This window comes from Dendrobates tinctorius, unplaced genomic scaffold (genome assembly GCF_039654945.1).
Source record: "Dendrobates tinctorius isolate UK_male_01 unplaced genomic scaffold, ASM3965494v1 ptg000143l, whole genome shotgun sequence".
Lineage (NCBI taxonomy): Eukaryota > Metazoa > Chordata > Amphibia > Anura > Dendrobatidae > Dendrobates > Dendrobates tinctorius.
The window spans coordinates 41,374,293-41,821,385 of NW_027361810.1; the positions used below are offsets into that span (position 1 = coordinate 41,374,293).

The window sequence follows — 447,093 nt, forward strand, 5'->3', positions numbered from 1 at the left end:
GTAAAAATTATATCATGGAAGTATTGTGGAGGATAATATGAAAAAAATCTCTGTATATATATTCTGTTATATCATGTATTGTAAAATATTTGTAAAATGTTTGGAAAAATTACTGCTAGCGTATTAGCTTCAGTTAGGGTTAACACTTGTTTTTAAATAGTTAATCTTATAGGTGGATGCTCACAAGTGTGATCTATTAATGCTTAATCAACTATAGCACCACCTATCTTAGGATCTTTTCCTTTTTATATCCCAGAAAAATAGCAATGTGTATTATGGCAATGGTAAAGGTTTAGCCGAAACGCGTCTTGCCGTGTGCTTTACAGCAGTAATTTTTCCCATCTCTGCCTATATTTATAATATGCTGCTATGGATAAATATTTTTAATCTACGTTTGAAATAAAGAAAAAGATTTTTTACGTAATTCAAACTTGGCTCGCTGGATTCATCTCCTTTTCGCAATTATACCATATGTAGGACAATGGAGAGTAGATTATACTGTATGGAATACTATGGGGGTGCATTTTATTATAAGAAGGACTATGGTGGGTGCATTATACTATTTGTAGCACTATGGGGGTGAATTATACCATATGGAGGACTATGGGGGTAGATTATATTATATGGAAAACTATAGGAGTGCATTATACTATAAGATGGACTATGGTGGGTACATTATAGGGGTTTATTATACTATATGGACTACTATGGGGGTGCATTAGTCTATATGGAGGAATATGAGGGGTGCATTATACTATATAGTGGAGTATGGGGGTGCATTATTGTATACAGAGAACAATGGGAGTGCATTATACTATATGGAGAACTATGAGGGTGCATTATGCTATAAGAATGACTATGAGGGGTGCATTATACTATATAGAGGACTATGGTGGGAGCATTATGCTATATGGAGGACAAAACCACAAAAAGAAGACTTGAAAATCCTCCAATAATCTAGAAAAAACACACCAAAAAAAACAGGCAAAGATGCTTACCTTTCTAGGCCTCAAGACAAATGCACTATCAGGGTGCAGCGGACCCAAATAAAGATGACAACTACACAGGTGCAGTAATACCGATGAGACAGCCAGCCTGCAATCAGGGATTGGTCATTTGGTACACCAGTGCAAACAAATACAATCTGTAGGCGGCACTGTTCACACACAAAGGATGAAGAGCATCTGGCTTAAAGCCTATTAATAATGCCCTATGGTGGGCTGCGTTATTTATAGGCTGTAAGCCAGATGCTCTTCATCCTTTGCGTGTGAACAGTGCCGCATACAGATTGTATTTGTTTGCACTGGTGTACCAAATAGCCAATCCCTGATTGAAGGCTGGCTGTCTCATCGGTATTACTGCACCTGTGTAGTCGCAATCTTTATTTGGGTTCGATGCACCCTGATAGTGCATTTGTCTTTAGGCCTAGACAGGTAAGCTTCTTTGCCTGTTTTTTGGTGTGTTTTTACTATATGGAGGACTATGAGGGTGCATTATAATGTATGGAGGACCAAAAAATTTGTAATAGAGGGAGCGTGGATACCTCGCACTTTATGCTTTTTTACAGATTCTATACTGATACTTCCCCTCATATTATTTTTTTTCTTACTAGGGAGAGAATCTGGATTCTGGATGGAAGACTGAGGAATTTAGCGAGCAATGTGATTGTTTAGTAATAATAGTTTAATATGTCTGTACATATTCCAAAATATATGAATACAAAATTTTCAAAAAATATTAGGCACCCAAAAGAATTTAAAAAAAATTGATTTTAGTGTGCAAAAGTAGGAAAACATTAAAAAAATTTGCATTAATCTGATACTGCGGTAATTGTTCTGACCTAAAGAATAAAGCTGTGTTATCACTTATATCGCACGGTGAATTTCATGAAAAAAGTAAATAAAAAGCAATTTTTATATTTATCCTGTGCTCTATGCCGAGAATGATGTGAGTTGTAGTTTCACAAAACCTGGAATGTCCACAGTTCCTGCAACTACAAAATGTGTGAAAATGTGAAACAATGGGAATCGTTTCTCTCATAGACAATGACTCCTGCTCTTACATGTCATTTGTGTATTGTTAGATGTATCACCAGCAAAGAAACACTCAATGTTCTTGTTTTAAATGCATTTTACTTTTGGGAGCTTTTCTTTACTCGCCCGGCTCCTCCAGCCTTGATGCTGACCAATGTGATCTGCCATATTATTACTACTCGTTATCAATATTAATTAACACCTGTGGAGACTTCACTCATGGTCATTTGTGACATCATCAAATACAGGAGGCCATTGTTACCTCACAGCATGATGTCACAATGACTGTGGGTCGATATAAACGGGTGCTCATGGGGCAAAGGCTCATTTCAGAAGATGAAAACGAGGAGAGCGGAGGGTCCAGGATTGATGATACAGGTAAATAACAAACCTTACAGGGATTTCTTAGTGAACTTACCGCCAACATGGACCCTCCAATTCTACAGATTGTGGCTGTAAGGTGCTGGATTTCTTCAGTCCTTGCTGGTAGAATCTCTAGACTTGGGTGCTGAAGGTTCTTTGTGAGGTCACACAGCGGAATGTTGGACACTGACAGTTGTATGCAACAAACATGGGGCCATCAGAGAGGGCAGCACAAAGATGGCACCTTGGATGGAGACACTACAGTAGCTACTTTGGTCACTGACACTTCAAAGTGGTATCGGTGGGTGGCACAGATTGTTGGTGGAGGTTCTGTCACTTTAATTTAAGACTATTGGGTCAAAAAAGTCTACCATTACGCCCCTACATGGGAAAGAGGTTGGTGTATATACATTGGGGGAAATATATTTATTTATATACTTTATATTTATTTATTTTACTATTTTATTTTACTATTTATGTTACTTCTATATAAAGACATTTGAAACAATTTTTTTTTTAAATCATATTCAGTACACCATTTTTAATTGCCTACATCAAAACTTATAATTCATAGTAAAAGGAATGTGGATACCTGGCATTTCATGCTTTTTCACAGGTTTTGTAGTGATACTTCCACTCATATTTTTTTTCTTTCTAGGGAGAGAATCTGGATCCCGGAAAGAAGACTGAAGACTCTAAAGCGATCAATGCGATTGTGTAGTATTAATCATTTAATATGTCTGTGCATACTGCACATATTTACATGCTTTAGCACTACAAAGTGCAACTTTATTTGTTTTCCAACTGTATAGGGTCCTGATAGGACAGTTATATGTCTGTATATTAAGGGGTAGTGTTTGTAGGGGGGAAGTGTTCTGTTTTTTTACAGGGGAGATGAACGTAGTCAAGCTATGAGCTCCAGGGTCTGATCTGACGAGGAAAGGTGAGGCATGTTACCAGGACAAGGAAGATCTGCTATCCGGAAACGAGTCTCCATATTGAGTATCATTGCTCTATACATGTCAGTTAGTTAGTTGTAGTATGGCCTTGGTCCAGGGTTCTCGAACTGATCGCCTTTTCCCGGGGTCAAGAAGGAATTTTTTCCCTGTAACACATTGGCTGAATGTGTGCAGGTTTTTTGCCTTCTTCTGGATCATTGGCTTTAGGTAGGGGTAAAGATTGTAATTAATAAAATATGTTTAAAATCAATGATCTGTGTCCTTATATCTTTATTTTATACTCAGGTAGTTGTATATGTTAGTTCTCATTTATGATCCATGGCTGCCACAATATGAAGGCAAACAGAAATACAAGGGTGGTAATTATGTGCCTCCTAATGTAATGTCTGTATTCATGATATATAAAATAGAGACATAGACAAGATATCTGAAGTAGTGGGAATTATTATCCTCATAGAAAATAATTACGGGCTTGACTCGAATATAGAGTATAATGGCAGTCTATGAGAAATTCGAGCATTTTTCGAGAAGTTCCTGACAGGAGAGCTGATGGGGCAGGAAAATGACTGAAATGGATGAAATATTTGCTCAAATGGAATCGGAACACCACGGGGAAGACGCCTGGATGCATCGCTGACTTCAAGATCTGTGTTGTGAACAAAATAAATAATTTTAAATGATGTGAGGGTGAGCAACGCAGACAGCTGAGGGCTCACATTATCAGGCTGGGAAGGCCCTTGATCATTTGTCCCTTTCCAGCCTAAAAAAAACAGCCTTCAGCTGCTCCAGGATTGGCACATCACATTAAATGTACCAATTCTGGGGCTTTGCCTGCCTCTTCCAGATTGGGGGACTTTATGGGGGGTGTCTTATAGACACCTCTTCATTACTAACCCCTGGGCTTGATATCAGCTGACATTACAAAGCTGGCATCAACCCCCAAAAATATTACTCCAATTGCCACAACAGGGCAATCGGGAAGTCAGGCAAAGCACCAGAATCGGTGCATCTCATGTGATGCATCAATTCTGAGGCAGCTGCGGACTGGTATTTTTATGCTGGGAAGGGCACAATATTGATAGACCTTTCCTGCCTGATAATATAAGCCTGCAAGCTGTCTGCTTTACCTTGGCTGTTACCAAAAATAAGGGGGACCTCACAACATTTTCTAAAAAAATATTTATAATATGCTTGTCTAGATGTGTTTTTTTGGGTGCATTTACAGCTGCAAAACATGCGGAGTGGGGACTTGAGCATGGTGCTTGAGCACCCAAGATACTAGATCAGGTATCAAGCAGTGGCGAGCGCCCTTGCTTATCACTAGTGCCTTCTAATAACACTCCTAGTGGCAGTTTCCTCCTAATAGCACTCCACGTGGCATGTCCCTATCTCATAAAATTAGAATAATTAACAAAAAACACATGTCAAAGCTTCCTACGCATTTAGAAAGGTCTGAATCTGTTTCAGTAGGCTCCACAATCATGGAGAAGACTGCTGACTTGACAGTTGTCCAGAAGGTAGTCATTGACACACTCCACAAGGAGGGTAAGCCACGAAAGGTCATTGCTAAAGAAGCTGGCTGTTCACAGAGTGCTGTATCCAATGATATTAATGGAAAGTTGAGTAGAAGGAAAAAGATGCACAAGCAACCAACATAACCACAGCCTTGAAAGGCCATTCAAAAAATTGGAGGAAATTCACAAGGAGTGGACTTCTGCTGGATTCATCACTGCTTCAAGAGCCACCACACACAGACGTATCCAGTACATGGGCTACAAGTGTCGCATTGTGTTCTTTTTCTTTGTATTATTTCATTATGTGCAAGCAGGGGTGTGGCCTCCCTCCCCTCAGCTGGAAATTGTATATAAGGCTTCCCTAGACTGGTTTTCCACTGGTTGGGCCCCTTATTCACACACAGACATCAACATTGACACATGGTAAGGTTTTCAATACTAGACAGTGTAGGACTGTCCCAACCAGAGTTACCAATATATAAAAAGAATTAATCTGATCTATAAACGGCGTAGCGAGAAAAAACGTCAAAACACCAAAATTACTTTTTTAATCGCCGCAACAATGCATTAAAATGCAATACGACCAATTTAAATATTGTATCTACACCAAAATGGTGTTAAAAAAACGGTAACTTGGTGAAAAAAAAATAAGCCCTCATTCAGACTCAGATCCCGAAAAATGGAGACGCTGCAGGTCTCAGAAAATGGCGCAATTTTTTTTTTTAATTAAACTTTTTAATTTTTTACACCACTTAAATAAAAAAGAACCTACACATGTTTGGTATCTACTAACTCGTAATGACCTGGAGAATCATAATGGCAGGTCAGTGTTAGAATTTAGTGAACATAGTAAAAAAAACGCTTGTAGAATTGCACTTTCTATTGCAATTTCACCGCACTTGGAATTTGTTTCCCGTTTTCTAGTACATGCTATGGTAAAACTAATGGTGTTGTTCAAAAGTACAACTAGTCCCACAAAAAACAAGCATTCATGCCCATATTGATGGAAAAATAAAAAAATTATGGCTCTGGGAAGAAGGGGAGCAAACAAGAGAAACGCAAAAACGAAAATGGCCTGCGCTGCGAAAGGGTTAATGACTAAGCCAAATTTCCCAATTCTGACCAGTATTATTTTATGTGGTTATAACTCTGGAAAGATTCAACTGATTCTGAAATTGTTTTTTGTGACATTGTACTTTATGATAGTGATAACATTTATTTGAGTTAGTAACAGTATAGAAGGTTACGAATAACATAATATTATAGGTAGATGATTGACCCAGCTTAGGGGAAGGAATTTTTTTCCCTGTGGAGAAAATTGGCTTTTACTCTGTGGGCTTTTTGCCTTCCCCAGGATCAACAATGCAGAACAGCTGCACTAAAAATAGTCTGAACTAGATGGACATAAGGTCTTCCTTCAGCCTTCAGAACTATGTTACTATGTTCAAAACTATGATATGACTTGCGTTTATTTATGTAAAAAAACAGAAATTTGGTAAAAATTTAGAATATTATTCAATTTAAATTTTTGTGCCCTTAAATCAGAGCGCTATGTCACACAAAACAGTTCAGAAATAACATTTTCCACATGTCTACTTTACATCAGCACAATTTTGGAAACATTATTTTTTTTGTTAGTAAGTTAGAAGGGTTAAAAACTGACCAGAGATTTCCCATTTTCCCAATTAAATTTATAAAGCCATTTTGTTTAGGGACCACATCACATTTGAAATGACCTTGGGGGCCTATATGACAGAAAGTACCAAAAAGTGACACCATTCTAAAATCTCCATTCTAAAAAGGTGTTCATAACCACATGCAGTGTATTTAACTTTTATCACAAAAACTTTACTTTAGAAACAAACTTTTTTTTATTTTGGCAAGGGTAACATTAGAAATTAGACCTCAAAATTTGTTGTGCAATTTGTCCTGAACATGTCGATATCCCATAGATGGGAGAAATCTACTGTTTGGACGCATGGCAGAGCTCGGAAGAGAAGGAGCACCCTTTGAGTTTGAATGCAAAATTGGCTGGAATCACGAGCGTATGCCATGTTGCATTTGGAGAGCCCGTGATGTGCCCAAACAGTGGAAATCCCCACAAGTGAGACCATTTTGGAAACTACACCCCTCAAGGATTTTATCAAGGGATATAGTGAGTATTTTGATCCCATATGTACAACACAGAATTTGATAACATCACAGAAGACATCTTGATGATCCCAAAGACTTTTGGGAGAATACTATGTGGACTGACGAGACAAAAAAATGTTACTTTTGGAATATGTATGCCCCATTACATCTGGCGTAGAAATAACACAGCATTTCAGAAAAGGAGAATCATAACAACAGTAAAATTATCAAGATCCTGACAGCGCCGTCGTACAGCCTCTGCTGAGCAGGGACTCACCCTCACTGTAGGGACCCTGGGGACCAGAATAGCCAGAAAGTATAGGTGCACAGGACCTTAGTGATGCAGTTTAGCAAGCCAGAACGGGACCTACGGTCATGTGACTGCAAGGGGCGGGGCTTAGCGCCCTGCTTTCACAGAAGACAGCAAACTCAGAGTCAGGCAAAACCGAGGTCGTTCACAGTACGGACAGCGAGGTACAGAAATGGCAAACAGACGGGAGGTCAGACAAAGCCAAAGGTCATACACAAGAGGGCGACGCGGTACCAAGGGGACGAGCAGAGAGAAGTCGGGTCACAAGCAGAGAGTCATACACGAGAGGTAGCGCAGTACAAGAGGGACAGGCAGAACTCGGAACAGGGACAGAACCGAATCAAAACCGAACAAGCAAGCAAGATATCAGGCACAAGGCACACGTATGCACAACTAACTCAGCCGAGGGTAGGCGTATAACTGACACTGGACCTAGGTCCAGTGAGCATTAAATAGCTGCCCTCTGCCAGGGAGAGGCGGAATAATTAACCCCCAATCAGACCAGGATGGGCCAAAGCGAAACCCCGTCCTGGATCATGACAGTACCCTCCTCTCAATTGGGGGCCACTGGACCCCAGGTCTCTCAGGGTACTTGGTGTGAAAGGCCCGGACCAACCGATCTGCATGAACCGATCGAGCCGGAACCCACGAGCGTTCTTCAGGACCGTAGCCTTTCCAATGTACCAGATATTGAAGGGCACGACAGACCAACCTGGTGTCGACAATTCGTTCCACCTCGTACTCCAACTGCCCGTCTACCAAAACCGGTGTTGGGGAAGCTGATGATCCCTCCCCAGCGGACCTCACAGGTTTCAAAAGGGCCTTATGAAAAACATTTGGGATCCGCAGAGATGGCGGGAGACGCAACCAAAAAGCCACCGGGTTAACTGCCTCGGTAATTTCATAAGGACCGATAAATTTGGGTCCAAGCTTCGCAGAGGGTACCTTGAGTCTTATATTCTTGGTGGACAACCGTACCTTATCCCCAATCTGAAACACCGGTCCCACGGATTGTTTTTTGTCCGCAAAAAATTTAATCTTGTCCTGGGCCTTCGTAATATTACTCTGGACCTCTCGCCATAGCTCCCACAACCGCTGGATCGTCTCATCCGCCCCAGGACACCCAGAATTCAAACGGGAAAATTCTCCAAAAAGAGGATGAAACCCATAATTGCAAAAAAAAGGAGATGTACCCGTAGACTGGTTAACATGGTTGTTAAATGCAAACTCAGCCACCGGTAACACAGAACACCAATCATCTTGTCGGTCTGGAGTCAAGCAACGCAGAATTTTCTCCAGAGACTGATTGGTCCACTCAGTCTGCCCATTAGTTTCTGGATGATAAGCGTATGAAAAGGACAGACCAATACCCAACCTTTTACAAAAAGCCCTCCAAAATCTGGAAACTAATTGCACTCCTCTATCAGACACCACATTCAAGGGTACCCCATGCAACCGCTCCACATGCTCAACAAACAATCTGGACAATGTTTCCGCATTAGGTAGAGCTGCCAAAGGTATAAAATGTGCCTGTTTACTAAACCTGTCCACCACAACCCAGACGACGGTATTACCCTTGGAGGGGGGAAGGTTGGTGATGAAATCCATGGAAAATGCATCCATGGTCTCTCAGGAATTGGCAGTGGTACCAATTCCCCGGCCGGCCGGTTATGGGGGGTTTTTGCACGGGCACAAACATCACATGCAGACACATATTCCCCAACCTCAGAGGCTAAAGCAGACCACCAGAATACTCTAGCAATGGCCTTCCGGTAGAGTTGAGCAAAACTGGTCGAAAAATTTCAAAAGTCGCCGACTTTTGGTAAAGTCGGGTTTCATGAAACTAAACCTGACCCTAGGGTGAGGTCGGCCACGAGCTCGGCGACTTTAGCGCCAAAGTCGCGTTTCAAAAGTTTGTTTTCCGCCCTTTTTCAGCCAATCAGGATCCACGGACACTGTGGGCAACGTGATGACATAGGCAGGGGTCACCACCATCTTTGAGAAGGGCATGCAAGTAATTGGCTTGCTATGGGGGGCGTCACAGGGGGTATAAAAGGGAATGCACGCCGACCGCCATGTTACTCATGCTGATCTCAGAATAGGGAGAGCTGCTGTTGCTGTTGATTCTGTAGGGAGAGAGTTAGGCAGGGAAGAAGACACAAAAAACTGCTTCTGTTGCTAGCGATTTTGCCTGTACAACACAACAGTCACTGTGTGTGCAGTGCAAGTAGAGGCTATATTGTGCTGTATCAGCTGTGATGGTTGTTAGGCTGCCTTATAAGGCTTCCTGATAGCTGCATTGCTGTTTTCCCACTGATCTGCAAACTGCTTTTTTAAAAGCAATCCAAATTTTTTTTTTGTCCTGGTGAGGTACTGAGCGTGCATTTGTTCACACCACAGAGCGGTGTACGCTCCTCACACAGTACCGTGTAACGGCTGTTATCACGGCCACAGTGAAGCTATCTGTGTGTCACTCTGTAAGAATAAGTCGAGGACATGTTCCGTTCTTACAGACCTACACCTTCTTATTTTGTCTGCTTTTCAAACAGTTAAGTATATTTGCTGATTGATCACATTCAAAACTATAGATAGACAGCGTGTGTCAGTCCGTATACTTAAAAAACACGGAGCTTGACAATTTTACGGTCACCGGACAGCGGTGTACGTGCACGCTCCTCTCTCAGTACCGTGTAACGGCTGTTATCACGGCCACAGCGAAGCTATCTGTGTGTCACTCTGTAAGAATAAGTCGAGGACATGTTCCGTTCTTACAGACCTACACCTTCTAGTTTTGTCTGCTTTTCAAACAGTGAAGTATATTTGCTGTTTGATCACATTCAAAACTATAGAGAGACAGCGTGTGTTAGTCCGTATACTTAAAAAACACGGAGCTTGACAATTTTACGGTCACCGGACAGCGGTGTACATGCACGCTCCTCTCTCAGTACCGTGTAACGGCTGTTATCACGGCCACAGCGAAGCTATCTGTGTGTCACTCTGTAAGAATAAGTCGAGGACATGTTCCGTTCTTACAGACCTACACTCTAGGGAGATTCCTATTCTGCCCAATTCAATATACACCTTGTAGTTTGTCATACACTAGCCAATTTCTGCCTGTGACATAGCGGTGTGATATTCACTGGGCCTCACACAATCCAACAGTGTCCACAAGTGTGTTCAGAAATTCTACATCTCCCGTGTCCTATAGTGACATTTTTCACACCTGCGACATTGAGCCTGTGACATAGCGGTGTGATATCAACTGGGCCTCACACAACAGTGTCCACAAGTGTGTTCAGAAATTCTACATCTCCCCTGTCCTATAGTGACATTTTTCACACCTGCGACATTGAGCCTGTGACATAGAGGTGTGATATTAACTGGGCCTCACACAACAGTGTCAGTGTGTTCAGAAATTCGACGTCTCCCCTGTCCTATATACACCTTGTACCTTGTTTTACATTACTATATAGTTAGTGTGATTTTGTGTACATTTTTACCAAAAATGAGGAAGGCTGGTGGAAGAGGCCGTGGAATTGGGCGGGGGTTGCCAGCTGGTAATGATGGTGTTGGTGGTGGATCTGATGGTAGTGGCAAAAGCAAAATAGGACCGAATGCAGGAGGTGTTGAGCCTGCGTCAATGTCTGGCTCCACAAGTCCTCGAAGGCTTAGTTTTCTAGGAGTTGGCAAACCGCTTTTAAAGCCAGAGCATCAGGAAAAAGTTTTGGCTTACATTGCTGACTCAGCCTCCAGCTCTATCGCCTCCTCTTCTGAAGTTGTAAAAAATAAAAGCACTGAGTCGTCATTGGAGGGTCATGTTCATGAACCACACCTTTCCTTGTGTCCTTCACCCCAACCAAGATTGAAGGATGACGCAGGCCATACAACTGATTACTCCATGGAGCTGTTTTCACATACCATGCCTGGGTTATCAAGTGAAATGGTTAATTACCCAGGCCAAGATGAATCTGACATGGAGTGCACTGATGCACAGCCACTGATAGATGATTCTCCTGGTACATTCAGTCAGAGCACTACATTGTCCTCGCAGTGTAATGAGCCAGATTCTGACCCTGATGAGACTCAGGTGCCCCTTCCCGCATACTATACCACCATACACGGTGACACAGAGGAAGGTGCACATGACATTGAAGAGGAGGTGATGGATGACCCAGTTGTTGACCCAGATTGGCATCCATTGGGGGAAGAGGGTGCTGCTTCCAATAGCTCAGATGAGGAGGAGGAGCATCCACAGCAGACATCGACATCGCAACAGCTGTTATCTGGCAGGCCCGGAGCACTCCAAAGACAGATTCCAAAAATCAAAAGAGTTGCTGGACAGCTTGTCCAGACGGTCAAAATAGCACAGCGTGCCAGGCCGCAAAATGTCTTCCAAAGTAGGAAGAGTGCAGTGTGGCACTTTTTTGAACAAAATCCTCATGATCAGGCCAAGGTTATCTGTAAGAAGTGCGCAAAGACCTTTAGCCGAGGGAAAAATCTGAAAAATTTGAATACCAGTTGCATGCGTGGACACAACACCAAACCTCAAGTACCACATGTGCAACTGATCACAAAGAAGGTAGTAAGCAACGCTACATTGTTTCCCCCACTGTAAGCCCACCGGTTAGCACAGCAGCAAGTGTTGAGGTGTCGTTGCAAGGCCAAAGCAGTCAGGGAATCCCACTGTTATATCAACGAAAGACTGAATCTAGGCCATCAGAAAGAACACCAACTCCATCACCATCATCAACCCTCTCTCAGTCCACCCTGTCCACCGCTAGTTCCACCATATGCAGCTCTCAAGTCCAGCTCACCCTCCCAGAGTCTATGAGTAGGTCAAGAAAGTACTCAGTCTCTCATCCGTGTACACTGGGTTTGAACGCCTACATTGCCAAACTAATCTTGTTAGAGATGATGCCCTATCGGTTGGTAGAAAGCGCAGCTTTCCGCGAACTCATGGCCTATGCAGTACCACGCTATGACCTACCCAGTCGCCACGTCCTCTCTCGCAAAGCCATCCCAGCCCTCCACCATCATGTGAAAGACCGCATTGTCCATGCACTCAAGCAGTCAGTGACCGGAAAGGTGCACCTCACAACAGATGCATGGTCCAGTCGGCATGCCCAGGGCCGTTACGTGTCCATCACTGCGCACTGGGTTAATGTGGTGGATGCAGGGTCCACAGGGGACAGCAGTGGTGGGACAGTGCTGCCTAGCCCACAGAATGGGAAACAGTTGGCTGTAGGCGTTCGACGCTCCTCCTGCTCCTCCTCCAGAAGCGAAAGCTCGTCCACAGAGCGCAGTCGTACGAGCACTCCATCTGCAGCTGCCACTGTTGCACACGAGGTGTCCCCCTATCGAGCAGCTAGGGGAAAGCGTCAGAAGGCTGTGTTGCAGATGATGTGTTTGGGCGACAGACACATCGCGGAGGTGCTGGCCGAGTACTTTCAGCGACAAACTGAGCCATGGCTGGGCAGTATACATCTTGAGGCAGGCAAGGTAGTTAGTGATAACGGCCTTAATTTTGTGGCAGCCATAGCCCTTTCAAAACTCAGCCACATACCTTGCTTGGCTCACACCTTGAACCTGGTGGTGCAGTGCTTCCTCAACAATTATCCGGAGTTAACAGCCCTGCTCCAGAAGGTGCGAAGACTGTGCGTGCACATCCGCCGGTCGCCTGTACTCTCCATTCGTATGCAGAAGCTGCAGCGATTGCTCCACCTTCCCAACCACCGCCTCATTATCGACATTGCAACAAGGTGGAACTCCACCCTGCACATGGTTGAGCGGCTGTGCGAACAGAGGCAGGCCATAATGCATTTGTGGGAGGATACACGGCCAGGCACTTTGAGAGCAGACATGGAGTTGACAGGTGTGCAGTGGTCGAAGCTGAAAGACCTCTGTAAAGTCCTTCAGTGTTTTGAGGAATGCACACGGCTGGTAAGCGCAGACGACGCCATCCTAAGTATGAGCATCCCACTTATGCGTCTGCTCATGCAAACTTTGACGCATCTTAAGGAGCAGGCGTCTGCAGCCAATGTTGACGAGGAGGAAGAGGAGGAGGGAATCCTTGATGACATTCAGCCATTGTCTGCTCAGGGACCTCTCCTGGACGAGGTGGAGGAAGAAGAGGAGGAGGAGGATGATGATGGGGATGATTACTTAGGGGAGGAGGCTGCATCTCGTGGGGCAAGTGAAAATGTTGGCGTGGCAAGGTCTGGTACAGGGTTTGTGCGTGACTGGAGGGATGTGGATTTGCCAGAAAGTGCTCCTCCAACCAGCACTCGCAGTGCATCATTGACACCGGGAACATTGGCCCACATGTCAGATTATGCCTTGCAGATCCTAAAAAGGGACCCCCGCATTGCCAAAATGATGAACGATGACGACTACTGGTTTGCCAGCATCCTGGATCCACGCTATAAAGGCAAATTACAAAACATCATGCCACACGAGAACCTTGACCTAATATTGGCTAATAAACAGGCAACTCTGGTAAACCGGTTGGTTGAGGCATTCCCAGCACACAGCAGCGGTGATGGTTCTCACACAAGCCGTACGGGACGGGGGCAGCGTGGCAGAGGTGTTCGTGGTGCACACAGCAGAAGTGTCGTTGGAGACAGGGGTTTCATGACAATGTTGAGGACTGATTTTTCAAGTACCGCTCACACAACTGGTAATACTGCATCGATGGAAAGTGACAGGAGACAGCAGTTGTCAACTATGGTTACAAACTACTTTTCCTCCCATATCGATGTTCTCCCGCACAGGTCATTCCCTTTTAACTATTGGGCCGCTAAACTGGACACCTGGCCTGAATTGGCACAATATGCCTTACAGGAGCTCGCTTGCCCAGCTGCAAGTGTGCTATCGGAAAGAGTCTTCAGTGCAGCTGGATCAATCCTGACAGAAAAAAGGACCCGTCTGTCAACCCAAAATGTGGATGACACACCGCCGTACTATGAGGGGCCCAGTGCCAGTACCGACGCCCATGAGTGGGACCCCCTTACTTGGGCAGGGCCCCAGCATTTGCAATCTTTACCTTTCCCTGCTCCTCCGCTGTGTAGTCTGGGCCGTCAAATCCATACTGGGCCTGACACCGTCTGAGCCTGCCTCCTGATCTATAGACATATATTTTGAATGTGTACACTATGTTATCCATACATGTTATCCGGGGATGCGGTACCCTTTCTCACTTTTGTGCAATCACGTGTAATCCATACTGGGCCTGACACCGTTTGAGCCTGCCTCCTGATCTATAGACATATATTTTGAATGTGTACACTATGCTATCCATACATGTTATCTGGGGATACGGTACCCTTTCTCACCTTTGTGCAATCACGTGTAATCCATACTGGGCCTGACACCGTTTGAGCCTGCCTCCTGATCTATACACATATATTTTGAATGTGTACACTATGCTATCAATACATGTTATCCGGGGGTACGGTACCCTTTCTCAACTTTGTGCAATCACGTGTAATCCATACTGGGCCTGAGAACGGCTGGCGAGCTGTTAAGCAAGCTACAGCACCTGTGGTTTGCACACGTAAGTTTTTCATTTTTTCAGGAATGACGGTTAGGCCTAATTCCGGAACTGTGGTTGACCTGCACTTACTGGGAAATCATCGTTTGCGGGTAATAATTGTAATCACAGATCCCCATCACTAACGTTGTTCAGCGGGTTATCTGCACCTGTTAGCGACAAACGCTGGCCTTTTCAGTGTAGCGCACATGCAGCCACGGACATGTAAGGGCATGACACACCAGTTATTGGACAATCTCACGTGCCAGAGCCTCATGTGTCCCTCTAGTAAGCCGGACTCGGACCGCGGGGCATGACGGAGTCTCGTTCGTTAACGGAATTAAGCTTGCAATGTGTGCATCTTTTTTGTGGCTGGATGGTTGAGGTTGCCCATGTTGAGTCAAATTACGCCGTAGGCTCCACTCCTGGTGGTGTCCTTCTGGACATTCCTTTAAGGTTCAGCTTTGCAACCATACTTCCCATGTAAAACAAACACTTTGCCTTCATGAACGCTGTTTGGAGGGTCGTGACTCGTGGGAATAACGCCGCCCAATAAGTTAACCTGCTAGAGAGATTCTTCTTCGTTGCTCCCAAGCATGACATCACACTCCCTAGGCGGAAGGTAATGCCACTGTGGCGACCGTACTCCTGGGGGCGACACAAGTGCACTGATGCCCAGCCACTGCTCGATGAATCTGCTGGTACATTGACCCAGACCACTACATTCCCCTCGCACGCTACACGGCCTGAATCTGACCCTGATGAAACTCAGGTTACCCTTCCCATATACAGTTCCATCTTACACGGTGACAAAGAGGAAGCTGCAGATGAAAGTGCAGGTTCGGCACACCCGCCATCAGGCACACCACCGTACTATCAGAGGCCCTGTGCCAGTGCCGTCGCCAATGAGTGGGACCCCGCTGCTTGCTCATGATCACAGCACTTGCAAGGTTGACATACTGTGCAGTGAGATGGAAGATGGGGACGACGAGGAGTCCAGACTGGTACAGGGATTCCCTAGCGAGGAGACTTATTTCATTGTTTTCAATGTTGGGACAGCAATTTTTGGGGAGCGCTATACTCTGGAGAATGATAGATGGGGCCCACCATACACTGGAACTTTCCAAAGGTGGACATCAGACACTGGAGCAGCATTTACAGGGCCCATTTTACACTAGAGCATTAGAAATAGGGCCCATTATGTTTGGAGCATTATTTGGGCCCATAAGACAGTGGAGCTTCATCCATGGGGACCAACATATACTGTAGCATTATGTTGAGCTCATCATATACTGTTTCAAACATTATATGGGACCAATGATTCTGTATGGAGAAATAGATGGGCCTCATCATGAGATGTAAAAAGTGAAGTATTTTTCATTGTACTATACCGCTATTTCTCTGCCGTATCGGAGCATCATGAGTTGTGGTATGTGTTAAAGGGGCGCTCTTTTGCCCAGGGCACATGAAAACCTGGAGCCAGCCCTACCCCCCACAACTTTAGCCAAATAACCCCCATTTTTCAGTGCGTAACTAGTATTATGAAGTTAATTGAGGTTGACAAGCTTAAGTAAGAAGAATTGGTGCTTTTGGCATTCAAATGGGCACTGTAGGTGTGTTTCCTGTCCTCCTCTCACTGCCGACTTTAATTCCCCATTGACTTACATTGGGTTTCGTGTTTCGGTCGAAACCACGACTTTTCCCTATAGTCGGCCGATTTTGCTCGACCCGACTTTTGGAAAAGTCGGGTTTCATGAAACGAAACTCGACCCTAAAAAAGCAAAAGTCGCTCAACTCTACCTTCCGGGTAGCCGAGATCCCTGGATGTCCACCCAGAACTGAGTCATGGAACTCCCGGAGAACCTTAAAGCGAAGCTGAGCTGGCACAAAAAGTTTGTCCACCGGCTTAGCCGGCGGTGCAAGAGACTGGGCTTCCCAAATCTCTCGTTCCAACATATTCGAAATACCTGCCAACACCACCCCAGGCTGAAGAATGGAGGATGGAGGTTCAGGAGGGGACACCGGATCTAGACTGCGTGACAAGGCATCTGCTCTGACATTTTTAGATCCTGGTCGAAAAGTGATCGAGAAGTTGAATTGGGAAAAAAAAAGTGACCATCTAGCCTGTCTAGGAGTCAACCTCTTAGCTAACTCAATATAAGCTAGGTTTTTGTGGTCCGTAATTACGGTTATCGGATGGACAGCCCCCTCCAAAAAATGCCTCCATTCTTCAAAGGCCAACTTAACGTCCAGAAGTTCTCGATTTCCCACATCATAGTTTCTCTCCGCAGGAGAGAATTTCTTTGAGAAAAAGGCGCAAGGTCTTAAATTGGTCAAAGTGGTGGATCCTTGGGACAATACCGCCCCCACTCCCACCTCTGAGGCATCTACCTCCACAATAAATGGTTCAGACGGGTCCGTTTGAACAAGAACCGGGGCCGACATGAAACATGTTTTCAAAAACTGAAATGCCGCTACCGCAGCGGTTGACCAATTCTTGATATCGGCCCCCTTTTGAGTCATGTCTGTGAGGGGTTTAACCACCTGTGAGAACCCCTTTATGAATTTGCGATAGTAATTGGCAAATCCTAGGAAAAGCTGCAGAGCCTTCAAATCACAAGGTTGAACCCACTCGACAATGGCCTGCACCTTATTAGGATCCATGCGATACCCTTCAGCAGACACGATGAACCTCAGAAACAACAGTTCCTGAACAAAAAACAAATATTTTTCCAGTTTAGCAAAGAGACAGTCCTCCCAGAGCCTTTGGAGAACTGCCCGAACATGACCAATGTGAGTCTGTTTATCAGGAGAATAGATCAATATGTCATCCAAATATACCACCAAAAAACGTCCAATAAAATCAGAGAACACATGATTTATGAAGTTTTGGAAGACCGCTGGAGCATTCGTCAAGCCGAAAGGCATGGCCAGATTTTCAAACAACCCTTCAGTAGTGAGAAAAGCGGTTTTCCATTCATCTCCGTCTCGGACTCGGATAAGGTTATATGCTACCCGTAGATCTAATTTTGAAAACCACTTAACTCCGGACAATTGGTTGTATAAATCAGGAATAAGTGGAAGGGGATACGTATTCCTCACAGTTATCTTATTTAACTCACGAAAATCAAGGCATGGGCGTAAACCACTGTCTTTTTTCTTTACAAAAAAGAACCCCGCCGCCACAGGAGAAACAGAAGGACGAATGTGTCCCTTACGGAGGCTCTCGGAAATATACTCCTTCATCGCAGCCCGTTCTGGACCCGAAAGGTTATACAAGCGGGCCTTGGACAGTTTAGTACCTGGAACCAGGTCAATGGCACAATCAAATGGGCGGTGTGGTGGTAAAACCTCAGCCTCTTTTTCGGAGAAAATGTCCGTATAGTCTATCAGGCACTCCGGAATACCTTCCAGACCCACGGATGACACAGACACAGTATCAAAACATTTCTCAGAACAATAAGGACCCCATTTAACAGTGTCTCGACATTCACAATTAATTACAGGATTATGCAATTGTAACCAGGGGAACCCCAACACCAGTCCACACAGCAGGTTGCCCATGACAAAACATGAAATACTTTCCTGGTGCAAGGAACTCACTTTAAGGAGAAACTCTTCCGTACGAAACATAATGTCATTTTTTACCAGTAGTGTTTTGTCAATGGCCACAAGGTGAATAGGAGTCTCCTACCTAACTGTCCATAACTTACACCTGGATACCAAATCAGAGTCAATAAAGTTAAATGTTGATCCGCAATCCACGAAGGCAGAAGTGGATGTGGAGACACTCCCACAACAAAGTTCCACCTGCAACAACATTTTAGAGAAGGCAGAAAAGGGTACCTGAGAGCCTGGGTGACCTCCACGACAAACACCCGGGCTCAGTCGCTTGGTTAGTGGACGAGAGGGGCAATCCTTTCTCCAATGTCCAGAATCGCCACAGTGAAAACAGTCTTTTCCCATGCACCGTGGTCTCCTTTCATTCTCCTTGAGGTCGATGGTTCCCATCTCCACGATCTCCAAAATAGGACTGGGTCCCCTTCCTTGGGAGAATAACGGTCTTTCACTTTGCATCACTCCCCTCGCCCGTAGCCGGCGATCCATTCGGACGGCCTGTGTCATAGCCTCCTCCAGGGAATCATGCGGAAGGTGGAGAGCCAAGGCATCTTTCAGATGATCAGACAGGCCTCTACAGAACAAACCCTGAAGGGCAGCATCATTCCAACAGACCTCCGCTGCCCAGCGTCTGAATTCTGTACAAAACCACTCGGCGAGTGCTTTCCCTGGCACTAGAGTTGAGCGAAACGGGTCGAAAAATTTCAAAAGTCGCCGACTTTTGGTAAAGTCGGGTTTCATGAAACGAAACCCGACCCTAGGGTGAGGTCGGCCACGAGCTCGGCGACTTTAGCGCCAAAGTCGCATTTCAAAAGTTTGTTTTCCGCCCTTTTTCAGCCAATCAGGATCCACGGACACTGTGGGCAACGTGATGACATAGGCAGGGGTCACCACCATCTTTGAGAAGGGCATGCAAGTGATTGGCTTGCTTTGGGGGGCGTCACAGGGGGTGTAAAAGGGCGTGCACGCCGACTGCCATGTTACTCATGCTGATCTCAGAATAGGGAGAGCTGCTGCTGCTGCTGATTCTGTAAGGAGAGCGTTAGGTAGGGAAGAAGATACCAAAAACTACTTCTGCTGCTAGCGATTTAGCCTGTACAACACACCAGTTACTGTGCAGTGCAAGGGGAGGCTATATTTTGGTGCATCAGCTCTGTTGGTTATTAGGCTGCCTTTTAAGGCTTCCTGATAGCTGCATTGCTGTTTTCCCACTGCTCTGCAAACTGCTTTTTTAAAAGCAATCCAAATTTTTTTTTTGTCCTGGTGAGGTACTGAGCGTGCATTTTTCACACCATACAGCGGTGTACGCTCCTCACACAGTACCGTGTAACGGCTGTTATCACGGCCACAGTGAAGCTATCTGTGTGTCACTCTGTAAGAATAAGTCGAGGACATGTTCCGTTCTTACAGACCTACACTTTCTAGTTTTGTCTGCTTTTCAAACAGTTAAGTATATTTGCTGTTTGATCACATTCAAAACTATAGAGAGACAGCGTGTGTCGGTCCGTATACTTAAAAAACACGGAGCTTGACAATTTTACGGACACCGGACAGCGGTGTACGTGCACGCTCCTCTCTCAGTACCGTGTAACGGCTGTTATCACGGCCACAGCGAAGCTATCTGTGTGTCACTCTGTAAGAATAAGTCGAGGAAATGTTCCGTTCTTACAGACCTACACCTTCTAGTTTTGTCTGCTTTTCAAACAGTTAAGTATATTTGCTGTTTGATCACATTCAAAACTATAGAGAGACAGCGTGTGTCAGTCAGTATACTTAAAAAACACAGAGCTTGACAATTTTACGGACACCGGACAGCGGTGTACGTGCATGCTCCTCTCTCAGTACCGTGTAACGGCTGTTATCACGGCCACAGTGAAGCTATCTGTGTGTCACTCTGAAAGAATAAGTCGAGGGCATGTTCCGTTCTTACAGACCTACACTCTAGGGATATTCCTATTCTGGCCAATTCTATATACACCTTGTAGTTTGTCATACACTAGCCAATTTCTGCCTGTGACATAGCAGTGTGATATTCACTGGGCCTCACACAATCCAACAGTGTCCACAAGTGTGTTCAGAAATTCTACATCTCCCCTTTCCTATAGTGACATTTTTCACACCTGCGACATTGAGCCTGTGACATAGCGGTGTGATATTAACTGGGCCTCACACAACAGTGTCCACAAGTGTGTTCAGAAATTCTACATCTCCCCTGTCCTATAGTGACATTTTTCACACCTGCGACATTGAGCCTGTGACATAGCGGTGTGATATTAACTGGGCCTCACACAATCCAACAGTGTCCACAAGTGTGTTCAGAAATTCTACATCTCTCCTGTCCTATAGTGACATTTTTCACACCTACGACATTGAGCCTGTGACATAGCGGTGAGATATTAACTGGGCCTCACACAACAGTGTCCACAAGTGTGTTCAGAAATTCTACATCTCCCCTGTTCTATAGTGACATTTTTCACACCTGCGACATTGAGCCTGTGACATAGCGGTGTGATATTAACTGGGCCTCACACAACAGTGTCCACAAGTGTGTTCAGAAATTCTACATCTCCCCTGTCCTATAGTGACATTTTTCACACCTGCGACATTGAGCCTGTGACATAGCGGTGTGATATTAACTGGGCTTCACACAACAGTGTCCACAAGTGTGTTCAGAAATTCTACATCTCCCCTGTCCTATATACACCTTGTACCTTGTTTTACATTACTATATAGTTAGTGTGATTTTGTGTACATTTTTACCAAAAATGAGGAAGGCTGGTGGAAGAGGCCGTGGAATTGGGCGGGGGTTGCCAGCTGGTAATGATGGTGTTGGTGGTGGATCTGATGGTAGTGGCAAAAGCAAAATAGGACCGAATGCAGGAGGTGTTGAGCCTGCGTCATCGTCTGGCTCCACAAGGCCTCGAAGGCTTAGTTTTCTAGGAGTTGGCAAACCGCTTTTAAAGCCAGAGCATCAGGAAAAAGTTTTGGCTTACATTGCTGACTCAGCCTCCAGCTCTATCGCCTCCTCTTCTGCAGTTGTAAAAAATAAAAGCACTGAGTCGTCATTGGAGGGTCATGTTCATGAACCACACCTTTCCTTGTGTCCTTCACCCCAACCAAGATTGAAGGATGACGCAGGCCATACAACTGATTACTCCATGGAGCTGTTTTCACATATCATGCCTGGGTTATCAAGTGAAATGGTTAATTACCCAGGCCAAGATGAATCTGACATGGAGTGCACTGATGCACAGCCACTGATAGATGATTCTGCTGGTACATTCAGTCAGAGCACTACATTGTCCTTGCAGTGTAATGAGCCAGATTCTGACCCTGATAAGACTCAGGTGCCCCTTCCCGCATACTATACCACCATACACGGTGACACAGAGGAAGGTGCACATGATATTGAAGAGGAGGTGATGGATGACCCAGTTGTTGACCCAGATTGGCATCCATTGGGGGAAGAGGGTGCTGCTTCCAATAGCTCAGATGAGGAGGAGGAGCATCCACAGCAGACATCGACATCGCAACAGCTGTTATCTGGCAGGCCCGGAGCACTCCAAAGACAGGTTCCAAAAATCAAAAGAGTTGCAAGACAGCTTGTCCAGACGGTCAAAATAGTACAGCGTGCTAGGCCGCAAAATGTCTTCCAAAGTAGGAAGAGTGCAGTGTGGCACTTTTTTGAACAAAATCCTCATGATCAGGCCAAGGTTATCTGTAAGAAGTGCGCAAAGACCTTTAGCCGAGGGAAAAATCTGAAAAATTTGAATACCAGTTGCATGCTTAGACATTTAACCAGCATGCACTTGCAAGCGTGGACACAACACCAAACCTCAAGTACCACATGTGCAACTGATCACAAAGAAGGTAGTCAGCAACGCTACATTGTTTCCCCCACTGTAAGCCCACCGGTTAGCACAGCAGCAAATGTTGAGGTGTCCTTGCAAGGTCAAAGCAGTCAGGGAATCCCACTGTTATATCAACGAAAGACTAAATCTAGGCCATCAGAAAGAACACCAACTCCATCACCATCATCAACCCTCTCTCAGTCCGCCCTGTCCACCGCTAGTTCCACCATATGCAGCTCTCAAGTCCAGCTCACCCTCCCAGAGACTATGAGTAGGTCAAGAAAGTACTCAGTCTCTCATCCGCGTACACTGGGTTTGAATGCCCACATTGCCAAACTAATCTCGTTAGAGATGATGCCCTATCGGTTGGTGGAAAGCGCAGCTTTCCGCGAACTCATGGCCTATGCAGTACCACGCTATGACCTACCCAGTTGCCACTTCTTCTCTCGCAAAGTCATCCCAGCCCTCCACCATCATGTGAAAGACCGCATTGTCCATGCACTCAAGCAGTCAGTGAGTGGAAAGGTGCACCTCACAACAGATGCATGGTCCAGTCGGCATGGCCAGGGCTGTTACATGTCCATCACTGTGCACTGGGTTAATATGGTGGATGCAGGGTCCACAGGGGACAACGGTAGTGGGATAGTGCTGCCTAGCCCATGGAATGGGAACAGTTGGCTGTAGGCGTTCGACCCTCCTCCTCCTCCTCCTCCAGAAGCGAAAGCTCGTTCACAGAGCGCAGTCGTACGAGCACTCCATCTGCAGCTGCCACTGTGGCACACGAGGTGTCCCCCTATCGAGCAGCTAGTGGAAAGCATCAGCAGGCTGTGTTGCAGATGATGTGTTTGGGCGACAGACACACCGCGGAGGTGCTGGCCGAGTACTTTCAGCGACAAACTGAGTCATGGCTGGGCAATATACATCTTGAAGCAGGCAAGGTAGTTAGTGATAACGGCCGTAATTTTGTGGCAGCCATAGCCCTTTCAAAACTCAGCGACATACCTTGCTTGGCTCACACCTTGAACCTGGTGGTGCAGTGCTTCCTCAACAATTATCCGGAGTTAACAGCCCTGCTCCAGAAGGTGCGAAGACTGTGCGCGCACATCCGCCGGTCGCCTGTACACTCCATTCGTATGCAGAAGCTGCAGCGATTGCTCCACCTTCCCAACCACCGCCTTATTATCGACATTGCAATAAGGTGAAACTCCACCCTGCACATGGTTGAGCGGCTGTGCGAACAGAGGCAGGCCATAATGCATTTGTGGGAGGATACACGGCCAGGCACTTTGAGAGCAGACATGGAGTTGACAGGTGTGCAGTGGTCGAAGCTGAAAGACCTCTGTAAAGTCCTTCAGTGTTTTGAGGAATGCACACGGCTGGTAAGCGCAGACGACGCCATCCTAAGCATGAGCATCCCACTTATGCGTCTGCTCATGCAAACTTTGATGCAACTTAAGGAACAGGCGTCTGCAGCCAATGTTGATGAGGAGGAAGAGGAGGAGGGAATCCTTGATGACATTCAGCCATTGTCTGCTCAGGGACCTCTCCTGGACGAGGTGGAGGAAGAAGAGGAGGAGGAGGATGATGATGGGGATGATTACTTAGGGGAGGAGGATGCATCTCGTGGGGCAAGTGAAAATGTTGGCGTGGCAAGGTCTGGTACAGGGTTTGTGCGTGACTGGAGGGATGTGGATTTGCCAGAAAGTGCTCCTCCAACCAGCACCCGCAGTGCATCATTGACACCCGGAACATTGGCCCACATGTCAGATCATGCCTTGCAGATCCTAAAAAGGGACCCCCGCATTGCCAAAATGATGAACGATGACGACTACTGGTTGGCCAACATCCTGGATCCATGCTATAAAGGCAAATTACAAAACATCATGCCACACGAGAATCTTGACCTAATATTTGCTATTAAACAAGCAACTCTGGTAAACCGGTTGGTTGAGGCATTCCCAGCACACAGCAGCGGTGATGGTTCTCACACGAGCCGTACGGGCCGGGGGCAGCTTGGCAGAGGTGTTCGTGGTGCACACAGCAGAAGTGGCATTGGAGACAGGGGTTTCATGACAATGTTGTGGACTGATTTTTCAAGTACCGCTCACACAACTGGTAATACTGCATCGATGGAAAGTGACAGGAGACAGCACTTGTCAACTATGGTTACAAACTACTTTTCCTCCCATATCGATGTTCTCCCACACAGGTCATTCCCCTTTGAGTATTGGGCCGCTAAACTGGACACCTGGCCTGAATTGGCACAATATGCCTTACAGCAGGGGTCCCCAACCGCCGGTCCGCGGCCCAGCACCGGGCCGCTGCAGTGCCCTTGCCGGTCCGCGGACACAAGGGGAGCCAGGTGCGGTCAGTGGCATAGCGGGGGCTGGGGCGGCGCGCAGCAGCTCTTAGCGGCGGCCAGGGAGCGATCCAAGCAGCTCCGCTGCCTGCAAGAGGGAATAGCAGGAGCGGAGCTGCAAGGACCCGTCCAGCTTCCTGCCCGCCGCCCGCGCTTCCTGTCTCTGACTGACACAGAGAGGAGCGCGCCGCTGCTGTGTCAGAGCGAGGAAGCGCGGGCGATGCTGCGACAGGTGAGAGGAGAGAGGTGGTGTGTGTGTATGTCTGTCTGTGTGTGTACATGTATGTCTGTGTGTGTGTGTGTGTTGGTCTGTGTTTGTGTAGCCTGGCCCTGGAGGAGATGGGGACATGAGGAGAAGGCCATGAGGGGAGTGATGGAGAGACAGCAGTGATGGGGTGAAGGCAATGATGGGGAGAAGGGAGTGATGGGGTGAAGGCAATGATGGGGAGAAGGGAGTGATGGGGAGAAGGGAGTGATGGGGTGAAGGCAATAATGGGGAGAAGGGAGTGATGGGGTGAAGGCAATGATGGAAAGATGGCAGTGATAGGGTGAAGGCAATGATGGAGAGAAGGGAGTGATGGGGTGAAGGCAATGATGGGGAGAGGGGAGTGATGGGGTGAAGGCAATGATGGGGAGAAGGGAGTGATGGGGTGAAGGCAATGATGGGGAGAAGGGAGTGATGGGGTGAAGGCAATGATGGGGAGAAGGGAGTGATGGGGTGAAGGCAATGATGGGGAGAAGGGAGTGATGGGGTGAAGGCAATGATGGGGAGAAGGGAGTGATGGGGTGAAGGCAATGATGGGGTGAAGGCAATGATGGGGAGAGGGGAGTGATGGGGTGAAGGCAATGATGGGGAGAGGGGAGTGATGGGGTGAAGGCAATGATGGGGAGAAGGGGGTGATGGAGTACTCATTCAAAACCTATGGTGAGTTGAGTCACATTATAAATGTTATTTAATTATAAGTATGCACTGCTACACTACAACCGTGTCCATAGCCCCGCCCCCTTATGACCAAAGCCCCGCCCCTGCCACACCTCCATCCCCGCCCTGCCGGGCCATGGAAGAATGGTCTTGCTTGAAACCGGTCCCTGGTGCAAAAAAGGTTGGGGACCACTGCCTTACAGGAGCTCACTTGCCCAGCTGCAAGTGTGCTATCGGAAAGAGTCTTCAGTGCAGCTGGATCAATCCTGACAGAAAAAAGGACCCGTCTGTCAACCCAAAATGTGGATGATCTAACCTTCATTAAAATGAACCATGCATGGGTTTCCAAGGATTTTGTCCCACCTTCCCCTGATGACACATAGGGTGACAGAAAAATGGCTTGCTTTGGTCCTCCTCTTCCTGGGACTTGAACAATTTTGCCTTTTGCATCAGCTGAATGTCCAACATCAACATATGCCACTTTCTAAAACTCCCTAACTGTGCTGCCTCCCCCCCCCATGGCCGGGGTCACCACCTATCGCACGAAACCGTGCGAGTGCTGTTGCCCTGGACAGGTGGGTAGGCCGATTCTTGGGCGCGGGCACTGGCACAGGGTCCCTCGTAGTGCAATCAAGTGTCTCTGATGGTGGTGGTGCACACCCGCCGCCAGACACACCGCCGTACAATGAGGGGCCCAGTGCCAGTACCGACGCCCACGAGTGGTCCTCCCTTGCTTGGGCAGGGCCCCAGCATTTGCAATCTTTACCTCTCCCTGCTCCTCCGCTGTGTAGTCTGGGCCGTCAAATCCATACTGGGCCTGACACCGTCTGAGCCTGCCTCCTGATCTATAGACATATATTTTGAATATGTACACTATGCTATCCATACCTGTTATCCGGGGATACGGTACCCTTTCTCACCTTTGTGCAATCACGTGTAATCCATACTGGGCCTGACACCGTTTGAGCCTGCCTCCTGATCTATAGACATATATTTTGAATGTGTACACTATGCTATCCATACATGTTATCCGGGGATACGGTACCCTTTCTCACCTTTGTGTAATCACGTGTAATCCATACTGGGCCTGACACCGTTTGAGCCTGCCTCCTGATCTATAGACATATTTTAAATGTGTACACTATGCTATCCATACATGTTATCCGGGGAAACGGTACCCTTTCTCACCTTTGTGCAATCACGTGTAATCCATACTGGGCCTGACACCGTCTGAGCCTGCCTCCTGATCTATAGACATATATTTTGAATGTGTACACTATGCTATCCATACATGTTATCTGGGGATACGGTACCCTTTCTCACCTTTGTGCAATCACGTGTAATCCATACTGGGCCTGACACCGTTTGAGCCTGCCTCCTGATCTATAGACATATATTTTGAATGTGTACACTATGCTATCCATACGTGTTTTCCGGGGATACGGTACCCTTTCTCACCTTTGTGCAATCACGTGTAATCCATACTGGGCCTGACACCGTCTCAGCCTGCCTCCTAATCTATAGACATATATTTTGAATGTGTACACTATGCTATCCATACATGTTATCCAGGGATACGGTACCCTTTCTCACCTTTGTGCAATCACGTGTAATCCATACTGGGCCTGACACCGTTTGAGCCTGCCTCCTGATCTATAGACATATATTTTGAATGTGTACACTATGCTATCCATACATGTTATCCGGGGATACGGTACCCTTTCTCACCTTTGTGCAATCACGTGTAATCCATACTGGGCCTGACACCGTTTGAGCCTGCCTCCTGATCTATAGACATATATTTTGAATGTGTACACTATGCTATCCATACATGTTATCTGGGGATACGGTACCCTTTCTCACCTTTGTGCAATCACGTGTAATCCATACTGGAACTGACACCGTTTGAGCCTGCCTCCTGATCTATACACATATATTTTGAATGTGTACACTATGCTATCCATACATGTTATCCGGGGATACGGTACCCTCTCTCACCTTTGTGCAATCACGTGTAATACATACTGGGCCTGAGAACGGCTGGCGAGCTGTTAAGCAAGCTACAGCACCTGTGGTTTGCACATGTAAGTTTTTCATTTTTTCAGGAATGACGGTTAGGCCTAATTCCGGAACTGCGGTTGACCTGCACTTACTGGGAAATCATCATTCGTGGGTAATAATTGTAATCCCAGATCTCCATCACTAACGTTGTTCAGCGGGTTATCTGCACCTGTAAGCGACAAACGCTGGCCTTTTCAGTGTAGCGCACATGCAGCCACGGACATGTAAGGGCATGACACACCAGTTATTGGCCAATCTCACGTGCCAGAGCCTCGCGTGTCCCTCTAGTAAGCCGGACTCGGACCGCGGGGCATGACGGAGTCTCGTTCGTTAACGGAATTAAGCTTGCAATGTGTGCATCTTTTTTGTGGCTGGATGGTTGAGGTTGCCCATGTTGAGTCAAATTACGCCGTAGGCTCCACTCCTGGTGGTGCCCTTCTGGACATTCCTTTAAGGTTCAGCTTTGCAACCATACTGCCCACGTAAAACAAACACTTTGCCTTCATGAACGCTGTTTGGAGGGTCGTAAGTTAACCTGCTAGAGAGATCCTTCGTTGCTCCCAAGCATGACATCACAATCCCTAGGAGGAAGGTAATGCCACTGTGGCGACCGTACTCCTGGGGGGCGACACAAGTGCACTGATGCCCAGCCACTGCTCGATGAATCTGCTGGTACATTGACCCAGACCACTACATTCCCCTCGCACGCTACACGGCCTGAATCTGACCCTGATGAAACTTAGGTTACCCTTCCCATATACAGTTCCATCTTACACGGTGACAAAGAGGAAGCTACAGATGAAAGTGCAGGTTCGGCACACCCGCCATCAGACACACCACCGTACTATCAGGGGCCCTGTGCCAGTGCCTTCGCCAATGAGTGGGCCCCCCCGGCTTGCTCAGGATCACAGCACTTGCAAGGTTGACATACTGTGCAATGAGATGGAAGATGGGGACGACGAGGAGTCCAGACTAGTACAGGGATTCCCTAGCGAGGAGACCTATTTCATTGTTTTCGATGTTGGGACAGCAATTTTTGGGGAGCACTATACTCTGGAGAATGATAGATGGGGCCCACCATACACTGGAACATTCCAAAGGTGGACATCAGACACTGGAGCAGCATTTACAGGGCCCATTGTACACTAGAGCATTAGAAATGGGGCCCATTATGTTTGGAGCATTATTTGGGCCCATAAGACAGTGGAGCTTCATCCATGGGGACCAACATATACTGTAGCATTATGTTGAGCTCATCATATACTGTTTCAAATATTATATGGGACCAATGATTCTGTATGGAGAAATAGATGGGCCTCGTCATGAGATGTAAAAAGTGAAGTATTTTTCATTGTACTATACCGCTATTTCTCTGCCGTATCGGAGCACCATGAGTTGTGGTATATGTTAAAGGGGCGCTCTTTTGCCCAGGGCACATGAAAACCTGGAGCCAACCCTACCCCCCCCACAACTTTAGCCAAATAACCCCCATTTTTCAGTGCGTAACTAGTATTATGAAGTTAATTGAGGTTGACAAGCTTAAGTAAGAAGAATTGATGCTTTTGGCATTCAAATGGGCACTGTTGGTGTGTTTCCTGTCCTCCTCTCACTGCCAACTTTAATTCCCCATTGACTTACGTTGGGTTTCGTGTTTTGGTCGGACCCCCGACTTATCCCCATAGTCGGCCGATTTTGCTCGACCCGACTTTTGGAGAAGTCGGGTTTCATGAAACGAAACTCGACCCTAAAAAAGTAAAAGTCGCTCAACTCTACCTGGCACACATTCATCACCATGTCCTTAGCCATACGTATGCGATCAGGCTCATCATAAATATACAGCAGGGCCTTAAAAAATGCATCTACTGTCATACGCTCAGGGGCCGTGGTCGGAAGGGAGAAAGCCCAAGCTTGGGGGGCTCCCCTTAAAAGAGACATAATGACCCCCACTCTCTGACTTTCATCCCCAGAAGAGTGTGGTCTTAAGGAAAAAAAAGCTTACAGCCCTCCTTGAAAACTCTGAACTCTTTTTTATTTCCAGAAAAGGTATCTGGTAACTTTACTGGAGACTCAGGGGAAACTAATGTAATATCCCGAGCCCCCGATGAAAAAACCCCCTGCACAGTGTCAGCGATCAGCTGCTGAGACTGAGCCAGGACTCGTTGTTCTCCAAGGAGTTTCTGAGACATCTGGGTTAGGTGTTTAACCTGCTCAGAAAGAGCGTGCATAGGATCCATCACACACACAGGTGAATGGAAGCAGAAAAAAAATGGTATCGGTCACTTATAATATCAAGATCCTGACAGCGCCGACATACAGCCTCCGCTGAGCAGGGACTCACCCGCACTGTAGGGACCCCTGGGGACCAGAATAGCCAGAAAGTATAGGTGCACAGGACCTTAGTGATGCAGTTTAGCAAGCCGGCACGGGACCTACGGTCATGTGACTGCAAGGGGGGGGGCTTAGCATCCTGCTTTCACAGAAGACAGCAAACTCAGAGTCAGGCAAAACGGAGGTCGTTTACAGTATGGACAGTGAGGTACAGAAGGGGTAAACAGACGGGAGGTCAGACAAAGCCAAAGGTCATACACAAAAGGGCAACGCGGTACCAAGGGGACGAGCAGAGAGAAGTCGGGTCACAAGCAGATAGTCTTACACGAGAGGTAGCGCAGTACAAGAGGGACAGGCAGAACTCGTAACAGGGACAGATCCGAATCAAAACCGAACAAGCAAGCAAGATATCAGGCACATGGCAAACGTACGCACAAGGTCAACTAACTCAGCCGAGGGCAGGAGTATAATTGACACCGGACCTAGGTCCAGTGAGCATTAAATAGCTGCCCTCTGCCAGGGAGAGGTGGAATAATTAACCCCCAATCAGACCAGGATGGGCCAAAGCGAAACCCCATCCTGGATCATAACAAAAATATGGTGGTGGCAGTGTGATAGTCTGGGGCTGTTTGCTGGGTCAGAACCTGAAAGATTTGCTGTGGTTAATTGAACCATGAATTCTGCTGTCTACCAAAAAATTCTGAAGGAGAATATCCGGCTATTAGTGATGAGCGAGTATACTTGTTGCTCGGGTTTTCCGGTGCATGCTCGGGTGTCCTCCGAGTATTTTGGCATGCTTGGAGATTTAGATTATGTTGAAGCAGCTGTGTGATTTGTGGCTGCTAGACAGCCTGAATACATGTGGGGATTCCCTAACAAACAGGCATTCCTGTTTGTTGAAAATGTGAAAAAATAGGGATTGTTTTTCTCATAGACAATGACTCCTGCTCTTTTGCCTTTTGTGTATTGCTAAATGTATCACCAGCAAAGAAACACTCAATGTTCTTGTTTTTGGGAACTTTCCTTACTGGCCTGGCTCCTTCAGCCTTGATGCTGACCAATGTGATCTGCCATATTATTACTACTTGTTATCAATATTAATTAACAGCTGTGGAGAAATCACTCACGGTCAATTGTGACATCATCAAATACAGGAGGCCATTGTTACCTTACAGTATGATGTCACAATGACTTTGGGTCTATAAAAACGAGTGTTCAGGGGGCAAAGGCTCATTTCAGAAGATGAAGACGAGGAGAGCGGAGGAGCCAGGATCGAGGACACAGACTCTCATGTCAGGAGATGAAGACGAGGAGACTGGAAGTTCCAGGATTGAGGATATAGGTAATTAAGAAACCTTACAGGGATTTCTTAGTGAATTTACCCCCAACATGGACCCTCCAAGTCTACAGAATGTGGCTGTAAGGAGCTGGATTTCTTCAGTCCTTGCTGGTAGAATCTCTAGACTTGGGTGCTGAAGGTTCTTTGTGAGGTCACACAGCGGAATGTTGGACACTGACAGTTCTATGCAACAAACATGGGGCCATCAGAGAGGGCAGCACAAAGATGGCACAACGGATGGAGACACTACAGTAGCTACTTCGGTCAGTGACACTTTAAGTGGTATCTTTGGCTGGCAAAGATTGTTGTGGTGGTTCTGTCACTTTAAGATTATTGGGGCAAAAAAGTCTACCATTATGCCCGTACATAGGAGAGAGGTTGTTGTATATACATTGGGGGAAATATATTTATTTATTTTACTATTTTATTTTACCATTTTTGTTACATATATAAATGCATTTGAAGCTATTTTTTTTTTTCAAATCATGTTTATTACACCATTTTTAATTGCCTACATCAAAACTTAAAAATTCATAGTAAAAGGAGCGTGGATACCTAGCACTTTATGCTTTTCTACAAGTTTTGTACTGATACTTATCCTCATTTTATTTTTTTTCTTACTAGGGAGAGAATCTGGATCCTGGTTGGAAGACTGAAAAATCTAAAGCGAGCAATGCGATTGTGTAGCATTAATCATATAATATGTCTGTTCATTATATTTGTTGTCTTATGATGTCATTATATACTAATTACATGGATCTAATTCTGGAATCAGTGCATCATGACATTTTATTGTTTAGCTGTCTGCTGTATAACCAAGCAGTATAAGAAATAGTACATACCGTACATATTTACCTGCTTTAGCACTACAGAGTGCAAATTTAATTGTTTTCCATCTGTATAAGGTTCCTGATATGATATAACTGTGCTATGTCTGTATATTAAGGGGTAGTGTTTGTAGGGGGGTAGTGTTCTGGGTTTATTTTACAAGAGAGATGAACGTAGTCAAGTTATGAGTTCCAGCGTCTGATCTGACGAGGAAAGGTGAGGCGTGTTACCAGGACAAAGAAGATCTGCTATCCGGAAACAAGTCTCCATATTGAGTATCATTGCTCTATACATGTCAGTTAGTTAGCTGTAGTATGGCCTTGGTCCAGGGTTCTCGAACTGATCGCCTTTTCCCGGGGTCAAGAAGGAATTTTTTCCCTGTAACACATTGGCTGAATGTGTGCAGGTTTTTTGCCTTCTTCTGGATCATTGGCTTTAGGTAGGGGTAAAGATTGTAATTAATAAAAAATGTTTAAAACCAATGATCTGTGTCCTTATATCTTTATTTTATACTCAGGTAGTTGTATATGTTAGTTCTCATTTATGATCCATGGCTGCCACAATATGAAGGCAAACAGAAATACAAGGGTGGTAATTATGTGTCTCCTAATGTAATGTCTGTATTCATGATATATAAAATAGAGACATAGACAAGATATCTGAAGTATTGGGAATTATTATCCTCATAGAAAATAATTACGGGCTTGACTCGAATATCGAGTATAATGGAAGTCTATGAGAAATTCGAGCATTTTTCGAGAAGTTCCTGACAGGAGAGCTGGTGGGGCAGAAAAATGACTGAAGTGGATGAAAAATTTGCTCAAATGGAATCGGAACACCACGGGGAAGACGCCTGGATGCATCGCTGACTCCAAGATCTCTGCTGTGAACAAAATAATTTTAAATGATGTGAGGGTGAGCAACACAGACAGTTGAGGGCTCACATTATCAGGCTGGGAAGGCCCTTGATCATTTGTCCCTTTCCAGCCTAAAATAAACAGCCTGCAGCCGCTCCAGGATTGGCACATCACATTAGATGTACCAATTCTGGGGCTTTGCCTGTCTCTTCCAGATTGGAGGATGTTATGGGGGTGTCTTATAGACACCTCTTCATTACTAGTCCCTGGGCTTGATATCAGCTGACATTACAAAGCTGACATCAACCCCCCAAAATATTACTCCAATTGGCACAACAGGGCAATCGGGAAAAGTCAGGCAAAGCACCAGAATCGGTGCATCTCATGTGATGCACCAATTCTGGGGCAGCTGCGGACTGGTATTTTTATGTTGGGAAGGGCACAATACCGATAGACCTTTCCAGGATGATAAAATAAGACTGCAAGTTATCTGCTTTACCTTGGCTGTTACCAAAAATAAGGGAGACCTCACGACATTTTGTAAAAAAATATTTATGATATCTTTGTCTAGATGCGTTTTTTAGGTTGCGTTTACAGCCGCAAAACATGCGGGGTGGGTACTTGAGCACCCAAGATACTTGATCAAGTATCAAGCAGTGGTGAGCGCCCTTGCCTATCACTAGTACCTTCTAATAACACTCCTAGTGGCAGTTTCCTCCTAATAGCACAACACGAGAATCATAGAATCATAGAATCGTAGAGTTGGAAGGGACCTCCTGGGCCATCTGGTCCAACCCCCTGCTCAAAGCAGGATTCGCTAAATCATCCCAGTTAGATGTCTGTCCAGCCTTTGTTTGAAGACTTCTATTGAATGAGAACTCACCACTTCTCGTGGCAGCCTGTTCCACTCATTGATCACTCTAACTGTCAAAAAGTTTTTTCTAATATCTAATCTGTGTCTCCTCCCATTCAGCTTCATCCCATTGCTTCTAGTCTTTCCTTGTGCAAATGAGAATAAAGTTGATCCTTCTACAATGTGACAGCCCTTTAGATATTTGTAGACAGCTATTAAGTCTCCTCTCAGTCTTCTCTTTTGCAAACTAAACATTCCCAAATCCTGCAACCTTTCCTCATAAGACAGGGTTTGCAGACCGGTCACCATTCTGGTCGCTCTTTTCTGAACTTGCTCCAGTTTGTTGATGTCTTTTTTAAAATGTGGTGCCCAAAATTGGACACAATATTCCAGATGAGGTCTGACCAAAGAGGAGTAGAGGGAAATAATTACTTCACGTGATCTAGACTGTATGCTTCTGTTAATACATCCTAGAATTGCATTTGCCTTTTTTGCTGCTGCATCACACTGTTGACTCATATTCAGTCTGTGATCTATTAGTATACCCAAGTCTTTTTCACATGTGCTGTCACTTAGCCCTATTCCTCCCATTCTATATATGCTTTTTTCATTTTTATTGCCCAGATGTAGTACTTTGCATTTCTCCCTGTTAAAAACCATTCTGTTAGTTGCTGCCCACTTCTCCAATTTATTTAAATCTTTTTGAATCCTCTCTCTCTCTTCTCTAGTATTAGCTATCCCTCCTAGCTTTGTGTCATCAGCAAATTTAATCAGTTTACCCTCAATTCCTTCATCTAAATCGTTGATAAAGATGTTGAACAATACAGGGCCCAGGACAGAGCCCTGTGGTACCCCACTTGAGACATTCTTCCAACTGGATGTGCAGCCATTTACGACCACTCTTTGGGTCCGATCACTAAGCCAGTTATGAATCCACCTAACAGTTGCCTTGTCCATTCCATACTTAGTCATTTTTTCAATAAGGATTGTATGAGAGACTTTGTCAAATGCTTTGCTGAAGTCAAGATATACTATATCTACAGCATTTCCTTGATCCACCCAATCAGTAATACCATCATAGAAGGAAATTAAATTAGTCTGACATGACTTATTAGTTACAAACCCATGCTGACTCTGTTTAATCACTTCATTCTTATCCAGGTATTGACATACATGTTGTTTAATAATTTGTTCAAAGATCTTTCCTGGTATAGAAGTCAGACTCACCGGCCTATAGTTGCCTGGGTCCACCTTCTTCCCCTTTTTGAAGATAGGAACAACATTTGCTCTTCTCCAGTCTTCTGGCACTTCTCCTGTTCTCCAAGAATTTTCAAAGATTATGGAGAGGGGTTCAAAAATTTCTTCTGCTATCTCCTTCAGTACTCTGGGGTGTAATTCATCTGGACCTGGAGACTTGAATACATTTAGGTTAGCTAAGTGTTTCCTCACTATCTTTCTGTTTATAGATATTCTGGATTCTTCTATTCCCTTAATAGGACAGTGAATAACAGTTGATGTTACATTTCCTTTCTGAGAGAAAACAGATGCAAAATAGGAATTTAAAAGTTCAGCCTTCTCAACATCCTGTCTTACCATTTCATCATTTTCATCCTGTAAAAATCCTATAGCATCTTTGACTTTTCTTTTACTTTTGACATATCCCCAAAATCCTTTATTATTGCTTTTGACATCTCTTGCAAGCCTCAATTCATTTTCAGCTTTAGATAATCTGATTTGTGCCTTGCAGGTTCTGCAGACAGCATTATATTCTTCTTTAGATATGCCTCCTTCTTTCCATTTTATAAACATTTTTTGCTTCCTTTTTAGCATGTGCTTAAGTTCTGTGTTCATCCATCCTGGTTTCCTTAAATGCTTCCTATTCTTCCCTCTTTTCGGAATTGTTAACAACTGTGCTTTGAGAATTTCATTTTTCAAGATTTCCCATCCTTCCTGGACATTTTTGTCTTTAAGGATATCCAGCCATTGGATCCCTCCAATTCTCTTTCTGAATCCCTTAAAATCTGCCTTTCTGAAATCTAACCTTGACGTCTGAGTCTTCACAGGTCTTCCGCCTCTAGTTATCCAAAATTCTAAAATAGCATGGTCGCTACCTCCTAGGGTCCCAGCCACTTTTACCTCCTCAACCATTTCCTCCCTGTTTATAAGGATTAGATCCAAGGTAGCAGTTCCCCTTGTTTTCTCCTTTACCTTTTGGAAGATAAAGTTGTCAGCAAGAGAGGATAAGAATTTCCTTGACCTGTTAGTTTTGCCTGAGAGAGATTCCCAACAAATGTCTGGATAGTTGAAATCTCCCATGACAACTATGTCATATTTTTTGGAGAACTTGGCCATTTGATGCATAAAGAGTTCATCCATATCTTCAGCTTGCACAGGCGGCCTGTAGTAAATGCCTACAATGGTGTCCTTTCCATTGTTCTGTCCTTGTATTCTTACCCAAACAGTTTCCACAGAACTCCCAGTCTCTGAAGCTTCAATCTCTGTGCAGATATACGCATTTCTAACATACAATGCGACACCCCCTCCTCGTTTATCAAGTCTGTTTCTTGCAAATAAGTTGTATCCTTCTAGTCTTGTATTCCAATCATGTGTATTGTCCCACCAAGTTTCAGTGATTCCAATGACATCGTATTTCTTTTCCTGTGTTAGTAGTTCCAATTCTCCTTGTTTGTTGCCCATGCTTTGTGCATTAGTATAGAAACATTTTAGTTTGTGATTGGTTTCTCTTTCTCCAATATTTTTTTTAATTAGATTCTTTCGTCATTGTTCTTCCTTTCCACTTCTAATAGCAGAGTTCTCAGTAGCATTTGTCAGGTGTATGGCTTTTTCTGGTCTTTTGCTTCCCTTCCCATGTTGTTCTAGTTTAAAGCTCTCCTTACAAGTGTAGCAAGGCGACTTCCAAATACCTGCTTTCCAGTCTTCGTAAGGTGCACCCCATCTCTAGCAAGTAGTCCATCGTATAAGTAGTTCATTCCGTGATCCAGAAATCCAAATCGTTGCTGACGGCACCATCGACGTAGCCAGTTGTTCACCTGCAGAATCTTATTCCACCTCCTTGTTCCATGGCCATCCACTGGGAGGATGGAAGAGAAGACCACCTGCGCTCCCAGTTCTTTCACTTTCTTGCCTAAGTCTTCAAAGTCTCTGCAGATGGTTTCCAGGTCGTTTCTTGCGGTGTCATTTGTCCCCACATGTAGTAGCAGGAATGGGTAGTCATCTGTAGGTCTGAAGAGTCCTGATATCCTGTCAGACACATCTTTAATTTTTGCACCTGGAAGACAGCACATTTCTCTTGAAGTTATATCCGGTCTGCAGATAGCGGCCTCTGTTCCTCTCAACAGGGAATCCCCCATGACCACCACTCTCCGTTTCTTCTTCACAACATTTTTCTTTCTCCATCCAGGAGGACTCTGAAGGCGTACAAGGTTGCTGTTTGTTGGCAAAGTCTTATCCTGATGTATTTCTTCATCGTTTTCCTGCGTGAGAGCCTGGTACTGGTTTCTGAGCAGTATGGGTGCTGACTGCCTCCTGATCCTCCTGCTTCTCTGGGTCACATGTCTCCAATCCTCTGTTTCTTCAGGTGCACTTCGAATTTCTTCTCTTTCTGTAACATGAAGAGATAATTCTGCTCTGTCCAAGAACTCTTCACCTTCCTTAATGATCTTCAACGTAGCTAACCTCTCTTCGAGATTTTGCAACTTTTCCTCCAACAGGGTCACAAGCTTGCATTTGTGGCATGTGAAGTTTGGCTTTTCCACTGGTAAATCTGTGAACATGTAGCAAGAAATGCAGCTCACCAAATGGCTCCTGGCCTCTTCCATCTTGAGATTTCTTAAAAAGATGAAAGATGAGCCAAAATTCGCGCGCCGCGGTTTCTCCGATTTCCTCTTTTCAGCTGCAACGGCCAAAACCCAGTGATCGTTGAGCTCGCGGAGACTCTTCACTTATCCCAGAAGGCACTGGGAATATGCAAATGATCTCCTCAAGACTCTTCCCCTGGTTGGCATGTCCCTATCTCATAAAATTAGAATAATTAACAAACAACACCTGTAAAGGCTTCCTATCTATTTAGAAAGGTCCCTTAGTCTGTTTCAGTAGGCTCCACAATCATGGGGAAGACTGCTGACTTGATAGTTGTCCAGAAGGCAGTCATTGACACACTCAACAATGAGGGTAAGCTTGCTAAACAAGCTGGCTTTTCACAGAGTGCTGTATCCAAGGATTTTAATGGAAAATTGAGTAGAAGGAAAAAGATGCACAAGCAACCAACATAACCACAGCCTTGAAAGGATTGTTAAGAAAAGGCCATTCAAAATATTGGTGGAGATTCACAAGGAGTGGACTTCTGCTGGATTCATCATTGCTTCAAGAGCCACCACACACAGACATATCCAGTACATGGGCTACAAGTGTCGCATTGTGTTCTTTTTCTTTGTATTATCTCATTATGTGCAAGCAGGGGTGTGGCCTCCCTCCCCTCAGCTGGAAATTGTATATAAGGCTTCCCTAGACTGGTTTTCCTCTGGTTGGGCCCCTTATTCACACACAGACATCAACATTGACACATGGTAAAGTTTTTAATATTAGACAGTGTAGGACTGTCCCAACCAGAGTTACCAATATATAAAAATAATTTATCTGATCAATAAATGTAGCGAGAAAAAAAGTCAAAACACCAGAAATACTTTTTTTAATCGCCGCAACAATGCATTAAAATGCAATAACGGCCGATTTAAATATTGTATCTACACCAAAATGGTGTTAATAAAAACGGTAACTTGGTGCAAAAAAAATAAGCCATCATTCAGACCCACATCCCGAAAAATGGAGACGCTGCAGGTCACAGAAAATGGAGCAAATTTTTTTTTAAAACTTTTTAATTTTTTACTCCACGTAAATAAAAAAGAACCTACACATGTTTGGTATCTACTAACTCGTAATGACCTGGAGAATTACAATGGCAGGTCAGTGTTAGCATTTAGTGAACATAGTAAAAAAAAACGCTTGTGGAATTGCACTTTCTATTGCAATTTCACCGCACTTGGAATTTTGTTCCCGTTTTCTAGTACATGCTATGGTAAAACTAATGGTGTTGTTCAAAAGTACAGCTAGTCCCACAAAAAACAAGCCCTCACATGCCCATATTGATGGAAAAATAAAAAAAATTATGGCTCTGGGAAGAAGGGGAGCAAACAAGAGAAACGCAAAAGCGAAAATGGACTGCGGTGCGAAAGGGTTAATGACTAAGCCAAATTTCCCAATTCTGACCAGTATTATTTTATGTGGTTATAACTCTGGAAAAATTCAACTGAATCTGAGATTTTTTTTGTGACATTGTACTTTATGATAGTGATAACATTTATTTGAGTTAGTAACAGTATAGAAGGTTACGAATAACATAATATTATAGGTAGATGGTTGACCCAGCTTAGGGGAAGGAATTTTTTTTTCCCTATGGAGAAAATTGGCTTCTACTCTGTGAGTTCTTTGCCTTCCCCAGGATCAACAATGCAGAACAGCTGCACTAAAAATGGTCTGAACTAGATGGACATAAGGTCTTCCTTCAGCCTTCAAAACTATGTTACTATGTTCAAAACTATGATATGACTTGCGTTTATTTAAGTAAAAAACAGAAATTTGGCAAAAATTTAGAATATTATTCAATTTAAATTTTTGTGCCCTTAAATCAGAGCGCTATGTCACACAAAACAGTTCAGAAATAAAATTTTCCACATGTCTACTTTACATCAGCACAATTTTGGAAACATTATTTTTTTTGTTAGTAAGTTATAAGGGTTAAAAACTGACCAGAGATTTCCCATTTTTCCAATTAAATTTATAAAGCCATTTTGTTTAGGAACCACATCACATTTGAAATGACCTTGGGGGCCTATATGACAGAGAGTACCCAAAAGTGACAGCATTCTAAAATCTCCATTCTAAAAAGGTGTTCAAAACCACATGTAGTGTATTTAACTTTTATCACAAAAACTTTACTTTAGACCCAAACTTTTTTCATTTTGGCAAGGGTAACATTAGAAATTGGACCTCAAAATTTGTTGTGCAATTTGTCCTGAGCATGTCGATATCCCATAGTTGGGAGAAATCCATTGTTTGGACGCATGGCAGAGCTCGGAAGAGAAGGAGCGCCCTTTGAGTTTGAATGCAAAATTGGCAGGAATCATGAGCGTACGCCATGTTGCATTTGGAGAGTCCGTGATGTGCCTAAACAGTGGAAATCCCCACAAGTGAGACCATTTTGGAAACTACACCCCTCAAGGATTTTATCAAGGGATATAGTGAGTATTTTCATCCCATATGTACAACACAGAATTTGATAACATTACGTCGTCATAATAAATACGTTGTCATTAGTGCTGAGCGCAAGTGCTCACTATTCCAGTTTGCATCGGGTCCTCAGTTACGCACTGAATATCGCAGGTGCTCGAGTCCCCAACCTGCATGTTTCACGGCTGTTAGACACAGCAAAAAAAGCATTCAGGGATCTGCGATACTCCATGCACACCCAAGCACCCGATGCAAACTCGAGTAGTGCGCACTTGGGCTCAACACTAGCCATCATATCGTCATAATTTTTTTATATTTTACTTTTGAAAAAACACAACCCTAACTCCAACCCTAACACAACCTTACCCCAATCCAACTCCAATAACAACCCTGACACTAACCGCAACTCTAACTGCATAAAATGGAAAAATTTACAATTTTTTATTTTAGAATTTTTATCTAATTATGAGCGTGACAAAACAGGGGGATTTGATTTAGTTATTTGGTATTTACTGGTAAAGGTTATAAAGCCATTTCTCAAGCTTTGGGACTCCAGGGAGCCACAGCGATAGCCAATATGCACAAATGGCGAAAATATGAAACAGTGGTGAACCTTCCCAGGAGTGGCCAGATGACCAACATTACCCCAAGAGGGCAGCCACACCTCATTCAAGAGGTCACAAAAGACCCCACAAAAACATCCAAAGAACTGCAGGCTTCACTTGCCTCACTTTAGGTCTGTGTTCATAACTCCACCATGAGAAAGAACCTGGGTAAAAATTGTCTACCTGGCAGAGTTCCAAGATGATAACCACTGCTGAGCAATAAGAATATAAAGGCCCATCTCAGTTTTTACAGAAGACAGCTTGATGATCCCAAAGACTTTTGGGAGAATACTATGTGGACTGACGAGACAAAAAAATGTTACTTTTGGAATATCTATGTCCCATTACTTCTGGCGTAGAAATAACACAGCATTTCAGAAAAGGAGAATCATAACAACAGTAAAATATGGTGGTGGCAGTGTGATAGTCTGGGGCTGTTTTCTGCATCAGAGCCTGGAAGATTTGCTGTGGTTAATGGAACCATGAATTCTGCTGTCTACCAAAAAATTCTGAAGGAGAATATCCGGCTATTAGTGATGAGCGAGTATACTTGTTGCTCGGGTTTTCCGGTGCATGCTCGGGTGTCCTCCGAGTATTTTGGCATGCTTGGAGATTTAGATTATGTTGAAGCAGCTGCGTGATTTGTGGCTGCTAGACAGCCTGAATACATATGGGGATTCCTTAACAAACAGGCATTCCTGTTTGTTGAAAATGTGAAATAATAGGGATTGTTTTTCTCATAGACAATGACTCCTGCTCTTTTGCCTTTTGTGTATTGCTAAATGTATCACCAGCAAAGAAACACTCAATGTTCTTGTTTTTGGGAACTTTCCTTACTTGCCTGGCTCCTTCAGCCTTGATGCTGACCAATGTGATTGGCCATATTATTACTACTTGTTATCAATATTAATTAACAGCTGTGGAGAAATCACTCACGGTCAATTGTGACATCATCAAATACAGGAGGCCATTGTTACCTTACAGTATGATGTCACAATGACTGTGGGTCTATAAAAACGGGTGTTCAGGGGGCAAAGGCTCATTTCAGAAGATGAAGACGAGGAGAGCGGAGGAGCCAGGATCGAGGACACAGACTCTCATGTCAGGAGATGAAGACGAGGAGACTGGAAGTTCCAGGATTGAGGATACAGGTAAATAAGAAACCTTACAGGGATTTCTTAGTGAATTTACCCCCAACATGGACCCTCCAAGTCTACAGATTGTGGCTGTAAGGTGCTGGATTTCTTCAGTCCTTGCTAGTAGAATCTCTAGACTTGGGTGCTGAAGTTCTTTGTGAGGTCACACAGCGGAATGTTTGACACTGAGAGTTCTATGCAGCAAATATGGGGACATCCCTGGGGCTATCACAGACATCAGCACAAAGATGGCACCTTGGATGGAGACACTACATTAGCTACTTCGGTCAGTGACACTTTAAGTAGTATCTGTGGCTGGCACAGATTGTTGTGGAGGTTCTGTCACTTTAAGATTATTGGGGCAAAAAAGTCTACCATTATGCCCCTACATGGGAGAGAAGTTGTTGTATATTCATTGGGGGAAATATATTTATTTATTTATATACTTTCTATTTATTTATTTTACTATTTTATTTTACCATTTTTGTTACTTATATATAAATGCATTTGAAGCAATTTTTTTTTCAAATCATGTTTATTACACCATTTTTAATTGCCTACATCAAAACTTAAAAATTTGTAGTAAAAGGAGCGTGGATACCTAGCACTTTATGCTTTTCTACAGGTTTTATGCTGATACTTATTCTCATTTTATTTTTTTTCTTACTAGGGAGAGAATCTGGATCTGGTTGGAAGACTGAAAACTCTAAAGCGAGCAATGCGATTGTGTAGTATTAATCATATAATATGTCTGTACATTATATTTGTTGTCTTATGATGTCATTATATACTGATTATATGGATCTAATTCTGGAATCAGTGCATCATGACATTATATTGTTTAGCTGTCTGCTGTATAACCAAGAAGTATAAGGAGTAGTACATACCGTACATATTTACATGCTTTAGCACTACAGAGTGCAACTTTAATTGTTTTCCATCTGTATAAGGTTCCTGATATGATATAGCTATCCTATGTCTATATATTAAGGGGTAGTGTTTGTAGGGGGGTAGTGTTCTGGTTTTTTTTTACAAGGGAGATGAACGTAGTCAAGTTATGAGTTCCAGCGTCTGATCTGACGAGGAAAGGTGAGGCGTGTTACCAGGACATAGAAGATCTGCTATCCGGAAACAAGTCTCCATATTGAGTATCATTGCTCTATACATGTCAGTTAGTTAGTTGTAGTATGGCCGTGGTCCAGGGTTCTCGAACTGATCGCCTTTTCCCGGGGTCAAGAAGGAATTTTTTCCCTGTAACACATTGGCTGAATGTGTGCAGGTTTTTTGCCTTCTTCTGGATCATTGGCTTTAGGTAGGGGTAAACATTGTAATTAATAAAAAATGTTTAAAATCAATGATCTGTGTCCTTATATCTTTATTTTATACTCAGGTAGTTGTATATGTTACTTCTCATTTATGATCCATGGCTGCCACAATATGAAGGCAAACAGAAATACAAGGGTGGTAATTATGTGTCTGCTAATGTAATGTCTGTATTCATGATATATAAAATAGAGACAAAGACAAGATATCTGAAGTAGTGGGAATTATTATCCTCATAGAAAATAATTACGGGCTTGACTCGAATATCGAGTATAATGGAAGTCTATGAGAAATTCGAGCATTTTTCGAGAAGTTCCTGACAGGAGAACTGGTGGGGCTGAAAAATGACTGAAGTGGATGAAAACTTTGCTCAAATGGAATCGGAACACCACGGGGAAGACGCCTGGATGCATCGCTGACTCCAAGATCTCTGCTGTGAACAAAATAAATAATTTTAAATGATGTGAGGGTGAGCAACGCAGACAGTTGAGGGCTCACATTATCAGGCTGGGAAGGCCCTTGATCATTTGTCCCTTTCCAGCCTTAAAAAAACAGCCTGTAGCCGCTCCAGGATTGGCACATCACATTAGATGTACCAATTCTGGGGCTTTGCCTGTCTCTTCCTGATTGGGGGATGTTATGGGGGTGTCTTATAGAGACCTCTTCATTACTAACCCCTGGGCTTGATATCAGCTGACATTACAAAGCTGACATCAACCCCCAAAATGTTACTCCAATTGCCACAACAGGGCAATCGGGAAGAGTCAGGCAAAGCACCAGAATCGGTGCATCTCATGTGATGCACCAATTCTGGGGCAGCTGCGGACTGGTATTTTTATGCTGGGAAGGGCACAATATTGATAGACCTTTCCAGCCTGATAATATAAGACTGCAAGCTATCTGCTTTACCTTGGCTGTTACCAAAAATAAGGGGGACCTCACGACATTTTCTAAAAAAATATTTATGATATCTTTGTCTAGATTTTTTTTGGGTGCGTTTACAGCCGCAAAACATGCGGGGTGGGGACGTGAGCACCCAAGATACTTGATCAGGTATCAAGCAGTGGCGAGCACCCTTGCCTATCACTAGTACCTTCTAATAACACTCATAGTGGCAATTTCCTCCTAATAGCACGTCACGTGGCATGTCCCTATCTCATAAAATTAGAATAATTAACATACAACACCTGTAAAGGCTTCCTACCCATTTAGAAAGGTCCCTTAGTCTGTTTCAGTAGGCTCCGCAATCATGGGGAAGACTGCTGACTAGAGTTGAGCGACTTTGCCTTTTTTTAGGTCGAGTCGGGTTTTATGAAACCCGACTTTTGCAAAAGTCTGGTCGAACATAATCAGCCGATTTTTGTGAAAAGTCGAAGGCCGACTGAAACGTGAAACCCAATGCAAGTCAATGGGGAAGCAAAGTCGGCAGGGAGTGGAGGCCAGGAAACACACCTACAGTGCCCTTTTGAATGCCAAAAACTTCAAATCTTATTACTGAAGCTTTTCAACCTTAATTTACTTCATAATACTAGTTACGCACTGAAAAATGAGGGTTATTTGGCTAAATTTGTGGGGGTGTAGGGCTGGCTCCAGGTTTTCATGTGCCCAGGGTCAAAGAGCACCCCTTTAACACATACCACAACTCATGATGCTCCGATACGGCAGAGAAATAGCGGTATAGTACAATGAAAAATACTTCACTTTTTACATCTCATGACTGATATCCATTTTAAATTCTCCAATAGCTCCAAAAACGGACAGTATCTTACTCCATACAGTATTATGGCCACCGCATAGTGCGCTATTCAGAGTAATGAGGCCCATATATTTCACCATACAGAATCATTGGTCCCATATAATGTTTGAAACAGTATATGCTGAGCTCCACATAATGCTGCAGTATATGTTGGTCCCCATGGATGAAGCTGCACTGTCTTAAGGGCTCAAATAATGCTCTATATATAATGGGCCCCATTTCTAATGCTCTAGTGTATAATGGGCCCTGTAAATGCTGCTCCAGTGTCTGATGTCCACCTTTGGAATGCTCCAGTGTATGTTGGGCCCCATATATCATTCTCCAGAGTATAGTGCTCCCCAAAAATTGCTGTCCTAACATTGAAAACAATTAAATAAGTCTCCTCGCTGGGGAATCCCTGTACTAGTCTGGGCGTACAGACGTGATGTCATTGCGCTCTCTGATCAGAATATCACTGTCAGGAAACGCGGAAGACGTCATGGCGGTGGAGCAGGGAGAGGTAAGTATTTCAACTTTGTAAGTGCTGTGATCCAGAGCAAGCAGGGGGGGCACACTCGTTGGCGATGGCACTGGCACAGGGCCCCTCATAGGACGGAGGTGTGTCTGATGACGGGTGGGCCGAACCTGCACTTTCAGCTGCACCTTCCTTTTTGTCACCGTGTAAGGTGGTACAGTATATGGGATGGGTAACCTGAGTTTCATCTGGGTCACATTCAGGCTGTGTAGAGTGCGAGGGGAATGTAGTGGTCTGAGTCAATGTACCAGCAGAATCATCTAGCAGTGGCTGGGCCTCAGTGCACTTGTGGCGCCTCCAGGAGTACGGTCGCCACAGTGGCATTACCTTCCTCCTAGGGAGTGTGATGTCATGCTTGTGAGCAACGAAGGATCTCTCTAGCAGTTAAACCAGCACACAACACATTTCCCACTCCAGGCCAGCAGGGAGACCTCTGAACCTGACTGCTGAGGAGCTGCTGTCTGTGGTCGGGAGGAGGTAAGTTAGGGCAGTCTGTGAAGGGAAGGGGAAGTGTGTGGACATGAGAAGGGGAGCTGCAGGATGAGCAGAGTTAAGGCTAACTCCTAGCTTGAGCGCATGGTCCGGATTCCGGTCTCCGAGTTTGTAGGGACACTGACGTTCCTGCAGCAGAAACCGGAGGAAGTAGCAGCTGTAAATGCTCTGTACCCAACTAAGGCTCGGAGGCCCCAGCAGCGACGTGTGGGAGCCAGAAAGAAAAGGCTACGGCTGCCTGCCATACGAGAAAGTTCCGAGAGAGAGTCAACAGAGGGAACTTCATTGAACTCAGCACTGCGAGTACCTCAGATAAGCGCTAGAACGGATGCCACACTACCTATCTGCAGAGAGAGAATTCCAAATTGGCTTCCAGGCTGACCAACTCCTTCTCCATCTGTACTCTGGGTCCTGGACGGCAGTTGCCAAGTACAGGTAAAGGAACTGCACGACTGTGTCTGTCCTCTTTCTCCTGCGCCTGGCGCATGGCTCTGCTACATCCTGCACTGCACACCATCTACCAACTCTTTCATGTGCCCTGCGACAATGGCCATACCTGTGCAGGGCTTCTACATCTTAGCTGCACCACAACTTCTGTCCCAGAGAAGCGCCACTGCAGCGCTGGTCAATCTACTCAGAAACCACAGGTGGCATCACGTATCATTCACCTATAAACGTAATTCACCCCTTTGCATGGACGCCCAGGGCCACGGAAAAGGGTCACCACCACTGTGACACATCCCAGGGAGACACCGTCCCGGTACCGATTAACCCCACTGCCCTGCCTGGCCACCCACACTCCATGTCAGATTCATCTTGAACTGGGGAATTCACGATTTGACTTGATAACCCATGCATGGTATGATAGAAAGAGCTACATGGACTAATGTGAAGTGTGGCCTGCTGCATCATTCACTTTGGGTGGGGGTGCAGGAGACAAGGAAAGGGGTTCTTCCTGACCAGGAGCCAGCACTTGACGACTCAGTCCTTGCATTTTTTGAAACTTCAGAAGAGGAGGGCATATTTGCTGGAGTCTGTTTCGGCAATGTAAGCCCAAACCAGTTCCTCATGCTCCGTCTTTAAAAACGGTTAACCTACTCCCAGAAAAGGTAGCCTTCCAGGCGTTCCATAGACAGACCATGACGCAGGCTCAACACCTCCTGCCTTAGCTGCTATTGTGCTTTTGCCACTACCAGCAGATGCACCACCACCATCAGTACCAGCTGGCCCCCCCACGCCCACGTCCACGGCCTCTTCCACAAAACTTCCAAATTTAGCACAAAATAGACACAAAATAACATCACATATATGGTACTGTATCAGAAGCGTACAGCTCTATTCAGTCAAAGGATAATTGTCAATCTCCATATATATTCCATCAGTCACACAGAGACATTCCCAGGCTCAGTATGGATTAGACAAGAATATAAAAAGTAGACAAAGTGTACAGTATCATCAGATAGCAGGTATATATAGCATAGTTTAAACATTAACAATGTACGTCTATATATCATGAGTAGTGCTGAGCCACCCCGCTAGTGTTTTGGTTCGTCGCACAGGAGGCAAGTTTGTCAAATGTTGGTTGAACCACACTGAAAACAATGGCAGGCAAACACAAACACATACTAACACATACAAAACAATTAAAAAGCACCTTAAAAGGTGTCCCAAAGCCGACAAAATGCTCAGAAGCCAAAAGTAACATATGGAAAAGGGCAACTACATTTACAAAAGAGGTGGAGTAGTAAAAGGTGGAGGTGGAGGAGACACAGATCAAGGCTTGTCATGCCCTTATGAAGTCAAGAAAGTCTGGACTAAAAATGTAAAAACCAAACCCAAAAAAACAAAATCTGAAAACAAACACGATCATATACCGTCGTACTTCCCACCAATAAAATATAGCAACTGGCGATCGGGCGGTGTTATTCCAATGAACCTCCAAACAGCGTCCATGAAGCCAAAGTGTTTGCTTTCCAGGGGCAGTATGATTGCAAAGCTGAACCTTAAAGGAATGTCCAAAAGGGCACCACCAGGAGTGGAGCCTGCAGCTTAATTGGACTCCACCCGGGAAACCACAACCATGCCACCTCAAAAAAAGATGCACACATTGAAAGCTTTGTTGATTGTGTGTGTGTGGTGTGGTATGTCCATTTGTAGTTGTGCTAGCGATTTGTCAGCTTTATTCCGTTAACGAACGAGACTCCAGCATGCCCCTGCGGTACGCGTAAAGCTTACTAAAGGGATACGCAAGGCTCTGGCATGCGCGATCGAGCAATAACAGGGCTATCATGGCCTTCAATGTCTGGGGCTACATGCGCGCTACACTGAAAGGACCATCTTTTGTCTCTTACAGGTGCAGATAACCCGCTGAACACCGTTGTCAGGGTCCTGACAGCGCCGGCGTACAGCGTCCGCTAAGCAGGGACTCACCCGCACCGTAGGGACTCCTGGGGGCAAGAACAGTCAGAAAATAAAGATTCACGGGACCTGAATGTAGAAGTTTAGAAAGCAGGCACAGGACCTACGGTCATGTGAACGGTCATGTGACTGCAAGGGGGCGGGGCTTAGCATCCTGCTTTCAAAGAAGGTAGAAAACTCAAAGACGGGCAAAGCGGGGGTCATGCACAATACAGGCAAGCGAGGTACAGGAGGGATAAACAGACGGGAGGTCAGACAAAGCCAAAGGTCATACACAAGATCTCAGTAAAGTACCAGGGATGAGACAGAACAGATAGTCAGAGCCAAGCAGAGATCAAAACCAAACAGACGTAGAAGGTACCAGGCAGAATCCAAAGCAGAATCCAGAGAACAGACCGAGTCATGCACAGAGAATCATGCAACCAGAACACAGCACTAACACACTCAGGGGTCACCACACAATGCCAAGGGCGAAAGTATAACTGACGGGGGATGGGAGCTTCCTGAGGCTATAAGAAGCCTCCCCAGAACCAATGAGAGGCCACCATAATAGGTCCCAGGTGTGCAGGTGAGAGTCTGCACTGAGGTCAGAACATTAACCCCAGCAGTGCCGGTCACCCAGCACTGGTATCATGACAGTACCCCCCTCTCAACGGGGGGGCCTCTGGACCCCCAGGCTTGCCCGGGTATCTAGCATGGAAAGCCCGAACCAGACGATCTGCATGCATCAACCGGGCCGGCACCCAGGACCTGTCCTCCGGCTCATACCCCTTCCAATGAACTAGATACTGTTCTGACCACCGTACCAACCTAGAATCTACGATGTGACCAATCTCATATTCCACATGTCCCTCAACCGAAACCGGAGGAGCAGCGGACTCGGATTCTCCCCGGACTGCTTCAAACGGTTTCAGTAGAGATCTATGGAAGACGTTAGGGATCTTGAAAGAGGGTGGAAGGCACAGTCTGTACGCTACTGGGTAGATTTTTTCCATAATCTTGTACGGGCCAATGAATTTGGGGCCCAACTTGGCTGACGGAATCTTTAACTTAATGTTTCGCATGGAGAGCCAAACTTTCTCTCCAACCTGAAACATGGGACCAGGTGTTCGTTTCCTGTCCGCAAAAAACTTATACCTGCCTTGATACCTAGATATACGCCGCTGGACTTCTGCCCATGTATTTTTTAACTGCTGAACAGAATCCTCAGCCCCGGGGCACCCCGAATCCAGACGACAAAACTCACCAAAGTGAGGACTGAACCCATAGTTGATCAAGAAAGGGGACAGACCAGTGGATTGACTCACCCGACTATTTAAGGCAAATTCAGCCAACGGAAGTATATCACACCAGTCATTCTGTCTAGCAGAAGTCAGACATCTGAGGATCTGTTCCAAAGACTGATTAGTGCGTTCCATCTGAACATTACTCTCAGGATGGTATACAGATGAAAAGGACAGAGATATCCCTAATTTTTTGCAGAAAGCACGCCAAAACTTAGCCACAAACTGCACACCACGATCAGACACCACATTCAGGGGTACCCCATGCAAGCGGACCACATGCTGCACAAACAATCTGGATAAGGTATCAGCAGAAGGTAATGCGGACAGGGGTACAAAATGAGCCTGCTTTGAAAATCTGTCCACCACTACCCATACCACCGTATTACCCCTGGAAGAGGGAAAATTGGTAATAAAATCCATGGACAGATGGGTCCACGGTCTTTCGGGAACTTCCAACTGCATCAGCTCCCCCGCTGGCCGGCTATGGGAGCTTTTAGAATGGGCGCAGACCCCACAACCAGAAATGAATTTCTGTATATCAGAACCAAGAGTAGGCCACCAGAAGATCCTAGTCACCGCCAGTCGCGTGGCTGATATGCCAGGGTGAGCACACAACTTGGATTCGTGGAACTCTTGCAAGAGTTTAAAGCGAAGTTGCTCTGGGACAAACAACTTGCCCCTTGGCTTGGCCGTAGGAGCCAGCGACTGGGCCCCCTCAATTTCCCGTTCCAATTCAGACGAGATCCCTGCTAACACCACCCCAGGGTGCAGGATGGATGATGGTGGCTCAGGGGCAGACACAGGGTGAAAACTACGAGATAAGGCGTCAGCCTTGACATTCTTTTACCCTGGACGGAAAGTAATAGTAAACTGGAAACGAGAAAAAAAAAGTGACCAACGGGCCTGTCTGGGCGTTAATCTTTTAGCAGACTGAATGTATGACAGTAACCGGGTGACTGGCCCCCTCCAAAAAGTGCCTCCATTCCTCAAATGCCAACTTGACCGCAAGAAGCTCTCTGTTGCCTACATCATAATTTCTTTCAGCAGCAGAGAACTTCCTGGAAAAGAAAGCACATGGCCTGAGGTTGGTAAGAGTGGCAGACCCTTGAGATAACACTGCCCCCACACCCACCTCGGAGGCATCCACCTCTACCACATATGGTTTGGAAGGATCGGGCTGTACCAAGACAGGAGCAGACATAAAACATTTTTTCAGCGTCGCAAAGGCCTCTTTTGCGAGCGAGGACCAATTTCTCACATCCGCACCTTTGCATGTTAGATCCGTGAGAGGTTTGACCACTTGCGAAAACCCCCGGATAAATTTGCGGTAATAATTGGCGAACCCCAAGAAGCGCTGAAGACCCTTAAGATCTCGGGGTTACACCCAATCCGCAATGGCCTGCACCTTCTTGGGGTCCATGTGAAAACCCTCACCGGATACAATTAATCCCAAAAATGACAATTCTTGCACTCAGAATACACATTTCTCCAATTTGGCATACAGATGATTTTCTCTCAGTCTTTGGAGAACAGTTCGTACATGTTCCAAATGAGAATGCTTGTCGGAGGAGTATATCAAAATATCGTTCTAAGTAGATAACGACAAAACAACCAATGAGATCTGAGAATACCACGTTGATGAAATTCTGAAATATGGCGGTTGCGTTGGTAAGACCAAATGGCATGACTAAATTTTCAAACAGTCCCCGGTCGTAAGGAGCGTGGTTTTCCATTCATCCCCCTCTCGGACCCTTATCAAATTATATGCCCCCGAAGATCCAGTTTAGAAAACCACTTTGCCCCTGATAGTTGGTTAAACAAATCGGGAATCAACGGAAGGGGGTACGTATTCCGTACCGTAATCTGATTAAGCTCCCGAAAATCGAGACAGGGACGTAACCTGCCATCTTTTTTCTTTACAAAAAAGAAACCTGCCACCACAGGTGAGACTGAAGGACGTATGTGTCCTTTGCGCAGACTTTCAGCAATGTACTCCTTCATAGCCAAGCGCTCAGGACCGGACAAATTAAACAGACGGGCTTTAGGTAATTTAGCCCCCGGGACCAGCTAAATAGCGCAGTCAAAGGGTCTATGTGGCGTTAACGTCTCGGCCTCGCTTTCGGAGAATACATCTTCGAAGTCCTTCAGGCATTCCGGAATACCTTCCAGCTCGACAGATGATACAGACACAGATTTAACAGGTTCAACCAGCAGTGCGGATTTATCACATAACTTAAAATCATTAAACCCCCATTGAACAATCTCCCCCGTTTTCCAGTTAATAACTGGGTTATGACGTTGTAACCAGGGCATGCCCAGCACCAACCCTGCAGGTAGATTGTCCAGAACAAAACAATTTAGGTTTTCCACATGAGTAGCGCCCACTCTGAGTGAAAACAAGTCAGACATAAAGAGAATTCCCTCCTTAGTGAGGGGAGAGGAGTCAATGGCCATCACCTTGATCAGAACCTTGAGCCTAACTGTGTGCGACCAATTGGGAGTCAATGAGGTTAATCGATGATCCGCAGTCCATGAAGGCTGTAGAGGAAAAAGAACTACCGTCCACAAACAGTTCCACATGCAGTAAGACTTTAGAAAACGAAGAAAAAGGTACCTGAGGGTCTGAGTAGTCTCCCCGTTGACTACCCAGACCTAGTCGTTTCCCGCCGACTGGGTTGAAGACGGGCAATCAGGACACTCCCTTTTCCAATGTCCCGTTTTACCGCAGTAAAAGCATAACTGCTTGTCCTTCCGGCGTTTCCTCTCCGTATCCTTCAGGGAGAGGGCGCCTACATCCATGAGCTCAGGGGCAGTCTCTATTCCACTGGGGAACAATGGAGTTTCAACCTGCATCACCCCTCTGGCCCGCAGCCTGCGGTCCATCCGGACGGGCTGGGTCATGGCGTCCTCGAGAGAGTTAGGTGGGGGATGTAATGCCAAGGCATCCTGCAGCCGCTCGGACAAGCCTCTGCGAAAGAGTCCTCGGAGTGCGGCATCGTTCCAAGAGATCTCTGCGGCCCAGTGGCAGAATTCAGTACAAAACCACTCAGCTGAGTGTTTCCCCTGACAGACGCTCATCACCATGTCCTCTGCCAATCGCACTCGGTCAGGCTCATCATAAATGTGCCCGAGGGACTCAAAGAATGCATTCACAGACACTCTCTCAGGGGCAGTGGGAGGAAGGGAGAAAGCCCAAGCTTGTGGGGACCCTCTTAACAGAGACATAATGACCCCAACCTTCTGACTTTCGTCCCCAGAGGAACGTGGTCTCAAACTAAAAAAAGTTTGCACCCCTCCATGAAGACCCTGAACTCCTTTTTGTTTCCAGAAAAAAAGTCAGGCAGTTTAACAGGGTTCTGGGGACATCAAGACAACATCACTCTCAGAAACCTGCTGCTGAGAACGAGCCAGAGCTTGCTGCTCCAGAGATAAAACCTGAAACATCTGACTCAGACTTTTCATCTGGTCAGCCAGAGACTGTATGGGAGCCATAACTCTCTGCATAAAAAAACGCAAAAAACTTAATAGTCAGTTATAATGTCAGGGTCCTGACAGCGCCGGCGTGCAGCCTCCGCTAAGCAGGGACTCACCCGCACCGTAGGGACTCCTGGGGACAAGAACAGCTGGAAAATAAAGATGCAAAGGACCTGAATGTAGAAGTTTAGAAAGCAGGCACAGGACCTACAGTCTTGTGAACGGTCATGTGACTGCAAGGGGGTGGGGCTTAGCGTCCTGCTTTCAAAGATGGTAGAAAACTCAAAGTTGGGCAAAGCGGGGGTCATGCACAATACAGGCAAGCGAGGTACAGGAGGGATAAACAGACGGGAGGTCAGACAAAGCCAAAGGTCATACACAAGATCTCAGTATAGTACCAGGGATGAGACAGAACGGATAGTCAGAGCCAAGCAGAGATCAAAACCAAACAGACGTAGAAGGTACCAGGCAGAATCCAAAGCAGAATCCAGAGAATAGACCGAGTCATGCACCGAGAATCATGCAACCAGAACACAGCACTAACACACTCAGGGGTCACCACACAATGCCAAGGGCGAAAGTATAACTGACGGGGGATGGGAGCTTCCTGAGGCTATAAGAAGCCTCCCCAGAACCAATGAGAGGCCACCATAATAGGTCCCAGGTGTGCAGGTGAGAGTCTGCACTGAGGTCAAAACATTAACAACCAGCAGTGCCGGTCACCCAGCACTGGTATCATGACAACCGTTAGTGATGGGGATCTGGGATTCCAATAATTCGCCGTGAACGATGATTTCCCAGTAAGTGCAGGTCAACAGCAATTCCTGATTTCGGCCTAACCGCCATTCCAGAAAAAATGCAAAACATTACGTGTCCAAACCACAGGTGCTGTAGCTTGCTTAACAGCTCTGCAGCCGTTATTAGGCCCAGTATGGATTCTACAAGATTCGAGAAAGTTGATAAAGGGTATAGTTTCACCGGATAACACGTATATATGTTGCATAGTTTACACATTAAAAACCTGCATCGATCAGGAGGCAGGCTCAGACGGTCTCAGGCCCAGTATGGATTAGACCAGATTGTACAAAGTTGAGATAGGGTACATTATCACTGGATAGCAGGTATATAGAACATAGTTTAAACATTTAAAATCTCCGTGTTCTCTGCATGGATTACACAACAATCTAAAAACTAGAAAAAAGGAAATGTATTTCAAGCGTACACCATGATACACTTTTGGTGGTATTTTTAAATCTTCATTTATATTTCTGTCTCAGTAAGACAGCCCCGACTCTCTGCAATAGGAAATTAGATGCATACAATTATTTACCTAAAGTCTAGTGATTGCAGAAATCTACGAATTACTATTCACGGGAACAACTTCCGTCCCAATTCTCAGAGGCGATGCTGACCCTCAATTAATTAGTGTGTGGACACAGCAAAAACCTTTCTTTGTGAAGAAAGTGTTGCTGTATCGCAGTACCGTTGATCCCATCGCCGTTACTCATATCCATCCAATTTTCATCACAGGGAGAGATGTAAACATGCTGCTCACTGCCTATCATGATCTGTCACGTAACTTTGGAGTGCAAAACACAGAAGCCACAGGCCGCAGGCGATTCAATTGGATTTGCATGAGAGGGAGGGCACATTTAAAAATGTGCGCTGGAATGTCACAAGTCTGTGAGTAGGAAAACTGTTAAAGCTGATGAGAAACCTCCACTGCATCTCATTGTGAGTCGACGTCCATAAGAAATGGAAGCCATTGATCATCTGAAGCTGGATCCCGGCCTGCGGGACAGGGCATAGCTACATCTTAACCATCATCTTCTATCAGTTCACCAAATTTGAAGTGCCAGTCCCAGTGATGGATTTGACAGCCCAGACTACACAGCGGAGGAGCAGGGAGAGGTAAACATTGCAAATGCTGGGGCCCTGCCCAAGCAAGGGGGGCCCACTCGTGGGCGTCGGCACTGGCACTGGGCCCCTCATAGTACGGCGGTGTGTCTGACGGCAGGTGAGCACCACCACCGTCAGAGACACTTGATTGCAATATGAGGGACCCTGTGCGAGTGCCCGCATCCACGAGTCGGCCCACCCACCTGTCCAGGGCAATGGCACTCGCACGGTTGCGTGTGCTCGGTGGTGACCCCGGCCATTGGGAGGAATCATAGAATCATAGAATCATAGAATCGTAGAGTTGGAAGGGACCTCCTGGGCCATCTGGTCCAACCCCCTGCTCAAAGCAGGATTCGCTAAATCATCCCAGTTAGATGTCTGTCCAGCCTCTGTTTGAAGACTTCCATTGAAGGAGAACTCACCACTTCTCGTGGCAGCCTGTTCCACTCATTGATCACTCTAACTGTCAAAAAGTTTTTTCTAATATCTAATCTGTGTCTCCTCCCATTCAGCTTCATCCCATTGCTTCTAGTCTTTCCTTGTGCAAATGAGAATAAAGTTGATCCTTCTACAATGTGACAGCCCTTTAGATATTTGTAGACAGCTATTAAGTCTCCTCTCAGTCTTCTCTTTTGCAAACAAATCCTGCAACCTTTCCTCATAAGACAGGGTTTGCAGACCGGTCACCATTCTGGTCGCTCTTTTCTGAACTTGCTCCAGTTTGTTGATGTCTTTTTTAAAATGTGGTGCCCAAAATTGGACACAATATTCTAGATGAGGTCTGACCAAAGAGGAGTAGAGGGAAATAATTACTTCACGTGATCTAGACTGTATGCTTCTGTTAATACATCCTAGACTTGCCTTTTTTGCTGCTGCATCACACTGTTGACTCATATTCAGTCTGTGATCTTTTAGTATACCCAAGTCTTTTTCACATGTGCTGTCACTTAGCCCTATTCCTCCCATTCTATATATGCTTTTTTCATTTTTATTGCCCAGATGTAGTACTTTGCATTTCTCCCTGTTAAAAACCATTCTGTTAGTTGCTGCCCACTTCTCCAGTTTATTTAAATCTTTTTGAATCCTCTCTCTCTCTTCTCTAGTATTAGCTATCCCTCCTAGCTTTGTGTCATCAGCAAATTTAATCAGTTTACCCTCAATTCCTTCATCTAAATCGTTGATAAAGATGTTGAACAATACAGGGCCCAGGACAGAGCCCTGTGGTACCCCACTTGAGACATTCTTCCAACTGGATGTGCAGCCATTTACGACCACTCTTTGGGTCCGATCACTAAGCCAGTTATGAATCCACCTAACAGTTGCCTTGTCCATTCCATACTTAGTCATTTTTTCAATAAGGATTGTATGAGAGACTTTGTCAAATGCTTTGCTGAAGTCAAGATATACTATATCTACAGCATTTCCTTGATCCACCCAATCAGTAATACCGTCATAGAAGGAAATTAAATTAGTCTGACATGACTTATTAGTTACAAACCCATGCTGACTCTGTTTCATCACTTCATTCTTATCCAGGTATTGACATACATGTTGTTTAATAATTTGTTCAAAGATCTTTCCTGGTATAGAAATCAGACTCACCGGCCTATAGTTGCCTGGGTCCACCTTCTTCCCCTTTTTGAAGATAGGAACAACATTTGCTCTTCTCCAGTCTTCTGGCACTTCTCCTGTTCTCCAAGAATTTTCAAAGATTATGGAGAGGGGTTCAAAAATTTCTTCTGCTATCTCCTTCAGTACTCTGGGGTGTAATTTATCTGGACCTGGAGACTTGAATTCATTTAGGTTAGCTAAGTGTTTCCTCACTATCTTTCTGTTTATAGATATCCTGGATTCTTCTATTCCCTTAATAGGACAGTGAATAACAGTTGATGTTACATTTCCTTTCTGAGAGAAAACAGATGCAAAATAGGAATTTAAAAGTTCAGCCTTCTCAACATCCTGTCTTACCATTTCATCATTTTCATCCTGTAAAAATCCTATAGCATCTTTGACTTTTCTTTTACTTTTGACATATCCCCAAAATCCTTTATTATTGCTTTTGACATCTCTTGCAAGCCTCAATTCACTTTCAGCTTTAGTTAATCTGATTTGTGCCCTGCAGGTTCTGCAGACAGCATTATATTCTTCTTTAGATATGCCTCCTTCTTTCCATTTTATAAACATTTTTTTCTTCCTTTTTAGCATGTGCTTAAGTTCTGTGTTCATCCATCCTGGTTTCCTTAAATGCTTCCTATTCTTCCCTCTTTTCGGAATTGTTAACAACTGTGCTTTGAGAATTTCATTTTTCAAGATTTCCCATCCTTCCTGGACATTTTTGTCTTTAAGGATATCCAGCCATTGGATCCCTCCAATTCTCTTTCTGAATCCCTTAAAATCTGCCTTTCTGAAATCTAACCTTGACGTCTGAGTCTTCACAGGTCTTCCGCCTCTAGTTATCCAAAATTCTAAAATAGCATGGTCGCTACCTCCTAGGGTCCCGGCCACTTTTACCTCCTCAACCATTTCCTCCCTGTTTATATGGATTAGATCCAAGGTAGCAGTTCCCCTTGTTTTTTCAGGAGGAGGCTGCCCAGTTAGGGAGGTTTACAAAATGGCATATGTTGATGTGGGACATTCACCTGCTGCTAAAGGCGAAATTGGTTAAGTCCCAGGAACATGCGGACCAAAGAAAATAATTTTTCTGGCAACCTATGTGTCATCAGGGTAAGGTGGGACAAAATTCTTGGAAACCCATGCATGGTTCATTTTATTGAAGGTTAGATCATCCACATTTTGGGTCGACAGACGGGTCCTTTTTCCTGTCAGTATTGATCCAGCAGCACTGAAGACTCTTTCCGATAGCACACTTGCAGCTGGGCATGCGAGCTCCTCTAAGTCATATTGTGCCAATTCAGGCCAGGTGTCCAGTTTAGTTGCCCGATAGTCAAATGGGAATGACCTGTGAGGGAGAACATCGATATGGGAGGAAAAGTAGTTTGTAACCATACTTGACAAGTGCTGTCTCCTGTCACTTTCAATCGATGCAGTATTACCAGTCGTGTGAGCGGGACTTGAAAAATCAGTCCACAACATGGTCATGAAACCCCTGTCTCCAACGCCACTTCTGATGTGTCCACCACCAACAACACTTCCAAGTTGCCCCCGGCCCCTACGGCTCATGTCAGAACCATCACCGCTGCTGTGTGCTGGGAATGCCTCAACCAACCGGTTCACCAGAGTAGCTTGTTTGTTAGCCAATATTAGGTCAAGGTTCTCCTGTGGTATGATGTTTTGGAATTTGCCTTTATAGCGTGGATCCAGGATGCTGGCCAACCAGTAGTCATCATCGTTCATCATTTTGGCAATGCGGGGCCCCTTTTTAGGATCTGCGGGCCAATGTTCCCGGTGTCAATGATGCACTGCGAGTGCTGGGTGGAGGAGCACTTTCTGGCAAATCCACATCCCTCCAGTCATGCACAAACCCTGTACCAGACCTTGCAAAGCCAACATTTTCTCTTGCCCCACGAGAAGCATCCTCCTCCCCTAAATAATCATCCCCATCATCATCCTCCTCCTCTTCCTCTTCTTCCTCCATCTCGTCCACGACAGTTCCCTGACCAGACAATGGCTGACTGACATCAAGGCTTCCCTCCTCCTCTTCCTCCTCATCAACCTCGGCTGCAGACGCCTGCTCCTTAATGTGCGTCAAAGTTTGCATGAGCAGATGCATAAGTGGGATGCTCAAGCTTATGATGGCGTCGTCAGCGCTTACCAGCCGTGTGCATTCCTCAAAACACTGAAGGACTTTACAGAGGTCTTTCAGCTTCGACCACTGCACACCTGTCAACTCCATGTCTGCCCTCAAAGTGCCTGCCCGTGTATCCTCCCACAAATGCATTACGGCCTGCCTTTCTTCGCACAGCCGCTCAACCATGTGCAGGGTGGAGTTCCACCTTGTTGCAACGTCGATAATTAGGCGGTGCTTGGGAAGGTGGAGCAATCGCTGCAGCTTCTGCATACGACTGGAGTGAACCGGCGACCGGCGGATATGCGAGCACAGTCTTCGAACCTTAAGGAGCAGGCCTGTTAAATCCGGATAATTAGTGAGGAAGCATTGCACCACCAGGTTCAAGGTGTGAGCCAAGCAAGGTATGTGTCTGAGTTTTGAAAGGAGTATGGCTGCCACAAAATTCCGGCCGTTATCACTAACTACCTTGCCTGCCTCAAGATGTAGACTGCCCAGCCATGACTCAGTTTGTCGCTGAAAGTAGTCGGCCAGTACCTCTGCGGTGTGTCTGTCGCCCAAACACATCATCTGCAACACAGCCTGCTGACGCTTTCCACTAGCTGATCGATAGGCGGACATCTCGATTGCAACACTGTCAACTGCAGATGCAGTGCTCGTGCGACTGCGCTCTGTGGACCAGCTTTCGCTTCTGGAGGAGGAGGGTCGAACGCCTACAGCCAACTGTTTCCTATACCGTGGGCTAGGCAGCACTGTGCCACCACCGCTGTCCTCTGTGGACCCTGCATCCACCACATTAACCCAGTGCGCAATGATGGACATGTAACGGCCCTGGCCATGCCTACTGGACCATGCACCAGTTGTGAGGTGCACCTTTCCACTCACTGACAGCTTGAGTGCATGGACAATGCGGTCTTTCACATGAAGGTGGAGGGCTGGGATGGCTTTGCGAGAAAAGAAGTGGCGACTGGGTAGTTCATAGCGTGGAACTGCGTAGGCCATTAGTTCGCGGAAAGCTGCGCTTTCAACCTACCGATAGGGCATCATCTCTAACGAGATTAGTTTGGCAATGTGGATGTTCAAAGCCAGTGTACGTGGATGAGAGGATGAGAACTTTTTTGTCCTACTCATAGTCTCTGGTAGGGTGAGCTGGACTTGAGAGCTGGATATGGTGGAAGTAGCGGTGGACATGGCGGACTGAGAGAGGGTTGATGATGGTGATGGAGTTGGTGTTCTTTCTGATGGCCTAGATTCAGTCTTTCGTTGCAATAACAGTGTGATTCCCTGCATGATTTGCCCTTGTGACGACAACTCAACATTTGCTGCTGGTGGTGTGCTAACCGGTGGACTTACAGTGGGGGAAACAATGTTGCATTGCTGACTACCTTCTTTGGGAGCAGTAGCACATGTGGTACGTGAGTTTTGGTAGTCCATCCACGCTTGCAAGTGCATGGTGGTTAAATGTCTTAGCATGCAACTGGTATTCAAATTTCTCAGATTTTTTCCTCGGCTAAAGGTCTTTGCGCACTTCTTACAGATTACCTTTGCCTGATCATTAGGATTTTGTTCAAAAAAGTGCCACACTGTACTCTTCCTACTAGGGAAGACAGTTTGAGGCCTTGCACGCTGTGCTTTTTTGACCGTCTGCCCAAGCTGTCCTGCAATTTTTGGGGTTTTTGTAACCCGTTTTTTGACTGCTCCGGGCCTGCCAGATAAGAACTGTTGCGATGTCGATGCCCGCTGTGGATGCTCCTCCTCCTCTTCTGAGCTATTGGCAGCGGCACACTCTACCCCCAATGGATGCCAATCTGGGTCAACAACTGGGTCATCCATCACCTCCTCTTCAATGTCATGTGCACCTTCCTCTGTGTCACCGTGTATGGTGGTATAGTATGCGGGAGGGGGCAACTGAGTTTCATCAGGGTCAGATTCTGGCTCAGTACACTGCGAGGACAATGTAGTGCTCTGAGTGAATGTACCAGCAGATAAATCTAGCAGTGGCTGTGCATCAGTGCACTCCATGTCAGATTCATCTTGGCCTGGGTAATTCACGATTTGACTTGATAACCCAGGCATGGTATGTGAAAACAGCTCAATGGAGTAATCTGTAGTGTGGCCTACCGCATCCTTCAATTTTGGTAGGGGTGAAGGACACAAGGAAAGGTATGGTTCATGACCATGAGCCCCCAATGACGACTCAGTGCTTTTATTTTTTAAAACTTCAGAAGAGGAGGCGATAGAGCTGGAGGCTGAGTCAGCAATGTAAGCCAAAACTTGATCTTGAAGCTCCGGCTTTAGAAGCGGTTTACCTACTCCCAGAAAAGGGAGCCTTCGAGGCCTTGTGGAGCCAGACGATGACGCAACCTCAACACCTCCAGTATTAGGTGCTATTTTGCTTTTGCCACTACCAGCAGATCCACCACCAACACCATCATTACCAGCTGCCAACCCCCGCCCACTTCCACGGACTCTTCCACCACACTTCCTCATTTTTTGGAAAAATTTACCCAAATTTACACCAACTTTCTGGTACTGTAAAACAAGGTACAAGGTATATATAGTACTGGGGAGATTTGGAATGTCTCTACACTTCAGGACACTGTGGGATTCAGTCAGGCCCTGTTTATTTAACACCGCAATATGACAGGCATATTCTCTATGCTGTTAGAAGGGTGTATAGAGGACTGTGTAGAATTGGAATGTCTCTACACTTCAGGACACTGTGGGATTCAGTCAGGCCCTGTTTATTTAACACCGGAATATGACAGGCATATTCTCTATGCTGTTAGAAGGGTGTATAGAGGACTGTGGAGAATTGGAATGTCTCTACACTTCAGGACACAGTAGGATTCAGTCAGGCCCTGTTTATTTAACACCGCAATATGACAGGCAGATTCTCTATGCTGTTAGAAAGGAGTATAGAGGACTGTGTAGAATTGGAATGTCTCTACACTTCAGGACACTGTGGGATTCAGTCAGGCCCTGTTTATTTAACACCGCAATATGACAGGCAGATTCTCTATGCTGTTAGAAGGGTGTATAGAGGACTGTGTAGAATTGGAATGTCTCTACACTTCAGGACACTGTGGGATTCAGTCAGGCCCTGTTTATTTAACACCGCAATATGACAGGCAGATTCTCTATGCTGTTAGAAGGGTGTATAGAGGACTGTGTAGAATTTGAATGTCTCTACACTTCAGGACACTTTGGAATTCAGTCAGGCCCTGTTTATTTAACACCGCAATATGACAGGCAGATTCTCTTTGCTGTTAGAATGGTGTATAGAGGACTGTGGAGAATTGGAATGTCTCTACACTTCAGGACACAGTAGGATTCAGTCAGGCCCTGTTTATTTAACACCGCAATATGACAGGCAGATTCTTTATGCTGTTAGAAAGGTGTATAGAGGACTGTGTAGAATTGGAATGTCTCTACACTTCAGACACTGTGGGATTCAGTCAGGCCCTGTTTATTTAACACCGCAATATGACAGGCAGATTCTCTATGCTTTTAGAAGGGTGTATAGAGGACTGTGTAGAATTGGAATGTCTCTACACTTCAGACACTGTGGGATTCAGTCAGGCCCTGTTTATTTAACACCGCAATATGACAGGCAGATTCTCTATGCTGTTAGAAGGGTGTATAGAGGACTGTGGAGAATTGGAACGTCTCTACACTTCAGGACACTGTAGGATTCAGTCAGACCCTGTTTATTTAACACCGCAATATGACAGGCAGATTCTCTATGCTGTTAGAAAGGTGTATAGAGGACTGTGTAGAATTGGAATGTCTCTACACTTCAGACACTGTGGGATTCAGTCAGGCCCTGTTTATTTAACACCGCAATATGACAGGCAGATTCTCTATGCTGTTAGAAGGGTGTATAGAGGACTGTGGAGAATTGTAATGTCTCTACACTTCAGGACACTGTAGGATTCAGTCAGGCCCTGTTTATTTAACACCGCAATATGACAGGCAGATTCTCTATGCTGTTAGAAAGGTGTATAGAGGACTGTGTAGAACTGGAATGTCTCTACACTTCAGGACACTGTGGGATTCAGTCAGGCCCTGTTTATTTAACACCGCAATATGACAGGCAGATTCTTTATGCTGTTAGAAGGGTGTATAGAGGACTGTGAAGAATTGGAATGTCTCAACACTTCAGGACACTGTGGGATTCAGCCAGGCCCTATTTATTTAACACCGCAATATGACAGGCAGATTCTCTATGCTGTTAGAAGGGTGTATAGAGGACTGTGTAGAATTGGAATGTCTCCACACTTCATGACACTGTGGGATTCAGTCAGGCCCTGTTTATTTAACACCGCAATATGACAGGCAGATTCTCTATGCTGTTAGAAAGGTGTATAGAGGACTGTGTAGAACTGGAATGTCTCTACACTTCAGGACACTGTGGGATTCAGTCAGGCCCTGTTTATTTAACACCGCAATATGACAGGCAGATTCTTTATGCTGTTAGAAGGGTGTATAGAGGACTGTGAAGAATTGGAATGTCTCAACACTTCAGGACACTGTGGGATTCAGCCAGGCCCTATTTATTTAACACCGCAATATGACAGGCAGATTCTCTATGCTGTTAGAAGGGTGTATAGAGGACTGTGTAGAATTGGAATGTCTCCACACTTCATGACACTGTGGGATTCAGTCAGGCCCTGTTTATTTAACACCGCAATATGACAGGCAGATTCTCTATGCTGTTAGAAGGATGTATAGAGGACTGTGTAGAATTGGAATGTCTCTACACTTCAGGACACTGTGGGATTCAGTCAGGCCCTGTTTATTTAACACCGCAATGTGACCGGCAGAAATTGCCTAGTGTATGACAAACTACAAGGTGTATATAGAATTGGGCAGAACTGAAATCTCCCTACAGTGTAGGTCTGTAAGAACGGAACAACTCCTCGACTTATCCTTACAGAGTCACACACAGATAGCTTCACTGTGGCCGTGATAACAGCTGTTACATGGTACTGAGAGAGGAGCGTGCACGTACACCGCTGTCCAGTGTATGTAAAATTGTCAAGCTCCGTGTTTTAGTATACGGACTGACACACGCAGTCTCTCTATAGTTTTGAATGTAATCAAACAGCAAATATACTAAACTGTTTGAAAACCAGACAAAACTATAAGGTGGAGGTCTGTAAGAACGGAACAACTCCTCGACTTATCCTTACAGAGTCACACACAGATAGCTTCACTGTGGCCGTGATAACAGCCATTACATGGTACTGAGAGAGGAGCGTACACCGCTGTATGGTGTGTGAAAAATGAACGCTCAGTAACTCACAAGGACAAAACAATAAAATCTGGATTGCTTTGAAAAAAGCAGTTTGCTCAGCAGTGGGCACACAGCAATGCAGCTACCAGGTAGCCTTAAAAGGCAGCCTAATAACCAACAGAGCTGATGCACCAAAATATAGCCTCCCCTTGCACTGCACAGTGACTGGTGTGTTGTACAGGCAAAATCGCTAGCAGCAGAATCAGTTTTTGGTATCTTCTTCCCTGCCTAACACTCTCCCTACAGAATCAGCAGCAGCTCTCCCTATTCTGACATCAGCATGAGTAACATGGCGGTCGGCGTCCCCGCCCTTTCATACCTCCTGTGACGCCCCACAAAGCAAGCCAATCACTTGCATGCCCTTCTCCAAGATGGTGGTGACCGCTGCCTATGTCATCACGTTGCCCACAGTGTTCGTTCTTCCTGATTGGCTGCAAAAAGGGTGCTCAAGCATCTTTTGAAACGCGACTTTGGCGCTAAAGTGACCGACCTCGTGGCCGACTTCACGCTAAGGTCGGGTTTCGTTTCATGAAACCCGACTTTGGCGAAAGTTGGCGACTTTTCAATTTTTTCGACCCGTTTCTCTCAACTCTACTGCTGACTTGATAGTTGTTCAGAAGGCAGTCATTGACACACTCCACAATGAGGGTAAGCTTGAAAAACAAGATGGCTGTTCACAGAGTGCTGTATCCAAGGATTTTAACGGAAAGTTGAGTAGAAGGAAAAAGATGCACAAGCAACCAACATAACCACAGCCTTGAAAGGATTGTTAAGAAAAGGCCATTCAAAATATTGGTGGAGATTCACAAGGAGTGGACTTCTGCTGGATTCATCATTGCTTCAAGAGCCACCACACACAGACATATCCAGTACAAGGGCTACAAGTGTCGCATTATGTTCTTTTTCTTTGTATTATTTCATTATGTGCAAGCAGGGGTGTGGCCTCCCTCCCCTCAGCTGGAAATTGTATATAAGGCTTCCCTAGACTGGTTTTCCACTGGTTGGGCCCCTTATTCACACACAGACATCAACATTGACACATGGTAAAGTTTTTAATATTAGAAAGTGTAGGACTGTCCCAACCAGAGTTACCAATATATAAAAAGAATTAATCTGATCAATAAATGTCGTAGCGAGAAAAAAGTCAAAACACCAGAATTACTTTTTTTAATCGCCACAACAATGCATTAAAATGCAATAACGGCCGATTTAAATATTGTATCTACACCAAAATGGTGTTAATAAAAACGGTAACTTGGTGCAAAAAAAATAAGCCCTCATTCAGACCCAGATCCCGAAAAATGGAGACGCTGCAGGTCACAGAAAATGGCGCAATTTTTTTTTAATTAAACTTTTAAATTTTTTACACCACTTAAATAAAAAAGAACCTTCACATGTTTGGTATCTACTAACTCGTAATGACCTGGAGAATTATAATGGCAGGTCAGTGTTAGCATTTAGTGAACATAGTAAAAAAAGCGCTTGTGGAATTGCACTGTCTATTGCAATTTCACCGCACTTGGAATTTTTTTCCCGTTTTCTAGTACATGCTATGGTAAAACTAATGGTGTTGTTCAAAAGTACAACTAGTCCCACAAAAAACAAGCCCTCATGCCCATATTGATGGAAAAATAAAAAAATTATGGCTCTGGAAAGAAGGGGAGCAAACAAGAGAAACGCAAAAACGAAAATGGACTGCGGTGCGAAAGGGTTAATGACTAAGCCAAATTTCCCAATTCTGACCAGTATTATTTTATGTGGTTCTAACTCTGGAAAGATTCAACTGATTCTGAGATTGTTTTTTTTGTGACATTGTACTTTATGATAGTGATAACATTTATTTGAGTTAATAACAGTATAGAAGGTTACGAATAACATAATATTATAGGTAGATGGTTGACCCAGCTTAGGGGAAGGAATTTTTTTCCCTATGGAGAAAACTGGCTTCTACTCTGTGGGTTCTTTGCCTTCCCCAGGATCAACAATGCAGAACAGCTGCACTAAAAATAGTCTGAACTAGATGGACATAAGGTCTTCCTTCAGCCTTCAGAACTATGTTACTATGTTCAAAACTATGATATGACTTGCGTTTATTCATGTAAAAAAACAGAAATTTGGCAAAAATTTAGAATATTATTCAATTTAAATTTTTGTGCCCTTGAATCAGAGCACTATGTCACACAAAACAGTTCAGAAATCTTTATTTTTTTTATATAGCGCTAACATATTCCGCAGCGCTTTACAGTTTGCACACATTTTTCAGAAATAACATTTTCCACATGTCTACTTTACATCAGCACAATTTTGGAAACATTGTTTTTTTTGTTAGTAAGTTAGAAGGGTTAAAAACTGACCAGAGATTTCCCATTTTTTCAATTAAATTTATAAAGCCATTTTGTTTAGGGACCACATCACATTTGAAATGACCTTGGGGGCCTATATGAAAGAAAGTACCCAAAAGTGACACCATTCTAAAATGGTGTTCATAACCACATATAGTGTATTTAACTTTTATCACAAAGGCTTTACTTTAGACCCAAACTTTTTTTTATTTTGGCAAGGGTAACATTAGAAATTGGACCTCAAAATTTGTTGTGCAATTTGTCCTCAGCATGTCGATACCCCATAGTTGGGAGAAGTCCACTGTTTGGATGCATGGCAGAGCTCGGAAGAGAAGGAGCGTCCTTTGAGTTTGAATGCAAAATTGGCTGGAATCACGAGCGTACGCCATATTGCATTTGGAGAGCCCGAGATGTGCCCAAACAGTGGAAATCCCCACAAGTGAGCAAATTCAAGTCCCCAATCTGCATGTTTCACGGCTGTTAGACACAGCAAAAAAAGCATTCAGGGATCTGCGATACTGCATGCATACCCGAACACCCAATGCAAACTCGAATAGTGGGCACTTGGGCTCAACACTAGCCATCATATCGTCATAAGTTTTTTTATATTTTACTTTTGAAAAAAACAAAACCCTAACTCCAACCCTAACACAACCTTACCCCAACCCAACTCCAATAACAACCCTGACACTAACCACAACTCTAAACTGCATAAAATGGAAAAATTTACAATTTTTTATTTTAGAATTTTTATCTAATTAAGAGCATGACAAAAAAGGGGGATTTGATTTATTTGTTTGGTATTTACTGGTAAAGGTTATAAAGCCATGTCTCAAGATTTGGGACTCCAGGGAGCCACAGCGATAGCCAATATGCACAAATGGCGAAAATATGAAACAGTGGTGAACCTTCCCACAAGTTGCTAGATGACCAAAATTACCCCAAGAGGGCAGCCACACCTCATTCAAGAGGTCACAAAAGACCCCACAAAAACATCCAAAGAACTGCAGGCTTCACTTGCCTCACTTTAGGTATGTGCTCATAACACCACCATAAGAAAGAACCTGGGTAAAAATTGACTACATGGCAGAGTTCCAAGATGATAACCACTGCTGAGCAATAAGAATATAAAGGCCCATCTCAGTTTTCACAGAAGACATCTTGATGATCCCAAAGACTTTTGGGAGAATACTATGTGGACTGACGAGACAAAAAAATGTTACTTTTGGAATATGTATGTCCCATTACATCTGGCGTAGAAATAACACAGCATTTCAGAAAAGGAGAATCATAACAGCAGTAAAATATGGTGGTGGCAGTGTGATAGTCTGGGGCTGTTTGCTGCGTCAGAACCTGAAAGATTTGCTGTGGTTAATGGAACCATGAATTCTGCTGTCTACCAAAAAATTCTGAAGGAGAATATTCGGCTATTAGTGATGAGCGAGTATACTTGTTGCTCGGGTTTTCCGGTGCATGCTCGGGTGTCCTCCAAGTATTTTGGCATGCTTGGAGATTTAGATTATGTTGAAGCAGCTGAGTGATGTGTGGCTGCTAGACAGCCTGAATACATATGGGGATTCCCTAACAAACAGGCATTCATGTTTGTTGAAAATGTGAAATAATAGGGATTGTTTTTCTCATAAACAATGATTCCTGCTCTTTTGCCTTTTGCGTATTGCTAAATGTATCACCAGCAAAGAAACACTCGTTGTTCTTGTTTTCGGGAACTTTCCTTACTCGCCTGGCTCCTTCAGCCTTGATGCTGACCAATGTGATCGGCCATATTATTGCTACTTGTTATCAATATTAATTAACAGCTGTGGAGAAATCACTCACGGTCAATTGTGACATCATCAAATACAGGAGGCCATTGTTACCTTACAGTATGATGTCACAATGACTGTGGGTCTATAAAAACGGGTGTTCAGGGGGCAAAGTCTCATTTCAGAAGATGAAGACGAGGAGAACGGAGGATCCAGGATCGAGGACACAGACTCTCATGTCAGGAGATGAAGACGAGGAGACTGGAAGTTCCAGGATTGAGGATGCAGGTAAATAAGAAACCTTACAGGGATTTCTTAGTGAATTTACCCCCAACATGGACCCTCCAAGTCTACAGATTGTGGCTGTAAGGTGCTGGATTTCTTCAGTCCTTGCTGGTAGAATCTCTAGACTTGGGTGCTGAAGGTTCTTTGTGAGGTCACACAGCGGAATGTTGGACACTGAGAGTTCTATGCAGCAAATATGGGGACATCCCTGGGGCTATCACAGACATCAGCACAAAGATGGCACCTCGGATGGAGACACTACATTAGCTACTTCGGTCAGTGACACTTTAAGTGGTATCTGTGGCTGGCACAGATTGTTGTGGTGGTTCTGTCACTTTAAGATTATTGGGCCAAAAAGTCTACCATTATGCCCCTACATGGGAGAGAAGTTGTTGTATATACATTGGGGGAAATATATTTATTTATATACTTTCTATTTATTTATTTTACTATTTTATTTTACCATTTTTGTAACTTATATATAAATGCATTTGAATCATTTTATTTTTTCAGATCATGTTTATTACACCAATTTTAATTGCCTACATCAAAACTTAAAAATTCGTAGTAAAAGGAGCGTGGATACCTAGCACTTTATGCTTTTCTACAGGTTTTATACTGATACTTATCCTCATTTAATTTTTTTTCTTACTAGGGACAGAATCTGGATCCTGGTTGGAAGACTGAAAAATCTAAAGCGAGCAATGCGATTTTGTAGTATTAGTCATATAATATGTCTGTACATTATATTTGTTGTCTTATGATGTCATTATATACTGATTATATGGATCTAATTCTGGAATCAGTGCATCATGACATTATATTGTTTAGCTGTCTGCTGTATAACCAAGAAGTATAAGGAGTAGTACATACCGTACATATTTACATGCTTTAGCACTACAGAGTGCAACTTTAATTGTTTTCCATCTGTATAAGGTTCCTGATATGATATAACTGTGCTATGTCTGTATATTAAGGGGTAGTGTTTGTAGGGGGGTAGTGTTCTGTTTTTTTTTACAAGGGAGATGAACGTAGTCAAGTTATGAGTTCCAGCGTCTAATCTGACGAGGAAAGGTGAGGCGTGTTACCAGGACATAGAAGATCTGCTATCCGGAAACAAGTCTCCATATCCAGTATCATTGCTCTATACATGTCAGTTAGTTAGTTGTAGTATGGCCTTGGTCCAGGGTTCTCGAACTGATCGCCTTTTCCCGGGGTCAAGAAGGAATTTTTTCCCTGTAACACATTGGCTGAATGTGTGCAGGTTTTTTGCCTTCTTCTGGATCATTGGCTTTAGGTAGGGGTAAAGATTGTAATTAATAAAAAATGTTTAAAATCAATGATCTGTGTCCTTATATCTTTATTTTATACTCAGGTAGTTGTATATGTTAGTTCTCATTTATGATCCATAGCTGCCACAATATGAAGGCAAACAGAAATACAAGAGTGGTAATTATGTGTCTCCTAATGTAATGTCTGCATTCATGATATATAAAATAGAGACATAGACAAGATATCTGAAGTAGTGGGAATTATTATCCTCATAGAAAATAATTACGGTCTTGACTCAAATATCGAGTATAATGGAAGTCTATGAGAAATTCGAGCATTTTTCGAGAAGTTCCTGACAGGAGAGCTGGTGGGGCAGAAATATGACTGAAGTGGATGACAAATTTGCTCAAATGGAATCGGAACACCACAGGGAAGACTCCTGGATGCATCGCTGACTCCAAGATCTCTGCTGTGAACAAAATAAATAATTTTAAATGATGTGAGGGTGAGCAACGCAGACAGCTGAGGGCTCACATTATCAGGCTGGGAAGGCCCTTGATCATTTGTCCCTTTCCAGCCTAAAAAAAACAGCCTGCAGCCGCTCCAGGATTGGCACATCACATTAGATGTACCAATTCTGGGGCTTTGCCTGTCTCTTCCTGATTGGGGGATGTTATGGGGGTGTCTTATAGACACCTCTTCATTACTAACCCCAGGGCTTGATATCAGCTGACATTACAAAGCTGACATCAACCCCCAGAAATATTACTCCAATTGGCACAACAGGGCAATCGGGAAGAGTCAGGCAAAGCACCAGAATCGGTGCATCTCATGTGATGCACCAATTCTGGGGCAGCTGCGGACTGGTATTTTTATGCTGGGAAGGGCACAATATTGATAGATCTTTCCAGCCTGATAATATAAGACTGCAAGCTATCTGCTTTACCTTGGCTGTTACCAAAAATAAGGGGGACCTCACGACATTTTCTAAAAAAATATTTATGATATCTTTGTCTAGATGCGTTTTTTTGGGTGCGTTTACAGCCGCAAAACATGCGGGGTGGGGACTTGAGCATGGTGCTTGAGCACCCAAGATACTTGATCAGGTATCAAGCAGTGGCGAGCGCCCTTGCCTATCACTGGTACCTTCTAATAACACTCCTAGTGGCAGTTTCCTCCTAATAGCACTCCACGTGGCATGTCTCTATCTCATAAAATTAGAATAATTAACAAACAACACCTGTAATGGCTTCCTATGCATTTAGAAAGGTCCCTTAGTCTGTTTCAGTAGGCTCCACAATCATGGGGAAGACTGCTGACTTGACAGTTGTCCAGAAGGCAGTCACTGACATACTCCACAATGAGGGTAAGCTTGCTAAACAAGCTGGCTGTTCACAGAGTGCTGTATCCAAGGATTTTAATGGAAAGTTGAGTAGAAGGAAAAAGATGCACAAGCAACCAACATAACCACAGCCTTGAAAGGATTGTTAAGAAAAGGCCATTCAAAATATTGATGGAGAATCACAAGGAGTGGACTTCTGCTGGATTCATCATTGCTTCAAGAGCCACCACACACAGACATATCCAGTACATGGGCTACAAGTGTCGCATTGTGTTCTTTTTCTTTGTATTATTTCATTATGTGCAAGGAGGGTTGTGGCCTCCCTCCCCTCAGCTGGAAATTGTTTATAAGGCCGGGGTCACACTAACCAACGCAAAATACGGTCCGTAGTTTACAGGCGTAATACGGATGAATGACCCCTAAATAGTGCTCCATATGTAATCCGTAAGCAAGGTGTGGTCGCGTATTTTGCGCATGTAAGCATCCGTATGTAATCCGTATGGCATCCGTATTGAATCCGTTTGTTGAGATTTTCTCGCAGCCTTGCAAAATGGACATTTAACGGTTTTGAGGCCTGCAAACTATTTAAATCATTAGCCTGCACTCTATTTATTGGCTCAGGAACAGGTGGCAGCCTCCATTCTGTCCATTTGTCACCTTGCCTTCACTAGGTGTGTTGGTGTTGTATGTGCAACATGGCAAACAGTCTGACTTTCAACACAACTGAGCAGGTTCTCTTCAACTGGCTTTTGTCGCGCCACTTTGGCCAACCATACCCAGTGATAGTGGATCCGCGGAGGAGGAGACGCATGTGGGTACATCCACTTTTGAGGCAACGACTCAAAGAGTTAATTTTCACCGCCTCTATTCTTCTCTGCGGGAGCATCCTGTCAAATTCGACCAATACTGTCGCATGAGCCTTGCAACATTTGATCGACTCTTGGAGACAGTGCGCCCTGGTATAACCTTTCAGGATACAAGGATGCGCAAAGCTATATCTGCAGAGGAGCGACTTCTACTCACAATACGGTATGTACTACACAACCACATTCTCTATGTTCATGATGTGTTGGGCAAAGTATGAATTTTTGCCTTCTTGTAGTAAGTTTTAGGCCCTCATCTTAGTCCACATATGTTTCAACTTGCAGACCCGAATGTTATGTGGAATATGTACTGAATATCACTTACTCATTGTGCAAAGCAAGATGTGTGTGCTATTTTCTCTGAAATCTTACCAAGTTTGTTATGTTTGGATCTGTTTGTTTTGTAAATATGTGCATTCGACAATCATCCTTTTCTGTTGTTCTTCAGCTTCCTGGCCACTGGCCTGTCTTATGCTGCCCTGCACCAAGAGTTTCTGATTGGAAGATCAACCATATCTGGCATAGTGAGGTCAACATGTAGTGAAATATGGACAAGACTTTATCAAGTCGTCATGCCCGAGGCCAGGATGGAAGACTGGTTGAGGATATTAAGGGACTTTGAGAAGAATGCCAGTTTCCAAATTGTATTGGGGCCCTTGATGGCAAACATATCCGGGTGCGTAAGCCGCCGAACTCTGGCTCCCAATTCTTCAATTATAAACAATACTTTTCTGTTGTATTGTTGGCTGTGGCCAACCCTCAATACAAGTTTATAATTGTTGACATTGGGGCCTATGGAAGGACGGGAGACTCTAGAGTCTTCAATACTTCCATTATGGCTCGGCGGCTACGCACCAACCAGTTGGATCTACCACCACCACGCCAGCTACCAGGCTCCACTCAAGAATGTGTCCCTTATGTCCTTGTGGCAGATGAGGCCTTTCAGTTAACACGCAATGTCATGAGGCCATATCCCCGGCGCAACCTTCACCACAGGCGCAGGATATTTAACTTGCGCCTATCACGTGGTCGGCGACTGGTGGAGTGCTCCTTTGGCATTCTTTGTGCCAAATGGCAGGTAAGCCAGTCTGCCATTCAGCTGAGTGAACAAAATGTTAATGAAGTAGTGAAAGCCTGTGTGGTTCTTCATAACTTCACCAGGATACATGATTGTTCCTCCTCTGCTGGTGTTGTGCGTAGGCCGGACAATGTGCGTAGGGTGAGACCACCTATCAACCATCAACGTAGACCAATCTCTGGCCTCATAGTGCGTGATATTTTCACTAAATACTTTATGGCACCTCAGGGGGAACCTTCTTGGCAAGAGCATGCTGGATCTATGTTGGCAATCTTGGTTTGATGTGTGTCAAAATATATATATTTCTACCCCTTCTGAATCTATGACTGTTGAATTGATTTGGTAAGCGTATTTTGATAGGGGTTTGGACAATTAAGACAGAGGCGTAAAGTGTAGTTGCCAAATTTTTACTTTTGCCTTTTTTTTGGCTTTTTTTTTAGTTTGTAAGGCAAACATATTCTTGCCCTATGAAAAACTTGGGCAATGGCCCAAATTGGCCTTTTGGCATATTTCAACATTGTTGTTAAAACAAAATTACAAACATATCCTACAACATACATAGTGCAATAACAACATTGCAACTTTACACATTTGTAATCCAAAGTAAACAAGAGGAGTTATCCATCATCAAAATGAGCTACAAAAGATAATACTAACATTTATTCTGAAGGTTTTCAAATCATATTAATAAGCCACCATGACAGGCAAGGCTACCTTACGCGTTTCTGACACATATTACATGTCTGTAATAAACACAATATTTCACCGCACTATACTGGGAAAGTCAAAGGATCAAATTAGAAAACAGACTTCATATTACATAGAGAGAGCGTGATGGTCTTGAGGCTGTTTGCCTTGATTTTGGAATATAGTTAGCTGGCCTAAATTTTACTAAGTGAATATGGACAGCACGCCTTTTCTATGCATTATCAAGTGAGTACTCTATTTTGATCCTTTGACTTTGCCAGTATAGCGCCGTGAAATATTGTCTTTTTTACAGACATGTAATATGTCTCAGAAACGCATAAGGTAGCCTTGACTGTCATGGTGTCTTAATCATATGATTTGAAAACCGTCATAAGAAATGTCAGTATTATCTGTTTTAGCTCATTTTGATGATGGAGAAAACCTCTTTTTTACTTTGGATTGGGATTTTGAGCACCAGTTCAAACACACTGGATATCTCCTCCCATCGGACCGCTTAAGAACACTCATGTACAGTATGGGTTTACAATTTCCATGTTTTTAGCCACTTATAAATTGTGGAATGTTGGGGAAGGAGAAGGCGGAGGAGCAGCCTGTGGTTGCTGCTGACTACTTTGAGCATCATCGCCCTGTGTGGGTGCATACTGTTGCCATGCTGTTGGTACTGACCTTCCTCCTGTGCTTGTTGGGGGTAGTGGCCATAGTAATACTGCTGAGGGGCATCTTGTTGTGGCGGGTAGGCCCGTGTCTCATACCCACCAATATAGCCATGTCATCCCCAACCAGGTTGGGACCAGCCTCCAACACTGGGTGGGAAAAAGTGGCCATATTGGTGGGGTTGGCTAGAGCCAGAAATCTGTTGCTGCTGTTGGGTAGGGGGAGGAAGGGGGTGAGGTGTAGGCCCACGTATTAGAGGATGTTCAGACCCTGCTTGAGCAAGCATCTGTGTGGATGGTCTCATGCGCATTAGATTTCTGGGGGAAAGCTGCCACCTCTCCAGATATTCGAAAAGCTCATATGGGGTATAGGGGGGGTTGCTTGTATCAAGTAGGATCTGAAAACATCCCCGAATACGGAGCCTGACCTCACGGGAAAGGGCATGGAGATAAAGGGCCAGGCTACGTGAGTAGGCCTCCTCCCCATCACCTGTAGTGACTCGAGATAAATAATTTAGGACCCCTGTGTCCACATTGGTCCTGCTCTCTTGAACAGCGAACTGGTGCCTTCTTCGGCCTTGCCGGGATGTAACAGCAGCCTGTGGGGAGCCCCGCATCTGGGCAGATGGGCTGCTGCTCAAGTTGCCCTGCTCCTCCAGGATGGGTGATGGGGCAGCAGCAGACGGTCCTGGTGGTGTGGTTTGTTGGGCAGCCAATGGGTTCTCCTGTGATGACTCATCTTCACCCATGCTTCTTGTAGGGGGAGAAGATGGGCCAGCCACCTCATCCCCTTCAGGATCGATTATGGGCTCTGTCTCTGAGCCCGTTCCTCGATCCGTAAGGTTGGATTGAGTTCTGTTATGACATAGAAAAGAGGCAAAAATACATCAATATTTTTGGCCCTGTAAAGTATTGGTGTAATGTGGTGTGAGGTATGTACTAACGGTCTCAGATCCAGAATTGGGGCGAGGAAGGAGAGGCGGTCATAATACACATATTTGCGTTTCACGTAGCCCGCATCCCCACTCCTGGACCGCTGCTGACGTTCCCGGCGGTATTGGTCCCGGATGCTTCGCCAGCATTTCATCACATCTTCCACTGCAATGTGACAGGAAATATTAGCAATTTCACATATTTGATCCGTCACATTTGCTACCAGTAGTCTAGGCATGTGGCCTTCTGGGGTGTGCTTTCTAGCCAGGCTGGCATATCTAATTGGCCCATCCAGGCCAGATACACAGGGTCAGAATAGTTTATGTATCAAGTAACTACACTTAATACCTTGGTTGGCTAAGAGGAAGAGGAGCTTGAGGCCTGGGAAAAATTATGGCAGTGTGAAACTATGTGTCACATCAAAATCTACCCGCCTCATGAGGCAAAAAGGAGAAGGACAGGAAGGGGTGAGGGGCAGAATCTGTAATCATTTTTGTTTGTGAGGTAATTTAAATCATTTTTGGGACTTGTACTTACTCAGTTACTGCTGCTCCTCACGTGGCCGATCACCAAAGTCATGGAACATCTGGCGACATATGCGCCTCCATGACGCCTCCTTTCTTGCGCGGTTGGCATAATTGGTATCCCTTTGGTCCCAAAGTTCTGGCCGCTCCTGCACTAATACTATAAGCATCTCCACATTAAGGAAATATGGCGCCATGACGCTGCTGTACTCCGTGGAGGCTGACTTCTTGGATGTCTGGAGCGCTTTTTGAGCTCATTTGCATGTCTAAGCTTCCTGATGATGGATTGGCCCATTTCCTGTCACCAGCCAAAAGACCTGCGCATTTCTCGCAAGTCACACGTGTAGTCAGTATGTAATCCGTATTTATTGCGCACCCATAGACTTGCATTGGCGTATTACGGACGTAGTACACTGACAATCGCAGCATGCTGCGATTGGCACGGACCGTAGAATATGGACGAGAAATATACGGCTGTTGTGTGCAAACCCATAGAGAATCATTTGTCCATGTGTAATGCGTGCTTTTAGCGCCTCTCACTCGTTCGTATTCCTCGCTAGTGTGACCCCAGCCTAAGGCTTCCCTAGACTGGTTTTCCACTGGTTGGGCCCCGTATTCACACACAGACATCAACATTGACACATGGTAAAGTTTTTAATATTAGACAGTGTAGGACTGTCCCAACCAGAGTTACCAATATATAAAAATAATTAATCTGATCAATAAATGTCGTAGCGAGAAAAAAAGTCAAAACACCAGAATTACTTTTTTTAATCGCCGCAACAATGCATTAAAATGCAATAACGGCCGATTTAAATATTGTATCTACACCAAAATGCTGTTAATAAAAACGGAAACTTGGTGCAAAAAAATAAGCCCTCATTCAGACCCAGATCCCGAAAAATGGAGACGCTGCAGGTCACAGAAAATGGCGCAATTTTTTTTTTAATTAAACCTTTTAATTTTTTACACTACTTAAATAAAAAAGAACCTACACATGTTTGGTATCTACTAACTCGTAATGACCTGGAGAATTGTAATGGCAGGTCAGTGTTAGCATTTAGTGAACATAGAAAAAAAAACGCTTGTGCAATTGCACTTTTTATAGCAATCTCACCGCACTTGGAATTTTTTTCCCGTTTTCTAGCACATGCTATGGTAAAACTAATAGTGTTGTTCAAAAGTACAACTAGTCCCACAAAAAACAAGCCCTCATGCCCATATTGACAGAAAAATAGAAAAATTATGGCTCTGGGAAGAAGGGGAGCAAACAAGAGAAACGCAAAAACGAAAATGGACTGCGGTGCGAAAGGGTTAATGACTAAGCCAAATTTCCCAATTCTGACCAGTATTATTTTATGTGGTTATAACTCTGGAAAGATTCAACTGATTCTGAGATTGTTTTTTTGTGACATTGTACTTTATGATAGTGATAACATTTATTTGAGTTACAACAATGCAGAACAGCTGCACTAAAAATAGTCTGAACTAGATGGACATAAGGTCTTCCTTCAGCCTTCAGAACTATGTTACTATGTTCAAAACTATGATATGACTTGCGTTTATTTATGTAAAAAAACAGAAATTTGGCAAAAATTTAGAATATTATTCAATTTAAATTTTTGTGCCCTTAAATCAGAGCACTATGTCACACAAAACAGTTCAGAAATAAGATTTTCCACATGTCTACATCAGCAAAATTTTGGAAACATTATTTTTTTGTTAGTAAGTTAGAAGGGTTAAAAACTGACCAGAGATTTCCCATTTTTCCAATATGCACAAATGGCGAAAATATGAAACAGTGGTGAACCTTCCCAGGAGTGGCCAGATGACCAACATTACCCCAAGAGGGCAGCCACACCTCATTCAAGAGGTCACAAAAGATCCCACAAAAACATCCAAAGAACTGCAGGCTTCACTTGCCTCACTTTAGATCTATGTTCATAACTCCACCATAAGAAAAAACCTGGGTAAAAATTGCCTACATGGCAGAGTTCCAAGACGATAACCACTGCTGAGCAATAAGAATATAAAGGCCCATCTCAGTTTTCACAGAAGACATCTTGATGATCCCAAAGACTTTTGGGAGAATACTATGTGGACTGACGAGACAAAAAAATGTTACTTTTGGAATATGTATGTCCCATTACATCTGGCGTAGAAGTAACACAGCATTTCAGAAAAAGGAGAATCATAACAGCAGTAAAATATGGTGGTGGCAGTGTGATAGTCTGGGGCTGTTTGCTGCGTCAGAACCTGAAAGATTTGCTGTGGTTAATGGAACCATGAATTCTGCTGTCTACCAAAAAATTCTGAAGGAGAATATCCGGCTATTAGTGATGAGCGAGTATACTTGTTGCTCGGGTTTTCCGGTGCATGCTCGGGTGTCCTCCTTCAGCCTTGATGCTGACCAATGTGATTGGCCATATTATTACTACTTGTTATCAATGTTAATTAACAGCTGTGGAGAAATCACTCACGGTCAATTGTGACATCATCAAATACAGGAGGCCATTGTTACCTTACAGTATGATGTCACAATGACTGTTGGCCTATAAAAACGGGTGTTCAGGGGGCAAAGTCTCATTTCAGAAGATGAAGACAAGGAGAACGGAGGATCCAGGATCGAGGACACAGACTCTCATGTCAGGAGAGGAAGACGAGGAGACTGGAAGTTCCAGGATTGAGGATGCAGGTAAATAAGAAACCTTACAGGGATTTCTTAGTGAATTTACCCCCAACATGGACCCTCCAAGTCTACAGATTGTGGCTGTAAGGTGCTGGATTTCTTCAGTCCTTGCTGGTAGAATCTCTAGACTTGGGTGCTGAAGGTTCTTTGTGAGGTCACACAGCGGAATGTTGGACACTGAGAGTTCTATGCAGCAAATATGGGGACATCCCTGGGGCTATCACAGACATCAGCACAAAGATGGCACCTCGGATGGAGACACTACATTAGCTACTTCGGTCAGTGACACTTTAAGTCGTATCTGTGGCTGGCACAGATTGTTGTGGTGGTTCTGTCACTTTAAGATTATTGGGCCAAAAAGTCTACCATTATGCCCCTACATGGGAGAGAAGTTGTTGTATATACATTGGGGGAAATATATTTATTTATATGCTTAATATTTATTTATTTTACTATTTTATTTTACCATTTTTGTAACTTATATATAAATGCATTTGAATCATTTTATTTTTTCAGATCATGTTTATTACACCAATTTTAATTGCCTACATCAAAACTTAAAAATTCGTAGTAAAAGGAGCGTGGATACCTAGCACTTTATGCTTTTCTACAGGTTTTATACTGATACTTATCCTCATTTAATTTTTTTTCTTACTAGGGACAGAATCTGGATCCTGGTTGGAAGACTGAAAAATCTAAAGCGAGCAATGCGATTTTGTAGTATTAGTCATATAATATGTCTGTACATTATATTTGTTGTCTTATGATGTCATTATATACTGATTATATGGATCTAATTCTGGAATCAGTGCGTCATGACATTATATTGTTTAGCTGTCTGCTGTATAACCAAGAAGTATAAGGAGTAGTACATACCGTACATATTTACATGCTTTAGCACTACAGAGTGCAACTTTAATTGTTTTCCATCTGTATAAGGTTCCTGATATGATATAACTGTGCTATGTCTGTATATTAAGGGGTAGTGTTTGTAGGGGGGTAGTGTTCTGTTTTTTTTTACAAGGGAGATGAACGTAGTCAAGTTATGAGTTCCAGCGTCTAATCTGACGAGGAAAGGTGAGGCGTGTTACCAGGACATAGAAGATCTGCTATCCGAAAACAAGTCTCCATATCCAGTATCATTGCTCTATACATGTCAGTTAGTTAGTTGTAGTATGGCCTTGGTCCAGGGTTCTCGAACTGATCACCTTTTCCCGGGGTCAAGAAGGAATTTTTTCCCTGTAACACATTGGCTGAATGTGTGCAGGTTTTTTGCCTTCTTCTGGATCATTGGCTTTAGGTAGGGGTAAAGATTGTAATTAATAAAAAATGTTTAAAATCAATGATCTGTGTCCTTATATCTTTATTTTATACTCAGGTAGTTGTATATGTTAGTTCTCATTTATGATCCATGGCTGCCACAATATGATGGCAAACAGAAATACAAGGGTGGTAATTATGTGTCTCCTAATGTAATGTCTGCATTCATGATATATAAAATAGAGACATAGACAAGATATCTGAAGTAATGGGAATTATTATCCTCATAGAAAATAATTACGGTCTTGACTCAAATATCGAGTATAATGGAAGTCTATGAGAAATTCGAGCATTTTTCGAGAAGTTCCTGACAGGAGAGCTGGTGGGGCAGAAATATGACTGAAGTGGATGCAAAATTTGCTCAAATGGAATCGGAACACCACAGGGAAGACTCCTGGATGCATCGCTGACTCCAAGATCTCTGCTGTGAACAAAATAAATAATTTTAAATGATGTGAGGGTGAGCAACGCAGACAGCTGAGGGCTCACATTATCAGGCTGGGAAGGTCCTTGATCATTTGTCCCTTTCCAGCCTAAAAAAAACAGCCTGCAGCCGCTCCAGGATTGGCACATCACATTAGATGTACCAATTCTGGGGCTTTGCCTGTCTGTTCCTGATTGGGGGATGTTATGGGGGTGTCTTATAGACACCTCTTCATTACTAACCCCAGGGCTTGATATCAGCTGACATTACAAAGCTGACATCAACCCCCAGAAATATTACTCCAATTGGCACAACAGGGCAATCGGGAAGAGTCAGGCAAAGCACCAGAATCGGTGCATCTCATGTGATGCACCAATTCTGGGGCAGCTGCGGACTGGTATTTTTATGCTGGGAAGGGCACAATATTGATAGACCTTTCCAGCCTGATAATATAAGACTGCAAGCTATCTGCTTTACCTTGGCTGTTACCAAAAATAAGGGGGACCTCACGACATTTTCTAAAAAAATATTTATGATATCTTTGTCTAGATGCGTTTTTTTGGGTGCGTTTACAGCCGCAAAACATGCGGGGTGGGGACTTGAGCATGGTGCTTGAGCACCCAAGATACTTGATCAGGTATCAAGCAGTGGCGAGCGCCCTTGCCTATCACTGGTACCTTCTAATAACACTCCTAGTGGCAGTTTCCTCCTAATAGCACTCCACGTGGCATGTCTCTATCTCATAAAATTAGAATAATTAACAAACAACACCTGTAATGGCTTCCTATGCATTTAGAAAGGTCCCTTAGTCTGTTTCAGTAGGCTCCACAATCATGGGGAAGTCTGCTGACTTGACAGTTGTCCAGAAGGCAGTCACTGACACACTCCACAATGAGGGTAAGCTTGCTAAACAAGCTGGCTGTTCACAGAGTGCTGTATCCAAGGATTTTAATGGAAAGTTGAGTAGAAGGAAAAAGATGCACAAGCAACCAACATAACCACAGCTTTGAAAGGATTGTTAAGAAAAGGCCATTCAAAATATTGATGGAGAATCACAAGGAGTGGACTTCTGCTGGATTCATCATTGCTTCAAGAGCCACCACACACAGACATATCCAGTACATGGGCTACAAGTGTCGCATTGTGTTCTTTTTCTTTGTATTATTTTATTATGTGCAAGCAGGGTTGTGGCCTCCCTCCCCTCAGCTGGAAATTGTTTATAAGGCCGGGGTCACACTAACCAACGCAAAATACGGTCCGTAGTTTACAGGCGTAATACGGATGAATGACCCCTAAATAGTGCTCCGTATGTAATCCGTAAGCAAGGTGCGGTCGCGTATTTTGCGCATGTAAGCATCCGTATGTAATCCGTATGGCATCCGTATTGAATCCGTTTGTCGAGATTTTCTCGCAGCCTTGCAAAATGGACATTTAACGGTTTTGAGGCCTGCAAACTATTTAAATCATTAGCCTGCACTCTATTTATTGGCTCAGGAACAGGTGGCAGCCTCCATTCTGTCCATTTGTCACCTTGCCTTCACTAGGTGTGTTGGTGTTGTATGTGCAACATGGCAAACAGTCTGACTTTCAACACAACTGAGCAGGTTCTCTTCAACTGGCTTTTGTCGCGCCGCTTTGGCCAACCATACCCAGTGATAGTGGATCCGCGGAGGAGGAGACGCATGTGGGTACATCCACTTTTGAGGCAACGACTCAAAGAGTTAATTTTCACCGCCTCTATTCTTCTCTGCGGGAGCATCCTGTCAAATTCGACCAATACTGTCGCATGAGCCTTGCAACATTTGATCGACTCTTGGAGACAGTGCGCCCTGGTATAACCTTTCAGGATACAAGGATGCGCAAAGCTATATCTGCAGAGGAGCGACTTCTACTCACAATACGGTATGTACTACACAACCACATTCTCTATGTTCATGATGTGTTGGGCAAAGTATCTCTCTCAGGCAAAACTAACAGGTCAAGGAAATTCTTATCCTCTCTTGCTGACAACTTTATCTTCCAAAAGGTAGGGGAGAAAACAAGGGGAACTGCTACCTTGGATCTAATCCTTATAAACAGGGAGGAAATGGTTGAGGAGGTAAAAGTGGCTGGAACCCTAGGAGGTAGCGACCATGCTATTTTAGAATTTTGGATAACTAGAGGAGGAAGACCTGTGAAGACTCAGACGTCAAGGTTAGATTTCAGAAAGGCAGATTTTAAGGGATTCAGAAAGATAATTGGAGGGATCCAATGGCTGGATATCCTTAAAGACAAAAATGTCCAGGAAGGATGGGAAATCTTGAAAAATGAAATTCTCAAAGCACAGTTGTTAACAATTCCGAAAAGAGGGAAAAATAGGAAGCATTTAAGGAAACCAGGATGGGTGAACACAGAACTTAAGCACATGCTAAAAAGGAAGAAAAAAATGTTTATTAAATGGAAAGAGGGAGGCATATCTAAAGAAGAATATAATGCTGTCTGCAGAACCTGCAGGGCACAAATCAGATTATCTAAAGCTGACAATGAATTGAGGCTTGCAAGAGATGTCAAAAGCAATAATAAAGGATTTTGGGGATATGTCAAAAGTAAAAGAAAAGTCAAAGATGCTATAGGATTTTTACAGGATGAAAATGATGAAATGGTAAGACAGGATGTTGAGAAGGCTGAACTTTTAAATTCCTATTTTGCATCTGTTTTCTCTCAGAAAGGAAATGTAACACCAACTGTTATTCACTGTCCTATTAAGGGAATAGAAGAATCCAGGATATCTATAAACAGAAAGATAGTGAGGAAACACTTAGCTAACCTAAATGAATTCAAGTCTCCAGGTCCAGATGAATTACACCCCAGAGTACTGAAGGAGATAGCAGAAGAAATTTTTGAACCCCTCTCCATAATCTTTGAAAATTCTTGGAGAACAGGAGAAGTGCCAGAAGACTGGAGAAGAGCAAATGTTGTTCCTATCTTCAAAAAGGGGAAGAAGGTGAACCCAGGCAACTATAGGCCGGTGAGTCTGACTTCTATACCAGGAAAGATCTTTGAACAAATTATTAAACAACATGTATGTCAATACCTGGATAAGAATGAAGTGATTAAACAGAGTCAGCATGGGTTTGTAACTAATAAGTCATGTCAGACTAACTTAATTTCCTTCTATGACGGTATCACTGCTTGGGTGGATCAAGGAAATGCTGTGGATATAGTATATCTTGACTTCAGCAAAGCATTTGACAAAGTCTCTCATACAATCCTTATAGAAAAAATGACTAAGTATGGAATGGACAAGGCAACTGTTAGGTGGATTCATAACTGGCTTAGTGATCGGACCCAAAGAGTGGTCGTAAATGGCTGCACATCCAGTTGGAAGAATGTCTCAAGTGGGGTACCACAGGGCTCTGTCCTGGGCCCTGTATTGTTCAACATCTTTATCAACGATTTAGATGAAGGAATTGAGGGTAAACTGATTAAATTTGCTGATGACACAAAGCTAGGAGGGATAGCTAATACTAGAGAAGAGAGAGAGGATTCAAAAAGATTTAAATAAACTGGAGAAGTGGGCAGCAACTAACAGAATGGTTTTTAACAGGGAGAAATGCAAAGTACTACATCTGGGCAATAAAAATGAAAAAAGCATATATAGAATGGGAGGAATAGGGCTAAGTGACAGCACATGTGAAAAAGACTTGGGTATACTAATAGATCACAGACTGAATATGAGTCAACAGTGTGATGCAGCAGCAAAAAAGGCAAATGCAATTCTAGGATGTATTAACAGAAGCATACAGTCTAGATCACGTGAAGTCATTATTTCCCTCTACTCCTCTTTGGTCAGACCTCATCTGGAATATTGTGTCCAGTTTTGGGCACCACATTTTAAAAAAGACATCAACAAACTGGAGCAAGTTCAGAAAAGAGCAACCAGAATGGTGACCGGTCTGCAAACCCTGTCTTATGAGGAAAGGTTGCAGGATTTGGGAATATTTAGTTTGCAAAAGAGAAGACTGAGAGGAGACTTAATAGCTGTCTACAAATATCTAAAGGGATGTCACATTGTAGAAGGATCAACTTTATTCTCATTTGCACAAGGAAAGACTAGAAGCAATGGGATGAAACTGAATGGGAGGAGACACAGATTAGATATTAGAAAAAACTTTTTGACAGTTAGAGTGATCAATGAGTGGAACAGGCTGCCACGAGAAGTTGTGAGTTCTCCTTCAATGGAAGTCTTCAAACAGAGGCTGGACAGACATCTGACTGGGATGATTTAGCGAATCCTGCTTTGAGCAGGGGGTTGGACCAGATGGCCCAGGAGGTCCCTTCCAACTCTACGATTCTATGATTCTATGATTCTATGATTCTAAAGTATGAATTTTTGCCTTCTTGTAGTAAGTTTTAGGCCCTCATCTTAGTCCACATATGTTTCAACTTACAGACCCGAATGTTATGTGGAATATGTACTGAATATCACTTACTCATTGTGCAAAGCAAGATGTGTGTGCTATTTTCTCTGAAATCTTACCAAGTTTGTTATGTTTGGATCTGTGTGTTTTGTAAATATGTGCATTCGACAATCATCCTTTTCTGTTGTTCTTCAGCTTCCTGGCCACTGGCCTGTCTTATGCTGCCCTGCACCAAGAGTTTCTGATTGGAAGATCAACCATATCTGGCATAGTGAGGTCAACATGTAGTGAAATATGGACAAGACTTTATCAAGTCGTCATGCCCGAGGCCAGGATGGAAGACTGGTTGAGGATATTAAGGGACTTTGAGAAGAATGCCAGTTTCCAAATTGTATTGGGGCCCTTGATGGCAAACATATCCGGGTGCGTAAGCCGCCGAACTCTGGCTCCCAATTCTTCAATTATAAACAATACTTTTCTGTTGTATTGTTGGCTGTGGCCAACCCTCAATACAAGTTTATAATTGTTGACATTGGGGCCTATGGAAGGACGGGAGACTCTAGAGTCTTCAATACTTCCATTATGGCTCGGCGGCTACGCACCAACCAGTTGGATCTACCACCACCACGCCAGCTACCAGGCTCCACTCAAGAATGTGTCCCTTATGTCCTTGTGGCAGATGAGGCCTTTCAGTTAACACGCAATGTCATGAGGCCATATCCCCGGCGCAACCTTCACCACAGGCGCAGGATATTTAACTTGCACCTATTACGTGGTCGGCGACTGGTGGAGTGCTCCTTTGACATTCTTTGTGCCAAATGGCGGGTACGCCAGTCTGCCATTCAGCTGAGTGAACAAAATGTTAATGAAGTAGTGAAAGCCTGTGTGGTTCTTCATAACTTCACCAGGATACATGATTGTTCCTCCTCTGCTGGTGTTGTGCGTAGGCCGGACAATGTGCGTAGGGTGAGACCACCTATCAACCATCAACGTAGACCAATCTCTGGCCTCAAAGTGCGTGATATTTTCACTAAATACTTTATGGCACCTCAGGGGGAACCTTCTTGGCAAGAGCATGCTGGATCTATGTTGGCAATCTTGGTTTGATGTGTGTCAAAATATATATATTTCTACCCCTTCTGAATCTATGACTGTTGAATTGATTTGGTAAGCGTATTTTGATAGGGGTTTGGACAATTAAGACAGAGGCGTAAAGTGTAGTTGCCAAATTTTTACTTTTGGCTTTTTTTTGGCTTTTTTTTTAGTTTGTAAGGCAAACATATTCTTGCCCTATGAAAAACTTGGGCAATGGCCCAAATTGGCCTTTTGGCGTATTTCAACATTGTTGTTAAAACAAAATTACAAACATATCCTACAACATACATAGTGCAATAACAACATTGCAACTTTACACATTTGTAATCCAAAGTAAACAAGAGGAGTTATCCATCATCAAAATGAGCTACAAAAGATAATACTAACATTTATTCTGAAGGTTTTCAAATCATATTACTAAGCCACCATGACAGGCAAGGCTACCTTACGCGTTTCTGACACATATTACATGTCTGTAATAAACACAATATTTCACCGCACTAAACTGGGAAAGTCAAAGGATCAAATTAGAAAACAGACTTCATATTACATAGAGAGAGCGTGATGGTCTTGAGGCTGTTTGCCTTGATTTTGGAATATAGTTAGCTGGCCTAAATTTTACTAAGTGAATATGGACAGCACGCCTTTTCTATGCATTATCAAGTGAGTACTCTATTTTGATCCTTTGACTTTGCCAGTATAGCGCCGTGAAATATTGTCTTTTTTACAGACATGTAATATGTCTCAGAAACGCATAAGGTAGCCTTGACTGTCATGGTGTCTTAATCATATGATTTGAAAACCGTCATAAGAAATGTCAGTATTATCTGTTTTAGCTCATTTTGATGATGGAGAAAACCTCTTTTTTACTTTGGATTGGGATTAGGTGTAGGCCCACGTATTAGAGGATGTTCAGACCCTGCTTGAGCAAGCATCTGTGTGGATGGTCTCATGCGCATTAGATTTCTGGGGGAAAGCTGCCACCTCTCCAGATATTCGAAAAGCTCATATGGGGTATAGGGGGGGTTGCTTGTATCAAGTAGGATCTGAAAACATCCCCGAATACGGAGCCTGACCTCACGGGAAAGGGCATGGAGATAAAGGGCCAGACTATGTGAGTAGGCCTCCTCCCCATCACCTGTAGTGACTCGAGATAAATAATTTAGGACCCCTGTGTCCACATTGGTCCTGCTCTCTTGAACAGCGAACTGGCGCCTTCTTCGGCCTTGCCGGGATGTAACAGCAGCCTGTGGGGAGCCCCGCATCTGGGCAGATGGGCTGCTGCTCAAGTTGCCCTGCTCCTCCAGGATGGGTGATGGGGCAGCAGCAGACGGTCCTGGTGGTGTGGTTTGTTGGGCAGCCAATGGGTTCTCCTGTGATGACTCATCTTCACCCATGCTTCTTGTAGGGGGAGAAGATGGGCCAGCCACCTCATCCCCTTCAGGATCGATTATGTGCTCTGTCTCTGAGCCCGTTCCTCGATTCGTAAGTTTGGATTGAGTTCTGTTATGACGTAGAACAGAGGCAAAAATACATCAATATTTTTGGCCCTGTAAAGTATTGGTGTAATGTGGTGTGAGGTATGTACTAACGGTCTCAGATCCAGAATTGGGGCGAGGAAGGAGAGGCAGTCATAATACACATATTTGCGTTTCACGTAGCCCGCATCCCCACTCCTGGACCGCTGCTGACGTTCCCGGCGGTATTGGTCCCGGATGCTTCGCCAGCATTTCATCACATCTTCCACTGCAATGTGACAGGAAATATTAGCAATTTCACATATTTGATCCGTCACATTTGCTACCAGTAGTCTAGGCATGTGGCCTTCTGGGGTGTGCTTTCTAGCCAGGCTGGCATATCTAATTGGCCCATCCAGGCCAGATACACAGGGTCAGAATAGTTTATGTATCAAGTAACTACACTTAATACCTTGGTTGGCTAAGAGGAAGAGGAGCTTGAGGCCTGGGAAAAATTATGGCAGTGTGAAACTATGTGTCACATCAAAATCTACCCGCCTCATGAGGCAAAAAGGAGAAGGACAGGAAGGGGTGAGGGGCAGAATCTGTAATCATTTTTGTTTGTGAGGTAATTTAAATCATTTTTGGGACTTGTACTTACTCAGTTACTGCTGCTCCTCACGTGGCCGATCACCAAAGTCATGGAACATCTGGCGACTTATGCGCCTCCATGACGCCTCCTTTCTTGCGCGGTTGGCATAATTGGTATCCCTTTGGTCCCAAAGTTCTGGCCGCTCCTGCACTAATACTATAAGCATCTCCACATTAAGGAAATATGGCGCCATGACGCTGCTGTACTCCGTGGAGGCTGACTTCCTGGATGTCTGGAGCGCTTTTTGAGCTCATTTGCATGTCTAAGCTTCCTGATGATGGATTGGCCCATTTCCTGTCACCAGCCAAAAGACCTGCGCATTTCTCGCAAGTCACACGTGTAGTCAGTATGTAATCCGTATTTATTGCGCACCCATAGACTTGCATTGGCGTATTACGGACGTAGTACACTGACAATCGCAGCATGCTGCGATTGGCACGGACCGTAGAATATGGACGAGAAATATACGGCTGTTGTGTGCAAACCCATAGAGAATCATTTGTCCATGTGTAATGCGTGCTTTTAGCGCCTCTCACTCGTTCGTATTCCTCGCTAGTGTGACCCCAGCCTAAGGCTTCCCTAGACTGGTTTTCCACTGGTTGGGCCCCGTATTCACACACAGACATCAACATTGACACATGGTAAAGTTTTTAATATTAGACAGTGTAGGACAGTCCCAACCAGAGTTACCAATATATAAAAATAATTAATCTGATCAATAAATGTCGTAGCGAGAAAAAAAGTCAAAACACCAGAATTACTTTTTTTAATCGCCGCAACAGTGCATTAAAATGCAATAACGGCCGATTTAAATATTGTATCTACACCAAAATGCTGTTAATAAAAACGGAAACTTGGTGCAAAAAAATAAGCCCTCATTCAGACCCAGATCCCGAAAAATGGAGACGCTGCAGGTCACAGAAAATGGCGCAATTTTTTTTTTTAATTAAACCTTTTAATTTTTTACACTACTTAAATAAAAAAGAACCTACACATGTTTGGTATCTACTAACTCGTAATGACCTGGAGAATTGTAATGGCAGGTCAGTGTTAGCATTTAGTGAACATAGAAAAAAAAACGCTTGTGCAATTGCACTTTTTATAGCAATCTCACCGCACTTGGAATTTTTTTCCCGTTTTCTAGCACATGCTATGGTAAAACTAATAGTGTTGTTCAAAAGTACAACTAGTCCCACAAAAAACAAGCCCTCATGCCCATATTGACAGAAAAATAGAAAAATTATGGCTCTGGGAAGAAGGGGAGCAAACAAGAGAAACGCAAAAACGAAAATGGACTGCGGTGCGAAAGGGTTAATGACTAAGCCAAATTTCCCAATTCTGACCAGTATTATTTTATGTGGTTATAACTCTGGAAAGATTCAACTGATTCTGAGATTGTTTTTTTGTGACATTGTACTTTATGATAGTGATAACATTTATTTGAGTTACAACAATGCAGAACAGCTGCACTAAAAATAGTCTGAACTAGATGGACATAAGGTCTTCCTTCAGCCTTCAGAACTATGTTACTATGTTCAAAACTATGATATGACTTGCGTTTATTTATGTAAAAAAACAGAAATTTGGCAAAAATTTAGAATATTATTCAATTTAAATTTTTGTGCCCTTAAATCAGAGCACTATGCCACACAAAACAGTTCAGAAATAAGATTTTCCACATGTCTACATCAGCAAAATTTTGGAAACATTATTTTTTTGTTAGTGTTAGAAGGGTTAAAAACTGACCAGAGATTTCCCATTTTTCCAATTAAATTTATAAAGTCAATTTGTTTAGGGACCACATCACATTTGAAATGACCTTGGGGGCCTATATGACACAAAGTACCCAAAAGTGACACCATTCTAAAATCTCCATTCTAAAAAAGTGTTCATAACCACATGTAGTGTATTTAACTTTTATCACAAAAACTTTACTTTAGACCCAAACTTTTTTATTTTGGCAAGGGTAACATTAGAAATTGGACCTCAAAATTTGTTGTGCAATTTGTCCTGAACATGTCGATACCCCATAGATGGGAGAAATCCACTGTTTGGACGCATGGCAGAGCTCGGAAGAGAAGGAGCGCCCTTTGAATTTGAATGCTGGAATCACGAGCGTACGCCATGTTGCATTTGGAGAGCCCGTGATGTGCTAAACAGTGGAAATCCCCATAAGTGAGACCATTTTGGAAACTACACCCCTCAAGGATTTTATCAAGGGATATAGTGTGTATTTTGATCCCATATGTACAACACAGAATTTGATAACATTATGTCGTCATAATAAATACGTTGTCATTAGTGCTGAGCGCAAGTGCTCACTATTCCAGTTTGCATCGGGTCCTCAGTTATGCACTGAATATCGCAGGTGCTCGAGTGACTTGCTCGAGTCCCCAATCTGCATGTTTCACGGCTGTTAGACACAGCAAAAAAAGCATGCAGGGATCTGCGATACTCCATGCACACCCAAGCACCCGATGCAAACTCGAGTAGCGGGCACTTGGGCTCAACACTAGCCATCATATCGTCATAATTTTTTTATATTTTACTTTTGAAAAAACACAACCCTAACTCCAACCCTAACACAACCTTACCCCAACCCAACTCCAATAACAACCCTGACACTAACCGCAACTCTAAACTGTATAAAATGGAAACATTTACAATTTTTTATTTTAGAATTTTATCTAATTAAGAGCGTGACAAAAAAGGGGGATTTGATTTAGTTATTTGGTATTTACTGGTAAAGGTTATAAAGCCATTTCTCAAGCTTTGGGACTCCAGGGAGCCACAGCGATAGCCAATATGCACAAATGGCGAAAATATGAAACAGTGGTGAACCTTCCCAGGAGTGGCCAGATGACCAACATTACCCCAAGAGGGCAGCCACACCTCATTCAAGAGTTCACAAAAGATCCCACAAAAACATCCAAAGAACTGCAGGCTTCACTTGCCTCACTTTAGATCTATGTTCATAACTCCACCATAAGAAAGAACCTGGGTAAAAATTGCCTACATGGCAGAGTTCCAAGACGATAACCACTGCTGAGCAATAAGAATATAAAGGCCCATCTCAGTTTTCACAGAAGACATCTTGATGATCCCAAAGACTTTTGGGAGAATACTATGTGGACTGACGAGACAAAAAAATGTTACTTTTGGAATATGTATGTCCCATTACATCTGGCGTAGAAGTAACACAGCATTTCAGAAAAAGGAGAATCATAACAGCAGTAAAATATGGTGGTGGCAGTGTGATAGTCTGGGGCTGTTTGCTGCGTCAGAACCTGAAAGATTTGCTGTGGTTAATGGAACCATGAATTCTGCTGTCTACCAAAAAATTCTGAAGGAGAATATCCGGCTATTAGTGATGAGCGAGTATACTTGTTGCTCGGGTTTTCCGGTGCATGCTCGGGTGTCCTCCGAGTATTTTGGCATGCTTGGAGATTTAGATTATGTTGAAGCAGCTTCGTGATTTGTGACTGCTAGACAGCCTGAATACATATGGGGATTCCCTAACAAACAGGCATTCATGTTTGTTGAAAATGTGAAATAATAGGGATTGTTTTTCTCATAGACAATGACTCCTGTTCTTTTGCCTTTTGTGTATTGCTAAATGTATCACCAGCAAAGAAACACTCAATGTTCTTGTTTTGGGGAACTTTCCTTACGCGCACTGCTCCTTCAGCCTTGATGCTGACCAATGTGATTGGCCATATTATTACTACTTGTTATCAATGTTAATTAACAGCTGTGGAGAAATCACTCACGGTCAATTGTGACATCATCAAATACAGGAGGCCATTGTTACCTTACAGTATGATGTCACAATGACTGTTGGCCTATAAAAACGGGTGTTCAGGGGGCAAAGTCTCATTTCAGAAGATGAAGACAAGGAGAACGGAGGATCCAGGATCGAGGACACAGACTCTCATGTCAGGAGATGAAGACGAGGAGACTGGAAGTTCCAGGATTGAGGATGCAGGTAAATAAGAAACCTTACAGGGATTTCTTAGTGAATTTACCCCCAACATGGACCCTCCAAGTCTACAGATTGTGGCTGTAAGGTGCTGGATTTCTTCAGTCCTTGCTGGTAGAATCTCTAGACTTGGGTGCTAAAGGTTCTTTGTGAGGTCACACAGCGGAATGTTGGACACTGAGAGTTCTATGCAGCAAATATGGGGACATCCCTGGGGCTATCACAGACATCAGCACAAAGATGGCACCTCGGATGGAGACACTACATTAGCTACTTCGGTCAGTGGCACTTTAAGTGGTATCTGTGGCTGGCACAGATTGTTGTGGTGGTTCTGTCACTTTAAGATTATTGGGCCAAAAAGTCTACCTTTATGCCCCTACATGGGAGAGAAGTTGTTGTATATACATTGGGGGAAATATATTTATTTATATACTTAATATTTATTTATTTTACTATTTTATTTTACCATTTTTGTAACTTATATATAAATGCATTTGAATCATTTTATTTTTTCAGATCATGTTTATTACACCAATTTTAATTGCCTACATCAAAACTTAAAAATTCGTAGTAAAAGGAGCGTGGATACCTAGCACTTTATGCTTTTCTACAGGTTTTATACTGATACTTATCCTCATTTAATTTTTTTTCTTACTAGGGACAGAATCTGGATCCTGGTTGGAAGACTGAAAAATCTAAAGCGAGCAATGCGATTTTGTAGTATTAGTCATATAATATGTCTGTACATTATATTTGTTGTCTTATGATGTCATTATATACTGATTATATGGATCTAATTCTGGAATCAGTGCATCATGACATTATATTGTTTAGCTGTCTGCTGTATAACCAAGAAGTATAAGGAGTAGTACATACCGTACATATTTACATGCTTTAGCACTACAGAGTGCAACTTTAATTGTTTTCCATCTGTATAAGGTTCCTGATATGATATAACTGTGCTATGTCTGTATATTAAGGGGTAGTGTTTGTAGGGGGGTAGTGTTCTGTTTTTTTTTTACAAGGGAGATGAACATAGTCAAGTTATGAGTTCCAGCGTCTGATCTGACAAGGAAAGGTGAGGCGTGTTACCAGGACATAGAAGATCTGCTATCCGGAAACAAGTCTCCATATCCAGTATCATTGCTCTATACATGTCAGTTAGTTAGTTGTAGTATGGCCTTGGTCCAGGGTTCTCGAACTGATCGCCTTTTCCCGGGGTCAAGAAGGAATTTTTTCCCTGTAACACATTGGCTGAATGTGTGCAGGTTTTTTGCCTTCTTCTGGATCATTGGCTTTAGGTAGGGGTAAAGATTGTAATTAATAAAAAATGTTTAAAATCAATGATCTGTGTCCTTATATCTTTATTTTATACTCAGGTAGTTGTATATGTTAGTTCTCATTTATGATCCATGGCTGCCACAATATGAAGGCAAACAGAAATACAAGAGTGGTAATTATGTGTCTCCTAATGTAATGTCTGCATTCATGATATATAAAATAGAGACATAGACAAGATATCTGAAGTAGTGGGAATTATTATCCTCATAGAAAATAATTACGGTCTTGACTCAAATATCGAGTATAATGGAAGTCTATGAGAAATTCGAGCATTTTTCGAGAAGTTCCTGACAGGAGAGCTGGTGGGGCAGAAATATGACTGAAGTGGATGAAAAATTTGCTCAAATGGAATCGGAACACCACAGGGAAGACTCCTGGATGCATCGCTGACTCCAAGATCTCTGCTGTGAACAAAATAAATAATTTTAAATGATGTGAGGGTGAGCAACGCAGACAGCTGAGGGCTCACATTATCAGGCTGGGAAGGCCCTTGATCATTTGTCCCTTTCCAGCCTAAAAAAAACAGCCTGCAGCCGCTCCAGGATTGGCACATCACATTAGATGTACCAATTCTGGGGCTTTGCCTGTCTGTTCCTGATTGGGGGATGTTATGGGGGTGTCTTATAGACACCTCTTCATTACTAACCCCAGGGCTTGATATCAGCTGACATTACAAAGCTGACATCAACCCCCAGAAATATTACTCCAATTGGCACAACAGGGCAATCGGGAAGAGTCAGGCAAAGCACCAGAATCGGTGCATCTCATGTGATGCACCAATTCTGGGGCAGCTGCGGACTGGTATTTTTATGCTGGGAAGGGCACAATATTGATAGACCTTTCCAGCCTGATAATATAAGACTGCAAGCTATCTGCTTTACCTTGGCTGTTACCAAAAATAAGGGGGACCTCACGACATTTTCTAAAAAAATATTTATGATATCTTTGTCTAGATGCGTTTTTTTGGGTGCGTTTACAGCCGCAAAACATGCGGGGTGGGGACTTGAGCATGGTGCTTGAGCACCCAAGATACTTGATCAGGTATCAAGCAGTGGCGAGCGCCCTTGCCTATCACTGGTACCTTCTAATAACACTCCTAGTGGCAGTTTCCTCCTAATAGCACTCCACGTGGCATGTCTCTATCTCATAAAATTAGAATAATTAACAAACAACACCTGTAATGGCTTCCTATGCATTTAGAAAGGTCCCTTAGTCTGTTTCAGTAGGCTCCACAATCATGGGGAAGACTGCTGACTTGACAGTTGTCCAGAAGGCAGTCACTGACACACTCCACAATGAGGGTAAGCTTGCTAAACAAGCTGGCTGTTCACAGAGTGCTGTATCCAAGGATTTTAATGGAAAGTTGAGTAGAAGGAAAAAGATGCACAAGCAACCAACATAACCACAGCCTTGAAAGGATTGTTAAGAAAAGGCCATTCAAAATATTGATGGAGAATCACAAGGAGTGGACTTCTGCTGGATTCATCATTGCTTCAAGAGCCACCACACACAGACATATCCAGTACATGGGCTACAAGTGTCGCATTGTGTTCTTTTTCTTTGTATTATTTCATCATGTGCAAGCAGGGTTGTGGCCTCCCTCCCCTCAGCTGGAAATTGTTTATAAGGCCAGGGTCACACTAACCAACGCAAAATACGGTCCGTAGTTTACAGGCGTAATACGGATGAATGACCCCTAAATAGTGCTCCGTATGTAATCCGTAAGCAAGGTGCGGACGCGTATTTTGCGCATGTAAGCATCCGTATGTAATCAGTATGGCATCCGTATTGAATCCGTTTGTCGAGATTTTCTCGCAGCCTTGCAAAATGGACATTTAACGGTTTTGAGGCCTGCAAACTATTTAAATCATTAGCCTGCACTCTATTTATTGGCTCAGGAACAGGTGGCAGCCTCCATTCTGTCCATTTGTCACCTTGCCTTCACTAGGTGTGTTGGTGTTGTATGTGCAACATGGCAAACAGTCTGACTTTCAACACAACTGAGCAGGTTCTCTTCAACTGGCTTTTGTCGCGCCGCTTTGGCCAACCATACCCAGTGATAGTGGATCCGCGGAGGAGGAGACGCATGTGGGTACATCCACTTTTGAGGCAACGACTCAAAGAGTTAATTTTCACCGCCTCTATTCTTCTCTGCAGGAGCATCCTGTCAAATTCGACCAATACTGTCGCATGAGCCTTGCAACATTTGATCGACTCTTGGAGACAGTGCGCCCTGGTATAACCTTTCAGGATACAAGGATGCGCAAAGCTATATCTGCAGAGGAGCGACTTCTACTCACAATACGGTATGTACTACACAACCACATTCTCTATGTTCATGATGTGTTGGGCAAAGTATGAATTTTTGCCTTCTTGTAGTAAGTTTTAGGCCCTCATCTTAGTCCACATATGTTTCAACTTACAGACCCGAATGTTATGTGGAATATGTACTGAATATCACTTACTCATTGTGCAAAGCAAGATGTGTGTGCTATTTTCTCTGAAATCTTACCAAGTTTGTTATGTTTGGATCTGTTTGTTTTGTAAATATGTGCATTCGACAATCATCCTTTTCTGTTGTTCTTCAGCTTCCTGGCCACTGGCCTGTCTTATGCTGCCCTGCACCAAGAGTTTCTGATTGGAAGATCAACCATATCTGGCATAGTGAGGTCAACATGTAGTGAAATATGGACAAGACTTTATCAAGTCGTCATGCCCGAGGCCAGGATGGAAGACTGGTTGAGGATATTAAGGGACTTTGAGAAGAATGCCAGTTTCCAAATTGTATTGGGGCCCTTGATGGCAAACATATCCGGGTGCGTAAGCCGCCGAACTCTGGCTCCCAATTCTTCAATTATAAACAATACTTTTCTGTTGTATTGTTGGCTGTGGCCAACCCTCAATACAAGTTTATAATTGTTGACATTGGGGCCTATGGAAGGACGGGAGACTCTAGAGTCTTCAATACTTCCATTATGGCTCGGCGGCTACGCACCAACCAGTTGGATCTACCACCACCACGCCAGCTACCAGGCTCCACTCAAGAATGTGTCCCTTATGTCCTTGTGGCAGATGAGGCCTTTCAGTTAACACGCAATGTCATGAGGCCATATCCCCGGCGCAACCTTCACCACAGGCGCAGGATATTTAACTTGCGCCTATCACGTGGTCGGCGACTGGTGGAGTGCTCCTTTGGCATTCTTTGTGCCAAATGGCGGGTACGCCAGTCTGCCATTCAGCTGAGTGAACAAAATGTTAATGAAGTAGTGAAAGCCTGTGTGGTTCTTCATAACTTCACCAGGATACATGATTGTTCCTCCTCTGCTGGTGTTGTGCGTAGGCCGGACAATGTGCGTAGGGTGAGACCACCTATCAACCATCAACGTAGACCAATCTCTGGCCTCAAAGTGCGTGATATTTTCACTAAATACTTTATGGCACCTCAGGGGGAACCTTCTTGGCAAGAGCATGCTGGATCTATGTTGGTAATCTTGGTTTGATGTGTGTCAAAATATATATATTTCTACCCCTTCTGAATCTATGACTGTTGAATTGATTTGGTAAGCGTATTTTGATAGGGGATTGGACAATTAAGACAGAGGCGTAAAGTGTAGTTGCCAAATTTTTACTTTTGCCTTTTTTTTGGCTTTTTTTTTAGTTTGTATGGCAAACATATTCTTGCCCTATGAAAAACTTGGACAATGGCCCAAATTGGCCTTTTGGTATATTTCAACATTGTTGTTAAAACAAAATTACAAACATATCCTACAACATACATAGTGCAATAACAACATTGCAACTTTACACATTTGTAATCCAAAGTAAACAAGAGGAGTTATCCATCATCAAAATGAGCTACAAAAGATAATACTAACATTTATTCTGAAGGTTTTCAAATCATATTAATAAGCCACCATGACAGGCAAGGCTACCTTACGCGTTTCTGACACATATTACATGTCTGTAATAAACACAATATTTCACCGCACTATCCTGGGAAAGTCAAAGGATCAAATTAGAAAACAGACTTCATATTACATAGAGAGAGCATGATGGTCTTGAGGCTGTTTGCCTTGATTTTGGAACATAGTTAGCTGGCCTAAATTTTACTAAGTGAATATGGACAGCACGCCTTTTCTATGCATTATCAAGTGAGTACTCTATTTTGATCCTTTGACTTTGCCAGTATAGCGCCGTGAAATATTGTCTTTTTTACAGACATGTAATATGTCTCAGAAACGCATAAGGTAGCCTTGACTGTCATGGTGTCTTAATCATATGATTTGAAAACCTTTATAAGAAATGTCAGTATTATCTGTTTTAGCTCATTTTGATGATGGAGAAAACCTCTTTTTTACTTTGGATTGGGATTTTGAGCACCAGTTCAAACACACTGGATATCTCCTCCCATCGGACCGCTTAAGAACACTCATGTACAGTATGGGTTTACAATTTCCATGTTTTTAGCCACTTATAAATTGTGGAATGTTGGGGAAGGAGAAGGTGGAGGAGCAGCCTGTGGTTGCTGCTGACTACTTTGAGCAACATCGCCCTGTGTGGGTGCATACTGTTGCCATGCTGTTGGTACTGACCTTCCTCCTGTGCTTGTTGGGGGTAGTGGCCATAGTAATACTGCTGAGGGGCATCTTGTTGTGGCGGGTAGGCCCGTGTCTCATACCCACCAATATAGCCATGTCATCCCCAACCAGGTTGGGACCAGCCTCCAACACTGGGTGGGAAAAAGTGGCCATATTGGTGGGGTTGGCTAGAGCCAGAAATCTGTTGCTGCTGTTGGGTAGGGGGAGGAAGGGGGTGAGGTGTAGGCCCACGTATTAGAGGATGTTCAGACCCTGCTTGAGCAAGCATCTGTGTGGATGGTCTCATGCGCATTAGATTTCTGGGGGAAAGCTGCCACCTCTCCAGATATTCGAAAAGCTCATATGGGGTATAGGGGGGGTTGCTTGTATCAAGTAGGATCTAAAAACATCCCCGAATACGGAGCCTGACCTCACGGGAAAGGGCATGGAGATAAAGGGCCAGGCTACGTGAGTAGGCCTCCTCCCCATCACCTGTAGTGACTCGAGATAAATAATTTAGGACCCCTGTGTCCACATTGGTCCTGCTCTCTTGAACAGCGAACTGGCGCCTTCTTCGGCCTTGCCGGGATGTAACAGCAGCCTGTGGGGAGCCCCGCATCTGGGCAGATGGGCTGCTGCTCATAGAATCATAGAATCATAGAATCATAGAATCGTAGAGTTGGAAGGGACCTCCTGGGCCATCTGGTCCAACCCCCTGCTCAAAGCAGGATTCGCTAAATCATCCCAGTCAGATGTCTGTCCAGCCTCTGTTTGAAGACTTCCATTGAAGGAGAACTCACCACTTCTCGTGGCAGCCTGTTCCACTCATTGATCACTCTAACTGTCAAAAAGTTTTTTCTAATATCTAATCTGTGTCTCCTCCCATTCAGTTTCATCCCATTGCTTCTAGTCTTTCCTTGTGCAAATGAGAATAAAGTTGATCCTTCTACAATGTGACAGCCCTTTAGATATTTGTAGACAGCTATTAAGTCTCCTCTCAGTCTTCTCTTTTGCAAACTAAACATTCCCAAATCCTGCAACCTTTCCTCATAAGACAGGGTTTGCAGACCGGTCACCATTCTGGTCGCTCTTTTCTGAACTTGCTCCAGTTTGTTGATGTCTTTTTTAAAATGTGGTGCCCAAAATTGGACACAATATTCCAGATGAGGTCTGACCAAAGAGGAGTAGAGGGAAATAATGACTTCACGTGATCTAGACTGTATGCTTCTGTTAATACATCCTAGAATTGCATTTGCCTTTTTTGCTGCTGCATCACACTGTTGACTCATATTCAGTCTGTGATCTATTAGTATACCCAAGTCTTTTTCACATGTGCTGTCACTTAGCCCTATTCCTCCCATTCTATATATGCTTTTTCCATTTTTATTGCCCAGATGTAGTAGTTTGCATTTCTCCCTGTTAAAAACCATTCTGTTAGTTGCTGCCCACTTCTCCAGTTTATTTAAATCTTTTTGAATCCTCTCTCTCTCTTCTCTAGTATTAGCTATCCCTCCTAGCTTTGTGTCATCAGCAAATTTAATCAGTTTACCCTCAATTCCTTCATCTAAATCGTTGATAAAGATGTTGAACAATACAGGGCCCAGGACAGAGCCCTGTGGTACCCCACTTGAGACATTCTTCCAACTGGATGTGCAGCCATTTACGACCACTCTTTGGGTCCGATCACTAAGCCAGTTATGAATCCACCTAACAGTTGCCTTGTCCATTCCATACTTAATCATTTTTTCAATAAGGATTGTATGAGAGACTTTGTCAAATGCTTTGCTGAAGTCAAGATATACTATATCTACAGCATTTCCTTGATCTACACAATCAGTGATACCGTCATAGAAGGAAATTAAGTTAGTCTGACATGACTTATTAGTTACAAACCCATGCTGACTCTGTTTAATCACTTCATTCTTATCCAGGTAATGACATACATGTTGTTTAATAATTTGTTCAAAGATCTTTCCTGGTATAGAAGTCAGACTCACCGGCCTATAGTTACCTGGGTCCACCTTCTTCCCCTTTTTGAAGATAGGAACAACATTTGCTCTTCTCCAGTCTTCTGGCACTTCTCCTGTTCTCCAATAATTTTCAAAGATTATAGAGAGGGGTTCAAAAATTTCTTCTGCTATCTCCTTCAGTACTCAAGTTGCCCTGCTCCTCCAGGATGGGTGATGGGGCAGCAGCAGACGGTCCTGGTGGTGTGGTTTGTTGGGCAGCCAATGGGTTCTCCTGTGATGACTCATCTTCACCCATGCTTCTTGTAGGGGGAGAAGATGGGCCAGCCACCTCATCCCCTTCAGGATCGATTATGGGCTCTGTCTCTGAGCCCGTTCCTCGATCCGTAAGGTTGGATTGAGTTCTGTTATGACATAGAACAGAGGCAAAAATACATCAATATTTTTGGCCCTGTAAAGTATTGGTGTAATGTGGTGTGAGGTATGTACTAACGGTCTCAGATCCAGAATTGGGGCGAGGAAGGAGAGGCGGTCATAATACACATATTTGCGTTTCACGTAGCCCGCATCCCCACTCCTGGACCGCTGCTGACGTTCCCGGCGGTATTGGTCCCGGATGCTTCGCCAGCATTTCATCACATCTTCCACTGCAATGTGACAGGAAATATTAGCAATTTCACATATTTGATCCGTCACATTTGCTACCAGTAGTCTAGGCATGTGGCCTTCTGGGGTGTGCTTTCTAGCCAGGCTGGCATATCTAATTGGCCCATCCAGGCCAGATACACAGGGTCAGAATAGTTTATGTATCAAGTAACTACACTTAATACCTTGGTTGGCTAAGAGGAAGAGGAGCTTGAGGCCTGGGAAAAATTATGGCAGTGTGAAACTATGTGTCACATCAAAATCTACCCGCCTCATGAGGCAAAAAGGAGAAGGACAGGAAGGGGTGAGGGGCAGAATCTGTAATCATTTTTGTTTGTGAGGTAATTTAAATCATTTTTGGGACTTGTACTTACTCAGTTACTGCTGCTCCTCACGTGGCCGATCACCAAAGTCATGGAACATCTGGCGACATATGCGCCTCCATGACGCCTCCTTTCTTGCGCGGTTGGCATAATTGGTATCCCTTTGGTCCCAAAGTTCTGGCCGCTCCTGCACTAATGCTATAAGCATCTCCACATTAAGGAAATATGGCGCCATGACGCTGCTGTACTCCGTGGAGGCTGACTTCCTGGATGTCTGGAGCGCTTTTTGAGCTCATTTGCATGTCTAAGTTTCCTGATGATGGATTGGCCCATTTCCTGTCACCAGCCAAAAGACCTGCGCATTTCTCGCAAGTCACACGTGTAGTCAGTATGTAATCCGTATTTATTGCGCACCCATAGACTTGCATTGGCGTATTACGGACGTAGTACACTGACAATCGCAGCATGCTGCGATTGGCACGGACCGTAGAATATGGACGAGAAATATACGGCTGTTGTGTGCAAACCCATAGAGAATCATTTGTCCATGTGTAATGCGTGCTTTTAGCGCCTCTCACTCGTTCTTATTCCTCGCTAGTGTGACCCCAGCCTAAGGCTTCCCTAGACTGGTTTTCCACTGGTTGGGCCCCGTATTCACACACAGACATCAACATTGACACATGGTAAAGTTTTTAATATTAGACAGTGTAGGACTGTCCCAACCAGAGTTACCAATATATAAAAATAATTAATCTGATCAATAAATGTCGTAGCGAGAAAAAAAGTCAAAACACCAGAATTACTTTTTTTAATCGCCGCAACAGTGCATTAAAATGCAATAACGGCCGATTTAAATATTGTATCTACACCAAAATGCTGTTAATAAAAACGGAAACTTGGTGCAAAAAAATAAGCCCTCATTCAGACCCAGATCCCGAAAAATGGAGACGCTGCAGGTCACAGAAAATGGCGCAATTTTTTTTTTAATTAAACCTTTTAATTTTTTACACTACTTAAATAAAAAAGAACCTACACATGTTTGGTATCTACTAACTCGTAATGACCTGGAGAATTGTAATGGCAGGTCAGTGTTAGCATTTAGTGAACATAGAAAAAAAAACGCTTGTGCAATTGCACTTTTTATAGCACTCACACCGCACTTGGAATTTTTTTCCCGTTTTCTAGCACATGCTATGGTAAAACTAATAGTGTTGTTCAAAAGTACAACTAGTCCCACAAAAAACAAGCCCTCATGCCCATATTGACAGAAAAATAGAAAAATTATGGCTCTGGGAAGAAGGGGAGCAAACAAGAGAAACGCAAAAACGAAAATGGACTGCGGTGCGAAAGGGTTAATGACTAAGCCAAATTTCCCAATTCTGACCAGTATTATTTTATGTGGTTATAACTCTGGAAAGATTCAACTGATTCTGAGATTGTTTTTTGTGACATTGTACTTTATGATAGTGATAACATTTATTTGAGTTACAACAATGCAGAACAGCTGCACTAAAAATAGTCTGAACTAGATGGACATAAGGTCTTCCTTCAGCCTTCAGAACTATGTTACTATGTTCAAAACTATGATATGACTTGCGTTTATTTATGTAAAAAAACAGAAATTTGGCAAAAATTTAGAATATTATTCAATTTAAATTTTTGTGCCCTTAAATCAGAGCACTATGTCACACAAAACAGTTCAGAAATAAGATTTTCCACATGTCTACATCAGCAAAATTTTGGAAACATTATTTTTTTGTTAGTAAGTTAGAAGGGTTAAAAACTGACCAGAGATTTCCCATTTTTCCAATTAAATTTATAAAGTCAATTTGTTTAGGGACCACATCACATTTGAAATGACCTTGGGGGCCTATATGACACAGAGTACCCAAAAGTGACACCATTCTAAAATCTCCATTCTAAAAAAGTGTTCATAACCACATGTAGTGTATTTAACTTTTATCACAAAAACTTTACTTTAGACCCAAACTTTTTTATTTTGGCAAGGGTAACATTAGAAATTGGACCTCAAAATTTGTTGTGCAATTTGTCCTGAACATGTCGATACCCCATAGATGGGAGAAATCCACTGTTTGGACGCATGGCAGAGCTCAGAAGAGAAGGAGCGCCCTTTGAGTTTGAATGCTGGAATCACGAGCGTACGCCATGTTGCATTTGGAGAGCCCGTGATGTGCTAAACAGTGGAAATCCCCATAAGTGAGACCATTTTGGAAACTACACCCCTCAAGGATTTTATCAAGGGATATAGTGTGTATTTTGATCCCATATGTACAACACAGAATTTGATAACATTATGTCGTCATAATAAATACGTTGTCATTAGTGCTGAGCGCAAGTGCTCACTATTCCAGTTTGCATCGGGTCCTCAGTTATGCACTGAATATCGCAGGTGCTCGAGTGACTTGCTCGAGTCCCCAATCTGCATGTTTCACGGCTGTTAGACACAGCAAAAAAAGCATGCAGGGATCTGCGATACTCCATGCATACCCGAACACCCAATGCAAACTCGAGTAGCGGGCACTTGGGCTCAACACTAGCCATCATATCGTCATAATTTTTTTAGATTTTACTTTTGAAAAAACACAACCCTAACTCCAACCCTAACACAACCTTACCCCAACCCAACTCCAATAACAACCCTGACACTAACCGCAACTCTAAACTGTATAAAATGGAAACATTTACAATTTTTTATTTTAGAATTTTATCTAATTAAGAGCGTGACAAAAAAGGGGGATTTGATTTAGTTATTTGGTATTTACTGGTAAAGGTTATAAAGCCATTTCTCAAGCTTTGGGACTCCAGGGAGCCACAGCGATAGCCAATATGCACAAATGGCAAAAATATGAAACAGTGGTGAACCTTCCCAGGAGTGGCCAGATGACCAACATTACCCCAAGAGGGCAGCCACACCTCATTCAAGAGGTCACAAAAGATCATCCAAAGAACTGCAGGCTTCACTTGCCTCACTTTAGATCTATGTTCATAACTCCACCATAAGAAAAAACCTGGGTAAAAATTGCCTACATGGCAGAGTTCCAAGACGATAACCACTGCTGAGCAATAAGAATATAAAGGCCCATCTCAGTTTTCACAGAAGACATCTTGATCCCAAAGACTTTTGGGAGAATACTATGTGGACTGACGAGACAAAAAAATGTTACTTTTGGAATATGTATGTCCCATTACATCTGGCGTAGAAGTAACACAGCATTTCAGAAAAAGGAGAATCATAACAGCAGTAAAATATGGTGGTGGCATCTCTAGACTTGGGTGCTGAAGGTTCTTTGTGAGGTCACACAGCGGAATGTTGGACACTGAGAGTTCTATGCAGCAAGTATGGGGACATCCCTGGGGCTATCACAGACATCAGCACAAAGATGGCACCTCGGATGGAGACACTACATTAGCTACTTCGGTCAGTGACACTTTAAGTGGTATCTGTGGCTGGCACAGATTGTTGTGGTGGTTCTGTCACTTTAAGATTATTGGGCCAAAAAGTCTACCATTATGCCCCTACATGGGAGAGAAGTTGTTGTATATACATTGGGGGAAATATATTTATTTATATACTTAATATTTATTTATTTTACTATTTTATTTTACCATTTTTGTAACTTATATATAAATGCATTTGAATCATTTTATTTTTTCAGATCATGTTTATTACACCAATTTTAATTGCCTACATCAAAACTTAAAAATTCGTAGTAAAAGGAGCGTGGATACCTAGCACTTTATGCTTTTCTACAGGTTTTATACTGATACTTATCCTCATTTAATTTTTTTTCTTACTAGGGACAGAATCTGGATCCTGGTTGGAAGACTGAAAAATCTAAAGCGAGCAATGCGATTTTGTAGTATTAGTCATATAATATGTCTGTACATTATATTTGTTGTCTTATGATGTCATTATATACTGATTATATGGATCTAATTCTGGAATCAGTGCATCATGACATTATATTGTTTAGCTGTCTGCTGTATAACCAAGAAGTATAAGGAGTAGTACATACCGTACATATTTACCTGCTTTAGCACTACAGAGTGCAACTTTAATTGTTTTCCATCTGTATAAGGTTCCTGATATGATATAACTGTGCTATGTCTGTATATTAAGGGGTAGTGTTTGTAGGGGGGTAGTGTTCTGTTTTTTTTTACAAGGGAGATGAACGTAGTCAAGTTATGAGTTCCAGCGTCTAATCTGACGAGGAAAGGTGAGGCGTGTTACCAGGACATAGAAGATCTGCTATCCGGAAACAAGTCTCCATATCCAGTATCATTGCTCTATACATGTCAGTTAGTTAGTTGTAGTATGGCCTTGGTCCAGGGTTCTCGAACTGATCGCCTTTTCCCGGGGTCAAGAAGGAATTTTTTCCCTGTAACACATTGGCTGAATGTGTGCAGGTTTTTTGCCTTCTTCTGGATCATTGGCTTTAGGTAGGGGTAAAGATTGTAATTAATAAAAAATGTTTAAAATCAATGATCTGTGTCCTTATATCTTTATTTTATACTCAGGTAGTTGTATATGTTAGTTCTCATTTATGATCCATGGCTGCCACAATATGAAGGCAAACAGAAATACAAGAGTGGTAATTATGTGTCTCCTAATGTAATGTCTGCATTCATGATATATAAAATAGAGACATAGACAAGATATCTGAAGTAGTGGGAATTATTATCCTCATAGAAAATAATTACGGTCTTGACTCAAATATCGAGTATAATGGAAGTCTATGAGAAATTCGAGCATTTTTCGAGAAGTCCCTGACAGGAGAGCTGGTGGGGCAGAAATATGACTGAAGTGGATGAAAAATTTGCTCAAATGGAATCGGAACACCACAGGGAAGACTCCTGGATGCATCGCTGACTCCAAGATCTCTGCTGTGAACAAAATAAATAATTTTAAATGATGTGAGGGTGAGCAACGCAGACAGCTGAGGGCTCACATTATCAGGCTGGGAAGGCCCTTGATCATTTGTCCCTTTCCAGCCTAAAAAAAACAGCCTGCAGCCGCTCCAGGATTGGCACATCACATTAGATGTACCAATTCTGGGGCTTTGCCTGTCTGTTCCTGATTGGGGGATGTTATGGGGGTGTCTTATAGACACCTCTTCATTACTAACCCCAGGGCTTGATATCAGCTGACATTACAAAGCTGACATCAACCCCCAGAAATATTACTCCAATTGGCACAACAGGGCAATCGGGAAGAGTCAGGCAAAGCACCAGAATCGGTGCATCTCATGTGATGCACCAATTCTGGGGCAGCTGCGGACTGGTACTTTTATGCTGGGAAGGGCACAATATTGATAGACCTTTCCAGCCTGATAATATAAGACTGCAAGCTATCTGCTTTACCTTGGCTGTTACCAAAAATAAGGGGGACCTCACGACATTTTCTAAAAAAATATTTATGATATCTTTGTCTAGATGCGTTTTTTTGGGTGCGTTTACAGCCGCAAAACATGCGGGGTGGGGACTTGAGCATGGTGCTTGAGCACCCAAGATACTTGATCAGGTATCAAGCAGTGGCGAGCGCCCTTGCCTATCACTGGTACCTTCTAATAACACTCCTAGTGGCAGTTTCCTCCTAATAGCACTCCACGTGGCATGTCTCTATCTCATAAAATTAGAATAATTAACAAACAACACCTGTAATGGCTTCCTATGCATTTAGAAAGGTCCCTTAGTCTGTTTCAGTAGGCTCCACAATCATGGGGAAGACTGCTGACTTGACAGTTGTCCAGAAGGCAGTCACTGACACACTCCACAATGAGGGTAAGCTTGCTAAACAAGCTGGCTGTTCACAGAGTGCTGTATCCAAGGATTTTAATGGAAAGTTGAGTAGAAGGAAAAAGATGCACAAGCAACCAACATAACCACAGCCTTGAAAGGATTGTTAAGAAAAGGCCATTCAAAATATTGATGGAGAATCACAAGGAGTGGACTTCTGCTGGATTCATCATTGCTTCAAGAGCCACCACACACAGACATATCCAGTACATGGGCTACAAGTGTCGCATTGTGTTCTTTTTCTTTGTATTATTTCATTATGTGCAAGCAGGGTTGTGGCCTCCCTCCCCTCAGCTGGAAATTGTTTATAAGGCCGGGGTCACACTAACCAACGCAAAATACGGTCCGTAGTTTACAGGCGTAATACGGATGAATGACCCCTAAATAGTGCTCCGTATGTAATCCGTAAGCAAGGTGCGGTCGCGTATTTTGCGCATGTAAGCATCCGTATGTAATCCGTATGGCATCCGTATTGAATCCGTTTGTCGAGATTTTCTCGCAGCCTTGCAAAATGGACATTTAACGGTTTTGAGGCCTGCAAACTATTTAAATCATTAGCCTGCACTCTATTTATTGGCTCAGGAACAGGTGGCAGCCTCCATTCTGTCCATTTGTCACCTTGCCTTCACTAGGTGTGTTGGTGTTGTATGTGCAACATGGCAAACAGTCTGACTTTCAACACAACTGAGCAGGTTCTCTTCAACTGGCTTTTGTCGCGCCGCTTTGGCCAACCATACCCAGTGATAGTGGATCCGCGGAGGAGGAGACGCATGTGGGTACATCCACTTTTGAGGCAACGACTCAAAGAGTTAATTTTCACCGCCTCTATTCTTCTCTGCGGGAGCATCCTGTCAAATTCGACCAATACTGTCGCATGAGCCTTGCAACATTTGATCGACTCTTGGAGACAGTGCGCCCTGGTATAACCTTTCAGGATACAAGGATGCGCAAAGCTATATCTGCAGAGGAGCGACTTCTACTCACAATACGGTATGTACTACACAACCACATTCTCTATGTTCATGATGTGTTGGGCAAAGTATGAATTTTTGCCTTCTTGTAGTAAGTTTTAGGCCCTCATCTTAGTCCACATATGTTTCAACTTACAGACCCGAATGTTATGTGGAATATGTACTGAATATCACTTACTCATTGTGCAAAGCAAGATGTGTGTGCTATTTTCTCTGAAATCTTACCAAGTTTGTTATGTTTGGATCTGTTTGTTTTGTAAATATGTGCATTCGACAATCATCCTTTTCTGTTGTTCTTCAGCTTCCTGGCCACTGGCCTGTCTTATGCTGCCCTGCACCAAGAGTTTCTGATTGGAAGATCAACCATATCTGGCATAGTGAGGTCAACATGTAGTGAAATATGGACAAGACTTTATCAAGTCGTCATGCCCGAGGCCAGGATGGAAGACTGGTTGAGGATATTAAGGGACTTTGAGAAGAATGCCAGTTTCCAAATTGTATTGGGGCCCTTGATGGCAAACATATCCGGGTGCGTAAGCCGCCGAACTCTGGCTCCCAATTCTTCAATTATAAACAATACTTTTCTGTTGTATTGTTGGCTGTGGCCAACCCTCAATACAAGTTTATAATTGTTGACATTGGGGCCTATGGAAGGACGGGAGACTCTAGAGTCTTCAATACTTCCATTATGGCTCGGCGGCTACGCACCAACCAGTTGGATCTACCACCACCACGCCAGCTACCAGGCTCCACTCAAGAATGTGTCCCTTATGTCGTTGTGGCAGATGAGGCCTTTCAGTTAACACGCAATGTCATGAGGCCATATCCCCGGCGCAACCTTCACCACAGGCGCAGGATATTTAACTTGCGCCTATCACGTGGTCGGCGACTGGTGGAGTGCTCCTTTGGCATTCTTTGTGCCAAATGGCGGGTACGCCAGTCTGCCATTCAGCTGAGTGAACAAAATGTTAATGAAGTAGTGAAAGCCTGTGTGGTTCTTCATAACTTCACCAGGATACATGATTGTTCCTCCTCTGCTGGTGTTGTACGTAGGCCGGACAATGTGCGTAGGGTGAGACCACCTATCAACCATCAACGTAGACCAATCTCTGGCCTCAAAGTGCGTGATATTTTCACTAAATACTTTATGGCACCTCAGGGGGAACCTTCTTGGCAAGAGCATGCTGGATCTATGTTGGCAATCTTGGTTTGATGTGTGTCAAAATATATATATTTCTACCCTTTCTGAATCTATGACTGTTGAATTGATTTGGTAAGCGTATTTTGATAGGGGATTGGACAATTAAGACAGAGGCGTAAAGTGTAGTTGCCAAATTTTTACTTTTGCCTTTTTTTTGGCTTTTTTTTTAGTTTGTAAGGCAAACATATTCTTGCCCTATGAAAAACTTGGGCAATGGCCCAAATTGGCCTTTTGGCATATTTCAACATTGTTGTTAAAACAAAATTACAAACATATCTTACAACATACATAGTGCAATAACAACATTGCAACTTTACACATTTGTAATCCAAAGTAAACAAGAGGAGTTATCCATCATCAAAATGAGCTACAAAAGATAATACTAACATTTATTCTGAAGGTTTTCAAATCATATTAATAAGCCACCATGACAGGCAAGGCTACCTTACGCGTTTCTGACACATATTACATGTCTGTAATAAACACAATATTTCACCGCACTATCCTGGGAAAGTCAAAGGATCAAATTAGAAAACAGACTTCATATTACATAGAGAGAGCGTGATGGTCTTGAGGCTGTTTGCCTTGATTTTGGAATATAGTTAGCTGGCCTAAATTTTACTAAGTGAATATGGACAGCACGCCTTTTCTATGCATTATCAAGTGAGTACTCTATTTTGATCCTTTGACTTTGCCAGTATAGCGCCGTGAAATATTGTCTTTTTTACAGACATGTAATATGTCTCAGAAACGCATAAGGTAGCCTTGATTGTCATGGTGTCTTAATCATATGATTTGAAAACCGTCATAAGAAATGTCAGTATTATCTGTTTTAGCTCATTTTGATGATGGAGAAAACCTCTTTATTACTTTGGATTGGGATTTTGAGCATCAGTTCAAACACACTGGATATCTCCTCCCATCGGACCGCTTAAGAACACTCATGTACAGTATGGGTTTACAATTTCCATGTTTTTAGCCACTTATAAATTGTGGAATGTTGGGGAAGGAGAAGGCGGAGGAGCAGCCTGTGGTTGCTGCTGACTACTTTGAGCAACATCGCCCTGTGTGGGTGCATACTGTTGCCATGCTGTTGGTACTGACCTTCCTCCTGTGCTTGTTGGGGGTAGTGGCCATAGTAATACTGCTGAGGGGCATCTTGTTGTGGCGGGTAGGCCCGTGTCTCATACCCACCAATATAGCCATGTCATCCCCAACCAGGTTGGGACCAGCCTCCAACACTGGGTGGGAAAAAGTGGCCATATTGGTGGGGTTGGCTAGAGCCAGAAATCTGTTGCTGCTGTTGGGTAGGGGGAGGAAGGGGGTGAGGTGTAGGCCCACGTATTAGAGGATGTTCAGACCCTGCTTGAGCAAGCATCTGTGTGGATGGTCTCATGCGCATTAGATTTCTGGGGGAAAGCTGCCACCTCTCCAGATATTCGAAAAGCTCATATGGGGTATAGGGGGGGTTGCTTGTATCAAGTAGGATCTGAAAACATCCCCGAATATGGAGCCTGACCTCACGGGAAAGGGCATGGAGATAAAGGGCCAGGCTACGTGAGTAGGCCTCCTCCCCATCACCTGTAGTGACTCGAGATAAATAATTTAGGACCCCTGTGTCCACATTGGTCCTGCTCTCTTGAACAGCGAACTGGCGCCTTCTTCGGCCTTGCCGGGATGTAACAGCAGCCTGTGGGGAGCCCCGCATCTGGGCAGATGGGCTGCTGCTCAAGTTGCCCTGCTCCTCCAGGATGGGTGATGGGGCAGCAGCAGACGGTCCTGGTGGTGTGGTTTGTTGGGCAGCCAATGGGTTCTCCTGTGATGACTCATCTTCACCCATGCTTCTTGTAGGGGGAGAAGATGGGCCAGCCACCTCATCCCCTTCAGGATCGATTATGGGCTCTGTCTCTGAGCCCGTTCCTCGATCCGTAAGGTTGGATTGAGTTCTGTTATGACATAGAACAGAGGCAAAAATACATCAATATTTTTGGCCCTGTAAAGTATTGGTGTAATGTGGTGTGAGGTATGTACTAACGGTCTCAGATCCAGAATTGGGGCGAGGAAGGAGAGGCGGTCATAATACACATATTTGCGTTTCACGTAGCCCGCATCCCCACTCCTGGACCGCTGCTGACGTTCCCGGCGGTATTGGTCCCGGATGCTTCGCCAGCATTTCATCACATCTTCCACTGCAATGTGACAGGAAATATTAGCAATTTCACATATTTGATCCGTCACATTTGCTACCAGTAGTCTAGGCATGTGGCCTTCTGGGGTGTGCTTTCTAGCCAGGCTGGCATATCTAATTGGCCCATCCAGGCCAGATACACAGGGTCAGAATAGTTTATGTATCAAGTAACTACACTTAATACCTTGGTTGGCTAAGAGGAAGAGGAGCTTGAGGCCTGGGAAAAATTATGGCAGTGTGAAACTATGTGTCACATCAAAATCTACCCGCCTCATGAGGCAAAAAGGAGAAGGACAGGAAGGGGTGAGGGGCAGAATCTGTAATCATTTTTGTTTGTGAGGTAATTTAAATCATTTTTGGGACTTGTACTTACTCAGTTACTGCTGCTCCTCACGTGGCCGATCACCAAAGTCATGGAACATCTGGCGACATATGCGCCTCCATGACGCCTCCTTTCTTGCGCGGTTGGCATAATTGGTATCCCTTTGGTCCCAAAGTTCTAGCCGCTCCTGCACTAATACTATAAGCATCTCCACATTAAGGAAATATGGCGCCATGACGCTGCTGTACTCCGTGGAGGCTGACTTCCTGGATGTCTGGAGCGCTTTTTGAGCTCATTTGCATGTCTAAGCTTCCTGATGATGGATTGGCCCATTTCCTGTCACCAGCCAAAAGACCTGCGCATTTCTCACAAGTCACACGTGTAGTCAGTATGTAATCCGTATTTATTGCGCACCCATAGACTTGCATTGGCGTATTACGGACGTAGTACACTGACAATCGCAGCATGCTGCGATTGGCACGGACCGTAGAATATGGACGAGAAATATACGGCTGTTGTGTGCAAACCCATAGAGAATCATTTGTCCATGTGTAATGCGTGCTTTTAGCGCCTCTCACTCGTTCGTATTCCTCGCTAGTGTGACCCCAGCCTAAGGCTTCCCTAGACTGGTTTTCCACTGGTTGGGCCCCGTATTCACACACAGACATCAACATTGACACATGGTAAAGTTTTTAATATTAGACAGTGTAGGACTGTCCCAACCAGAGTTACCAATATATAAAAATAATTAATCTGATCAATAAATGTCGTAGCGAGAAAAAAAGTCAAAACACCAGAATTACTTTTTTTAATCGCCGCAACAATGCATTAAAATGCAATAACGGCCGATTTAAATATTGTATCTACACCAAAATGCTGTTAATAAAAACGGAAACTTGGTGCAAAAAAATAAGCCCTCATTCAGACCCAGATCCCGAAAAATGGAGACGCTGCAGGTCACAGAAAATGGCGCAATTTTTTTTTTTAATTAAACCTTTTAATTTTTTACACTACTTAAATAAAAAAGAACCTACACATGTTTGGTATCTACTAACTCGTAATGACCTGGAGAATTGTAATGGCAGGTCAGTGTTAGCATTTAGTGAACATAGAAAAAAAAACGCTTGTGCAATTGCACTTTTTATAGCAATCTCACCGCACTTGGAATTGTTTTCCCGTTTTCTAGCACATGCTATGGTAAAACTAATAGTGTTGCTCAAAAGTACAACTAGTCCCACAAAAAACAAGCCCTCATGCCCATATTGACAGAAAAATAGAAAAATTATGGCTCTGGGAAGAAGGGGAGCAAACAAGAGAAACGCAAAAACGAAAATGGACTGCGGTGCGAAAGGGTTAATGACTAAGCCAAATTTCCCAATTCTGACCAGTATTATTTTATGTGGTTATAACTCTGGAAAGATTCAACTGATTCTGAGATTGTTTTTTGTGACATTGTACTTTATGATAGTGATAACATTTATTTGAGTTACAACAATGCAGAACAGCTGCACTAAAAATAGTCTGAACTAGATGGACATAAGGTCTTCCTTCAGCCTTCAGAACTATGTTACTATGTTCAAAACTATGATATGACTTGCGTTTATTTATGTAAAAAAACAGAAATTTGGCAAAAATTTAGAATATTATTCAATTTAAATTTTTGTGCCCTTAAATCAGAGCACTATGTCACACAAAACAGTTCAGAAATAAGATTTTCCACATGTCTACATCAGCAAAATTTTGGAAACATTATTTTTTTGTTAGTAAGTTAGAAGGGTTAAAAACTGACCAGAGATTTCCCATTTTTCCAATTAAATTTATAAAGTCAATTTGTTTAGGGACCACATCACATTTGAAATGACCTTGGGGGCCTATATGACACAAAGTACCCAAAAGTGACACCATTCTAAAATCTCCATTCTAAAAAAGTGTTCATAACCACATGTAGTGTATTTAACTTTTATCACAAAAACTTTACTTTAGACCCAAACTTTTTTATTTTGGCAAGGGTAACATTAGAAATTGGACCTCAAAATTTGTTGTGCAATTTGTCCTGAACATGTCGATACCCCATAGATGGGAGAAATCCACTGTTTGGACGCATGGCAGAGCTCGGAAGAGAAGGAGCGCCCTTTGAGTTTGAATGCTGGAATCACGAGCGTACGCCATGTTGCATTTGGAGAGCCCGTGATGTGCTAAACAGTGGAAATCCCCATAAGTGAGACCATTTTGGAAACTACACCCCTCAAGGATTTTATCAAGGGATATAGTGTGTATTTTGATCCCATATGTACAACACAGAATTTGATAACATTATGTCGTCATAATAAATACGTTGTCATTAGTGCTGAGCGCAAGTGCTCACTATTCCAGTTTGCATCGGGTCCTCAGTTATGCACTGAATATCGCAGGTGCTCGAGTGACTTGCTCGAGTCCCCAATCTGCATGTTTCACGGCTGTTAGACACAGCAAAAAAAGCAAGCAGGGATCTGCGATACTCCATGCATACCCGAACACCCAATGCAAACTCGAGTAGCGGGCACTTGGGCTCAACACTAGCCATCATATCGTCATAATTTTTTTATATTTTACTTTTGAAAAAACACAACCCTAACTCCAACCCTAACACAACCTTACCCCAACCCAACTCCAATAACAACCCTGACACTAACCGCAACTCTAAACTGTATAAAATGGAAACATTTACAATTTTTTATTTTAGAATTTTATCTAATTAAGAGCGTGACAAAAAAGGGGGATTTGATTTAGTTATTTGGTATTTACTGGTAAAGGTTATAAAGCCATTTCTCAAGCTTTGGGACTCCAGGGAGCCACAGCGATAGCCAATATGCACAAATGGCGAAAATATGAAACAGTGGTGAGCCTTCCCAGGAAGTGGCCAGATGACCAACATTACCCCAAGAGGGCAGCCACACCTCATTCAAGAGGTCACAAAAGATCCCACAAAAACATCCAAAGAACTGCAGGCTTCACTTGCCTCACTTTAGATCTATGTTCATAACTCCACCATAAGAAAGAACCTGGGTAAAAATTGCCTACATGGCAGAGTTCCAAGACGATAACCACTGCTGAGCAATAAGAATATAAAGGCCCATCTCAGTTTTCACAGAAGACATCTTGATGATCCCAAAGACTTTTGGGAGAATACTTCGTGATTTGTGACTGCTAGACAGCCTGAATACATGTGGGGATTCCCTAACAAACAGGCATTCATGTTTGTTGAAAATGTGAAATAATAGGGATTGTTTTTCTCATAGACAATGACTCCTGTTCTTTTGCCTTTTGTGTATTGCTAAATGTATCACCAGCAAAGAAACACTCAATGTTCTTGTTTTGGGGAACTTTCCTTACGCGCACTGCTCCTTCAGCCTTGATGCTGACCAATGTGATTGGCCATATTATTACTACTTGTTATCAATGTTAATTAACAGCTGTGGAGAAATCACTCACGGTCAATTGTGACATCATCAAATACAGGAGGCCATTGTTACCTTACAGTATGATGTCACAATGACTGTTGGCCTATAAAAACGGGTGTTCAGGGGGCAAAGTCTCATTTCAGAAGATGAAGACAAGGAGAACGGAGGATCCAGGATCGAGGACACAGACTCTCATGTCAGGAGATGAAGACGAGGAGACTGGAAGTTCCAGGATTGAGGATGCAGGTAAATAAGAAACCTTACAGGGATTTCTTAGTGAATTTACCCCCAACATGGACCCTCCAAGTCTACAGATTGTGGCTGTAAGGTGCTGGATTTCTTCAGTCCTTGCTGGTAGAATCTCTAGACTTGGGTGCTGAAGGTTCTTTGTGAGGTCACACAGCGGAATGTTGGACACTGAGAGTTCTATGCAGCAAATATGGGGACATCCCTGGGGCTATCACAGACATCAGCACAAAGATGGCACCTCGGATGGAGACACTACATTAGCTACTTCGGTCCGTGACACTTTAAGTGGTATCTGTGGCTGGCACAGATTGTTGTGGTGGTTCTGTCACTTTAAGATTATTGGGCCAAAAAGTCTACCATTATGCCCCTACATGGGAGAGAAGTTGTTGTATATACATTGGGGGAAATATATTTATTTATATACTTTCTATTTATTTATTTTACTATTTTATTTTACAATTTTTGTTACTTATATATAAATGCATTTGAAGTAATTTTTTTTTTCAAATCATGTTTATTACACCATTTTTAATTGCCTACATCAAAACTTAAAAATTCGTAGTAAAAGGAGCGTGGATACCTAGCACTTTATGCTTTTCTACAGGTTTTATACTGATACTTATCCTCATTTTATTTATTTTTTCTTACTAGGGAGAGAATCTGGATCCTGGTTGGAAGACTGAAAAATCTAAAGCGAGCAATGCAATTGTGTAGCATTAATCATATAATATGTCTGTACATTATATTTGTTGTCTTATGATGTCATTATATGCTGATTATATGGATCTAATTCTGGAATCAGTGCATCATGACATTATATTGTTTAGCTGTCTGCTGTATAACCAAGAAGTATAAGGAGTAGTACATACCGTACATATTTACATGCTTTAGCACTACAGAGTGCAACTTTAATTGTTTTCCATCTGTATAAGGTTCCTGATATGATATAACTGTGCTATGTCTGTATATTAAGGGGTAGTGTTTGTAGGGGGGTAGTGTTTTTTTTTTTTACAAGGGAGATGAACGTAGTCAAGTTATGAGTTCCAGCGTCTGATCTGACGAGGAAAGGTGAGGCGTGTTACCAGGACAAAGAAGATCTGCTATCCGGAAACAAGTCTCCATATCCAGTATCATTGCTCTATACATGTCAGTTAGTTAGTTGTAGTATGGCCTTGGTCCAGGGTTCTCGAACTGATCGCCTTTTCCCGGGGTCAAGAAGGAATTTTTTCCCTGTAACACATTGGCTGAATGTGTGCAGGTTTTTTGCCTTCTTCTGGATCATTAGCTTTAGGTAGGGGTAAAGATTGTAATTAATAAAAAATGTTTAAAATCAATGATCTGTGTCCTTATATCTTTATTTTATACTCAGGTAGTTGTATATGTTAGTTCTCATTTATGATCCATGGCTGCCACAATATGAAGGCAAACAGAAATACAAGAGTGGTAATTATGTGTCTCTTAATGTAATGTCTGCATTCATGATAAATAAAATAGAGACATAGACAAGATATCTGAAGTAGTGGGAATTATTATCCTCATAGAAAATAATTACGGTCTTGACTCAAATATCGAGTATAATGGAAATATATGAGTAATTCGAGCATTTTTCGAGACGTTCCTGACAGGAGAGCTGGTGGGGCAGAAATATGACTGAAGTGGATGAAAAATTTGCTCAAATGGAATCGGAACACCACAGGGAAGACTCCTGGATGCATCGCTGACTCCAAGATCTCTGCTGTGAACAAAATAAATAATTTTAAATGATGTGAGGGTGAGCAACGCAGACAGCTGAGGGCTCACATTATCAGGCTGGGAAAGCCCTTGATCATTTGTCCCTTTCCAGGCTAAAAAAAACAGCCTGCAGCCCCTCCAGGATTGGCACATCACATTAGATGTACCAATTCTGGGGCTTTGCCTGTCTCTTCCAGATTGGGGGATGTTATGGGGGTGTCTTATAGACACCTCTTCATTACTAACCCCTGGGCTTGATATCAGCTGACATCAACCTCCAAAAATATTACTCCAATTGCCACAACAGGGCAATCGGGAAGAGTCAGGCAAAGCACCAGAATTGGTGCATCTCATGTGGTGCACCAATCCTGGGGCAGCTGCGGACTGGTATTTGTATGCTGGGAAGGGCACAATATTGATAGACCTTTCCAGCCTGATAATATAAGACTGCAAGCTATCTGCTTTACCTTGGCTGTTACCAAAAATAAGGGGGACCTCACGACATTTTCTAAAAAAATATTTATGCTATGTTTGTCTAGATGCGTTTTTTGGGGTGCGCTTGGGGTGGGGACTTGAGCATGGTACTTGAGCACCCAAGATACTTGATCAGGTATCAAGCAGTGGCGAGATCCCTTGCCTATCACTTGTACCTTCTAATATGCAAATAAAGTCCGTGGAGCCTCTCGTGGATGGATACCTGGCCTTGGTATTTCCCTTGTCATATCTGTAAACTCGTAAAGAGCTGGATATTGACTTAAAGGACCACTTAATATTGTGGTAATGGTGGTTTCCGAAAGGAGCCACCCCTTGGCTGGGTCCTTCCCTGGAGGAAGATCTGGCTAGTCCCGTGTTTGAGACTTTTAAATGAGGCTCCACAGACTTTATTTGCATGTTCGTATTTCCCAGGGAGCATTGCACCTAGGATTTCACTGATTGAGCGCCTTTGCCGGCTGCCGCAGGGTTTTCTTTGACTAGTCTCCCTGAGGTCAGTGATTGTTTCATGACGTTAGTACCTTTTAATAACACTCCTAGTGGCAGTTTCCTCCTAATAGCACTCCATGTGGCATGTCCCTATCTCATAAAATTAGAATAATTAACAAACACCTCTAAAGGCTTCCTACGCATTTAGAAAGGTCCCTTAGTCTGTTTCAGTAGGCTCCACAATCATGAGGAAGACTGCTGACTTGATAGTTGTCCAGAAGGCAGTCATTGACACACTCCAGAATGAGGGTAAGCTTGCTAAGCAAGCTGGCTGTTCACAGAGTGCTGTATCCAAGGATTTTAATGGAAAGTTGAGTAGAAGGAAAAAGATGCACAAGCAACCAACATAACCACAGCCTTGAAAGGATTGTTAAGAAAAGGCCATTCAAAATATTGGTGAAGATTCACAAGGAGTGGACTTCTGCTGGATTCATCATTGCTTCAAGAGCCACCACACACAGACGTATCCAGTACATGGGCTACAAGTGTCGCATTGTGTTCTTTTTCTTTGTATTATTTTATTATGTGCAAGCAGGGGTGTGGCCTCCCTCCCCTCAGCTGGAAATTGTATATAAGGCTTCCCTAGACTGGTTTTCCACTGGTTGGGCCCCTTATTCACACACAGACATCAACATTGACACATGGTAAAGTTTTTAATATTAGACAGTGTAGGACTGTCCCAACCAGAGTTACCAATATATAAAAATAATTAATCTGATCAATAAACGTTATAGCGAGAAAAAAAGTCAAAACACCAGAATTACTTTTTTTAATCGCCGCAACAATGCATTAAAATGCAATAACGGCCGATTTAAATATTGTATCTACACCAAAATGGTGTAAATAAAAACGGTAACTTGGTGCAAAAAAAATAAGCCCTCATTCAGACCCAGATCCCGAAAAATGGAGACGCTGCAGGTCACAGAAAATGGCGCAATTTTTTTTTTTAATTAAACTTTGTAATTTTTTACACCACTTAAATAAAAAAAGAACCTACACATGTTTGTTATCTACTAACTCGTAATGACCTGGAGAATTATAATGGCAGGTCAGTGTTAGCATTTAGTGAACATAGTAAAAAAAATATTGCAATTTCACCGCACTTGGAATTTTTTTTCCATTTTCTAGTACATGCTATGGTAAAACTAATAGTGTTGTTCAAAAGTACAACTAGTCCCACAAAAAACAAGGCATCATGCCCATATTGATGGAAAAATAAAAAAAATGATGGCTCTGGGAAGAAGGGGAGCAAACAAGAGAAACGCAAAAACGAAAATGGACTGCGGTGCGAAAGGGTTAATGACTAAGCCAAATTTCCCAATTCTGACCAGTATTATTTTATGTGGTTATAACTCTGGAAAGCTTCAACTGATTCTGAGATTGCTTTTTGTGACATTGTACTTTATGATAGTGATAGCATTTATTTGATATGACTTGCATTTATTTATGTAAAAAAAGCAGAAATTTGGCAAAAATTTAGAATATTATTCAATTAAAATTTTTGTGCCCTTAAATCAGAGCGCTATGTCACACAAAATAGTTCAGAAATAACATTTTTCACATGTCTACTTTACATCAGCACAATTTTGGAAACATTATTTTTTTGTTAGTACGTTAGAAGGGTTAAAAACTGACCAGAGATTTCCCAGTTTTCCAATTAAATTTATAAAGCCATTTTTTTTAGGGACCACATCACATTTGAAATGACTTTGGGGGCCTATGGGTCGCCCTCCCAGGGCCGTGGGACACTCGGTTACCGGGCCGGTGTCAGGGGGATGTGTCACAGCGGCGGTGACCCGGTCCGTGGCCCTGGGCGCCCCAAATCAATGTTGTTTTTGGTAGTTAATGGGATAATAGTTTGTGACGCCACCTGTGGTGTTCGGCAAGGGAGGTGTTAAGCCGACGCTGCATGCAGATCCGCTGGGACTGATGGTGTAGTGCAGCAAGGATGGTATAGCTCCCCACAGGCGGAGCTGCAGTCCCAGGGCAGTGTAGGTGCAATGGATCTGGAGAAGTGCAGGATGGTGTGGATGCTAGCACCCAGATGTAGCGGTGCTGAAGGTGTTAGCTATGAAGGAATGGAGGACACCAGAGCTTGCAGTTTCAAAGCTTTACTCACAGTTCGTGGTACACACTGGTGCCTGCCTCCGTGCCGTGTCCTCCAGGGTAAAGACTCAATCAACCTCCCGGGCAAATCAGGGCTCTCCTCTCCAACACTCCGCCAACATGTACCTTTCCTGAACGACTCCTCCAATGCGCCTTGTGGTGTGAAGCACTCCAGTACTTAGTAACCCTGGAATGCCTCCTAACTAGATGTTCCTAGAACTTTAATTGCACGACAGACAGCTGTAGCCTGCTTCGGGGACGCCTCACTCTCGGCTCTCTGTGTTGCTGTTGTGCCTCAAGTCTTGGGTGGGAGTAATGCATTTACAGCCAACTACTCCACCGGTGTCGGCTGCAGGACCATAAGCGTCCATACAACCTCGGGGACCGGGCCCCGGCCTTGCGCTGAGAACCTATAGGCAGGGTTCCTCTTCCAACCCACGTCTCCTCTCTGTACTCTCCTCCTTCATTCCGTACTTGTCTCTCCTTCTGATGGATGCTTAGGTTACAGTTCTACGTCTCTCCCCTCCTTGGACCAGTCCTCAGACTATCCTGACTGACTGTCCTTCTCCCGACTCCCCTAAGGGACTGACCTCTAATTCTAAACCTTCCCAACCTTTTATATGGGTCTAAACTCCACCCACCTCCCAACACATCCAGTGTTCCATGCAGGGAACCACCAGAGGTGCTCCTAATATATAGGAGAAGAAAGGACCTCAAAGTGATGTGCAGAACTACCCTGTTGTGTGGGATGCGAGTGTTGGAGTGTGGAAAGGAGTACCCAACTTACCAGGATGGTGGGGCATCGCACCTTAGGAGAAGGTGTAGAACCTCTGTGGCGACTGGGCCTCAGGGGCGCCACACCTATATGACAGAAAGTACCCAAAAGTGACACCATTCTAAAATCTCCATTCTGAAAAGGTGTTCATTACCACATGTAGTGTATTTAACTTTTATCACAAAAACTTTACTTTAGACCCAAACTTTTTTATTTTGGCAAGGGTAACATTAGAAATTGGACCTCAAAATTTGTTGTGCAATTTCTCCTGAGCATGTCGATACCCCATAGTTGGAAGAAATCCATTGTTTGGGCGCATGACAGAGCTCAGAAGAGAAGGAGCACCTTTTGAGTTTGAATGCAAAATTGGCTGGAATACAGTGGAAATCCCCAAAAGTGAGACCATTTTGGAAACTACACCCATCACGAAATTTATCAAGGGATATAGTGAGTATTTTAGTCCCATAGGTACAACACAGAATTTGATAACATTACATCGTCATAATAAATACGTTGTCATTAGTGCTGAGCACAAGTGCTGACTATTCCAGTTTGCATCGGGTCCTCAGTTATGCACTGAATATCGCGGGTGCTCGAGTGACATGCTCGAGTCCCCACCCTGCCTGTTTCACGGCTGTTAGACGCCGCAAAAAATGCGGGGATCTGCGATACTCCATGCATACCCGAGCACCCGATGCAAACTCAAATAGTGGGCACTTGGGCTCAACACTAGCATCATATCGTCATAAATTTTTTTATATTTTACTTTTGAAAAAAACACAACCCTAACTCCAACCCTAACACAACCTTACCCCAACCCAACTCCAATAACAACCCTGACACTAACCGCAACTCTAAACTGCATAAAATGGAAAAATTTACAATTTTTTATTTTAGAATTTTTATCTAATTAAGAGCATGACAAAAAAGGGGGATTTGATTTAGTTGTTTTGTATTTACTGGTAAAGTTTATAAAGCCATTTCTCAAGCTTTGGGACTCCAGGGAGCCACAGCGATAGCCAATATGCACAAATGGCGAAAATATGAAATAGTGGTGAATAGTGTTGAGCATTCCGATACCGCAAGTATCGGGTATCGGCCGATACTTGCTGTATCGGAATTCCGATACCGACTTCCGATATTTTTTCAATATCGGAATTCGGCATCGGAATCGGAAGTTCAAAGTTGATTGACGGCCTGACGTCATCATGATGCGTGGTGTGTGCGCATCATGATGCGCCGTCATTTCAGGCCTTCCGGGGGTCTCTGCCGGCCTGCCGGGGGGCTGTGTGGTATCCTTCCGCACTGTATTCCTCCGCCACTTAAAAAAAAAAAAGTCCCTAGTCTCACTTTATGCCATTGCTGTGTGGGAATTTCCAGGATACCTACCTTCCGTCATTGGATTCCTGCAGCCCGTAGAGAACGGCAGCATCATCTGATGCTGCAGTTCTCTACCCAAGATCGTCGTGGGACACACTCGTGGACTGCTTCGGATCGTGGGTGAGTATTTTTGTGGTTTGTTATGTTAATATTTATTCCGGAAAAGACAATGGCTTCGGGGAACAATGTGACAAGTATTGGTAAGTATGTTACTCTATGTTATATGCATGTAGTATATATGTAGTATGTATGTAGCATGTAGTATGTATGTAGCATGCATGTAGTATATATGTAGTATGTATGTAGCATGTAGTATGTATGTAGCATGCATGTAGTATATATGTAGTATGTATGTAGCATGTAGTATGTATGTAGTATGTATGTAGTATTTTTTTTTTTTTTTTTTTTTTAACATTTAACACATTAGCCGGATGATGGGACTACTACTGTCCCATCATTGGCTAATGTGTCAATCACTGTCATGGTAGCAGGCATCGCCAGATGGGACTTGTAGTCCCATCGGACGATGCTTGCACAGACCCCCGGACATCAGCACAGCCCCCCGGCAGGCCGGCACAGCCCCCCGGCAGGCCGGTACAGACCCCCACAGGGTGCACAGACCACCGGCAGGCCGGCACAGCCCCCCGGCAGGCCGGTACCGACCCCCGGAGCCTGCACAGACCACCGGCAGGCCGGCACAGCCCCCCGGCAGGCCGGCACAGCCCACCGGAGCCTGCACAGACCACCGGCAGGCCGGCACAGCCCCCCGGCAGGCCGGCACAGACCACCGGAGCCTGCACAGACCCCCTGGCAGGCCGGCACAGCCCCCCGAAAGGCCCGTACAGACCCCAGAGAGGCTGTACAAGGCAAAAACAGGGTTTTCTTATTCCGATACCGGAAGTCCCATAGACTTGAATGGGACTTCCGGTATCGGAATCGGCGATACCGATACTTTTTTTAAAGATCGGCCGATCCATTCCGATCCGATACTTTGAAGTATCGGACGGTATCGCTCAACTCTAGTGGTGAACCTTCCCAGGAGTGGCCAGACGACCAAAATTACCCTAAGAGTGCAGCCACACCTCATTCAAGAGGTCACAAAAGACCCCACAAAAACATCCAAAGAACTGCAGGCTTCACTTGCCTCACTTTAGGTCAGTGTTCATAACTCCACCATAAGATAGAACCTGGTTAAAAATTGCCTACATGGCAGAGTTCCAAGATGGTAACCACTGCAAAGTAATAAGAATATAAAGGCCCATCTCAGTTTTCACAGAAGACATCTTGATGATCCCAAAGACTTTAGGGAGAATACTTTGTGGATTGACGAGACAAAAATTCTACTTTTGGAATATCTATGTCCCATTACATGTGGTGTAGAAATAACACAGCATTTCAGAAAAGGAGCATCATAACAACAGTAAAATATGGTGGTGGCAGTGTGATAGTCTGGGGCTGTTTGCTGCTTCAAAACATGAAAGATTTGCTGTGGTTAATGGAACCATGAATTCTGCTGTCTACCAAAAAATTCTAAAGGAGAATATCCGGCTATTAGTGATGAGCGAGTATACTTGTTGCTCGGGTTTTCTGATGCATGCTCGGGTGTCCTCCAAGTATTTTGGCATGCTTGGAGATTTAGATTATGTTGAAGCAGCTGCGTGATTAGTGGTTGCTAGACAGCCTGAATACATGTGGGGATTCCCTAACAAACAGGCATTCCTGTTTGTTGAAAATGTGAAATAATAGGGATTGTTTTTCTCATAGACAATGACTCCTGCTCTTTAGCCTTTTGTGTATTGCTAAATGTATCACCAGCAAAGAAACACTCAATGTTCTTGTTTTGGGGAACTTTCCTTACTCGCCTGGCTCCTTCAGCCTTGATGCTGACCAATGTGATCGGCCATATTATTACTACTTGTTATCAATGTTAATTAACAGCTGTGGAGAAATCACTCACGGTCAATTGTGACATCATCAAATACAGGAGGCCATTGTTACCTTACAGTATGATGTCACAATGACTGTGGGTCAATAAAAACGGGTGTTCAGGGGGCAAAGACTCATTTCAGAAGATGAAGACAAGGAGAACGGAGGATCCAGGATCGAGGACACAGACTCTCATGTCAGGAGATGAAGACGAGGAGACTGGAAGTTCCAGGATTGAGGATGCAGGTAAATAAGAAACCTTACAGGGATTTCTTAGTGAATTTACCCCCAACATGGACCCTCCAAGTCTACAGATTGTGGCTGTAAGGTGCTGGATTTCTTCTGTCCTTGCTGGTAGAATCTCTAGACTTGGGTGCTGAAGGTTCTTTGTGAGGTCACACAGCGGAATATTGGACACTGAGAGTTCTATGCAGCAAATATGGGGACATCCCTGGGGCTATCACAGACATCAGCACAAAGATGGCACCTCGGATGGAGACACTACATTAGCTACTTCGGTCAGTGACACTTTAAGTGGTATCTGTGGCTGGCACAGATTGTTGTGGTGGTTCTGTCACTTTAAGATTATTGGGGCAAAAAAGTCTACCATTATGCCCCTACATGGGAGAGAGGTTGTTGTATATACATTGGGGGAAATATATTTATTTATATACTTTCTATTTATTTTACTATTTTATTTTACCATTTTTGTTACTTATATGTAAATGCATTTGAAGCAATTTTTTTTCAAATCATGTTTATTACACCATTTTTATTTGCCTAAATCAAAACTTAAAAATTCGTAGTAAAGGGAGCGTGGATACCTAGCACTTTATGCTTTTCTACAGGTTTTATACTGATACTTATCCTCATTTTATTTTTTTTCTTACTAGGGAGAGAATCTGTATCCTGGTTGGAAGACTGAAAAATCTAAAGCGAGCAATGCGATTGTGTTGTATTAATCATATAATATGTCTGTACATTATATTTGTTGTCTTATGATGTCATTATATACTGATTATATGGATCTAATTCTGGAATCAGTGCATCATGACATTATATTGTTTAGCTGTCTGCTGTATAACCAAGAAGTATAAGGAGTAGTACATACCGTACATATTTACATGCTTTAGCACTACAGAGTGCAACTTTAATTGTTTTCCATCTGTATAAGGTTCCTGATATGATATAACTGTGCTATGTCTGTATATTAAGGGGTAGTGTTTGTAGGGGGGTAGTGTTCTGTTTTTTTTTTACAAGGGAGATGAACGTAGTCAAGTTATGAGTTCCAGCGTCTGATCTGACGAGGAAAGGTGAGGCGTGTTACCAGGACAAAGAAGATCTGCTATCCGGAAACAAGTCTCCATATCCAGTATCATTGCTCTATACATGTCAGTTAGTTAGTTGTAGTATGGCCTTGGTCCAGGGTTCTCGAACTGATCGCCTTTTCCCGGGGTCAAGAAGGAATTTTTTCCCTGTAACACATTGGCTGAATGTGTGCAGGTTTTTTGCCTTCTTCTGGATCATTGGCTTTAGGTACGGGTAAAGATTGTAATTAATAAAAAAAAAATGTTTAAAATCAATGATCTGTGTCCTTATATCTTTATTTTATACTCAGGTAGTTGTATATGTTAGTTCTCATTTATGATCCATGGCTGCCACAATATGAAGGCAAACAGAAATACAAGGGTGGTAATTATGTGTCTGCTAATGTAATGTCTGTATTCATGATATATAAAATAGAGACATAGACAAGATATCTGAAGTAGTGGGAATTATTATCCTCATAGAAAATAATTACGGGCTTGACTCGAATATAGAGTATAATGGAAGTCTATGAGACACTCGAGCATTTTTCGAGAAGTTCCTGACAGGAGAGCTGGTGGGGCAGAAAAATGACTGAAATGGATGAAAACTTTGCTCAAATGGAATGGGAACACCACAGGGAAGACCTCTGTTGTGAGCGAAATAAATAATTTTAAATGATGTGAGGGTGTCCCTCATTTTTTACAATCAGCCTCGGCAATGCAGACAGCTGAGGGCTCACATTATCAGGCTGGGAAGGCACTTGATCATTTGTCCCTTTCCAGCCTAAAAAAACAGCCTGCAGCTGCCCAAGATTGACACATCACATTAGATGTGCCAATTCTGGGGCTTCGCATGGCTCTTCCAGATTGGGGGATGTTATGGGGGTGTTTTATAGACACCTCTTCATTACTAACCCCTGGGCTTGATATCAGCTGATGTTACAAAGCAGACATCAACCTCCAAAAATATTACTCCAATTGCCACAAGAGGGCAATCGGGAAGAGTCAGGCAAAGCGTCAGAATCGGTGCATCTCATGTGATGCACCAATTCTGGGGCAGCTGCGGACTGGTATTTTTACACTGGGAAGGGCACAATACTGATAGACTTTTCAAGCCTGATAATATAAGCCTGCAAGCTGTCTGCTTTTCCTTGGCTGTGACCAAAAATAAGGGGGGCCCCATGTCATTTCCTAAAAAAGTATTTTATGATATGTTTGTCTAGATGCTTTTTTGGGTGTGTTTACAACCGCAAAACATGCGGGGTGGGGACATAAGCATGGTGCTTGAGCACCCACAATACTTGATCAAGTATCAAGCAGTGGTGAGCACCCTTGCCTATCACTGGTACCTTCTACTAACACTCCTAGTGTCAAACAATAGCACATGCAGTCAAGAAATCCATAAAAAGCAATATTTTATTAGTGATACATATAAAATTGGACAATACAGTATATAGAAATGGACGGAGTATAAAACAAGCGTGCCCAATGGCATAAAGGCCAGATGCCTTGGCAGCACAGCCCCAGAATAATTAACTCTATACACAGATGCAAGTACAAAAATAATGAAGTAGACACCTTTATTTTATGGGGAGGTCAAAAAAAGACCCTGATGTAAAGTGCAGCAGTCAGTAATTATATCAGAAGGATCATCACACAGCAAATGCCCATAATTAAGATCAGATGCTACAGCCAAACCCCTTGACATAATGTAGGTCTCACAGAGCAAGTGCTCATAATATAAGTGCCATGTGCAGTATATACTGAATCATTATGCATAAGGTGTCATTACCTGGGAGCAGTAGAAGCAATGGTATCGGCCTGTCCCCGACACGCGTTTCGGAGCAAACAGCTCCTTCCTCACGGGGCGTGGTTAATGGGCGCAGCACAAATGTTTATATAGCGCACCCACCGGAAGTTCCATATACACGTGCGCGCCGCCAGTCAAAACCAAGGCAGCGTCACCCCCCCGCAGCACAGCCGGAAACACGTGGGCCCCACGTGATCCGGCGCCGTCAAAGAGGAGGAGTCCGCCACCGGGTCAGCTGGCAACGCGCATTCGCACAGCTTGTGATATAGAAACCGCCATGTTAGACTAGGGCAACCAGGGGAATAATAGTAATAATAAAACTATAATGCTATGCTGTATAAAAGCAATATAGGGATACCAACAAGGACCTCTTAAGCTAGATTAAATCAATCTAGCAAAAATTCAAATCTAAATATACACACAGCCGAAGGTTATATATAGGAGATCATACTCGGGCATATTTAAACACATGATAAAGGCTAATTTAGAACATAATTAGCCAGCATCAGAAATGAGATGAATCATACGGCAATAGCCTAAATATTAGAAGGAGAAGATATTATACCTATAATAGGCACGCCATATGTACAAAGTATGAAACATCACAAAAAAGCCCCATATATAGAATAATATCAGCATGACAAAATGTAATTACATGGAACAAGCAAAAATAGTGCTCCAAACGGCGGTGCATGCATATATACTTGATCTTACACATTTATGTGCGTGCACACATACGTGTATACATACACACCTTCACATACATAATGCAAATAACCTCAACCACCCGTACACACACACAATAGTGTAGAGACAATCACACATACATCCATGCAATTGTACACATATCACTGTACATACACATGCAAACGCACATGTGAGAACATACACAAAGCATGAAATATCATGCACACGCACATGTGTAAACATGCACAAAGCATGAAATATCTTAACCATTGACATAGTCAATAAATCAGTACATGTGATGCATGTATAACATATAGAACAAGACGACCTAAGTGTGCATATACATATATATGGGTGTCTAGATATCAAGATGTAAACAGGTAGAAAGCAAAATAGAACACAAAAAAGACACACAAATATTTCAATCATGAAAAAATGCCTATACAAAATGAAGCCTAATATATAGCATACAATAAATACCGTAGTGCATAACATGCACTACCGTAATGAATATAAACGTCCATTGTAGCCGGTTTCATCCATGCATCTTCAAAGGAACTTCAAGAGAATTCCACGGTATCCAACAATCATCAGATCGTATACACGATACTGGAGAAAAATATAAATAAAACAAATTAATACAAAGCCATATTGATCACACTGGTGCTCACCAAGACGGGACTAAAGGAACAGAGCATACAAGATATTCTCATTTAGCCCATGTGGGTGAATAGTATCTAGGACCCAAATCCATCTGGTTTCTAACCTAGCTAGGCGACTAGAGAGTTTGCCACCTCTTATATTAATATTAAGGGCCTCAATGCCACGAATTCTCAGTAACGCCGCATTGCACTGATGGAAATCCTTAAAATGTCTTGGAAGGGTCTTCAGAATAGAGTTATCCATGCAGGCAGAGGCAGCCTGTATACATAAGACATGCTCCCTCGTACGGACCTTCAACTGTCGCTTGGTCATGCCCACATAAATAAGTCCACAAGGGCATAGTATATCACGTACTGAGTGGTACAAGATATACGCTGCTTAATCTCAAATGTTCTAGTACCATTATGATTAGTGAACGAGGTGCTACACTCAATGTTTGGACAGGCTACACATCTGCCGCATGGCACACACCCCACTCTGACCAGAATATCATCCATAAAGGTATATGCTGAACGACTATCATAGTGACTAGCTACTAATTGGTCGCGTAAATTCCTAGCTCTCCTGAAAGTGATGGAAGGGTGTTCCGGGAGAAATTTAGTTAAAATCGGATCAACCTTAAGAATAGGCCAGGCCTTGGTCATCGCATCACGCATCATCCCATGCTGGGAATTGAAGACAGTAACAAACCGCACAATGTCATTTTTGTTGTTAGATTTATTAGGATTCCTGTATAGCAGATCATTGTGAACCGAATGCTTGGCACGCTGGTAGGCTTTTTTCAAACTTCGCCTACTATGCCAACGCGCCAAAAAACGTGTTTGTAATTCTTTGGCTCTAAATTCAAAGTCAGCATCGGTAGAGCAAATGCGACGAAGTCGCAGGAACTGCCCCACAGGAATGGCCTTAATGAGATGATGCGGATGACATGAAGAGGCATGAAGAAGGGTGTTAGTGGATGTTTCCTTACGGTATATATCCGTCTGGATTATCCCACCTGCATCTTTTCTGATGGAAACATCTAAAAAGTTGATCTTCACCGCATCCCATGCCAAGGTGAGTTGAATATTAAGATCATTGCTATTCAAGGAAGACACAAATTGCAGAAGGTCGGTGGAGATGCCCTGCCAGACAAAGAAGATATCGTCAATATAGCATGCCCATAACTGGACACGCTCTATCGATGTCTGTTTGTGGGACAGAAAGAGGTCTCTCTCCCACAGGCCCAGAAAGAGATTCGCATAGGATGGCGCAAAGGCCGCAACCATAGCGGTCCCCTGGAGCTGCAGGTAGAAAGACCTCTTGAACACAAAAAAGTTGCTTGTGAGAGTGAACTCTAGAAGCTCCAGGATGAGGTCCCCAAGTCCCACCGAGATGGTGGATGTCGTGAGGAAAAATTGAACAGCTCTCAGGCCATCCACATGTTTAATACTAGTGTATAGGGACTCAACATCAACCGTAGCTAATAGAGAATCACTCTCCATGCAAAGTCCATCGACCTTCCGCAATAGATCTCCTGTGTCCTTGAGGAAGGAGGGGAGACTGGATACTAACGGCTGAAGATAATAGTCAATCCATTTGTTAATATTCTCAAGGAAGTTCCCTCGTCCAGATATAATAGGTCTACCGGGTGGGGACCTAATATCCTTATGGATTTTAGGCAAGAGGTACAATGTGGATATGGTGGGCTCCTTTACAGTGAGTGCCGACGCCAAGCATTCGGTTCGCAATGATCTGCTATACAGGAATCCTGATAAATCTAACAACAAAAATGACATTGTGCGTTTTGTTACTGCCTGTCATACTGACCACTCATGTCATTCGCTCTGAGGCACAGTGAGATTTATGGCAGCTGATTTGCATTGACAGATACACCTTCTGAGATGTATAAAAGTTCAAGTAGCCGCCACAAAGCTACTGTGCCTCAGATACAAGAAAATAAACCATCCAGGACTTGTAAGGAGGTGAGCAGCGTCCTGCCCCCTCCTCACTGCACAGACCCCTCAGGCTATGTGCACATGTTGCGGATTCTGCTGCGTTTCCGCAGCGTTTTTGGCCCTGCGGAAATACAGCAGTTCCGCAGACATGGTACAGTACCATGTTAACCTACGGCATTTCAAATCCGCTGTGCTCACGCTGCGTTTTTTTCTGCGCGGTTTTGCTGTGGTTTACAAACCGCAGCATGTCAATTGTTTGTGCAGATTCCTCAGCGGTTTCACACCTTTAACATAGTAGAGGTGTGAAACCACAGGGCAAAACCGCAGGCTGATCCGCAGGAAAACCGCAGGTCACTTTACCTGCGGTTTTACCTGCAGATCCGCGCGGAAAAACCCGCAGGTGAATCCGCAGCGTGTGCACATAGCCTCAGGGACCACGAGTTCTTACTCACAGCACCGTCTTGTCCTGCCCAGGTCCAGCATGAAGAAGCTGGTGCTGTGTGGTGAGGTCTCTCCTGCAGACACACAGGGAGCAGTGTGGGCGTGTCTGCAGTTTGCTGGAGGAAGCTTAAAGCTATAGTCTCCCTGCAACTACAGTGGAGCTTAGCTACATCAGTGAGCTGCGCACGCTGACATAGCTAACAGTGGCAGAAGCTCTGGGTGTGGGTGGGCCCCCTCAGAGCAAGGGGCCCGGGGCGACTGCCCCCTCTGCCCCCTGGTAGCTACGCTACTGGGTAGAGTGATAGGGATAAAGTCATTGAGATGATTCGTGACGTCACCTGTGTTTTCTTGTCAGTTTGACCAGCGCTGCAGGGTTGCCTCTCTGGGACAGATGGTGTGGAGCAGCAATGATGTTGTAGCCCTCCACAGGTAGGGCTGTAGTCCCAGGGCAGAGTAGATGAGGTTGGCAAATGAGGAGATAGTGAGGAGAAGTAGATGGTGCAGTGTTAGGCACAGAGATGTAGCAGTGCTGAGTGGGTTGGCGCAGGAAGAAGGCAATGAGACAGATGCATGCAGTTCCAGTTCTTTTACTCATGTTCTTGGCACAGACAGGTACCCGCTTCAATGCTGCGGTCTCCAGATCAGGGGCTCAGCCAACTCCCGGGCAGATGGAATTAACCTTTCCAGCTTTCGTGTGCCTGTTCTGAACGTCTCCTTTCTAGCGCTTATACTGAAGTACTTGTAGTTGTGTGTTAAACCCAAGTTCCTTCTATCAGATGTTCCTTGGAACTCTACTCGCATGACAAGGAACTGTAGCCTGCTTCGGGGACTCCATCCATCATGTCCCGGCTCACACATAGGTTGCCACCGTGTCTTCGAGTCTTTTGTGGGAATAGAGTGGTCAGAGCTCCTATTCCTCCGGTGTCTGCTGCTGAAACATTAGTTTCACAAACAGCCTCGGGGACCGGACCCCGGCCATGCGCTTCAAACTTCAGGAAGGGTTCTGCTCTGACCCTAGTCCTTAGTTCTCTTCCCCTTACGTTCCATACTAAACTATCTTCCTTCTGAAGAATCAGGCTTTCTATGGCTCTTTCCTGTGCCAGCAGCTCCAGGTCACAGGAGTCTGCTGCAGTACCTCTTTCACTCCATCCCTCTCTGTGGATCTTCTCTCACCAACTGACCTTTTCCTAATATTCTCCCGCTCTCTTGTGCAGACTAAGCTCCACCCACCTCCCAGCACTCTTCGTGTTCCAAGCAGGGAGCCATATAGGTTGCTCTGCTACACTACTGTGTTTGTGTGGTATGCAGGTGTTGGAGGCTGGTCAGGTGTTCCATCTTACCTGGAGAGTGGGATACTACACATCAGGAGGAGGTGCAGAACCTCTGTGGCGACTGAACCCTCAGGGGCGCCACACTCACCTCTCGTGCTGGCACCGTTCCTGCGGTGTCGGCACTCGCTCTCCCTGGGGCTTTCGTGCGGTGTTGTGACATGTGACGCCGGCATCCAATCAGCACTGGCATCATTGTATCTGCCTTCAGACAATATGAATATAAAGAGAAAGCTGGGGATCAGATGCTGCTCTCATAACTCAGTTATTATTACTATTATTTATTTATATAGCACCATTAATTCCTTGGTGCTGTACATGAGAAGGGGGTTACAGACAAAGTTATAGACATCGTTAACAGTAAATTTACAGTGACAGACTGGTACAGAGGGGGGAGGACCCTGTCCTTGCGGGCGTACATTCTATTTTATGTGTACCTGGAAACCACAGTAAGGCATTTCTCGTTTTCCAGGACCCTAACCTAATGCCAATCCTCACTTGGACTAAAGTCTTCCAGGTACACATAAATTGGCCATTTTATGCGCTAAACTTTCTCAAATTTTCATACTTCTAATGCAGTAATGCGAATCATTTTTCATATTTCATGTTTGCATGTTATGGCGCTACAGTGTGCTTCCTTTTTTGTTTGAATATATATGAGTTGGTGACTCTAGGGTAAGCACCTATTCACACTATGTTTAAGCTTCGATGTGACGGTCAGTTTTTTAAAATTTGTATTCATTAACCTTCTGACTGAGCACTCCACCTGATAGCCGGAAGCGGTTTTAATGAAAGCAGGGCCACCACCCCTCCACAGAGATATAGATTTCAGTCTAAAGAGAGGATTTACATAGGTTCCCATTCAGATGAAGACTTTAGTCTAAGAGAGGATTGGCATTAGGTTAGGGTCCTGGAAAATGAGAAATGCCTTACCGTGGCTTCCAGGTTCACATAAATTGGCCATTTTATGCGTTAAACTTTCTCAATTTTTCATACTTCTAATGCAGTAATGCAATTCATTTTTCATATGTCATGTTTGCATGTTATGGCCCTACAGTGAGCTTCCTTTTTGTTTGAATGTATATGAGTTGGTGACTCTAGGTTATGCACCTGTTCACACTATGTTTATGCTTGGATGTGACGGTAAGTTTTTTGACAAATGGCTGCCTTCTGGACAACTGCCAAGTCAGCAGTCTACCCCATGATTGTGGAGCAGGCCCGGATTGGCAATATAACTAACCGGGCATTTTCCCGCTGGGCCGCTGTCACGTGGGCCGCGGGCGGCAGCGCCCGATCATCTGGCCGCTTGCCAGCTGCTGCGGCCACTGTTGCTCCTGCCGCCGGCCCTCTGCGGGCATGGCGGTGATAGTTTCAAGTTCCTCCCGCACTGCAGGGAGATAAGCCGCCACGCCCCCCCGCACCCCGTCCTCGCCTTAGCATGAGACCCCCCCAGCCACTCACAGCGTCGCACTCGCTTGCCTGCTCGCTCTGTTCGCAGGACCTGTGATGAGGTCACAGGAGGGGAGGAGTCAGGGGGTCACATGATCAGCAGGAGCCTTTGTCCAGACCCCCGAATACTAGAGAAGAGAGAGAGAGGATTCAAAAAGATTTAAATAAACTGGAGAAGTGGGCAGCAACTAACAGAATGGTTTTTAACAGGGAGAAATGCAAAGTACTACATCTGGGCAATAAAAATGAAAAAAGCATATATAGAATGGGAGGAATAGGGCTAAGTGACAGCACATGTGAAAAAGACTTGGGTATACTAATAGATCACAGACTGAATATGAGTCAACAGTGTGATGCAGCAGCAAAAAAGGCAAATGCAATTCTAGGATGTATTAACAGAAGCATACAGTCTAGATCACGTGAAGTCATTATTTCCCTCTACTCCTCTTTGGTCAGACCTCATCTGGAATATTGTGTCCAGTTTTGGGCACCACATTTTAAAAAAGACATCAACAAACTGGAGCAAGTTCAGAAAAGAGCGACCAGAATGGTGACCGGTCTGCAAACCCTGTCTTATGAGGAAAGGTTGCATGATTTGGGAATGTTTAGTTTGCAAAAGAGAAGACTGAGAGGAGACTTAATAGCTGTCTACAAATATCTAAAGGGCTGTCACATTGTAGAAGGATCAACTTTATTCTCATTTGCACAAGGAAAGACTAGAAGCAATGGGATGAAACTGAATGGGAAGAGACACAGATTAGATATTAGAAAAAACTTTTTGACAGTTAGAGTGATCAATGAGTGGAACAGGCTGCCACGAGAAGTGGTGAGTTCTCCTTCAATGGAAGTCTTCAAACAGAGGCTGGACAGACATCTGACTGGGATGATTTAGCGAATCCTGCTTTGAGCAGGGGGTTGGACCAGATGGCCCAGGAGGTCCCTTCCAACTCTACGATTCTATGATTCTATGATTCTATGATTCATCACAGGTCCTGTGCGCTCAGCCTTGCCTCTACCGTCTGCAAGACTCTGCTTTGCTGTTGTCATGGTGCTGGTTGAGGTATGTATGTGTGGGGTCAGGATTTACAGTGTGGATGTAGCAGAGCTGTGTGTGTACGAGGTGTACGGAGCGGAGCCGTGAGTGTACGGAGCGGAGCCGTGTGTACAGAGAGGAGCCGCGCGTGTACGAGGTGTACGGAGAGGAGCCGCGTGTGTACGAGGTGTACGGAGCGCAGCCGTGTGTACGAGGTGTACGGAGCGGAGCCGTGTGTACGAGATGTACGGAGCGGAGCCGTGTGTGTGTACGAGGTGTACGGAGAGGAGCCGTGTGTACGAGGTGTACGGAGAGGAGCCGCGTGTGTACGAGGTGTACGGAGAGGAGCCGCGTGTGTACGAGGTGTACGGAGAGGAGCCGCGTGTGTACGAGGTGTACGGAGAGGAGCCGTGTGTACGAGGTGTACGGAGCGGAGCCGTGTGTACAGAGAGGAGCCGTGTGTACGAGGTGTACGGAGAGGAGCCGCGCGTGTACGAGGTGTACAGAGAGGAGCCGTGTGTACGAGGTGTACGGAGAGGAGCCGCGCGTGTACGAGGTGTACGGAGAGGAGCCGCGTGTGTACGAGGTGTACGGAGAGGAGCCGTGTGTACGAGGTGTACGGAGAGGAGCCGTGTGTACGAGGTGTACGGAGAGGAGCCGTGCGTGTACGAGGTGTACGGAGAGGAGCCGTGTGTACGAGGTGTACGGAGAGGAGCCGTGTGTACGAGGTGTACGGAGAGGAGCCGTGTGTACGAGGTGTACGGAGAGGAGCTGTGTGTACGAGGTGTACGGAGAGGAGCCGTGTGTACGAGGTGTACGGAGAGGAGCCGTGTGTACGAGATGTACGGAGCGGAGCCGTGTGTGTGTACGAGGTGTACGGAGAGGAGCCGTGTGTACGAGGTGTACGGAGAGGAGCCGTGTGTACGAGGTGTACGGAGAGGAGCCACGCGTTTACGAGGTAGACGGAGTGGAGCCGTGTGTATGGAGTGGAGCCATATGTGTACGGGATGTACGGAGCGGAGCCAAGTGTATACAAAGCGGGCTTTTCCCACGGACACAGGAGTACACGGCGGAGCCCCGAGGAGCATTTTAAAACACACACATGACGTTCCACCTGAAGTGATGTGCTGGAAGCTGACCGGAAATGAGATAATTTCTTGAGGAGATTGTGACGCAACCAGGAATGCTTCAGATCCATCACCGTGTCCTCCTCCGACAGCGCAGACAGCAGGATCGCCTTGGAATCGGGGATGCCGGCCATGTGAGCGGATCATGATAGGTCCTGCACCGGGAGGCTCAGGTGGGCACTACAATGGGAGCCGGGCTGCTATAGTATCTTTGTAGAATCTTTCTTTATTTCTTTATTTCTTTTTCTCTTTTTCTTTCTTTCTCTGTTCTGTCTTACCCTCATTTTCTTTCTCTCTGTTTTTTCTTTCTCTCTCTATTCTTTCTTTCTCTCTCTGTTCTTTCTTTCTCTCTCTGTTCTTTCTTTTTTCTCTCTCTGTTCTTTCTTTTTTCTCTCTCTGTTCTTCCCCTCTTTCTTTCTTTTTCTTTCCTCTCTTTCTCTCTGTTCTTTCTTTCTTTTCTTTACTTCTTTCTTTCTCTCTCTGTTCTTTCTCTGTCTCTCTCTGTTCTTTCTTTCTTTCTTTCCCCTCTTTCTTTCTCTCTCTGTTCTTTCTCTGTCTCTCACTGTTCTTTCTTTGTCTCTCACTGTTCTTTCTTTCCCCTTTCTTTCTCGCTCTGTTTTCTTTTTTCTCTCTCTCTCTGTTTTCTCTCTTCCTTAGTGCCAGTCAGTGTGCCCATAATGCCAGCCACTGTGCCCTCAGTACCAGTCAGTGTGATCAGCAGTGCTAAATGGGTGCGATTAGGTGTGGACATGGGTGTGACTAGTTGTGAAATGGGTGTGGCTGGGTGCGGCCAAAATTTGCAGCGGCGGGCTATGCGCGCCGCAGTCTTTGTCCATCTTTCCCTTCTTCAAAAGTTGGGAGGTATGATAGGGGCGGCTATGACCAGGGGGTCTGGTTGCCCAATAGAGAGCAGTTCTGCCAGGAATTCTGTAATCATGCATACAAAAGGGGACAGAGATTTGGGAGGAGTACTGTACCTAAAAGCAATAAATAGGACTGAGCTGAAATACTGGGCACAGCTGTGACTACATGTTATATAGTTGTGTTAATCTCCTCTCACTTCTTGTAAACTACAAGTGTACAAAGATATTATATAGTCACCATGTCACTAGTGGGCCTGTGTAACTTCAAATGCCAGGGCTGAATTTTAGTCCCAGTCCGGCCCTGTTGTGGAGCCTACTGAAACAGACTAAGGGACCTTTTTAAACACATAGGAAGCCTTTGCAGGTGTTTTTTGTTAATTATTCTAATTTTATGAGATAGGGACATGCCACGTGGAGTGTTATTAGGAGGAAACTGCCACTAGAATTGTTAGTAAAGCAAACTCATACCAGACATAATATATGTGGGGGTGAGGGGTAATATTAATCACATAGCCAAAAAAATCCAAGGCCAACAAGAATAGCACATGCAGTCAAGAAATCCATAAAAAGCAATATTTTATTAGTGATACATATAAAATTGGACAATACAGTATATAGAAATGGAGTATAAAACAAGCGTGCCCAATGGCATGAAGGCCAGATGCCTTGGCAGCACAGCCCCAGAATAATTAACTCTATACACAAATGCAAGTACAAAAATAATGAAGTAGACACCTTTATTTTATGGGGAGGTCAAAAAAAGACCCTGATGTAAAGTGCAGCATAATATTTTACCTCCCTCTCTTCTAATTCCCTCTTTCTTTCCAGTTCCCTCTTTGGGGTCTTGTCCAGACAAGAGTATTTCTTTTAGGGTCACCTGGACACATTCAGGGAGCTGTACCCATACACCGGCCTCTATACGCACCCACTGGCGGTTTCTATTTTCTTCTATTTTGTTCTTTGTCTTATATATCAGAACTGTGCAAGTTGTAGCCCACAGACAGGGTCCGACAGAGACCAGAATCAAAGGCATGGGAGCTACAGCAGGGGCCATTATACAGCGTGAGAGCTAATGTTGGGCCAGTATACAGTGTAAGAGCTAATGTTGGGCCAGTATACAGTGTGAGAGCTAATGCAGTGGTCATTATACAGTGTTACAGCTAATTCAGAAGTCATTATCCAGTGGATGAGCTAATGCAGGAGTCAGTATACAGTGTGGGAGCTAGTGTGGGGCCAGTATAGAGCGTGAGAGCTAATGCAGGGGTCATTATACAGTATGGGAGCTATTGCGGGGCCAGTATACAGCGTGAGAGCTAATTTTGGAGCCATTACACAGCAGATGAGCTAATACGGGGGTCATTATATAGCAGATGAGCTAATGCGGGGGTCATTATGCAGCAGATGATCTAATGCGGGGGTCATTGTACAGCATGGGAGCTAATGTGGGGGCCATTATACAGTACAGTTTAAAGGCTACTGTGGGGTTCCTCATACAGTATGGGGGCCTATATACAGTGTGGGAGCTACTGTGGGGGCCATCATACAGTATGGGGGCCTATATACAGTGTGGGAGCTACTGTGAGGGCACAAGAGACATTCTGCTATGTAAAGGGCACAATGGTGGCATTATTATGTGAGGCAGTTAGAGGATCCCTGCGCTTGTACCACACAGCAAGTGCAGTAGTAGGGACACATACGGCAGCAGCAGCTTAGTATTGGGGTATCAGGTGCAGTAATAGGGACATATACGGCAGCAGTGGCTCAGCATTGGGGTATCAGGTGCAGTAATAGGGACACATACGGCAGCAGTGGCTCAGCATTGGGGTATCAGGTGCAGTAATATTGGACACATACGGCAGCAGCAGCGGCTCAGTGTTGGGGTATCAGGTGCAGTAATAGGGACACATACGGCAGCAGCGGCTCAGTATTGGGGTATCAGGTGCAATAATAGGGACACATACGGCAGCAGCGGCTCAGTATTGGGGCATCAGGTGCAGTAATAGGGACACATACGGCAGCAGTGGCTCAGCATTGGGGTATCAGGTGCAGTAATAGGGACACATACAGCAGCAGCGGCACAGTATTGGGGTATCAGGTACAATAGTAGGGACACATACGGCAGCAGCGGCTCAGTATTGGGTTATCAGGTGCAGTAATAGGGACACATACGGCAGCAGGGGCTCAGTGTTGGGGTATCTGGTGCAGTAATAGGGACACATACGGCAGCAGCGGCTCAGTATTGAGATATCAGGTGCAGTAATAGGGACACATACAGCAGCAGTGGCTCAGCATTGGGGTATCAAGTGCAGTAATAGGGACACATACGGCAGCAGCGGCTCAGTATTGGGTTATCAGGTGCAGTAATAGGGACACATACGGCAGCAGGGGCTCAGTGTTGGGGTATCTGGTGCAGTAATAGGGACACATACGGCAGCAGCGGCTCAGTATTGAGATATCAGGTGCAGTAATAGGGACACATACAGCAGCAGTGGCTCAGCATTGGGGTATCAAGTGCAGTAATAGGGACACATACGGCAGCAGCGGCTCAGTATTGGGGTATCAGGTGCAGTAATAGGGACACATATGGCAGCAGTGGCTCAGCATTGGGGTATCAGGTGCAGTTATAGGGACACATACAGCAGCAGCTCACTATTGGGGTATCAGGTGCAGTAATAGGGACACATACGGCAGCAGCGGCTCAGTATTGGGGTATCAGGTACAATAGTAGGGACACATACGGCAGCAGCGGCTCAGTATTGGGTTATCAGGTGCAGTAATAGGGACACATACGGCAGCAGCGGCTCAGTATTGGGTGAGTAGTTTGTGCAGGCTGGAGATAGATGGGTACTAAGCTGGAAATGTGAGAAGTCAGATGTGTCTTTGTTGTAATCTCTGCAGATGTGTCTTGGCTGGAGAAGTCGACATGTCGGTCTGAGTAAGATGTAAAAGTGAACGATTATCAGAAAGAACTTCTCCTGTAAGTTATCATATGTAACTGTATAGTAAACTTTTGTATATGCTGCAGGACTGGTATCTACCACTATGAGGTCACCATATGGCGGTAATATCAGTATTGTTTTTTGTATAGAGATTTTTTTTCAGTTACAGCGTGGTCATCTGCTGAGGTTCCCCTATACTCACGACTAGAGTGTGCCAACCTGAGTTGTAATCAGGGTTACCGGTTAGGGGCCCACTCAAACTTTTCGCCCCCTAAGCTGAACCCCTAGATACACCTCTGTCTCTACCCCTTTTACATTGACCGCCTGAGGCCACGGACCGGGTCACCGCCACTGTGACATCTCCCATTGTAGTCAACGGGCCTGGCACCGAGTACCCCACGGCCTCTGGGGGCGAGTCATGAGTATAGGCTTTATTATTTTATGGAGGCCAAACATTTTGATCAAGAAGTGGTTATCCTAGTAGTGGACAACCACTTTAAGCAGAGATTGTGCAGAAGTGTACATCCCCTTTAAGTTCCTCTGGTGTAAGAATTTAAGAGTTTAAGAAACAGTTTTTCAATTATTTTATGATAGAATTCTGAGTTAAAAGAGGGGTGCGGGTAGAGCTATTATAGAAAGTATTGCTCTGTGGAGCTGTCCCTTCCTGCAAAATACAGACATACTATTGAATTTAATAGGCAATTATTTTCACTTGTGGTGATGCTGCGTAAATGAAGAACTTGCCTTGCCAATAGTTTACCCCACAAAATACTGCCGATCGCTGGTGTTCTCAGAAAGGGAAAACACTCTGATCTGCTTGTAATCAAGAGATTGTTGTAGCAGATAGGGATTGCCCAAGGTTGAGAACCCCTCTAAAGTAAGTTGAAATCTGTCATCAGATTTCACAACAGCTGTATACCTTTTTAACTAGATATTTTTGAACTGGTGAGACTGGTGTACTCAGCTTACAATTCCATGTTATTGCTGTATCATTTATTTTATGTTTAAAGGGTTTTATACCATTAAAGGGTTATGGGTCGCCCTCCCAGGGCGGTGGGGTACTCAGTACTGGGCTGGTGTCAGGGGAACGTGTCACAGCGGCGGTGACCCGGTCCGTGGCCCTGGGCGCCCAAGTAATGGAAGTATACACTCACTGGCCACTTTATTAGGTACACCATGCTAGTAACGGGTTGGACCCCCTTTTGCCTTCAGAACTGCCTCAATTCTTCGTGGCAGAGATTCAACAAGGTGCTGGAAGCATTCCTCAGAGATTTTGGACCATATTGACATGATGGCATCACACAGTTGGCGCAGATTTGTCGGCTGCACATCCCTGATGCGAATCTCCCGTTCCACCACATCCCAAAGATGCTCTATTGGATTGAGATCTGGTGACTGAGGAGGCCATTTGAGTACAGTGAACTCATTGTCATGTTCAAGAAACCAATCTGAGATGATTCGAGCTTTATGACATGGCGCATTATCCTGCTGAAAGTAGCCATCAGATGTTGGGTACATTGTGGTCATAAAGGGATGGACATGGTCAGCAACAATACTCAGGTAGGCTGTGGCGTTGCAACAATGCTCAATTGGTACCAAGGGGCCCAAAGAGTGCCAAGAAAAAATTCCCCACACCATGACACCACCACCACCAGCCTGAACCGTTGATACAAGGCAGGATGGATCCATGCTTTCATGTTGTTTACGCCAAATTCTGACCCTACCATCCGAATGTCGCAGCAGAAATCGAGACTCATCAGACCAGGCAACGTTTTTCCAATCTTCTACTGTCCAATTTCGATGAGCTTGTGCAAATTGTAGCCTCAGTTTCCTGTTCTTAGCTGAGAGGAGTGGTACCCGGTGTGGTCTTCTGCTGCTGTAGCCCATCTGCCTCAAAGTTCGACGCACTGTGCGTTCATAGATGCTCTTCTGCCTACCTTGGTTGTAACGGGTGGCAATTTGAGTCACTGTTGCCTTTCTATCAGCTCGAACCAGTCTGCCCATTCTCCTCTGACCTCTGGCATCAACAAGGCATTTCCGGCCACAGAACTGCCGCTCACTGGATTTTTTTTCTTTTTCGGACCATTCTCTGTAAACCCTAGAGATGGTTGTGCGTGAAAATCCCAGTAGATCAGCAGTTTCTGAAATACTCAGACCAGCCCTTCTGGCACCAACAATCATGCCACGTTCAAAGGCACTCAAATCACCTTTCTTCCCCATACTGATGCTCGGTTTGAACTGCAGGAGATTGTCTTGACCATGTCTACATGCCTAAATGCACTGAGTTGCCGCCATGTGATTGGCAGATTAGAAATTAAGTCTTAACACACAGTTGGACAGGTGTACCTAATAAAGTGGCCAGTGAGTGTATGTTGTTAATGGTGGGACACCGGGGACAGCGGTGGAGCCACTGGCATTTCCGGCTCTGCGAGGGTCACTGGCGGGACCTGCGCAGCCGCGTCAGGTCCGGGCAGGGGCTTCCTTTCCTCCGCTTCAGCTCCCTGGGCTGTGTACAACTCCTCTGGTGGTTGCGGCAGAACTGGAACAAGGCACGCTGCCGGTGACATGGCAGCGGTCACCCGCTCCACAGGGTCTGCCGGGGAGGGTCCGGTGCTGCAGCGGCTGGTACCGGTGTCGCGGGTACCGCAGGTGTAGGCCCCTCCTGGGCGCGCTGCAGATTCAATGTCCAAAGTGCTTCCTGCCCCAGTGGCAGGCGGCGCGTCAGCTGGGCAATTTCGTCCTCCAGTTGCTGGCGGTTCATCTCCACTACGGGGTCGGAGCCTTCAGCCATGGCGCCGGGGAGATCCGACTCAACCTCAGCGCGCTCTCCAGGCCTCCTTCCCTCACTCTCCAAAATGGCGTTCTTCTTCTTGCCTCGGCCCCTTTTCCGCCACTGGCTTCTTCTGCCCCTCCTTCCGGGGGCGGCGTCTTCTTCCAGCGCCTCCATACCAAGCCAGTATACGGACCCTTCTGGGGGTGGGCCATGTTGCTGTCACATAGTAATTCAGGCAGGGGAGGCCCAGGACTCTTCGCGGTCTTTTCTTAGGACCTCCTATCTCTTCACGCCCTTCTTCTCCGCACCAGCGGCCATTTCTAAGGTCCATTTTACAGTCCATCAAATCAGGTCTTCTGCACATTTTCAAAAGTATAAAGTCCAATAAATCTTAGGCACACAGAACCAGATGGCATCCTGTTCGTGACGCCAAGTTGGGTCGCCCTCCCAGGGCGGTGGGGTACTCGGTACCGGGCCGGTGTCAGGGGAACGTGTCACAGCGGCGGTGACCCGGTCCGTGGCCCTGGGCGCCCAAGTAATGGAAGTATATGTAGTTAATGAAATGGAATAGTTCGTGACGCCACCTGTGGTGCTCGGCAAGGGAGGTGTTAAGCCGACGCTGCAGACAGATCCTCTAGGACAGATGGTATGATGCAGCAGCGATGGTACAGCTCCCCACAGGTAGGGCTGATGTCCCAGGGCAGTGTAGTTGCAATGGTTGTGGAAAGGCACAGGCAGTGTAAAGGATGGTACCCAGATGTAGTGGTGCTGAGCGGGTTGGCGCAAGAATGAATGGAGGACACCAATGCCTGCAGCTCCAAAGCTTTACTCACAGTCTGCGGTACACAAGGGTGTCTGCCTCCGGGCCGTGTCCTCCGGGTCAGAGACTCAGCCAACATCCAGGCCAGATGGAAAGCTCCTCTCCAACACTCCGCCAACATGTACCTTTCCTGAACGACTCCTCTATTGCGCCTTAAAGTGCGAAGCGCTCCAGTACCGTGGCACTCTGGAGTTCCTCTTGTCCGATGTTCTCAAGAACTCTACTTGTATGGCAGACAGCTGTAGCCTGCTTCGGGGACTCTCTACTCCTAAGTCCCAGAGAATATGGGAAGCAAGATGTGCCACAGTCCGCGCTGCTGAATCCACAAAATCACCTGGGATGCAAGACGTAGTAACAAAGTACTTCTTTATTCCTTCCTACGCGTTTCGGCGCCCTTCCTGGCACCTTCCTCAGGGATATCCCTGAGGAAGGTGCCAGGAAGGGCGCCGAAACGCGTAGGAAGGAATAAAGAAGTACTTTGTTACTACGTCTTGCATCCTAGGTGATTTTGTGGATTCAGCAGCGCGGACTGTGGCACATTTTGCTTCCCATATTCTCTGGCAGTTTTTCCACTTTGGAGTGGTCGGTGGAGGTCCTGCAGCAGCTGATACTGTGTTATGTCTTCAAGCCAGTTGTGGGTCACACAACTGGAATAGGTGAGTGGAACTGCATTACACCACTCACATCGTAGTGTCACTAGTGATAGGGCACTATTGCGCCTCTTGTTCCCCCATCCTTTTTGTATTGATACTCCTAAGTCCCGGCTCTCTATCCGTGTTGCTGTTGTGCCCCAAGTCTTAGACGGGAGTAGTGCATTTACAGCCAACTACTCCACCGGTGTCTGCTGCAGAACCATAAGTGTCCATACAACCTCGGTGACCGGGCCCCGGCCTTGCGCTGAGAACCTATAGGCAGGGTTCCTCTTCCAACCCACATCTCCTCTGTTCTCCTACTCCTTCGTTCCGTACTGATCCTTCTCTCTCTTATGGAAGCTTAGGTTGCAGTTCTACGTCTTTCTCCTTTTCCTTTCCCGTGCCAGCTGGCTCAGATCACTGAGGCAGCTGCAGCACTCCTTCCTCCATCCCTCCTTCCAGGGATCCCCACTACTCCCGAGTTGCTTCCTTCCTCACTGACCCTCTGTCAGACTGAACCCCCAAATCCTACACTTTCCCACTCTTATATATCTCAACTCCACCCACCTCCCAGCACATCCAGTGTTCCATGCAGGGAACCACCAGAGGTGCTCTGCTACTCTCTAAGCACTGAGCCGCAATGTGGTTGTGCAGAACTACCCTGTTGTGTGGGGTGCGAGGGTTGGAGTGTGGAGAGGAGTTCCCACCTTACCTTGATGGTGGGGCACTACACCTTAGGAGAAGGTGCAGTACCTCTGTGGCGACTGAGCCTCAGGGGCGCCACAGTTGCATGCAAAAAACTGTTCCTCTATCCACAGAATAGGGCATAAATTGCTGATTGCCGATAGTCTAACTGCTGAGATCACCATTGATCTCAAGACTGGAGCTTTGGAACCCTGATATTGGGGCTCTGCAATCCCTGTTTTGAATTGAGAGGAGGTTCATTTTCTATGAGACAGCCAAGTACAGCGCTCGACTATTTTCAGCGGTCTTATAAATAATGAATGGAGTGGAGACCGAGCATGACCACTGTCACGTACACACTTCTCAATACGCGACGTGGGGTGCACCTGCAAGGGTTAATTTACCTCCTCTCACTCAATCCAACTCTCAACCTGTGTTTTATCTATAAAGTGAGCATAAATCACTATTTTTGTGTAGTTGAGGAAGGAGTCAGTGGACTCTGAAACGCATCGACAATAAACCTACAGTTTTATCTATTTATCTACTATAACTTGTGTCATAACTCTCTGTAAGGCTATGGATTCTTTGACGCATACAAGGATCAAATTTATTAAAGATTTTAAACTTCAATATAAAAATATATAGTGCTTACAATAAAAGATATAAAAAGGGTAAAAATAAAGCGACACAATGATGCAAAATAGTTATAAAACAAAAAGAGAGAAATAACAGAAATATCTAAACGTTTCCATCTACAGTTATCTTCTGTTTCCTTAAGGGAAGGATAAATGAGTTATGGATCACATCAGCATACACAGCTCCCACATGTGAACAATTTTTCTTGCCACCCAGCTTTTTAGGCTATGTGCATACGCTGCGGATTGGTCTGCGGAATCTTATCTGCGGAACCGCAGGTAAAATGACCTGCGGTTTTACCTGCGGATTGGCCTGCGGTTTGCCACCTGGACAATGGAATAGGTGGCAAACCGCAGCAGAATCCGCAGAAACAATTGACATGTCAATGCTTATTGCGGATTCAAAACCGCAGCTTTTCCGCAGTTAAAAATCCGCAGCGTGTGCACAGCAGAATGTAAATCACATAGGATAACATGCTACTGTACACTGTCTGCAAAACTGCTGCAGTTCTGCTGCGGCCAAAACCGCAGTGGAACCGCAGCAAAAACCGCAGCGTGTGCACACAGCCTTATAGTCCTGACCATAGGATCATATTTCCAGGATGACCGGGATTGACCCATTTAAAAATTGCTGTTTGTGAATGGATGATGGGCTAAGTCGTGGCATTTCAAATATTCTGTGTCTCCCCTTTGCTCTCTATACAGTCAGTAGGAAATACTCTGTCCAGTTACAAACCATTTGCTATCCCCTTTGAAACTCAGGATCCAGGAGCTAAGTTTGACAGCTCTCAGTAGTCTTCCAGGAGACCCCCCCCCGAGGTTCTGAGTCCCTGCAATAAGAGTGGGAAGATGTTATATCCTTTGTGTGGCGACAGTCATTTGGATGCAGCCTTAAAGGTGCTGTCCACTATTTGATTCAAATGATTGACCCCAAAAAATGATAAAACCTATGCCCACCTCCCGGGCTAGAGTGTGGTGTTGCGACATGTGATGCCGTCGCCCAATCAGCGCTGGCATTACTGTCCCCGCCATCGGACAAATCAAACATGAAGAGGAAGTCCGGACTGCAGCTGATCTCTGACTTCCTCTTCATTCTCAATTTGACAGGAAGCGGAGACAGTGACACCAACATTCATTGAGTGCCTTTGTCATGTGTCACGACAACCGCCAGAGGAGCATCGGGAGACAGAGTGCCAACATCGCGGGAATGGTGCAAGCACAGGATGCGAGTATAAGGGCTCATACTCATTTGCGAGAAAAATGGACGAGTGCAATCCGAGAAAAAAAATTGGATTGCACTCTGACCAGCTTAAATCGGACTGAGAAAAAAAACCGCAGCATGCTGTGTATCTCGGACGAGACTCACCAATGCAAGTCAATGGATGCGAGAAAAGAAATCGCACAGCACTCGCACCATGTGTATGCCATCCGATTCTTACAGATACCTTACCTGCGGCATAGAACACTGTAAATGGTCTGGTAAATGATTGTAGAATAATAGTTCCAGAGAAAAAAAAAACGCACTGCATACGGATTACATATGCATGTTCCGTTTAAAAAAAATATCGCATGACACTTGTCCGTTTTTTCGGTGCTGATATTGGAACATTTTTTTTTCTCACATATGGGTATGAGCCCTACAGTAAGCTTCATTATTTTCTGGGGGCCAGGCGAGGGGTATGAAAAGAAGTCCAAGTAGTGGTCAACTTCTTCTGTAGCTAGTATTTTACTGATATTATACGATGATATATTTCTTTCACAAACGTCTCCACTCAATTCAGGACAAGGGCTCGCTAGGAGGTCTGGTGGTCGGACCCAGCAATAAGCAAATTATCCCCTATCGGATAAATAGGGGTGTGGAGACACAGCATTGTATCTTAATTAACCATCATTATAACCACGTTAAAAGGAGAGCAGGCGTTCGGCGGGACGATCCTTGGTCCTTGCAGTTTCGGCTAGCGGACCGTGGCGCCTGCCAACCTCCCATGTCTCCACAGGGGAATAATTGGATTTTTTTTTAGGGGAATAAACTTGTAAACTATATCCAAGCTCATAGCATGGTTGACAGCTCCCCAGTGTGCTCCCTGCTCCTGAATATCCCCCTACTAGTGTTCCCATAATGTCCATATCAAAAAAGAAGGGTCAGAGGCCTGCGGGGCACCGGGGTCACACTATGAACGGCATCAGCAGGTGACTAGATATATTACTTCTGGACAATGCCAGGGCGTTTAATAGAGAATAAAACATGGCAGACAGTCCCTTTATGAAATACAGGCTATCCCTCTGTTTCTGACACCTGCAAAAGAAAGTGTTTAAAAAAAAAGAACAGGATTGGGAAAAAAAAAAATCTATAGTACTATAATTAAAGGGGTTGTCCAGGCTGAAAAGTCTGCAGTCCCTCTATGTGACTACAAAAACATAAGCGGCTGATCATGTGCTCACTATCATGATTCCCCCTCCTCAACATTTGTTGGAAGCAGCCAGGCTTCACTACGCATGCGCCTGAAAACTTCTATCCCGCATGCGTCAGACGCTGCTAGGCTGAGCGCATGCGCTGTACGGAACTCGTCCCCCTGGCTTGCTCACGACTATCCGGTCGCCTTGGTAACCGGAGCTGCTCCATTGTGTGTCCACTTCAGTCCGTACAGGCCGGAGCGCAGCATGTTGTCCGTCTTGGACGCCCTGTGGGAGGACCGGGATGTCCGCTTTGATATATCGCCTCAGTAAGTGCATCCTATGGAAAAGCCTTGGCTGTGTAGTACTACAAGTCGCAGCATGACTTGGGGCAGAGGTCACGTGACGCTTGCATTTGGTCATGTGATTGTTTGTAGTGAAAGTAAACTTCATTAACCCTTTGTCATGTTTACAAGCAGCTGCTCCAGCCTCAGCCCGGGACTGGCCCCCGGGGCCCCTCTCCTCGGTCTATAGAGCTGTGGGGGCCACAGGACTTTCTGGTTCCTTTTTTATTCCAGTTTTTGGAAGAAGGAGTAACAAAAAAACCAAAAAAAATCAAAACCCAAAGCCGTCATTTTCTATTTAATTTTTTTACATACAGTGTGTGGGATAATGATGTCAGTATTTTATTAGTGCAGAGAGTTACCCACACGCCGATACCAAATATGCGACTTATTTTACATTTTCATAATGTTCTGCAGAAAGTAGGGAGATATGTACTTTTTAAATAAATATTTATATTTTTATATAATGCTATATATATATGTAATTTTTTTTATTAGTCCTCCTAGGGGACTTGAACCAGTGATCGCTTGTATAAGACGCTGCCATATAGTAATTGTGCATTGGTAACTGGCCTGGAGTTGGTAAGGCTGTTTTTTTGTTTTCTGTGATTTTTTCTGATTTTATATCCTATGTGAGCCATATTATAATGATGTGCGAACATGGCAGACATGGTGGCTTCAATAGTAGGGTCCTGGCTGCAATGACAATATCACCAATACCCCATTCCCAACTTCTACTCTTGGTTTATTCCTGCTGCTCCCCTGAGTATTCTATTTTTTTTTTTTTTTAAGTCTAGAGATATGGGCCTTTTTATTTAGCGATGATTTTTATGGTCTTTAAAAGCAAAACTCAAACACTTTTGATCCTGTGACAGGCCCTCTTTGGGTATGAGCGTTTGCTTCTTTTTAGGCCTCCTTCACACGCCTGGTGATTCCTTTATGGCCGGGATCACAATACAGCGAGATACGGCCGAGTCTCGCAGGTTAAAACCAAGCTCTGGCACCGGCACTCTTGAGTGGAGCGTGCAGCCGCACAGCAGTACATGGAGCTGCACGCTCCGCTCCGGAGTGCCGGTGCCAGAGCTTGGTTTTAACCTGCGAGACTCGGCCGTATCTCGCTGTAGTGTGACTCCGGCCTATTGGAAAAACCAGGACTGGTGAGATCCTTGTACATATCTGACATCAGTGTGTAATCCGTGTTTGCTGTCCATGTGTTACATCCGTGTGACAGCTGTGTCACTCCTGTGTAAAATCATTAAATAAAAAAGACCGGCTTGGGCTGCTGCGCAAATTTCATAACCAGCAGTGGGAAAGCCCACAGCTGGGGGCTGATGTTAATAACCTGGGACAATGGACAATACCCCATAAGGTTCCCCGGCTATTAATAACAGCTCACAGCTGTTTGAATAATCTTTCCTGGTGAATTTACAGGGGACCCCAGAAAAAAAATGACTTTTGGATTCCCCTATAAATTCAAACCAGCAAAGGCTAAACAGACAGCCGTGGAGTAATATTAGTACCCTCAGAAGGAGTCAGAGATATTGCCTACCCACACGTTCCCAACATCAACCCTCGGCCGCCTCAGAAGTGGTGCATCCATAAGATAGGCCAAATCTGGTGCTTAGCCTCACCCTTCCCATTTGTTCTAGTGCGATGGTAAGTGGGGTAATAGGGTTGGGAATGATGTCAGCTTTGTATTGTCAGGTGACATCAAGCCCAGGGGTTAGTAATCACTAACCCCATACTCATAGGCCGGGGTCACACTAACCGACGCAAAATACGGTCAGTATTTTACATGCGTAATACGGATGAATGGCCCCTAAACAGTGCTCCGTAATCAAGGTGTGGTCGCGTATTTTGCGCATGTCAGCATCCGTATGTAATCCGTATGGCATCCGTATGGCGAGATTTTCTCGCAGGCTTGCAAAATGGACATATAATGGAGCCCTATGACAGGGTTTCTAACAGAAACCAAAGAATAGATATATACACATAGAATGCATATATATATATATATATATATATATGTATTCTATGTGTCTATATCTATTCTTTCGTTTCTTTATTAAACCTGTCAGTGTGAGTTTACTGTAAAGCGCACTGAATTGCCGGCTTTGCTAAAAGACACCTGGTGCGTATTTCTCGCAAGTCACATGTGTGGTCCGTGTGTAATCCGTTGTTTTTGCGCACCCATAGACTTGCATTGGCGTACTACGGCCGTAGTACGCTGACAATCGCAGCATGCTGCGATTGGCACGGAGCGTAGAATACGGATGAGAAATATACGGCTGGTGCGAGGGACCCCATAGAGAATCATTTGTCCGTGTCTAATGCGTGCTTTTAGCGCCTCTCACTCGGCCGTATTCCTCGCCAGTGTGACCCCGGCCTTATTGTAAAAAAGACACACCCAGAATAAAGTCCTATGAAATGAAAATCAACACCTTGTTTTAGACATTTATTTAAAAATAAACAACACAGTTATACTCACCTTACGCCTAATCCACCGATGCCCAAGTCCCCTGTAAAAAAAATAAAAAAATAAAATAAACCATATATCTCACCTGTCCAAAGTACAGGTAAGCCATACTGTCCCACACCGTCATCCATCTGTGTGATATGTGGTTTTCAACCTGGATGGTGCCATGATACGAACGTCCATGCTGAAAACCATGGGAGAATGAGGTGCTGCCAGCACAGCCTCACTGATCATGTGTGTGTCATCAGTGCATGTATGCGGCAATCATTTTGTCAGTGCTGCGCAAAAAAACTGACACATGGTCGTGTGAAAAAACTGACATGTGCGCACCACCATTGAATACAATGGGTGTGTGCATGTCCATATTTGCGACCCTTAAAAAAACGGATTGCATACGGACATAAAGAATGGACGTGGGAAGTAGGCCATAGGCTGGGGTCTATGCGAGAAACTCATGCATCAATACCCGGCACTCGGGATCAGAGCGCTCAGCTGCATAGAAATACATGCAGCCGCACACTCCGCTCCTGAGTGTCGGCAGCAGTGCCGGGTATTAATTCGAGATTCTCGTATTGTAGTTGCCCCCGGCCTTAGGCAGATTATTTCTGGAGAGATCCTGAGAAAGAAAGCACTGAATAAAATGAACAATAGTGCATGGCAGTGTCAAAACCACTTGCTGTATGCGTGTTCCATCTTTTGTCATATCTTTTAACCTCTTCAGGCTTTGAAAGGTGTGAAGTGCTAAAAAAAAAATTGGCCGGTACATTCTTCTAGCACCCAATTGGTAGCTGCCACTGTCTTATATATGAAATTAAAAAAAGAAAACACCACTAAAGATGTTAAAAAAAATCCAGCATTTTCTTGAAGCGTATGCTTATAGCAAAAAGGAAACAATTGCTGGCGTATAAAAGACATGGTGTGCACATACCCTTTAAGGGATGTCATCACAACAACTTACAGCAGCAATGCCAGCTTCAGCAGCAGCAGTTAGATTTGGGTGGCAGCTGTATAACACAGCCAGCGGCACTCTTAGGGAAGAGTCAGATGGCCAAACAACTCAGACGAGGATGGCAACGCAATGCTCGGAATGACTGGCGGCTCTTCTGGCTGGAGTGTGACGGCTGCATAGAAATACATGCTGTCATGCTTGGGTCAGGAGAGCGGACGGCCAGTCCGAGCTTTGTGTTGCGATCTGAGTTGGACGGCCGTCTAATTCTGCCTTCATGTATAGAACAAGCTTGTTCAAATCTGATACTGAGATTTTGCTACCGTCCAAAATCTTGTCCACAAGCCGTAGCCCTGCGTCTGGAGAAGTGTACAGTGCCTTGTTGCATCTCAATACACATGCAGTTTCCATATACATGGTGGTGTGCTCCATCAGATGCCGCGTAATCGGGCTATTGCTGCAACGTAAGCGAGAGTGTTGTCACTCACTGACAGCAAATGTCTTGAAAGTGGTGAAGAATTAAAAGGGTTTTCCAGTTTTGGAAAACCTATTCCCCTTGGCTGCATTCTGCATCAGAGACTCCGTGCCGGACCTGGGAGGGCAAGGGAGCCACAGATTATTTAAAACAAACTGCAGCCGTATACAGCTACGTATAAAGACGTTGGGAATGGTGTCTGGGGTTGGTAGCGCATAATTTCTGGGCATATCTTCTATGTTACAATACATTGGTGTTTCCATACCAGCAGCCACTGTCCTTGTAGATAATCTTATTAGGCGTCTAGGAAATAAGAAGCTTCAAATAGCCAGTGAAATCCCCTGATGTGGAGATAAGGGCTTGTACACATGATAAACCAGTGTAGTGTCAGACAATAAGTTTATGCTTTTTTCATTAAACAGTACCTGTCTGGTTGGTTTTTGGACTATAAACCACCCCAAGCCTAATTGCGTGAACTGACAGTGTATCTTATTGGCCCAGTATGCCAAATCTGATGCAATTCAAACACCAACATCAAGTTTTAAAATGGTGACGTTTCTATGCAGATAAACATTGAGGAGTCATATGGGCGGTGACAATATCCGGAAGAGCCACGTAGTCCAATCTCCAACCGCTCCCCTCCTGGTCTGGTCATCATCCGTCATCCGCTCCACACCACTACCCACCTCTTCTCGTTTGTGCTATTGCCCTGTACCCCCTGAGCATGCACAGATTGTCTTTAGACAGCATTCATCAACTATTCTCAATTCTTGAGGGAAGCTGTAGTGTTGCTGAAATTTTGTATCTTGGATCATAAAATCACATTGGAAAATGATTTGTAGTGCTGCTTCCCTTCTTTCCCTTATCCTGTCCGTTTTGTTTGAGGGGCGCCTTTAAGGAAGTGCTTCTTCATAAGTCCATATTGTCATTAGACGTTGGTAGTAAATGGTGGACATCTGAAGTTGGGCAGGCTTTACAGAACATAAAGAATGCTGTGTGCACCTAGAACAAGGGATCTAAAGGGTAAGGTTTCTCCATGTGGAAAGTGACAAGCCAGGCCTGTCATGTCAGAGTGAGGAGACTTATAGGCCGTGCATGCTCCTCTGGGAAATTAAATATGAAAATTACCTCTTCACAGAAGAGGACTAGAACTCTAGTGCCACCTATTGGAAGTAGTGATCCCTAAAAGTCAATATCAAACCTTTAACGAGCCTTGCCATATGACTTAGGGCAAAAGCCAAACCAGAATTTTAATTTGCAGACACAATGTTTTGCTGTGTTGCCCCTCGTCGGTGCAAAGTATGAGATCTGATTTGGCTGCGTGAGAAGCTTAAGACTGGGATCTAGGGGGTTAAGGTTTCTTCTAGTGGAGAGTGACAAGCCAGGCCTGGCATGTCAGAGTGAGGAGACTTAGGCTGGAGTCACACTAACCTGCGCAAAATACGCTCCGTATTTTACATGCGTAATACGGATGAATCACCACTAAATAGTGGTCCGTAGGTCATCCGTAAGCAAGGTGAGGTCGCGTATTTTGCGCATGTGTGTATCCGTATGTAATCCTATGCAATCCGTATGGCGAGATTTTCTCGCAGCCTTGCAAAATGGACATTTAACGGTTTTGAGGCCTGCAAACTATTTAAATCATTAGCCTGCACCCTATTTATTGGCTCAGGAACAGGTGGCTGCCTCCATTCTGACCATTTGTCACCTTGCTTTCACGAGGTGTGTTGGTGTTCTTTGTGCAGCATGGCAGAGGGTCTGACATTCAATACAACAGAGCAGGTTCTCTTTACCTTGCTTTTGTCACGGCGCTTTGGCCAACCATATCCTGTGATAGTGGATCCGCGGAGGAGGAGACGCATGTGGGTCCATCCACTTTTGAGGCAACGACTCACAAGAGGTCATTTTCACCGCCTGTATTCGTCTCTGCGGGAGCATCCGGAGAAATTTTACCAGTACTGTCGTATGAGCATTTCCACATTTGATCGCCTCTTGGAGACAGTGCGCCCTGGGATCACCTTTCAGGACACAAGGATGCGCAAAGCGATATCTGCAGAGGAGCGACTTCTACTCACAATACGGTATGTACTACACAACCACATTCTCTATGTTCATAATGTGTGTGTTAATTTATGTATTGTGCCCTTCTTGGACAAAGCGTAATACCCTCATCTTACTCAAAATATGTTTCACCTGACACAGCAGAATGTTACATCTAATATGTCCTGCATATCACTTAGTAATTGTGCCCCCAAATATGTTTGTGTTGTTCTCTCATTTCCTACCAAGTTTGGTCGGCATGTAACTGTTTTTTTTTCAGGTAAGCCATTCTAAACTTTACTATTTCTGTTGTTCTACAGCTTCCTGTCCACTGGCCTGTCTTATGCCGCCCTCCACCATGAGTTTCTCATTGGAAAGTCAACCATTTCAGGCATAGTGAGGTCTACATGTGCACAAATCTGGACAAGACTCCATCAAGTGGTCCTACCCGAGCCCAGGATGGAAGACTGGTTAAGGATTTCAAGGGACTTTGAGGAGGACTGCCAGTTTCCAAATTGTATTGGGGCCCTGGATGGCAAACATATCGGTGCGCAAGCCGCCGAACTCAGGCTCCCAATTCTTCAATTATAAACAATACTTTTCTGTTGTATTGTTGGCTCTGGTAGACCCTCAATACAAGTTTATAATTGTTGACATTGGGGCTTATGGAAGGACGGGAGACTCTAGAGTCTTCAATACTTCCATAATGGGTCGGCGGCTACGCACCAACCAGTTGGATCTACCACCACCACGCCAGCTACCAGGCTCCCCCGAACAATCAGTCCCTTATGTCCTTGTGGCAGATGAGGCCTTTCAGTTATCACGCAATGTCATGAGGCCATATCCCAGGCGCAACCTTGACCACAGGCGCAGAATTTTTAACTTGCGCCTATCACGTGCTAGGCGACTGGTGGAGTGTTCCTTTGGGATTCTTTGTGCCAAATGGCGGGTACTCCAGTCTGCCATTCAGTTGAGTGAGCAAAATGTGAATGAAGTTGTGAAAGCCTGTGTTGTTCTGCATAACTTCACCAGGATACATGATTGTTCCTCCTCTGATGGTGTTGTGCGTAGGCCGGACAATGTGCGCAGGGTGAGACCACCTATCAACCCTCAGCGTAGACCGCTCTCTGGTCTCAAAGTGCGTGATATTTTCACCAATTACTTTATCTCACCTGAGGGGGCAACTTCTTGGCAAGAGAATGCTTTGTCTATGTTATAATTTGTTTAGTTAAGTGTGTCTAAATATATATTACTCAAGCCTTAATGATTCTATGAGTGTTTCCTTGCATTGGTTGGTGTATGTTAGTATGTTGTGAGGGATTTTTAAAAATCACACAGAGACGTTAACTAGAGTAGACAAATTTTTAGTTTTGTCTTTTTTTTGGTTTGTTTTGCTTAAAGGCAAACATAATTTTGCCATAACACAAATTTGGCAATGGCCAAAATGACCCTTTGTGCCTTCTTTAACTTGGTGTAACCATAATAACATTACATAAACAAAATTCTCCAAACATTATGCAATAACAACATTGCTGCATGCCTACAGTAACCTTGATTAGGCAACAAAAGGTGACCTCCATCACCTAAATAAAGTCAACAAGATAACACTCACATTTCCTCATAATGTTATACAATCATAGAAAGAGTCCACCGTGACAGGCAAGGCTACCTCACATCTTTAACACAGATATTACCTGTCTGTAGAACAGCCAATATTTAAGCATGCTATACTGGAAAGGATGAAAATACAAAACTCACTTGTTAAGACAAAGAGAGAGCGTGATCTTCTGAATGCTGGTCGCCTCGAATTGTCTTACTAGAGCTTGCTAACCAAAAAGGTGAATACTTAACTAAGGCAAGCACGCCTTTCCTATGCGTTAGCAAGTGAGTAGTGTATTTTCATCCTTTCATTTAACAGTATAGCGCATTTAAATATTCTCTTTTCTACACACATGTAATATCTGTGTGAAAGGCGTGAGGTAGCGTTGCCTGTCATGATGGATTGTTTCATATGTTCGGAAAACAATGTGTAAAAATGTGAGTGTTAAATTATGTGATACATTTTGGTGAAGGAGAACACCTTTTTTTTTAACGAGATTAGAAGCACCAGTGACATGTCACTGGACATCTCCAAACTTTGGTATCATAAATCCTCATTTGTAGGGGAAGGGAAACGTGGAGGATCAGCCTGTGGGTGCTGCTGGACATTGTGGCCAACATCGCCCTGTGTGGGGCCATACTGTTGTCCATGATGCTGCAGTTGTCCAGCCTCCTGGGCCTGTTGGTGATACTGGCCAGAGTAATGCTGATGGTGAGGGGCTTCTGGTTGGCTCTGGTAGGCCCGTGGCTCATACCCACCAAGATAGCCAGATCGTCCCCAACCAGGTTGGGACCAGCCTCCAACACTGGGTGGGTACAAGTGGCCATATTGGTGGGGTTGGCTTGAGTAAGACATTTGGGGCTGCGGAATAGAAGGATGGGTAGGGGGAGGAAGGGCTTGAGGTGTTGGCCCACGTATTAGGGGCTGTTCAGACCCTGCTTGAGCACGCATCTGTGTGGATGGTCTCATGCGCATTAAATTTCTTGGTGAGAGCTGCCACCTCTCCAGAAATTCAAACACCTCATATGGGGTATTGGGGGGGGGTGCTTGCATCAAGCAGGATCTGAATACATCCCCTAATACGGAGCCTGACCTCACAGGTAAGGGCACGGAGATAAAGGGTGAGGCTACATGCATAGGCCTCCTCACCATCATCTGCAGTGACTCGGGATAATTCATCACCCCTGTGTCCACATTGGTCCTGCTCTCTTGAATGGTGACATGGCGCCTTCTTCTTATACGCCGTGAGGCTACAGCAGCCTGTGGGGAGGACCTGATCTGGGCAGTTGGGCTGCTGCTCACATTGCCCGGCTCTTCCAGGATGGGTGAGGTGGCAGCAGCAGACCGTCCTGGTGGTGTGTTGGGTAGGGCAGCCATTGTGTGTTCAGGTGAAGCCTCCTCTTCAGCCATCCTTCTTGTAGGGGTAGAAGATGGGCCAGCCACCTCCTCCCCTACAGGATCTATAATGGGCTCTGCCTCTGAGGCCGTTCCTCGATCCGTAAGGTTGGATTGAGTTCTGTTAGGAAATAGAACAGAGGCAAAAATACATCTATATTTTTGTCCCTGTAAAGTATTTGTGTAATGTTTTTGTGTCATGTGGTGTGAGGTATGTACTTACGGTCTCAGAGCCAGAATTGGGGTGAGGAAGTTCAGCCGGTCATAATATATATATTTCCGCTTTACATGGCCAGCATCACCACTCCTGGACCGCTGCTGTCATTCCCGGCGGTACTGGTCCCGGATACTTCTCCACCGTTTCATCACATCTTCCACTGCAATTTGACAGGAAAGATTGTAAAAATCAAATAATTGAGAGGTCACATTTTCTAAAAGTAGTCTAGGCATGGGGCCTTCTGGGGTGTGCGTTGTACCCATGGTGGCACATGTAATTGGGCCGATACCCAGGGTCTCATTAGCTCCACTGCAACTAATTTTAGTGGCTAGGAGGATGAGGAGCTTGTGGCCTAACCCCTAATTATGGCTGTGTGAAGCCACGTGTCACATCCTAATGTAACGGCCTCATGAGGCTAATAAAACTACATGGCCAGGAAGGGGGGGTGCTGACTGTTGATTCATTTGAGAGCGCACGCTGAGGTTAATGATATTTTTATGGTTGCACTTACGAATTTTATGCTGCTCATCACGTGGTCTGTCACCAAAGTCATGGTACATCTGGCGACAGATGCGCCTCCATGACGCCTCCTTTCTTGTGCGGTTCGCATAGTTTGCGTCGCGTGGGTCCCATATTTCTGGACGCTCCTGCACCAGCACAATGAGCATCTCTACATTAATATATGTGGACGCCATGCTGCTGCTGTACTCCGTGGAGGCGGACTTCCTGGATGTCTGGAGCGTTTTTGGCCCTCATTTGCATGTCTAGGCTTCCTGATGATGGATTGACCCATTTCCTGTTCACCAGCCAAAAGACCTACTTATTGCTCGCAGGTCACACGTGTATTCCGTGTGTAATCCGTATTTTTTGCGCACCCATAGACTTGCATTGGGGTACTACGGCCGTAGTACGCTGACAATCGCAGCATGCTGCGAGTGGCACGCAGCGTAGGATACGGAGTAGAAATATACGCCTGGTGCGAATGACCCCATAGAAAATCATTTGTCCGTGTCTAATGCGTGCTTTTTGCGCCTCTCACTCTCCCGTATTCCTCGCCAGTGTGACTCCAGCCTTAAAGGGGTTTTCCCACGAACAAACCAATCAATAGATCTTGGAATAATAATAATTTGCACAATTGGATGTTTAAATAAAATGTTCCTGTGCTGAGATAATCTTATAAATGTGCTCCTGCTGTGCACTGTGTAGTGGCTGTGTCTCACCGTGCAGGGACATGGTCTGATCACACCACAGCTCGTGGGCACTAAACCATTTGCCATGTATGAGAAGTCAGTTTCATGTAGGAATATGTCCTATATAGCACGATTATCATGTCCTGATCACTTTTATCTCCCTTATTATCTGTGGATAGTAATCATTGGGCTCTGTATTTCAGGCAGATGAAGATGAGACCAGGAGAAGCTCTGATAGACTGCTTAGACTCTATTGAAGACACCAAGGGGAACAATGGAGACAGAGGTATCTTTCAAAAATAATTAAAATTTACGATTTTTTTTTTCCTTTTCTTATTGGTGTTACCGAACATCGTTCTCCTTCAGAATGGTTGTATTATAAATTTACTTTGATAACTATGTGTTGTTGTTGTTGTTGTTTTTTTGCAGGGAGGCTTCTGGTGTCCAATCTGAGAATCATTTGGCATTCTATAGCCCTGCCCAGAGTTAACCTCGGTACGTATTACTTCTTACTGTCATGGCATATGGACAGTTCATAAAAAACTGCATTTAATCTCTTCCTGACTGGTTGATTTTTTTTTTTTTTTTTTTTCGTTTTTGAGCAAAAAAAACAACCAAAAAATAAATTAATTTGTATCTCCTTTTTCTGAGACCTGTAACGTTTTTATTTTTACATCGATAGAGCTGTGTGAGGTCTCATTTTATGTGTGGTGAAGCTATTTTGAGATAAATACGACATTTTGGCTACATTTCTCATTATGACATCTAATATATAAAGCTCAATGTGGGTGTGTATGTCCGGGATTGGCATCCGCACCATCGCAGCTACAGCCACAAAATTTGGCACAGTCACACGTCTGGACCCCGAGAGCGTCATAGGCTATGTTGTGAGGTGAAATTTTAACCCTGCGCGTTCCAATTCACCAAACAATTTTGTCCCTATCTGCATAATGGGGAAAAAGTGAAAGGAAAAGTGTTGGAGGCAAATTGACAGCTGCCAGATGTGAACAAGGGGGACTTAAAGAATGAGAGCGATGGCGCCCAAGAGTATATACTGTACAGTTGCTAAGGTGGGGCCTTGATATGGGAAACTCACCACACATGGGGATAAGAACACACCCAAAATGCCCCACACACTACCACGTGCTTCAACACATATACCACCCTCAGCACACATTTCACCACACATACACCAACCTCGCCACATAAAAGTCGAAACACAAAAGTCGCCACTCAAAACTCGCCACGCTGTCCCAGAGCTGTTTAAAATATGAAAAATGAGCTGTGATTGGTTGCTATCAGCAACAGTTTTCCTTGTAGACAGTTGTGGTAACTGAGGCCTATTATTCTTATCATTTCTATGGTGTTATCATCCTTCTGTAAAGCTGGAAATAACACAATTTATTACTGTGCCAACACAGACCACCCTCTGACACAGACTGCAGGGGGAGCCCAGTATCACACAGGATAGGATTAGATACACAGCTCAGCAGTCAGTATCACACAGGATAGGATTAGATACACAGCTCAGCAGTCAGTATCACACAGAATAGGATTAGATACACAGCTCAGCAGTCAGTATCACACAGAATAGGATTAGATACACGGCTCAGCAGACAGTATCACACATAATAGGATTAGATACACAGCTCAGCAGTCAGTATCACACAGGATAGGATTAGATATACAGCTCAGCTGTCAGTATCACACAGGATAGGATTAGATGCACGGCTCAGCAGACAGTATCATACAGAATAGGATTAGATACACAGCTCAGCAGTCAGTATCACACAGGATAGGATTAGATACACAGCTCAGTAGTCAGTATCACACACGATAGGATTAGATATACAGCTCAGTAGTCAGTATCACACAGGAAAGGATTTGATACACGGCTCAGCAGACAGTGTCATACAGGATAGGATTAGATACACAGCTCAGCAGTCAGTATCACACAGGATAGGATTAGATACACGGCTCAGCAGTCAGTATCACACAGGATAGGATTAGATACACAGCTCAGCAGTCAGTATCACACAGGATAGGATTAGATACACGGCTCAGCAGACAGTTTCACACATAATAGGATTAGATACACAGCTCAGCAGTCAGTATCACACAGGATAGGATTAGATATACAGCTCAGCAGTCAGTATCACACAGGATAGGATTAGATGCACGGCTCAGCAGACAGTATCATACAGAATAGGATTAGATACACAGCTCAGCAGTCAGTATCACACAGGATAGGATTAGATACACAGCTCAGTAGTCAGTATCACACACGATAGGATTAGATACACAGCTCAGCAGTCAGTATCACACAGGATAGGATTAGATACACAGCTCAGTAGTCAGTATCACACACGATAGGATTAGATATACAGCTCAGTAGTCAGTATCACACAGGAAAGGATTTGATACACGGCTCAGCAGACAGTATCATACAGGATAGGATTAGATACACAGCTCAGCAGTCAGTATCACACAGAATAGGATTAGATACACGGCTCAGCAGACAGTATCACACATAATAGGATTAGATACACAGCTCAGCAGTCAGTATCACACAGGATAGGATTAGATATACAGCTCAGCTGTCAGTATCACACAGGATAGGATTAGATGCACGGCTCAGCAGACAGTATCATACAGAATAGGATTAGATACACAGCTCAGCAGTCAGTATCACACAGGATAGGATTAGATACACAGCTCAGTAGTCAGTATCACACACGATAGGATTAGATATACAGCTCAGTAGTCAGTATCACACAGGAAAGGATTTGATACACGGCTCAGCAGACAGTATCATACAGGATAGGATTAGATACACAGCTCAGCAGTCAGTATCACACAGGATAGGATTAGATACACGGCTCAGCAGTCAGTATCACACAGGATAGGATTAGATACACAGCTCAGCAGTCAGTATCACACAGGATAGGATTAGATACACGGCTCAGCAGACAGTTTCACACATAATAGGATTAGATACACAGCTCAGCAGTCAGTATCACACAGGATAGGATTAGATATACAGCTCAGCAGTCAGTATCACACAGGATAGGATTAGATGCACGGCTCAGCAGACAGTATCATACAGAATAGGATTAGATACACAGCTCAGCAGTCAGTATCACACAGGATAGGATTAGATACACAGCTCAGTAGTCAGTATCACACACGATAGGATTAGATACACAGCTCAGCAGTCAGTATCACACAGGATAGGATTAGATACACAGCTCAGTAGTCAGTATCACACACGATAGGATTAGATATACAGCTCAGTAGTCAGTATCACACAGGAAAGGATTTGATACACGGCTCAGCAGACAGTATCATACAGGATAGGATTAGATACACAGCTCAGCAGTCAGTATCACACAGGATAGGATTAGATACACGGCTCAGCAGTCAGTATCACACAGGATAGGATTAGATACACAGCTCAGTAGTCAGTATCACACACGATAGGATTAGATATACAGCTCAGTAGTCAGTATCACACAGGAAAGGATTTGATACACGGCTCAGCAGACAGTATCATACAGGATAGGATTAGATACACAGCTCAGCAGTCAGTATCACACAGGATAGGATTAGATACACGGCTCAGCAGTCAGTATCACACAGGATAGGATTAGATATACAGCTCAGCAGACAGTATCATACAGGATAGGATTAGATACACAGCTCAGTAGTCAGTATCACACAATAGGATTAGATATACAGCTCAGTAGTCAGTATCACACAGGAAAGGATTTGATACACGGCTCAGCAGACAGTGTCATACAGGATAGGATTAGATACACAGCTCAGCAGTCAGTATCACACAGGATAGGATTAGATACACGGCTCAGCAGTCAGTATCACACAGGATAGGATTAGATATACAGCTCAGCAGTCAGTATCACACAGGATAGAATTAGATACACGGCTCAGCAGACAGTATCATACAGGATAGGATTAGATACACAGCTCAGCATACAGTATCACACAGGATAGGATTAGATACACAGCTCAGCAGTCAGTATCACACAGGATAGGATTAGATGCACGGCTCAGCAGACAGTATCATACAGAATAGGATTAGATACACAGCTCAGCAGTCAGTATCACACAGGATAGGATTAGATACACGGCTCAGCAGTCAGTATCACACACGATAGGATTAGATATACAGCTCAGCAGTCAGTATCACACAGGATAGGATTAGATGCACGGCTCAGCATACAGTATCACACAGGATAGGATTAGATACACAGCTCAGCAGACAGTATCACACAGGATAGGATTAGATACACAGCTCAGCAGTCAGTATCACACAGAATAGTATTAGATACATGGCTCAGCAGTCAGTATCACACAGGATTTGATAAGATACGCAGCTCAGCAGTCAGTATCTCACAGAATAGGATTAGATACACAGCTCAGCAGTCAGTATCACACAGGATAGGATTAGATGCACGGCTCAGCATACAGTATCACACAGGATAGGATTATATACACATCTCAGCAGACATAGGATTAGATACACAGCTCAGCAGTGAGTATCAGACAGAATAGTATTAGATACACGGCTCAGCAGATAGTATCACACAGGATAGGATAAGATACGCAGCTCAGCAGTCAGTATCACAGCATAGGATTAGATACACAGCTCAGCAGACAGTATCACACAGAATAGGATTAGATACACAGCTCAGCAGTGAGTATCAGACAGAATAGTATTAGATACACGGCTCAGCAGTCAGTATCACACAGGATAGGATAAGATACGCAGCTCAGCAGACAGTATCATACAGAATAGGATTAGATACACGGCTCAGCAGACAGTATCACACAGGATAGGATTAGATTCACGGCTCAGCAGTCAGTATCACACAGGATAGGATTAGATACATAGCTCAGCAGTCAGTATCACACAGAATAGGATTAGATGCACGGCTCAGCAGACAGTATCACACAGGATAGGATTAGATTCACGGCTCAGCAGTCAGTATCACACAGGATAGGATTAGATACATAGCTCAGCAGTCAGTATCACACAGGATAGGATAAGATACGCAGCTCAGCAGTCAGTATCACACAGGATAGGATTAGATTCACGGCTCAGCAGTCAGTATCACACAGGATAGGATTAGATACATAGCTCAGCAGTCAGTATCACACAGGATAGGATTATATGCACGGCTCAGCAGACAGTATCATACAGAATAGGATTAGATACATGGCTCAGCAGACAGTATCACACAGGATAGGATTAGATACATAGCTCAGCAGTCAGTATCACACAGGATAGGATTAGATACACGGCTCAGCAGACAGTATCACACAGGATAGGATAAGATACGCAGCTCAGCAGTCAGTATCCCAGGATAGGATTAGATACACGGCTCAGCAGACAGTATCATACAGAATAGGATTAGATACACGGCTCAGCAGTCAGTATCACACAGGATAGGATTAGATACACGGCTCAGCAGTCAGTATCACACAGGATAGGATTAGATATACAGCTCAGCAGTCAGTATCACACAGGATAGGATTAGATACACGGCTCAGCAGTGAGTATCAGACAGAATAGTATTAGATACACAGCTCAGCAGTCAGTATCACACAGAATAGGATTAGATACACGGCTCAGCAGTCAGTATCACACAGGATAGGATTAGATGCACGGTTTTTATGTGCAATATAATCATTATAATTTGTTACAACTAACCACAGTTGGTTACTATGCCCGGGCAACGCCGGGCTCTTCAGCTAGTTAGTTAATATTTTAATAGACCAGATTTCTACAGACACCGCAATAACACATATGTGTTTTTTTTTACTTTATTTTTAATTAAAGAAAAGGGGTGAGATCCAAAAATTTACATTTTTTTTTTTTTTCAAAATTTTAGAAAATTTAATTTTTAGTCACCTTAGAGGATTTGATCCTAATACTGCAATGAATGCCAGCCACAGGCTAGTCTTCATAGGAGCACCTTCATCAGGCCTCCATGGCAACTGTCATTTGCTTGATGGTCAGGCCGCTGAGGGCATAAAACGGCGTGCTTCCAGACTGTATTCTTTATGAGATTGACAGCAGAATTTAAGGGGTCAATAGCAGTGGGAAAAAAAGCACATCTCCACGTACTGCTGTGTGAATAGAGCTATGCTTTGTAACAGCCACCACTAGCTGAGAATGATGCAGGCCCAGCTCCTGAGCCTTCATCAAAGACCAAGACCTAACATGGGACATACCAGTATATTCAGTGTTGAGAGATGATTAATAAAACAAGAACCCAGAACATTTCGGCTGCTCTCCTTCCACCGTAATGGATTGGAAATGTTTATTTAATTTTTTCCAAATGTATATACTTTTTTTTTCTTTTTTTCCAGCGGTTGGCTACAATTGCATAATAAACATTACCACAAGAACGGCAAACTCAGTAAGTGTGGATAGTTTTATGTGATTTAGTACTAAAGACGCCTTATAAGAGTTCTGTAGTGGGTCTATGTATTTGTATATTTATGATATTTGTCCTGTTCCTCATTAGAAATTACGAGGCCAGACGGAAGCTTTATACATACTGACTAAGTGCAACAACACTCGCTTTGAGTTTATATTCACAAATGTGGTACCAGGGAGCCCCAGGCTCTTCACTTCAGTTATTGCTGTACATAGGTAGGTTGATTTTTTGTTTTTTACATTTTGCAAAATTTATAACATGATAAATGGTGCAATCCTAAATAAACCTATGCTGGTCCAGATTTGGAATACACAGCAGATTTTGCAGAGAATCAGTGGCATATCTGGTTGCTTACCATATTTTTCAGACTATAAGTCGCACTGGACCATAAGACACCTAGAAGGAAAATAGAAAAAAAATTGAAGCAAAAAATGGGGTAAAATATTTAATAACATGTCTGCTGACACTGTTATGGGGGAGATCTGCTGCTCTAGGGCCTCAGGTCGTGCAACACTCTTGTATGGGGACAGCAAGTTTGCACAACCTGTGTGGCTCTGCAGCTGTTGCCAGTGTACAGCTCCCATCATCAAAACCTATCCAAGCATGATGGAAGTTGTAGTTTTGCAGCAGGCGCAGGGCCACATTGACAGGTGGTCCTGCAGTGGAATTAAAAAGGAAGCTCATACAAATCGTGATGACAGAACCTGTACTGTGATGACAGAACCTGTCATCACAATTTGTTTGAGCTTCCTTTTTAAAATTTTGTGCTAGTGCAGCCCTTACTGTGGGCTATGCTTGTACATATTCATGTTCCAGCGGTCCCCAGCAAAATGGCGCCGGTGGCTGCGCATGCACAGATTGGGCTCTTGGCTCATGATGAGCCGAGATTTCTATCTGTGCATGAGCCGCCATTTTGCTGCAGACCGCTGTTGACTTCCTGCAGCGGCGACCTTGCTCCTGCCTCCTTTGACCCAGCTTCACCACCGTCGCCTACCACCAGCACAGCGCGCCTGGTATGCTAAATTCGGACCATAAGACGCACCCCTATTTTCCTTTCAAATTTGGGGAAAAAAGTGCATTTTATAGTCTGAAAAATACGGTATGTGTCCTACTTAGCATCAGTTGTTCCAGGTTGCCCATGTTCTTTTTTATCCTTTTTATGATTCCATCATTCATATTTAACAATGCTCCTTTTGTATTTTCGTAGAGCTTATGAAACATCTAAAATGTATCGAGATCTCAAGCTAAGAGGAGCACTGATCCAAAATAAACAACTCCGACTCCTACCAAGGGAACAAGTTTATGACAAAATCAATGGGGTCTGGAACTTATCCAGTGATCAGGTAATAACGGTATACGACCAAGTAAATTATACTTTATTCACAAAAATAAATCCTTGAAAAACAGAAGACCCAGCTTTTATGACCAATCCCAGCTCTGGTGATTTGTCATGGGGAGGGGGTTATTGTTTAACGTGTGGGACTTTTGCAGGTGTTTTCATCTAGAGACTATTATTTAGCGGAGGACAATTCAGAATTCTACTGAACCGTTATGACGTTATCCAACATCTTGGACACTGCGGTTTGCATGAGATCAGAGAAGAATAATAATAATAAATAATAATAAATTTTATTTCTATAGCGCCGACATATTCCGCAGCACTTTACATTTCAGAGGGGATTTGTACAGACAATAGACATTACAGCATAACAATAATCACATAGATTATAACAAATACCAAGAGGAATGAGGGCCCTGAATTACAGTAGGGCCTCATCACACATTGTGGCAATGTAGCATTTTTACCTGCGGTTCTGTGAAGTGGTGCAATAGCCAAATTTTTCGTTGTTTTTGGAAAATAGCAACAAAAAAAATTAAGTTTTGCAACAATTTTAGAAACCTGCAACAAGTAATGCTCTGCAGCCATAATGTGCTGTCGATATGTGATCTAAGCCCGTGAACTAATGATGCTTCAGGTTGACTAAAGTGTAATCCTTCCCGACATCCAATGTACATGTATGGTGCATGGTGGGTGTAAGTATACGACCGGGGCTCAGGACTTACTCAGCTGGCATCTGCTAGGTAAAATGAGCAATTGGAGCTGAATACGGCTGTCATTCACTTACAGCGGCATTTAAGGTGCACAGTCCCAGGGGTTCGCAATTCCGGTGTGTTGTCATGTTCCGTTTTTGCCAATAGGCTGGCACGTTTGGACTCCTGTGAAGCTCAACCACAGGGTGTGCTTCATAGGTGACCATCATTTTAGCCGTATACTGAAATACAGTTGTATTGCAGAATTTAGAACAAACAATCAGGCGAGTGCAGCTCCTAAAGAAACACAAAAAAGTAGGAAAAAATAAAATATTTTTTTAAATATTTTTTGAAAAAATTAAAATCCAAATTGCCCCGTTTTTCCTCTCATTAAAAATAAGTATCTAAAAAAATGTAACTGTTACAATCTAAAATTATTTAGCTCATATGGTAAAATAAAAAAAAAAAATGGAAAAGCCTGAAGCCACATAGATCTGTTGATGGAAAAATTTAAAAGTTACAGGTGGCACAAACCAAAATGTATTTATTTTTAAACAAATTTCACAACTAAAATAATAATTAAATAAAAAACTTTCAAGTTTTTCTACCCCTATAACGCCAGGCCGCATTTTGCTGGTGCTATCTTGAGCAGCTAAACGTGCAACCATAGCTTGCAGCATCTCCTATCGAGCACATCTGGGACTTCATTGATCGAGAATTGCAAAGGGAACTGCCAGCAGCGGATCTTGGTGATTTCCACTCCCAAGTGTATTCAGCACTGCAGAACACTCCTCAGAGGACCATTTGTAACGTGATTGATAGCCACCGAGGCTGTAAGTGCATGGATTTTTTTATGTGGCGCTCATACTCAATACTGAATAAATTGAGATATTTTGAAAAATTGACCCAATTTTCATCATTTGCATATAATGAAATGTCTTTCATTCCTGTGAGTTACATTGGCTGTTTTCCTTTAAGGTTGCTTACCGTTTTGACAAAAAAGTCCTTCACGTCAACACCCGAAGCATTACATTTATAGTTATTAAGCCATTGTTTTCATTTCACTCCATATACTCACATCCTTTTTTTTTTTTCTTTCACAGGGCAACTTAGGCACATTCTTTATAACTAATGTCAGAATAGTTTGGCATGCCAACATGAATGACAGTTTTAATGTCAGCATCCCTTACCTTCAAATTGTAAGTTTATGATTTTTTCTGGATTTTATTATTAGTAAATCTGATCACACCTCAATTTACTGTCTCTAATTTGGTGTCTTGATCACAGTAGAAAGCAGAACTAACCAAGTAGTGTATTTAAAGGGTTTTTCCACTACTTCGATATTGATGACCTATCCTTAGGATAGGTAATATCAGATTGATGGGGGTCTGACACCCACCAGGCACAATGATCAGCTGTTATCAGCTCCGGTGACAATTGGATGCAAGTAGCGTACATTGCTGGAAAAGCGTACGCTGCTTATATCTAGCCAGTGTAAGAACTGATAACAGCTGATCAGTGGGGGTGCTGGGTGTCAGAGCCCCACCAATCTGATATTGATGACACACAGCATTTTACTGCCCCAGCAAAGAGAACTGTGATCTCTGAGGTCTCATGCACACGTTGCTTATTTCTCTTACGCCTCATTGGGGACACAGAGACTGTGGGTGTTATGCTGCTGCCACTAGGAGGACACTAAGTAAACCAGAAAAAAAGTTAGCTCCTCCCCTGCAGTATACACCCTCTCGCTGGCTGGGAATTCCCCAGTTCTTGCTTAGTGTTTGTAGGAGGCACTTGGGTCTGGCTTCAGACCCCACCGTTTTTATTTTATTTTTGAATTTTCTGTAAATTTTTATTTTTTAATTAACGGAGTGAAGGGGGCGACGGTTCCTTTCTACGGCCCGCTCTCCCCCGAACCAACAACAGGCAAGCACGTGGAGTAACCCTTCACGTACACTTTCCTGCGACGAATGGGGCTGATTCCACTTACGATAGTTCCCTTACGGTCGGTAATCCACGGATACGAGGGCTAGCGCAAAAGGAAAGTAGCACAGGAGTGCATGGAGAAGGACTTGAGCAGCGCTTTCCAATGCCCTGAATCAGCCCCACAGCTCTCCATCCCCGTTCCACAGGGTGGATCGATTGAGCAGTACCCCTTTAAGACCTCCTCCAGCTCTGCTGCATTGCCCAGAGGATGAGACCCTGCAGCTGGAAGAACGCGGAGCGCTGAGCACAGGAGTGGAGGTATGGGTTCGGGTCCTTGCCCCCGGGAGAAGCGCTGACTTGGTGCACCGGCGCCCCATCACGGCCCCCCCCCCCCGCTCTCGGCACTCGGGTAGGCCAGAAATTTAGCCCCCGGCTTTTCCGGCCCACTAGGCCGCAATTTGAATGGCGCCGCCCTCTAGCGCCGCCCCGCCCCCGACGCCTACCTCGGGTAGGCCAAAAATTTAGTCCCCGGCTTTTCCGGTCTACTAGGCCGCAATTTCACTAGCGCCGCCCGCGCTAATGTCGCCGCCCCCTCCTCTTGGTGCCTCTCACCTCTTACGAGACGTGCAATTCTAATCTCGGGGGCCATGTCCTTTTCCATCAGCGGCCGTTAACCCCTTCAGAAGCACTAGGCCTGCTCTGGACAGCCAGATACCGGATGACACCACAGGACCACCGCTATTCCTCCCGGGGGACACAAACAGGACTGGGTAAGCTGCATCTGCCCTCAGATTAAAGCTTAACCCCTTCCCGGAACATTTCCTGCAGCTGCAGACATACTCTGCCTTTAACCCTTTCAGGAGCGCTATGCCTCAATCTCAGGAGGCTAAACGGGCGGTTAATAAGCACACCGTTTTTATACCGTGTGTACCATTTGCAAGTCTGCATTACCCAGTGGACAGATTAATCCGTTATACACGGACTGTGACCCGGCCTGCGCCCCGACCTGCGCTCCAACGTCCCTCGCCGCGCTGCTGATGGGCCTCCTGCGCTTAGTACCCCTGAGGGGGCCGCGTCCCTATTACGCAGGGCTGTGGAGTCGGTAAGCCAAACCTGCAACTCCGACTACGACTCCTCAATTTCTCTTACACCGACTCCACGACTCCGACTCCCACACATATTGCTTATATTTAAGTGAAAAATTTATTGTAGTACAATGTGAACCTCAGACATTTAATCATTTTTATGATCCCATAATCAAGATATTTAGATAGAACAGAATATATATTGGTGTACTACCCGGTTTTCATTCTTTTTGGTACAGATACGATATGGATAGACAGATATGGATAAATGGATAGATAGAGCAGATTTCTAATCTGCTTTTGCTATTGAAAACATTATCTATGAGCTCAAAAACCTTTCAGGTGATGCGGTTTTTTAAAAAGATGATCAGCTTTTGCAGCTGAAAAACGTATCCTCAAAAAACACAGGAAAAACGCTGTGTGTGAATGTAGCCTTAGATCAGGAATAGAACAGTCATTTATAGGACATTTCATAACTTTCCCAAATTCCTATGAAAAAATATTCAGCACATCCTGCATTGAATTACTGTACCCAATTTATTATATATTTTAGGAGTCGGAGTCGGTCCATTTTATACCGACTCCAACTCCGACTCCACCAAAATGAGCACCGACTCCGACTCCACGACTCCGACTCCGACTCCACAGCCCTGCTATTACGGTCGGTGAAGTCTCTGACCCAGGCTATATTCTCCCTCCGGGAGGACTCTTTAAGTCAGAACCACCAGCAGGGGCCATCCTCGTTCAAGGGATGGTCAGGTCTCTAGAAGGCTGACCCATGATGCGTCTCCCAGTCATGTTCGCGCCTCAGCATCGGTGCCTCCTGTCTCTCGCTCGCCTTTTTCAGAGGTTCACAGCGAGCATGACTCTGAATTCGAATCTGACTCGTCAGCCCCTCAGAATCCCCCATCTGATCAGGAGTCGCTTGATTCTCTTATAGAATCAGTCAACAGGATTCTGAAGTTGGATGAGGAAAATATTCCCGCTCCAGCACACGCTGTCTCATTTAAGAAGACCAACCGTGTGCGTAGGTTGTTTACCCTATTGATACAGACCTAATGAAGGATTGGTTACAGTCCCCTCGGGTGGCCCTTCCTGTATCGCGTCTTGCTTCTAAAGCGCTCCTATCTGTTTCTGAGGATTCCTCAGTCAGAAACTCCTCCGATCGTCAAATTGACTATCTTGCCTTCTTTCGCGGCAATTTGGGTCTCTAAGGCAATGGCCGCTTGGGCAGAAGCCTTAATTGCTTCCCTCCAGGGCACCATCCTTCCTCCGGAGGCAACCACTGTCGCCAGGCAGATAATTCTCGCAGCGAACTTTGTAGTAGACGCTTCTGGTGATGCCGCCAACTGCGCGGCTCAAACTGCCGCTAATGCGACCTCAATTACATGAGCCCTATGGCTCCGCGGCTGGCGGGCAGATGCCACATCTGAAAGAGCATTGTCTTCTGTCCCCTTTCAAACGGGTCGTCCTTTTGGAGAGAAACTGGACCAGCTCTTTTCTGATACTACCGGAAGGAAAAAGTAAATTCCTTCCTCAACACAAGGGCAGTTTGTCGCAACCAACAGCCGACGTGTCTTCAATCTTCTCGTCACAATTCCGGTTGGTCCTCCTCTACCTTCTCTTCCAGATCAGGTCGGTCCCCGCGAGGAGACAGAGGCTCCCAGGTCTCATACAGACCTAACCGCTCTTGGAAACCCAGGTCTAGGGCTTCTGGATCTAAGGGAGCCAGATCTCATAGATCTACCCAATTTCTTGTTGCGGTTTCCGGCAGACACCGTCAAAGTTGGCGGCCGCCTACTTTCCTTCAGTCACACTTGCCTCACAGTTGCCCACGACAAGTGGGTCAGGTAGCTGGTGTCCTCCGGATACAAGATAGAATTTTCTCCCCTCCAACTCGCTTTTTCCTTTTCTATCCCCCAAGGAAAAGACAGGAGCCTTCCTTCGGGCTGTTCAGGCTCTGATAAGGGATGGAGTCATCATTCCGGGCCCTCATCATGAGAGGTTCATGGGTTTTTATTCAAACCTTTTTTTGTGGTTCCCAAAAAGGGACGGGACGATCCGACTCATTCTGGATTCCAAACTGTTAAATCAGTTTGTCAAAGTACGGCGACTCCGAATGGAATACCTCCGGTCAGTTGTCACTTCCATGGAAAAAGGAAAAGTTCCTAGCATCCATCGACATCAAGGACGCTTACTTTCACATTCCGGATCTGCCCGTCTCTCCAGCAGTTCCCGCGTTTTTGCAATTCACGAGCAACAATTCCAGTTTGTTATCTTGCCCGTCGGACTCGCCAACGCCCCCAGGGTTTTTACTAAGGTCATGGCGGCTGTCATGGCCATTCTCTACTCGCGGGGAGTGGCGGTGTTACTGTATCTGGACGACCTGCTCATCAAGGGCCCATCCCTTTCAGCCTGCGAGGAATCCGTGGATATAACAGTAATACACTTTCTCGCCTGGGCTGGAACATAAATTTCGGAAAGTCTTTCCCAAAACCGGCTCAGCAGATGTCCTTCTTGGGAATGATCTTGGACACTTCCTGCGAGTTGGTCATTCTCCCTCCAGACAGGCCCCAAGCCTTACTACAGGCAGCGCGGACTCTTTAACACCGGTTTCTCACTCTATTCATTTCCGCATGGGAGTTCTCAGAAAGATGGTGGCCGTGATGGAAGCAGTTCCATTTGCACAGTTCCACCTCCGTTCCTTACAACATGCGTTGCTGTTAGCTTGGAACAAGAACCCGTTCTCCCTGGATTGTCGGATCCTTCTCTCCCTGCGGGTCAGGCAAGCCCTCAGGTGGTGGACACTGAGGTCCTCCCTGAATCAAGGGAAGTCTTTTCTCCCAGTAAAATGGTTGGTAGTAACCACCAACGCAAATCTTCTCGATTGGGGTGCGGTCTTTTGTCACCACACGGCACAAGGGTTGCTGGTCAACCCAAAAGTCACGTTTCCCCATCAACATTTTGGAAATACGAGCGATCAGATTAGCTCTACGGAGTTTCCACCATCTCCTCGCAGATCACCCCATCAGGATCCAATCCAACAACGCCACGGCTGTAGCGTATATCAACCACCAGGGAGGTATCCGTAGCAGGATGGCCATGCACGAAGTGAGTCACATCCTCCATTGGGCCGAGTAGAAAATTGGACAGCAGGTTTTCTCAGTCGCCAAGGCATCGCCTCGGGTGAATGGCCTCTTCATCAGGAAGTCTTTCAGCAGATTTGTCTTTGTTGGGGGACTCCGGATGTGGATCTCATGGCCTCAAGACTAAACAACAAGGTTCCTCTGTTCATTGCCCAATCGCGCGATCCATGCGCCATCAGAGTGGACGCCCTAGTTCTGCCATGGCACCGATTCCTGTACATCTTCCCCCCCCCTCTTTCCTTGCTTCCGAGGGTTATCAAGAAGATCCGAGCGGAAGGAGTACCAGTGATCCTAGTCGCGCCAGATTTGCCGTGCCGAGCATGGTATGCAGAACCAATACAACTGGTCGCCGACGTCTCCTGGCGACTTTCAGATCGCATGGATCTCCTTTCGTAGGGCCCGCGTTTCCACCAGACCTCTGGGGTCCTGTCTTTGATGGTGTGGCCGTTGAATCCTGGTTTTTACCACAGGCTCAGTTCTCTCACGACGTGATTTTCACCATGATTAGTGCTAGCAAGCCTGTGTCCATGCGCATCTATCACTGCACCTGGAAAACCTTCTTTTCGCGGTGCAAGGATCATGGTCGATCACCTCTGGTGTTTTTTTCATTCCGGCCACATTGGAATTCCTTCAATCTGAAATAAAATCAAACCTCGCGCTTAGCTCGCTCAAGGGCCAAATTTCAACCTTGTCAGTACTTTTCCAACGCATAATTGCCACCAGACTTCAGGTCAAGACGTTCATTCTAGGAGTTTCCCATGTGGCGCCTCCTTATAGAAGGCCATTGGGATCATGGGACCTTAACCTGGTTCTTGGGGCCTTACGGTAGGCTCCTTTCGAACCGCTGCAGGACGTGTCACTGTCCGTCCTCTCTTGGAAGGTGGTTTTTTACTGGCAATTACGTCAATCAGACGAGTTTCGGAATTGTCAGCCCTGTCCTGCCGTTCTCCGTTCCTGAATTTTCATCAGGAAAAAGTAGTTCTCAGGACGTCGCCGTCCTTCCTGTCCAAGGTCGTCTCCTCGTTCCATCTCGACGAGGAAATTGTTTTGCCTTCCTTTTTGTCCAGCGCCATTCCATCGCATTCAGAAGGCCCTCCACACCCTGGATGTGGTTAGGGCGCTGAGACGGTATATCTCGCGGACAGCTTCCTTCCATAAGTCAGATGCCCTGTTCATGCTTTCAGAGGGGCATAGGAAGGGTCTAGCCAAGTGGATTCGCTTGGCGATTCATGAATCCTTCTGTGTCAGGTATGCGCCTGTCCCAGCGGGGATTAAGGCGCACTCTACCCGGTCAGTAGGCGCCTCTTCGGCCATTCGACACCAGGCCTCGACAGAACAGGTCTGCAAGGCTGCGACTTGGTCCAGTCTGCATACTTTTTTCAAAACATTACCAACTTCATTCTCAGGCCTGTCCACAAGGCTGCGACTTGGTCCAGCCTGCATACCTTTATAAACATTGTCTAATTCATTCTCAGGCCTCTACGGATGCAGCTCTCGGCAGATGCAGCCGGCAATCGGCAGTACCTCAGTGGTACATGGGGTATTAGCAGATGTATGCTCCCCACCCAGGGACTGCTTTAGGATATACCACGGTCTCTGTGTCCCCCAATGAGGCATAGGAAAAATAGGGATTTTTGTGTACTCACCGTAAAATCCTTTTCTCCGAGCCAATCATTGGGGGACACAGCACCCACCCTGTTTAGCCTATTGGCTCAGTGTAGCATTCTTACGCTTTGACTTAATTATGGTTATTGTTGACTGTTTATGCTCCTACTGCTTTTTTCATCGAACTGGAGAAATGCCAGCCAGCGAGAGGGTGTATACTGCAGGGGAGGAGCTAACTTTTTTTTGGTTTACTTAGTGTCCTCTTAGTGGCACAGCATAACACCCACGGTCTCTGTGTCCCCCAATGATTGGCTCGGAGAAAAGGATTTTACGGTGTGTACACAAAAATCCCTATTTTTTCCGTGCAGATTTGAAGCACTTTCAAGTCTGCAGTGTGTTAATTCTTTCAGCATTTTTGCAGCGTTTTTCACCCTCTAATGCTTTGTTCACATGCAGTGTTTTGTTATTGTTTTTTGTTTTGCAGATGTTTTTTATGTAAAGAAGTAGCTGCTTATTTACAGCACCAGCAATTGAGATTACAGAAATTTTGTGCACGTGCTTGTTTCTTCTCCTGACTGAATGTGAGAACTGCAGCTATTTTCAAATCTGTAGCGTGTCAATTCTTTCAGCATTTTTTTCTCCCATAGAAAGCAATGAAAAACGTGCTTTGCTGTGTTTTAGCAGCATTTTATGTAGAGAAATCATACATGTAATTTGCACCACAAAACCGCAATTTCTGCATTTGAAAGTGGTGTTATTACTGGCAAGAGAGCAATTTGGCTGCAGAAAAAAACGTTGCATGTTTCCCTAATAAATTGGGAAACTGACGACTAAAAAACCCCATCAAAAACGCATGTTTTTTATGCAGCGTTTCTGATGCAGAAAGTCTGCAGCAAATACTTAACGTGTGCACATTCCCTTGGTTCAAAAGTCTTGTACAGTGTGTACAGTGCATAGAAAGAACACACGGGTGCACAGCCCCACTCTTCACTACATATTAACTATTACATTTCATACATTGCTTGTGCATCTATTTAGGGATTAACATGTAGATTGTTTGTTTTTTAACCAGCGGTCCATAAAGATACGAGACTCCAAGTTTGGTTTAGCGCTGGTGATTGAAAGCTCCCAGCAGGTAAAAGTTATTACTAAGTATTGTAGTATTTGGTTATATGTTCAGTTAAAGTGCGTGAGTGCATGTTGTGAAATGCCATTCCCATCTTAAAAAGTGATGGCATATATATAGGATATGTTGGGGAGGGCCCAACCTCTTTGACCCCAATAGATCCTGAGAATAAAGGGGCTGCGGCTCGGATTTAGCACTGCAGCCTCCTCAGTCTTTCTCTGCTCAGCGTCGCTCAGTCCTATGCAGCAGAACTGCAGCATAGCACAAGTGAATGGGGCCAGCTGCAATGCCGGCATTACTAAAGTACCTATTTGTACAAAGAAATATCAATTAATCAGCAGATTTTATTCACTTTACACCTATCTTACAGTAAAATGTCATAGACTGTGATTCCTAATACCTTAAAAATTTTAAATCATTATATGGTCGCCAAATATTAATGTGATTCTGATAATGTATTAAGGTAATATAAAGTCTGATATTATGTTTAAAAAAGTAGATTAATAACCTTTCCTGAATTTTTTTTTTTTTCTTACGTTTTGTTGATGTTTCTGTTGTTTTGAATATTGTAGTCATTAGTCTTTCCCTTTTTTTATGGTTTAGAGTGGCGGCTATGTGCTCGGCTTTAAAATCGACCCGGTAGAGAAACTCCAGGATTCTGTGAAAGAGATTAATTCATTGCACCGAGTCTACTCCGCAAGCCCAATATTCGGAGTAGAGTATGAGATGGAAGAAAAGGTAACTTGTCACTTTTTCTTCGGAGCCATTTTTCATGATTGGCAGAAATTAAAAGAGTTGGCCACAATAAAAAGTGCTACAGCCCTTTGGGTTTGGAAACTTGTACAATTCCCATCTCATGGACCCTATACTATGCCATGGATAGCTGATGTTCAGGTAAAAGCTATCTCTCTTGACTTAATCATACACATGAAAATTCAGCTTGGCTGAGCATTCACGAGTCATAGGGCTCATACTAATTTGCGAGAAGAACTGACGAGTGCATTCCAATTAAAAATAGGATTGCACTCTGACTAATGTTAATCTATGAGTCCCTGCTCATCTGCAAATCTTTTCTCAGCTCAGATCGGCTGAGATATGATTGTCGTCATATCTCGGACGAGAGTCACCAAGGCAAGTCAATGGGTGTGAAGTGTCCTTACTGCTGCGTGAAGTAAAATCACAGCGTGATGCGACAGTATAGAGTAGATAAAAAGATGTCAGCAAAATATTTAATTAGTACAGTGCTTGTGTAGCTTACTGTACATGTATTTAATTACTAAATAAATTATTTTGCGATAAAAATAGCGTGGGATCCCCCCAAATTTTATTAACTAGCAGAGGAAAAGCAGACAGCTGGAGGCTGGTGTTTATAGCCAAGGAAAGGGGTACTAGCCATGGAGCTTCCCAGGCTATTAAGATCACCTTTATAGATGTAAATACTTATGTCCCCCCCAAAAAATTGAGAAAAGTATTCAAGGTGTGATACCTTTATTGGCTAACGAGAGAAATTATATTTGCAAGAAAGCTTTCAGGGCTCAGAAGGCCCCTTCATCAGGCAGGATTACAAGTGAATCTAGCCTGATGAAGGGGCCTTCTGAGCCCTGAAAGCTTGCTTGCAAATATCATTTCTTTGATTAGCCAATAAAGGTATCACAACTTGAATACTTTTCTCAATTTTTTGGGGGGACATAAGTATTTACATCTATTTTTCTGTCTAACATGGTACCACAATATAATTTTGTATTGTACATCGTATCACCTTTATACTAAGTCTTTACTGTTGATTAAAATAGGGGACCTCATTAAAAAAATGTTGTTGGGTCACCCTATAATTAATAACCAGCAAAGGCTAGGCAGACAGCTTCAGGTTATACATAACATAAAAAAACAAATTTCTCCTACGCCTCATTGGGGGACACAGACAGTGGCACGCGGAGTATACCTCCCCATACACTTTCCTGCGACGAACGGGGCTGGTTCCTCTGACGATTCCTTACGGTGGATGGATATGAGGGCAAGCGCAACAGAAGAAGCATGGAGAGCATGGAGACCGGATTTACCTACAGCGCTCCCAAATGCTCTGAATCAGCCCCATAGCTTTTCATCAGGGTGGATCAATTGAACATACCCCTTTTAAGAATGCCTCCAACTCTGCTACATCAGCCCAGGAGGATGAGAAGACCTGTGTGGATGGCCCCGGACAGCGCGGCCGGCCTGAGCACTGGAGTAGAGGTATGGGGTCGGGTCCTGGTCCCCGGGAGAGGCGCTGACTTCGTTTCAGCAGCGCTGCTCCAGCGCCCCATCGCGACCCACCCCCCGCGCTCACGGCGCTTACCGCGGGTAGGCCAAAAATTTAGTCCCCGGCTTTTTCTGGCCTACTAGGTCGCAATTTGAATAGCGCCACCCACGTTAGCGCCGCCGCCCCCCCCTCCTTGGCGCCTCTCGTCTCTTACGAGAGGCGCAATCCTAGTCTCGGGGGCCATGAAATTTACGTCAGCCTGCTCTGGAAACAGGCTGTGAGGCGCGCACTCTGCAGGATACCGGGTGACACCACAGGGCCACCGCTATTCCTCCCGGGGACAGAGCACAGGATCGGGGTAAGCTGCATCTGCCCTCAGAACAAAGCTTAACCCCTTCCCGGCACATTCCCTGCAGCTGCAGACCAGACTCTGCCTTTAACCCTTTCAGGACTGCCTTGCCCAGTGCCCAGACTAATCCGTTATGCACGGACTGCGACCCGGCCTGCGCTCCAACGCCCCTCGCCGCCGCTGCTTTGGGGCTTCCTGAGTTTAGTCCCCCTGAGTGGGCTGCGTTCCTGTCACGGTCGGTGGAGTCAGTGACGCAGGCCATAGACTCCATCCTGGAAGCCTCTTTAAGTCAGAAAGCGTCTTTACCCCCCGAGCAAGGCTCTGGCGATGGCAGGGAACCGTCCACCAGCAGGGGCAGTACTCGCTCAAGGGATGGTCACGCTAGAAAGCGGACCCATGACGCGTCCCCTAGTCAAGCTTGCGCTTCAGCACCGGCGAGTTCTGTCTCGCTCTCGCTCTCCCTCTCCTATTGTTCGCAGCAAGCACTACTCTGAATTTGAATCTGACACGTCAGCCCCTCAGAATCCTCCAACTGACCAAGTGTCGCTTGATTCTCTTATAGAATCAGTCAACAGGATTCTGGAGTTGGATGAGGAAAATATCCCCGCTCCAGCACACGCTATCTCATTTAAGAGGACCAAACGTGTACGCAGGTTATTGTCAATGTTGTGAATATTTAATGCAGGAATCTACAATGTCTGTTCTTGTTCCATGAGTGATGATGGGAAGACATTGTCTGTAGTCTCCTCCAAGAACAATAACTTTACCTCCAAACGGTGTTTTATTTTTTTCAGCAACATTTGTTGTCATGATGTCACGTAGAAGTCTATCTATCACATTCAATGCATGTTTTTGGACCATAGTGCACTCATCAATAATAAAAAGTTTTGTACTCTGTAAATGTTTTCCTGCATTTGTATCGTTTTTAATCCTGGAAACGGATGTTTCGTTGATCGGAATAGGTATGCCATATAGAGAGTGGATTGTTCGGCCTCCTTGTATCAAGTTAGCTGCTATTCCTGTAGTCGCTGCAGGTGAGACAATTTCTCCTTGTCCTCTTAAATGATGTGTAAGTAGATGGTATAGGTAGGTCTTTCCACTGCCACCAGGTCCATCGAGGAGAAAAAAGCACTTTGGTGTTAAACTGCTATTTTGTAAAGCTTCAGTAATGACATCGTAGGCAAAAAGTTGCTCCTGATTAAGAGTTTCTTTCATCGCTACAGCTTTTTTTTAACTCATAATCCTTATCATATTGTTTAAGGAGGTGTTTAATATTTTTTGCTGGGCGTGGTAAATTGAAATCAGCAAAAGTTTTTCCATGGATTATGAGGACATCTTGGACATCTTTCATAGTATATCCTTCACAATCGATACACTTTTCAGTGTCGCTGTGGTATGTATGACAGTAGTCTTGTAAAAAATGGTCTTTAACCCCTTAATCCCATGTGACGTACTATCCCGTCCATGTGCCCTGGGACTTAATTAACAGGGACGGGATAATACGTCACAGCGATCAGCGGCGCCCACGTGGTGAGCGCCGCTGATCGCGGCCGGGTGTCAGCTAATTATCACAGCTGACACCCGGCACAATGTGTCAGGGGCGGTCACGGGGGTTACAGGGAAGCATCGGCAGGGAGGGAGCCCCTCCGTGCTTCCCTGAGCCCCCCACCGCAGCGCAATGTGCAGCGCTGCTGCGGGGGTCTCTTTCCCTACAGGTCCCCAGATCCAAGATGGCGACGGGGACCTTCGGGGGCCTGTAAGGAGCTGACTTCCTCAGTGCCTGCAAAGCGCAGGCATGAGGAAGTCTGCGTCTATGCCTGTGACAGATCGCTGATATGTCACAGTGATCTGTGATGTGACAGATCAGCGATCTGTCACAGGACAGTGATGTCCCCCCTGGGACAACCTTATAAAGTTAAAAAAAAAAAAAAAAAAAAAGTGTAAAAATAATTTTAAAAAAATCGCTAAATAAATTAGAAAAAAAAAAAATTCCCCAATAAATTCATTTACTCTGTCGCCTTATTGGGGGACACAGAACCGTGTGTGTTATGCTGCTGTTCACTAGGAGGCGACACTATGCATAATCTGAAAAAGATTAACTTTGGCTCCTCCTCTGCAGTATACACCCCTGGACGGCGTCAGCCTTCTCCAGTTTTTGCTTAGTGTCGCAGGAGGCACACCTAAGTTTTTTTTTTTTTACACTCCGTCTTTTTCCTGGATTTTTTTTCCAAAGGACTACAGATGAAGAAAAGAGGGTCTCCAGCGAGACTCCCGGCATGGCTCCCTCCTCGGTCCCCTATTAGGGGTACCCGGTTGAAGTCGAGGTGGCTATTCCCCATGTCGCTCCCTCACCAGTCCCTCGGGTACTGGTTCGAGGTTGAGACCCCCCTCCTTCCTCAGTTCCGTCCGGCTCTGGGTCGAGGTCGAGGCGACAATGAAGCCCCCTGACGGTGACAGCAGCACCCTCCCTAATCCCCCTCTGGGGGTATTAGGTTGAGACACCGCATGTAGGGCCTGTACCAGGGACCCCAGTCCACCTGTGGGCTCCTTTTGGGACCGGGGGAGGTGCAGCGAGGCACGGCACTTATCAGAGACCGGGCTCTCTGCGCCCCGGTCTCTGCAGCACTGGCGCCACAAGGGACCCTCCACAGGGCCCCAGTCACATATATGGCCCCACCGCCAGCCCTCCTTTCATTCTGGGGGGGTCTGGTTTAAATCCGACCCCCCCCGCGGACGACCGCGCCGTCCTGGAGCCCTGCTGGGCAGGAAACCTCAAATTTAGGCCGCGGCTTCGGCCTAGCCGAAGTCACCGCCCCATTCCCGCCCCCCGGCCCGCCCCCCGGATGATGAAAATGACACTGCAGTGTCATAGAAGGGGCGGATCGAGGCAGGAGGGGCGCGCTTTTACATGGCCCAGCACGCCCTTTTTCCAGCTCTCCGCCCCCTTCCCTCTCCACCTCAGAATCCGGTGGCCATCTTGCTGCACCTGGAAGAACGCAGCACAGCAGTCTCCGGGGGGCACAGGACGTGGGATTTATCAGCGCTGGACCCAAGGGGGAGCACCAGTGGGGTAAGATCACAGCTGGATCCTTGGTACTCAGCTGTGAATTGCTATACCATATAGCGCTCTCCTCCTTTCCTCTGCGTAGATACCCCTGTAGGGCCTCCACTAATCAGCCTAGGTACTATGTCGGGCTCAAGGAAAAGAACCAGGCAAGACTGCTTTTATGCAGTCTGCACAGCCTGCAAGGCCACTCTCCCCAGCGGCAGCACGTACCCGCACTGCCGGGACTGTACCCAAAAAACAGGATCAGAACCCCAAGAAGTCCCTACCAACGCTTCTGCGACCGCTACTGCGCCGGAATGGGCGACTCAGATGTCGCAGTCTATGACACAGTCTATAGATAACCTGACCTCCACATTACTGCAGGCTCTGCAGGGTCATGTCTCAGCTATGAACGTTACCCAGTAAAGGGACGTCCGGTCTCATGATCAGGGCGCTTCCGACAGTTCGAGGCGTAAGCGGACCCACAGGTCGCATTCAGCTGCGTCCTCACATAGCAATAGGTCTTCCCCCTCCAGGGAAAGACACAGTGGCCTCAGGTCACCGAGGCCGTCCCCTGATAGAGAAGGACAATGCGGATCTCCACAACGATCCCAGACCACGGGAAACCTCCATTCTAGTTCGCCCGCTAGGGAGCTCCTTAGCGATGCGCAGGACTCAGAGGGCATATGTGACTCCAATTCAGATAACGAAACAGAACGCTTTGCTCCCTTGTCCCCCTAGCAATACTGCGATAGTTGAGGATATCATCTCTTCCATCCTTCGTGTGCTGGACATTTCAGATCCAACCCCGGAAGCACCAGAACACAAGATTTCCTTTGAAAGTGTTCAGAAACCATCGAAGGTCTTCCCTAATCACCCGGAATTTCAAAAAATCCTTTCTAAGCAAGGCGGCACCCGCAGCATCCAGGCGATGACCAAAGTAACGCGTATCCTACAATGGGCGGAGGCTGCAAGGTCGGTACTCTCCGCGGTCCACATTCCGGGTGTGGACAACTGGGAAGCCGACTATCTCAGCCGACAAGGAATGGACTTGGGGGAATGGTCTCTCCATCCCGAAGTCTTCTGTCAGATCTGTCATCGTTGGGGGACCCCGGACGTGGATCTGATAACATCCCATCTCAATGCCAAGGTTCCCAATTTCATGGCCAGGACGTGAGATTCGCGATCGCTCGGAGCAGATGCCCTGATTCAAGACTGGACCCAGTTCCAGCTTCTGTACATTTTTCCACCCCTCCCCCTGATCTCCAGAGTCCTGAGGAAGATCAAACAAGAGGGTGTTCCCACCATTCTGATCGCTCCAGACTGGCCCAGGCGTACATGGTACGCCGACGTCATGCAACTCACAGCAGACGCTCCCTGGCGTCTCCCCACACGTCCCGACCTCCTGTCACAAGGCCCGTTCTTCCACCAGAACTCGGGGGCTCTCAATTTGACGGCGTGGCCATTGAGACCTGGGTTTTGACCCAAGCAGGTTTTTCACCGGACGTTGTTAAAACCATGATCAGGGCTCGAAAGCCAACTTCAGCCAGGATTTACTATCGTACCTGGAAGGTTTTCTTCACATGGTGCGACTCTCGTGGGCAGATTCCACTTCCCTATTCTCTTCCAAAGGTCCTCGGGTTCCTTCAGTCAGGCCTGGACGCCGGGCTATCCCTGGGCTCGCTGAAGAGCCAGGTGTCGGCACTTTCAGTGCTCTTTCAGAGGCGTATTGCTAACAAGCCGCAAGTGAAGACTTTTCTCCAAGGGGTTTCCCGATTGGTTCCCCCCTACAAACGTCCGTTGGAGACGTGGGACCTCAACCTGGTCTTGACAGCACTACAGTCACCTCCTTTTGAACCCCTTAGGGTGGTCTCACTCCGCTTTCTATCACAGAAAGTGGTTTTCCTGGTGGCAATCACCTCGCTACGCAGGGTGTCTGAACGTTCAGCTCTTTCCTGCAGACAACCCTTCCTGGTTTTTCATCAGGACAAGGTGGTTCTCCGTACAGTACCATCCTTCCTTCCGAAGGTCGTGTCCAGCTTCCACCTCAATGAGGAAATATCACTACCGTCTCTTTGCCCGGCTCCCGTTCATAGGGTAGAGAAGGCTATGCATACGCTTGACCTTGTCAGGGCATTGCGTATTTACGTGTCTAGGACTGCTCCCTTCCGGAAGTCTGATTCACTTTTCCTTCTTCCAGAAGGCGTTCGCAAGGGCCTACCGGCTTCTAAAGCCACCCTTGCTAGGTGGATCAAGTCCACCATTCAAGAGGCTTACCGCCTCAACAATTCTCCCCTTCCGGCCGGTATCACGGCACACTCTACGCGGGCGGTAGGGGCCTCTTGGGCCATTCGGCATCAAGCCTCAGCACATCAAGTGTGTAAGGCAGCCACTTGGACTAGCCTGCCCACATTTACAAAACACTACAGAGTGCATACCCAGTCCTCAGCGGATGCGAGCCTGGGTAGACGGGTCCTGCAGGCGGCAGTACCCCAAGTCTAGGGGACTGTCAGCACAATATTCGTCCACTGCTTCCCACCCAGGGACTGCTTTAGGACGTCCCACGGTTCTGTGTCCCCAAATAAGGCGACAGAGTAAAGGAGATTTTTGTGTACTCACCGTAAAATCTCTTTCTCTTAGCCTTTAATTGGGGGACACAGCTCCCACCCTGTTGCCCTTGCGGGCCGTTGTTACGGTTGGGTTCTCATATTGTTGTTTGAGCCTGTTTATAGTAGCCTTTTTTTACAGGCATGGTTATGTTTCTGGTATATTCCTCCTAATGCTTTTGCACAAAACTGGAGAAGGCTGACGCCGTCCAGGGGTGTATACTGCAGAGGAGGAGCCAAAGTTAATCTTTTTCAGATTATGCATAGTGTCGCCTCCTAGTGGACAGCAGCATAACACCCACGGTTCTGTGTCCCCCAATTAAAGGCTAAGAGAAAGATTTTACGGTGAGTACACAAAAATCTCCTTTTTTTGAAATAAAAAAAAGAAGAAAACAATAGAAGTACACATATTTGGTATCGCCACGTCCGTAACGACCTGCCCTATAAAACTGTCCCATTAGTTAACCCCTTTAGCGAACCCCTTAAAAAATAAAAATAAAAAACGAAGCAAAAAATGATTTATTATACCGCCGAACAAAAAGTGCAATAACGCGCGATCAAAAAGACGCATAGAAATATCCATGGTACCACTGAAAATGTCATCTTGTCCCGCAAAAAACGAGCTGCCATACAGCGTCATCAGGGAAAAAATAAAAAAGTTATAGCTCGCGGAATAAAGCGATGCAAAAATAATTATTTTTTATATAAAATAGTTTTCATTGCATAAAACCGCCAAAACATAAAAAAACGACAAATGAGGTATCGCTGTAACCGTACTGACCCGAAGAATAAAACTGCTTTATCAATTTTACCGCACGCGGAACGGTGTAAATGCACCCCCCAAAAGAAATTCATGAAACGCTGGTTTTTGTTCATTTTGCGTCCCAAAAATCAGAATAAAAAGCGATCAAAAGATGTCACATGCCCGAAAATGGTACCAATAAAAACGTCAACTCGTCCTGCAAAAAATAAGACCTCACATGACTCTGTGGGTCAAAATATGGAAAAATTATAGCTCTCAATATGTGGTGATGCAAAAACTATATTTACAATAAAAAGCGTCTTTTAGCCTATGGCAGCTGCCAAACATAAAAACCCGCTATAAATAGTAAATCAAACCCCCCGTTATCACCCCCTTAGTTAGGGAAAAATAATAAAATTAAAAGAAAATGTATTTATTTCCATTTTCCCATTAGGGTTAGGGCTAGGGCTGAGATTAGGGTTAGGGGTGTGTTGGGGTTAGGGTTGGAGTTAGAATTGGGGGCTTCCACTGTTTGGGCACATCAGGTGCTCTCCAGATGCAACATGGCGTCGGATCTCAATTCCAGCCAGTTCTGCGTTGAAAAAGTCAAATGGTGCTCCTTCCCTTCCAAGCTCTGCCATGCTCCCAAACAGTGTTTTACCCCCACATATGGGGTATCAGTGTACTGAGGACAAATTGCAAAACAACTTTTGGGGTCCAATTTCTCCTGTTACCCTTAGGAAAATAAAAAATTGGGGGCAAAAATATCATTTTTGTGGAAAAAAATGATTTTTTTATTTTCACGCCCGGGCGTTATAAACTTCTGTGAATCACTTGGCGGTTCAAAGTGCTCACCACACATCTAGATAATTTCCGTGGGGTGTCTAGTTTCCAAAATGGGGTCATTTGTGGGTAGTTTCAATAGTTTAGGTACATCAGGGGCTCTCCAAACGCACATGACACCTGCAGACCATTCCATCAAAGTCTGCATTCCAAAACGTAACTACTTCCCTTCCGAGCCCCGACGTGTGCCCATACAGTCGTTTTCTCCCACATATGAGGTATCAGCGTACTCAGGACAAATTGGACAACAACTTTTTGGGTCCAATTTCTCCTGTTACCCTTGGGAAAATAAAAAAATTGGTAACTAAAAAATCATGTTTGTGAAAGCCTCAGGTGCACTAACATATCTGGAATCCCTAAATTGGTGTGTTTCATCATGTTGGATGTTATTTTGGGAAATTTCAAGGTTGGCTTTGTCATGTCCTTTGTAAACGTATTTAAATAAATATTTTACACTTTGAATGAAAGCACATATTTCTACATTAATATGGCACTTGTATTTGGTGAGTAAAAATGGGTTATATGGAACTACCCATGAATTGTCAATCGTCTTAGAATGGTGTTCATATGTTTTGCCAATGGGTCTGCAGTAAGTGGGATAGCCGTCCTTTTCTTTGATGGTATATGGTTGGTATTGTTTAGGGAAACCTTTGCTACACTTTCCAAGATCCATACAGGGAGAATTAGGATTGTGTTCTCCACAGGGACCATGAATCATGTGTTGAAGAACAATGTTATGGAGCTGAGGGTAGATTGTTTCATCAGGTATTTCAGCCCCGACTATATTGTCTATGTCCGCCTCAGTCCGTAATTTAGACAGGCTGTCAAGAATAATTAAAATATGAGCGTGTGGGAGACCACGCTTCTGAAATTCAATGACATGGACCATTGCGGTGACGTTTCCAAATAATCCACTGCTAATGTCTTTTAAGAGGGATTCCAGTTCAATTTTAAAGACGCGTGCAACCAAGTCTGGTCTATGTTCAACACGCTGCCACGGTTCTAAATGTGTAGTAATCTCACTCCACTTAGGATTACATGTCATGGTGATAAATAGATCTGGTCGACCATACTTCGTAACAATAGCCATAGCATCCTGGTAGCGCTGCTGCATGTTTCTTGGACTGCCTTCAAAAGAAGATGGTAAAATGACAGTTTTTCCAATAGGGATGCCCTTTTGAATCGATTTTTTTGAGTAGATGTTCTTGAAGGAGGCAGTAATCCTCCACTTTTAAATCTTTTTGGTGGTTGCGGATGTAATGTAGGCGATTAGCTTCGATTTTGACATAAGCATCTACTAAATATTGCTGTGTTAGCTTTCCACCATTGAGGAGTTGATTAAATTAATTTCTGACAGATAACATATAGCAATAGTATTGGAGCTGTGTGATCCTCCGCGGACTTTTGCATTGTTGTTTGAGTCCATCATGCCATCCTTGGTCTCCATAAGGGAAAAATATTGGATAGAGGAGTGTAGCATTTGGTAGCAGAGATACCTTCTGATAACAACTTTACGCTCTGCTGTCAGAAGGGTAAAGTCCATGTACCCATACTACAATATCCTGATGTCTTTACACGTTTGCTGAAAGGGCAAAGTGAATTTAGCAAAAATGTCATGGATAATATTCGAAGTATTAACAGTTCCTTTGCTTTTGCCTCCATGGGTGCAAATATTTCACCACCTCCTGGATATGGCCCATACTGTTTCCGCATACATGGCCAGATCTATCGTAGAACTGGAACACTAAATCCCTCAGATGACCAACAACGTGCATTTGCCCAACTTTACATTCTCGATACCGCTACCGCAAACGAACAACGCTTACGATGTAAAGAAAATCAAAAATGTCATCCTACATTGATGAACATTATTGCCCTTCAAATCCAAACTATTAATCCTTTTGTGGCAGCTTATCAAATGTTACGTGATGTGGAAGAACAAGAAAAAATTAAATCTCTACAAAACGGAACTGTCATGCCAAACATCACTATGGCTATTAAACAAGATCGTACTCAAGACCCTTGACGCTACAATAATCCCACTGTCAGTGAAGTAGCAGTCGTGTTTTAAAATGACAATGGTGAGCCACCTTTCAATAGAGACATATTAATTCATTTAAAACCTGATCCCCACAACCCTTTAGCTCCAAAAACACAACAAATTAGCATTCTCCATAGCAATTTGGATGCCCTCCTCATTCTGAAAGGATTCATCCCATCTGATTGACCTCCTTTTGTCTCTACCTAAGATAGCTAACTGCTTTCTACTAACCCTTGATGTTCAGGCCCAATATACCAACATTCCTCATGATTTGGGGGAGGAGGCGGTTCAACAGTATCTCTTGACTGATAACTTTTTACCCCATTTACAGAAAGATTTTTTAAAGAATGCCATAATGTTTATTCTCAATAATAATGTTTTTTCTTTTGAGAACACGTGTTACCGCCAAGTGAGGGGCTGCGCGATGGGGATGAGATTTGCCCCCAGTTATGCCAATCTGTTTATGGGGACTTTTGAGTCCAGTTTCATCGCGCAGTCCCCACTGGCGGTTGGTAAGATAGCAATGTATTGACGTTTCATCGATGATCTTTTTATAATATGGACCGGTACCGAGTCAGAAGCACACACTTTCACTCAATCTGTGAATTTGATAATTGTGGTTTGAAATTCTCCTGCAACATATCCAACACACAAATTCAATTTCTGGATCTCTTGATTAACGTTGATCATCATGGCCGAATCTCCACTTCCACTCATTTTAAAAAAAGTGGACTATCTAAGCTTCTCTAGTGGCCATCTCCCAAAATGGATCTCTAACATCCCCTATGGGCAATACTGGAGGGTCTGCAAGAACTGTACCAATGATACCGACTTTCTAAAAGAGGCCAAGATCCTGGAAGGTCGATTTATAAATAAGGGTTATCCCAAGAAACTATTGCAAGATGCTTTCACTTGAACCAGTAGTTTCACACAAAAAAGTTGTATTGAGAGAATTAAAAATAGAAGTAAAAACAGAATTGACCCACAAGAGAAGGTCGAATCTCCCAATTTTGTGAAGTGGAGCCTTACCACCACTTTTAATAAATCCCATACCTATATACGACATCTACTCAAGAAGTATTGGTTTATTTTAAAGGGTGATCCGATCTTGTCAGGACACTTACCGACTTAACTTACCACCATTTTCAGGTAAAACAGAACCCTTTGGAATCTTGTGGCTCCCAGCAATACTTCTGTGAGGCAGCCATCCCTCTCCACTTCCCAGGGTTTGCCTAATCCAGGTTGCTTTGCTTGTAGGGCCCCAAAATGCCTCTGTTGTACCTCCATTTTGAATGGGGTACAACATTTTAAATCTCGTACTACTGGAACTACTTTTAAAATCAATTGCCATGTCACCTGTCAGTCCAGCTACGTTATTTATCTTATCGAGTGTGTCTGTGGGTTACAATATGTGGGTAGAACCATCCAGGCCATGCATAACAGACTCAATAAACATCGCCATAATATTAAGAACGGATTTTTATTGCATAGTCTGTCTAAACATTTTTCTTTTAGTACATAATAAAAATCTGAATTCATTAAAACTCACGATTATAGATCACTCGGGATGACGTAACAGATCGGTATACTAATCTCATTAGAAGAGATAGTTTTTGGATTTTTAACCTTGGCACTCTAACCCTTGAGAGGTTAAATCTCACAATTGAAAAAATTAATTGAGGTCCGCTGGTTATCTATATGTCTCTTTTTTTTATCTCTTTGAGTATTTTTATTGTCTACAGCTGTATTTCCTTTTTAGGTTTATTGTGATTGTTTTTACTTTTTATATACTCTTTTATGGCTTTATTTGTTTTATTCTGATTTTAAAATGTATGATGTCATTAATTGCCCACTGCCCCCCATTGGTCACTATTCTTTTAAATATTTGTTCCCTGTCTAATGTTTGTACACTGTCACCTGAGGAAGACAGCTTCTGTCTGTCGAAACGCGTTTTGGATATCTAATAAAGGACTGTAATTTTATACTTCTAACACCCTTCCAGTGTGTGCGCTCCTTTAGACCGGGTTCATTTTTAGCTCTGCAATTTTTTTTTCCTCTGTTGAGGTTCCTGGCTGGAGCTGTACCTTTTCCTTAATCACGCCTGGCTGGCGCTCCTCTTTGGACTGTCTCACTTATCGCCTGATCAAGAAGATCAGAACAGAGGGAGTACCAGTGATCCTAGTCGCACCAGATTGACAGCGACAGGCATGGTACGCAGAACTGATACAACTGGTCGCCGACGTCCCCTGGCGACTTCCAGATCGCAGGGATCTATTCTCTCAGGGCCCGATTTACCACCAGAACTCCGGGGCCCTGTCTTTGACGGCATGGCCGTTGAATCCTTGATTTTAGCTCAGGCTGGGTTCTCTCACGACGTGATTTCCACCATGATTAGTGCTAGGAAGCCCGTGTCCACGCGCATCGATCACCGCACCTGGAAAACCTTTTTTTCATGGTGCAAGGATCATGGTCGATCCCCTCTGGTGTTTTCCATTCCGGCCATATTGGAATTCCTTCAATCCGGATTAAAGTCAGGCCTCGCGCTTAGCTCGCTCAAGTGCCAGATTTCGGCCTTGTCAGTGCTATTCCAATGCAAAATTGCCGCCAAACTTCAGGTCAAGATGTTCATTCAGGTAGTCTCCCATGTGGTGCCTCCTTATAGAAGGCCATTGGAGTCATGGGACCTTAACCTGGTTCTCGGGGCCTTACAGGAGGCTCCTTTCGAACCGCTGCAGGACATGCCACTGACCGTCCTCTCTTGGAAGCTGGTCTTTCTAGTGGCAATTACGTCAATCAGACGAGTTTCGGAATTGGCGGCCCTGTCCTGCCTCCCTCCGTTCCTGAACTTTCATCAGGACAAGGCAGTTCTCAGGACGTCCCTGTCCTTCCTGCCCATAGTTGTATCCTCTTTCCATCTCAATGAGGAAATTGTTTTGCCATCCTTTTGTCCGGCACCAGTCCATCGCATTGAGAAGGCCCTCCACACCCTGGATGTGGTTAGGGCTTGGAGACGGTACATCTCGCGGACGGCTCCCTTCTGCAAGTCAGATGCCCTGTTCGTACTTCCAGAGAGGCATAGGAAGGGTCTAGCCGCTTCAAAAGCAACGCTAGCCAGGTGGATTCGCTTGGCGATTCAGGAATCCTACCGTGTCAGGAACGCGCCTGTCTCAGCAGGGATTAAGGCACCCGCTACCCGCTCAGTGGGCGCCTCTTGGGTCATTCAGCACCAGGCCTCGGCAGAACAGGTCTGTAAGGCTGCAACTTGGTCCAGTCTGCATACTTTTACAAAACATTACCAAATTCATTCTCAGGCCTCTGCGGATGCAGCTCTCGGCAGACGCATCCTGCATTCGGCAGTACCACAGTGTTAAGTTAGTGGTACTTGGGGTATTAGCAGATGTATGCTCCCCACCCAGGGACTGCTTTAGGACATTCCACTGTCTGTGTCCCCCAATGAGGCGTAGGATAAATAGGGATGTTTGTGTACTCACGGTAAAATCCTTTTCTCCGAGCCAATCATTGGGGGACACAGCACCCACCCTGTTTAGCCTATTGGCTCACTGTAGTATTCTTAGGTTTTGACATAGTTATGGTTATTGTTGACTGTTTATGCTCCTACTGCTTTTTTCACCGAACTAGAGAAGTCTCATCCAGCGAGAGGGTGTATACTGCAGGGGAGGAGTTAACTTTTTTTCTGGTTTAGTTAGTGTCCTCCTAGTGGCAAGCAGCATAACACCCACTGTCTGTGTCCCCCAATGATTGGCTCTGAGAAAAGGATTTTACGGTGAGTACACAAAAATCCCTATTTTCATTTGGGCCACGCAGGGCCTCCTTGCATATAATAACCAGAGAATTATAATAACGCTGTTGTATATCCAAGTTGATCACAGATGCATTTAAGATAATTTATACACTATACTCTTTTTCTCTGTATTATGTTAAAGATATATCAAGTAGAGAAAAAAAAACAAATTCCCCTGTAAAAGAATTACAATAATAAACAGCCATATACCTCACCTGTCCCCTGTACTCTCATGACACTCGTCCCACTTTTCTGGACTGATATCAGACCGCTTTTTTTTTTTTTTTTTTACGGTGATGGGTATGAGTCCTTAAACTAATGACAGGAAGAACAAAGGAATCAGATTTTTACACTTGGACTGCTCAATTAAATCGGAGAGTTGGAAAGTCCTTCATACACATTTGATTGACAGCTGGACCGCTCAAAATCAGCTTATTGTATAGGGGTACTTGTATACATTCATCACTGAGTAGATCACAGTACATGCGGAGCAGAAGGAAAGGTCTTTCCAGCTGGACTCTTATCACTTTTATTTATTAATAACCACAATCTCATAGAATGCAATATGGGCAAAAAACGCCAAAATTTAATATGAATACACACAGCCCCATATATTACCAAGGGAAAAGACGATAAATTGCCCAAAAAATTTTTTGGGGATAAAACACCTTTATTAGGAACATACATAAAAAATGGGTAAATTTCCAAGCAATGGAACGCAAAAAAAGGAGCATATCAAAATCCAGGACTGGATGTACAACATGAATGTGAAAATGCACACAAAGAAATATTTCTGAATAAAGAAATATATCAAAGTGGGAGGCAATTATAATTATGGTGCTTGAACCTCTAGGTTCAAGCAACATATTGTAATCTGATTTCTTATATTTTATTATTGTTTAATAATATGCAAATCTGACAATTATTACAATAATTTTAATGCAAAGTGCACTATAAAATATATCACAACCGATGAGATAGCAATGAATGTAACAATAAATCAATATAGCAATCGCTGAAAAAAGGAACATATATGAAATGCTCCTATGCTGCTTTGTTAAACATGATTGCATCATGTAAGCAAAAAGACATCATTATGGTAAATGTGCAATAAAGAAAAATCAGAATATTCTGCAAAATTCACAAAGTGATTTGTGCAAAAAACACTATTCAGTAAGCACCATAAAAATAGCTGTGCAGAGAAAGCAAAAAAATGTCTGCATTGCTTGCAAAGTGACATGTGCAAAAAAAAAGGGGAACATGAGTTTAACAAAGCAGCATAGGAGCGTTTCATGTACTGTATGTTCCTTTTTTCAGGGATGGCTATATTGATTTATTGTTACATTCATAGCTATCTCATTGGTTGTGATTTATTTTACAGTGCACTTTGCATTAAAATTATTGTGATAATTTTGTAATCGTCAGATTTGCATATTATGAATTATAATTGCCTCCCACTTTGATATATTTCTTTGTTCAAAAATATTTCTTTGTGTGCATTTTCACATTCATGTTATACATCCAGTCCTGGATTTTGGTATGCTCCTTTTTTTGCGTTCCATTGCTTGGAAATTTACCCATTTTTTATGTATGTTCCTAATAAAGGTGTTTTATTCCCAAAAAAATTTTTTGGCGATGTATCGTCTTTTCCCTTGGTAATATCTGGGGTTGTGTGTATTCACTTTTATTTATTATATCTGACATAACTTTTCTGTTTTGCATGTCATAAAACTTTAGTAGATGCTTAAAAATATATTTAGACCTCATTTATCACAAACATAGAAAGTTACTGGAAGGCTTAGGTGTAGTCTACAAAACTGCTGGTACATAACTGCTCTGTGAGTCATGATAAAGGTCTTTTCAAGAATCTCTGTATAGTGTCCTGGAGAAGATTAGCTGTACCATAAATAAAATGACAAGCTGCAGTGCTGTCATTTATTCATGGAGACGTGTCTGCTACTCAGGGTGGACACTTCACATTCACAGTTTATGACTAAGCATGACCACTCGATTTTGAGTTAGCAGACTGTTGAAATCCTTTTCTAGGATCCTTGTGTCAAGAACACTGCACTGAACTTTCTCACTGAGCCAGTGCCTGTGTCCTAAGTAAAACAAACTGTGCTCAGAGATACCTGTGGAGTGGGCAGCAGCAGAGAAGGTGCGTACTTCAGAATAGCAGGACCTGAAGCACGTGACTGCTGGGGGCGTGGCCTAAACCTCAGCGAGCTAGGAGCTGCAGGAAAACTCCTAGCAGGGTAACTACGGGACATAGTTACCAAGGGGCATAGACAGGGATGAAAACAGATCAAGCTGGGGTCAAAGCACGAGATAGCACGACAAAACCAGAGGATTAGACAGGAAGGATAGTCAGGACGTAGCCAATGAGTCATACACGGAGATAGCTGCAAAGTACAAGAGGAGAGAGCAGAGAGTAGTCAGGTCACAGGCAATGAGTCATACACAGAGAGGGTAGCGCAGTACAGAATCAACAGACAAACTCAACGGGGAACAGAACCGGGTCAGAACCATATAAGCAAGCTATAAGACAACGAACAGGCACACAGGGGTCAACACACTCGGCCAAAGGCAAAAGTATAACTGATGGGGATGGGAGTTTCTCAGGGGTATAAGATGCTCTCCCTGAACCAAAGAGAGGCCACAATAATTAACCCCAGGCATGCAGGTCAAAGCCTGCACTGGGCGCCAGACATTAACCCCTGATGTGCAGGTCAAAACCTGCACTGGGATCATGACACCTTGACTATTAGCTAAAGCTGCAGGTTTCCACAAAGACCTTCTCTTTTTCTGTAAGACGCACCAAATACGTGCGGTAAATAAGTAGTCTATTGATTTCAGCTCATTATACTTGTGGTTGTGCTTTCCAGTGTGATGTCTATCCTGGCAGTGGTATAACTAGAGTCCAATGGGCCTTGGTGCAAGATTTGGACCTGGCTCCCTGCCTCCGCCGTATGTTTGTCAGATGTATGGGCCCTTGTAGCATTCTAAATTTTATTTCTTTTTCCCACCAGCTCATTTTCCTATTCTTTTGCATCTTTGTCACACTTAAATGTTTCAGATCAGCAAATAAATTTTAGACATTTTAGACAAAGATAACATGATTTAACATAAAATGCAGTTTTTAAATGAAGCTCTTTATTAAGGGAAAAAGAAATTGTCAGGAACACCGCACTGCACTTCCTCACTGAGCCAGTGCGTGTGTCCTGAGTACAAAAACTGGGCACAAAGATACCTGTGGAGCGGGGCAGCAGTGGTGACTATGCATGCTCCAGGCTCACAGGACCTGAAGCATGTGACTGCTGAGGGCATGGTCTAAACTCCAGAGAGCTAGGAGCTGAGGAAAACTCCTAAAGGGGTAACTACTGGACAATGTTACCAAGGGGCACAGACAGAGACAGAAACCAGATCAAGCCAAGGTCAAAGCACGACAGTACCAAAGGGTTAGACAGAATGGATAGTCAGGACGTAGCAATAGATCAGAAACCAGAAAGTGCAATAGACGGTACAATAGGGACAAACTATAATGGAGTAACGATAGCCAAGCCAGGAGGTCAGAACCGGAGAAGATGATAGTACCAAAACGAGAGACGGAGTACAGAGTGAGGGGACAGACCGGGTCATACACGGGAAGCAAACAAGCAATGCAGTATACACGCACACCAGGGGGGTCAGACCCACAGCCAGAACAACAGTATAGCTGATAGAGAACCTTGGTAAAGAGTGAGTATAAATACCCCTCCTAGATCCAGAATGAGGCCACGTACACTTGACCCTGTGAGTGCAGGGCAAGAACCCTGTTCAAACCATGACAGAAATCTAAACCTACATGGCTCTGTGAAATAGTGATTGCACCCCCAACTATAAATTAACTGTGGTTTATCACATCTTTTGGAAGCTGAGTTAAAATTCCCTAACCACACACAGGCCTGATTACTGCCACACCTGTTCTCAATCAAGAAATCACTTAAATAGGACCAGTCTGACAAAGTGAAGTAGACCAAAAGATCCTCAAAAGCTAGACATCATGCCTCGATCCAAAGAAATTCTGGAACAATTGAGAAACTCTTTGTGTGTCTATATATCCCCCATTGAGGTGTGTGAACCTTATCCTGGTATAATTATATCCCCCATTCCTGGTATATATATCTTCCATCCTGGTTAGGGCCGTATTTGCCACTAGGCACCAGAGGGCAGATGTCTAGGGCGGAAGGCTGCATGGGGTAGCGCCATCATGAATTAGTAAAAAAAATAATAATTTCCCCCTTCACCTTTGGACCAAGTGTCAGTATCACTATTTTAATTTGGTGGGGATATCTAGATAGCTACTGTATTTCTCTATCTAACTCAGATCTATAGATGTATCTATGCATCACATCCTATACATAATCTAGGGTGTCATATTATTTATATAAACTTTAAATTTTTTCAGAAAATAAAGTATTTATTTCCTTTGTGTGTATTGGAACAATGCAAAAAAAACAGGAAAAAAGGCAAAATTGACATAATTTCACACACAAAAAAAAAAAAATAGTCCAGACAAAATTGTTGGCTTTTTCCAAAATTGGAGGTAAACAACTTTGTTTCAAGCATGTGATGCTCTTTCAAACTCATCTGTGGCAAGTAACAGGTGTGGGCAATATGAAAATCACACATGAAACCAGATAAAAAAGGGGAGAACGTAAACCCACAACCCCAGAGCGGCACCCGTCACTAAACTCTGAACCACCAAACCTGTAGGAAAAAGTGTCCAGTGGAGAGATCACTTCATATCTAGTAGCTCATGTTTCTTCATGACACTACCATGACCTCAGCACCGCACACGATTATACAGGCAATCCTCAGCTCTATTTATATGCCAGTATTGGAACAAACTTTTACTTTAGGGGGACAAAAAAAAATCAGAATTGACCTGCTGACAAATTGACCCGCCCCTGCTGACAAATTGAACACATCCCTGCTGACAGAAATGACCCGCCCCTGCTGAATATTTAGGAGAAATTCATTGAAAAGTATTGAAAAGTCGGTTAGTTGTTTCTTTTTCCCACCAGCTCATTTGTATATATCAATGAGCAAGAGCTATGATTGGCTGGCTGTAGAATGATGCATCTGCAGCCATCTTCTAGACGGGATCGTCATTCCGACAGGACAGGTTGGCTGAATGAGGGACGTGGCTCCACATATTAAGAAAATGAGGCCAAGCAGTTCAACGAGAAATCCTGGTATAAGTCCCTCGTTCTGCTGCTGTTCTTGCATATAAAAAAAGTAACGGATTCTACTAATCTTCTCACAGCTTCTCCGCGTGGCATCTTCTTCTGAAACTGGCAGCTGACGTCAGCGTGCAAGTGACGGGATTGCATGACATCACTGCCATGCGCACCCGGTCACGTGCACGTCAATGTCAGCTGCCGGAGTCTGATTGGCTGGCTGGCAGCGTGTATTGCAGTGCACAGACCCCTGCGCCTCAGTACACTTCAGCTGAACGTGCGTCAGAGGACTACATCCAGTTGAAGTTTGAGCTGGCGTTGGCGGGCTCCTCTCCCTCTTGGGCCCGGTCGCGATCATTGCGCCACTGTTTCATGGTGTTGGTGGAACCTCAAAGCTGTTGATCTGGATGAGCAATTCTTATGCAGCACGGACAGGTGGTACTGGAGCACCAAGGCAATGGGCAATGTGGGGGGAACAAAATTGGCAGATGTGGCAGAGAAGGAACAATTACAACTGGATCAGCTGAACTGTAACAGCAGCAGAGCTGGTTCAGCGATGTAGCAGAGTTGACTCTACGATACCTTACAGTGAGCCTGTGTAGCAGAGTAGGGTTAACGATAAGAAATAAAAATAATAATGTCCTAAAATAAAGAGCGTTGGTGTCCTACCTACCGCTTAACTAACATTGGCAGCTTATGTGTGTGTCCTGTGTGTCTTTAGTCTCACGTGCACTTTTAATTAGGAAGTTTTTTCCTTTTTAATATGTTCCAATAAAGTAGATTAGTTTTATTTTTGGCTTTTGTATACCAAATTCTGGCCTGCTGCAAATAATTAACGATAAGAAACCAGTGTAGCAGAAAAGAGTTTCTGCTTGATGCAGCAGTTCTTGAACCCCAGAATAGCAGAGTCGGACAGCTGAGCTTGGTGGAGTAGTGTTGTGGCAGGAATGCCAACTACCAAAATACTCTGGTAGTATCCTGGCACTTGCACCAGGTTTAAATGACCCTGATACATGACCTCATCAGAGTGCCTTGTTTTGCTCCAACAACCAATTGAGCAAGAGAAGAGATGGGACTGGTCGGCCGCGCTCGGTGGAAGAAGAGGTGGGCAACATCTGGTGGCTACTTGTAGATTACAGCTCGTCATTCAAGGTGCCAACAGCAGAATACTAACAGCTTATCACAGAGGGATCCATTAAAATAATAGATTGTAGACATCGAGTTAATCAAGTCTTACTTTTACTCTTAACAATTGTTAGATAACTATCCTGTATCCCAGTGCTGTAGGGCAGAACAATGCCTATCAGGGGTGTACATATTTCTGGTAGATATGCTGCTGTATGTTGAGCATGAAATCCTGTTCCTTTTCAAAGCAAGACTGACCACTCTTTCTATGAGATACAAATGGATATAGAAGTTATCCTGCTCTTGATAACCAGACTCCTGGAGGCGATGCTTACATCCTTGCTGACAATACGAAGGATGAAATCTGTGGCATGGCTGCAATGACACTCTGTAGATTTTCCATTTCAGAAAATCCATCTCATGTAGACATACACTAAAACTTTTAACAGATACAGAAGGGTTTTTGGAGGGGGCATAAAACAAAGGTTTACAACAAAAAAAGCAAAAAACTTACTTTTGTTTTATTTTTCAGCCCCAGGCATTGGAGGAACTAACGATTGAACAGGTTCAGGATGATGTGGAGATAGAAGCTGATGAGCACACAGATGCCTTCGTGGTAGGTGGTTAGAAGGATGTCCACCCTAAAGGCCCCCATATATATTAGATGGTTATTGGCCGAACGATGCTTCACCTGATCATTCAGTCAACAGCCATCTCCTCCATATCTCATTTCTATTTCTGGGAGAACAAAGCGATCGGCAGTCCGAAATCAGACCGATGACCATCTCCCCTGACAATCACTTGGCTCCCCCCATACACATTAGAGTGTCAGCCGAGTCTGAAGCTAACATCTGCTGCTGTCGCATTAGTCTAGTGTTTTTGGTAGACTTAAAGGGAATCTGTCACCACATTTGACCTATCTAAACTATTAATATTGAAATACAGGATATAGAATGCTGAAAAAAGTCCTGACCCCGAGTGTCTCATACCTGATGCCTTGTTGCTGAGAAATCATCTTACCACTTTATATAAATGACCTCTTCCAGGCTCTGGGGAGGACATTGCCTGAAAGATAACTCTGCCTCCAGAGCTTAATGGTTACCAGTGTCACCAGTGTGATGTGTAATGGTTACTAGAGTTGAGTGAATTTGTTCGAAAACGATCGCCGAATCCAAATGTGCCATGTTCGTGCCTTATTGGTACCCTATACGTGCCAAATTTATGTTTGACATTTGTTTCAAAACTGATTCGTTCATTTCTACTCCCATTGACTCCAAATGGCTTTCGGTTATGTTCAGCAATCTTAATTCGAACCAAATATTGAAAATTGTGCTCAGCTCTAATGGTTACCAGTGTGATGTGTAATGGTTACCAGTGTTATCAGTGTGATGTGTAATGGCCGCTCTCAGCTCTCCGGATCTTACTGCGCAGCTGTGTGTGATTGTAACTGACACATCTGCAGGTTTGCAGGTTCCTCTCAGCTTCCATCTCACAGTTGGACAGTATGGTAATATTAATACCTATGTAGGAATATCAAAGGTATTCACAAACCACTCGCACATATATAACAAAGGAAGGCTCAAGTAAAGAGGAAGATGGATCTGGTAAAGGGCAAAGTTTGCAGCTCACACCTGTTAAAAATGGCTCCCATATTTAAGTAAACGTCTCCAACGCAAATGACCATAACAAAGGAACATAAATATACATGTCACAAAACACTGCTACTGCTTACCCATGTTGTAAATTAGAAACCACCTTGGGCACCCTGACGAGCGCTTCGCAAGAAATGCTTTTTCAGTATATGGGAGCCATTTTTAACGTGCATGAGGTACAGACTGTGCCCTTTACCAGATCCACCTTTCTCTTTACCTGATCCTTCCTCTTTTTTTTAATATTAATTTTGTCATTTGTATATAGTTTTAAATATGTGCAATAAGAATTTTTTTAGATGTATATTTTATATATGTGTGAGTGGTTTGTGAATATCTTTGGTATTCATATGTAGGTATTAATATTGGAGGAATCCACCCCATTGATGGTTTTCTATAAATTGATGGTAAGACTGACATGAGTATGTCTCTAGCCAAAACTAGTATTTATTTATGCTCTATGAATATTTGTGTGGTCAGGGTTGCAATATTGTCGCAATACCGCAGAGCTCACAGAGAGCTGCAAAGAATGTGTTTGCAAGAAGACCAATTTCTCCTGTTCTGTGTTAGTTAATTAGATTTTCTTAATGTAGAACAGGGGTGGGGAATCTTTTTTCTGCCAAGGGCCATTTGGATATTTATACCATCCTTCGGGGGCCGTACAAACTCCGCCCACAAAGTACATCCTGACTCTGGCACTGGTTTCATGACTTAATCTTTCATTGCATGCCCTTCTGGCACTGGTTTCATGACTTAATCTTTCATTGCATGCCCTTTAATGTTCAGTAGTGAACACTGCGTGTGTGTGCTAACAGAGCAAGAAGAAATTAATGAGCTTGTGGCAAACAAAATACAGCTCCTTGCCCAAGAGTGCAGTCCCTGAGAATCTGCTCGGGGGCCTGATAAAAGGTCATCGAGGGCCGTAAATGGCCCTGGGGCCTGAGGTTCCCCACCCCTGATGTAGAAGATCAAGTATGATATTATCACAACATTCAGTTTCACATTCTTTGATTACCACCACGTTCCCACGGTTCCAGTAGTGGTGTCAGTATGGACGGTATGTCACCGTTGTGACCAAGTGTTTTAATGTACAGTGTACATACTATCCATGGGATTTCTTAGAACATTATAAAACCATTTTAACACTGGAATTGGACATGCAGTTTTTGAGGCGATCTCTTGAGCCAAAGTCCATAGTGGATCCATCATGGAAGAAGAAGTAAAGCTAGAAGGAGAAATACTTTATAAATAATTCATTTGATTCCGAAATGTTGAACCTGTTTCTAGAAAAACCACGTGTGTGAGCAGACATGGAATTTGTGGATCACAAATGTTCTACTGATGCAGTATTTTTGTTCCCTTTTTTATAGGCTTATTTTGCAGATGGAAACAAGGTAAGTTTCAGTATTTGTAGCATAAAGTGTTATACTATCCTAGCAGATTTGTAGATGTTTCTTTTTTTTTCCTGTCCTTCAAGCAACAAGATCGTGAGCCGGTCTTTTCTGAAGAACTTGGCCTCGCCATTGAGAAACTAAAGGATGGTTTCACTCTTCAAGGACTATGGGATGTCATGGTGTAATACTTTTTTTTTCAAGCTGTTGGGAAAAAAGTTAAAAAAATCTAGAGATTATAAAATAACAAAACAACTTTGTATCTTGGTTTAAAATACATTTTGTAAGATCGTCTTACTAGGTCAATCTTGAGTGGATCTACTAGTACATCTGTTAAATATGTTACGTACTAGTCTACCAGAGCAACCTGTACATACCAGTATATCCATCATCATAGTAACTACATCTCTGAGACGGTACGGGTCAGGAAATTTCTATTTCTATGTTTATTTTGGATATAGAAAATTTTAATTAAGTCCTGCTCCGCCTGTCATTTATATATATATTTTGTTTATTCCCATTATTTTTTTTAAGCATTGTAAAATAAAGCAATGTTATGTAACGTAATAAAGCTTGAAAAATGAAATGTCAACAACATTTATTTCTCTTGGTGTTTTTTCTTTGTTATGATAATTATGTTAACATGTTGTTTAGTATTTTTTCTGTTTTTGTATGATCCTTTTTTTTCGATCTTCCAGTGCCCTCATAATAGTGATAGCAGTAACAGTTAGCTACTATTGTGCTTGCTCCACAGCTGTAGAGGTATTCCCATCTCCATAATCCTATCCCATTATGTAGTAGGTGTAATAATAATGTTATTGACAAATACCCCCAATTATAAATGTACTATAGTCCTTCTGATTCACTATGTTGCTTACTCCATGTGCAGGGCGTTGCAGTAGCTTAGATATCCAATGGTTACAACAACTAACTGTCACTATATGAGTAGTTGTAATCATGGATACCTAAGCTACTGCAACGCCCTGCACATGGAGTAAGCAACATAGTGAATCAGAAGAACTAGACTACATTTGTAATTGAAGTTTAGACTTGGGGTAGCACGGTGGCTCAGTGGTTGGAATCCCACCAAGGACATCTGCAAGGAGTTTGTATATTCTCCCGTGTTTGCGTGAGTTTCCTCCGGGTTCTCTGGTTTCCTCCCACATTCCAAAGACATACTGATAGGGAATTTAGATTGTGAGCCCCATCGGGGACAGTGATGATAATGTGTGCAAACTGTAAAGCGCTGTGGAATATGTTAGCGCTATATAAAAATAAAAGATTATTATTTTTATTAAGTTATTTGCTAATATTATTATTATTACAACTGCTACATATTGGGATAGGATCTTGGAAGTGGGAATACCTCTTTTGAGGTACATTGCCTCTGTATGGCAGGGTTCACATAAGCGTTTGAGTCCGCAGCGTGGTGCTGCAGACTTTTTTTTTCTTAAGCTCCGCCTACTTCCGCATGCGTCCTGCGTACCTATCTTTAATGTTGGGTACACAGGGACATGCGTTGTATGTGGATGCATCCCCGTGTGGCGTTTTGACATGCCCTCCGAACGTAACAGCAAAACGTCAAAATGCCGCACTCCACAGTTTTGGCATCCTGAATAAAACTCTCCTTTAGAAATATGATAGAAGAATCGATGGTGAAGAAATCTGCCTGAAATTCGTACTCAGATCGGTTTATTGAGTAATGATCACCTGCCGGTGCAGCTGTATAATAATTGTTATATGTTTCCGTAGTATTCTCATATTATCTAGGAATAAATGCAAACCAATTTAACTACTTGTGGTCATCGGATGGGGTCAGGTCGGATGTTTCCTGCCGTGTCAGATGTTTAGCATTTTCTTTTTCCTTCCAGTATAGTGAGAATTAAGTTGTGTACATTGTTATAACCGGCACACTACAGCTGCCGTTCTTACAGATCACCGGCCACCTTCCAACATATGCGCAGCTAAACATGGACACACGAGTTCTTTGCTCAGCTGTTGTTTTAGCAGCTGACTGTCTCGGTGCGGTATAACAGGAGTGTGACAGTTCTGTGGCAGAATTACCGGTAAGTGGAAAAACATTACTTATAGGTGAGTGAATTGTAAAAGAAAGAAAAAGCTTTAAAAGGGGTTTTCTAACTTTTCCTTAGAATAAGCCACCAATATCTGATCTTTTGGGTTTCACTCTCAGCTATGTCATTATTATTATGCTTTGCTTATATAGCGCCATCATATTCAGCAGCGCTTTACATATATTAAAATCACTGTCCCCATTGGGGCTCACAATCTACATTCCCTATCAGTCTTTAGAATGTGGGAGGAAACCCACACAAACATGGGGAGAACATACAAACTCCCTGCAGATGTTCTCCTTGGTAGGATTTGAACCCAGGACCCCAAAGTAACAGTGCTGATCACTGAGCCACTGTGCTCCCTCAAGCCCAACTGATTACAGGGGCTTTGACACTACCAAATGTACGGTCCACTTCTCTTTCAGCCAGTTCTTTATGTGACCCCAACAGTATGAAATGAATGTCCTATCCTAGCCGAGCCAAGGTTTCCCAGGAGTTATCAGTTTCCCGGAGCCCTGACCAGGGATTCCCCAGCAATCAGAAACAATATCTGTCACTTGGATAGTAAGTAAGGCAAACTGATTTCAGCCTGCAAAAAGTAGACGTGTTCCAAAATATAAGCAGAGATTAGCTCCAAACTTTTTAGACCAGTAACGTGTACAAATTGTGGCTGTGAGTGACTCCTTATGCAGCTCCATGCACTTGTCATAGCGGACAGGTCGCCTGCTGCTTACTTACAGTAGTCTTATGCAGACTAGAGCTTGATGCTATAGTGGACTAGAGGTTTGCGTGGAATACCAAAGCGTGACTACAATTGCTCCATGTTCTGTCTGTGGTGCACATAGACCAAAAAAATGTTCAAATGCTTACATGTCTCGACACCAAGCATTTTTGAGACAGAAACAACATTCTGGTTTCCCCTGTAGTGGAAATATTTTCAGGGGTTCCCCTAGGTTAATACATTTAAAAATACCACAAAGGAAGTATGGCCAGTGTCTGATCAAGGAGAAAATACATTTGCCTTAAATTGGCATACTGACCATCTCCAACATAAATCTCCAGTATCTTGGATCAGAAAGGGATGTGGAAACAATTGCTACCATACCCAGCAATCCAAATCTGGAGGGTTGTCCCATCTCTTACTCCTTGTGCATATGACGCTGTCTGTTCAGATACATTAGTGATTTCACTTCTGCAGATCCTTTATTTAGAGGAAACTAAATTTAGAAACATTGTCAGTGACTTTTTGCTGCCAACATACATGACATTACTCTCTAGAGACCCTCAGTATAGGGCAACATATCGAAAACAGATAAGTCTGACATCAGCTGTTGAACAACCATAATTGATGGAAAAAAAACTAATTTTAGGTGCAATGTTCCATCTGCAGAACAATTCTAGGTACTGTCCACTATAAAAACATAAGTTGGTTTCTTAATTACAATATGTACAGACCACGATTTCTAGACTGGCCACGAGACTCGACCCAAACTCAACAGCCTCACATAAGTCTATGAAACTGTTGAGTTTGGGTCAGATGTCCTGCGTCCTGTCCAAACATCGTGGTCCATGTGAACGGCGAAAATGCAAAACTGGCACTGGCAAAGTAAAAAAGAAAAACCCTTGTAGAGTAAGATGAGGCTAATTTATTAATAGGCTGTCACGCTCGCACCTTGGCTGATTGGCGTGAGCCGGGGGTTGTGGCCCCACTGTGACACAGACCAGACTACCCTGGAAGGGGCGTGACTAAGACAGCTGCCTTGGTCTTCTCTGGAGCCTCCAATGGTGAGGTCAGAGTTGTGCGGCAGGCAGCTGCCAGGTGCCACTCCAGGGTGGTGTCTGGCTGTGACTGCTGATCCCACTCGGGGACAGGACACCTGGTCAGGTGCGAGTGACAGGAGGGCTGAGGCACAGGGCAAGCAGACACGGCTTGGAGACACAGGGCAGGCTGGAATGGACGAGACAGCAGGCTGGCACGGATGAGACAGCAGGCTGGCAAGGACGAGACAGAGCAGGCACAGCTTGAGACACAGGGCAGGCAGGTGTGGTGTATGAATGAACAGGTAGGGACCTGTTCACACAACAGGAGCGGGTATTGGCCGGAAGGAATGGAATATGGAGGAACAGGTAGGGTCCTGTTGACACAGGAGGTGCAGGTACAGGTACTGATAGGAGGGAGTGGAATATGATGGGAGAGGTTTGGACCTGTTCACACGGGAAGAGCAGGTATGGATACAGGCAGAGGTGTAGAGTAAGCGGAGCCGCAGGAGTGCGGAGTAGGCGGAGCCGCAGGAGGAGCCGCAGGAGTGCGGAGCTGCAAGGGTGCAGAGCAGGCGGAGCTGCAAGTGTCCAGAGTAGGCGGAGCTGCAAGGGTCCAGAGCAGGTGGAGCTGCAAGGGTCCACAGCAGGCAGAGCTGCAAAGGTGCAGAGCACAGACAGGGAGGACACAAGGAAAGATACAGCATGGAAAGAAGCCAAAGACAAAGTGGCAGGGGTAGGACAGAGTTCAGACAAGGTACAGGGACAAAGACTCAAGGACCAGGATATACTGCCTCCTGGAAGGCGGACGGAGGTACTAGGCAAGACAAGGTCAAGAGCTATAGCACAGAGACCAGGATATTCAGCCTCCTGGAGGACATACAGAAAATACTAAGCAAGGCTAGGAGTATTCCTCCAGAGAAGGAGGAGATACACAGGAGAGGACCTGGCAGGCTCAGAAGCAAGATACTAACCGAGTTTAGACATTGCACAGGCAATGTTCCAGTGGATGGGGCAGGCTTAAATAGTAGAGGGCTCTAGGTAATTGGTCAGGGACACATTAGCCAGGTGCACCCTGACTCCATAAGAAGCAGAGAGTTCAGGCGCCACCCCCCTATACACACAGTCAGGAAAGATGAACACAGCAGACAGGAGATTAGAGGGACAGAGCATGGAGCTGGCATTATACAGAAATCACAGCAAGGACTGGAGCAGTGAGCAAGTTGGTGAGTGGGGAATCGGAGGCCATGCAGTGATGCCAGCAGGGTTGTTACAGTGGCAAACAATTCTTCATAAATGAAGCGCATTTCTGGCAGAAAATCAAAACTATCCTAGCCATGGGCTGGCAAAAATGTGCACTTTTATTGTGGTTTGTCCTGATGAAGTGTCACTTCGAAACGCGTTGAGAAATAAACCGCATTTCTACATATCTTGATGAACTTTCAGATATTAACCCACTCTTCTCCAGCTTTACATGTTCTTCACATTGTGAATCTGCAGCAACCCTTTTTCTAAAATTTTACAGGGTTTGAGACTTCACAACCCAAACAGTTGGGCACAACAAACTGCCCTTTGTCTCCCTGTTTTTCTCTAGGATAAGACACTATTGCGTTTGTTGTCTTCCCAGCGTCTCTTACTCGCTATTATTTTCTGGCTGTAGGAAGTTAATCCTCATCCCACCAAGCTCTGCACTCAGTTTTGAACCAAGGCACGAGTGTAGGAAAATGGTCACAAATTATTCCACAAATATGGTTAACAAGGCAGACTTGTAAGTCCACGTAATCCAAATTTTCATATTTAGACTCTGCTTTGCTGAATTCAGTGGCTTCATCAAAGGAACATCAGAATACCATTTTTTGAGACCGACACCCCAACATAGTGCAGAGCGGGAACCGGGATGTGGATTGGACCCCGTCTAATTGGTTTTGCACATCTGTATGTATAAAGGGCATAGACCATTGTGCTATCTAGTTCTTAACTGAACAGCCTTATCTTTATAAAGGACTAGCTGAAGAGCCCGGCGCTGCCCGGGCATAGTAACTAACTACGGTTAGTTATAACAAATTATAATGATTATATACTGTATATATATAAAGCTGAGTGTAGAGCCCCACCCATTCCGCATAGCCACATTCACTATAATATCCCACATCATCCTGTCAGCCAGAGCTACCGGACTACTACCCATAATATCCCACATCATCCCGTCAGCCAGAGCTACCGGACTACTACCCATAATATACCACATCATCCTGTCAGCCAGAGCTACCGGACTACTACCCATAATATCCCACATCATACTGTCAGCCAGAGCTACCGGACTACTACCCATAATATCCCTCATCATCCTGTCAGCCAGAGCCACTGGACTACTAGCCCTAATATCCCACATCATCCTGTCAGCCAGAGCCACCAGACTACTCCTAATATCCCACATCATCCCGTCAGCCAGAGCTACCGGACTACTACCCATAATATCCCACATCATCCCATCAGCCAGAGCTACCAGACTACTACCTGTTGTGAGTTCATTTTCCCCTTCGTCACGGAGGTCTGGTGAACTCCCTATTCTGGTAAAGGAAGGTAATGATTATCAGGCACCTGAGCCTAATGATGATGACTGGCTGAGTGGAGTCACGGACTGGATATAAGGCTGCCGACGCCCTTCTGCCCTGCGGGTGATTTCTCTGTGGACTTCTAGGAGACCAGTCTGATTCCTGCTCCTCTAAAGCTAAGTTTTCTGCTTTGCCTTTTAGCATTTGTGTTTTGTTTTTGTTTGCCTTGCTTTTCTGGATTCTGCCATTCCCTGCTGGGGTGAGCTGAATCTCCTTTTGCCGGTTGCTCTGTCTTCAGAATATTCCTGAGTACTGACATAGTCTTTTTGAAGCCTAGCGTCTTCAGGGCCTTTTTCACTGTCAGTCTGTTGGCTCTTATTTTCATAGGGTTTTTCACGGATTGCAGACAGCAGCCTTCCTGTCCTTTCCTATCTAGTTAGCTTGGGCCCCGTCTTTGCTCAGTCTATCTTTCTGTCTGTGTTGTGTTCTTTCTTCTTGCTTCACCGTCATTATATATGGGGGGCTGCCTTTTGCTTTGGGGTCTGCTCTGGGGCAGTTTAGATTTCCCTTTCTGTCTTTAGGTTATTTAGTCCTCCGGCTGTGATCGAGGGGTCTAGGGCATCGTAGGAACCCCCCACGGCTACTGCTAGTTGTGTTGATAGGTTCAGGGGTCTGCAATCCGATAGCTGCCAACCTCTCTGGTTTTCTGGACTTAGCTAGCATTTCTGTTTTTGCCTCCTACGGTGACTCAATCATAACAACTACCCATAATATCCCACATCATCCTGTCAGCCAGAGCCACCGGACTACTACTCCTAATATCCCACATCATCCCGTCAGCCAGATCCGCCGGAGAAAACTACCACTAATATCCCACATCATCCCGTCAGCCTGAGTGTATCGGCCCTAACTTCCAAACTGGGGATCCCTTTAAGAGAGGCCTGGCGTCAGAACCAAAGCACTGAGTGGATTTGCCCTAACTTCCATACCAATGATCCCTTGAAGAGACCCTGGGGTCAGTACCAAAGCGCTGGATAGATTTGCTCTGACTTCCATACCAATGATCCCTTAAAGAGGGAAGATGTGCCTAAGGGATGGAGGATGTGTGATGTGTATATAGGCACGGGAGGGGGGGATTCATTTCTGTCATGTGCTCTCTGCTCCTTTCAGGGGGGCAGACAATGGCTGGGAGCTTATGTTCCCAGGGATGCTATATTTCTTCCACCATGTCAGTGTCTGCTGAGGTGTTGTCAAGTGGGAAAACTTGGTCATAGCAACCAATCACAGCTCAGCTACTTTTAAACAGCTCTGGTGAAATGAAAGATGCTTAGTGATTGTTTGCAAGGAAAACTGTTGCTCATAGCAACCAATCACAGCTCAGCTTCTTTTGAACAGCTCTGGTGAAATGAAAGATGCTTCATGATTGGTTGGTGATACACACACACACACACATTCATTTTTATATATAGAGATATATATTCCCTGTACACATATGTAAGTTAACTTTTCTACAGTTAAAGCTCTGCATTTGCACTATGTAGGATATGCATATTAGGTAAATTTGCCTTCATAATCAATGGAATGTTTCCTTATCGATTTCCATAGAAATAAGGTTATGTTCACACCTCGCAGATCTGTTGCAACTGTTTCAATGTGGTTTACCAAAAAAATCTATGCACATGGCACTGATACTGACCCATTCACATGCATCAAACGGATTTTCTGCAACAAATCTACCATATGTGAACAGCTTTATCTTAATTTTATGCTGACTTCCCAGGATACTCACCATGACTTTAAAGAGAATAGCATGCAAAAATGTTATCATATCATCGCAAGAGTTTTACAAAGTTATCTTCCCCCTAGTAACAACCAAAATCTACAGTTGTTTCTTTCAATCTGTGACAGCTGCAGGAGCCATACCTCTTTCCAAATTGGCCAACGTGAATTCCATATTGTAAGAGCCTGTACCTATATTTAGCTGGTAGGCTTAAATTGCAGAGAGTTAAAGCTTGGCACAGTTCATAGATCAGTCCTTTTACTGCTTGACTTGGGAACGGACAACAGCTAAGGCCTTTCTCCTTTCTCCCTCGAGCCCCCTGCTCTTCAAAAAAAAAAAAATGGATCCCAGCCGGGAACTTAAAGAAGAACTTCGGCTTTATCAATCTACTCTTCTACAGGATGGACTGAAAGAACTTCTAGATGAAAATAAGTTTGTTGATTGCTTCCTAAAAGCTGGAGACAAAAGTATACCTTGTCACAGGCTGATCCTTGCTTCCTGTAGTCCTTACTTCCGGGAGTTCTTCTTGTCTGATGAAAGCGAAGAGAAGAAAAAGAATGTGGAGCTGGACAATGTTGACCCAACTGTGATGGAAGCCATTCTTAAGTACCTATACTCTGCCGATATTGACCTTAACGATGGCAATGTCCAGGATATTTTTGCACTGGCCAGTCGTTTCCAGATCCCATCCGTCTTCACCGTATGTGTCACCTATCTCCAGAGGCGCCTCTCGCCCACTAATTGTTTGGCTATCTTCAGGTTAGGTCTCCTTCTGGACTGTCCACGTCTTGCCGTCACTGCGCGGGACTATGTGTCTGATCGATTTGGCCAAATATGTAATGAAGAGGACTTTCTGCAGCTTGCTCCACATGAATTGACTGCCGTTATTTCTAGCGATAGTTTGAATGTCGAAAAAGAAGAAATTGTTTTTGAGGCCGTGATGAAATGGGTCAGGACGGATAAGGAGAACAAAGTGAAAAGCCTGGCCGAGGTTTTCGACTGCATTCGATTTCGTCTTATGGCCGAAAAATATTTCAACGATCGTGTACAAAAAGAGGAGCTGCTTAAAGGAGACCCTGAAATCCAGAAAAAGATTAAGATTATTAAAGATGCCTTTGGAGGCAAACTGCCCGAACCAACCAAAGAGGCAGCAGATGGTGATGTTGGGGATGAAGACTTACTTCCTGGATATCTCAATGACATTCCTAGACACGGCATGTTTATCAAAGATCTTATCATAATGGTCAGTGATACGGCTACAGTGGCCTATGATCCGCTAGAAAATGAATGCTACTTGGTAGCTCTCTCTGAGCAAATTCCAAGAAATCATTCCAGTATCGTCACCAAATCCAAGCAAGTGTACGTCATTGGTGGCCTGTATGTGGATGAAGAAAATAAGGATAATCCTTTACAGTCCTACTTCTTCCAGGTACGTGGAATTGATGTGACTGTCTTGGGTTTACCTTTTATTTTGTGGGTTTACCCATTTTAATTCTTGTCTTTTTCCCATCATAGTTTATGGAATAAACTCAAGATACATGAATTTTAGTCATACTAGATTGCAGAGATAATTTAAGGGAGTTGGTGGAGTTATCACCCCTCTAGAGGATCAATCACTGGTGGTCCAACTGCAGAGACCACCACCGGTCCTGAAATTGGGGTCCTATATCCCTCCTGTGCGAATAGAGCAATGGCCATGCATTAATTAAGACAACTTTTCCATTTATTGTCTATGAGACTCACAGACATGGCAGAGCAATGTACTCAGTGATCACCCATCAGTCCCATAGATAGTGAATGCAATGATGGTGAGCATGCAAGGCCATTTCTCCATTCAAATGGGTGGTCCCCCAAAAACCCAATCTCAAAATCAGTGTGGGGTCCCCTTGTTCAGACTACAAACACTAAGGCACCTAGGAGCCGATTCATTAAGACTGGCAATTAAGTTATGCATCCCAGCCTTAAGGCGCTCCCTGGGGTACGATGCTCCTAATTCATTAATTGGTGTATGCTGCTTATTTATTTAGGCGCAACTGTTAATCGGCGCGCACAGGGACTGGAGTACACTTCTAGAGTAAGTTATGCCATTATAACTTATCATGATTGGCATAGCTGGCCGGGACTGGCATGTAAATGCCAAATATTGCAATATTATTGCCCCAGAATTTTTTAATAAACATCTTAAAGAATCAGCCCCCTAGCAGCTTTCCTGTGGACAGTTGATACAGTGGGACAACGAGTAAATATTTACCTTTAACGCTATATTTTTGGGGTTTGGGTTGCATGCTATGTTGATTAATATCCCAGTATATATTTATTAGAGCTTTGTTTTTTTTCTGATACAAAACTCCAAATACCCTGTAGGCATTCCGTTCCAGACCGCACACACAGTGCCACCCATGATACATCCATGTGCTGTCTGTGCCAATCGTGGATGTGCAAATTCGGCCCCAGCTGGTAAAACAATTCAAATGAAAAAATGACAAATCCACTGACCAAAAAAAAAAAATTAATTTTATGGGCAGATTTTTTATTTTTAAAATGTTGGCACATTGCTATTTACCTTGCATAGGGCAAATGGATGAGGTCTCTAAAGACCAACTATTAAGGTCCTGGTAAGCAGGAATTAAACTAAATTTATGGTGCAAGGAGGTTCAATTCATGTATTTTCCCATGTGGTCAATCTACGTAATCTACCATCACTGAAGTAGAGTTTTGGCTTCTAATGACCAGTTTGGAGTTTTCTTTGCATTTATTCCCACTGCAGAACTCTGAGAACAAGACGTTAGAAGGTGTTTAAAGATGATGACATGGTCCATCATTTTGTGTATTCCTGGCTGTAGGCAGAACTGTCCAAGGCAGTGTTCCCCAACTCCAGTCCTCAAGAGCCACCAACAGATTGTGTTTTCAGTGTTTCCTTAGTATTGCACGGGTGATGGGATTATTGTCTGTGCAGGTACTCCAGTTATCAGCTGGACAATACTAAGGAAATCCTGAAAACATGACCTGTTGGTGGCTCTTGAGGACCAAAGATGGGGAACACTGGTCCAAAGAAAAATAAATCCCAAATTAGCTAAAAATCTGAAAATATTTTGCAATCGGGAGTGATTTTACATATTAACAGACGACATTAGATGATATGAGAGGTTCTTACCCATCTCTGGGATACAGAGGAGAGGATGCAGCCAAACTATGGGAAGAGCAATGGAGCACAGCAAAAAAATAAATTCAGTTTTATTTTACCCATATACATGAAAAGCTTATAACTAGGAGCAACTTAAATGGTTGTTCTCGTTTTCGCTCATTAGGAGTGCGCTGCTCTCTTGCCTCGTGGCTTTCTGCTGTCCGGGGATGGTGCTCTCCTGATTGATTGACAGTTCGGAATGGCATCATCGTTGTGCTTCTGGTCCAAACTGTGTGCTCTCTGATGCTGTGAGCAGAGGTAATGTTACCTCTGCAGCACCGTAAGAGCTCATTGGAACTCAAGCTGGCCAGATCCTGCAATCTACACAGCTTCAGAGCAGCGCTTACAAGCTCCATAGCAAAAAGCTTGTAAATGCTGTGCTCCTTGCTTAGGAGACTGGCCACCACTAATAGGCTGCAGTAGTGGCTGGTAACTATGGCAATGAGCCATGATCAAAATTAAAATTCCCTCTGTTCATTAGCACATAGGGCATTTTTAATAAGTAAATTGCAAAGTTACTTTCTGGACTAACTGTGTTACATTGGTAACTATGGACAAGTAACTATTATGTACCACATTTACTGCTAATAAATCTTCACACAGATTTTGTGGGGACTGACTCTCATAGGGAATATCTCAGCAGGTTTTTGCTATGTAATCTGACAGCAGCATGATGTAGGAGTAGAGACCCTGATTCCAGCAATGTACCACTTAGTTTACTGGATGCAGCAGTTGTGATAGAATCTCTGTTTTCTCTGCTGCAGAGCTAGAATTGCTGAGCCCTTTTCTTCTGTATTGCAGCTGGACAGCATTGGTGGGGAATGGATCGGACTGCCGCCACTACCATCGGCCAGGTGTCTATTTGGCATGGGTGAAGCCGACAACTGTATCTATGCCATTGCTGGCAAAGACCTACAGTCTGAAGAGTCACTTGATACAGTGTTTTCCTATGATGTGAAGTATGTTGTATATGGTTACCAAGCCCCTTACTATTTGGCACTTTACCTCTGAAATGTTAGTAAGTTTCTTTATACCTTTTCAGATTAGTGGCTTGGAAGGAGGCAAAGAAACTTCCCATCAAGGTTTATGGACATTCTGTAGTGTCTCACAATGGACTGATCTATTGTTTGGGAGGAAAAACAGATGACAAGTAAGTGTACGGTACGACGTAAAGGAACCCTATGGACTCTCCAGTGTATGTGAGGATGATGATAGAACTTGACAACTTTTTGGGTTGTCTATTGAAATGTTATTGGATATTCATGCCCTCTTTTTAAAGCCAAGTCCTTCAAGACCATTTTTTCCCAATGGAGTTTAGGTGGCACATGAGAAATTTGTCAACTCATTGGGAAATTTCGGAGAGTTCCCCTTCTTCCAGGAGCCTCAACATGTTTTGGGAGAGTTGGCAATTATGCCTCCATAGGCATAGTATAAAATAAGGTGCGTTCTACGCCAACAATTTTGGCAGAAGTTTTCTTTTGAGGCCTTTGAAGGTTTTTAAGATTCCCTATACTGAAGTGTTGGCATCAAAGCCTATAGACTCCAGTCACCAAGCACCATCTTGGCCCATTTGATATTGGGTGGTCACGTGTACAAGACGAAATGAAAATTTTGGGGGAAAAATGGATATTTTCTTGTGATACAACTAGAAATCATAGAAGGGTCCATGAACCTAAGATTTGCTTTTCATTTTTCAGGAAATGTACTGGAAGATTGTTTGCGTTCAACCCCAAGAAAGGAGAATGGAAAGACCTTCCACCAATGAAAACCGCCCGATCCATGTTTGGCGTTGCTGTCCATAAAGACAAGATCTACGTCGCTGGTGGTGTCACAGAAGATGGACTGACCGCAGCAGTGGAAGCCTATGATATCCCCACCAACAAGTGAGTAATAGAGACAGCTGCTCCTACTTTTCCTAGGTATCTCAATAATTCTCAGATAGGAACATCAGGACACCCACGGTTATTATACCAGAGCAGGAAACCGCAAATATAAATCTACATTAGAAAATGCCCTTTGAGAGCATTATAGAGCCAGAGCTGAAGGTGCCCATACACATCAGAGCAAAGTCCATACAGTCTTGATGGCAGTCACTGACAGATAATATCAGGTGAAAGATGGATCTGGCATGTTGAATTTCAGCACCCAATCCATTTGTTTTCAGGGAAGCTAAGTCATCATTGGAGATGCTTGTCTGTGGTTTACTCCCCTCTCCCCATTCAGAATACATGTACTTTCGGACTAACTGAGCGGGCACGTGTATGAGGGGTCAGGAGAAATAGTTTTCACCTAAACTTGTGTACAACCAATAGTTATTAAAGATGTTCGGCCAATTTAATGCAAACATGTCGGAGGCGAATTACACTGCGTGCAGAATTATTAGGCAAGTTGTATTTGAGAGGATTCTTTTTAGTTCTCAATCAACCCAAAAGACTCATAAATATCAAAGCTTAATATTTGTGGATGTTGGAGTGTTTTTTTTTTTAGATTTGACTATCTTAGGGGGATATCTGTTTTTTTCAGGTAACTATTACCGTGCAGAATTATTAGGCAACTTAGTAAAAAACAAATATATACCCATCTCACTTGTTTATTTTCACCAGGTAAACCAATATAACACAAAATTTAGAAATAAACATTTCTGTCATTCAAAAACAACAAAAAAAAAAATATCAGTGACCAATATAGCCACCTTTCCACACTCGAAAGCCTTGCATCCATGCATTCTGTCAGTTGCTTGATCTGTTTACGATCACCATTGCGTGCTGCAGCCACCACAGCCTCCCAGACACTGTTCCGAGAGGTGTACTGTTTTCCCTCCCTGTAGATCTCACATTTTATGAGGGACAACTGGTTCTCTATGGGGTTCAGATCAGGTGAACAAGGGGGCCATGTCATTATTTTTTCTTCTTTTAGACATTTACTGGCCAGCCACGCTGTGGAGTATTTGGATGCATGTGATGGAGCATTGTCCTGCATGAAAATCATGTTTTTCTTGAACGATACCGACTTCTTCCTGTACCACTGCTTGAAGAAGGTGTCTTCCAGAAACTGGCAGTAGGTCTGGGAGTTGAGCTTCACTCCATCCTCAACCCTAAAAGGTCCCACAAGTTCATCTCTGATGATACCAGCCCATACCAGTACCCCACCTCCACCTTGCTGGCGTCGGAGTCGGAGTGGAGCTCTCTGCCCTTTAGTGATCCAGCCTCGGGCCCATCCATCTGGCCCATCAAGAGTCAGTCTCATTTCATCAGTCCATAAAACCTTACAAAAATCTATCTTCACATATTTCTTGGCCCAGTCTTGACGTTTTATCTTAGGTTTCTTGTTGAAAGGTGGTCGTTTTTCAGCCTTCCTTACCTTGGCCATGTCCCTGAGTATGGCACACCTTGTGCTTTTTGATACTCCAGTAACATTGCAGCTCTGAAATCTGGCAAAACTGGTGGCAAATGGCATCTTCACGCTTGATTTTCCTAAATTTCTGGGCAGTTATTTTGCACCTTTTTTATCAACACGCTTCTTGCGACCCTGTTAGCTCTTTGCCATGAAACACTTGATTGTTCGGTGATCACACTTCAAAAGTATGGCAATTTCAACACTGCTGCATCCCTCTGCAAGACATCTCACAATTTTTGACATTTCAGAGTCCGTCAAATCTTTCTTCTGACCCATTTTGCCAAAGGAAAGGAAGTTGCCTAATAATTAAGCACACCTTATATAGGGTGCTGATGTCATTAGATCACACCCCTCCTCATTACAGAGATGCAAATCACCTGATTTACATAATTGGCAGTTGGCTTTCAAGCCTATACAGCTTGCAGTAGGACATGTATAAAAAGGATGATGTGATCAAAATACTCATTTGCCTAATAATCCTGCACACAGTGTAATGCTGCCCTAACCACAGTTAGCGTGAATCAGCGCATAGTAAGGCCTGCTCCATTGTTGCAGCCAGGTATGGGTCACTCTTCAATGCTGCAGTTTTTCAGGATGACTAGTCCAAGCGACATGTTACTAGTGGCTTCTCCTCACTCCACTCCAATCGACACGCACATTGTCAGTCTAGGTGAGCGGGGCAGGGAGAAGCTGCCAGGAACTTGCCTTTTGGATGAGGCATCTCCTGCTGCTGTTTTAAAGTACATTTGAATATGGATGCAATAACAGAGATGGCCTCCGAATCATGCTGCTTGTGGTTCAGAAGCACGAGTCTCCTGACATGTTCCCTTTAAAGACTCATAATGGTACGCGCACCCAACATCTTTTTCAGGCGAATTCTGTGTGGAATCTGCCTGAAAAACACTCAATAAACAACTTGCCGTGCTCATGTTTTGTCTTTTTCAACTTCTTTTAACAACTTCAGGCTTCGAAAACTCGAAGAACTGACTGGTCCCTTCTGGTGACTTGTTTTTGAAAGCCACTCGCTGGTTAAAAAAAAAAACGTCGGTGGCAAAGTCAGAAGAAATGACATAGAAGACAATTCAGGAAAAACTCGGTCAACATTTTCTTAGAGGTGTCTTCATATGGCAAAAATTGGGTGTATGAGATGCCGTGTACACGTACTGTACCCTAAGACTATGCGTGCATGGAGTGTTTTTGCAGAATTTTTGGCTCAAAAACGACAAGTTTCTGATGAGTTTGGAGATTTCAAGGAGTTTCCACTCAGTTCCTTCTCCAAAACGTTTAAAAAAAAAAAAAAACCTATGTGTGAACATAGCCTTACAGAGAGCAACTTTCTCTTGCAATATGTGAAAAGTCAGACCTGCAGCAGCATTTATCTGGAAAGGAGTTGTCTTACCCGTCATATAATGGATATAAAACTTCACAGAACATCCTGAGTAGTTATCAATTACCACTGAAGATGAAGCCAAGCCGAGAGATTAGCGATGAGCGGCTACAAAAGATTTAGAGTCCTGATGTCATGTAATAGCCTTCCGGACACATTTATATGAGTGACACATCCTACAGTAATCCCAAGAAGAGATGCAAACCTGACCGTGCCCACAGCTAGACATCCATGAAACCCTTGACTTGGTGCACGTGAGATTTGTAGACAGAACACAACGCTCTTCAATATAACAGAACATCGCACATAGAAACTTCTACCAGTCCGTGAATAATTCTTTTCTTTTTGCTCGCACGTCTGCATTGTTTCCAGACTGACTACAAGCGCAGGCTTTTCTGCCACAACATCAATTAACCAATTTTTCACTTTATGCCTTTTTTTCACTAGATGGGAAGCAATACCAGAATTCCCACAGGAAAGAAGCTCCATAAACTTGGTCACTTCAGCGGGATCTCTGTATGCCATCGGAGGATTTGCAATGGTTCAGCTGGAATCAAAAGAATTTGCACCTTCAGAGGTCACAGATATATGGAAGTAAGTAGAGCCGACTTCAAAGTGAAGAATGCATATCTATAAAAAGCAGGCTTTATCACATTTATGGACCACTGTATAAGCTGTCAATGTCTGAAAGTTGGGGGGTTCCAAGTGTCAAACCCCATTTATTAAGAAAATGTAGATGAGGGGGGATAGTGCCAAGGGCTGCATCCGGGCAAAAACTGGACAGAGAGGTTGAAACACGTGTGTGTGTGTGTGTGTGTGTGTGTGTGTGTGTGTGTGTGTGTGTGTGTGTGTGTGTGTGTGTGTGTGTATCTCTCAATGAAACTATGGAAGTTAAGGAAATTGATAAAATATAATTTTTTGCAATATTGTGTTTTACAATAAGAGAAATAACATAAGACAATGTACAACAATTTGTTAGGTATACAAACAAAGAAGAAAATGGAGTAGCCATAAACAATGGAGATAAAATAAAAGATAAAGTTTATTATATAAAGTACATAAAATATCAAATAACAATACCAATCAATAGGTCTTGTATAGCAAAGGAGGAACAAACAGTAGGGGGATATACCTTAAAAAGTATCGTCTATGGGATCACAATCACCTGGTAATAATATATATATATAGGTGATGAGTGGTGAATGTGAGCTACCAGAAGGTTCTGTGGACCTTGTGAAAAAGACTCGGTGCATACTGGGACGCAGAGAGGTAAAGAAAAATAGATCTACTGGCTATGAATATGTCAGCATAGTGTAAATTACACATTGTGCAAATTTTATGAATGTCACCCAGGAAATTCCAGCAAATTGCAATGCCCAGGTTCTCACACATATCAGTCGGTCATGTAAGTAAGGTTACGATTATTATTTGGGTTATCATTTCTTTATTTTTATGATAATTGTCAAAAAGTTGTGTGGTCCTTGTGACTGGTTTGGCGGTTCATTCATTCAAGCAATCCAACATATTACTTGCCTAATTATACAATGAGATTTCCAACTTTCACTTTTTTCAAAGCCTGCACAGAAATTGGCTTTTTTGTTTTCTTTTCTGGAAATGCACATTTTTGGTGTGTATTTTACCCATTCATCTCAACGGAAACCTTAAATCTGCAGGTTAAACTGCTGACTGGTCATCGTTTTGTCACATTTTTTGGTGCGTTTCCACAACAAAATCCTGCACAAATACTTTTAAATATGTGTTGAGAGTATGGGCATGCAGAAACACACATGTAAAATCTGCACCAAACACACAAAGTGTGAACTTACTCTAAAGGGGTTGTCTCCCCCAAAACAACCCCTATTTAAATAGAGGTTGACTCGGTGATCAGTTGATCACTGCAAGTCTGGCTTTTCTATCCTCCAGTGATTGGCGTCTGGCTATACATCTTCCCGGCTTGTTTTCCATTAAAATGAGTTGTCATGTAGGGTAATCTGTGTGTCACAATGTGCATAAATACTGCCTATGGCCACAGGACGGTCAGGTGGGCTGTACCTTGTAAAGCCCCCATTCACATTAGGCCACAGCAGCTGAACCTGCTGTTAGCAACAGGCACCGTGTGGGGCCTCCCGACAGATGATGTTGGGGAAGATAAGGATCTGGCGTGTCGGATTTAGAACTGCTGACCTTTTTGTTCTCGATGAGATAAGACACTGCCAGAGGAGTCTCAAAGCAGCTCTTTCATACAGAATGCAGAGTGAACGCTCCTAGGTAGAGTTGAGCGACTTTGGTCGGATCGGGTTTCATGAAACAATAATAATAATAAAAATAATAAATTTTATTTTTATAGCGCCGACATATTCCGCAGCACTTTACATTTCAGAGGGGACTTGTACATTGAGTGGATGAATGTCATTCGCTCAATGCCGACTTTTATTTCCCATTGACTTGCATTGGGGTCGGGTTTCGGACGAAACTCCAACTTTTTTTTTTGCCCTAGTCGAACCAGTTTCATCTGAAACAAATTTTGTTTCATGAAACCCGATCCGACCAAAGTCGCTCAACTCTACTCCTAGGTATGGAGCAGTCGGGAGAGATAGCCACATGAGCGATCGTGCTCGGAAAAGGTGTTATCTGACCACACCCGGGTGCTAACCAAGTGTCTTCGGCATGCTCGAATAATATGTGAGTCCCCGTGGCTGCATTTCTCGCTGCTGTTCGACAGCCACAACACATGCAGCCGCAGGGACTCTAACATATTGTTTTGAGCACGCCCGTCACACTAGGATAACACCTTATTCAGGCACGCTCGCTCATCACCAATAGCCACCATTTGTCCGACAACCATCTACCGTGTTGAAGCCCCTAAGCACGTTGTCCATCCAAATTAAATGGCTGTGTCCCGTGTTCCTCCAGGTTTGAAGATGACAAGAAGGAATGGAGTGGGATGCTGAAGGAAATACGATACGCCTCTGGAGCCACCTGTCTTGACTCTCGCCTTAATCTTTTTAAGCTGACAAAGCTGTAAGAATAGAATCTGGTTTATGATGAATCCATGGATTAACGTACTACAAGATCTTTGTTCATTACTAACCGTTTCAAATTAAAGGTTGTACATACATTTATAGTTAAATTAATAAAGTTTTGGAAATCAGATAACCATATTCTCATATTTTGTGTATTTACACGCTTCCTACGTATCAAAAAGCTAAGCCCTCAGCCGGACATCCGTTTTTCACGCACATGTTCTATCCTTATCTTCACAGATATAACACGCTCCCATTATAATCTATGGGGCAGCTCACATGTTTGTATGGTTTTGCGGACCAGGAGTTTGTGCAAAAATCACGGGTACCTTAATGTTTTTGATCTGAGTCTTGGATCAAAGTTAGCCACTACCAGCCGTGTGCTGTCCATTTTTAACATTGCAATGGGCAGGAGACGCTTTGCAATTGTTTTAATGTATTTTTTTGGCACTCATGAAACATTGATGGTAAAATCTGACACACGGGCCAAACACTGATGAAAATTGGTCAGTTTTGTGTATGAGAGAAATCGAGACCGGCTGAGACCTTACAAAGACCCTTTCTCTAAAAGGAAAACAAATCTGTCTAATGCACTTGGCCGTATTAACACGTAAGCCAGAAAATGTCCAAGGTAGAGAAAGGCCAATGGAGACCAAGTTCACACTGGTTGTCTGAGTGCTTTATAAAAAAACGCTCTGTCCCTTGATGGATACAAACTCATGGATAGGTGGAGGGTCCATATGGTTATTGCTTGGAAGGCCTTCATTTTGGCAAAAAAAATAAAACCAACATGCTGCACTTTGCCAATAGTGATCGTTTACTTTGAGAACTAATCATTCCAGCCACTAGGGGCAGCAACGTTTAGTAATGTTGCCTCCCCTGTTGGAAGGGCTCATGGCAGGGCACTGGAGCCTGGACCAGTATTATCTACATAGGGCACTGGAAGCTGAGGTTTGCACTGTATATGTGGTGGATATGTGGCTAGGGAGTCATTAGGTACCTACTCAAATAATGCGGAAGCCACCTATTGGGGCAGGCTCCAGGCATTGATTACTTGGTTGTAGACATTATCATCCTCTCCGAGCCTCTGTGCCCAGAAGAGATGGAGGCACCAGATATGTACAACGGCACAGAGATGCAACATGTTGCTCATAAGCTGCAATTTCTAGAACAAAGCAGCTGTCTAGACCTAGGGTGCTTTCACATTGTGTTTGGCCACCCATTTGGCGGCCCTATTGGGGTTTATGTCTGAACCACCCGCAAAAAGGGATACGGACGTACAGTGGGGAAAAAAAGTATTTAGTCAGTCAACAATAGTGCAAGTTCCACCACTTAAAAAGATGAGAGGCGTCTGTAATTTACATCATAGGTAGACCTCAACTATGGGAGACAAACTGAGAAAAAAAAATCCAGAAAATCACATTGTGTTTTTTTTTCATTTTATTTGCATATTATGGTGGAAAATAAGTATTTGGTCAGAAACAAGCAATCAAGATTTCTGGCTCTCACAGACCTGTAACTTCTTCTTTAAGAGTCTCCTCTTTCCTCCACTCATTACCTGTAGTAATGGCACCTGTTTAAACTTATCAGTATAAAAAGACACCTGTGCACACCCTCAAACAGTCTGACTCCAAACTCCACTATGGTGAAGACCAAAGAGCTGTCAAAGGACACCAGAAACAAAATTGTAGCCCTGCACCAGGCTGGGAAGACTGAATCTGCAATAGCCAACCAGCTTGGAGTGAAGAAATCAACTGTGGGAGCAATAATTAGAAAATGGAAGACATACAAGACCACTGATAATCTCCCTCGATCTGGTGCTCCACACAAAATCCCACCCCGTGGGGTCAGAATGATCACAAGAACGGTGAGCAAAAATCCCAGAACCACGCGGGGGGACCTAGTGAATGAACTGCAGAGAGCTGGGACCAATGTAACAAGGCCTACCATAAGTAACACACTACGCCACCATGGACTCAGATCCTGCAGTGCCAGACGTGTCCCACTGCTTAAGCCTGTACATGTCCGGGCCCGTCTGAAGTTTGCTAGAGAGCATTTGGATGATCCAGAGGAGTTTTGGGAGAATGTCCTATGGTCTGATGAAACCAAACTGGAACTGTTTGGTAGAAACACAACTTGTCGTGTTTGGAGGAAAAAGAATACTGAGTTGCATCCATCAAACACCATACCTACTGTAAAGCATGGTGGTGGAAACATCATGCTTTGGGGCTGTTTCTCTGCAAAGGGGCCAGGACGACTGATCCGGGTACATGAAAGAATGAATGGGGCCATGTATCGTGAGATTTTGCGTGCAAACCTCCATCAGCAAGGGCATTGAAGATGAAACGTGGCTGGGTCTTTCAACATGACAATGATCCAAAGCACACGGCCAGGGCAACGAAGGAGTGGCTTCGTAAGAAGCATTTCAAGGTCCTGGAGTGGCCTAGCCAGTCTCCAGATCTCAACCCTATAGAAAACCTTTGGAGGGAGTTGAAAGTCCGTGTTGCCAAGCGAAAAGCCAAAAACATCACTGCTCTAGAGGAGATCTGCATGGAGGAATGGGCCAACATACCAACAACAGTGTGTGGCAACCTTGTGAAGACTTACAGAAAACGTTTGACCTCTGTCATTGCCAACAAAGGATATATCACAAAGTATTGAGATGAAATTTTGTTTCTGACCAAATACTTATTTTCCACCATAATATGCAAATAAAATGAAAAAAAAACAGACAATGTGATTTTCTGGATTTTTTTTTCTCAGTTTGTCTCCCATAGTTGAGGTCTACCTATGATGTAAATTACAGACGCCTCTCATCTTTTTAAGTGGTGAAACTTGCACTATTGCTGACTGACTAAATACTTTTTTTCCCCACTGTATACGCCAACGGTCTCATAGACTATAATGGTGCCGGCAGTGGGGACGTGAGCTCTGCTGTGCATCATTTTCGGGAGTGTATGCCTACTGGAGGCGGACACAAATGTAGAAGACCGCATCTGAGTGTTCGTCTCCAGCTGGCGTATACTCCCAAAAATGATTCACGGCAGAACGCACGTTCGCTTTTTTGGCACCATTATTGTCTATGGCACCATCAGCTCATATGTCAGGATCCCGTTTTGTAGAGGGTTCGGACGGAAGCCACGACAAAGCCACTTAACGGATGCCCAAACGCAATGTGAAAGCCCCCTTAGGAACAGGCTACCTGGCAAAACTGGTGTGACATGATGACGGTGTTACACTGGTATATTGCATCTAGTGATTTTCCAAATTGTGAAAGACGCTGCAAAAGAATCCAATATGCAGGCGGCACATAGGCTGTAAAATGCAAGTCACCTGCAATTTGGACATAATAGATAGAGGTCGACTGAACGAGAGCTCTTCTCCGTACACAGCAGTGCAGGCACGCGCCAAGGACAAAAGGATCGGCAGCCCAAAATCGGAGATGTTGGATCCTACTCTGCCCTGACATCATCGGTCAGACCAGAGTAAAGAGGCCTCTATACACATTAGACTGTTGTACGAGGCCGCTGATATCGGTGGTTTCGGCTGACATGGGGTCCTTTATTCTTACCACTGCTAAGCAAACCGCACATTCAAGGCACTATTCATTATGCTGTATAGCAGATGTCTTCACAATTCCCCAGTCCACGTCATTGCTCTCTGGGTGTGGACAGGAGGTGCACGAATTTCCTGAGCTTCTGGGTTCCCTGGCGCAGCGTTTGATTAGTTGGCGTGGTGTCATCTGCGCGGTGCACAGGTGATGTGTCGACAGCCTGGCCAATCATAAACTGAGCCTGGGATCCTGGAGTATAAGGACACTCACGCAGCTCCTGTCCACATCCGTGACCAGGGGTTGCACGAGGCGACCCACTCATCTCTATAGCGAAGGGGAAAGTCTTATTCTCATCCCCTATAAATAAACATGACGCATACGGTACATTATATGGTAAGTTAGAAATAACAGGCACTAGTAATGGTCACATAATAAAATATTTTATAGTTTTCTGTTAATAAAATCTACAACAAGTGTCATATATCGGCATAAATCTTCTTCCGGAGATATTGAGTCTGTAGGTCTCTTCCATTCGCCGTCAGTGGTTTCCATTCATAAATGGGAATCTGTGAGACAAATAAAATCTGATATTAGGGCCAATAATGTGGAGCATCTGAGGACTTTTTTGTATTGGGGGAATGCGTCATTTACATTTTTTTTTTTTGGGGGGGGGGGGGGGTTGGTTTACAGAAAACCAGATAGTGAAGCATGTTCTTACGTTTAATCCTTTTTTTTATTTTAGATTTTTTCATACAAGAAAAACGGATGCCACGCCGACGGTAAAAACAGACTGTTAGGGAAGAGTGAGACGGCCATATAACTTGGACGAGGATCACAATACCCAGACTGGCTGTCGGCAGCATGTGCATCTATCTATACAGCCGTCACACTCGGGTCGGCCAGTCCAAGTTACACGGCCGTCTGACTCTGCCCTTGGAGTAAGAAAAGGGTTAATGTCTTCAGTCTTGCCACATCTCATACGGTGTGGTAACTGTCATAAGAACTGATAGGGTATGTGCACACAATGTCCCTTTTTCTGGTGGTTCCGCTTCGTATCCCACCTGAAAAAGCATTAAATAAACACTAAAGGGAATGAACGTGTTAATTTCTATGTAAAAAGCGACTCGCTGTTCACACGTTCGTTTTTTTGAGGTTCTTTTACCTGCTTCAGATTCCTAAAGTCGCAAAGTGGTTGAAAGAAGTGAGCCGGCCTTTCTTCAGTTGGTTCACTAGTTTATACACGAAAAATAAAAAAAAGCTGGAGGCCAAAGATGTAGCAAAAACCACTCAAAAATGACACTTGGGGACAAAAGCTGCTGACATGTCCTGAAGCACTTTCCTCCCGAAAAACTCACTGGGCTCGAACATGTCGATGCATTTGTGAGAACATATCCGTAGAACGGAGAAGTCTGGAGTGTCTTTTACTTATTAGCAATGAATTCTGCAATTTGCCATCAGGTTAGAAATGCTTATATTTATGTACAGAACGTCTATTTCCATAAAGGTTATAAAATAAACGGACACTACAGCACTCCCTGGACATTGTTGGAGATTACATGTCTGTGTATTTCTGTAGTTCTTACTCTCTGACAACTGAATCCCGTGAACTTCTGAGCTGGAGTTACGGCTGCTCTAACAGGACACAAGGACCAACAATGGATGAAAATCAGATCCAGGACTGATCAAGTTCTTAATCATTCACTGTGCAGCCTCTTTTTACTATGCAGCCTCCTTGCACCCTGGCACTGCGTAGCCTCCTTGCACCCTGGCACTGTGCAGCCTCCTGCCACTGCGCAGCCTCCTTGCACTGTACAGCTTCTTTGCACCCTGGCACTGCGTAGCCTCCTTGCACTGTGCAGCCTCCTGGCACTGCGCCTCCTCCTTGCACCCTGGCACTGCACAGCCTCCTTGTACTGAGCAGCCTCCTGGCACTGCGCAGCCTCCTTGCACTGTACAGCTTCCTTGCACCCTGGCACTGCGTAGCCTCCTTGCGCTGTGCAGCCTCCTGGCACTGTGCCGCCTCCTTGCACCCTGGCACTGCACAGCCTCCTTGTACTGAGCAGCCTCCTGGCACTGCGCAGCCTCCTTGCACTGTACAGCTTCCTTGCACCCTGGCACTGCGTAGCCTCCTCGCACTGAGCAGCCTCCTGGCACTGCACAGCCTCCTTGCACCCTGGCACTGCGCCGCCTCCTTGCACTCTGGCACTGCGCCACCTCCTTGCACCCTGGCACTGTGCAGTCTCCTTGCACCCTGGCACTGTACAGCTTCCTTGCACCCTGGCACTGCACTGCCTCCTTGCACCCTGGCACTGCACCGCCTCCTTGCACCCTGGCACTGTACAGCTTCCTTGTACTGTGCAGTCTCCTTGCAAACAAACACTGTGCAATAGTGTAACAATAGACCAAGTACCATTATACAATAATCTGCAATGTACCTGAATGACGTGATATCCTAATATCTCCAAATGCCTTTTCTTCATTGCATATTGTCCTTTTAAATGTGTATTACTGCAAAAGGCCTTGAGGCTAAGCAATTCCACTGCAAATCTGTAACATAAATAATAATTAAAAATAAATATATTGGTTAAAGGGAACCTGCCACGTTGTACATGCAGTCCAATCGATGGACAGCACTGTATAAAGAAGGAGAAGCAGACAAGGATGATATACAAGTTTATTGGAAATTATTCAATATAGCTTGTATTTTGTCAATTGAAATATCTTTTGTTTGTACATATGAGTCCAGTGGGCGGTCCTGCGAGTGATTGACAGCTATCTCTGCATACACAATCATAAATGGGAAAAATGTCAATCACTGAGTAGGTCCGCCCACTGGACTCGTATACAAACACCAGGGATTTGAATAAATAAAACACAAGTTTTACTGAAAGCTTTCCCACAAAAAACGTAAGCTCCTCCTGCTGTTTAATATTGTGTCTAAAGATTATATACACCAGATACCATTTTTTGACATATGTTCCCTTTAAAGGTATTTTACTGGATAATAATAATGATGATTATTAAATCTGCTTCTTTGTCCTCCTGGATTGATCATTCATTCTCAATAGATGGGCAAAAAGGAGATTTTTGTGTACTCACCGTAAAATCTCTTTCTCTTAGCCTTTAATTGGGGGACACAGAACCGTGGGTGTTATGCTGCTGTCCACTAGGAGGCGACACTATGCATAATCTGAAAAAGATTAACTTTGGCTCCTCCTCTGCAGTATACACCCCTGGACGGCGTCAGCCTTCTCCAGTTTTGTGCAAAAGCATTAGGAGGAATATACCAGAAACATAACCATGCCTGTAAAAAAAAGGCTACTATAAACAGGCTCAAACAACAATATGAGAACCCAACCGTAACAACGGCCCGCAAGGGCTACAGGGTGGGAGCTGTGTCCCCCAATTAAAGGCTAAGAGAAAGAGATTTTACGGTGAGTACACAAAAATCTCCTTTACTCTGTCGCCTTATTGGGGGACACAGAACCGTGGGACGTCCTAAAGCAGTCCCTGGGTGGGAAGCAGTGGACGAATATTGTGCCGACAGTCCCCTAGACTTGGAGTACTGCCGCCTGCAGGACCCGTCTACCCAGGCTCGCATCCGCTGAGGACTGGGTATGCACTCTGTAGTGTTTTGTAAATGTGTGCAGGTTAGTCCAAGTGGCTGCCTTACACACTTGATGTGCTGAGGATTGATGCCGAATGGCCCAAGAGGCCCCTACCGCCCGCGTAGAGTGTGCCGTGATACCGGCCGGAAGAGGAGAATTGTTGAGGCGGTAAGCCTCTTGAATGGTGGACTTGATCCACCTAGCAAGGGTGGCTTTGGAAGCCGGTAGGCCCTTGCGAACGCCTTCTGGAAGAAGGAAAAGTGAATCAGACTTCCGGAAAGGAGCAGTCCTAGACACGTAAACACGCAATGCCCTGACAAGGTCAAGCGTATGCAGAGCCTTCTCTACCCTATGAACGGGAGCCGGGCAAAGAGACGGTAGTGATATTTCCTCATTGAGGTGGAAGCTGGACCCGACCTTCGGAAGGAAGGATGGTACTGTACGGAGAACCACCTTGTCCTGATGAAAAACCAGGAAGGGTTGTCTGCAGGAAAGAGCTGAAAGTTCAGACACCCTGCGTAGCGAGGTGATTGCCACCAGGAAAACCACTTTCTGCGATAGAAAGCGGAGTGAGACCACCCTAAGGGGTTCAAAAGGAGGTGACTGTAGTGCTGTCAAGACCAGGTTGAGGTCCCACGTCTCCAACGGACGTTTGTAGGGGGGAACCAATCGGGAAACCCCTTGGAGAAAAGTCTACACTTGCGGCTTGTTAGCAATACGCCTCTGAAAGAGCACTGAAAGCGCTGAGACCTGGCTCTTCAGCGAGCCCAGGGATAGCCCGGCGTCCAGGCCTGACTGAAGGAACCCGAGGGCCTTTGGAAGAGAATAGGGAAGTGGAATCTGCCCACGAGAGTCGCACCATGTGAAGAAAAACCTTCCAGGTACGATAGTAAATCCTGGCTGAAGTTGGCTTTCGAGCCCTGATCATGGTTTTAACAACGTCCGGTGAAAAACCTGCTTGGGTCAAAACCCAGGTCTCAATGGCCACTCCGTCAAATTGAGAGCCCCTGAGATCTGGTGGAAGAACGGGCCTTGTGACAGGAGGTCGGGACGTGTGGGGAGACGCCAGGGAGCGTCTGCTGTGAGTTGCACGACGTCGGCGTACCATGTACGCCTGGGCCAGTCTGGAGCGATCAGAATGGTGGGAACACCCTCTTGTTTGATCTTCCTCAGGACTCTGGAGATCAGGGGGAGGGGTGGAAAAATGTACAGAAGCTGGAACTGGGTCCAGTCCTGAACCAGGGCATCTGCTCCGAGCGATCGCGAATCGCGCGTCCTGGCCATGAAATTGGGAACCTTGGCATTGAGATGAGATGCCATCAGATCCACGTCCGGGGTCCCCCAACGATGACAGATCTGACCGAAGACTTCGGGATGGAGAGACCATTCCCCCGAGTCCATTCCTTGTCGGCTGAGATAGTCGGCTTCCCAGTTGTCCACGCCCAGAATGTGGACCGCGGAGAGTACCGACCTTGCATCCTCCGCCCACTGTAGGATACGCTTTACTTCGGTCATCGCCTGGATGCTGCGGGTGCCGCCTTGATGGTTCACGTATGCCACTGCCGTGGCATTGTCCGACTGTACTCTGATATGAAAGTCTGCCAGCAAGTGATGGAAGGCTTGCAACGCCAGGAAGATGGCCCGAATTTCCAGGATGTTGATGGGCATGGTCGATTCCCTTGGTGACCACCTGCCTTGCGCTCTGTGATGTAGGTGCACCGCGCCCCAACCCATAAGGCTTGCGTCGGTGGTCAAAACCTTCCATTGACCGGAAAGGATTTTCCCCTTGCAAGCGAGGTTGGCTTGAGCCACCCGTGCAGGGACCTCCTGGTGTTTGCTGATAACCGGAACTCCCTGTCGAGGGAGAACGGATTCCTGTCCCAGGACTTGAGGATGGCCAGTTGAAGGGGTCTGAGGTGAAACTGGGCAAATGGTACCGCCTCCATTGCTGCTGCCATCCTGCCAAGTACTCTCATGGTATACCGGAGAGATCTGGGGGACTTGCGGAGGAGTGTGTGAACTCCCAGACGGAGAGCCAGTGCCTTGTCCCTGGGGAGGATCACCAGACCCTTGGAGGTGTCGAATAGCATCCCCAGGAAGGTCAGAGACTGACTCGGGGTAGTCGAGGACTTCTGTAAATTGACTAACCATCCCAGGCGCGTCAGAGTGTCGATCGTGATCGAGACGTTGACCTCGCAGTCCTTGAGGGTGGAGGCCTTGATGAGAAGGTCGTCCAGGTATGGAACGACTACTATGCCTCTGGAGTGCAGAACATCCATGGTAGCTGCCATGACCTTTGTAAATGTTCTGGGGGCCGTGGCCAGACCGAACGGGAGGGCCACAAACTGATAATGGTCTTGGTTGATTGCGAATCTGAGAAACCTCTGATGGGAGGGAGCAATTGGTATATGCAGGTATGCGTCCTGTATGTCTATGGAGGCAAGATATTCTCCTTTTTCCATAGACGCAACGATTGACCGGAGGGATTCCATGCGGAAGTGACGAACTCGAACGTACTTGTTGAGTTGCTTGAGGTCTAGTATGGGTCGGACGCTGCCTCCCTTCTTGGGCACCACGAACAGGTTGGAGTAGAACCCTCGGAAGCGCTCTTCTGCTGGGACTGGCACTATGACTCCTGCTCGCAGGAGGGAAGAAACCGCTTGACGGAAGGCCTGAGCTTTGAGCGAGGATTTTGGAGGGACAGATGGAAAAAACCTGTGCGGTGGGCTGGTAGTAAACTCGATTTTGTATCCTGAAGACACTATTTCCTTGACCCACTTGTCTTCTGTAATAGGCAGCCAGACCTGCTGAAAGAGTAGCAGTCGTCCGCCAACAAGTGGGGTGTCTTCGAGAGGGCATGAGTCAGGACGAGGGAAAAGTCTGAGGTTTTCCTCCTTTAGGTTTTGCCTGGCTTGCCTTTGATTGCCAGTTCCTGTCCGGCCTCTGTGCCGCCGTGTGTTGTCCCTGCGGGGGGAACGATTACGGTTTTGTGCTGGGCGTGAGACGGACCAGCCCGAAGAATTCCGAAAGGATCGGAAACGAGATTGATTACGCCTTTTAAACGTGCGTTTTGGTCTTAGTTGAGGGAGGGAAGTACTTTTGCCCCCGGTAGCATTGGATATCATTGTATCCAGCTTTTCACCGAAAAGACGGCCACTGAAGTACGGGAGATTTGTTAGGGACTTTTTTGAGGCCGCATCCGCTTTCCATTCTCTTAGCCAGAGAATACGCCGGATTGTAATGGCGTTTGATGCTATTCCCGCTATTCCTCTTGCAGAGTCCAACGCTGCAAGGACCATGTAATCTGCCACCACTGCAATTTGCACCGCCTGGTCCGCCATCTGAGGATTTGAAGCTTGAAGGCCCTTTTGCAATAGAGCAGCCCAAGCCATGATGGCCTTGGCTGCCCAGACTAAAGCAAATGCGGGAGCCAAAGAGGCACCTGCCGCTTCAAAGATTGAACGAGCCATGCGTTCGACTTGTCTGTCTGCCGTGTCCTTGAGGGTTGATCTGTCCGGCAGCGAGAGAAGCGTTTGTGCTGCCAGCCCAGAGACTGGAGGGTCCACTTCAGGCGGATCTGTCCAATCCTTGGTGTCTTTCTGTGGAAAGGGGTATTTTGCTTCCAAATACTTGCGATTGGCAAATTTTTTCTCAGGCTGCGAAAAATGCTTAGAAAGGATTTTTTGGAATTCCGGGTGATTAGGGAAGACCTTCGATGGTTTCTGAACACTTTCAAAGGAAATGTTGTGTTCTGGTGCTTCCGGGGTTGGATCTGAAATGTCCAGCACCCGAAGGATGGAAGAGACGATATCCTCAACTATCGCAGTATTGCTAGGGGGACTAGGGAGCAAAGCGTTCTCTGTTTCGTTATCTGAATTGGAGTCACATATGCCCTCTGAGTCCTGCGCATCGCTAAGGAGCTCCCTAGCGGGCGAACTAGAGCGGAGGTTTCCCGTAGTCTGAGATCATTGTGGAGATCCGCATTGTCCTTCTCTATCAGGGGACGGCCTCGGTGACCTGAGGCCACTGTGTCTTTCCCTGGAGGGGGAAGACCTATTGCTATGTGAGGACACAGCTGAACGCGACCTGTGGGTCCGCTTACGCCTCGAACTGTCGGAAGCGCCCTGATTATGAGACCGGACGTCCCTTTGCTGGGTAACGTTCATAGCCGAGACATGACCCTGCAGAGCCTGCAGTAATGTGGAGGTCAGGTTATCTATAGACTGTGTCATAGACTGCGACATCTGAGTTGCCCATTCCAGCGCAGTAGCGGTCGCAGAAGCGTTGGTAGGGACTTCTTGGGGTTCTGCTCCGTTTTTTTGGGTACAGTCCCGGCAGTGCGGATACGTGCTGCCGCTGGGGAGAGTGGCCTTGCAGGCTGTGCAGACTGCATAAAAGCAGTCTTGCCTGGTTCTTTTCTTTGAGCCCGACATAGTACCTAGGCTGATTAATAGAGACCCTACAGGGGTATCTACGCAGAGGAAAAAGGAGTAGGAGAGCGCTATAGGTTATAGGAATTCACAGCTGAGTACCAAGGACCCAGCTGTGATCTTACCCCACCGGTGCTCCCCTTAGGTCCAGCGCTGATAAGCCCCATGTCCTGTGCCCCCCGGAGACTCTGTGCTGCCTTCCTCCAGGTGCAGCAAGATGGCCACCGGATTCTGAGGTGGAGAGGGAAGGGGGCGGAGAGCTGGAAAAGGGCGCGCTGGGCCATGTAAAAGCGCGCCCTTCCTGCCTCGATCCACCCCTTCTATGACACTGCAGTGTCATTTTCGTCATCCGTAGGGGGCGTGCCAGGGGCGGGCCGGGGGGCGGGGAAAAGGCGGCGGCTTCGGCTAAGCCGAAGCCGCGGTCTAAATTAGAGGCCTGATGCCCAGGAGGGCTCCAGAGCGGCGCGGTAGTCCGGGAGGGGGTCGGATTTGCACCGGACCCCCCCAGAATGGGCGACTGGCTAGCGGTGGGGGCAGCAGTGCTAGCGGTTCCTGTGTGGGGGGTCCCTGGAGCGCCATGGAGCCACTGCTGCTGCAGAGGCAGGGGCGCAGAAAGCCCTGTCTCTGCTGTGCCACGTCTGCCTGCACCCTCCCCCGGCCCCTGGGCTGGGGTCCCTGGTGCAGAATGCTGTCTGTACTCCGACCCTACCTGCGGCGTCTCAACCTAATGCCCCCTGCGGGGGATTAGGGAGGGTGCGTCTGTCACCGTCAGGGGGTCTTCATCCTTGCCTCAACCTCAACCCAGACCCTGAAGGGGGTTGGGGAAGGAGGGGGGGTCTCAACTTCGGACCAGTACCCGAGGGACTGGGGAAGGAGCGACATGGGGGACCGCCATCTCTACTTCAACTGGGCACCCCTAAAAAGGGGGCCAAGGAAGGAGCCATGCCGGGAGTCTCGCTTGAGACCCACTTTTCTTCATCTGTTCCGACGAAAGGAAAAAAAGAAAAAAAGGTGTGCCTCCTTGCGACACTAAGCAAAAACTGGAGAAGGCTGACGCCGTCCAGGGGTGTATACTGCAGAGGAGGAGCCAAAGTTAATCTTTTTCAGATTATGCATAGTGTCGCCTCCTAGTGGACAGCAGCATAACACCCACGGTTCTGTGTCCCCCAATAAGGCGACAGAGTAATCTACATTCAGCAAAGACAGATTTTCCTATTACTGAGATAGGAGATGGCAGATGGTGCTTTTAAAATTCTGTCTTTTTTCTAGTTCTTATGCCAAAACTTACATATGAGGAGAAAAGGAGGCACGGCTAACCTTTAGGGTGTAAAGTACAACAAATCTAGAATTGCAATTCCATATGAAAGTCGCAAAAAAGTTGCACGTTTTAGACGGGTCCTAATTGTCTTAAAAAAGTTGTGGAACCAATAGATTTATGTTTAGACCATTTTCCACACGTGTACAGCTGCAGTTTGGGCAAAATTCTGCATTAATGGGCGACATCTGACACCTCCGTCTCCCACTATTTTCTGCCCAATTCACATATTTTAAAAGTCGTAATTTGCACAAAAAATTCCGCACCGACTTGAGACTTTGGACTCATTGGTCTCAGGCTCTTATCTAATGTGGAGAAATATAGTAATATGATTAAAAAGCGACTGATGTATTATTCGCCAAATTTATCAATCAGGTGCAACAATGGCAGCTGAAATGAGTGCACTAACCATTTGGTGCAAATTGTGCCATTTTTGATAAATGTGGGTCCAAGTACTTACCCCTTACCCAGGAGTTTGGGAGGTAGAAGTAAATTGAAGAAAAAAAAAGAAAGTTGGGGGAGTGAGAGAGGTTAGAATGGGAACAAATATTGTATGGGTGCAATACTGAGTTCTTCCCAAAATATCATGGAGACATAGATGCTGACCTCCGAGCTCCTTCTGGTAAATGACTGCCAAGTTCACACATCGTTATTGCATTGTCCGGCTCCTGGTATGGAATTGGCTTTTTATCCTTGTCCAACATGAATTCAAAATCTAAGGGAATAAAATATATTAAACTAATAAAGTATTTGGACACCATGATAAAGTGTGAAAAGCATGGTTCCAGAAACAGTGCCACACCGGTCTATAGGTCGTGCCGGGTACTGCACAGGAACAGAAGGAAAACAACGCCGGATTCTCTACACTATTTATGACATGTGACCGGTCCTTCTAGTGACTGATGGGGATCTTACCGGCTGTAGCCCCCCAATGATCTAATCGTTATATAGACTGCATATACTGTATAAGCATGGCCAAAAGTGTTGGCACCCTTAAAATTGTTCCAGAAAATGAAGTAATTCTCCCAGAAAATCCCATTGATCACCTGTGGAGAGACCTTAAAATTGCTGGTGGGAGAAGGCGCCCTCAAATATGAGACAAGGAGCAGTTTATAAAGTAGAGTGGTCCAAAATTCCAGGTGAGAGGTGTAAGAAGCTTACTGGTGGCTATAGGAAGCGATTGATTGTAGATATTTATCCCAAAGGGTGTGCAACCAAATGTTAAGTTGAGGGTGCCAACAATATTGTCCATCCCATTTTTGGGGTTTAGTGTGAAATTATGTTCAATTTCCCTATTTTTTTCCTCTGTTTATTTGTGTTATTCCAATACACACACAGGAAATAAACTTGTGTATAGCAAAACGTGTAATTGCAATAATTTTCTGGGAGAAATACTTTATTTTCTGGAATAATTTGAAGGGTGTCTTGTCAAGACTTTTGGCCATGACTGTATACGGAATTAGTGCTACATATCTTGGCCTGGGATATCTGTGCGCAATCTCCTTACATTCCCTACAACACAGGAAGCTAATAATCGGCTATGTACTTGGACATTGGAGAAGACCCTTCACAGTCCGCTGCCACCCGTGTGCATCATCTGTACACCGAGATCTTACCTATAGAATAACAGAACGGTGTCGTCACCGAGACCTTTGTATACTGCTCTCCTCCTAAAATGTCCTCCAACAAGTCCTGCAGCAGCTGGCCCATGGAAGTCATCTCTGCAGGATACAAGCACAGTACAATTATTGGGGCTCCATTTGGGAAGGTTTTATAATGCTCTATTTTGGGTCATTGTATTACCGACGCACTCTAGATCCTAGGGTCTCAACCTCTGGTAGAGTCACTATATTCTTAAAGGGGGTTTCCTTAGCTTCTAGTGGAGTTCCCAGCTTCCGTGCTTTGCCAGGGCAGGAGATGGGCTCCCATTTGATTGACAATTTGGAACAGCAGCATTGTGGCTCACACTGTGCTCTGCGGGTTCTGCAGGCAGAGACAGCTTTACCTCTGCGGCACCGGAGGAGCAATGATGCAGAAATCCCAAGTTTTAAAGCAGCGCTTACAAGCTCTATTGGAAAGAGCTTGTAAGAGCTGCGCTCCTTGTCTAGGAGAAAGGCTATCACAGACAGCTTGCAGAAAATTATACATAAATACTACGGCACAAAGGTACTTCTAAGATAGCATGCAGACGTGCCCAAGGCAACAAGAAGTACATAAAAAAATACCTCTGTTCTGAAGAAGGCAGAGGACTTTTAATGAAACATTAAAAAAAAACGTTTTTGGTAACTCAATAAATGATATCCAGACAGATAGACAAGGTCAGAAACTTACCTTTTTTCTTCAATTGCTTACAATATGGCTCATGAAACCAAGGAACCTGATATTCGGGGTGCTCGATGCAAACCGCACGATTCAATTCCATAAGATGATAGCGTAGATTCATGCCCTGAGCGGGCGGAAAAGCTGAAACAGAACATTTTATGGATGGTATCGGTGAAGGCATTGTCAACACGAACTACTGAAATGTACGAGACCAACGAATCAAGGACTACGATCAGATTTTCAGGTCAGTCCCCAATTACTGAGGTTCTGCCCGGACCCCACAGTCTACTGCGGCAACTTACCGGGGCATACACCTGACAACAACCAGTATCGGTACCATTAGGTTGTCAAGAAAGACTAAGAAATAAGTGATGTGATCACAAGCCCTTGTATGACAGTACAGGATCTACATCTCTGGAACCTGTAGGCATTACTAGCACAACTCCATTTTCCACATATTTGGCCCCTTTAAAATAAAAAACACTTATACTCACCGGTGCCGGCGCTGTTCCAGCGGTGTTGGCACTCACGTCCTCGGGGCTCATGTAAGGTTGTAATGTCCGGGCTGCGGCTGCCCTCTGACTTCCTCTTGATGCTCGATTTGTCTGAAAACGAGGACACTGAAGCTAGCGCTGATTGGCTGCAGAGGTCACATCAAATAACAATTTCATGTGACCACCTGGAGACACAAGGCCAACATCGCTGGAACACAGCCGGTCTGGTAGGTGTGTGGTTTTTTTTTCATTAATCTGCGGTAATTTAACATTTAAGAGGAGATATCAAATAGTGGACAAACCCTTTAGGCTGCTCATACACACACGATAGCTGTCGGCCGCTCACGCTACCATCATTTGGCAAGTGCTCGCAGATTTTCAATGGTGATAAGAGAGAAAGCCTCTGCCAGAAACCCAAAAGCAGCTTATGACTTGGGCAGCAATGACTAGGGCAACCTGCCCGAACCCTTATGACCTCCAACATCACTCATCAGGGGAGAGTAGGGAGGCCCCCAAACACGAGACTGTCGGCCAATCCTGGCAAGTTCGGCTGACTTTAGTCTAATGTGCATGGGGGTTTTCAGATTCATCAATAGACCTGAAGTCATTCAATTCTGACACCCTCTGTGATACAATGTGCACTGGTGTCCATAGTTTTCCATACACTCCTTGGGCAAACACAGATTTTTCTAGCATTTAGTGACGCTCTACCACCTGCATATTACTACATGATGAAAACATTTTACAGATCCCAGAGAGAGCGACAGATAAAGAGATACAGAGAGAGCGATAAAGAAGTTAGATAATGAGATAGAGAGCGATATATAAAGGGACAGAGACAGATAAAAAATTAGATAGAGTGACAGATAAAAGATAGAGAGCGACAGATAGAGAAGCAGAGACAGTGCGACAGATAGTGAGAGAGAGCGTGATATATAAAGAGAGAGATAAAGAGATACAGATAGCGATAGAGATAAAGAGAGCGACTGATAAAAAAAAATAGAGAGACTGACAGATAAAGAGAAACAGAGCGCGACAGATATAGAGAGAGCGTAATAAATAAAGAGAGCGATAAAGAGATACAGAGAGAGCGATAAAGAAGTTAGATAAAGAGATAGAGAGAGCGACAGATAGAGATAGAGAGCGATAGATAAAGGAATAGAGAGAGCGATACATAAAGAGATAGAGAGCGATAAAGATACAGAGAGCGATAGACAAAGAAGTTAGATAAAGAGATAGAAAGCGATATAGAAAGAGATGGAGAGAGAGCGATATATAAAGGGATACAGAGCAGACTTACATTTCAACTGGGCATCTAGCTGGCATAAGAAGGTGATGTTGAATATCGTATTTATTAATTCTTTTGGAAACTGCTTCACCAAAGCAAAATTGTAACAGATCTGCATCAAGCATGAAGGACTCAACAAATCTATGTAAAAAAAAACATAAGAAAAACACTTACTAAATATATAACTTAACTGAATAGTGAGGTGCTTAGTCTTCTTCACGATTTATCCCTATACTGCATCTCACAGCTACCCGACTGTGCAGGGAACTGCAACCCTCAGGTACCCGACTGTGCAGGGAACTGCAACCCTCAGGTACCCGACTGTGCAGGGAACTGCAACCCTCAGGTACCCGACTGTGCAGGGAACTGCAACCCTCAGGTACCCGACTGTGCAGGGAACTGCAACCCTCAGGTACCCGACTGTGCAGGGAACTGCAACCCTCAGGTACCCGACTGTGCAGGGAACTGCAACCCTCAGGTACCCGACTGTGCAGGGAACTGCAACCCTCAGGTACCCGACTGTGCAGGGAACTGCAACCCTCAGGTACCCGACTGTGCAGGGAACTGCAACCCTCAGGTACCCGACTGTGCAGGGAACTGCAACCCTCAGGTACCCGTCTGTGCAGGGAACTGCAACCCTCAGGTACCCGTCTGTGCAGGGAACTGCAACCCTCAGGTACCCGACTGTGCAGGGAACTGCAACCCTCAGGTACCCGACTGTGCAGGGAACTGCAACCCTCAGGTACCCGACTGTGCAGGGAACTGCAACCCTCAGGTACCCGACTGTGCAGGGAACTGCAACCCTCAGGTACCCGACTGTGCAGGGAACTGCAACCCTCAGGTACCCGACTGTGCAGGGAACTGCAACCCTCAGGTACCCGACTGTGCAGGGAACTGCAACCCTCAGGTACCCGACTGTGCAGGGAACTGCAACCCTCAGGTACCCGACTGTGCAGGGAACTGCAACCCTCAGGTACCCGACTGTGCAGGGAACTGCAACCCTCAGGTACCCGGCTGTGCAGGGAACTGCAACCCTCAGGTACCCGGCTGTGCAGGGAATTGCAACCCACAGGTACCCGGCTGTGCAGGGAACTGCAACCCTCAGGTACCCGACTGTGCAGGGAACTGCAACCCTCAGGTACCCGACTGTGAAGGGAACTGCAACCCTCAGGTGCCCGACTGTGCAGGGAACTGCAACCCTCAGGTGCCCGACTGTGCAGGGAACTGCAACCCTCAGGTGCCTGACTGTGCAGGGAACTGCAACCCTCAGGTACCCAACTGTGCAGGGAACTGCAACCCTCAGCTACTTGGCTGTGCAGTGAACTGCAACCCTCTGGTACCCGACTGTGCAGGGAACTGCAACCCTCGGGTACCCAGCTGTGCAGGGAAGTACAACCATCAGCTACACGACTGTGCAGGGAAGTACAACCCTCAGCTACACGGATGTGCAGGGACCTACAACCCTCATCTATCTGGCTGTGCAGGGAATTGCATCCCTCATCTATACGGCTGTGCGGGGAATTGCAACCCTCATCTATCTGGCTGTGCAAGAACTGCAGAGAGGTCCCTTTACATTGAACAGGATTGTCTGTGACAGCTGGAAGGGCAGCTCTGCAAAGAAAATGTTAAAGTGCTGCCTCCCATTCAATCTCAGGATTAAAGATAAAGTGATGGCACATCCTACTATATGGGAAAACCACTTTAAAGCCCAACCTACTGAGAGCAGTGCACGATTATTCAGAAATGGACTTGTATATCACGACACCTACCCTTGTGCTCCAGCACATGTTGGAGACATACATTAAAAAACTCCCCGCCTTGAGGTGGCTCATAGTTCAGGAAACTAAAGGGACGTAAAACTATAAGGATACTGGATGGATGAATCTAAAAGGGGAGAGATAAAGAAAAGTGTCAGGAGACACATTGCCTCATGCATTCCACATAAACATTATATAGGGGGTCCACATTTTGAAATACCTTGGCAATATCCTGCATGGTCACTGCAGCAATGGTGTGAAAAATTGGGGCTCGTACATTGTTCATTTGAAATAAAAAGATGGAAAGTTTAGCGATGTTCCTCCAGGTGACCGTATGCAGCAAGCGCTGGCAGACATCCAACAATCCCTCTGTCAGTTCCTCGGTCATCCACTGCCGGGTCTTGATCTGCAAAATTTCATCCAGCAGAAGATCAATGCTGTCGGCGTGCCGGAGTCTCTCCACAGCACAGCTGTTCAGTTTTTTGAGGAGCTCCCTGTAATTTTTCTTGTGGTTTCCAAATGCACGAGGCGCTCTACAGAACTGTATGAGTAGGACAGCGATCTTTTCCAAGCTTGGTAAATTGCACTGCTGCATTATGGCACCAATTTTAAAAAGGACAGCCTCATCCACCTGGTGGAGGTTCAACAGAGAGAGGGCTTTGGCCATTGTGGCCACTTCAGAAGGCACAAAGCTTGCGATTAAATTCCTGCAATAATGAGAAAATATTTAGGAAGTTTTGGTTTTGAAAAATCACAAAAATAAGGATGAAATGTAAGTGGAACCGGAAAACGCTAAAACTTTGAAGCGGATGGCCATGGAAAGTCCTAAAAAGGAGAAGAGAAGCTTGGAAATGTTGAGGGCTCCATTGCAGATATATTTGGCCTTACAGGCCCAGCGAAAAGGGAACATTGTCCTGAGAGCCGAACCCGCTGCTTCAAAGTAAGATCACATGAAAGATAAAACTCTACTGCTGTGCAAGTCTTGTGTCCGCCAAGTGTCATGTTCTGGGTTTCCCCAGATGGAGAATCAATGGTCTACCAGTGGTGAACACCACCAGATTTCCAGGGTGTTTTCCAGGAAAGGATACATGACACCTACAGTAGTGACCAAAATACTAGCAGTCCAATATGACTGACCAGATTACTCACTGTTTTCGGTATAAATTATATTACCACGTGTCAAACAATTTACCAATTGGTGAAGTATGGTAGATTCCAAGAAAGCCACCAGACTCCGCATTCAAGATCTGCAGGGTGTTCAAAATAATAGCAGTGTGGAGATCAATTAGTGAGGTCAATCATTCTGTGAAGAAACAGGTGTGAATCAGGTGGCCCTTATTGAAGGGTGAACCAGGACATGTTGTTCATGCATTTCTCCTTGAAAGCCTCAGAAATATGGGAGGTTCGAGACATTGTTCAGAAGAACAGCTTGTGATGATTAAAAAGTTGATTGGAGAGGGTAAAACTTACAGAGAAGTGCAGACGATGATTGGCTGTTCAGATAAAATAGTGACCTGGGGCGACGACCACCATATAATATGGTATACTATTGGTGACATAGTGACCTGGGGCGATGACCACCATATAATATGGTATACTATTGGTGACATAGTGACCTGGGGCGATGATCGCCTATATAATATGGTATACTATTGGAGACATAGTGACCTGGGGCGACGATCGCCTATATAATATGGTATACTATTGGTGACATAGTGACCTGGGGCGATGACCACCATATAATATGGTATACTATTGGTGACATAGTGACCTGGGGCGATGATCGCCTATATAATATGGTATACTATTGGTGACATAGTGACCTGGGGCGACGATCGCCTATATAATATGGTATACTATTGGTGACATAGTGACCTGGGGCGACGATCGCCTATATAATATGGTATACTATTGGTGACATAGTGACCTGGGGCGACGATCGCCTATATAATATGGTATACTATTGGTGGCATAGTGACCTGGGGCGACGATCGCCTATATAATATGGTATACTATTGGTGGCATAGTGACCTGGGGCGACGATCGCCTATATAATATGGTATACTATTGGTGACATAGTGACCTGGGGCGACGATCGCCTATATAATATGGTATACTATTGGTGACATAGTGACCTGGGGCGACGATCGCCTATATAATATGGTATACTATTGGTGACATAGTGACCTGGGGCGACGACCACCATATAATATGGTATACTATTGGTGACATAGAGACCAGGAGCGACGATCGCCTATATAATATGGTATACTATTGGTGACATAGTGACCTGGGGCGACGACCACCATATAATATGGTATACTATTGGTGACATAGAGACCAGGAGCGACGATCGCCTATATAATATGGTATACTATTGGTGACATAGTGACCTGGGGCGACGATCGCCTATATAATATGGTATACTATTGGTGACATAGTGACCTGGGGCGACGACCACCATATAATATGGTATACTATTGGTGACATAGAGACCAGGAGCGACGATCGCCTATATAATATGGTATACTATTGGTGACATAGTGACCTGGGGCGACGATCGCCTATATAATATGGTATACTATTGGTGACATAGTGACCTGGGGCGACGATCGCCTATATAATATGGTATACTATTGGTGACATAGTGACCTGGGGCGACGATCGCCTATATAATATGGTATACTATTGGTGACATAGTGACCTGGGCCGACGACCACCATATAATATGGTATACTATTGGTGACATAGAGACCAGGAGCGACGATCGCCTATATAATATGGTATACTATTGGTGACATAGTGACCTGGGGCGACGATCGCCTATATAATATGGTATACTATTGGTGACATAGTGACCTGGGGCGACGACCACCATATAATATGGTATACTATTGGTGACATAGAGACCAGGAGCGACGATCGCCTATATAATATGGTATACTATTGGTGACATAGTGACCTGGGGCGACGATCGCCTATATAATATGGTATACTATTGGTGACATAGTGACCTGGGGCGACGATCGCCTATATAATATGGTATACTATTGGTGACATAGTGACCTGGGGCGACGATCGCCTATATAATATGGTATACTATTGGTGACATAGTGACCTGGGGCGACGATCGCCTATATAATATGGTATACTATTGGTGACATAGTGACCTGGGCCGACGACCACCATATAATATGGTATACTATTGGTGACATAGAGACCAGGAGCGACGATCGCCTATATAATATGGTATACTATTGGTGACATAGTGACCTGGGGCGACGATCGCCTATATAATATGGTATACTATTGGTGACATAGTGACCTGGGGCGACGACCACCATATAATATGGTATACTATTGGTGACATAGAGACCAGGAGCGACGATCGCCTATATAATATGGTATACTATTGGTGACATAGTGACCTGGGGCGACGATCGCCTATATAATATGGTATACTATTGGTGACATAGTGACCTGGGGCGACGATCGCCTATATAATATGGTATACTATTGGTGACATAGTGACCTGGGGCGACGACCACCATATAATATGGTATACTATTGGTGACATAGTGACCTGGGGCGACGATCGCCTATATAATATGGTATACTATTGGTGACATAGTGACCTGGGGCGACGACCACCATATAATATGGTATACTATTGGTGACATAGAGACCAGGAGCGACGATCGCCTATATAATATGGTATACTATTGGTGACATAGTGACCTGGGGCGACGATCGCCTTTATAATATGGTATACTATTGGTGACAGAGAGACCTGGGGGCGACGACCACCATATAATATGGTATACTATTGGTGACATAGTGACCTGGGGCGCCGATCACCTATATAATATGGTATACTATTGGTGACATAGAGACCTGGGTGATGACCACCATATAATATGGTATACTATTGGTGACATAGTGACCTGGGGCGACGATCGCCTATATAATATGGTATACTATTGGTGACATAGAGACCTGGGGCGATGACCACCATATAATATGGTATACTACTGGTGACATAGCGACCTGGAGCGACGATCGCCTATATAATATGGTATACTATTGGTGACATAGAGACCTGGGGCGACGACCACCATATAATATGGTATACTATTTGTGACATAGTGACCTGGAGCGACGATCGCTTATATAATATGGTATACTATTGGTGACATAGAGACCTGGGGCGACGATCGCTTATATAATATGGTATACTATTGGTGACATAGTGACCTGGGGCGATGACCACCATATAATATGGTATACTATTGGTTACATAGTGACCTGGAGCGACGATCGCTTATATAATATGGTATACTATTGGTGACATAGTGACCTGGGGCGACGATCGCTTATATAATATGGTATACTATTGGTGACATAGAGACCTGGAGAGACGATCGCCTATATAATATGGTATACTATTGGTGACATAGAGACCTGGAGAGACGATCGCCTATATAATATGGTATACTATTGGTGACATAGAGACCTGGGGCGACGATCGCCTATATAATATGGTATACTATTGGTGACATAGTGACCTGGAGCGACGATCGCTTATATAATATGGTATACTATTGGTGACATAGTGACCTGGGGCGACGATCGCTTATATAATATGGTATACTATTGGTGACATAGAGACCTGGAGAGACGATCGCCTATATAATATGGTATACTATTGGTGACATAGAGACCTGGGGCGACGATCGCCTATATAATATGGTATACTATTGGTGACATAGTGACCTGGAGCGACGATCGCTTATATAATATGGTATACTATTGGTGACATAGAGACCTGGGGCGACGATCGCCTATATAATATGGTATACTATTGGTGACATAGTGACCTGGGACGACGATCGCTTATATAATATGGTATACTATTGGTGACATAGAGACCTGGAGAGACGATCGCCTATATAATATGGTATACTATTGGTGACATAGAGACCTGGGGCGACGATCGCCTATATAATATGGTATACTATTGGTGACATAGTGACCTGGGGCGACGATCGCCTATATAATATGGTATACTATTGGTGACATAGAGACCAGGAGCGACGACCACCATATAATATGGTATACTATTGGTGACATAGTGACCTGGAGCGACGATCACCTATATAATATGGTATACTATTGGTGACAGAGACCTGGAGCGATGATCGCCTATATAATATGGTATACTATTGGTGACATAGAGACCTGGGGCAATGATCGCCTATATAATATGGTATACTATTGGTTACATAGAGACCTGGAGAGACGATCGCCTATATAATATGGTATACTATTGGTGACATAGTAACCTGGGGAGACGATCGCCTATATAATATTGTATACTATTGGTGACATAGTGACCTGGGGCGACGATCGCATATATAATATGGCATACTATTGGTCACATAGTGACCTGGGGAGACGATCGCCTATTTAATATAATATACTATTGGTGACATAGTGACCTGGGGCGACAATCGCCTATATAATATACTATTGGTGACATAGTGACCTGGGGCGACAATCGCCTATGTAATATAGTATACTATTGGTGACATAGTGACCTGGGGCGACGATCGCCTATATAATATGGTATACTATTGGTGACATAGTGACCTGGAGCGACGATCGCCTATATAATATGGTATACTATTGGTGACATAGTAACCTGGGGCGACGATCGCCTATATAATATGGTATACTATTGGTGACATAGTGACCTGGGGCGACGATCGCCTATATAATATGGTATACTATTGGTGACATAGTAACCTGGGGCGACGATCGCCTATATAATATGGTATACTATTGGTGACATAGTGACCTGGGGCGACGATCGCCTATATATGGTATACTATTGGTCACATAGACATAGTGACCTGGGGAGACAATCGTCTATATAATATACTATTGGTGACATAGTGACCTGGGGCGACGATCGCCTATATAATATACCGTAGTATACTATTGGTGACATAGTGACCTGGGGAGACGATCGCCTATATAATATGGTATACTATTGGTCACATAGACATAGTGACCTGGGGACACAATCGCCTATTTAATATGGTATACTATTAGAGACAGAGACCAGGAGCGACGATCACCTATATAATATGGTATACTATTGGAGACATAGACCTGGAGCGACGATCACCTATATAATATGGTATACTATTGGTGACATAGTGACCTGGAGCGACGATCGCCTATATAATATGGTATACTATTGGTGACATAGTGACCTGGGGCGACGATCGCTTATATAATATGGCATACTATTGGTGACATAGTGACCTGGGCTGGAACGATGATCGTCTATATAATATGGTATACTACTGGTTACAAAGAGACCTGGGGCGACGATTGCCTATATAATATGGCATACTACTGGTGACATAGTGACCTGGAGCAAGGATCGCCTATATAAGTGCATGAAAACCATAGGAGCCGCAGTCCCCTAAGAAGAGACGACTCCTTTGAAATGCGTATGAAAAGTTCTCTCCTTTATCCATGGACTGTTCCGTAGCGGGTTGGGGATTCTCTTTTAAGTTCACATAACGCAGTTTGCATTTTTTCAATTCTGTTTTATTCTTGGGTAAATAAAATCTAAGAAACATCTGATGGTGGAAGATAATAATCCTCTAAAACCAGAAAGTAAAATGTCTGAAAGTGACAATGGGTAAATCCTCGCCATCAGCACTGGTGACACCCAGGACCCTGGAGAGGCGATATAGCACAGCCGCAGTCACGGGGACCTTACCTTTGCAGATGTCCTTGCAGTTCTTTCATTAACTTGCTATTTTGATACGACAGATGGACCAAGGCCTCAGTTATATAATACAGCTGGATGGGTTTGCAGATATCTAGATGCTCCTGTAAAAGGAGGAAAATTCTAAAGAAAGAAAAAGAAAAAGAGTTTAGGAAATGCACATTACCGCTACAACTAGTGCCTGATCACGACTGCTCGGACCTCAAGACCTCCATGGGTGACCAGCAAAGTGAGGACCGGGTAAATATAGCTTTAAGTGTGGATCAACATTTAAAGGGATAGTCCAGACATGGCAGGTCATCAATATCAGACGAGTGGAGGTCCGAAACCCCAAAGTTCAGCTGTTATCAGCTCCGGCCAGATGTACACAATGTGCTCACCCAGCACAGCCTGGCTCTTCACCGTCCGCTCCCAGGTATCGCAGCTCGAGGACAAGCTCCTATATAACGTCCTGGCCCCATAACGCCCCCATTGTCAGGCTCGGGGACACTTCTAGGGTTTTAGGAAGAAAAAAATAGCAGTAAAACCAAAATTCCTACTTATGGATGAGGGCGTTGTTTTTAGAGTCCATTTCCACCAGTGCTTTCAGGACGAGCAGCAGTCGGCTCAGGTTCATCTCATCAATGAAGGTCGGAAGCTTTTCTTCAAGTCTGGAGGGAGACGAAGATATTTTTGTAGACGTTTATATACAGAAATGACTTAGAGGAGCAGATCACCGGTTTCCAGAAATTAAGTCATCAATGTCTTTGGGTTTTGTCTTGTATAGCCCATGTACTTGGCATTGCGGACCAACAAAGGGAACCCAGCAAGCAATGGGCGCATACAGCGCCTGCGTCAAATCAAGGCAGACGTGGTAAAAAAAAAAAATCACTTCACTTAAATTGGGTATTCCTATCTCCAAGAACCTATCCCAATATGTGGTAGTTGTAATAATAATATTAGCAAATAATTCTAATTAGAAATGCAGTATAGTTCTTCCGATTTACTATGTCTCTTTCCTATTGTGCAGGCATTATGCATTAAAGATTTTGCAGTGTTTGCCTTCTATAGCGATTGTGTATAAATAAACGCTATATAAATAAAAAAAAAAAATTGTTATTATTATATAGCATTGTATATTGCTGGCTACAGAATGAGTTAACTGAGAATCTTTCAGTGAGCTGGTTCTGAAAGGGAATCTGTAACTCTTATCTCTCTTTTTTTCCAGAGCTCCCATCAGCTGATTGAGCAGAGAAAGAAAGAGCCATTAAAACCTAAAACATTTAATGAATTCGAATTGTAAAAAGGAGATTTTTGTGTACTCACCGTAAAATCTCTTTCTCTTAGCCTTTAATTGGGGGACACAGAACCGTGGGTGTTATGCTGCTGTCCACTAGGAGGCGACACTATGCATAATCTGAAAAAGATTAACTTTGTCTCCTCCTCTGCAGTATACACCCCTGGACGGCGTCAGCCTTCTCCAGTTTTGTGCAAAAGCATTAGGAGGAAAATACCAGAAACATAACCATGCCTGTAAGAAGGCTACTATAAACGAGCTCAAACAACAATATGAGAACCCAACCGTAACAACGGCCCGCAAGGGCAACAGGGTGGGAGCTGTGTCCCCCAATTAAAGGCTAAGAGAAAGAGATTTTACGGTGAGTACACAAAAATCTCCTTTACTCTGTCGCCTTATTGGGGGACACAGAACCGTGGGACTTCCCAAAGCAGTCCCTGGGCGGGAAGCAGTGGACGAATATTGTGCTGACAGTCCCCTAGACTTGGGGTACTGCCGCCTGCAGGACCCGTCTACCCAGGCTCGCATCCGCTGAGGACTGGGTATGCACTCGGTAGTGTTTTGTAAATGTGTGCAGGCTAGTCCAAGTGGCTGCCTTACACATTTGATGTGCCGAGGCTTGATGCCGAATGGCCCAAGAGGCCCCTACCGCCCGCGTAGAGTGTGCCGTGATACCGGCCGGAAGAGGAGAATTGTTGAGGCGGTAAGCCTCTTGAATGGTGGACTTGATCCACCTAGCAAGGGTGGCTTTGGAAGCTGGTAGGCCCTTGCGAACGCCTTCTGGAAGAAGGAAAAGTGAATCAGACTTCCGGAAAGGAGCAGTCCTAGACACATAAACACGCAATGCCCTGACAAGGTCAAGCGTATGCAGAGCCTTCTCCACCCTATGAACGGGAGCCGGGCAAAGGGACGGTAGTGAGATTTCCTCATTGAGGTGGAAGCTGGACACAACCTTCGGAAGGAAGGATGGGACTGTACGTAGAACCACCTTGTCCTGATGAAAAACCAGGAAGGGTTGTCTGCAGGAAAGAGCTGAGAGTTCAGACACCCTGCATAGCGATGTGATCGCCACCAGGAAAACCACTTTCTGTGATAGAAAGCGGAGTGAGACCTCCTTAAGGGGTTCAAAAGGAGGTGACTGTAGTGCTGTCAAGACCAGGTTGAGGTCCCACGTCTCCAACGGACGTTTGTAGGGGGGAACCAATCGGGAAACCCCTTGGAGAAAAGTCTTCACTTGCGGCTTGTTAGCAATACGCCTCTGAAAGAGCACTGAAAGCGCTGACACCTGGCTCTTCAGCGAGCCCAGGGATAGCCCGGCGTCCAGGCCTGACTGAAGGAAACCGAGGACCGTTGGATGAGAATAGGGGAGTGGGATCTGCCCACGAGATTCGCACCATGTGAAGAAAACCTTCCAGGTACGATAGTAAATCTTGGCTGAAGTTGGCTTTCGAGCCCTGATCATGGTTTTAACGACTTCCGGTGAAAAACCTGCTTGGGTCAAAACCCAGGTCTCAATGGCCACGCCGTCAAATTGAGAGCTCCTGAGTTCTGGTGGAAGAACGGGCCTTGTGACAGGAGGTCGGGACGTGTGGGGAGACGCCAGGGAGCATCTGCTGTGAGTTGCACGACATTGGCGTACCATGTACGCCTGGGCCAGTCTGGAGCGATCAGGATGGTGGGAACACCCTCTTGTGTGATCTTCCTCAGGACTCTGGAGATCAGGGGGAGGGGTGGAAAAATGTACAGAAGCTGGAACTGGGTCCAGTCCTGAACCAGGGCATCTGCTCTGAGCGACCGCGGATCGCGCGTCCTGGCCATGAAATTGGGAACCTTGGCATTGGGATGGGATGCCATTAGATCCACGTCCGGGGTGTCCCAACGATGACAGATCTGACAGAAAACTTTGGGATGGAGAGACCACTCCCCCGAGTCCATTCCTTGTCGGCTGAGATAGTCGGCTTCCCAGTTGTCCACACCCGGAATGTGGACAGCAGAGAGTACCGACCTCGCATTCTCCGCCCATTGTAGGATACGTGTTACTTCGGTCATCGCCTGGATACTGCGGGTGCCGCCATGATGGTTCACGTATGCCACTGCCGTGGCATTGTCCGACTGTACTCTGATATGAGAGTCTGCTAGCAAGTGATGGAAGGCTTTCAACGCCAGGAAGATGGCCCGAATTTCCAGGATGTTGATGGGCATGGTCGCTTCCATTGGTGACCACCTGCCTTGCGCTCTGTGATGCAGGTGCACCGCGCCCCAACCTATAAGGCTTGCGTCGGTGGTCAAAACCTTCCATTGACCGGAGAGAAAGGATTTTCCCCTTGCGAGCGAGGTTGGCTCGAGCCACCAGTGCAGGGACCTCCTGGTTTTTGCTGATAACCGGAACTCCCTGTCGAGGGAGAACGGATTCCTGTCCCAGGACTTGAGGATGGCCAGTTGAAGGGGTCTGAGGTGAAACTGGGCAAACGGTACCGCCTCCATTGCTGCTGCCATCCTGCCAAGTACTCTCATGGCATACCGGAGAGATCTGGGGGACTTGCGGAGGAGTGTGTGAACTCCCAGACGGAGAGCCAGTGCCTTGTCTCTGGGGAGAATCACCAGACCCTTGGAGGTGTCGAATAACATCCCCAGGAAGGTCAGAAACTGACTCGGGGTAGTCGAGGACTTCTGTAAATTGACTAACCATCCCAGGTGCCTCAGAGTGTCGATCGTGATCGAGACGTTGACCTCGCAGTCCTTGAGGGTGGGGGCCTTGATGAGAAGGTCGTCCAGGTATGGAACGACTACTATGCCTCTGGAGTGCAGAACGTCCATGGTGGCTGCCATGACCTTTGTAAATGTTCTGGGAGCCGTGGCGAGACCGAACGGGAGGGCCACAAACTGGTAATGGTCTTGGTCGATTGCGAATCTGAGGAACCTCTGATGGGCGGGAGAAACCGGTATATGCAGGTATGCGTCCTGTATGTCTATGGAGGCGAGAGATTCTCCTTTTTCCATGGACGCAACGATTGACCGGAGGGATTCCATGCGAAAGTGACGAACTCGAACATACTTGTTGAGTTGCTTGAGGTCTAGTATGGGTCGGACGCTGCCTCCTTTCTTGGGCACCACGAACAGGTTGGAGTAGAACCCTCGGAAGCGCTCTTCTGCTGGGACCGGCACTATGACTCCTGCTTGCAGGAGGGAAGAAACCGCTTGACGGAAGGCCTGAGCTTTGAGCGAGGATTTTGGAGGGACAGAGGGAAAAAACCTGTGCGGTGGGCTGGTAGTAAACTCGATTTTGTATCCTGAAGACACTATTTTCTTGACCCACTTGTCGTCTGTAATAGGCAGCCAGACCTGCTGAAAGAGTAGCAGTCGTCCGCCTACAAGTGGGGTGTCTTCCGGAGGGCATGAGTCAAGATGAGGCAAAAGTCTGAGGTTTTCCTCCTTTAGATTTCGCTTGGCTTGCCTTTGACTGCCAGTTCCTGTCCGGCCTCTGTGCCGCACGTGTGTTGTCCCTGCGGGGGGAACGATTAAGGTTTTGTGCTGGGCGTGAGACGGACCAGCCTGAAGAATTCCGAAAGGATCGGAAACGAGATTGATTACGTCTTTTAAACGTGCGTTTTGGTCTTAGTTGAGGGAGGGAAGTACTTTTGCCCCCCGGTAGCATTGGATATCAATGTATCCAGCTTTTCACCGAAAAGACGGCCACTGAAGTACGGGAGATTTGTTAGGGACTTTTTTGAGGCCGCATCCGCTTTCCATTCTCTTAGCCAGAGAATACGCCGGATTGTGATGGCGTTTGATGCTATTGCCGCTACCCCTCTTGCAGAGTCCAACGCTGCATGGACCATGTAATCTGCCACTACTGCAATTTGCACCGCCTGGTCCGCCAGCTGAGGATTTGAGGCTTGAAGGCCCTTTTGCAAGAGATCAGCCCAGGCCATGATGGCCTTGGCTGCCCAAACTGAAGCAAAAGCGGGAGCCAGAGAGGCACCTGCCGCTTCAAAGATTGAACGAGCCATGCGTTCAACCTGTCTGTCTGCTGTGTCCTTGACGGTTGAACTGTCCGGCAGCGAGAGAAGCGTTTGTGCTGCTAGTCTAGAGACTGGAGGGTCCACTTCAGGCGGATCTGTCCAATCCTTGGTGTCTTTCTGTGGGAAGGGGTACTTTGCTTCCAAATACTTGCGATTGGCGAATTTTTTCCTCAGGCTGCGAAAAATGCTTAGAAAGGATTTTTTGAAATTCCGGGTGATTAGGGAAGACCTTCGATGGTTTCTGAACACTTTCAAAGGAAATCTTGTGTTCTGGTGCATCCGGGGTTGGATCTGAAATGTCCAGCACCCGAAGGATGGAAGAGACGATATCCTCAACTATCGCAGTATTGCTAGGGGGACAAGGGAGCAGAGCGGTCTCTGTTTCGTTATCTGAGTTGGAGTCACATATGCCCTCTGAGTCTTGTGCATCGCTAAGGAGCTCCCTAGCGGGCGAACTAGAGCGGAGGTTTTCCCTGGTCTGGGATCGTTGTGGAGATCCGCATTGTCTTTCCCTATCAGGGGACGGTCTCGGTGACCTGGAGCCACTGTGTCTCTCCCTGGAGGGGGAAGACCTATTGCTATGTGAGGACGCAGATGAACGCGACCTGTGGGTCCGCTTACGCCTCGAACTGTCGGAAGCGCCCTGTACGTGAGACCGGACGTCCCTTTGCTGGGTAACGTTCATAGCCGAGACATGACCCTTTAGAGCCTGCAGTAATGTGGAGGTCAGGTTATCTATAGATTGTGTCATAGACTACGACATCTGAGTCGCCCATTCCGGCGCAGTAGCGGTCACAGAAGCATTGGTAGGGACTTCTTGGGGTTCTGACCCTGTTTTTTGGGTACAGTCCCAGCAGTGCGGGTACGTGCTACCGCTGGGGAGAGTGACCTTGCAGGCTGTGCAGACTGCATAAAAGCAGTCTTGCCTGGTTCTTTTCTTTGAGCCCGACATAGTACCTAGGCTGATTAATAGAGGCCCTACAGGGGTATCTACGCAGAGGAAAGGAGTAGGAGAGCGCTATATGGTATAGGAATTCACAGCTGAGTCCAGAACCCAGCTGTGATCTTACCCCACCGGTGCTCCCCTTAGGTCCAGCGCTGATAAGCCACACGTCCTGTGCCCCCCGGAGACTGCTGTGCTGCCTTCCTTCAGGTGCAGCAAGATGGCCACCGGATTCTGAGGTGGAGAGGGAAGGGGGCGGAGAGCTGGAAAAGGGCGCGCTGAGCTATGTAAAAGCGCGCCATTCCTGCCTCGATCCGCCCCTTCTATGACACTGCAGTGTCATTTTCGTCATCCGGGGGGCGGGGAAAAGGCGGCGGCTTCGGCTAGGCCGAAGCCGCGGTCTAAATTAGAGGCCTGATGCCCAGGAAGGCTCCAGAGCGGCACGGTAGTCCGGGAGGGGGTCGGATTTGCACCGGACCCCCCCCCGGAATGGGCGACTGGCTAGCGGTGGGGACAGCAGGGCTAGCGGTTCCTGTGTGGGGGGTCCCTGGAGCTCCATGGAGCCACTGCTGCTGCAGAGACAGGGGCGCAGAAAGCCCTGTCTCTGCTGTGCCACGTCTGCCAGCACCCTCCCCCGGCCCCAGCAGGATCCCACAGCTGGGCTGGGGTCCCTGGTGTAGAATGCTGTCTGTACTCCGACCCTACCTGCGGCGTCTCATCCTAATGCCCCCTGCGGGGGATTAGGGAGGGTGCGTCTGTCACCGTCAGGGGGTCTTCATCCTTGCCTCAACCTCAACCCAGACCCTGAAGGGGGTTGGGGAAGGAGGGGGGGGGTCTCAACTTCGGACCAGTACCCGAGGGACTGGGGAAGGAGCGACATGGGGAACCGCCATCTCCACTTCAACTGGGCACCCCTAAAAAGGGGGCCCAAGGAAGGAGCCATGCCGGGAGTCTCGCTGGAGACCCACTTTTCTTCATCTGTTCCGACAAAAGGAAAAAAAGAAAAAAGGTGTGCCTCCTTGCGACACTAAACAAAAACTGGAGAAGGCTGACGCCGTCCAGGGGTGTATACTGCAGAGGAGGAGACAAAGTTAATCTTTTTCAGATTATGCATAGTGTCACCTCCTAGTGGACAGCAGCATAACACCCACGGTTCTGTGTCCCCCAATAAGGCGACAGAGTAATTAACTTTTGAACCCAAATACTTGCATTTAAGTTATAAAAATAAAAATGGTCTCCAAAAGTGACAACCATATAAGAGATGACATAATAAGACAAAAATTAAAGCATACTTTACATTTTAAGTGACGTTTTAGAATAGGCCATCACGTGCATGTACATGATAAATAACACAATAAATGACTTGTATGTTTCACTTTTCCCCTTTGAAGGCTGTCTAACTTTCAGTTGTCTCTGAGCTAGTGGGTGCAGACTATCTACTATGATGTCTCCCATTCACAGCACACACAGACATGAGGGATTACTGCTCTCCTGTTTGTAGCACATGTTCAGCAGCAGCAGCAGAAGCATGGAGGACATTACACAGCCGTAATGAGCAATGTAGCTCTTTGGCGAGATAAACACTTACTAGAAAGCTGTAGTATGATCTATGCTCCTACCTCCTCCGCTTTCCATAGACTTCAACGAGCAGCTGTAACCTGACACCTCAGTGAGATGACAGCTGTCTTGTCTTAAACAAGACTGAATTGAGCTGTTTTTTTTTTTTTTTGCCCAGAGTGGATTGTCAGTTCAGTTCAGGAAGGAGACGTGGCTCATAAGTGGAGAAAGAAGCCAATTTCTCTAATAAGATATATTACAAAGGTTTTTTTATGCAAAGTTTGATAGAACGAGAGTCAATATTTAAAGTTGATCTTTTTTTTTATGTATGACAAGTACTCGGCCAAGGAGAGACTGATGCGGTTTCTGACACTGACCTGTCACGTATGGGATCAGATGGCATTCTGCTTAAGGTGTCAAACAGATCTGCAAAAGTCTCGGGATCATCACACGTCTTTATCATTTCCACCAGCCTCGGCTTTGCCATAACTGGGAAATCTAAACCGTTGAGCCGCAGCTGATGATACACGCCGGTGATGTTACACAGGTTTTTGGCGTCCATTGTTCCAATATTCTGTTTGAAGTACTTGTCGTATTTCTCCAGCAGGGAGACGTATGTGAACTTGTACTTATAAAAAAGCCTTAGCACCCGGAACGCTTGCCTGATGGCGGACAGGTCGAGTCTGTGGATGACGGACTCAGTCTTCTCGATCAGTCGGTCTTGCAGGTTCGGCGAGCTTACTGCTTGTAAACAGACCAGGAGACGGGACAAAGATCTAGAGAGCGGAAGAAAGAAAGTTACGCCTGACATGTGACATTAGAGAAGATAGTGACTGCCTACAATGATACAAGGCAGTACAGCTAAAAAGACGGGGGGCCATACAGGGGTTTTACGATTTTGGAAAACCAACGTCGGTCCAGCTGCAGTTTGGTTTAAAATCAAAACCCCACAAATTACGCTTTACTCACCCTCACCCGGTACAGAACTGAGTCTCCGCGGCTGCTCCCGATATCTGTTATTGGGTGCAGTGCTGAAGCCAATCAGTTAGGCTCGTGCCGAGACACAGGACTCAGTGATTGGCTGCTGTGCTATTGACAGTAAGGCTGAGTTCACAGGTGGCGTTTTTTTCGCGTTTCCGCGGTGGTTTTAACCGCACGATTTTGCAGCGAAAACGCAAAAAATAAGCATCCCATGCATTCCTATGGGATTCCGCAATGCTGTGCTAATGCTGCGGTTTTTACCGCGGCGGAATCGCTTCGCGGTAAAAATCGCAGCATGCTCATTAATTTTGCGGAATCGCGGCGATCCCGCACCCATAGGAATGCATTGTTCCGCTTACTTCCCGCATGTGGCTGTGCACACCGTGCGGAAAGTAAGCAGAACATTTGCTGATGGTACCCACGGTCCGGAGGAGAGGAGACTGTCCTCCGGGCTCTGGGTACCATATCCCTGTAAAAAAAAAAGAATTTAAAATAAAAAATATTGTTATTCTCACCTTCCGGCGTCCCACGCAGCCTTCCCGCCTCTCTCCACGCATCCGTTCCCAGTAATCCTTTGCGAAAATGCCCGCGATGACGTCCGTTCTCGCGGTCATTGCGAATTACCGCGAGACATCGCGATCCCGCGAGAACGGACATCATCGCAGGCATTTTCGCAAAGGATTACTGGGAACAACTGCGCGGGACGTCGGAAGGTAAGAATAACACCATTTTTTTTTTTTTTTTTGCATTTTATCTTTTACTACTGATGCTGTATAGGCGGCCTCAGTAGTAAAAAGTTGGTCACACTTGTCAAACACTATGTTCGACGAGTGTGACCAACCTGTCAATCAGTTCTACAAGCGATGCTACAGATCGCTTGTAAAATGCTAGCATTTTGCAAGCTAAATATGCTTGCAAAATGCTAGTTTCTCCGCGGGAATTTAAAATGCGATTTTCCAGCGGAATGGAATTCCGGAATTCTCGCGGTAATTTCCGCGAGAGTTCCGGTACGTGTGCACTTAGCCTAAGAGAGGTGCGGAAGAGATACAGCACTGGACCCAAGGAGGGTGAGTAAAGCCCAGTGTTTTTTTTTGTTTTTGTTTTAAATCGAATACAACCAGAGAAGTGGAGCTTTCCGAAACTGGAAAATCCCTGTAACATGCAATCTATATCCACATCTAATGAAAAATAACTTGAGCTGCGCATTTTTTTTCCCGCTCCATACACAACTAAAGCAGCACCTTTCGCTTTGCATAAGCAATTTTCATACTCATATGACAACCCTTTAACAAATTGGTTACGTTACATGACTATTTTTTTTTAAGCTTCCTTAGGTGAAAGCCCAAGCTGGACCCAAGCACGTTGGAGGGTTCAAAAAATAAGAAATCCATAAATCTTGCACAGGATTAGAAAACAATGGCTGCTTTCGTCCATAAACAGCGCCCCCACAGTGAATGCAGAGATATGTGCGGTTTTGCGGCTCAGCCTCATTCACTTTCATTGAGCTGAGCTGCATTTCCACACCGATCATACGGAACGGGGTGGTGCAGTTTTTGAAACAAAGCCGAGGAGTTTTTTTTAATTTCCTGGTTAAATAAACCCAGATTAACTTTATATCTTACTACTAATAAAAAAACAAAGTCTCCGATGTCTGCGTCTATAAAAATGTGTTTAAACAGATTCTCCATTTTTAATTTTGGCATTAAAATGTATCCAAGGTGTTGTTAAAAGAAAACAAAAAAAAAAAAGATTTTTACCTACAGGACATTCTCATTTCCTGCCTAAATCCCCCCCCCCCCCGTCTACCTCTTCCCTGTAGGTGGATGCCTTCTGACCGCTGCAGCCAATCAGCAGACACTGATCGGCTGCAGCCTTGACGAAGTACATTTTCCGGCTCAAAAATCTCAAATTCACATTAGTGAATTTTTTTTTTTTTTTTTAATTGCTACATGCTGTAATTTCAAAGCGATTTCACATTTTTTCCTGCATATGCTTATATGAAAATTTCTTGCAAATTTTGTTTTGATTTATCGCAAGCAAAAATCGCTCCGACATTGAAGGAGTGGAGCTGGAAAAAAAAAAAAAGAGAAAATTAATTTTCTCCTTATTGAAAACTTTGGAAACTTTCTACTAAACTGTGAGACTTAATGTCTTGGAACTTCCTCCATTTTCATGTCTGTGCTTGCTGCCAGGTTCTCTCTGTGTCACTAGCCCGCAGGTCCGGGGGGGTTACACTTACTCGGGGTCATCGGCGTCCTCCAGATTCCTGTCCACAATCCTGGCTATCTGTCCCATAATTGGGCTTGCGGACAGATCCTGTTTTTTCAAGCATGCAGCAAACTTTGCCAACAATGGAAAATCGAGCCTGAGTAGAACAAAGGAAATCCTCGTCACAAGGTGCAGATTTACACTCGCCGCAAAACTTTACACCATCTTGTATTCCAAACCTCCACTCGGACAAGAGTGGGGTCGCCGTTTCTGTAAAAAGCAGGCCGTCGCTCCAAACCCTGGACGACCGATTTAAAAAGTCTTTTGTGAATGAGCTCTCAAAACGGATCAGATGAAAAATTCACACACAAAAAAAGCACTAAAATACCTGCGCTACTGGTCCATCAAGTAAGAACCTATAGAATCCGGGGGGTTAAGGACTTGTTCACGTGACACAAATTTGCTGCAATGTGAACGACGTTTCAAAAATCTCATCCACTCGGGGTGGAAAATTTCCTTGTGGATACTATATTTCACAAGGTTGATTGTGAAGTATGTCAAATGTTTGGGTGGATTTTCCCCACCGATTTTACTTTTTAGGCCACGGTCACAGGTTCAGTATTCGCTCAAGATTTTCCATGAGTATTTGGAAGCCAAAACCAGGAGTGGAACAATCAGAGGGAAAGCATAATAGAAACCCGTCACCACTTCTGGAGTTATCACCCACTCTGGTTTTGGCTTACAGATACTGATGTACGAGTAAAATACTGAACGTGTACAAATGTAAAAACAGCATCAAATCTGCACCAAAATCAGCATGTAATATATTTAGATTTTGCTGAAGATCTGGACAGAATCAGCAACAGATTATTTCATTTTTTTTTACATATAAGCAGAGATCTGTGTGCCTCCCAATAAGCTCCAAGACCTTCGTAGGTACGGAAATGAACTCTATAAATCCATTGAAACAAGTCACCCATTGGAGCTTTACACAGCTGCACCAACTGTCCAGAAACAGGGCACTTTTCCCCCTATGCCATAAAAAAATAAATTGATGCATCCGTAACTTTTTTTTTTTTTTTTGAGGTTGGAGAAATGTCATCTTTTTTTATATCAGTGTTATGGGTTGTAGACTTATATCACTACATAAAGAGGTATTCCCATCTCCAAGATCCTATCCCAATATGTATTAGGTGTAATAATACAAATATTAGCAAATACCTCCAATTAGAAATGTAGCATAGTTCTTCTAATACGCTATGTCGCTTACCCAATGTGCAGAGCATTGCAGTAGCTAGGTAGCCATGGTTACCACTCATATAGCGACAGTTAGTTGTTAATGGTCATAACCATGGATATGTAAGCTACTGCACAGGGAGTAAGAGACATAGCTTATCAGAAGAACTATACTACATTTGTAACTGGAGGGATTTGCTATTATTATTCCACCTACTACATGTTGGGATAGGATCTTGGAGATGGGAATATTCCTTTAAAGATTTATTAAGGTTTTCTACGGCAACTGTAAAAAAAAAAAAATGTTGGCTGTCTGGGATTTTTGGAGAAGTTGTCCACAAAAAGGAGATTTTTGTGTACTCACCGTAAAATCTCTTTCTCTTAGCCTTTAATTGGGGGACACAGAACCTTGGGTGTTATGCTGCTGTCCACTAGGAGGCGACACTATGCATAATCTGAAAAAAGATTAACTTTGGCTCCTCCTCTGCAGTATACACCCCTGGACGGCGTCAGCCTTCTCCAGTTTTGTGCCAAAGCATAAGGAGGAACGTAACCAAATAACATAACCATGCCTGTAAGAAGGCTACTATGTACGAGCTCAAGAACAATATGAGAACTCAACAGGAAACAACGGCCCGTAAGGGCAACAGGGTGGGAGCTGTGTCCCCCAATTAAAGGCTAAGAGAAAGAGATTTTACGGTGAGTACACAAAAATCTCCTTTACTCTGTCGCCTAATTGGGGGACACAGAACCTTGGGACGTCCCAAAGCAGTCCCTGGGTGGGAAGCAGTGGACGAATATTGTGCTGACAGTCCCCTAGACTTGGGGTACTGCCGCCTGCAGAACCAGTCTACCCAGGCTCGCATCCGCTGAGGACTGGGTATGAACACTGTAGTGTTTCGTAAACGTGTGTAGGCTAGTCCAAGTGGCCGCCTTGCACACTTGTTGTGCCGAAGCCTGATGCCGAATGGCCCAGGAGGCCCCTACTGCCCGTGTAGAGTGTGCCGTGATACCGGCCGGAAGAGGGGAACTGTTAAGTCGGTAGGCCTCATGTATGGTGGACTTGATCCACCTGGCAAGGGTAGCCTTGGAAGCCGGCAACCCCTTGCGACTACCTTCCGTAAGAATGAAGAGGGAATCGGATTTCCGGAAAGGTGCAGTCCTGGACACGTAAATCCGCAATGCCCTGACTAGGTCAAGCGTATGCAGAGCCTTCTCCACTCTATGTACCGGAACCGGGCAAAGGGAAGGCAGTGAAATCTCTTCGTTAAGGTGAAAGTTGGACACAACCTTCGGAAGGAAGGATGGTACCGTGCGGAGAACCACTTTGTCCTGGTGAAAGGCTAGGAAAGGTCGTCTGCAGGAAAGTGCTGACAATTCCGACACTCTGCGTAACGAGGTGATAGCCACTAGAAAAACCACTTTCTGAGACAGAATGGAGAGTGGAACTTCTCTAAGAGGTTCGAAGGGTGGAGCTTGCAATGCTGTCAGGACCAGATTGAGGTCCCACGTATCCATCGGACGTTTGTAGGGAGGAACCAATCGGGGAAACTCCCTGGATGAAAGTCCTTACTTGCGGTTTAATAGCAATGCGCTTTTGAAAAAGGACTGAAAGCGCCGACACCTGACTCTTAAGCGAACTTAAGGATAGCTTGGCATCTAGGCCCGATTGAAGAAAACCTAGTACCTTCGGGAGGTAATAAGGGAGTGGGACTTGTCCATGAGATTCGCACCAAGAAAAGAAGGCTCTCCAGGTACGATAATAGAGCTTGGCAGAGGCAGGCTTCCTTGCCCTGATCATAGTTGCAATGACTGCCGGTGAAAAACCTGCCTGGGTTAGAATCCAGGTTTCAAGGGCCATGCCGTCAAATTGAGGGCCCCTGAATTCTGGTGGAAGAACGGACCTTGAGACAGAAGGTCGTGGCGGTCGGGTAGACGCCAGGGGGCGTCTGCCGTAAGTTGGACGATGTCGGCGTACCAAGTACGTCTGGGCCAGTCTGGCGCGATGAGGATGGTCGGAACTCCCTCTTGCTTGACCTTCCTCACGACCCTGGCTATTAGGGGGAGGGGTGGAAAGATGTACAGGAGTCGGAACTGGGACCAGTCCTGGACCAGGGCATCCGCTCCGAGCGACCGCGGGTCGTGTGTCCTGGCCATGAAATTGGGAACCTTGGCATTGAGATGGGATGCCATTAGGTCCACATCCGGGGTTCCCCATCGTTGACAGATCTGGTAAAAAATCTCGGGATGGAGAGACCACTCCCCCGAGTCCATTCCTTGCCTGCTGAGGAAGTCGGCTTCCCAGTTTTCTACACCCGGAATGTGTACCGCAGAAAGAACCGACCTTGTGTCTTCCGCCCAGCGGAGGATATGAGCCACTTCTCTCATTGCCTGGGTGCTGCGGGTCCCGCCTTGGTGATTCACGTATGCCACAGCCGTGGCATTGTCCGACTGTATCCGTATGTGCGAGGCTGCAAGCAAGTGATGAAAGGCTCTCAGTGCCAAGAGAATGGCCCTGATTTCCAGAACATTGATGGGCAATGTCACTTCCCTCGGTGACCACTTGCCCTGTGCCCTGTGATGTAGGTGTACCGCCCCCCAGCCTGTCAGGCTTGCATCGGTAGTCAGGATCTTCCATTGTCCTGAGAGGAATGGCTTCCCTCGTGTAAGCGAGGTTGGTTTGAGCCACCAGTGCAGGGATCTCCTGGTCGATGACGTCAACCTGAACTCCCTGTCGAGGGAGAAGGGGTTCCTGTCCCAAGATCTGAGTATGGCTAGCTGAAGGACCCTGAGGTGAAACTGGGCAAATGGCACTGCCTCTATTGCTGCTGCCATCCTGCCGAGGATTCTCATGGCAAACCGGAGAGATCGAGGAGGACTGCGAAGGAGTGTGCGAACTCCCAGATGGATGGCCAGTGTCTTGTCCTTGGGAAGGAGCACCAGGCCCCTGGTGGTGTCGAATACCATTCCCAGGAATGTTAGAGTCCGAGTTGGGATGGTCGACGATTTCTGTAGGTTGACTAGCCATCCCAGGCGACTCAGAGTGTCTAGAGTGATTGAGACACTGACCTCGCAGTCTTTGAAAGTGGGAGACTTGACGAGGTCGTCCAGGTACGGGACGACTAGAATGCCTCTTGAGTGCAGGACGTCCATGGTGGCCGCCATGACTTTGGTGAACGTTCTTGGAGCCGTGGCGAGTCCGAACGGAAGGGCGACAAACTGGTAGTGGTTTTGGTTGACCGCGAACCTGAGAAACCTTTGGTGGGCGGGAGCAATTGGTATGTGGAGATACGCATCCTGTATGTCTATGGAGGCGAGGAATTCTCCCTGCTCCATGGATGCAACGATGGACCGGAGGGACTCCATGCGGAAATGACGGACCCGTACGTAATTGTTGAGCTGTTTTAGGTCCAGTATGGGTCGGACGCCGCCTCCTTTCTTGGGGACTACAAACAAATTTGAGTAGAATCCTCGGAATCTCTCGTTCTCGGGAACCGGCACCACAACTCCTGATTGAAGGAGAGAGGAAACCGCTTGGTGGAAGACACGAGCCTTTTCTGGTGGTGTTGGAGGAACAGAAAGGAAGAACCGGTTCGGTGGAACGGAAGTGAACTCTATCTTGTATCCGGAAGACACTATTTCCCTGACCCACCTGTCTTCTGTAATAGGCAGCCAGACTTGCTGAAAGAGTAAAAGTCGGCCGCCTACTGGTGGGGTGTCTTCCGGAGGTCTCGAGTCATGATGAAGTGAAGTTCTGAGGTTTTCCTCCCTTGGGTTTCGCTTGGCCTGCTTTCGACTGCCAAGCCCTGTCCGGTCGCTGCTGCGTCCGTGGGTTGTCTCTGCGTGGAGAACGGTTGCGGTTTTGCACTGGGCGCGAAACGGACCAGCCCGAGGAATTCCGAAAGGATCGGAATCGCGTCTGGTTTCTTCGTTTGAACGTGCGTTTCGGTTTTAGTTGAGGGAGAGAGGTACTCTTACCCCCGGTGGCATTGGCTATCATGGTGTCCAACTTTTCGCCGAAAAGTCTACCAGTAGAATACGGAAGTCGCGTGAGGGACTTCTTTGAGGCCGCATCCGCTTTCCATTCTCGCAGCCAGAGGATGCGTCGGATCGTGATAGCGTTTGATGCTATTCCCGCTACACCTCTGGCGGAATCCAGGGCTGCATGAATCATGTAGTCTGCTACCACTGCCATCTGGACCGCTTGGTCCGAGAGTTCAGGATTTGAAGCCTGAAGACCCTCCTGTAGTCTTTTGGCCCAAGCTAGGATGGCCTTGGCTGCCCAAACTGAAGCAAACGCAGGGCCCAGAGAGGCGCCTGCCGCTTCGAAAATAGAACGAGCCATGCGTTCTACTTGCCGGTCTGCTGCGTCCCTGAGGGTTGAGCTATCCGGCAGAGAGAGTAAAGTCTGCGCTGCTAGCCTAGAAACCGGAGGGTCCACTTCAGGTGGATCTGCCCATTGTTTGGTGTCTTCCTGTGGGAAGGGGTACTTCGCTTCCAGATATTTGCGATTAGCGAATTTTTTGTCAGGCTGCGCAAACTGTTTGGTAAGTATTTTCTCAAACTCATCGTGATTAGGGAAGACCTTAGGTGGTTTTTGAACACTTTCGAAGCAAATCCTATGTTTTGGGACTTCCGGGGGCGACTCTGGAATTTTTAGCACCCGATGAATAGAAGAAATTATGTCCTCAACTAGCGCTGTATTGCTAGGGGGAGAAGGTACCACGGACCTGACCGTTTCATTATCTGAGTCGGAGTCACAGATGCCCTCCGAATCCTGTGCCTCACTAAGGTGATCCCTGGAGGGCGACCTGGGGCGGGGGTCTTCTGTGGTGGGGGATCCCTGTGGTAAATTGCACTGTCTGTCTGTGGCAGGGGACTGCCCAGGAGACCTGGAATGACGCTGTCTCTCCCTAGAGGGGAACGATCTTGTACTATAGTGCGACTCAGGTGATCGAGACCTGTGAGTCCGCTTACGTCTGTGAGAGTCGGAAGCAGCATGTTCCTGAGACAAGCTGTCCGTTTGCTGTGTACCGTCCATAGCCGGGGTCCGACTCTGCAGAGCTTGCAGCAATGTAGCAGTTAGGTTGTCTATGGACTGTGACATAGACTGAGACATCTGAGTTGCCCATTCCGGCGTGGCCTGTGACACTGAAGCGTCAGTAGGGACTCCCTGGGGTTCTGACCCAGAGTTCTGGATGCAGACCCGGCAGTGCGGATACGTGCTGCCACTAGGGAGCGTGGCTTTGCAGGCTGTGCAGAATGCATAGAAACATTCCTGCCTGGTTCTCTTCCTTGAGCCCGGCATAGTGCACAGAGGCTGGCTATAAGGGATCGTACAGGGGTGGCTACGCAGAGGGAACCCACAGAAAGCCTTATAGGAAGTATAGATTCACAGCTGAGTAATGAGAACCCAGCTGTGAGCTTACCCCACCGGTGTGCCCCTAGGTCCAGCGCCGACAGATCCAAGTTCTGTGCCCCCCGGAGACCGCTGTGATGCTTCTCTCCTGGATCTCATCCAGAAAAAATGGCCACCGGGGCTCTGAGGAGAGGGAGGAGGGGGCGGAGAGCTGAAAAGGGCGCGCCGGGCTGTGTAAAAACGCGCCCTTTCTGCCTCAATCCGCCCCTTCTATGACACTCCAGTGTGTCATTTTTGGTCATCCGGGGGGCGAGGAAAAGGCGGCGGCTTCAGCTAGGCCGAAGCCGCGGTCTAAATTTGAAGCCTGATGCCCAGGAGGGCTCCAGAGCGGCGCGGTAGTCCGGGGGGGGGGCGGATTTGTACCAGACCCCCCCCAGAACGGTCGACTGGATAGCGGTGGGGGTAGCAGGGGTAGCGGTTTTTGTATGGGGGGCCCCTGAAGGGCTATGGAGCCGCTGCTGCTGCAGAGACAGGGACGCAGCAAAAGTCCTGTTTCTGCTGTGCCATCCAGTCCGCACCCTCCCCCGGCCCCCACAGGATCCCTCAGCCGGCCTGGGGTCCCTGGAAGCTGCGGAATGCTGCCTGATCTCCGACCCTACCTGAGGCGTCTCAACCTAATACCCCCTGCGGGGGATTAGGGAGGGTGCGTCTGTCACCGTCAGGGGGTCTTCATCCTCGCCTCGACCTCAACCCAGACCCCTTAAGGGTGTTGGGGAAGGAGGGGGGTCTCGACCTCGAACCAGGACCCGAGGGACTGGGGAGGGAGCGACATGGGGAAAAAAACCACCTCAACCTCAACCGGGTACCCCTAATAGGGGACCGAGGAGGGAGCCATGCCGGGAGTCTCGCTGGAGACCCACTTTTCTTCATCTGTATTTCCGTGAAAAAAGGAAAAAAACGGAAGAAAAAAGGTGTGCCTCCTTGCGACACTAATCAAAAACTGGAGAAGGCTGACGCCGTCCAGGGGTGTATACTGCAGAGGAGGAGCCAAAGTTAATCTTTTTTCAGATTATGCATAGTGTCGCCTCCTAGTGGACAGCAGCATAACACCCAAGGTTCTGTGTCCCCCAATTAGGCTACAGAGTAAATACAAAAAGCAAATTGGCAGCCCCCGATGTGCACACAGACCCCTACACACCCTGGTATGGGTGAACTGCCTTTGTGTGGTGTAATTGAGGTCTATAGGCTTAGCGCAGACCGAGAAAAAACAGGATTTTTGGGTTGCTTACCGTAAAATCTGTTTCTCGGAGCCTTCATTGGGGGACACAGAGACCATGGGTGTACGCTGCTGCCACTTGGAGGCTGACACTATGCACAAAAAAAGGTTAGCTCCTCCTCTACAGTGTACACCCCACCGACCGGCAGGAAATTCCTCAGTTAGTGAGAAAGCAGTAGAAGAAGCAACAGAATAGATTGAAAACAGAACAGACAACTCAACTGTAACTAACAAACAACATAAGAACAGGAGTTGTAGAACATGGGAGGGTGCTGTGTCCCCCAATGAAGACTCCGAGAAACAGATTTTACGGTAAGCAACCCAAAAATCCTGTTTTCTCTATCGCTTCATTGGGGGACACAGAGACCATGGGACGTCCCAAAGCAGTCCCTGGGGCGGGAAAACAAACTTCCATCAGGCCTGCAGATGCACCACCGCTGCCTGCAGGATCCTTCTACCTAGGCTGGCATCCACCGAAGCGTAGGTGTGGACCTTGTAGAATTTCACAAATGTGTGAACCGATGACCAGGTTGCAGCTTTGCAAAGCTGCAGCACGGAGGCTCTGTGGCGCACCGCCCAGGAGGCATCCACTGCCCGGGTAGAGTGAGCTCCAATTCCCGGAGGGGCCAATCGATGTTTGACCCGGTAGGCCTCCAGCGAGCAATGGTAGCCTTAGAGGCCGGCTGACCTTTCCGCGCTCCATCTGGAATGATGAAGAGAGAGTCTGTCTTCCGCAAAGAAGTCGTCCTAGCTAGGTAGACTTTCATCGCCCTGACCAAGTCCAGCTTGTTCAAGGAGCGCTCCCGAGGATGAGTTGGACCCGGACAAAAGGACGGGAGAACAATATCCTCATTCAGGTGGAAAGTGGACACCACTTTAGGAAGGAAAGAGGGCGGAGGCCGCAGAACTACCTTGTCCTGGTGGAGTACCAAGAAAGGAGAGCGGCAAGAGAGGGCCGCCAATTCTGACACGCGCCGGATGGAGGTGACGGCTACTAGGAAGGCTACTTTCCATGAAAGGAGGGCTAGGGAAACTTCCCTGAGAGGTTCAAAGGGAGGACCTTGCAGAGCCTCCAGAACCAGATTAAGATCGCAAGGATCTACGGGCGCTCGGTACGGAGGAGCCATATGAGCCACTCCTTGAAGGAAGTTCTTGAGCTGAGGACGGGAGGCCAACGTCTTCTGAAATAAAATGGACAGCGCCGAAACTTGACCTTTTAAAGAGCTGAGGGCAAGGCCTGCATCAAGCCCTGCCTGAAGAAATGCCAGGACAGAAGGGAGCGAAAAATGCATGGGCTGAATGTCGTTGGACTCGCACCAAGTGAAATAGGCCTTCCAGGTACGGTAATAAATTTTGGAAGACGATGGCTTTCTGGCCCGGATCATAGTATGAATAACTCGACACGAAAAGCCTGATCGCTTCAAAACCTCGGTTTCAACAGCCACGCCGTTAAATTGAGCGGCCGAGAATTGGGGTGGCAAATCGGACCTTGAGACAGCAGATCTGCCCTGTCTGGAAGCTTCCAGGGGGCGTCCGCGAGAAGGCTGACGATGTCCGCGAACAAAGACCTTCTGGGCCTATTCGGGGCGATGAGAATGACTGGAATTCCTTCTGCCTTGATTTTCTTCAACAGTCTGGGAAGAAGAGGCAGGGGAGGGAATAGGTAGGGTAGATCGAACTGCGACCAAGGAATGGCCAGAGCGTCGGCGCCCACTGCGAGAGGATCTCGAGCTCTGGATACAAACTATGGGACTTTCCTGTTGAGGTGAGAAGCTAGCAGGTCTACGTCCGGGGTTCCCCAATGACGGCAAAGCAGAAGAAATACCTCCTGATGTAGGGAACACTCTCCCGCCACGAAACCCTCGCGGCTGGGAAAATAGGCGGCACAGTTGTCCACGCCGGGAATGTGCACCGCGGATATTGCCGGGACTGAAAGCTCTGCCCAATGAAGAATCTTGGACACTTCTGCCAGGGCTGAGACACTCCGTGTCCCCCCCTGGCGGTTGACATATGCCACCGCTGTGGCATTGTCTGTCTGAATCCGGATAGGCAGGTCCCTGAGAAGACTTTCACAGTGAATGAGAGACCGATAAATCGCTCGTATCTCGAGGACGTTGATCGGCAGAGCTGACACCTGAGTCGACCATCGACCCTGAACAGTGTGATTGCGGAACACTGCCCCCCAGCCGAGGAGGCTGGCATCCGTTGTCACAATCTGCCAGTGGATAGGAAGGAATGACCGTCCTAGGGAGATGAGAGGAGACGTCAGCCACCAATTGAGGGACTGCTTGACCTGATATGAAAAACTAAATGGACGGCCCAGGGAAAGAACAGACCTGTTCCACCGAGACAGGATGGCGTGTTGGAGAGGTCTGGAGTGAAATTGGGCAAAGGGAACCACCTCTGTCGCCGCCACCATCTTTCCCAGGACTTTCATGGTTGTCCGGAGAGATGGAAGTCGTATGATCTGCAGCGATCGTACATCCCGCTGCAGGGAGCAAATCTTTTCTCGTGGGAGAAAAACCCTCGATCGACAAGTGTCGAACAATAGACCCAGAAACACAAGGCGTTGTGTCGGAACAAGGCAGGACTTCTTTTTTATGATGAGCCACCCGAAATTGGACAAGGTGTCGAGGACGATGGTAAGACTTTGGTGAGCTTGATGAAAGGATGGAGCTTTGATCAGAATGTCGTCGAGGTACGGAAAAAGAACGAGACCTCTGATTATTAACAACGCCATCAACGCCGCCATGATCTTTGTAAATACTCTGGGTGCGGTGGCAAGACCGAACGGCAGTGCAACAAACTGGTAATGTTCCTGGCGAATCGCAAAACGCAGGAATTTCTGATGGCCGGAGAATATGGGAACATGTAGATAGGCATCTTGAATGTCTATTGAAGACATGAACTCCTGCGTCTCCATGGAAGCGATTACCGACCAAAGAGACTCCATTTGGAAATGACGCAGTCGGACTCTCTTGTTGAGTAACTTGAGGTCCAAGATGGGGCGAACTGTACCGTCTTTTTTCGGCACCACAAACAGGTTTGAATAAAACCCTGTGAAACATTCTGATTCAGGAATGGGCACAATCACTCCGGAACGGAGCAGAGAGGCGATGGACGCAAAGAACCTTGGAACTAAGGCAGGATCTTTTGGAGGTCGGGACTCGAAGAAACGATCCCGGGGACGAGAAACGAACTCTATCTTGTATCCTGATGACACAACTTCCCTGACCCAAGCGTCCTCTACTGAAGCAAGCCAGGCGTCTCTGAAGAAGAGGAGTCAACCTCCCAATTGGGAGGGACCCTCGGGAGTTCGTTGATAGTCATGCTGATGTGGACCGTCCAGATCTGGAGGATCTGCCCTGGGAGGAGTGAGATCGCCGGGAGGGAGTGGGTCTGAAGAACACCTTTTTTCTATCCTGGCGTGCCTGCGCTCTCTGTTGGTTAGAGGAATTGTCTGCCGTATTGAAACGGCGGAAAGACAGAAAGGGCCGAAACTGACGTCTTAGCGGAAGTCTGCGAGGTTTGGACTGAGGGAGGAGGGAACTCGTGCCTCCAGTGGCGTCTTTAATAATCTGGTCCAGCTGGGATCCGAAGAGATGCGCTCCCTGAAAAGGCAGATTGGTAAGGGACTTTTTCGAAGACAAATCCGCCTGCCAAGCCTTGAGCCAAATTGTACGTCGGATTGCCACAACGTTGCTAGACGCCTGGACTGCGCAAGACGCGGCATCCAAGGAGGCTGAGAGCAGATAATCCCCTGCATGGGAGATCTGGTTGGCTAGTTCAGTCAATTGCTCTGGTTGGGCCTTATCTAGGATGCCCTGGCGGAGATCCTCTGCCCAAGTGGCTATGGCCTTTGCTACCCAAGATGAAGCGAAGGCTGGGATTAGCACCGCTGCAGCCGCTTCGAATGTTGACTTTGCTAAAGATTCTATAATTCTATCATTAGAATCCTTTAGTGACGCTACACCTGAAATTGGGAGGACCGTGTTGTTAGACAGTCTGGACACAGGTGCGTCTACTGAGGGGGAAGCGGACCAGTTGTCGGTGAGCTCTTTGGCAAACGGGTACAGCACGCCGAGGCGCTTCCCTCTTTGAAATCGCCTGGTCGGATTTTCTCTATCCCTGGTAAGGATCTTGCCAAACTCAGAGTGGGAGGCGAAGACCCTGGCACGTGTTTCTGCCCGTCTGAACGAAACCTCCTGTTCTGAGGATTTCGCAGGGGAGTCTGAGATTTTGAAGGTGTGGTTAATCGCAGCAATGAGGTTCTGTACCGTAACCTTCATGTCCGCGTCCTGGTCCGAATCCAGCTCTAAGATCTCTTCGGATGACACATCCGAGAACGCTTCACCTGACTCAGGTGAGGAGGCACGGGAGGGCGACTGCTGGGAAGGACTATGTGGGGATGTGAGGTCAGGAGGGGATCCCGGCCGGAGATCCTGTCTGGGCCTTTTGCGGCTTCTGCTGGCTGGCTCAGATGGAGCTTCATGTGACCTGATGGACCCTGCAGAAGTGTCCAGGGGCAACTTATCAAGGATGGCTACTAGGGACTGAGACACCCTGGTGAGGTCTGCCACAGATTGAGAAAGAGACGAGGCCCAACCAGGAATGGGGGGGTTCGCTTTCACGTGGCGCATTAGATGGCTCCTGGACGGGGTCATGCTGAATGGGATTGCTGCAGTCCAGGCAGAGGGGAGTAGGCTGACCTGAGGGAAGTTTGCGATTGCAAGAGGAGCAAGCGAAGAACTGGACTAGAGAGCCCGTGGGGGCCAGTGGGCGGCCACGCTCAGCTTTAGAGTTAGGCATAATGAAGGAAGAAAGGAAGGACCCTGAAGAAATGCCGGAAGGTTGGGGGACAGAAGGCAGAGGAGGGTGTCATTCTGCAGTTGCAGAGATACTCACGATCCGGTGTCCCCAAAAGTGCTGATACACAGCTCGTCTGAAGAAGCAAGGCCCCAGCAGAGTAGAACGTGGGATTCCTCTGTGTCCGGCTGACAGGCTGAGAAAATGGCGGCAGCCTGTGGATAAACGCGCGCCTTCACACGAGGATGGGTGGAGCTAGCTGCTGAGCCAAGGAAGGTACCGCCCGCTGCCCACCACAGGCTCTGAGAGGCGGTGGGTGGTCCTAGAACGGGCGGGAGAGAAGCCCGCCTATGAGAGAGAGCGGGGGGCGAGGCCGCAACGTCAGAGAAGGCCCGAAATGAAGCCGGGGACTAAATTAATGGCGGCGGCCGCCTGTCAGCGCGGGTCGGCGCGGAGGTCTCGCAGCATCGCCGCGGCCACCTCCCTACCTATCAACGCTCGATTCCTGCGCTACCCCTGCCGAACGCCGAAGAAAGAAGGAGGTGGGGAAGCGCAGAACAAGGCCCATGCAACAGCCGGGGCCTGTACGGATGCGGCGGCCGTTGGGAGGCGCGGGCGGCGCAGAGACCCTACAGTGCTCCCCTGGCGACCACTCCCAAGATTCCGGAAACCGCCAGGGGGCTGCAACTTGGACTGCATACTCACCCTGTGATTCGTTTGCAATAAAGGTACCTGATGTATCCCACGCTGTCTGCGTCTTTTGTGGTATCCGCGCCTCATCCGACCGACAGCCTCTGGTAGGCGAGTGGGTGGAACGCGGGGGGCGAGGACTCTCCGGATCGCTGGCACACACCCGTGCTAAGCTGTGGTCCCGCCACTGAGAGCTATGAGGATACGGGGTGGCAGTACACGCCGTACTCATAGTCTCTTTGTGGGAGTACAGTTGTGACCATTCACTCTGTATCCCTCCGGAAACCTGAAAAGAAACGACGCACATCGAGGTAGATATGGGTCTAATGAAAGACCCGTGTCCACCTCCTACTGACACTAAGCTAAACTGAGGAATTCCCTCCCTGTCGGTGGGGTGTACACTGCGGAGGAGCAGCTAACCTTTTTTTGTGCATAGTGTCAGCCTCCTAGTGGCAGCAGCGTACACCCATGGTCTCTGTGTCCCCCAATGAAGCGATAGAGAAAAAAAAATGTAACGAGCAATTCTTTGATTTGATGGTAATGTTTTCCTCTAAACAATTATTATGCCATAATCAGAAATAGGAATGAATGAAGTCACCTTTCTAATCTTCTCCAGCCTTCGAGTACGAGCTGCTGTATTAATGCATCGTGTGCCGCCACCTGAAACCTGGAAATTACATGGAACGTTAACGCAGCAGAATGCGGACCCCCACACTGGCGAGACCCCCAGATTGGTGATGAAGCTTAGTTGGCAGATGACAATGATAATGGACAGAAAATCAGTTTCTTACCTTATTAAATTGTGCAAAATATCCACCAGTTCTCTGTCATCTAGAAGATGAGTCTTGTTCTGTGCTAAAGTGCGAAGTTCAAGAAATTCCGGATGATCTGGAATTTGCCTAAAAGTTCTATATTTTTCTGTATTCCCCTCCTGGAAATCCCACAGCAGATTCATGGCGCAGCCCACGTGATGGACGGTCAGTGCCGATCTGTTCATGCCGAGCAGCTGGAACACCTGATATTCCGTGGTGCACGTCTTTAACTGGTCCACTAAGGAATCCGATTTTACAATATGAGTCTGAAGGAGTCGCAGCGATAACCGGAGGGGACTCCTCCAAGGAAACATGGCGGCGATCTATAGAGGGGCTGGCATTGTATTTCTATACCCCTAGAATAAAAGTGTCATGGGGTCACTTATCATCAACGTAGATTAGACTATAACAGACTTTATCATCTCCAGGGCAATTCTTGGCAAAGTCAGTGTCATAAGGGCTCATTCACACACCCGAGAAAAGCAGACCACTTTTCTCATACATGGAGAAAGATAAAAAGGTTTCTCCACCGAATACATTCTGACAATCCAGCCTATGTTTAAAGGGGGGTGTCCGGAATTTAAAAAATAAAAATTAAGCAGCTTCAGCGCTGTTGCTTTGGTGGTCCTCGCCAATCACTGTTTATAGAATCATAGAATCATAGAATCATAGAATCATAGAATCGTAGAGTTGGAAGGGACCTCCTGGCCATCTGGTCCAACCCCCTGCTCAAAGCAGGATTCGCTAAATCATCCCAGTCAGATGTCTGTCCAGCCTCTGTTTGAAGACTTCCATTGAAGGAGAACTCACCACTTCTCGTGGCAGCCTGTTCCACTCATTGATCACTCTAACTGTCAAAAAGTTTTTTCTAATATCTAATCTGTGTCTCCTCCCATTCAGTTTCATCCCATTGCTTCTAGTCTTTCCTTGTGCAAATGAGAATAAAGTTGATCCTTCTACAATGTGACAGCCCTTTAGATATTTGTAGACAGCTATTAAGTCTCCTCTCAGTCTTCTCTTTTGCAAACTAAACATTCCCAAATCCTGCAACCTTTCCTCATAAGACAGGGTTTGCAGACCGGTCACCATTCTGGTCGCTCTTTTCTGAACTTGCTCCAGTTTGTTGATGTCTTTTTTAAAAAGTGGTGCCCAAAACTGGACACAATATTCCAGATGAGGTCTGACCAAAGAGGAGTAGAGGGAAATAATGACTTCACGTGATCTAGACTGTATGCTTCTGTTAATACATCCTAGAATTGCATTTGCCTTTTTTGCTGCTGCATCACACTGTTGACTCATATTCAGTCTGTGATCTATTAGTATACCCAAGTCTTTTTCACATGTGCTGTCACTTAGCCCTATTCCTCCCATTCTATATATGCTTTTTCCATTTTTATTGCCCAGATGTAGTACTTTGCATTTCTCCCTGTTTACTTAAGGTGATGACATGCTTTAGATATACGTGACCTCTGTGACCAATCACTGTCCATGCCAGCCTCCGCATTAAGGCTCGCAACTGTATGCAGCAGCCACATACATGTACTTATTAGTGATGAGCGAATGTGTTCTGATTAGGTGTTATCTGAGGATGCTCAGGTTCTAACCGAGTGTCTTTATCGTGCTTGAAAAATATGTTCGAGTCCCTGCGGCTGCATGTCTCACGGCTGTTCGACAGTAACAACACATGTAGGGATTGCCAACAAACAGGTAATCCCTGCATGTGTTGTCGCTGTCAAACAGCCGCCAGACATACAGCCACGAGGACTCGAAAATATTATTCGAGCACGCTGAAGACACTTCTAGCACCCGAGCATGCTCAGGTAACACCTTATCCCAGCACGCTCGCTCATCACTACTACTTATTTTATTAATGTAGCAAAGTACACAATGACTGTTGGGGATGGGGGAAATTGCACACGTGAGTATTGTCTTTTGGGTTTTTTTTCTAGGGGGGTTGGGTTTTCGATTTTTTGCATTTTATTGTTATCGCTTTTCTACTGCTACTTTGTTTTTTAATTATCCTGGACAACCCCTTTAAGCCCATGTTTTTCTTGCTAAAAACAGATCCAATGATATATGATGGGGGGGGGGGGAAATGTGTGGTAGGTACTTATCATAAATTATTAGATAATAATTGCTTTCATTTTTTTTTCCTACAAAGTGAAATCACCACTTTTACTTTGCATTAAAAAGGGTTTTCCACTTTTATAAAAGTGGTCCAGAATGATCTGAGTTTAGCTAAAAAATAAAAAAAAAAAGAAAGCACTTATCCTTCCTGGGGCCGATCGCTGCTCCTCCAATCCCTGCAGCGATGACATTACAACCACAGCTCAAATCACCGAGCTCAGCAACTCGGGCCGTCTACATCCTGAATCAGCAAAGCTGCTAATCTAACTGATCGTCTGCAGTGGTGATGTGACCTGTAGTTGTAATGTCACCAATGCAGCCAAAACGAAAAGATAGGAGCAGCACTAAACCCAAGTATGGGGGGTAGGATTGGTTTTATTTTTTTTCCACTAGTATCGGATCGTTTGGGGACACCGCTTTTCTAAAAGTGAAAACCCTCTTTAACAGCAACGGGTCATTCCATGGCAAGTGGACCAGTGGTCCCCACTCGACCTTCTCCGATTTTACTGAAAATTTATAAGGATGTACATGTATGTTTGAAAAGAGGTTCTGTAAATTTTTAGGGCCAGATCTCAAATACATTGGGCACTGTTGACCTTTCACTGGAGGTTCCACCAAGCCTGCGGCTTCAGCTAAGAGGATTTTGCAAACTTTGGCACATAGCCATTAGAGTTCTATACTGGCTATGATGCTGAAATTTGGCATACTGGCTCACCTTTTGCTGCTAAACACGATAAAGTTATTACCGGCTATGACAAAACAATATTTCGGCCGCAATTTTGTGTCAAACTAGCTTGTAAAACGCGTCGCATAAAATTTATGCCAAACTTTGCCCATATATAACTCAAGACCAAAAATCAATAGTAACTGGTGCTTTGCCCTGTACACCAAACATCTACATGACTTTGCATTGCTGCAATATCACGGTCAAAGCATATGTATTTGTGGAAATATTCACACCCACATATGATGAAAAACGTTAAAAATACGAATTTTACCTATTTTTAGGTCAAATTTCTCAAAAAGGGTACCCCTAAAATATATTAATTCTGATATCATTAGAAAGAGCACATTTTTCTCTACAAGGATCATTGGTTTTTTTTTGGAGTCTCTCAGTTTAAGAAAAGAAAAATGCCACTGAACATGGTGTTATTTATGCGCGTAATGCATTGATTTTGTGTTTGATTTTCAGATTCTATCACATGTTACAGAGTTGTATTGTTGCTAGCAATGTCTATTATAACCAAAAACCTATAAACCTTTTTATTTATGAAAAGTTATTGACTATTGTTACATTTAAGGCTGTGTGCCCACGTTGCGTTTTTGTAAGCGTTTCCGCAGCGTTTGTGCCGGCTCAGACGCTGCAGAAACGCTTACAAGATGCTTCTAATTCATTAGCATGCGTTTTTGGCTTTTTGTGCCAATGCATGCGTTTTTAGCCGCTCAGGAATCGCTTAGCGGCTAAAAACGCAGCATGCTCATTAATTCCCGCATTGCTGAGCGTTTTTAGCCATCCCCAATGATCCCAGAAATCGCGTGTCAAAAACGCGTCAAAAATCGCGCAAAAAAAGGCGCGGAAAAAGACGCGCGTTTTCTGGGAAAGGGGATCCTTTTCCTGAGCGTTTAAAAACGCTAGCGTGGGCACATAGCCTTAATGCATATATTATTTATTTTTTAGTGATGGAGAATGAAATTGATGAAGAATCAGCCCAGTGCTCTATCGGCCTTGTGAACAATTCGAAGTACCACCTTAAGACATTCACCCACAGCAAGGATGAGTTGAAATTATTTACAAGGTTTGGATTGGATGAACAGAAGTTGCTGCATCGACGAGTGGGACTAAATTTTGACGAACATTCACAAATCTGTTTACACCATGAAGCTTCATTCTTGACCAAATATGAGCATTTGCAAAATCGTGTTGCAATCCTTTTGGGAAGAAAGGTCATAACACCAAAAAGAATTTGCGAGCTATCAATTTGTTAGCAGCTGATGTCGAAAAGAATTTGCTAACAGGAAAAAAATCAGCTGATCCAGTTTCCTCTGAATCAGATCCAGATGGAATGTTCTCCTGAAAGTCTAAATTCAAGCTTAACATCCATTGGCATCTCTCCTCTGAAATATCCACGGGTAAAGGGGGTTTTACACTAAGCAATATCGCTAGCAATATCGCTAAAACGTCACCGATTTTGTGACGTTATAGCGATATTGCTAGCGATATCGCTATGTGTGATACTTACCAGCGACGGCTCCCCCGCTGTCCATCGCTGATCGCGCGAGAATGTCCGTCTCCATTTCTCGTCGGGCGCTTCCTGCTGTGACGACGAGCGACGCTGGACGCGGGCGGGAGGACGCAGGATCGCTGTGTGTGAAAGGTGAGTATCGTGCGCTGCGTCGCTGCTGCATCGCAGTGAGATCTTTCTGTATGAAAGCTCACTAGCGATCATTTAGCGATGCACCAGCGATCCTGACCGGGTCGGATCGCTCGTCGGATCGCTGGTGCATCGCTAAATGTAAAAGGGCCTTAAGCCAGCGGGATTCACTTGGATATGCAAGGAGAAAGATAAGCCAGGTACAAAATGCATTTTCTAGCAAGATTGCTTCAATTGGAGGGCTTGAGCCGAAAGACATTGAGCAAACAAAAACAGCACAGTGCAAAATGTGTCTGGATTACAATCACCTTTTGGCAGATTTGAAGCAAAAGCTGCAGGTGTCCAGTCGGGCAGAAAAGGTCCAAATCTTGACATTAGCACCTAAAAGTTGGTCCATTAAGGCTATATCAGACGAATTCGGTGTCTCTGAACGAATGGTCAAACAAGCTTGAAAGCTTAAATGTGAACATGGGATCTTAGCCTTACCTAGAATCAAGTGTGCCAAGAAAGTTTCTGAGAAAGTGAAGAAAAAGGTGCAGGCATTTTTTTGAGGATGAAGAATTCAGTCGAATGTGCCCTGGTAAATAAGACTATGTATCAGTGCGAATAGCAGGAGAAAAAAAGCAGATGCAAAAGCGACTATTACTGAGCAATATGAGGGAAATGTTTGTTGCCTATCGGGATCGGAATGGCCCTGAAATTGGATTTTCCAAGTTTTGTGAGCTTCGGCCAAAGTGGTGCGTAACCGTTGGATCTGCTGGAACACATTCCGTTTGTGTGTGTACACTTCACCAAAATGTCAAACTAATGCTTGCAGCATGCCCAATCAATGATGACTACAAAGAGTTCACATGCAAAATGGTCTGTGGAATTGAATCCAAGGACTGTATGCTTGGCCGTTGTGATAAATGCCCGGGTCCTGAAGTTTTAAAAGAATTTCTAGACAATGTGTTTGTCAACAGTGACCCTGAAGATATTATTGAGTTCAAACAATGGATCACACTGATCGAGACACGCTTGATACCAAACAACTGACTATAGAATATTTCATTGAAGAATTGGTTTTGAAAATTTCTAAACTTTGTAGCCATCACTACATCGCCAAGCATCAAAGTTGCTATCTGACATCGTTGAAGGAAAATCTGAGACCTGGACAGCTTGTGATCCTTATGGACTTTGCTGAAAATTACTTATTTATTGTTCAAGATGCCATTCAAGGTTTCCACTGGGAAAATAGTCAAGCTATAGTACACCCATTTGTAATTTACTTCAAGGAGTTAAATGGTGAAGCTGCGCAGAACATCAGCTTGTGCATAATCAGTGATTGCTCACGACATGACACAGTTGCAGTCCACACTTTCTTAACAGTAATTGTGGAGTATCTCAAGACTCTCATCTATGGGATTCGTCATATCCACTACTTCAGCGATGGATCTGCAGTCCAGTACAAAAATGTAAAAAATGTTCTCAACTTGTGCTACCACAATGCTGATTTCAATATCAGCGCTGAATGGAATTTTTTTGGTACCAGTCATGGAAAGTCGCCCTGTGATGGGATTGGAGGGACAGAAAAGAGGTTGGTAGCTCGTGCCAGTCTTCAACGCCCAACTGAAAACCAAATACTCACCCCGGTGGATTTATTCAACTTTTGCAACGAGCAACTGCATGGAATCAAGTTTTTTTTTGTTCCAGAAGCATACAGAAGCATACAGTCTAGATCACGTGAAGTCATTATTTCCCTCTACTCCTCTTTGGTCAGACCTCATCTGGAATATTGTGTCCAATTTTGGGCACCACATTTTAAAAAAGACATCAACAAACTGGAGCAAGTTCAGAAAAGAGCGACCAGAATGGTGACCGGTCTGCAAACCCTGTCTTATGAGGAAAGGTTGCAGGATTTGGGAATGTTTAGTTTGCAAAAGAGAAGACTGAGAGGAGACTTAATAGCTGTCTACAAATATCTAAAGGGCTGTCACATTGTAGAAGGATCAACTTTATTCTCATTTGCACAAGGAAAGACTAGAAGCAATGGGATGAAGCTGAATGGGAGGAGACACAGATTAGATATTAGAAAAAACTTTTTGACAGTTAGAGTGATCAATGAGTGGAACAGGCTGCCACGAGAAGTGGTGAGTTCTCCTTCAATGGAAGTCTTCAAACAGAGGCTGGACAGACATCTAACTGGGATGATTTAGCGAATCCTGCTTTGAGCAGGGGGTTGGACCAGATGGCCCAGGAGGTCCCTTCCAACTCTACGATTCTATGATTCAAAAGAAAAAATTGACGAAATACGGGTAGTTCAAGAGGAAAGGTTCAAAGATGGACATACAATTGCTGGAACAAGAGAAAATCACCAGTTTGTGCCAATTGATGACAAAAAGATTCGCATTTCAAGGGTGTCAAAAGACCCATCATCTTTCATTGCCCATGTAGATAGATCTGTCAGATCAGAAATGCCTTTTGTGCCAATTGCAAACCTCCAGCCAGGGCAATACATTGCCTGCATTTACGATAGGAACTGGTGGATTGGAAATATTTCTGAAATTCAGTCGACGACCATGATGCATTAATAAATTTTATGCATCCTCATGGACCAGCTAGCTTCTTTCACTGGCCTGTGAGAAATGATACATGCTGGATTCCCGAGCAGTCAATCATTGCAATAATTCCAGCACCAGCTGCAACAGCAATGGGCCGACAATACAGCTTCTCTGATCCGATTATGTTGCAAATTCAGCAACAATTCCAGACCACTTAGACTGAACATTATGGCTTGGGAACCAACAAAAGATACCCAATATTAGGCTTGGGATCCTAGGCAAAGACACCCACCCTCAGGCTTCGGAACCTGCGATAAAGAGACCGCCCGCGGCTGGCCTTGCATGGCTATCGGCCATGGCTCCTAGGCGATGGGGCTGCCAATTCTCGAAAGACAGCATTATTACAATTCTTAATAGGATTATAATACCAATTCTTAGGGAATTGGTTGTGGTATAACCACCATGGACCAACGCAAGGGTTTTGAATAGTGCAGTTACCATTCATTGCATATTAATAAATAACACCATGTTCAGTGGCATTTTTCTTTTCTTAAACTGAGAGACTCCAAAAAAAAAAAAAAACAATGATCCTTGTAGAGAAAAATGTGCTCTTTCTAATGATATCAGAATTAATATATTTTAGGGGTACCCTTTTTGAGAAATTTGACCTAAAAATAGGTAAAATTCGTTATTTTTAAGTTTTTCATCATATGTGGGTGAGAATAGTTCCACAAATACATATGCTTTGACCGTGATATTGCAGCAATGCAAAGTCATGTAGATGTTTGGTGTACAGGGCAAAGCACCAGTTACTATTGGTTTTTGGTCTTGAGTTATATATGGGCAAAGTTTGGCATAAATTTTATGCGACGCGTTTTTCAAGCTACTTTGACACAAAATTGCAGCCGAAATATTGTTTTGTCATAGCCGGTAATAATTTTATCGTGTTTAGCAGCAAAAGATGAGCTAGTATGCCAAATTTCAGCATCATAGCCAGTATAGAACTCTAATGGCTATATGCCAAAGTTTGCAAAATCCTCTTAGCTGAAGCCGCAGGCTTGGTGGAACCTCCAGTGAAAGGTCAACAGTGCCCAATGTATTTGAGATCTGGCCCTAAAAATTTACAGAACCTCTTTTCAAACATACATGTACATCCTTATAAAGTTTCAACAAAATCGGAGAAGGTCGAGTGGGGACGATTTTTAAAACTGGTCCACTTGACATGGAATGACCCCAACATGCACCTCAGCACTGAAAGACTTTTTCATTGCTTTTTGCTTCATACATGCAAAGTTGAGCAACTTTCTAAATAATCTTCATTCAAGCTGAGTGCTCTGTAAAAACGGTACAAATCCATCAGCGCTCTTGCTCCCTTTACTCAGTGTGAGGCCTAACTCACACGTCCGATGTTCTAGTACGAAGGTTATCACTCGTACCTGTGATAGTCTATGGAGCCATTCACATGTCCACAATTTTTCGCAGATGGAGCGGTCCGCAGAAAATGTCGGAGACATGTCCCATTTTGATTCGAGGGTTGGATCCAAATCGGTAATACAAGTCTATGGGTTGGTGAAAAAAAAAAAATGGACAGCACTCAGATTACATTTGAGTGCAGTCCGATTTTCACAGACTGTCGGAAAGGAGAAAGCGGAGAAACTTTTTTTCTCCACGTATGAGAAAAACTGATGACACTCGGACCACACGCTGACCAAATTAATCGATCCAATTTTGTCAAGTAAGATAAAAACGGAAGTATGAATGAGGCTTTAGATAACGCAGGAGCAAGAGGAATTTACACAAATCTGCAGCAGAGAGAGAGAACAGAAAAAACAGGCTAATAAGGCCTGTTTCACACTTCCGTTTTTGTGTCCGCCAAACGGATCTGTTTCCGTTTTTTTGACGGAAACGGATGCCAACGGATCCGTTTTTTTAAAAACGGATCCGTTTTTTTGACGGATCCGCGGTAACCGTAATGGAAGTCTATGGGACAAAAAAACGGATCCTGCAAAAAAATGGCGGATCCGTTTTTTTACGGAAAACAACGGATTTTGACGGATTTGAAAAAACGGAAGTGTGAAACAGGCCTAACAAGCAGGAAAAGCATATGGAACTGAAACTGTTAAACTGTAAAGCGCTGTGGAATATGTTGGCGCTATATAAAGATTATTATTATTATATGGATAGGAAATAAGGGCAGAATGAAAACTGTGCCGATACATAACAATAAGTGAGAAAACAGAACCCAGAGTATAAACAGAGCCAACATCCAGCCTGTATTACAGGGAGAGACACTCTTCAGAGCTGACATCCAGCCTGTATTACAGGGAGAGACACTCTTCAGAGCCGACATCCAACCTGTATGACAGGGAGAGACACTCTTCAGAGCCAACATCCAGCCTGTATTACAGGGAGACACTCTTCAGAGCCAACATCCAGCCTGTATTACAGGGAGAGACACTCTTCAGAGCCAACATCCAGCCTGTATTACAGGGAGAGACACTCTTCAGAGCCAACTTCCAGCCTGTATTACAGGGAGAGACACTCTTCAGAGCCAACATCCAGCCTGTATTACAGGGAGAGACACTCTTCAGAGCCAACATCCAGCCTGTATTACAGGGAGAGACACTCTTCAGAGCCGACATCCAGCCTGTATGACAGGGAGAGACACTCCCACAAGAGAGAAGGCTACAACTTGGATCAGTCTGCAACTAACCTGTCAGGGGCTCTGTGGATGAATGAAGATGGCAAACTGAAACTTAAAGCAATTTTATTAACTAATTGAATTAATATTTTCATTTCCATAGCTGTTAAAGTAAAAAGTTGTGCAAATGTTGCATCTCTTGCGATTTGTAGCGTGATTAATGCCACATATGACATCCTTACATCGGAGGGATATGTTCCACGGTGCACACACCATTGCTGGGCAGGATTCTAGTGGGATCGTTTTCCTTTCCATCCCATAATTGATCAGATTTATCATTTACTCCATTCAGCCCTCATTGCACCAAAATAAATCAGATCTCCTCACAAATCACTGCACAAGGCCGGAGCCTGACTATAGTTCATGTGCGCCGCAGAGTCGCGTTTGTGACGTCATCCTGCAAGCCCTGCATTACATACACGTAACCCCCCCCCAATGGATACGGTGACTGTGAGACGAGGACAGGTGCAATTGTAGTGTGCGAGCGGAGTAAAGGGAGACGCACAAGTGTGCATGTGGTACGCTGCGTGGTGCACACGGTGCGGTCTTACGCTCATGGACGGTCGAGGATCCCGGCAGGATTCCTGGTAACTGCCGAGTTGACTTTCACTGACGATGATTCACGTGTAAGGGAAGCGCCAGGCAAGAGAAGCAGATAACCGAACTATCGATTGTCACTGACGGGGATGTCGCCTGCCACCTGCTGGTGACCCAGCGTATTGTGCTGGAGGACAGAGAAAACACAGTTGCCAATAGCAACAAAGCGGGTTATTTTAATTTTACCAAATCAGGAAAAATAAAATAAGATCTATAATATCAGACTTGATGAAGGTGCACTAGTGACACCTCTTGCATGGTATTTTACCATTATGCTTGCGCTCGTCCCGAAACAGGAGGCCATAAATAGTTTGGTAGTAAAATTCTGATGAGAGATTTCCTTTATGTTACGAAAATACTTGTCGGTGTTTTGTTTTTGTTTGTTTTTAGGGGGCGTGGGGTAGGGGTTGTGCGCAAGAAGAAAAAATAAATTCTGGCTGTGATAAAAGCCAGTCTAGATCTATACATGGGGCGGCAGACAGGTCATGGTGCCCGTGCTCACCCGTCCTTTGCTGCAAGCATCAATACTGGGCATGATGACGTGTGAGCATCAGAACCGTGCAATGAAGCAATGGCAGAAGGGGGCCTGGTTTTCTTATATCTTAGGCTAGTTTCACATTAGCGTTTGGAGGCGCAGCGGACGCTCGCCGTGAAGCTCCGCCCCCTGCCACTCCTCCTCCGGTCAGCTCTGCCTATAGGCGCATGCCGCTGCATGCGGCCCCTATCTTTAGCATTGGGTGCGCAGGCAATGCGCAGGTATGCTTTGGCACCAAAATGCAACACTTTGCGTTTGGCGCAGGTTGCCGCACCGACAAAAGGACGCATGCGGCGGCAAAAGCATACCTGCGCACGGCCTGCGTACCCAATGCTAGATACAGTACGCAGGCCGCATGCAGCGGCATGCGCCCATAGGCAGAGCTGACCGGAGGAGGCGCGGCAGGGGGCGGAGCTTCACGGCGAGCGTCCGCTACGCCTCCAAACGCTAATGTGAAACCAGCCTTATGTGGACTGCTGGGCTCACGCGTCACTTACTGGGGATGGTACGGGATGCACTATGGTAAGAAGACAAGCCGGCAGAGTGATGTACAACGTTCAGCTGGGAAACCTCAGATCCTAGCAATGATGTGGATGTGACAGGTACCATCAAACTAAACATTACACAGGAAAAGTATGTAGCCCCCTTTGTGGTGATGGAATTTCCTAATAGGAATGGGCTCTATCAGCAGGATAATGCCCGTACCACTCTGCAAAACTTCATATCACGCTGTGACTGTCTTCGGGAAGGAAGGAGGGCCTCAAACTGCCCCCCCCTGGAACTGGGACCCTAACTATCCCTGTCCCGGGGGTACTCTTGAAGGTATAGAGGCCTGAGTCTCCGACCTTACTATGCTCCTGATAAACCACAAAGACAAAACAGGGCTAACAGAAAACAACAAACATAGAAACACCAAAGGTAAAGAGGTATATAGAGAAGCATAGGAATGTACCAACCAAATAGGAATTGGACAATGAGGAAAGCATACACCCAAAAACAGCACACAGCAATCACCAGTAGCAACAATGATCTCCTAGTCAGCACAGCATCTCCAAGGAGCTAGGAAAGAAAGATTTCACTGGCAATGCAGAGAAGGTCTGGCCAGGTTTAATAGGGAGAGGGAATGACCAGATCAGAAGCAGATGAAAATGGAGCTGCAAGTATCTGACCAGCATAGAAAAAGTTGTTAACCTCTTCAGCACCAAAATAAGATCTTTGAACAAATTATTAAACAACATGTATGCAAGTACCTGGATAAGACTGAAGTGATTAAACAGAGTCAGCATGAGTTTGTAACGAATAAGTCACGTCAGACTAACTTAATTTCCTTCTATGACAGAATCACTGATGGGTGGATCAGGGAAATGCTGTATACAGTAGTATATCTTGACTTCAGCAAAGTATTTGACAAAGTATCTCACACAATCCTTATTGAAAAAATGGCTAAGTATGGAATGGACAAGGCAACTGTTAGGCTACGTGCACACGCTGCGGAATGGGGTGCAGATACTACATCTGGGCAATAAAAATGAAAAAAAGCCTATACAGAATGGGAGGAATAGGGTTAAGCAACAGCACATGTGACAAAGACTTGGGTATACTAATGGATCACAGACTGAATATGAGTCAACAGTGTGATGCAGCAGCAAAAAAGGCAAATGCAATTCTAGGATGTATTAACAGAAGCATACAGTCTAGATCACGTGAAGTCATTATTGCCCTCTACTCCTCTTTGGTCAGACCTCATCTGGAATACTGTGTCCAGTTTTGGGCTCCACATTTTAAAAAAATGACTTCAACAAACTGGAGCAAGTTCAGAAAAGAGCGACCAGAATGGAGACCTGTCTGCAAACCCTGTCTTATGAGGAAAGGTTGCAGCATTGGGGAATGTTTAGCTTGCAGAAGAGAAGACTGAGGGGAGACTTAATAGCTGTCTACAAATATCTCAAGGGCTGTCACATTGTAGAAGGATCATCTTTATTCTCATTTGCCCAAGGAAAGACTACAAGCAAGCAATGGGATGAAACTGAATGGGAGGAGACACAGATTAGATATTAGAAAAAACTTTTTGACAGAGTGATCAATAAGTGGAACAGGCTGCCACGAGTGGTGGTGAGTTCTCTTTCAATAGAAGTTTTCAAACAGAGGCTGGACAGACATCTGTCTGGGATGATTTAGCGAATTCTGCTTTGAGCAGGGGGTTGGACCAGATGGCCCAGTAGGTCGTCCCTTCCAACTCTACGATTCTATGGGACACAAACACACAGGCGGCCAAATGAAAGATCTGAGATTCACAGTACATAGTGATCGTCTAAACCCTAGATCTCCCAGGAGGACGTGACAGGTACATGACAAAAGTTCAAGGTGATGACTTGGGCTTCAAATTACCCAGATGTCAATCAGATTGGGTGTCTGGGACATGCAACAAAAACGGAGTCTGATCCATGGAGCCCGAACCTCACAACTTTAAGGGGAGGGGTAGGCGACATCACCTGCTCCGCTTGCTTCTTAATTCGACAGTGAACGGAGCCAATCTGCTCATATTATCTTGGTGCCAGATACCAGCCATGTTTCTCTTACGTTGTATAGCTACATTTATTGACCTTTCGCCAAAAATCATGTTGTGCAAGTACTGCTCCTTTATAATAGAACAAACACATATATTAATTAATACAAAATAGACTTTATTTACAGGGTTGCACAAAACATTTCACAGTTCACTAGCAAAGATCTTTTTCCGGAGGTAGTTAACCCACGATTCCTTTGTTCCAAGTTCCATTGAATTCCATTCAAAACTAGGGATCTGTAATAGAAAACTAACATGTAACTGCAGGAAATAATCTATAGAAAGTGTCTTCGAGATTAAATTTTAAACAATATGTGTGCACATATATACACTATATACACACACAGACTGACACAGGAGAACATGCTATTATACAGACATACAGAACCCTGAGCACATGCGATAAGTCATCCTGTAATATAATGATTCATGATATAATAATCTAAAACGCAACTCGAATTATGACCAACCTGAACTACATAGTACCCCAGGATCTCCAAATGTCTCTTCTTCATGGCACTTAAGCCTTTAATCTTGGAAGAGTTTCTGCAAAATGCCACTGGATTAAGAAAGTCAATGGCGACTCTATAAAGATGAAAGAAATAATATGGTAGAGTAGAACAAATAAAATCAAGTGGAAATGAATTCTACTCAAATTTTTCCAAAAAACATCCATTTGCCAAAACCGCTATTTTTCTGAACCGTAAAAAAGTCATTAAATTGTAAAAAAAATAAAATAAAAATAATAATACTTATACTAATCTTACTGCTCATCTCTCCAACCCTTCTGTTCCTCTCCGGCACCTGGCCTGTCCTCGAGGCATCTTCTGTTCCAAACCTCTCTCGTTGAATTTTCCAGGCCTCTCACGCAGGGTCTGGGTCTTTTGGGTCTTATGAGATGTTTGTTGCATGCTTGCCCAGAACCCTCCCAAGAAATTGACTACAAGTGGTGGCATTCTGAAGAGGCAACAAGGACAGGATGGGTGTCGGTGAAGAACGCTTCGCCGGAGAGGATAAAGATTTTTTTTTTTTTTTTAACATATTAAGTTTATTATGCTCTGCGGTCTGTAGAGAACCCAGACCATAGAAAGAGATATTAAATTCACAGAGAATAACTTTTCTGCGAATAGATTCCTGGACAAAAAAAAAACAAGCTGACAGGCGGATTCTAATTTTGCCTGATCCGCTCATCTCTGGTGTTAATGCGTAAATTGAAGTTCCAAGATCAATGAGGCCATTGATGATTTTACAAAATATAATCCAATTTCCTTTCTACTGCAATGAATAGATGTTATAGAAATCTTTAAAGAGTAACAGTCGTTTCAATATTTATTTCATGAATAGTACACATGAAAATAAGCAAGTTTGTAATATAACTGATCAGAGAAATCCGCTTCTTTCTCCTCCTCTTCCTGGCTTGAGATAGGAGATGACAGTTGGTGCTTTTAAAATTCTATGGAGAATGGAGAGGAGCTAGAGGGGAAGTTCATAGAACTTTGAGAGCACTAACTGTCATCTCCTATCTCATTAACGGGAAAATCTGTTTTCACCGAAGACAGATTTTACTTGTGAGTTGAGAATTTTGAGAAAGAACGATCAGTCCAGGAGGAGAAAGAAGCAGATTTCTAATGATAAGATACAGTATATTACAAAGTTTCTTATTTGCATGTGTACTATGGATTTATGTAAGAAAAACAATGGTTATTCTTTAAGAGAATGAGGCTGCGTCGTGATCTAGCACCACATGTCCACACACAGAATCACTGACCTCTGGGCTCCTTGCGGTAGAGAACTGTTATCACACATCTGACTGTTCTGGCCCCACTGGACTTCTGCCACATTGTTGGACAGCTTGTTCTCCTCTATATACGCAATAGGCTTTTTATTTTTGCTCAGGATGCACTCAAAGTCTATAGGAAGCAAGCATCAAATGTGAGGAGAATCACAGCCCAACATCTTCCAAAATCTCAAAAAAAATTTAAAAGGTTAAAAAAAAAGCAAATTAAAATATCCCTAGAGTTCACTCACCCTCCCCGGGTCCAATCTGCCACTGCTCCTGGTGTGCGCAGCGCTCATGTCACATCGACAGCCAATTAATGTCATCAACTTGGACAGAGCCGCTGTGCTCAGTTACTGGCCGACGTGACAGCAACAGCCGCAGAGACTCAATGCTGGACCTGGGGAGGGTGAGTCAGCCTCACTTTGTTTTTAAAACAAACTGCAATCAATTGGACACTTGTTTTCCAAAGCAAGGGTTTTTGAAAATTATCCCCCCTTTCCATAAAATAGGGGACAACTTACTGATCTGGGGGTGTCAGACTGCACTTAGCCATTTCAAGCATCTCTCTAAAGCCTAAAAGGAGCGGGGGACCTCTGCTCAATTCAGACTGGGTTGTGTGGAATATTGATTGAAAGTATAGACTTTTTCTTTTTTTTTATATGGCAAAAACCATATGAAGAACTAAATGAATAAAGGAGATGCAGGCTTTAGACAATGATCACCAGTGGGTCCTCAGCTAAGAAATGTGTTATAATATACAGTATATGTGTGGAATAAGTCATCCTATGTCATAATATACTAAAATGCAACTCAAACTGTCCCCATCCCAAACTACATACCCCCCAGGATCTCGGATTGCCTCTTATGTTGGGGTTTTGCTTGTGGCTGTGTTACCTTTATTTGCACAAAAGTTATTAAACTGTCACAATAGTTGATGAATTTTGACATATCTTTGAATGATAACATTTCTGTTCAGAGCTGAGCTGTGTTTTTGCCATTTCTTAGTACAAAAAAACAGCATGTTCCTCTAATACGTCACAAAAATTTGAGCAAAAATTACAAAAATTTGCAATTGATGAATCGGCTGAAAACGTCTGCAAAACCCAATCTCTGTCTACAATGGTGGACATATGTAAAATAGACTTTAAAAAAAGGAGTAAATAGGAAGAAGAATAGCGCAAAATGAACAGGCAAAAAACACCAAAACCTAGACAAAAAAAAAATAAGAAGAGTGCAAATCCAATAATGAATTGAACACTTTGTGCAGCCAATCTTGTCACTTTTAGATGCAAAAGCCTTGATAGATTACTCTCTAATGCCAGTGATCTGCCGTCATCTGCAGGAAAAAGTGGCAGCAAGAGATCAATTCGATGTAGCGCCACCTCAGGGGAATTGAAGTATTACACAGTGTCACCTCAAATTTAATGCATAGACTTGACGACCTGACCAGATCCAGAGACACATTTTATTTGGGCAAGATTAAAAAAAAAAAAATAAAAAAAAATAAAATATATATATATATATATATATATATATATATATATATATATATATATATATATATATATATATATATATATATATATATATATATATATATATACACACACACACACACACACACACACACAGTTGTGGCCAAAAGTATTGACACCCCTGCAATATTGTCAGATAATACTCAGTTTCTTCCTGAAAATGATTGCAAACACAAATTCTTTGGTATTATTATCTTCATTTAATTTGTCTTAAATGAAAAAACACAAAAGAGAATGAAGCAAAAAGCAAAACATTGATCATTTCACACAAAACTCCAAAAATGGGCCAGACAAAAGTATTGGCACCCTCAGCCTAATACTTGGTTGCACAACCTTTAGCCAAAATAACTGCGACCAACCGCTTCCGGTAACCATCAATGAGTTTCTTACAATGCTCTGCTGGAATTTTAGACCATTCTTCTTTGGCAAACTGCTCCAGGTCCCTGATATTTGAAGGGTGCCTTCTCCAAACTGCCATTTTTAGATCTCTCCACAGGTGTTCTATGGGATTCAGGTCTGGACTCATTGCTGGCCACCTTAGAAGTCTCCAGTGCTTTCTCTCAAACCATTTTCTAGTGCTTATTGAAGTGTGTTTTGGATCATTGTCCTGCTGGAAGACTCATGACCTCTGAGGGAGACCCAGCTTTCTCACACTGGGCCCTACATTATGCTGCAAAATTTGTTGGTAGTCTTCAGACTTCATAATGCCATGCACATGGTCAAGCAGTCCAGTGCCAGAGGCAGCAAAGCAACCCCAAAACATCAGGGAACCTCTGCCATGTTTGACTGTACGGACCGTGTTCTTTTCTTTGAATGCCTCTTTTTTCTCCTGTAAACTCTATGTTGATGCCTTTGCCCAAAAAGCTCTACTTTTGTCTCATCTGACCAGAGAACATTCTTCCAAAACGTTTTAGGCTTTTTCAGGTACGTTTTGGAAAACTCCAGCCTGGCTTTTTTATGTCTCGTGGTAAGAAGTGGGGTCTTCCTGGGTCTCCTACCATACAGTCCCTTTTCATTCAGACGCCGTCGGATAGTACGGGTTGACACTGTTGTACCCTCGGACTGCAGGGCAGCTTGAACTTGTTTGGATGTTAGTCGAGGTTCTTTATCCAACATCCGCACAATCTTGCGTTGAAATCTCTTGTCAATTTTTCTTTTCCGTCCACATCTAGGGAGGTTAGCCACAGTGCCATGGGCTTTAAACTTCTTGATGACACTGCGCACGGTAGACACAGGAACATTCAGGTCTTTGGAGATGGACTTGTAGCCATGAGATTGCTCATGCTTCCTCACAATTTGGTTTCTCAAGTCCTCAGACAGTTCTTGGTCTTCTTTCTTTTCTCCATGCTCAATGTGGTACACACAAGGACACAGGACAGAGGTTGAGTCAACTTTAATCCATGTCAACTGGCTGCAAGTGTGATTTAGTTATTGCCAACACCGGTTAGGTGCCACAGGTAAGTTACAGGTGCTGTTAATTACACAAATTAGAGAAGCATTACATGATTTTTCGAACAGTGCCAATACTTTTGTCCACCCTCTTTTTTATGTTTGGTGTGGAATTATATCCAATTTGGCTTTAGGACAACTCTTTTTGTGTTTTTTCATTTAAGAAAAATTAAATGAAGATAATAATACCAAAGAATGTGTTTGCAATCATTTTCAGGAAGAAACTTAGCATTATCTGACAAAATTGCAGGGGTGTCAATACTTTTGGCCACAACTGTGTGTATATATATATATATATATATATATATATATATATATATATATATACATACATACATACATACATACATACATACACACACAGTACAGACCAAAAGTAGCCACCTTTTGCTTTGATTACTGCTTTGCACACTCTTGGCATTCTCTTGATGAGCTTCAAGAGGTAGTCACTGGAAATGGTCTTCCAACAGTCTTGAAGGAGTTCCCAGAGATTCTTAGCACTTGTTGGCTCTTTTGCCTTCCCTCTGCGGTCCAGCTCACCCCAAACCATCTCGATTGGGTTCAGGTCTGGTGACTGTGGAGGCCAGGTCATCTGGCGTAGCACCCCATCACTCTCCTTGGTCAAATAGCCCTTACACAGCCTGGAGGTGTGTTTCGGGTCATTGTCCCGTTGAAAATAAATGATGGTCCAACTAAACGCAAACCGGATGGTATAGCATGCCGCTGCAAGATGCTGTGGTAGCCATGCTGCTTCAGTATGCCTTCAATTTTGAATAAATCCCCAACAGTGTCACCAGCAAATCACCCCCACACCATCACACCTCCTCCTCCATGCTTCACGGTGGGAACCAGGCATGTAGAGTCCATCCGTTCACCTTTTCTGCGTCGCAAAAAGACACGGTCGTTGGAACCAAAGATCTCAAATTTGAACTCACCAGACCAAAGCACAGATTTCCACTGGTCTAATGTCCATTCCTTGTGTTCTTTAGCACAAACAAGTCTCTTCTGCTTGTTGCCTGTCCTTAGCAGTGGTTTCCTAGCAGCTATTTTACCATGAAGGCCTGCTGCACAAAGTCTCCTCTTAACAGTTGTTGTAGAGATGTGTCTGCTGCTAGAACTTTGTGTGGAATTGACCTGGTCTCTAATCTGAGCTGCTGTTAACCTGCGATTTCTGAGGCTGGTGACTCGGATGAACTTATCCTCCGCAGCAGAGGTGACTCTTGGTCTTCCTTTCCTGGGGCGGTCCTCATGTAAGCCAGTTTCTTTGTAGCGCTTGATGGTTTTTGCCACTGCACTTGGGGACACTTTCAAAGTTTTCCCAATTTTTCGGACTGACTAACCTTCATTTCTTAAAGTAATGATGGCCACTCATTTTTCTTTACTTAGCTGCCTTTTTCTTGCCATAATACAAGTTCTAACAGTCTATTCAGTAGGACTATCAGCTGTATATCCACCAGACTTCTGCACAACACAACTGATGGTCCCAACCCCATTTATAAGGCAAGAAATCCCACTTATTAAACCTGACAGGGCACACCTGTGAAGTGAAAACCATTTCCGGTGACTACCTCTTGAAGCTCATCAAGAGAATGCCAAGAGTGTGCAAAGCAGAAATCAAAGCAAAAAGGTGGCTACTTTGAAGAACCTAGAATATAAGACATATTTTCGGCTGTTTCACACTTTTTTGTTAATTACATACTTCCACATTGTTAATTCATAGTTTTGATGCCTTCAAAGTGAATCTACAATTTTCAGTCAAGAAAATAAAGTAAACTCTTTGAATGAGGCGTGTCCAAACGTTTGGTCTGTAATATATATATATATATATACACACACATACACACACTATATTACATATATATTATATATATATATATTTTTTTTTTATATTTCACAATCTTACCTACTGTGTAATAATATGGAGTAGTCACAAACATCTTGGCATAATTAACTCCACCAAAGAGATCTCCGAGAAATAAGTGGATTTGATGGTATATGGATCTCTTGCTGTTACCATCTGAGCAAAAAAGAATAAAAAAAAAAAGACTTTTTTATATTCTAAGGAGTTTCATTATTCCTTATTACATACCCATAAATCGCACTATATAATTTTGCAGTGATGAATATTAAAGGGGTTGTTCACTTTCAAAAAAGAGGACCCAGACACTCTAAAATAACAAACCGAGCAGGTACTTGTCCTCCCCAGTTTCAGTGCCCGTTCCCTCTTGCTGTTCCGGTCTCACTGTTTTGGCTACAGTGGTGATGTCATGTCCAACAGCCCAAATCACCGCTGTAGTCAATCACTAAGCTCAGCGAGATAGACGGCAGAGCCTCTGTGCTCGGTGATTGGCTGCAGTGGTGCTGAGTGCTGTTAATGCAACATCACTGTCAAAACACTGAGACCAGAGCCGCAGCTGGGAGCCGGCACTGGAATTTGAGAGCTAATTTTTTTTACCACGTGTCGCCCAATAATTTTTTTTTTTAAGAATAAAAAAACAAACAACGAAATCAATAAAACGAGCCCCGCACCTCTTTGCTTTATCTGTCGACAGTATTCTTCGTGAAACCATGGGACTTGGTATTCCGGGCACTCGAGACAAACCGCCCGATTTAATTGCATCAGGCGCATTCGTATCTTGGAACTTTTGTCAGGCAGAAAAGCTAAAAAATAATATAAATAGTGAAGAAAGAGAAAATCTACAAACACACAGAAATCAAAAGCATTCCCAACGTGTGATACTGAGCCTGCGCCGTACATAGCGGGTGCCAGAGGTGTTACACAGCCAGCACCCACCTCTATCATTATGACTGGCACTAGCTTCAAATTGCTGCTGTTTAGGGACTTAAATGCATCTAGTAATCATTGACAGTGACATTTAAGTGATGTGATCGTATCATATGAACGCCCCGGCACCCACTGTACCCCACCCCCCAAGAGACCATGGGGTGGCCAATGGGTTATTACTGCAGCGGGGGCCTATTAAAGGCTATTATTGTCATCAGCTTGTTTGGTACTCTTGTAAAGTTTTAGGTGACATAGGAGATTTTTACTATTATCCATATCTCTCTCTCTCTCTCTCTCTCTACACAGAGAGAGAGAGAGATTTTTTTTTTTACATAGGTGAACACATATATAAAAGGTTTTACGCACCCCAAAATTGTGGCAATCTTGTTTGACCTCCCACAACCATGTATGCTCTTATCATCTGAGCGTGCATCTTTATTTCAATAGGGTAAGGCATCAAGTTGGTTGATATCAAACATCCCCCATCCTCATTTCCCCAACATCTGCTCGAAAATCAAGGTCTAAAACAATGGGTCCAACAATGGAACAATGGGTGAAAAAAAAAACCCAAACTTCCAGATCTCAGAAAAAGGTGTGACAAACTTAAAAATGTTAATGCACAAACATTTCTGATTTTCTTGTGTCCACTGAAATATAAAGAAACCTAAGCCCCCACCCCTCCGTCGAAAAAAAAAACAAAAAACAAACAAACAAACAAGACACAAGTATAAATGTTTGCTATCTGCACAATTGTACCGACTTGAAGAATTACACTGCTGGGTTATTTTTACATCTCATAAAATAAAAAAAATGGCAGAATTGTGTCTTTTTTTTAAACCATTTCACTGCACTTGGAATTTTTTTTTTGTGCATTATACAGCTCTGGCAAAAATTAAGAGCCCACTGCAGTTTTGTAAAAATCAGCTTCTCTACATGTCTGACAGCCATTCCTTTCCAGTGTCAGTTGAATCCCAACCAGAGTACACCTCATTCTACTTAATGTGCTTCTCATTAGGTGATCACCTGAACCAAATCTTATTTAATGAAGGAAAGTATAAAAAACCCTGCTGTGACATTCACAATCCTCTTGCTATAGGACAAGCTGGATGGCAAAACAAGTGCTAGTAATATCCCAAAAGTAATAGGAATGAAAAAACTTATTTTCACCCCCTTTGGCATGGTTAAAAGTTAAGTCTTGAGTGTGGAAAAGAAGGGCTCAATTCTGGCTTTCCTAGCAGATGGATACAGCGAGCGTCATGTTGCCTCCATCCTTAAAATTTATAAGACGGCAGTCCATTACAACAAGGTTAAGCAGCAGACATTGAGGACAACAAAGCTACAGACCGGCAGAGAGCAAAAATTACTCTCCACTGACCGGGATGACTGTCATCTTATTCGAATGTCACTCAGCAACCGCGGGATGACATCAAGTGACCTACAAAAGGAATGGCAAATGGCAGCTGGGGTGAAGTGCACGGCAAGAACAGTTCGTAACAGGCTCCTAGAGGCAGGGCTCAAGTCATGTAAAGCTAGAAAAAAAGGCTTTCATCAATGAGAAGCAAAGGAGAGCCAGGCTGAAGTTTGCCAAAGACTATAAGGATTGGGCCATAGAGGACTGGAGTAAGGTAATCTTCTCTGAGGAGTCAAATTTTTAGCTTTGCCCAACACCTGGTCGTCTAATGGTTAGACGGAGACCTGGAGAGGTGTACAAGCCACAGTGTCTTGCACCCACTGTGAAATTTGGTGGAGGATCAGTGATCTGTAGATGCTTCAGCAAGGCTGGAATTGGGCAGGTTTATCTTTGCGAAGGATGTGTGAATCAAGCCACATACAAGGTTATCCTGGAAAAACAGTTGATTCCTTCTGCTCAGGCAATGTTCCCCAACTCTGAGGACTGGTTTTTACAGCAGGACAATGTGCCATGCCACACAGCTAGGTCAATCAATGTGTGGATGAAGGTGCACCACATCAAATCCCTGTCATGGCCAGCCCAATCTCCAGACCTGAACCCCATTGAAAACCTCTGGAATTTAATCAAGAGGAAGATGGATAGTCACAAGCCATCAAACAAAGAAGAACTGCTTAAATTTTTGTACCAGGAGAGTCATAAGGTCACTCAAAAGCAGTGTGAAAGGCTGGTGGAAAGCAGCCAAGACGCATGAATGCTGTGATTAAAAATCATGGTTATTCCACAAAATATTGATTTCTGAACTCTTCCTGAGTTAAAACATTAGTATTGTTGTTTCTAAATGATTATGAACTTGTTTTCTTAGCATTATTTGAGGTCTGCAAGCACTGCATTTTTTTGTTCTTTTGACCATTTCTCATTTTCTGATAATACAAAATATAGTGCTTGGAAATTTGAAGACATGTCAGTAGTTTATAGAATAAAAGAGCAATTTACATTTTACTCAAAAATATAACTATAAAGAGAAAAATCAGACAAACGGAACATTTTGCAGTGGTCTCTTAATTTTTGCCAGAGCTGTATGGTAAACTGAATTAATTACAATTCATCTTGCACAAAAATAACAAAAATAAATTAACATTGAAAATTGAAAGTAGAAGAATAGAAAAGAAATATCAAAAAATAATAATAATAAAAAAGAAAAACGCCCAGTTGTGCAAGGGTTGGATAAAAACTTTATTATCTTTTTATATGGTATTAGGCTTTGTGTGCCGGGTCTCGCATCAGGTTGGGTAATGCAGGTAAAGCTGCACAGAAAAATTAGATTAATATCAGCCGACCCTGATGACAGATGTTGTAGAAAGGAGGATGCGGCATGTTTGCAGCCTGATCCCTTACCCTATTAAAATAAAGACGCACGCTCAGATGACAAGAGCATGCATGGTTCTGAGAGGTCAAAGGCTCTCGTATGTATGCCCGGCCTTAGGCCTAGGGGGCAACATGACCAATATAGAACCTAAATGGAAAACGCTGGAGTATTCACCCACATGACACTTACTGTCCAGTTCGGAATCCAATTTAGTTAGGAAACCAATATTGAAAATGGCTTTAATCAGATCTTCTGGAAAATACTGCGCAACGGCAAAAGTGAAGCCCACCAGAACCAAGAGATGAGGAGGGAAGGAGTCTGGAAGGTAAAATAACACAACTATTATCTTATACTTTTTTTTCATACTCACTCAAGTGGACTTACAAGACCCGTAGTCCAAAGAAGCGAACCAAAAGTAGTAAAAACACTAGATTTTATTGAAAATTATTAAAATACAAAAGGAAATTAAAGGAAAAACCAAGTGTCCAGTAGGGGGGCTGCTCTGAAAACCGCACATAGAAAAAATAATAAGCCAGCTAATCCAGTATAGCAAATCCCCACATGAAGTCAATCATCATAATAAGAATCACAATAGCCAGCTTCAATATAAACTATAAGGGGAAGTAAAAAAAACCCCAACACTAGGACCTGTCACAGGGGAGGAACTCCCTATGTATATCAAACCATACTGTATAAATACCACCTAAGGGATGCAGTGAAAACCTAACATCTTCACTATGTGAATTCCTCCATGGATAATCAAGCAAGGTTCCACGGTAACAAAATAACACCAGAAGTAATGAATAGATAATAATACCTGCTGTGCAGTAAGACAGGGCCCAGTGTTGGGGCCAGAGCCGACCGAGAGACCTCCCTCACCCCAACGCGGGTTTCGCCCTAGCTTCTTCCCGGGGGGTGTCTAGGGGAGGAGCGGAGACCCTTTTAAAATGTGCAGTAACACAGGGACCCAACACTGGTCCCTGTCTTACTGCACAGCAGGTAATATTATCTATTCTGTTAGGAACGGCGGAACGCACTAAATAAAAATAATAATTAAGTGCGTTCGCCACTCGGGGTCCACCGTGCAGTAGGTGATATAACCGCTGCTAAGTGGTGGCAGGAGCAATATGGCGGTAATGCGCACAGGGTTAAACGTCACTCAGGTGCGCAGAGCAATCTCTGTTAAGTCACAGAGATGCCAACTAAACAAAAATGCACAGACTGAGCCTGTTGAGGTCACAGTACTCAGTATAAATACACACACGGTATCCAGGCACAAGAGTAGCCCAAGACAGCGGCACTACGTCCGTCTAGATCTACCGTGTGTGCGGCGTCGCAGCTGCGGACGCTAAGGAGAGCTGCTACTGCAACGCGGCGTGGACACTGCCGCTAAACGACAAAGCTATGACGCAAGCGCAATGTCGGACGCTAGCAGCTGTGGATGTTGCAGCAGAGGAGCGCTGGCGCTGATTCTAACTCAGTCCCTGACCACATACGTAATATCAGTGGGAAGGGGTTTATAATGAGTCATTCACCAGAATCATACATCCGTCCTCATACACACAGCAGCAAGTAAGTCTATACTAGCGCATGGCGGAACAGCCATGCACGCCTTTTATAGCAGCCGGGACCTTCCGCAAGCCTCCAGATCTCTGAGATGGACCAATGAGATCTGGAGCGGGACCTGAGCACATGACTCCCAATCTCCAATGGGAGACTGTCCCATGAGCATGCTCAGTAGGAGGGCAGAAGGACTTAGCCTCAGGAGAGATTTGCTGCAAGGCAATCTCCTCTGCAGTAGATAAATAGCAGGAGACTGCAGAATGTGAGGGTCTGGATCCCTGCAGAGTAAACGCAGAAATCCGACGCCTAACACTATTCATTACTTCTGGTGTTATTTTGTAACCGTGGAACCTTGCTTGATTATCCATGGAGGAATTCACATAGTGAAGATGTTAGGTTTTCACTGCATCCCTTAGGTGGTATTTTTGCAGCATGGTTATAATATACATAGGGAGTTCCTCCCCTGTGATAGGTGCTAGTGTTGCTAGTGTTGGGGTTTTTTTTACTTATAGTTTATATTGAAGCTGGCTATTGTGTTTCTTATAATGATGATTGACTTCATGTGGGGATTTGCTATACTGGATTAGCTGGCTTATTATTTTTTCTATGTGCCGTTTTGAGAGCCTCCCCCGACTGGACACTTGGTTTTTCCTTTAACTTCCTTTGTATTTTAATAACTTTCAATAAAATCTAATGTTTTTACTACTTATGGTTCGCTTCTTTGGACTACGGGTCTTGTGAGTCCACTTGAGTATACTGTGTTTGAAGTGCCATATTTGTTGTGATATATTGGGACAAATCCAGATATAACTATTTTTTTTTTTCATTTCTGATGTGCGTTGAAGCTGAAGTAATAAAGAGTTTTAATTTTTATTTAAAAAAATCAATAGCATCCATAAAAATAACCCCAAAAAATCTTATCAGACAAATCGGCTTTTTTTTTCTCCTCCTTGACTGATTTTCCATTCTCAATTCACGAGTAAATTCTCCCATTACAGAGATAGATGACAGTTGGTGCTTGTAAAGTTCCATGGAAAAGTGTAATTGACAAATTCAGAAAAACTTGCAGCAGAAAGTCTGTGTCCGCCTCCACCTCCTCTCCATAGAATTTTATAAGCACCAACCTATCTCACAGTTTCACAGTAATGGGAAAATCTGTTGAGATTGAAAGAAGGGGAAAGTAGCAAATTTCTCTGATGGGATATATTCCAAAATCGACAGTCACTCTTTAAGAATAAGGTATGTGTTCAGGAGGAGAAATCAGCCCGACCCTTCTGGGCAAATTCCATTCATTTTTAAGGATCTGTTCACATCTGCACCGGCAGTGCTGCTACGGATTACGGCGTTTTTAATAGAAAAGATACAAATCACATTGCGTGGAGCGGTATCAGTCAAAAAGTCAGAAGCCAATGGGGTATGACAGACGCCGCTGGGATCAGATGACACAGAGGTGAACGGAGCCTTATGGAATGTGTCTGATTCCTAGGGCTTACAATGTGTAGGTGCGGCGATGTCACTCCGCTACAATAGCTTCATCTTCTTGGTCAGAAAGGAAGAAATAGATTAGAAAATGGTAGAATTCTTATGCAGGAAATGTTTGTTTAAGGGGAACCTGTGTCATGAGCAGAGCAATGACTGCTGTACGTGGCAGCTTGTAGTCTGATGATAGGTTGGACAGCGGTGGGGAAAATAAATATTCTGCAGCTCAGGATCATAATATGGGATTATGTAGCAACTTTATTAAAATTATTTTAGGAAAGTTTCCAATACATAAAGGTAATGAATGTATAACATTATGGCAACGCTCACATGACTGTATTTCGGTCCAGGTGCTGTCCGTGGAAAAAATGAAAAGCACTCGGACCCATGTCAATCAGTGTGGCGGTATAGAGAACCGTTTTTTTCTTTTTACACGGACCTAATGTCAACGTTACTTAAAATAAAAAAAGATATATACTATGTATACAGTATATAAACACACATTACCGGTACAATATTATATATATACAAACACACACACACACACTGTGGTGTAGTGACCACTGTGTCCACTAGGGGGCGCTGTGTGTGTGTCCCAGGACGGACGGATAGCCATGTCCAGAGTGGTAACAGGAGCAGGGTTCTAAATGACCATTATGTATCCCAAGGTGGGTGGTCTTGGGATGAAGGCTTGATTATGTGCTGATCAGCAGAGCTGATCTTTTGTTCCAATGTGTTAGGGAGAAGTCTTCAGGTGATTGGTGAGACGGGTGGGATCAATCACCTACAGACACACCTAGGGGCGGGTGTCTAAAACGTCATAGTAAAGTATGTGTATGAGTGGTTGAAGGACCTGTGATGAGGTCATAGCCATGTGATCCGGTGGGCGTGGCTACGGACCATATAAGGTGGCCAGGGTAGGTCACATGAGGGAATGCTTGGACACGGTTGGTCCATATGGAAGGTCTCGTCTGGCTGACGTGAGGCCGACTGAGGAAGATGTGTCTGGCTTCCTGAGTGCACGTGGAGAACAACTACGGTGTTCTAAAATTAAAAACAAAGTTGTGGGATTTAGATTTTCTAATCTGCAGCTTGTTAATGATAATGTAGATTTTTTGCATATTTCCACTTTTTGCAACTCAGAGGTAGAAGAATGTGTCTCTTTAAGCTTCCAAGACTGTGATTACTCCTGAAGCGTGGCCATAGCTCCACTTATACCGAGAATACAATGAATACTTACTCAGATTAGCGAGAATATGCTGAATGCACATTGTAAACAATTCTTCTTCTCGTGGGGGATCGTAGCCCAGATTGACAAAGGCATATAAAACTCTGTTCAAGTCCGTGGGATAAATCTTTAAAAAAAAAAAAAACACATTATTAATCTGACAAATTGTCTTCATTAGCACAGTGTGTACATGACATAGTCCAGTAAATAGTTATGACTAAAGCTGCGGAGAAGGGATTTCTGCAATGACAGCATTGATGATCTTTCCTAAGGATACCTCATCAGTGCAATTCAGTGTCCCCGATAATCACAGCTCAGGGGAGCACTACTCCCATCAATCTGCTACTGCTGGGTCATCAGTGTTAGCTAATGATAAGGTGGTCCCAGAAAAAAATGGTCTGTTTGCTATCAATGTACTGGATCAGATTTTCATCTATTTTTAATTTGCATGTCCGTTTTTTTTTTTTGTTCTTTCATCCGGTGTGGCGTTTTATTTTCTTGTATGTTTACAATAATGGAAGGGTTTTTAGTTCTAAAATTTACTGCTCATTGTCTAGGTTGCCAGCCACTTCTGCAGCTTGTTAGAAGTGTCCGGTTTCCCAGACAAGCAGTGTGCACATCTGCCGCTGTGGGCCATTTGGACCTTAGGGGTGCACCACTGTACCACCACCAAGCAAGAAGCCGGGAGGCAGGGGAGTGGTGTGCTTCCAAAGACCTAAGATAAGAGCAAGCCTTTAAGGATTTCCTGGAGGAATAACAGAGGAACAACAACAAAGAAAAGATGCTACAGAATAATTATTACATGGGGAGTATTATAGGGTAACACACAGGACTGGAGAGCTGACAGGTGCTCAGACTGAATAGATCTTTGACCACCCGATGTCTGGTTTGGGCCAGTGACTGGCCTTACAATCTGAACCCACGGGGCTACTACCTTTGTGACGTTCTCCATGGTGACTTCTGCGATCTTGTCCAGAACCGGAGGACACAGAGTATTACAGTAACTAATAATCAGCGCCAGGAACGGTGCGTTCTTCCAGGTGACCTGGTGCAGCAGGCGCTGGCAGGTGAGCAGGATGTCATCTATCAGCATATTCTGCAGCCACTGCCCGTTCATCACGTATGTCAGCTCATTCAACAGATTATCAATGTCGTCCATATTCTTGACTCTCTCCAGTCCGTATCGGCTCACTTTATGGAGGAGTTTCTCATACATCCCGGATTTATTCTGCCTGGACAGCTGGACGGGCTGTAACCACCGGATGACGCTGTTCGCGATGCCATTCAGGTCGCTGAGGTCACACTGGGGAATGACGTCGTCAATCTTAGTAAGGACGGCTTCATCCACTCTAGTAAGGGTCAGCAGCGAAAGTGATCTGGTCATCATAACCACCATGGACGGGACATAAGATGTCTTCATATAGCTATGGGAAGGGAAATTTAAGGCATCAAAAAAAGTCACCATCTCAGAATCAAATAATTTATAAATGTGAGAAAGGGAACAAAAAGAAGCCATCAAAACCCCAAAACATATTAACGCAGACTTTATTTTTTTTTTGTTTCCCCAGGCAAAAGTTAAAATAAAAGATATAAAGAACAAAACTTCCACATATAAAAAAACAAACAAAAAAAAAACAAAACTTTGTGATGAGTGTCACTCCAAAATCCCGAATTAAAATAAGCCTGTAGTCACTTAGTCCTTATAAAACCCATACGTTTGTAGTAATAAACGCTGTCATTGATGAGCATATAAAGCATGTGTGTTAAAATTCGGGTGTCCGTTGTTGACACGGCCAAGATATTTTTGCCTCCTCAATTAGCAAGAAAAGCCTCCGCTCTCTGTGTTGATTGACAGCGCTCGCTTGGGGAGAGCAAGTGCGAGCACACAAGGCAACAGCAGGAGCCAGTCCACACGCGCTCACAGATATCTCTCCTCTCTGCTGCGTTCATGTGATTTTCCTCCCTCTCCTCCTCCTCGTTAACGCTTCTTGCTCGCCACACTTCTGCCTCTTTCCATGGAGCGAGCAGCCACAGCAGAATAGAGAGGTCAGTGAGCGCGCACAGCCTTCTGCAGTTACATAGAGTGTATGCACGCTGGAGGATTCCCCGATGTCACCTTGACCAGGGGCGGACATACCATTGGTGCAATAAGTGCAGCCGCACAGGGGTCCGAGAGTTAAGGGGGCCACTACCACCTCCAAACCAGGTGGAAATGTGCATTATAAGGAGCTATCCAGCTGCAAATGGTCCAGATATTGCTCTTGCACAGGGGTCTCTGCTGCCTGTGTCCGCTCATGGCCCCCACTGTATACAAGGCATAGGTTTGGATTATTAGTAGTCACCTTCTCTTACCCGCATGGTAAACTCAGCGCCATTGCCGTTCACATGTCCCTTTAACCCGACTACTCCCCACACGTACATGGAGATTGCACTTACGCAGTTAGACGTTTCTGTAGATCAGCAAACAGTTGATAGTTTTGGCAGGGCAGGCACACCACGGCATCTGTGATCTTACATAGATACAGTCGATGGTAAAGATCCAGATTGTCCTGGATGGCGGAGCAGATCCTGAATGGAGAGAAAAAGGAAAAGATCACACGTCATCAAGCAACATAATAAGACTCCATCCACAGCCGCGCCACGTCCTCCATCCACAACAGACGCTCCCACACAGTGTGCCGTGTGTGGCATGACAAATCTCACCAGGACCACAAGCCCCACTGATGTACATATGGGGTTTTGTAAGTTTGATGGCAAAAATGACACAACACACTGCACCAATGTCATCAATAGGATAGGAAACGACCCACAAAGTCTCCAATAAGTGGTGGCCGTTCCCTGCTCTAGTGTAAAGGTGCTTCAGGAGTGTGCATGACCGTCAAATATGCACCATATAAAACGGCTCATAGGTTTGTTTGTAAAGGTCCCATACATTGTAAGGGTCGGCCAAGCGTTCATCTGGCCATCAGCTCGCTCTCGCTCTATTCCCCCCATGGACTTGGATGCTCAGTGGGGCGCTCATGCATTGAGGAGAGTGGAGAAATCCACCTCCGGACTCATCCGTCTGTACATCAAAGGGATCAGGCAAAAAAAAAAAAGAAAAAGTAAAACCTCCCAGTACTTATTTGCTAGGAGGAGAGGCCAGCCACTGCAGACAAAATTCTGATCACAGAAATGGCGATTAGAGATGCGGCAGGAAAGGTCCAATGGCCTCGTCAGTGATCTGTGGCTATCAGATAGGAGCCCTGCAGACAGACTCCTACCCCCTGGTTTGGCATGATATGTTGCGCTTCGCTCCACAACTCCACAACAATTACACCATGCCAAAGGAAAGGAGGAAAAAAAAAAATGCCGTCAGATAAGAAGCAGTTCACAAGGCTCCCATTCTGGTGGCAACAGATTACTGACATAACCACTGAACCGACATAACCACTGAACCGATATAACCACTGAACCGGGTCCTATGAATGGATGAGCATTGAGGATGAGAAAGATCCAGCAACAAATCATTCACGGCTTAGAGAATCCACTTACTTCTGAATGAGGATTGGGTTCTTGCACTCAGCCTCCGCCATGGTCTCCAGGACATACACCAGACTGATGTGATGGATCTTATCTGCCAGTATGACAAGGTCGTCTTCAAGCCTGGAGGGAAAAAAGGAGCTCAGACCTTTACAAATACATCATTTGGCACTGGTTTCCGGTTCTGGATTCCTAGATTAGACGACAAAATAATTAGGAGGTTCCTATAATTAGGAAATACGAGTTCTATTTGAGCATTATGATTGCATTAAAGGGAATCTGTCACCCCTTTTTTGAGATATCATATAATGATATCATTCAATTGTGTGTCACATAAGGATTCTCTTAGTACTTTTGCTTCCCCCTGACCCCGCACCTTTCATGCATCAATACCTTTTTAATATCGGTTCAGATGTATGTAAACTGCCACTGTCCGGTCTGCTGGGCGGGGCTTATTCACCTGCTCCCCCCTCCCTGTCTTGCTCTATGCATTTCTTCTTGTGTAGAGCAAGACAGGGGGGGGGAGCAGGTAAATAAGCCCCGCCCATCGGACCGGACAGCGGCAGTTTACATACATCTGAACCGATATAAAAATGGTATTTATGCATGAAAGGTGCGGGGTCAGGGGGAAGCAAAAGTACTAAGAGAATCCTGATGTGACACACAATTGAATGATATCATTATATGATATCTCAAAAAAGGGGTGACAGATTCCCTTTAACCCCTTAATGTCCAATGACGGACACAGTCCATCATCAGACATCTCCCCTGCTTTGATGAGGGCTCCGGCGCTGAGCCCGCATCAAAGCCGGGACATGTCAGCTGTTATGAACAGCTGACATGTGCCCGCAATAGGCGCGAGCGGAATCGCCGTCCGCCCGCGCCTATTAACTAGTTAAATGCCGCTGTCAAAGCTGACAGCGGGCATTTAAATAGCATTTCCGGCCGCCGGGCCGGAAATGACGTCATCGCCGACCCCCGTCACGTGATCGGGGGTCGGCGTCATGTTGCCTGGACAACCAGAGGTCTCTATGAGACCTCTATGGTTGTTCCAGGCACATGGCTTTCAGCGCCACCCGGTGGTCGGCGCTGAAAGCACAGCAGTAAATCTGCTACATATGGGCGATCTGCTCATCGCCCGATCGGGTTGCGCAAGCTTCTAGCCTCCTATGGAGGCTATTGAAGCATGCCAAAAGTAAAAAAAAAAAAAATGTTTAAAAATAAAAAAAAATTAAAAAAACCTAAAAGTTCAAATCACCCCCCTTTCGCCCCAATCAAAATAAAACAGTAAAAAAAAATCCCACATACACATATTAGGTATCTCCGCGTTCAGAATCGCCAGATCAATAAAAAAAAAGCATTAACCCGATCGCTAAACGGCGTAGCGAGAAAAAAAATTAAAAACACCAGAATTACGTTTGTTTGGTCACCAAGACATTGCATTAAAATGCAATAACGGGCGATCAAAAGAACGTATCTGCACAAAAGTGGTATCATTAAAAACGTCAGTCCGGCATGGAAAAAATAAGCCCTCACCCGACCCCAGATCATGAAAAATGGAGACGCTACGGGTCTCGGAAAATTGCGCAATTTTTTTTTTTTTTTTTTTTTTTTTAGCAAACTTTGGAATTTTTTTTCACCACTTAGATAAAAGAGGACATAGACATGTTTGGTGTCTATGAACTCGTAATGACCTGGAGAATCATAATGGCAGGTGAGATTTAGCATCTAGTGAACCTAACAAAAAAGCCAAGCAAAAAACAAGTGTGGGATTGCACTTTTTTTGCAATTTCACCGCACTTGGAATTTTTTTCCCGTTTTCGAGTACACGATATGGTAAAACCAATGATGTCATTTAAAAGTACAACTCGTCCCGCAAAAAAATAAGCCCTCACATGGCCATATAAACAGAAAAATAAAAAAGTTATGGCTCTGGAAAGAAGGGGAGGGAAAAATGAAAATGTAAAACCAAAAATACCCCTGGTCATTAAGGGGTTAAGGGATTTTTTCTGCTGGTTCACGGCCGATACAGTGTTCCTTTAAGGGGCCACCCACCTATTTCTTGTCTCTTGAGAAGCCATCGGAAATAAGGCACAAAATATTTTTCCGAAATGATCCGCATTGTTCCATAGGTTCGATATTTCGAGCAGAGACGACTTTGCCATCACCTGAAACTCGTACTGCTTGAAAGCCATTTGCCGGTACAGGCCGCTGACGATGCACATTGTGTCCGTGCTCATTTTATTCTTGTCCCGCAAAAAAATCTGATGGCATTTATCCAAGAGGGGCTGGTAGTCATACTTCATAAGTAACAGAAACTGGACGATCCGACGCACGCTGTGCACATCTATGAAGTTATCGCCGCCCTCCATTAAGGATTCTGCCTTGCTGATTAGTCGGTGCTGCAACCGCGTAGAGGTGACCGGGAATGTCTTTATCATAAGACTGGACAGGTATCTGGAAAAGGATTAAAAAGAATGTCACTTATAGTGAGTGATATAAAGAATGGCTTGCAAGATGATCTAACTGAGAGTCCATCAGTGAGCTTATTCTAACGGGAGCATTTACACCTTTTATCATCGTTCTTCTGAAGGCCTCTGCCCACATTAGAATAAGATCAGCTGAACCCACAGATATTGACTGGTTCGGTTGACAGTCTAATGTGAATGGTGGCCTTCTGACTGATCCACCCCATGAAAATGTCAGGGGACCAAAGGATCCGACATGACCAATTTCAGAATGTCTTAGAGAAAATCCGCTGACAGAGATGTCTGGTAGTGGCTCTCTCATAGGAACTGCTGTGCAGGGCTGTGGAGTCGGTAAGCCAAACCTGCGACTCCGATTCCTCAATTTCCCTTACACTGACTCCAACTCCGACATATATTGCTTATATTTAAGTAAAAAATGTATTGTAGTACAATGTGACATCAGACATTTAATCATTTTTGTGATACAATAATCAAGACATTTAGATAGAACATAATATCTATTTATTGGAATACAACTTTAGAACACAAAAAACTGTAATAAATTGTAAATATGTAATACACTATGTAATATCGATTACATATATATATACACTATGTAATAAACGATGTAAGTGGCAAAAAACAGTTTTCAACAAAAACATACTAAATCACATTTGTGCAGTCTATGAATTTGTTCTGAGAAATTGTATGGCTTCCATCAGATTCTCCTTCATAGATGACCTCACATCTGACCTAATAATTTTAAGGCTAGAGAACAACCTCTCTACAGTAACTTGGGTTGGAGGCAAAGCCGTAACCACATGGGAACATCTCTAACAATTTCCAAGTAAGTATAAAAGGAATTGCCTCATGCACAGTCAGTTTTGATGAACGGTTGAATTTTTCTATTTCTTTGAGAGCAAGTGAAACATTGTGCTGAAATATAGTCAATCTGCTTGCTATAGGAGACGGAGTGAAATCTTTTTCCTTGCAGCAACGCTTTGCCTGCTCCATGTCATCCAAATACTTGTCAAACTCAAACTCCTCATCTGATGAGGATGAAGATATGGTAGCAGTAGCACTGTCAGGACCCGAGTCCTCTTGCGCCTGGCAGTCCTCCTGTAGGCCACTCATCCTAACTGCTACTTCAGTCAGAGCTTCTTTTCCTTTAGTAAGCTGTTGATCATCAAGCAATATACGATGACTTGGGTCCACATAAACAGCTGCCAGAAAATTTCTATTTTCCAATAGCTTTGTCTCTCTACGTTTCATTGAAGCAGAAATGCCATCTGCGATTAAATCTCCTCTTTGGGACAGGCAGAATAGCAAGTTCTTACACTCCCTTATGAAAATGCCAGGAATTAAATCCTCAGCTTGTAATTTTTAAAATAGGTGATTAAGCAATTTCTTCAATTCAGCCACCTGTGTCCATTGACCTTCATTTAGGGTTACCTGAGGGTTCGCCATATCTATAAGAAACGGTTTTAGCCAGGATCAAAACTGGGGGGGGGCAGAACCTCATACTGTTCCGCAGAATCTCATACTGCACACCTCAGCTGCTGCAGAACCTTATACTGCACACCCCTACACTTGAAAATAAAGCCTGCACCTTAAGATGTGGTGAATGCAGTCTATTTATTCCAACTATCAATTGATGTTGATGTGTTACTGAAGACGAGCAATGCTTGTCCTGGGCGTCCTTTTGGGCAGCTATGAGGTGTACCTGACTGGTGCTATAAAAAAAAAAAAAAAAAAAAAAAAAAAGGAGTGTTAGGGTACCGTTACACCTAGCGATGCACCAGTGATCCCGACCAGCTATATGACGCGGTCAGGATCGCTGGTACATCGCTAAGTGGTCGCTAGTGAGCTGCCACACAGGCAGATCTCACCAGCGACATCGCTGGGGACGGGGATCGCTACTTACCTGTCAGACGCAGCGATCCTGCGTCCTCCCGCCCGGCTCCATGCGTCACTCGTCGGCGCCGCAGGAAGCGACCGACGAGGAATGATCCAGGAGCTTCTCGCGCGATCAGCGATAACCAGCGGGGGAGCCGGTCGGAGGTAAGTATCACATGCAGCGATATCGCTAGCAATATCGCTGCAACGTCACAAAATCGGTGACTTTACAGCGATATTGCTAGCGATATCGCTGTGTGTAACGGGGGCTTTAGTCTGTGTGCTACCTTTCATTCTTTTTGGCACACATAAGATATGGATAGACAGATATGGATAAATGGATAGAGCAGATTTCTAATCTGCTTTTGCTATTGAAAACATTATCTATGAGCTCAAAAACCTTTCAGGTGATGCTGTTTTTTAAAAAGCTGATCGGCTTTTGCAGCTGAAAAACGTATCCTCAAAAAACGCAGCAAAAACGCTGTGTGTGAATGTAGCCTTAGATCAGGAATAGAACAGTCATTTATAGGACATTTCATAACTTTCCCAAATCCCTATGAAAAAATATTCAGCATATTCTGCATTGAACTACTGTACCCAATTTATTATATATTTTAGGAGTCAGAGTCGGACCATTTTATACCGACTCCGACTCCACAGCCCTGCTGCTGTGTACTGAAGACTGGGAGGAGATAGCAGTCAGATAAACTGTCGGTCGAAGCGTCCTTTTGTCCGACAGCTACCTAAAGTGTACGGGTCGCTTACCTCCTGTCAGCTGATTTATGACCACATGAAACTTATGTTCATAAAACAACCAAGAAGAGCTCGAAAGAACACATGAGCTGACTGACTGATTCTCAGTTAACTCATCCTGCAGCTGGCAATAAAACAGAGGCGATAATATTACAAACTGGTGCATTCCTTTTCAATGATTCAGAATTGTAAAAATTAATTTTAGCCCCCCTCTCCCCCCCAAAAAAAAAGTATTCCGGAGGACGTCCATATCCTTTACGGCACAAAGGATTCCAATGAAGAGCAATTATCTATCAGCATTAAAAAGTCTTTAGTCCATGCGCATGAATTAAGAAACGTAAACCTGCTGACATGTAGCCTTCTATACTCTGCACCCAGTACTGATTGGCAGCTTTCTGCCTATGCACAGTGGATGCAGAAAGCTGCCAATCAGTGGGGTGGACGGGGTTCTACAGAGCTCAGTTTTTGGCGCACTTCTAGATCTGCAGCAGAGAAACCACCATGGTTACTTACCGGTAGCTGGTTTTTCCACAACCCATGACAGCACACCTGAGAGAGGGATCCGCCCCGCCAGGACAGGAACCCACTGAGACATAAGGGTGACACCTCTCCCCCGCTTCAGTTGGGTTACAGAGCATTGAGAGGACTTCCCGGTTAGTTACATGTCTAATCCAACACCACATCACTCAAAAGCACCCTACTAACTGTGCACACCCATACGGTGAAAAAGGGGGGATATACGGGTGCTGTCATGGGTTCCGGAAAAACCGGCTACCGGTAAGTAACCATGGTGGTTTTCCCTTCACCCATGACAGCACACCTGAGAGATTTTTGGAGACTACGAAACACCTTAGGGAGGGGCCACCGCTTGCAGCACCCTTCTACCAAAGGTTATGTCAGCAGAGGAGGATAGATTTAATCTATAGTGCTTAAAGAAGGTGGATGGTGAGGCCCAGGTAGCGGCCTTACAAATCTGTTCAATTGATACCTCTGCCTTTTCAGCCCAGGAGGTCGCCACGGCTCTTGTGGAATGAGCCTTGATGCCGTCAGGAATCGGGATACCACTAGCTGAGTAGGCTACACTAATGGCCTCCCTAATCCATTAGCAATAGTCCCTTTCGAAACCCCATAGCCTTTCCTGGCACCCTGAAAAGCTACGAATAGGGACTGGGACTTTCTCCACTGGCTAGTGACAGATATGTATTCTAATAGAGCTCTCTTAACATCCAAACTATGGAATTTTTCCTCCCCCGAATTTTTTGGATTCTTGCAGAAGGATAGGAAGACAATCTCCTGACCCCGATGGAAATCTGATTCTACCTTAGGCAGATAAGCGGGGTCTGTTCTTAACACCACCCTATCCTGAAAAACTTGTGTATAAGGTGGATTTACCGAGAGAGCCTGTAAGTCGCTTATTCTGCGGGCTGACGTAAGGGCCACTAAAATGATCGTCTTTAGGGTCAGAAACTTTAGGGGTAGCTGGTGTAACGGCTCATACGGTTCCTTTGTAAGGGCCTCTAGCACTAGGTTTAAATTCCAGGGGGCTATTCTGGGTATTGGGATAGGCCTAGCTCTATGGCAGGATTTAATGAATCTGGATACCCATCTATTTGATGCCAATTTGCAGTTGTAGAGCGCCCCTAGTGCAGACACCTGAACCTGAAGCGTGTTCACCGCTAACCCCCATCTGCAACCCCGATTGTAAGAACTCCAGGATGGCACTAATCGGGGGTTCTTTTTCTAACGGCTTACCTAGGAACTGTAGCAACTTATTCCATGTTCTGCCGTAGATGTTAGTCGTCACTGGTTTCCTACTCTTTAGCAGGGTGGCCACCAACCCGGGGGAGAACCCTCTCCATTAAAAGCGACCTTTCAAATTCCACGCCGTCAGATGGAATCCCTTGACCTGAGCGTGGAATATTGGGCCTTGAGCTAGTAGGTCCGGGATTTCTGGCAGAACCCATGGATTGGAGAGGGACATTCTTTGTAGTAGAGAAAACCAGGGCCTTTTCGGCCAAAACGGGGCTATTAGAATCACCCTGGCTTGATCATTTCTGATCTTCCTGACAACTGTTGGGATCAGAGCCACTGGGGCGGAACGCATAAGCTAGCCTGAAGTTCCACTGGATGTGCAATGAGTCCACTGCCCATGGCTTTTCCCTCGGGTTTAGAGAGCAAAACCTGTTTGCCTGTTGTGCTTGTTGGCAAAGAGGTCTATTACTGGTTCCCCCAAAGCTGCGTTATTTTTTGAAAAATGGACCGATTTAGCACCCATTCTCCTTGCCTCAGGGTATTGCGACTCAGAAAATCTGCCTCTATATTTTCTGCCCCTTTTATGTGTAAGGCTGTCAAGGAGTGCAGGTGTTCCTCTGCTCTGCTCAGAATGTCGCTCGCCGCTTTCATTAGGGAGTGTGATCTTGTCCCCCCTTGGTGGTTGATATATGCCACTGTTACTCTGCTGTCCGACATGATGCGTACATTGCGACCCTGGAGTAATGGAATGAAGTGACTTAGGGCCTTGTTCACTGCCCACAGTTCTCTTAGGTTGGAAGATGCCTCCCTTTCTTGAGGTGTCCAGGAGCCCTGGCCTATGAGGCCCCTTAGGTGTGCCCCCCACCCCGAGGAGCTTGCATCTTTTAAAATCACATCTGTCGTCTGTCTGTCCCACGGTATTCCTGAGGTCAGATTTGTACCGTCCAGCCACCAGTTGAGAGAGTCTCTGGTTTTTACGGAAAGCTCCAGCTTTCCTTCTAAACGCCCTCTTAGCGATCATTGTGCTGATATCTCCCCCTGGAGTTGTCGGGTGTGAAATTGAGCCCACCTGACCGCCGGAATACAGGACGTTAGGGTACCTAGTAGGGACATTGTCCTTCTCAATGTCATACATGGTTGGTTTCGGGCCGCCAAGGCCAGATTCTGTACCTTCTCTATTTTGGACTCTGGGAGCAGACACGCCTGCCTTTCTGAATCCAGTATAAATCCCAGGAAGGTCTGTTTTTTTAGGGGTTGTAATTTCGATTTTTTTGAAATTATCCACCTTAATTCTTGCAAGGTGTCAGTCACCCGGCTCAACTGTGCCGTGCAGTGGTCCTCTGAGCTGCCCACTATAAGGAAATCGTCCAAGTATGGTATTATGACCATATCGTGAATCCGGAGAAAGGCTGTCACCTCCGCTATGACCTTGGTGAAAACTCTCGGGGCTATGGATATGCCAAATGGAAGAGCTCTGAACTGGAAATGCCTCAGTACACCTTGGATATAAAGCGTTACCCTCAAGTATTTTTGGTAATCTGGATGGATAGGGATGTGATAATATGCATCCTTTAAGTCGTCTACGGCCATAAAACAATCTTGATGTAGTAGCTTCACGGCCGTAGCCACTGACTCCATCTTGAAGGACTGGTTTCTTATCCATCGATTGAGCCGACTGAGATTTATAATCGTCCTGAATGATTGATCCAGTGTTTTTATCAGAAAAAGGGTGAATAGAACCCCCTTCCTTCCTGTGTGTGTGGAACCTCATAAAGTACCCGCTTGTCTATCAGGCTCAGGATCTCCGCTTCTAAGGCCAACTGTTCTTCGGTCACCTTCCTGATGGGTGTAATGACAACCACGGGTTTTGGTTGGCAAATAAAGGGGATTCTCAGGCCTTCTCTTAAGATGCCCAGGATCCAGGTATTGGAGATCTTTTCCCAGGCCTGGAAAAAAAGAGTGCCAATCTCCCCCCCACTGGAATACTGGCGTCATTGTGGTGATTTCTTTGAGGTGGAGGTGCTTCCACCAAACATAAATCCCAACTCTTTTTTCCTTTTATCCTCCCACCTTCTCCTGTCGGCCAGAGGAAGCCCTCTACTGAATCTTCCCCTCCGAAAGGGCTGTCTCCTCTGTTCCGTCAGGAACCTGGGGAAGCCTTTTTTCCTATCACTTGCTTTCTCCAGGATATCGTCCAAGTTCTTGCCGAATAAGAACCGATCATCACAGGGGAGAGAGCACAATTTAGCTTTAGACTGTAGATCACCCGGGCAGCCCTTAAGCCATAACGCGCGTCCGGCAGCATTTGATAGTCCCGCTGCCCTAGTTGTCAACCTCATAGAGTCCGCCGAGGTATCTGCCAAAAAAGCTGCTGCCCCGTGCAAGATACATATCTGCAAATATTTTCTCTCTTGGGACCTTTGATGCCAGCTTCTCTTCTAACTTCTGCAGCCAGATCATGAGGGAACGTGCCGTGCAGGTGCCTGCTATCGCCGGCTTTAGTCCCCCTGCTGTCGCTTCCCACGCGTGCTTCAAATATGAGTCCGCCTTTTTGTCCAGCAGGTCCCTAAGAACCCCTGAGTCTTCCAAGGGCAGGGCCGACTTTTTGGAAGACCTGGATACTGCTGCATCTATTATTGGGACTTTGTCCCATATCTCCGCATCCTTGTGCTCAAAGGGGTATTCGTCTCTAAGAGGTGGACGGAAGGGCCCCAGATTTTTCGGGTTTCCTCCACTCTCTCTCAATAAGCGCCTGGATCTTCTCGTTCACTGGAAAGGTTCGTTTTTTCCTCTCTTGAAGCCCCCCAAACATGACATCCTCTAGGGTTTTAGCCACCCTTTCTTCCTGTAGGCCCATTGTGGTTCTAATGGCCTTTAGGAGAGCATCTGTATCTTCTACAGGGAAACATGGCTTACCCCCCGTGTTACTGTCTGAGGAGTCAGAGGAGGATGCCTGTTCCGCCTGAGACGATGCTGATCAGGAATCTGAGGGAGAACTAGGGGGATTCTTCCTACTTTTCTTCCCTTTTTTCAATAGGGTCTTAATTGAACCCTCCATTTCTGACCTGAGGGCGGATATCAAATTGGCTGCAAAACTAGGCGCTTCCTCCACCATGGTCCGCTGAATGCAAGAGGCACAGAGATCTTTCTGCCAGTCTCTTGCTAAGGGAGTTTTACATATAGCACAGTCCCTATTGTTCTTCTTGCTTCCTGCTTTTTTGGGCCTTTCCTACTGGGTAAAGCATACAACAGAGAATCCCTATTAACATAAATGCTAGCATTCACGAAGATCACTCACCACCCGTAATCAAGGGTACCAGACTCGGAGGCTGCGTCGGAGCACGTGACCTGTGCTCTCTGGACCTTGAGGATTCTCCCGATCTGCGGCTGGGGCGGCTGCTACTTGAGCGGCTTCCATGTTTGCCTGAGGGTTGTGAGGGAGGCAGAGACAGCGATCTCTCCTGCTCCGACTCCATTTTCCACCGTCTCCCCCGCCGCTGGTCCTTGATTATATGCAGCCTCTGCCGGTGGTGTCTCCTCCTCTCCCCCCTGCGACCGCCGGCCGACCGCTTCAGAAAAGCCGGCCAGCGTCGCACCCGGCGCCATGACACCGTCGCCCTGTGCTGACGTCAGCCGGCGCACCCACAATCCATAGCGCCGCTGACATCAGCGGCCGGAAGCCAGCGTCTCTCCCCTGCCACGGGGATCGAGATGCGGCGAGCGTGAGGGGAGGGCGGCGCGGTGGGGGCTCCCCGTAGCCACCGGGATCCCACCCGCGCCCACACGAACCCGGAGCCCAGAGGAAGACCGGGGACTGTGCTTCCAGGACCCGACGGCCGGCGCTACAGGTAAGTTACCTGTTCTTCCCGCGCCAGGACGGGCCTGGGTCCCTTTCTTTTGCTTTTTTTTTTCCTTCTTTCTTCGCCCATGACAGGCACCGCCACAGTGGGATTCCTTCCAGGACAGGAACCCAACTGAAGCGGGGGAGAGGTGCCGCCCCTTATGTCTCAGTAGGTTCCTGTCCTGGCGGGGCGGATCCCTCTCTCAGGTGTGCTGTCATGGGTGAAGGGAAAAATGGGGATTTTATCAAAACTACAGAATGCAGCCCAATAAGTGACACATTGCTGGAATCAGGGTCTCTGCCCCTACATCATGCTGCTCTCCGATGGATCAAAATAAGACGTAACCCAAGTTTTTTTCCCACGGATCACTCAGTCCGATAAAATAAATACATATTGGACATGTGCACAACCCCAGTGAATATCATAGTTACGAGCACTGACAGCACTCGTCTAAAAAAATTGGTCTTGCGCACGAGCCCAAATAGCGAATTAATCAAATTAATCTCTCTTCCTTAACTATATATCAGCAGAAAGCACTGGATCGGCATTGGCTTCAGCATGGAACTTACAGTACCAGATTTGGCAATTTTTTATATATTTTTTTATTAAAACAGTTGAGCATGGTAAATTTTTTCCCTTTTACACATTCTAGAATTTTTTTTTATTGTTTTCATTTGTGTGTCACTACAGATCAATATGGTCTTTTTTTGTAGACAAGTACTATTTTGCCTTATGTAATTATCAGCAGTATTTTTAATACCATTGGTTGCTTCAGTCAGTATATGGGAGTATTACATTTCAAAAATTTTGTGTATTTTCTTAGTTTGTGCAGTGATGACATTGAAGGTTAGTTGCACCAGTCTCTGCCTATAGAATTCTATGGGTGAAAAACAAATTAAAAAAAAAAAATATATATAAGCAAGATTTAGTAGAAAAATTACCTGTTATTATTATTTTTTATTCTTAATGTAAAATAACAGATATCAACAAGGCTGGAATCTGGGGGCGTGTCCTATTAGAACACAACAGGCGGAGCTGATGGACCCAAGATGGCTGCTCCCATGAACTGCATTCACCATGACTTTGGCAGAACTAAAATGACTGCCTTAACAGTCCTATTGGTTCCAAAGGTAATTGATTGTATATTTAGTTATAAGTGCTCTCTCTTTACTGTAAAATAACTTGGTATGTTTGATGGTGATCCGTCCACTTTAAGGGGTTAAAGCAGACCACTCCTCCTTGGCTGCTTAAAGGAAACCTGTCAAGTCCCTCAGGACTCCAAAATTGCTCACATGATGATTTACTTGCCATAATCCAGCAATAAAATCATGCCCTTCTTGTAGCATAAAGTGCTGCACATCAGCCCCATTTCTATTGCGCTCACTCACACGTGCTTTGGAAGCATATGGACTGTGAAGACAATCATCTTGGCTCTGAGAAAGCCACCGTGACCAGACAGGATCCCTTTAAATCTCTTCCAGTAGTCTTGGATACTGCTGAACGCTTACCTGATATTTTGTATGTTCTCCAGGTCCGTGTTCAGGGCATTGGCTACCTTTCCCATTAATGGACTGCTGTCCAGATCTAGTTTTTCCAAACAAACTGAAAATTTCGACAACGTCTCTGGTTCAAACCTGAGACGGGTAAAAACATACGATCATCACAAAAATTATCAAATAAACACAAAATAACGGACAATGCGCCATACCGTCATATAGGTTAAAATCCAAAGATTTCTTTATAAAAAGTTATTTATTGATTCCTGCTGCGTTTCGCCATCGATCCTTCTTCAGAGGGGATGAAATCCTGCTGGACTCCCATTAAGATGTAATTTACTTTATATACGAGATCATTAATTCTGCCCATTTGCTTTTGTTACAGCCAAGCTCTTCACAACCTGGCGGCAATTTCTAGTCCACACTTTCTGTCCCCTAATTCAGCAGCAAAGTCGCAGAAATGGATGTATTACCTTCACTTCTCGTGAAAGCACCAATGCATGCAAACAATGCAAACAAATACATTTCGAAGAAATGGAGAAGAGGTGTATTATACTTCGAAGCATGTCGCATAAAACCGTATGTCTAATTAAAGCTCTGCTATGTATGAAGGGGAGAGTATGATCAAACTCAGAAGATCCCCAGGAAGCACACATGAAATTTGTGAGTTTGTAAATAGCAATGAATATTGATCAAATAGGTCATAGTTATTACAGTCAAAACTATCAATGGTCATCTCTTCCATAGAAATAGATCTCAAGATGGGTTTCTTTTATCAGGACACACAGGAAAGCCGAGAGAGGAGCCCGCAGCACCGAGGAAAAGCAGGGTGCTGATGGGTGCTGCAGTTTTAGCAGATAAGATTTGTGAAGCTGGGTGCACAAAAGGGGCAGAAGAAGGTGAGAAAAGACACAAAGGTGCAAAAAAGAAGCTTAATAGTCATGCAGATATCGTGCTTTGTAAAAAAATAAAAAGGAATGCGATTGTGGGAATAACTAATACATTTTCACTCATCTATAAAATAGGTGAAAAATATTTGGTAATTAACCACTGATGACTTGAAATGGGGGACATAATCATAAATGAGTTTTGCCTTTTTTTCCTTTATATCACCCCAGAGGGTTAGACAGAGCAGAGGCTTGAACGCATCTCCATGCAACTCCTTTTCACCATGGAGGTGCAGGCGTTCAAGCCATCACTAGGGCCCCAGTAATGAGATACTGGTCTAATGTTTCTCACCAGTTCACTCTGGAATAACTTTTCATCCATCGCCTATTGAGATAGATGTTCATTAGTTTTCCTAATAATCCTATCTTTTTAGGTTTAGTTTTTAGAGTCCACAATTGCAAAAGTTCAGGACTCCACTGTCCAGGCTGTGCGTCTTGTCTCATGTATACAATGCGACAATGAAATGCTATAATGAAATGCTATGACGTGTATATCAGTGGAAGAAGAGGGGTACAACGTGGAAAAGCTTTGGGTGAACCTCAAGAGCTAAAGCTGGACTACTAAATGTCAAACTGGCTCCTGGGATTGGTAATCAAACATTCCACCAGACTTACTTTTCCAGTCTTCTCCAGCCTTCCATTAGCAGCTGCTGCACCAAAGAGTCGTGCGCTTCCACATTAAACCTTGAAATACAGAATACAACAATGGTAAACGAGATGTGACATAAGGACAGAGCAATGGAGCAAGTGCCTCATACCTTATAACAGCATACAACGTATTCACCAAAGTGGTGTTGTTCATAAAGTCAATTTTATTTTCTGCCAGGATCCGAAGAGCAATAAATTCTGGGTGATTTCGGACGGTTTCATAATTTGCGTTTGCACTTGACTTCCCCTTCTGAAGCTCCCATAATGTATTGATTGCGCAGCCCACATGATGGACTGTAAGCTTAGATTTATGGATGCCAACGAGTTGAAAAATCTGGAATTGGTTTGTGCAAGTCATCAACTGATCCAGGAGCGGATCCGAACTCATACTATGCATCTGCAAGAAGCGCAGAGAAAGAGGCAAAGCCCTCCTCCAGCAGAACATGTCTGGACTATACGAAAGGATTAGGACATTAGAGAAATAAAAATATTCTGTGTCTTTTCTTCTAACATCTTCTTAGAAAGTGGATATTCCTGTCTCTGGAGAAGATCTTGTTATTTCAAGATATGAGAAGACATTCTGATTAAAGCCATCTGTAAAGAGAGAGAGAGGAAAAAAATAAAAAGAATAATATCATAGTGTATCCACAACTTATTATTAAGGTTGTGTTCTTTCCACATACAGTTATTTTTCCAGACTTTTTTTTTAGTATCTGATGATAAAAACAAACCTACTGAGGCAAAAGGACATCAAGGAAGATTGCCCCCTACCCACACTCTATGAATGATCGGATGGAGGTGTCAGACCCATTTTATCCATGTAATTACATGGTGAGCTTAAAGGGCGATTTCTAATTTAGTAAATCATCCCTCTTCTAAGGATGGATAGAGGTTGACTTACTGGTTGCTGGGGGCCCCAACATCTCATACCCTCAAAAATCCCCAAAAAAAGAACACTGGAGCTTATAAACCAAGCAAAGCACTCAGCTATTTCCAGCAGTCCCGTACACAGTGAATGGTGTGGAGGTTGAGCGTGTGCACCTATCACTTCTTTCGAGATTGGACTATGCAAAACCTGGTTCCCAGTTTCAAGAGCCCCTTCCTCAGGATCGCCAGGGATCCTAGCGATAAGAACCCCAAAAAAACAATATGCTACGGGAGGGGATAACGCAATATCTTTGGAATAACCCTTTAAGTCACTTTAAGGTTTTAAATTTACACTTCTGTCAAGTAAAATGAACAGTGATCTTTAGTATCATAAGCAGCCTGCCTTAGACACTGGCGGCATAAAATTAGGATATGTCACCTATGCTGACTGCCTGGGGATGCGACAACTATGACCCCCTACAGAATGCTATGGAAGCCATGAGCCATTTTATTTCTAGTAATCCTTGCTGGCTGTCTCCAGGTTACTATTAAAAAGAATCTGTTGCTTGATTTTTGCTGCCAAACAACAGGCAGCATTAATCAGAGCCTGGCTGCCTGATTGCAGCAAGGGATATTTTTTTTCAGAGCCAATATACTTTAAAGATCCGTCTGTGGACCACAAGAACAGAGAAGACTAGCCCAGAAGCATCTCCCTATGGCTTTTCCAAGGGCCACAGCAAGTTATTGACAGGTCCCTCCAATTGCGAATCACCCGATGCAGCCTGGTGATATACAAAGAAGAGTCAGACTAGTCTCACCTCCAACTATGGTCCTCGGCCGAAGACCATGCCACAGTCTTCCTATGGTGAAAGACCTGGAGAGATTAAAAAAACAAGAGGCGCTCCCTGTGTAACACTGTAGGCAACAGGTCAGGGTGAGTCAGGGGGTTGGTCGCTCATCTGAACAGGCTGCAGAACAACTACTTAAAGCAGAGGTCTCAAACTGCATTCCTCAAGGGTCGCAAACAAGTCATGTTTTCAGGATTTCCTTGTATTGCACAGGTGATAATTTAATCACCTACACAGATAATGATTCCAGCACCTTGTGCAATGCTAAAGAAATCTCAAAAACACGCATGGTTTGCGACCCTCGAGGAATGCAGTTTAAGACCCATGACTTAAAGAGTGATTTATTATGCAATCATGGCCGCCAAACGGAAAGAGTACACAACTAGAAAAGTAAAGAGGAGTGTGGTGGATCCCATAACAGGTCAATCCAGGCGGTAAATAAAAAACATTCAATTTATTGCAATGTTTTTTGGAGTAGAACCTACTGCTCCCTTAAGCATACCTGAGGAATAACCGTAGTAAGCAGCAGCGCCCGGGATCGGCCGCTCTCCTCTTTCCTTTAATGGTGAAGGATCTGTAACACGAAACTGTCTTCCACAACCTCACCTTTGGCTGTTCTTCACCCAGTTTTAAGCCTCTTACACAGCCATTTCTGTTTCAGTCAAAGACTGTATTTTACCCAACCTATTGAAATGATGATCATTATCCCCAGTTTTGTAAAAACATCCATGACTTTGCGCGAGTGTACCGTGAAGAATCGATGCTTTGATCTGGATTTAGTTTCCTTCTCTTTCATTCTCTTTGCATTTTGTTAATTAATAAAGTATTAGCCCTTCTATTTGTTAAAGCATTCTTGCTCTGTAGAATTTTTTTTTCACACACGCCTAAAACTTTTGCAATTCTTAAAAAAAAAAAAAAAAAAAAAAAAAAAAAAATCACAAATAAATTCTCCCAGCGATTCCTACCGGCCACCAACCGCGAGCGGTCTGACGAATCAGCAAAAAAGTAAAGCGCTGGAGAGTTAGCCCGAGGCGTCTACGTCTAATAACGCCATTTTTTCAAATCCTTTCGCCATTTAATTGTATCGATCGCTCGGCTCATTCATAACCAGAATCGTAAATACAAATCTATTTTTTCAGTAAATTGAATAAAATTAAATAAAACATGCTTACACTTGATGAGGGCGTGATTTGTTTTATTCTTGGACCTGGAGGACAACTCCAAACTCCTGCAGGAGCCTCAAAGACATGTGAGACAGTCGCACACTTCCTGTCGCACAGCTGACGTCATCCTGAAAGCCCTGCATCCTTCCACAGCCCAAGAACAAAGTTTGGTTGACGTGAAAAAAAACAAACAAACCTAAAGGCGTAACAAGATCTCGCGAGAAGTTCAGGCCAGTCACTATCAGTCGAAAGCGAATCATCTCGTTCGCCATCCAACCCATATCGGATTCGGAGCGGCCATCTTCCCTTGCAGTTGAGGTGGAGCGATTCGATCGGCGTTCGTTGTCTCCTGTCTGTGTGTTCTCCGCGCTCAATGCTGAGGAGGAGGGAGGCGGACCCGGGCCGGATGGTGCAGTTCTCGTTGTCTTCCCGTACACTTCTGCTTCCGTGAGTCCTTCACCTGCCTCTCACAGTGCGGGGGACACTGGCTGGACCTCGTCTTTGCAGTTCGCACGGTGTGTGTGTCTGTCTGCCGTCCGGCCTGAGGTGAGGATGTATTTAATGCATGCACACGTCGTTTCCTCCTGCGGGGCTGTTTCTTGTGGCCGCACATAAGCCGTGTACATCAGTCCAGCTGTGAGTGGAAGGTCCATAACTAGCACTTTACTGCAGAACTACTAGTCCCAGGATGCACCAGGGACACAAGTCATGGCTAATCCGCGCTAATTTCAAGAAACCATTCATTCATTGGTTCAGATGAGTAGAACTACATGTCCCAGCACGTATCCTTAGCTGTTAGTATCTACAGATCCGGACTGGCATCGTGCTAGATCGGCTGCAGCGCAGGCAAGGCATGCTGGGTGTTGTAGTTTTTGTGATGTCAAGAGCCACAGAGATGGAAATCAGCCAATTAATGTAGCTGGGAATGAACTTTCCTGACTACTTCCCTGCAGGAAACTAGATGAGAAGCGCAGTAGTCAGAGGACGTCCTGTAATGTACGGTATGAGGATGGAAATGCAACCTGTCTTCGGCACTCGTAGCAGTTGATCCGGTTGTCAGACCTCCACTGATCGGCCTTTCCTACCTGAGTGGACATCCCCTTTAAGCAGGGCTGTGGAGTCGGTAAGCCACAGTTGCGACTCCGACTCCTGGATTTTATCAGACTCCGGCTCCGGCTCCTTCATACATGGCCAATTCATAACAACAAATTTACTGCTGTAAAATATTAAACATCGTGCTTATTCAGTTTCTCACCATCATATAAGTAATCAGACCACTTAGAGCAAAAACTACATTTATTAGAATACAATTAGAATATAGCAAATAACTTTTATAAACTTTTCTAAACTGTAAGTAAATATGCAATAAACACTTTTATGCAGTTAATAAGTAGAAATCTATAAGTTTGTCCTCAGAAAAAGTATTGCCTCTGTCAGATCCTCCTTCATGGATGCCCTCAAATCTGATCTAATTATTTTGAGAGCAGAGAACAACCTCTCTACACCAACTTGTGTTGGTGGCAAAGCAGTAACCACTCGGGCAACATCTCTGACAATGTCAGGATACAGAGGAATCGCTTGTTGCACTGTTATTTTTGATGAACGGTCAAATTTCTCAATTTCTTTTAGTGCACATGAAAAATTCTGCTGAAATGTACTGGCTGTGTTCCTTGATGGGGATGACTCTTCTTCTATGCGGGAACGCTTTGCACGGTCCTTGTGATCCAAATATTTTTCGAAATTAAATTCTTCATCAGTTGATGATGAGGGTGAAGATGTGGCAGGACGACCAAATTCTTCTTGTTCCTCCTGACTGTTCTGCAACCCTTTCATCCTTACTGCTATTTCAAACAGAGCTTCTTTTCCTTTACTTAGCTGTTGATCATCTAGAAGAATCCGATGCATTGGGTCTACATAAACAGCTGCCAAAAGAATGTTATTTTGTAATAGTAGCTCCTCTCTCCGTTTCATTGATGTAGCAATGCCACTTGCAATTAACCCTCCTCTTTGGGACAGGCGAAACATCAGGTTCTTCCACTCCTTTAAGAAAATACCTGGAGTTAAGTCCTCTGCTTGTAATTTTTTAGTCACTGTAAATGGGTGCTCTAGCAATTTTTCCATCTCAGTCACCTGATTCCACTGACTTTCATTTAGCGTCAGTTGAGGGTTAGCCATGTCTACAAGAAAGGTTTTCGGTTCAACCAAGCGCTGAATAGTACTGCCCCATCGTGTGGCTTGATCAATAATTGCCCCTTTTCCAGCACGTCTCTTCAAAATTGAGTCAACTTTAGGGGTTCTGGCAACAGTAGCCAATTTTCTCACCTTGCCAATCAGTGCAGCAGCATGTCCTTCTTGCAGACTGTCTCTTATAGCCAGCTGTAGCGTATGCACAACACAGCGCATGTGATGAATGAAAGAACATATTGACACAGTTTCAACAAGATCATCTAAACTATCATGTTGCTGTTCATCTGAAGCAACTTCAGTTGGCTCCTCAGTTACAATACTGTGTTCCTCTATTTCAAACATTTCTGTGTCTGTGGACCCAGAATGTTCTTCTAGCTGCTGGTCACCATCATTACTCTCATTCATTAGCTTAATAGTACTTATCATATTTGAAGCATTGTCAGTTATGACAGAAAGAACTTGCTCTTTTTTAAGTTCATAGTCTTGCAGAACCTTTTCCACCAAGACCTGGAGAAACTCACTGGTGTGATGAGCTTTGGTGTCTTTTACTGCCAATGTCTTGGTAACTATTTCATTTTTGTCACAAACAAATCGGACATTGATGGCAAAATAGTTCACTCTGTGACGTGTGCAGGCATCCATTTTAAGAAACAGAAAGCGTCCCTTGAGAGTTTTTTTAAGTTCTTCCTTTTGTTTAAAAGCTCCTTCGATTACTAATTTTCTAATACTCTCTCTCTCCAGAGAAACACCAAGCTTGCGGGCCATTTCCCCATTCAGACACATAAAAGCTGGTCGTGAAAATAATGAAATAGGCACACTATCCTTTACAACAAGCTCTATGATCTGTTTTTTAAATGTATCTACTGTCATTGTCACAGTAACTTTGTCACTGACAAAATATCTTGCAACTGATGGCTGCAAAGTTCTCTGCTACTTTGTTTGGCTGGAAGAGCTGGGCACTGGTTCATTGGTTTGGATGCAGTCTTTCTCATCCACTGCTTTCAGTACTTCTGGATGAAAGCGCTATAAATGTCTCTTTAGATTAGAAGCTCTGGTAGGAGCATTTTTATCTTTGCCTGAATATGCACTCATCTTGGCTTCACAGCATTTGTTTTCGTCTGGATCATTTGTCATACACTGACAGACATAATGTTTTCTATCTTGAGTGATGGTGAAATGTTCAAATACAGCTGATTTAATGTGATGCTTCTTTGACATTCTCAGGTTTTTAATTCTGCATTCACAATCCAAATGACAATTGTTTTTCCTAAAAACAATTGTACAAAATTGCCAGGTCGTACAACTGATATAGAGGTCAGTAATACTGTTATTATTCCTCATGTACTCAGTTAACTGATGCAAAGTTTGTTGAAAGGATAATACTTCTTACAGTCTTCCTCTTCTGAGTAGCAGGCAGCTGTGAGATGCTTGGAAGATGCACACCTAGTATGATCTAGTCTAGAGGAGGAGCTTTACTACTAAGAATTTGCAACACATTTTCACTTTCAGTTTCATACATTGTAAGTAGGGGGGTTGGGGCAGCATGAGGTTAACCAAGTATAAGATTAGATAAGGGCAGTGGAAAACAGTGACACACAAGAAGTAAGAAATGTCTCTATCTCCAGCAGAACTGCTTATCACTGTTGTTCATAGTTTGATAGAACATATATATTTGAGTAACATTTATAAAATTCATATGAAAGTTCAATTATGAAATATTAATACATTTTTTTTTAAAGTCGGAGTCGGTACATTTCTACCGACTCCGACTCCAACCAAAACCAGGGCTGTGGAGTCGGTAAGCCAAACCTGCGACTCCGACTCCTCAATTTCCCTTACACCGACTCCAACTCCGACTCCACGACTCCGACTCCCACACATATTGCTTATATTTAAGTGAAAAATTTATTGTAGTACAATGTGAATCTCAGACATTTAATCATTTTTATGATCCAATAATCAAGATATTTAGATAGAACAGAATATACACTCACTGGCCACTTTATTAGGTACACCATGCTAGTAACGGGTTGGACCACCTTTTGCCTTCAGAACTGCCTCAATTCTTCGTGGCAGAGATTCAACAAGGTGCTGGAAGCATTCCTCAGAGATTTTGGACCATATTGACATGATGGCATCACACAGTTGGCGCAGATTTGTCGGCTGCACATCCCTGATGCGAATCTCCCGTTCCACCACATCCCAAAGATGCTCTATTGGATTGAGATCTGGTGACTGAGGAGGCCATTTGAGTACAGTGAACTCATTGTCATGTTCAAGAAACCAATCTGAGATGATTCGAGCTTTATGACATGGCGCATTATCCTGCTGAAAGTAGCCATCAGATGCCTGTTCTTAGCTGAGAGGAGTGGTACCCAGTGTGGTCTTCTGCTGCTGTAGCCCATCTGCCTCAAAGTTCGACGCACTGTGCGTTCAGAGATGCTCTTCTGCCTACCTTGGTTGTAACGGGTGGCAATTTGAGTCACTGTTGCCTTTCTATCAGCTCGAACCAGTATGCCCATTCTCCTCTGACCTCTGGCATCAACAAGGCATTTCCGGCCACAGAACTGCCGCTCACTGGATTTTTTTTCTTTTTCGGACCATTCTCTGTAAACCCTAGAGATGGTTGTGCGTGAAAATCCCAGTAGATCAGCAGTTTCTGAAATACTCAGACCAGCCCTTCTGGCACCAACAATCATGCCACGTTCAAAGGCACTCAAATCACCTTTCTTCCCCATACTGATGCTCGGTTTGAACTGCAGGAGATTGTCTTGACCATGTCTACATGCCTAAATGCACTGAGTTGCCGCCATGTGATTGGCTGATTAGAAATTAAGTCTTAACACACAGTTGGACAGGTGTACCTAATAAAGTGGCCAGTGAGTGTATATTGGTGTACTACCCGGTTTTCATTCTTTTTGGTACAGATATGATATGGATAGACAGATATGGATAAATGGATAGATAGAGCAGATTTCTAATCTGCTTTTGCTATTGAAAACATTATCTATGAGCTCAAAAACCTTTCAGGTGATGCAGTTTTTTAAAAAGATGATCAGCTTTTGCAGCTGAAAAACGTATCCTCAAAAAACACAGGAAAAACGCTGTGTGTGAATGTAGCCTTAGATCAGGAATATAACAGCCATTTATAGGACATTTCATAACTTTCCCAAACTCCTATGAAAAAATATTCAGCACATCCTGCATTGAACTACTGTACCCAATTTATTATATATTTTAGGAGTCGGTCCATTTTATACTGACTCCGACTCCACCAAAATGAGCACCGACTCCGACTCCACAGCCCTGACCAAAACTAACTCCGACTCCGACTCCACAGCCCTGCCTTTAAGGCATAACTTAGTAACCTGCTAAGGTGCCCTCGTTCACAGCTCTCCTCCCCTGAAAATACCTGTAAAAGAAGAAAGGGATATGTCTGATATGTGGCACCACTTATCTCTGGTCTTGTCCAGTGATTTAAAGGGGTCTTCTAGGGCTCTAAAGGGGTTTCCAACTTTTGGGTCTTTTTTTTTTTTTTTTTTTAGTGCATGTATTCAGGACTAAAAATTTATTTTTGCGATTGGGTTGCATTGAAAATGTTTTATCTTTTTACAAGCTGTTTGTTTCCCGCATACTCAGTGTGCGTCATAAATCAGCTGAGAGAAACTCAGAAGAGTTACAGGATCACTGACTGATTCTCAGTTAACTCAACTTGCAGCCGGCAATACATAAAAAATGAATTTTAGTCCCAAATACATGCATTTAATAAAAATAATATTGATGAACTATCCTCAGGAAAGTCTTTCAAAATCATAACTGCCAGATTATGACTCCCAGGACCCCCCACCAAACTGCAAAGAAAAGGGGCTAGGTATGCTTTTCATTGTAGCCACAGCGCCATGTACGTAGTAGTGGCTTGATCTGGTACTGCAGCACAGTCCTGTTCAGAAGAATGAGCAGCTGCGATATCAGGTACAGCTACTACAAGCTGTACGGCACTTTCACAAGTAAACAGTGAAGTGTAATAGTGCCCGGAGTCAGATCCCTACTAATTATATTAATGATCCAGCCAAAGGAGAAGTCATTAATAGTAAAGTGCTACCGAAATGTTTTACTGCAGATCAGCCCATGCACTCCTGAATGCATGCTGTTCTGCAGGATTTTGCAGCGACTGCTACCTCAGAGCTGTGCTTACATCCATAAGACCTGATGTAATGGTTTTTCAGGGAGCAGTAGAGCGGTGTAATATATACTTTAGTACCTTAAATAAAATAATGAGCAGTCTTCACATCCAATATCTTTTCTTTTTCCAGTGGAAATCATGGGGGTAAAAGTGCAGCGTCCTCGTTGTTTTTTTGATATAACAATCAACAATGTACCAGGTAATTGCCTTTTCCTTTATTATCTAATAAATACAAGTCTTTTATAATGATGGTGGCCGTCGGGTAATCTTTGTTGACTGGCCTAGGTAAAGCCGTGTTTGGCATCCAGTACGTCTCTGAGGATATTTGTTGGACTAGGATGGTCTCGGAGACGACCTCTTACAATATGTGATGTTTGGGGTGGTCTACCATTCTGTTTCCAACATCCCTGGTAGGGAGGGAGTCTCAGCCGATCAGGGTATTACATGGCTGCCACCCTGAAGACTGGTCATCATTGTAACACAAAGACGGCTCGTCTGAGTCTCTGGGGTAAAAAGATTAGCGTTGTGCATGACTGAGAAACGCGCCATTCAAAAGTTCGAATGTGTGACCACTACAGATGGGGCCCATCGAATCTTTCGGCCTGGTCGGTAATCTGAAAGCTGCCTCTTACATGTGACGCCAGGGTCCAACTAATGAAAAGAGGCGCAGATCTTGTGATGTAACAGGCGGTTTTTGGGGCTCCTTTCCAGCTGTCGCAGATTACTGTTGTAGCCAACGGCCAACTCTAGTGACCACTTCTGTTATTGACAGCGATTGTAGTGGTGGTCACACACGCATAATGAGAGACACTGGGTCCCTGTTGTGATCGGTGGTGGTCCAAGTGGTTTGACTCCCATCAGTCATACATCGCTCTCCTTTCCTGTGTTGCATGGAAAACCCCTCTAAGGTGGGCATATATAAGAGACAACTTGGCTATATCTGCACTGACATTGGGTGAGGCTTTCAGAAGAGCCATGAGGGCAGACGTACGGTCACCCCTTGCCCCAATTGCTTGCTTGGACTTCACTTACCCCGGAGAACTGACTGAGAGGTGAATGGGGGGTTTGTTCTGCGTGAACGAAGAACGTTACTGCCTGTTAGTAAATGAGTGACCATGTATGATATTACTTACTGCTCTATCTTCTCTCGCAGCTGGAAGAGTTGTCTTTGAACTGTTTACAGATGTCTGTCCAAAAACGTGTGAAAATTTTCGATGTCTTTGCACAGGTCAGTGGATGCATCTTAGTGTAAGTAAGGGCCGGAGATCCACTGCCGAGCTGTATTACTGTAATCCCAATATTTCCCTAAAAATGTATTCCCTTTTCACTCTCTTCATCAACGACTTCTGAGGACGAGACCTAAGTAGACTGTGGCCGGAGTATTACCGTGACCCATGGCTGACTGTACGTCGCTGTGGACCTGTCGCATAGCGGGAGTATTCCTATCTCGGGCAGTCTTTAGAAAGAGCCGTGACTATGCGGCCACCACTGTAATTACAATGGCCACGGGATGGGGTTCCCCATTCTCAAGGAACCTGCATCCGTCAGACGTTTATGGCAACTCCTGAGACATCGAATGTATTCTGTACCTGAAGGGTAAAATACGCCATAGACATCATTCCCACATTGTCCTACAGTCAAAACATTAAAATGCCGGGATTTTATGTTAAATCCGTGTCTTCGACTCTTTCCTAGGCGAGAAGGGCATTGGGAAAACCACCCAGAAGCCGCTGTATTACAAAAGCTGCTTGTTTCACAGAGTGGTGAAGGATTTCATGATCCAGGGGGGAGACTTTACTGAAGGTAAAATTGTGTTTCTCCATTTATCGGGGTCCTGTTTAAACTTTTCATTATACTGAGCATAATTTTTCCCTTCAGGCAATGGACGAGGCGGAGAGTCTATATATGGAGGCTTTTTTGAAGGTATGTATGCAACCCCCTGTGTAGTCTGCTTCTGCAGTCACCTGTTGCTTCTTTTCACACTTTTGCTAATTTATTCTCTTTTCCCCCAGACGAGAACTTCTCAGTTCAGCACAACAAGGAATTCTTGCTGTCCATGGCCAATAGAGGCAAAGATACTAATGGGTCACAGTTTTTCATGTAAGTAGTTACTGCACGTGCCCCACCGGGCAAGTATGTGCAGACCAGGGCTGTGGAGTCAGCAAGTCAAACTCCAACTGCACCAATACGAACATGGACTCCACAGCCCTGGTACAGATATGGCTTAATCGGCCATGCTCCTCGCACAGTTTTGGAGGACAAAACCCCTTAATGGGCATTAGAGCATCGGCAGACTGTCTGTCTTATTTGGGTACTTACACATTACATGTGGGACTTCAGGCTTGGAACCTGCCTCGTTAGTCAGAGACAAGAATTGTTGCAAAGAGTGGATAAGTCAGGTCCACTGGAGAAAATGAGCAAAACTATTTTCATGACCCTGGTCTAGTGGCCAAGTGAGTAGCCCATAGCTACCGGATGTGGATCCCTGCAACCTTCCTCCTACCTGCCAGCATTGGATCCCCAATGCTTCTTCTGATTAGTAGGTCCAACGCGACATCATGTTCACATCATGCCACAACAAAGATGTCACACCAGGCACTTACAAATCAGGAGAAGATGCTGATTGTATTGCTCCTGTCAAAATAATGTGGCCGCTGGATCGGTGTCCTGCAAATCGAATCACTCATCTCTATTATGTATATATTATGTGGTCACCTCTATAATGAAGTAATACCAGATCACTTCTGTAGATGCAGCTGCACCAAAGCTCTGTCATCAGTTCACATTGTGCAAAGAATAAGCAGTTATGGGACTTTTGTTATCTGCAAATTATTAATGAAAACGATTTAAAAAAAATTCTAATATAATATTTAATATTATAAAATATTTTTTTCCATTTTCCTTTTACGCTTTCGTTTATCTGACCTCCCCTATCAGAACAACAAAGCCAACTCCTCATCTGGACGGGTAACTTGTTTTGCATTTTGCTCTTTACTACACAGTGTGTTGTCTTTTCGCTAAACTTGGCTTCTGTCATTTTTGTCCTTCCAGTCTTCATGTTGTTTTTGGACAGTTAATATCTGGACAGGATGTGGTAAGGGAGATTGAGAATCAAAAAACAGACGCTTCCAGCAAGCCATCAACGGAAGTCAGGATCCAGAATTGTGGAGAACTCGTCCATGTTCAGAAGTCAAAATGTGAGAATGTGTAATTATTATCCACATTAACGGGATTCACACTGCGGAGGGTTTGGATCCCGATGTCTTAAGACGCTGTGATAAATTTTGCATTATGTGCGGATTCTCTTAAGGATCATACAGAAAATAAATCCTCACCTGGCCCATCAGATACAACATTACTTGTCTAGAAGCATTGCCAGTACTGAACTCTCTTTGGATGGGATTAGTGCCCAAAAGGGTTATTACTCTGTCGCCTCATTGTGGGAGACAGAACTGTGGGTGTTATGCTGCTGTCCACTAGGAGGCGACACTCTGCTTAATCTGAAAAAGATTAACTGCTCCTCCTCTGCAGTATACACCCCTGGACGGCGTCAGCCTTCTCCAGTTTTTGCTTTGTGTCGCAAGGAGGCACACCTAAAAATTTTTACTCCGTTTTTTTCTTACTTGTTTTTTTCCAACGGACTACAGATGAAGAAAAGCGGGTCTCCATCGAGGCTCCCGGCATGGCTCCCTCCTCGGTCCCCTATTAGGGGTACCCGGTTGAGGTCGAGGTGGCTATTCCCCATGTCGCTCCTTCCCCAGTCCCTCGGGTACTGGTTCGAAGTCGAGACTCCCCTCCTTCCCCAGTTTCTTTCGGCTCTGGGTTGAGGTCGAGGAAAGGGTGAAGCCCCCTGACGGTGACAGCAGCACCGTCCCTAATCCCCCTCTGGGGGTATTAGGTTGAGACACCGCAGGTAGGGCCTGTATCGGGCACCATTGAACCACTTACAGACCCAGGGACCCCAGCCCAACTGCGGGCTCCTGTTGGGACCGGGGGAGGTGCAGGCAGGCATGGCACTTGTCAGAGACTGGGCTCCCTGCGCCCCTGTCGCTGCGGCAGCACCAGCTGCATAGCGCCCCAAGAGACCCTCCACAGGGCCCCGTTCGCGCTCATGACCCCACCGCTAGCCTTCCTTTCATTCCAGGGGGGTCTGGGTTAAATCCGACCACCCCCCGGACAACCGCGCCGTCCTGGAGCCCTTCTGGGCATGAGGTCTCAAATTTAGGCCGCGGCTTCGGCCTAGCCGAAGTCGCCGCCTTATTCCTGCCCCCAGCCCGCGCCCCGGATGATGAAAATGACACTCTGCAGTGTCATAGAAGGGGCAGATCGAGGCAGGAAGGGCACGCTTTTACATAGCTCAGTGCGCCCTTTTCAGCTCTCCGCCCCCTTCCTTCTCCACCTCAGAATCCCGGTGGCCATTTGCGGCAGCAGAAAGCATAGCTGAAGCAACACAGCAGTCTCTGGGGGGGGGCACAGGACCGTCAATTGTCGGCGCTGGATCTAGGGGCACACCGGTGGGGTAAGATCACAGCTGGGTTCCCTTACCCAGTTGTGAATTCATATTACCTATAACATTCCCCTATACTTCCCTCTGCACAGCCACCCCTGTAGGGCCCCTGCTAGCCAGCCCCTAAGCACTATGTCGGGCTCAAGAAAGAGGACCAGGTAAGACTGTTTTTATGCATTCTACACAGCCTGCAAGTCCACTCTCCCCAGTGGCAGCACGTACCCGCACTGCCGGGACTACCCGAAACACTGGGTCCGAACCCCAAGACGTCCCTACCAACGCTTCTGCACCTGCGACCACGCCGGAATGGGCTACTCAGATGTCGCAGTCTATGAATAACCTGACCTCCACACTGGTGCAGGGTCATGTCTCGGCTATGAACGTTACCCAGCAAAGGGACAGCCCATCTCAGGGACATGCCACTTCCGACAGTCTCAGACGAAAGCGGACCCACAGGTCGCGTTCATCCGCGTCCTCACATAGCACTCGTTCGTCCCCCTCCAGGGAGAGACACGGTGGCTCTAGATCACCTTCACCGTCCCCTGACAGAGACAGACAACGCGGATCTCCACAACGATCTCCGACCACAGAAGACCTCCGCCCTAGTTCACCCGCTAAGGAGCTCCTTAGCGATGCGCAAGACTCAGAAGGCATATGTGACTCTAACTCAGACAATGAAACTGAGAATTCTCTGATACCTTGTCCCCCTAGTAATACAGCGCTAGTTGAGGATATAATCTCCATCCTTCGGGTGCTGGACATTTCTGATCCAACCCCGGAAGCCCCAGAACACAAGATTTGCTTCGAGACTGTTCTGAAACCACCTAAGGTCTTCCCTAATCACCCGGAATTTCAAAATATACTTTCTAAGCATTTTTCGCAGCCTGAGAAAAAATTTGCCAATCGCAAATACTTAGAAGCAAAGTACCCCTTCCCACAGAAGGACACTAAGGAATGGACAGATCCACCCGAAGTGGACCTCCCAGTCTCTAGGCTAGCAGCACAGACTCTTCTTTCACTGCCAGACAGCTCAACCCTCAAGGATGCAGCAGACAGGCAGGTAGAACGCATGGCTCGTTCAATCTTCAAAGCGGCAAGAGCTTCTATGGCTCCCACGTTTGCTTCAGTCTGGGCGGCCAAGGCCATTCTAGCCTGGGCTCAAAAATTGCCACAGGGCCTCCAAGTTTCAAATCCTCAGCTGTCGGACCAGGCGGTTCAAATAGCAGTAGTAGCAGATTACATGATCCATGCAGCTTTGGATTCTGCAAGAGGTGTAGCGGGAATAGCATCAAACGCCATCACGATCCGGCGTATCCTCTGGCTGAGGGAATGGAAAGCGGACGCGGCCTCAAAAAAGTCCCTCACAAATCTCCCGTACTTCAGTGAGCGTCTTTTCGGTGAAAAACTGGATACAATGATATCCAACGCCACCGGGGGTAAGAGTACCTCTCTCCCTCAATTAAAACCAAAACGCACGTTTAAAAGATGTAACCAATCTCGTTTCCGATCCTTTCGGAATTCTTCAGGCTGGTCCGTCTCACGCCCAGCAGAAAATCGTAACCGCTCCCCCGCAGAGACAACACAAGGGCGGCACAGAGGCCAGACAGGACCTGGCAGTCAAAAGCAGGCCAGGCAAAGTCCAAAGGAGGAAAATCTCAGACTTTCTCCTCATCGTGATTCACAGCTTCCAGAAGACACCTCACTCGTAGGTGGATGACTGCTACTCTTTCAGCAGGTCTGGCTGCCTATTACAGAAGACAGGTGGGTCAAGGAAATAGTGTCTTCCGGATACAAGATCGAGTTTTCTCGTTCGCCTTATTGGGGGACACAGAGACCTTGGGTGTATGCTGCTGTCACTAGGAGGCTGACACTATGCACAAAAAAAGATAGCTCCTCCTCCGCAGTGTACACCCCACCGACCGGCAGAGAATTCCTCAGTTTAGCTTAGTGTCAGTAGGAGGTGGACACGGGTCTTTTATTAGACCCATATCTACCTCGTCGTGCGTCGTTCCTTTTCAGGTTCTACGGAGGGATACAGAGTGATAAGTCACATCTGTACTCCCACATGGAGTCTGCAAGTACGGCGTGTACTGCCACCCCGTATCCTTGCAGTTCTCCGCGGCAGGACCAGCCAGACAGACGCCGACACCAAGACGTGCCAGCGACTCCAGGGGTCCTTGTCGCCAGTCTCCCTCCCACTCGCCTACCAGAGCCTGTCGGTTGGATGAGACGCAAGACTTCTTCAGACAGGTAACGGATCGTGGATGGGTGAGTATTAGGCCCCGGCTTCATATTTATTTACCTGGCTGCCCATTCCCGACGGTCACCTCTTCAATGGTCACAGGGGTAGGCGCTGCGGTCGCTCGCAGTCGCCACAAGGCTATAGGCAGCTCAATGTTGCTGGGCATCCCCCCTTTCTGGGTACAGGGAGCACAGGGTTTTTTCCCATTGGAAGCGACTTGCGACTGCGGCGTCCCACTTTTTTGGACCTCCGCGCCGACCCCCTCCTGACAGGCGGCCGCCGCAACTAATTTAGGCCCCGGCTTCAGTTCGGGCCTACCGCTGCGTCGCGGCCACGCCCCCCGCCCCTTTCTTCTAAGCGGGCTTCTCTCCCGCTCTTCCCAGGCCCTCCCACCGCCTGTCCTTCACCTGCCCAGCCTGTTATTGGCTAGGGGGCGGTGAATCGTTAACCCTGCGTGGTGCTCCGCCCTCCCTCCTCTCCTAAGGCGCACTTTTTCTCAGGACGGCACCATTTTCCCAGCCTGTTAGCCGGGCACCAGCTCCTCACTGGACAGCATCTTCTCCAGCTGGTTTTTTTTCAGGAGGTCTGTCGGCCGGATTTCGCTCTGACCTGCATCCACTGACAGGTCGCAGAGCATCGCTTCTGGGGACACCGGACCGTGAGTAGCTCTGCACTGCAGACTGACCCTTCTCCGCCCTCTGTCCCCCAACCTTCCGGCATTACCTCAGCTTTTCACTATGTCTAAGTCTGATCGTACCCGCTCTACCGCCCCCCCTGCACTTTAGTCAAGTACTTTGCATGTTCTTCGTGCAATCGCAAACTTCCCTCAGGCCAGTCCACTCCCCTCTGCCTGGATTGTAGCAATCCAATTCAGCCTGACGCCGTCCAGGAGCCATCTGCGGCCCCAGGTGAGAGTGAGCCCCCCATGCCTGGCTGGGCCTCCTCGCTATCTCAATCAGTGGCAGACCTCACCAGGTTGTCTCAGTCCCTGGTGGCCGTTCTTGATAAGTTGCCCCTGGACTCTTCAGCAGGGCCAAGCAGGTCCCAAATTGTTCCATCTGAATCAGCCAGCGGTAGTCGCAAAAGACCCAGGCAAGATTCCCAGCCGGAATCCTCTCCTAGTCCCATCTCACCGCATAGCCCTTCTCACCAGTCTCCCTCTCGGGCCTCCTCTCCCGAGTCAGGGGAAGCGCTTTCGGACAGGTCATCTGAGGGGATTTTAGAGCTGGATTCAGACCAGGATGCAAGCATGAAGGTCACAGTGCAGGACCTCATTGCTGCGATCCATCATACCTTCGATATTGCTGACTCCCCTGCGAAATCCTCAGATCAGGAGGTTTCGTTCAGACGGGCAGAAACTCCCTCCAGGGTTTTTCCTTTCCATTCCCAGTTTGGGAAAATTTTTACCAAGGAAAGAGAGGATCCGACCAGACGCTTTCAAAGAGGAAAACGTCTCGGCATACTCTACCCATTTGCTAAGGAGCTCACAGACAACTGGTCGGCCTCTCCCTCGGTCGATCCGCCCGTGTCCAGGCTATCCTATAACACGGTTCTCCCGCTTTCAGGCGTGGCGTCCCTAAAGGATTCTAATGACAGGATTATAGAATCCCTGGCGAAGTCTGCCTTTGAAGCGGCTTCAGCGGCGGAGTGTCCAATCTTTGCTTCATCCTGGACAGCAAAGACCATAGCCACGTGGGCAGATGACCTTCGGCAGGGCATCTTAGATAAGGCGCAACCGGAGCATTTGGCCAATCTCGCCAATCAGATCTCCCATGCTGGGGACTATCTTCTCTCCGCTTCCTTGGATGCTGCATCCTGTGCAGTTCAGGCGTCAAGCAACGTTATTGCAATTCGATGTACACTTTGGCTAAAGGCATGGCAAGCGGACTTGTCTTCTAAAAAGTCCCTCACTAACCTGCCTTTTCAGGGGGTGCGCCTCTTTGGGTCCCAATTGGACCAGATTATTAAGGACGCCACCGGAGGCACGAGTTCACTCCTCCCTCAGTCCAAGCCTCGCAGACCCCCACTAAGGCGTCAGTTTCGACCCTTTCGGACTTTCCGCCGTTTCAATACGGCGGACAACTCCTCCAGCCAAAAGAGACCGCAGGCTCACCAGGAGAGAAAGAAAGTTTCCTTCAGACCCACTCCTTCCTGGCGACCCCACTCCTCCCAGGGCAGACCGTCCAGATCTAGGTCTGGACGGTCTACTTCAGCATGACTATCATCGGGCACGCGAAGGGCCTTTCCAATTGGGAGGTCGACTTCTTTCCTTCAGGGACGTTTGGCTGGCCGCCGTGGAGGACGCCTGGGTCAGGGAGGTCGTATCCTCAGGATACAAGATAGAGTTCGTCTCTCTCCCACGGGATCGTTTCTTCGAATCCCGGCCTCCAAAGGATCCAGCCTTGATCCCGGGGTTCTCTACAGCTATCGCCGCTCTTCTCAGTTCCGGGGTGATTGTGCCCGTTCCCGAATCGGAGCGCTTCACGGGGTTCTACTCGAACCTGTTTGTAGTGCCGAAAAAAGACGGCGCAGTTCGACCCATCTTGGATCTCAAGCTGCTCAACAAGAGGGTCCGCCTTCGCCACTTCCGCATGGAGTCGCTTCGCTCGGTCATCGCCTCCATGGAGGAGCAGGAATTCATGTGATCAATAGACATCCAAGATGCCTATTTACATGTTCCAATTTTCTCCGGACATCAGAAGTTCCTGCGCTTTGCGATTCGACAGCACCACTACCAGTTTGTCGCACTGCCCTTCGGTCTTGCCACCGCTCCCAGAGTCTTCACGAAGATCATGGCTGCGTTGATGGCTTTGTTGAGAGTCAGAGGCCTCGTTCTTTTCCCGTACCTAGACGATATTCTGATCAAGGCTCCCTCATTCCAACAGGCTCACCAAAGTTTGTCAATCGTCCTGGACACTCTTTCCAATTTCGGGTGGATCGTCAACAGGAAAAAGTCCTGTCTGGTTCCTACCCAACGCCTGGTCTTTCTAGGTCTTCTGTTCGACACTCGTCGGTCAAGGGTCTTTCTCCCACAAGAAAAGATTCTCTCTCTGCAGCAGGAAGTACGATCGCTGCAGACCTCGCGATTCCCATCCCTCCGTACAGCCATGAGGGTCCTGGGAAAGATGGTCGCGGCGATAGAGGCAGTTCCCTTTGCCCAATTTCACGCCAGGCCTCTCCAGCAGGCCATTCTGTCGAAGTGGAACAGGTCGCCTCGGTCCCTGGATCGCCCTGTCCATCTTTCTTACCGGATCAAGCGGTCTCTCAACTGGTGGTTGTCGTCACCTCTCATTCTATCGGGTCGATCCTTCCTTCCCATTCACTGGCAGATAGTAACCACAGATGCCAGTCTCCTCGGTTGGGGTGCTGTGTTCCGCAACCACACTGTTCAGGGTCGATGGTCGGATCGGGAATCAGCGCTACCGATCAACGTTCTGGAGATTCGAGCGATCCATCTTGCTCTGGTCCACTGGGAAAGGCTCCTCAAGGGACTGCCGGTACGGATTCAGACAGACAACGCCACAGCGGTGGCATATGTCAACCGCCAAGGGGGAACACTGAGTGTTTCAGCCCTGGCGGAGGTGTCCAAGATTCTTCGTTGGGCGGAGATTTCCGTCCCGACAATTTCCGCGGTTCACATTCCCGGCGTAGACAACTGGGCCGACAATTTTCTCAGCCGCGAGGGTCTCGCGGCAGGAGAATGGTCCCTACATCCAGAAGTGTTTCATCTGCTCTGCCTTCGGTGGGGAACCCCGGATGTAGACCTCATGGCGTCTCGCCTCAACAGGAAAGTCCCACAATTCGTGTCCAGGTCTCGGGACCCTCTGGCAGTGGGCGCCGACGCCCTGGCCGTTCCTTGGTCCCAGTTCGAACTTCCCAAGCTGTTGAAGAAGATCAAGGCAGAAGGACTTCCGGTCATTCTCATCGCCCCGAATTGGCCCAGAAGGTCTTGGTTCGCGGACATTGTCAACCTTTTCGCGGACGCCCCCTGGAAGCTTCCAGACAGAACAGATCTGCTGTCTCGGGGTCCGATTTGCCACCCCAATTCTCGGCCGCTCAATTTAACGGCGTGGCTGTTGAGACCGAGGTTCTGAAACGAGCAGGATTTTCCGACCACGTAATTCAGACCATGATCCGAGCCAGAAAGCCATCATCTTCCAAGATTTACTACCGTACTTGGAAGGCCTATTTCACTTGGTGTGAGACCAATGACGTCGCGCCCATGTCCTTTTCGCTCCTTTCAGTCCTAGCGTTTCTTCAGGCAGGATTGGATGCGGGGCTTGCCCTCAGTTCCCTGAAGGGTCAAGTTTCGGCGCTGTCCATTCTGTTTCAGAAAACGTTGGCTTCCCGTCCTCAGGTTAAGACCTTTCTTCAGGGCGTGGCTCACACGGTCCCGCCGTACCGGGCGCCCGTGGATCCATGGGATCTTAATCTGGTTCTTGAGGTTCTGCAAGGTCCGCCCTTTGAACCCCTCAGGGATATTTCCCTTTCTCTCCTTTCTTGGAAGGTAGCCTTTCTGGTGGCCATCACCTCCGTCCGGCGCGTGTCGGAATTGGCAGCTCTTTCGTGCCGCTCTCCCTTTCTGGTTCTCCACCAGGATAAGGTAGTTCTGCGGCCTCCGCCCTCGTTCCTTCCGAAGGTGGTGTCCTCGTTTCACCTCAACGAGGATATCGTGCTCCCGTCCTTTTGTCCGAATCCAACTCATCCCCGAGAGCGGTCCTTGAACAAGCTGGACCTGGTTAGGGCGGTAAGAGTCTATCTGTCTAGGACGACTTCCTTGCGAAAGACAGAGTCTCTTTTCATTATCCCTGATGGAGCGCGGAAAGGTCACCCGGCGTCAAAAGCCACCATTGCTCGCTGGATCAGATCGGCTATCCTGGAGGCCTACCGTGTTAAGCGTCGCGGAGCCCCTCCGGGTATCAGGGCCCACTCTACTCGAGCAGTGGGTTCCTCCTGGGCGGTGCGCCACAGAGCTTCCGCACTGCAGCTTTGCAAAGCTGCAGCATGGTCATCGGTTCACACGTTTGTGAAATTCTACAGAGTCCACACCTACGCTTCGGCGGACGCCAGCCTAGGTAGACGGATTCTGCAGGCCGCGGTGGTGAGTCCGCTGGCCTGATGGAAGTTTGTTTCCCACCCCAGGGACTGCTTTGGGACGTCCCAAGGTCTCTGTGTCCCCCAATAAGGCGAACGAGAAAACAGGATTTTTGGGTTGCTTACCGTAAAATCTGTTTCTCGGAGCCTTCATTGGGGGACACAGTACCCTCCCATGTTTTACAGCTCCTGTTCTTACTTTGGTTGAATGGTTACAGTTGAGTTGTTTATGTTGTCAACCTATTCTGTTACTTCTCCTACTGCTTTCTCACTAACTGAGGAATTCTCTGCCGGTCGGTGGGGTGTACACTGCGGAGGAGGAGCTATCTTTTTTTTGTGCATAGTGTCAGCCTCCTAGTGGCAGCAGCATACACCCAAGGTCTCTGTGTCCCCCAATGAAGGCTCCGAGAAACAGATTTTACGGTAAGCAACCCAAAAATCCTGTTTTCTACCAGCCCACCGAACCGGTTCTTCCTCTCCGTTCCCCCAAAAACACCACTCAAGACTCGAGCCTTCCATCAAGCGGTTTCCTCCCTCCTTCAAACAGGAGTCATAGTACTGGTTCCTGCAGACGAGCGCTTCCGAGGGTTCTACTCCAATCTGTTCGTAGTTCCCAAGAAGGGAGGCAGTGTCCGACCCATACTAGACCTAAAACAACTCAACAAGTATGTTTGGGTTCGTCATTTTCGCATGGAGTCCCTCCGGTCAATCATTGCGTCCATGGAGAAAGGAGAATATCTCGCCTCCATAGACATACAAGACGCATACCTGCATATACCAATTGCTCCCACCCATCAGAGATTTCTCAGGTTTGCAATCGACCAGGACCACTACCAGTTCGTTGCCCTCCCGTTCGGACTCGCCACGGCTCCCAGAACGTTTATCAAGATCATGGCAGCCACCATGGACGTTCTACACTCCAGAGGCTTAGTAGTCGTTCCATACCTGGACGACCTTCTCATCAAAGCCCCCACCTTTAAGGACTGCGAGGTCAACGTCTCAATCACAATCGGCACTCTGAGTCGCCTGGGATGGTTAGTCAATTTACAAAAATCATCGACTACCCCGAGTCAGTCTCTGACCTTCCTGGGGATGCTATTCGACACCTCCAGGGGTCTGGTGCTCCTCCCCAGGGACAAGACACTGGCTCTCCGTCTAGGAGTTAACATACTCCTCCGCAATCCCCCCCGATCTCCGGTTTGCCATGAGAGTCCTCGGCAGGATGGCAGCAGCAATGGAGGCGGTACCATTTGCCCAGTTTCACCTCAGACCTCTTCAACTGGCCATCCTCAAGTCCTGGGACAGGAATCCTTTCTCCCTCGACAGGGAGTTACGGTTAACATCAAAAGCCAGGACGTCCCTACACTGGTGGCTCAAGCCAACCTCGCTTGCAAGGGGAAAATCTTTTCTCCCAGGCCAATGGAAGGTTTTGACCACCGACGCAAGCCTACATCACAGGGCGCAAGGCAAGTGGTCACCAATGGAAGTGCCCATGCCCATCAACATCCTGGAGATTCGGGCCATCTTCCTAGCATTGAGAGCCTTTCATCACTTGCTGGCAGACTCTCATGTCAGAATACAGTCGGACAATGCCACGGCGGTGGCATACGTGAACCATCAAGGCGGGACTCGCAGCATCCAGGCGATGAAAGAAGTGACACATATCCTCCACTGGGCGGAGGACGCGAGGTCGGTACTCTCTCCGGTCCACATTCCGGTTGTGGACAACTGGGAAGCAGACTACCTCAGCAGACAAGGAATGGACTCGGGGGAGTGGTCTCTCCATCCTGAAATTTTTTGTCAGATCTGCCATCGCTGGGGGACCTCGGACGTGGACCTGATGGCATCCCATCTCAATGCCAAGGTCCCCAATTTCATGGCCAGGACGCGCGATCCAAGTTCGCTCGGTGCAGATACCCTGGTTTAAGACTGGACCCAGTTCCAGCTTCTGTACATTTTCCCACCCCTCCCCCTGATCTCCAGAGTCCTGAGGAAGATCAAGCGAGGGAATTCTAAACATCCTAATCGCACCAGACTGGCCCAGGCGTACATGGTACGCCGACGTCGTACAACTCACAGCAGACGCCCCCTGGCGTCTCCCCATCTGTCCCGACCTTCTGTCACAAGGCCCGTTCTTCCATCAGAACTCAGGGGCTCTCAATTTGATGGCATGGCCATTGAGACCTGGGTTCTGACCCAAGCAGGTTTTTCACCGGATGTCATTACAACCATGATCAGGGCACAGAAGCCAGCTTCTGCCAGGATTTACTACCGTACCTGGAAAATTTTCTTTACTTAGTGCGAATCTCATGGACAGACTCCACTCCCCTACTCTCTCCCAAAGGTTCTTGGCTTCCTTCAAGGCTATCCCTGGGCTCGCTTAAGAGCCAGGTGTCAGCGCTCTCAGTGCTCTTTCAGATGTGCATTGCTAACAAGCCGCAAGTGAGGACTTTTCTCCAAGGGGTTTCCTGGTTGGCTCCCCCCTACAAACGTCCATTGGACACGTGGGACCTCAACTTGGTCCTGACAGCATTGCAGGCACCTCCTTTTGAACCCCTTAAGGAGGTCTCTCTCCGCCTTCTGTCACAGAAGGTGGTCTTTCTAGTGGCAATCACTTCGCTACGCAGAGTGTCCGAACTTTCGGCACTTTCCTGCAGACGACCCTTCCTGGTTTTCCACCAGGACAAGGTGGTTCTCCGTACAGTCCCATCTTTCCTACCGAAGGTTGTGTCCAGCTTCCATCTCAATGAGGAAATCTCACTGCCTTCTCTTTGCCCGGTTCCGGTTCATAGAGTGGAAAAGGCTCTGCATACGCTTGACCTTGTCAGGGCATTGCGTATATACGTGTCTAGGACTGCTCCCTTCCGGAAGTCTGATTCACTTTTCCTCCTTCCGGAAGGCGTTCGCATGGGCCTACCGGCTTCCAAAGCCACCCTTGACAGGTGGATCAGGTCCGCCATACAACAGACTTACCGCCTTCACAATTCTCTTCCGGCCGGTATCACGGCACACTCTACGCGTGCGGTAGGGGCCTCCTAGGCCATTCGGCACCAAGCCTCGGCTCAACAAGTGTGTGAGGCGGCCACTTTGACTAGCATCCACACGTTTACAAAACACTACAGTGTTCATACCCAGTCCTCAGCGGATGCTGGCCTGGGTAGACGGGTCCTGCAGGCGGCAGTACCCCAAGTCTAGGGAACTGTCAACACAATATTCGTCCACTGTTTGGTTGAGTTCTCATATTGTTCTTTGAGTTCGTACATAGTGACCTTATTACAGGCATGGTTATGTTATTCCTGTAATGTTTCCTAATAATGCTTTTGCACAAAACTGGAGAAGGCTGACGCCGTCCAGGGGTGTATACTGCAGAGGAGGAGCCAAAGTTAATCTTTTTCAGATTAAGCATAGTGTCGCCTCCTAGTGGACAGCAGCATAACACCCACGGTTCTGTGTCCCCCAATTAGAGGCTAAGAGAGAGAGATTTTATGGTGAGTACACAAAAATCTCCTTTTTTCAAGTGTAAAGGGGCTGTCCGGTAGAAACAAGTCATCACTTATCCACTGGTGATAACTTATTGATCAGTGGGGTCCGAATGATGGAATCTGCATCGATCAGCAGAATGGGAAACTTTTATCCTTGTTAGACTGGTGCTGACCACCGCTACTTTATTTCCTATGGGGCTGCCGAGGGCTACCCAGTCCCATAGACAATGAATAAAGTGTTGGTTATCAGATACCCAACTTCCATTTTGTAGCTGGGATAAAGTTGCACTGTCGGGGACAAAAAAAAAATCCCTTTTCTTCAAATTGGTGCTGATCCCAGATGTCAGACCCCCGCTGATCAGTAAGTTAACACACCCTTTAATGTATACACCATTTATCCAAATTGCAGTTTGATTAAAGGATGGAGGAGCAGGTTATGGTTGAGATCAAGAGGGAAGTGACTGCAATCAAATTATCTAAAGATTCACTTTTAGTGCAATGCATTTGTCAACATCATGGCCTTTCGGAGGAAAAGAGAGTGGCTTTTTATGCAATATTAGCAGCACCTATCACTGCCCAATGGGAAGCAAGCAGCACTGGATAGATACTTTAATGATCTGATCTCAAAATGACAACCCCTGTCCATATACTCTATGTCCGGTTAGGAATGTGACCCAGGATTGCCACCTGATGTCTCCGTGGCATTTACTGACAGATCAACAGTAGGTTCTTATTTTTGGAAAGGTTGTCCAGATAGGACAAAAAGTTTAAAATGACAGCGATCTAACTATGTAAATGTAGATATTGCATGTAAATAATGGTTCTACAATAACAAGTGTCTTATGTTGTGACCTTCCAACTTTATTAGCGAAGAAAGAGAAGAAAAGACACAAGTCTCCATCATCCAGTGACACCGACGGCTCCAGCGACACAGACTCTTCTAATTCATCTTCTGACTCTGGTCAAGAGGAGAAATCCAAGAAGAAAAAGAAGAAACATAAGAAAAATTCCAAGAAGCAAAAAAAGGAGAAGAAAAAGCGGAAGAAGACTAAGAAGAGGTACTTCACTGTTTGTGTATTGAGAACTTGCCAGGGCATGTAAATGCATAAAGCACAAATTTACTGCTAAAACCCCACCAGGAATCCTGTGTCCTCTGTTGCTTCTGAGCAGCAGGAGACTTAAGACTTAAAGAGGTTGTTCAAACTTAGAGCTTAAAGTCCCCGTTACACACTGCGATATCGCTAGCAATATCGCTGTAAAGTCACCGATTATGTGACGTTACAGCGATATTGCTAGCGATATCGCTGCATGTGATGCTTACCTCCGACCGGCTCCCCGGCTGGTTATCGCTGATCGCGCGAGAAGCTCCTGGACCATTCCTCGTCGGTCACTTCCTGCGGCGCCGACGAGCGAAGCGTGGAGCCGGGCGGGAGGACGCAGGATCGCCTAGTCTGACAGGTAAGTAGCGACCCCCGTCCCCAGCGATGTCGCTGGTGAGATCTGCCTGTGTGGCAGCTCACTAGCGATGCACCAGCGATCCTGACTGCGTCATATCGCTAGTCGGGATTGCTGGTGCATCGCTAGGTGTAACGGTACCCTAAGTCTGCAGTCATTCTATGTGATTTCAGAATTCTGAATCCTCACAGAGCGCACTGTTAGGAATCTCCGGCACTGGGAATGGCGGTCACGTGTCTGCAAGTTTGTGATTTGCATACAACCTGCCACATTCCGACTAGACATATCCGACCTTGCTCAGTTCACTTGCATTAAACCTAGCTGTGCTCCTCTAGTTGGCATGTACCCACATGCATGCAAATCGCATACTTAAGGTCACTCGCTCACTTGCTCCTGACACCAAAGAATCTTTTAAATTCGTTTATTGAACTTCAAGACATAAAACATGTACAACATACAATTGGCCCATGTTAATAAACATTTTCCATAGAGCATACATGTTTCCATCCATTATTAGACTATAAAGCCAAATAATTATACACTATTTTTTTTTCTTAGAAGAACACAGTAGTATTATAAATAACCTTCCCAATATGCGCAAAGGACAGTTGGTTATATATCATAAAATATGTATATCGAACAAATCACATAAGCCTTTTAACATATTATTCGGATGAGGAAATCTAATCAGAAATTCCTAAACTACAACCACTACATCAATCTATATCTACTATTTCGCAGCCTAGCATCCCGCAGCATATTATCTTGTATGTGATGTCTCAACCTTGCATGGAAAGGTGGGAGGAGTTCCACCTCCCCCAAATCTTTTCAAATTTATCCGGGCATCCCCTGTTTTGGTATAACGTGCGCTCGTGTGGAATAATCGAATTCACCAAGTCAACCCAAATTCTAAGAGAGGGGGACAAAGTTCCCATCCACCGTAATGCCAGTACCTTCCGTGCCATAAATAACGTCTCATGCAGGAAGACCCCATCATATCAACCCCAAATCTCCTCATCCCATACCCCAAACAAGCAGACCAGTGGCTCCAGAGGGACCGGGCCCTGTATTAGGGATGACTAATGATGTCACCTCTCCCCAGTAATGCAGAACAGTGGGACACTGCCATATCATATGAATAAAATCTGCGTCTGGAGCGTGACACCTTAAACATTCTGATGACTGGTAACGGCCCATCCTCAAAAGTCTTGTCTGAGTCAAGTACGACTGGTTGATTATATATAATTGTATCATCCTGTTGTTAATAGATGGTGATACTCCAATTGGAGATTCCAAAATCTCCTCCGACTCCTCATCCTGCGTATTAGGGATGAGCCGTTCCCACTTCCTCCTGACAGAGCTTATGGCAGATTCTGCTCCCGCTGACTGCATGTATGTGTATAAAGAGGAGATGAGACCCTGAGGGCCCTGCGATTTGAGGATTCCTATCAGAGGCAGAGATGAAATAGTACGGCCCACACCCCTACATCTTACATGCGATTGAAGAACTGATCTCAGTTGTAAATAGCGGAAGAATTGGGATATCATGCGCGACCTGTAATTGCTCAAAAGACTTCAAGGTCCCCTGATCATATAAGTCTCCCATCGAAGAGACGTCATGTTGAATCCAAAATTCAGTGGACGGGTGGATTAGCAATTCTGCAAAATAATCATTATTCCACAGGGGCATTTCGGCTATAAAATGTTTAAACTCAGACACTTTCTTGATTTGCCTCCATGTTACTCGTGCCAATCGGAGCAGGGGTAGCAAACGAGGGGCATTAGTTCTTTCTACCTCAAGAAAACCCAGTGGGCAATCAGTCTGTGCAGCGTGAAGCAGGTGACTTTCAGAGTTGGGAATGTAGCTACCCGGCATCCAGTTACTTAGAGCTTTAAGTTGCCCAGCCAAATAATACAGGAAAAAATTCGGTAGCACGGCTCCACCCCCCCTTTTTTTGGTCTTTGTAAGGTGGCCAATTTAAGTTTGGGCTTCGTTTTCCCCCATATAAAAGACGTGATCTGGGAGTTAAGACTCACGAAGAAAGATCTGGGCACCATCACAGCACTGTGCTGAAGGGAGTAGCTAAGCTTAGGAAGAAATATCATTTTAATCAAGTTAATGCGTCCGGCTACAGACAACGGAAGTTTGCTCCAGGATGCAAATTTAATTTTAACTAGTTCCAGCAGTGGGTGGACATTAAGTTGTAAATCAAACGCACTATCACGGGATATATAAATACCCAGATGTTTAAAATTAGATACAATAGACAGTGAGGAGAGAGCTTCCAGCTGCGGCATCGGGACATGAGAAAGGGGTAACAGAGCCGACTTCTCCCAACTTATATATAAGCCTGAGTATTTACTAAATCTGTCTATTAGGCCTATCACTTGCGGCAAAGTTTCTTCGACTTAATCCATGAAAACCACAATATCATCAGCATATAAACCTATTGTGTCCACTCGACCCGCTACACCAATTCCCTTAATGCCAGGGGAAGACCGTATACGGATTGCCAGTGCCTCAATTGCAAGAGCGAAGAGGGCAGGGGAGAGGGGGCAGCCTTGACGAGTCCCCCTATGTAATGGAAAAGACTCAGATATAGAGTTATTTACTATGATACGGGCCTTGGGTTTCATATATAGTATTTTGATCCACTTTATAAATTTATCACCAAATCCATATCTTTGCAAGAACGCGGAGTGAAAAGGCCACTCAAGAGAGTCAAAAGTTTTGGCGGCATCTAACGACGCCAATGCCCATTTGTTGTCGGTTATTAGGGAGCTATATTGGACTATTGACTGAACCCGTCTGATATTAATGGAAGTGCTCTTACCAGGCATGAAACTCGTTTGATCAGGATGTACAAGGTTCAATATAATTGAGTTCAGCCTGGTAGCTAGGATCTTAGTAAAGATTTTATAGTCCACATTCACTAATGAAATAGGACGGTAAGATCCACATTCCAAGGGGTCCTTTCCTTCCTTCCTAAGCATTATAATATTGGCCTCATAAAAAGAATCAGGCATAGACTTCCCTTCCCAAATTCCTCGAAATACCTTCACCAGAAGTGGCACCAGTATATCTCGGTATTTCCTATACAATTCAAGGGGGAACCCGTCTGGTCCAGGGGCCTTTCCAGAAGCCATGTCCGTTATAGCATTTTCTATCTCTTCCGCGGTGAACGCAGCGTCCATAAGGGCTCGCTGTTCAGGGTCTAATGTAGGGAATGTCACATCTGATAAATAGTCCAAGCATCCCAAATTATCAAAGTCACTTTTAGATTCATATAGTAAAATGTAGTAATCGTAAAAACAGCCAAGTATCTCCTCGGTCGAAGACACCAGTAAACCATCCGCCCTACGAATCTGCAGTATTGTATTGGAGGTATTATGCTGGCGCACCAAATAGGCCAAAAACTTACTTGCCTGGTTTCCAATTCAAAATAAGATTGACGGGTGAAAAATAGTTTACGTTTAGATTTAGTGTCTATGTGCTGGGTGTACAACCTCTGGGCAGCCAACCACTCAATCCTATTGCCAATAGTTTGGTTGGATATATATGTAGCCTCTGAGTCTTTCAATCGTCGCTCCATTTCCTCATCCTCCCTTGAGGTTACCCGCTTAATATAAGAAATCGTGGAGGACAGGCAACCTCTCAAGTATGCCTTAAGGGCATCCCAAAATAAATTAACATCTTGAGATTCCGGATGAGACTCTATGAAACAATGCAATTGACTAATCGTTCTATCAGGGATACTATTAACTTCAACCAGAAAGGATTCAACTTCCAAACTATCCCCTTGTTTAATTGTCTATATTTAAGCTTAAGGATGACGGGGCTGTGATCGGAGATCCCCCTAGTACCGTGCTCTGTTATCCACCCACATCACCAGACCGCTGGAACCAAATATGTAATCTATGCGCGATAGAGAGCGTTTAGTGGACGAGTGACAGGTATACTCTCTTAATTCAGGGTAACGCATCCTCCACAGATCCAGCCACCCGCCCTCCCTCATAAACAGTGACAGCAAAGTTGTAGTCAGCGAAGAGGCCCCCCCCCAGTTATTCCATCATCCAATCTCAATTTATCAAGGCAGTTGTTCATAACCATATTGAAATCCCCCATACAGATAACATCCGCATCTGGGTAATCCAGGGCAAAACTCATTGTCCTCTGAAGAAGAGACACACTAGCCGGAGGGGGGTTATAGACACATAGGATTACATATTCCCTGGCATTTATCAGTGCATGCACAAAAACAAAACGACCCTCAGGATCCCTTCGAGTCTCCCTGGCCTCCCATCCAACGTCTCTATGTACCAACAATGAAACCCCTCTCGAGTAGCTAGTGTGGAATGCGTGAACAGACCATTGTACCCAAGGCTTCTGCACACGCCGAACAGTATCCCTGGTCAGGTGCGTCTCCACCAAGGCCACAATGTGAGGGTGGTAATGTCTGACCTGCGAAAAAACCTTAATCTTTTTCCGAGGGGTTTTTATACCCCTCACATTCCATGACATACAGATCAACTCAGACCCCATGTGTTACTCCGCTGAATATGTGGCACATCATTACCCAGGTAAAATTTAGAGACATCTCGTAAAAATGAAAAGTGTCGATGGCTGCGAATCTTACCTAAAAAAACATATAAAATCACAACAAAGAAAAAACGAAGTAAATAAACAACAAACAGTATGGGAGCAACGTCCTGCACTCCCGTCATGAAGCAAACAAGGGGATGCCATCACTGAGCACAGTGTCCGGGATGGTTGATAATTGGACGCCGGCGGATAGAGCTCCAATCAGGCCATTGAAGCAAAGGTATTGACCAGCAATATATACACTAGGATTTCTCTGCAGCAGACACCCCCCCCCCCCCGTGGGATCGCAGCCATTCAGCCGCCCCCGCTGGATCCATGGATCCAGCCCGGAGGCTCTTTTTTGACCTCCATGAACTGTGCCCGCTGTTTCTGAAGTTCTATGGAGAAGTCTGGGAAAATTGAGACCGTGGCGTTGTTGAACTTGATGGGGCTTTTCTGCCGTGCCAAGCGCAGAGCCACATCCCTGTCCCTGCAGTTAAGGAGACGTGCCAGGAAAGGTCTAGGTGGGGCTCCTGGAGGAAGAGGACTAGTGGGGACTCTGTGGGCCCGCTCCACAGCAAATGTTGAAGAAAATTCGTCTCCCAAAGTAGTTTTGAGCCAATCTTCCAGAAACTGCTCCGGGTGTTGACCCTCCAAACGTTCCGGGAGCCCAATAATTCGGATATTCCGACGCATTCTGTTCTCCAGGTCGTCCGCTTTCTGCCTCCATTCATAGAGCCTGCCACCTTAGTTAACTTGGCTTCCATAGGTGTGATGGTGTCTTCTACCTGGGACGCCCGTGTCCCAACCTCCGTAATGCGGCCCCTCATAGCTTGCATATCTTGTCGGAGGCGTCCCACCTCAGTGTGCACGTCCTCGATCTTCCCAGTTAGAGATTTCCTGGTCAAGGCGATGGCCTGCATCAGTTGTTCAGACGCCTGTTTGAGGGTTAACTCCTCTTGCTCACTCTCCTCCTCGCCTCCAGAAGGGCGGCTTTTACGCTGAGCCTGTGAAGAGTTGGTTTTAAGGGGTTTTGCGACGTCAGAATGGTCTATTCTAGCATATTCTTTCGGCCTATTCCGTTCCCTTAGAGCGGCTCATTTTAACAGCAATATGGCACAGCTGATTATGAAGAACAGTACACTGGAGACCTCTATTATAGGCGTAGCAGGGCTCTCATATAGTGACAGCAGAGCCCCAAAGATAACGCAGATCTGTAAAGCCATGCAGGAAAACAATGTCCGGCTCCAAGCAGCAGACTAGGGCCCTTATAACCCGGGGGGCGGGGGGAGACCACAGCGCCCCACAAGACAGCAGCCAGGAAGGGACCCAGGCCCTTAAAGTAATAGCACCAACAGGCTAAGCGATATAGCGAGAAGGAGGGAAGCGGGGCCCAATCTTTCAGAGCACTCACCGCTTGCCCTCCACAGTCCTTGGAGGATATGTGCTCACTCGTCCGTCAGCGCTGCAGCAATGGGGACCAGCACCGCGTCTCACCAGCAGCGCATGTGCTTCAAAGATGGCTGCAGGCCCGCCGGCCGGCCGTCCCAGCCTCCAACCACCGCAGCACACAGGAGTCCAGCAGCACTCTCCCAAGGGGGGGGCCAGGAGCGCCCGGCACAAACACCAGGGAGGGTTATCAAGACACCAGTGAGGGGGCGCGGGGCTCACGCTCCAAAGCTCCCACCGCGTCTCCCCCCTCCTGTACCTCCCGGAGAAAGACGCGCTCCAGCGGCTCCATGGGGCTAGAAGCTGAAAGTCTGTGCCTCTGTCCTGTCGGAGCGCACAGTTAAGATGGCCGCCGTCTCCCCCAGGTCCCACGTCCCCGCCGGCTCCTCCAGCGCCCGGCTCACTGAGGCTGATGATCCTGCCTCCCCGGGCACCGGAAGACTCCTGGGAACCAGGAGAGCAAGTTGGCCGCAGCTAAGTGCCGGTGAGATTGCTGGATAGGCAGGATAATTACAGGACAGCAGGAGCTCCGTCTCAACGCGTCCTCCTAGCTCACTACATCGCCACGCCCCCGGCACCAAAGAATCTTGATTGTGCTCACTGCACTGTGAGGATTCTCAAGACTGCAGTCGCATATAGTGACTGCAGACTTTAACCCCAAGCCGGGACAGCCCCTTTAAAAAAAAATTTTCTGATTTTATAGGACACTTTGCATCCCTGCTGATTAGCTGTTACCAGCAGTGTCCGGATGTTAGCGGTGTATGGAGAGGAACTCCACTGCGCCAGCACATGATTTATTGGCCTCTGTCCAGTACTGCAGATCAGCCCCTATTCAGATGAATAGTGCGGCGCTATTCTGCTCCATATCCTCTTTATACCTGGTAACTGCTGATCTGAGGGGGGTCCCTGATATGCATCTATTTGATATTAGCAACCTATCCTATGGATCTGTCATCGATATACCATAGTGGTGGAAAACCGTTTGAAATGATGGAATAAAACAAACTAAAGAGATGTGACAGTTTCCTTATTCTCATACATCTTCTTGGTAAACTGTGTGGACCTTTAAGTCACATAATTGCAGCTGTTTGACGTTATCCTCATATCGCTGATTAACACGATTTGACTTTTTCTTTTTTTTTTTTTTTTCTTTTTTGACAGTTCTGAGAGTGAAAAGGAAGATCAAGAACTACAGGTGACATCCACCGTCCGTCCAGAAGAGATCCCCACTGTGCCAGAAAACAAATTTTTGATGAGAAAAAGCCCCGAAAGAGCTGAGGGGATGGAAGGCCGAGGAAACAGAGAACGCGAGAGGGAAAGGTATGCGCCTCACTCGTCTACCTGCCCCCAATAAATACCCAGTTTGCTAATTGTCCGAGCATCTGTGCTTTTATTACATTTTGGTACAGGGGGACGTCTCGTTGGCAGAACCATATCGTGCCACTTGCCTCTCGGCAAAATAAAGAGAGAAAATATTTTCTTTATCGCTTCATTGGGGGGCACAGATTACCTTGGGTGTATGCTGCTGCTGCCAGGAGGCTGACACTATGCAAAATAAGAAACTTAGCTCCTCCCCGGCAGTATACACCCACCGACAGGCAGGAAATACCTCAGTTTGTGCTTAGTGTCTGTAGGAGGCGGACCGGGATCTCCCCAGATCCGCATTTTTCTCTTTTAGGTTTTGTGTGTGTATTAATCTTTTCCCATTTATTTTTCAGATTCAACTCCGGGAAACAGTGGGTAAATGTTCACCCTGCTTTCCCATATCATGCGGCTGAGCGAGCAATGTGGTGTTATCCACATCGCAACTCTCAGGACCGCAGGCAGGACCCTACCACTCTTGGGTGCTACGGGCTGACTACAGGTGGCGGGTCCTAGCCGATTCCCGTCCTCACCCCTCTCCCGGGACAGGGCTGAGAGGAAGACGGCGGTCACCGACAGTGACTTTCCCCTGCTGGCAAAGGGTTGGTGCCGTCTTCTGCACTTTTTCGGACGTAGTGCGGGGCAGAGGACATTAATTACCAGCGGCCCCCCTTCATCGCGGGCCCCTGTGGTCATTCTCTTCAGGGAGCATGTGGACGCCAGGTAAGCAGCCTGAAGGCTACCATCGGTCCCATGCTCGCCCCACATAGAAGTCTCTGAGGTCGGGACTTTGTCAATTTGAATTTCCCGCCCATTCGCTTACAGGCGCGCGCCTCTCAGCTCTCCCACGCCGGGTACGCTGCTAAGAAGCAGCAGTCAGCAGGTCCCTTTCCTCATACCTCTCTCAGGCACCGGGCTAATCGCTTCAGAATCAGGGACTCCGGGGGCAGAAGCCGGCGCAGCTCACTTTCACTTATGCTCCGGGTCACGGAGCGCATGCTTGCTTGGCGCCTTTTATTAGCCTATCGCAGGGCTACTTTCTGTTCATAGCTCCCTCTGACCCGCCCCCCGCAGTCCTCAGCCAATTGCGCAGCGCTGCCGCCCAGCACCGCCCATCTCTAAGGTCCTGCGCCTCTCTGAGACCTCGGGTGCGACTCACAACGGATCTCAGCTTGGGGGACACAGCTGCTTCTGCTGCGCATCAGATATCGGTGCTGGTCACGGTAGGCTCTCATATTTCTGAGCCCCTTATTCTAGCCCCCTCGGCAGTACTACCCTTACAGATACTGGCTGCAGTAATACCGCAGGTTTCGTATATGCCCAACCCTGCAAGGGCTCCTTACGCTAGACCCTCCGTTACCCACTACGCCTGCGCGCGCTGCAAAAAGAAGTGGGCGTCAGGTCGGTCGTCTCCTTTCTGTCCGTCCTGCAGTCCTTCCGCGATGTCTGCCCCACAGGAGCACCCCGAGTCCCGAGATGAGTGCACTCCCCCTCCCCCAGAGTGGGCTGTTGCAATGTCTCTGACCTGACTAAAGTTTCTCAGTCCCTGGTCCAGGTCTTAGAACGATTACCTCAGCTATCTACAGCCACCTGTGTCCCGACCGCCCCTCACGGTGAGTCGTCCGCACCTGACCGCGACCTTCAGAGGGACAGACCGGGTAGGAGTTCCAGAAAGCACGATCTTTCGAGCTCGTCTCCCAGCTCGCCAAGTCCGTCCGTTCCACCCAGGTGGCCTTCCTCGTCTCCCTCGTCAGAAGACGACCTTAGGTCAAATAATGATCCGCAATCTGGATCTGACTCAGAGGCAGACAACATGTCTAAAACACAGGACATGGTCAATAGTCTCATATCGGCTATTTTCCAGACGCCCGAAATAAAGGAAGATAAGGCTCCCCTTCAGGACGGCTCTGTCCCCTTTAAACGAGCGAAACCTCCCTCCCGAACCTTTGCTAATCACAAAGAGTTCGAGATTACTTCAACCAAACACTGGGAACACCCTGAGAAGCGTTTCTCAGGCCGCAGGTACTTAGACATCCTGTAACCATTTGATGCGGAACTTCTTACAAAATGGACCAAAGCCCCCGAAGTGGACCCACTAGTTTCCCGTCTCTCTTCTAAGACGGTTCTGTCCCTCCTGGACGGGGCATCCCTGAAAGATCCAACAGACAGGCAAATAGAATCCCTGGCTAAATCAATTTTTGAAGCTTCTGGCGCCTCTCTCTGCCCTATCTTCGCTTCTGCCTGGGTGGCGAAAGTCATTTCAGCTTGGGCAAAAATCCTTCGCAGGGGCATCCTATCGTCCGCCCCTCAGGATCAGCTGTCAGATCTAGCAGACCAAATTAACCATGCGGGTAAATACCTTTTGGCCGCCTCCTTAGATGTGGCTGGGTGTGTAGCAAGAGCTATAACAGCAACATAGTAGCTATACGCCGTATCCCTTTGGTTGAAGTCATGGAGTGCGGACACCACCTCCAAGAAGTCGCTCACCAATTTGGCATTTCTCGGCTCTAGACTCTTTGGCGCCAAGCTGGATCAAATAATTTCCAATGCCACTGGTGGGAAAAGTACCTCCCTTCCTCAGTCTCGGCCTAGACGTTTTTTCAACAGAAAGGCTCCTCGACCGTTTAGGTCCTTTCGCTCCTTCTCTTCCGCAGAAGGATCATCCCAGCAGGACCGAACCTCGGCCTCCAGAGATCGCAGAAAACCATCACATAAACCCGCTGCTCGCTGGAAATCAAGAGGCCAACCCTCCAGGTCCTCAGGCTCCCACTCCGGTAGATTCTCCTCAAAGTGACGGGTCACCCCCCACCTGGAATTTCTTCCAGGGTGGGAGGCAGGCTCTCTTCTTTCATGGACGTGATCGTGATCGACGCTTGGGTCAGGGAAATCATCATATCCGGTTACAAAATTGAATTCCCCCCCCCCAAAACAGTCGCTTCTTTCTTTCTCGACCCCCAAGACAGCCGTCCCAGACCCCAGGGTTCCTTCAGGCCGTCTCCTCCCTTTCCGCCGATGTCGTCGTTCCCGTACCTTCAAATGAACGGTTTTCAGGGTTTTACTCGAATCTCTTCGTAGTCCCGAAAAAAGACGGTTCCCAATCTTGGATCTCAAGTTGCTCAATCGCCACGTGTGAATCCTCCACTAAGATGGAGTCACTGCGCTTGGTGATAGCCTCGATGGAACACGGAGAGTTCCTCTGCTCGGTGGACATACAGGATGCCTATCTTCACATCCCTGTTTGTTTGCAACATCAGAGGTATCTCCGCTTTGCGATTCAAGAAGATCACTATCGGTTCACGGCCCTCCAATTCGGCCTAGCCTCCGCTCCCCGTGTCTTTACGAAGGTGATGGCAACAGTCATGGCCATTCTGCGCTCCAGGGGGATTCTCATTATCCCTTATCTGGACCATCTCCTGATCAAGGGCTCGTCCCGTCAAGACTGTCTCCAAAGTCTTCAGATAACTCTCGATACTCTTGCCCGTCTCGGATGGATAGTCAACAAAGAGAAATCCATCCTGCACCCTTCTCAGCGTCTGACCTTTTTGGGCATGGAATTCGACACGAATCTAGCCCAGGTGTTTCTTCTGAGGGACAAATTTTCAGCCCTTTGCAAGGGGTCCGATCCCGGAAACGATCAGGACCCATTCCGGTCTTGCATTAGGGTCCTCGGGAAGATGATAGCTTCCATGGAAGCAGTGCCTTTCGCACAATTTCACACCCGTCCGCTCCAGCTGTCCCTCCTTTCTGCCTGGGACAAGACTTCGGTTTCTCTGGACCGTCCCATACTCCTTCCTCTCAAAGTAAAGCAATCTCTGACTTGGTGGACAATACCGGCATCAGTTCTATGAGGAAGGTCCTTTCTCCCGCCTCAGTGGCAAGTCATCACCACCGACGCCAGTCTTCTAGGATGGGGGGCAGTTTTCCATCGGAAGATGGTCCAAGGGCGCTGGAACGCCCAGGAGACTCTTCTTCCCATCAACCTCCTGGAAATCAGAGTGATCTTCCTTGCTCTCCTCTGCTGGCAGCCTCTCCTTGTAGGCAAACCAGTGCGCATTCAATCGGACAACGCCACGGCCGTGGCGTACATAGACCACCAAGGCGGTACTCACAGCAGGCAGGTAATGACAGAAGTGGCGAAGATACCGCGTTGGGCAGAGCGTCACATTCCGGCGATCTCCGCCGTTCACATTTCAGGAGTGGAAAATTGGGCAGCCGACTTCTTAAGTCGCCAGGGCCTTGCGTCAGGCGAATGGTCCCTTCATCCCACAGTCTTCAATCAGATATGCCAGCGTTGGGGCACTCTGGACGTCGATCTCATGGCATCTCGAATGAACCACAAAGTTCCTCACTTCGTAGCCAGATCCAGGGACCCTCTAGCGGTCGGGTGCGACGCCCTTGTAATTCCGTGGTCCCAGTTCCAACTTCCTTACTTGTTTCCTCCTCTTGCCCTGATCCCAAGGGTGATCAAGAAAATCAAATTAGAAAACATCCCAGTAATTCTGGTGGCTCCAGACTGGCCAAGACGACCTTGGTACGCAGAGCTGGTGAACATGCTCGTGGACTTCCCCTGGAGGCTTCCAGACCGTCCAGATCTTCTCTCTCAAGGCCCCCTTTACCACCAGAATTCTCAGTCTCTGAGTTTAACGGCATGGCCGTTGAGGCCGCGATCCTCAGAGAATCAGGTTTTTCCAACCAGGTCATCCAGACCATGATCAGAGCTAGGAAACCAGCCTCCTCCCGCATTTACCATAGGTACTGGAAGGCTTTTTTCCCTTGGTGCGACGATAACAATGTTTTTTCATTGTCTTTCTCCATTCCATCCATTCTTGGCTTCCTCCAGTCCGGCTTAGATGCGGGCCTGTCCCTCAGTACTCTCAAGGGCCAGGTATCAGCTCTGTCGATCCTTTTCCAGAGGGAACTGACCCCCTTAACGCAAGTTAAGACCTTTCTCCAGGAAGTCGCCCACGTGGCGCCTCTTCATCATTCTCCGATAGATCTGTGGGACCTCAATCTCGTTCTTGGCGCTCTTCAAAAGGCGCCGTTCGAGCCTATCCAGGACATTCCTCTGTCCCTTCTCTCATGGAAGGTAACGTTCCTGATCGCCATTACAGAGTGTCTGAGCTGGCGGCTTTATCCTGTCGTTCCCCGTACCTAATCCTCCATCAGGATAAGGTCGTTCTCGGGCCAGTTCCATCTTTCCTTCCAAAAGTGGTTTCCCCTTTACACATTAATGAGGATATCGTCCTTCCCTCTTTTTGCCCCGCGCATGTTCACCCGCTGGAAAAGTCGCTCCACAAACTGGATGTAGTGAGAGCCTTGCGAGTTTATCTTGCCAGGACCGCTTCTCTTCGGCAATCCGATTCCCTGCTTGTCATTTCTGAAGGTCGCCGGAAAGGGCTTCCTGCATTCAAATCCACAATCGCTCTCTGGATTCGTTCTACCGACTTCAGGAGAAATGGCCCCCTCCGGGAGTGAGAGCCCACTCCAACCGGGCTGTGGGAGCTTCGTGGGCTGTGCGACACCAGGCGTCGGCCTTACAACTTTGCAGAGCCGCTACCTGGTCGTCTTTGCACACCTTTGCGAGGTTTTACAGGGATCATACCTAGGCCTCGTCTGATGCAGCTTTTGGTAGGAAGGTTCTGCAGGCGGCGGTAGCACGTCGTCCGACCTAAGCCCTTCTTTCGTTCCTTTGTTGCTGTTCCCACCCTCGGGACTGCTTTGGAACGTCCCATGGTAATCTGTGTCCCCCCAATGAAGCGATAAAGAGGGATTTTTGGTTCTTACCGTCAAATCTTTCTTGAAGCCTTCATTGGGGGACACAGCACCCTCCCTAAGTGGTACCGTGTTGGGCCTACGAGCCCCTTGTTGGGTTGGTACATGTTAAGGGTTATTGTTCTTCTCCTACTGCTTTTTTCACCAACTGAGGTATTTCCTGCCTGTCGGCGGGTGTATACTGCCTGGGAGGAGCTAAGTTTTTCTTATTTTGCATAGTGTCAGCCTCCTGGCAGCAGCAGCATACACCCATGGTAATCTGTGTTCCCCAATGAAGGCTTCAAGAAAGAGATTTTATGGTAAGAACCAAAAATCCCTCTATAGTTGTAATCTACCATGAAAACATAGTGGTCAGACCTGGTTTCCTTGCACTTCAATACATAGTTAAATTGTACATATATTTCTATAATGCTCCGATTTCTATGTTTTCATCTTCATAGTTCACTTTATCAGCGAAGACTATTAGTGACAAGGTCTGGAAGGAAAATCAAGGGCAGAGGTCCAAGAGTACGTATTTAGTTTTTATCTCTAATTGCTTTGTACCTAATTCTCCCGTATCTGCTATCTGTGGATTGTGTAGACGTCTGAGCTCCATACATAACAAACCTGCGATATTATCTGCTACTCTCTGCACTGGAAATGTACATCGCCGTATCATCTGGACATCTTAGGGGGCTTATGCTGTTTTTTGTTTTTTCCCTACAGATGGGTTTTAGGCTATACACCTTTTGTTAGGAGGCTTCTGCGCAGCTACCATCAGTTGCACCTGAAGAAGCAAAGTGTGCAACAATTTGAATAAAAATGCCTGTTTGTAGTCTGAAATAATATTTATATGGAATATGACTTTCCTTTAAAACCTTCTATATATTCAAGGAGTTCTTTTTAGATGATATCTTGTGCTCTAATGAATTGCAGGCTGCACAGTTTGTAGTATAACCACAGTGACCATCACAACCCAGTATCTTCATAGTGTCCGTCCCATAGACAGTGATGATGGTTCATTTCTACGCACGATAGTAGTCACAGATGGTTGTTTATTGCTCTTTTACTCATACCGCCATGACATATCCCAGAAAGCTATGTAGAGGGCGCAGTCACATCAGTCCTATCCGCAGACCTACATACATGCGCACCATAGGGTCAGTTTGAAAATGTGTCTTGGTTTTGATTGTAGAGAAGCTTACATTTTTGTCTAACATGTTCATCTTAATTTTTAGCGCTACCGTACACCCTCAAGGTCTAGGTCTAGAGATCGTTTTAGGAGAAGTGAAACTCCTCCACACTGGAGACAGGAAATGCAAAGAACCCAGAGAATGAGATATTCAAGTGGAGAACGCTGGATCAAGGGAGATAAGTACGTTGTACCGATACACGTAGCCTTTACAAATTGACCTGGTCCCACAGTTGGACATTGAGCTCACGTGCTTTGCAGAAGGCAACCAAGATTCTGTAATGCCAGCTGTGCACAGACCCTACGCACAGCCCTTTTGTTACCATCTACCTAATATTATCATTGCGTCCCTTTTTTTAAAGGACCATTTCATGATTTCAGACAAGTAAGGCTCCAGACCACACTTTTCAAGTTACATTTAGTACCCACCTGAAAAGTATAGACTGTGTAGAGGTGCCAATACTTAACTTGCCATCTTCTTAAGAGGCAGGGTGTATTGTTGCTTTGTTTCGACTAAGCATGAGTTTTAATAAGTTCAGAAAATCTCCTGTTAATCATGATTAGAGTTGGTGTAAATCAATTTACAGGACACGACCTATCGGCCATGTCAGCGCGGCCGCTGGGGGGGGAGCCCTGAGAACGGCCTCCTACCAGACTGCATCACGTCTCTACTTGCCTGATGCAACATCATTGTTGTGGCATGATGTCTATGTGACGTCACACCTGGCTGGTTATTCAACAGAAGAACCACGGATGAGGTTGAGTAAGGGGTGGTTCTCGTGACTCCCATCCAGAAGCCAACGATCACTGATGTGGCCAATGGCCCAGGTCCTGCATATCTATTTGCACCAACTCCACTCTTGGTGTGTGACATCTGTGATATAGACTATAGAAAAAAATTCAATATTTTCAGCTTTCTTTTTATTGGAATACCCCTGTAGGAATAGCTTATGTTTATTTATTGCTTTTTTATATATACAGGAGTGAATTAAATGACAAAGATGATCAGAAAAGTCCTGTTCGAGGAAGAGAGAGGAAACAGTCCGGTCAACGAGAAGGTTCTGAGAGTCCGCACAAAAAAAGTGATCACAGGAAGAGAAGCAAAGAATGCAAGCCAAGCAGCAAGGACAGAGCGTCTGAAGAAAATGAAGAAAAACAGGACAAGACCTCGCGGAGAAAAAGAACATCAGAAAGAAGGAGCGAAAGCAAAGAGAATGTAAAAAATAGCCGACATTATAAGCAAAGCAGACATGATGACAGGAGTCGTTCAAGAAGTAAGGAAAGGGGGCACGAGAGGGGAAGGAATAAAGAAAAGCACTTAAGTAACAAGGAAAAAGACAAAGAGAGGAACAGGAGTAAGGAGAGATCGAGGCACAGTACGTCAAAAAATGAGAGGGAGAGGAGTAAAAGTAAGGAAAGGGGCAGAAGCAAGGAGCGTGCTAAAAGCAAGGAGCGTGCTAAAAGCAAGGAGCGAGCTAAAAGCAAGGAGCGAGCTAAAAGCAAGGAGCGAGCTAAAAGCAAGGAGCGAGCTAAAAGCAAGGAGCGAGCTAAAAGCAAGGAGCGAGCTAAAAGCAAGGAGCGAGCTAAAAGCAAAGAGCATCAGAAAAGCAAAGAGAGGCATGAAAAAGGCAAGAGCAAGGAGAGGGAATCTGAGAAGAAGCATAGATCTAATAGTAAAACCAAGGAGCGGAGCAAAAGTAGAGAAGATGGTAGAAGAACTCTCTCAAGAAGTAAGGAGAATGACAGAACGAGGAGTGAAGACCACACTAAAAGCAAGGAAAAAGACACCAGGAGAAGAGGCCGCTCAAGATCCAAAGACCGAAAGGGAACTCCAGAGAAGTCCAGAGATAAAAGAAGCAGAAGTAGGGGAGGCTCAAAATCTTCAGATAGGGAGGTCAGTCAGAGTAAAAGCAAAGATTCCTCCAGAAAGGAAGAAAGTAGCTCTCAGAAAAAGACCACAGAGAGGGAAAGCCATAAGAGGAGGGAGTCTCGTAGCAGTAGTCCTGACAGTAAGCGAGTTCGAAGGACAAGCCGAAATCATGTAAGTCCAGATTCCATTACACATAGTTCACATAAAGAAGACCGCTCATCCCACCAAAGGAGCCGAGACGAGGAGAAAAGAAGGTCTTCACACGACAAGGAGACAAGCAGAAAGTCCCGCAGTCGGGAGAGGAGTTCTCCCCAAACAAAAGAAGAAAAATTAAATAACCAATCGAGTCCTACAAGCATTGAAGAGAAAAGTGAAAAATGAAATAGAAGTACTATCTACTGTTGGACTGGAGGACATTCAGCTTTTTTTGTTTTGTTTTTTTGTTTTTTTAAAAGCATACATTTTAAGTTCTACGTTTTTGATATTCCTTGGTCTGGATCATTTGTATTCATTAGATTTTTAGTAAACAACTTTCCCTGCCTGCCCCAAACAAAAGAAAAAAAAATTTAGATGGAAAACTGTCAACCAAGAATGATTCTGAGCTTTATTTTTTTTTTTTTTTGTTCTGCTTTTTCCCTTGGTAACTTGGCGACTGTAAGAGAAAAATTATATATTTTCTGTGGGAATATATAAAAAAAAGTGCATGTTCTATGATTAAACTGATCCTATTTGGCAATACTTCGTTACCAGTACTACTATATTACCAGTCTCAGTAGTAGGACCGTACCGTGCTTTAAAGGGAATCTGTCACCCCTTTTTTGAGATATCATATAATGATCTCATTCAATTGTGTGTCACATAAGGATTCTCTAAGTACTTTTGCTTCCCCCTGACCCCGCACCTTTCATGCATAAATACCTTTTTATATCGGTTCAGATGTATGTAAACTGCCGCTGTCCGGTCCGCTGGGCGGGGCTTATTCAACTGCTCCCCCACTCCCTGTCTTGCTCTATACATTTCTTCTTGTGTAGAGCAAGACAGGGAGGGGGGGAGCAGTTGAATAAGCCCCGCCCAGCGGACCGGACAGCAGTTTACATACCATTTTTATATCGGTTCAGATGTATGTAAACTGCTGCGGTCCGGTCCGATGGACGGGGCTTATTCAACTGCTCTCCCCCTCCCTGTCTTGCTCTACACAAGAAGAAATGTATAGAGCAAGACAGGGAGTGGGGGAGCAGTTGAATAAGCTCCGCCCAGCGGACCGGACAGCGGCAGTTTACATACATCTGAACCGATATAGAAAGGTATTTATGCATGAAAGGTGCGGGGTCAGGGGGAAGCAAAAGTACTAAGAGAATCCTTATGTGACACACAATTGAATGATATCATTATATGATATCTCAAAAAAGGGTGACAGATTCCCTTTAAAGACCCAATGTTTCCTTTTTGCAGAATTATGGCTTTTGGCCTCTATCAGATGATGAAAAATCACAGATGCCAAGGTCTACTATGACCTGCATATTGTATACTTCACCTAATCTTCATTTTTGGCCCGTACATTTGTAATTTCAGTTGTAGGCTTCCGGGGGGAGGGGGGAAGAAGGAACGTCGCAGACTCTATAGTGACAAAGTATGGAGTTGCCCATGAGTAGTTGTTAATTTTGTATTTTTTTCCTGCAGAAAGCAGGACTTCCATGCAACTAACACTCATATGGGAACATTTATTGCAAGTGATTTTGCAAAAAAATTCTTGCAATCCTCCCTCTTATAAGCACATATTGCACATATTAAGAGTTGAGCGCAAAGATTTTCTGAACCCTGATCCTACAGCCACAACGTTAATAATCCATAGTTGTCGGACCTCTCCCTACCTGCAGGTCCACGGACTACCGATGCAACCAGGCCTCTGTGCTCATTGCAAACCCCTAAAAAATGAAGTTGATTGCTCATGAGTTTATGTGGCATGTCAGTCTTGGGTTTAGATTTTCCACCTTAAAAGAAAACTTCACTATGATGAATTTTGTTTTATGATCTTAATTTCTTTTTTCCTATTTGCTGGTGATATAATATTTCTGTGAAGTACAAATCTTTTTATTTTCTGTATCCAGATAATGTGTGTCCTTTATTACTGTACATAATCTGAATAAGCTGGTACCATTAAAGGTGAGACCTGCAGTCTTTTTTTTTTTTTTTTTTCCCCCTCCCCCTCCATTATCCAGAAAGTGCCCTGTCACTAAGACTTACCACACACTGCATCTGTGTATTTAGCCGTAAGTATAAGTCTGGAGATTTCCCTGACAAATGCTGCAATGTCCCATAAGTCTGCATTCACTAGTTGCATGCCATTTGAGTGGTCTTATGGCCTTCCCCTGGCTGGTATACACATGTGGTTAAAATTGTTAGTACCCCTCGTTTAATGATAGAAAACCCCACAATGGTGACAGAAATAACTTGAATCTGACAAAAGTAATAATAAATCAAAAATTTATGAAAATGAACAACAGACATTGTGTTACGATGTTGTGCCGGAGGCGGCGAATACCTTGAGAGGACCCACTGGACTGTGATACCGAAACTCCCCCGAGCGAGCGCACCAGATTTGGCCAACCCTATACAGGGATCGTTTGGGAGCAAGCTCAGGGACCTCTAGCACCATTGATGCCAGGACCAGGGGTCGGCTCAGAGGTAATACACAAAAACGGAGACAAGACAAAGTAGCAAGCAAAGCACAAAGGACTAAACGTGGAAGGTACTAAGGAGACAGGAAACCAGGAGGTAGAGAGGTAAGGCAGGCTGGAAAGGGCGGAGGTGGTGATGGAAAGAGACACCAGGATGACAGCAGGCAGGAGCAGGCTCTGGAAGAGACTGAAGGGGAGACACGGGGTTAGAACAGAGCTCAAGGTATAGATAGCCATCAACGGCTAGATAGGGCCTAAGTATGGGAGCAGAACTCAATCAAGCGCCTCCACTGGGGGAGGGCAGCCTGAAATACCCTGTGTCTGCCCTCTATTGGCCTGGCAATACTGCCAGGTCAAGTCATGCCGCAGGATAAGGGCAGAGTGTGCGCGCGGTCGGGCCCTAAGGCGCACGTGTGAAGTGACAGCAGATATTCCTCAACATGACTCATGTCAAGAACCCAGCGTATCTCCCAGGCTGGGCGGTCGTCGTCTTTTTTCAGAGATGTTTGGCTAGCTTCGGTGGAGGACGCAAAGGTCAGAGAGGTTGTATTTTCGGAATACAAAATAGATTTTGTTTCGCAGCCCCGAGATCGATTCTTCGAATCCCGTCCCCCAAGGGATCCTTCTCTGGTTTCGGGTTTCTTTGCAGCCATCGCCTCAGTTCGGGGGTAATCATTCCCGTCCCGGAATGAGAATGCTTCACAGGTTTCTATTCAAACCTGTTTGTGGTGCCAAAGAAAGACAGCGGCATTCGGCCCGTTCTGGATCTGAAGTTGCTGAACAGGAGAGTCCGCCTGAGACATTTCAGAACGGAGTCCATTCAGTAATTGCTTCCATGGAGGTGCAGGAATTCCTGTGCTCCATAGACATTCAGGACGCCTTTGTTCATGTCCTTATTTTCCCAGGGCATCAGAGATTCCTGCGTTTTGCAGTACATCAGCATCATTTAAAGTTTGTTGCCCTGCCGTTCGGTCTCGCAACCGCTCCCACGGTTTTCCCCAAAATCATGGCAGCATTGATGGCCATCTTGAGGATCAGAGGTCTTGTCCTCATCCTGTTCCTCGATGACGTCCTCATCAAGGCTCCGTCCTTTTCTCAGACCCAAGACAGCCTTGCCATCATTCTCGACACCATTCCCGTTTTGGGTGGCTTGTCAACAGGAAAAAGTTCTGCCTTGTTCCGACTCAGCGCATCATTTTTGTAGGCATGCTATTCAACACTCGTCAGGCAAGGGTTTTTCATCCCGAAGAGAAGAGAGTGATCCTCTAGTGGGGAGTTCACTCTCTACAAGTCTCTTTGCTTCCCTCCGCTCAGCCATGAAGGTTCTAGGAAGGATGGTGGCAGCAGCATCGGAAGTGATCCCTTTTGCCCAATTCCATTCTAGACCTCTTCAGCAGGCCATCCTTTTGCAGTGGGACATGTCTGTTCTCTCCCTGGATCATCCGTTTTGGCACTCTCACCGAGTCAAACGATCTCTCAAATGGTGGCTGGAATCCCCTCTCTTTTTCCAGGGCAGGTCCTTCCTATCCACTGAAAGGTGGTGTTGATGGATGCCACCCTTCTTGGCTGGGGAGCGGTATTTTGTCATCTGACTGTCCAGGTACGTTGGTCGGCGGAGGAATTCTCTGCTGATCAACATCCTCAAGCTAAGAGCTATTCTGTCCCTCCTCCACTGGGAAAGGCTTCTCAGGGGTCTGCCAATCCGAGTTCAGACGGACAATGTCACAGCGGTGGCATATGTCAATCACCAGGGAGGGACCCAGGGTTTCTCGGTGATGGCCAAGGTAGCCAAGAATCTTCTCTTGGCAGAGGCAACGATATCCGCAGTTCATATTCCTGGCGTGGACAACTGAGCTGCTGATTTTCTCAGTTGGGAAGGTCTCGCGGCAGGAGAGTGGTCCCTGCATCAGGAGGTCTTCCATGAGATCTGCATTCAATGGGGGACTGCGGATGTAGTCCTCATGGCGTCCTGACTGAACAGGAAAGTCCCACGGTTCGTCTTCAGGTCCTGTGACCCACTCGCGGTGGGCGCCGACGCTCTGGCCATTCCCTGGTCCCAGTTTGCGCTTCCCTTTCTGTTTCCTCCCCTCCTCCTTCCCAAGCTGTTGAAGATCAAGGTAGAGGGGGTGCCGGTCATACTGATCGCATCGGATTGGCCCAGAAAGTCTAGGTTCTCGGACATCCCCTGCAGGCTCCCAGACAGACCGGATCTTCTGTCCCAGGGTCCAACCTGCCACCAGAATTCTTGGTCGCTCAATTTAACAGCGTGGCTGTTGAAATCGCGGTGCTAAGAGCGTTCGGTCTTTCAGATTCGAGTGATCCAGGCTAGGAAGCCGTCATCTTCCAGGGTCTATTATCGCGCCTGGAAAGCCTATTTCAGCTGGTGTGAGTCTCAACGTATTCCACCTATGTTCTCTTCCTTCCGTTTTGGCATTTCTCCAGGTGGGTTTGGATGCTGGTCTTGCCCTAAGTTCCCTAAAGGGTCAGGTGTCAGCACTTTCCAAACTTTTCCAAAAGAATTTATCCTCTCATTGTCAGGTTAGAACTTTTCTTCTGGGGGTTGCGCATGCGGTTCCCCCATACAGGACACTGGTGGACCACTGGGACCTCAATCTAGTTCTGAGGCTCTGAGGGGTCCTCCCTTTGAACCACTCTGAGAGGTTTCCCTGTCCTTTGTCTTGGAAGGTGGCGTTTCTGGTGGCCATCACCTCCATTAGGCACGTTTCGGAGTACTTGGCCCTTTCCTGTCACCTTCCTTTTTGGTTCTGCACCAGCATAAGGTGGTTTTGCGGCTTCCTCCTTCCCAAGGTAGTGTCTGCCTTCCACCTAATTGAGGATATTGTCCTCCCTTCCTTTTGTCCTGCTCCGGCCTATCCTCTGGAGCGTTCGTTGCTACACCTGGTGAGGGTCTATCTGGCTAGGACCGCCCTCTTAAGGAAGACGGACTCTCTTCGTCATTCCTGATGTTGCGCAAAGAGGTCTTCCGGCCTCCAAGGCTACGATTACTCGCTGGATCAGAACGGCGATTTTGGAGGCTTACCGGGTCAAGGACAGAGTGCCTCCCCCTGGGATCAGGGCTCACTTTACCCGAGCAGTGGGTGCCTCCTGGGCGGTGCACCATAGGGCTTCTGCCCTACAGCTCTGCAAAGCGACAACTTGGTCTTCCATCCACAAGGTCACCAAATTTTATAAGGTCCATACCTACGCTTCAGCGGATGCCAGCCAAGTCAGAAGGATCTTGCAGGCGGCAATGGTGAGTTCTCCGACCTGAACGAAGCTTCAGCTATTCCCTCCCCAGGGACTGCTTTGGGATGTCCCATGGTTCCTGTGTCCCTCAATGAAGCAATAGAGAAAACAGGATTTGTTTGGTTGCTTACCGTAAAATCTCTTTCTCTGAGTCTTCATTGGGGGACACAGCACCCACCCATGTTTAGCAACTCTTGTTCTTTCTTCTGTGTTCTATTGTCCCAGTGAGTTGTCTGTTTGCTCCTTTCCTTTTTGTTACTTCTGCTTTCTCACTAGCTGAGTAGCCTAGTGCCAGTCAGTGAGGTGTACACTGCAGAGGAAGAGCTAACTTTTTTGTGCATAGTGTCAGCCTCCTAGTGGCAGCAGTATACACCCCATGGTTCCTGTGTCCCCCCAGTGAAGGCTATGAGAAACCAACTTTACGGTAAGCAACCAAAAAATCCTGTTTTTCTGATTTGCTAAACTAGTGAGATTTTTGTTTTGCTTAATTTTCCCTAAAATAAGTCAATTTCTTAAAGATACAAGGTTTATTTTATTTTTTAGTGCTCTAGGCTACTCAAGGTTGATAGTTAATTGCCTAGACATGGTAAGGGATTAATTTTATAGGAATGTTGCCATCTGGGACATATTGTTTTTTGTATCTTGAGGAAACATGCTGTTCTCATAATGCCCATTTACATCTACTGGAGTCATGAATTGAGGATAGTCCACATCTTAAACAATCACTCCCAGCTTAGCATAAAGCATTAAAGCAGTATTTCCATCTCCAAGATCCTATCCCAATATGGAGTAGGTATAATAATATTGGCAGATACCTCCAATTAGAAATATAGTAGTTATCATTCGCTATATAGCTTACCCCGTGTGCAGGGCATTGTAGTAGCTTAGGTATCCATGGTGACAACCTCGAATATAATGATAGTTGTTAGTGGTCGTAACTGGATATCTAAGCTAATGCAATGTGTAATGTAAAATGTCTGTAAGATCTGTATGTTAAAGTAAAGTATGATGTTTCTAGAACCTTCTAGAAATCCCCCATTGCTACACACTGAGGAGACGAGCCTGTCATGTAGCTGCAACCCCCCCCCTCCTTATCAGCTCTGTGCTTGCTGGTAACATGAAACCGTCCATTTCCTCTCGCAGCCTTCCCCCCTGCAAGGGAAAGCATTGCTTTGTTCTGAAACCATGAAGCTTGAATACAGGTATAGGAAATATTAAAAGAAGCCTAGCGCGCACTTCGCTTGTGACAAAGATATGAAACTCACATTTCTGCAAAGGGCACAAATCCAGCTTTCTAAACCCCTAAGTTTCACGATTCTCGGACTTCCAGAAATTGAGATATGGATTGCTCCCAAATGGAGTGTCCTATCTAGTGCATTCTTGATGTTTTCTTGTTGGGTTTGTTACACTGGGAAACATGATACCCTTGGTGAGTTCATACGAGCATCCCCCATTAAGATATGGTTATCATAGCCTTTTTAGTTAAGTTATAACAGAGATAAGGGGGATTGGACTTCACCAGACCGCCCATTTCGTGAGGTCACAGACCCTAGGCTATAGGTATTCCCTACCAAATTCCAGTCAGTTCAGCTGGAGTTCTACCAGAGAGGCGTGCCGATGAGTGGGGACGCTTGGTTAAGCGCCCCTCCCCCAGCCACATGGTCTGCCTAATACCAACTACGCACATGTGAGTGTTACTTTCTTTCATCCACTTTGTTTTATATTTGTACATATGTAATGTGTCAACTTTATAGCAACTTTTATCTATGTAATCACTGCCCGCATTCTTTTGGGAATAAATGATAAAATCTATTAGCTCTGTCTCCATGCTCTAAGAAACGAACTATGCGCCTTTTTTAGATAATCGCTACTAATTTCAGGGGTTTGCCGCAGACCCTCTTAATTTTTAAGTAAAGCGCGGCTGGCGAGGCTAGCTGGCAGTACAGAAGGGTCTTATATTGCTGAATGAGTGGTTGAGGCCACAGCATTGATAATTCCCTTACTGCAGTGGTCTAATTGCCCGTGCACAACAAGCAGCCCGTCTGGCGACTAATTATCCTAGGTGCAGTTCCCTGACCTGAGGGTAAAGGGGGCGCCGGAGAGCTGCGAGTTCCAAAGTGGAACTGAGAAAGTGGGATATACATAAATCCCCGCAGTTCTTGGGAGGTGGTTAGCAGTGGTGGGGCAACCAAAATACCCCCCTGCGATAAATTGTTAGAGCAAGATTAGCTTGCTGTATTTTTGTCACATGGTGGCAGTGGTGGGATAACTAAGATAAGCCCCCACTGTGCCTGTGATAGCCGTGTGCTGGCTGTGTGTCGGGTCCCCCCGTCCGCTGATACATCCATGTCAGGGGTGGGATCGTGACATTGGTGGCACAGGGTCCGCTGTCCGTCGCAATTTGGCGGCAGCGGTCCGCCGTTCCTCACATATTGGTGGCAGAGCGGTGGGATAATCCTAGTGCATTAGTGATTTGGTTTGAGCAATCATTCCTCTCACTAAAAACCTGCACGGTTCCTGCGGGAATCCTGCATCATAGGTTTTGGAGAACAGACTCAGTGGTTACTAGTCCTGAGACATTTTTTGTGTACTTACAAGTATTCCCTCCCTTTCTCTTTTTCTTTTCTATCTTTTCTTTGGCAACCATGGCGGCAAAAGGAGAACACTGGTACAGACAGCAGAAAAAGGAAAACCTTGCTGCAGTATGCACGTACCGAGGCACTGACGCCCAAGCAAAACCAGAGATCAATTGATCGCGGCTCTGGTGCAGCTGGACAACACCCAGAGTCCAGCGGGCGCAGAAGTTGGCCCAAGTGACAATGGGGCTGCAGCAGAGGCTCCACTCCTGAGCGCTGGCCCCACATTCAACCAGAGCACGCTGGACCCCTATCTGCCGAAGACCGTGAGGGACGGGTGAGGCTGATCCAGCAATAGCGGCAGGAGGCCCGAGCCGAAAGAGAGGCTGAACGAGAAGCTCAGAGGGCCCATGAACTGGAGATGCTCCAGCGAGGGTGGAATGCCCCCACAGCCCGAAGCAGTGAGCCCAGCAGCGTCCAGAGTCCTAAACCCCGGCCAGAGCATTTTCCCGTGATGGAAAAGGATGGGGACTTGGACACGTTTCTGCGAGCCTTCGAGAAAGCCTGCAGACAGTACAGGCTGGATAAGGTCCAATGGGCCAGGTACTTGACCCCAGGGCTAAAAGGCAAAGCTCTGGAGGCGTTTTCTTCTCTTCCGCCAGAAGGCGATGATGACTATGATGCCATAAAGCAGGCTCTGATCGCCAAATACTAGCTGACACCTGAGGTATACCGAAAGAAGTTCCGTAACCTCCAACGTGGCCCATACGATAGCTATAGCGATGTGGTGCAAGAACTCAGGACCCACTTTGACCAGTGGATCCATGGACTGTCCGTTGATTCCTTTGAGCTACTACGGGACCTGATGATCAAAGACCAGTTCCTGCATCTTTGCCCAGCTGAGGTCCGACAGTTCATCCTGGACCACGAACCAGCGAATGCGGACAAAGCGGCGCAGATCGCTGACAACTATGAGGCCAACCGGAAGCCAGAGACGTGGAGGCCAGTCACCACCAGCTGGAGAGGGGGTAAGCCTGCAACCAATCCCAGTGCCCCAGCTAGCCATCCCTCCGGAGGCCCTGTCCCTGTTGTCAACACCAGGCCTACTACTGATAGTCGCCAGTGTTTCAACTGCAATCGGACTGGTCACTTCCGTTCCTCCTGTCCGGAAAAGCCGAAGAACCCCCCAGTCAACGCCTCTGTTCTGTTGGTGGGAGGTGTGGTTGGGAGGATTGACAACAACGTTCAACCTGTCCAGGTGGGGGCCCGTCTTGCTACAGGCCTCAAGGACACCGGGGCTGAACAAACCCTCATCCGTCCTGGACTGGCGGCCCCTGAAGAGTTTGTTGAGGGGGAAAACCCTGACTGTCATCGGGATCGGGGGTACCTGCTGTCCCTTGCCAGTGGCCCGAGTATTCCTTGATTGGGGTGCTGGGAGCGGGGTGAGGGAAGTGGGAGTGTCTGAAAACCTGCCCACTGATGTTTTATTGGGGACTGACTTGGGGAGGATGGTTGCATACTATGTCCTCAACACCCTCCCCCAATCTGATAATAAGGGTAACGTTAACCCTGGTGATGATGATGGGAAACTGAATGTGTTACCTGCTAATACCTTGATGATTAACGATGCAACTATGGCCGGGGTCACACTAGAGAGGAATACGGACGAGTGAGAGACGTTAAAAGCACGCATTACACACGGACAAATGATTCTCTATGGGGCAGCTCCCAACAGCCGCATATTTCTCGTCCGTATTCTACGGTCCGTGTCAATCGCAGCATGCTGCAATTGTCAGCGTACTACGCCCATAGTACGCCAATGAAAGTCTATGGGTGCGCTAAAATTACGCATTACACACGGACCACACATGTGACTTGCGAGAAATACGCACCCGGTGTCTTAGAAAAGCCGGCAATTCAGTGCGCTTTACAGTAAACTCACACTGACAAGTTTAATAAAGAAACAAAACAATAGATATATACACATAGAATACATATATATATACATATATATACATGTCATTGTGACAAACATATATATATATTTATATTTCACAGAGTTCTTCATAGCAGAATAGCCGCTAATTAAATTGCCGGCTTCTATCAAATCATTCCCCAACCCGACATGAAATGACACATGGTTTACATTCAGTAATCCATTTCATTTCATGTTTTTTTATATGTCCCTGAGTAATAATTAGATGAGGGTTTATGTGGAAAATTTGGGAGTTGTAGTTGTTATTTTAAGGGTTTAATTCGTTGTTAACCCTTCTTTTCCTAGGAATGATGATGTATCTGTGCCGAATGAACCTGTTAACCATTTCTTTGAAACGGTAGATGTGTTCACAAGTACCGAAGTGCTCAGCCCCGTCACTCTGCGGAGTGAGACGGCTGAGGAACCCCTGGCAGGAGCAAGCAACGGTGCTCAGGGAAATGGGGAAGTGCAAGGGGACCATGAGGAAGGTAATGCCATGCAACTGACCAGTGCCACCGAGGAAGGTAACTGGCCCATAAGTAGCACTGCTCCTGGAGTGTTGGGGGTGGATGGGGAGGTAGGGCCCATAGCAGCGCCGATTGGTGGGTCTGTAGAAATCCCCAGGGAGACAGCATACATAGCAGCTCTCACACTCAGTCAGAGTGTCCGGATCGCAGGTAGCGCCCTGCCTTCTGGACCCTCTTCTGCTACAGGAGAGACTGAACCAGAGGTGACCCCAGAGCCAGTTCCAGAGGGTCCCAGTAAGGAAGGAACCCTGACGTCACTTCTGGCAGCCTCCAGCAAGGAGTTCCAGGCTGCTCTGAACTCAGATGCAAGCCTGGAGAAATTGAGAGGCCTCGCCGAGACGCCCACCTCCGAGTCTGTCAAGGAGAGGGTGTTCTGGGAACAAGGAAGGTTGTACCGGGAGACAGTACCCAGAGATTCCAAAAAGGAGTGGTTGAGGGAAAGACAGCTGGTCGTCCCCCTACAGTTCAGAACTGAGTTGTTGCGGATTGCCCATGAGATTCCACTCGCTGGACAATTGGGGATCAGCAAAACAAAAGCACGGCTGTCTCAACACTTCTATTGGCCCAAGATGGGGATAGATGTAACACAATACTGCCGCACTTGTAACACCTGTCAAAAAGTGGGTAAGGCGGGGCCTGCTCTTAAGGCTCCCCTTATTCCTTTGCCGGTGATAGAGGAGCCTTTCCAGAGAATCGCGGTGACATTGTAGGCTCGCTGGCCGTCCCCAGCAGCTCCGGAAAGCAATACATTCTCACAGCGGTAGACTATGCTACCCGGTACCCAGAGGCAGTAGCTCTGTCTTCAACCAGGGCAAATAAGGTGACTGACGCACTGGTGACCATCTTTTCAAGGGTAGGATTTCCCAGGGAGATGCTTACCAATAAGGGACCCAATTCATGTCTCGCCTAATGGAGGCTCTCTGTGAGAAAATTCAGGTGATGCTGCTGGTATCGAGTGCGTATCAACCACAGACTAATGGTTTGTGTGAACGCTTCAACGGTACCCTCAAATAGATGCTCCGCATGCTGGTTGAGACCCATGGGTGCTGCTGGGAGCGGTACCTCCCACACCTGCTGTTCGCTTACAGAGAAGTTCCGCAGGCCTCAACCGGGTTCTCCCCCTTCGAGCTCCTGTATGGCAGGCGAGTCCGGGGACCCCTTGGGTTGATAAGAGAATCCTGGGAAGATGAGCCAAACCCCACAGAAGTGTCCATCGTGAATTATGTCATGCGCTTCCGTGACAAGATGCAGACCTTGACGCAGTTGGTGCATGACAACATGACGCAGGCTCAGGCTGACCAGAAGCACTGGTACGACCAGAACGCCCAGGAGCGGACCTACCAGGTGGGTCAAAAGGTGTGGGTGCTGGTCCCCGTACCAACGGATAAGCTTCAGGCAGCCTGGGAAGGCCCATACGTCGTGCACCAACAGCTCAACCCGGTCACCTACGTGGTCACGCTTGACCATGCTTGGGGTAGGCGCACGGCCTTTCACGTCAATATGCTGAAGGCGCACCACGAACGTGAAGCTTGCGTCCTACCGGTCTGCAACCTGCCTGAGGATGGGGAGGAAGATCCCCTCCTGGACATGCTGGCCCAAGCCAAGGCCAATGGGTCCCTTGAGGACATGGAGATAAGTGGTTTGCTAACCTTATCTCAGCGGTCGCAGTTGGTGGAAACCCTGGAACCCTTCCGGGTCGTGTTCACCAACCGACCTGGGAGGACGGAGTTAGCGGTTCATGAGGTGGACACCGGGAATCACGCCCCACTACGGCGAACACCTTATCGGATCTCTGAGGAGGTGCAACAAGTCATGCGCCAAGAGATCAATGAGATGTTAAGGCTGGGGGTGATTCGACGGTCAAAAAGCGCGTGGGCCTCACATGTAGTTCTTGTGCCTAAAAAGGATCGAACCACCCGGTTCTGCATGGACTACAGGGGGCTCAACCCCATCACAACCTCTGATGCCCACCCGATGCCTTGCATTGAGGATCTGCTTAAGCGGTTGGCAAAAGCAAGGTACATATCCATCATGGATCTGAGTCGGGGATACTGGCAGATTCCCCTGAGCCCTGAGGCGCAGGAGAAATCTGCCTATATCACCCCCTTTGGACTGTACGAGTCCACGGTCATGCCCTTCGGCATGAAAAATGCCCCTGCCACTTTCCAGCGGATGGTCAACCACCTGCTTCGGGGGCTGGAGGAGTATGCGGTGGAGTACTTTGATGACATCGCCATCTTCAGTTCCATATGGAACACCTTCAGCTTCTCCAGGAGGTGCTCAAGAGTCTTCACCAGGCAGGCCTGACTATCAAGCCGGGAAAGTGCCAGATGGGCATGAGCGAGGTCCACTACCTGGGGCACCGGGTAGGCGGGGGTTCCATGAGTCCGGAGCCAGAAAAGGTGGACGCAATCGCATCCTGGCCCACCCCCAGGACCAAGAAACAGGTGAAGTCCTTCTTGGGCACTGCAGGGTACTATAGGCGGTTTGTTCAAGACTAAAGCGCCCTTGCAAACCCTTGACTGACCTCAACAAGCAGAGGCTACCCCAAACAGTCAACTGGACAGATGACTGTGAGGCGGCCTTCCAAGCTTTGAAAGCAGCCCTGTGCAACTCTCCAGTGTTGAGAGCAGTCGACGGCAGTCGCCCGTTTCTGGTGCAGACCGACACCAGCGAGTTTGGCCTCGGTGCTGTGCTCAGCCAGGTCGACTCGGGGAACCAGGAGCACCCCGTGTTGTACCTGAGCTGGAAACTTTTGCCGAGGGAAGTGGCATACTCCACCATCGAGAAGGAGTGTCTGGCCATGGTGTGGGCGCTGCAACGTTTGCAACCCTACCTGTACGGGCGCACCTTCACGGTGGTAACCGACCACAACCCTCTGAGCTGGTTGCACACAGTGTCCAGAACCAATGGAAGGTTGCTCCGCTGGAGCCTTGCCCTTCAACAGTACGATTTTACGGTACAACACAAAAAGGGCAGTGAACATGGTAATGCCGATGGGTTGTCCCGCCGGGGTGAACCCGCTGAGGTGCGCATGGCCGATTACCGAGAGGTAATGCCTCCATAGCGCCCTCTAAAAGGGGGAGGTGTAATGTAAAATGTCTGTAAGATCTGTATGTTAAAGTAAAGTATGATGCTTCTAGAACCTTCTAGAAATCTCCCATTGCTACACACTGAGGAGACGAGCCTGTCATGTAGCTGCAACCCCCCCCTCATCAGCTCTGTGCTTGCTGGTAACATGAAACCGTCCATTTCCTCTCGCAGCCTTCCCCCCTGCAAGGGAAAGAATTGCTTTGTTCTGAAACCATGAGGCTTGAATACAGGTATAGGAAATATTAAAAGAAGCCTAGCACGCACTTCGCCTGTGACAGAGATATGAACCTCACATTTCTGCAAAGGGCACAAATCCAGCTTTCTAAACCCCTAAGTTTCACGATTCTTGGACTTCCAGAAATTGAGATATGGATTGCTCCCAAATGGAGTGTCCTATCTAGTGCATTTTTGATGTTTTCTTGTTGGGTTAGTTACACTGGGAAACATGATACCCTTGGTGTGTTCATACGAGCTTGCCCCATTAAGATATGGTTATCATAGCCTTTTTAGTTAAGTTATAACAGAGAGAAGGGGGGTTGGACTTCACCAGACCGCCCATTTCGTGAGGTCACAGACCCTAGGCTATAGGTATTCCCTACCAAATTCCAGTCAGTTCAGCTGGAGTCCTCCTGCCAGAGAGACATGCCGATGAGTGGGGATGTTTGGTTAAGCGCCACTCCCCCAGCCACATGGTCTGCCTAATACCAACTATGCACATGTGAGTGTTACTTTCTTTTCTTTCATCCACTTTGTTTTATATATGTACATATGTAATGTCTCAACTTTATAGCAACTTTTATCTATGTAATCACTGCCCACATTCTTTTGGGAATAAATGATAAAATCTATTAGCTCTGTCTCCATGCTCTAAGAAGTGAACTATGCGCCTTTTTTAGATCGCTACTAATCAGGGGTTTGCTGCGGACCATCTTAATTAACTCTTTGATTAAGTAAAGCGTGGCTGGTGGCAGCGTGGTGTGCGCGGCTGGCGAGGCTAGCTGGCAGTACAGAAGGGTCTTATATTGCTGAATGAGTGGTTGAGGCCACAGCATTGATAATTCCCTTACTGCAGTAGTCTAATTGCCCGTGCACAACAAGCAGCCCATCTGGTGACTAATTATCCTAGGTGCAGTTCCCTGACTGACCTGAAGGTAAGGGGGGAGCTGGAGAGCTGTGAATTCCAAAGTGGAACTGAGAAAGAGGGATATACATATATCCCCACAGTTCTTGGGAGGTGGTTAGCAGTGGTGGGGCTACCAAAATACCCCCCTGCGATAAATTGTTAGAGCAAGATTAGCTTGCTGTATTTTTGTCACATGGTGCCAGTGGTGGGATAACTAAGATAAGCCCCCACTGTGCCTGTGATAGCCGTGTGCCGGCTGTGTGTTGGGTCCCTCCGTCCGCTGATACACCCGTGTCAGTGGTGGGATCGTGACATTGGTGGCACAGGGTCCGCTGTCCGTCGCAATTTGGCGGCAGCGGTCTGCTGTTCGTCACACAATTCCCTGCACATGGGGAAGCAACATAGCTAATTAGAAGAACTCTGCTACGTTTTTAATTGGAGGTATTTGCTAATATTATTATTACACCTACTATACATTGAAATAGGATCTCTGAGATGGGAATACTCCTTTAACTCAAAAAGTCAGTGTTTGGGCAGGTTCAAACAGCTGAGCTTTAACAGTCTGTGTGTGAACCAGAATGTGCCATATGATCATCTGAAGCAAACCTTAGTCTATTTACTTTTTACAAAAGTTCCTCATTTAGCTACCACAACAGATCGTAAGACGATGCTCTGCTCAGAACAAAGTATAAGAAATGGGTATAGCTGTAACAGAAACAGCTTCTATAACAATTACTTTTGTTCTCAAGATAAATAATCAGAAATGCTCTACTGTCTCCTAACATCCTGCTTGCGGCCCGGGGATGGGATTGTGAGCTGCAGGCTCCTAAAAATTGATAGTTCGGGCCATTATCATGATTGAGCCACTGGCTTGATTCTGCCAGCAGAGGTTGCCCTGCCTCTGCAGCAGAGGTTGCCCTGACTCTGCAGCAGAAGGCAGCCCTGCCTCTGCAGTTCCTGCAGAGCACGGGCACGGAAGCTGCTTGGTTCCAGTGATCTGGTCAGCTTCAAAGTACTGCTTGCAATCTGTATGGCAGATAGGCAAGGAGGGCAGCACTCCTTGCCAAAGAAACTGTCCTCTGCTGATAGACTGCAGAGGTGGCCAGTGACGTAGGCAACAAGCAGTAACCTATATAATTAAAAATCCTTACATTCTTGAGAACGGACCACATTTTTTATAAAAAGTGTATCATTTTGTTTTATTTTGTTGTTTTTTTAAATCAAGTACTTTTTATTAAGGCATATATAAAAAATGTAGTACAGTCTGACAACTCCAGACATATACCAAAATAACAAAGCAGATTTACATGAACTAGTTCCTTTACCCAATATCCAACCCCTCCTCTCCCTCCCCCTCCCACCCAAACCCCATTCCCATATCTTTCATTGTCAAGCTAATACATCACCTCTTGATAAATTTAAACACAGCTTTACATAGGCTCAGCCGCACAAGTACGATTCCTACTAATGCAATTAACCAGCTACGAACCTAGTCTGCAATAGCTCAGCAGACGCCACACCCGGAATCTCCATCCATCCACCCCACACATTTTCAAATTTTGTATGTTGACCTCTCTTAACATACTGTATATATTCCTTTCCATTAGCACAAAGTTTATTTTATTCACAAACTCTTTCCTCGCTTGTGGTTTCTTATCTAACCAATGCATCGCAATAAGCTTCCTAGCGGCAAAAAGCAATCTTGCAATAGCCAATTTCCCACATTCATCCGTGGCAATATCTTCCATGCATCTCTAAAGGCAAGTCAGCGTGTCTCGCACAACATTTACCTGTGTCACTTCTTCAATCAGATTGAGCATTTTCACCCAAAAGGGCTGAAGACGAGAACACGACCACATCATGTGTAGAAGATCGGCTCCTTCCTCAGAACACCTTGGACATTTTGAGTCTCTTCTCAGTCCTGCCTTCATCATCCATAGAGGGGTCCTATAAACTCTATAGACTAAATATAGCTATGACACCCTTCTAGCCTCACTCAGAGAAACCTTGGGAAGATATTGTAATATGGACGCCCACTGAGACTCCGATAAAGGACCCAGATCTGCTATCCATTTTCTCCTCACCGTTAACGGATGTTTCAGTAAAAAAGTGTCCAACAGACCCCTATACATCAAGGTAAAGAATCCCCTCGAATTTCTCCGAGGTCCTATGAGATTCAACAAACTATCTGACTGCAAAACTACACGTTCGTTCTGTTTATTTAGGGCATGTCTCAGCGGTAGATACTGGAAAAACATCTTCTGGCTCAAAGGAAACTCCTTCCTGAGCATTTCAAACATCTTAATCACACCACCATCAAACAACTGAGACACGAAACAAATGCCAATACGCCTCCACTGACCAAACCCCCGCAATCTCATGTGCTCCGCCATTCTAGGGTCAAACCAAATTGATGCATATCGAGTAAATTCTGTCACCCCCTCCAATGTTTAATTTTCTGCCAAATTTTCCCCATCATAACTATGGTTGGAAATTTTTCTGGGTTCAGTCTAAATCTACCCGCTTCCAAACTAGCTAAGAATGGACCCTTCCCCACTATAAATTCAGTGATTATTCCAGCTGATGTACTTTGGCTAGATTCTCCCCTGCCCACCATATGCTGACATTGAGACACTATATAATATATCCAAGAGTTAGGGACCGCCAAACCACCCTCATCCTTAGATCTCTGCAGATGTTCTAATTTGATGCATGCCCGTCCACCCTTCCAAATTAAATCCCTAAACAGAGTATTAATTCTATAGAATTTTCTCTGCGCCAACCACACTGGAGCATTATTCAGTATATAGAGGAGCTGAGGCATAAGTATCATTTTGATCAGATTGACTCCGACAAAAATAGTTTATTCCAAGCCCCAATCTTCTGAAATTTTCCAAGCAAAGGAGTCAGGTTTAGCCGCACATAATCCTCTATCTTAGCCGAAACTACAATACCCAAATATTTGAACTCAGAACCCACCCGTAGGGGAATCGCAGGATTCCCTGTCAGGGGAGCCGCCACATCCAAGGGTAGCAACACAGACTTATCCCAGTTGATAGATAGTCCTGAGAGAGCCCCAAATTTAGTAATACTTTGCATAGCCACCCTCAAAGACTGCTGCGCATCTTCCAGAAATAAGAATACATCATCCGCGTACAGAGCTATCTTCTCTCTATGACTTCTATATCTATATCCCTATCCCTCCGTATCTCCGCCGCCAGAGGCTCTATAGCAATCGCAAACAGCAGAGGAGACAAAGGGCACCCCTGCCGTGTACCGATACACAAAGGAAAATCCCCAGACAGAAGGCCATTCCCCCGTACCCATAAAAAGTGTATTGTAAAATTGCTTTTTATATTAAACATATATACGGTATATTTATTAGCACTTTATCATGTGATAGCCCCTTCAATTCCAATTGTTACTTACTAGACTTCTGTGTCGATTTCTTCCTTGTATATTATGACCTCGACTCTTCACTGTTAAGACTACAACTCCCAGGATGTTGAACATGTGGGGGGTTGTAATTTTACAACAGCTTTGAGCACCACTGATCTAAGGATTCCTTGTAATATTCTTAAAAAAATAAATAATCCAGCTAAGATACGGTAATTCAGGATTTATTCTACTTTATTTAATAAGGACATTGTTAAAAAGTGATGTCAGGATTATAGAATTCGCCCTGCTTCTACTGGGACACAATGCCTCTTCAAAATGTAAAGCCGAGTCTCCTCTTCCCTTGTTGAACATCCCCAGAATCGTATATTTCCTTTATTTGCTGGGTGGTATCGTTACGATATGCCGGTAACTGAACGCCGCTGGTGTCCTGCACTTGGTAGCTCGGTCGTATGCCTCCTCTGTTGGAGTACACCGGGCCATGTCCTCCTCCGGTGCCGATATGAGCGGCTTTTTTCAATGCCAGTGGATTTCCTCCGGCTTTGGTGACGGAATCAATCACCCGTTTGGCGTATTCCTGAAACATTTCCTCTTCCTTGGTTATCAGTGCTTCATTCTTCCTGGCATACTCAAACTCTGCTTCTCTTTCTTCTTCTGTCACCATCTTCTTTTCAGCCTGATAAAGATATTACAGAATGAACCATAGATTTAAAGGGACTCTCTCAGTACAGAATGACTGCTCAAACCAAGCACAGGCGCTCGGTGCTCCATGGCATGGCCAATCATTTACAGACACCTTCCCACCTGCTTGTTTTCCATCTATCTCCATCCTTCTGTGGCTCTATGAAGTCAGAGCTGTCAATCAAAGAAGAGGGGGATGGAGAAGGATGGGAAACAAGCAGGTGGGGAAGGTGTATATAAAATGATTGGCCATGCCGTGAAGCACCAAGCACCTGTGCTTGGTTTGAACAGTCCTCCTGTACTGACAGTCCCTTTAAAGAGAGTCTGTCAGTACAAAATGACTGTTCAAATCAAGCACAAGTTCTCTATGCGTCCCTGACTTGGCCAAACAGTTCAGTACACCTACACATACACTTATTTTCTATCTATTTCTGCCCTCTAAGTTCTGTAAAGGCAGAGCTGTCAAGGAAGAGTAAGTTGGAAATAGTTGGGAAAGGTACACAGAGTGCCTGTGCTTGGTTTGAACAGTCATTTTTGCTGATGGATTCCCTTTAAGTAATTTGAAAACAATTATGTACATTCCTTTTTTTTTTCTCTCTATAGGTATCTTCCAACATTTTGTAAAGACTGGACACCATTGGGGGATGAGGAATTTTTTTTGCAGGGCTGGGAAAAAAAATGTTTTACTAATAGACTTAGAAATTTTCACCTGTTTTCACTCTGTAATGTACAATGTATATAAAAAAAAAATGGTTGAAAATTTCTAATAAAGGCTCATTCAGGCCTCCATTTTTCACATACGTGTTCTAGCCATGTTTTCAACGGTACAACACACTCCCATTATAGCCTATGGGGCATGTTTTTTTTTGTGGACAGAATGACCGCAAAATAAATCCATGGAGACATGTAGGTTCTCGATCCGCTGTCCTTTTCAAATGTGTCCACGAAAAAAAGACTACACCCGGCTCCAATCCTTATGTCATCGTAGGGCCGTCCGTTTTAATGGGTTGGAGAATGGTAGATATTTTTGTTTTGCATATGAAAAAAATAAAGGAGAGTAAAGACCGACACATGGACCAAACATGGATGAAAATTGGGTGTTTAAGGTGGAATTCCTATGTTGTAGGTGCAACTATCATAATTATCTGAAAAAAATGGTCCTCTAGTAATACGGTCCAGAATTCTGCAACAAAGTCTGCAGAATGTGAATTTATCCTAAAATGGTCAATAGCTGTAAGCCATCACCATGCACAGCCAGATATAAGGCTCGTGACATCTGCCCGGTGCCTGTGCTGCCATATTTATTGCCGGGAAAAATGAAAAATCCAATGTAGCAGACTTATATGAAAGGATCTGCCGCCACTGGATGAGTGAACCCCACCGATAATTCCCAGGTGTGACTGAGACTATTCCTTATGCAAACACGTATTTCTAAAGCCCGGCTCTGGACTCTCACCATCTGCTGGATCTGCAGGTTTTGGACTTTTCTACATTCATCTTCGACTCTCTTCATTTTCTCCCTTTGCTGTGCGACGAAGAAGTTATCGGCTTCTTTTATTTCATAAAGAGCCTGGATTCCTTTTAGTTTCTCTTCCTTTTCTTCTTCTTCTTTCTTCTTCCTCTGACAGATAGAAATATACAATATATAACTAATAGTTTTCTGATTTTTAACAGCGATATTGCTATAAACTGTCCACCAGGCTGTGTACGGCTCCAACTAAGGCACAAGATTTTTGCCCCAAAAGGACAGGGTGGTCTGTCTTATTACCCCAGCATAGTCGTGCCTGCCAACCAATCCCAGCCTGCACAGAAGGGAAGTGCCATGGTCTAAGAATGGAGCGTCCGTGGGTCTCCTGGCCTGAATTCAGCAGCCTCATATAAGCTTACTACTGCTATATGACTGCATTTAAGCTTCCAATTAACACCTAGACCCCACAATGGTTCCCCTGGATTTAACTTGGCCCTATTAACCCTTGTAACCTTATGCTGATCTAAACTTGGCGCAGCAGAACTGTCGAAAATCAGGGTGTTCATATGAGTGACTAACGGATTCAGTCATTACCCCTGACATCATTTCCATCTTTCTATCCTCTGTTACAAAAAAAAAACCTCATGCCCCTCTATGTGCCCACTTTACAGTTACAGCCATAATAGTGAATCCTACAGGGGTGCACGAGTGCATCAGCCCAAATACTAGTCGCCCTGGTCGGCAGGCATTTGCTCGTTAGTTTTACAGAATGGGAATATTGATGAACACAAGCGCAGAGGTCAGAAGACATGAGATGTGAGAAAATAAGGAACCCAAGTTTATGTGGCATACCCAAGAGCCATAGATGATTTTTAGTGTAATAATGGGCGCCGGAGCCCGCTACTCACCATGGCCATTCTGTGCTCTGCAATCGCCTTCAGATCTGCTTTTCTCTTTTCCTCTTTTTCCTCACTTTCTTTTTTGATCTTCGCTTCCATCTCATCCAGCGCTCTAGTTAGACGTTCTTCTTCGTCATCGAGCTTCTGCTTCATCTGCGCGGCCAGCAGTTCTGTGATTTTATCCCTGCGTTCCACTGTTTTCCTAATTCCATGTCAAGGTGCAAATTCAATGTCATGTTTTCCTACAAACAGGTATGGCATGCATGCTTTCATAACCAGAACTATGAAGTATGATGTTCTAAGAAACTTCCTCTACAGACAATCTGCTAATAACGTGGCCGGCCAGCAGAATACATTTACAGGAGCCTGTGTTTTGGCAATGGTCTGTTCAGAATTGCTGATATAAATCAGGCCATTACAAAGGCTCTTTGAAAAGGTTGCCTTACTTCCCCCAAAACATGTCGAAAAGGCAAGGCATATAATAAACTAATAAGCAAAACTATGCCAATCTGAGTCCTATCCAATGGCATCCTGTCCTACCAGTGAACACAAAAGCGACCTCCCGGTGGAGCGACGAGGGTTACACCCAGGAAGTACAGCTGCTTTCATTGTCTTATCCCATGAGCGTTTCGCCATAGCTTCATCAAGGATTATCTTTGACAATTCTACAGTGAAATGTGTTTTGTGGGGGGGCAGGGTCCCTATCCTGGGATTAATATGGACTTAGTTATTTTTACTTGCCATTTCCACCCCCTTCTCCTTTGCATGTTTTGCACTGCCTTATTCTCTTAAAGGGAATTTCCAGGACTATTTAATTTTTTTGTACTATGGGTCTAAGAACTAACAGGTAATTAGCTGCTTCCTACCTCCAAGGTGTGCTCGGCGTCGATCTCAGCTAAAACAGACTGGTCATAAACTGGTGACTCAGCGTCTTCCGCTCACGTCACGTCGACAGAGCGAAGTCTGCTTTGCTCTGTTGACGGGGCATGACTGTCAACATCATGATGATTGACAACCGGTTCCGAACAGGCAGCAGGGAAGAAGAAGAGCTGATCTGCTGACGTGGAGTAGCTGAATTATTGGCAGGAGCGGTCGATGACCGCTGTGAGCCATCACTGGGTACAACAGGTAGGTAGCTGGCTCTGTTAGCAACTACGTGCCTATTTGTTTTTAGGCCTATAGTAAAAAAAAAAGATGGTCCTAGACAACCCCTTATAATATAAACTGATCTGCAGCGCCTGGCAGCAGCCGTTACACATTGACCGAAGCCGCGCAGTTGAGCTCCATCCATCCGCTGCCAAAGCGAATAGCAGCTGATCAGTGGAGGGACTAATAACTCATCAAAATGGTGGAAATGTTCTCACCTATGTAATTCCTCTTCTCTCTCCTTTTTCAGATTAGCCATTTTTCTCTTTGCGAGAACATAGCGTCTCGTCAGCTCATCGTTCTCTTCATCCATCTGTTTCTCAAGTGCTCGCAGGAGGTCTCTGTCAGCAATATGTGCCTACGAATATAGATCGTGCCCATACATTAGGTTAAGAATGTATTTTCTTCCATGCTGAGATGATACAGGTATTGGGCTTTAATGTGATGGGATTGCATTAGGTACAGTGGATTTATCATGGTTCCCGCTACCAGATTTAGGCCGGGGTCCCATTAGCGTATGGCATCTGATGATTCTCTCTTGCGAGATGCGATATGCTGATGACACTCGTCTCTTGTTCTGCTGCACGCGTGATCAGAGTGTCAGCGCTTTGTGCTCTGATCCTCTCACACAACAGGACCCCGGAGCACATCTCCTCTGCTGCTGCGACAGCGGGAATCGTACTGCACTCGGGTGATATCTGAGTGCAGTCAGATGTTTCACACGCACCCATAGACTTATATGGCTGGGTGCGATCCGATTCTCTCATGAGAAAATAATCACAGATGTGATCTGCACCACAGAGAAACATTGGGCCGAGTGCATTCCGATTTTTTTTTTTATCCGATTCCATCATAATTGCAAATGAGCCCATACACTGATCTGACTTTTTGATAGGTCAATAATGTGAGGAAAGCGTCTACAGAGTAATGTGAGTAGAAATGGCTCAAACTATAATGTGGTTGTCTTCTACTTTGAAATAATTTTTTTTCAACCACACTAAGGTGCTTAAAGGGAATCTGTCACCCTTTTTTTGGACTATGAGCTGCCGGCATCGACATCAGGGGCTTATCTACAGCATTCTGTAATGCTGTAGATAAGTCCCCGATGTAACCTGAAAGATAAGAAAAAGAGTTAGATTATACTCACCCAAGGATCCGGTCCGATGGGTGTCGCCGTCCGGTCCGGTGCCTCCCATCTTCATTCGATGCCGTCCTCTTCTTCTCTTCCTGTCGTGGCGCAGGCACACTGCTCTGCCCTGTTGAGGGCAGAGCAAAATACTGCAGTGCTCCTGTGCAGGAGTCACGACAGGAAGGGAAGAAGAGGACGGCATCGTATGAAGATAGGAGGCGCCGGACCGGACGGCGACACCCATCAGACCGGACCGGATCCCTGGGTGAGTAAAATCTAACTCTTTTTTTCTTATATTTCAGGTTACATCGAGGGGCTTATCTACAGCATTACAGAATGCCCTCCTCCTCCTTTCAAAGTTTTTATCCTCTTAATATATTGCAGTCATCATATTCTATAGCACTGTGTACTTACAATTGCTCATTTTGCCTTTCTACCTAGTTATGTCTCCTCTTTTCCATTAGGTCTATGACATCACGTGATTAAAAACTGACTAGCAGAATCCTTCTTTACTCATGCACAGAAAATAGACCTCCTGTTACTACATAGAGTTATCAGTCACTGCAAAAGTCCCTGGCAGGGGGACCTGAGTCAGGAGGTGAAGAGGGGAATGATAAATGCAGGGATAAGAGACTTCCTGTTTCTACAAAGACCAGAGAAAAGAGAAGAATTAGCTGGGTAGAAAGGCAAAATGAGCTATTGTAAGTACACAGTGCTATAGAATATGAAGACTGCAATATATTAAGAGGATAAAAACTTTGAAAGGAGGAGGAGGGCATTCTGTAATGCTGTAGATAAGCCCCCCGATATAACCTGAAATATAAGAAAAAAGAGTTAGATTTTAGTCACCCTGGCGTCCGGTCCGGTCCGATGGGTGTCGCCGTCCGGTCCGGCGCCTCCTATCTTCATACGATGCCGTCCTCTTCTTCCCTTCCTTTCGTGGCTCCGGCGCAGGCGCACTGCTCTGCCCTGTTGAGGGCAGAGCAAAATACTGCAGTGCTCCTGCGCAGGAGTCACGACAGGAAGGGAAGAAGAGGACGGCATCGTATGAAGATAGGAGGCGCCGGACCGGACGCCAGGGTGAGTAAAATCTAACTCTTTTTTTCTTATATTTCAGGTTACATCGGGGGGCTTATCTACAGCATTACAGAATGCCCTCCTCCTCCTTTCAAAGTTTTTATCCTCTTAATATATTGCAGCCATCATATTCTATAGCACTGTGTACTTACAATTGCTTATTTTGCCTTTCTACCCAGCTAATTCTTCTCTTTTCTCTGGTCTATGTAGAAACAGGAAATCTCTTATCCCTACATTTATCATTCCCCTCTTCACCTCCTGACTCAGCTCCCCCTGCCAGGCACTTTTGCAGTGACTGATTACTCATGCAGAGAAAATGGACCTCCTGTTTCTACATAGAGCTAAGAAGGATTCAGCTAGTCAGTTTTTAATCACGTGATGTCATAGACCTAATGGAAAAGAGGAGACATTACTGGGCAGAAAGGCAAAATTAGCAATTGTAAGTACACAGTGCTATATAATATGATGACTGCAATATATAGAGAGTGTAAAAACTTTGTTGGAAGGATGAGTAGGAGGGCTTCTTAAGAATTAAAAAATAGCTGATAAACAGTCACAAAACCAGTGCCGCTCCTCTGCCTACATCGTCCACTAAGCTCCTGGTTTCTTCTAGCAGGCAGCATCACGCAACGGCTGCAGACAATCAGATATCGCCGATCAACTTCTGTTTGGACAGAAAGTCAAGGGCTGCAGACGATTAGCAGCCACTGCTTGGCTGCAGCCATCATGTAACTCCAGCTGCCGGAAATGCAAGCCAGGAACGCTAATGGCAGAGTGGACGAGAGGCACTAATCTTGTAAGTGAGCATGGGCTTTTTTTAAGCACCCTGGGACCATTGAAAATATTTTTTTTTAATTAGTGCACAACCCCTTTAAATTTATCAATTTGGAAAAGTGGGTATTTTTCCACCAGATTCGACTGTGATTGGGATTTCTATGCAGCGCATTGCTGAGAATAGTAATATATTAAAACAAGTCTGCCACTAAATAGACCCCTTTAAAAAAAAAAAAGCACCCATTGGATTCACAGTCAAGGCAGGTACTGTGTATAAATGAGATGCCTCTGGATGACAGCCAGCACACGATAGTGGTGATGGTTGTCGGTACCTTAATTGCATACAGGACACAAACGGGAACCCTAACAAAAGTTTTGCTTCCTATCAGCAGGCACAATGTTTGTAATTATGCGATAGACTGAGCTTTTTCTAAAGTGACATGCAGATTTTAGGTGACATAGTTACATGCCCATAGATATTATACGCAACTATTTACAAAGAAAAAGTTTGGAAAACTTTGTAGAAACTTTGTACTTTACTGTTTGGCACCGATCAGAAGTAGAGGATGTCTTCCTCCTACGTTAGGGCTAGAGATTGATAGATGGGACTGCACGTTTCTCCCCACTAACCTGATGAGTCTTCATTATTTCTTTTTTCTCCTCCATTTCCAGTGTGGCTAGTTTGTTCATCTCCCACTCATGCAGCCGGGCCTGTCTCTGGATCTCTGCACTTTCTCGGTCGTTGGCTTTTTTCTCTAAGTCGGCGGCGTGTCTGTGCTCCTCCATCCTGGGGACAAATATAATAAGTGGCTTCATGTAGAAAAATACTAACAACGCGCACCGATTTTACACTATAAATACGAGATGATGGAGCACAGATCAGTCTATTCAGCAGCTGTGGATTGTAGATTCAGCTAGCTGATGCTGACATTACAAGGGCTACCGCATAAGGTGTATTATGGCGCCATACAACCGCAGAGTTGCACCCAGATGCTATGATTAAGGCTATGTGCACACGTATGCAGAAATTTCTGCATAAAAACCGGACTCCCTTCCCAGAAAACGCACGTTTTTTTATGCGTTTTTTTTCAGCGCGTTTCCAGACCCATAGAAAATAGCTAGAAACGTGGAATTTTCCGCAAATTAGTGAACATGCTGCGTTTTTTACCGCAAAGTGGTTTTTCGCTGTAAAAAAAACATCAATATGCACATAAAGGGCAAAATGCATAGAAATAAATGGGAAGCTTATTTTAAGCGTTTTTTGAGCGGATTTTTTTGGCAAATCCGCGAAAAAAAACGCTACGTGTGAACACAGCTTAAAGGCGTTGATTTAGGGGAAGAAGCGCGCGGCGACGGCACATGGAGTGTACTCTATAGTGGTACAGGCGCCATGCACATGGCTCCGCTGATTCCCCCATTCCCCTTCTTTCTTTCAATTCCTAGTTTTGCATGTGCTCAGATGCAAGAACACAACCTTTATAATGGTAATATGGATGTTTTCTGATTTGGTGATCACCTACCGGACTTCTTGTTCTTCTTTATGTCTCATTCACATGTCAGTTTTTCTCCCGTATAAGAAAAACAGACTGATTATTTTGATCAGAGTGTGGTCGAGTGTCCTCAGCTTTTCTCATACGTGGAGAAAAAAAAAAAAATTCTCCACCTCCAATGTGACAGTCAGACCCACAAACTTGCAAAATTGGACATGAGAAATACTGGAAGATACTAATCCTTCATACAACACCATCAAGGAGGCGTCTGATTGTCTGCAAATTTATCCTACAGCTGCAAAACAACAGTTCCAGCAAACTGGATGGGATTTATAGAAATCTCCGGCCCTCTGTGCTTTTCATTTACGCAGTGTAAATTGACCGGCAGTGCGGGTTTGAAATCTGCACCATGTCAGTTTCTATTGCGCGTACGTTGAGCTTTATTTGCAGATTTTCCCCATAGAATTGAATTAGATAACTAAAATCCATATGTAAAAAAACGTTGAAACACATCAAAACCGCATACTATATCAGTAAAGAATAATCAAAAACTAAACAACTTTATTGAAAACATGACGTACCAAAAAGGGAAAGAAAACTGCAGCATTAAAATCGCAATAAAAACATAATGGAAAAAAACCCTGCAAGTAACCTAACTTACCGAACATGTGCAGAAAAGCTGCAACATTAAAAACTCACCAAGTACTCATCTTGGGTACATAGCCTAAAGAAGAAGAACACAGAGTCCTGGAAGTGATGATTGGGCCCCACAGAGCCCTCATCTCACATCATCCAGTCTGTCTGGGATTACATGAAGGATTTACACAAGCAACATCCAGAAAATCTGCGGTTGGTTCTCCAAGATGTTTGGAACAATCTCCATGACCGGTTTCTCCAAAAATTGTGTTTAAGTGCAAGTACCTAGAAGAATTGATGCGGTTCGGAAGGTAAAGGGTGGTCACCAAATATTGATCTGATTTAGTTTTCTTCTTTGTTAATTCACTTTGCATTTTGTTAATTGATAAAAATAGTCATCCTCCTAGTGACAGCAGCTGACACCCATGGTTTCCTGCATCCCCCAATGAAGCCATAGAGAAGTAAATTATTAACACTTCTCTTTCTAGAAGCATTCTTCCATTCTGTACATACAGCTAGAAAGCAATATATTTGGATACAAATAAAAGAATATTAAAAAAAATCATATATATATAGCCTTAAAGTGTAAAAATCAATATCCCCATCATAATCAAAAATATGGGTGAGACAAGGAGAGTCTTGAGAAAGCACACCTGCAAAACGCGCGTTGGTGCGTCTGTGGTACTGCGGACAGGCGCTAAAACTACATTATGGATAAGCTTTATCATATATCCCTCACTTTGTGGTTTGTCGAAATGGTCTTTACGGTTTATAACCAGTTTATATACCAGTTTGATATTCCAGTGTCACGCCGCCCACGCCGCTCCTTGCACCGCCGCGGCCACCGCCTGCCTAGCCGCGGCACACTCACCCGGCGTTCCTGCGCGCTCCTGCTCTGCCTCCTGCTTCTGCCCCGGCTTCCCGACGGGCGCGCCCGCGCTGTGTTCAGCAACGCACGCGCACTCCGTTCTGCCCAGGGCGGCCGCCCGTCTCACTGCTCGCGCTGCACCCTGACCCGGAAGTCCTTCAACCTCTCCCCTTATCAGGCCGCCCCTTCCTCCTGGTGGTGCCTGATTATCATTTGTGACTTGCAAGTGATCCTGGCCCCACGTCCTGCCACGCATTCCCCTGCCAGCAGTTCCTTTGCCTGTGCCTGTTCCTTACTCTCCGTGTTCCTCTCTCCTAGTGCTTGCCTGCCTGTGGTCCCATCCAGCCTCGTTCCTGTATCTCAAGCCTTGTCCTCCAGCCCATACCTCCGCCTTGCTGTCTCCTTCATGTTGCTGTTCAGCCTCCGTCATCCCAGTCCTGTTCGTCCTCTGTGTTCCAGTCCTGTCGGTTCTCCGACAGCCTCTCCAGCCCCCCGCGGCTACTCCTGGGCCTCTCCCCTGGATACCAGCTACTGTGGTGATAGTCTCCCTTGGGTCTGCCCCTAACGCTCCCTGTATAGGGGGTGGTACACCAGGTCAGCTCGCCCGATGGAGGTTCGTTGCCACGGTCCAGCAGGTCCACCCCGGGAACCCCTTCAAAGGTCTCATAGTATAATCAGGCCATGGACCCCGCTGGTACCTCTGCCGCCGCCCAAAACGAACTAGCGTTCCTGCGGGAAAATCAGACCCGGATCATGGCATTTTTGAAGACCATGGAGTCCTGTCTCGCGGCCCTACAGCCCTCCGATCCGGGGAGCGCGTCCCAGCTAGCCTGTCTCCAGCAGGAACTCGCCCAGCAGCGAGACACCCAAGCCCGCATGCTTAATTTCATGGCCTGAGTGGATAATCGGCTGCTCACCCTACAGGCCGCCGCTCCGGCTCCAGTTCCACAGCCTTCCCCTCATTTGGCCAAACCTCCGCGGTACACCGGGGACCACAAGCTGTGTCAGGGGTTCCTTAACCAATGCCAGTTGCATTTTGAATTATTGCCACAACAGTACCCCACTGACCGAGCCAAAGTGGCCTTTGTGGTATCCCACTTGGAGGGTGAGACACTGGCTTGGGTAAACCCCCTGTGGGAGTGAGACGATCCTCTGGTCTCCCAGCTCGCCCCCTTTCTGGAGACTTTTCGTAAAGTCTTCGACGAGCCCGGGCGCCTGGTCTCTGCCACCGAGTCCTTATTTAATCTCCGCCAGGGTACTCTCTCAGTGGGTCAGTACGCCTTCCAGTTCCGTACATTGGCTTCCAAGCTAGGATGGAACAATGAGGCCCTGGTAGGAGCCTTTTGGCGTGGCTTGTCCGCTCGAATTAAAGACGAGTTGGCTGGGCGAGACACACCAACGTCCCTGGAGAACCTCATTTCCCTGGCGACGCGTATCGATCTACGTTTCCAGGAGCGTACCCGCGAAGCTGCCAGGGAGAGAAGATTTCCTCGCTCGTCTCCAGCTACACACAGTCCTCCTCGCTCGCGATTTTCCTCCGTGGCTGCAGCTCCAGAACCCATGCAGGTGGACCGACTCAAGCCGGCGGAGTAACGTCGCCAGGAGACACTCGCACAAGGTCTCTGTCTCTATTGCGGCAGCGCCACCCATCTCCTGCGTTCTTGTCCGGTGAGACCGGGAAACGCCTCCGCCTAGGACAGGTAGGAGAGGCCTCCCTAGGTGTCAATGACACATCTGTACCTTTGATCCTCCCTGTCTTGTTGAACCACGGTTCTAAACGCTCTTCAGAGGTAGCTTATATAGATTCTGGGGCAGCAGGGAACTTCATCCAGCTCGAGGCGGTAAAAAGATTGCGGATACCTGTCAGGTCCTTGGAGACTCCTCAGCAGTTAGCGTCAGTCGACGGTGCTCCCCTACGGGAGACCGTTACCTTGGTCACCAAAGAGGTGGAGTTACAAATTGGAGCCTTGCATCAGGAGAGGATAGCCCTCTTCCTACTGCCATCATTGTCCCATATGCTTCTCTTAGGCCTTCCTTGGTAAAGGATACATGAACCTGTTCTGGATTGGCGGTCTGGAGACATTCTTTGTTGGGGTCAGTCCTGCCAGACTAAGTGTCTCCTTCCTGTTCAGCCTCTTAAAACTTCGCGGCCAGTCACGGCGCCTGCAGACTTGGCTTCGGCCTACTGGGCCTTCGCCGATGTCTTCGATAAGAAAGAGGCAGAGAGTCTTCCCCCGCATCGTCCATAAGTTTGCCCGATCGATCTTGTTCCAGGCTCTACTCCTCCTAGAGGCCGAATCTATCCTCTGAATCCTCTCGAGTCTCAAGCCATGACGGAGTACACTCAGGAAAATTTGGCCTGGGGCTTTATCCGGAAGTCGTCTTCACCTGCTGGCGCAGGTTTCTTCTTCGTCAAGAAGAGGGACGGGTCCCTTCGTCCCTGTATTGATTATGGGGGTCTTAATGAAATTACGATCAAGAATAAGTACCCGCTGCCTCTCATCCCGGAGTTGTTCGATCGGCTATGGGGAGCACGAAACTTTACTAAACTGGATCTCCGTGGGGCTTACAACCTCATCCGTATTCGCTCCGGAGATGAATGGAAGACCGTCTTCAATACCAGAGACGGGCACTACGAATATCTGGTCATGCCCTTCGGTTTGTGCAACGCCCCCGCAGTATTCCAGGAGTTTGTAAATGACATTTTCCGAGACCTTCTGTACTCCTGTGTGGTGGTGTATCTGGATGATATTCTCGTCTTCTCTCCGGACCTGTCCACCCACAGAAGAAATGTCCGTTGAGTACTGCTGCGTTTGAGGGAGAATCGCCTGTATGCCAAGCTGGAGAAGTGAGCCTCTGAGCAGTCGTCCCTTCCGTTCCCAGGGTTACGTCATCTCCGACTCGGGCTTACGCATGGATCCAGGAAAGGTGTCCGCTGTGCTCAACTGGCCACGGCCTCATGGTGTTAAAGCAATTCAGCGGTTTCTCGGCTGGGCAAACTATTACCAGCAGTTTATTCCTCATTTTTCTTCGTTGTCTGGTCCCATCTCCTTGTTGATCCGCAAGGGGGCTAATCCTCACGTATGGTCCTCTGAGGCCGAGAACGCCTTCCTATAACAGAAACCACTGAAAATGTATTATTGAAACAAATAGACAAAGCAGCAAATCACAATGAGGGGATTATTATGGGGGACTTCAACTACCCCGACATAGACTGGGAAACTGAAACCTGCGTTTCTCAGAAAGGAAACCAATTTCTGTCAGTGACCAAGGATAATTATCTGTCACAACTTGTGCAGGGCCCAACTAGAGGAACAGCCCTTCTGGACTTAATTTTAAGCAACAGGCCAGATAGAATAACAGAAGTACGAGTCGATGGCACCTAGGGAACAGTGACCACAATATAATGCAATTCCACTTGTCCTTCAGTAAGGTGCCCTGGAAGGGGGTTACAAAAACGCTGAATTTCAGGAAAGCAAAGTTTGATCAGCTTAGAGAGGACCTTCGCCGAATTGATTGGGACAATGTCCTCAAAAATAGGAGCACAGAAAATAAATGGGAAATATTTAAATCAGTTTTACACACCCACTGCGAGCTAGCCATACCGTACAGAAATAAAAGGGCTAGGAACAGGAGAACACCAATGTGGCTAAATAAGGATGTAAAAAGGGCAATAAATAACAAGAACAAGGCATTTAAGAAGCTAAAACAAGAAGGCAATGAAGAAACATTAAAAAATTATAGAGAAAAAAATAAAATGTGTAAAAAAACAAATACATTTAGCAAAAGTGGAAACTGAGAGACTCATTGCTAAGGAAAGTAAAACAAACCCCAAACTATTCTTTAATTATATAAACAGTAAAATGATTAAAGTTGATGGTGTCGGCCCTTTAAAGAACAATGAGGGTGAAATCATAGAGAGCGATGTGGGAAAAGCAAATGTTTTAAATACTTTTTTCTCAACAGTGTTCACACGGGAAAAGGATTTGCCAGGGGAAATGCAGAGTGATAATGTAAACTCCCCATTAAACATTACCTGCCTAACCCAGGAAGAAGTGCAGAACCGCCTTAGTAAGATTAAAATTGACACATCACCAGGCCCTGATGGCATTCACCCTCTGGTATTAAGGGAGTTAAGTAATGTGATAGACAGGCCTCTATTCCTTATATTTAAAGACTCTATAGAAACAGGGTCTGTTCCTTTTGATTGGCGGCAAGCAAATGTGGTACCAATATTCAAAAAGGGGTGTAAAAGGGAACCTGGAAACTATAGGCCGGTAAGCTTAACATCTGTTGTGGGTAAAATTTTTGAAGGGTTTCTAAGGGATACCATTATGGAATATCTCAATGTTAATAAATGTTTAACTCCATATCAACATGGCTTTATGAAGGATCGCTCCTGTCAAACTAACCTGATCAGCTTCTATGAGGATGTAAGCTCTCAAATGGACCAAGGAGAATCATTGGCTGTCATTTATCTTGACTTCTCTAAAGCATTTGACACTGTCCCACATAAAAGATTGGTAAGTAAGATGAGAAAGCTTGGGCTAGGGGAAAATGTGATGATGGGTAGGTAGCTGGCTTAGTGATAGAAAACAAAGAGTGGTTATTAATGGGGCATACTCAGATTGGGCCAGGGTTACTAGTGGGGGACCACAGGGTTCTGTATTGGGCCCCCTACTATTTAATATATTTATTAATGATCTAGTGGATGGCTTACACAGTAAAATATCAGTATTTGCAAATGATACAAAACTATGTAAGGTAGTTAACACAAAGAAGAACATTTTGCAACTACAGATTTCAGTAAATTGGAGAATTGGGCTGAAAAATGGCAAATGAGGTTTAACACAGATAAGTGTAAGGTTATGCACATGGGAAGGAGAAACAGATGCTACAATTACTTACTAAACGGGAAACTTCTGGGGAAATCAGACATGGAAAAAGACTTAGGCAACTTAGTCAATAAGAAGCTAAATTGGAGTGCCCAGTGTCAGGCAGCTGCCACCAAAGCAAATAGAGTCATGGGATGCATTAGAAGAGGTCTGGGGACACGAGATGAAAACATAATTCTCCCTCTGTACAAATCACTCATCAGACCACACTTGGAGTATAGTGTGCAATTTTGGACGCCGGTGCTCAAGAAAGACATTACTGAACTTGAAAGGGTTCAAAGGCGGGCTACTAAAATGATAAATGGAGTTGGTTCACTACAATACCCAGAAAGGTTATCAAAATTAGGTCTATTTACTCTAGAAAAGAGAAGACTTAGGGGAGACCTAATATATACAGTGGGGAAAAAAAGTATTTAGTCAGTCAGCAATAGTGCAAGTTCCACCACTTAAAAAGATGAGAGGCGTCTGTAATTTACATCATAGGTAGACCTCAACTATGGGAGACAAACTGAGAAAAAAAAATCCAGAAAATCACATTGTCTGTTTTTTTTTTCATTTTATTTGCATATTATGGTGGAAAATAAGTATTTGGTCAGAAACAAAATTTCATCTCAATACTTTGTGATATATCCTTTGTTGGCAATGACAGAGGTCAAACGTTTTCTGTAAGTCTTCACAAGGTTGCCACACACTGTTGTTGGTATGTTGGCCCATTCCTCCATGCAGATCTCCTCTAGAGCAGTGATGTTTTTGGCTTTTCGCTTGGCAACACGGACTTTCAACTCCCTCCAAAGGTTTTCTATAGGGTTGAGATCTGGAGACCGGCTAGGCCACTCCAGGACCTTGAAATGCTTCTTACGAAGCCACTCCTTCGTTTCCCTGGTGGTGTGCTTTGGATCATTGTCATGTTGAAAGACCCAGCCACGTTTCATCTTCAATGCCCTTGCTGATGGAAGGAGGTTTGCACTCAAAATCTCACGATACATGGCCCCATTCATTCTTTCATGTACCCGGATCAGTCGTCCTGGCCCCTTTGCAGAGAAACAGCCCCAAAGCATGATGTTTCCACCACCATGCTTTACAGTAGGTATGGTGTTTGATGGATGCAACTCAGTATTCTTTTTCCTCCAAACACGACAAGTTGTGTTTCTACCAAACAGTTCCAGTTTGGTTTCATCAGACCATAGGACATTCACCCAAAACTCCTCTGGATCATCCAAATGCTCTCTAGCAAACTTCAGACGGGCCCGGACATGTACAGGCTTAAGTAGTGGGACACGTCTGGCACTGCAGGATCTGAGTCCATGGTGGCGTAGTGTGTTACTTATGGTAGGCCTTGTTACATTGGTCCCAGCTCTCTGCAGTTCATTCACTAGGTCCCCCCGCGTGGTTCTGGGATTTTTGCTCACCGTTCTTGTGATCATTCTGACCCCACGGGGTGGTATTTTGCGTGGAGCACCAGATCGAGGGAGATTATCAGTGGTCTTGTATGTCTTCCATTTTCTAATTATTGCTCCCACAGTTGATTTCTTCACTCCGAGCTGGTTGGCTATTGCAGATTCAGTCTTCCCAGCCTGGTGCAGGGCTACAATTTTGTTTCTGGTGTCCTTTGACAGCTCTTTGGTCTTCACCATAGTGGAGTTTGGAGTCAGACTGTTTGAGGGTGTGCACAGGTGTCTTTTTATACTGATAACAAGTTTAAACAGGTGCCATTACTACAGGTAATGAGTGGAGGAAAGAGGAGACTCTTAAAGAAGAAGTTACAGGTCTGTGAGAGCCAGAAATCTTGATTGCTTGTTTCTGACCAAATACTTATTTTCCACCATAATATGCAAATAAAATGAAAAAAAAACAGACAATGTGATTTTCTGGATTTTTTTTTTCTCAGTTTGTCTCCCATAGTTGAGGTCTACCTATGATGTAAATTACAGACGCCTCTCATCTTTTTAAGTGGTGGAACTTGCACTATTGCTGACTGACTAAATACTTTTTTTCCCCACTGTATGTACAAGTATATCAGAGGGCAATACAGAGATCTCTCCAATGAACTGTTTGTACCAATGACTGTGACAAGAACAAGGGGGCATTCTCTTTGTTTGGAGGAAAGACAATTTCTGCACCAGCATAGAAGAGGGTTCTTCACGGTAAGAGCAGTGAGGCTCTGGAATTCTCTTCCTGAGGAAGTGGTGATGGCCAACTCACTGAATGTATTTAAGAAAGGAATGGATGCTTTTCTTGTGAGTAACAGTATAGAAGGTTACGAAAAACCTAATATTATAGGTAGATGGTTGACCCAGCTTAGGGGAAGGAATTTTTTTCCCTATGGAGAAAATTGGATTTTACTCTCTGGGTTTTTTGCCTTCCCCAGGATCAACAATGCAGAACAGCTGCACTAAAAATAGGCTGAACTAGATGGACATAAGGTCTTCCTTCAGCCTTCAAAACTATGTTACTATGTTACTATGTCTCTGAAGCAAGCCTTTGCCACCCAACCCGTGCTCCAGCGTCCTGAGGCCAACAAACCTTTCATCCTCGAGATTGACGCCTCGGCAACTGGGGCCGGAGCAGTACTTTCTCAGAGAGCTTCCTCCGGACGGCTGGGTACTTGCGGTTTCTTCTCCAAGACGTTCTCCACTGCGGAACGGAACTACTCCATCGGTGACAGGGAACTGCTGGCCATCAAGTTAGCACTGGAGGAGTGGAGGTACCTATTGGAGGGGGGCTATACATCCTTTTAAGATCTACACGGATCATAAGAACTTAGCCTACATCCGATCTGCACAGAGACTCACCCCTGGCAAGCCAGGTGGTCCCTGTTCTTCGGCCTTTTCGATTTCGAACTTCACTTCCGCCCCGGCAACAAAAATCTCAGGGCCGATGCATTGTCCAGGTCCTTCATGTCTACAGATACTGAGGAGGAACCCACGCACATCATGGATCCTTCCAGGCTCATCATGGTGTAACCCGACACTTTAACTTCTCTACCTCCCGGTAAAACTTTTGTGCCAGAAAGAGACCGGAAGCGAGTCTTATGCTGGGGGCATGTCTCCAAACTCGCGGGTCACGCTGGTCATAAAAAAGACGCTCATCCTCATGTCCCGCTACTACTGGTGGCCTACCCTTCTCCATGATGTCCGAAGTTTTGTTGCCTCATGTCCCTCCTGTGCCAAGAACAAGGTTCTGAGGCAGCTGCCCTCTGGTTTTTTACACCCGCTTCCAGTCCCTTCGGCTCCGTGGCAACACGTCACAATGGACTTTATTACCGATCTACCTCGGTCTTCGAGTTGTACCGTCATCCTTGTGGTCGTGGACAGATTCTCCAAAATGGCACACTTTATCGCCCTTCCTGGTTTACCCTCAGCACCTGACTTGGCGAAAGTTTTCATCCATCATATCTTTCGCCTCCATGGCCTACCTCAACATATTGTTTCGGACAGAGGAGTTCAGTTCACCTCTCGATTTTGGAGAGCTTTATGCCAGTCTATGAACGTTACTCTTGACTTCTCTTCAGCGTACCACCCACAGTCCAACGGACAAGCGGAGCGGACTAACCAGTGCCTGGTGAATTATCTCCGTCACTTCTCTAATGCCCACCAGAATGACTGGTCTGACTTACTCCGGTGGGCTGAATTCACATATAACAATCACTCCCGCGAATCTTCTGCCAAGTCGCCTTTCTTTTTCGTCTATGGGCAACATCCTGGCATACCCCTACCGGTTCCTCCTGTCTCGGGTGTACCGGCGGCTGATCTTCTGTCTGGGGAGTTCTCCAAGATCTGGCAGGAGACCAAGACCGCTCTTGAGTTAGTTTGTGACAGAGTGAAGAGACACGCAGACAAAAGGCGCTTAGACCCTCCTTGATATCCGGGTGATAGGGTTTGGGTATCCTCCAAGTTCATTCGCCTAAAGATTCCTTCGCATAAGCTAGGTCCCCGATACATTGGACCCTTCGAGGTCTTGGCTCGCATCAACGATGTCTCCTACAAACTGCGGCTTCCCGCCTCCCTCCGCATCCCTAATTCCTTTCACGTGTCCCTTCTAAAACCTCTCATCCTCAATCAGTTTCATGCCTCTACCACTCATTCACCTCCGCCTGTCTCCAATGATGAAAGTAAAAGACATTCTGGCCAGGAAAAAGATAAGAAGGAGGACCTTTTTTGTGGTTAATTGGAAAGGTTTAGGTCCTGAGGAGAGATCCTGGGAGGCCCGGGAGAATATCCAGGCTCCTCGAATCTTGGCTAGGTTTCTTTCAAGCTTGCGGAAGGGGGCGCTTAAGGAGGGGGGTTCTGTCACGCCGCCCACGCCGCTCCTTGCACCGCCGCGTGTTATGAGTTCATTTTCTCCTTCACCTCTGATGTCTGATGAACTCCCTCTGCTGGTGAAAGGAGGTAGTGAAATTGATCTGGATGGGAAGAACCTGTCATCTGAACAGGTGGAGTGTGATTGGACATCCGGAATTTCTGAGTGGATATAAGGCAGCCGACGCCCTGCAGGGTTGCTGGTGATCCTTTCTGCTCTGAGCTCTGGCATCCAGTTTAGTTCCTGTCTACTAAAAGCTAAGTTTTTGCTCTGCTATTTTTCCATGAGATTTTGTCTGTTTACTTAGTGCTTGTGTTCAGCCTGCCCTGGTTGGGACGGGGTGAACTTCATTTTTGTCTCTGATCAGTTGACCTCTTTGCTCTGTCTTCAGAATATACCTGAGTGCTGATATAGTGATTTTGAAGTCTAGTGACTTCAGGGCCTTTTCTATCAGACGTGTTGGACATTATTTTTGGCAGGGTTTTTTGCGGATTGCAGCCAGAATCTTTTCTGTCCTTTCCTATCTAGTTAGTTGGGCCCCATCATTTGCTCAGCCTGTCTTTCTGTCTGTGTTTGTGTTTTCATCTGTTTTTCACCGACAATTCATGTTGGGAGCTGTCTATTGCTTTGGGGTCTGCTCTGGGGCAGTTTAGATTTCCCCTTTCTTTCTTTAGGCTTATTTAGCTCTCTGGCTGTGACGAGGGGTCTAGGGCACCGTAGGAACCCCCCTACGGCTACTGTTAGTTGTGGTGAATAGGATCAGGGGTCTGCAATCCGATAGCTACCAACCTCTACGGTTTTCTGGACTTAGCTTGTGTTTTTGTTTTTTCCTCCTCCGGTGACTCATTCATAACAGCCGTGGCCACCGCCTGCCTCGCCGCGGCACACTCACCCGGCGTCCCTGCGCGCTCCCGCTCTGCCTCCTGCTTCTGCCCCGGCTTCCCGACGGGCCCGCACTGTGTTCAGCAGCGCACGCGCACTCCGTTCTGCCCAGGGCGGCCGCTCTTGTCTCCCTGCTCGCGCTGCACCCTGACCCGGAAGTCCTTCAACCTCTCCCCTTATCAGGCCGCCCCTTCCTCCTGGCGGTGCCTGATTATCATTTGTGACTTGCAAGTGATCCTGGCCCCACGTCCTGCCACGCATTCCCCTGCCAGCAGTTCCTTTGCCTGTGCCTGTTCCTTACTCTCCGTGTTCCTCTCTCCTAGTGCCTGCCTGCCTGTGGTCCCGTCCAGCCTCGTTCCTATGTCTCAAGCCTTGTCCTCCAGCCCGTGCCTCCGCCTTGCTGTCTCCTCCATGTTGCTGTTCAGCCTCTGTCATCCCAGTCCTGTTCGTCCTCCGTGTTCCAGTCCTGTCGGTTCTCCGCCAGCCTCTCCGGCCCCCCGTGGCTACTCCTGGGCCTCTCCCCTGGGTACCAGCTACTGTGGTGATAGTCTCCCTTCGGTCTGCCCCTAACGCTCCCTGTATAGGGGGTGGTACACCAGGTCAGCTCGCCCGAGGGAGGTTCGTTGCCACGGTCCAGCGGGTCCACTCCGGGAGCCCCTTCAAAGGTTTCACACCCAGGTTTGTTTAGGGCCCATTTACACCACTGCTATTTTCTACCGGCAGCAGTCTGATATTCCACTTTACCACTCATTTTCACCTGAGTCCTGTCCTCTATTTTTGATCCCTCCTACATGTTTCATGTTTAACCCTTGATCCATGTTTCTTTTTTAACATGTATTAATTTTGAATGAATTGTCTATTATTCTCATATATATACCGCCTCTGCGTGGTGTGTTTTGGATACTTTGTATCCGCTTTTTAGGCTGTATATTTGGAAACAAAGCATAGGTACAAACAATTTGCATCATAAAGGCTTCGTCAGACGTCCATGATCATTGGTCCGATCTGGGATCACAAAATGTGAAGCTGTCACACCCGGGGTCGGGAGATGCGTGGCCAGTCCACGCATTGTGATCCAAGATCGGACCAATGATCATGGACGTCTGAAGGACCCGAAGTGTCATAAAGGAAACCTTTACATACTGCTTCAGAAGATCACTTGCATTATTCTTTCTCTCAGTCGACCTCTGCAGCGCCTTCTGCTGGTCAGAATAAATAGTTTCCTCCAATTCCCTCTGCATCTTAGCCAAGGCGTCCGTGTCTTGCCTGCTGTTCACACTCATGCGTTTATTCTTCAGTTCTATCTGGGCGTCTCGTTCTCTAATGACTTCAGTAAGCAGCAGCGCGCCCTGTAATAATAGAGGTAACCCAATACCTAGTGAGACTCACGATGCCGATTACCTTACTCCTAACGACTCCGAGCTGTTAAAGGGTACTCTATTAGATCACACAAATGCCTGCCGTCATCCCCGGATCCTCGATTCATTAGCCGTCTATGCCGGCAAACATAAAGAGAGGCTGAGGATGCCGTCAGGTAGTGGCAGGTCACAGGGCTCTTGTCCAGCGACCCTGGAGTACTGACCTGGTACAATTTGTAAGATGGGGGCGTATTTTTAGTTTTTACAAGATTCTGACCATCTTATTGATTTCCTGCCTCCATGAGTGGATCCGTCACCAGATTTCACAATACAAATTGAATAAATGATCAAATAGATTTTAGACCTGACGAGGCTGGTGCAATTACTATGAAAATCCATTTCAGAACGGCTGGATAATCTTTTCCTTTTCTGTAACGTTTTCTTTGCCTGATGTTTAAACAAGCATTCTATGAACTAAGAATTGCACGATTTATTTGCATTAAAGGAGCTCAATGACCAGTCTGATTCTGGATTCTACAGCCATCCTAACGTGGGGTTTTTATAATAAGTACACCAGCCTCAATAAGTCTAACGGATCGATTTCATATTGTATGCAGTTGGTATTGTGGAATTTGGAAACAGAACCGCTTTAACCCCGTTCAAGACAGGACAAAGTTTGTTTTTTGCGCTCTTATTTTTCATCTCCTTCTTGCAAGTGACATAACTTTTTTTTTTTAGTCTCTACATCGTCATAAGCTCTAATTTTGAATGGCAACATTCATTTTACTATATAGACAATACTGAAAAATAAGAAAAAAAATTCTAAGTGGGTTGAAATGGTAAAAAAAAAACACAATTCAGCCTTTGGTTTTTGGGTCTCGTTTTTCCATTGCTCATTGTGCAGTAAAAATCCTTCATGTCAATACAATTATGGTGATGCTAAATACTGTACATAGTTTTTTTTTATATTCCACTGGTTAAAAAAAAATTAAACTAGTTAAAGAAAAACACAAATCGAGTTTGTGTTGCTATTTTGGAGCTTGTATTTTGCGTAGATGATATTATTGCCATTTTGGGGTACATACATTTTTAGCGCTTTTTTTCATTGCATTTTTTGGCAGAGCTCAGTGAAAAAAAGTCAATTCTGGAGTTTTGATTTGATTTATGGCATTCACTTTCCATAGGGAATAGGAGGGTGACTTACATTTATTTTTATACTTTTTTTTAAATAGGAGGGTGACTTACATTTATTTTTATACTTTTCTTAACTACTTTTTACACTATTTTTTTTCGCTGTGGGACTTGATCCTGCAATTATTTGATCACTTTTACTATATACTGTACTTGCAATAATTTTATTTTATTTTTTTGAGGGGGGGTGGGATCTGTATTTCTAAAATTTTAGGATTCTTCTATCCTATGTGAAGACTATTTGGCAAAATTCTATTTCTCTCATTAGATGCATTGTAGCAGCACTATGATATAGAGTCAAATCAAGGCAGCTGGAATAGCGAGACGTCTATGGCGGAGGTGGACGACGTACGTGGAAGGTCTTGACTTTGTCACTCTGATTATATTGCTTGACTCTGGCGTCCTCGATGGCTTGCCTCCTCTTTTCGGCTTGGTACTGGGCCTCCTCTACATCGATCCTTTTTTTCTCCTCCTCTTCTTTCTCCTCCCGCAGTTTCTTTGCTTGTAATTTTTCCCTCCTTGAACCCTGCGAAAAAGTTATATCTTAAGAAAAATAAATATCTAAAAACTTTTTCGTCTTACTTAGCTCAATGTGCCACATGCCAAATATATTAAAGGGGTCATTATAGTTAATGAAAAGCTGCACGAAGATAAAACAATGTACAATCTCCACAGGCATGATAGTGTGTACGGAGCCTTATGACTGCTATCGCCTATGTGAAGAAATGTGTCCCAGGTGAATGCGGACGCGGCATCATTACCCGATCTACTCACAGATATGGTGTTGGTCCAGTTCTTCACCAGTTCCTTCGATCGTAGATGTAAGTCTTCCCTTTCTTTCCTTTCTTCATAAACTTTCCTTGCCTTTTGCTCCAGAGAGTTTCCATGGTTGGTTATACGTTCCCACTCTGCCCTCGGAAGAACGGTAACTTCCCGGAGGTCTACGGTTGTATCCGCTGCGTCTGCCATGTTTCCTGGTAATCTCTCTACTGCAATTTTCATTGAGGAAAAAAAAAACAAAATAAAAAATATTTTAAAGTATTTCAGATTCTAACTAAAGCTTCATCTAAATGTATGGTGTGCGATATGGGACTTTTTAGGCGGCACGGTGGCTCAGTGGATAGCACTGCAGCCTTGCAGCACTGGAGTCCGGGGTTCAAATCCCACCAAGGACAACATCTGCAAGGAGTTTGTATGTTCTCCCCGTGTTTGCGTGGGTTTCCTCCGGTTTCCTCCCACACTCCAAAGACATACTGATAGGGAATTTAGATTGTGAGTCCCATTGGGGGAAGGGATGATAATGTGTGCAAACTGTAAAGCGCTGCGGAATATGTTAGCGCTATATAAAAATAAAGATTATTATTATTATTTTTAAAGGGGTTTTCCAGATACAAAAAAAAAACCTTTATCTCTCGGCTGCAATTTGTTTAAAAAACAAACAAACAAAACTATTTGTTACACACACTCGTTGTTCTCTGTGTCTGTGATTGTCTGCAGCGCTGATGTAATGTTGACAGCGGGCGGCTAATAACTGAGCTCAGCGGCTCAGGAGAGTTAATGGCCAGAGCCACTGACTGGCTGCAGCGCTGACGTAATGTTTACAGTGGGTGACTAATAACTGAGCTCAGCGGCTCAAGGCAGTTGATGGCCCGAGCCACTGATTGGCTGCAGCGCAGACATAATGCTGACAGCGGGTGGCTAATAACTAAGCGCAGCGGCTCAGGGCAGTTGATGGCCCGAGCCACTAATTGGCTGCAGCGCTGATGTAATGTTGACAGCGGGCAACTAATAACTGAGCTCTGCGGCTCAGGAGAGTTGATGGCCCGAGCCACTGATTGGCTGCAGCGCTGACATAATGCTGAAAGTGGGTGGCTAATAACTGAGCTCAGCGGCTCAGGGAAGTCGATGGCCCGAGCCACTGATTGTCTGCAGCGCTGATGTAATGTTGACAGCGGGCGGCTAATAACTGAGCTCAGCAACTCAGGAGAGTTAATGGCCCGAGCCACTGATTGGCTGCAGCGCTGACGTAATGTTTACAGTGGGTGACTAATAACTGAGCTCAGCGGCTCAGGGCAGTTGATGGCCCGAGCCACTGATTGTCTGCAGCGCTGACATAATGCTGACAGTGGGTGGCTAATAACTGAGCTCAGTGGCTCAGGGCAGTTGATGGCCCGAGCCACTGATTGTCTGCAGCACTGATGTAATGTTGACAGCGGGCGGCTAATAACTGAGCTCTGCGGCTCAGGAGAGTTGATGGCCCGAGCCACTGATTGGCTGCAGCGCTGACATAATGCTGAAAGTGGGTGGCTAATAACTGAGCTCAGCGGCTCAGGGCAGTTGATGGCCCGAGCCACTAATTGGCTGCAGCGCTGACATAATGCTGACAGTGGGTGGCTAATATCTGAGCTCAGCGGCTCAGGAGAGTTGATGGCCTGAGCCACTGATTGGCTGCAGCGCTGCTGAATTGACATCGGAGCTGTAGACAACATGGGATCGGACCCGGGGAGGGTAAGTGAAGCACATTGTTTGTTTGTTTCTTAAAGAAACTGCTCCTGGGAAACAGAGGTTTAAAGTTCTAAAATTTAGGATTTTTACCTATAAAAAATCCATAATTGAGACAATTCTAAGGGATGGGTCAGTGGGATTTTTGGGTGAGTATCGTGCTGCGTATGGTTTGTGTATGGTGGTACGGAGGAAGGGCACCAGTGTCGTCTCCCACGCCAGTCACGTAATCATGGGGTGGTGAAGTATCACTATAGAAGCCAGGGGTCTTCTGAACACCCCCCGTTGTCGCCATCTTGGTGCCTCTATAAAGGCCAACCAGGACTGTACGGCTATACTGAAGTATGACACTACACAGAGCAAGCCTCCCGAGGAGGACTAAACAATAAGAGAAACGTAATTAAAAAAGTTTTAAAAATGTCTAAAAAATACCTAAATATGTCATTAAAAATAATAATAAATCGTATTTGAAGTAGATGCGACTGTAACAGTCCGAGCTATGAAAATACTGAATCAGCGAATGCAGCGAAGACCATAAAAAGGGAACGTCATCGCTGGTTTTCGCTCATTGCACCTCCCCGAGAAAGGCAAATAAAAAACAATCAAAATACCGTATCAATAAATACGACGGATCGGCAAGAAAAAAAAAGTCCGTCACTCAACTCCATGGGCAGAAAAATCAAAAAGTTACAAAGTTTTTACCAGAGTCCAGAATTGTTCTGTAGTGATCTAGATAAGAGGCCGCATGATCGTCCCGACCTGGAGAATCACGCTACCGTGGGGTCATTTCTACCGCACAACAAACAGCGTAAAAATAAAGCCCATAACAAAAAACTACGTCGGAACCGCAATTATTTCACTATTTCTCCAAACTTAGATTCTCCCACCCTTTTTTTCGGTACAATATATGGTAAAATAAATGGTGACGATTAAAACTACAACATCTGACTAAAAACAATTTGAAAATATATATTTTTTAAAAAGTATGAATCTAGGAATAAAAAAAGAACGAATAAAGCAAAAATTGGAAACTGAAGGGGTTAAAGGGATCTCTTGCAATGACTGATTCCTAAATAAAAAAAAACAACCCATCACATCAGCTGATCACGTTCTAAATCTCTTTGTTTGACCACAGCTGAGGGTTCGTTACAATGGTATCCAGTCCCAGTGACTCCCTATAAATGATGGCGCTGCCTCTTACCTGTCTGATGCCTGCTGGACCCCTTCCTCCGGCTGTGCCGGACCACCGGGACGGACGCCGCAGACATCATCATCATCTTCACTTGCCGCGTCCTCACGTTGCCGAGCAACCAACAGGACGTGTAACTTTCCGTTGCCTAGTTACCAAACCGGAAGCGGACGTAAAAGTATGGGCGACGGGCGTCCTTTTCCGTCCTTGGGAGGCGGAGACGCTGCCCTCCACTGCGCATGTCCGGGTGTACTGAGAGCCCTTGCTGATCTTTATTTCTACAAATCGATGTTATTTCCACCGGTCGTTAGAAACATCCAGAACTACCGCCTCTTTTGGACGGTCGCCCTCATCAAAGATGGCTACCGGATGTTGCGCTATAGGCAGAGAGTGTCTAAGGGTAAGAGAAAGTAATAAATCGCCTGCACCGGCGGACAAACCTTTACTCTCTGCCGAGGAGCCGACTAGTGCGGACGGGAGGGTCCATCCATGTCAGCAGGGAGCTGTGTGCATTCATAGTAAGTGCATGATCCCTACTGATCCCTATGGCTTCACAGGGGTGAAGTGACAACTCTCACCATGCACTGGCCTGAGGATCTGTTAGGGGTTGTCATTGCAGACCCTCAGCTGTAATTACACTGTAGAAATAGCGTCACCAGTTCTCGTCAGTCATTTCTTGTCTTTCTCCATCTATCGCCGCAGACGTGACCCGGAAAACGCAACAGAATGGCAAAGTTCATGAAAATCAAGCAACATTACCATTTACTTGTTACTAAAAATCCTTATATTATTTAGATCTCGTTGTCTTGGTTACCGGCCACCTCTGCAGACTAGCAGCAACCGTGAGCAGTGCTTACAAGCGCTTTCCTACAGAGCGCTGCTCTGATGCTGGCTGGATCGGAGCGGCGCTGTCGCTGGCCTTGCGCTTCTCTAATGGTGTCTGCTCGCAGCACAGGAGGGCGCACGGGTGAGGTAGGTGGCACGATACTGCTGCTGATCTCAACTGTCAGTCAAGCAGAAGCCGTGAGATAGAGGTACACTCCTGTCAAAGAAGATGGGACAACCCCTTTAAGAGACCTTTTTTTGTCATTCTTTACCTTTTCCTCCACCAGATACTCTCAAAACTGCTCATCTCCCCTTGAAAAGGCTAAAAGGGCTAGCCCCATGTTATGAAGTAAGAGCGCAGCGCGCCCTAGCCTCGCGGCTTCCTGCATGCTCAGAGGATGAGTGCTGCTACTTCGTTGACCGGTTGGACCTCAGCATTATTGACCGGCCGGCCTGAACAATGCTTTGCCTCTGCAGAATTGGAAGAGCACAATAGGACTGAGGATGGCCATGATCTGGAGCTAAGAAAGCCATCCGCCTGTCTGGCCAGCTTCTGGACCGCGCTTACAAGCTTGATTGAACAGTTGAACGATGGAACAGGCTGCCACGAGAGGTGGCGAGTTCTCCTTCAATGGCAGTCCTCTAACAGAGGCTGGACAGACATCTGTGTGGGATGATTTGGTGAATCCTGCATTGAGCAGGGGGGTTGGACATAATGACCCAGGAGGTCCCTTCCAACTCTACCAGTCTATGATCCTATGAGTTTGTAAGCACTGCACGTTTGGACACAACTGCTAGACTGCATCAATGGCTAGTCCCATCGGAAACAAAAAAAAAGTAAAGGGTTAATCCAAGACCTTTTTTATTCTTTTACTATGGGCCTAAAAACTAACCGGCAGGTAGGTGCTTTGCCGCCACAGAGCTATTGCAGACCACTACTGCCGGCGACCGGCTAACACTGACTTCACATTGACAGAGCAGCACCTTCTCTTCTGCTCTGCTGTGTCAGTGGGGGCATGACTGCCGACGTCATGCTGATTGACAGCTGGCTCCCCTCTGCCGAACTGCGGGGAGCCAGCGGTCAGTGAGCATGACGCTGTCAATGAGCATGATGCCGCCAGTCACACCCCATTAACAGAGCAGCCCAGAAGAGGATGATGATATGAATGAGTCACCGAGGAGGAAAAAACAAAAAGCATGCTAAGCCCAAAAAACCAGAGAGGTTGGTAACAAGCGGATTGCAGACCCCAAAGCAATAGACAGCCCCCAACATGTATTGTCGGTGAAACAAGATGAAAACACAGACACAGGTAGAAAGATAGGCTGAGCAAACGATGGGGCCCTTGCTAACTAGAAAGGACAGGAAAGAAAAGCTGCTGTCTGCAATCACGCAAAAAACCCTGCCAAAAAGAATGTCCAACACGTCTGATAGAAAAAGGCCCTGAAGTCACTAGACTTCAAATCACTATATCAGCACTCAGGTATATTCTGAAGACAGAGCAAAAGAGATCAACTGATCAGAGACAAAAATGGGGATTCAGCCCAGTCCCAGCCAGGGCTGGCTGAACACAAAAACTAAGTAAACCAGACAAAAACTCATATGAACAATAGCAGAGAAAACTTAGCTTTAGGAAGGCAGGAACCAAACTGGAAACCAGGAGCCACAGTCAGGAAAAATCACCAGCAAGAAACTAGGGAGTCTGCTGCCTTAAATCCAATCAGAAACTCCTGATGTCCAATCGCAGTCCTCTTCCTCAGGTGGCCGGTCTCTGCCATTTAGATCAGCTTCATTACCTCCCTTCACCAACAGAGGGAGTCCAGATAGATAACTCACTACTCCTCTGTCAGCACAGCCAGCTCCATAACCCTCACCAGAAGCCAGCCAGCTCACAACAGGATGAGCTGCTCTGCTGACATTGAGCAGCTGAATCACCAGCAGGGGCGTCCAAATAACCGCTTTGTACGGGCGCCAGAGCAAGCAGATAGTTGACTCAGATAGCAACTACCTGTCTGCTTTTTATTTGTCTTTTTAGTTTTACTATGGGCTTAAAAAACTAAGTTCTGGATAAACCCTTTAATTATAAGGAGAGAGGGGGTTTTATAAGCACTGTATCATTATACCTATCAATAAAGATGGGAATAACTGTTGAAAGGGGGATGTGGTCTAGAAAGCAACAATGTGCGACAAAAATTGGGCACAAAGTAATCCAACTAATAGGTGGTAGAAAGTAAGATGCACCAGATTGATCAAACTGGCCACCGAGATACATTTGGTGCATTTTCTGACTTTCTAGTCTAAGATTGCACCTTATAAATACAGGACAGAATGTGTAAATTTCCTTCTCCATCGATAAGACAAACGAGGAAATCTGTAACAGTCTTCAATCATTCTCCTCCTTAGGTGACGACCATCATCCTGCGGACATGAAGATCCTCCTGGTGTTTGACTTTGACCACACTATTGTTAATGATAACAGCGACACGTGGATTGTCCAATGCGCTCCCGATAAGAAGCTCCCGCACGGATTACAAAACTCCTACGAAAAGGGGAAATGGACAGAGTACATGGGTCGGATTTTCACCTACTTAGGAGAACAGGGAATTCGAGAGGATGACATGAAAAGAATCATGATCTCCATACCCTACACTCCCGGGATGACGGAGCTCCTCCACTTCATTGGCCAAAACAAGGATCGTTTTGATTGCATCATCATTTCCGATTCCAATACGATCTTCATCGATTGGATTCTCACCCACGCCGACGTGAGCAACGTTTTCGATCGGGTGTTCACGAACCCGGCAACCTTCGACCGTTACGGGAACCTCACGGTGCAGAATTTCCACATCCACCATTGTGCGACCTGCCCGACGAACCTGTGCAAGAAAAAAGTATTGGAAGAGTTCGTGGCCAAGCAGATGTCAAGTGGAGTGGACTACTCGAAAATAGTTTACATTGGCGACGGCAGCAATGACCTCTGCCCCGTAACATTCCTGAAGAAGGGTGATATCGCCATGCCCAGGGAGGGCTACACTTTACAGAAGAAGATTGCCAAGGAGATTGAGCTCATTGATTCTTCGATTAGAGTGTGGTCAACTGGGGCCGAGATCTTGTCTCATCTGAAGCGCTTGCTGGATGAATAAGCTTCTGCCATGAGATAAGACAGATTGGTGTAGATCGTAGCAGCGTTTTATCTTGTCGTAAATGAGCACAAAATCGGAATATTTATCCTAAATGTCAATAAATGTGTTTCCTAATGATCCTTTACACAGTAGTTGGGTTTTGCAGGTGTAGCACTGAGGGATACCCTTAAATCATGACTTCACTGCCAAAAGTGACCATGCACATCAGATTAGGATCAATAAAGTGCAGGACCGCCCAGTCGGATAATGATTGTCCAAGTGGTGGACAAACGGTCGTCAAATTAGGCCACGCTTCAGGTTTCGGCCAGTGGTCACCCACCTCCATGGGCCCCCCTACTGCCATTAACTTAATGGGAGGTCTGACAACTTAGATACCATGGTCGCTTTTTATCATGACATCTAAGGGGTTAAACTACCGCAGTAAGCGTTATCTCCAATATCGGCACCTGCATGTGATCCCATTCCGTACAAATTCTCCCGACTTCTGACATACAAAGTAAAAGTCTTTAAATGCTGGCGAGAAGATGGGGTTCCCAAACTTATGGGCCCCATATCTTTTTTTTATGGCCTGTCTGTTATGATCGAGTCACCGTAGGAGGCAAAAACAGAAATGCTAGCTAAGTCCTGAAAGCCAGAGAAGTTGGCAACTATCAGATTGCAGACCCCTGAACCTATCAACACAACTAGCAGTAGCCGTGGGGGGTTCCTACGATGACCTAGACCCCTCGATCACAGCCGGAGAGATACATAGGCCTAAAGAAGGAAAGGGGAAATCTAACTGCCCCAGAGCAGACCCCAAAGCAATAGGCAGCCCCCCACATATAATGACGGTGAAGCAAGATGAAAACACTTACACAGACAGGAAGACAGGCTGAGCAAAGACGGGGCCCAAAAACTACCTAGATAGGAACGGATAGGAAGGCTGCTGTCTGCAATCTGCCAAAACCCTATCAGAGACAAAAGCCAACAAGCTGATATAAAAATGGCCCTGAAGCAACTAAGCTTCAAAAACTAAATCAGCACTCAGGTACATTCAGAAGACAGAGCTCACGGAACACTGCACACTCCAGCAGGGAGTGGCAGAATCCAAAAAGCAAGAAAAACAAAAACAAATCTTAGATGCAAAAAGGCAAAACAGAAAACTTAGCTTTAGGAGAGCAGGAATCAGACTGGAGTCCAAGAGTCCACAGAGAAATCACCCGCAGGGCAGAAAGGGCGTAGGCTGCCTTAAATCCAGTCAGTGACTCCACTCAGCCAATCGTCCTCATCAGTCCCAGGTGTCTGATAATCAGGCTCACTACCTTCCTTCACTAGAATAGGGAGTTCACCAGGCCTCAGTGACGGAGGGGAAAATGAACTCACAACACCTGTCTCTGTTGATGGTACACCACTGGATATGACACTTTCTTAAAGGGAATCTGTCACCAGTTTTTTTTTTTTGCTATGTAATCTGAGGGCAGCATGGTGTAGGGACAGAGACCCTAATTCCGGCTATGTGTCATTTAGATTACTGGGTGCAGCAGTTGTGATAGGATCATAGTTTTCTCTGCTGCAGATGTAGCAGAGCTCTGAATGCTGAGCTCTGTATAACCTCGCCCACACCACTGATTGGCTGCTTTTTGTGTCTACTGCACATTAACAGAAAGCTGCTAATTACTGATGGAGGCGGGGTTACACAGAGCAGGAGGACTACATGGCACGAGAAAAATAGTCCTTTAGTGATCATTTCCTGCTGATAAAACTTTTATGGAAACGTACAAGCTGAGTAAGTGATATATCATTGGAATCGGGGTCTCCGCCCCTACATCATGCTGTTCTCAGCTTGCATAGCAAAAATCTGCTGACGGACTCCCTTTAAGATGACTTAACCATTGTTATTTCATATTCTGCCTCGTAAATGTTTTTTCACCATATCTTGACTAAAAGATGGAGCGTTTTCTAAGGTCACTAATGACAAAATATGACTTGATGTTTCTATAAACCATTATCTCTCCACCTGGTGTTATGCTTTTTTTTTAATGTCCACAAAATTATTGGTCAGGATAAAATCAGGAAACCAAAGATTGATATAATTTAAAGGAATTTTTCCAGGCCTTAAATATCCATGACCTTTTTTTTTTTTTTTTGTTGGATTGGTCTTCAAATCAGATAAGTGAGTGTCCGGCACCTTCCAACCCTTCCATTCTGCTGCTTGTAGTTCCCTCTGCAGCCAGCTATACAAAGCCAGAACAGCACTGCGCAGTGGCTGTTCTCATGTACTGCAGCTCATCTCTGATTGAAGTGAACAGTGTTACCCCCATCCAATATTGAGAGGTTATCCTATGATGAATAGGCTGTCAATATATAAGTACTCGAAACCCCCTTGAAAGATGATAAAAACAAGGTCCAACGATTGGGACATTCCAAGTGAATCAAACTGAAAACGGATTTGGGGATTTTCCTAAATTTTTTGTTTTTAATATCAGTAACTGACAAATTGTCCGATTATCTCCTACTACTAATTCATTTATGTTTCCATATAAAGGGCGCATGAAAAAGTCAGTAACTTACTTAATACTGTGCATTAGTTATTCTACTCTGAGTTGTGCTGCAGAGCTGAAATCTCTAAGCATACTTTGCACATTGATTTATATACTGATTAGTTTTGCATTTTGGCTTGTGTCGCCCTTACAGCAGACACGGTATAGGCATCTAATGTGGGAATAACGAATTGTGCACCTTACATTCAGGGAGCTCGGCTAATCCGGTAGGGTTGTGTCTATGGCCAAGCTTTTTGACTCTTACCAACAACTAGGAGAATCGTGAGTGCAGCTCTGGAGTGTAATACAGGCAGTACAATATCAGTACGGGAAAAGTAAAGTAGGTGATCTCTCTGTACACGATTATATGAACGGTAAAATGGCGTTCAGAGGTCGTACGTTGTAAAAGTGATGTTCATTCTGTGATTGCGTTTCTCTGCATATGGTGAGGATACATTGGTGTAATTATGACTTCGATCTTTTGATTTGTCATATTCATTATGATTTGCATGTCCAGGACGCTGCTGCAACGATTTGAATATAACTTGAATACAAGTAACCTAAGTCTAGTAAAAGAAAAAATGAAATCAGATCCTTACTGAGATAATAAAAAAAAGTTTACCGGGATGGATAAGATGATATTTTTTTATATACTTACAATGCTAACCACTCATATTAGGAGAAGGTCGGCGGAACCAGGAGATGTTGGTCGGATGGGCTAATACATACAGGCGCTTCTCACAAAATTAGAATATCATCAAAGAGTTAATTTATTTCAGTTCTTCAAAAGAGTGAAACTCATATAGAGTCATTACAAACAGTGATCTATTTCACGTGTTTATTTCTGTTAATGTTGATGACTATGGCTTACAGCCAATGAAAACCCAAATGTCATCATCTCAGTAAATTAGAATACTTTATAGCACCAGCTTGAAAAATGATTTTAAAATCTGAAATGTTGGCCTACTGAACTGTATGTTCAGTAAATGCACTCAATACTTGGTCGGGGCTCCTTTTGCATCAATTACTGTGTCAATGCGGCGTTGCATGGAGGCGATCAGCCTGTGGCACTGCTGAGGTGTTATGGAAGCCCAGGTTGCTTTGATAGCAGCCTTCAGCTCGTCTGCATTGTTGGGTCTGGTGTCTCTCATCTTCCTCTTGACAATACCCCATAGATTCTCTATGGGGTTAAGGTCAGGTGAGGTTGCTGGCCAATCAAGCACAGGGATACTGTTGTTTGTAAACCAGGTATTGGCACTTTTGTCAGTGTGGACAGGGGCCAAGTCCTGCTGGAGAATGACATTTCCATCTCCATAAAGCTTGTTGGCAGAGGGAAGCATGAAGTGCTCTAAAATTTCCTGGTAGATGGCTGCCCTGACTTTGGTCTTGATAAAACACAGTGGACCTACACCAGCAGATGACATGGCTCCCCAAACCATCACTGATTGTGGAAACTGCATACTAGGCCTTGGATTGTGGCCTCTCCACTCTTCCTCCAGACTCTGGGACCTCGATTTCCAAATGAAATGAAAGTAAATTTTGCATCTGAAAACAACACCTTGGACCACTGAGCAACAGTCCAGTTCTTTTTCTCCTTGGCCCAGGTAAGACGCTTCTGGCGTTGTCTATTGGTCATGAGTGGCTTGACACAAGGAATGCGACACTTGTAGCCCATGTCCTGGATACGTCTGTGTGTGGTGGCTCTTGAAGCAATGACTCCAGCAGCTGTCCACTCCTTGTGAGTCTCCCCCAAATTTTTGAATGGCTTTTTCTTAATAATCCTTTCAAGGCTGCGGTTATCCCAGTTGCTTGTGCACCTCTTTCTACCACACTTTTTTCCTTCCACTCAACTTTCCATTAATATGTTTGGATACAGCACTCTGTGAACAGCCAGCTTCTTTAGCAATGACCTTTTGTGGCTTACCCTCCTTGTGGACTGTGTCAGTGACTGCCTTCTGGACATCTGTCAAGTCAGCAGTCTTCCCCATGATTCTGGAGCCTACTGAAACAGACTAAGGGACCTTTTCAAACGCTTAGGAGGCCTTTGCAGGTGTTTTTTGCTAATTATTCTAATTTACTGAGATGATGACTTTTGGGTTTTCATTGGCTGTAAGCCATAATCATCAACATTAACAGAAATAAACACTTGAAATAGATCACTCTGTGTGTAATGACTCTATATAATATATGAGTTTCACTTTTTGTATTGAAGAACTGAAATAAAGTAACTTTTTGATGATATTCTAATTTAGTGAGAAGCACCTGTATAAGGTCTGCTGACTCTTCCCTGATGGATAGTGGATCGGGCATGTTGGACAAACTTGCCTTATCATATCTTACAAAAAAAAATCCATCCCTGTGGCAGCACCCTTGCCACCTTTCCACCATGAGTATTTGCTGTTGCAGATTTCCTGCCACATTTATGCACCTGTTAGGTTACTTGTGTTTTTAATGCTGTGGTTTTTGTCTCTTTTTGGGACGTCATGTTTCAAATAAATCTTTTTAGATGCCAATTTTCTGCATCTTACACAAATCTATGGGGAAAATCTGCACATAAAACTAAGCCACAGGGTGGGGAGAAGACGGTCGGGGACCTGCCTCGGACTGATCAATAGTCAAAAGTACTAGGGGGTCTGCTAAATGTGCAGATCTCTCAGCCATGATCTAGCTAAGCACAGGTAAGACAAGGTGAATTGTGTTAAAAGAAAAGGCATCCAGAAGCCCTGGTGCATCGTATACAGTGGAGGTTAGATTTGTGATTGTAAGATGCATATAAATCATGAATGTAGGTCTGCCTGAGAGAGAGCAATCCAGACTACAGGTGCAGCTCAGGAGAATCTCAGAGATAAATCCATCAGCATGTGTGACAACAAGAAAATATTTTTAAACTTTTTCTTTCATTTTTGTCAATAGTTTTTTTTTTAATTTAAAATAGAATATTTGTATTCTAGTTTATCTCGGAATAGCTGGGAACACTTGGTTATGGACTCACTGTGTTTTCCCAAGCATACACAACAGTAATTAATGGTGATTGCCCAATGTATTGCACAGATTGTAACTTCTCCATTTTCCCCTGGATTTTTACCATCGGAGATCGGTACTTGGGAGTCATCCCACGCATTAGACTGTTGGCCTAACCGGTCAGTATCGTCTACAGCCTTTAGTCTTTAAAGGAGCTACCCTACAAACAACAGTTATAACTTATCCACAGCATAGTTGATGTTATAATGGCTGTGGTCCATCTGAGATACAACCCTCGATCTCATGTATGAGGTGCCCAAAGTCCACTGTGTGAGTAGAGTGGTAGTGAGCATGTGCGACCGTACCGCCTATAGACAGCGACTGGTCACACATGCTTAGTACTGCTCCATCCACACGGATATGTTGTTTTAAGAGCCACTCCCTTTAAAGAAACCGTCCCATCAAAGTTTTTATCCTTTTAATATTTTGCACTCCATTTTGCTTTCCTACAAAGTTAATTCTTCTCTTTTCCATTAGGTCTATGACATCACGTGATTAAAAACTGACTAGGTGAATCTTTCTAAGCTCTATGTATAAAGAGGAGGTCAAATTTCCCTGAATGAGTCATCACTGGAAAAGTGAGCAGGGGGTAAGAGCTGAACAGCTAGGTCAGGAGGTGAAGAGGGTGATGACTCAAGTAGGGAAAAGAGACGTCCTGTGTCTACATAGAGAAAAGAGAAGAATTGGGTAGAAAGGCAAAATGAGCAATTGTAAGTACACAGTGCTATATAATATGATGAGTACAATATAGTAAGAGGATAAAACTTTGATGGAAGGAGGAGGAGGGCTTCATTAAAGACTTAGATATAAACCTGAGCATGCTTGCCTCGTGTAAGGAAGGTGATTTGTAACCCGATAAGCCGCTCCCTGACTTTATTCAGATGAGACATTGTGAGCTGGTTTCCCGGTGAAAAACTAAATAAAAGATGTTCTCTGTTTCCACGTAGTGAATGGGAATCTGATACTGTACGGCCTCCCAGAGGTGGCCCTCCTCACGCATGGCTGCCAAATGGCCAAGTAAACCAAGAGGGGAAATAATTCGCTTTTCTTCTCTTTATTTGTGTTAATCTTTAGAGACTTCTGCAATAGATATTTAAAGTCTGTCACCCCCAAAACTCCAATTAGAGTGCTAGTACAGTCATATAGGGGGCTAAGCCATTTCATGTCACTAGTAACACGCCTTTTATTTACAATAAGCTCTGGAGGCGGATTCTCGGGGAGATCTATGTCCGGCCCATAGATCTTAACAGCTCATTTACATATTAAGAAAAACGTTTATTTTCTCAGGAATAAAACATCGGATTGCAGATATCAAGGTGTCATTTCAGTCATCTTTCTTTATCTTGCATGAACATATAGATGGCTTAGGAGGGATGACACATGACCTTTAAAAGATCATTTCTCCATATTCTAATCACAGAATGACTGCACATCTAATACCTGTACCTCACTAAATAGGACTTGAATTTAATTTTTAAATCGACTTTGATATGTGATATGGATTAAAAAATGTGATTTAATAAATATATGTGTTGAAACTATTCGGTCTTTATGTGCTCTTTAAGACAGTCTCTTTATATTAGTGCACTAAATGCACTTTTAGAATAAAAAATGTTTGTTACCACGGCTGGTCAGGTGAGGAAAATCTCCAGGAGTGCATCCTCTGGATCATGACACCGAATGGCCCCGGGCGAGCTGCCAGGTGGAGCCGACCCCTATACAGGGATCGTTAGGAGCAGGCCCAGGGGTTCGGATACCATGATAGCCGATACCTAGAGGGGCGGCTCAGAACGGACTGGAGTAGGAGCACGAGACTATAGGAGGTAGGACCAGAGTAGGATTGCAGGGCCGGACGAGGGATAGCAGGACGAAGCGGGATCAATGGAGACAGGACCGGAGTAGGACTGCGGGACTGGAGCATAGACAGCAGGACAGAGCAGGATCACTGGAGTAGGACTGCGGGACTGGAGCATAGACAGCAGGACGGAGGAACACGGGAGGCAGGACTGGAGTAGGACTGCCGGACTGGAGCATTGACAGCAGGACGGAGGAGGAACACGGGAGGCAGGACTGGAGTAGGACTGCGGGACTGGAGCATAGACAGGACGGAGCAGGAACACGGGAGGCAGGACTGGAGTAGGAACCACGGAAGACAGGACTGCGGGACTGCAGAGAGTACACGAGGAAGCAGGACCCAGTGTGCTAGCAAACGACGATCAGGCGCCTCCCTCAAAGGAGGACAGCCTGATATACCCCTGCCTGGTCTGCCATTGGTCCGACGGTGCTTCCGGGTCAGGGCAACCCCGGAGCACAAGTGACAGGAGGGAGGCGCGGCCTATGGCGCATTGCATGCAGAGATGCCGTCGGCCGTGGACCTGTCAGAAGGGACCGCCGCGGCTGCCGAACAGCGACGGCCTGCGGTGCAGGAGCGGAGGCCGTGTGAGTATACAGCGACGGCATGACACTGTTGAGCGTTCAGCACTTGTTTCTTGGCATAGAACTTTAAAAAAAAACAGGTTGTCAAAAGTGGAACAGAGAAGAAATTCCATATTTCCTACTGGCTTTCAATTTTGTACTGTCTTTATTTTCTGCTACATATACTGTACATTCCATGACCACCTTATCATCTAGCTTACATAATAATGGTTTTCCAGTTTTTAGAAAAGTTGTCCCCAAATGGTTTCCGTCAAGTAAAATAAAGCCAGATGCTACTCGTCTCTTAACCCCCACCACCAACACCCATAGCCAGCTCCTCAATGTCTCTCCTCCCTGCTGCTGAGATCTCACACTGCTCAGTACAGGCTGCAGCTGTCAGTCAGGCTGGGTATGGGGAGATTAAACACGCTTGAACTAGTGAGTTACTGGATTCGATAGCTGGAATCCTAAAATGCTCAATTTAGTATTGAGATTATACAGCCATTCTGACATGGAATTTCAAAGTAAATAAACCTGTCTAATCAGGTTCAAGATATTTAATAACGTATGTAGTTTATACAGTGAAGTCTGGTGACAGATCCTCTTTAAATTACTTAGAAGAAACAATGGACAAAAAAAAACATGAATTTCAAGCGTGTAATTTTGTTTTTTTTACAGTTTTAATTTTGTTATATTTATATCATGCACTTCTTTTCTGTATTTTGTTTTTTTAAAGTCATATAGGTAAGTCTATGGGTAAAACACCATACCCAAGGAATACTGTGTTTTGAGAAATGCCACACACAAAAAACAGCACTATAACCTTTTTAGTATTTGTTATAGGCTTTAGAACAACATATGAATGCAGCAATTTCAAAAAGAGAAATGAAAATTCCAAAATAATGTGGAATAATCCAGCTTTTTTTTTCTGTTACTATGGGAAGCAGGAAAACTTGAGTGCGCCAAGAAAATTCAGGTTAGCCTAGAGTGCAGCAGTTCACCGTCCTTTAAAAAGGAGACAGTTTTTCGAGGGTGTACCCTAGAGACAAGCGGTTCGGTCACAATTCGAATTTACCGGTTCACACAGATTTTCCAGGTAAATTCGATTCACCAAGAAGTTATTCTCTGTGTGTTATGCACCTGTCCCGGATCCAGGCTTTGCTGCCCTCACCGCGATACGCCAAACTATGCTCAACGTCGGGCTTTGCAGACGGCGCGGCGTGCTCCTATGTGATCTTCTCCCTGGGCCTATATAACGCTCATCAAGATACACTTGTATCTCAATAATAAAACTTTAGTGTTCCTAAGTTCTGTCTGCCTGCGACCTTCAATATCTCTGCAACAAGTCTATGGTCTCCAAAACATCTGTCTGCTCCAGTCCCACAGTTTCCTGTCCACCTGTGCTTCCAGTACATCTGCTATCTGTCTCCCGCGTGCCTCACCTACCTGCTGTTATGATCGTGCTCACACACACACGGGTAACAGAAAAGGGAAAGAACTACCAAAGAAGGAAGAGAAAGCACACCTGTACCCATCTGGTCCTCGTACAGACTAGAAAAGGCCCTAACCACACAACTAAATACACTTCAGACCTGACTCCCTAAAAGGCCATCAAGGGGTTTCTTGGAACTCCTGAGCAACCAAAGGGGCAGCTGCAACACAAATCTAACAAAGGTAGAGGAAAGCACGCAGGGAGACATGAGAATCCAGGGTGAGAAACTACAACACATTTACAAAGTATAGACATGGATAAATAGGGAGACCCAAATAAACAAGCAGAATACGTGAAACCTCCTAGACCCTCAAAAGTGAAGAACAAGGTAAAGGTGCTGGGGATTAAAACACAGACTTGCAGCAGGGAAAACAACTGGGGCTTACTGGACAAGGTACACCCCCTAGTTGAAGAGCTGGAACACCAATCCATATGAAAATATAGCCAGCAAGTGAGTTAAGTGAAAGGTGAACATATAAAGCCCATCCCAAAATGTGATAGGGTAGAGCCCAAAGGGAAATGGAAAACACCTGGAAATAAGCCAATCAAGACAGAAAAAGCAAGACAACAGAAACCATCAGCATTTGAACAGAGACGAAAAGGATTGTAGCCCAGCAGAGAGGGAAACCGACCAAGCAGGAAAAGGTCACCGGATTGAATACCAAAACCGAGCTATGACACCTGCTGCACTGATGCCCGTGGCTCATATGCCCACTCAGACCTTGGGATGGGAGATTCAACATCACCAGCTGAGCGTAACACTGAATTTAATATCTATTGTGATGCTCTGGGATCTCTTTAGACCTTAGAGCATAATAAATGTAATATGTAAAAAAAAAAACATTTACCTTACCGCTCAACTCTCCAGCCCCCCCTAGTCCCTCATCATCACCCAGTCAGTCATCAGCACTGATATTCCCGAGCCTCTTGCCCAGGCTTGGGACCTCCATCTTTGTTGAGGCCAAGGATGGTTTTGTGCATGCACATATAAGGTCACGGCGCACACCATAACATCATGACCTTTCACGTACTTGCACAGAATCCTCCCAATCCTCATCAAAGCTAGAAGTACAGCCCAGCGTGGGAGTTTCGGGGATTTCAGCACGAGTAGTGGCGATCTGAAGATGCAGCAAGAGTGAGAAGTGCCAGAGAGGTAAGAGGAGTATAAGAATTTGTTTTCTCATTTGATGGCCTTTTCCGGATCATAAAAATGGCGGCCAACAATTGCCATTTTGCTAAATCGATGTAGAAATGAAATACAAAGAAAACCTATTTGGGTGAAAGAGGAAATTTATAAAATTTGATTCTACTCGAATTTCTTTGCTCATGTACCCTTTAAAAATCATTCTGCAGAAGCTGTGTGTTGTACTCAGGAACATGTGTTCTCTCTGAGACTTTCCAGCCACATCCTCGGATACTATGCGTTATTTTATGTGCATATATTTTAGTATTATTTCATGCATTGCAGAATTTTATTTAGATATTTTATGTAATTATTATTGTAATAGAATTAATATTAACAATAGAAAAAGAATCAGTAATTTATATAGACGTCATTAGTAATATAACAACATAGATAGCGATAACATTACATATACTAGGAATTATTAATGTACAGTGGTGCAGGTTTGTGACAGTGTATCATCTGCTGTGTCAGACAGTCCCAGTGACCTTTGGCAGAAGGTGGGGATGGGAAGAGGGAGACTGTGTATTCTTGCAGGGGATGGGGAGCAGCTGGGATACCAAAATAGGATGTGCCATTTCCCTCCCCTTTGCAAAGCAACTCTCTACAATTCCAAATCCCTGTGTGCAGCGGATGCCAAAGATGGTCAACAAGGAGGCGCTGTATCCAATGGCATCAGCCTGGGGAAACGCTGCAAAAGCCAAGGCAGCTGACAAGCCATTAACACTTCGCGGCCCACGCTAGAGCTCTGCAGGTAAACAAAAGATGATGCATGTGAAGCTTCAATGACAAGTGGTGATGGAGAGGCAGGTATGTGGTGCATCCTCACAGATGTGTCCTGCATGGCTGATCACAGCTCAGTCCATTGACAATGCAAAGACAATGGGTTGGAATGAATGGGATCTACAGAGACTGTATGATGGCATCGTTTGGGGGATCTTATAATCTCCTGGCACATAGACCCTGTGGATTTTGGATTTGCATGCTTGTGTTGCTCTGTGCCATAGAGTTAATGGTGGAGGGAGGTGAATTTATCCTAAGGCTAACAGCTCCCAGATAATCCCAGTAGTGGCTAAGAGGAGGCATCGATAGTAATAGGTTTGCCGTTGTGTCTTCCATCCGTGGGCTTTATTTACAATAACACAACGGCAGATGCTGGCACAGGAGGCTGCGGCTGCCCACACAATAGCATTTCATTGTGGTGGTTATTACTATGCCATGCGGTAATAATCTGCAGGATGGGGGAGTATTATTTTTGGAAATAGTTGGGTAAATAGAAGATGCTGTTGAGTGATGTCTTCTGCTGATTGTGGCTTAACCCATTAGGAAGCGAATAAAGAAACTCCATGAGGCTGAATCCGATTATTCTATAGGCTTCGTAAACAAGTGCGGTAATGTATCCGGAATATATTGTATCACACGTGGCTTTGTACTCCGAGGCATTGCTACTGTGTAACCTTGTAATGTATACAGTTACACACAATGATTCCTCCTTCCTTGGCTTTCACCGATATATCCTGGTGTTAGGTGTCATAGACTGTGCAGTGTCTGCATTGCAATTCCCTTTGTAATGACTTTTCTTCCTTATCCTATTATTTTACAGCCATGTCACAAAGGGAGCTTGAAGATTACTGCCTTTTATACAACGACCCGACCCACCATGTTGATTTCCTTCACTCGTTTAGGACATTTTATAAAGAAGGTCTATTCACCGATGTCACCTTGATGAGCTCCTCCGGTAAGATCTTCCAGTGCCATAAGGCCGCTTTGGCCGCATGTAGCCACTACTTTAAGGTGATGTTTACGGCTGATATGAAGGAAAAGTCCAACAATCAGATCAAGCTGTCTGGTATCGAACACTCCATCTTGGAAGCGTTACTGAACTATACGTACACCGCACAGATCAAGATCACAACCAAGAACGTCCAATGCCTTCTGCAAGCTGCAGACCAGCTCCACTTTGTCTCGGTCAAAGAGGCTTGTGAACAGTTCCTGGTGCGACATCTGGATGTGGACAACTGTTTGGGAATGCATTCTTTCGCTGAATTTCATGTGTGTCCGGCTTTGGAAAAGGAATCTAGAAGAATCATTGTTTCCAGGTTTCAAGAAGTTTGGACTGAAGATGAGTTTGTGGACATTGGGTTTGAGAAGCTGCTCTACGTCTTCTCCCAGAAGAACCTCAACGTGTGGACAATTGAGGCTCTTCTCCAACCTCTGGTCAGATGGATTGCACACGATTCCAGGACTCGGCTTGAACGTATTTATGAACTACTGAACTGTATTAAAGTTGATGTAGATGAAAATTATCTCAGGACCTCTTTGGAGCTGCACAAGAAGCACTTACTCAACGAAAATAAGATCCAGTCTTTGCTCTATTATGCTTTACGGACCAAATCACAAGACATGCCCAACAGATCAACAGCTAATATGTTTGTAGTTGGTGGCTACTACTGGCATCCCTTATCCGAAGTGCACATCTGGGATCCTGAAAGCAACAACTGGATCCAGGGGGCAGACATGCCTGATCACACCAGAGAGAGCTACAGTGCTACCAGTCTCGGACCCCACATCTATATCACTGGTGGATACAGGACAGATAACATTGAGGCACTGAACACCGTGTGGATTTATAATACCGAGAGCGATGAATGGACGGAGGGATGTCCTATGCTCCACGCAAGGTACTATCACTGCTCCGTCACCCTGGGTGGTTGCGTTTATGCTTTAGGTGGTTACAGAAAAGGAGCTCCTGCCCAAGAAGCGGAATTTTATGATCCATTAAAAAAGACCTGGTTTTCCATTGCTAACATGATTAAAGGTATGTACATGTGTATGCTTATTGCATAGCATTCAGAACAAAAAAAGCAAAAAACCATCCATCATGATGATATTTCATCTGTACGCTGTGCGCAGTGTCGAACTGGGGTGGCAAGGGCCCACCAGCAACCAACTCCAGGACCCCACTTTTCAGCTACATGTAAATGTGACATTATCCTCAGTCACAAATCTATATAACAATGAACTGGGAAGACTGACAAATGAATAAGATGCCTTTGTCTGTACATAGTGATTCAAGTATATAGTGCTAAGTACTGCTCATATAAGAGTGTGGTGGCCCACCGGAGAATTCTCCTGTTCTCTTGCCGGCCAGTCCAAGCCTGATTGTGCGTGTGCCCATTTTTTTTTTTTTAATATCCTGGGTAAGAGAGGGCACCAGCCTATGTAAAGGGATCAACCTGCAGCATAACCAAAGAAACTACATGAAAATAAAGAACAGAAGGATGCAAAAAGGATCACCTAAAATAATTAATGACTCGCACTAAGCATTTTATTATTTAGTACCTTCACCAACTTTTTGCTATTGGTCTCCTACAGTATGTGATTGTATAATAGGGTAGAGTTAAACACTTTCATTGGATTATGTGATCAACAGACATTCGGCTTTTTAAGTGTTTTTAATATTTTTGGGTTCATGCACAATAAATATTAATTATCGTAGGTGATCCTTTTTGCATACTTCTTTTCTTTATTTCCATGCATTTTTTTTTATCCGTGTGACATTCATTTTTTAGGTAAAAAAAAGCCAAATTCAGTTTACTGTGTCATTTTTACATTGGATTTATGTAACACAGATGCCATGCAGATAAAGGATTTTAGTGAATCACATTAGCCACGATATCCTTTTATTACGGCACTCTTAATTGCCATTTTTTCCAGCCTTGGTTATGGTGACACACCACTGTGACTGTGAAACTGTTCGTGTTAATGGTTAATAAGGTTAGGTTCACACCACGTTTGGACAATACTGTTGATATATTTAAAAAAAAAAAATGAATGCAATCATTAAAGGGGTTGTTCACCACACAGACAATCCTCTCTCCCAATATATTGTTATGACTGACATCCTGAACAAGTCAGAAAGCAGCAGCAGTTCTCACACCTTCTGGATTTTAGTTTCGTCCAAAGGAAGTGAGAGTGACCATTAGCGGCCTCTGATTGGCTACAGGGCTCACGTGACATAACGTCACGCAAACCAAGGAAGACCCAATGCCGACACTGCTGTAAAGGCGCTGGCTTCAGAGATGAATACAGGCTGTTTTTAATTTACATTGGGAAATATAGTAATTGAGAAATAGTTGTCAGAGTAGTGGACATCCCCTTTAAATTATAAATGTCACCATAGGTGATTTTTTTCTTTCAGACTATGACATCATACACAGTACAAACAGACAAAAGGGATTCCTGCTCTCCTGTCTCTATATAGCACATGTTCAAAAGCAGAAGCACCATAGAGGACATTATTCATCAGTACTGAGCAGTGTAGCTGTGAATCCTGCAATGAAGCAAGCTAAATCACTTTCAAAAAGCTTGAGTAGATCTATTGGTCTCTCTCTTTTTGACTATTGTTTCACCGTGCTACCACTCCCATCTGCACAGCCATTAAAAGGAATCTATCCCCCCCCAGGAGCGTATATAACCTATTAATATGGGCATACAGGTAATAGAAATGTTACACTAGTCCTACAAGTATGACTCGTATTAATGATCTTGTTGCTAAGAAATGTTATATTCTTTCTTTCTTTATACTAATGATTTCTTCCAGACTCCAGGGTGTGCGGTGTCTGTAAAAAATCCCTGCCTCCTGTTTTCATTGTATTACTACCCCCCTCCCATCAGCGTCAGTTATGGCCCTGGAATCCTGCGCCTGCACTCTATCAGAAACACATACCTCATCCTCACTTCTGTGGGCGCTGCATTCAGGGCTCTTCTGCGCAGACGCCGGCGAATTCTGCTCCAGTGACCTCCAGTGCGACAGCTGATAAGATGCTCTCCCCAGTTCCACCCTGCATGGTTATTGACATGTACACATGGTTCCTAGAAATGACTGTGCAGGGAAGAAGTGGGGAGAGCATATCATCGGCACGCACACCTGAAGTCACACTGACTCGCCTGCGCAGAAGATCCCTGAGTGCAGAAGGGAGGATGAGGTATGTATTTCGGAGGGGGCACAGCGTGCAGGCGCAGGGTTCCGGGGACGTAACCGATGTGCATGGGTGGGGGGTTGAATTACAATGAGGAGATGAGGCAGGGATTTTTTCCAGGCACTGCACGCCCCGGAGCCTGGAAGAAATCATTAACATAAAGACAGAATATAACATTTCTCAGCAACAAGACCACTAATATGAGGCATATAGGTAGGACTAGTGTAACCTCTCTATTACCTGTATGCCCATATTAATAGGTCATATACGTCCCGGGGGCGGTGACAGATTCCTTTTAATAGGCAGTTATAACCTAATCACCTTGGGAAAGGGCAAGCACAGACATAAAGGATTCCTGCTCTAGTGTTTAAATGGAGCACATGTTCAAAAGCAACAGCAGCATGGAGGACATTATTCATCAGTACTGAGCAGGGTAGCTGTGACTCCTGCAATGGCCGGGGTCACATTTGCGAGTGTGATGTGAGAAACTCGCATCAATACCCGGCACTCGGGACCGGAGAGTTCAGCTGCATAGAAATACATGCAGCTGCACGCTCTGGTCCCGAGTGCCGGGTATTGATGCGTGAGTTTCTCGCATCACACTCGCAAGTGTGACCTATGAAACATGCTAAATCACTTTCAAGAAGCTTGAGTAGATCTGTCATTCTCTTTTTGCCTGTGCTTTCACTTTGCTCCCCGACTTTCATACACAGTTATAATCTAATCCCTTAGTGAATGAGGAGCTCTTCCTATTTTTGTTCTTTGCCAAAAAAAAACAAAAAAAAACAACAGAGTAGCAATTTTTCAATGTAAATAATTAGGAGGAAGGAGAAAAAGTGGCACATAAGTGGAGAAAGAAGCAAACTTATATATTAAAATATTCCTATATTCATCTTTTTCTATAGACTTATGTGAAGTTTAATGAAAAAACAAAGACTATTTAACAACCTGTTATATGCAATCAAGCCGACAGATGGAAGCGCAGTCACTGCATTGTTAACATTTAACTGTAAGGCTGTGTTCACACACAGCGTTTTTTTAGCGGTTTTTACAGCGGTTTTCACTATAAAACCGCTAAAAATAAGGTGCACAGTCATTTCTATGCATTTTGCACTTTTTGTGCACATTGATGCGTTTTTTACCGCGAAAAAACCGCATCGCGGTAAAAACCGCAGCATGCACATTAATTTTGCGTTTTTTTCCGCGGTTTAGGCTTCTCCCATGCTTTTAGAAACCGCTGCGGTAAAAAACGCATCAAAAACCGCCGCGGAAAAATAGGTGCGGTTTCTGGGAAGGGATTCAGGTTTTTGTGCAGAAATTTTCTGCAACGTGTGCACTTAGCCTACGGCTATGTGCACACGCTGCAGATTTGGCCTCTGCGGATCCGCAGCAGTTCTGCAGACAGTGTACAGTACCATGTAAGTCTATGGGATTTACAATCCGCTGTGCACATGCTACGGTTTTTCAACTGCGGAAAAGCTGCGGTTTTGAATCCGCAGAAAGAAATTAACATGTCAATTCTTTCTGCGGATTCCGCTGCGGATTTCCACCTATTCCATTGTCCAGGTGTCAAACCGCAGGCCATTTTACCTGCGGATCCGCAGATACAAATCCGCAGCGTGTGCACATAGCCTTATGGGCCACTAATACAAAACAAAATGTAGGAAACCTGTGTGATAAGGTATTGGCAAAGAAGTACAATTTTTCTCTTGTATAATTTGTTTATAAACGGTTTCCGATTTTTTTATTTTGTCTTTTTTTTTTTTCATTCACTTTCTTCATTGAAACACGCATCCTCTTCCGTGCAGATTTCTATATTATGATGCCTGTCCATATTTGACGTAATCTTTATGATAGGTGTTGGGAACGCTACGGCCTGTGTGCTGCGCGAGGTGATCTACGTCAGCGGAGGGCATTACGGATACCGAGGAAGTTGTACTTATGATAAAATCCAGAGCTTCCACTCCGATATCAATGAATGGAGCATCTTATCAGTCTGTCCACATCCAGGTAAAGATCACATTTTACTCCTGGGGATATGTCATAATAAATAACAGTGCCATATTTACCTGCACAGAGACATGCAAGCCAGAAAACTCACCCATGTAAATGAATTCTTGCCTGACCGGTACTTGGTGGGGTTGGTATGGAAAAAAAAAAGATGAACAGAGTGCACCAAATCCTGTCTCTGCCAAAAAAAAATAAATCCATTTTAAAGTGGATCAGTCACGAAATTTCAGGATACAAACTGCATACTTAAGATCTGTTACACCTGTTACACCTGATGAGGCCAGTGTACTTACTTTGAAAACATATGTAAGAATGGCTGTTTAATTATTGAATTGAGACCATCTCATTTTAATTTAAGGCAGGGAACCGTTCACAAATACAGCCAGTCTGACGTGGATTTTCAATGCCTAGGACAGAAGCCGGGACCCCCACAATCACTAGATCAGGAGTTCAAAGTCAAGTATGAGACTGGATCGTTTTTGCGCATTCACACGTGGGACTTTTTGACCCCAGTTTTTGCAATGTGTAGGGATTAGGTGGCTGCCTTTCTAGCGATCACAGTATTATCACCAATTCAAGGACCGTACTCGGATAAGGTACTATCTGAGCATGCTTGGGTCCTAATGGAGTGTCTTCGGCGTGATCGCAAAATGTGTTCGAGTCCCCGCGGCTGCATGTCTCACGACTGTTCGCATGGATTGCCTAACAAACAAGAAAACCCTCCATTGTGTTGTCGCTATTTTTCGAGCACACCGAAGACACTTGGTTAGGACCTGAGCATGCTCAGATAACACCTTATCCCAGCAAACTCGCTCATCACTAGTATGTATTCAATAGTGATCACCTTGAAATATTTTATAATTAACAATGACAAAACCAGTCAAAAACAAAAATTAAAAACTTAAATAAAGTTTGTCTAACCTTTTGTTTTTGCTTAACCCCTTTCCTTTGTCCCTTCCTTTGATGTACAGTCATGGCCAAAAGTTTTGAGAATGACACAAATATTAATTTTTACAAAGTCTACTGCTTCATTTTTTCTAATGGCAATTTGCATATACTCCAGAATGTTATAAAGAGTGATCAGCTTAACAGCAATTACTTGCAAAGTCAATATTTGCCTAGAAAATGAACTTTATCCCCCAAAACACATTTCAACATCATTGCAGCCCTGCCTTAAAAGGACCAGCTAACATCGTTTCAGTGATTGCTCCATTAACACAGGTGTGGGTGTTGATGAGGACAGGGCTGGAGATCAATCTGTCATGATTAAGTAAGAATGACACCACTGGACACTTTAAAAGGAGGCTGGTGCTTGGCATCGTTTCTCTTCTGTTAACCATGGTTATCTCTAAAGAAACACGTGCAGTCATCATTACACTGCACAAAAATGGCCTAACAGGGAAGAGTATCGCAGCTAGAAAGATTGCACCTCAGTCATCTATCGCATCATCAAGAACTTCAAGGAGAGAGGTTCCCTTGTTGCCAAAATGGCTCCAGGGCGCCCAAGAAAGACCAGCAAGCGCCAGGACAGTCTTTTAAAAGTGTTTCAGCTGCGGGATCGGGCTACCAGCAGTGCAGAGCTTGCTCAGGAATGGCAGCAGGCAGGTGTGAGTGCATCTGCACGCACTGTGAGGCGGAGACTCTTGGAGCAAGGCCTGGTCTCAAGGAGGGCAGCAAAGAAGCCACTTCTCTCCAGGAAAAACATCATGGACAGACTGATATTCTGCAAGAGGTACAGGGAGTGGACTGCTGAGGACTGGGGTAAAGTCATTTTCTCTGATGAATCCCCTTTTCGATTGTTTGGGACATCTGGAAAACGGCTTATTCGGAGAAGACCAGGTGAGCGCTACCACCAGTCTTGTCTCATGCCAACTGTCAAGCATCCTGAAACCATTCATGTGTGGGGTTGCTTCTCAGCCAAGGGAATGGGCTCTCTCTCAGTCTTGCCTAAAAACACAGCCATGAATAAAGAATGGAACCAGAATGTCCTCCAAGAGCAACTTCTCCCAACCGTCCAAGAGCAGTTTTGCGATCAACAATGCCTTTTTCAACATGATGGAGCACCTTGCCATAAAGCAAAGGTGATAACTAGAGTTGAGCGAAACGGGTCGAAAAATTTCAAAAGTCGCCGACTCTTGGCAAAGTCGGGTTTCATGAAACGAAACCCGACCCTAGGATGAGGTCGGCCACGAGGTCGGCGACTTACGCGCCAAAGTCGAGTTTCAAAAGTTTGTTTTGCGCTCTTTTTCAGCCAATCAGGATCCACGGACACTGTGGGCAACGTGATGACATAGTCACGGGTCACCACCATCTTTCAGAAGGGCATGCAAGTGATTGGCTTGCTTCGGTGGGTGTCACAGGGGGTATAAAAGGGCGTGCACGCCGACCGCCATCTTACTTCTGCCGATCTTAGCATAGGGAGAGGTTGCTGCTGATTCTGTAGGGAGAGCGTTAGGCAGGGAAGAAGAAAAAAAAACTGCTTCTGCTGCTAGCGATTGTGCCTGTACAACACACCAGTCACTGTGTGTGCAGTGCAAGGGGAGGCTATATTGTGGTGTATCAGTGGTGTTGGTTGTTGGGCTGCCTTCTAAGGCTTCCTGACAGCTGCATTGCTGTTTACCCACTGCTCTGCAAACTGCTTTTTTAAAAGCAATCCCAATTTTTTTTTTTTGCCCTGCTGAGGTACTGAGCTGCAAACTGCTTTTTTAAAAGCAATCCCAATTTTTTTTTTTTGTCCTGCTGAGGTACTGAGCATGCATTTTTTCACACCATACAGCGGTGTACGCTCCTCACACAGTACCGTGTAACGGCTGTTATCACAGCCACAGTGAAGCTATCTGTGTCACTCTGTGAGAATAAGTCGAGGACATGTTCCGTTCTTACAGACCTGCACTCTAGGGAGATTCCTACTCTGCCCAATTCTACATACACCTTGTAGTTTGTGATACACTAGCCAATTTCTGCCTGTGACATAGCGCTGTGATATTCAGTGGGCCTCACACAATCCAAAAGTGTCCAGTGTCCACAAGTGTCTGCAGAATTTCAAAATCTCCCTTATCCTCTAGTCACTTTGGTCACAGCTGTGCCATCGAGCCTGTGACATAGCGCTCAGATATTCAGTGGGCCTCACACAATCCAAAAGTGTCCAGTGTCCACAAGTGTCTGCAGAAATTCAAAATCTCCCTTATCCTCTAGTCACTTTGGTCACAGCTGTGCCATCGAGCCTGTGACATAGCGCTCAGATATTCAGTGGGCCTCACACAATCCAAAAGTGTCCAGTGTCTGCAGAAATTCAAAATCTCACTTATCCTCTAGTCACTTTGGTCACAGCTGTGCCATCGAGCCTGTGACATAGCGCTCAGATATTCAGTGGGCCTCACACAATCCAAAAGTGTCCAGTGTCTGCAGAAATTCAAAATCTCACTTATCCTCTAGTCACTTTGGTCACAGCTGTGCCATCGAGCCTGTGACATAGCGCTCATATATTCAGTGGGCCTCACACAATCCAAAAGTGTCCAGTGTCTGCAGAAATTCAAAATCTCACTTATCCTCTAGTCACTTTGGTCACAGCTGTGCCATCGAGCCTGTGACATAGTGCTCAGATATTCAGTGGGCCTCACACAATCCAAAAGTGTCCAGTGTCCACAAGTGTCTGCAGAAATTCAAAATCTCCCTTCTCCTCTAGTCACTTTGGTCACAGCTGTGCCATCGAGCCTGTGACATAGCGCTCATATATTCAGTGGGCCTCACACAATCCAAAAGTGTCCAATGTCTGCAGAAATTTAAAATCTCACTTATCCTCTAGTCACTTTGGTCACAGCTGTGCCATCGAGCCTGTGACATAGCGCTCAGATATTCAGTGTGCCTCACACAATCCAAAAGTGTCCAGTGTCTGCAGAAATTCAAAATCTCACTTATCCTCTAGTCACTTTGGTCACAGCTGTGCCATCGAGCCTGTGACATAGCGCTCAGATATTCAGTGGGCCTCACACAATCCAAAAGTGTCCAGTGTCCACAAGTGTCTGCAGAAATTCAAAATCTCCCTTATCCTCTAGTCACTTTGGTGACAGCTGTGCCATCGAGCCTGTGACATAGCGCTCAGATATTCAGTGGGCCTCACACAATCCAAAAGTGTCCAGTGTCTGCAGAAATTCAAAATCTCCCTTATCCTCTAGTCACTTTGGTCACAGCTGTGCCATCGAGCCTGTGACATAGCGCTCAGATATTCAGTGGGCCTCACACAATCCAAAAGTGTCCAGTGTCCACAAGTGTCTGCAGAAATTCAAAATCTCCCTTATCCTCTAGTCACTTTGGTCACAGCTGTGCCATCGAGCCTGTGATATAGAGCTCATATATTCAGTGGGCCTCACACAATCCAAAAGTGTCCAGTGTCTGCAGAAATTCAAAATCTCACTTATCCTCTAGTCACTTTGGTCACAGCTGTGCCATCGAGCCTGTGACATAGCGCTCAGATATTCAGTGGGCCTCACACAATCCAAAAGTGTCCAGTGTCCACTAGTGTGAGCAGAAATTCAAAATCTCCCCTGTCCTATAGACACCTTGTACCTTGTTTTACATTACTATATAGTTTGTTGGATTTTGTCTACATTTCTACCAAAAATGAGGAAGGCTGGTGGAAGAGGCCGTGGAATTGGGCGGGGGTTGGCAGCTGGTAATGATGGTGTTGGTGGTGGATCTGATGGTAGTGGCAAGAGCAAAATAGGACCGAATGCAGGAGGTGTTGAGCCTGCGTCATCGTCTGGCTCCATAAGGCTTCGAAGGCTTAGTTTTCTAGGAGTTGGCAAACCGCTTTTAAAGCCAGAGCATCAGGAAAAAGTTTTGTCTTACATTGTTGACTCAGCCTCCAGCTCTATCACCTCCTCTTCTTCAGTTGTAAAAAGTAAAAGCACTGAGTCGTCATTGGAGGCTCATGTTCATGAACCACACCTTTCCTTGTGTCCTTCACCCCAACCAAGATTGAAGGATGACGCAGGCCATACTACTGATTACTCCATGGAGCTGTTTTCACATACCATGCCTGGATTATCAAGTCAAATGGTGAATTACCCAGGCCAAGATGAATCTGACATGGAGTGCACTGATGCACAGCCGCTGATGGATGATTCTGCTGGTACATTCACTCAGAGCACTACATTGTCCTCGCAGTGTACAGAGCCAGATTCTGACCCTGATGAGACTCAGGTGCCCCTTCCCGCACACTATACCACCATACACGGTGACACAGAGGAAGGTGCACATGACATTGAAGAGGAGGTGATGGATGACCCAGTTGTTGACCCAGATTGGCATCCATTGGGGGAAGAGGGTGCTGCTTACAATAGCTCAGATGAGGAGCATCCACAGCAGACATCGACATCGCAACAGCTGTTATCTGGCAGGCCCGGAGCACTCCAAAGACAGGTTCCAAAAATCAAAAGAGTTGCTGGACAGCTTGTCCAGAGGGTCAAAAGATCACAGCGTGCTAGGCAGCAAAATGTCTGCCAAAGTAGGAAGAGTGCAGTGTGGCACTTTTTTGAACAAAATCCTCATGATCAGGCCAAGGTTATCTGTAAGAAGTGCGCAAAGACCTTTAGCCGAGGGAAAAATCTGAAAAATTTGAATACCAGTTGCATGCTTAGACATTTAAACACCATGCACTTGCAAGCGTGGACACAACACCAAACCTCAAGTGCCACATGTGCAACTGATCACAACGAAGGTAGTCAGCAAGGCTACATTGTTTCCCCCACTGTAAGCCCACCGGTTAGCACAGCAGCAAATGTTGAGGTGTCGTTGCAAGGCCACAGCAGTCAGGGAATCCCACTGTTATATCAACGAAAGACTGATTCTAGGCCATCAGAAAGAACACCAACTCCATCACCATCATCAACCCTCTCTCAGTCCGCCCTGTCCACCGCTACTTCCACCATATGCAGCTCTCAAGTCCAGCTCACCCTCCCAGACACTATGAGTAGGTCAAGAAAGTACTCAGTCTCTCATCCGCATACACTGGGTTTGAACGCCCACATTGCCAAACTAATCTCGTTTGAGATGATGCCCTTTCGGTTGGTGGAAAGCGCAGCTTTCCGCGAACTCATGGCCTATGCAGTACCACGCTATGACCTACCCAGTCGCCACTTCTTCTCTCGCAAAGCCATCCCAGCCCTCCACCATCATGTGAAAGACCGCATTGTCCATGCACTCAAGCAGTCAGTGAGCGGAAAGGTGCACCTCACAACTGATGCATGGTCCAGTCGGCATGGCCAGGGCCGTTACGTGTCCATCACTGCGCACTGGGTTAATGTGGTGGATGCAGGGTCCACAGGGGACAGCGGTGGTGGGACAGTGCTGCCTAGCCCACGGTATAGGAAACAGTTGGCTGTAGGTGTTCGACCCTCCTCCTCCTCCAGAAGCGAAAGCTCGTCCACAGAGCGCAGTCGTACGAGCACTCCATCTGCAGCTGCCACTGTTGCACACGAGGTGTCCCCCTATCGAGCAGCTAGTGGAAAGCGTCAGCAGGCTGTGTTGCAGATGATGTGTTTGGGCAACAGACACACCGCCGAGGTGCTGGCCGATTACTTGAAGCGACAAACTGAGTCATGGCTGGGCAGTGTACATCTTGAGGCAGGCAAGGTAGTTAGTGATAACGGCCGTAATTTTGTGGCAGCCATAGCCCTTTCAAAACTCAGCCACATACCTTGCTTGGCTCACACCTTGAACCTGGTGGTGCAGTGCTTCCTCAAAAATTATCCGGAGTTAACAGCCCTGCTCCAGAAGGTGCGAAGACTGTGCGCGCACATCCGCCGGTCGCCTGTACACTCCGTTCGTATGCAGAAGCTGCAGCGATTGCTCCACCTTCCCAACCACCGCCTCATTATCGACATTGCAACAAGGTGGAACTCCACCCTGCACATGGTGGAGCGGCTGTGCGAGCAGAGGCAGGCCATAATGCATTTGTGGGAGGATACATGGCCAGGCACTTTGAGAGCAGACATGGAGTTGACAGGTGTGCAGTGGTCGAAGCTGAAAGACCTCTGTAAAGTCCTTCAGTGTTTTGAGGAATGCACACGGCTGGTAAGCGCAGACGACGCCATCCTAAGCATAAGCATCCCACTTATGCGTCTGCTCATGCAAACTTTGACGCACCTTAAGGAGCAGGCTTCTGCAGCCAATGTTGATGAGGAGGAAGAGGAGGAGGGAATCCTTGATGACATTCAGCCATTGTCTGCTCAGGGACCTCTCCTGGACGAGGTGGAGGAAGAAGAGGAGGAGGAGGATGATGGGGATGATTACTTAGGGGAGGAGGATGCATCTCGTGGGGCAAGTGAAAATGTTGGCGTGGCAAGGTCTGGTACAGGGTTTGTGCGTGACTGGAGGGATGTGGATTTGCCAGAAAGTGCTCCTCCAACCAGCACTCGCAGTGCATCATTGACCCCGGGAACATTGGCCCACATGTCAGATTATGCCTTGCTGATCCTAAAAAGGGACCCCCGCATTGCCAAAATGATGAACGATGATGACTACTGGTTGGCCAGCATCCTGGATCCACGCTATAAAGGCAAATTACAAAACATCATGCCACAGGAGAACCTTAACCTAATATTGGCTAATAAACAAGCAACTCTGGTAAATCGGTTGCTTGAGGCATTCCCAGCACACAGCAGCGGTGATGGTTCTCACACGAGCCGTACGGGCCAGGGGCAGCTTGCCAGAGGTGTTCGTGGTGCACACAGCAGAAGTGGTGTTGGAGACAGGGGTTTCATGACAATGTTGTGGACTGATTTTTCAAGTACCGCTCATACAACTGGTAATACTGCATCGATGGAAAGTGACAGGAGACAGCAGTTGTCAACTATGGTTACAAACTACTTTTCCTCCCATATCGATGTTCTCCCACACAGGTCATTCCCCTTTGACTATTGGGCCGCTAAACTGGACACCTGGCCTGAATTGGCACAATATGCCTTACAGGAGCTCGCTTGCCCAGCTACAAGTGTGCTATCGGAAAGAGTCTTCAGTGCAGCTGGATCAATCCTGACAGAAAAAAGGACCCGTCTGTCAACCCAAAATGTGGATGATCTAACCTTCATTAAAATGAACCACGCATGGGTTTCCAAGGATTTTGTCCCACCTTCCCCTGATGACACATAGGGTGACAGAAAAATGGCTTGCTTTGGTCCACCTCTTCCTGGGACTTGACCTATTTCACCTTTTGCATCAGCTGAATGTCCAACATCAACATATGCCACTTTCTAAAACTCCCTATCTGTGCTGCCTCCCCCCCCCCCATGGCCGGGGTCACCACCTAGCGCACGACACCGTGCGAGTGCCGTTGCCCTGGACAGGTGGGTAGGCCGACTCTTGGGTGCGGGCACTGGCACAGGGTCCCTCATAGTGCAATCAAGTGTCTCTGACGGTGGTGGTGCACACCCGCCGTCAGACACACCGCCGTACTATGAGGGGCCCAGTGCCAGTACCGACGCCCACGAGTGGGCCCCCCTTGCTTGGGCAGGGCCCCAGCATTTGCAATCTTTACCTCTCCCTGCTCCTCCGCTGTGTAGTCTGGGCCGTTAAATCCATACTGTGCCTGACACCGTCTGAGCCTGCCTCCTGATGTATAGACATATATTTTGAATGTGTACGCTATCCATACATGTTATCCGGGGATATGGTACCCTTTCTAACCTTTGTGCAATCACGTGCAATCCATACTGGGCCTAACACCGTCTGAGCCTGCCTCTTGATGTATAGACATATATTTTGAATGTGTACGCTATCCATACATGTTATCCGGGGATACGGTACCCTTTCTAACCTTTGTGCAATCACGTGCAATCCATACTGGGCCTAACACCGTCTGAGCCTGCCTCTTGATGTATAGACATATATTTTGAATGTGTACGCTATCCATACATGTTATCCGGGGATACGGTACCCTTTCTAACCTTTGTGCAATCACGTGCAATCCATACTGGGCCTGACACCGTTTGAGCCTGCCTCCTGATGTATAGACATATATTTTGAATGTGTACGCTATCCATACATGTTATCTGGGGATAAGGTACCCTTTCTCATCCTTTTTGCAATCACGTGCAAGCCATACTGGGCCTAACACCGTCTGAGCCTGCCTCCTGATGTATAGACATATATTTTGAATGTGTACGCTATCCATACATGTTATCCTGGGATACGGTACCCTTTCTCACCTTTGTGCAATCACGTGCAATCCATACTGGGCCTAACACCGTCTGAGCCTGCCTCCTGATGTATAGACATATATTTTGAATGTGTATGCTATCCATACATGTTATCCGGGGATACGGTACCCTTTCTCACCTTTGTGCAATCATGTGTAATCCATACTGGGCGTGAGAACGGCTGGCGAGCTGTTAAGCAAGCTACAGCACCTGTGGTTTGCACACGTAAGTTTTTCATTTTTTCAGGAATGACGGTTAGGCCTAATTCCGGAACTGCGGTTGACCTGCACTTACTGGGAAATCATTGTTCGCGGGTAATAATTGTAATCAGTGATCCCCATCACTAACGTTGTTCAGTGGGTTATCTGCACCTGTAAGCGACAAACGCTGGCCTTTTCAGTGTAGCGCACATGCAGCCACGGACATGTAAGGGCATGACACCAGTTATTGGCCAATCTCATGTGCCAGAGCCTCACGTGTCCCTCTAGTAAGCCGGACTCGGACCGCGGGGCATGACGGAGTCTCGTTCGTTAACGGAATTAAGCTTGCAATGTGTGCATCTGTTCTGTAGCTGGCATGGTTGAGGTTTCCCAGGTGGAGTCGAATTTAACCGTAGGCTCCACTCCTGGTGGTGCCCTTCTGGACATTCCTTTAAGGTTCAGCTTTGCAACCATACTGCCCACGTAAAACAAACACTTTGCCTTCATGAACCCTGTTTGGAGGGTCATGACTCGTGGGAATAACGCCGCCCAATCAGTTAACCTGCTAGAGAGATCGTTCGTTGCTCCCAAGCATGACATCACACTCCCTAGGAGGAAGGTAATGCCACTGTGGCGACCGTACTCCTGGGGGCGACAGAAGTGCACTGATGCCCAGCCACTGCTCGATGAATCTGCTGGTACATTGACCCAGACCACTACATTCCCCTCGCACGCTACACGGCCTGAATCTGACCCTGATGAAACTCAGGTTACCCTTCCCATATACAGTTCCATCATACACGGTGACAAAGAGGAAGCTGCAGATGAAAGTGCAGGTTCAGCCCACCCGCCATCAGACACACCACCGTACTATCAGGGGCCCTGTGCCAGTGCCGTCGCCAACGAGTGGGCCCCCCCCTGCTTGCTCAGGATCACAGCACTTGCAAAGTTGAAATACTGTGCAGTGAGATGGAAGATGGGGACGACGAGGAGTCCAGACAAGTACAGGGATTCCCTAGCGAGGAGACTTAATTGATTGTTTTCAATGTTGGGACAGCAATTTTTGGGGAGCACTATACTCTGGAGAATGATAGATGGGGCCCACCATACACTGGAACATTCCAAAGGTGGACATCAGACACTGGAGCAGCATTTACAGGGCCCATTATACACTAGAGCATTAGAAATGGGGCCCATTATGTTTGGAGCATTATTTGGGCCCATAAGACAGTGGAGCTTCATCCATGGGGACCAACATATACTGTAGCATTATGTGGAGCTCATCATATACTGTTTCAAACATTATATGGGACCAATGATTCTGTATGGAGAAATAGATGGGCCTCGTCATGAGATGTAAAAAGTGAAGTATTTTTCATTGTACTATACCGCTATTTCTCTGCCGTATCGGAGCATGATGAGTTGTGGTATGTGTTAAAGGGGCGCTCTTTCGCCCAGGGCACATGAAAACCTGGAGCCAGCCCTCCCCCCCCACAACTGTAGCCAAATAACCCCCATTTTTCAGTGCGTAACTTGTATTATGAAGTTAATTAAGGTTGACAAGCTTAAGTAAGAAGAATTGATGCTTTTGGCATTCAAATGAGCACTGTAGGTGTGTTTCCTGTCATCCTCTCACTGCCGACTTTTATTCCCCATTGACTTACATTGGGTTTCGTGTTTCGGGACGACCCCGACTTTTCCCTATAATCGGCCGATCTTGCTCGACCCGACTTTTGGAAAAGTCGGGTTTCACGAAACGAAACGCGACCCTAAAAAACCAAAAGTCGCTCAACTCTAGTGATAACTAAATGGCTCAGGGAACAAAACATAGAGATTTTGGGACCATGGCCTGGAAACTCCCCAGATCTTAATCCCATTGAGAACTTGTGGTCAATCATCAAGAGACGGATGGACAAACAAAAACCTTCAAATTCAGACAAAATAAAAGCATTGATTTTGCAAGAATGGACTGCTATCAGTCAGGATTTGATCCAGAAGTTGATTGAGAGCATGCCAGGGAGAATTGCTGAGGTCCTGAAGAAGAAGGGTCAACACTGCAAATATTGACTTGCTGCATTAACTCATTCTGTCAATATAACCTTTTGCTACTCATAATATGATTGCAATTATATTTCTGTATGTGATAACAACATCTGACAAACACACATAAAAACCAGAGGCCAGCAGATCATGTGAAAATATATTTGTGTCATTCTCAAAACTTTTGGCCATGACTGTAGACTCCGGCGCTGAGCCCACATCTTTCCCGGCATGTGTCAGAACAGGGTACTTTTATTACCATTAAAATGGTAATAAATATCAGGCTGCTGAGTGCTGCACTCTCCATTTTCCGGAGGTTTAAAAAAAAAAAAAGTTTCCACTTGTCTCAAAAAACAAAAACAACTCGACGTGTACATAGCTTTACAGATCATTCACACCCCAGTGATTTTCTCGCGCAACAAAATCGCTCCGAGTTTCGTCACTGATTATTTTTAATCATTTTCATCCAAATTTACCAGCAGAGTTTTGTCCGAGTTTCATCAGGAAAAAAAAAAAAGTTTATCTAACTTTTCCTATCAAGTCGTCCGTGAAAAACACGTTACCTGAGTGTCCGTTTTTTTTTTTTCCCCAAATGCCCATTGACTTGTATTGCTGATTTTTATAAGACGCTCAAATCAAAATTGGACAATCAGCTCCCGGTCCCATTCAGTAATGTAGATGCGAGTGACATCCAGAAAAAAAGAAATATTCTGGCACAAATCAATTTTTTTTTTTTTAATTTTATTTATTTTTTTTAACCGGTAAAATAAACATAGTGTACAAGTTTGGTATCGCCATAATCATACTGACTCAGAGAATCATGTAGAATCATCAGGTTTTTTGTTTTTTTTTAACCAGTGAACGCTGGAAAATCAAAGCTTCATTGAAAAAAAAAAAAAAAAATAATAATAATAATAATAATAATAAAAAAATAGCGTATGTTGGAAAAAGGCCATAACTGAAAATCGCCGCCCGGTCATGAAAGGTTAAATTTGATCTATAGCATGATAATATTTTAGCTATGGAAATGTCTTTGTGTAATGTGTCTGTCTTCCACCCTTCCTCAGAGTACGGGCTGTGCTCCATCACACTGCACAATAAGCTTTACCTGGTCGGAGGACAGACGACGACCACTGACTGCTACGATCTGGACAGCAATCAGTGGGTGGAGCTGGCGCCAACGATGGAGCGGAGGATGGAATGTGGCGCGATTGTCATGAATGGATTTATATACATCACCGGCGGCTACTCCTGGTCTAAAGGCACCTACCTGCAGAGCATCGAGAAGTACAACCCCGAGTCCGATAAGTGGGAGCTGCTGGGAAACCTTCCCAGCCCCATGCGGTCCCACGGGTGCGTCTGTGTATATAACGTATAGGAACGTGCGGTTACATTACTGTATTATTTAGGACGTCGGCTCAGGTACAAGGGGTTCAACTTTTTCTAGATTATTAGTCAAATCTACCAGGTGGCATTATGCCATCTTGGCACCTTGCATCAAATTTTTGCATTTTGCAAAGCTCTCCCATATTTACCGCCTGTATAGTTTCGGTCGCTCAGCCGTGCACGTAGCGGTTTCTATTACTTAGATGATCAATGTAGGATGAAAAATTTAGCAAATTGAATCCCATTTGCATCAAAAAACTAAAATAAAACGCCTTTCTTTCAGAACATCCACTTTCTTTACCTTCTCCAACAATGGGGTTGCGACGCAACAGAAAAGTGGGGTGGCCTAATTATTAATACTGTCTAAGGCCGGGGTCACACTTGTGAGAAACTCGGATGAGTCTCGCATCTCAATACCCGGCACTGCCGTCGGCACTCGGGACCGGAGTGTACGGCTGCATGTATTTCTATGCAGCTGAGCGCTCCGGTCCAAGTGCCGGCGGCAGTGCCGGATGAGACGCGAGACTCGTGCGAGTTTCCCGCAAGTGTGATCCCGGACTAATTCTTAGAGTACAGTCCCAATTCCTTCCCGATATCCATCGTACATGTACAATACAAGTTGGGAGCGGGTGTATGGTGCGGGCTCACAAGCTGAGTCTGCACCATACAAGTCAAATGTCTGTATGTCACGGCCATTCTTGCTGTGGCGGCCGGGGGTCTGTTAAAGACTACCATGCGTGCTATCACAAAGCTCTCTTGAAACCTAGCGTGTGCATGGGCTTCAAAGGAGACCGTGATTTGTACTATATACAGCAATATTGCTGAATACAGCACGAGCGATCGGATGTTCGCAGGTTCAAGTCCCCTAAGGGGACTAATAAATACAGTAAAAAATGTTTTAAAAAAAGTTTTCAAAAGTATGAAAAAAATATAAAAGCTAAAAATTCAAATCACCCCTATTAAAAAAAATAATAAAACCATTAAAAAAATAATAAAACAACTCTGCATTATGTAGTATCATGACTATAAAAGTCTGTTCTATCAAAATATAAAATGAATCAACCCAAATGATAAATGCCCCCCAAAAAGTAAAAAAAAAATCAAAATTGTGAGTTGTTTTGGTTATCATGCGCCCGCAAAAAAAGAAATGCAGTAAAAAGCAATCAAAATGTTTCTAAAAAATTATGTCAGAACTGCGGGGTTCTAATTTTCACACCGTCTAATCTAAGTTTACACCACAATTAGTTGGCTCACTTTGTGACAAAAAATGTGCGCCGCTATTTTTGCCACAACATGTTGCAGGCGCCTTTCTTTTTTGAGACCACGCCCCTTTTCAGTGAGGCCATGCCCCCAAGTCGGAAAAGACATAAAAATAGAGTAATACATAATACATGGTTCAGGGTAAGAAATACACATTTTTTTGGTGTAAATTACAGCAGAATTCTGGCACAATTAGCTTGATAAATATTCTCCATCGTGTGCCAAAAAAATGCACCAAAATGTCGTTGCAAATTTCTGGAACATAGGGGGGAATTAATCAAGACTGGTGTTTTATATGCCAGTCCTGATCGAGGATCTGGGTAAAATGAGATACAAGCCTGTAAATTAATTCAGTGAATCTTTCAGCTGTCATTGCAGTCTGGAGCACATTTCTGATAGAATTTACAGCACTACCGTGGCATAAATTATAACAAATCTGTCTGATGTGCTAGGCCACGCCCTCCCACTAAGCTCCACCCACTTCACATATTGGTCTAAAAATGCCAAGTGATAAAATTTTTGGAAGTTGCGCAAAAATGTGCAACTTTTTAACGGCAGTTTTCTGGTGTAAAGTATTGATGAATTCCCCGCTAAAGTAAGTCAGTAGGTGATGTAACTTTATGGTAGTCATGAACCACTCTGATAAATTTTGGTCATTTTTAGACTGTTTAGTGTAAGTTTCCACTGTCTAAAAATTAGCCAATTTTTTTTTTGACTTTGGATTGCTCAAAGATCATAAAAATTAGCGCTAAATAAAAAAGGCCCATATCTCTGGAACCTTATGGCAGATTTAAGAAAAACTAAAATAGGCAATTCTGAGGCTTCATTCGTTTTCTTTGCAGCATTTAGATTGCATTTTTTTTCATGCTGTATTGCCAAATGTGCTTTTTTTATCTTTTTTTTAAGATTGGGAAAAAGAGGTGATCAAAACTTTATATAGGATATTTTTTTTTAGCCACATCCTTAGAGGACTTGAACTTGTGATCATTTGATCACTTGTACTATATACTGTTGTACTTTACAGAATTGTCACCTGCCCTACACGGAGGACTCCATAAACACACATCCGACATAAAAGAACATCCTATGTCGGGAAGCTGTGGATTTGGTACTTAGGAATTTATTTAGAATTCCTTTTTTTTCTCTCTCTCTGTTTTTAGAGCACAACTTTCAACTAAAAATGTGATTTTTTTTTAATGTTTAATATTAAACCAATGACATTTTACCAAGTTATATGGAAAAAAATATTACTGTAACTGAAAGAGCACCTGTCACTTACTCAAAAAAATCTGCATTAAATACCTTGGGGAAAAAAAATCCCTGGGTTCCCCTGATTCTGCTGTTCTTTTCCATTTTGCAATGTGAAGCTCCATTCCGGAGATATTCATATTTGTTGCTTTTGGAGCGCAGTATGTGAAATCTCTGCTTGTAGTTCAACTGGACGTTTCTTCAGTCTTCTCTGGGCGTGTGCGCTTTAATTCCTACCTCCTAGATGCAACCAGTCATAGCACATCAGTGTGATTGGCTGCGTGTGGGAGTCAGATGTGAAAGTGCACGTCCCAGAAGAGACTTGGAAGAAACTTACAGCTGCACTACAAGCAGAGATTTCACATACTGCACTCCAAAAGTAACAAATGTGAATATCTCTGCATTGGAGTGACACAGCGCAAAATGGAAGAGTGGCAGAATCAGGGGAAATCAGGCAATTTGACAAGGTATATGTTTTTTTTTTAGCAATTGACAGGTCCTTTTTAAAGCACAAGCGTTTTTGCTATAGTTATTTTTTTTTCTTTGTATGAGTAGCTGTACATATTGAAATGACATGTATGGACGGTGTTCATTTTTTAATGTTGCTCTTTGTCATCATATATGATGATCTAATAAAAGATCAAATGTGTAAAGTGATAATGTGGTGAACTGAAAAAAAATAATTGGCACCTGCTCCACCAATAATCGACTTTTAGTCCACAGGTCACTGCTCTACTACAACTGCGCTTGGACACTGAAAAAAGACGACTCTGCTGATAAGACTAGATAGGTACCTATAGTTTAAGAAAGTATAAATATTTTTTTTCTGGGGGAGACGGGCATTTTTACTTTTAAACTGGTACGCTGGTGGGACACTCAGGGGGCATTAATAATTGTCCTTAAAAGAGGGCACTTAGGCATTACTTTTTGGGGCACCAATGAGGTATTATTGCTTTTTGAGGGGTACGCAATGCATTGTTCTTTCTTAAGGAAAGTTTAGTCCACACAGGCTGCTCATAGTAGAACCAGCAATGTGCGGCCTGGCGTTGTTCTGTTGTAAAAAACACTCCCTAAGGGCAGTTTCACACGTCCAGATAATTCCGGTACCGGAGCTATCCGTGTCCGTGTGCATACGTATGCCATCCGTGTGCTATCCGTATGTCCGTGTGTAACATCCGTGTGCTGTCCGTATGCTGTCCCTGTGTCCGTGTCTTTGAAAAATTATTTTCAATGTTAACCCTTTGACTTTTAAAAACGCACACGGACAGCATCCGTGTGCGGTACGTGTTTACACGGACCCGTTGACTTGTATGGGTCCGAGTGATCCGTGCTGTTGCACAAAAACGGACATGTCAGCGTGTTTTGCACACGGACACACGGTCCGTGAAAACACACTGACATCTGCATAGACACATTCATTAGAATGTGTCTACGTGTGTCAGTGTCTCCGGTACGTGAGAAAACTGTCACTACACGTACCGGAGACACTGACGTGTGAAACTGCCCTAAGACACTTTGGGATTTCCCCTTTTTAAAGTGTCCCAGGAGCGATTTTTGATTTTTCAACTTGACAACACCAGGCCGCATGTTGCTCGTGCTACTGTGAACAGCCATGTGGACTACACATGCTTCCATGGCTGCAGCGTCTCCAGTCGGGCACATCTGGGATGTCACTTTTCCATCAATTACAAAGGAAGCTGCCAGCAGCGGATCTTGATGATTTGCACAAGTGCATTCAACATGGCAGTACATTCCTCAGACAACAATACTCTGATAGGGGAAGAGTCTTGAGGAGATCATTTGCATATTCCCAGTGCCTTCTGGGATAAGTGAAGAGTCTCCGCGAGCTCAACGATCACTGGGTTTTGGCCATTGGGTTTTGGCCCTATCGGCGCGCGAATTTTGGCTCATCTTTCATCGTTTTTAAGAAATCTCAAGATGGAAGAGGCCAGGAGCCATTTGGTGAGCTGCATTTCTTGCTACATGTTCACAGTCTTACCAGTGGAAAAGCCAAACTTCACATGCCACAAATGCAAGCTTGTGTCCCTGTTGGAGGAAAAGTTGCAAAATCTCGAAGAGAGGTTAGCTATGTTGAAGATCATTAAGGAAGGTGAAGAGTTCTTGGACAGAGCAGAATTATCTCTTCATGTTACAGAAAGAGAAGAAATTCGAAGTGCACCTGAAGAAACAGAGGAATGGAGACATGTGACCCAGAGACGCAGGAGGATCAGGAGGCAATCAGCACCCATACTGCTCAGAAACCAGTACCAGGCTCTCACGCAGGAAAACGATGAAGAAATACATCAGGATAAGACTTTGCCAACAAACAGCAACCTTGTACGCCTTCAGAGTCCTCCTGGATGGAGAAAGAAAAATGTTGTGAAGAAGAAATGGAGAGTGGTGGTCATTGGGATTCCCTGTTGAGAGGAACAGAGGCCGCTATCTGCAGACCGGATATAACTACAAGAGAAATGTGCTGTCTTCCAGGTGCAAAAATTAAAGATGTGTCTGACAGGATATCAGGACTCTTCAGACCTACAGATGACTACCCATTCCTGCTGCTACATGTGGGGACAAATGACACCGCAAGAAACGACCTGGAAACCATCTGCAGAGACTCTGAAGACTTAGGCAAGAAAGTGAAAGAACTGGGAGCGCAGGTGGTCTTCTCTTCCATCCTCCCAGTGGATGGCCATGGAACAAGGAGGTGGAATAAGATTCTGCAGGTGAACAACTGGCTACGTCGATGGTGCCGTCAGCAACGATTTGGATTTCTGGATCACGGAGTGAATTACCCATACGATGGACTACTTGCTAGAGATGGGGTGCACCTTACGAAGACTGGAAAACATGTATTTGGAAGTCGTCTTGCTACACTCATCAGGAGAGCTTTAAACTAGAACAACATGGGAAGGGAAGCAAAAGACCAGAAAAAGCCATACACCTGACAAATACTATTGAGAACTCTGCTATTAGAAGTGGAAAGGAAGAACAAAGACAAAAGAATCTAATAAAAATATTGGAGAAAGAGAAACCAATCAGAAACTAAAATGTTTCTATACTAATGCACAAAGCATGGGCAACAAACAAGGAGAACTGGAACTACTAACACAGGAAAAGAAATATGATGTCATTGGAATCACTGAAACTTGGTGGGACAATACACATGATTGGAATACAAGACTAGAAGGATACAACTTAATTGCTAGAAACAGACTTGATAAACGAGGAGGGGGTGTCGCATTGTATGTTAGAAAGGCGTATATCTGCACAGAGATTGAAGCTTCAGAGACTGGGAGTTCTGTGGAAACTGTTTGGGTAAGAATACAAGGACAGTACAATGGAAAGGACACCATTGTAGGCATTTACTACAGGCCGCCTGTGCAAGCTGAAGATATGGATGAACTCTTTATGCATTAAATGGCCATGTTCACCAAAAAATATGACATAGTTGTCATGGGAGATTTCAACTATCCAGACATTTGTTGGGAATCTCTCTCAGGCAAAACCAACAGGTCAAGGAAATTCTTATCCTCTCTTGCTGACAACTTTATCTTCCAAAAGGTAGGGGAGAAAACAAGGGGAGCTGCTACCTTGGATCTAATCCTTATAAACAGGGAGGAAATGGTTGAGGAGGTAAAAGTGGCTGGGACCCTAGGAGGTAGCGACCATGCTATTTTAGAATTTTGGATAACTAGAGGCGGAAGACCTGTGAAGACTCAGACGTCAAGGTTAGATTTCAGAAAGGCAGATTTTAAGGGATTCAGAAAGAGAATTGGAGGGATCCAATGGCTGGATATCCTTAAAGACAAAAATGTCCAGGAAGGATGGGAAATCTTGAAAAATGAAATTCTTAAAGCACAATTGTTAACAATTCCGAAAAGAGGGAAGAATAGGAAGCATTTAAGGAAACACAGAACTTAAGCACATGCTAAAAAGGAAGAAAAAATGTTTATAAAATGGAAAGAGGGAGGCATATCTAAAGAAGAATATAATGCTGTCTGCAGAACCTGCAGGGCACAAATCAGATTAGTAAAGCTGACAATGAATTGAGGCTTGCAAGAGATGTCAAAAGCAATAATAAAGGATTTTGGGGATATGTCAAAAGTAAAAGAAAAGTCAAAGATGCTATAGGATTTTTACAGGGTGAAAATGATGAAATGGTAAGACAGGATGTTGAGAAGGCCGAGCTTTTAAATTCCTATGTTGCATCTGTTTTCTCTCAGAAAGGAAATGTAACATCAACTGTTCTTCACTTTCCTATTAAGGGAATAGAAGAATCCAGGATATCTATAAACAGAAAGATAGTGAGGAAACACTTAGCTAACCTAAATGAATTCAAGTCTCCAGGTCCAGATGAATTACACCCCAGAGTATTGAAGGAGATAGCAGAAGAAATTTTTGAACCCCTCTCCATAATCTTTGAAAATTCTTGGAGAACAGAAGTCCCAGAAGACTGGAGAAGAGCAAATGTTGTTCCTATCTTCAAAAAGGGGAAGGTGGACCCAGGCAACTATAGGCCGGTGAGTCTGACTTCTATACCAGGAAAGATCTTTGAACAAATTATTAAACAACATGTATGTCAGTACCTGGATAAGAATGAAGTGATTAAACAGAGTCAGCATGGGTTTGTAACTAATAAGTCATGTCAGACTAACTTAATTTCCTTCTATGACGGAATCACTGATTAGGTGGATCAGGGAAATGCTGTAGATATAGTATATCTTGACTTCAGCAAAGCATTTGACAAAGTATCTCATACAATCCTTATTGAAAAAATGACTAAGTATGGAATGGACAAGGCAACTGTTAGGTGGATTCTTAACTGGCTTAGTGATCGGACCCAAAGAGTGGTTGTAAATGGCTGCACATCCAGTTGGAAGAATGTCTCAAGTGGGGTACCACAGGACTCTGTCCTGGGCCCTGCATTGTTCAACATCTTTATCAACGATTTAGATGAAGGAATTGAGGGTAAACTGATTAAATTTGCTGATGACACAAAGCTAGGAGGGATAGCTAATACTAGAAAAGAGAGAGAGAGGATTCAAAAAGATATAAATAAACTGGAGAAGTGGGCAGCAACTAACAGAATGGTTTTTAACAGGGAAAATGCAAAGTACATATGGGCAATAAAAATGAAAAAAGCATATACAGAATGGGAGGAATAGGGCTAAGCAACAGCACATGTGAAAAAGACTTGGGTAGATCACAGACTGAATATGAGTCAACAGTGTGATGCAGCAGCAAAAAAGGCAAATGCAATTCTAGGATGTATTAACAGAAGCATACAGTCTAGATCACGTGAAGTCATTATTGCCCTCTACTCCTCTTTGGTCAGACCTCATCTGGAATATTGTGTCCAGTTTTGGGCACCATCATTTTAAAAAAGACATCAACAAACTGGAGCAAGTTCAGAAAAGAGCGACCAGAATGGTGACCGGTCTGCAAACCCTGTGTTATGAGGAAAGGTTGCAGGATTTGGGAATGTTTAGTTTGCAAAAGAGAAGACTGAGAGGAGACTTAATAGCTGTCTACAAATATCTAAAGGGCTGTCACATTGTAGAAGGATCAACTTTATTCTCATTTGCACAAGGAAAGACTAGAAGCAATGGGATGAAACTGAATGGGAGGAGACACAGATTAGATATTAGAAAAAACTTTTTGACAGAGTGATCAATGAGTGGAACAGGCTGCCACGAGAAGTGGTGAGTTCTCCTTCAATGGAAGTCTTCAGAGGCTGGACAGACACCTGTCTGGGATGATTTAGCGAATCCTGCTTTGAGCATGGGGTTGGACCAGATGGCCCAGGAGGTCCCTTCCATCTCTACGATTCTATTCTATGATTCTATGATAGCAGCCAAAAGTGTAAGTGCTGGGATCTCCGCATGTGCCTCATACTCCATATTGAATAAATTGAGAAGCTTTGAAAATTTTGATCCCATTTTTTTCATAATTTGCAGATCAGTAACATGTGAATCCATCCTGTGATTTCCATAATTCCACTACTTTTCCTTTTTGGTGAAAGGATATCTGTAAGTGGGATAAAATCTTCATACATATTTCAGGAATGTAAGTATAGACAACTTAGCGAAAGCAACGCGTTTTGACCAGAGGATGGTTAATCATGGTTGAGACCCTCTGTGTGAAACGCGTGGGTTTCGCCGAGTCGCCTTGTTTATTCTTCTCTCCCAGAATGCTGGATCCTTTCACCGTTATTGTATGAGGATTATACTGCGAGACTGTGGAGCTGGAATCCCCACTGCCTTTCCTACTTCTTGATGTTGCACATGTCGAGAGCATCCTGATCTGGGAAATATTTAGGTTTTGAATATTCACATCCGGTTAATGAGAAGCTGCCACATCGGGGGGGAGATCTACTGCGCCATGCACGGGGTCCAGTTGTGGTTTATGGGATGTTGGATCCCTGGTTCTGTGAAGCTTTTAATCTCGGGATTTGGCGTTGTCACAGTAAAGAGTTAATGATTTGGGAAACATATTTTTTTCCCCCCTAGAATTGTTATTTGCAGCTTTCTGATTGGACGCCGTCTAGTTTAGAGCAGATTCTATCGGGATCCATTTTAAAGATGTGAAAAATGATGAATGACCTAATGGAGATCAACATCCAACACTGCGGAGACACCATCACATGTTTCTCAACGCAAGCAATGACTAGCCAGGTCTTTCCCCGGGAAGGAACAACCATGGGAAGGGCAGTCTCCAATGAAGGAAACCACCTATGCCAAAACATGGTATCCATCCACAGACAGCTGTTTCGGGGTATTGCCCCTCATCAGTGTGGAGTAGGAAACTGGCCAGTAGGAGCAATGCCTAGTAAAAGACTGTGAAAAATGAGGATGAATGAACTCATGGAGATCAACATCCAGCACTGCGGAGACACCATCACATGTTTCTCAACGCAGTGATTCTAGAGCACTGCCTGATGAGGGGCAATACCCCAAAACAGCTGTCTGTGGATGGATACCATGTTTTGGCATAGGTGGTTTCCCTCATTGGAGACTGCCCTTCCCGTGGTTGTTCCTTCCCGGGGAAAGACCTGGCTAGTCATTGCTTGCGTTGAGAAACATGTGATGGTGTCTCCGCGGCTTCTGTTTTGCATGTT

General features: G+C 45.3%; 8 protein-coding genes across 16 annotated transcripts; 5 read left to right on the forward strand and 3 right to left on the reverse strand.

Moving 5' to 3' along the window:
* Positions 1-147,461: 147,461 nt before the first annotated feature.
* BBS5 (Bardet-Biedl syndrome 5) lies at positions 147,462-201,068 on the forward strand. Its single transcript, XM_073545811.1, has 12 exons — positions 147,462-147,679; positions 158,237-158,319; positions 158,463-158,528; positions 164,427-164,476; positions 164,585-164,712; positions 165,705-165,840; positions 167,632-167,727; positions 175,363-175,425; positions 176,020-176,154; positions 197,964-198,047; positions 200,451-200,474; positions 200,558-201,068. Exons 1-12 carry the CDS (start codon positions 147,618-147,620, stop codon positions 200,657-200,659), a joined length of 1,029 nt encoding a protein of 342 aa, XP_073401912.1. The 5' UTR covers positions 147,462-147,617; the 3' UTR covers positions 200,660-201,068.
* A 7,838-nt stretch (positions 201,069-208,906) lies between these two features.
* KLHL41 (kelch like family member 41) lies at positions 208,907-219,759 on the forward strand. Its single transcript, XM_073545812.1, has 6 exons — positions 208,907-210,065; positions 212,622-212,779; positions 212,863-212,970; positions 213,518-213,703; positions 217,051-217,197; positions 219,517-219,759. The coding sequence occupies exons 1-6, from the start codon at positions 208,977-208,979 to the stop codon at positions 219,626-219,628; spliced, it is 1,800 nt and encodes a 599-aa protein (XP_073401913.1). The 5' UTR covers positions 208,907-208,976; the 3' UTR covers positions 219,629-219,759.
* A 3,838-nt stretch (positions 219,760-223,597) lies between these two features.
* On the reverse strand, positions 223,598-280,786 carry LOC141049390 (FAST kinase domain-containing protein 1, mitochondrial-like). 4 transcript variants are annotated; one of them, XM_073545819.1, is made up of 15 exons: positions 280,656-280,786; positions 270,344-270,720; positions 270,151-270,219; positions 256,217-256,342; positions 253,374-253,772; positions 245,738-245,848; positions 245,190-245,321; positions 238,614-239,100; positions 238,406-238,520; positions 236,649-236,777; positions 234,864-234,995; positions 234,149-234,253; positions 233,139-233,247; positions 225,615-225,726; positions 223,598-223,745 (listed from the first exon to the last, which is right to left on the reverse strand). In XM_073545819.1, exons 2-15 carry the CDS (start codon positions 270,676-270,678, stop codon positions 223,656-223,658), a joined length of 2,451 nt encoding a protein of 816 aa, XP_073401920.1. In that variant the 5' UTR covers positions 270,679-270,720; positions 280,656-280,786; the 3' UTR covers positions 223,598-223,655. The 4 variants fall into 4 exon arrangements, with proteins under 4 accessions (XP_073401920.1, XP_073401922.1, XP_073401921.1 ...); XM_073545821.1 differs by having other exon boundaries at positions 280,610-280,746; XM_073545820.1 differs by having other exon boundaries at positions 280,287-280,718.
* A 3,113-nt stretch (positions 280,787-283,899) lies between these two features.
* LOC141049389 (FAST kinase domain-containing protein 1, mitochondrial-like) lies at positions 283,900-318,933 on the reverse strand. Of its 4 annotated transcripts, XM_073545816.1 has the most exons (16): positions 318,610-318,784; positions 317,408-317,463; positions 315,833-316,316; positions 315,690-315,758; positions 314,140-314,265; positions 303,976-304,377; positions 301,933-302,043; positions 300,835-300,966; positions 299,333-299,822; positions 298,411-298,525; positions 294,318-294,446; positions 291,096-291,227; positions 290,470-290,583; positions 285,571-285,712; positions 284,273-284,387; positions 283,900-284,039 (listed from the first exon to the last, which is right to left on the reverse strand). In XM_073545816.1, exons 3-16 carry the CDS (start codon positions 316,165-316,167, stop codon positions 283,947-283,949), a joined length of 2,505 nt encoding a protein of 834 aa, XP_073401917.1. In that variant the 5' UTR covers positions 316,168-316,316; positions 317,408-317,463; positions 318,610-318,784; the 3' UTR covers positions 283,900-283,946. The 4 variants fall into 4 exon arrangements, with proteins under 4 accessions (XP_073401917.1, XP_073401918.1, XP_073401916.1 ...); XM_073545817.1 differs by lacking the exons at positions 317,408-317,463; positions 318,610-318,784 and adding an exon at positions 318,797-318,933; XM_073545815.1 differs by lacking the exon at positions 317,408-317,463.
* Positions 318,934-319,006: 73 nt separating this feature from the next.
* On the forward strand, positions 319,007-358,694 carry PPIG (peptidylprolyl isomerase G). The gene is made up of 13 exons (XM_073545823.1): positions 319,007-319,146; positions 325,101-325,169; positions 326,124-326,198; positions 326,666-326,773; positions 326,849-326,893; positions 326,983-327,070; positions 327,908-327,937; positions 328,022-328,167; positions 341,164-341,353; positions 348,943-349,101; positions 355,356-355,422; positions 356,133-356,269; positions 357,068-358,694. The coding sequence occupies exons 2-13, from the start codon at positions 325,109-325,111 to the stop codon at positions 358,335-358,337; spliced, it is 2,376 nt and encodes a 791-aa protein (XP_073401924.1). The 5' UTR covers positions 319,007-319,146; positions 325,101-325,108; the 3' UTR covers positions 358,338-358,694.
* An 18,084-nt stretch (positions 358,695-376,778) lies between these two features.
* Positions 376,779-403,198, reverse strand: CFAP210 (cilia and flagella associated protein 210). The gene is made up of 9 exons (XM_073545825.1): positions 403,067-403,198; positions 400,138-400,352; positions 399,716-399,889; positions 397,958-398,163; positions 384,375-384,531; positions 380,983-381,122; positions 379,628-379,820; positions 378,708-378,872; positions 376,779-377,246 (listed from the first exon to the last, which is right to left on the reverse strand). The coding sequence occupies exons 1-9, from the start codon at positions 403,140-403,142 to the stop codon at positions 376,884-376,886; spliced, it is 1,689 nt and encodes a 562-aa protein (XP_073401926.1). The 5' UTR covers positions 403,143-403,198; the 3' UTR covers positions 376,779-376,883.
* Positions 403,199-403,225: 27 nt separating this feature from the next.
* Positions 403,226-407,144, forward strand: PHOSPHO2 (phosphatase, orphan 2). Of its 2 annotated transcripts, none has more exons than XM_073545826.1 (2): positions 403,226-403,454; positions 406,281-407,144. In XM_073545826.1, the coding sequence occupies exons 1-2, from the start codon at positions 403,235-403,237 to the stop codon at positions 407,018-407,020; spliced, it is 960 nt and encodes a 319-aa protein (XP_073401927.1). In that variant the 5' UTR covers positions 403,226-403,234; the 3' UTR covers positions 407,021-407,144. The 2 variants fall into 2 exon arrangements, with proteins under 2 accessions (XP_073401927.1, XP_073401928.1); XM_073545827.1 differs by having other exon boundaries at positions 403,275-403,572.
* An 11,021-nt stretch (positions 407,145-418,165) lies between these two features.
* On the forward strand, positions 418,166-440,316 carry KLHL23 (kelch like family member 23). 2 transcript variants are annotated; one of them, XM_073545828.1, is made up of 4 exons: positions 418,166-418,460; positions 419,254-420,468; positions 424,490-424,642; positions 437,147-440,316. In XM_073545828.1, the coding sequence occupies exons 1-4, from the start codon at positions 418,436-418,438 to the stop codon at positions 437,455-437,457; spliced, it is 1,704 nt and encodes a 567-aa protein (XP_073401929.1). In that variant the 5' UTR covers positions 418,166-418,435; the 3' UTR covers positions 437,458-440,316. The 2 variants fall into 2 exon arrangements, with proteins under 2 accessions (XP_073401929.1, XP_073401930.1); XM_073545829.1 differs by having other exon boundaries at positions 418,166-418,404.
* Positions 440,317-447,093: the final 6,777 nt, after the last annotated feature.

Coding starts and splice junctions, on each gene's coding strand:
- KLHL41 (XM_073545812.1), top strand. CDS start 208,977: ATGGATCCCAGCCGGGAACTTAAAGAAGAACTTCGGCTTTATCAATCT. Junction 212,971..213,517: donor GGAGGAAAAACAGATGACAA/GTAAGTGTACGG, acceptor TTCATTTTTCAG/GAAATGTACTGGAAGATTGT. Junction 213,704..217,050: donor TATGATATCCCCACCAACAA/GTGAGTAATAGA, acceptor TTTTTTCACTAG/ATGGGAAGCAATACCAGAAT.
- PPIG (XM_073545823.1), top strand. CDS start 325,109: ATGGGGGTAAAAGTGCAGCGTCCTCGTTGTTTTTTTGATATAACAATC. Junction 326,774..326,848: donor GGGGGGAGACTTTACTGAAG/GTAAAATTGTGT, acceptor TTTTCCCTTCAG/GCAATGGACGAGGCGGAGAG. Junction 349,102..355,355: donor AGAGAACGCGAGAGGGAAAG/GTATGCGCCTCA, acceptor TCATCTTCATAG/TTCACTTTATCAGCGAAGAC.
- PHOSPHO2 (XM_073545826.1), top strand. CDS start 403,235: ATGGGCGACGGGCGTCCTTTTCCGTCCTTGGGAGGCGGAGACGCTGCC. Junction 403,455..406,280: donor TAGGCAGAGAGTGTCTAAGG/GTAAGAGAAAGT, acceptor TCTCCTCCTTAG/GTGACGACCATCATCCTGCG.
- LOC141049390 (XM_073545819.1), bottom strand. CDS start 270,678: ATGTTTCCTTGGAGGAGTCCCCTCCGGTTATCGCTGCGACTCCTTCAG. Junction 253,773..256,216: donor GAGGACGCCGATGACCCCGA/GTAAGTGTAACC, acceptor TCCGCTCTCTAG/ATCTTTGTCCCGTCTCCTGG. Junction 234,996..236,648: donor GCTAGATGCCCAGTTGAAAT/GTAAGTCTGCTC, acceptor GTTCTGTTTCAG/CTTTTCCGCCCGCTCAGGGC.
- KLHL23 (XM_073545828.1), top strand. CDS start 418,436: ATGACAAGTGGTGATGGAGAGGCAG. Junction 418,461..419,253: donor AAGTGGTGATGGAGAGGCAG/GTATGTGGTGCA, acceptor ATTATTTTACAG/CCATGTCACAAAGGGAGCTT. Junction 420,469..424,489: donor CATTGCTAACATGATTAAAG/GTATGTACATGT, acceptor TCTTTATGATAG/GTGTTGGGAACGCTACGGCC.
- BBS5 (XM_073545811.1), top strand. CDS start 147,618: ATGTTGTCCGTCTTGGACGCCCTGTGGGAGGACCGGGATGTCCGCTTT. Junction 198,048..200,450: donor AGCACACAGATGCCTTCGTG/GTAGGTGGTTAG, acceptor CCTTTTTTATAG/GCTTATTTTGCAGATGGAAA. Junction 200,475..200,557: donor ATTTTGCAGATGGAAACAAG/GTAAGTTTCAGT, acceptor CTGTCCTTCAAG/CAACAAGATCGTGAGCCGGT.
- CFAP210 (XM_073545825.1), bottom strand. CDS start 403,142: ATGATGATGATGTCTGCGGCGTCCGTCCCGGTGGTCCGGCACAGCCGG. Junction 381,123..384,374: donor AAATAATGAAGACTCATCAG/GTTAGTGGGGAG, acceptor CTATATTCGTAG/GCACATATTGCTGACAGAGA. Junction 377,247..378,707: donor ACCTGCAGATCCAGCAGATG/GTGAGAGTCCAG, acceptor TATCTTTATCAG/GCTGAAAAGAAGATGGTGAC.
- LOC141049389 (XM_073545817.1), bottom strand. CDS start 316,167: ATGTTCTGCTGGAGGAGGGCTTTGCCTCTTTCTCTGCGCTTCTTGCAG. Junction 302,044..303,975: donor TCTCAAGAGACAAGAAATAG/GTGGGTGGCCCC, acceptor TTTTCCCTCCAG/GCTTGAAGACGACCTTGTCA. Junction 294,447..298,410: donor GCATATTCTCGCTAATCTGA/GTAAGTATTCAT, acceptor TTTACCTTCCAG/ACTCCTTCCCTCCTCATCTC.